Source organism: Leucopleurus acutus (assembly GCF_964270905.1).
Source record: "Leucopleurus acutus genome assembly, chromosome: 9".
Classification (NCBI taxonomy): domain Eukaryota; kingdom Metazoa; phylum Chordata; class Mammalia; order Artiodactyla; family Delphinidae; genus Leucopleurus; species Leucopleurus acutus.
In genome coordinates, this window is record NC_139144.1 from 103,167,634 (window position 1) to 103,744,349 (window position 576,716).

The following is a 576,716-nucleotide window of genomic DNA, read 5'->3' on the forward strand; positions in this document are numbered from 1 at the left end:
TAATGACTCTCATAGTGTTTACACAGTAAGGCACCAACGAAGACTTATTATATCATTTAATTTTCTCAACAATCTTAAGAGGTAGGTATTATTACCCCCATTTCATAGATGTGGAAAGTGAGGCAGAGTGAATAAGTAACTTGCCCAAGGTCGCACAACAAGTAAGCAGTGGAGTTGGGATTTGAATCCAGAATCCATGCCCTCAACCCCTACAGATGCACAATTCCAACATTCCTTCAGCGTTTGGCAGTTTTCCAAGGATGCCCAGCTTGTCTATTCCTGTCCTTGTTTTGGACTTTGCTCCTCCAGTTCTCCCTCCTTCACCTAAGTCTTCAACATTTCCTGATCTAATGCCTCAAAGGCCAAGAATATGCCCATCCTTTAAAAACTCCCCCTCAAATGCAAATTCAAAGCACAACGAGACATCACTATATCTCGTTAGAATGGCAGAAATTTAAAGAGACAACCAATTATAAGTCTTGGTGAGGATGCAGGGCAGGTGGACACTCCTGAGCTGCTGGAAGGGATGTAAAACCCTGCAGCCACTTGCAGAAACATATTTTTATAAAGTTAAGATACACCTACCGTGCGACCTGGTGTTTACCCACGAGCAATGAGAACATTCGCCAAAGACTAGCCCACATCGCTCACAGTGGCTCACTCCTGATAACACCAGCGTGGAAGCGCCAGGCCTCCTTCAACAGATAAAGAAATCACAGTTCACCCAGACAGGGGAACATCCCTCAGCAGGAAAAAGGGACAAACTACTGATAAACACAGAAAAGCAAAGAAAACAAAGTCTCAAAAACATTACACTGAGCTGAAGGAGGCAGACAGAAAAGACTGCACATTGGATGATTCTATTTGAAATCTGGACAAGGTAGAACAAATCTTCAGTGATGGGCAGCAGGTCGGACAGTGCATGGTCCAGAGGTATGTAAATTATTATTGTGTGTAAATTATACCTAAAAAATAACAACTGCATTAAAACAGTCCCCTTTCACCCCAACACTGCAACCCTCTCTTGTATTTTCATTCGTCACCTGCCACAAAAAGAATCCACTCCCTCTGGCTTCAGAAACCGCCCTCTTCCCCACCAAGGAAAACTGTCCTCTCAAAGGGGGACCCACCTCACCCCAGGGGCTGGACCGAAGGGTCCAGGGGGTAGCAGGGACACCAGTGATCGTCTGGAAATTCACCTGCACCTCCCTCCCACTTCAGGCCCACCCTCACACACCTCCTCCTTCTACAGCCTCTCCCCAGGGGGTAGCAGCCCCCATGACCCTCAAGTCATGATCTCCAGCCCAGACTACTCTGCCGAACTCCATGGCTGAGGACCCAACTGCCTCCCGGGCACCTCCGCCCACCCAGATGTCACGGTCCTTCAAGGTCAAGATGTTTAAAACCTGATCCATCTTCTTCCTCTGAAACCCACTCCATGCCCTGCCCAGCGACCCGAGTCCTGAACCTGGCTGCCACCTGCAACCTCTCCTCCCTCTGTGTCACCCTTACCCCAAGAGCCTCAGGGCCCTGCAGACCTGGCTTCCCCCTCCCCACTTCTCCATCCTCACCGTCTCTCTCTGCCCCTTAGTACCGGCCAGGGTGGCCCCCACAAGAGTGAGGGCGACGTGGGAAGATCCAACAGGAGTCACGCAGCCTGGCTGTCACAGACGGATCCCGGCCTGCGAGGAACTAGTTACGTGGCTACTGCGTGCTGTCCAAGGGGAGAAGCATTGGTCCCCTCTTGTTCATTAGCACAGATGGATGTCACCACAGGGGATGTCCTGGCCACTTGGGACGGGAGAGGGCTGGTGTCTACTCCGTCCCGGGCAGAGGGCAGCTTGTGTTGTCTCCCCCTGTGTCACTCGCCACTGTCCCCCCGGAGCAGGGCTCAGGTGTCCCGAGAGCCACAAGCCCCGGGCCTGCTGTGACGGCAGGAAGGAGATCCCACCGAGTCACAGCCACTGTGGTCTTGGCTTTTGGCCCAGAGTCCCCGTCGCCTAAGCTGGGAGAGGGACAGAGAAACTCCTCCTCTACAGCCCTGCTATGAGGCTTCAAGAGCAGGGGAAAGTGAGCAGTTAGGGCCCGGCTGCGATCTCCAATCTCCTCCTTTATCTTTCCATGTTTTTGAAAAGTAATTAACTTACTTTTTGGCTGCGTTGGGTCTTCGTTGCTGCCTGCGGGCTTTCTCTAGTTGTGGCGAGCGGGGGGCTACTTTTCGTTGCGGTGTGCGGGCCTCTCGTTGCCGTGGCTTCTCTTGTGCAGCACGGGCTCTAGGTGCGTGGTCTCCAGTAGTTGAGGCTCGCGGGCTCAGTAGTTGTGGCTCGCAGGCTCTAGAGTGCAGGCTCAGTAGCTGTGGTGCACGGGCTTAGGTGCTCCGCGGCATGTGGGATCTTCCTGGACCAGGGCGCGAACACGTGTCCCCTGCATTGGCAGGTGGATTCTTAACCACTGTGCGACCAGGGAAGCCCCGTTAGTGCTTTATATATGGTTAGATATTTTGACTACGGATTCAATTCCTTTAACACTTACAGTTCTGTTTGGGCGTTGTATTTTTTCTCGAGTCATTATTGGTCATTTATAGTCTTCCATTCCATTGACCATCCATCTAAGTTTTCAGATTTACTGGCATATAGATGTTCATAGTGTCCATTTAAAAATTTTAAATGTTTTTATCTGCTGTGGTACCCTTTTTCCACTGCTAATATTCGAATCCGAGTTTATGGAACATTTGCATGTGGCCCTCGGTCCCTTCCCTATGTTTTGAATCTGAGTTCCCCGCCCCTAACCTGCTTCCCGTCCTGCGCCCCCGCCCTCCCAGGGGTGCTCTCATCTGAGAGGGGGAAACGCTAAGAGGAGGCCAGCCTCCGGGCCCCCTTTCCTGGCTTCCCAAGACTGGAGTGTGTTCCCATTGTGGGAAGAGTTGGTGCTGTCCACTTTCCCTCAATAGACAGCATCGCCCAGGCAGGGCTGGGGGTGAGGTGGGAGTCGAGAAGTTTAAGCAGCAGATGCTCTCCTCCGTGGTTCCTTCTGTTTCCTCGGCCTCCCTCACCTCATCCCAGAAAAGGAAGCCGGGGCGCCCATCAGCAGATCAGTCTTCCCCAAACAGAGTTTTCACCGGGCTTCTCCCCGCTCAGGAAACTCATCACAGAGCCGCCAGTAGACAGAGGGATGGAACTGCATCTTCCCTGAGAGGCCAGAACCGGCTCCGGGCGCCTGGTGACTCTTAGCACCTCGAGCGGGTGGGGAGCCCACCGGCCAGGCAGCACTGGCGCCTCCGGAAAGGTAACACAGGAGCTGTTGGTGGCCAGTCACCCATCAGGGGCGGGTGGCAGGACGGGCAGGGAGCCTGCGAGGAAGATGCAGCCCGCCGCGCCCTCGGCGCCGGGATCTGGGGGAGAGAGGAAGGGCCGACCTCCTCGCGGGGGGCCGTGGCGCGTGCGCGTGGACTTGGGGGCCGGGGACAACCGCGTGGCATCTCTCACACCCCCTTCCTTGCGGAGCTCTGAGATGTTAACACGCGGAGCACCGGGCCTCCCCCTCCCCCCGCCGACCGCCCCCCGCTCCACCCCTACCCCGGCGTCGGGCTCCCCTCCCTCTCCTGCGGAGTCCCCCGCTTTCCGATAGCCCTTCACCCCGAAAACCCGAAAAGGAATCTCGGAAAGTGAGAGAAGAAACCATGGACAAGCTTGCAGGTCACTAGGGCAGGGCCTCGGGAACCTACACCCCAGTACAGGCTGCAGCGGGTCGGGAATGCGGAGAAAAAGGGCGCAGAGTCCGTGCCTTCCTCGGACTCCAGGCGGCGACAGAACAAACGCGGCCGGGGGCAGGGGCGGGGGCTCAGGCTCCGCCCCAGTTGCTCTCAACTTAGAGAGACCCACCTCGCCCCACCCTCACCGTCACCCTCACCCCCGGACGCACCGGCAGCCCTTAAAATAGATGTGTTATTTGGGGTTAAGTCACTTGGACAACTGGCTGCAGGTGTCACCTATTTAAGAAAAATCGTTGGGAAAAACAACCTCGAGATTGAAATAAAATTTTTGTCTAAAACAATTTTCATTTTGTAGTGGAACACCAGAATCCAGCTCGAGAAACAGGCGTAAGTGGAAACAACCGATTGGGTTCAACTGCTTCTTCATTTTGCAGATGGAAAAAGGTGAATCCAGAAATGTGGATTGTCCCCCCAGGTGGCAGAGCAAGGGCAAGAACCTGGGTCCCCTACCCTCCCCAGCAGTCAGCCCAAGGTCACTTCTTTATTCCAGGGGCTGCATCTTCCCGAGGGGGTTATATAACCCAGGCAGCTTCCAGCAGCATCGGCATCACGTTGCACTCGTCAGAAATGCAAAATCTAGGTCTCGCCCCGGAACCCACTCAGTGTGACTCTGCACGAAGCCCCCCACCCCCACCTGAGGCTGCAGTGCGGCTCACACGCTCACGTATGTGCTGTACGGTCAGGCCTCTCGTGATGGCAGCTCTCTTGCTCTCTGTACATCCCCTTCTGGACTAGGGCCTGCTTCACCTACACCCTATGCACAAGACTGAGCTTCCTACGTACGTGCCCCAGGCCCCAGCTGGTGACTGTTCTTATCAAAGGGGCGGTGAGGGGTGTGCCCTTCTGCTGGTTTCCCTGGTAACTAATGAGCCAACCTGACGTCAATTCCCCCCATAACTGGTCCTCTCCCCTTCCCCACCGGAAGCGAAGGCTGCCTCCACGTCCTGCCCACTGTCAGCCTCACATGGTGGGGTGTCGCTCCGGGACCTTGCTTCAGACGTGTAAGCTCCCCCATCCATCAGACCACTGATGTTTGTGCTGCTGACTCTGGGCTCTTTCTTCCGTCTTGTAGGCCTGCGGGGTGCGGCCCAACAGTGCACACGTGTGTCCGCACTCACGTGTACGTGAAGCATCTGGGGGCCGTGGTCCACTCTTAGAAGGCTCGTGTTCTAGGTTCTCACACGAATGCGAGGTGACCCTTGGCAGTCGTCACAGACTGAATGTTTGCGTCCCCCAAATTCATAGGTTGAAATCCTAAGCCCCAGTGTGGTGCTGTGAGGCGCTGGGGTCTTCAGGAGGTGCGCAGTCATAAGGGTGGAGCCTCACGAATGGGCCTGTACCTAATGAAGACCCCGAGAGCTCCCTCATCCCTCCCACCACGAGGACCATGCCTGTAAGCCAGGGGGCAGGCCTCTCCGAGACCCAGTCTGCCGGCGCCTTGATCTTGGACTTCCCAGCCTCCAACGATGAGAGAAAAACCTCCATTGTCGTGGGCCACCCCAGTCTGTGGTGTCCAGTGAGCATGGCCCGAGTGGACCAAGGACAGCAGGTCACAACTTCTCGGAGCGTCAGCTTCCTCCTCTGTAAACCTGACAGTTCCGGCCGTGTGAACTTCACTTGATCACGCTTACGGTGACCAGCTCGTTCTGGTTTGCCAGGGACTGTCCTGGTTTTCAAAGTGAAAGTCTGACCTTGTGGGACCCCCGAGGGCGGCCACAACAAGTACCACAAATGGGGTGGCTTAGAACAACAGAAATGTATTCTCTCCCAGATACGAGGCCAGAAGTCTGAAATCCAGATGTCTGGAGGCTCCGAGGGGAATCAGTTCCACGTTCCCCCGGCTTCTGGTGGTGGCTGGCAATCCCTGGCATCCCTTGGCACGTAGCTGCATCGCTCCTGTCTCTGCCTCTGTCCTCATATGGCGTTCTTCCTGCTGTGTATCCCTCTGAGTCCAGATTTCCGCTTTTTATAAGGGCACTAGTCATTGGCTCAGGACCCACGCTACTCTAGTATGACCTCATCCTAACTAACTACATCTGCAAAGACCCTATTTCCAGATGAGGTCACGTTCACAGGTGCTGGGGATCAGCTACAACATAGATTTTGAGAGGACAGAATTCAATGCCCCTCAAGTCCCAGGCAAACCGGTTGGTCACTCAGCATATGCTCTGACGTCCTGCAGTCATAGAACTGCTACCTGTGGTCCCTCCTCATTCTTAGGTATCATTGCCTAAGCGGTTCTCAAAATGTGGTCCCTGAACCACTAGTAATAGCAGCCCTGGAACTTGCCAGAAATCCAGATGTCTTCGCGGAATCAGAGACTCTGGGCATGAGCCCCCCACCCCACCCCTTGTGCCTTCCCGAGCCTTCCAGGTGGCTCTGGAACGTGTCAGAGTTTGAGAACCAGTGGCCAGCAGATGAGCCGCCCCCCGCAGGCATCACAGGGGAGTTGGTGGCCGACTTGGAGCTGTTTCCATCATTTTACAACGTCACGCAACGCTCCAGTTACAGGCACAGAAAAGGTTGTGCCTCTGAATGATTTCTGCTCTGGGATAATACAAATCCACACGTCAGGGCCGAGGAATGTAACCTTTCCAGCTGCACCAGCTGTCAACACCAGGCTGGCACTCTGCTTCAGCCTTTTAGGGTAAAGTTCAGGACATGCCAACCTCACAGCGATGCCCATAGAAAAGCCAGAGATTACCGTATGGTTTTACTTGGATTCTTCATTGATCTGGTAATGATGGGAGAAGGAGGAGGGGCTAAAATGATAAAACACTAGGAAGCCAGCGACTCTTGCAGAGAGCGGCTCTCCCTGTGGGAGCGGCAGCCGGAAAGGGGCTGCTTTGTTTTTGGAAGAAATAAATCAAAGCTCTGCCTGGGCCTTTCTTGGGCAGCAGTAAGAACTGGGTGAAAGGTCTTGACTGCTGAGGTCATAATATTTCCAGAATCCTGTGCTATTTCTTGAGAAAATTCATAACTTAAAAAGATGAGCTGGGAATTCCCTGGCGGTCCGGTGGTTAGGACTCCGTGCTTTCGCTGCCGAGGGCGTGGGTTCGATCCTTGGTTGGTGAACTAAGATCCTGCAAGCTGCATGGCTCAACCAAAAAAAAAAAAGAAGAAAAAAAAAATGAGCCAAGGCCATTTCCCAGGTTGTAACAGAACGTGGGAGCTGGAGGGGGCTTTGAGCGTGACGACGTCCTCAGAGGAAGGACCGAGGTCCCCACTCGGAATCTGAAGGAACAAGCTGTCTGTCCCCCGACCAGGGCTCATCCACTGCACGGCCACAGGGTTCGACGGGGCGTGTGCGCGACTGAGCCCTGCGGGTCCAGAGGGACCTTCAGTGCATGTGACCATGAACTGTGGCAGAGCCGCACGTCTTTTATTATCATGTGTTCTTGATACCTCGGGCCAGACTGGAAGGAAACTTTTTTTTTGGTGTGGTAAACTTGCTTGTGGAAGTAATCTGTGATTCTCCATCTTGCCTTCTTGGATGTGCAGCCCCGTGATGATACGGCAGCGCTGCCGGAACTCGGAGTCACCGACTATGGCGGGGGACGCACAGGTGGGAACCTCGGGAGCTTCAGAAAGCAGTGGAGGCCTTGCCGTCAGGCGGAAAACTCAGGCCGGGGGTCTGGGTCAGCTCGTCATCTGCAGGGCAATGGTCTGCACTTGTATTTGGGCTTTGGGAACAGCGAAGGTTTTCATACTCGGGTCCGTTACAACAATCCCTGACAAAGGGAGGTTTCCTAGGTGCAGGAATCAAGGCCAGAGACTATAAAGAAGTTACCCAAAGATACGCACTAGCTGCAGAGATGGGACCACACGGCTACGTTCTGAGTCTTAGTCCGAGGCTGCCTTTATTTGGGGTTCCCTGTGGGTATTGGGGTTGTGTTCACACATGCAGTAGTGCGAACAATGAACTAAGAGTTGGGGGGTCTCTCTGAAAACAGATGCTAAGTTAGCTCTCAGCATCTTTGCAGTCCTAACTCCAGAGCTGACTTCCCCAGGTCATTCTAGGAAGCTATCAAAGGTACGGAAAGGTAATAAGAATGGGTAACACAAAAATGTTACTCAATGTCAAGTTTTTTGGCTTAATGTAAAACTGTCCGCTCTTGGGGAGGTGAAGGAGTGGGGTGATTCTGGAATTTTCTGAGAGCGCTTCTGAAGGCGCCCTGGTTTCCTGCTGGCACAGCCTTCATGGCAGCCTCTGTTCACCTGCACAACAGTCTCGGTCAACTGGAGTCACCAGGGCAGCCAGAAGCCTTCTGCAAGCAAGCCTCTCACATGTGGCTGCAGCCTGCAGGAGCTGGAGATGTTTTTCTCTGGAGTCTACACTTCTCCAAGAATTGTTAAACCTTGTTTCCATTTAGCCAATCATCTAAAAGGCAGCGGGCATGGGGCTTCCCTGGTGGCACAGTGGTTAAGAATCAGCCTGCCAATGAAGGGGACACAGGTTCAAGCCCTGGCCCAGGAAGATCGCACATGCCGCGAGCCACAACCACTGAGCCTGCGCTCTAGAGCCCGCGAGCCACAACCACTGAGTACACGTGCCACAACTACTTAAGTCCACAAGCCTAGAGCCCGTGCTCCACAACAAGGAGCCACAGCGATGAGAAGCCCGCGCACCGTGACGAAGAGCAGCCCCCGCTCGCCACAACTAGAGAAAGCCCGCGCGCAGCAACGGAGACCCAACGCAGCCAAAAATAAATAAATCAATCAAAAAATAAAAGGCAGCGGCGTATTCTGCGTCCTCTGACTTACTGTTAACGAAGACTGCTACCATCTGAGTCCGAGGCGTCCGAGGCTGGCTGCACCAACAATGGTAGGGCCGCCCGGTAGGTGCACTCCTTCCTTGTTAGGAGCCGATAAGGGGTGGACCCAAGATTAAAGGTCATCCCGGTGCACTGTGTGAATGGTGAGGATTTCCCCTACCCTGCAGCAGACACAGGCCAAGTTCCATGGAAGCCGTCTAGGAAGCAGCCCATGGGAGGGCTCAGCTACTCATCCGTTCAACAGACAAACAGCTACTGCGGAGACCCTGGAGGGTTGCCATTGGGGAGAGCGCAGGAAGACCCTTCAAGAACTCGGTGAGAACACTGTCAAAAAAACTGTCCAAATATATCACTTTTTCATAGGTCTGGAGATTAAAGGCTTGCACCAGTCCAAGGGTGTTTAAGGAAACCGGCTGATCCTCAGCACAGCGAGATTTGTGGCACTGTCACTTGCCCTGTTGCCAGACCCCTCCTTAGCAGCTGCACGCAGGGGCAAGATGGGGCTGGTGCTTTCTCAGCTCCCGATCAGAAAACTGTCATCATCTGCAGTGTCTGGTAGTTCCCTGGAAAACCCCATCTGCAAGGCTTGTCTTTGACCTGACTGCCTTTTCCCTGGGGGTGTTCGTCAAAAACAATCAGTGGCAGTTTATTTGACATTGAGGCAAGGACAAACTAACAAAAAACCTCTTCTTTTTTTTAACAAGAAAGGCTGGAGAATGAGATGCCCTGGAGACCCTGAGCAGGCACAATTATTACTAAAGGATTTTAAGCAAAGGGGTAACACAGAACAATTTATGTTTTAAACAAGTTGACTTGGGGAATTCCCTGGTGGTCCAGGGGTTAAGACTTGGGCTTTCACTGCCGTGGACCCAGGTTTGACCCCTGGTCGGGGAACTAAGATCCCACAAGTGATGCGGTGTGGCCAAAAAAAAAAAAAAAAAAAAAAAAAAAAAGTTGACTTGGGCTGCAGTAAATGATTTGGAGGGTGTGGTGTTAGAGACTAGTATGCAGTGAAGATGGAGAAAAGTGGGCAAAATGTAAGATTTTTGAAGGCAGGGCCCTTAGGATTTGTTGATGGACTGGCTGGGAGGGGACACAAGGGAAGAGGTAGAGGATGGCTCCCCAACTCCTAGCTTTAGTATCTAGTGGATGATGGTGCCATTTCCTGAAGCAGGGTCCAGGGCAGACCACGTTTTTAGGGAAAATCAAGAATTTGGGCATGAAAACTTCAGATGCCCATGAGACATCTAAGAGAAGACAAGCCTGGAGCCCAGAGGTCAGGGTGCGAGAAAGGAACTTTGGTCTTCAGGAAACACGGCAGTGAGAGCTATGTGACAGGATGAAATCAAGGAAGGGGAGAAGGAAAAATGGCCCATCGAGAGGTTAATGGAGGAGGCACCAGCCGAGGAGGCCAAGGCAGCAACAGTGAGCTGGGAGGAAGACCAGAAGGCGGAAACAGAGACCTTCAGAGAGAAGTCACCAACTGCGTGCAATGCTGGAGGGTCAGGACAGAGGCCAGGAAATACCTACTGGACGTGGTGACAAGGAGGTGATGAGCAATTCAGGCGAGAGCACCGTCAGTGACACGGCGGGGAGACACGGCGCTCTAGAGGGCGGGGAGTGAACAATTTAGTTTTAGCAAAATTCCATCACATTAATCTGAATTTGTCCTGTGATCTTACACTTTGTATTATGAGCTGCAAGACAGCCTTGGATATGCGCCGAGTTTTGTATTCGCACCTACTGTGCTTCAATGAATCCAAGGCTGCGTTGTACGTCCCACTAAGAAAAATGCTAAAATGGCGGAGGCGACAAGACCTCTCCTGGCCCCAGTGACGATGGCAGCGTTTCATGAGGTGGAGATCAAGGACTTCCAATATGACGAGGTCTCGGAGATGTACTTCTACCCCTGCCCGTGTGGGGATAACTTCTGCGTCACCAAGGAACATACGGAGAATGGGGAAGATGTGGCAACGCGCCCCGGCTGCTCTCTCATTATAAAAGCGATCTATGACAAAGATCGGTTTACATGTGGCGGGACAGTCCCAGCCCCTCCCCCCAACGAAGAACTAGTTAAATGCCGAAGACTCAGGACTCCAGAGCCTCAACTTTGGGGAAGGAGCCAAGCTGGGAAAATCAAACGCCACGTCACCGGCTTCTTCACGGGGACAATCCTTGTGCAATTTGCTGTTTGTTAGTGCGGATTCTTTCCGTCGGCTGCCAGGTTCACCTCCAGCTGAAGAAGCAAGTCCACCACATGACATACGTGAATTTTGTGCTTACAACTTTGAATTGTTCTTTTTCATAGTTTTTTTTAAAGAAGGATATTTATTTATTTATTTTTGGCTGCGTTGGGTCTTCGTTGCTGCGCGCGGGCTTCTCATCGCAGTGGCTTCTCTTGTTGTGGAGCATGGGCTCTAGGCCCGCAGCCTTCAGTAGCTGTGGCACGTGTACTCAGTAGTTGTGGCGCACGGGCTTAGCTGCTCTGCAGCATGTGGGATCTTCCCGGACCAGGGATTGAACACGTCTCCCCTGCATTGGCTGGCGGATTCTTAACCACTGTGCCACCAGGGAAGTTCCGGAAGTGTTCTTAATTTTCCATCCGAACTTAAAAGAAAAATTCAAATCAGAAAAAAAAAAAAAAAGAAAATGCTAAAATGTACGGAAAGGTCTTAGGAGTGATGAAATACACTATTAAATAACGACATTTAAGTCAAACCTGGCAGTTCTAAGAATTTCTTCAGAAGGCTCAGATAACACATCATTAGATTCGCTGACACAGTGAATGTGGCTAATGACTGTCGCTGACACCTCTAAGGCAGTTTCCTCACTGTAAATAGGGCAGCACCTGCTTCACAGGGTGGACGTGAGGCAAACCAGAAGAGGTACTGCTGACCGCCTTCCACCACCACCTCCAGGTCACGTGCTCCCCACCACTGGAGAGCACCCCTCAGCAACATCACCCTCGGAACACATCACAAGCTCAGCCCATCAGATAATCCAATCAACCATCTTGTGGATGGGTCACCGCACTGGGAAGCAGGACTGCCTGCCCTGTGCTATTCAAGGGGCAAGGTCAGACGTAAATTCTACAGGGTGCAGAGTTCTGTTGTGTTCACGGCACTTAGAATGGTGTGTAGCACACAGCAGGTGCTCAGAAATCATGTAAAGAGATCCACGTCACCTCCAAACAGCGCAGCTAGGCCTAGAGGACATTTCGTGAGAGTCAAACTGTAGCTGCAAGAACAGGCTGCCCCAAGATTCCATTTACACAGAAATAACTTATCAGATGTAAAATGTTGCCTGGATGAACTGAATCCAGATTTAATGTGGCTCCATCCAGTGAGTGCTGACACATATTACGCCTAAGAATAAACCCTGTTAGTAAGTAATGATACTACATTGCTAAAACTTATTTGTATTTAAAAAGTATTTGGTGGAGGTCTTTTTCATCCTGGCTCAAATTGCATCCTTCAACGATAAGACACAAACTATAAAGATTCAAAATAATGACGCATTCTTCTTTAAAAAATTAATTAATTGTTGGCCATGTTGGGCCTTCGTTGCTGCACACAGGCTTTCTCTAGTTGCGGCAACCAGGGGCTACTCTTGGTTGCAGTGTGCTGGCTTCTCATTGCGGTGGCTTCTCTTGTTGCGGAGCACGGGCTCTAGGCGCACGGACTTCAGTAGTCGTGGGCACGCAGGCTCAGCAGTTGTGGCTTGCGGGCTCTAGAGCGCAGGCTCAGTATTGTGGCGCGTGGGCTTAGTTGCTCCGCGGCATGTGGGATCTTCCTGGACCAGAGCTCGAACCGGTGTCCCCTGCATTGGCAGGTGGATTCTCAAACCACCGTGCCACCAGGGAAGTCCATAATGGCATATTCTAAAAACATAATTTTTCATTAAAAAATCAGTTACAGGGCTTCCCTGGTGGCGCAGTGGTTGAGAATCTGCCTGCCGATGCAGGGGATGTGGGTTCGTGTCCCGGTCCGGGAAGATCCCACATGCCGCGGAGCGGCTGGGCCCCGTGAGCCATGGCCGCTGAGCCTGTGCGTCCGGAGCCTGTGCTCCGCAACGGGAGAGGCCACAACAGTGAGAGGCCCGCATACCGCAAAAAAAAAAAAAAAAAAAAAAAAAAATCAGTTACAAAGCAATATTTTGTTTTATCAATAGACTCAGTAACATTTCCCTAAAGGTTAGAAATGGCTGTGAAATTCTAACTGGGAAGGAACATCATTTAAAAAATTTTGCTCAACTTGAACTCTCAGAGTCGAGGTGATGGCCACCAGGCAATTGAAATCCTCGACTCTCCCTCAAAGCTGCTCTTGGCAGAACGGGAGGTAGGCAGTCTGGGTCTGAGGGAGGTTTATGAAGCCCTGACACAGAACACTTACCAGGCAATCTTCCCCATCCTTTAAACTCCTGGAGGTTTTGGGATAGTGACAGGCCAATCTATTTTCTAAGTCAGATCCTGTCTGCCGTGGACACCAAGCTAAGTAAAAGGAGAGACAGTAAGTGTATCTTTAGGTCCCCTTTTCTTCAAGTAGCTAAGAGACAAGCAAGAGGGTGGCTGGAAGGCTCTAAGTAAGCCTGCAGCCCTACCTGCATGAAACATTCCAACCAAGGTGAGGAGAACAGTTATTATTGGGGAGCAACTCCCCTCACAGACCCCCTCAAGGTCACTCGGCTTTAGTCAACAGGAATGCCCGCCCCCCGGTGCGGGCACTCTACCCCAAGTGCCCACAGCCGCCTGGTGGGCCACATCCTCCACTGGCTCCTGGAGTCCAAGCTGGCGCCTCCTCGGAGGCAGGGAAGGAAGCCCTCAGGGGGACAGGTTTTCTTTAAAAGCCACACTGAGGAGCACAACGATTAGGCTTTGCAGCTATTTTATTTACAAGTATACACTTAACACAACGAAATAAACACTGACATACTGAAGCCTAGTTAATAGTAGTGTAACAATATGTATCATTTGGATGATTACATTATTTTAAACAACAAACTACACTGAAAAATTAATGCAATAAAATTCTTGGTCATAATATTATTAAGAAATACAATATATAAATTGAAAATATGATTGCTCAAAATTTGAAAATGGAAGTGAACTCATTTGGACCGAGTCAGAGTTTAACATAATCTGAAAGGAGGGGTTGGGAGAGAAGCTCTGACCCAAATGAAATCTTTCAGGTTAACAGAAGAGAAATGAAGCAGAGTTTATCTTAAAGGAAAATGGGCAGGTTGCCTCCTCAGGCAGGCCAGGTTCCCAGTGCCCTCAGGTTCTGCAGTAGAATCACATCACCAAGCAGGAGGACTTTCCTTGTGAGGCGGCCCCGTCAATTTTCTCTGCCTCCAAAATTATCCTTCTAAAAACATCAACAGCAGTCTGAAACCAGAGAGAAAACCGATGACAACGTTAGCGTTAACAGCAGAGCCACGAGGAACACTGATGCTGCTGGCGGGACTGGAAAAGGCCCACGGTCTGCCCTGCACGTGGAGGTCCAGGTGTGGAGGCCTACGAGGCGGCCCCGGGCCGCAGGAGCCTGGGATTCCTCCCTCCCCTCCCCCCACGTGGTGACTGCAGACCACCAGAACTAACCTCAAATCACACTTCTGAGCCCTGCTTTCATCAGTCACAGGAAGCCCCGCCTACTCCGCCTCCTGTGGCGCCTCGGGACCTCCAGGATGGAGTATCCCCTGCTGGCTCACCCCCCGGGGCGGGCGCTCTGGGACTACAGCAGGGCAGGGGCTCTTTCGCCTGGCCTGGCACCCCACCCCCTGCCTGTCACACCCTTTCCCCTCCCACTTCCTAAAAACTCTCAGCTCTGGCTCTTAGGCCGTGAGATGACACCCGTGCCCTCCGAGCCTGCTTCCTCTAGGCCACCTAAAGCCCCGAGTCACCCCTGGCCTCACCCCCCTCCTCCGGGGCAGCGGCTCCACCTCCGCCACCACTCACGCCACACTGGCCTTGCACACCCCCAGGGGACCTCCTCTCTCTCCCGACTGCATCTCTCAGCCCCAGGGACCAGCCCTTCACAAGGAGGAGCCACTATCATTTAGGGCAGGAAATCCTCACTTAGGCCGAACGTCAGTCCCTGTCCTTTGAATGCGGTCATTGTGATCATCCAAAAATGCTCCTGTTTTCAAAAACCTCGCAGGGCAGCACCCAGGTCTTGTCATCACCAAGCAGCCGCCCCCCCTCCAGCCCCCATCTTCCTTCTCTCGCCTCCCGGCCAGCGCACACGTCCCCAGGGCAGTCACCGGCCTCCTACTCCCTTCCCTGCCACCTGTCTGCCTGCTCGCTGCCTGCGCCACACAGCGGACACAGCCCATGGACACACCTCCAGGACCCTGAAACCAAAGGGGACCCCTGCTGCCCCAGCAGCCCAACCACATTTCTCTGGTCCAGTCAGCCCCCAGGATGAAGGGGTCATGCCTCTTCCTTCCACTGGGATCGCTAAACCTCTTCCCCGCTCTCACCCTCGGCTGATGACTGGGTTCTACGTTTCACTGGGAAAACAGAAGCAGCATTCATAAGCGAGCTCTCCATACTCCGTCCACCAATGACCATGCCCTTGAATCTGGGCTCATCTACTCTGGTTCCCTCTTTCCTGCTGGCACAAAGGAGGCACCCCTAAGTGAGCCCAAGCCAGCCCCAGGCCCACCTCTCCTGTCTAATCAAGGCCACTGACTTCAGCAAGCACCCTCCTTTCTGCATTACCAATTCCCCTCCTTTCCCACGACTATGCAGGCAAGTTGTTATTTATTTCATCCTAAAAAAAAGCACAGGGCTTCCCTTGTGGCGCAGTGGTTTAGAATCCACCTGCCAATGCAGGGGACACGGGTTTGAGCCCTGGTCAGGGAGATCCCACATGCCACGGAGCAACTAAGCCCACGTGCCACAACTACTGAGCCTGCGCTCTAGAGCACGCGAGCCACAACTACTGAGCATGCATGCTGCAACTACTGAAGCCTGCATGCCTAGAGCCTGTGCTCTGCAACAAGAGAAGCCACCGCAATGAGAAGCCCGCACACTGCAACCAAGAGTAGTCCCCGCTCATCACAACTAGAGAAAGCCTGCGCGCAGCAATGAAGACCCAACGCAGCCAAAAAAAAAAGCACAGAAAAATGTGTGGAAAGATGCATGCCAAGCTCTTACAAAAAAAATAGAGCGTGCCTGGAATCTGGCTTTCTAGATAAATCTTAGCATTCTCCTTGATTACCTGTGTGATCTGACAAAATGCATTCTCTTGCATTAAATTGCTGAAATACAATTTGTGAAGGCCTCCACAGAAAATAAGCCAGAACTGCAAACACATCCCATAGTTCAGTAATAGTCAAAGTGCAGTATTCTCACTGACTTGATAATTTTTACCACTGTGCACTTTGTAATCAACAAATCTGACTGAACTCCACTGAGGACAGTTTATTTTAAAATACTGGATTTTTGCTAAGTAATACAAAGCTACATTTGAAAATTTATCAATAAAAAATTTGAGCGGTTCACAAAGATTGGTCTCTGATCACGTGACTATTGACGTGGATGTCTCTTTACTACACAAATTCTCTCTCTTCCTACTACATAGACCAAGAGTAGTAAGCACTCTAGTATATATGTGGATTAGAACCAATCACACCTCTTAACATAAGGGATTAGAATTACTTGGTTTCTCCCCACCCGATGGGGAGAAACTCCCTAGGCTTAGGATCCAACTGTCTTCAGCACACTCAACAACAAGGTGAGCAGTGTCACGAGAGCCACAACCGAGGGCTGAGGAGTGTCCAGACAACTGGTCAGGACTGCTGCTTTCCAAGGATATGCATATCATCACTGTATTTACCTAACTTGGGTACAAGAATCTTTCTGCCTTTAAGGATTATTTCACGTCGAGTAAGGTATTTGTTGATCTGATGGAGGTGCTAAAGTAACCGAGACAACAGTGAGTTGGGTCATCTGATCTTCTAGCTTGTCTGGGATGTTTGAGGTCACTGTACTGCACCCTTGCCTTCTTTTAGAGTTTTGGTTAATATCAGATAAATCTACTAAATTTATCAAAACTTTAAAAGAATTACAGCAGTTGGAATTTTTTCATTTTAACTTTAAGCCTTGAGAACAATTTCATCTTTTATATGGGTACTGAAAAGGCAGTATCCTACCTTCTAAAGGAAACTAAAAGGTTAAAAAGTAAATCTATCCAGAACCATATTAAAAATCTTAAGCTATGGTAAAGTATAACATAAACTAGATAGAGAAAAGGCCTGCATCCTCCGACCAAAAAGTAGTTTAATAACATACCCTAAGCATACCATTATAGGTCACTCTCAAAAGATAAATTAACCTGAGGCAACACGCCTTACTAAGCAATCCCTCTTAATTACATTCGAGGTAGGGTCCATAAGGTGTCTACACCTTTGAGGATGCTGGAAGGAATAACAAAGCAACGGCCAGAAACGCACAGAACAGTAACACAATGCACAGGGGCTACGTGAACCTACATGAATAGTGAGACTGGTGATGATGGCTACATAATTATAAAGTCAAACAGAATAATTGTTTTAGGACCCTCAGATTTTCACCAAAGAGAAACACAACGGAGCGAAGTTAGCAAAAGCAGAACCAAAGATAGCTTAGGGCCATTCAACGTCACTCCTCCACGTCAAAAAAAATTTCAAATTGAGATAGTTGTCACATAGCATGTATTAGTTCTAGGTGTACAACATAATGACGATGTATGCATATACTGTGAAATGATCACCACGATAAGGCTGGTCACACATAGTTACAAACTTTTCTTTCTTATGATGAGAACTTTTAAGATCTACTCTTAGCGGTTTTCAAGCACACAATATTGTTAACCATAGTCGCCATGCTATACATCACATCCTCAGGACTTCTTTATTATGTAACTGGAAGTTTGTACCTTCTGACCACCTTCCAATTTTTCTTATGCAAATTTTTAAGCATACAGAAAAATGGGGACAATTGTATAATAAGCACTGAGCCCTGCTATCTGAGTTCAACAAATGCTAACATCTTTGCCATATCTGCTTGCTCTCCTTCTGTCCATCCCCCGCATCTATCCCATCTGAAACTAAGCTGCAGACATTATGAAACTTGGCCCCTACATACTATGGTTTGCATTTTCCAAGAATAAGGATATTCTCTTTATAATCCCAACACCATCATTACACCTAAGACAATTAACACCATTTCCCTAATATATCTAAAACGTAATCAAATCTCCCCAATTGACCCAAAATGTCTTTTACACGAGGGATTTAGAACCAGATTCCATTTAAGGTTCACACACAGACTTTTTAATACAGAACGGTCTCTCTCTCTCCCTCAGGAACACTCTAATCTCTATTACACTTTGGTTATGCCCTCTCTTCCCATCCATCAGAAAAGCATGGTGGAGAGGAGAGAGGACTAAATTTGGGTTAAATTTAAAATTTAGTCCAAGTCCTTATACCATATGAAATATAGACCTTAGAAAAGTTATTTACCTCTCTGGATCTTAAAACGCCTCACTTCTAAAATGAGACAGTTCAACTGGATGATCTTAAGGACAGATCAGACACCCAATAAATGTCTGATTTAATTCAATTAAGCAGTACAGGTATCTCTTACTATCTCAGCTCTTCTTATCTGAATTCTCACTCTCTGCACTAAATGGATGCAGATAAATCTCTTGCTCTCTGGAACTCGGGAATCAATTGTACAGATTTAACTTCCCTCACCTGCGGACACAGGGACAAACAGATTTGCCTATCAAGGGATACCTGGGTTGACCGAGCACCTAGTAGATATAAAACCACTGTGCCTGACATTATGGAGAAAATGAAGGCCAGTGATACGGCCTTGAATCTCAGAATGAATTAAAGGGGATAAGACAGAAGAAGCTACTATTAATTTTAGCTGGACGTATCATGCAGGGGTCCAGGAGAAAGTGGAATTTAAGTAGAACCCTGAGGACTGGGGGCTTAGTGGCGAAAGGTGGCGGAGCTGGGGAGGAACAGCTGACTGTCCTCAACCACATCAAGCCACCCACCCTCACTGAACTACAGTTTCCTCACAGAAATGAAAGCCAATTAATCTTATTGGAAGATCAAACAAGAGCACATGTTGAAAATACTTTAAGTATGTAGTTAATTAGAGAAAGGATATTTCAAGTCAGAGAAGAATGAGAGTAAAGGGGAGGCATCTGGAAGTACCCCTTGTATTTAATTAAGTGGGAGGAATTTGGTGCGACTGAAAAGTACAGGGATACAGTGAAAGAAGGAACCGGAAAAGTTCGAATCACACCCTGCACTCAACATCATGCTTAGGGCCTTGGGGTTTGCTCTACAGATGATGGGCAACCCACTGGCAGTGTTAGTTGAGGGTGACATCATCTGATTTGTAGCTTCAGAAGGTGAATGGCAGCAAACAGGAATACACTGGTGAGAACTCATGGAAGCAGGAGACAAGCTTGGACGTTCTTGGTCTAAATTAATGCCACGGAGGAAAAGGGAAAAGGAGATACGGGAAGCCTTCTGAAATAGAAGTGACATCCTTCCTCGGATATGCCTTTTAAAGGAACATCTGCAGGGCTGAAATTGGGAAAAATGCTTGTAAAATGGTTCTTAACAGTTTCTGTGTTAAAACAACACATGCATCTAACTCAGTTCCACCCAACAGAAAAAGGGGGGAGGTAAGGGTACAAAATTATTGCCAAAGTGATGTGAGATCATTCTTGTTTCTTTTCTATGCCTGGATTTATTTCTGTACCAGTCTTTCATATGAAACAAAAATAAGACTATATGTTCTCAAAGGAAGTATTGCCTTTACTATTAATTTCTATTTATCCTACAAATATTCTAGGTCCCATTTTAAGTAGAATACTGACTGAATTAAAACATCAATAGTATCGTCCTAAAGCAACCCAAAGATGGGTATTAGAAATGGTGGAAGGATGAAGACTGAACAGGAGTGATGAAGATGGTGGTGAGATGCTGACTGAGAGGAACATACGCCCATGAATGATGGGATGCAGGGCAAAATGAAGTTTAAAAAACACGTACCTGATTTTCTTTAGCAGAAGATTCCAAAAAAGCTGCGTTCCAAGATTCTGCTAACGCTTTCCCTTCTTCGTAACTGATCACCCTAATGGAAAAAGAAAATTCTAATTAAAGTACTTTGCTCTTTATTATACAAAACATCTATAATTGATTTATGAGACAGGCTCCACTTTCATCAGTTTTTTTCCTTATGAAGCAGAAGCATGCTCAGCTCAACATTCTCATCCAGTACGTAATGCAGAGAAGCATTTCCGTTACCCGAGCTGGGGAACAGAGCAGACATTGCCTTATGGGGTGGCTACCCCTGCTCCAGAAAGTTCTTACAGTTCGGAAAACAGGACGCCAACACTCCAGCATCTGCAACAATTGATTATTTTGAAGCGAGCTTGGCTATAAGCACCCAAAGATGGTGCAATCCTGAAAGGGCCCTCCGTGCAGTCCTGCAGGCGTTAATTCAGCCAGTGAGCCTCTTCCTCTAGGTGTCAGGCTCCTCCCCTGTTCACTGTTCTAATCCTAATCCCGGTACTCAAAAAACTATTTGTTGAATAAATGACTGCTACCATTGTCTTTTTAGAGTCTGCTTTATGCAAAACCGTAAAAGAATCTAAAGATAATTTTCTACAGTGTTTGCGCTTTTTAAGAGGAAACATTTTCCAAGACAGGTTGAGATTTTTACTGCAGTTTTGCTTCTGTGATGCACAGTCACTACCACATTTCTGAACACAGAAACACAGACATGCTACAGCTAAAAATATTCTTGCTATAAGAATAATTAAAAATGAAACTTCAGTGACTAAATCGTCTTAGACTTGACTTTATAAATCAGTATTTAGAAGCTACATACCTTTCCATATGTAGGTCTTTCTTATTCCCAACCAACATAATAGGTATCCTATTAATACAAGGGGAAAAAAAGCCAAAGTACCCTAGTCAGTGCCCGATTTGATTGTTCAGAAGATACTATTATGAGTATCTAACAAAAGAGATAAACTATTACTACTTACTGTACTTTCCCCACCATATCCAACAGTTTGCCATGGATAACTTTGATCACTTCAAAGCTATAAAACAAAAAGCATAAAATCAGACATCCATTTTAGTGGTGATGTTTTAAAACGTTTGTTATGTAATATTTATAGTGGGAAAAATGGAAAATGTCATAGACTCACCATTTTAATATAAAGTAAACCGAACACAAGGAATTCCTTTATTTTTTCCTACCACTTTTTCACATGTGCGTGTATTCAACACTCAGCAGCCCTTACTGAGAATATTCAAAGTGGAATAGGTGAGATATTTAAATGGGAAAGTCTACAACTGGGCTGATTTAATCTCTGAATAAACATTTGCGGAATGTTGCTTAGCGAGAGGGCCCTAGCAATCAGCCCATGCTCCACACTAATACGGTGAAAACACACAAAAAGTAAATCAATTAATGCATTTCCCATTGCAATCAGCAGAAAAGCTCAGATCATGTTCAGTCACTATCTAGCTAGGCAGCCTGAGGTAAGAAATAACAGAGTTTTTTTACTCCATCAGTGTAAGAGAACACCTAATGGGATAATTTTTTTGCCCTTAACACCCTGTTTGCTCCACAAGACAACCACTAAAAACCATTAAAGTCTAGTTGTTACTACTGCCAATTCCAGCATAATCTCTTAGAAGGATTAATGCCATCTAAGCACAGCAAATAAACTCAAGCAAGCAGAAGTGGGCCTTACCTTTTGATTGATGTAACAGAATACACAAGAATATAACCATTAATATCTATGGAGTATGTCTGAGGAAAGATGGAATATTCATCCTGTGAAAGAAAAAATAATTACATTTGAGTAGCGTAACAAGCAATCTCACATATCACATACATGGTCAAAGAAATCAAAGTGAACAAAAAATGGATTAATCTGTTATTCTAGAGACATAGCCTACACACTCAAGATTTACTTAGGACTGGTTTGGGGGCAATAATATGCTTTAAGCCAATATTGAAAAATGACCCAGGCTATTCTAAGACCTTTTCTTCTCCCTCCCTCCCTCCCTCCCTTTCTCTCTTTCTTTTTGCCATGCAGAATGCAGGATCCTAATTCCCCAACCAGGGATCAAACCCATGTCCCCTGCATTGGGAGCGCAGAGTCCTAACCACTGGACCACCAGGGAAGCCCCTACTCTAAGACTTCTGAGGGACAGCTAACGTCTGCTGCAGTTCCTGGGAGAAGAAGATGGAAGGAATGAAAAGACTGGTTCCGTGACCTTGTATCAAGGGAAAAGCACCACCACCTCTCCTTTATGGGCCTCAAAGTCCAGAGTCTCTTAGGCCTCTCAGTAAATTCACAAGTGCTACTAGTTTATTCCATAAATGTGTATTTTCACCTATTTTCTGCACGTGAGTCACAATGGCCTGAGCCCAGTGTGCCAGTCATTAGTGGGTTGCTACCAGCACTTGAAAAAGAGGAAGAGAGAAGAGAAACAAAACACTAGACTCAGGCAGTATATTCAGACTTGTTAGGATCAGATGAGCTACATACTGAGCAACTTCAGGAATCAGAAAGGTAACACGTTATGAAACGGCCTGTTACTACCAGCTTTACAATGCTTTAAGAAAAACCCTGCTGCTTTAGACACAGAATTATCAAAGACTACAAGAGTGTTTAATGTCAATGCAGCACTCAAGAGTGCCACTGTATGGTACAAACATTTCCTTCTCAGTTGAAATATAATTGTTAATATACCACACATCCCAGGCACTATTATAGAAAAATCACGCAAGCCACCCTTGTATCAAGTAACTGTCTCTGTTAACTCTGCAATTCCATAGCGTGATTATGATGATGACCCTGAGTCACTGCCCTATGTTAAAGTGTCTTAAAAAAAAATAAAGAAAAGTTTTACTATCAACTCTCTGATATTATAGTCATTAATCACAATAGCATTTCAACATCACAGAGCTTACTACATATGCAAAATAAAACCTTCTTTGATTTCATTAATAGTACAACTTTCATTAAGTTGAATTCATTTTAGTGTTGATGTTGAAAAACAAGTTGTTAATGGAATGAGAGATCTTTTGACCCAGATTAAAAACAAAATTTCAAATGATTTTAGTCACCAGCTCAGGTACAGCAGACCCAAAGTACAAATTACCTTTTTCCTGAAGTGAAGATGTGGGAAAAAAGAAAAGGATAATCATATTCAAGAAGTACAGTGTAAAAAATATAAAGTGTAACAGAGGAAAAAGACCCTCAGCTTTAAAGCAACCAAAAAGGACAAAATTCCTAGTAATAAGCCTAAGAAAATAAAAGTATACGATCCATCTGAAGAAAATCTTAAAATACGCCCAAGAGATAAGAGTTAAATCAGCGGAAGAGTGTGCCATGGTCTTCAGCAAGAATATGTAGAATCAGAAGGGTATCCACTAATTAATCCTAAATTAATATACAAATGTAACATAATCCTGATAAAAAGTATACTTCCGGAGAAAGAAGAGCAACTGCAGAGGCAGGTGGGTGGAAACCATAAAGCTACGGTAATTAAAATAGTGCAATACTAGCTCATGAACGGAGCAGACAGGGAAATCTACAAAGACCCAAACAGTCATGGGAAGTAGGTATATGATAATACTGGCATTTCAAACCAGTAAGGATAAAAAGTAACCCTCAACAAAATGTACAGGGAACAAATGCAGAGCCATTTGGGGGGAAATGGCTAAGTTGGATCTCTACCTCAAACCTTAGCAAAAATGTATTCCAGAGGAATAAAAGATCTGAAGATGAAAACTGAAACTAGGTACATAGTGGATGGGAGAATTTTAAAAAACCAGTATTGGTTTAAAAGAGATTAATAAATTCAACCATATGAAAATGAAGACGTTCTTCATGGCTGAAAACCTCCCAAACAAAAAACATAAACAAAAGACGGACTGAAAATAAAACAGAACCCTGCAGCTAATTTTCTTTTTTTAAGGTATATCTATTTATTTTTTTAGCTGTGTCGGGTCTTAGTTGCGGCACATGGGATCTTTCGTCGTGGTGCGCAGGCTTCTCTCTAGTTGTGGCGTGTGGGTTTTCTCTCTCTAATTGTGGTGCACGGGCTCTGTAGTTTGCAGCATGTGGGTTCTCTAGTTGAGGCACGTGGGCTCAGTAGTTGCGGCGTGCAGGCTTAGCTGCCTCGCAGATGTGGGATCTTAGTTCCCCGACCAGGGATTGAACCCACGTCCCCTGCATTGGAAGGTGGATTCTTTACCACTGGAACGTCAGGGAAGTTCCGTAGCTAATTTTCTAGTGCTAATTTTCTTCACACATTAAGTGATCTTTCAACTCAACAAGCAAAGACCATCCTCCCAATAGACAAGGGCGAAGTACATGAATAGACAGGATAATGTGAAGAAAGGAAATATAATACAAATGCCCTCAAACACAGGAAAATATGATCAAATTCCTTCATAAGAAGAAAAACACGACACTGAGATACTATTTTTTCACCCAGCAGATTGGCAAATATCAAAAAATGTGGTAACCCGTCGTGTTGGCGAGGGTGTAGGGAAACAGGCACGCCTATTCACTGCTGCCAAGAATGTGACCCTATGGTCCAGCAATCCCACACCCAGGACATTTTCTTACATACATACCATCCTTCTAAAGTAACACAAGATACTGGCTGTGGCACTGCTGGTGGTGGCATGACTGGAAACAACCTAACTGCTGATCAATAGTTAAATTACGATGTATCCAAACAATGGGACATTATGCAGCCATGGGGGGAAGAAAAGAGCCCGTATACACTGATACGGAATAATTTCCAAGATGGAGATATAGAGACATGCTACTTTTTGTGTAGAAAAGAAAAAAACAGTTTAAAACTATATTTGCACGTTCACGTATAAAACAGCTTGGAAGCATTTACTAGAAACTGATAATGGGTTACTGTTGCGGAGTGAAGCTAAGATAGCTACAGTGGAAAGATTTAATTTTGACTATTTACCTTTTTGTGTTATTTTATTTCTATAACATGTACATGTATTATTATTAGTTTTTAAATGAATTTAAAACTTTTTTTAAAAGGGAGTTTGACATTAAAATTGACTGTCTCTGAGCCACTTGTCACTGAGTTTACTTAAATTAGGTCAAAACAAAATATTTCAAGCAAACTAAAAATAATCCACTCACTCTGTTCATTATCATCCCTAGCTGGGCAATTAAAGCAGCTGTATAAAATAAACTGCTAAATGAACAGTACTTGCTATCATAATCATTTTTCCTTGCTACCAGCAGTCTCAACCCCATGATATGAATCCGATTTAAAAACAGTTCTTAGAGCAGTAAATATAAGTGTTATCTCATCCAATTTCTACAGAACGAGGGCAGGACTGTGGCATAAGGAAATACCACCCCTGTTGCACCATCGTGAATTGTAAATACCAGCATAACCTTTTACGGTCTCCCAACTGTGAATATAGCCTTTTGGAACTATTAGCTGCAATGAGAACAAATTATTCAAAGTAGCTAAATCTGAACATATTTTGTGCAGAAATTCTCTAAATATTCTTAGCCAGCAGTAACAAAGCCCAAAAGAGCAAGACAGCAGAGCCAGGAATTAACCTATGCTCTTCACATACTCCCACTGTACACCCATTCCCTGAGAGCTCTGATCCTTTTGGGGTCGTTCTTTATATTACTCTATCATTAAAACAGTTAAAGGCGTGTGATGTCCAAGTGTATGTACATTTATGCTTTAGAGCAAAACAGAATCTCTGAGGAACACACATTCTATTTTCATAAGGAGAGTCAATATAAAGAATTTTGTCTCCAGAGAAATGTTTTCGAGGACATAGCTCTCCTCCAAGTATAAGAGATTCCTGCACGACTCCCACTCACACTGTGAACCTCAACTGAGTTTCCATACTAGGCCCCCGCTCTAGCCTCAGTGGCATCAAAGAACTACACGTAAGGATCATGTTCTCTTAAAGCTCATAAATCACCTCTAAAACATATAACAATCCTGTGAAGGCAGGCACCACAGTTATCACCATTATACAGATGAAACCTATGAGGCACAGAAAAGTTTGTTACTTTTCTCAAGGTCAATGAGTTAGTAAGAAAACCTAGGATTCAAATCCAGGCAGTGTGACTGCAGAGCCCATGCTCCGAACAACTACGAAATACTGATTCTCCTTCTGGCCTATTATAAAATGAATTGCTATAGTTACGTCACATGAAAGTGATTTATCAATCTGCATCCTTACCCTTACTTTCCACGAGCTTAATGAAAATTCAAAACTAAGATATAAAAGCAAACCGAAATCTTTTTTTTTTTGGCTGCGTTGGGTCTTCATTGCTGCATGCGGGTTTTCTCTAGTTGCGGCGAGTGGGGGCTATTCTTCATTGCAGTGCATGGGCTCTAGGCGCGCGGGCTCAGTAGTTGTGGCACACGGGCTTAGCTGCTCTGCGACATGTGGAATCTTCCTGGACCAGGGATCGAACCCGTGTCCCCTGCATTGGCAGGAGGGTTCTTTTTTTTTAATGGATTTTAAAAAATTGTTATATACATACATACATACATTTATGGCTGTGTTGGGTCTTCGTTACTGCGCGTGGGCTTTCTCTAGTTGCGGCAAGCAGGGCTACTCTTCATTGCGGTGCGCAGGCTTCTCATTGCGGTGGCTTCTCTTTGTTGAGGAGCACGGGCTCTAGGCGTGTGGGTTTCAGTAGTTGCGGCACGCAGGCTCAGTAGTTGTGGCGCACAGGCTCAGTAGTTGTGGCGCACGGGCTTAGTTGCTCTGCGGTGTGTGGGATCTTCCCGGAACAGGGCTCGAACCCGTGTCCCCTGCACTGGCAGGAGGATTCCTAACCGCTGCGCCACCAGGGAAGTCCCAAACCGAAATCTTGATAGTGTCAGACTCCCATATTTCTTCACCCAGGACACTCTCAGCTTATACCTGTTGTCCCAGCCTGTTACCAGTGTTCCCCCTTCACTCTTAGAAGTGTTTTGTTTTAGGTAATAAATTACACAATTGCCTGAACTATTATAAAAAATACCAACACTAAGAATCCAGCACAAGGTCCTACCCCAGACGCTCTTCGTACACTAACTTCTAAGATAAGCTGCGTCCTCTATGTCGTCAGTCGCTAATGGAGACTTCTGTTATTTCCCTTGTTCCAACAGGCTCCCATTCTATCAATAGGCAGGTACCCCGTAGAGTAAAAGCCTAGGATGGCTCTGCTCCAAGAAAACCACCATGAGGTCTGAAGACGAAAGCCCAGCACATCCACTGCGGATGTTGAGTGAATGACTTATGTTACAGCTCTCTGACATACACATTTCTGACTTATTTTATTTGAAGCTTCCAGAATGGAAACTCCAGGGTTCCTCCAGTGCTAAAACGACCCAATACAGCTATTTTCTTGCTTCACTAGGGGGGCTTACACTTTCCTTCTATGTTCACTTCAAAATATAAAGCAGAGGGAGTTCATTCCAAACCTGCAAGACAGGCCACATCTTTCTAGGTCTATGCCAGTTTCCCCAGGTTCCAGAAAAAAGCCTCCATTTAACACGGCAGACCAGTCTACCCTACACTCACCCTCCTGCTAGTCTGATCCTTTGTCGGTTATAAGATGCAAGGGGACATCCCAGCTTCTTTACATGCCCCACCCTCCAGTCAACAGTAATAAATTCAGCCGAACAAAATGGTTTCTAGGAAGAGCAGGACTGGGTGACATGGAAGGGGAAGGTGCACTGTCACAAGGGTTCTCTTGGCTCCCTTCAAGTTCTCTTAATTTCTTTCACCCTTTGCTTCCAGTCGATTCCTCTGGCGATACAGTCGCCACATCACTGCCACATTAACCTGTGCATACCTCTTTTGGGGGTTACTCACCTTTGCCAGTTACTGTCTAGCAAATCAGACCGACATTCTTTAATCTTGTAATCATATAATAGATCCAATACAACCAGCTCATTTCTGCCCTATGCCTTTCCCAGGCCCTTTCCCTAGAAAAGATCAACTTCTCTTCTTAACGTAGGAAGATACATACTACAAAGGGAGGAAAAGGGCTAATGTGATTCTCTGATACAGAATCAACCTTTAGAAAATAGAGAACTACTAACCTTTAATAAAAATAAACCTTCAGAATGTTATGATGAATATATTTAAAACAATTCTACAGTAGAAAAACAAGTTAATTATTTGAAAAACTTCTGTAAGTATCTTAGAAAAGACAAAGTAGACAGCCTGTTAATATCCAAACACACATAAATCACGAGGGGTTTTCTTGGCAGTGTCGTTGTGTTTAAGCATCAGTGGCAGGGCTAGGACTGTCGGGTGCACTATATGGGATTCTGGCACACTTACCTGCCCAGCTGTATCTACAAGTTGAAGATGATATTCTTGTCCATTTACTGTGATCAATTTTGTGAAAGCTACAGTGAAAAAGGAATTAAATATTAGCTAGAAAAACATGAACTTGGGATCACTGAAAGCTCAAACAATGACAACCAATTAAGCAGAGTCCTTAGTAATCTCATAAAAAGATCCCACAAAACAAAAAAGAATATCTGAGTTTATAGACTGTTCCCTACTTCCATTATTTTACTAAGCAACGCTGACTGCCTAAAACCAATGTTGGGTAAACCTTGAACCTTTTCCAAAGAAACAAAGTAGGCAACGCTTCGAATTTGGCCTTCGAATCTTGTAAAAGTGATCTGAATGCTCTAGCTGTGGACAGTCTTTTCCTCTTGTGAAAAAGTGAAATATATTACATAAAGTCTGAGTTCTAGAATGAACCAAAAGCACACAACTTGTCATTAATTTATAGCAAGTCTGGTGCCAGAGTACGAAGAGCTGATACTAACTGAAGTGCTAAGAACTTTCAGTACCTAGAAAATTAGCAATTTTATTGAGAGAGGACAGCAACAGAACATGTTCTGTGTGAAGCCATCATCTCCACTTAGCTGAAAGATGCAAGCAATTTGTCACAACAACCTTTCCCTATCTGGGGGGAAATCAAACTCAAATAACTTGGGGAAAATTCGCAATTCTAAGGAGACAGACTTCAAACAAATGGAGAGGAAAGAACTATTAATAGTAACAGGATATTAAAAAGTAACCATCTGGAACCCTGATAACGAAATGGAACAGATTTCTTCCGTACACCCCGTCCCAGCCATCTTGACTCACAATGAGTCTTCAAATCTCCTGACTGGAGCCGGGCAACAGAATTTATCCCTTGAACAGCTACAGCTGAGAGAGGACCCACTTTTGCCCACTTTGTCCCACAGACAAAAGAGAAAGCAAAAAGAGACAGATGAAAATCAGGAGAGAAAACCGTTAACAAGGAGGAGAGAGCAATCTTATCTGAATGATGAATTCCACTGGGAGAGAAAGGACGGCTGAAAGAGAAGCAATAATCGAAGATACTCATAGTAGCACCATACTTTTCTGATGTGGGCAGGGCTGCTAGAATCAGGGGAGTGAAAATTACAGACCAGACTACTCAAGCCAATTGCCACACTTTATATCATTCTTGTGCCCTTTCTGAAAATTATCACTTTAATGAAATAGTCAAACTAGATGAAAACTGAATCAGAATATAACAAGATAGGGAGTACCCAATATAAACTGTTTTCATCATTTCTAAGAAAAAAATTCTATTGGAATTTGTTTTCCCCCACGTTGTAACCTCTCTGAACTTGGGATGACCAACGGCACCTCAGTCAGGTAAGATCAGAGGTGCGTCTTAGACTCGATGAAAATTCTGTAAGGAACGCTGGTGAGCAACAAACCTGTAGCCTTCAACTAGCACTAAGTAGTTGTGGTTGTGAAGGATAATGGAATTATTGTGAAAGCATTACTGAAACAAAACATTCATTCGTTCAAGAACTATTTTTTGAGTGCCCATGATCACCACCAGCATCGCTCCAGGTGCTCGAGACACTGCAGAGTCTCTGGCCTCGGTGAGCTGACATCCCAGTAAAAGGAGGAGGAAGCAGACAGAGAGGCAAACGAGACACACACAGTCAGGTGTCTTCTCTGTGAGAAGCATCCAGGCAGAGCCTAAACTGCAAGTGAAGAAGTAAGAAAGGCAAGAAAAAGTGAGAAGGCAAAGCAGCTGAGCCTGTGAGAGAACGGCTGGAGACGAGGCAGGAGACGTTATTAGGACATGGTGAGGACCGCAGGTTTTTATTCAGAATGTGACGGGAAAACCAAGGGTTTTGAGCAGGGAGTAACCTGGTCTGATTTATATTTTAGAAAGACCACTCTGGCTATGCTGTGAATAAATGAAACGGACAAAAATGGATACGGAACATCAGCAGGAGCCCACAGTACAGTGGCTACACAGACTATCGTGAGCAAAGGATGACGGTGGCCTGGACTAGAGGGACGGAGACGGAGGTGTGAGAAACGGTGGATTCTGGATGTACTGCACAGGTAGAACCAAAAGGATTTTCTGATTGACTGGAAGTAGGTGTGAGAGAACGGAGATCAGGATGACTCCAAAGTTTTTGGCCTGAGCAAACGCACGATTTACCATCGATCAACAGAGGGAAAGCCTGGAGGTGCAGCACAGGGGGAGGGGAGAGGGAGGGAGCAGGGCCTGGGTTTAGGTAGGTTCAGTTGGAAAGCCCACGAAATACCAGTTCAGGGGAGAGGAGAGGCTGGGGGCCGTGGTGAGCCCAGCAAGTTCTTGGAGAGCGAGGATCACAAGAAAGCAAGTTCAGAGAGAGCCAGAGGGGCACCTGTGATGCCGGGTCAGAAAAACAACGAAAATTCAGCCAAGGAGGCTAGGGGAGTACTGGCTAGTGAGGGAAGAGACATACAAGAAATAAGATATTAATAAACGTTTTAGTATTTCGTTGCCTTTAAAATACTAGGATGTAAATCCTCCTACACACGGCAGTGAAATGAAATTGAAGACCTTCCATCTGCCACAGGAAAACTGCCTCTTCTTGTTACTATAGAAAAAAGCGAAGTGTAATGAGAGGTACGTCTGTCAGTTCCATAAACCAGGAACAGATTCTCCTACGCCCTCCTTGTGTAGAAAGGCAAAGCTGGCTCTCTCCTGGTATCACTTTCCTCTCTCCCTCCCTTTTTCAATCACTGGAGAAATTAATCCAATTTCCAACCTAAAACCCTGAGACTGCCCTAAGCAGACTAATAGCCACTTACTAGTTAAACCTACTAATAAGCAAGGTAATAAGAGATTTCTAAAACTGTATATTCACAAAGTAAGATTTGTATTACTAAAGTGTACTGAGAACTCCTAATTCATATCCTACTGAGAAGTCTACCCACCACGCAATGCTTGATAATGCTGCAAAACTCCTAATGAGAATTCCCCAACTTTCTGAGAGCAGCTCTATTAATTCATCAACAGGGCTACCTTGAGATGGCAGAAACTGTGACCTACTATTTTTTCCTTTAAATTATAAACCATCATTAGTTAAATTTCATCATATCAATTTAGTTTGCATGAGTTGTGAGATTATTACTACAGTATATAAAAAAGCTACATCTGCATAGCAGTATTTGGTCTAGAAATTTCCCCAAACTAGAAAATATTATTATGGTTTCATTGATATTATTCTCCTATACCGCTATGTTAAAAGAAGATGACACAGTCGCAGCATTTTTGCTTTTGCAGTGATACTCCACAGAGACGTGTTACTACTGAACATTTGATAGAAACCACCTGTTCTATATTATAAAGTTAAGTGTAAAAAGAATCCCCAGATTTACAGAGTACTGTGTTTTTTAAAACCATAAAACTACCCATTCATTTATGTTGCTAGCAATGAGTTTATGATAACTATTCCCTTTCTCATTCCTTGTTATCTCTGAACAATGTTTTTCTACTAAATCATGGGGGAAAGGGTGGAGGAAGGATTTCTGCCCTGTGTTAGACGGTCAGAAGCCTGGTAAATGGAATGTGATGTCTGTATATGTCTCATGAACTTTTAAGGGATTCACATACCCTTGACAGTCATTTCTGCTCTTGCCTAAAGATTTAATAAATACTGTTAATTCATTCTTTACTATTTAACAGTAAGTGTTAGACAGGTAAACATTAAAATCATGATTCAAGTTGATGCTTACAGCCTTCAAAGTAGGGTCATATCATTATGTTTTTGAGATACTATCAAGGTAAGAAAGTTGTACTTTCACTGGGCCAATTCCTTACATATAAAGAAAATGCATTTATATTCAACACCATGACTCTCCTTCCAACTCAATTTTAAATAGCACAAAGATACAACAATTGTAAGAACCACTTTTATGGGCAGAGCTTACCACAAAAACTATCTTCTACTGTTCTATGACTAAAATTCCCAAATGAACCTTATCTCTTTAAGGACACAAAATTAAAAATTGCTACATACAGCAAATATTAAGGGCAAGATCACGGCTTTCTTCTGCTCTTATCGCAGTGGCGGACAACCGAACCTGTTCAGGTAGCAGTGAAATGAGTCTGCCCCGCACCCCGGCAGACCACCACGTGCCAGCTAACGAATCAGCACCGCAGGAGGGCAGGACTCCTCCCCCGAGAGCGGCAGGGCTTGCTTCAAACTCTCTTCCCAGAGTTAGCTTAGCAACCAACAGCTTTCCTCCCCTGCCACCAGCACACCAGGACACGAAGGACAGCTGAATATTTTAAGCCAGAAGCTGGCAAACTCTTCCAGAAAAGGGCCAGACAGTAACTATTTTAAGGCTTTGTGGGCCATATGGTCTCTGCGGCAACTACTCAACAGCTCTGCTACGGTAGAGCAAAGACAGCCATAGACAGTATAGTGTAAGGGAACAAGCAGGGCCGTGTTCTGATAAAACTCTAGGGTGCCGAAATCTAAAATTCACTGAACACTCACATGTCACAAACATTATTCCTTTTCAAATATTAAAAATGTAAAAACCATTCTTTGCTCATGGGCTGTACAAAAAGGCAGTGGGGTCTTTGTGACCTGCAGGCCATAGTTTGTCCACCCCCCTGTTGTAAGCTTCTTCTTAAGTCTCTCTCTTGCAAGCTTTGGGCAGGTGAAGTCTGTGAATCTAGCTGTTAAAGTCCATGAACCTGGCTGTTAAGTCGGCTTCACGTCTAACATGCCAATCAGGGTTTGATGAATCCCACGTTTAAATCTATGTGCTCCTGGTGATAAATCCTAGGTAAGTCCTGGTGCCCAGAAACTAAGAAGCCTGGTCCCAGGGCCTACCTAGGGTTCTAAGACGGCACAAAACAAGACCAGCTTCCCTGGATGGAAGTGTTTCAGGTTCTCTTCCATGATCCCTAGAATCAAGACTTGTGTCATAGTCCTAGAATCCTTCAGGAAGATTCTGAAACCATGGACTGAAACTAGACAGGGTAAAGGCTGTGACTGGTTCTCGTCTTGGGTGCTTTCTTCTGCACATGGTCTGAAATGCCAATAGGATTTGGAGCCAACTTCTCAGAAAATGCTGCGAGGGCTCTCTCCAATCCCCGACAGCTCTTTTCTCCACAGCCTCCTCTCAAGTCTTTAGAACTAGAAGGGGTTGGGGGACTAGCACTTCTACAAGAGTAAGGTACAAAGGATCTGGAGTGTGTTCATCCTTTCTTTTTAAGCTTGGAATCCCTAAGAAGGGCTATTGTTGAGAAGGAAAAAAAAAAAAAATTCTGCTCTCTACTTGTTTTCTTAAAGCAGCATCTCTAATATGAGGTTCCAATGTAAAAATGGATTCCTATGGAGATGAATAACAATTTCTAGACGGTGGGACCCAGACACTGAATAAAATTCATTCAGTGTAAAGTGGGTAAAGCTTTTGGAAGCTTTTTTGGGCCCCCAGTTGGAGATCTATAGGTTTAACTGAATACCCCCTGCAATCAAAGCCTCCAGGAATACACAGTGGCTGTTTGTAGGCAAAAAGCAGGCTTCTCAGTTTATAAATCCTTGAAAACAATACTTACTGTTTTCTATGGTTGGATCGTAGGAATCAACAAATTGGCCTTCAACAAACTGAATCGTCAATGAGGATTTCCCTATAAAAGAGAGCAACAGCTGAGTACGCACTGGCATATTAAGGTAAAAAAACTTTAATTCTACTATTTTACCAAGAAATACTCTAAATGGAAATAAATTCCATATATACTACAGGAATTTAAGCAATTACACTATTATGAATTACACATGTCTGTGACATTAACAAACAGTACTGACCAGTACGCATATCATAGTTTGTCAAAAGTAAACAAACTCTTAAATAAGGTTTAAGCTAATTTCCTCTGGTGTCCCTGAAATATGGCTATTAATTTTGAATTCAAAATTAATAAAGCATGATCAGTTTCTTTCGGCTCTTCACTTATGGCTGTTATAAGTGTTACCAAGTAGTTTTTAAAGAGGATAATCTGAAAGTATGTGATGAAAGTCGGTTTTTAAAACTTCTTCAAGGTAGAAATTCTCTCTCAATCATTCAGTATTGAAGGCCTCACAATGTCTGGCACACAGAAGACAATAAAGAAATGTTCTGACTTCACAAAATCACCAGTAATAGTTGAGCCTGTATGTTAACAAATCAAGAATCAGAGCCCCAAGTTCTCACCCTCCTGTTGTCAGTAAATTTCTAGTGGAGGACTTTAGAAGAGGATACCCTGTGAAGAAACACTGCAAGAACACAGGCCACATTATGGCCATCCCTCCCCTCAGACACCAAAATCCGAGGATACTCAAGTCCCTTACATAAAACGGTGTAGTATTAATGAACTTATTTACAAAACAGAAACAGACTCACAGACACAGAAAACAAATTTATGGTTACCAAAGGGGGAAGGTGGGGGGAGGGATAAATTAGGAGCTTGGGATCAGCAGATATATACTGCTAAACAGATAAACAACAAGGTCCCACTGTATAGCGCAGAGAACTACAATCAATATCCTGTAATAAACCATAATGGGAAAGAATATGAAAAATAATATATATGCATAACTGAATCACTTTGCTGTACACTTGAAACTAACACAAGGTTGTAAATCAACTATACCACACACAAAAAAAAGGCGTAGTATTTGCATACAACCTAGCACATTTTCCCACATACTCCTGAATCTCTAGATCACTTATAATATCCAATAGTACAATGTAAATGCCATGTAAACAGCTGCCCGCGTGCAATAAATTCAAGTTCTGCATTTTGGAGCTTTCTGCCCCCCGCCCACCATATTTTCCATCCGAAGTTGGTTGACCCCCGGATGTGGGGCGAATACGAAGGGCAGACTATTTTATCAGCAGGAAATAGGAAGTGGTCCCTCCCTAATTTCACCCCAAACCCTTCCTTCTCTCACGCGTCCTCAGATCATTATTAAGCACACACTCTACATGCTCGCAGTATCTCACGGAACTTCCATCTCAAAGGAGGCGCAGGGAGAACCAAGGAGAGAGGTTTGGTAAAACCAGTTTTACGCTCCTGGGGTTTGGGTTGGGCCTGTCCTCCTCCAGACCACGGAGAGGTGCGGTCCACAGGGGGCACAGTGTTTTCACACCAAGGGCAGTCCCCATACACTCAAATTAACTAATACGCGAGCTTATAAGTAGGGGCTGTGGGGAGACAACGAGAAAAGCCCCAAGTTGGCAGGACTGCCCGCTCCTCGTGAGCAGCTAAGCACCATTCAGAGCGTCTCCAGAATGACGAACAACTGAAATCCTTCTCTACAAAGCAGCCTACAAGAGCTTTTGAAAATTAAATGTTACTTCCCTGCTTAAAATCCTCACCGCCATCAGAATAACCCCCAGCTCCTAACCCTGCCCACAATCCCGGGCTCTCCCCGCGGGTGCCCTGCTCTGCCCCCTTCCCTACCTCATCTGCTGCCCTCCCTCCTCCTCCCGGGCCCTCCCAGGCTCCAGTCACATCCTTCTATCCCTGCCAAGTTCCTGCCCGCCTTTGTGCCTTTGTCCCGGCCACCCCCCATCTCTGAATGTACAGACTCCCTTTTATCGTTATTCTGGCCTCCGCTCAAACGTCCCTTCTCCGAGACCGCCCAACCGAAGGTGGCGCCAGCTCCCTCACAGTCACTCTCTCACAGCCGCCTTGTTTTATTTCTTTTTAGTACTTAAAGTTATCTGAAATTCTCTTTTCACTAATTAGTCCACCAAGACCAGCGCAGTGCCCAACACACTGTAGACATGTGGGCTCAGACCTCTGAAGCGCACACTCAGATACTACAGAAGGTGTCAATTTATACACATGACTAGGAAACACAGTTCTAGTCTGTGCTGGTGTCCAAGCACGGGCCTGCCTGTGACATAGGGATACAGTGGTAGTCCAGGAACGCCACACACTTCAAACGGATTGTGCTCAGAAGGAACCATGTTATATAAGCTAGCCCATAAAGGAGCATTCAGCTCAAAATACAGCAGAGCTATTTTATGTAATGAAAGCAGCAGTTTTGTAAGTTAGCAAAACTGAAAAATTTTAGAAAGAAAATAAACTTCTTTAGAGCCTTTGAAGAATTAAAAACAAAAGGAATTTAAAATGATTTTTAAAACTTTTAAAAAGCAGAACTGGATTAAAAATACTGAAAAGAAAGAGGGTGTGATATACATACTAAGTTCCCCCAAAGAGGAGGGAAACCAGTAGGAAACACTGGATTAGACGGTAACAAACCATTATGTACTGGCACCAGCTAAGTCTCAACAGCCTTACTTGCAGGGGTGAGGGGAGGGGGAGAATAGCCTCAGGACTGATCAGGTGAAATTTCAGAAGCCACAACCAAAAGCAAGTTACACACAGTAAACAAGACAGCATGAGATAAAGTGCAAAGATGGAGTTATAGATAACGACTGGACCACACTTAAAAATACAATTATTGGCACATATCCCAAGAAGAGCTCCTCATTTGTACCTTTACAAAGGGCAAAAATTATTTGACAGGCTAAATGGACATTTAACTTGAAAACACAAGTAATTATTCTGGCAAAAGCAGACAATGTAGTTCAACCCAAATCACAATGCAGGTTGACAGCAAACTATCACCTTCACAAGTAACTGGGACACAAGATTTAAAACTGCAGTTCCTCAGGGGGTAAGCTGGACTTCCCAATCAGATTGGTCCTCGGAAAAAGGGATTATTCATCAGCAGAAGCAGGACTGAAGAAGAGCTAGGTCTCCCTTGGGTCTCCCATCCTTGGACTCCCCCCTAAGGGAGATCATTAATTACTTAAATTAAGAAGGGACAGGGAGGCTACATTTGCAGACTTGACACAGTGGTTCTCTACGGTTTCCATTAAAAAGTAGAATTATATAGAAGACGACTAGTGCTGAAATCTTTACAAGTCAGCACTAAATGGTAATTATTCTTAGTAAATAAAGCCCACTGCTCATAGTGTTCTCAGTCCTGGTTCTAGTAATTTCTGGCTTTCAGAGACGTCCTTACCATCCTCATCCTCCAAAGCAACAATTCGGCTCTTTGATCAAGTTTCGCAAGCAGTTTGCTTGCAGCAGCTACAAAAGACTTTGTTGATCTACAGCAAATTATGTTCTTTACTTGAGCACCTTTAAAATTTTCCCCTCATAATAAGTTCATACATTTATTTGGCTTTTGTCCTTATCAAATTCAGATTCTGAAACACTAGTTATTTCCTGAAGATGTTTCAACAATGATCATGCTCTCGAAAGGTGCATTAATTTGTACAGTCTGGAGAAATGTTATACGAAAGCAATATAGGAGTGATCTGAAATAAGTGGAAAAGCAGCACGTGCCCAGATGTGTGTTTATCAACACAGACATAAATCACTCGTTTTATGATATAACAGTACTATAAGAGGTTGGAAAATATATCTCAATATCCCACAATTAACTTCCAAGTATTTTCCCTCCAAACTAAGAACCGCCTTAGTTTTAAAAGTCATAAAAATTATTTTTAAAAAGTTTCTTCTGAACTTTTACCAGCTGAAAACAGCATCACCATATATATATTTTTTGCAATGGTAATTTAGCACAGTAAGTTTTTTCACCCAGTATTTCCACAACAGAAGATATACCTTCAAGGTCGTTAACTGAATCTCTCACACTTCACAATTGTTATAAAATAGGCACTATTTATATAAACGTTTAAATACTGTTCAGATTAATTTTGAACAACTTTTCATGCTTATTCTCCATAAAGAAAAAAAATTACTTATATATCACTCCCCACCCCTAAAGCACCATCCTCTGGAACAGCAGACAGTCACTTGTTCACGGGGATAAAATGGGGAGGAGTAGGTTTCAATCTGCTAGGCTATCAAATCGTTGGGCAGAAGGGTCCATCAGGACCAACGTCATGCACCTAGCATACAACCCATCCCAAGAACTGCTTTCATTTTTACCTTGAGTCCTTAAGCTTGCCTTATGGGACTTTGATGTCCATGCAGACGAACTGACTAACAGTTCAGCTTCCAAGCTTATGGGGTCTTGCCACCAATAATAACCACCTCCACACACTTCAGCAACCACCTCCTGAGCACGACATGAAACACCCAGACGACTCCACCTCCAACCCTGCACCTCCCACGAACCAATCAATAAGCAGGTGGTGTGTCTTCCCAGTTGCCCTCACCTTCTGAGTCCCATCACCTAATCCAGACCATCTCTGGAAGCAATGTTTTCAAACCAGGGGTTGTAAACCCACCAGATCATGAAATCAACATACTGAGCTAGGACCAGCACGTTTTTAAAGAAATAGGAACACCTGAGTGGACTGCAAATAATAAAGTCGTCCTGGAACTTTCAGCTGTATAAACATTTATGACTGGGTCACAACGTACAATGTATTTCTTACTACAGACCGAAGCCCAAAAAGTTAGATATACCCTGCTCTACGAGTCTCCTGAATCTCCAATCTCTACCACGGTTCACTTCCTTCCCTATCAGTTTAAGTCCCAAGATAAATCACTGTGCACCATGCACTACTCTTTTATCAGAACCTGTCAATTTCCTTTCTCTGGGCTGATAATTCTATGATCTTAATCTAATCTTTGGCCTTTTGTGAGCCTGTTGAGCTCAGCTGCAGAAAAGCTCCCAACCCTGTGGCTTGGCAACCATTCTCAAGCTGTGGCCTCCCCCCCCCCCCACCCCGCTCTGTCCTCTGTCTTTAGGAATCCTTTCTGAGTGTCCCTTTCCCAACAAAGCAGCCAAGTGTGGTTCCAGCAGCATCCCAGGGCAACTTACTGCAACTGCAAATTCCTAAGCCCCACCCAAACCTCCCAGGCAGGAGTATTAACAAACCCCCACTCATGTGCTGCACCCTAAAGTTTAATTACCACTCCCCCCTCAGGTGCCAAGTTCAAATGTGACCACTCTAAATCACCTACCTCCTCCTGTATGCAGGGTGTTCCCAAATCTTCCAGTTCCTCCCAGCAGCTCAGATCATAAGCATTTAAAGAACACACAACATGGGCCAGGAACTGGGACACAGCCATGACTACAAGCTGGGGCTGAACCTTAGAGGTAACTGCTGTGACACCGCTGTCTTCCACTCACCTTTGCCTTGGCTCTGTGCACGTCAGACAGTGTGAAGGGAGCCCCTGGGCTGCGCAACACAGCCCGCCTGCCTGGCCCTCTTCAAATTATTACCACGGCACAGAGGCAGTGGGCAGCACACCCTTCTTTCCACAGAAGCGATTCCAGGACCAGGGCTCTACATCCCATCCCAGCTCCTGGTCTCCTCCAAACCTTCCTCCTGAAACAGTTCTAAACACATTCTTCGTTTCTCTACTGGTTTAACTCCAATCCATATGGTTTGTTCACATGCCTCTGACATACTTATTAAATATATTTAAAAATCCAGGGGAGCACACCCTGACTTACGTTCCCCTTCTGCTCTCAGTGCTATAGAAAGACTTGGCTGGGTGCTGCAGCCGTTGGGTGCTATATCCCTGACCACAGAGCTAAGCGCATCCTCCAGAAAATGATCTCAGTCACTTAAAGCTCCACCCCACTAACCCAGATCAAACGCAGCCATGGGGATGCACGTGACCTGCATGTCCTGTAGTAATCTGGCTACAGTACCTGACAAAAAGTGTGTAGCCTCTGGTTTGAGGAGCCTTGAAGTAAAAAGTCAGGAAAACAGAGGCTAAAGCTACGGAGGCAATTAAGCAAGAGCAGCAGCTCTTTCACTTAACAAAAGAAATCAAAGAGCAGTGAAGCATGCAACGTATAACAATTCCAAGAAACTATTGGCCAGAGGCACGTTGTGACTTTGGGATGTCTGCCTCCATAGGGACCAGATGCTGACACAGCCACCAAGCTGCAGGTGGTCTATTCTCCCCTCCAGCTCCCCAGAGCTAAATGGTTACACTACTGGCACTGAAACCTGGACTTGTAGCTTCATCAGTTACAGACAGAAGAGCTGCACTATTCACTCTGTAAAATAAGGAGGTACGCTCCCCAAGCTGTCCAAACACCTTTTTTCCTCCGGGTTCTGCCTCACAATGGCTGTTTTTTTTGGTTTTGTTTTGTTTTTGCAGTATGCGGGCCTCACTGTTGTGGCCGCTCCCATTGCGGAGCATAGGCTCCAGACGCGCAGGCTCAGCGGCCATGGCTCACGGGCCCAGCCACTCCGCGGCATGTGGGATCTTCCCGGACCGGGGCACGAACCCGTGTCCCCTGCATCGGCAGGCGGACTCCCAACCACTGCGCCACCAGGGAAGCCCTGTATTATTTTTTTTTTTTTTTTTTTTTTTTTAGCCCTGTATTTTTAATAGTGTCAAGCTTGGTAACATTTCATTCCATTCTGAATTCCGAGTTTTCAAGTCCCTGAGTATGGATTAATTCATTAATTTCTCAAATAGCTATTAAGCAGCTATTATGTTCCAGGCACGGTTCTAGGCGCCGGGATATATCAGTGAACAAACAGACAGAAATTGCTTGGTACATAAATTCTAATAGTGAGAAGTATAGTAAAATAAAAAAGCACAAGAAATGCAATAAATTGGAGAAAATATGTATCTATTCCTTGTAAACAAAAGAACATAACAAATAATTACCATGGTTTTTTAAACTAGTGAATGAATGGATCTAAGCAATGGTGAGGAGCAGCTGTTAATGCCGCGAAAGGAGAAATAACCAGATATCATGGGTCTCCTGAGACAAACACAGACCACTACCCTGGAAGCAATTTTAAGGAGGCTGGGGAAGGGAAAAGAGAAAGAAACCACCTAAATCTGACCAAACTGCTAGATTTAACTACCAATTTACAGGAAATAACGGGGGACAAATGAACGTCTTGAATACTATAGGATGCAATAGCAAAACCCAGATTCTAGGTAACACTTCAGGTAACCCCTATATATCAGAATTTCTAGGGTGGGGCCCATGCTTCACTCAGTATTTTTCAAACTCCTCCAGTGATTCCAGCGTGTCTGGAAGTTTGAAAACCAGTGTTCTAAAGCAGGGCTTCCCTAATGTTAAAGAATAAGCAGTTCTCCTAGGGACTATGTTAAAGTGTAGATTGCTGATCTATTTGATCTGGGGTGGGGTGTGGGATTTTCCATTTCTACCAAGCTCCCTGGTAATACTCATCTCCAGACCGAGTTCTAAAGTTTAGAACGCTGGTTCGCAAACTTACCTGCACTCCAGAAACACAGAGGGAATTCCAAAAACTACTGGCTGGACCTCACCCTCAAGTAATTCTGATTTAATTACTACAAGGTGCAGCCAGGGCACAGGGATTGTTAAAAAGATCCCTGAGTGATTCCAATGTGCCACAAGTTTGAGAACCCCTGGACCAAGGTCAAGGGTGCCAGGAAAAAAGAGATGGAAGAAACTGTTCTTGAGTTAACCGACTAGTCAACCACTAGTCTTCCATTTATGTGAATGAATAAACCTTATTCTTTAAGCCAGCACGAGACAAATTATTTCGCAGTCAAGAGCATACTAATTGACTGCAATATTATTGCAACAGAACTGAAAATTTTAGCATCTTCTTATAAATATCACTCAAATCACTCCTCTTCTATTTGATAAATTTGTATTTTAGAGTGATAGGAGTCTTCTCTGCTTTAAGAAACATTACTTATCACTTGACTCTACACCCACTCTTAACTGACACAATCTGGAAGTAAAATTTCTCAAGGGGGACTTCCCTGGTGGTGCAGTGGTTAAGAGTCCCCCTGCCAATGCCGGGGACACGGGTTTGAGCCCTGGTCCGGGAAGATCCCACATGCCGCGGAGCAACTAAGCCCATGAGCCACAACTACTGAGACTGCGCTCTAGAGGCTGCGAGCCACAACTACTGAGCCCACATGCCACAACTACTGAAGCCTGCTCACCTAGAGCCCATGCTCTGCAACAAGAGATGCCACTGCAATGAGAAGCCCACGCACCACAATGAAGAGTAGACCCCCCGCCAGCTGCAACTAGAGAAAGCCCGCGCAGCAACGAAGACCCAACACAGCCATAAATAAATAAATAAATAAATAAAAATATATTAAACAATTATATATATAAAAAAAATTTCTCAAGGAACAAACATCAGTGATGCCTTCTAATAATTGACTTGAATGATCCTTGGAAGAGGCCAGAGCCAGAAACTGAAAGAAAGCTGCTGACCAAGCACTGAGGTCATATTTTTTTATGTGTCTGGGATGGGGGTGGCAAATGGGACAGGACGCAGTCCTACCAGGAACCAAGCAAGCTCCCCACAAGAGGATTGTGGACTGGGGCCAGATGATGGCCAATGAAAAAACCCAAGAGAAAAGAGTGAGTAAAGATGGGAAGAGGGCAGAGGAAGTAAGAGGAAAACAACTCAAACACCAATCTGTAATCCCAAATTCCCCGCCACACAAAAACTCTATTACTAAGAAAAAGCAGCCATCAGAATAACTGGAATAGGTGAAATTAATCTTATAAAGGTCTGTGAAGACTGTAACTGAACATGCCCAGAGTTTCCAGAGATTATCCAAGGAATTGCTTCTACTTTAAAAAACAGATTAAACATGATCAAGTGAATATGAAAAAACTTTTTTTTCCACAAATACTCTGTTTAAAAAAAATCTAGGTAACATCTTTTGAAATAAGTTCCTACTATTTCACATAAAATACATTTCAAGTAAATAATGGAATAACTGTGGTTATCGCCACAGGGCAAAAAGTATTCACCACGTACTAATCAACTTTTCCCATTTCCAGGATTCCATCTATTCTAAGAAACATCATCTGTTAACGGCAGCTTTGCGGGGCAGGGGTTGATGAGAGCACACTAGTAAATTAAAACCACAATACACCCTGGCATTGAGGAAATATAATTAATAGAAACAGGACTGTGGGTTAAGGTTCAGCATTTGAATTCAGGTTATGGTGTGAACCCCAGCTGTGTCTCTGGGGAAGTTAATGCCTTTGTGCCTTGGAACCCTCATGCATGTGATGACTAAACACACTACACCTTAAGTCCACACACATCGACTGATCCTATTCCATAATAGGATTCTATGATCACCTGAATTCTGAAAAAGATGTCAGTATGATACACCTGATTGCCACCTACAAGGATCCTGTAATCTTAACAGAAAGGAAGGCACCTATGTGAAAAGTCAAGTACACCCCTCCCCCCAACAGGATTAGAAAGTGGTGGTGATGTTTTTTAAAAAAGAACAGCCAGGGAGTTTCCCAGCGGTCCAGTGGTTAAGACTCCATGATTCCACTGCAGGGGGCATGGGTTTGACCCCCGGCTGGGGAACTAAGATCCTGCATACCACGCGGTGCGGCCAGAAACACACACACAAAAAAGGAAGAACCACCACTGGAGAATTTCTACTGAGGCGAGGGACATGAGAGGATGAAACACTAGGGAGATCAGGATGAAATTCTGAAAAATGGACTAGAAATGAAAAATGGGCATTTTAACCTGCTTCAAAATAGGTATTTAATACAAACCAGAAAAGGAAAAAAATGGAAAAATTGATCTGTAAGGAAAACAAGAACCTCAGAAAATTTTAAAAAGAAACAAGTATGTACTTGATTTCAAGACTTACTAGGAGACTACAGTTATCAAGACGTGTGGTATTGGCATAAAAACAGACATATAGATTAACGGAACAAAATACAGGTTCCAGAAATAAATCCACACATATAAATGATCAGCTGATTTTGGATAAAGGTGCAAAGGCAATTCAAGGGAGAAGGAACAGTCTTTTTCAACAAGTGGTGCTGACACAACTGGATATCAATATTAAAGAGAAAGAACCTGACCATATCCCATATACAAGTATAGGATAAAAAATGGATCACAGACCAACTGCAAAACCTAAACTATGAAACTTCTGGAAGAAAACACAGGAGAAAATCTCTGTGACCTTGAGTTAAGAAAGATTTCAAAAGCACAATCCATAAAGAAAAAAAAGGATATATTGGACTTCATTGAAATTAAAACTGGTCAGTAAAAGATTCTTGTTAAGGGGATGAAAAAACAAACCACAGACCTGGAGAAAACGTGCAAAGCACATTATCCGACAAAGGGCATGAATCAGGATATATAACAAACTCTCAAAATTTAACAATAAGAAAACCACCCAATTAAGCATACGAGCAAAAGATGTGAACACTTTAACAAAGAAAATATTCAAACGGCAAGTAAGGACTTCCCTGGTGGTGCACTGGTTAAGAATCTGCCTGCCAATGCAGGTGACACGGGTTCGAGCCCTGGTCCAGGAAGATCCCACATGCCGCGGAGCAACTAAGCCCCTGTGCCACAACTACTGAGCCCGTGCGCCACAACTACGGAGGCCTGTCCACCTAGAGCCAGAGCTCTGCAACAAGAGAAGCCACCATGAGAAGCCCGCGCACCGCAACGAAGAGTAGCCCCAGTTCCGCTGCAACTAGAGAAAGCCTGTGTGCAGCAACAAACACCCAACGCAGCCAAAAATAAATTTATTAAAAAAAAAAACTGCTGCTAATCAAATTATATATAAAAAAGGCAAGTAAGCCCATGAAATGATGCTTATCATTATTCATTAGGAAAATGCAAATATAATTACAGTGAGATATAACACATCTAATTAATAATGTCTACAATAAAAAAACACTGACAATACCAGTACTGGAGAGGATGTAGAGCAACTGTTCTCTTTGGTGGGGATGCAAAATGGTACAGTCACTTTGGAAAAAGTTTTTTAAAAATAAAACACACATTTATCAGATGACCCAGTAGTCCCATTCTTAGGTATTTTTCCAACAGAAATAAAAACTATGGTCACACAAAAACTTGTATGCATATATCTGTAACAGCTTTATTCATAATTGTCCCAAAGTGGAAACAAACCAAATGTCCCGCAACCTGTTACTGGATAAACAAATTATATTAAATCCATACAAAGGAACACTACTCAGCAATAAAAAGGAATGAACTACTGATAGACACAACAACACAGATAAATCTCAAATGTGATTCCATTTATATTACATTCTGGAAAAGACAAAACTATAGGGACAGAAAACAGAAGGGGGTAAGGGCTGACTACAGGGGCACAAGGGCATTGTGGGGGGTTGATGCAACTGTTCTGTGTCTTGTGGTTGTGGTTACATAACTATAGAGTGTTTGCTAAAACCGGGCCATACACAAAAAGGGATAAATTTTACTGTATGTAAATTGTACTTCAAGTTTAAAAAAGAATCTTAACCTTTACCTCAGACACAAAAATTACCTGGAAATGGATCACAGACCGAAACTTCAGAGCTAAAACAATTATACTTCTAGAAGTAAACATGAGAACATTTTTATGATCTTCAGATAGGCAAAGATTCCTTACATGATAAAAAATGAGTAAACCATAATCAAAAGAACTGATAAACTGGGCTTTAACAAAATTACAAATTTCTGTTCTTTGAAACATAAGAAAATGAAGCCATGAACTAGGAGAAAATATTATATATATATGAAAAAGAACTATTATTCAGAATACATAACTCAATAAAAAGAACCCAATAACAAAGGCAAAACACTTGGACACTTCACAAAAGAAGATATACGAATGGTCAAGAGGTATATGAAAAGACGCTCAATGTCATTAGTCATTGGGAAAAGTCAAATTTCCATGGCCTACCACATCAGTACTGCTAAAGAGTTAGAAAACTGACAATATCAGATGTCAGTGAGGATGGGTCTCATTTGTTGCTGGCGAGAGTGTAAAACAGTACAAATGCTTTGGCAAACTGGTAGTTGCTCAGAAAACTAAAAACTTAATACATGTGACCCAGCAACTCCATTCCAAGGTGCTTACCAAAGAGAAATGACAGTGTCAACAAACATACAACAGATGCTCATCAAAGCTTTATTCTTAGCATGAAACACTGGAAACAAGTGACTGGAGAAACAAATTACGGTATAAGCATACAACAGAATACTACTCAGCAATAAAAAGAAACTGCTTATATATGTGACAACATGGATGGATCTCAAAACATTATACTAAATGAAAGAAGTCACACAATAAGAGAATTTATTGTGTGATTCTATTTATGTGAAATTTTATAACAAGAAAAACTAATCGATAGTAATGGAAAGCAGGTCAGTGTTTGCTGGGGAGTGGGGTGGGGCATGAGGGAACTTCTGGGGATGATGAAAATGTTTTTTATTTTGATTGGAGTAATGGTTTTACATAGGTGAATAAATCTGTCAAAACCCATCTAACTTTACACTTAAAATGGGAACTTTATTAGACATAAATTATACCTCAATAAAACTTGATTTTTCTTTGTTTTATTGAAGTATAGTTGAGGTACAATATTACCTAAGTTATAGATGTATAATATAGTGATTCACAATTTTTAAAAGTTATACTCCATTTATAGTTACTATAAAATACTGGCTATATTCCCTGTGTTGTACAATATATCCTTGTAGCTTATTTTATACATAATAGTTTGTACATCTTAATCCCCTACCTCTAGGTTGCCCCTCCGCCCTCCTGCCTCCCCACTGGTAACCACTAGTTTGTTCTCTGTAACTGTGAATCTGCTTCTTTTTTGTTATATTCACTACTTTGTTGTATTTTTTAATTTTTAAAATTTTTATCATTTTTAAATTTTGGCTGCGTCAGATTTTCATTGCAGCACGCGGGACCTTTGATGCGACAGCCGGGATCTTTTCGCTGAGGCACGTGGGCTTCTCTCCAGCTGTGGTGCACAGGCACCAGGGGGCGTGGGCTCTGTAGTTTGTGGCACATGGGCTCTCTAGTTGAGGAGCACGGGCGTAGTTGCCCACAACATGTGGGATCTTAGTTCCCCAACCAGGGATCGAACCGTGTCCCCTACATTGGAGGGCTGATTTTTTACCACTGGACCACCCGGGAAGTCCCTGTTGCATTTTTTATTTTCCACATGTAAGTGATAGCACACAGTATTTGTCTTGGAGGGTATTATGCTAAGTGAAATAAGTCAGACAGAGAAAAACAAAACTTGATTTTAAAACAAGTATTAAAAAGGGAAGACATATATATTTTTTTTTACAAAGCATAATAGGATAGTGATTAGCTAGCTATGTGACAGTAGGCAGTTTTCCTGGTCTGTTTCCTCATTTGTAGAATAGATATAATAACAGCACATACTTTATAGGTAGTTGTGAAGATTAAATGAAAATATCGATACATGCAGAATATCTGCTATGTAATAATAATGACATTTATTGAAGACTTATTACATAACCACATTCTAGACACTTTCATTTAATCCTAGTCTCACATTCTAATAATTATATCTAATATATTAACTTGAAATCTAAGAAAATGATATACAGTAACAACTACTGAAGCTAAATCCTCAAACTCACGTGAAAAAATATCAAGAAATATAAGAATACACACACATACCCCTAATGCAGAAAATTACTGTTTCAGTAATCACTGCGTAACAAACACCTCAAAACTTAGTGGCTGAAATCAACAACTATTTCATTTCTTCCTGATACTACAATCAAGGCTGGGCTCGGCTGGCTCCTCTGCTGGTCTTTTTTTTTTTTTTTAACATCTTTATTGGAATATAATTGCCTTACAATGGTGTGTTAGTTTCTGCTTTATAACAAAGTGAATCAGTTATACACATACATATGTTCCCATACCTCTTCCCTCTTACGTCTCCCTCCCTCCCACCCTCCTTATCCCACCCCTCTAGGTGGTCACAAAGCACCAAGGTGATCTCGCTGTGCTATGCGGCTGCTTCCCACTAGCTATCTATTTTACGTTTGGTAGTGTATATATGTCCATGCCACTCTCTCGCTTTGTCACAGCTTACCTTTCCCCTTCCCCATATCCTCAAGTCCATTCTCTAGTAGGTGTCTTTATTCCTGTCTTACCCCTAGGTTCTTCATGACATTTTTTTCTTAAATTCCATATATATGTGTTAGCATATGGTATTCGTCTTTCTCTTTCTGACTTACTTCACTCTGTATGACAGACTCTAGGTCCATCCACCTCATTACAAATAGCTCAATTTCGTTTCCTTTTATGGCTGAGTAATATTCCATTGTATATATGTGCCACATCTTCTTTACCCATTCATCCGATGATGGACACTTAGGTTGTTTCCATCTCTGGGCTATTGTAAATAGAGCTGCAATGAACATTTTGGTACATGACTCTTTTTTTTTTTGCGGTACACGGGCCTCTCACTGTCGTGGCCTCCCCCGTTGCAGAGCACAGGCTCCGGACGCGCAGGCCCAGCGGCTATGGCTCACGGGCCCAGCCGCTCCGCGGCATGTGGGATCTTCCCAGACCGGGGCACGAACCCATGTCCCCTGCATCGGCAGGCGGACTCTCAACCACTGCGCCACCAGGGAAGCCCCACATGACTCTTTTTGAATTATGGTTTTCTCAGGGTATATGCCCAGTAGTGGGATTGCTGGGTCATATGGTAGTTCTATTTGTAGTTTTTTAAGGAACCTCCATACTGTTCTCCATAGTGGCTGTACCAATTCACATTCCCACCAGCAGTGCAAGAGTGTTCCCTTTTCTCCACACCCTCTCTAGCATTTATTGTTTCTAGATTTTTTGATGATGGCCATTCTGACTGGTGTGAGATGATATCTCATTGTAGTTTTGATTTGCATTTCTTTAATGATTAATGATGTTGAGCATTCTTTCATGTTTGTTGGCAGTCCGTATATCTTCTTTGGAGAAATGTCTATTTAGGTCTTCTGCCCATTTTTAGATTGGGTTGTTTGTGCTGGTCTTAAAGTCACCCCTTGGCTGCCTCCGCTGGTGGGAGGCTGGGGGCCAGACTCAGCTGGGACGGCTGGACCTTCTCCCTTCCCACATGTCTTCTAAGGTCTCTCCCCCATGTTCCTTGAAGCTCCAGAGAACACAGAAGCTGCCAACTTCTTAAGGCTTGAGCCTGGCACTGGCCCATCATCATCTCTGCAGTGTCTTGCTGGTCAGGAGTGCCATAGGGCCAGGACATGAATAAGTACCAGGAAGGTGCTTCTCTGGGAGCCACTGATGGAAGGACATCAATAAAAGGGACCAGGTGGGCTTCCCTGGTGGTGCAGTGGTTGAGAGTCCACCTGCCGATGCAGGGGACACGGGTTCGTGCCCCGGTCTGGGAAGATCCCACGTGCTGCGGAGCGGCTGAGCCCGTGAGCCATGGCCGCTGAGCCTGTGCGTCCGGAGCCTGTGCTCCGCAACAGGAGAGGCCACAGCAGTGAGAGGCCCGCGTAACGCAAAAAAAAAAAAAAAAAAAAAAAAGTACCAGGTTTGCAAACAGCAGAGAAAGACTACAGAATCACCTGGGGTCGTAAACGGATGGCAACCTGAATATCATCATTAAAAGGCCGAGAATAACAACGAACCATATGAAGGTTTCTTTAACAATGTGTTCCTTACACAATACACGATACCAATTACATGCTGACTAAAAAAATGTGTAGTCCTGTCCCCGGTGGCGCAGTGGTTAAGAATCTGCCTACCAATGCAGGGCACATGGGTTTGAGCCCTGGCCCGGGAAGATCCCACATGCCACGGAGCAACTAAGTCCGTGCGCCACAACTACTGAGCCCGCACGCCTAGAGCCCGTGCCCCGCAATGAGAAGCCACCACCACGAGAAGCCCGCGCACCGCAACGAAGAGTAGCCCCCGCTCGCCGCAACTAGAGAAAGCCCGTGTGCAGCAACGAAGACCCAATGCAGCCAAAAAAAAAAAAAGTGTAGCTCTGTCAATAGCAGCTTTTTTTTTTTGTTGCTTTTTTGAGGGGGCAGGGTGGGATGTATATATATCAGGGTCACCAAGGAATCTTTTGGAAAAAAAACACAAAACACCTCACCATTCTAATTTTAAAAAGGGTGCCTAAGGAGTTCCTGTGTGCTCTGCAGAAGTGCTCCCTGTGATTCTAATGTGCATCCCCATCCCCACATCTCCACCACATACAGAGTCGGATGAGGGCATGTGATACAGATAATCCAAATTTTAATTGTTCACCAGAACCTACAAGTGAGACACTGTTTTAAGAGTTTACAACCCAATTCCTGGAAATCTCCACCTCTTCCCCAAAATAGTTGGAATAATTCTCCCACTCATTAGCCTATGAAATTACCCAACCTATAAAAACTAACCACCCCATATTTCGGGGCCTCTCAACTTCTAAGACGGCCCACACTCTGTCTATGGAGTGTGTATCTCCCTAAGTAAACCTTCTTTCACTTAAAAAAGTTTACAAAACATTTTCACATGAATTATCTCGCTTGTTCCTATGAATTAAGCACGGTTGACATCATCTTTTTCTCTCTCACACTCCCTTACCAATTTTCAAAAAACAGACGCTAGGAGAGAAAAAGTTAAGGTGCAAGTATTATTTTGACAAAGAGAATAACCACATAAAGCTGGTTCATAGAATTACTACTCATTCAAATACTTTTTTTTAATATATAAATTTATTTATTTATTTTTGGCTGCGTTGGGTCTTCGTTGCTGCATGCAGGCTTTCTCTAGTTGCAGTGAGCGGGGCTACTCTTCACTGCGGTGTGCGGGCTTCTCATTGTGGTGGCTTCTCTTGTTGTGGAGCACAGGCTCCAGGCGCATGGGCCTAAGTAGTTGTGGCGCACGGGCTTAGCTGCTCCGCGGCATGTGGGATCTTCCCGGACCAGGGATCGAACCCGTGTCCCCTGCATTGGCAGGTGGATTCTTAACCACTACGCCACCAGGGAAGCCCTCAAATACTTATCAGGCGCTTACTATTGCCAAGCACTAGGCTGCCAGATACATTCCACTCAGGAAAATAAGAGAAATAAGTTTGTACCATAACATGAAGATCTGAGTTACATAAATGAAGAAGTTTGTTAACTGTCTGGGTTATTAAGCTAAAAGGAAAAAATGAAAGTGCTGACAAGAAAGGCCATGGACCTGCTTCCCTAAAGATTTTAAAAACAGGATATTCATCTCTCTGGGATGATTTATAGGTAAAGCCAAGTTGGAAGGTAAGGAAATAGAACTGATAAACTGCAGTCAATTATATGTTTGGCAACAATGAAGAGTGAATTTTGCTAGATTTGTGGCCGAAATTGGGGAGAGGGCTGGGGGTCGGGTGGGAAAGAGCTAGAGAAAAGCAAACAAGAGATAAATTCCTAAATTATAAAACAATCTTTAATGAGAACATGGAGTTTAAGACTGACCAAAACTAGTAATAAAAAAAAGTTAGGAAAATGAATTGAGACATAAAGCATATTTATCAATCAGCATGAATGGTTATTAATAAAGATTATTTCTTCAAAAGCTCTTTAAAACTGCACTGACCCCACATACTAACACCAATCCATCCCTCACCATACCTGTGCTACCTCATGGAGTTTAAAGATATCCCACACCAGTAAATGCTTTAAAAACACCAGCCAATCATTATTAATAGTAGTAACTGTATACTGTGGCTACCTCACTAGACTGAAGCTCCCTGGGGGCACAGATCAGGACTGCCCTGTCCTTGGTGGTAAGTACACAGTGCCTGGCACATAGTAGGGACTTAGGTTACTCAAACATGTAATGAACACCTATTTGAATAACATGGGATACACTTAACTCACACACTGCCCTCTTCAATCAGTCATTTCAGCAATTCAGTCCTTTGAGGGTCTGAAATCCTCTGGATAGCTGATAAAAGTCCTGGACTCTTTCCCTAGAAAATATGCACCCAGTCTCAGGCAAAGCTCATGAAGTCCAAGTTAAGAACCACTACTCGAAGTGGGCACCAGAACTGAAGACAGCGCTCTGCCTGGGGTTCAGAGTTCGGCCGAGCTAGTTTACGATGAGAACCCGTCAACTGAACTGCTCAGAAAATTAATCCAGGTCTCTCCACCTGCATCTCCTGCATACAGGAGATTCTTCTGAAATGTAAATGTAAGACTTCACATCTGTGGCCCTCCTTTCCTCCAGCAGCCGCCTCAGTGATGTTCTGTTCTGAACTTTTGCATGGCTCTCCTCTGTGGTCAGGCACTCCTGCCCCCTGGTGTACTCAAGACCATACTCACATCTAGTTTCTTCCCAGAGGGTGGGTTGGAAATCCCACTTCTACCCCCACGACGAAGCACCATATTTTAGTGTGGTGTGTCCAGTCCGCCAAGGTCATTTGGAACCCTCCTCCATCTTGATGTCAGCCACCATGGCTGAATTCTGCCAACTAGGGTTTTCATTCAGTCACTCATATAAATCATGAACAAGACTGAAGAGAAACTATATTTTTAAATACTCTCTTTAAAATAAATTCCGAAAGTGCTTTAGATTTGAAAACCAGCAAAATACTGGCCAGATGCATTTATATCCAAGACATACAAGTCTAAGAAAAGCATTTTCATGTCTTAAAACTATATTAACTGTAAAAGTCACAGTTAATTTCATCTCCATGTCCACAAATTATTTACCATGCCTTCATGTAGCTAACATTCAACTTTGAATCCTGCAAAAAGCAGGACCATAACATAGCACGTTAAAGTGCCTATTTCTGTTTCAAAAGTCCCTGAGGCGTCTTTCTGCAAGTAAGAAAGCACAACAAAAAGAGAAATGGGGGAGGGGGAGCAGGGGGGTAAGAGGGAACTCAATTATACCCCGGTTAGGATGCCAAACAACCAAGGACCTGTACGAGTTAGTTTTATTAGGATCCTTAAATCACCCTGCTTTCACTTGCCCACAGAGTGCAATACAAGGTTTCCGGCACTTCTGTTCTAAACTAATACCAATTTAGACTTCAAATTCCAATGCCTCATGTGGCGCTCTCTTTTATCAGATGCCCAATATATATTTAAGATTATTAAAACACTAAAATAGTATCCCCGGACCTTTGTGTTTGAGATATTAAATTAAATTTCTAAATCAATCAACCATTCATGTCAAAGGTACCCAAGAGTTTACATTCTCACGGTTATCAGTTTAAGACAGACTGTGAGTACTCTACTGTTAAGACTTAATTTGGTCCTTCAAAATAAATGAGAATAAAGGTTCTCTCAAGTGTGAGCACTAGAGATTTCATAATGCTTTTAACTTGCACAATCAAGTCCATGTTCAGTTATGATTTATTCAAATAAACAAGTACAATCCACTCATGGACAGTATTAAAGTTATTAAGTCTCTCTTCCAGACCCTAAGCTAAGGAAACTGGTGTACGTTTTTGACTCCATAATCACAGGTAGGATGGCTATTTCTCATTCTGTGATAAAGTTGCTGATAATTGTACTTGAAAACCGTGTTAATTAGCACACAGGTCCCGCTGTGCTGCCACCTTGAAATTTTTGTTACTCTTTGGGAGCTTCACTAGTACCAGGTCAAAAACCAAGACCTCACCCCAAACTACACAACAATGAGAGGCCAAGTCAACCGGCATTTAGACATTCTAACTCTCCCCAGGCTTCAGTGATTCACCGCTTATTATACAGGAGGAAAGTTTCCCTACAGTCCCTGTACAGCCAGCTCCTGACCACCTTTTCCAACCCCACTTCTTCTTCCCACCTGGCAACGCCTGGCTGCCCCAATCCCTTCCGCTGTCAACATGTCAAGTTCTTTCCCGCCTCACCATCCTGGCCTCGTCCGGTGCTGCAGGGCCTCTCCTGGAGTCTCCTCTAAGACCGCGGTCACCGCATCCCCTTGAACAGGAGTGACCAGCAGTCCAGCAAGATCCCGCACACCATGCTTCGATGGCTCTCCAAGTACAGTCTGCACAACTCTGGGGGTCCCTTGAGACTTTTTCAGGGGGCTCACAAGTCAAAACTATTTCCATAATACCATATATTATTTGCCTTTTCCACTATGTTCATATATGCACAAATGGTGCTAAACCAGTGGTGGGTAAAACTGCTAGACTGGTGCCCCTTAGCACAAATCAGACAGTGGTCACAAACTGTAGAGGACAGTCATTGTATTCTTCACCATCGTGCACCCACAGCAAAAAAGGAAAAAAAAAGCCACGCCATTTTTACTTAACAAAGTCCTTGAGGAAGTGGTAAAAATTATTTATTTTATTAAATCTTGACCTTTAAATACATGTCTTTTTAATGTTCTGCAGACAAAATGGGATGTATGAATAAAGCATGGCTGCTACACACTGAAGTGTGACGCTGTCTGGGAGAAAAGCACTTGTGCAACGGTTTGGGAAGTGGTCTGAAACAGACACTTTTATCATGGAACACCATTTTTACTTGCAAGAATGACCAACAAACTATCATTGTTTCAGATGTGGGTATCTGGCAGACATTTTCTTGGAAATGAAAGAAATGAGACTGTCATTTTAAGTAAAACTGGTAGCATTTTGCCAACAATCAAATTTGAACTCTCAAGAGGAATTAGAATTCTGCATCACTCAGAGTGAACTTAACAGCTTCCCAATATTTAGATTTTTCTGAGGTTGATGGTGATATTAAAAATGTCATTTAAAGAAATATCGGTATATTGAAATGCGTCAAAATGTGGAAGGATCTGCATAACAGTGAACCAATATTTTCCGAATTACCAACGTACGATGTTCCCAAATCAGGTATGGGTAGCAGACCCATTCAAAGTGCAAACAAACCAACAGAGTTCAGTGTAACAGAGTAAAACAAACTTCATCCACATGAGTTTAGATGCTACAACTAACTTCTAACAAACTACCACTTATGGAGTCTTGGTTCGATGGTGTCAAAGAATACCCACAATTACCTGAAAAAGTAGTATTAAAATGCTCCTTCCTTTCCCAGGTATGTATCTGTGCAGGCTCATATACTTTAATTATTAAAGTAACATATTGCAATAGAATGAATTCAGAAGCACATATGAGAATTCAGCTGTTTTTTAAACCAGGTATTGAAGATACTTGCAAAACTGTAGACCACCACCAAAATCCCAGTTGCTTTTTTTTTTTTTGGCAGAAATTTATAAGCCAGTCCTAAAATTCGTATGAAAATACAAGGGACTCAGAATAGTCAAACAATCTTAAAAAAGAATTAAGTTAGAGGGCTCACGCTTCCGTGTTTCGTCCTTCTCTGTTCAAAGGAACAGAGTCCAGGAATAAACCCGTACATTTATGGTCACGTGGTTTTTGACAAGGATGTCAAGACAATTCAGTGAGGAAAGAATAGTCTTTTAACAGAAGGTGCTGGGACAACTTGATATCTACATACAAAAGAATCAAGTTGTACTCCTATCTCCCAACACATACAAAATTTAACTCTGAATAGATCATAGACCCAAATATAAGAAATAAAAGTATAAAACATTTAGAAGAAAACATAGTGGTAAATCTACATAGCCTTGGATTGGGCAATGGTTTCTTAAATATGACACCAAAAGTACAAGTGACAAAAGAAAAAAAATAAATTGGACTTTGTCAAAATTTAAAATTTTTGCTTCAAAGGCCACCATCAAGGAAGTGAAAAGACAACCCAAAGAATGGAAGAAATTATTTGCAAATAGTATATGATACTTCATACCCATAAGGATGGCTGGTACAAGAAAGACAGATGAGCTAATTAATTATTAGAGAAATGCAAATCAAAACTACAATGAGGTACCACTTCACACAGGTCAGAATGGCCATTATTAAAAAGTCAACAAATAACAAATGTTGGAGAGAGTGGAGAAAAGGGAACCTTCCTACACTGTTGGTGGGAATGTAAGTTGGTGCAGCCACTATTGAGAACAGTATGGAGATTCCTTAAAAAACTAAAAATAGAACTACTGCATGACCCTGCATGCAGTATGTTCACAGCAGCACTATTTACAATAGCTGAGACATGGAAACAACCTAAACGTCCATCGACAGATGAATGGATAAAGAAGATGTGATACATATATACAATGGAATATTACTCAGCCATAAAAAAGAATGAAATAATGTCATTTGCAGCAACATGGATGGACCTAGAGATTATCAAACTAAGTGAATTTAAGCCAGACAGAAAGACAAATACTCTATATCACTTAAATGTGGAATCTAAAATATGACACAAATGAACTTATTTACAAAGCAGAAACAGACTCACGGACATACAAAACAAACTTATGGTCACCAAAGGGGAAAGGAGGTAGGGGGAGGGATAAATTAGGAGTTTGGGATTAGCAGATACAAACTATTATACATAAAATAAACAACAAGGTCCCACTGCATAGCACAGGGAACTATATTCAATACACTATAATAAACCATAATTGAAAAGAATATGAATATATATATTACAGAATCACTTTCCCGTACACCAGAAACTAACACAACGCTGTAAGTCAACTGTATTATATGTCAATAAAAAAATAAATAAATAAAAAATAATAAAAATTCAACAAAAAGACAGATAACAAGTGTTGGCGAGGATGTGGAGAAATTGAAACCAATTTCAACGGTTGGCTGGAATGTAAAATGGTTGGAAAACAGTTTGACAGTTCTTCAAAATATTAAACATAAAATTACCATACAACCCAGCAATTACACTCCTAGGAGTATACCTAAAAGAAGCGAAACACGTCTACACAAAAATCACACACACAAAATGTGAAATACGAATGCTCAGAACAGCAGTACTTCTAATAGCTCAAGTGTAGAAACAGCCTGCATGTCCATCAATTGACAAATGAGTGAACAGAATGTGGTATATTCAAATAATGCAATATTATTTGGCAACCAAAAGGAATGAATTACTGATACATGCTACAACATGGATGAACCTTGAAAATACTTATGTTAAACGACAAATGCCAGGCACAAAAGACCACGTATACATGATTCTATTTATATGAAATGTCCAGAATAAGTAAATTCATAGAAACAGAAAGTAGATCAGTGGATGATAGGGGCTGAGGTGAGGAGAGGATGGGAAGTGACTGACTGCTAATGAGTAGAGTTTCTTTTCGGGGAGATGAAGGTAAGTAGGGATCGATATAACCCACATGGACATCAAAGTAACATCTGATATAACAAAGAAGAAGCAAACTCACAGATACACAAAAGTAACGGTTAGCAGTGGGGAGAGGCAATACAGGGGTGGGGGATTAAGACGTACAAACTTTTATGTACAAAATAAGCTACAAGGATATATTGTACAACACGGGCAATACAGCCAGTGTTTTATAGTAACTATAAATGGAGTATAACCTTTAAAAATTGTGAATTACTTTGTTGTATACCTGTAACTTATATAAACATTGTACGTCAACTATACTTAAAAAAAAGTCTAAAAAATTACATTAAGCACGGGAAGTCATAATCGCAAATTCAAGCTCTGATTATTCTCTTGTACAAAACAATGTATGACATTGAAAAAAAGTTAATTTCAAGCTTCAACACAAGGTGGTCACTATAGGACTATCCCCTCCCACAGGTACACAACTTTTTACCTTAAAAATTTTCAGGGGCTTCCCTGGTGGCGCAGTGGTTGGGAGTCCGCCTGCTGATGCAGGGGACGCGGGTTCGTGCCCCTGTCCGGGAAGATCCCACATGCCGCGGAGCGGCTGGGCCCGTGAGCCATGGCCGCTGAGCCTGCGCGTCCGGAGCCTGTGCTCCGTAGCGGGAGAGGCCACGGCAGTGAGAGGCCCGCGTACCGCAAAAAAAAAAAATTCAATGCAATGTGTTAGAAAAGGATAGGATAATTAAAAAATATACAGTAAATCAGAATACAATTGGACTATATTCTACCGGAAACAAATTTAATGACATCTTTCCCTCTGAAGTATCCAAATCAAAGGATGCATGTTCTTTACTACCTAAAAGATTTTGACAAGGTAGGTAATAATTTGAGTTACTTTTACTGAATTGCCTTTTACCAAACCACAGAATTGTTTCATTTTCTCTCTTGAGATCTTTCACATTCCTGTGATTCCCTCCTGCTTGTTAACCCCTAAGGCTTACGTATGACAGTCTTTTGATGATGGTCTAATGGTAAACTCCATTATCAAAGCTCTCTGTAGAACATTCCAGTGAAAAAGGTGCCAGATTTTATTTGAAGATAATTAAATGACACTATAACTTTAATTCGATTAAGTTTAGTTACCTCCTATCACGGGACTACTCGTTTGTGTTAGAAACAATAGATGTAAGGGAGCTGGTACATTTGGCCACCACTAAAACAATTACTACAAAGCACTCCCTGAAAGCCAGCCTGCGTTACAGGTGACGTGTCCTAAAAGGCTTAACATTGTAAATAACAGGAAAAGTACTTCAGGGGGGAAAAAAAAGAGTTGTATAAATTACCTGAGAATTAATTATATTTTCCTCACTGGTAGGTTTATCAATGTTTTTAGAAAATACAAAATTTGAACGCCAAGTAGTAAAACAATCATTGCACTTGCTAGTTTTATCTGAAGGCAAACTTTTAAAATAAACTTACAAGTATTTTACTAGTCAAACTGGCATAAGATATTTAACCGAAAGAACATTCTAGGAAAGGTGTGGTTTCTAGCTTAGCCTTTTCCCACCCCCAGTAAATATGACACAACAGCTTAGTATCACAAAGTAACACAACCTAGAAAAGAAACACAGATACTCAAATTTCTCTAGCATAGCGCCATTCGCAAGCAAGCGTGTCAGTAAACTCAAGTCTGAATAGTGAATAATTCTCTGAAGAGTAGCTACTACATGGAATCAGGGAATCATCTCCTTTTTTGATGCTGGCAAAACAAAAGCGCCCACAACTACAAAATGTCCTGGTTCATAACAAAGGTAAACAATTGTAAAATCAAATGCAAAGACTGGGAATAATTTAACCTCTGCAAAATACATTTCACTTTAATCACCACATATGAAAATAAATACGGAGAAAATGACGTAGGATATAGCAATATGACATACTGAAGGCACAGAAAACAGGGACTGAACTTACTCTGTGTGCCACTGGAGGCTAATTTAGCACAGTATTTTATTAACAGCAGTTTAAAATAAATGTCAAGTGAAGGCAAAGGGGTGACGTGTCACATCTGGGTCTTTAGGAGCATGATGACTAGAAGGCAGATAAGACAGAATGGGTTTCGACTGGACATAAGGAACTTCTTTAGCAAAAGAGGGATAAAATGCTAGACTTGCTTACTGAAGACTGGAATCACCAGCTCCAGAATTTCAAGGGGTCAATAAGTCGGGATCTTTTGGGGCATTCTCCCAGTTTAGATCAGGTAGCCCAGGTACAGGTCACCTGTAACTTGATTATTCAGAGACTGCTACGTTTAATTAGTGGGCACTCTATCTGATTAGATAGAACTCACTCAAGAGCCTAGATATGTTATAGTCCCACACTTCAAAATGCAGAGAAGCAAAGGGCTCCGTGGTTCAGACTGCCAATAAAGGTGGGATGCCGGGTTCCATACAGGCATTCGGGACGGTCAGGGACTTCAAAAGCCTCCAGTTGAGGCACGGTTCCTTCATGGCTGCAGCTGTTAACGCTGTCACCTGTTCTTCCCCCACACGATTTGGCATTGCACCCTACAGGAGTCACCCCTATCTCTACACAAGCGTCTCTCAGCCTCTGATCTTGACTCCCCCCTGCACCCCCCAGCCCTTTGACGGAGAGAGATGATAAAAGGATGAGTAAGCATGCTGTAGCTAGTCTTGGGCAAAGAGCACAGACCTTGGCACTGGCCGTGGAAAATGGGGGTGAAGAAGCAGAACAGAAAGCGAGCGAGCTCGGGGAGTCCGTCCAATGAGCAGCCGGCAGTTACAAGCCTTCCTCCTTCTGCAATCACCAGAGACTCCAAACCTGCTTGCACGCCCCCGCCCCACTGTGGTCAAGCGCACATTCTCCTGAGGCTCATTTACTTCTTAAAAACAACATGAAAAGATAAAGGTAATTTCTCCAGGCTGCCCGTTGTCAAAGACCATAAAGCCTCACCCTGAAGCATGGCTAAGTCCAACGGTTCTCTTTTCTCACTCGTCTTCTAGCACCCATTCCATCTCCACTCCACCCCAGACCACCTCCGTTCGGCAAAAAAGCGACTGCCACCAACAGTTGCAAATATATGTCAACATTTTTCGGGGGTGGGGGGGGAAACTTTTGAATTACTTCAACAGCCTGGTTACAAGTACCTGACCTTATTTTTTTCCCAAAGAAAAATAGGACACCGAGAGATCAAAAATTCCTTTCTGTGCCCTCCTACTTCGGCCACTGGCAGCATCTAAGGGGCTTCCGAAGAGGACTCTTCCGAGTTTCTTCCGTAGGAAACTTGCCCTTACTAGCCAAACGTCCTTTAGGTCCCTGGTTTTCTTTAAAATGCTGAACTTCACAGACAGAAAAACCGCAAGGTGCTATTTCCTTTGTTAAAATCCCACGGACTTTAATTGGGGGTGGAAAGGCTAGCAACGATCACGACAGCTCGCCGCGGGGAGGTGCAAAGGGACAGGTGCGGCTCCTGCCTTTGCGGGCCCCGCGGCAGTCGGCCGAGCGGCAGACCCCGTACCGCCTCTCCGGCCCCGGACCAACCTGAGCTCCCCGTCCGCCCGCGGCCTCCCAGACACTTCCCGCCGCGCCCGGGCCGCCCGCCGCCGCCCCGCGGGCCCGGCCGCGCCGCCGCCTCCGCTCAAGATGGAGGTGGCGGCGGCGGCGGCGGCGGGCGGCTGGTTACGAAACGCGCGGCCGCCACATGGCCGCGCCGGCCCCAAACTTGGCCGGGCCCGCCGCGCCCCAGCGCCCAGGCGAGGCCGGGCTCGGGCGCGAAGAGGCCGCACGGCGTCCGCCACTCACCCACAGACCGGTAGCCCAGGATCGCGATCTTCCGGGACTTGGACTGCGGCATCTTAGCGGCCTCCTCAGCCCCGAGCCAACCACATCAACCGTGGCGGCGGCGGCTCCTGTGCTGCGATCGGTGGCGGCCGCGCCGGGGCACAGCGGCATCCAGGGGCGGGGCGGGCGGGCGCGGCTGCCTCGGCTCCTCGCTCGCGCGCCCAACCGCCCGGAACCGCCGCGCGCCCCGCCCCCAAACACGCCCACGTGACCGCGCGCCGCCGCAGGGCCCCCAGACAGAGGCTCACGTCAGCGCCGCACTCCCGCTGCGGCGGCCGCCCTCGCCCCCGAAACGCACGAGGTTGCGTCGGGCGGTGTTTTACTTTAAACGGAAAAAGAGAGGACGCCGAGATGCCCCCGGAAAAATCACGACTGAAACTCGCTGCGTCATGACCCTCCCACCGGCTTCCGCCGCTTTTTAATTACACCAGTTCTCTCCGAGCGCTGATTGGGCAGTTCTAACCCGCCCGCACGATGACGCGACGGAAACTCCTTCTCCCATTGGGGGCGGTGGAGAGGAGGAGCCAGAGGCGGGGCTGCTTGCCCGGGAGCTAAAAATAAATTCGGACTGGGACCGCGCGGTTGGGCACCAGTGAGGTTTGAAGGCTTCGAACTTCGTAAGGGTCGGTGGCGGACGGGAGGGGCGGAGAGAAGCTAGCTCCCCAGTGATTGGTTAGGTCGGGGTGAGGAGGCGGGGCAAGGTGTGAGAGATGCGGTGATTGGTGGAACGCTGAGAGGTTCGTGGACTCCCGCCCTCTGAGCCCTTAAAAGGCACGAGGCGCGTGGCGGTTGCTCGCTGGGCTGTTGGTTGGTTAGTACCTTACTCGTGTTTTTTTTTTTTTTTAAACTCTTTGCTATATTAGCGTTAGTAAGTCTGGGTTTGATGATGCAGGTGATGACTGAGTATCATCCATGGGTGAAGGACCGTGGGAAGAATGGAATATGCGTTAATTCAAAATGTTATGCATTTCATTGAAAAAGTGCGCACCCCCCAATTCTGGTCTCAACCCTGGGATTTGCGGATCCCGCACACCTCACGGGAAATAAATAGCGCAAGTTGACACATCTTTAACTGTCAACACCTGCGTGGCTAATTAAGTAGGCAAACGTAACACCAGCCGTTGTTTGTTGAGAACTCTCCAGAACCGTCCTTCCGAGGTGGGGCGCGGGGGGCTGGAGGGGATTTAAGACCGATGCGCCTGCGCTCTGGAGTGGGTTGACCTCTTCGGTAAAGGGACGCTGTTGTATTTACCACAAAAGGCGCACTAACAACCCCTTTTTCCAGTGGTGCTGATGAAGGGCCCTGGGTGTGGCACCAATTTTGGGGTACAAGAAGGGACGCCAGCCCGGGAAGCCTGGTTCCTGCAAAAAGAAGGTGAAAGCCGGGCCCAAGAAATGAGGATGCGATCAGAGCTTTCCGTCATGGTAGGTATTCTTGTCCATGGCGGTTGCCAAAGAAGCAGATACCCACTAATCCTACCGATGTCCCCTGTTGTGCTCGGGCTGAGTGGCAGCGTTGACCAGCGTGGCTGAGTGGGACCACCGCTCTCTGGTCATGGCCTCTCCCAGTGAGCACAGAGGAGGAGCCCCCAGTAAGCTGAGCGGCAGGGTAGGATTCCTGGTATGAAGATTTAGAGGTGACAGCCTCATACAGACGCCTTGTTGAGTTAGAACACTGGCGTTACGGCAGAATCCTTACACCATCCCGCTGAAGTACTCAACAGGAGAGGGGGTGTGCACATATTCATGTCCTGGGGCGTCTACAGATTGAAGCATCAGGCCACCAGCTGGAAGTGAGCAATGCCTTTAAAGTTGTATTTTATCTAAATGGATTTTTGCATTTCTACTCTAATTAGTTGAAATATTTTTTAAAATTCTGGTCAAATGTGTAATTTTTATCCTGTGAATTTGGATGCACCTACTGCAGTATTTTGAACTGATGGCACTAGACTCTCTAGTGTGTTGTGAAATCAGCTTAGTGGATTTTTTTTTTTATTAAATAGAAGAACAAATAAAAAAGTAGCTTGCATAGTAAGGGTGAGTATTGTTTCATGACACTTCTGTTGTATGTATATTTATAGTTATGCTATATATGTGTATCGTATACTGAGTTCCATTGTAAAATGTACTTCTTACTGTGCATTGCGTCAAAAAGTTTGAAAGCACTGTCCTAGCCTGGGAGTTGTAGGAGTCCAGACTGGGAAATGCACTTGTAAAGGACAAATTCATTCAAGAAATGTTTCAGTTGTGTTAAAGCCCTTTAAGGCCAGACCCAGGAGTTCTGAAAATTCCTTTATTCCAGAATGGGGAGAATTTCTTTGGTTTAAGAAATGACTCAGATTACCTAAAATATTTGGGATTGATGTATGAATTCACATAGAAATAACTGACTGCAGCCAGACCATATAGAAAATGGACTTGCTTCTGAATTCAAAGTACAGTTGACCTTGAACAACACCGGTTTGAACTGCAGGATCCACTTATACCCGGATGTTTTCAGTAGCAAATACTATAGTACAACACAGTCCAAGGTTGTTTGGATCTGTGGATGCCGGGTGGCAGATACAGAGGAACTACGCCTCTGCATACTGCCTTCTCTCTGTGTGTCCTTCTGTTGCCCTGGGAACCAAGAATCCTGTCTCTTCCATTTAAATTCCAGAGAGAAGACATGGTGAGGTCAGCTAATTAACATTATCTCTTGAGTGAGGAGCTCATGCTAAACCTATAGGTTGGCCAGGTTAGGCTCCCTTGGCCCAAACCTCCTATGTAGCTGGTCGTGGCAGTTCATGGCAGTTACTTGAAGCTTCAGCTGTTCGTTATTTGGGATTATATTGTGGGATGTCATTTCTAAGGCCAGTGACATCTGACTTGTAGTCGGAACTAATTCCCGGAGGTAATGTACAAAACGTCTTTTTTTCTACATTGGGTTAGACTAAGAAAGAGAGGAGTGAAAATCACTACTATGCTTATTTTTCCTAGAAAGACATCTGTGAAATTATTTTACCTTTTCGCACGTGAAAGGGTGACCCTAAATGAAAGTAGGCATGAAGGCGTTTTGCTGTTGTCTTGCGTTTTGAGTATTTGATGAAGGAAGACTAGAAAAAGAACTAGGCTTACCTTAACCTTGGTACAAGCCAAATCAGAGTGGTCTGTTACGCCTCACATAGGGTATTGTTAAAAATCAAACAGTCCAGATTTGGGCAGCATGCCAAGGTCATTTCATTGTGTGGTCTTGTGAATGAGAGAGCGGTTTCCTCGTCAGGGCCTTGGTAGGCCTGGCCTCAGTGTCCTAGCATGAGGGCATCATGCAGAAGCCATGCCCCCGACTTACCCGGGGCTGAAAGAAGATCCTCTGTTTTTTCCAAAGCCAGGGGATCAGCCTGGCCCAAACCCTGAGGTGTGGGGTTTCATGAGGTGCTCCCAGAAGCGGGAAGTGGAGTGAGCCGGGGTGGCCCTCAGTCTATGGCGTGGGCTGAGTGTGAGAAAGGAAGTCGGCTCAGCAGGAGCTCTGAGGACAGGTCAGGCCTCTGCAGTAGCTGTAGATTATTCGCCATGTGAGGGGATGAATTGTTAGTGACCAGGGTTCTTGGACTCTTTAATGAGTAGAAATTGATAGGAGGTCAGATGAGAAATTCAGACAAGACTTTACTGGGACTTGTGCTGTAGCACGAGGGAGCTAGAACAAGTAACAGGTGCCTTTGCTCGCTCCCTGAGGGCGGGTGAGTTGGTCCCTTAAATGGGGAGAGGATGGGGGCCGATTGGTGGGTCCGGCTGGAGGTGGCTTAGGTGGTCTGCCCTCCCCCTTGGTGATGCTGTGTGCAGGGATCATGCTTTTGCTCCTGGTACCTCAGATGTGGCAGTTGGGTTTTGGCTTTTTTGTATCTTATTGTTCATAATTGGCCCCAACAATACATGCATGCAGCTATTTTTAGTCCCTTTTAGTTTCTTTGTATTCTGTTGCTCCAGGACTGGGGAGAGGAGATGTTTCTCCAGGTGCAAGCACTGCAGTGAAGGGTCCCAGGTCCCAGCCTATGTCAGAATGTGTCCCCCACAAAGATATGTTGAAGTCCTAACGCTCTCAGAATGTAATCCTATTTGGAAATAGAGCTGTTGATGATATAATTAGTTAAGGTGAGGTCATACTGGAGTAGGGTGGGCCCTAGTCCAATATGACTGGTTTCCTCATAAGACAAGAGGAAATGCAGACACACACACAGACGGAGGTAGAGACTGGAGTGATGCTACCACAAGCCGAGCAGCACCTGGCGCTCCCAGGAGCCGGAAAAGGCAAGGAAGCGCCCTCCCCCAGAGACTTCAGAGGGAGCATGGCCCTGCTTCCCTCTGAAGGGAGGGTTTTAGACTTCCGGCCACCAGAACTATGAGAAAATAAATTTACTTTTTTTTTTCCCCATGGGTTGTGGGATCGTAGTTCCCCAACGAGGGATTGAACCCAGGCCCTTGGCAGTGAGAGCACAGAGTCCTAGCCACTGGACCGCCACGGAATTCCCTTTATGTTTTTTTAAGCCTCAGTTTGTAGTATTTTGTTAGCAGCAGCTCTAGAAAACGAACCCGTCAACTGTCCTCAAATTATCAGTAAAGTTTCATTTAAAGTTTGAATCTAGTTTCTGCTGGGCGGTGGGTGAAATTGGCCTTCTTCTCAGCATCCCAAGCCAGCTTGTGCCTAGGGGGAGTGTTCACTAGCAGAGTGCTAGCTGCCCGGCAGAGCAGGTCCTGAGGGTCCCTGTGTGGCCATCAGGCATGATGGCTGGAGGGGAGCAGCTGCTCCTAAGAGCCCGTGCAGCAGCAGCAGCATCTGGGGATGCTCGGGAGAAGCGGGGGGCCAGGTCCTTGCGATAACACCAGGCGATGGCTTGGCCACCGAGGCTTCGATTACACATGCTCTTCAAATGTGCCTTAGATGTGGAATTTAGTCACAGTGCTCATAAGCCACCGAAAGTTATAATTACCATAATTACCATCTGAGAGATATTCACCATTGGTTCCTCCTCCTATGTGAAGAGTCCTCAGTGTTGGGTTTTATCCAGCGTGTTGGGATCCAGGGTGTCTACCATTGGTGTGCAGGGGGAAAAAAAAAAGAACTTCTTGTGTTTTTTTAACATTTTTATTTTAAGAATAAAATAATTGAGCTTTGCTAATATGTAATACTGTGTATGGATTGACATGGCACCGTCATGGCAGACGGTGGCATGTGGTTGAGAGTCCGCCTGCCAATGCAGGGGACGCGGGTTCGTGCCCCTGTCCGGGAAGATCCCACATGCCGCGGAGCGGCTGGGCCCGTGAGCCACGGCCGCTGAGCCTGTGCGTCCAGAGCCTGTGCTCTGCAGTGGGAGAGGCCACAACAGTGAGAGGCCCGCGTACCTAAAAAAAAAAAAAAAAGAAACCATGAATTGATGAGAATAAAAATGCAATATAAGCACACACTAAGAAAAATAACAGGGCTACCACCTCTTCCTTGTATGAGCTTTTTGACAGCTACATTAAAGGTAAACATGATAATCTAATCATATCTTACAAGAAGATGACCAAAAAGTTTTACAAAAAGGTAAAAATTAAGAGCATTAAAAATATGGATTCACATCCACTATCATTAATGATGACTAAGTGTAATTACACCTTGAATTTAGCTGATAATGTAGTGAATATCCCTTAACAAATAATGAGACGTTTAAAAACTAAGCATCCAAAACACTAAGGCAGCTTTTACAAATTTTTCTGCGGCTTTTTTCTTTGGAAAATTTCAAGCATATATGAAAGTAGATTAGTACAGTGAACCCCAGACCCATCACTTGCTTCATTCAATATATACCGAGTCATGGACCATCCTGTTTCATGCTACCCATTACCCACCCACACATGGATTGTTTTGAAGTAAATCCTAGATGTCATACCATTTCATTCATAAGTGTATAAGTATTTTCTCTGAACGATGACTCTTTAAAAAAAAAAATGTAACATGCCATTTTTACTCTGAAAACAAAGAAAGCCAATTAAGGAATCGTTAATACCATCAAATAGCCAGACTATTCAAATGTCTCTTAATGTGTCATAATTTTCTTTGCAGTGTGTTCAAATCAGAATCTAATTAAAGTCCATATGGTGCAATTGGTTGCTATATCTCTCAAGTCTTTTTTTAAAACAAACTTTTATTTTTTAGAACAGTTTTAGATGTACAGAAAAATTGGGAAGATAGTGTAGAGAATTCCCACATGCCTTGCACCCAGTTCCCCCGTTATTAACATCTCACACTAGTGTGGTACTGTTAGAATTAATTAACCAATATTGATTCATTATTATTAGCTAAAGCTCATACAGTATTCAGATTTCCTCAGTTTTCCCCTAACACCCTTTTTCGGGTCCAGGGTCCCATCCAGGACACCCCGTTACATTTAGTTGTCATGGCTCCCTAGGCTCCCCTTGGATGTGACCATTTCTCAGACTCTTCTTGTTTTTGATGACCTTGAAAGTTTGAGGAATGCTGACCAGGTGTTTTGTAGGTTGTTCCTCAATTGGGATTTGTCTGATGTTTTTCTCAGGTTTTGGGAGGAAGACCACAGAGGTAAAGTGCCATTTTCATCACATCAAAGGTGCATCGTATCCCTGTGACCGACCACTGTGGTGGTTGTCCTTGATCACCTGTCTGAGGTGGTGACTGTCAGCTTCCCCACAGGTAAGTTACTCTTCTTTCTCCCTTTCCATGCTGTCCTCTTTGGAAGGAGGTCACTGTGTGCAGCCCTCACGGACGGGGCTTTATGCTTTACCCTGGTTTCCTCCTGCCTGAAGAATTTCCTTTAGCATCTCGTATAGTCTCTGGCAACAAATTCAACATTTATTTATCTGAAAATTGTCTTTATTTCATTTCTTTAACTTTTTATTTTGAAATAACTATTAACAGATAGTTTAAAAATAGTACAGAGAGGTCCTGTGTACCATTCTCCTGATGGTAACATCTTACATAAATGGGGCACAATCTCAAAACCAGGAAATTGGTACAATCCACAGAACTCATTCAGAATTCACCAATTTTACATGCACTCATTTGTGTGTGTGTGTTCTATTCAGTTTTATTACATGTGTGGATTTGTGTAACCAAAACCACAATCATAATACAGAGCTGTCCTATCACCACAAATATCTCCTTCATGTTATTTTATTCTTCTACATTTTTGAAAGACTTTTTATTTTGCTGGATATAGAATTTTAAGTAGACAGCGTGTGTGTGTGTGTGTGTGTGTGTGTGTTTAGTATTAAAGATGTTCCCTTTTCTTCTGGCCTCCATTTTTTTTCTGTTGAGAAGTCAGCTATCATCTTGTTAATTCCTTTATGTAATATGTTCCCCACTACCCTTCTGCTTTTCAGATTTTGTCTTTATTTTTGGTGTTTAGACTTTGACTGTGATGTGCCTGTGTGTAGTTTTCTTTGCTTTAATGCTGTTTGAGGTTTACTGAGCTTCTTAGATTTGTGAGTTACTGTTTTTGATCCATTTTGGAAAACTTCCCTGCCAACATTTCTTCAGGTGTTTTTTTCCTGCCCTCATACTCTCTCTTCTCTTATTCTGGGACTCCAATTTCACACATATTAGACAGTTTGATAGCTTTCTACCAGTCACTAAGCCTCTGTTTTTCTGATTTCTAGTTTAATAATTTAAAAAATTTTGAACAACATATTCTTCGGTTCTAGGATTTCCATTTGGTTCCCTTTTATAGTTTCCACCTCTCTCCTGAAGTTCTCCCATCTCTCCCCAGCATACCCCTGTTTTCTGTAAGTTCTTTTTTTTTTTTTTTTTTTTTTGCAGTACGCGGGCCTCTCACTGTCGTGGCCTCTCCTGTTGCAGAGCACAGGCTCCGGATGCGCAGGCTCAGCAGCCATGGTTCATGGGCCTAGCTGCTCCACGGCATGTGGGATCTTCCCGGACCGGGGCATGAACCCGTGTCCCCTGCATCGGCAGGCGGAATCTCAACCACTGCGCCACCAGGGAAGCCCTGTAAGTTCTTTAACATGCTTATCATAGTTATTTTAAAATCTTTGTCTGCTAATTGTAATGTCTGGATCATTCATAGGTCTACTTTTATTGAATGACTTTTTTCTTGATTATAGGTCATTTTTTGTTTCTTTTCACATCTAGTAATTTATATTTTATGGTGGCCATTTTAGATGAAATGTTATAAAAATTCTGGATTGTGTATCTTCTTTTGAAACCTGTTGAGTTTTGAGTTAATATTTGTATGTGGTGAAAAGTATGGCTCAAAGTTTCTTTTATTTTTTGCACATGAATATCCAGTTGTTCCAGCACCATTCATTGAAAAGACTCTTCTTTCTCCACTGAATTGCTTTTGCATCTTTGTCAAAATTCAGTTGTCCATATATGTGTGGGTCTATTTCTGGACGCTCTTCTGTTCTGTTGATATATTTGTCTGTCATTACATCAACATTATATTGTTTTGATTATCATAGCTTTATAATAAATCTTGACATAAGGTAGTTTTATTCCTCTAATCTTGTTCTTTTTCAGAGTTGTGACTAATCTAAGACCTTTGCATTTTCATATGCATTTTACAATCAGTTTGTCAGTTTCTACAAAAAAGGCTGCTGGAATTTTGATTGGCATTGTTTTGAATCTATAATCAATTTTGGGAGGACTTACATTTTAGTGATACTGAGTCTTCTGACCCATGAGCAAGGTATATCACTCCCCTTATTTAGGTCTTCATTAATTTCTCAGCAGTATTTACTACTTTTCAGTGTATAGGCTGTATATATCTTTTATCAGATTTACTCTAAGTATTTCATATTTTGATGCTGTTACAAATGGGATTTAAATTTTTTGATCTTTTGATTGCTTGTTGCTTGTATATAGAAATACAATTGATTTTTGACTATTGATTTCTTATTCTAAAACATTGCTAAACTCACTAGTTTTCGTAGATTTTTTGTAGAAGTCCATTCGCTTCTCTACGTAGATAATCATATAGTTTTTGTTGCTTCTCATTTTGGATGCTTTATATAATTTTCTTGTCTTACTGCACTATGATTCTGAATAGAAGTGGTGAGAGCAGATACCCTTGTCTTGTCCTCTCCTTGATCTTAGGAAGTAAGCAGTATAAATTTCATCATTAAGTGTGGTGTTGCTTGAGGACAAGATACAATTGGTTCAGACTCCCCTACCTTAGCAAGAGATGTTTATATCTTAAATCATTATGAAAAAAGAAGCATTGACTGGTATGCCAGTTTTATTCCAGAAATGGCCCATCAGCAAGGCAAGGACTTCAGTTTCGAGTACCCCTAGGTTTGAACTCCTGCTCTGTCTCCTAAAATCTGCACAGCCCTGGGCAAGCCACGTGACCTCCACGTGCCTCCTGGGCCCAGTGACGGGGCTGAGTGAGCCGACACTCAGGAAGGCTTAGCCTGTCATCTTGTCCCTTTACTTTGCTTTCCTTCTTTTCTCTTTTGAGATCAGATTAAATGCTTGATTCTGTCCTCAGTGTGACATACAGTATGTGATATGGCACTGAATATAAAGTTTCTTTTAGCCTTGTTTTCAAATTATTCTATGATACCTACTTTTCTCTGAATTCTTTCATAATATCAGTTCATTTCTTGTTACTTGGTCTTTAATGTGGTTTTTGTTAAAGATTTCATTTCCAAGGAAAGGCCAACTTTCCTTTGATTTTGATAGAAGAAAGATTAGCTACATAAGTCTTTTGAAATTAAAGCGAGTCAACCAAAACACAAACATGCAAGGAGTATCAAATGCTTCCCTGAACTAAAAAGGTTCCCATCCCAGAGCTTCTAAAGTTGGGAGGGCTCTTTTGCTCGATCTTTAAGGAGGTAGCCCAGAAGAAAAGAAAACCAGCTACAGTAGTTAAGAGGAGAGAGGAACAGCCAGCTGGAGACAAACCAATGAAAAGCCTTAGAGGCAGCACTTGGCTGAAGGAAGAAAGAGATCTGACCTCAGTGTGCTATACAGAGGTCTTCCCTGAACTGGGCAGTGCCAGGCTTGGTTCAGAAGTCTCCTTTGTTAGTCGGATGTCAGCATGACCAAGGTCAAGGTCGAAGAGGAAACTTACAAAATGGGTTGGATGTTAAAAAGCAAAAAAACAACAAAACAGGTGATGTGCCCAGATAAACTACAAGAAAGAAGCCAGCTTGAATTTATTGTGTGTAAGAAAATTTGGCTGTGAATTTTCCATAAGAATTGTAATTTTTAAGATTAACGCAAGCATAAAATTAGCCAGCCGTCAAGAGTTCAAGAAAATTTGTCATTTAGTGTGTGCCGTACACTAAATAGTAAAAATATTCAAACAGAATTTTGGGAATAAGCATTGTGCCCTGGTTGAACAGTAGATACCTTATAAAACCTCACTTAACAGTACATAAATTCTGAACTGAAATATCCCATCCTGATTTGGAGTATAGCTTTGTCTCTGTGTTTGCTGAAATGTAGAAACTCATTAGTAACTTGAGCTAATATTAGATCAAAGTCATTACGTTAGTACATTGAGTCTGTATGGATAGTTTTATTTTCAACTCTAGTGAGCAGAACAGGCAGGGTGCTCGCTGGTTAATTATACAGCTGCTTTCTGGGGAGATCTTGGAAGGCTTTTCATGCCCATAGGGTGCTATGGGGGGGTTTCTTCCTGCACAGGTGGGCGTGGTCTGTGTGACGTGACTCTGCAGTTCTGGCCCAGCGCTGGCTGCATCAGGATGGGCACCTGACCCAGGGCTGGCCTGCTCAAAGCCTGGCTCGGAAGGGTGATCTCATCTGTGCGATTGGCTCAGCTTTCCCAGCCCCTCGGAGCTTGAGTGTAAGGTGTGTCAAGTCAGAAGCAGGGTAGAAGCTGAAAGACACACAGGGAAACAGGAGCTATAAGCCGCCGAAGACACACGGCAGAGAGGGGTGCAACAAGTAGAAACAGGGGACAACTGCTGCTCTTGGGGGCAGCAGAACCCAAGTGGGAGAGCAGTACTGCCGTCCAGAGCCCACTGTGCCTCACCTTTACGTGTAACCTGTCACTAAGGCAGTCAACCTATAGCTTTTCTCAGGAGCCAGGACGCAAGGCAAGGCCTTTGCTTATTAACTGGCTGGTTCTCAGGAGCAGCTCTTGTGCCATTGCGTGAACTTGGTACAGAGTTGGCCATTGTCAGTATTTAGTCAGAATACTTACAGAGGGAGAGGTGGATGGGCCGGCCAGTGATGCAGTCAAGAAAAGTATCAGGGGGTAGAGCACTTAAATTCTATACAATTGGAGGGCGCGTATCTTAGGAATGATGGTAATTTGGTGCTTTTCAAATCTCAGATTGTGTGAGTAGATTTCTGTTAAACAAGAATTATTGATTATGACAGTTGTCAACATTTTGTAACTTTAGTTTTGCAGTTTTTATTCCACTCATGGCCCCCCTTCCCCATTGAAGTAATTGCTGCAAATTGGGTAACCCCGGAGGCAGCCAGGATTACTCACCGTCACTGGATAGATCCATACAACCAAAGGCTCATTAGCTCAGAGTCAGGCTTTTTCTTAAGTAACCCTGTCTTAGCCCGTTTGGGCTGCTGTAACAAAGTGTCACAGGCCGGGTGGCTTATAAACGACAGAGATTTATTTCTCCTGGAGGCTGGAAGTCTGAGAGCAGGGTGCCAGCAGGGTTGGGTGAGGGCCCTCTTCTGGGTAGCAGACTTCCTATTGTATACTCACATGGTGGAAGAAATAATAATTTAAAAAAATTCTCTTGAAATTCCATTATCCAGAGGTAACTGCTGTTGGTACTTTGGTATAACGTATTTCTAGCCTTTTTTTCTGATCACATATCTATACATTTGTAACCTACAAAAATGAAATGCTGTCCATGCCATTTTACACCATTTTTCTTTGGCAAATACGCATCCATCTACAGCATGATTCTGACCGTCTATGTCGTATTCCGTTGTATGACTCTATCATGATCTATGACAATAGCCGTTTATGGGGCTTTTACTTGGTTCCAACTGCTTTGTATGCATTATCTCGGTTAATTCTCACACCAACTCTATGAGGATGGGTTTGATGCAGTATCTCCACTTAAAACGCAGAAAACTGAGCTTTAGGGCTGCCGACCTGCTCCAGATGGCACATCCGTCAAGTGGAGCCTAGAATGCCAGCACCCACACGTATTTTTATTTCAGCACCTACGCTTCTAACAGCTGTGCTTTTGTGCTTCCTATTGTGCATTTTGGTGGCTTCCAGAAAGCCACATGCCAATCATTATTTTGGTAAAAATATAATTTTTTATTAAGCTGAATGAACATTTAAATTTCATAGAACAAGTTTTTAAAGTGAAAGCAATAAGATTTTATACCTTTCCCACTGATATTTAATAAACTCAAATTACAATTTATGCTAATTCTCTTGTAATTTTTAAGATTTTAATTAATTTATTTATGGCTGCATTGGGTCTTTGTTGCTACGCGCGGGTTTTCTCTAGTTGCAGTGAGCGGGGGCTACTCTTCGTTGTGGTGCGTGGGCTTCTCATTGCAGTGGCTTCTCTGGTGGCGGAGCACGGGCTCTAGGCACGCAGGCTTCAGTAGTTGTGGCACGTGGGCTCAGTAGTTGTGGCTCGCGGGCTCTAGAGCGCAGGCTCAGTAGTTGTGACGCACGGGCTTAGTTGCTTTGCAGCATGTGGGATCTTCCCAGACCAGGGCTTGAACCCATGTCCCCTGCATTGGCAGGTGGATTCTTAACCACTGCGCCACCAGGGAAGCCCAACTAATTCTATTGTTGATGAACTTGCTGTGTTAACTCCCTCCACACAGCTCCTGTTGGCAGACCTTCCCAGATTCAGGGCACCACGTGGTCCTGAGGCAGCTCTACTTCACTGAGGGCCCTTGTGGAGTTCCTCCCTGCTGGCAGTGTCTCCTCCTCCCCAGGCATAGCTGAGAGGGGAAGCGCTGCCTAGAAGACGAGAAGGACATGGGCTGCTCCTCTCTGGGGCCCTGTTCTAGGACCTCTGCCCCACCCCACCCCCTGCATCTTCCCCCCATGCCAAAAAGTCAGAGATTAAAGACCATCCCTACATACACTGTGCAAGACCCACTCTGTCCCCCCCTTTCCCCAGTAGGAAAGCAGTCATTTCCCACTTGCAGAAGAGCATGGTACCTTTCCACGCAAAGGTTATTTAGAGCAACTGCCATCTGAGTGTAACTTGAACCCAACGCAATACTTGTACAGAGTGAGTTTCATAAGCTGGTAAAGGGCTGACTTCCAGTACTGTTAAATTGTGATGCTAAATGAGGTTGGCATATACTTTCCAATTTGATTCAGATTATCTCTGAGAAATGGTCAATTTAATCCAGATTTCCTAGGATGATGCTCTGATGGCGCTCATTTAGGTTTCTGAATGTGTTCTGTCAGCTGGTAGAAACCTAGGGAATGTACTTAAAAGGGGGTGAAATTGATTCTAGTCTCCTGTGGTATCAGTATACACTTAAAAATTGGAGGTCTTCAAATAAGAGCATAGGTGACCCGAGGAGGATGCAGAAGCTTTCCAAGAGACACACAAGAACAGATAATTTAAAGAGAATCAACTTCTGGATTTTCAACTTAAATGTATACTATTTCCTAGATGGAGCTGTCTGGGAATATACCTGAGTTCATCGTAGCTTTTTCCCCACTTTACAAAAGAAGCTAGCCCCTTCACCAGCCCTAAATCTTACCAGGTTGCATTATTTCAGGTGTACAAAACACTGGGGTGCCAAGTAAAGGGAAAAACTCCTTGAGTGATTAATGGAAACATGGCAAACCCCTAGTGTTTCCTGTATTCTTCCTCCTTATGCACATTTATGTTAAGGTTGAAGCCTGGTGTTAGAACTGACGTTTTTTTTTTTTTTTGCCGTACGTGGGCCTCTCACTGTTGTGGCCTCTCCCGTTGCGGAGCACAGTCTCCGGACGCGCAGGCTCAGCGGCCATGGCTCACGGGCCCAGCCGCTCCGCGGCATGTGGGATCATCCCAGACCGGGGCACGAACCCACGTCCTCTGCATCGGCAGGCGGACTCTCAACCATTGCGCCACCAGGGAAGCCCAGAACTGAGGTGTTTTGACCTGAGTTGAGATATTCAAAAAGGGATAGAGAGAATGACAACTTTCCTTTATTTCCCTCTTCCATCCCTGGGCTGTTGTCAATATATATCCATCTTGGGGGAGAGTTTCATGAGAGCAAAGCAAAGAGAGCATAGATAAGAAACAATATGTGTAAAAACCAGCTTTTAAAATAACTTACCAGGACATAAGTTTTTTTTTATAAATTTATTTATTTGGCTGCATTGGGTCTTCGTTGCTGCTCACGGGCTTTCTCTAGTTGTGGCGAGGAGGGGCTACTGTTCGTTGTGGTGCATGGGCTTCTCATTGCAGTGGCTTCTCTTGTTGTGGAGCATGGGCTCTAGGGGCGAGGTCTTCAGTAGTTGTGGTTCGTGGGTGACAGAGCACAGGCTCAGTAGTTGTGGTGCACCGGCTTAGTTGTTCCGCGGCAGGTGGGATCTTCCTGGCCCAGGGCTTGAACCTGTTTCCCCTGCACTGGCAGGCAGATTCTTAACCACTGCCCCATGAGGGAAGCCCCAGAACGTAATTCTTTTCACCTGCTCTCGATACTCATCTCTTGGCTGTATCATTAACTAGAAAGAAAAGAACTTTAAATAGCCAAAGCAGTATGATAGTTAAGCTGATTCTGTTAATTACAGCTGAAAAAATTTCTTGAGCCACCAAAATTTTCAACATATATTGGATAAAATCCAAGGATAAAGCTTTGATATTTCTTTAGTTGGAGTGCATCGTTCAGAAATGGTACTTAAAACCCATTTTACCAAATCATCATGAAATATGTATGTGTATTTTAATCATTTTTAGTTCATCTTTTAAATGTTTAAATTTTCTTACCTCCAAAGAGCCAAAAATAGAAGTTTATGCTAGCTGCTGGACTGACTAGTGTTAATATTACGTGGTCATACTTTTCTCTTTCACTGAATACATAGGAAAATTTTTTTCATGATATATCACAAAATAAACATTTCTTTTAAAATATGCTTATTTAATTATTTTCAAATAAATGAAAGATGAAAATGGATGGTCTAAAATAAGACTAAAGATTCTGGAATGTTAAGTTTTTTTGTTTATGCCAGACTGGAGCAGCAGTGGAATATTTGAGGCTTTTTTTTTTTTTTTTGGCTGTGTTGGGTCTTCGTTGCTGCACGTGGGCTTTCTCTAGTTGTGGCGAGCGGGGGCTACTCTTTGTTGCGGTGTGGGGGCCTCTCATTGCAGTGGCTTCTCTTGTTGCGGAGCATGGGCTGTAGGTGCGTGGGCTTCAGTAGTTGTGGCGCATGGGCTTAGTTGCTCCGCGGCATGTGGGATCTTCCTGGACCAGGGCTCAAACCCGTGTCCCCTGCATTGGCAGGCAGATTCTTAACCACTGCGCCACCAGGGAAGCCCTTCTGAGGCTTTTTGACACTCCATTTCTTGTTTTTGAGTGTTTGCTTTCTGGTTTTTTTGCTGAATTGCATGTCAGGAAACACACAATGCCTGAGTGTCTTGTAATAGGAAGTACAAGTCCCGTCTATGAAATGTTTTTGCCAAAAAATGAAACCTGAGTCTGAAGAAGCCCCAGGTCTAACTACTGGGATAGAGGAACATGCTAAATGACACCCAGTGAAACATCAGCAATCCAGAATGTGCAGAGATCTATCGGATAAGCCTCTCAATTTCTTCAATAACTAAATGACCTGGAAAAAGGAAGGTGGGTAGAGAATTCTTAACAGCTTAAAAGAGCTGAGAGAGAAATCAACCAACTCCAACATGTGGCTCTTGTTTAGATCCTGATATGAACACACCAAATGTGTGTGGCATTGGGGATGTTTGAAACTGAAGAGTATTACATGATATTACGGGATTTTGTTAATTATGTTCAGTTGGGGTAACTGCATGATAGTTAAATGTCTTAAAAAGTTCCTATCTATTTGAGACAGTGTTGAAATATGAACAAATTCCAAATAGAAGGAAAAAATGGAATAAGAAATGGAGTGGAATGAGAAAAAAATAATCAAAAGAATAGGAGGGAAAAAGAAACATAAAATGAGGGCATGAAAATAGAAAACAAAAAGTCAACCCAAATACAAATATATCAGTAATTATAACAAATGGACCTAAAATGTTCTAAAGACAAAAATTGACAGAATGTATTTAAAAAGAAAATCTATCCAGGGCTTCCCTGGTGGCGCAGTGATTGAGGGTCTGCCGGCTGATGCAGGGGACACGGGTTCATGCCCCAGTCCGGGAAGATCCCACATGCCGTGGAGCGGCTGGGCCCGTGAGCCACGGCCGCTGAGCCTGCGCATCCAGAGCCTGTGCTCCGCAATGGGAGAGGCCACAATAGTGAGAGGCCCGTGTACCACAAACAAAGAAACAACAACAACAACAACAAAAAAAAAAACCCCAAAACTATCCATATGACGATTATAAGAGAAACATCTAAAATATACAAAAAATTGAAAGTAAATGTTGGAAAAGGATATACCGAATACTAACCAAAAGAAAGCTTGTGAAGCTACATTGATAAAAAAAAAAAAACTAAAATAGGTTTTAAAGCAAAACCATTATTATGGATAGAGAGTCTCTAAATAATTATAAAAGGTTTAAATCACTAGGAACATGTTACAATGCTAAACTTATATAAGCAATAACATTCTATTCAGGTAAAATATATTAAGCAAAACTTGACAAAACTACAAGGAGAAAAAGAAATCATATAGGATATTTTAATACCTTTCAGTAATTGATAGGTGAAATAGTTTTTAAAATTCAGTGAGGAGGGCTTCCCTGGTGGCGCAGTGGTTGAGAGTCTGCCTGCCAATGCAGGGGACACGGGTTCGAGCCCTGGTCTGGGTAGATCCCACGTGCCGCGGATCAACTGGGCCCGTGAGCCACAATTACTGAGCCTGCGCGTCTGGAGCCTGTGCTCCGCAACAAGAGAGGCCGCGATAGTGAGAGGCCTGCGCACCGCGATGAAGAGGGGCCCCCGCTCGCCACAACTAGAGAAAGCCCTCGCACAGAAATGAAGACGCAACACAGCCATAAATAAAATAAATAAAGCAAACTGTCAACAAGTAAAAATAAACACTATTATATTAAAAAAAAAATCAGTGAGGAGAGGAAAGATTTGAGGAGCAGAATTAACAAACTTGTGTAATAACCAGCTATCAGACATTGCTCTCAACAAACGAAAAGAAATATATTCAGGCCATTTATGAAACTGGCCATGTGGTGGGGTCATGAAGCAAGTCTCAACAAATTTCCAAGAATTTCTCACATCGGCCACATTCTCTGACCATAATGCAGTTAAGTCGGAAATCAATAACAAAAAACATAGAAAGAGAACCCCATACGTTTGGGAAATAGGAAATATACTTCTATATAATTCATGGGTCAAAAAAAAACCGTAAGGGAAATTAGAAAGTATTTAAACTGAATGATAAGAAAAATGCTACAAATAAACACCACAAGTCAAGGCTTATGGGATGCCATAAAAAGGAAATTTTAATCTTAAATGCTTACATTAGAACAACGGAAAAGGCTGAATATTAATGATTTTAGTGATCTATTTAAGAACTTGCGGTAAGAACACAATAAACTCAAGGAAAGCAGAAGGAGGGAAAATTAATGAGCTGAAATTAAAAACATACAAAACAGAAATTAAATATTACCAACAAAGGAAAATGTTGGTTTCGGGAAGAACTAATAAAATCGACAAGCATCTGGCTAGGCAGCAGGTCTAGAAAAGTCACTGGTCCAGGCTGGGCAGGAGGATGGCAAGGCCCAGGAGGGACGCATCTAAGAACCAGGGCACAGGTGGGTTAGCTCATGTTTTTGAACTCAGTGTGAGGGGACTAGCATTTCTTGCTGAGTGTTTGGAGCTGAATTAATGATAGGTGATGAAAAACTAAGCAAATGAAGAAGTGACAGCTGCGGTCAGCCAAGGCAGAGCATGAGGCCATCCAGGGCTGCGACTTTTCAGGAGGAGAGGGGCAGGGGGTTGGTGCTGTCTGGACTGGAATCTAGGCTGGACGCAGAGGGCAGGGAGGCAGGAGGGGCAGACAGTGGGGGCTGTGGACTCACAGGGCCCCAAGCACGGGGCTGGGGGAGGAGGAGGGCTGCTCCCCAAGTCAGTGACCCCCACCTGAAAATGATCGTGGACCAGCGGAAGGGTCCGAGGCTGCCGGTGAGCTGCTGTGGGGGAGGCCATTTCCCATCGTTTCACTTCCCTGCAAGGTGTGCTCCCCACTTGCTTACACCATCATTGCTGTTTCACAGCAGAGGTGGGGAGCATTCTTCATTCAAGACAATTTGCAGATGACAGAGGAAAGCACCCACTGTTCTTCAATAACTTCACATTCCTTAGAAACGCCTATTCCAAAAAAGAGCATTTGGATCAACTATAGCATAATAAATAGAACTTTTGGTGCACAAGTATTATGAACAAATCTAAATTATTCATCACTAAGTGTTGTGTTAAGTTGTCTGAAATCTATAACATGGCAACTTTTGAGTGCCAGCTTTGAAATGCTAGTAATCGTGGCCAGTTTCTAGTGAACGCATTTCAAGTGATTGCTGAGTGAATCTCTGTTACTTGAAAAATCTCAAGTATCTGCTTTTTAATTATTGGCTATATCCTATCACTTATGTAATGTTAATATGTCTAGGTTAAGATAAAATTACTTTAAAAGGAAAGCAAACTGTTTACTTCTGTAAAAAGTTTTTGCCAAGCTTTTTTTTAAAATTTATTTATTTACTTTTGGCTGCGTTGGGTCTTCATTGCTGCACATGGGCTTTCTCTAGTTGTGGTGAGCGGGGGCTACTCTTCGTTGCAGCGCGCAAGCTTCTCATTGTGGTGGCTTCTCTTGTTGCGGAGCACAGGCTCTAAGTGTGCGGGCTTCAGTAGTTGTGGCATGCGGGCTCAGTAGTTGTGGCTCATGGGTTCTAGAGCGCAAGCTCAGTAGTTGTGGCGCATGGGCTTAGTTGCTCCACGGCATGTGGGATCTTCCCGGACCAGGGCTTGAACCCACGTCCCCTGCATTGGCAGGCGGATTCTCAGCCACTGTGCCACCAGGGAAGTCCCTGTAAAGTCTTAAAAACAAATTAGTATGGAACATTTCAGACACATACTCAGCACCTAGCTGTGTCACGCGCATCAGTCTGCCGTCACATGGCTTGTCCTCTCGGTGTCTCTGTGTCTCTCTCTTCTCATAAGGTCACCAGTTATATTATAGGATTAGGGCCTGCCATATTCCACTATGACCTCATCTAACTTGACATCTGTAAAGACCCCAAATAAGGTCACATTCACAGGTCCTGGGGGTGAGGACTTCAGCAAATCCTTTTGGGGGACACAGTTCAACCCACAGCAGCCGTTTAGATCTGGGGTTAAGAGCATGGGCTTTGGAGTTGGGACTGTTAACAAGTCCCAATGTCCTCAAATTTGAAGCGGTATGAACTTGGCCCAGTGAACATTTCTGTGCTGATGAAGACCACCTTGCGATGGCATGTGAGGATTGAGAAGATGACGCATGCAGAGTGGCTCCAGGGGAAAGCACTTAGCGCCTTGCAGCAGCTCCTCCCCCTTCTGTTCTTTGCATTGTTATTTGTGTTGATTGTAATTATTAATACCATGTGGTCAGAACAGGCCTCATCAAGAGGGTGAGATTTCAGCAAGACTCTAAGGCAGTGAGGGAATTAGCTGAGCTGAAATCTGGGGTGGGGATTCCAGGGAGAGGAAGCAGCTGGAGCAAAACCCATGGGACGCCCAGTGTTGCTCTCCTTCCTTAATCCGCCCCCGACCCCCCAGGAGGGCAGGGATTTGTTGTGTTCACAGGTATGGCCCAGGCAGGTGCTCTGTGCACAGTAAGTTAATATTGAAGCCCCGTTGATCAGGACTAAACAACTCTCCTCTTTGACATGTTTCTGAAAAGTAGCAGGGATGATGTGGGCCACGAGCCACCCAATTCCCCTCATTCCAGACGGGCTTACTGGAAACCTGCAAACCAGGGACCGCCCAGCTCTGCCCCTGCTTCCACGCAACACTTCTGATGAGGACTCATCCTGGGGTTTTTCCTCAGCGTTACTTTGGTTTCTGGAAATTGTTTCAGCTGGCAAAAAAGACAAGGGGCAAAGAAAGATGGTGCACGGAATTCTCGAAACATCCCGGAGTGGCTCTTCCTGGATTTTTAGAGGGTCAGGAGCGAGCTCCTTGGATCCTCTGCTCCTTCTGTGAGCGTGTGAGGGGCTGGCCTTACACTCATGTCCTTCTGGTCTGTTCCACTCCCAGCTCCTGAAGCCAGGCTCATTTTCGTCTCTGCGCAGGCGCTGGTGTCCTTTTCTCTGTTCTCCTCACGGGGGAGGGAGCGCCCTTCACTTGGGGTCCACTGTGTTCCCTGCTCTTGACCTCTGTGCCCTCTGGCATCCCCTCCCGTGAGGGCGCCTGTCTGGGGGGCCTCCAGTAAGGGAGTGCCCTTGGTGTTAGAAAAGGCGGAACCCCCTTATCCTCAGGAAACTTCGTTCAGCATCTCCTTCCGGGATCCCTGTGTCAGTCCTCGAACGTAGGAGCTTAAGGCAGAGAAGAGGGCCGCCTCTGAGCTTGTAGATGACGCTCCGTCTTCTAGTGGCACCTTTCTAACTTTATCAAGTAAGCCGGCAAGTTCGAGGGAAGAGCTCTCGTGACCGGAGCACGTCACCAGATCCACGATCCTAGTAGATGTATCAGTACTGGCCCTTACCGACCGCTCATCAAACATTGGGTGAACGAACATGCAGGAAGCACCTCCCAGGTGCCAGGGCAAGTGAACGGAGACGAATAGGATCTTGTCACCTTCCTAGGGACTCAGGTGACCACCATGTCAACGATGGCAGCATCTGCTCCTCACACGTACACAGCCCTTGCGCATTCCCGGCGCGCCCTTCCGCGGAAGTGTGTGTGTCGATGTATGCATCCCGCTCAGTGACTCTGCAGAGGGGGACCGCAGGCTAGGAGAGGTGAGGGATTTTACAGCGGCTTCCTGGCAGCGCCCTTCCGCTGCTTGTGGATGCCAGGTGGTTTCAAGCCAAGAAGGCAGGACGGAGCAAGGACTCGTGGTTCGTAGGGCTCCGGGCGTCCTACCTCACGTGAGGCTCGGAGGCGGGAGGCGTCTGTTCGCGGGCGGGGAGCGTCACGGGCGCCTGCAGAGGGAAGCGGGGTTTGGATTGGAGCCTGGAGAGCGGGCGGGCGGGGTGGGAGGGGCTTCGTCCCCGCGGAGGAGGTCGGGATGCGGGCCGTTGGTGGCTTCTGAGCGGTGAGGTGAGGTGACTAGAGTTCTGGTTTAAAATTGCAGTGCGACGACTGTGACGAATGTTAGTTGTAAGGGGCCCCTTTTCGGGCTTACCGACCTGAACGCCTTCGAAAGCTCTGTCCGAAACGCTGCCGTTTTGTGATGTCTTTTCGAGGGAGGTTTCCAGTGTGTCTGCGCCGCGTGCGGGGACGGAGAGTCCCGCGTGGGGCGGGGGGCGCGGGGACCGGGCGGTGACGGGGCGGGGGGCGCCCCGCGCAGGGAGGCCCTGCCGCCCCGAGGCAGCCGAGCCCCGCGCTGGAGCGGCCGGGACGCCGGGGAGCTTGTTGAAAGGGCGGCGGAGCCCGAGGTCTCAGGTGTGCAGGGCCGGGAGGCGGGCCTCGGCTGCTAGGCCCTCGGGCCCCGGAGCCCAGGCGCAGGAGGCGGCGGGAGGGAACAGGCCTCAGCTGGAGGGGCGCGGCTCTGCCCCTGGGGGGTGGGAAGCGTTTCTTCCTCAAAGGCGCCCTGGGACCAGTGGGTCACTGGAATGAGCGAGGTGGCCCCGGCGTGTGGCGAACGAGCACCGGTGACACCGGGAGCGCTGGCCAGCCTTCTCTGCTGTCCTGTGGCTGGGAGGGCGGGGTCCGAGATGCTCGAGTCCTGACCGTGGCGAGCAGGAACGGCCGTGGCACCAAGCCTCTGTCTTCAGTGCGCCAGAACCAGGCGTTTGCTGTGGTCGCCGACGAAATCCCGTGCCTGGGGTGCAGGTTTCCAGGGAGGGAGACACAGGGTTGAAGTCAGGACCGGTGTTTCAGCGAGTTTTCAGCTTCTGATCTGTGAGGTGCAGAGCTCGGCAGTGCTTCGGGCGCAGAGATGTCTGGAGAGAACTGGGCACCTGAATTTCTTCCAGCTTCCCCGCAGGAAGGAACCTCAGTTTGCTTTGAGGGCTGAATAATTGTACTCTGCCCTTGCTGAGGTCGACATCTAAAGGTAAGTTTTAATGCAGTGTGTTTGGAACAAGAAGTAAGATGGGGTGATCCACAATGAGGTGGAATTTCAGTGGTTTCTTGTGAAGGTGTTTTAAGTGTGCTTCATACACGGACTTACAATTATGCCAGCTTTGTAGCTGATTTTACGTGAGAAACAATTTAGAGTTTGTTCTCGATTTCTTTTTGAAAATGAAATAACGGAGTGAAATTGACTTTCCACGTATTTCCCTGTGGGTAGCAGTTTTCTCCTTAGAGTGCTATTAAGCAAAGCAAAAGCCCCTTTTTTGGTGAAAATGCTTTGGAAGGAGATTGTGATGAGGGTCATATGGACCCATGGAATTGGCCTGTGGATTATTTCAATTGTCTCCTTTCCCAGAAAGGCTGCCCACTGAGTTTTTCTTCCAAAGACAGGTGGATTCAGTTAGGAAGTAACAAATACAATCACAATACCAAGAAGATTCTAATTGTTTAGGGCAGAGTTTCTAACTTCACCACTACAGACATCTTGGGCTGGATACTCTTTGTCATGGGGGCCCTCCTGTGCAGTGTAGTGAGTTTTGTGGCACCTGTGGTCTCTACCCACCACATGTCAGTAGCACACAGCCCCTCTCTCCACCCCCAGTGGTGACAACCAAAAATGTCTCCACTTTGCCAAATGTCCTCTAGGGTCAGAACCTCCCCAGATTGAGAACCAGTGGTTTAAGAGGACTGTCTCTTCATGCAAAGATGTTTCTCTAAAAAAATGTTATGAGAAATGTTATCGGCTCAATACGTCTATAAGTTTTTCTCGGAGATTAGAATACAGAACAGATTCCCTCCATTTCTGGAACAGACGTGGTGTTTCTGATATGCTCTTCCTTTCAGATTCGTCACTTTTGTTCACAGTCTTTGGAGGTGCTGTCAGTGTGAGGGCCAGAGTCACAGTGGGCGCTTAAGTGAACCCATGGCCCGCTGGGTCTTAGCGAGCCTCAGAGTGATGAGGGCGCTACAAACACTTGAGGCTTGTCCTGCAAGGGTTTCCAAAGTGAGTTCTCTCTCTCAAATTGTTTAGACGTTTCCCCTTAGAATCCTTCCTTCACTTGGCCTTCAAGTGCCACTTTTCCTTATTCCTAGAGGGGCATGGAGAAGCACGTTTTCTGTAACCCAGTCTTGATCATTTGCTGGGAACAAATAACTCTTAGGTGGAAACAGAAGGATGATGGATCTTCGTTAGTTGTAGCCTGACCACTAGACTTGGTTGCTTCACTTAGGCCACTGTGTGTAACACATCTGCTCCACACCCTGATGTGCTTGACCTGCCCACACAACTCAAACCCCTTAAACAAACAAACAAAAAGGTGCGCCTGGGGGATGGCCAGAGGCTTGCAGGACATGCGTGCGTCGTGGGAGGAGACAGTGCTGCCATGGTTCTTTGTTACGTGGCTCCCAGCTGTCTTCTGAAGCAGAAGACACACAGCATGCCTCCTTTGCGCCGTGCATAGTCTGTGCACGCTCCCGTATGCTACACAAGCAAGGGGCGGAGTGACAATAGATACTTTGAGTTTAAAAACTGTTATTTTAGCAGCTTTGAGAGTTTTTACTTTTCCCAAGTATTTTTTTCTTTTTTAATTGAGGTATAGTTGATTTACAATGTTGTGTTAGTTTCAGGTGTGCAGCAAAGTGATTCATATGTGTATATACATATATTCTTTTTCCGTTTATTTTCCACTATAGATGATTACAAGATATTGAATATAGTTCTCTGTGCTATACAGTAAGTCCTTGTTTTATCTATTATTATTTTTCGCTGTGTTGGGTCTTCGTTGCTGCACGCGGGCTTTCTCTAGTTGCGGCGAGCGGGGGCTACTCTTCGTTGTGGTGCGCGGGCTTCTCATTGTCGTGGGCTCTCTTGTTGCGGAGCACGGGCTCTAGGCGTGCGGGCTTCAGTAGTTGTGGCTCGCGGGCTCTAAAGCGCAGGCTCAGTAGTTGTGGCGCACGGGCTTAGTTGCTCTTGCCGGACCAGGGCTTGAATCTGTGTCGCCTGCGTTGGCAGGCGGATTCTTAACCACTGCGCCACCAGGGATGCCCTGTTTTATATATAGTAGTGTGTATCTGTTAACCCCAAACTCCTAACGTACCCTGCCCCCCACTTTACCCTTTGTTAACCATAAGTTTGTTTTCTATGTGAATCTATTTGTTTTGTAAATAAGTTCATTTGTATCACTTTTTTAGATTCCACATATGTGATATATAATTTGTCTGTCTCTGACTTCACTTAGTATGATAATCTCTAGGTCCATCCATGTTGCTGCAAACGGCATTATTTCATTCTTTCTTATTGCTGAGTAATATTCCATTGTATATATGTACCACATCTTCTTTGTATATTCATCTGTTGATGGACACTTACTTCCATATCTTGGCTATTATAAATAGTGCTGCTATGAACATTGGGGTGCATGTATCTTTTCGGATTAGTTTTTGTCTTTTTGGATATATGACCAGGAGTGGGATTGCACGATTATATGGCAACCCTGTTTTTATTTAAGGACCCTCCATACTGTTCTCCATAGTGGCTGCACCGATTTACATTCCCACCAATGGTGTAGGAGGGTTCCCTTTTCTCCACACCCTCTCCAGCATTTATTATTTGTAGATTTTTTGATGATGGCCATTCTGACTGGTGTGAAGTGATACCTCATTGTAGTTTTGATTTGCATTTCTCTAATCATTAGCGATGTTGAGCATCTTTTCATGCATCTGTTGGCCATCTGTATATCTTCTTTGGAGAAATGTCTATTTAGGTCTTCTGCCCATTTTTTGATTGGGTTGTTTTTTTGATATTGAGCTGTATGAGCTATTTATATATTTTGGAAATTAAGCTTTTGTTGATCACATTGTTTGTAAATATTTTCTCCCATTTCATAGGTTTTCATTTTTGTTTATGGTTTCCTTTGCTGTGCAAAAGCTTGTAAGTTTGATTAGGTCCCATTTATTTTTGCTTTTCTTTCTTTTGCCTTGGAAGACTGACCTAAGAAAACATTGTTACAATTAATGTCAGAGAATGTTTTGCCTATGTTCTCTTCTGGGAATTTTATGGTGTCATGTCTTATATTTAAGTCTTTAAGCCATTTTTGAGTTTATTTTTGAGTATGGTGTGAGGGAGTGTTCTAACTTCATTGATTTACATGCAGCTGTCCAGCTTTCCCAACACCACTTGCTGAAGAGTCTTTCTTTTCTACCTTATGTGTTTTTGCCTCCTTTGTTGAAGATTAATTGGCCGTAGGTGTGTGGGTTTAATTCTGGGCTCTCTGTTCTGTTCCATTGATCCATATGTCTGTTTTTGTGCCAATACGATGCTCTTTTGATTACTGTAGCTTTGTAGTATTGTCTGGAGTCTGGGAGGGTTATGCCTCCAGCTTTGTTCTTTTTCCTTAGTATTGCTTTGACAATTCTGGGTCTTTTGTGGTTCCATATAAATTTTAGGATTATTCTAGTTCTGTAAAACAATGTCATGGTAATTTGATAGAGATTGCATTAAATCTGTAGATTGCTTTGGGTAGTAAGGCCATTTTAATAATATTCTTCCAGTCTAAGAGCATGGGATGTATTTCCATTTCTTTGAATAATCTTCGATTTCCTTTATCAGTGTTTTATAGTTCTCAGCATATGTCTTTCACCTCCTTGGTCAGGTTCATTCCTAGGTATTTGTGGGTTTTTTTTTTGGACAGAGTTTTAAAAGGGGTTTTTAAAAACTTTCTCTTTCTGATATTTCATTGTTCTCCAAGTATTACCATTAGCCTAAGTCACAACCACTACTATTTCTATGGGGAAAACATAGACAAGAATCTCCTTCTCTCATATTTGGCCTACTAGGAGATGAAAAAATTGATACCTAGCACAAGAAAATCTGCATGGCCATTTTTAATTAAATATGTTCTATTTAATAATGGAGAAAGTTTATGAATCAAATCATTAAGGTTTTTTTCTGTTGATGTAAAAAAGAATATGAGAATTCATGTTCTCCTTTATTTGGGGAGAAATATCTAAGTGGGAAACTGCATGTAGAATTTTAATTAATATGTGCTGACAGGGAGATCAGCTCAGTGCTTTGTGACCACCTAGAGGGGTGGGATAGGGAGGGTGGGAGGGAGACGCAAGAGGGAGGAGAAATGGGGATATATTTATACGTATAGCTGATTCACTTCGTTATAAAGCAGAAACTAACACACCACTGTAAAGCAGTTATACTCAAAGATGTTAAAAAAAGAAATGTGCTGAAATACAAAGTATTTTAAAGAACTTCTGTAACAAGATGGCAGATAGTAAGATTTATTTTAATTTTTCAATCTGCAAAAAAACCCCCCAAAACAAAAAACCAAACTATACTCATATACACACACACACACACACACACACACACACACACACACACACACACACATATATGTATATATATATAGAGTCAACATTTTCAGAGCACTTACATTAGGAAACATTGTGTTTCTCCTCACCATATGACAATATTGTATATGCCACAGTAAAATTTACAAAACAATCGCATCAGCAATCACACAAACGTCATGATTTTCATGTCAAAACACAAGAAAAAATAGACATCTTCCCGGCACTTTGTTTGCAGCCCCACAGAGAGGTTCCCACAAATGCTGTTAGAAACTTCAGCTTTTAAAACCTAACAGCGGCTATTAGAGAAGTCATATCCTTTCCAGATCAAACTTAATGAGAATTTCGCCCTTTTAAAATAGCAACCAATGGTTTATTAATGGGTACGGTGAAGTTTACCCACCAAAGGATGTGTAAAAAATTGCATGAAAGTAAAAATAAATAAAGCTGTTGTAAATCAGCCTTGTTTACACTATAGTTCAGAACAGAACACTAACACATAAAACCATCATTAAAGTTTTATAAAGTAATTATTTATATTCAAATTACAGCTATTCAACAAATCTAATGAAAACAAACTGATTTGGTAAAGGTTCAGACGTTCACACTCCAGCAGTGTCAGTTCACAAGGACGCTCCAGCTGCGATGGGCAGTAGTGATGACATATCGCTGTTCTGACATAAGGCACTAGATCTCAATATGCCACACACTCGCCTTATGTCATATTACCTGTTAGATACCAGTGAATTCTTTAAAATGAAAAATAATAGAAATTCAGGACACAGTGCACTTTAATGACATACAGCATCTGAAATCTTTCAGACAACGGTCTGAAAAGAGTCTTTTAATGCAAGCTCGCATCTTCAAACACAAAATCTTTCTTTTTTATGCTTAGTTTCAACATCACTGGAAAAAACACCCATCACTAAACCCTGATACACATTCTCAGCCATTGGACTCTGTTCTATCGCAGTCAGTGTTCATGAGGCAAAGCGTGACCCAGCATCTTTGTTCAAGTTCTCCTGCAAGGGCTCCTCCACTCACGGTTGTCATTCGGTTTCTGTCTCCTTCTGCTTGGCACCTATTAGGAGATGGGAAAGGAAAGTTTCAAAGCCATATAAAAATACGTTGCAGCTGTGCATGTCCTATATGAGCGCAGTGGTGGTTCTCTGCCTGGTGGCACCTACCCGCACCTGCAGAGCCTTAGGAGACGTGGGGAATGAGCAGGTGAGCTCCAGGCTCCCCATCCCCACCTGCCATCACTGCAGCACGCTTTTAATCCATTTTGCAATATCGTAATTCTAGCACTCTTTTTTTTTTTTTTTCCTTCTGGCCATGCCACAAGGCTTGAGGGATCTTAGTTCCCGGACCAGAGATTGAACTTGGGCCACGGCAGTGAAAGCACGAAGTCCTAACCACTGGACCATCAGGGAATTCCCTGCATATCATAATTCTAAATATGCAAGGTTTAATTTGGAAAAGAAGAGGGTTCTGCTGCTTTAAGTTTTTAAAAGAAATATGTATTTAAGTTTTAGTGAAGGTGCAAAGTATTTCTGTTGTACATACTTATAAAAATGTAAAAGCATTAAACATGCTTACAGTAACTGCACATAAAACCTATTCTCAGCTTGCCAGGATATTTTGAAATGGGTTGGGAGGGGGAGCTGCCATTTTTTTCATTACAACAGATTCTGTATTTTCTCATCAGACACTAGAAGACACTCAACTTTGAAAGAGATCAACACTCTATAAAAATAAGGGGCTAAAATTGTAGCTACTGCCATCAGGCTGTGTACTCACTAGCTGCACATGTGGAGACTTAGGTTTGTTTGGATAGTCTGAATTAAGTTGGACAGTGAACTACTGCTAAAAACTTTTTAAAAAAGAGAAGATGTTATTATATCAAATCAGTATCCTTAATGGGGAATTGTGTCCATTATCTGGTGAAAAGAATAACCACCGGTACCTTTTATTCACATAATAGTGGATTCTTTTAAAAAGCATCTCTTACTGATTATTCCATAAACATCCACTCAGCAGGGCTTGTCCAGGTACGGGGTTTGTCCTGGATATGGGGCTTGTCCCGGGTATGGGGTCTGACGGCGCACAGCGTTCACACACGGCTGTGGTTTCAATCAGAGTATCTCTGGAGGGCCACTAGGCCTGTGTCAGGCTGCTCATCCTATAGCTGAAGGGAGGGACGGAGGCTGCACAGGTGAGCAGCAAGCTGGCCCACACTCACACAGCTCCGAGGGGACAGCGGGGTTGGGCTGCCCAGGCTGGACCTCTAGTCTGATGCTCGCACCACACGGTCACCAGAGTATGCTAGCGTCTGATCTGATGGAGGCGCTCCCTCTCTTCTAAGACAGTGCCGCTCCTGGTGTTCACCGGTAATCCAGTTATTAGGAATACGGGGGATTTTCCTAAATGAACAGCGTTATACACACCGTGCTACAAAGAATTCTAATTCGACTATCCCTGTCTTTACAATATTTATTTCTGTGGTAACAAACATTCCAAATCCAGCCGTGGAAAAGGTTTCCTCCTTGCATTTTCATTCTTGCTGACTTGCATTAATAATTTAGAATTTTTGAAATATCAAATTTGGATGGAAATTTAAACTCATCCAGGCGAACATTCTCATTCTTATGGTTTGTGACACCAAGACATAGAGAGGATAAAGAATTGCTTACTCTGAATTGGTAATGCACAAAGAATCTTGGCCAGGGGGACAGAAGCGAGTTGACATTTGGCCTGACTCAGCCCGGCAAGCTGTGTGCCTTGGCCCAGGGCCAGCTGACTAGAAAAGGGGCGTCTTTTTCTGAAGGTGCCAAGTTACAGGCCTGTGGGGATGAGCCTGCCTGGAGATGAGTCCTTTTCCTAACATGCACAGAGGAGCTGCACAGCTGACCCTTGAACAACACTGGGGCGCTACCCACAACTTATCCTTTGTATCCACGACTCCCCTCCATATCCGCAGTTCGGTGTCTGTGGATTCAACCAACCATGGACTGTGTAGCACTGCAGTATCTACTATTGAAAAAAATTCACGTATAAGTGGACCCATGTTGTTCAAGGGTCAGCGTATATAAATGCAATCACACTCTTTGCATTGGTCCTGCTTCCTTGCTCTGTTTCGTCTGTGGGGTTCATCCACTGTCCGATACAGCTATGTGTGTTCACCATCAATGCATTCCACTAATGGACAGAATGCAGTCTGTCCGTTCTTCTGCTCAAAGATATTTGGGTTATTTCCAGTTTGAGGTTATTACAAGTAATGCTGTGAACAGTCTCACATCTTTTAGTCCTTTTCTGATGACTACAGAGATTATCATGAGCCATAAAAAAAACAAAAATGAAATCCTGCCATTTTTGACAACATGGATGGATCTTTCACTTATTTCTAAGTGAAATAAATCAAGACAGAGAAAGATAAATACCATATGGTTTCATTCATATGTGGAATCTAAAAAGACCCAAGCCAAAACTGATGAACAAAGACAACAGAAGAACGTGGAGAACACAGCAGTGGTTACCAGAAGGGAAGGGGGTGGGGGTGGCTGCAGTGGGTGAGAGGCTCAGCTGTATGGTGGTGGATGATAGCTGGTCTTGGGGGGTGATCACTCTGTAGTGTGCACACATGTTGAACTCGAATGCTGTACTAAAACTTATGTAATGATTAAAAAGAGGTTACCATGAGTTTCAGGTTCTCACGTATCTGACATTTGAAAATGACTGCAACAAGCCCCGTGTCTAGAGTTTCTGACTCAGCAGACATGGGCTGGGCCCCACCTGTGCGTTTCTAACAACGTCCAGCTGCTGCTCCTCTACAGCCTGCTGGGAGTCACCCCCGCCCCCCCCCCAATCACGCCCCTGTCCTCACTTAATCAGTGCGATCTGTTTCTCGCTGGTGATGGGGATTCCTTTTCAGGTGGGTATCTCCAGGCTATAGGCCAACTGTAAAAACTAGTCTTAGCCAGTGTGATTGATTTCTGAACTAAAGAAAAATCAATACCCTAGTAAAGGCACATTTAAATGTTTAACTTCTAAGAGTTCAAAGGGCACATGGTTTAGTCTCCTGTCTTGGCCTTGATCTGTGAGGCCTGAGGCTGGGTTGTCTGTACTTCGTGTGGGTGGGGAGGGGAAGTGGAGGGCTGGTGGTTTTAGGACCCCTTCAGCCATTAAACGGATTAAACTGTGTGACACAGGAGAAACACCAAAGGCCCCTCCCTCCCCCTGCCTCACGGGCTCCCTGACTGTGACCTGAGGGTTTGCTTAGAGTTAATCTGGCAGAAAATGAGTTTAGTCACCAATGTTCGGCAGTTAACGTAATTTCCATACACTATTAATGGAAAAAAGTTTGCGTAGGTCACAAACTTTTATATACTACTAGTAAGCTTTTTTTTTTCTTTTTGAAGGGTAGATGGTTTCAATACTTAGGTCCCAAAGAATTTCCCCCCTGATTTCCAGTTAGTAGTCCTAAACATAAAGCAAAACTGAGGAGATCTTCACTTTTTAATGGGCAAGGTTATGATGATCATGGCAATGAATCCTCGATTACTTAAGCACTTCTGGGTGTCGACAGGATGCTCTTAAGTCAGAATACTTTCTATAAGCTTTTCAAAACCACAAAGAAAATGAAAATGGTTTACAAGGTACTGCACAGAAAGGTGAGGCTGGCAGGTGGGCGAGGGAGGGCTTGCTGCCCCGCATCCCCGCCCCTGCCCCGGCTCCCTGCGCACTTACAGTAAAGGTCAGACACTGGCATTTATACCTGCAGGGGTGAGTATCAGGGCTTGCAGAATATCCGACAGGGAAATAATACCCACGATACTGTCTGTTTCGTTTACTACCACCAGCCGATGGACCTGCAGACAAGAGGAAAGGAGGCCACGTGTGAAAGTTGAAATAAGTAAAGGTTTAAAATGGACGTTAGGAAAAAAGTCTTTCATGTGCTATACAATGAACAGATCCCACAAATGAGAGAAAGTAACAGTGCACAGAGCCATGCAATGGCCTTGGCTCTGTTAAAATGCAATGCTGATTTGCTTGACTACTTTTAAGAAAAATTAGCCAGATATGTCCTGCTGAGTTTTCTATTTTCAAAATATTAATATATGAAAGATAAATTCAAAACATGAAGTATCACAGTAGCTGCTTCATGTGGCTCTAATCTCTAAAACGGTTTTTAATTTTTAAAAGTTGTATCTCGGTTTCTATTAACTATCAGATAACTGTTTTTACCAGGGAGAGAAGTCCAAATAAGCAGTGAAACTAAATAAAAGGTCACTGCTCTTAGATTATATTTTCCCTTTTCTCTATGAAGTTCATATATTAAGAATAACAGAGGATGATCAACTATAATCAAGTGAAATAAATTACATTCACATCTTGTTTTCTACTTGAAAGTCTTTTATAAGTGAGTGGACAATGTTCTGAGGTATTACTATAGCAAAGTGTCCTTAAAACAGGAAAGGAGGGAGAGAGCATCACGCTTCTCTGATTTAAAAGCTTTAGAATTTAGGCTTGAGGCAACCACATGCCAGTCGGTTACCCTGGAGATCCTCTTCTCCACACTGAACAGTTAAAACCCACTGGTACAGAATGGGTGGCACAGGAGGGAGATGGGAGGAGTGGGGAAATCATTTTTATAGTTTGTCTCTAATGATACTGTGCCGGTGATGCTTTTGACATCATAGCTTGCTTTTAGGTTAAAAGAGAAATCACTTTGTCATCTTTCTCATGCTAATCAACATAAATTTCTTTCAAAAGCTTCTCTAGAAAAAGTTATGTTCTTCAATCAACCCTGTGATATAACACAATTAATTATCTATTAACTTTAATCATAAGTTGATTTACATCTAGGGCCAGAGAATGCTATATATTCTATACTAGACACATTTTGTTGTTAACATTTAATAATGATAAATAACTATCTTTTGAACTACTAAAGGTCAAGGGGAAACCATTTCACTTAGAATTAGTTCTGCCAGACAGAAATGACCACCAAAAATATTATCATCTGTTGCTGAGTCTAAACTTATGAATGTTTCTTTTCTAAAAGCTAGTGTGATATTTGTCATATAAATAAACCAAATCATCGCTGATACTGTATACCCTTCTCCTAACAAAATATGTTGAAGCTGGGAAGTCCCTGGTGGTCCACTGGTTAGGATTCTGTGCTTTCACTGCTGAGGGCCTGGGTTCAGTCCCTGGTTGGGGAACTAAGATCCCACAAGCTGCTCAGTGCAGCCACAAATATACTATATATATATATAAAAAATATGTGTATATATATATGTGTATGTATGTGTATATATATGTATGTATATATGTGTGTGTATATATATGTATGTATGTATATATATGTGTATGTATGCGTATATGTGTATGCATGTATGTGTGTGTATATATGTGTATATATATGTGTGTGTGTGTATATATATATGTGTATGCATATATATGTGTGTGTGTGTGTGTGTATATATATATATATATATATACATGTTGAAGCTAAAAACTGGTTTGTCCCCCAACAAGGAGTCATATGGTGAAAAAAATTAATGACGAAAAAAGTCAAGGTGGGTAACTTGAGAAAACTTTAATTACACCTGTATTTCCCTCAATAACCTATTTTCATATTAAAGTTTGTGCTGCTCACCAGATGGACTTCCAGGACAAGCCAATCACTTTCTTCTCCTACCTGACAGTAGCATGTGCTCAAACAGAGGTCTTGGGAACACGAAGGCATGCTGGCGTTCTCCACAGAAACAGCCGTGTTAATACTGAGGTGCGAGTCTTTCTAGTCTCTTTTCTATGCACGTGCACTTATGTTAACACGAAGCATCACACTATATATAGTAACTGGCCTTTCTCTTAGCAATATATTACTTTTCCATATCAACAGTATTCTCCTTAAACATGATTTTTAATTGTTATAAAGGATTCCATCAGATGGATGTGGTCCATTGTCCTTAAAATTAGGCAGGAATGTCTTACCTATTTCTGCTTATGATCTTCAAAAGGCATATACAAAAGAACAATAAAAACCTTAGATGTATTCCTAAGTCAATTAGAACCCTCTGGAAAACTAGTAATGGATGTTAAATTCAAGTAGAAAAGACTTCGTGTTGAGACTAGTGAAACAGGGTAAAAGCCATGGCAGCTGAAGCTTGGGGAGTCAGCTCTGCTAAGGACGGAGCAGGGTGTTAAACTTAAAAAAAAAAGATCAGAATACATTTTATTGACTTACTTGTTAAGACCACATAATTACACATTTTTAGCTTTAAATTCATCAATACTCTAATGAAACTTAAAGCTCTTGGGACTTCTGTTTTCTCAAGTATGTTTTAAAACCATGAAAGTATCTTTATTTGATTCAGCTATGATGTCAGGACTTATAAATGAAATTCAATTCAGTGAACATTCACAGATGACCTACTATGTGCCAAGACATGTGCTAGGTTCTGGAGCAGGGAGACTGTGTCATGGGACTGGACTGGAAGGCTGCCTCACGGGCTGGACCTGTGACTCAGAATTCCTGGGGCACTGTTTCCTAGTTAGGTGCTTATGGCAGACGGGGAGGTGGGGAGGGACCTGGATGCAGCCACTTTACCTCGGCTCTCACTATTCTGTCCACGATGGTCTCCAGTACTTCCAGCTTACTGCACTTCACTACACCTTCGAAATACTGTGACCGGTGCTGCAGGGCCTGGGTCACTGTGATGTCTAGGTTGTTGTATGTTTTTTCAGCAGCAAGGTTCTATAATGAAGTAACAGTGAGTTATATCCTTCATTTCAATTCACATTTAATGACCAAAGTTAGTTCAAAGCAGCCTGTTCCTTAAAAACATTAATGTTTATCATAACTTAGTACCACTGTACCAGCTTATGACATGCCATCAGTACTGTTATTTCATCATCTTATCAATAATCATTTAAAGCTTATAAGGTGTACCTTTATTATGAAGCAACCATTTAAAACGGTTAAATTCTGACTGTATGTCCTACAGAAGATTCCCCTATCCTTACCCTATAGGTTCTTTTTTTTTTTTTAATTGAAGTATAGTTGATTTACAATGTAGTGTTAGTTGCTGGTGTACAGCAAAGTGACTTATTTATATATATATATATATTTATTATAGGTTACTATAAGATATTGAATATAGTTCCCTGTGCTATACAGTAGGGCCTTGTTGTTTATTTTATATACAGTAGTTTGTATCTGTTAGTCCTAAACTCCTAATTTATCCCCCCACTTTTACCCTATGTTCCCTGAATGAACAGTGTTTTGAGAGGTGGAGTAACACCTGCAAAGGGTAAGAAGTCCCCAGGGCTAGGGAACAAGGTTTTTGCTAGAAAGGCTTTGCGGGGGTGATCACGGAGGAAGCCCTGTAGATCGGAATGGCTGCTCAAGGTTCTGATTAACCTTACAGGGTCCCACCCAACCAAATTCCAATAAGCCTATTTTTTTGGTGTCTGTTATATTTATTAAACAGAATAAGATGAAACAAAAGGGTCTGAGACAGCTACAAAAGAATACTTAATGCTATGGTCAATATTAAGGCAAAAAAACGGTATGCAGGTTTGGGGCTATCAAAGTTTCAGTTCCCTTTCTTAGAAATCATGTAAAACTCTAAGGAAATGAATTTAAATGAATGGGGGAAAAGTATCGAGTGGAAGGATGTAGGACCAAAATCAATCTAGTAAATTTAAACCAGGGAATAAAAAACAGAACTTTACATAATGCCATTTGCTGTCCTCTTCAGAACAGTTGTTCCCAATTAGCAAGTAGTGGGATGTGGGTGACCAGGAATCCACCTGCGCACTAAGCACATGCCTGTTGGCAGAGTGAATCAATGGCTCTGGTATAGAAACATGACTATTTAACACATACACATGCTGTAGTAACGGATAAGTGACTCATGTACTGAAAAGACAAAGAATTATAAAATGCTACTAATATGGAAAGGTACAGTCTCCCAGGACTGAACCAGGAAGAGTCAGAAAATATGAACAGACCAATCACAAGCATTGAAATTGAAACTGTACTTAAAAACCCACAAACAAAAGGCCAGGACCTGATGGCTTCACAGGTGAATTCTATCAGACATTTAGAAAACAGCCTAACACCTATCCTTTAGAAACTGTTCCAGAAAATTGCAGAGGAAGGAAAACTCCCAAACTCATTCTGTGAGGCCACCATCACCCTAATACCAAAACCAGACAAAGATACCACTAAAAAAGAAAATTACCGGCCAATATCACTGTTGAACATAGAAGCAAAATCCTCAACAAAATACTAGCAATTTGAATCCAACAATACATTAAAAGGATCATACACCATGATCAAGGATTTCTCAGAATCCACAAATCAATCAGTGTGATACACCGTATCAACAAATTGAAGAATAAAAACCTATGATCATCTCAATAGATGCAGAAAAAGCTTTTGACAAAATTTAACACCGATTTATGATAAAAACTCTCCAGAAAGTGGGCATAGAGGGAACCTACCTCAACATAGTAAAGGCCATATATGACAAACCTACAGCTAGCATCATACTCAAGGGTGAAAAGCTGAAAGCATTTCTTCTAAGATCAGGAACAAGACAAGGATGCCCACTCTCACCACTTTTATTCAACACAGTTTTGGAAGTCCTAGCTACGGCAGAGAAGAAGAAGAAATAAAAGGAATCCAAATCACTGTTTGCAGATGACATGAATACACAGAAAATTCTAAAGACGCTACCAGAAAACTATAGAGCTCATCAATAAATTTGGTAAAGTTGCAGGCTACAAAATTAATACACAGACACCTGCTGCATTTCTACACACTAACAATGAAAGATCAGAAAGAGAAATTCAAGAAACAATCCCATTTACCACTCCATCAAAAAGAATAAAATACCTAGGAATAAACCTACCTAAGGAGACAAAAGACCTGTACTCCAAAAACTAAGATGCCGATGAAAAAAGCTGGAGAAGACACAAACAGATGGAAAGATATACCATGTTCTTGGAATGGAATAAATATTGTCAAAATGACTATACTACCCAAGGCAGTCTACAGATTCAGTGCAATCCCTATCATATTACCAATGGAATTTTTCACAGAACTGGAACAAAAAAAATCTTAAAATTTGTATGGAGATACAAAAGACCCCAAATAGCCAAAGCAATCTTGAGAAAGAAAAATGGAGCTGGAGAAATCAGGCTCCCTGACTTCAGACTATACTACAAAGCTGCAGTCATCAAAACAGTACGGTAGTGGCACAAAAACAGAACTGTAGATCAATGGAACAGGATAGAAAGCCCAGAAATGAACCCACACACCTATGGTTAATTAACCTAAGACAAAGGAGGCAAGACTATACAGTGGTGGAAAGGCAGTCTCTTCAACAAATGGTACTGGGAAAACTGGATAGCTACATGTAAAAAAATGAAATTAGATCATTCTTTAACACCATACACAAAAATAAGCTCAAAATGGATTAAAAACCTAAATGTGAGACCAGACACTATAAAACTCTTAGAGGAAAACATAGGCAGAACACTCTCTGACATAAATTGCAGCAATATGTTTTCCCATCCGTCTCCCAGAATAATGGAAATAAAAACAAAAATAAACAAATGGGACCTAATTAAAGTCAAAAGCTTTTGCACGGCAAAGGAAACCATAAAACGAAAAGACAACCCACAGATTGGAAGAAAATGTTTTCAAATGATGAGACCAACAAGGGATTTAGTCTCCAAAATTTACAAACAGCTCATGTGGCTTAATATCAAAACAAACAACCCAATCAAAAAATGGGCATAAGGGGCTTCCCTGGTGACGCAGTGGTTGAGAGTCCACCTGCCGATGCAGGGGACACGGGTTCGTGCCCCGGTCCGGGAAGACCCCACATGCCACGGAGTGGCTGGGCCCATGAGCCATGGCTGCTGAGCCTGCGCGTCCGGAGCCTGTGCTCCGCAACCGGAGAGGCCACAACAGTGAGAGGCCGCGTACAGCAAAAAAAAAAAAAAAAAAAGCATAAGACCCAAATAGACATTTTTCCAAGGAAGACATACAGATGGGCAAAGAGGCACATGGAAAAGATGGTCACCATCACTAATGATTAGAGAAATACAAATCAAAACTAAAATGAGGTATCACCTCACACCAGTCAGAATGGCCATCATCAAAAAATCCACAAACAGTAAATGCTGGAGAGGGTGTGGAGAGAAGGGAACCCTCCTACACTGTTGGTGGGAATGTAAATTGGTGCAGCCACTATGGAGAACAGTATGGAGGGTCCTTAAAAAACTAAAAATAGAGCTACCATACAACCCTGCAATCCCACTCCTGGGCATATATCCGGAGAAAAACATGGTCCAAAAGGATACATGCACCCCAATGTTCATTGCAGCACTGTTTACAATAGCCAAGACATGGAAGCAACCTGAATGTCCATCGACAGAGGAATGGATAAAGAAGACGTGGTACATACATACAATGGAATATTTCTCAGGCATAAAAAAGAATGAAATAATGCCATTGCAGCAACATGGATGGACCTAGAGATTGTCATGCTGAGTGAAGTAAGTCAGAGAAAGAGAAATATCGGATGATACCGCTTATATGGGGAATCTAAAAAGAAATACAAATGAATGTATTTTCAAAACAGAAACGGACTCACAGACTTAGAGAATGAACTTACGGTTACGGGGCAGGGGCAAGGTGGAGGGAAGGGATAGTTAGGGATTTGGGGATTGACAAGTACACACTGTTATATTTGAAAAGGATAACCAACAAGGACCTACTGTATAGCAGAGGGAACTCTGCTCAATGTTATGTGGCAGCCTGGATGGGAGGAGAGTCTGGGGGAGAATGGATACATGTATATATATGGCCAAGTCACTTTGCTGTGCATCTGAAGCTGTCACAACATTGTTAATCGGCTATATTCCAATATAAAATAAAAAGTTAAAAAAATAAAATGCTACTAATATGTTATTCACTGCTAAACCAATGAATATTAAAAGTACAATTACTGTTGGGGAGTCTATGGAATTCTCTGATAAGGTCCTCATCCTCAAAGAAGCTAGGAATTGTTAAAATAGGAAAAGTCACAAAAAACAGACTAAGGAATATGCTTTAAATGCATTCTAGAAGACAGGTTTAACAAAATTAAAAATACTTACAATTACATCAAATTTGGAATAAATATCTACAACTTTTCCTAAAAATAAAAATGTATGTTAGAATAATATCTTAGAAACAAAAAACAGCATTTAATATCAATCTTAACTAGATATTTACTAAGAATTAAATATTGCTAAACAAAATAAACCTGACTATTTTAAAAGGGACATGAAATCATATCTTAATGGAAAATGTGAAAATAAGCCAGTATAAAATTCTTATTCTCCTGAGTACTCCTTGGTCTAAGTTTTCATTTCCCCACTTATCTGATATGCCAGGTCATTTAACAATAGTTTTACCCTAAGGAGATAAACCGTTGTTTCTGTTCAACTGGTATGGCTCAGCACACAGACCTGACTCGTCCACAACAGGCAAGGCTGACACTCGTCTTTCCACGAAGACATTCAAGGCTTTAATGATGGGAGTGTCTGGGTGTATGAAGGCGATGTTGTGGTAGGTCCCGATTCCGAGTGCACCCAGGTTCTGCTTCATGAAAGCAGGCTTTGGCATATCAGACATCTAGACAGGAAGACGGGCACAGATGCTCTAGAGCCAGAGCAGACCTTTTCAGTGTTCACATGTCCACATTCGATGAAAAACTATGTGCAACAAATAAGTCTTTTCTAACAATCCACCCGGATATCTGAATTAACATGAAAATGTTACATACAAGAACTGTGTCTTTTGTTCAAACCAGCTTATATGTTTATGCTTATTTAACTACTTAGTAAAAATACTGCAAAGCACTAACACTGTAACATTTTCTCCTTCTCTTCACCCACTGGAAAACCGGACAGGAGGGAACGACAGGTCTATTTGGAAATTAAGACCCATCAGCCACCGAGAATCTTCTTAAATTATTCATGTTAAATTCATTGTCCTGCTGTCATCATTAGGTAATGTTTATTAAGAACCCACACATTGCCAAACCCAAAGCGTCTGATGGTGGCTGTCTGAGCTGCTAAGCTAGTTCCCACACCATCCCACCTCTACACCCTGAATTCTCCATTGGAGGACTCCAATTTTTGTCTACTAGGAACAAGAACAAGCCAACTGAACAGAATTAAAAGAACATTTAAAAGTTAACTTTTCTTTTCACGGGCTGTTTTAAAGGAGGAGGGAGAAGTCAGAAGAGGAAGTCTAGGATCATGTTTGACTAAAACAAAATAAGGTCTATGGTTTCAAAAATCCACCTTTTATAAAGGGTACAGTTGATTCCATCCTCCTGGTGTACCTTATAATTATCAGGAAAAGATGAACAATTAGAAGAAACAAAATGTTCAAGTCAAAGAGTTCATCAATATTCAAATCATGAGAATCCTAGAAATTTAGAGAGAAAAAAAGAAAGACCTATTAGGTCATCTAGCCCATCTCGATGCAGGATAAACCCCTGTTCATCTGCACGCTTAGGCTGACTGTCAAACGTCTCTAAGGGCAACGCTACTTTTTCTCGGAACATGATCTCAAGGCAGTAAAAATCAGGTTCTGGAGTTTATTTAAAATTCTTCATTTTTATCTGAAAATCCCTAGCTGAATATTCTAACAGCATGATTCTAATTACCATATTGGCCCAAATATAAGGCAGTACTGGCAGAGGCCACCTCCTCTACTTGTTGTAGAGGAGAAGATGCCAAAGGCCTGTCTCAGGCTGTGCCTCCCCGTCGGCAGCGCGGCCACGGAAACGCTAAGGGCCTCCGGGCGCCGTCGGCCGTGTGAGCCAGGCGCCCTGAGCCCGAGGATCTAAGCCGCCTCTGGACACAGACAGACGGAGCTGTTAGAGGGAGGGCTGCTCCACCACCACCACCGGCAACCGTGGCAAGGCTACGCAACCTTGCTGAATGTTATCGCTTCCAAATCAGATGAATAAAAATACCTACCTGAGAGGGTGGTGGCTAGGATTAGCTTTATCATGTGAAGTGCCTGACACAGCGTAATGCTTAACACTGTTTAGCTCCTCTCATGATTAGTACTGTTTTAAAATGGCGACTCTAAGGGGTACGTGGGCTAAGAGCCTGGTACAGCCCCGCCCTGGGTCCTGAGCCCTGGGTCCTGTTAAAGCTCAGTGCCAAGGCGACTGCATGCGTTCAGCCCATGGCAGACAGGAAGTCTGACCAACAATGTCCCCGCCTCCTTAATTCTTCTTCCCTAGACTGCCTCTTTACCAAACTTCATGCTTTTTTGTAAATCACTCTTCTCCTTCCTACATTCTTTCTTAGTGTTTATTTAAACATGATGACTGCTACATTTACACAGACTATTAAAATATAGGGCTGGTTTGATGGACAAGGCATTTCTCCCCATCACTTAAACCCTCTGGGCTGCTGTCGGAGCAGCCTGGGCTCCTTCACGCCACACTGGCATGCTGCTTTATTTCCTAATTTGAAGCTGTGGAGAAGACAGGAAAGCTAACTTGACGTAGATTTTTAATGTCTACTAAATTCTTTAAAAAAAATGATTCTTAATATGATCTCTTCTGAACTATGAATGAGGCCCCTTACTGGTTCTAGCTGACCAATTACTTATAACCTCAACTTCAGTGCATGTAATTAAAAGGAAAAAATTGAAGCCCTCCTGTGAACACTCTGGCCCTTCTGAGCCTCTTTTTAATACTGCCGACCGAACAGGTTCTGAGTTTGGGATGATTATGAAGCCATCTCATTTCCGATGCAGTTGAGAAAACCTACAGACAATATAGCCCTGATTTGGACCAACATGGTATTCTGTTGTCAAAATTTTATTTGCTTTGGGCTTTTCTATCACTGCTGCAGTAAATAATAAGACCATCCTGGGGCCAGGACTTCTGAGCATGTCCCCAACCATGACACCAGTAAAGCATCATAAGGCAGTCTGGCTCAAGCTATCTCGGGTAAGTACTTCCTTAATCAGACTGACTCGCGAACTGCTTTGCTTCTCCTCATTTTAGGTGATAAAATATTCTCACTTAAATAGAGAATTCCAAGTGTTTTTACTTGCACTGAAAGGTGATTACTTTTTAACTGGAATCAACTTTGAGAATGTACAGTTCAAATAGTAGTGAGTTGAGAAACTGAAGTTTAGAAATGGAGACCTCAAAACTAACGATTTCTTCTATGAGGGTAACAGGAGCCAATTTACTTGAAGTAAATTAAAGTAGATGCAGCTATGTCTTTAGAAACACTAAAAACTACTTACAAAAAGCTGGAGGAACTTGAGGATTCTTTTGTGGGTAAGTATATAAAGTGCATTCCCACTGATAGGGTCAATAACTGGCAATCTGTGGATTTTATTTTTGATCAACGAGTGTACAGCATCGAAGAGGCTGCGGGAAAAGCCATTACAGTTGTTAGGAGGCTTTAAAGAAGAATTAGAAAACTTTGGACCACCCCTGCTTTAAACGTACTTTGTGTCTTTAAATTACAATATTAAAAGGTTGACTGACCTAAAACAGTGTTCTAGAAAAGTTTTAAACTGGAGATCTCAGCAAAATTTTCAATTTTCCGTAATCTGTCCATAAGCCTCAAATCCAAGTGTGGACTACAAAAATCTCTAGGAGAGCAGTTTTTTAGTAGCAGGTTTGATGCTTTTATTTGAGAAATGACAGAAGCTAACCCCTCGGGAAGCTAATGGACGACCCTGGCAACAGAGGGCACTGTGGCCAGGGGCCCCCTGCACTGGCCGCTTCTGTGCTCAGCCTGCCCACTGCTGGCTGCTCCAGCCTCTCCTGTGACTGCCGACGAGGAGGTGTGCTGGGTGGAGCTGTTTTTTAGGACTTGGAAATAAAATAATAAAAATCAATATTCCACTTTTGCTCACTAGTGCACTAGTTTTAAGAATGCTTTTATTTCTGAAAATGTATCCGAGCTGTCCCAGAAGGCTTGGGTCAACACTTGTGGGCAGCCCCATCCTCTGACCACCTCTGGACCAGTGCCTAAGGAGACTGATTTTTCAACTTCAGTGCACGTTGGGACCCCTGGGGGAGTTGTTTTAATGCACATTCCAGGGCACTAAAACCGTCCAAAGACTGACTGGGAGAAGAGCCCAGAAATCTGCAGCTTTAATGAGCTCCCTAGTGGGTTTCTGCTGCAGGTGATCTGGACTTTCAAACTGCTCAGTATGACCATCTTCCTGGTTCATTCTCAGTCCTTTGGACCAACAATGGCTGTGATTTCTACTGTCTCTGAGTTTACTGAATTTAATATTAAGGAGGCTGGCCCCTATCTAGATTAAAACAAAAAAAATCTATCACCCATGGTAACAAAACAGATGAATCTGAATGAATGGAATGTTTTCAAAGGAGAAAAACTTGACAAGTTTACCTTGCATCTGGAGATATATTCACTAAAGGCTTAAACGTTTCTTGTAAATAAAGCTCTGTATTTATAGAAAGAAAATATGTAATTAGTAACGTATTTGCTGTTTGTAATTATTACATAAATTAAAATACCCTTCAATTTACAGGTAATAATTAGAAGGATTAAAAACCCAAATCGAATTAATTTACTGAACACTATTGTGTTACTTATAGTCATGGCTATTATTAAACAACTTCCAAACTGTTTCAGGATGTTGCCTTTGTGGAAAAGTTAAGTATTTAAAAACAGTATTACAATAGATGTTGTAAAAATCAGAAGAAAAGTCAAGAAATCTGATAAAAGAGCAATACCAGCAGAGGTCACTAGAATGTTACCAAGTCACTATCACCCTCAACAAAGGAAGACTATGAAATCCTTTAAAACTAATTTTCACAAGTTAAAAGGTAAAAGTTATAACAAACTTTGTTCTTTAAATGTTACTAACTTATTTTCGACACCAAAGCTTGATCTACTGTATCTGGGGATCTTTCTAGTATGCAGACATTATCTTTGTAAAGATAAACTGTAATTTGCTTTACTGAGGTTTCTACACAGAAGGCATTCAAGAAAATCTCAACATTATTATTATTATTATTATTACTACCAAATACCATGTAATATCAAAATGTAAATACACTTAAACCTTGGTCTGACATTACTTATACAATAGAATTTATTACAAAGTATCTGTCTTGGTGTTAAAATATATATATTCACTGCATGATAGGCAGTGCTAAAATGTGGATCCCATGTTGACTTACTTTGTTTGGTCTGACTTGATAAAGCTATCATCAATCAAATACATCGTTCAGTGAAACCTCTAAATCATATGGGATTAAAGGAGGCCCAGCTCTCTTTAGAGCATCCTAACGGATGTTCAGATCTCGCAGCCAGTCACAGGGGTGCTTGTCACACCAAGCAGATAACGGGAACACAAAGCTAAACCTCAGGTTTAAATGAAAAAGTTTCCTTGAGTTGAGTTGGCCCCTCAGTGTCTAATGCAGGCTTCTCCCCGAACACCCTACAGAGGCTTCTTCCTCAGGGATCCCCATCACAGGCTCCCATCGAGGATATTCTTACTGGTTGGTCCTTTGCCCCCTCTGTACCAACCCAGCAGGCTGGGTCTCATTAAGACTGAACAATTTCACAATCATGAAATTACAATGTAAAAAGTGGCTCCATTTCAGAAAAGGGTATTGTGATTATAAAGGGTGAATTTCAATGCTGCAAACGAAAGCAAGCAATCTTGAAGTTATTTTCGTGTGATTTTATCCAAATCATCTAGTTTAAGTTTCACTTGTTCTACCTGTCTCCATAATTTGTAAAGAAATAATAATAATGTAAAGAAATAATTGAATTTAAATAGGAACAGATCCTTGCTTTTGTTAATTTCAGGCATTCCTTTGGTGTATTTTCTATACAAAGGCAAAGATTTGGAAGGTAATACTTAGAGGTGAATGGTGGCTCGACTGGGGGCCAGAGACTCGGGCACTAGTTACTATATCCCATCTATATCCCAGCCTTAGTCTAAAGACTTGTTATAGGTTCTCTATACATGTGTACTAAACAGAGTGGGTAATATTTATAGTAGTATGGCATACTATCAAAATTAATATAGAAAGAAATGTCTTAATGTAGTCAGTTATTAAGCAGAGAGAAGAGGACCTGTGAAATTAAAACATTTTTATACATATGTAGAACATGTTTTTCCTCATATTAAAAGGTTTTTAACATTCAACAGTGCTTACCCCTCCATGTTTCAATCTTATGTTCCTCTAATTCATAAATCTGTACCTAGAAATAAGAAAAACTCTTATTTACAAATGTTAACACACACAACATAAGGGGAAAAAAAAGAAATTACTATTTCATAGCTACTGCTGAGTCCCATAATTCAGCAGATGGAAACAATCAAGATAATTCAGAAATATTAGAATACAAATGAGAGACAAAAAGTGCTCTACCTTTCTTTGAAGACAAATGCTTTATAAATTTAAAACATAAACCAACAATATTTTCATTAATTTAATTTGAAAATTTCAGATACACTTAAATTTTAGAACACCCCCCCCCCCACACACACACGCACATATACACACATTCCTTCTTTCTGAGGATACATAAGATTTTTAGCATCTCTAATTTTAAAAGGGCAGTTGGTTAAATCATGTGCTAATTAAGTTGCTGGATCAGGTTATGCCTGGACCACATGGGTGTCTTCACAAAGGTAGAGAGGGCGTTGAGTCTGGAGAGCCTGGAGGCTGGGCAGTGGGTACAGCACTTAGTCACCTGGAGTTGTCAAGCACTCACATCACTGCATCTTGGCTGCCGCTTTTGGTCAAAGTACTTAAGGTCTCTGAATCTGTTTCCCTTCCTAAACAGCTGGAGAGAAGGCCCTCCACATTCAGCTTCTGTGAGGACCATGTGTTCTGTGAGCCTGAGGCGGAGGGCCTCCCCACCTGCTGCAGCCTCCACTGCGGCTCAGCTTAAGAAAGTCACTCTGCCTCCTGCAGTGTTGCACTGGGACTCCTGGGGGCCCTGCAGTAGGAAAACCTGGCCTCTTCCTGAAGCTTCTTGAAGCTTAAAATCCACTTGGCAACATTAAGACAGTCCGATACTGAAATGCCACCAACAACTGGCAAGAAACCACCAACAAGAAGGCGCACATATCAGAGCATACTCTAAAAGGCTTATTTAGTGCAGGGATGCAGGGAGAGTAGGGATGAGCAGAGGTCAGAGGTCAGGCAAGGAAAACTTCAGGAGGTAGATTTCAGCCAGGCTCTGCATGATGAATGGACTTTACATAAAAGAAGATAAACTCGTAAGGGCCTGGAGAGGAAAAGGACTTCCTCACGTTCCCGAAACACAGAAAGGAGATGGTGCTGGGGGACAGGAGCGAGGAGTCTGGGGACTGATGACCCGAGGTGGGCTCCGTGTCTGGGAGAGAAAGCCAGGCCAGCACTGATGGGTTTAAGCAGTGGGACGACGTGACAGCACCAGAGCCAGATGCAAAACCGAGTGTCAGGACAGTTAGGTCTCGAATGGTGACTGTGGGAGTGTAGGGGCAACTGAAAGGAAGAACCAAAAGGTTTAGAGAATAATAGAACAGGGGAACTAGACACGAATGACTAAGTGAGAACCCGCGTCCCCCCTCCCCCCTTTTGGTGCCAGGTGACTGAACAACATCCACGACAGAGAAAAAGCCTAACTGAGGAAGATGAGGCTCTGGTTTTCACAGCTGAAAGTAGAACAATCCTGGTCTACGTCTCACTGAGGCGGTTCTGAGGTGATGCCCGTGCTCTGCCTGCACACCCGCCTCGGAGCTTTAGCTACGGTCACCAGCACGGCCGTGACTCAGCTAACACGGGGGTCCCTTAGGTACTGGGGGTGTTCGGCGCTGGCAAGATGGGAAGGGGTGTGTGTGTGTAAGGTACAAACGTGAGTAAGATACAGTCTCCACCTCAAAGAACTACCTAACAAGAAGGAACCTCAGATACCCCATGACAGCCTTTCTCGACCTTGGCGCTACGGACACTTTAGGCTGGATGCTTCTGTTGTAGGGCCGTCCTGGGCACTGTAGGACATTTAGCAGCATCCCTGGCCTCTGCCCGCTAGACGCCAGTAGAACTGCCCCACCCTTCCGCCAGCAATGATAAAAAATGTCTCTAGATGTTGTCAAATGTCCCCTGGGAGGCAACGTCACTCCCAGCTGAGGAACACTGCCCTGCAACTAATCAGAATACAGTATGAAAAGTGCTGTGTGGGTAGTTAATGGGGGCGCTGAAATAGTGACTAATTCTGCTCCAGGGAGATGGCACAGGGCTCTCCATCACTGAGGCGGTTCTCCAGGAGGATTCTGAAAGACCTGAATTTCAACTGCAAGGACCAAGGACCTGAAGGAGAACGTGCACGTGGAGGAAGTGGACTCAGATTTCCAAAGAAGAGAAGCCGCAGGGAGACGAGCAGAGGGGTCAGGAGGAAGAAAAGAGAGAACTGAGTGGGCAGGACAGGAGAGGAGAAACAAGACGTGCCACCACGGCAGGCTCTGTAGGTGGCAGGGAAGAAGCAACCACCGCTCAAGCACAGAATTTAATAGTTAAAAAAAAGGTAGGGCTTCCCTGGTGGCGCAGTGGTTGAGAGTCTGCCTGCCGAAGCAGGGGACGCGGGTTCGTGCCCCGGTCCGGGAAGATCCCACATGCCACGGAGTGGCTGGGCCCGTGAGCCTGTGCTCCGCAACGGGAGAGGCCACAGCAGTGAGAGGCCCGCGTACCGCAGAAAAAAAAAAGAAGAAATTAGGTATGTCATGTGAAATAAATATGGAATACTTATGAAGTCTTTGGTAAAACCTCCTTCTAAGAGTATGTCTTAAGCAGAAGCTTATTTTTCCATTTTGTGTAGGAATTTAATTATTGGGCAAAACTGACCATTACATGTAAAAAACAGTATTAACTGGATTGCCTTTTACCTATTAGATACCCAAAACAGTACTAGATAAAGTATACAATTCTGTCCTTCCCCAACCTTGCCAAAAAAAACAAACAAAAAACAAAAAAAAACCCCACCAACTCAAAAAAACCAACAAAAACCAAAACCAAACACCAAACAAGCTGGTAGAATCACAGAAATCACAGTGTCAGATAAAGGCCATGTGTAGTTTTCAAACTATGCTCTTATAAAACAGTTGGACCAGGAACCAGGGATCTGCCACTAAAATTAGCCAGTAGCAGTCTTTTCTTAAGTGGCAGAAAAATGTCAAAACTGAATTTCTCCAACTTTAATTTTCACTTCTTTAGAAGCACAGAGTCCGTGTATTTCTTTTATAAAATTTCAGGGGTAACTGCATAAGGCCCGGGAGTCAGGCCTGTGTTGTTCTCATCTCCACTGTGGGCTTCACCGGGCACAGCCACCCCTGGTCTGGAAGGGTGCGAGGGGCCTCCTTCATTCACGGGTCCAGGCAGATCTCAACACTACGGCATGCCCATAATGCCGTTAAAGAGCAGAAATTTAATGGAATGTATAGACTATCCAGGCAATAAATAAGCACACAGAATCCCACTAACCTGAGGACTCCTGAAAGCTGAAGAAAGAGGCTATTGCCTTTTATACTTCCTGAGACTACCTTCTTAAGCTTCAAATATCAGACTGATTTACACTGAGGTTTCCTGCACATTATATATATTTGGAAAAATCAACCACCGGCACCACCAAGCCGGTACCAAAAAAGAAAAACACAAAATCTTAAAACACACACACACACACACACAGAGCTCTAAATACGTACAGAGAAATATATAGCTCCACTTACTTGACATAAGGATTTCTGGCACTTACCATGGGTGACTTATAGTATCTATGAAGTATATTAATGAAATCTGTAATTGTTAGCATTCCTGGAAGAAAGAATTATATATTAAATGTAAAACTATGAAAACATTAAAGAAAAATTTCAGCTGATAAGCAAACCTGGAGTATTTATTTACTAGACAGCCTTAAAGACTACCAGCACAGCTTAATATATTATTTAAAACTGTTAATCTGTTAATTATCTACACCACACTAAGATATACAAATTTAGCTGAAATTAAACCTGATAGTAATTAATGGAATTAATCACAGTAGTTGGCAATTCACCAAGACAAAACTTTCTGAATGTTATTAAACATCACAAAAGGCTTGTGGCTACATGTAAATAATTTAGGATACTTTAAAATAAGATAAAGTATCCCATAAGCTCTAGAAACATGACACTTTTGGTAGCACTTGGATTGTTTTCTGAGAATCCTCCTAAAAACAGCGCCTTTCACAGGCACAATTTACGAAGGGCCCACTGTGTGCCGGACACCAGGACTCCAGAGATGAAGGCGTGAACCTCTCCCCTGAGGCAGCTGCAGCCCGAGGGGCGGCGGACACCGAGTGCCATTGCAGAATGATGCGATGCCTCCTAAGAGGGACGACACCCATTGTCCACTGTGATTCATAAGATGAGAAAATTATGGAGCTTAGATACTGTGAGTTACGTGGTATTTTTAATAGCGTAACAACGCTTTTTACCAATCACGTTTCCATCGTTTCATCTGCTGTGTCAGAAAAGTGCTACCGGGGAGGGAGCGGGGATGGCCCGTGGCAGGACCGCAAGCGGAGGGAACGACAGGGAGGTGTCAGGCCTCAGCCTTGGACCGGCAAGGGCACCGAGGAGGCTTCAGAGCCAAAACGGCGCTGAATCCAAAGAAACTCCACACAGGTACATAAATGTTTTGAATTCACTCGCAGTCCCACCGCACAGGATGTAAAAGCAAGGCTGTCCTTCGATTGGTAACATGCCTACTAGGCTGCACTCCAAACCAGCACTTCTTGAGCTAACTCAGGCTTTCAGACCCCCGGCCCCTGCCGCTTACCTACAAAACTTTGTCTTTTACTCTCCCACAGAGGCGCTGCTCGGACACCGTTGGCTACTAGGGCAAAGAAGGCCTTTTTAACCTAAGACCAATGAGAGAGACAACACGCATTTTTAGTCTATATATATGCAGGGAGAAAATTACCTTCCTCTGAAACACTCAACCAAATCTTACCAGTTAAAAATAACTGAATTTATTAACATTAGCAATATACTTTTGTATTATATTGAAAGGTATATAGGGATTGGAGATTATTTTTTCAAACTGAAACAATGCAATCAGAGAGACTTTATGTAATTAAAACCACACAGAAGAATTAAACTTCAAAGGTTTGTTTTTTTCGGGCTACGCCACACAGCTTGCGGGCTCTTACTTCCCCAACCGGGGACTGAACCCGGGCCCTCGTCAGTGAAAGCGCCGACTCCTAACCACTGGACCTCCAGGGAATTCCCCAAACTTCCGAGTTTGCTCTTTCCTATATGTGGTTATTAGTCCATTCAGAAATACTGAAGTTCTATCAAAGTACTTGAAATGAAAATTTGTTTTCCATATGTTCAATAACAAAACAACAAGCATTCCCCCTTCATTTCCCTGAGGTTGAGAAAGAGAAGGAATGAAAGATGTAATATATTCCTACTTTTATATCTTCTTGAGACAGACATTCACTGTGTGCCTATTATGGGCTGGGCCCTGTTCAGAGTAGTTCACATACAGTGTCTCCCTGAGCCCTCGGGACAAACACCCTCCGGGACACCGTGACAGGCAGCAGAGGTGATGAGTTATTAAAAGCCAACAGCTCAATGCTGAAAATGACCTCTAAATACAGACAGCAAATAACATATGGAAAATGGTTCAATTTTACTGATACTGAAAGAAATGAAAATTAAAGCAAATTTAAAGTACCATTTATGGCTGCTAAATAAGCCAGTATGTTTTCGTTATAGCGCCCGACACAAGTGCAGTTGTAAAACCACTGGTGGCTCCATGTATTGTTAGAATAGTTTTTGAGCCACAGCTTGTATCAGGAATCACAAAAATATTCATACTGTTTGTGTACTAGCTTTTTCTCTGTTGAATTACTTACTCATAATACTTACTCAAAAATTTTAGGAGTGGGATTCCTGAATCAGAGACGTTCAATTATGTGGCATTATTTCTAACACTGAAAACTGGAGAAAGATCTGCCTCCAACAAAACTTGTTAAATGTTGGTATACCAGTGAGAAAAAAGCATCAAACAGTATAACTGTGAAGATTATGTTGAAGTAAAAAAAAAAAAAGGTTTACGGCAGTGAAAATGCAGACTATAAAACTATGCATTATAATGATATAAAACATGTATTTACACAGAAAAGATCAAAAAGAAACAAGCAAAAAAATTAAACTTCTATATTATGGAGCTGAGGCAGTGGAAGTGTATCTCTTAAAAATTTTTTATTCTGGGGTACAGTTTATCTTTTTTACTAAGAAAGAAAAAGGTTATTTTCTCACCCACTATACTCCGAAACCCCTTGTTAACTTAATAGTCAAAAGAGAGGATTTTAGGAAACTAGAGCTTCAAGTCAGAGTAGAAGTAATAACTCGGCACCTGTTTCTGCCTTTACTGTGACTCATTTTGCCTCTATCTAGAATGACTTATGCAGGTGCCTGGTTCACCTGCACAAGGGCAGAGGGACGGCTGGTGGGTGAGGGGGAGTCTCATTAGTCATTTTCCACACTTGTCTTAGCCGAGTCCAGCACTGTCCTGAGTACGGCAGGGACTCCATCAATCTGTTGAACAAACTGGCAGGAAACTAGGAAGAGGAGGTGAGCAGAGCCAACCCAAGGGCACGAGAGCCAGATAGCAACTAAATGGCATCCACAAACGGGTAAAATGGTTTCTGAACCACAGCTTGTATCAAGAATCACAAAAATATTCCCACGGTTTGTGTAACTAAATGGCATTCAGGGGCGGTGTGCCGGTGTGAATGGTCTATTTCTACCTTGATGGTGCTCTGGGAATCCTTGACTGTGGGCCTAGAAAATATTATAAAAGAATATGGGGGAAAGTCATGGATGAACGGATTCTGAAACACATTAAATATCTGCTTAGCTTGTTTTTCTAACTGGCTGGAGTAGGCAGGGAGTGGGGGCACTTTTAAAACCACAAACTGCTTACTGTTTCCTCCAAAATAACAGATTTAGCAGAGAAAACCAGTATTAAAATCATTCATCAGGATCATTCACGTAACCCTAAGTGACCACAGCTGTTGAAAAGCCACTCCGGAAAGTTCTGGTTTGGCCATGATGAAGTAGCTGAAAACAACCGCACGAGTTGGACAAAACATACAAATCCCCGTTAGAAAGCACTGGCGGGCAGCACACACGCAGGATTCAGGGAACTACAATTCTTGAGAGAAAAGAAAGATATGAACTGAGCTACAAAATTCTGGAATTTTTCCAAAGGCATTTTCCAAATCATGTTCAAATAGGCGACTTTCAATAGAAAATCTGAATCTATCAAAAGCATCAGATAGAACCCAGGCAGGAAAAATACAAAGAAAACCACACCCAGCACATCATAGGTAAGATGCTAAAAATCAAAAGCAAAGAGAAAACCAGCCAGAGGGAAGAAGAGACATTAACTTCCAAAGGAGCAGCAATCAGACTGATGGCAACACCAACAGAAGCAGGGCCTAACTTTAACACTCAATGTAATGACTGTTCTTTCAGGAACAGAGAAAATCCTGCTTCCCCACAATAACTTCTCTAACCTGATACCTACAAGCTCTTAAACAGCCCCTAAATGCTCCAAGTTAGTTACTAAAGGGGCTTCAAGGCCTCTGCACACAAAACACAAGGAAATGCCCGCACAGCACTGACTCTCTCAGGTACCGAAGACGGACAGGCCAGGGGCGCAGAGGGTGGGGTGGTGATGTGTGCTGACCTCAGGTCATCCTGAGGATACACTGCTGATGTCACGTGAGGGAAAAACCCAGGGAAGCAGCCGTCCAGCGGCAAAGGGGACATGAAGAGTTCAAGGTGAAAAGTGCCTTCACTTCTGCACAAGAAGGTATTAATAAAACCACCAGATGCTAAGGAAAATACTTGGAGTGAAGCAAAAAAGCCTCCTAGTGGCTTCAGTGGGCGAAGCTGCAGGACCAACTGGACAGACTGACTTTTCGTCAGCTCAGGTCCTTAACCCTCTCTGAGCCTCAACATTCTTAGCTACAAGATGGGGCTAACAGATAGCGCTTTCCTCACAAGGGCATGTTTTTTTTGTTTTTGTTCTTTTCATTTTTTGGCCACGCTGCACGGCTCGCAGGATCTCAGTTCCCTGACCAGGGGCTGAACCTGGGCGCTCGGCAGTGGAAGTGCTGAATCCTAACCACTAGGCCACCAGGGAACTCCCGCAAGTGCGTGGACTAACCAGACTTGCTATGAAGAGCTGAAAAGAATAAGAGCTTTAATTTTCCACTTTCTACTGACAGACCAGAAGCAGAGAATGAGTTAGTTTTAATTTCAGCCGCACAAACTGTTGACAGGTCCACACGTCATGGAGGGAGTCACAATTCCACCCTCCAGAGACCCGACAGAACTCCCTAAAGTGGACAAGACGTGCTCACAGCACCTTAGCGGGGGACGTCTCAGCGTCCCCAGACCAGCAGCCCTGCCTGCTGCTGTAGTTTGACTGCAGCCTCTGCAGGGACGAAACCTTCTAAACTTGGCTTTCTCAGCACCACGTGCACGGAGTGTTTGAGGGGCAATTTAAGACTCCGCTCAGGAAACTCCTCAATTACAGAAGGCACAGTGTGTCACCAACGAACCATCAACAGGCTGAAAGAGGACTGGCGCAGTCTACTTCTAAGGGAAAAACTCTAGGGGCCTTGAGTGCCTCTGAAAATTTCTTTCAACTGATAACGCAATTTGCTCAAACTGTTACCAATTAAAAATTTTATATTTTAAAAGGATTTTCTTTTTTATAAATTTATTATTTACTTTTGGCTGCACTGGGTCTTTGTTGCTGAGCACGGGCTTTCTCTAGTTGCGATGAGTGGGGGCTACTCTTCGTTGCGATGCGTGGGCTTTTCACTGCGGTGGCTTCTCTTGTTGCGGAGCATGGGCTCTAGGTGCACAGGCTTCAGTAGTTGTGGCTCATGGGCTCTAGAGAGCAGGCTCAGTAGTTGTGGCGCACGGGCTTAGTTGCTCCACGGCATGTGGGACCTTCCCAGACCAGGGCTCGAACCCATGCCCCCTGCATTGGCAGGCAGATTCCTAACCACTGCACCACCAGGGAAGCCCTTAATAGGATTTTCAAACAACCAAATGTGATAATCAGCTAAGTAAAGAGGAAAATAAAAGTCTAATATAAAAATGATTTTTTTTTTTTTTTTTTTTTTTTGCGGTACGCGGGCCTCTCACTGTTGTGGCCTCTCCCGTTGCGGAGCACAGGCTCCGGACGCGCAGGCTCAGCGGCCATGGCCCACGGGCCCAGCTGCTCCGCGGCACGTGGGATCTTCCCGGACCGGGGCACGAACCCGTGTCCCCTGCATCGGCAGGCGGACTCTCAACCACTGCGCCACCAGGGAAGCCCTATAACAATGATTTTTACAAAGGGTAAGCCGGCCCTAGTCGCGCTAAGAGATTCTGGCAATCTAAATGCCAAGTAGCACATCTGTGTTCCCCAAAAATGGGAATCTGATTCCTCTAATGCTTCCCTGCTTTCCATACACAGTTTTACCCTGATTCTCAATAATTAAATTAATTGTGGAGCTTTTAAAATTAATGCTGGTGCATAGCTAAAGCTCTTTAAAACTGTTCACTACGGTTTACTAAGTTTTTACATCAGAGCTCGTCAAATGGATTTCACAACACCTGACAGCGTCTCCCCTGAGCAAGGATTGGCCCAGCTTCTCAGGTTTGGTCTCCAAGACCCTCTGCGATGCAGCCCCAGCCTGACCCCTACGGTCCAGCAGACTCCTCAGTCCGTGAACTTATCTTCCGTTGTTTTGGCTGTGTCACAATGTTCCTTCTACTTCAAATGGACTTACCTTCTGCTCCACTTGTTAAAGCCCAGTTTGCCTGTAACTTCTAAGTCCTCAACACAACCTACCCACGTCACGCCCGGCCGAGTCGAATCCCTCCTCTACTCCCGCAGGACCTCATGTATCTCCTTCCTGGAGTTTCCCTCGTGGCTCCTTAGGTTTAAACGTGGCAGAGAAACATCTCTGGCATCTCTTCCTCTTGAAAAGTTATTCTCAAACTACAGGGAGTATAAACTAGAAGGAAAATGAGCGAGGAGATGCCAGGACGAGAAACGGGTGGAGCACGGTTCACGCTGACCAAGAGGAGGAACCTCGTGGGGAGGGGCGGGGAGAGGAGCCCACTGATCCCCCCGACCTGGAGGACCCACGACTGGAGGCTCCGGATGCTTGGGCGGGGGCAGGGCTGAAAACAAACAGGAAGATTGTTTCAAATCAGGTCATGACCAAAGCCACCCGCCATCACCATCAAAGGATTATTTTCCTGGAGAAACTGCTTCAGAAATAAACTACACAGAGATGAACATTTGGGGGCTTCCAATGAAAAAGACGGTGGCCCAACACTCTTCAGTGAGACCCCCCCAGGCAGAAGCTCCCCTGTGATCACCCCCCAGCTGTCGACGCTCACTCTTAATTACGAGCCACTCGACACAACCTTGAACGTTGCAGCTGCACAACTTCTAGTTTTGAATACGTCTCACTGGATGGGTTAAGAACAAAGAAGCTTCTAAGAAGTAGAACAGAAAAGTAATGAGAGAAGGAGACAGGATAAGAATATTAAAGGATCAATTCAGGGGGCCCAAGATCTCCCGACTGAAGTTCCAGAAGAAAGGAAACAGCAGGAGGAGAATCTCGGAACGAACAGCACAGTGAACACGGACCGAGTGACACGTGTGTCAGGTCCAAAGGCCCATCGGGTGCCTGGCTCACAAGTGGAAAAGACCACAACCAGGCGCCCGGCATGGAAGCACCAGAGATAGAGAGAAAACCCCAAAAGCTTCCGAGGGGAAAAACCGCACATAAAAAGATGGAGATTAAAGAAGAGAAAAACCACGACAGCTGTCTCTTCAGCGACACTGGCAGCTAAAAGCAATGGGACGCCTTCGAAATTCTCAACCGACCTCGTGGAATCTACACACAGCCTACAGATTGAGTGTAAGTAGCTAACTCTCATGCATCTCTTCCTGGGACGTGTACGGACAGCGTTTGCACCCCCCGACCCCCCTGACGTTTGCACCCCCTGATGGAGCTGGATAGCGTTCGACGAGGCCACAGGGTTGGGATTAGTGTCCGTATGAGAAAGACCAGAGCTCTCGTGCGCTCCAGGCAGCTGTCTGCAAGCCAGGAAGAGAGGCCTCGCCAGGAACTGACGCCACCGGCACTTGGTCTTGGACTCTCAGCCTCCAGGGCTGGGGGAGAAATTCCTGTGAAGCCTGCCAGCCTGCGGGGTTTTGTTATGCAGCCCGAGTGCACTAGGGCCGGAAGCTCCTGGAGAAAGTGCTCCGCCAAAACAGAATGAATCAGGAAAGCAGAAAAGCATGCGTTCAAAAATCAGGAGAGGGTGGAGGCAATTCCCGCCATGAACCCGTGAAAGTCTCAGGTGACGGTGACGGGCAAGAAGACGCAGAGCCGCAGGCGTGGCTCCAAGTAGGGCTGGAAATGTGTGGGCCAAGTCCGGCTGCACAGGAAATCCTACTGAGAAGTCAGCCGGTGGGAAAAGCCTTAGGTGTTCAAAGAAAATAAAAAACGGAAGAATTCCAAGCTCCAGGAACAACACTGAACTGTACAAATAGGAAATGTAACCACGTAAACCACTGGGCCCAGTGACACAGTCAAATGAATGAAAGCACCCCGGTACTGAGATAGTGACACCGGGTGTGAGGGGAGGAAGGAAGCCACACAAGGAACAAAGAACCCAGCTACCGAATTAGGGAGGAAAACGTGTCTAAAACTGATGAATCAAGGTAATGTGGCACTGAACGCCAGATTTAACAGCTGAACTGTCGGTTCTGGGGAGTATGACGACAAGGGCGTAAGGAACAGGGACTGCTGTTTTCAGGTAAGCTCTTCTCGTACCACTTTTAAACTGCGAGACGCTTAAAACCACGGCCTGTGCTTCTGGGTTAACAGTCTGCTGGCTGCCGGCATCAGCAGGTCCCGCCCCGCGTGAGCCTGATGGGGGCGGGGCCGCGTCAGGTCGCCCTCACGCCGCCACAGTTCTGAGCCCCCAGCCTTATGCTCTTCTGCGACGCGCTCTAATTCCCACTGCTCCGGGTGGCAGGTACTTTCATTAGGCCTAGGAATAATTCAGCTTACGGAGGACTCTTTCTGGATATGGGTTATTATTCGCTCTCTCTCCTGGTTTCAAGTCATCTGTCGATTAGAGGATGCGGTCAACAAAGTCGGTATTCAAGTCATTGTTCCAGAGGCTGCCGAGCTTAGAATGAAAGAATCTTAAGGCGCCCCAGCAGTGTCTTACCCAGAAAGCAGAGCCTGGCTCGCACGTGGTTTATTTGAGAACGTGGTCCCGGGGGCGGGAGCGACACAGGCTAGCAGGGGAGCCAGTGTCAGTGTGTGAAGGGTGGTGGAGCTGGCCGCAGGACAGGGGCCTGGCAGGGGCTCGACGGCACTGGGATCGTCCTCCCGGAGCGTGCGAGGCAGGGGCGTTTCCCCACCTGCTCATCCCCGCTGGTTACGGAAGCGGGGGGTGCTGCCCACCACGCCTGCAGGGCTGGCTGCAGTAGCAGGTGGCCCGGCCCGCGAGAGGCATCCAGTACAGCTAGAAACCTCGCTCCAGGCAGGCTGCGATTTCACTGACGTTCCCCTAAGGTCCGTAAGCCAGCAGTTCACTGAGCTGCCAAGATACACTTCTGCATCTTCTCCACCAGGACAGGGCACGAGGCTCTGTCAACCGTCAAGATGAAACCCAGATTCGCCTTTCACGGTATTACCACATCTACGAACAGTCCCAAAAGGAAATCGGGTTCATCTCCCCGACTTTCTGGGGTCAGTTCATGATAGGTTTCCAGAGATTACTACTTTTATCACTTTATGAATAATGCATTCAAACACCTTACCTGGGAATGACACCACATTTCCCACCGTTTTCTGAGGACTCTTTTTTTCCTCTCACCTGGAACCTCGGGCGTCAGGCCTCAGACCTGTTCTCCACCATTCTTCCACTCCCACTGAGAGCCTGCACCCTGGCAGTCTGCAACCTGATTAAACTAGGGATCAGAAAGCAAACAGGCACCTCCTACCGTCCACACCTATCCTGGGCTGTAACTTCTTCTAATCACCATTCACTGTACTTTCTCCGTTTTGAAGATCATTTTCCTTGATAATGAAAAAGCACAAAACGGGCTGAAGAGTTTCCCTTCCTCTTTATCAGCACCTGCAGCATGAATCTTGAGCAACAGAGCGAACCCTTATCTTTCTTGCTTCTAAAGCCGGCGAGCACCTGCTTCCCGCTTGTGGATCTCGATTCTAACCCCAATTAAGAGGACCCTGGGCAGCCCCCTCCTAGTCATGCCCTTCTTCAACTTACTTATATGCTCGTCTTTCTATATTTTCTACATGTTCTTCTAAAAACCCGTGTTTGGCAAACAGCCACTTATTTGGACACTTGCCTGTATTCTCTTTCATTGGCACTATTAAAATCGTACCAATTGGAATGATTTGAACAATAAAACAAAGTAATAGTGGATTATAACCCAATGGAATATATATATATCTCCATAAACGTATGCCGACACAAATGACTGAATAAATAAGTGAAAGGAAGGAACACATGTCCTTTGCAGAAGAATTCCAACTATCTTGCGTAGCCCTCAACTCCCCACTCCTTACGTGTGGGCGGTGCAGAGCGACCTTCTCCTAAAGAGGACAGTATGGGAAAGAGGAACTTTACGGTAAAGAAACCTGATAGACATACTGCAGCCAGGTGACTGCGGTTAAGATCGACAGCGGTAAGCAGTAAGCAGGTCTGATACGACGTGAGGAGCACTTTACCTCTGTGGTCTTCCTTCCAAAGCCCATAATCCAAGTCTGGTCATGAGAAAAAAAGAGCCAACAAATTCCATTTGGGGGCAGCCTACAGCACACCTGGCCAGCTCCTCAAAACTGTCAAGGTTCCCAAAAGCCAGGAAGTCTGAGAAACTGTCACAGCAAAGGGAAGCCTAAGGGGACGTGACGACTAAATGTTAACAGTAACCTGGATGGGATCCTCGAGCAGAAAAATGACATCAGGAAAGACACAGGGAAATCTAAACAAACTATGAACTTCAGGCAATAACTATGTATCAATACTGGTTCGTTAACTGTGACAAATGTGACCATACTAACGTAAGATGGCAAGAATGGAGCGAACTGGGTGTGGGGTATATGGGAACGATCTGTACTATCTTCACAACTCTTCTATCAATCTAAAAAAGTTTATTAAAAACGTTGTTAGTAGAATGTTGCTAGAAACGCACATTCCCTCACACTGCCATCGTGAGGGAAGACCCATGATTCCCAGTGCTCCCGTCGCCGCCCAGTCCTGGAAGTGATGATTCCACTGTGCATTTCTATTTACTCTGGAGCCTTCCATACCTCCTGAGAAGTTACCATTTAGAACCTGAAGGCACTAAACCATACCTATCAGTACTATCTGCGCTGCCAGACTTCTTCGGAAGGGACGGTATGTGTTCTCTACTCCGCCATTTACTAAATTACTGTCTCTCAGCCCCAAACCCTCCCTTCTGACTCTGCTTCGTGACACTGGGGCCCTGTGGACCACATCTCAAGTCTGCCATGGGCTCTACTGCAGCCTGACAGGAGGGAGGCCAGCGAGGACTGGAGGCCTGGGCTGAAGACGGGCTGCTTCACCCGATGACCACCTGTATCAGTGCGCGAGGGCGGACACAACAGAGCACCATGAACTAGGGGCGCAAACAACAGAGACTGATCGTCTCACAGTCCTGGAGGCTGGAAGTCTGAGATCAGGGTGTCAGCAGGCTTGGTTCCTTTTCTGTGCAGAAAGATCTGTTCTAGGCTTCTCACCTGGCCGCTGGTGGTGTGCAGGCACGCCCTGACACCCCTGGGCTTGCACACGCGTCACACTGATTTCTGCCTTCATTGTCACCGGTACTCTCCCCGTATGCAGGATTCTGTGTCCATATCTCCCCTTTGTATAATGACGCCAATCACGGTGGACGTCACGAAGGGACCGACGCCTTCGTGACTAATTACCTCTTAGTGGCCCTACGTCCAGGTAAGGTCATGTTCCGCAGCGCCTGGAGGTTAGGACACAGGAGTGTGGGGAGAGGGCCCGGCCCGGCGCACGTCCCTACCTGGGGGCTTCCCGCCTGCCGGCCGCTCCACCTGCTTCCCTCCTGCAGCAGCAGCGGCTGAGTCCCGCCTGAGCGGCCTCCCCACGCTCTCCCCCCACCGCCTGCCGCCGAGGCACAGCCCCAGCCAGAGGTGGCCCCTCGGAAGGCGCCACAGGCTCTTCCTTACCTCCACGATGCCCCAGAGCAGCGGTTTTCGAGCCGCAGAGCGCTAGAACCAGAACTGCTGGAAGGACTCGGTAAGACACGACCACTGGGCCTTTCGGTTTAGTGGGTCTGAGGTGGCCTGATGGTCTGTGTGTCCCGGAATTTCCTAGTGATGCTACAGCTGCAGGTCTGAGAACGCTGCCTCAGAGGTCAGTACTTACCCTGTCAGTGACCCAGTTGACTTACGTCCAATTACCACTGGTTTATGTTAGTTTTCTGTTCAACGGCTGCTATGGCTTCTGCGTCCTGACTGGACCCTGACTGATACAGAAGCGCACGCACCAGGCAGGGTTCTGGGGACAGAGGGTTTGGGACCGGGCTCATGTCTTTGGGCCTGAACACAGTGCTGAGCTCTGGGTCAGCGGGGACTCAGATCCCCAGTGACCCCGGGCAGGCAGCGGCATGGAGAGGGAACAAGCATCACCTGTGACCGTGGTGTCCCTGCCCAACTCTGCAGCCGCCAGAGGAGAGCAGGGGCCAGGGGCTGCTGCACTAGCTCTCACTGCAGCGAAAGGAACATGGGATCTGGTGTGGGCAGAGTCCTGCCAGAGGATGGGGCTCACACACCGGGGAAAGGACAAGCTCCGACTGGGGACTCTCGGTCACCGAGAACCTGGCAGCCTCTATGGCAGCCCTAAAAAGCCCTTCTCTTGTAGCTACCAGGCTGACCTTTCCCAAATCCAACACAAAATGTAATTCTGCGGGACTCGGAGAGTCACCACCCCGAACTCACAGTCTCCCTGGTCTCTGACGTGAAAGCCGGGGCACTGGTTTGGAAGGAGTGCAGGAGGAGCCCTGGAACCCAGCACAGCCACAGGGCTGGACTCGGACGAAGCAGAGATTCCTGAATGCCAGAGCGACTCCGAGCCTCCCTTGGCAGTGGAAACGGCCGGCTGCGTGGTGTCAGAATGGCCTTTCTTTGCCTGGAAGCCCAGCAGCAAGTGTTCCTGGGCAGACGCCTTGCACGGGGTCGCTCGTTCTCCATTCCCCAGACAACCACAGCTGCCTCTGCGGCCCCGAGACCTGTGACTGGGGACAGACTCCAGCCTGACCCCGAGAGGGGGCCTCACACATGGAAACAACGATAAAGCTCCGCTATTTCATATCTGCAGAAACCTGGGAAGTAAGTGTGGGAATAGCTTCTAATAATATTAGACCAAAGAGAGGGAACTGAACACTGGATACGGTAGGGTTTATTGACACAGGTGGATTTACCAGAAATGTGGATTTAACGTTTAGTGCATGCCGCTGGGAACGGCTCTGAAGCTTTCTGAGTTGACTGCCTTGAAATGCAGGGCATTGCTGAGTGCGTGTTTGAGAAGGCCGAGATGCCAGAACTTCGGAGGCCTAACGAGGAAGAGTGAACCCACAGGCTCAGGGAGATTTCAGCACGTGCGGCCTGCACAGCCAGCCCTCAGCTACCTGCCCCCAAAGGGCCCCGAGGTCACAGCCTCCCCAGGTTTCTGAGAAATGTCTGCGTGCGGGGACCCCTACCCCCTGAGAAGCTGCGTGCTGGCTGCGCTCTGCAGGAGGCAGCCCCATGATGGCCTCACTGATGCCAGTGTGGTGGCAGGTCCTGAGGGAGCAGGGCAGGCTCGTGGCCAGGGGTGAGAATGTTCTGATTCGCAGACGGTTTGGTCGTGGCTAACCAGTTACAGCATCCCTAGAAGTGAGACAGATGCATGGCCCTCTAAAGCGTTGCCTGATCTACGTAACAAGAGAAATTCTCAGTCCAGGGGCCAAAACCCCAACCTGAGTCACCAACGTGGAGTCTTGTCCTCTCACCGTTTCCAGACCTGAGCCGCTCTCTGACCCAGAGCCCCGTTCTGAGGGGCGCGGGGTCCCCCAAGGACAGTGCCCCGCCCAGGACATACCGTTCCTCCTGTCCCACTTCCTAGGATGACTGAGCACTGGGGAAAAGGAGACGCAGACTTTCCAGGGTGACCGGATGCTGGCTCTGAGTGGACGCTAATTCCTAGAACCCCAAATACCACCATGGTCACTGGTCAAAGGCGGGGCTTACAGTCAGTCAGGTGACAGACGGAGTCGCAGCCAAGGTCAAGCACAAGGAGCTCACGGGGCTGCAGGCCACACTGGTTACCCGCTCAGTCCTGAGTCATTGGGGTCCCTACACTGGCTCTCGGACCCACGGGGCGAGGGATGTCGTGCCGAGGAGGCCCAGGGAGGACGCCCCCGAAGCTACCAGATTGGCAAGCCAAGCACAGCAGAGCATCCCTGGGGAAGTGCGCAGATGGAGAGGCTGACCGTCACACCCCAGGGAAGCTGCCCATCTGGCTGGGACCGCATCTCCCAGAGTGACTGGATTCCTGTAACTCCAGACGCAGCATCGCAGGGCCCTGCAGCCGTCAGCCGCGCACGCTGTTTCTCTGTACCAACGTACAAGGACCCCGAGAAGCAGTCTGCCTTGACATTGCATGGCACACTCGCACACCCTCACCTCTGGCTCTCTGCCTGCACACAGTCTGCAGAGATGCTGACCACCCCACAGGCCTCACGTCACATGGTCCCGTGACATCGATGACACGGCGCTGACGGGTCTGATGGGCAGGAAGTGGCAATGCTTTAGACGTCTCGGTGTGACATCGGCCAGCCAGCCAGTGAGGGAGGCCACGGCCTGGAGCGTCGGAGAGACCCCCATGCCACTCAGGCTGCTGCCCGAACCCCTGCCACCCTTGGCAGGTCTCCACAAGCGGCACACACCGTGTCTGAGCGCTGCTCTGACACGGTCAGAGTGAGTCTTCACAGGGGCCCAGAGCAAGACACAGCTCTGCGGCAGGGCAGGCCCCTCGTCCACCCGGGCCTGGGGCCCCCGCAAGGCCGAGCTGGGGACGCCGAATGAGGCCCCCATCAGGCACCAGCAGGAGATTCACTGGGTTTTTGGAACAAACAAACAGAGAGCAAAAAGCCATGCCTTCGTCTGCAGGTAATTCTTTTCCTCTCGAGAAACAGTTCCTGGCTTACTACGGGGCCCTGGTCGGGAAGGAACAACTCGGCTGAGATGCCGAGTGACCGTGCAAGCCGAGCGGGTGGCGTCTGCCCCGTCCAGCCTGAGCCCCGGGCGCCCCGCGACACGCGGTGAGGCAGCCGGTGGGAGTCGGGCATCACCCCCTCCCTCAGTCACACCGCAGTCGGGGCTCTGGACAACCGCCGACGCCGAGGGAGAACCAGGTGGGCCAAGGGGGAGAGACGCGACTCTAGGACGTGCACTGGGCTCCGGGGCACCAGGACCAAGGCGCCGTCTCTCACACCAACGCGAGACTGAGCGACAGGACCCTGGGGCGCGTCACAGCCCTGCCTGCGGGAGGCCCGCGGGCCTCTGAGGCCCGAGCTGGAGGCTGAGGGCGCGGCCGCCTGGGGCGAGCGGCCCTTCTCTCCCTCTCTTCTCCATTGTCTGTGACCCCGTTTTCAGTTCACCTGTGAACAGCTGACTCTGGTTCCCAGACCAGATGTGTCTCTGATACTCTGGGCCCTCAGGGTAACTTGGTCAGAATATAAGTGTTGCTCTGCAACCTGCTTCTTTTTAACTTAAAAATAAATACATTAGGGGACGTCCCCGGTGGCGCAGTGGATAAGAATCCACCTGCCAATGCAGGGGACATGGGTTCGAGCCCTGGTCCAGGAAGACCTCACATGCCACAGAGCAACTAAGCCTGTGCGCCACAACTACTGAGCCCGCGCTCTAGAGCCTGCGAGCCACAACTACTGAGCCCACGTGTCGCAATTACTGAAGTCCACGCGCCTAGAGCCCGTGCTCTGCAGCAAGAGAAGGCACCGCAATGAGAAGCCCGCGCACCACAACGAAGAGTAGCCCCCACTCGCAGCAACTAGAGAAAGCCCGTGCGCAGCAACAAAGACCCAACACAGCCAAAAATAAATAAAAAATTAAATCTTAAAAAAAAAACAAACACATTCTCCACAAACGTCTTTTCCGCCCTCCTCGGTGGCTCCGTGCTGTCCTATCACACGCGCACACAGGGAGCCGTCTAGGCCACGACCCCACCCAGAGGACGGTCACCTGGTCTCGGGGACGGGCTGTGTCTCCCCTGCTCGCTTCCCTCGTTCTCGAGACACGTCCACGACCACCACTGCTGTCTGTGTCTAGACAACAGTCGACTCAGCCCTTTCAAACACATCTTTAACTTTGCTGTAACCAGTGCCAACCCCCCCATTTCCATGGTAACGAATTTTAGCTCCTTTAAAGCTTAGAGCCTCAAGGATTCGTGACTTCCAGGAGACAGGCACATGCAGCTTCCATTAATTAGGGAAGTGAGAGTCACTGGATTAGTGACCTCCGATGATCCATAAAGCATCACATTTTTCATGTCTTACTCACTCTGGCTAAATTCTAAATTCAGAAAAGAGTTAATTTTACAACACGGGAAAAGCTGAACAGGAGTGAAAGCAGGTGCAGGGCGTACGCGCTGTCATGTGCTTTTCTGTCGGTGGAAAGCGACGGTCAGGACTTTGGAGGGTGGAGCGAGGGTGAGACGGGCTGGTCTACTTCTTTATTTGGGGAATTCAGAATTTCTCGTTACTTTACTATTGAAGTCTGTAGTTACCGTGGTAGAGAATATTTCCTGTAACACTGCACCTGGATGCCTCTCTGTCCTCTTTGTGTCAAAGAATCAGAGTTGTAGAAGGGACCTTGAAGGTTACCTGGTCCGAAGTGAATTTAGCAAAGTCATAGGATTTTAGGCCAATTTATAAAAAAAAAAAAAAATTGGAAAATAAAATTAAGAACTAAGCCATGTCTACATTCTTGAGAATCCTGTGCAGCTGAGACCGAATGCAGGCAAAGGAGCTCCTAGAGCCCAGGTGTCCTCAAGGAAGAGCCACAGGGCGGGCCGCTGGGGGCGCCAGCAGAGCAGGCGGGGGAGGCCTGGGGAGAGGGCCCCGAGTGCTGGGACGAGCTGGCAGGGCCAGGGCACACCTCTCCCAGGGCAGCCCTGGACGAGGCTGAAAGAGGCCAGGGTGAACTCGCACAGGCACCTTACCCGCTGGGGTCCCCCTGAGGGATCAGCGGAGGCTGCCCTCCCTGGCCTCTGCCCCTTCCCCTTCTCCCCCAGTCCCCCAAGGGCTCCCCTGGCAGGACGCCCAGTTAAAGCGCCCACTGCCCATGAATTCCTGGCTCAGCCTCTACTTTTGGGGAACCCAGGTGAAAACAATCCTGCTTGGTAAAGATTGATGTGTAAATCTATACACCAAATGCACACACGTATACCTGTGTATGCACACGTATTTTATTACACTGGATGTAATCTGGTCATCGCACTGAATGTAGTATTTGGGACTTTTCACGTCTGACTGTAAGTCATATTGGTATAAAACGAGTTACAACAAGCATAATTTTAATACCAAAATAACCAGGTTCAAATTTTCTGCTGAAAGAGATCAGCAGAGTTTTCTCTTAGGAGATTACCCACCTGAGCGATGCTTTCTTTTGAACCAGTATTATTTCAACTTCACTGTTCTACTATATAGCCCAGGCCTTCAGGACGAGCCAAGGGAGGAGGTGCAGCTAGCGGTTGAGGGCTTGGGGCCGGCACGCATCACACAGACCCGAGCGCCAATTCCAGGCCCCGTCACTCACCAGCTCTGTGGGCTGAGTTCTTAAATGCTAGAATGTGAGCAAACTCTAGATAATGAGCTTCCTTATCCGTAAAACAGCACATTCCCCAGAAGGCTGCCATGACGACTGACAACTCAGACAGAACCTCAGCACAGGACCTGACGTGCAGAAAGGACTGGATACTGTCTGCGGGTCCTGCTGGATTTAACTTACCCGACAAAGCAGGCACCAAATAATCTACCCCAGATCCAGGGAAACTGGGCACACTCACTTGTAACGTGGTATCAAAGACCACAAGCTTGGAGCTGGTTGGAACGATGTCGTAACACTTGTGTGACCTCATGAATCGCATGTAAACACCACTTTCTGAGTCTTCTGCTAAAAAGGAAAGAAAAAAAAAGCAAACATCAGTAACAGTAAAGAACTTCCTCTATCAGATTAAGAGTATGCAGGGTTTCCCTGGTGGCGCAGTGGTTGGGAGTCTGCCTGCTGATTCAGGGGACGCGGGTTCGTGCCCCGGTCTGGGAGGATCCCACATGCCGTGGAGGCCGCTGAGCCTGCGCGTCCGGAGCCTGTGCTCCACGGCAGGAGGGGCCACAACAGTGAGAGGCCCGCATACTGCATAAAAAAATTACAAAAAAAGAGTATGCATGAAAAATCTACTGCTAACAGACAATGGAAAATAAGAAGTGTTTTCCCTGTAAGAGCGAGAAGCTCATGGTGATCAACACTGCTGTCCTCACTAGTACAAGAAGGCAAGAAAAAAAAAATGAAGGCTACGGATATAAAAGGAAAAAGCAAAACTGTCTTTATTGGCAGACTCTATGAGTTTCTACACAGAAAACACCAAAGAATCTACAAAAAAGTTCCCAGATCTAAAAAAAGAGTTTAGCAAGGTCAGAGAATGCAGTTAGTAAAAAACAACAACAAAAAAACATGCCACTGTATTTCTATATACTAGCAAGGAATAACTGGAAATTTAAAAAATCTGAAGGCATCATTTATATAAACATGAAATGGAAATAAGGATCTACACAAGGAGACAAGGAGCCCTGAAAACAGCCACGATGTGAACAAATGCACATAAAGTAGTCTTTATTATTTAAATTTCTGTAGAAGTTAATTGACAGTTGGCAAAACGAATGACAAGGTACTGTGACTCCAAAGCTGTGCCCGTAGCCGGACAATGGCCCACTGCCCACTGCCCGGGAGGACCTCCCTCCTATCTCCTGGTTCACTCAAGGGATACATCTCCAAGAGACCTCTTTGCCTCAATGCCGCTAAGCCCACACCCATCTGTTCATTTGGGGAAGATTCAGATTACCTGGGAAATATCCCAGAAGAAAAAAATGACTATATTGTACATACTAATTAGCAAGATAAGTGTTAAACGGCGTGACGCTAACCTTGACTGTGAAAAGGACCCCTGTTATTCTATTTCCTACTGTGGTAAACAGGCGGTATATGCTGACTGGTTTGCCAATTTCATGATAAACTACGTGAACCGCTCCCAAACCTCTATTTTCATTTCTGACCTCTCTTCAGGGTACTGTAACTCATAGTTCATAATCCCATCACTTCATGGGCAGTTCCCTTCTCAGATATCTCCCCTTCTGCTCGTGGAATAAAGTCAGACAACTCAGGCTGGCATTCACGAACCTCCGTGGTCTGGCTTCTCCGTGGCCTCATTTCCCTACTTCCTGTTCTCGGGTCCAGGCACACAGCTCCCTGCTAATAAGCTCCCTACCATCCTTAATCTCACTTTCTGGCATTTGTTCCTTCTGCTGTAATTTAAACTCCCTTCTCCACTTTTTTCTCGTCCAATTTCAACCCAACCTCAAATGCCATCTTCTCCATAAAAGCAGTGAACATCTGAGCGCTCATTTCTGTGCTGTAACTCCAGGTACTACAGGAAATGACCTCATTTAATTGATGTCACAACCTTGAAGGGTGTGCCTCGATTTCTTTACGTGTGAGCTGACTGAGCAACGGGCCTGAAATCAGCAAGTTAGGCAGTGACTGGAGTGGGATTTGAATCCGTGCCCACGACTCCAACCCTCTCCTCGTGGAAATTCTGCCGCTTAGTCTCCCCATGAACGCACGGGCCCAACAGACACCTGTGAAGCTACTGTCTGCGGGGCACTGTCCCAGTGTCGAGACACGAGAGGACACAGCAGACACACCTCTGTCCTCCCAGCTCACCGGATGGCAGAACGAGGGCACCGGGATGTGAGCCACGCGACAGGTGAGGTGCTGGATGGCTCAAGGTCACCAGGCAGGAGCCGACCCTGAGTCAGGAGGGTAAGGAGGGAAGTCTGCAGCGACTTCTTCCCCTGAATACGCATGTTCTATCTGTACTTCTCATCAGTCGTCGCTTTATGTCTCATTCATGGGATCTGCACAGCTCTGATAACCTTTTTCTTCCTGGATGATAATTTCTTTGAATGGCCAGGATCTTACTCATTTACTATGCTTATTAATTTTGTCGATAGATACCGACTTACTGCATACGGTCTCACTGTGGGTTCTCCCAAAGCTGACCCCGAGACCAGGGGAAGTGAGATGGAAGGAAAGAGTCAAAAAAGGGAGCTCCAGGAAGCAGGTCACAGCTCTGTGCAGAGTGGCAGCTGCTGGGGACCCCGGAGAGGCCGCGCACGGACCTCAGAACTGCCTCCTAGTCAGGAGCACCCCGCCCTCTTTGGTGAGGGGTTACCCTGGGGCATGACCTCTGACATTCCTGCCCCGCGCCCACAAGCCCAGCTGCAGAGAACACCCTCGGTCGGAGCTGTTCAAATAGGAGAACCTGGATGCAGGCGAGGCGCCCACAGCCATCTGCTCCCAACAGCTTCCACGGAGCTGGAGGCTGGGGGTCCCTGGGGACCCAACACACATGCCGCTGCCTTGCAGGTACCACAGACCAGTGCGGGAGAGGCATTAACCGTCACTACACCATCATGAGTGCTACCACAGGACAAGGCCGGGCCTATGAACCAGGTAAGCGGCTGTCGGTGAGCGGACGGATGGACGGATGGAATCTGAGTCAGCGTGCTTCCGTTTCTCTCAAAACGTTTATCTCCCGGAAAACAGGAGTCTTGCACAGGAAAGAACTGGAATGCAGGACGTTCACACGACAGCCACACGCAAAGTCCCGGTCCTTCTCTGCCATCACTGCTCCCACACGGCCAAGGAGGACGACTACCAGGCTGCTCAATGAGTCGTTTCCTCGAAGCCTATTCAGAGGGGATCTGTGCAGACACAAGGCTCAAAGGACCAGTGCAGGCAAGCCCACGCGTAACTAACATTTAACTCACAAAGTTTACAAAGTGCTGGTCAAATCCATTCTCCTAAAATGCAAATGAAGGACATCAAGGGGGAAACTATAATAAAATGTAACACTCCATCTCCCAGAACGGAACCCTTACAAGACAGTTTGTCTGTTAATTAAATCAAGAATTTTCATAAAAGGAGTGCACATTTTATAGATGTTAACATCACAATACGAGTATCTGAAATAAAATCTTAAAATACTATGGAAAGAAATATTCGAACTTTTAGAATTTTTAAAACACTGTAAGCTTTGTGTTAAACATATTTTGGGATAACATCTTAATTCGTCTGTTAATTTTTTTTAATATTTAAATAAACATTTTATTTTGAATAGCTTTAGATTTATAGAGAGAAGCTGTGAAGACACAGCAGTTCCTTATACACCCCATACCGGATTTCCCCTAAAGATAACATCTGACGTTCCTCCGGCACATCTGTCACAACCAACGAACCATCACTGACACATTACTAAAAAGTTCACACTTTAATAGGGTTGCCTTAGTTTTCCCCTAACATCCTTTTTCTGTCCCAGGACCCCATCCAGGACAGCACATTTAGTCATCATGCTCCGTAGCCTGCCCTAGGCAGTGATGGCTTCTCAGACATTCCTTGTGTTGATGACCTTGAGTACTTGACCTTGAGACCTTGACCAGGAGTACTGGTCAGGCATTCTGTAGAACGGCCCTCATTCCGGATTTGTACGATGTTTTTCTCATGATCTCAGTTTTGGGGTTTGTGTGTTTTAGCAGGAAGACCAGAAGGCGAGGTGCCTTCGCATCCCACTGTACCTAGGGCACCTGCTGTCAACACACCTCATCACCTGAGTCACCTGGCCCAGGCAGGATCTGTCGGGTCTTTCCCCTACAGGGACTCTTCCCCCTCTTCCCACACTGCAGTCTTGGCAGGGAAGTCACGGTCCACCTCCCTGAGGGCGAAGCATCTGCATGAATTACAGTAAATCCCCTACACGTGAACCTTCAAGTTGTGAACTTTCAAAGAGGTGAATGTGCCTTCGCATGTCCAATCACATAAGTCAGTTCACGTGTCTGGCGTACACTGTCATGGGCGCCCATCTTCGACAAGTGGTTGTGCTCTTGCGCACTCTACTGTACAGGACTGTATAGAGTACAGGACTACAGCATCTTTATTTCAAACCCAGGGTGTCCGGAAGCAAGCGTAAAAGCAGTGGTGATGTAGCCGGTGCCGCTAAGAAGGGCCAAGCGATAACGATGGAAACAAATGTGAAAATAATTGAGAGAGCGGAGCAAGGTGAAAAGATGGTAGACGCCGCTCATGCTTGTAGGATGAGTCGTTCAACCATCGGCACGATTCTAAAGAACAAGGGCAAGATCATGGAACATGTAAAGTGTGCTGTGCAGACAGTAATATCGAAGAAGCGTGGAAAATTGGTGGAGGAGATGGAGAAACGTCTCAGTGTGCGGATGCAGGACCAGCATCAGTGTTGAGTCCCGCTCAGCTTAATGCTGATTCAAGAGAAAGCTAAGAGCCTTTATGAAGGCTTGAAGAAGGAACACGGCGAAGAATCAGAGGGCGCATCCTTTAATGCCAGCCACGGCTGGCTTCATCGGTTCAAGACTGGAGCCAACCTTCACAACGTAAAAGTAAGCGGCGAGACAGCGAGCGCAGATACGGTAGCTGCCCAGGAATTTCCTGAAACGCTTCAAGAAATTATTGATGAAGGCGTGTATTTACCTGAGCAGGTGTTTAATGTGGACGAGACAGGACCGTACTGGAAAAGGATGCCAGACCAAAGTTACCTCAGCAAGGAGGGAAAGCTGATGCCAGGCTATAGCGCAGCAAAGGACAGGCTAACTCTGTTGCTTGGTGGCAATGCTTCCGGTGATATGAAGCGAAGCCTCTCTTAGTTTATCATTCAGAGAACCCAAGAGCCCTTAGAAACAGCCAAGGGCTCTCTTCCTGTTGTGTGGAAGAATAACCCCAAGGCCTGGGTTACACAGGCCGTTTTCCAGGACTGGTTTTTCCACCACTTTATCCCGGAGGTAGAGAAATATTGCTTGGAGAAGAACGTCCCATTCCACATTCTTTTGTCGCTCTACAATGCTCCGGGCAACCCCCCATTCATGGATGACTTGCAGCCCAACGTCAAAGTAGTGCACCTGCCACCGAATACTACGTCGCTCATCCAACCTATGGACCAGGGAGTTATAGCGACTTTCAAGAAATATGATTTATGTCACACTTTTCGTCAGGCAGTAAAGGCGACTGACGAATCAGGAACAGCCCTGCGACAATCTCTGAAGGACTATAACAACTACAGGCCATAAAAAAAAAATTGACTTTGCTTGGCATGAGGTTACGGCCGTCACCGTGAATGGGGTTTGGAAGAACCTTTCCCCACAGTTTGTTCATGATTTTCGTGGATTTGAGAAGGTGGATGAAGAGTCCAAAGAGGTCTTCAGCAACTTAGAGACCCTCAGTGAGAAGCTGGAGCTAGATCTGCAAGAGGACGACATCACTGAACTCCTTGCTGCGCAACGTGAGGAGCCTACGGATGAAGACCTGATGGAACTGCAGGCCCAGAGAAAGGACGAAGAGAGACAAGAGGAAGAAGTAACTGCAGAACCAAAGAGATTCACAACGCAGGCAATGGCAAGGGGGTTCTCTGCATTTGAGGAGGCGCTGCTAGTGCTGGAGGCACGGGACCCTAATGTACAACAAACGCTACACGAAGGCTGCAGCAGCCGTTCAGCAATCCAGTGCCACCGTGTCATCTATGATAAGAAAAAAAGAGCTGCTACCCAGACACGGCTGGATCATGTTTTCAGCTGGGTAGATAGAACTGAATCCAGCAGGGGACCGGACCCTGCGCTGTCAGCGTCGGGCATGAGCGACATGGCAGCTGGCCCTCCGCCTCCTGTTGCTGACGACCCTTCAGCTCTACCGTCTCCCACCTCCTCCCCTCCTCCAGTCAGTAACTCTTCTTGCCTGTCACTCGATGCCAGCCCCTGGATGCCAGCTGTTGTGCTGTACTACTGTACTTTTCACGGTACTGTAATGTAAGATTAAAGATGTTCTTTATTTTTGTGTTTGTTTTTAATGTATTAGTAGTGTGAAAAGTATTCCAAACCTATTATAGTACAGTACTATATAGCCGATTGTGTTAGTTGGGCACCTAGGCTAACTTTGTTGGACTTACAACAAATTTAGACTTACGAATGCACTCTTGGGACGGAACTCGTTTGTATGTAGGGAACTTACTGTACTTGGAACACTTCTGTAGAGGAGAGTTGTCTGTCGGTCTGTCTATCTCAGTATGGACTCACGGTATCTATCCCGTACTCTGAGTCACAATCCAACAACCACATCAGGATCAGTGCTCCAGCCGGCAGGGTCCACCCCGATGACGGGGCTATGTGGGGCACGGCCCACGTTCTCCTGAGTCCGCTGGGGCTGTGACTCCCCGCCAGGCCCCCCAGGACTTCCCTGCTCACACCTGCAGCCCCCAGGCCAGCAGGGCGTGGAGAGCTGGGCCCTCTGTGCCCTCTGGAGCATCACCGGTCCCCAGGTGGTGACATGTGTGCCCTCCACCACTAGCGGCTTACATCGGTGTGGTACATCTGTTACAATTACTCAATTGCCTTAGTTTCTCTCCCTCCAGGACAGCACCTCACATGCAGCCCTGTCTCCTTGGGCTCCTCTTGGCAGTGACAGCTCTTCACACCTTGGTTTGATGGTCTCGGTAGTTCTGAGGAGCACTGGGCAGATACTCCGGAGGATGCCCTTCGACTGGAATTTGATGTTCTTTCTCATGATTAGCCTGGGGTTCTCAGTTTTGAGGTGGATCTGTAACACTATCTTTTTTTAATGTAAAAAGCTTGACCAAGCAAAGCAAAATGACACTAAAATGTATTTTGGGTCATGGTAAGGCTAGATTATTACTGATGCAATAACATCAATAACAAAAGTGTCAGCATTTAAAGTCAGGAGAATAAAGTAAAATACCATAAAAATGTCATTGCTGGGCTTCCCTGGTGGCACAGTGGTTGAGAGTCCGCCTGCCGATGCAGGGGACGCGGGTTCGTGCCCCGGTCCGGGAAGATCCCACGTGCCGTGGAGCGGCTGGGCCCGTGAGCCATGGCCGCTGGGCCTGCACGTCCGGAGCCTGTGCTCCGCAACGGGAGAGGCCACAGCAGTGAGGGGCCCACACACCGCAAAAAAAAAAAAAAAAAAGTCATTGCTTCTCTACATTTGGTAAAACTTGTTGATGAGAGCACCATTTGTATTATTTAACTATGATGAAGTCCAAACTGTACCTGAAGGAAGAAACGCATTGAAACAGAAAATAAGAGTATCTGGAGTTAAACCAAAAAGGAAAAACACCCCCAAAAAACCAAAACCATTCAACAATAACAGGTTGTTTGGAATAAGTTATTAAAATTCCTGAGAAGGCAAGTTCAAGCTCTCGTTATTCAAAAGGTAACTGGGGCTCAGAAAGTATCGCCGTGTCCCACTGTTGGGTTATTTTATCCGTCCCCGGGGAGAAGTGTAACTGCAGAGTGTCACGCTGGCACCTGAGCCACTGGTCTATGAAAGCCACCCGCCGTGGAATGACGTTACGCCGTCCAGTCACACGCTAACCCAGCATCAGCCCAGGGAGCTACTGAAGAGTGCTACTGGGAAGGAGACACTATACGTTAAAGTGTTTACTCTGTGAAGGTCAACAGAACCACCTGGGAAACGCAACATCTCAGTTTACGTGCAGACAGCTGTGCGCTCTAACCAGGAAGGCATGGCCGAGCGTTTCTCTCCCTGCAAGCAGATCTGCTCACACACCACCCTTGACAAGTCCTCACCGCAGCACAGCACCTCACACGCCGCGGCCCCGAGGAGTTTCACACCCTGGGATCCTGTGGACACTTCCTTTTCAAAGGCAGCTTCTGAACTCTGGGCCCGTGTCCTCGTGCCTGCCTCTACTGGGCGCATGGCCCAGGTGGCCACTGGACTCCTACCTGCCTTTCTGTATGGGCTGAATGGTGGCCCCCACAAGATACGTCCACCTGGAACGTCAGAACGCGGCCTTATTTGGAACAAGGGTCTTTGGAGACGAGGTCACCCTGGATTATCAAGTTGGGCCCTAAATCCGATTACCAGTGTCCTTACCGATGAGAGCGGACACAGACACAGGAGAAGTCGATGGAGGCAGAGGTCAGAGTGATGCGTCCACGAGCCATGGGACGCCTGGGAGCACAAGCACCCACCAGAAGCCGGGACGGAGGCCTAGGACAGATTCTCCCTGGAGCCTCCAGACGGGACCAGCCCTGCGGAGCCCCTGAGCTCGGATGTCTGGCCTCCCGAGCGTGGGAGAATCAAGTTCCGCTGTTCCGAGCCACGGGGTTTGTGGCACTTTGTCATGGCGGCCTCAGGAGCCTCCTCCGCCTTCCAAGTTCAGTTCACGGGCCCCCTGCACCTTCCCTAAAGGCCCTCAAGGCACCAGCACCCCTCCACTGTGAACACCCCCGCGAGTGCTCTGTGAGCGACGCCCTTTCGGAGCCCTGATGTGCCTTGTGCCAAAGCTATAGACCTGCTTTAGACGGCGGCTTCTGAGGCAGCAGACGGGTCCCCAGCAAGCTCCTCACGGGTGTCAGGACAAGCTCATGCCTGCTATATTGTATGTCACTGAAGGACACAGCCATGAAAGGCAGGGGCCATGGTAACGATTCGATCCCCATCTTAGAGAGCTGAGCGTGCAAGGATGAGAGGCGTTCTAAAACAAAATTTACACATTGCCCAAATGTCATTAAAAACACCCCAACCAAAAAAAACTAACTCCTTATTTCCAATCCTGTAATTTCCAATCCTGTAATTTCCAATCCTGTAACTTAACGTAAGACACTTCATTGTAATTCCACAAAGAAAAAGGTTATCAATAGGTTATTTTAAAATTTGTCTTTTATGCTTTATTCTATACTTAGAAACATAAGTTTACTATATTCATATAGTGTCTTTTCTTTTTAGAAAACCATTTAAAATAGTTAAGCAAGAAATAAGCAAAAAGGGGAATATGGAAGTTAAAAGCATATGGAAAAGATTAAACTCTCATATACATCCGTTTTCTTAAAGTGCTTAGAAACATGAATATTAACAAAATCAAAGCTTAAATATAATTGTACAGGACTTACAAGGTAGCAGAATAAATGAAGTGCATTAGATATTTTTTCCTTTCCATGCTTTGTGCATTCGGTTCTGTGTGTGCTGGGGGCAAAAGTGTCCACTGAAGAGGGACATGCATATGCTCTGCTAGATAAGGGGGCAAAGAGTTACTAAGAAAGAAGGAAAAGCGTAGGTAAGTAAAGGCACAAAGCTTCCCCAATTAGATAATAGCTCAAAGTTAGCCGCAATAAATGTCTAAGGAATGTCACAGACCCGACAAGGCTGTGACCTTGAAATGACAGTGAGCCCCATCCATTTTACAATGGCGTTGGGTTTAGTTCTGTGAACCACAGCCAGTGTTGCCTCTTTTTCAGGAAACAGAACCCAATTACTGCACTAAGCCGGAGCAACAGAGAGGACCAAGGTTAACGCACAGGGATCCAGCCCCCAGCGCCAGCAGGCCAGCGGGGTAAGGAACACCTTGATGACAGGGATGCCAGGGACAACACGCGGCCACCCCAGCCCACTGCTTTCTGTAAAATGTTTTCTTTTTTTCCTGTGGTAAAAGTCACATAATGTAAAATGGAGTTAAACCAACTACCGTATCTATGGTTACTATGGTGACCCTATTTAACAGCACAGTTCAGCGGCACTAAGTACAGTCACATTGTCGTGCAACTCGCACCATCATCCACCTCCCGGATTTTCCACCTTCCTAAACGGAAACTCTGTCCCCGTGAAGCACTAACTCCCCATTCCCCCTCCCCACCTGCCCACCTCCCCGGCCCCTGGCATCTACCAGTGCACTTGCTGACTCTATGATTTGACTATTCTAGGTACCTCGTGTAAGTGGAATCAAACAGTACGTGTCTGCACCTAATGCTTATTGGAATGCATTTCTAAGGTTAACTTAATACATGTCCTATGAACAGGCTGTACCTTCTTTTCTCCCCCCCGTGCTATACAGCAGGCCCTCACCAGCCATCTACTTCATACACAGCAGTGTACAGATGTCAGTCCCCACTTCTGTCCAACACGCTTTCAGCAATTTAAAGCAGTTTCCTTCTCCCTCTAGCTTAATAAGGATTTTGTAAAAGCAACATATGTTGAATTTTATCAGTTGCTATTTCAGTATCTACTTAGATGACCAGAGGTTTCTCTCCTTTAATCTGCTGACATTAACTCCTCGGTGGATTTCTTAACAAACTGCAGCCCTGCATTTCTGGGACAAAACCTTGTTTGGTCACATGAGACTGCACGGCTCATCCTGCTGACGTTTTTGCAGGAGTCCTGCCCGTATGTTAAATGCCAGGTTAATCATTTGTTTTCTTCTTTGCGCGCTATCCTCTGGTTCTGACGTCAGGATCGAGCGAGCTTCACAGAAGGAGCTGGGAAGCCGCCATCTTTCCCTAAGCCCTAAAGTTAATTCACATGACCTAGGCCTTAACTGTTTCTTGAAGGTTTTACAGAATCTACCCATCAACAGGCTGAATACCAGGCCTCTAATTCAGGGGCAGAGGAAGGGCGAGGACCTTTCATTACTTAAAAAACCCCCAAAGCCTTTACTGAGGTAATTCACATCCACACAGTTCACCCATTTAAAGTGTACAGTTCAATTAATTACTTTTTTAATTTCTTCTATGGTGATTGATGAAAGGGATAGTTAACCAAGAAAATACGAACTTGTAAAATTTACTCAAAAGTGATTGAAAAGATTTTTAAATATATTGATATAGTTTGACATATTCAGATTTCTTTTCAAGTTATTTTCTAAATCTCTGCATTTATAATTAAGAAGCCCCTCTTATTTCTAATACTTTGCGTTTTCACTCATTTTTTTCTTGAACAGACTTGACACAGGTTTATCCACTTAACTGGTCTTTTCCAAGAATTAAGCTTGTGCTCTTGTGGAGCAAGGCTACTCTCTGATTTGCTGTCATTTCAGTAGCTTTTTCGGGGGATGAGAGAGAAATGAACGCATTCAGCAAACCATGCTGACTCACAACAGGGCAGCCCAGCTCGGTGCACCAGGCAGGTGCACTGAAGACTGGCTTGTCACCGTGTCCCCACCAGCGTGCTGCAGTTTTGACATTTGGACACCATGCAGTTCGGACGCATCCTGACTCATTGCAGTTACCAGCGCTTAAACAGATGTCCGTAAATGCACGCACATCTTTGGGGTTTAGCAATACAACGGATCTTTCTGCTGTGGGGCCCTGGCTGCCTCTAATACAGCACACTATCGTTCTTACAACATGGGTAAGTGCTGTTCAAATCAAAATACGAAAGATGATCTGCAGAGTAAGGCACTAACAATATACGATTCCCTGAGAAGCTCACAGGCCTGGGTCCTTTCCTCAGGTACATCAGGGAGCAGGCCAGTCTTCTCCAACGGGGACTCTAGGACTTTGAGGCTCCAGGGGGAGCGAGTGCAGGAGACAGAACAGGGCAGATCTAGACCAAACCTGTATGAGAACTGTCATCACCTTCCGTGTGACGCTGAGCTATAATTCCTGCATCCCCTTGGCCTGAATCTCTTCGTTCGTAAGATGGGGATAACACCATCTTTCTTGCAGAGTGATTCTGAGGAATGGGGATAAACTAACTCAAACATTCAATCACAAATGCTGTCCACTGGGTGGTAGGGACGACATTCACACGGGGAAGAGTCCGACGGTGCAGACACCGAAGCCATCACCAGCCAGGTGGCTGTCGCCGGATGATGCACTAACGGTGGCTTGATTTTGAAATTTACGCTCAGTTGCCTTTTTGGTCCTTTCTAGGGTCACCATCATAGTTACACCTGTAGAGACTGCACTACACAGCAGGGACTCAAGTGACTGTTACATTCAGGTTACTTAATGCACGTATAATCCTATTAGCTAGGAGCTATTATTGTTCCCTACTCACACTTGAAGAAACTGAAGCTTGAAATAACTTGCCTAAGGTCTCACAGCCATTAAGTAGAAGAAATGGGACTCCAATCTGGGTCTGACTCATGCTCTTAATTACACGACACTAATTATATATGCAGCTTAAGGGGGGGACATGCCACACGTGTAAGCCTCAAAGCTACGGGAGTCACTGTGAAAAGAGCCCAACAAAGGTAAAAATACACACGTGAGAACGTGGACACGGACATCCTCGAGGAGGTCTTCATGAAACAACTACGCGTTCCATAGTATGTGGTCTAAAATAACGATTTATTGGTAGCAACTTACTGTTAGAAACAAATGATCGAAGTACGACCTAAGATAAAATAAATCAGGTTATTAACGAAGTTCAGAAACCTCAGTGATGTGACATAAACTCAGATACATAGGAAATAGCTCAAAGTGGGACAGAAGCGACAAAGTAAAAGATTTAAAAGTGACTAAAATTTGACCGAAAGGTTCCCAAATTAGTTTCCTCCCCAAAATGACTCTCCTCTTAGTATCCGAGTTAAGCCGGACTTCATTCCGCCTAATATCAGTGCAAGTGCGATCACAGCCTCAAAAGAAAGATCTAAAAGACTTTCTCCTCAGGCACCAGGTTACGCAAGCAAGTCATCACGTCTCTATCCGCCGTTACTGCCTCTGAGTTGTTCAGCCGCGGGACACAGTCTATTTTGACCTCACGCTTAGGAGGAGAAGCCTCAGTGGATCTGGGAGGTGTATGTGGGTCATCTTACAGCTACCTTGTCACTGCTCTTTGATTAGCACGCATAAACTTGGCAAGTGGATTTCCTCTCGTTGCCTTATTTCTTTATAAGAAACAACATTAACCACTGAAGTACACTGAGCCCACGTGCCAGAGTGAAAGGTAAAGCTCCAAAAACTACACGTGTTCACGTATGCGACAAACACTTACTGAAACGAGGTCTCGGTCATCATCATATCTTTGAGACCTGGCAATAGTTAAGTTTTCAGTCCCCATGCTCACAAGAGCTTCCACAATGGCAGAGAAACATGAATAAATGCCTTTCACCTTAACAGCCCCATCAACCATGAGGGATCATGAGATAATATGTGAAGGCCTGTCTGGGGCTTCCAGAAAGGCAATTTTCCCGAGGAAGTGACACGTAGGCTGAGACCTGAAGAAAACTAGCAGCTGGCCAAGAGGACAGGGAAGAACAATCCAGGGAGAGGGAACAGCCTGTGCAAAGTCCAGCAGGCACGGAGGAACGAGGCCAGGAGGAGGGAGGTGCGCGGTGAGGTGGGCAGATGGAAGAAGGAGGTAAGTCTGGGCTCCAGCCTAAAGGCAAAGGAAAGTCAGAGCAGGCTTTTAAGCCCGGAAGTGACACGATCAGATACATGTTTTTAAAAATATCTCTAATTGCAGCAAGTAAAGTTGATTGGAGGGGGCGAGAGTAGATGCTGGAGAGACTAGGCTGTTTAATAGTCAATAGAAAGGTGACGACGGCGGAGACAGGTAGGTATTCAGGAGGTGAAGGCGAGAGGACCGACCGCTTGGGTGTGGGAGAGTGAGAGAGCCATAGCTCAACGTCATTCTTGTTAAAAAAACAAAACAAGAAAACAGGTGAACGTGGTAGCACTTACTGAATTAGGTTGGGGGGGAAAAAAGAGGCGCGAGGGAGAAGCAGGGGGACAGACCAGAGAGACAGTGCGATGACTCAGGCAGAGACATCCAATAGGCAACCAAATACTCAGAAGGGAGATCTGGCTGCAGATATCTCTTTGGGCATCATCAGTTATTAAAGCATCGTGGTAATTAAACACTGGGCAACAGGCAGGTGGTAACTGAAGCCATGGAAGTGAGGGAGATTGCCTGGGGGAGGGCCCAGGAGGAGAAGACAAGTGGCTTGGGGAAGAGCCAGGAGCGAGCCCCATAGCTAACGTTCAAACGCATGGCTTGTGAATTAGCCCTCACTCCACCTGCTACTACAAAGCAAAACAAAACGGAAAGGAAAAAGGGTAAGAGCTATCAAGGAAACAACGAGCGAGCGGGCAGGTTTGAGGAGCGCGCTAGGAGTGCTCCGCGGGAGGAGGGAGCAGAGGTCACCCCTGGTGACGCCTACGAAGAGTGCAAAACGGGAAGACAATTAAGTGTCCACTGGAGTTTGCAAAATGGAGCCGCGAGTGACCAACTCAGGGAATTTGGGTGGAGTGGTGGATATGCGCTGAAGAAGGAATGGGAAGCAAGGAAATGCAGAGGGTTTCCAGATAAGGGATTATTTCATGTCGGTTACGAAGACCGCTCAGAGCCTGGGCTGCAAGTCTAAAGCCTGTGTTTGAAACCTGGCGACCCCACCTTCCCAGATATGTCCTCCCCCGCCCCACGGTCACTTATTTAACCCCTCTTAATCTCCTACTCTATAAACAGAGAAGATAAAAATATTTCCCCCTTAAGAGTTGTTTTGAGGATTAGATGGGATAAACGTAAAGGATTTATAACAGTGCCTCAATATACTTAACATACGCCGGTTACTATAATCATAGAAAAAGGACAAAAATTCTTCCAGTTTCTTCAAATAAATTCCAAATGCTTTGCGGTGGCAAAATTTTCCCACTTTAAAATTCACAGGTAAAATGTAAAGTCACAGGGGTCCTGGCATAACAACTTTGCAAGGGCTCTGCCCACCCCACGCAGAGCTGTAGGGTGGAAACACCCCGGCCATGGAGCAGACAGTCTGACTCGCTGGCCTGGACTCCTGCCAGCCGCCTGCTGGGGCTGCTGAGGGCTCACCAATGAGCAGGCAGAACCAGTCCTGAGCGGGAAGGTCGTGGAGGTCCCTTCATCATCGTGGACATGACTCAGCGCGGCCCTGCTTCCTGATGACTTGAGAAGCCCGGTGGCAGGTCCCACTTACGGATCCTCAAACCCTGCCACGCACTCCCCTCTTGGTTAAAATAGTCAGGGGTCTTAACGGTTTCAGATAACAAAACCTCCCGCAGCCTATAAAACAACTACTCTATCTTATCAAATCTAAGATACCATCAAATGTGAAGCCTGACTTTAAAATGTGAACCTAAAGTCTGTGAAAATGGCAAGCTTTCAAACACGGGGTCAGCCGGAGCAGAAAACGTTTAATTGTAAACATTTCATAAAGCTGTAACTATGTTTATAAACAAGAAACAAGAAACCTCTTCTCTAAGGTAAGTATGCAGGCTCAGCAGGGAAGGAAAGAGTCTGGAAGATAGATTATCAGAGCCTTTAATACTACGAGACGATCGGCCAGCAACCAAGCTGCCATCACAAACCTTGTCACCACCAGAGGTCAGCACCCCTCACAGGACAGTCAATCAGCCAAGTGGACCCAGCTGAGCCTCACTTATCAAAGCTGAGTGATAAGGGGACACTTTAAAAGGTTCCACAAATTCACAGGAAGACATTCTCCCTTAAGTAAGTTAGGGCAGTGTTTCTCAAACTTGTTTTCATTATCCACCCCCCCCCCAGCCTTTCTATACATTCCCCCCTCAACTGTCCTACCCCCATGAAACTTTAATACCACAGATACATTGTATATCCATTCGGGGGCCCTTTGGAGAGCCAGAAACCACTGTAATAGCTAAGATTTTTTGTCCCCCAACAAGAACCAATCTTTGCTCACTTCAGGGCAATATCCCCCAGTTGAGAATGAACAAGTTACAGTGAATGCACGTTTTTGGTTTATTGTAGAGTGGTTGCTGGTCGCTTTAGGTCATAATTTTCAAGCTGGAAGGAAAAGTACAAGTTCACCAATGCTGGGCTTTGGTCTACCGAGAAAACCCACAATGACAACAGAACAAGCAAGCAACGCCCCAAGAGAGAAGGATTATTCAAGAATACAGCTACTTCATTACAGAACTGGGCCTACGATTCCAAGATCCTTGACTGAAAAATAATGCTTTCCCCTCGCTTGTACTTCTGCCCCCACTTCTTCCCTGTTTTTGATCGTGCAGACTAGCTTGACCAATCTTGCTAGGAAAATAAGTTTGGAGGCAAGTTCTGGAAAGCTTATCCTTTGGGAAATGCCTTGCAGGTGAGGAAGGAACAGCTCGGACAGAAAGGACCGCCTGGACTGAAGGAAGCGGGCAGGTGGTGAGGGGAGAGGGGACAGGTGACTGGGAAGAAGCGACTTGCTGAAAGCCCGAAGAAACCGGAGAGTCTGCGACAGCTGGAATGACAAGAAGGCGGCGATAACGCAGGTGGTTCCCAGGGGCCGTAAAGTTCTTGAGGTAGTGCCAGAATTACAGAGTTATTAATCATGAATAAGTTTCTGAATACTCATCGACTTGAGAAGGCACTCACGGGCTGCGTTTAGGTGCTTACGAAGGTGCTGGGCCCTGTGGTTAAATAAGTTCAAGACGGTTAATCTTGATAAAAACAAACAGGTGTGGCTGATATAATTAAACACTCGAAACGCAAACACATAAAGTGACTGCTATGGGCTGGCACTGCTCGCGTCACTTTGCAGATACCGAATCATTTCATCCTCCCATCGTTCCCATAAAGGAAACATAAACACTGAATGTAGTCACTGAGATACCAAAACACCGCTGAGCACCGACGAAGTGCCGCCGTATCGCCTGCTGGGAAGAGAAAGATGGATTATGGAGAAGCACAGAAGGGCTTTAGGGAGCGGCCTCGGAGAGGGTGAGACTTGGGCTGAGCCGTGATGTAGGAAGGTTGGCAGGTGGAAAAAGGGAGCAAGAGAAGGTCTTACCCTCCAAAGGATGTAAACCCTCAGGCACCGAGACCATGAAGGGTCACAGAACAGGGGTCTGGCTAACTCTGCTTGTGGGCCAAACCTGGCCTCTTTCTGTAAATAAAGTTTGACTGGAACGCAGCCCTGCCACTTGGACCGCGTTGCTGCTTTGCTGCTGCACGGGCAGGCTGAGCAGTCTTGACAGGGACGGAGACCGAGACCATCTGGCCCTCTACAGAAAAAGTTTGCCCGTGCCCGTTCTAGAGCCTCAATATTCAGCACAGGGTCTGTGAAGCAGCAGCAGCAGCAGCACTTGGGAGCTGCGCAGAAATGCAGACTCCCAGGTTCCACCCCAGACCCACAGAACTAGACTCTGCCTTTTAAAAAGCTCTCTGGCAGGGCTTATGCACAGAAAGCTCTCTGATCATTGGTGTGTACGGCCGGGATGAGGCGGTGAGGCTGCAGATGAAGAGAAGTCTGCATGTATTCTATACACAGACCCAGGAAAGTGGCAAAGATTTTCCCGTAAAGGAGTGGTGCTGTCAATTCACGCTCTGGAAAGGTCCCTCTGTCAGGGTGCGATGGTAGGAAGAAGTGGGTGGGCACTTGGTGTCAGAACCCAGGCAAAAGAGGACCTGGACAACACATGGGAGACAGAGGCACAATTTCTTCTTTCTTCCCAGAAGCAAATTAACGTTTTAAGAGATTATGCCAACTTCTTCACTAATGCCTTTCTAACGAACAGAGTATCTGTTAGAATTTATTAGGAAATGGGCAAAGACTTGGTAACAAAAATATTAGCAATCACGTGTTTCCATGTATACCAACTACATCCCCATCTAAGGAAAGCGTCCAGATCGCAATGCACAAATGATGACACCAAGTGAATAAGAAGGAAGCTGGAAGATTAAATGAGGACCTATTCAACAGCCAGGTATCAATATTATGTAGGCTGCTAACACATCAGCTCACAGGATACTATTTAAAGGTGTAACGTCCTACTGTTAGGACTCATTGTTCCCCCGAATAAATGTAAGATTCTGCTGGATAGTCAGTTTTTCCGTATTTTGGATGAATAAGCAATCTAAAGTTCAAAAGGAACAAAGCAGCACTTTAGACAACCACGCCAACACTACCCCTTCAGGCTTGGCTAACAGCTTCCAAGCAACTGCTTTTTAACATTGTGCCTCCTTAAGAATCTGGAAAAATCTGACAGGGTCATTTGTGGGATTCAGTACGCTTTAGAGCAAGGACAGCAACATCGATAAAACAGATGGGTGAAAACGGGAAATTCCTCGTCTTAGATACTTAGGTTTAGTATTTTATACTCATTCCCTTGGCAGAAACAATGCAAAAGAAATAAGGCATAGAGACATTTCTCAAATATCTGCTTTGAGAAATGCAACATAATTGAATTAATAAATCTCAAGTAAGGAAAAAAACTCCATCAAACCTGCACTGAGAAAAATCTCTATGGACAATTCATTGATAAAAAGCTTAAAAAGTCCATGAGTTCAGTACAATGGTAGATGGCACTTAAACAGTAACAGTAACTAACATGTACTAAGTGCTTACTGTGGATTTACATTGTACTAAATACCATTACATGGATTATCTCATTTAATCCTCAAAACACCCCCGATATTAGCTCCACCTTATGAATGGGAAAACTAAGGCCCAGGGAGGTTAAGTAACTTGTCCAAGGTCACACAGCTTAATAAGAAGGTAAGATACGGTCTGAAGCTGGGCCTATGCTCTAAACCATAACTATGGCACCTCTCCAATAGCATCTGCTCTCTACTTTCCTTTGCCCCCATGTGAATCTGCAAAATGATTAAATGCAATGGAGTCTCATTGTTACTGAAATCAGGGACAAAGAAAACTCTATGATTTAGATATTCAGAGTCTTAACGAAAGGGGGGGCACACCATACTGCCCCGTGGACAGTGCCCCAAGTTTGACCTGCAATATAATAAAATCACGGAATAATGAGGTGGATTCGATTGAACACGCTGGATTATTTTTCAGTAGGAGAGTGCAAATTAAGCCCTAGTAAAATTCTGCAATGTATCATGTAACTGCTTGTTAATAATAAATATGGCGGCAGACTTTTAATGATCATTACTATGAACACGTTATCTTATGGCTAACATGTCTGTGAAATGCGGGAACTCTAATTAAAACATAAAATAAACGTAGGCACCGGCCTGATACTGTCGGCTTAACGTTCTCATAGTGGTTGCGCTTATTTAAGGAACTGCCTGACTGTAAATAAACAGAAGCATTAAAGTAAAGTTGGCAGAGGGCACAGCATCCACATGGCACATGCTTTGTTCCAGGGGCTTTATTCCATCAATACTCTTGGAAAAAAAGAGAACTCGCTAAACGAATAACGGAAAAACACAAGATAGTGTGGAGGTCTTTTAAATTCCTCAAATTGTCAAGCGTCTTATACAAAGTTCTCTTTAGACTTTGAACTCACCATATCTCATTTTAAATACTAATTCTGCCAAAGAACAAGCTCATCCCCTTCAGATTTTAACAGTTTCAACATAAGATCCAGGTGAAAGCTCATCACAGTCCCACGTTAAATACTCATTTTGCCAAAGAACAAACTCATCCCCCCACATTTCAACAGCTTCAAAATAAGATCCAGGTAAGAAGAAGAAAACGGGGCAGGAAAAGGAAAAATACCGAGTGAGCGAAGAGAAGACAGGAACGATGGAATGACAGGATCACCTGAACTCAAAACCCATTCGCTAAGCCGCCACCGCTTTTCCTATTGAACTTTCCCTATCAAGACAAGAAGACACACCCTGCTGGTGGTATTTTCACAAGTACAGATAAGGGAACCACTGTGTGTTATTTAAAGGTACGGACCATAGGCATAATCTGGGGGTTACCCCTACATGTATGGTGGCATTACAAACAATTACTACTGCACGTCACCTTGCTCTCATTCCAGTTCGGCTTGTAAGGACAAAAGGACCGACCATCCGTGTGGATGGCCGGGTTGCGGGCTCCCCTTAGAACCCAGCAAGATTTCGCCACCGAAAGGCACCCGCGGCCACTGCAGACACGCTCTGCCGGCTCTGCGTCTCCACCGCCAGCCCCCGCAGGGCGCGCCGCCCGAAGCCGGACGGGCGGTGGGCGGCTGGGTCCCGCGGCCTCCGGGGCGTGAACCCCGTCTGTCCCCGCGCCCCGGCCCCTCCGGGCCCCCGGCATAGACACGGAAGCGCGTTCCAGCGGGGGGCACTCACCTTCTTCTTCCAACTCGAATTTCTCCAGCATGCCGGCTTCCGCGGGTCCCGGGGCCGCCGCCAGCGCCGCCTGAGGAGGAGCAGGACAGGGATCAGCATGCGCTCGGCCGCGCTCGTCCCCGGCCGCGCGGGCGGGGGCGCGGGGACGCGGGGGGGTGGCGCGCGGGGGCGGAGGGCGGGGGTGCCGGGGATACAGGGGCGCGGCGCAGGCCGCGGGGGGCCGGAGGGCCGCGGGGCGGCGGTGGTGCGAACGCGGGGGGCGGGACCGAGGGGCGAGCGGCCAGGGGGCGGGTGCAGGCCGGCGAGCGGTTGGGGGCGCGGGGGCGGGACGAGGGGGACTGGGGGGAGGCGCAGGGAGGCGGGCGGGGAGCGTGTGGGGGGGGGCGGGGGCACGGAGGCGGTCTCTGCGGCTCCGCGGAGCGCTCCGGCCTAGCTCCGCGCCGGGTCGCTGGGAGGAGGGGCCTCCCGGGCGGCTGGCGGGGCGGGGGGCGGCGCGGCGCGGCCCGGCCCGCCCGCACTGCACAGAACGGGCGGTGCGGCCGAGCCTCCGGCCCACCCCCGCCCCAAGCCGCAGGTGGCGCGGGCCGCGGCCTAACCTGCCGCCCTCCCCGAGTGGAACGGCCCGCTCCCGGCCTCCCCCTGGCGCCTCGCGCGTTGGTATGGACCGGCGAGATGGAACCGTGGGACTAGGACCCCGAGGAGCCAGGGGCTGGCTTGCTCGAGGGCGGCCGGGGCGCCCTTCTGGCCGCATCCCTCCTTCCCGCCAGGGCCGCCGATCGGCCATTAGCAGAGGCCCGTTTTCTCATCCTTGCCTCGTCCTCCCATCCCACCGCTCACATCCGCTCACCTTCCCCCGCCACCCACGGCAGCGCGTCCCTGCAGGTTTAACCTGCGCAGGTGTGGTCTCGGCCAGCCCGGGGGGTGGGGCACGAGGGGAGCGCTGCCAGGTGGGGGCGGGGTGGGCGGAGCGACGTGCCAGGGAGAGGGGAATGGAGGCTGCAGGACCCCAGGGGGAGATGACCCCAAAGGCGGGGTCCGGGGTGGAGGGGAGTGGGTGAGGGAGTGATTGCTTGCTTTTCTTTATAAAGTTTAGACTAAACTGCCCATCCCTTTCGCCTAATAAAAAATTTGTTCTGTGGAATATACGTACTGTAGATGCACTGTGTCGCTATCAGTTTTACCCAGCCATGGAACTCTTTAACGTGCTTCCTCTCTTCATAGCCCATTCTCTTCTTTGGGGAGCCACTGCCAGAAGCACATACAAATCTAAATCTGGCCCTGGCCACTCCTGTCACCCTGGATCTGGGTATCTGAGACTCTCCAATCGCCAACTCAGGTTGGCAGGCAGCGAGGCTGGCAGCCGAGAGCTTCCTGGAAGAGCAGGGTAACCAGAGAGGGGACAGGCACCCCATTCCGTGAGGCTCTCCTGTGTTACAGGCAATGACTGCCCCAGGTGCAGGGGGCCCTTAGCTCACTGCAGAGTGCAAGCGCCCTGATAAAGAGATTAGCTCCCCAGCGCTGATTAAGGCTGTGAAGTCCCGCCCCCACCAAAGGAACTTGGTTCTGTCACTCTTGCAAGCCTAGCCTGGAGGAGGAAGTACTTAAATTTCCTTTATGCTTTCTTTCTGCTCTGTCATCTCAGTTGGGCCAATACCCAAGTCTTTTTTTTTAGTCACGCCATGTGGCATGAGGGATCTTAGTTCCCCAACCAGGGGTCAAACCCATGCCCCCTACATTGGGAGCATGGAGTCTTAACCAAATGGGTCACCAGGGAAGTCCTGCCAATCCCTAAGTCTTAATCCTTGCCTTAAAAAATGTGGGGGGAGGAAAAGAAGACAGAACTAATTTTGTAAGACATGGTGGTAAAAATGCTCAGCTGTGTCATGCTTAACAGCAAAAGACTGAATGCTTTCTCTCTTAAGTTCAGGAACAAGGCAAGGATGTGTGCTTTCACACTGTTCTTAATCAACACAGTACTAGAAGTTCTAGCCACTGCAACAAGGGAAGAAAAAAAAATTAAAGGCATACAAATTGCAAAGGAAGAAATAAAACCATCCCTATTTGCAGATGACATGGTTGTCTTCATAGAAAGTCCCAAGGAATCTACTAGATAAACAAACAAATCCCAACACACCAAAACTAAGACTAATTAGTGCAGCCAAGGTTACAGGATACAAGATCAACACACAAAAATCAATCACATTTGTGCTAACAATGAACATGTGGAAACTGATATTAAAAACAATATTATTTATGATGACCACAAAGAAAATTAAATACTTAGGTATTCGCTTAAGAGAACATGTACAGGGCTTCCCTGGTGGCGCAGTGGTTAAGAATCCACTTGCCAATGCAGGGGACATGGGTTCGAGCCCTGGTCCGGGAAGATCCCACATGCTGCGGAGCAACTAAGCCCGTGTGCCACAACTACTGAACCTGTGCTCTAGAGCCCATGAGCCACAACTACTGAGCCCACGTACCTCAACTGCTGAGGCCCGTGGGGCTGGAGCCTGTGCTCCGCAACAGGAGAAGCCACTGCAATGAGAAGCCCGGGCACCGCAGCAAAGAGCAGCCCCTGCTCGCCGCAGCTAGAGAAAGCCTGCGTGCAGCAACAAAGACCCAGTGCAGCCAAAAATAAATAAATAAAATAAAAACTCAACAGGAGAAAAAGAAAACAATCCAATCAGAACATGGGCAAAAGATATGGAGGCATTTCACTGAAACAGATAGAAAGACGGCAAAATAAGCGCATGAAAACATGTCCAACATCATTAGCCATTAGGGAAACGCAAATCGAAACCACAATAAGCTATCACTACACCCCTATTAGAATGACCAAAATAAAAACAGTGACCAGGGCTTCCCTGGTGGCGCAATGGTTGAGAGTCCGCCTGCCGATGCAGGGGACACGGGTTCGTGCCCCAGTCTGGGAAGATCCCACATGCCGCGGAGCGGCTAGGCCTGTGAGCCATGGCCGCTGAGCCTGCGCGTCTGGAGCCTGTGCTCCGCAACGGAAGAGGCCACAACAGTGAAAGGCCCGCGTACCGCAAAAAAAAAAAAAAAAAAAAAAAAAAAAAAAAAACAGTGACCACACCAAGTGCCAGTGAGGATACAGAGAAACAGAATCACTTGTGCATTGCTGTGGGGATGCAAAATCATACCACTGCTCTGGGAAACAATTTTGCAGTTTCTTATGAATCTAAGCTCCCAACTGCCATATGACACAGCAGTGGCGCTCTTGGGCACTTATCCCAGGGAAAACGAAACATGTTCACACAAAAACCTATGTATGGGGTCGGTGGGGGGAGACCTTCAACATGGTGGAGGAATAAGACATGGAGGTCACCTTCCTCACCACAAATACATCAAAAATACATCTACATGTGGAACAACTCCTAAAGAACACCTACTGAATGCTGGCAGAAGACCTCAGACTTCTCAAAAGGCAAGAAACTCCCCACGTACCTGGCCGTGTGGCTGACATGGTCTTGGTGCTCCAGCTGGGTGTCAGGCCTGAGCCTCTGACGTGGGAGAGCCGAGTTTAGGACGCTGGTACACCAGAGAACTCCCGGCCCAACGTAATATCAATCGGTGAGTGTTCTCCCAGAGATCTCTGTCTCAATGCTAAGACCCAGGTCCACTCAACGACCAGCAAGCTCCAGTGCTGGACACCCCATGCCAAGCAACTAGCAAGACAGGAACACAACCCCACCCATTAGCAGAGAGAGGCTGCCTAAAATCATAATAAGGTCACAGACACCCCAAAACACCACAAGACGCAGTCCTGCCCATCAGAAAGACAAGATCCAGCCTCATCCACCAGACCCCTCCACCAGGAAGCCTACACAGACCTCTGAACCAACCCTACCCACTGGGGGAAGACACCAAAAACAATGGGAACTACGAACCTGCAGCCTGCGAAAAGGAGACCCCAAACACAGTAAGTTAAGCAAAATGAGAAGACAGAGAAATACACAGCAGGTGAAGGAGCAAGGTAAAAACCCACCAGACCAAACAAATGAAGAGGAAATAGGCAGTCTACCTGAAATGGAATTCAGAGTAATGATAGTAAAGATGATCCAAAATCTTGGAAACAGAATGATGAAAATACAAGAAACATTTAACAAGGACCTAGAAGAACTAAAGAGCAAACTAACAATGATGAACAACACAATAAATGAAATTAAAAATTCTCTAGAAGGAATCAATAGCAGAATAACTGAGGCAGAAGAACGGATAAGTGACCTGGAAGATAAAATAGTGGAAATAACTACCGCAGAGCAGAAAAAAGAAAAAAGAATGAAAAGAATTGAGGACAGCCTCAGAGACCTCTGGGACAACATTAAATGCACCAACATTCGAATTATAGGGGTCGCAGAAGAAGAAGAGAAAAAAAAAGGGACTGAGAAAATATTTGAAGAGATTATAGTTGAAAACTTCCCTAATATGGGAAAGGAAATAGTCAAGTAGTCCAGGAAGCACAGAGAGTCCCACACAGGATAAATCCAAGGAGAAACATGCCAAGACACATATTAATCAAACTATCAAAAATTAAATACAAAGAAAAAATATTAAAAGCAGCAAGGAAAAAACAACAAATAACATACAAGGGAATCCCCATAAGGTTAATAGCTGATCTTTCAGCAGAAACTCTGCAAGCCAGAAGGGTGTGGCAGTACATATTTAAAGTGATGAAAGGGAAAAACCTACAACCAAGATTACTCTACCCAGCAAGGATCTCATTCAGATTCTACAGAGAAATTAAAACCTTCACGGACAAGCAAAAGCTAAGAGAATTCAGCACCACCAAACCAGCTTTACAACAAATGCTAAAGGAACTTCTCTAGGCAGGAAACACAAGAGAAGGAAAAGACCTACAATAACAAACCCCAAACATTTAAGAAAATGGTAATAGAAACATACATATCGATAATTACCTTAAATATAAATGGATTAAATGCTCCAACCAAAAGACACAGACTGGATGAATGGATACAAAAACAAGACCTGTATATATGCTGTCTACAAGAGACCCACTTCAGACCTGGGGACACATACAGACTGAAAGTGAGGGGATGGAAAAAGATATTCCATGCAAATGGAAATCAAAAGAAAGCTGGGGTAGCAATACTCATATCAGACAAAATAGACTTTAAAATAAAGACTATTATAAGAGAAAAGAAAGACACTACAGAAGGATCAAGGGATCAATCCAAGAAGAAGATATAAAAATTGTAAATATTTATGCACCCAACATAGGAGCACCTCAATACATAAGGCAAATGCTAACAGCCATAAAAGGGGAAATTGACAGTAACACAATAATACTAGGGGACTTAAACACCCCACTTTCACCAATGGACAGATCATCCAAAATGAAAATAAATAAGGAAACACAAGCTTTAAATGATACACTAAACAAGCTGGACTTAATTGATATTTATAGGACATTCCATCCAAAAATAACAGAATACACTTTCTTCCCAAGTGCTCATAGAACATTATCCAGGATAGATCATATCTTGGGTCATGAGTCAAGCCTTGGTAAATTTAAGAAAATTGAAATTGTATCAAGTATCTTTTCTGACCACAACGCTATGAGACTAGATATGAATTACAGGAAAAAATCTGTAAAAAATACAAACACATGGAGGCTAAACAATACACTACTTAATAACCAAGAGATCACTGAAGAAATCAAAGAAGAAATTAAAAAATACCTAGAAACAAATGACAATGAAAACACGACGACCCAAAGCCTATGGGATGCAGCAAAAGCAGTTCTAAGAGGGAAATTTATAGCAATACAATCCTACCTTAAGAAACAAGAAACATCTCAAAGAAACAACCTAACCTTACACCTAAAGCAATTAGAGAAAAAAGAACAAAAAACCCCCAAAGTTAGCAGAAGGAAAGAAATCATAAAGATCAGATCAGAAATAAATGAAAAATAAATGAAGGAAATGATAGCAAAGATCAATAAAACTAAAAGCTGGTTCTCTGAGAAGATAAAATTGATAAACCATTAACCAGACTCATCAAGAAAAAAAGGGAGAAGACTCAAATCAATAGAATTAGAAATGAAAAAGGGGAAGTAACAACTGTCACTGCAGAAATACAAAGGATCATGAGAGATTGCTACAAGCAACTATATGCCAATAAAATGGACAACCTGGAAGAAATGGACAAATTCTTAGAAATGCACAACCTTCCAAGACAGAACCAGGAAGAAACAGAAACTATGAACAGACCAATCACAAGCACTGAAATTGAAACTCTGATTAAAAATCTTCCAACAAACAAAAGCCCAGGACCAGATGGCTTCACAGGCGAATTCTATCAAACATTTAGAGAAGAGCTAACACCTATGCTTCTCAAACTCTTCCAAAATATAGCAGAGGGAGGAACACTCCCAAACTCATTCTATGAGGCCACCATCACCCTGATACCAAAACCAGACAAAGATGTCACAAAAAAAGAAAACTACAGGCCAATATCACTGATGAACATAGATGCAAAAATCCTCAACAAAAGACTAGAAACAGAATCCAACAGCACATTAAAAGGATCATACACCATGATCAAGTGGGACTTATCCCAGGAATGCAAGGATTCTTCAATATACGCAAATCAACCAATGTGATACACCATATTAACAAACTGAAGGAGAAAAACCATATGATCATCTCAATAGATACAGAGAAAGCTTTTGATATAGTTCAACACCCATTTATGATAAAAACCCTCCAGAAAGTAGGCATAGAGGGAACTTACCTCAACATAATAAAGGCCATATATGACAAACCCAAAGCCAACATCGTCCTCAAAGGTGAAAAACTGAAACCACTTCCACTAAGATCAGGAACAAGACAAGGTTGACCACTCTCACCACTATTATTCAACATAGTTTTGGAAGTTTTAGCCACAGCCATCAGAGAAGAAAAAGAAAGAAAAGGAATCCAAATCAGAAAAGAAGAAGTAAAGCTGTCACTGTTTGCAGATGACATGATACTGACATGATACATGATACTACTAGAGCTAATCGATGAATTTGGTAAAGTATCAGGATACAAAATTAATGCACAGAAATCTCTTGCATTCCTATACACTAATGATGAAAAATCTGAAATAGAAATTAAGGAAACACTCCCATTTACCACTGCAACAAAAAGAATAAAATACCTAGGAATAAACCTACCTAAGGAGACAAAAGACCAGTATGCAGAAAACTATAAGACATTGATGAAAGAAATTAAAGATGATACCAACAGATGGAGAGATATACCACGTTCTTGGATTGGAAGAATCAATATTGTGAAAATGACTCTACTACCCAAAGCAATCTGCAGATTCAGTGCAATCCCTATCAAACTACCAATGGCATTTTTCACAGAACTTGAACAAAAAATTTCACAATTTGTATGGAAACACAAAAGACCCTGAATTGCCAAAGCAATCTTGAGAAACACAAATGGAGCTGGAGGAATCAGGCTCCCTGACTTCAGACTATACTACAAAGCTACAGTAATCAAGACAGTATGGCACTGGCACCAAAACAGAAATATAGATCAATGGAACAGGATAGAAAGCCCAGAGATAAACCCACACAGATATGGTCACCTTATCTTTGGTAAAGGAGGCAAGAATATACAGTGGAGAAAAGACAGCCTCTTCAGTAAGTGGTGCTGGGAAAACTGGACAGCTACATGTAAAAGAATGAAATTAGAACACTTCCTAACACCATACACAAAAATAAACTCAAAATGGATTAAAGACCTAAATGTAAGGCCAGACGCTATAAAACTCTTAGAGGAAAACATAGGCAGAACACTCTATGGCATAAATCACAGCAAGATCCTTTTTGACCCACCTCCTAGAGAAATGGAAATAAAAACAAAAATAAACAAATGGGCCCTAATGAAACTTAAAAGCTTTTGCACAGCAAAAGAAACCATAAAGAAGACAAAAAGACAACCCTCAGAATGGGAGAAAATATTTGCAAATGAAGCAACTGACAAAGGATTAATCTCCAAAATATACAAGCAGCTCATGCAGCTCAATATCAAAAAGCAAAGAGGACTTCCCTGGTGGAGCAGTGGTTGGGAATCCTCCTGTCAGTGTGGGGGACACGGGTTCAAGGTGTGGTCTGGGAAGATCCCACATGCTGCGGGGCGGCTGGGCCCATGCGCCACAACTACTGAGCCAGCACTCTGGAGCCCGCTAGCCACAACGACTGAGCCCACATGCCACAACTACTGAAGCCCGTGCGCCTAGACTAGAGCCTGTGCTCCGCAACAAGAGAAGCCACTGCAGTGAGAAGCCGGCACACCATAAAGAAAAGAAGCTCCCACTCGCCACAACTAGAGAAAGCCCACGTGCAGCAACAAAGACCCAATGCAGCCAAAGATAAATAAATGAATTTAAGACAGACAAAAAAACAACCCAATCCAAAAATGGGCAGAAGACCTAAATTGACCTTTCTACAAAGAAGATATACAGACTGCCAACAAACACATGAAAGGATGCTCAACATCACTAATCATTAGAGAAATGCAAATCAAAACTACAATGAGGTATCACCTCACACCAGTTAGAATGGGCATCATCAGAAAATCTACAAACAACAAATGCTGGAGAGGGTGTGGAGAAAAGGGAACCCTCTTGCACTGTTGGTGGGAATGTAAATTGATACAGCCACTATGGAGAACAGTATGGAGGTTACTTAAAAAGCTAAAAATAGAACTACCATACGACCCAGCAATCCCACTACTGGGCATATACCCTGAGAAAACCATAATTCAAAAAGAGTCATGTCCCACAATGTTCATTGCAGCTCTATTTACAATAGCTAGGACATGGAAGCAACCTAAGTGTCCATCGACAGATGAATGGATAAAGAAGATGTAGCACATATATACAATGGAATATTACTCAGCCATAAAAAGAAAAGAAATTGAGTTATTTGTAGTGAGGTGGATGGACCTAGAGTCTGTCATACAGAATGAAGTAAGTCAGAAAGAGAAAAACAAATACCGTATGCTAACACATATATATGGAATCTAAAAAAGAAAAAAATGGTTCTGAAGAACCTAGGGGCAGGACAGGAATAGAGATGCAGATGTAGAGAATGGACTTGAGGACACAGGGAGGAGGAAGGGTAAGCTGGGACGAAGTGAGAGAGTGGCATGGACGTATATACACTACCAAATGTAAAACAGATAGCTAGTGGGAAGCAGCTGCATAGCACAGGGAGATCAGCTCAGTGCTTGTGACCACCTAGAGGGGTGGGATAGAGAGGGTGGGAGGGAGACGCAAGATGTAGGGGATATGGGGATATATGTACACGTACAGCTGATTCACTTTGTTACAGCAGAAACTAACACACCATTGTAAAGCAATTATACTCCAATAAAGATGTCAAAAACAAAAACAAAACCAAAAACCTATGTATGAATGTTCACATCAGCTTCATTTGTAACAGCCCAAACTGGAAATAACAGATGTCATTCAACAAACAATGTTACATCTATACTGTGGAATACTATGCAGCAGTGAAAGCAACGAGCTACTGATACATACAACCACGTGCATGAATGTCCGGGGAAGTATGCTGAGTGAAAAAAGCCAATCCCTAAAGGTTATATACGGTATGATTCCATTTATAGAACATTCTTGAAATGAAAAAAATTATAGAAGTGGAGAACAGATTAGTGGATGCTAGGGGTCAGGGATGCGGGTGGGGGAACAGAAGTACCTGTGGCTATAAAAGGGCAACATGAGGGACACTTGTGGTGATGGATCTGTTCTGTATCTTGACTGTTTCAAAGTCAATACTCTGTTTGTGTTATCATACTATCTTTTCCCCCATGAGTCAAGCCAAGCTGATTTAATTCTGTGGAGGAAACGACAACTGGGGCTCATTTAGAAAAAAAATCTTTATTGAGATACAATTCACATAACATAAAATATGACTTTCAGTATACACACAGGGTTGTGTAACCATCTGTGTTTACAGCATTTTCATTATCCCAAAGACAAGCCCCATACCCATTACCAGTCACTGCCTATTACTCCCTTAACCCCCATGCTCCCTCGTAGGCAACCACTAATCTATTTTCTGTCTCTATAGATTTGCCTCTTCTGGACATTTCATATAAATGGAATCATACAGTATGTGGTCTTTCCTCTCTGGCTTCTTTCACTCAGCATAATGTATTCAAGGTTCATCCATGTTGTAACATTTATTCGCACTTAATTTCTTTTTATTGCTGAAAAACGTTCCATTGTATGGATATACCACATTTTATTTATCCATTTATCAGCTGGTACGTTTTCATTTCTGTTAGGTATAGATCCGGGAACGGAATTTCTGGGTCATATGGTAACTCTCTATTTTAAACATTTAGAGAAACCGTCAAACTGTTTTCCACAGTGACTGCACCTTTTTACATTTTCACCAGCAATGTACGAAGGTTCCAATTTCTCCTGTACTGTAGTTTTGCAAGATGTTACCATGGAGGGAACTAGGTGAAGGGCACGCAGGATTGCTGTATTATCTCTAGAAACTTCATGTGAACCCACAATGATCTCGAAATACAAAGTCTAATTAAAAAGAAGTTTGGTAGTACACAGTGGAAGTGTCGATCCTCCTAATGTTGGAAAAGTCTACCCTTGAATTTCCTGCAGTCAATTTGGCACACTTTAAAAAAGAAATCCCTCCTTGATATTTATGAGGAGCACCATCTATTTCACCGTAATGCTGATGAGTTGTTTCCTGGGAGGCAGAAACGGGCAGCCGGCGGGAGTACGTATTTCTGGAGTCTGTGAACTCTGCAAAAGTGGTCCTCAGACCAAAATGTCCTGTGCCTATCACCGTCCACGCTGGTAGAGAATAGAAATGGAAACAAATTAACGTGATTCTCTTAATTGTACCTCACTTGATGATGGGTGTACAGAAGTAGACTAAAATGAAAACGTCTCTAGTGAGACTGAATTTATTTCCACGGGTTGTTTTCACTTTGTAAAACATCTCATGCTTTCTTCCTTAGAAAGGAGCGTAGTCACAGGACACCAGAAAGAGGCAGATGACACTGTTCTATGACACGCGAAGTCAACTTCAGGGACCTAAAGCCCTGCGAAGCTTTTCAGACATGCACAGAAATGTCGACAGGCTGAAATGAGTGATGGATTGGTTTGTACAAATAATTTGAAGCTGGTGGCCATCGGCTGCCTTTTCACGGTGATGTTCTCTTCAAGTCTCAACAGACTTACACGCCAGAGTTAATTTTAGCTATTCCAGGCGGGCAGGGAAGCCAGGAGAGGAGGAAAGCAGAGAGGAAGGGCTCAGGCCATGTTCTGCATGCAAAAAGAAGGGGCTTGCACTGCGATGCTACCTCATCTCCCTCGAGAACTAAACTGGCAATATCATGGTAGAGAGCTGCCAGGTTGTCCTTGCTGGACCTTGTGCAGATTCGTGGTATTTCTACCTGTACCCCGTCAGCTTCTGCAACCAGTCTGGGATGACCGGACTCCAGGGTGATGGGAGGGAACAGAGTTGAACTTTACTGAAAGAATGCCTGCAATACATGGAGCCATTACAAGTGTGACCTTTTGGTTGGTGAAAAATACTAAATGATTAAGGACTGTCTTACATAATTGTGCCCAGTGTTTTGAATGACTATCAGAAGGGGAAAACATCAGGCTGCGAGCTTAAACATAAAACGACTGCCAGAAAAGCTTTCCTTTATGCAATGAGGTCGGATATGCGTTCACTTTGCCTTTTTTTTTTTGTTTGTTTTTTGCAATCTTAAATAGCTACTGCAAGAAATCAATCAACCTTAAATACTGGATAAGGAGCTCCTGAATAATTTAGAAGCGTCGATGTTTCCCCCTGCTGTCTTCTGTGAGCTCTGGTTCCATGCAAAGACGTCCTCTGTGCGGTAGCAAAGGTGGGACGGGAAACTGCACCCGTGCGGGCAGGAGATGTGCGTGCACCCCGTCCTACCTCTCGCTCTACTCTCTCTAGCCAGCCTTCACCCCCGTGCCTGTGCTGATGGCCTTGAAGCCTCAGCCCCAAGCTCAGAGCTCTCCTGCGCTCCAGACTGCTTCCTGCTCATCTCCGTTTGAATTTTCTATGGGCAATTCAAACTCATCCATCGCAAATGGTCCCTGGGTCCTCTTGGTTTATCTCAGTGTCCTTGGACACCGCCCAAGGTGTCTCTGTCTCCACCATACTCCTCAGCTAGGCTTGCTGTTGGAACAGCTCCAGTTTCTCCTGTCTTGCCCTTTTCTAGTCCGTTCCCTACCCTGGAGCCAGAGCTCCTTTTAAACACAGACTTGTTCTTGTTACTCGGTTTAGAACCATCCAGTGACTCTCAGGAACCTTTAGGAATGTCGTGCAAGCTCTTCAGCCCCGAGCAGGACCTGGTCATTTTATTTCTTCACCTTTGCTTGCTAACCCCCGCTGCATCCTCTACACGGGAGCCCTGATGCTTTGTTCCTGGAATATACCCTGCTCACGGCACTAAGAGTTTGAATATTCTGGCCTCCCTTCCTACTTCTGTCACTTGGCTAGGTCCTACTCACTCCTTTAAGATTGAGTCTTTAAGATGAGCAGAAGCAGTGTGGCCAAAAAAAAGAAAAAAAAAAAGAAAAATCAGCCCTCACACTCATCAGACGTTTTATCATTTGGTTCTGGTTTTCCCTGGGATCTTAATTTAAGAAAATTTCCATTAAGAATTTTTATTTGAAAAGATGCAATCTAAAATAAATTCAAGGTTTGCCTGTTAAAAAAAAAAAAAATGAGTCTTAAAAAGAAGGCTCACCAGGCAGCCTCTCCTGCTTCTTCACCTCTTCTCACAACTTACCTGGTTAATTGCTTCTCTGAACCCACATGCTTCTCTAAGGCAGTTAACATGGAATTGGGATTTACTCTCCTGTCTCCCCTAAATGCCATAAACTCTTTGAAGCGGCAGAATGACCCTGTTTGATCATCTTTGTATTGCCTGTGCCTGACACGTAGTAGGTATTGCAGAAATAGCTGAGTGAAATGCATTGTTTGTTATTAGGAAATCAGTTAAAAACATGGTGGGTAAGCAGATAATTTTAACAGCATAAGTGGGTTCAGAGATGATTTCATTCCATTTACTCCTGCTTTTCCTGGACCTCATTTCTATTTAGAAATAATTATACCCACATTCCCTTGCGCGTTGGAGCTGGTATTTTGAAGAAAAAAGGAAGTGACTGTGCTCTTTCAGACTCTCTCTGAGGACTGCAGGCTGTGGACCGCACTTTGCATCCTGGTTTGGACATTGGCAGAGAGCTTTCCCAGCTCTTGCTGTCACCCTACAATTTTACTTTCTGTTAAGTGAGAACAATGGATCTCTTAAAGTGGTGTCGAAATTTGATTAAAAACTCAAAAATATAAGATATTTAACACCACAACTATTAATTCCTCTGATCGATTTTAATCATTATATTTGGGGGAAAGGTTTTGTTCATTTTGATAGTTTTCTACATAACAATTTCAGATAGCATAAAATAAAGCTGGTTCCTTCCTAACATTTATTTATGATTTCCTTTAAAGAGCATTTATTCCACAGGATCTTTTCAGAGAGTATGGCAACCAATTCTACAGTTCAGTGAGTCAGCTGAACTGTTTCAAAGGAGGAGCTCCTGTTTCAAAGGAGGTATCATTAAATAAGAGATGAAGAAAATGGACTTAACCAAAACAAAATTCTTTTTGTCTGGCTTCTGTTAAATTGTCTTCTAAGTTCCAAAAAGTAGACAATGTTAAGATTTTGAAGATAGTCATTCAGCAAATATTTACTATCTGCTATATGCCAGGAACCACAGAAGGTGAGTCATTTAAATATCTGGTGTGATTAGAAATTCACATCAAAGATATGAAGTAGGAACCCTAAACACACATAGCATTTATTTGTTACTCTTCAAATCCTGGTTCTGTGGAGCTCATTAGTCAGGGTCTAGAATATGTATGTCTCTTGCCTTTCACAAATAAATCCAAATTAGTTTTTATTTTTTGTTAACTGAAATCTTTGATTATCAGGTTTGTGTTTAACACGACTTACTGGGGAGCTAAATACATTTCATTATGTTGACAACTCTTATTATCCCATAATACTGTGCAAATTTAAAAAATAAGTATTGCTCAGCCAGTTCAATTAACTGTTCATAATGACAGTTTAAAGCTGGTTCAATCATGATTTTACACGCTTATTAAGAGTGAAAATAGATGACTATTAAAAATAGCTGAAAAGATAACATGTGTCATAGTGCTTAATGTTTCTGTAACTGTTGCAAAGACCCTGCTACTTCTTCCCCTTGAACGTGAGCTGGACCTAGTGACTTGTTTCTAATAGACAAAACACAGCAAAGGTGATGGGCCATCACTTCCATGATTAGGCTACGTAAGACTGCGGCTTCTCTCATACTAGCAGACTCTCCCCCTTGCTGGCTTTGATGAAGCGAGCTACCATGTTGGAGAGGCCATTTGGCAAGGAACTGAGGCCCTCAGTCCAACAGTCTGCCATCAACCACATGATCTTGGAAATGGATCCCTCCCCAGTCAGGCCTTCAGATGACATCCCAGCCCTGGCTGATGTCTTGACTGCAGTTTCATAAAAGACCCTGAGGCAGGAGACCCAACTAAGCTGTGCCTGGACGTCTGACCCACAGAAAGTGTGAGATCTTAATACATGCTTTAAGCTGCTAAGTTTGTGGTAATTTGTTACACAGCAATAGATAATACAATGAGTTTTTTTAAATATAGTTAGGATACAAGTTCTTTGTCAGAGACATGTATTGTGAACATTTTATCCCATTCTGTGGCTTGTGTTTTCATATTCCTAACCATATTTTTCAAAGAGCAAAATTTAAAAATTTCAATGAGATCCAGTCCATCCTTTTACGATTCATGTTTTTTGTGTTCTATCTAAGAAACCCTTGCCTCCCCCAAGACTGTGAAGATTTTCTCCAGTGTTTCTTTCTAGAAACTTTATATTTTGACTTTGACATCAGATCTATGATCTGTTTTGGTTTAATTTTTTATAATGTGTGGTAAGCGTTTAGGTTCTTTTTTCCCATACTGATATCCAGTTGTTCCACAGTGCTTGTTAAAAAGACTTCATTTTCCCCATTGAACTACCTTAGCACCTTCATCTAAAGGCGACTGACCACATCACCATAGCCAAGACATGGAAACAACCTACATGGGCATCAGCAGATGAATGGATAAAGAAGATGTGGTACATGTATTATAAAATGGAATACTTCTCAGCCATAAAAAAGAATGAAATAATGTCATTTGCAGTAACATGGATGGACCTAGAGATGATCACACTAAGTGAAGTCAGAGAAAGACAAATACCATACGATATCACTTATATGTGGAGCCTAAAATATGACACAAATAAATTTATCTATGAAACAGAAACAGACTCACAGACATAGAGAACAGACCTGTGGTTGCCAAGGGGGCAGGGAGGGAAGGATTGGGAGTTTGGGATTAGAAGATGCAAACTATTATATATAGGATGGATAAACAAGGTCCTACTGTATAGCACAGGGAACTATATATTCAATATCCTGTGACAAACCACCATGGAAAAGAGTAAGAAAAAGAATATATAAATATAAATAAATAAATAAATATATATGTATAAACTGAATCGCTTTGCTGTACAGCAGAAATTAACACAACATTGTAAATCAACTATAGTTCAATAAAATAAATAAAAAATAAATCAATTGACCATATATGTGGGGTCTAGGTCTAGACTCTCTATTCTGGTCATTGATCTATTTCTATACTTTCATCATGGCCATCCTGGCTTTTTTTTTTTTTGGCGGTACGCGGGCCTCTCACTGTTGTGGCCTCTCCCGTTGTGGAGCACAGGCTCCGGGCGCGCAGGCTCAGCGGCCATGGCTCACGGGCCCAGCCGCTCCGCGGCATGTGGGATCCTCCCGGACCGGGGCACGAACCCGTGTCCCCTGCATCGGCAGGCGGACTCTCAACCACTGTGCCACCAGGGAAACCCTCCTGGCTTGATTCTTATAGCTCTGTAGCAAGTCCTGAAATCAGGTAGTGAACATTCTCTAACTTTGTTGTTCATTTAAAAAATTGTTTTGTCTCCTCTAAATCTTTTATTACAGCTTGGGATTTTTTTTTAAAAAAAAAGGCCACTGGAATTTTGGTTGGGATTGCATTTGATCTGTAGGTCAATTTGGGAAGAAGTCACATCTTAACAATATTGAGTCTTCTAGTTCATGATCATGTTATATCTTTCTGCTTATTTGTGTCTTTGATCTCTCTCAGCAATCATTTGTAATTTTCAGTGTAGAGGTCTTACATGTCTTTTGTTAAATTTATTCCTAGGTATGTTATGCTTTTTGATGCTCTTGTAAATGAAACTGTTTTTAAAATTTCATTTCCCAATTGTTTGCTGTTAACATAAAGACACAATTGATTTTTGTATATTAACCTTGTATCCTGTGACCTTGATAAATTTACTTGTAAGTTCTAGTGGATATTTTGCTGATGAGTTAGGATTTTCTACATAAGTAATCATGTGATCTAGTGCCTCTCACTTTTAGTTCTTTACTTTGCAGTTCCCTGAGAATGTATAATCTTACCCATATTTAAATGTTTAGTGTATTATACATACAGTCTGATTCTTATCTAAATATATCATTTTATTTGTTTATTCAGAGAAGATGATATTTCTGTTGCTCTGTGTGATATTATGTATGTACCATATATACCCGTATATGTGTAATATTATGTATATTAATATTACATATATATTACATATACATTATATTACATATAATATTAATATTACATATACATATATATGTATGAATATATATGGATACATATGTGTATATATTCCCCACCTTAGACTCAGTTGTCGGCAATGTGTAGCCCTCCGTGTGTGGCACACTGTACTTAACTGTAGTGGATACGATTGGTTGCCTACCTGGCCTCCATTCCTCTCCCACCACCTTCCTTTCCAGAATACCCCACTAATTTTGTTGCAGTATATACTGTTTCCTTACACAAGTCGCGATGGTGACAATCTTTCTCAAGCTAGTCCCTTTGGACTAAAGGGAAGGACTTACGGTTGAAGAGGGCCAGCGCCCATGTACACATGTTCACGTCCCCGTCCGTCCCCTATTCTTGCCACAGACAGCATGTAACCCTGACTGCTGTTGAGGACCAGCCCTCAGAGGAAGCCAGTGCTGAGAGAAAGAGCTTGGGTCCTTGGTGATATCACTGAGCAGGCCTCTATCTCACCTTGCCTGGGGCCTGTCCTACCTCTGGACCTGTAAGATGAGACAACAGATGTCTTTGTCCTTCAACTCGTTTTGAGTTGGGAGTTTTCTGTTACTTCTCAGCCAAAAACATTCTAAGTGATACTTAGTTATTATATTAGATACAGGCCCTGCCGCCAGGAGATGATATTCTAATTCGGTGAAGATTATAGTCTAATTGTGGAAACTGTATTTCTTCATATGTAACTGTAAAAAATTACAAAGTACTTTACATTAAAAAAACACACAAAACTATAGCAACTGAATAGTGGACACAAATGCTAACGTACTCGGAGAGAGAGGTCCTACAGAGAAGTACTGAGGCAGATTTTGAAGGAAGCAAGGAAAGGATATAGCATCTCAGAGAATAGCTATGGCAGAGGACAAGCCCTGAAGGTAAAGACGCTTGCAGGACACAGCAGGCAAATGGCATTTAGCTGAGAGTGGAGTGGTTTTTTTTTTTTTTAATTTTTGTTGATATAGTTGATTTACAATGTTGTGTTACTTTCAGGTGCACAGCAAAGTGACTCAGTTATATGTGTGTGTGTGTGTGTGTGTGTGTGTGTATTCTTTTTGGATTCTTTTCTATTATAGATTATTACAAGACATGGAGTATAGTTCCTTCTGCTATACAGTAGGTCCTTGTAGAGAGTGGAGTGTCCTTGCAGAGAAGTTAAAGAAAGATTAGCAGAGACCACTGAAAGGTAATGGAATGGAATTAGATTTCAAACGCAGGATATAAGGAGTGAATGTCAATTCCCTCAAACTGTTTCTGGCGATATGAAAAGATTTTAATATCTGTGTAGAGTGGAAAGGGTTGGATATGGGAGGGCCTGGAAGCAGCGAGACTATTTCAGATATCTTTACAACAAATGTAGAAATTAAGCAAGTCTGAGAAGTATCACAGAGGTAAAACTAGTTTGGACTTGGTATTTCAGTGGATTAGGAAATAAACAGAAAGGAGACTGGAATATCAGGGGAAATTGGCGGGATGAGCCCGTTTGAGGTAAGAAGGAGAAATGCTGTGATAAAGCTGTTAGGCCTCAGATGCTGACTGGCTCTCCAAGAAGCGCCTTTCAGGATGTAAGCAGGGTAGCTGTGCGTTTGTGGCTCTCTGCAGGAAAGGAGGAGTGGGTGGGGTGACAGAGGTTTTTAGATTCATCAGCTGTGCTTCCCAAACTTCAGTCAGGTGCCATTTTTATGATTTTTGTCATGTCCCCATACAAACTCTACAATTATTGAAATTGACTTAAAAAAAAAAACCTAGGGGCTTCCCTGGTGGCGCAGTGGTTGAGAGTCCGCCTGCCGATGCAGGGGACACGGGTTCGTGCCCTGGTCCGCGAAGATCCCACATGCCGCGGAGCGGCTGGGCCCGTGAGCCATGGCCGCTGAGCCTGCGCGTCCGGAGCCTGTGCTCCGCAACGGGAGAGGCCACAACAGTGAGACGCCCGCGTACCGGAAAAAAGAAGAAAAAGAAAAGAGGGCTTCCCTGGTGGCGCAGTGGTTAAGAATCTGCCTGCCAATGCAGGGGACACGGGTTCGAGCCCTGGTCCGGGAAGATCCCACATGCCGCGGAGCAACTAAGCCTGTGCGCCACAACTACTGAGCCTGCGCGTCTGGAGCCTGTGCTCCGCAACAGGAGAGGCCGTGACAGTGAGAGGCCCGCTCGCCGCAACTGGAGAAAGTCCTCGCACAGAAACGAAGACCTAACACAGCCAAAAATAAATAAATAAATTTTAAAAAAGAACAAAAACTAGTCTTTAGCCAAAATTCCATGAAATCATAGGTTTGGATATTCTTGATATTTTTTTCCTGATTCACAAATATATTGCTGTAAAAATGTTCCTCCTCATACCGCCCTGAAGTCATCTGGCATGCCCCAGTGGCTCACCCTGCACTTTGGGGAAACAGGTCCAGGAGGGCAAGAAGAGTCAGCACCAAGAGACAGAGACCCGGGGCTGGAGTTCACAGGGCAAAAGGGGGAGACTCTCAGTGGGAAGACAGGGTCCTCTTATCGAAGCCATAAGGGGAGTCAGCAGGATGAGAGAAACAGCCCCTGGTAACAGCCCCACAAGCACATCTGCTCTACCTGGAACAGGACAAAGCAGGTGGTAAGAATGCAAGTCTTTTTTCTTTTTTTCAATTTTACTGAATGTGAGATAAGAATGCAAGTCTAAACCAGCATTCTTAAAACGGTAAACTGTGACCCATTCACGGCTCATGAAAGCAGTTTAATGGGTCAGGACTAACTTAGTTTAAAATGAAATATCATAGAAAAATCACTTTGCATTGCAGGTTGTTGAGGGTAGTTATTGTTTCAAGAAATCCATCTTAATTACATATACGTGTATGTGAGTATGGGGCCAAGATTTTTTATTGTAGTTTATGGCCATAGACTAGATAATAAAGAAAGATGTCTGTACCTTCTGACACGTCTTGGTTGAAAGATTTAGTCATATGGATGGGACACTAGTTACAGGAAATGTTAAGTTTCTCATTTAACCATGCTCAAATTTCCTTTCACCCGAGAGAAAGTACGCAGTGTCCGGAACTAAGTTTGGCCTGAGGGAAGAATGCTTTCAGCTCATTTATTTTTAAGTTTCAGGTAATACCGTGAAAATGGTATTAGTCTATGCCAAACTGCCTTGACATGTTGGTGGTGATTTTTAAAGGTATATTCAGGTATGTAGATCTGCATATCTGGGAGGAAAATCACAAACGCGCACACGCACACGTGTGCGCGCACACGCACACACGCGGGAGTGGAAAAAAATAATGACGACTTGGTATTTCTACTTTTTTCCCCAAATATCAAAAATTTAAAAGAAAAGTGGTAATGGTTTATTATTTTCCTGCTGGGAAGTGGGTGGTTAAGAAAACTTTCCCTCTAGGGGATGGTTTGTGTGTTGAAATTGCGACCAGAAGAGGGGATGAGGTTATGGTCATAACCTTAGGATTCATAACCTTAGGTCATAACCTTAGCATTCCTAAGGATCTGTGGATTATAGCAGAGCCTTACAACAGTCTCAAAGTGTGGTCAGAGGACTCCCGAGGGTCCTGGCCACCTTTTCAGGGAGCCTACAAGATCAAACCATTTCATAGTAACACTAGGGCATCGTCTGATTTTCAGCCACTGCTGCCTGTACCCCGTACTGTCGGCACACGGGGAGACCCCAGCATCTGAGCCCACATCAAGGCAGTGGCAGACTCAACCAAACTTCTGCTCCTGGGACAAAAGCCAGCTTCACCTAAGAGTGTCTTTGATGGCGCAGCAAAATGTATTCATTTTATTAAATCTCAACCCTTGAGTACATGTCTTTTTAATATCCTGTGTGATTGAAACAAGAAGTACACATAAAATACTTCTGTTTGCATGCCAACTTATGACAGTATTCTTGAGCAAAGGCACTTGTGGGACTGAGCTGCCTTTTCAAATAGAACGTTGAAAAACTAAAAAACTGTGGTTGCTCAGACTTGGGTATCTGGCAGATGTTTTTTCCAAACTGAACGAAGTGGATCTGTCACTTCAAGGAAAACAACTGACCGGACTTGTTGCCAATGATAAAATTTGAGTTTTCGAGTTAAAATTAGCATTTTGGAGAAGCTGTATCTGCCACAATGAGTGTGACAGCTTCTCAATACTTAGAGACTTCTCCAGGGGAGATGGTAGTGTTATTAATAAATGCAATTTAGCTTTTTGGATATTGTGGAATGACGTGTGCCAACATTTGGACGATCTGCATAAATCATTGACCTGACATTTTCCAGATGACCAATGCAGGATGTTACAAAATCATGCATGGGTTAAAGACCCACTTCAAGTGCAAGACAGAACAGTGGGTTTTCATGTAATAGAATAAACTCTATTAAATAGACTATGAAAATTCATTAATATGGTTTCACATTCCACGTTGCAACTAACCTTTAAGAAAATACTGCTTGTCAAGAAGACTACCCACAATTTCCTGAAGGGGCTATTAAAACTCTCCTCCCTTTTCCAACTGTGCATCTGTGAGAGGCTGGATTTTCTTCATGCACTTCAACCAAAACGACATATGGTAATAGAACGAATGCAGAAGCAGCTGTGAGAATCCCACTGTCTTTTAACCCAGACATTAAAAAGATTTGCAATAATGTAAAGCAATGACACTCTTCTCACTATTTTTTGATTAAAAATATATTTATGATACTATGTAATGAGTTTACTATTGATCTTTTTAGATCAATTCAAAACTAAAATTTGCTCAGTCTTAATTTTTAATATGGTAAATATCCATAGATGAAAACCACAAAATACAAGCCCTTGGGGTCCTCAAGAGTCATGAGCATAAAAGGGTCCTGAGACCAACAGGGTTGAAAACTGCTGAACTGCACGGGAGCAAAGCCCAAAGCTCAGAGACAACTCACAGTCTAGTACGAGTTAAAGGAGCCCCTTCACCCGCTCCTCTGGCTTTAATGACCTTGGATCGTTTGGGTAGGCATTTCTTTCCATTTTTACTGAGAAACACACTTCAATTGTTACAAGAGAAAATCTAACAATCATCATAGAACCCACCACAGCTACAATCCAAAAATGAAAACACTAATTTGAAAAGATACATGCACCCCAATGTTTATAGCAGGACTATTTACAATAGCCCAGATATGGAAGCAACCTAAGCGTCCATCAACAGACAAATGGATAAAGATGTGGTGCGTATATATGTATGTGTGTATACACACACACACACACACACACACACACACACACACACACACACACATATATGCAATGGAATACTACTCAGCCATAAAAATAATGAAATTCTGCCATTTGCAGCAACATGGATGGACCTGGAGAGTATTATGCTTAGTGAAATAAGTCAGAGAAAGACAAATAGTGTACGATATCACATCTTTATGGAATCGAAAAATAATACAAATGAATGTATATAGCAAAACAGAAACAAACTCACAGATATGGCAAACAAACCAGTGGTTACCGGTGGGGAGAGGGAAGGGGAGAGGGGCGGGCTAGGTGCAGGGGATTAAGAGATACAAACTACTATGTATAAAATGGATAAGCAAGAAGAATATATTGTACAGCACAGGAAATTATACCTGTCATCTTGTAACAACTTTTAATGGAGTATAAACCCTAAAAGTACTGAATCACAATGCTGTAGAACTGAAACTAACATACTATAGTAAATCAACTGTACTTCAATTAAAAAACCCCCCAAACTCCACATTTATATTACCTTTTATAAACCAAGAAGTCCTGTACTATTTATCCCAGTCATGTCATTCACGCATCGATTGTTTCAGTGTTAGAAAACTGCCATGAAGTTTGCTTGTTAAAAAAAAAAAGAGGTTTTTGCCTAAATGCTTTTCGACGTATATATAGTTTAAAGAGCAAGGCATTTTTAGCTATTTCAGTGTTGACTAATATAGCTTGAAACACGTTCAGTCTGAAAACAGGATTAAAATGGTCCTTATAAAATGATAATTAGCAGAACATGCATAATTTAATTACTCCCACCTACCAATATGACAAAGCTGCGTAACTTCGGGCTACCAGTATGATCAGACACATCACCTGATCTGTGGGTTTTGTTCTTTTCTTTGAGACATCTTCCCAGGCTCTCCAGGTTCCAGTCAAAATCTGGACCCTCCACACGGTGGTCCCATGGCTACTTCCCTTCCCCATTAGCCTTGGCATCTTTCCTGACGCCTGGGTCTTAATTTACACCCATATCATGAAGGACCAGATGCTCCAGTATCTCTCTGAGGAAAAAGTACATGGGGAGGTAATTTTGGGGGAACTTGCATGTCTGATAATGGCTTTCAATTTGATGTCCTGCCAAATTACTAATTTTGCAATCATTTCCCCTCCGTTTTGAAAGCAGCACCTCATTGCCTGCTAGCTTCTGTTGTTCTGAAGTCTGAAGCCGTTCTGACTCACGATTCTTGGTTTTTAAAGTAAACTTTGCTTGCACCTCCTCTCTGGAAGCTTTTAAGATCCTGTCTTTATCCTTGTCGTTTTTTGAAATTTCATGATGCTGTGTCTTGGTGTAGGTCTTCTTTTCTTTTCCCTGTTTTTTCCTTTCTTTTTGTTTTGGTGAACTTTGTACTGGGCATTAGTCTGGAAACTCAGGCCCTTCACTCACGGGCGAGGACCCTTTTCTCTTCTGATTCTCATCCTGTCTCCCCGGTTCTTCGCCTCTGGGTTCCTAGCATTTAGAGGGTGAACCTCCTGGACGGATGCTCTCATTTTCTTTCTTTCTTTTTAAAATAAATTTTAATGCTTGTCTTTTGTCAACTTTCTGGGAGATGTGCTCAACTTTACCTTCCAGTGCAGGTATGGATGAATATCTATGCAAATCTATTTGCATATTTTTAGTTTCCTAGAATTCTTGGTCATGGAATACTCCCCCCCTCCCTTTTTTTTTTTATAGCACCCTGCTCTTGTTTCATGGCTGTAGTTTCTTTTACTCCCTTGAATTGCTTCCTCCAAATTTCTTTTTTTCTGTTTGCTTTTGTCTCTGTCTTTCACAACACAGGGTTTCCTCAAATGCGTGGTTTTCCTTGGATGCATGTTTAATTGGGATGCCCTCAAGAGCTAGGTCGAGGGGTCTGTATGCGTGGATGGGAACCATTGACCGATGGGCTTCACTGTAGTGAAATACAAGTGGCAAGCCAAAGTTGCCATTTCTGCAGGTCTTTCCTCTCAAGACAAGTCCATTTTCCTACTTGGGTGGGTGGTCATGGGGACAGCCCGGCGCCAACATTCTGGGAGCAAAGCAGGGCAACGGGGACTTGGGGTGGGGTGCTCATCAGTCTGTATATAGGCCTTTACTTAATCTCTGTTTTCAGAACCCGTACCCCCTGTGCAGGTATTCAGAAAGCAGACTTATCGTCTCATGAGGGCGAGAATCTGGGGTGTCTGTATGGTAAATCTCAAACAAACTCACACCCTTGCCTTCAGAGGTCCCTGTGTCTTCAAGCCAGAGTCCCCAAGCCCATGTTTCAGTTGAAGGTGAGTTTTTCAAGAAGAGCAATAATTAAAACTAGAAGGATTCATCAGAAGAAGCCTTTCAATACAGCAGTGAAGGCTTTACGGAAGCAAAAGAAAGCCAATAAAGGGAAGTGGACAGGATCACAAAAGCCACACAGTGTGGCTGTACATAGCATTCAAACGCTTCCGGAAGTTATGAGCTTAACTTATCGAAGACCTTTGCCAACACCTTTTTAGTGCCGCGGTGGCTTAGGGGGTTAGTCTTAGTATTCTCTTCTGTTTATAGCTCTCCTCAAAAGAATACAACTTGAAAATTAAGTTTTGTTTAGTACTGCTCTCCTCCAGTGGTCCTAAATAGTGTTCAAAGATTTTTATTTATATTTTTAAACAATGATTTATGATTTTTTTTTTTTAAAGCTTCATTATCCCCAGCAGCTCAGACCTTTTCTCCCCCTCCTTCCTTCCCTAACCTTTATCAGCAACTCGTCAAAGTATTATGGTGCCTGCTTTCTGGTTGCTGGTGAAGGCTCTTTGCAGACGAGGTGACACAGGCTTGGGAGCGGCCAGGAGGACAGGGCGGCTTAAACATGACTGACACCGAGGACATGCGGACGCATGCAGGATCTTAGGTTTACAAACAGAACAACGATCTAGAGCTGAACAAAGAGAAATTTGCTCCCGGCATCTATACTGTGAAGGGCGGCTCGCTGTGCCTTATGGCTTTTTCCCAAACTTTTCCCGTCCTCTGTCTGACGTCTGGGACAGTGGCAGAGACAGAGAATTGAGACAGGTGGGGTGTGGGGTGTCAGAGAAGCTCGGGCTGTGTCACTGCTGTTGAATTCACTCTTGAAAAGGAAATCTTCCCACATTTAACCTCAGGGGAGTTGCCCAAATTATAGGTATTACTCAGGAAATACGTGAACAGGTAATTATACTTTATTTTTCTCCTTATGTGTTGTTTCCTTTGCATTCTTCAGAAAAGAACAGCAATAGTTATATACTCGTAAAGGGCTCAAAATCCGAGGAGTTAGAGGGCCCCGTCTCTGGGCAGCCTTGCCCTGCCACTGGGAGGAATCAGACCCACGAGGACGCTGTCAGGCACCGTTCTTTCCATTTTCCTCTTTAAAATAACCCACGAGACACCAGCTGATTCCTCCTGGGAGGCGTCAGCGTCCGTAAGTCATCACTCCCCACAGCTGCGCCCTCACGCTCCACAGCGAACTGCGTGTGCGCAGACTGGCTCGGAGAAGAAACCTACATCTCCTGGACCAGAACCTACTCTGAGAGGCGGGCTAGCAAGGGCCAGGAGTGTACATCCTGGAGCAGGCCACCAGGGCCTAAGCTTGGCTCTCGCACTAGAACATGGTTTTAAACTCCAGCATTGGGACTTCCCTGGCGATCCAGTGGTTAACACTTCGTCTTCCAAAGCAGGGGGTGCAGGTTCATTCCCTGGTCAGGGAGCTAATTTCCCACATGCCTCCAGGCCAAAAAACCAAAACATAAAGCAGAAGCAATATTGTAACAAATTCAATGAAGACTTTAAAAATGGTCCACGTCAGGGCTTCCCTGGTGGCGCAGTGGTTGAGAGTCCGCCTGCCGATGCAGGGGATACGGGTTCGTGCCACGGTCCGGGAAGATCCCGCATGCCGCGGAGCGGCTGGGCCTGTGAGCCATGGCCGCTGGGCCTGCGCGTCCGGAGCCTGTGCTCCACGTTAGGAGAGGCCACAGTGGTGAGAGGCCCGCGTACCGCAAACAAAATAAATAAATAAATAAATAAATAAAATTTTAAAAAAGGTCCACATCAGAAAAAAAAAAAATCTTTAAAAAAAAACTCCAGCACTGGCTACACTGTTTGCCAGGCCCGGCCCCAAAGAAAAGCAAGGGGCCCCTGGCTCAATAATTAAGAATTTCGACTATGACAACAACAGGGCATTAAACCCAGAATGTGTGACTGCATGGGTCCCACAACCATGAAGCTGTCTGTGCCTCAGTGTGCTCATCTGTAAAATGGGGATCACAACTGTACCCGCCTTATAGGGTCGTAAGGAACACGTGAGTTAACTACACATAAAGCACCTATACCAGCATTTAGCAAGAGCTCAAAAAATTATCACATCCCCGAACAGCCTGTACTTCAAGTCAGACCATCTCAAACATACTACCCAAATGTGATGAAAATACAGCCTGCCGGTTCTCTGTGATACGCTCAGACACATAAACCCAACTTTATAAAAACGGTCTGACAGACAAACCGAACTTTATAAATCTGGTTAACGGCAATATGCCAAGGATAATGCGCCTTTTAAACCCTGGGATTTTTTTCAGTGAATAAACTATCATGACTGAAAACTCAGGCTAAACTTAAAATCTTAGTAGTGCTATATTGTGCTTCATTTTTGTGGTTAAGTTTAAAAAATTATAAGTACATCATTGTTTATCATGACCACAGAGAAATATAAATACGTTGTCTGATGAACCAAGAAAAATTAGAAATAACCAGAAGTTTAAAACAGAGGATACTACAAAATATGCTGCATGACAGTGAGAAAAAAAGCTCATTTCATATGCAAGTATCTTTAGTCCAACAATATATTTAGCTAAGCATAAATCTTTGAAGGATCAGATCCACTTATAAGGATCTGAGTGAACGAATGCCAGTATCTTGGACAGAGTCAATGAGGAACATGTGATAAGATGCTTTTTAACTAACCTACAGCTAGCATCGCTAAGCATCTAAAACAGTGTGTGTTATAATCATTCCATCAAAGTCCTTTCTGGTGTAGACAAATAAGGAGCTGGTTTATATTATTTCAACAGCTGCCCTTTTGTATCAAAGGACCAAGCTGGAAATAAGGCACTGACTCTCCTAATAACTGCTGCTAACCTTCTAAGTCAATTCAGAATTTAATTCAACAAGACTGGAGGGGAAGAGAGTGCAATAGAATGAACGGTTATAGAGTTTCTGGTTCCATAATGAGCTGCATAAAGGCCCCGCTTGACTCTTTAAGTGGTGAAGGGATTTGGTGACCCAGCAATCACCCAGGGTCCAAACCAACCTGTTATGGCGCTGTTTGAATGGAAATAAAATTTGACCTTATTCTATGCGCTCAACCAAGTATATTTGTTTGTTTGTTTGTTTGTTTGTGGTACACAGGCCTCTCACTGTTGTGGCCTCTCCCGTTGCGGAGCACAGGCTCCGGACGCGCAGGCTCAGCGGCCATGGCTCACGGGCCCAGCCGCTCCGCGGCATGTGGGATCTTCCCGGACCGGGGCACGAACCCATGTCCCCTGCATCTGCAGGCGGACTCTCAAGCACTGCGCCACCAGGGAAGCCCTCAACCAAGTATATTTGTAAATACAACTTGATCTTCTCGCGTTGGTCTTGGTGGGTTTTTTTTTTTAAAGCAGTCTCTTTATCTCTAATTTTGTTTTGAATAGACCTTCTTTTACTGTCTGTTTATTTTATCCAGGCAATATACTCCCAGCTCTAGTGCTGTCTCTGCCTTCTCTCTGATTCTCAGAAAAATAAATTAAAAATGGCTTTGCTTTGTTCAGGAGAGGGCGTGATGTGTACGCCCTTCCATTTAAGTCAGGCCAGCGAGCTAAATGCTGCTGACATGCTACATGCCTGGAGCCGCTGGCTCTAAAAGCCTTTATTATATTTGCTTTTACCACCTTATAAAAAGGCAATGGTCGAGTATCTATGCTGACTTTAAGGCTTTCCTCTCACGTCACACAGATACCTTAACATAGGGGTCCTTGCGTGGACACTGACTAGGTGTTTACAAACCGAATGAACACGGTGAATGCGGTCTACAGTTTACGCCGAGTGGGAAACAGACTTTTTCTTTAATCGCCTGTTTGTAAGATCGAGCAAGTGGACAGGCGGAGTGAAAACACAGCCCCATCTGTGGAACCGTGTCCTGACAGCAGGAAGGAGACGGGGTCTTGAACCACTAAGACCAGGCCTCTATGTTGAAGATCATTTCTTTGATTATTTCAGCATGAAGTGCTGCATACAGCCTCGTGGGGGGCATCCTAGGAAAAATCCTGAATGAATTAAGTAGATATTTTCCACTCGCTATGTTCCAACACATCAAACACAGCTAGTGGGAAATTATTTCTGCAATTCATTCTTACATCCTGGAAAAGAATAAACCGTATTGATATTATGACCCAATTCGAGTGTCATGAAGCATGGGTGTGCACATGAATTGGTATCTGGCGACCCCCCAAACCAGTCTTAATTGCCAGACAAAATGAAAGTGGAAGGTCAGATTCAAGTCCAGGAACGAGGACAGACCTTAAGGTAAGACGTGTTCCTTTCACCGCCCGGCTCACCTGACCCCTCAAACTGGCAGCTGAGTCGTGGGCAGGCAAAAGCCGAAAACCCTTCTGACCTCCAGGTACCAAAGCACGGCGTCTACTCAGTGTCTTAAAAGAATCTGATCGTTAGTGAGTATATCTATCGAAATTGCACTATTTCGTATCCAAATATCAACATGGTCTCTATCCAACGGCTTTGGTATGTTATACACATGCTCCAGGCTCTACGTGATATTTGCTGTTTACCGTATTAGACCTGGCAGTGTGCTTTATAGTTTGAATAGTATAAAGTTAGTTAATGCTGTGTAACCACCAAGTTTTATGAACAGGAGACTTAAAAATGACATTCTCCTGACAACCAAAATACATAAATTGAAGACAGGGGCCTGGTTATAATATTAAGTGAAAACCTAAGTTGCTAAACAGTTTATTCCATTGTCTACGTTTCTGATATGTCTATTTCTATATCTGTGTATAAAGGAACAACAAAGGCCAAGCAAAGAACGCGACCCCACAATTTAACCGTCTCAAAGTGGTAGAACTACAGGAAGTTTTTATTCTCCTCTTTACGCTTCTCTTTATATCATTAGAGGAATGATTTTTTTTAAATTATCCTAATTGTAGCAAATGACACCTCACATAAAATTTCCCTTCATAACCATTTTTGAGCGCACAGTTCGTAGTGTCAAGTACATTTACATTGTTGTGCAACCGACCTCCAGAACTTTTCATCTTAGAGGAATGCTATTTTTGAGAGAGCATGAAATACTTCTCCAGATGCATCTAATTTTTAAAATTAAAGGCAAAGAAAGTAAGTGGAATGGCTTAATCAGGCTAAACCAGGATCACTGAATAGCCTCACCAATTTGTGAGTGAACACATTATAAGCAAGGGACTTTTAATTTGCTTTTGAGACAGTGTGTAGAGAGGGAAACATTGGCAGAGCCGTAGAAATCATAGTAGAATCTCCTCCCTGTAGTTCCTTAGAGCAGTGGTCCCCAACATTTTTGGTACCAGGGACCGGTTTCATGGAAGACAATTTTTCCAGGGATGGGGTGGGGGAGGGGCGGTGGTTCAGGCGGTGATGCGAGCGAGCGATGGGAAGCTGCAGATGAAGCTTCATCCAGTCGCCAGCTGCTCACCTCCTGCAGTGCCGCCCCGTTCCTAACAGGCCTCGGAGCAGTACCGGGGGCTGGGGAGCCCTGCCTTAGAGGGCTTTTTACTGAACTACTTGCTTCAATTTCCCTTTTTCTGAATAAAATATACATCTGCTTTAATCACGCTCAGGATGAGCAGATGTCAGTCTTACTCAGGACTCAAAATAACCTTGGTTTAGGGTTCCACGCTAAGCCTCAAAACTAGTGGAGGGATTTCCCTGGTGATCCAGTGGTTAAGACTCCGCGCTTCCACTGCAGGGGGCGCGGGTTCCATCCCTGGTCGGGGAACTGAGATCCCACATGCAGTGCACCCAGGGAGGCCAAAAAAAAAAAAAAAAAAAAAAGAAACATAGTGGAAAAAATGTTACAACACACACCCCCTTGAAACAGGTTTACTCCAGCTCTGCTGCAGAATTGGGGCGTCATTCATTAACAGGGCAGGCACTCCATTCTCAGAGAGATGCCAAGGAAAGCATCTAAACTTTTCCACCACTCCAGCAGCTAATTTCTACTGAGTCATTAAGGGAACACTATTAGTACTGGTGTTATGGCTGTGTCACTGTTGTACCCACGATACTTCACCAGCTAAAGTTAATGCTTTTCTAAGGGCTGCGAGTTAGGGGACAATCCTGGTTCCGAGCTAAAGGAATTCCCATCTAAATGCAAATCAAGACAAGCCCATCTTGAATGCATGATCAGGTACAGTAATTTTTCCACTCTTGAATGTTCAGCCCCTAAAATGCATTTTCATACCACCCTGTTAGTAAAGTGTCCCTTATAAGATGAAACTATGTTTTCTTCCCGGCGCCAGCAGTTATACAGGTAAAGGTGTTCAGAGTCTTGATGTCTCTGATTTAATAAATGGTAAATGAAAGGCACAAAGAAGATCATTTTTCTAACCTCTGCTTCTCTACTCCGGACTATATATCCAGGCTCTTGATACCTCTATTTGATGTCCCAAAAGAATCAAAGTGTGCCCCAAATAGAACTTGTCTTTCATCCCCAGATCTACTTCCCCTTCCTAATTTGATGACAAGGTCATCCATCCTTTCATGCCAGAAACTGGAGAGTCACCCTAGACCCCTCCTTCCACATGCCACTTATCCGGGCATCACTGAGGCCAGCCTATTCTGCCTCAGATTCTTTTATAATTGATCCCTTCCTCCAAATCTCCACTCCTGTGGCCATAATTCAGTGCTCTGTCATCTCTCACTGGATTATTGTACGACTTCCTGGTTGGCTTGCTTATCTTCCCTCCGTGAAGTTCAACCTCCAGCTCATCGCTGGAGGCATCCTTCTATTAAAATGCAAGTCGACCAACGCACGCCTCTGAAAACCACTGCCACGGTAGCCAGTGAAGTTTACGACGCTCCTCTGTGCTGCCTGCATCAAATGTGCATCCATTCCTAACTCAAGGAGATTAAGGGGAAGAACGGGGCCCTTCCACCTAAACTCCTATTATTCCAAATGTCCCCAGTCCAGTCCAAAAGCAGACTGCATCCCGTTATAACACTCTGAGGGGGAGGAGAATGCAAATCCTTCAGTCCTAGCTCTATAGGCCTATTGGCCAGCTTGCCATCTTTTCGGCCGTTCTGATTCCTGGGCCTCTTGCGGGGGGGACTAGTGACTAACCCACTTGCCCTCCCCAGTGGGATGTGCCCCACGCACTTGGTGGGGGCAAAGCTCTACAGCCTGTTTCTTGCCTTTTTGAGGACTAGTCTCATTCTGCCACTTTGCACAGGATGTCTTAGCAACTAATTGGGAGGTAGTAAAGGGACAGATTAGTCAGAAGCTGGCATTATTATTTTTTTTTTTCTGAAAAAAGGTCAGGTAGTAAATATTTTAGGCTTTGAAGGCCACCCAGTCTCTGCTGCAACTACTCACGTCTGCTGTTGTAGCATGAAAGCAGCTAAAGAACACGTATAAATGAATAATTGCGGCCACATATTAATAAAACTTTAATGACAAAAACAATGGGCCAGGTTTGGCCCATGGGCCAGAGTGTGCAAAGCCCTGAATCAGGGATACGGGCTAAGATGCTGAGTCAGTGTGCGATGGATAGGCTGAGAGTCTGGGACGTCTCAAGAGGTAGCGAAAAACCAGAGCAAGAGCATGGGTTTTGGAACCCAACTGCCTTGGTTCAATTCAATTCAATTCAATTCAGTTCAAGCCTAGCTCAGGAGCCCTTGGGTAACTTTACACAGATTATTTCATTTGATCCTTATCACTATCCTGTGTAGTAAACACTATATCTTCCTTTCAAACAGAGGCACGGGGAGAGAGGCCTCAAAGGTTCAGGAACTTGTAACTCCTTTCGCCAGCATATGCACATGCGTAAGACACACACGTCTTCAAAAGAAATGCCCTTCTGGAATCCCCTCCAGCTACAGCCCCTGCTCACAGCTCGTCTTCAGGCCAAACTTCTTGATAAAGTTGTCCACGTTCTCTGTCCATCCTCTGTCATCTCACACCCACTCAGCCACCCTCTGCAAGGTGGCTTCTGCCCCTAGCTTAGAGAACTCGGTGATGACTGAGACACTTTTTTCAGCAGAGATACGTTTGGCCTGTTACTTATTTAGGTGGCGTCCTTCACACCAGCCCAAGCGAGAGAAACAGGTGATCGTGATGGATTCTGCCTCCTGGGAGAGATACTATTCGTATATCCTCGCTATTAGCTCCGGCGCACCTCCCAACTCTGCGCGACACCAACATTTTAACCATTGCTTCTGCCGGGCGAAGGCGGGGTTGCTCCTCCAGGGGGGGAATTTCAAGATGAACCCTAAGGTGGCCACTGTCGTGATGGCAGATTTAACGCCACCATCCAAGACAGCAAAATAATCCACCGCTGGAGATTCACATTTTTTTACCCCACACTTGTATCTCCGTGATCACAACCCTGCCAAGGGCACGGCCGTGGGATCTGTGAGTCTTTCGAAAGTGACCCCCCATCTGTTAGGTTGTGACCCATGAGGGAAGAGGTGGGAGGTGCTCCTCCAATGCTTTAGCTCAGGGTCCTGATTCTGCGGGACTTACTTCTTGCTGGGAGACTCTTGAGGGCAGGAATCATCTCAGCCACCTTTGAGTACTCAGTGCCAGGCAAACGATAGGGTCTTGGGAAATAACTGTTGAAGGAATGAGTTCCTTCTTGGGTCCCTGGGGAGGTGACAGAAGCAGGGCATTTATCAAGCGTTAAAAAAATGTTGAGGTAAAAAGACCCAACATCCTCTCCTTGGAGCTCAGCTACCCTGGGGAGCAGAGTAAAGGAGTATCCCACAGACCCAGACCACTGCCCAGAAAACGGGCCAAGCTCCCAGCCAAGTACATCTCTCTTACTTGGGCTCCGCCTTCTTTCCGCTCATGAAGTCAGGACACCAACACTGCAGGAACACAGGAGGAATGCTAGTGCTAATACCTCTTCTGGACAGCTAGCAGAATATACATTCTCCGCCAGCCTCTCCAACACACAGGCAGCACTTGTCTGAGTTCCAGCTCTCATGATAACCAGTCCCATCTTGAATCATTTCTCTCTGTAGTTCCTACTCCTTGATACAATGTGAATTTTTTTCAAACTATTTTTAAAGTATCTAATCTGTCGTGAGTAACAGATGATGAAACTGCTAGTCTGCCATTTCTGGGCAGATACTCTTAACGTCAAGACCTTATTAGGTTATATAACCTGATATTTTAAATGGTAGACAGAAATATAAAACAAAATAGTGCACAGAAAATTTTTAACTACTTCTTAATGTCAAGTGATTTGAAATATTTTTAGATGTTTAAAGGGCTTTTCTGGGATTTGCCTGGTGGCGCAGTGGATAAGACTCCACACTCCCAAGGCAGGGGCCCTGGGTTTGATCCCTGGTCAGGGAACTAGATCCCACATGCATGCTATAACTAAGAGTTTGCATGCCACAACTAAGGAGGCTGTGTGCCGCAACTAAGGAGCCCTGGAGCCACAACTAAGGAGCTCACATGCCGCAATGAAGGAGCCCGCGAGCCGCAACTAAGACCTAGCGCTACCAAATAAATAAATAAATATTTTTAAAAAGGGCTTTTCCATCTTAAAAAAGGGGCTAATTATTCCAAATAGCAATCTTGAAAATTGGTTACTGATTTCTTTCCAAATTTTCATACTAGGAAAACTAGGGATCTTAGAGATTGATTCAGGGACAAGATGGTCAGTTTTTTAAAAGAACCCAAAGTTCCTGAGTTTATTATCTATTCTTGACTCCACTGAATTGTTGCTTCCCCACCTACGGGATCAAACAAGTATCAGTTATCTTTTGATACACAGCAGATCACCCCAAAGCTCAGGGGCTTAAGACAACAATTAATACTTTATTATCTGTTATGGACTGAATTGTTTCCCTCCAGCCCCCCAAATTCATATGTTGAAGCCCTAACCCTCAATGGGATTGTATTTGGAGATAGGACCTTTAAAGAAGTAATTAAGGGGACTTCCCTGGTGGTGCAGTGGTTAAGAATCTGCCTGCCAATGCAGGGGACACAGGTTCGAGCCCTGGTCTGGGAAGATCCCACATGCCATGGAGCAACTAAGCCTGTGCGCCACAACTACTGAGCCTGCGCTCTAGAGCCCATGAACCACAACTACTGAGCCCACATGCCTAGAGCCTGTGCTCCACAATGAAGAGTAGCCCCCATCTGCCACAACTAGAGAAAGCCCTTGCACAGCAACGCAGACCCAACGTGGCCAAAAATGAAAAAAAAAAAGTGAAAGAAGTAATTAAGGTCAAATGAAGTCACAAGGGTGGGGTCCTAATCCAATAGAACTGGTGTCTTTGTAAGAGGAGGAAGAGACACCAGGGATGTGTGTGCTTGGAGGAAAGGGCAGGTGAGAACACAGAGAGATGATGGTCATCTGCACCCAAGGAGAGAGCCCTCAGGAGAAACCAAACCTGTCAACACCTTGATCTCGGACTTCTGGCCCCCAGAACTGTGAGAAATAAATTTCTGTTGTTTAAGTCACCCAGTCTGTGATATTTTGTTATGGCAGCCCCAGTGGACTAATACATTCTGTCTTAATGGTTTCTGTGGATCAGTGGTTCATGAGCAGCTTGGCGGGTGGTCCTGGTGCAGGATCTCTTGCCAGGTGTCTAGTCGGGTTTGGGCTGGGGCTGTGGTCTCATCTGAAGGCTTGACTGGGGCTGGATGATCCACTTCCGTGGTGGCTCACTCCTACCGCTGGGATGCTGGTGCTGGTTGTTGGCTTGGGGCTTTAGTTCCTCTCCCCCTGGGCCTAATGAAACCTTTTTCATTCAGTCCCAACCAACCATCCTGAACCTTTTTCTTCAGTTCAATTACATATTAACTATGTCATAAGGAGAAATATGATAGCCCTTATTTTCACCCACCAGAATCTTGGTATCATAAATTGGAAGAATAGAGAATAAGTCCATGTATCAGAGGCTGTGATGTACAGTTGACCCTTAACAATGTGAGGGTTAGGGGTGCTGACCTTTCACACAGTGGAAAACCCAGTGTAACTTAAGTCAGCTGTACATATACATGGTTCCTCTATATCTGTGGTCATGTATCCAAGGATTCAGCTGACCTCAGACTGTGCAGTACTGCAGTATTTACTGTTGACAAAACTCTGCCTAGAAGTGTACCCATGCAGTTCAAACCTGTGGTGTTCAAGGGTCACCTGTACTACTCTGATCCCCTTTCAACAATGAAGGATTTTCCTCCAGCTGTTGGGAATCTGCCAGTTGGTGACCCTCAACTATCAGCTAGGATGGCCCTTGGCTGAAGAGAGCTGCCTTGCCCAGGGTCAAGTCCCTTCTAGGACAGCTGTCATCTAATGACTGGTGATGATGGTATAAAGGTCTGGCTCCTTTGGCCCAACTTGGGGCCGCTCTGAGGAGCTCCCTGTGGTCTGCAGAGGACTTCGTTGAGACTGCACCACACCGCAACTTCTCCCTCTGTCCTTCTTCCCTCCTTCCCTCCTCCCACAGGTGTTGATCCTAAGAGCACTTCCTAATAAACATCCTGCACACTAATATCTACCTTAGATTCTCTACTGATTGGGGAACACAAACTGCAGCAGTCTGCTTAACAGGAAGTTACTCTCGGAGAGGTTAGCCGTCTAAATTAGACTCCTTAAATATAGATAAATGAGCCTCTAGACTCGAGCACATTGTGCGTTCAACTGCAGACCCAGCTGCTGGAATCAAGTGATAAGACAGGAGGTAGATTTCAAAACTGGCCCGCATCCTCCCCATCTCCCTGCGTCCATGCCCTCTGCAATGTGACTGTCGCTTCCATTTCGTTCTGTGGGCCAAAGCAAGTCATAAGCCCAACCCAGATCCAAGGGGAGAGGACACAGATTCTACCCAGGATGGAGGAGCTACAGAGGGGCAGTTCTGAGCCCAGCCTCAAGAAGCCTGGTATGGGGCACCCTGTCTCGTGGAGCCCCGTCACGGTCATGAGAACACGTCCAGGCTGGCCGGTTGCAGGAGGAGAGCACATGGAACAGAGACAAGCTGTTCTGGCTGAGGCCACTCTGGTCCAGCCAGTCCCCAAGTGACCTGCTAAGTGACCACAGATGTGTGAGTTAGCACAGCTGAGCCAAGAAGAATGCCCAACCCAAACTGCTGACCCACAGAAGGGAGAGTTAAATAAAAGGTTGTTGTCCTGAACTGGGGGGAGGTTTGTTATTCAGCAAGAGAAAAACGGATACAGTACCTACCCCTGTTGGTTACAGGAATCAAGCTGGCAAGAGAAGAGGAGAATGGAGACTCCACGCTGCAACAGGTGTCTTAGGTTCCCTGTGACTAGTTTTGGGGACACCAAGTTGCTACAGGGGCTGCTGCTAATGGCCCAAACATGCAACCTCCTTATAGGACAGTCCTTGGGTGACAGGCCCCATCCCAGCTGCAGGTACATCTCCCTCATCCTGGGCATCCCATAGCTAAGGGCGCCGCCATATGAAGACACAAAAGCCCAGTTTCGGGGGCTTCCCTGGTGGCGCAGAGGTTAAGAATCCGCCTGCTAATACGGGGAACACGGGTTCGAGCCCTGGTCCGGGAAGATCCCACATGCCGCGGAGCAACTAAGTCCGTGTGCCACAACTACTGAGCCTGTGCTCTAGAGCCCACGTGCCACAACTACTGAGCCTATATGCCACAACTACTGAGCCTGAGCTCTAGAGCCTGCGAGCCACAACTACTGAAGCCCACGCGCCTAGAGCCCGTGCTCTGCAGCAAGAGATGCCACCGCAATGAGAAGCCTGTGCACCGCAACGAAGAGTAGCCCCGCTCACCGCAACTAGAGAAAGTACGGGCTCAGCAACAAAGACCGAATGCAGCCAAAAATAAATTAAAAAAAAAAAAAAAAAGCCCAGTTTCCTTGCCTCGAGGCAGAGCGAATTCTGGTGCAGTTTACACTCCAGAGCTGCCCTGTTAACAGGCTGAGGCTAAACCTCATGTGACACCACACCTTTGCTTTGTTCCTCCCCTTCCCTTGGTCCTGAGAGCGTTCTTCTGAGAGCACTCCTAATAAATAAACTTGCATCTGAAACCCCGTCTCAGCCCCTGCTTCTAGGTACTCTGATTGAGGACACAGGTCAAGAGTGAAATTACTAGAAGAAAATGAGGGGGAGACGGGCGTGACTGCTGTAGAAAGGAAATGGGATCAGGACCGATCGTTTGAATACCTTTACATCAAGTTTTCGACCCCACGGAAGAGGATTCTTCCATTGGTTCCAGGCAAATACGCTCGCCGTGTGCTCCCGCCTCCTAAGGAAACCCACCCGTTTCCTTTACAAGCCCAGACGCAATGCTTGCCTTCCCCCTTCTATCTTTAACTGCTCCCTTCCTACTAACTCGTTCCCTGTCAGTGTTTAAATCCTTATGGGAACAAAGCATCACCTCCATTCTTCCAGCTACAGCCCCATCTCTTCCCCCTCAAGTCAGGATTCTGGAAAGAGTCATCTACACTAGAGACCTCCACATCTTCACCTCTTAATCATTCACCCCACATCACACGGCTTCTGCTCTTGACCGTGCCCTTGACAGTATTCCTGCCAAGGCTACCGATGACCTCAGTCCTTACGGTCCATGGCCAGGAACGTCACTGACCACGCCCTCCAAATGCGTGAAACACAACGAAATACAGTTCTTGTGCTTCTGTGATACCGTGTTTGCCTGGTTTTCTGCCTATTTTCCAGGCAGTTCAGAATCCCCATCCTTTGTTTGTCCTTCAAATGCCCACGTTCTTCTGGCTTTCTTCTCAACAATATTTCATCTACTATCATGGCATAAATTACCTTCTACATTCTGATGATTTAAAAATCTTAATTTCCAGGGGAGTTCCCTGGTGGCCTAGTGGTTAGGATTCCAGGCTTTCACTGCCGTGGCCCGGGTTCAATCCCTGGTTGGGGAACTGAGATGCTGCAAGCTGCGTGGTGCGGTCAAAAAAATAAATATAAACAAACAAACAAATTAATTAAAATCTTAATTTTTAGCTCCAGACTCACAAATCCAGTTGCCCTTTGGACACCTCCACTTAATTATCCCACGGGCACCTGCTGTACCGTCACCAGCCAACACACACGTGTGTCCACTTATACACACCCCCATGTGCTCACATACACACATGCGCACACACACAGCCTGCTTCTCCTTCTCCTCTGTTCCCTATCCCAGCAAGTGCAACTACCACCCACCCAGTTTCCCAAGGCAAAACCTTTGGAATCGTCCTTGATTCTTCTCCTTCCTGCCCTCAACCAATCAATGACTACATCCCCAGCTCCTTTCAAGCCGACGTCTTAAACAGCTCTCTACGTTTTAACACCAGCCCCCTTCTTTCCACTGTCAGCTGCCACCAGGCCCAGATCGTTTCACACTGCATCTCATCTGAGCCCCTGCTGTACCCAAATCCAATCTAATTTCCACACCCCACCAGAGGGACCGTCCTAAAATGCAGAGCTGATTATTGCTCTCTGCTGCTGCTGCAAAAAATGTCCACTTCCTTCCTCTGGGATTGTTTCTTTTTTAAATTAATTAATTAGTTAATTTTTGGCTGTGCTGGGTCTTCGTTGCTGCGTGCGGGCTTTCTCTAGATGCAGTGAGCAGGGGCTGCTCTTCATTGCGCTGCGTGGGCTTCTCATTGCAGTGGCTTCTCCTGTTGCGGAGCACAGGCTCCAGGTGTGCGGGCTTTAGTAGTCGTGGCATGCGGGCTCAGTAGTTGTGGCTCGTGGGCTCCAGAGCGCAGGCTCAGTAGTTGTGGCTCATGGGCCCTAGAGTGCAGGCTCAGTAGTTGTGGCGCATGGGCTCAGTAGCTGTGGCATGCAGGCTCAGTAGTCGTGGCTCGCAGGCTCTAGAGAGCAGGCTCGGTAGTTGTGGCGCACGGGCTTAGTTGCTCCGCGGCGTGTGGGATCTTCCCGGATCGGGGCTCGAACCCGTGTCCCCTGCGTTGGCAGGCAGATCCCTAACCTCTGCACCACCCGGGAAGCCCTGGGCCTGGCGTTTGTGCTCACACTGGACTGGAGATTTTCTCCCATGAGAACTACACAGGCTCTATCGAATATTCTATTACGACTATTTCCCTGTTTGTGGCCCCCCAATAGACAGGAGCTCCTTCCTTTGTTCAGTGAGTCCTCAGCTATTTACCGAACCCCTCCCCTGCATAATGTGCTGTTAATAAATGGCGAACAAAATGAACACTGTCCCTGCCTCATAAGAGCCGCTTACGTACTTGTCATCCCATCAGCCTTTCCGAGCACAGTGTCTGGCACCCAGCGGTTGCTTCATAAATATTTGCTGAGTAAATAAATGATAAAATGAGTGCTGTCTACTAAAGACTAATTCATCACCCTCATCCCCTTTCCAATTTTAGAATAAAATTCATGGGAACAAAGTTTATAAAAGTGATTATAAAAGTGATTTTATAAAAGTGATCCGCTTTTATAAAAGTCAATGTTTACAGAGAGCATCTTTTTATTCCAAAAGGCAGAGATGAATTATATCTAAATATTTTCAGGCTGATAGACGTCTTTAAGCAGCTCACATTCCTCTATAAAGATTATGCCAGTAATGGAATGCATGAAATCAGCTAAACTCCTAAGGAACTTAGCACATAAGGACCAGTCAACATAATCCAATTAGAAAGAAACACTTAAATGAACTTGAATCCATCACCAGCCCTGCTGCCAAGGGCTGCTGAAAGCAGAGACCTGGGCCAAACTACAGCTGCAGAGGCTGTGACCAACATGCCGAAGAAGCTCCTGGAGGCCTTGTGTGATAAAACTTACACTTGATGAAGGCCCCTGTCTAATGTCTGTAGCCAGTGGGAACACTGTCTTCCAATTTTGAAACAGATCATTTCAAAACATAAGTGTTTTGGTTTTGATTTTCTGATTTGATTTTTTTTTTTTTTTTTTTTTTTTTTGCGGTACGCAGGCCTCTCACTGCTGCGGCCTCTCCCATTGCGGAGCACAGGCTCCGGACGCGCAGGCTCAGCGGCCATGGCTCACGGGCCCAGCCGTTCCGCGGCATGTGGGATCCTCCCGGACCGGGGCACGAACGCGTGTCCCCTGCATCGGCAGGCGGACTCTCAACCACTGCGCCACCAGGGAAGCCCTCTGATTTGATTTTGATTCTGATTTGATTGTGATTTTCTGAAGCTCAAACTATATAAACATTGCAGTGTTGACTGGATCATTAACAAAAATGTGGTGAAAGGATACAACCGAAAGTGTCTCTAATTCATAATAATTAAAGGATTGCTCAATCAGCATTAATAGTATATTAGAATAATCAAATATGTATTATGTGAAGGTATAATGGGCATAATGATATATTTTGAGACTATAGAGATTTACTATCATTAACTGCTATATACAGATGTGTAGGGTTTCCTAAAATTGTATTTATAACCTATATATAGGTAAAACTAAGTGCATTAATTGTTTTGTACATATGTGCTGCTAAACGGGTCTTAAAATGAATTTTGAATATAGTTTCTAAAATAGACAGCTACCATCCCCTTGTCACTTATTTTACCAAATTGCCTAGAAGCACCTCTTAATAGACTGTACAAGGTGAACTTTGTAAAATGATCATGAACAATAAGGTATATGGAGTCCAACTAACTGTGGCCTCCTAAATCATGAAAAAAAACTGTGGTAAAATATACTTAACATAAAATTCATCATTTTAACCATTTTTAAGAGTACAGTTCAGTGGCATCAAGTACGGTTGTGCGACCATCGCCACCATCACCTTCAGAACTTTTTTCATCTTCCCAAACTGAAACTCTGTCCCCATTAAACACTGACTCCCCATTTCTCCCCATCCAGACCCTGGTGACCACCATTTTGCTTTCTGTCTCTATGAACCTGACGGCTCTAGGGACCTCCTATAAGTGGAATCATACGACATCGGTCCTTTTAAGACTGGTGTATTTCACTTAGCATAACGTCCTCAAGGTTCATCCACATTGTAGCGTCCGTCAGGATTTCCTTTCCTTTTCAAGGCTGAGTAATATTCCATTGTATGTTTCCATCATGTTTATCCATCCATGACATCTGCACGTTGTTGAAACTTCACGGTGCTATCAGTTCCCCCAGTCTGTTTGTGGAATCGCAGGCTCTGACCAGGGCACAGGGTCCGTGCCCACCGCTGACCCCTCCTCCCTGGCCCCAGAACCGCCTCAGAAAGCCTGGAAGGGCCCAGGCTCGCTGGCTTTCACCAAGAGCTTCGTAGTTGTGCAGTATGAACAGTTAAGAATATCACTTTCTAGTCACAATCGGGGTGGGGGCAGGGCACAGCAGGCAGACCTAGAGCCCCCTCTGGATTCTCTCTCACTTAAACTGGGAGAGGCTGTCCCGAGCACAGAACTTCTGCAATCACAGAAAAACCCTGTGTCTGCATCCGTACCATCACTTCAAATGATCTAACGTCGAAATGGCCGTCTCCTCGTTCATGCAGTGTCTCTTCTTACACGGGGCTAACCTGTCAGTTATCCCTGGTCCATGAGAAGAAGCCAACATTTTGAGACTTGATGCCTCTCGACCAGTCGCTTCCCTCTTGGCTCCCTCCTCCTGTCTCCTCCCTCCTCCCCCAGGGTTTCTGTCCCAGACCTCCTGGCCCACTGGCCTCTCAGCAGGTTTGGCACAAGGTGGAAGGCAGGAAGCAGTGGAGACGCCAGACTTTCTACCCCTCTGCCTCGCATGGCATCTCTGGCCAGTGGCTGCTTCTCCTCTGCGGTTCCAGCTCCTTCCAGGCAGACACACTGGTTCCACCTCCCATTGGATGGGCTCCCAACACGTCCCTCCAGCCCGAGGGGAGTAGTGGCTTCCTGCCTGTGATCATCTTTGGGTTGCCGCATCATTCCTTTCTTGGATATATTTGTTCTATTATCTCTATGACCAAGTCTCTTTGCTAAATGCCCGGGAGAACAGAAACCTCTAGATCTTTTCTCATTCATACCCAAGAACATGGATGACCTTCCTCCTGGACCCTTAGCTGTAAGCGGCCAAGGCCTGCACCTCTCCACGTCTCTAGTGAGCGGCCCTCTGGTTCCCAATCTCTGCCAGATGCCCACCTCCCAGAGACAGCCCCCCGCCCCCAGCTCCTACCCTATGCGACGCGTCACACTCCTTCCCACCCCAAGCCATGGCTAATTTTCTTTTCCAGGAGGCCCTCCCCTCCCCTCTCCCCTTATTTATACCCTACAATCTCCCAAGGCTTCCTGGCCCTTATCAGACCACAGTATTTTCCCTTTCCCATCCCCTGCAGTGTGGACTATTTGTTTCACTCCAGATGCCCACCCAACCTACTTTCCGCTTTTATTTAACTGTTTCATCTGAGTGCTATTCTGTTCCCAGTAAGACTGTAAGCCCTAGAGGGCAGAGACAACACCTTGCATTTTATTCCTCAGCACTTAAAACAATACTCTGCTAAGCTTACACCTAATAAAATAATCATCAGACGAACAAGGAGAAGAGTCACAGTAGGTTCTCTGCATGACAAACACATCTTCTTTCTCCCCAAAGGTAGCAACTGTTATGGTTGGATGGTGTCCCCCAAAAAGCTACGCTGAGGTCCTGACCACTGATACCTGTGAATGTGACCTTATTTGGACATCAGGTCTTTGCAGAGGTCATCAAGAAGCGGTCGTACTGAGTTAGGTTGGGCCCTCATCCAACACGACTGGTGTTCTCATAAGAGTTTAAAACTGGACACAAACAGAGACAGAGGGAAGACAGCCACGTGAAGATGGAGGTGGAGTGACGTTGCCCCAATCCAAGAAAATCCTGGGGCTACAGGAAGCTGGGAGAGGCCAGGAAATATCCTCCCCCCCGCAGAGATTGCAGAGGGAACGTGGTCCTGCCGAAACCTTGATTGCCCCCTTCCAGCCCCCAGAACCGTGAGAGAATAGCCTCCTGTTGTTTTAAGCCCCCCAGTCTGTGCCCCTTTGTTACGGCAGCCGCAGGAAGCTAACACCACAGCTGAATAAAATAGTTACATCCATCTGGATAGACTCTACCGATACGGTCCTCGTGTCCTTGCTGGGCACAGGAATGATGTTGAGGGTCTGTGGTAGCCAACACGAACTAGGGGGCGGTGATGATGGTCCCCACACGTAGGGCCCATGGTGTTGAAATGCAGAGTGTTTAAGCGCTGGTGCTAAGCCAGCTTCTTCCATCCATACCCACGAGTCCCAATCCTCCGAAGGATGCAAAGACACCTGTTTCACCATCCCACTCTGCTTTGAAAGGTTCACCTTTCCAAGGATGCTTCCCAAGTCAAATGATGTCAGACTAAATCTTTAAAATCTAGAATAAAATTTCTACAAGAAACCATTTTTTGGCTTTGCCTATGACTTTTTACTTTAGTAACCCAATCAAGATAAATTCAAAGAAAGCTTTTAATGACTGATTTTTAAAAAGAAGCTAAGAGGGCTTCCCTGGTGGCGCAGTGGTTGAGAGTCCGCCTGCCGACGCAGGGGACGCGGGTTCGTGCCCCGGTCCGGGAAGATCCCACATGCCGCGGAGTGGCTGGGCCCGTGAGCCATGGCCGCTGAGCCTGCACATCCGGAGCCTGTGCTCCGCAACGGGAGAGGCCACAGCAGTGAGAGGCCCGCGTACCGCAAAAAAAAAAAAAAAAAAAAAAAGAAGAAGCTAAGAGAGCAAAAAGCTTTTTCTGATCATGTTCCAGATGTTACCATTCATTTGGTTTCCGTTTGCCTACTGTGCCCTCGCCATTTTTTTCTCAGTTTGTGATTCATGATAAAATGTACCAAAAATGTCACAGGAGCGCACAGCTTTAGTTTCAGCTGTGTACAGACTCTGCCCTCCCTCCCGTAGCTGGCGGCCCGGCCCCCAGGAGAAGGCCCAGACTTACAGATTTGGAGGGAGAATGGTGTGTTGGCGATGCTGACGGAGGCCTGGCTGAACTCTGGAAGGAGGACGGGCAGAACCTCTGGCCTGTGTCCGGAGGGGAAGAGGAGGCATAGATGCGATTTTCCAGTCGCTCAGGCTCATGCTTATAGGATTCGAGAGGAAACGTGTGCTGCTTGACCACTTGGGTGGGTGTTGATGGAGAGGAAGAGAGGCCTGAAGTTGAGGAGGAAACCACACAGGGCCGTTAGAAATCTGGCTGACACAGGGAAAGGGGCTTCCATCTACAAGGGCCAAAAATCTCAAATGGCAGGAATATAAAAGATCAAATTCTGAATACTGGGGACAAGCTAGTAGACAATGACTTCTAATCCCTTAGAATCAGCTGTGCCCAGAAATCCCCTCGTCATCCGACTTGAGTCGCGGGCAGAGCCGCCTTGCTGTGAAGGGACCGCTCCGACAGTTCAGAAGCTGTCGGGGTGAAAGACTTCTTACACACACACTTCGGAGGCTATTTTCTGCCACTGAGTCCAAGACCATTGGATCTCCCCTCCTCCCCTACAGAGCATGGTGCCAAGAGCACGCGGAGGGGAACCCATATTACTCGAGAGGAGACATAAGGAAGTTCATGAAGTATTCAGCAGAGACAAAGGTCAGGGTTGCAGACGTCACCTGACAACATACACTGGGGACCAGAGGAGACACGCTGTTATTGTCAAAATGTGCCACGTGAAGATGGTCACCGTGAGTGTGCAGCAGTGAGAATCACCATGAAGATGCATGCCGGGGGCGGCTTGGGGAAGGAAGGAGGCTTGCAGAGTGAAGACTCAGATAGACAGGAACCAGGAGGAAGCGGGTGGGGATCGGTGACCAAGGAACTGCAAGGAGGCTGGGGACAGGACTCTGCCAGGGTGACAGGCCGTCCACTTCAACAGGGCTGGTACAATCCTGGGGGCCTTTCTCACTCACACCTAGCTGATTACACCATAAGATCATTGTTATGAGCTGAATGGCGTCTCCCCACTCCCAGAGAGATATGTTAAAGTCTTAACCTCCGGTACCTATGAATGTGACCTTATTTGGAAATAAGGTCTTTGCAGATGGAATCAAGCTGAGATTATACTGGAGTAGTTCGGGCTCTTAACTCTATGTGTAGTGTCCTTATAAGAGGAGAAGACACAGACACACACACACACTGACACACACACACACACACACACACACACACACACACACACACACACAGAGGAGAAGGCCATGTGATGACAGAGGCAGAAATCAGAGTGACGCCTCTATGCGTCAAGGAACACCAAGCGCTGCTGGCGACCATCAGAAGCTAGAAGAGTGGAGGAAGGTGATCAAAGGGTACAGATTACCAGTTATAAGATAAATAAGTACCAGGGAGGTCGTGTACAAAATGACGACTGTAGTCAACACTGCTGTATGATATACAGGACAGTTGTTAAGAAAGTAAATCCTGAGCGCTCGTCACAGGGAGAAAAGTTCTTTTCCTTTTTCTTTTCTTTTTAATTGTTTCTATAGAAATGAGGGATGTTAGCCGACCCACTGTGATCATGATTTCACAATACACGCAAATCAAAGTATCGTGCTGTATGCCTTAAACGTATACAGAGATGCGTATCAATTATTTCTCAACAAAACTGGAAGAAGGCAAAAAGAAGCTAGAAGAGGCAAGGAGGGATTTGATCCAGAGTCTCAGAGAGAGCGTGGCCCTGCTGACACCTTGGTTTCAGACTTCCAGCCTCTGGAACCGTGAGAGAAAAAAACTTCTGTCGTTTTATGCCACCCAGTTTGTGGTACTTTGTTATGGCAGCTCTAGGAAATGAATACAATAACGTTGCCTGATATTGATTTGTTTTCTAAGATCAGACTCTGGATTTGAGTCTGATCTCTCACATTTATAGGTAACTGAATAAAATTTTTATTTTAAATTGGTTATTTAAAAATACTTAATCACGCAAGCCAAAGCAAAGACATCAGTAGACATGGTCCAACGGCCATCCTCTCGTTCTTTCTGACCTTGAAAAAGACTGGTCAGCCTACGAGCCACCAGCCTGGGGCTCTTTCTCTGTGCTGCTCTGTGCCACGTCCTCTCATGCCATCGCTGTGCACACACCCCCCAGAGCGGCCGCCTAACTCATCCCATCTCCCTCCTGCTGACTCTGCGGCCCTAGGAGACTCCCAGCCCTGAACTCAGCACATTTCGTCTGTACCGAGCGCTACCAGAGTGAACAACGAGCTGCTTCACACCAAACCAAATGTAAAGTACGGAATTCTCTCCCCGCTCCCCACCCCTCCCCCCGGCCCCCAAACGCATCATCGGCCCAGAGCTGTCCTGGGCCAGGGGCAGGTGCTTGGTCAATGCCGGCCCCCAACAGGCAGAGAAAGAGAAGGGGGCAGGGCCAGGGCTCAAGCTCAGTTGGCACCTTCCCTCCCATATTTCCCAGGCAGACGCATTGGGAGAGCAACCAGGTAAAGGAGGAGTGTCATTTTCCGGGGACCCCTTATCCCACGGAACCACACCAAGTGGGGATCCCTGCCGCCCGGGCCCCAGGCTGACCTGGGAGGAGCTCCAGGTGAAAGCAGGAGGTAGAATGCTGTCACCACGGTTTTGAAGGTCTCCAGACTTAGGACGTGAAAGGCCCCTAAGAGCAAAGGCCCCTAAGTTTCCACCCCAAAGGTCTTGAGAAGCAAGGCCCGTTTGGAGATGGGGCTGGGGGAGTGAGGAGGGGAGGAGGGAGACTGGGGACCCCGAGCAGCTGGAGATCTGATGGTCCAGCAGCTCTGCAGGGGGAGATGCAGGTGCCCTGGCAGGCAGGCCAGGCTGTGGGTGATACCCACGGAGCAGGAGTGAGGCCACGGGCCAGGCTGGGGCGGGCCCGAGCCTCTCAGGGGGCTGTGCCGGATGGGAGAAGGAAGCCCTCGGGCTGCTTTGTTTGTGGACGGGCACCTCGCGGGCCTCAGGCCCCAGGGCTGGTGGCGTGGCCTTCACTGGCTCCTGTGACAGCCCGCGTAGGCGCCACGGTCCAGCGGGAAACGTCCTGGTCCCTGCTCCCAACTCTCGCCTGGGCCACTGGACACAGGGGCCCTTCCTGTGCTTTCTTTGGGGTGTTCCCTGCATTCGGGGTTTGTGCTGCAGACCGAACAGAGGGGGAAACAGAGCTGGACTGGGGGGGGGCGGCTCTTAGGCTCAAAAGCCTGTGCCACTGACCACATCCTGACCACCCGCAGGGACCCCTCAGGCGGAGCCCCTCGGGGGCCTGAGTTCTTCACATAAAGGACAAGCGGCCCCAGTGATCTCCGCGCCCTCAGCCAGCAGCAACAAGCACCAGGGTGGGGTGGACCCTACTCGGTCTCGCAGGGCTCAGTCTAGACCCGTCCCCATCTGGCAGCGACCCCGCTCCAGGACCGCGGGGGAATTTTCCGAGGCCAGAGGAAGTCAGTGCCTCTGAGCGGTCATTTCGGCAGCATCTCCCACGACTACAAACACAAGTTCTTCCCCAGCCATTCTGCTACTGGGCATTCGTGCGTCAGACGTATACGTGTCAGCACTAACCAGCCAGTGTCTGGGGTCATCCGCCTCCCTGGTGCTTCAGAGCAGAGCTTGAGACACAGGTGCTCATCAGCAGGAAGAGGCTACATAACGCACTGCACGTCCACAGCCTTCTTCCCTACGGAACACGGCAAGCCCCACCGTCCTTCTCATCTCCCAGACAGAGGGGTAAGTGAAGGACGCAAACCGCAGAGCCGTCTGCATAGAAGGATCCATTTAGAGTTTCACAGAAGGGGAAGAACCTGTACACCTGCATCCCACTGTCTGCACTCGCCCAGAGTGTCTGGGAGGATCTGGAAACACGGGCTGCATCTGGTGATGGGAACGACCGGCAGGGAAGAGGATCACGGTGGGCCCTTTGCTATTCTTCAACATGATGCATAATACCACATGAATGATGTATTTGTTATTCAGAAAATCGCTTTTTTCAGCCACTGTTCTGCCGTTGAGGCAAGAGGCCGGCTAACACTGTCTGGAAGCGCCCGCACCCTGATCCTGGCGCCCAGCCGGCTCCGACCAGACGGAGGACAGGGCCTGCTCCCCCCCAGGCCCGCTCTCCCCCTCAACTCTCCCCATTTCCCCTTCTCTCTGTAGGATGCTGTCCCCCTTAGGACAGTCTTCAGGATGAAGCCTAGTGGCCACTGTGGGGGGACTTTCAGAGCTGGTGGAACTCCTGGCTAGTTCTTGGGACAGAATGCTCGTTTCTCAAGTGCGAAGAATTAAAGAGACTGTGACGAAGTAGCTTGCTACCTAAGACGGCTCCTTAAAGCCCCGACGGCAGCTTCTGTGTCCCCCGGGACTCATCCCACACGAGCACCAGGGCGATCCTGACCCGGTCCCTACAGAGGGCAAAAGGGACGGCTGGATGCAGAGGACACGCCCTAGACACACTCAGCCTCGGGGAGCTGCCCAGGATAAGGAGAAGATGCCGGGCTTTCCAGCCGGTGATGGGAACAGTCTGTTTCTGGTGGAACCAAATGGAACTCCACGTCCCTCAGGGAAGCTCCTCTCATGGAAATCTTTCCAAGTTCAAGAGATGCATCCACCTTTCCACCTGGCCTCCTGCTTCCTCTCTCCTCCCTTCCCAGAGCAGGTGATTCCTGCTGGGAAACAGGACGATACCCTGGACTATGGGGGCGGGTGGGGGTGGAGGAGGGGACAGGCAAAATGCTGTGTGGATTCGGAATGTGTGTAGCTTCGGGTACCGGGAAAGAACTTTCCTAGAACCAAAAATTCGCCCCCTCTTTGCACTGAAACCTGAAACATCTCTAAGAGGGTGGAGTCTTCCGATACCATCTTACTGGTTACAAAGTGCTGCGACACACTCCTAGCAGCTCCCACCCCCCCACCCCGAGAGAGAGAAAGGGGGCAGGTTTATGACTCCACTTCACAGGTGAAGAAACTGGGGCTTAGAAAAATTACGGATCCATTCACTTGAGGGAGTGAATGGCAGAGGTCACAGCTGGATCCAAATTCTAGACTGTTTTTGCCGTGATTAAACTGGAATGTCGTCCAGGGAAGGAACACACAGACTTAGAATCACACTTTGGGTGCGCGACTCACCCTTCCAGAGAGCGTGGTTCCACAGGCCAAGAGGAGGGAAGCATGGGTGCCTGGAGGGACGCTGGTGTTGCTGAAGGACGGGAGGGGACGCTGGAGGGACAGGGGGGCTCCCCGCGGTGGCGGGGCAGCGTTGGCGGGGCGAGGATGGGTACCTTCCAAGATGTGTTCTCCTCCGTGCCAGCCAGAAAGAGTAGAGACATTTTCACCAGAGAGGGGACTTCTGCTCACACTTATGCCACTTTACCAGTGGGGGGAAAACTGTCTTATGAAAGGAAAGGGGGCCAGGTAAGCACGACATACCTAAATCTTTTCTCTTTTTTTGAATATTGGTGTCACAATAAAGGGAAAAATGGGGTAATGCTGACACAATCCTCCATCACTTTTAACCTACTTTTTTTTTTTTGGTCCTTTATTTATTTATTTATTTTTGGCTGCGTTGGGTCTTCGTTGCTGCACACGGGCTTTCTCTAGTTGGCCGCGAGTGGGGGCTACTCTTCGTTGCGGTGCACGGGCTTCTCATTGCGGTGGCTTCTCTTGTTGTGGAGCACGGGCTCTAGGTGCCCCGGCTTCAGTAGTTGTGGCATGCAGGCTCAGTAGTTGTGGTGCGCAGGCTTAGTTGCTCCGCGGCATGTGGGATCTTCCTGGACCAGGGCCTGAACCCGTGTCCCCTGCATTGGCAGGTGGATTCTTAACCACTGCGCCACCAGGGAAGTCCCCCCATTCCTTTTACAGAGTCCAATTTCTTTCTTTTTGTTTTTGTTTTATTGCTTTTTTTTTTTTGACTTAAAACAACAATAAATGTTTATTAATTCGCACAGTTTCAGTGTGTCAGGAACTTGGGAGCAGCTTAGTTGGATGGTTTGGGGTTGGAGTCTTCCGTGAGGCCGCAGTCAAGGCTCCAGTCCCAATTTATTTCCTAATTGTAGGATAAACTGCCAAACTCAGTCTCTCAGGAGAACCATGTGTCCGATCGGCCAGCTGCTATGGGCCAGGTCAAGACGCAGCAGACAAGTCCCACCTTTCAGTCTGGCTGGAGGAAACGGGACAAAAGGAAAACCAGCACCAACACCAACAGCAGCGCTCCATGAGCACCAAGAGTGAAAATGCCTGTAAGGCCAAAACCAGAGGCGCTCGGAGAAATGGCTGGAGGGGCGGGGACGTCCCACGGACACACCCGGAAGAGCTGGGCCTCAACTCCGGAGAATGAAAAGGGTCCACCTCTGATTAAGACAACTTTCCCATGGGCCCAGACAGCACGGAGCTGTGGCAACAAAACCAAGAAGGACACACAGGTTCCCCTGTCTTGTTCTTCCGAGAAGGCTCTCCCTCCTTCCCCAGCTCCTTGAGGCCTTTGTTAGCGCCTCTGCCAGCCTCTGAGAGTGAACAATGCCTTCGAGTCTCCCGAGGCTGCAGCCAGGGCCCGTGAATAGGCTCAGTGAGCGAACAGAAACGACTCTGGCAGCCACGCCAGACACCAGGCCAGTGGCTCCAGACACCAGGGAGCCACGAGCTGGTGACTTCACAGGGCCAGGCTGTGCTGGCGTGAGCTACGTCTGGAGAGAAGGGGAGAAGGGAGAACGGCGGTGCCACTGGAAGAAAGCGGACAGGGGCCTGCAGAGCGATGCAGGGGACAGGCCTGCATTTCAGAAGCCTGAAGATCCAGGCCTAGTCTCACCACTAACTAGCCAACCCCGTTTTGTAAAAATAAACCAGGTAGACAAGATGGCCGTGTGGTGTGCACCTGCATGTGCTCCCCCCTCCCACCCTCCCCGCTTCCTTAGGCACCAGCCCTTTTCATGCATGTTAGCACTTGGCTAACAAGGCTGGGTCTGAAATACCAAGGAAGAAAAACCAACATGAAAAAATTCATTTTCCAAGCACCTAAACCCAAGAACTGCTGTTTCTTGTAACAGCGGTTTCAACAGAGATGCTAACAGCGAGTGGATCTTGTCGCCTTTGGGGGGCTGCAGCCATGTCCCTCAAAGTGAATTTGGAGGTTCTACGCACTTGGTAGCCAGTACCTGCTGGGACCAGATGCTGTGGTCACTCGTTCCCCAAGTGCCCCCCTCCTGATACCTGCAGACCAAGGCATGGGCTCCCGGCACCGTGCCCGGGCCCACTCGATCCAGGTCGTGAAGGGGGAGGAGATGGCATCCAGCAAGTGCTGCCGACCAGAAGCCAAGCAGCCCCACGACTCCAAGGTCCAATTCCCGCTGCCCCGCCGGGCCCTCCGTCGCCGGCACAAGCCACGCTTCACCACCAAGAGGCCCAACGCCTTCTTTTAGATGCAGGGCCGCCCCGTCTCCAGGTCTGCCCAAATAAAACTCACTGGGAAAACCCGGTGCTCAGAAAAAAAAAAAAAAAGAAAAAGAAAAAATTCATTTTGTTCCTGATCTTAAACGTCCTTGCTGACCATTGTGCCAAGAGCACGGAGTGAGAAGAACAATGTTTCAATTTACACTGGATGCGGGTTTGCTTACATGCGGCCTTAAAAACAACTAACTACGCATCACAGAGATGGGGGGGGGGGTGTCGTTCCTAACTTTGGAGGGATGGTGACGAGGGTCATGGGAGGATGGTGATACAGACAGCGTGTGTCAAACAAAATGCCCCGGCCAGGGAGAGGCAGGGACCCCTGCTGCTAAGGGACCATGCCACAGAGAGGGACGTTAGGAGGGACGGAAGGCCCCGGGCAGTAGAAGAAAGACAAGCAGGGTGTGCACATGCTGGGGTCCGGTCTGCCCTGTGGAGAGCGGTCCTCATGTAAAGGTGCACCGCTGACGTCTCTCAGACACCAGTGTGTTCCCACCCAGGGCTGATGTCAATGAGACCAAAGGTGCAGAGGCAGCTCCCAGAGCTGGTCAGCAGATCCATTCTAGGGTCGCAACAAGCACCCTGAGGCCTCACCAGCCTCGGTCCAAGCATCCGTTACTCAGGCCCGGAGAGGACGGGGCGAGGACAGGCTGGCCTGAGCCAGGCCCTGTCCAGGAGGAAGGTCTGCAACACTCCAGACACGCCATCGCGGTACAGGTGGAGGCACCCGTGGATGGGCCCCTGTGCCTCTTTGTGAATTCCCAGACCACAGGCTCACCACTGTGTCCACCAAGCAGGCCGAATGACGCATGATGCCTGATGGGATGAAATTTAGCCTGGAGCTGCCAACTGACTCAGCAGGGCAGGACAGCCAAGGAGGTGGGGGGAATAACCCGAGGTGGGAACTCTGGAAGGAAAGGAAATCTCCGCCTCGCTCCTCCCTGCGGTGTCTCTCAGAGTAACCTACGGGAGCCTGGGAATTACAAAGGCAGTGTGAGTCCCGTGTCTAAACAGGAAGCTGCATTATCAGGAAATTCGGGCCCGAACCTGAGATCCTGGTGAATCCTGGGCACAGGCTTGACCTGAGGTCTGAGGCTCGCAGGTAGGTTTCTAGGTCCTTCTTGATTTGAAGGAACCACCCATGTCCGGTGGCAGCTGGACTTTCAGGGGCTTGAACTCTACTCGAGGGGAAACCAGACTTCTCCGGCCCCCGTGGGCTGGGGTCTCCCTGGGTGCCAACAGAAGCAGGCACTCTCCTTTGCTCAGGAGGGTGGTTGGACCGCCCACCCCGGGCACGGCTCGTGTGTGGCCTGGGTCTGTCCCAGCCCGGTGGTGGTCTGCTCTGAGGCTCTGAGCAGAGTACCCCTGAAGAGTCCCCATAACTTTTCCACTGAACTTTGGATAACTTTCTGCCTCTGTTTCCCATGGGAAGGCTTGGCTCAAGACCCTTGGTCTGGGCAGTCCCCCGTCTCCATCCCCGGAGTCTGACCCAACAGGCTGGGCCGGACGTCCGAGTCACCCGGTCAGCTGAGAGGCTCTCGGCCCACGGTTCTCAAACCCGGGCAGCTCGGAGAATACACAGTCTCAGGTCCTAAGGATTCTGTTGAGTGGGTCTGGGAACCTGCATTTCTGAAGTTGCCCAGGTGATACAGGTGGCCAGACAAGTTTGGAAGCATTCATTCCATCCAACCTCCTCATTTTACAGATAAGAGACTTCTGAAGTAACTCTAGTTCCCATTCTTCGGGCCGTGGAATGAGGCCTCAGCCCTCTCTCTCTCTCACAGCTCCCTTCTCTGTGAGCAAATTCTCTTCTTTCTGAGTTCCAAGCCCCCTGCCTGGCCTCTGATGGAAACTATTCTTCCTGCAGCCCAGGCCAGTCTCACGCAGAGACTCCCTTGAATTACGTCTCGTCCCAAGGGCCCCCGCTCCTTTCTAGCTGGCTGCTTTGAGACCTTGCTCCAGACGCTCCAGAATCACCCATTTCCTAGAAGATGCTCTCCTGGTGTCCTCTCTATCCCATCCACTCCACCAGGGCCCCTCTCTCAGGGGTAGAGTTTTTGGACTCTTCTCCAGAAATGGGCCTGGATAACTTTATACCCAATGGCTTTGACTCTGGCCATACCTGAGCTTACTCTCAGTTCATATATTAATTTGGAATAAGGTTCGGGGCTGCAAGTTTTGCTTATAGACTCTAAGGGTCTGTTTTACAATCTTCTATAATTGAAACTATCCGAAATCTGTTGGAGACGGAAGTCATTTTGGAGTCTGTCAAAGCACGATGGCAACGTGGTAGGTGAAAAATTCTTTCTTCTAAGAAAACAAACTCTTTTAGGACATTTTCTAAGGTTCTTATTCTCCTAGAAGGAATGCAGGAAACGCTGCAGTTTCACAGGGCTTTGTACACCCAACAGCATTCTGGACCTAGTTATTCAGTAGCTGGCCCCAGCGTGTCGATGTTCGCATGGGTAAACCGGCAAAAGAAAACGAAACAGAAACAGTGGTGGGGGGAATGTCATGGGCATTCACAGGGGTGACTGTGGATCAGTTCCAGCAGTCTGGTCCAGCCTCTGGTGTCTGCCTGCCCTTTAGAAGAGCTGTACCCTTTTCATGCTCCTCTGGAGGCCTGAGTTCTGCTTCGTGGCCCCCAAATGTAACCCTAGCTACTTCACTACAGCAAAAGATAAGAGCATATGTGCCTTTTGATGTGGAACCTCAGAGGCAATCCTTGGCAAATGGACGAGAAAAAAAAACCCAACAACAACCCTCAGTGGCTTTGTAAGAGGGAGAGATTCTAGAACAATCGGTTCCCATATAAAGCAGCTTCTAAAAAACAATTTGCTAAGGATTTGACAATGTAAGGGAAATAGCTACGCCAGTGCCCTCTGATGCTGGTCTCTGTGGAATCACAAAAGTAAGAGGCATCCTCTGGTGCCACACAGGTTAATTCAGCCAAATGTGACAGAGTCAGGGTGGCTCCCACCAAGTGAATCGGAGCGGTGGAAACGGTGGTGGGTCACCTTAGTGGACAAATGTTTCATGACCTCATTTTACAGTGGAGGAAACGCAGGCCCCGGGAGATGATGTGTCAGGCCCATGGGCGACAGCTAGGACGGAATCTAGACCATGCACGGCAATGATGAAACGCAGGCCCTGGGAGATGATGTGTCAGGCCCGTGGGCGACAGCTAGGACAGAAGCTGGACCATGCACGGCAATGATACGGGTCTTCAGACACCCAGGCGGGCACCTTCCCTGAGCTCTGAGAGGGTTCAGACTCCGATTCACCAGCATGAGTGTCAGGGCAGGAGACCATCTGTGTAGGTGAGAGGAAAGAGTGCACGTTCCCATGGGGGCATGGCAGGTGCATGGGCTCAGAGCTGGGAGGGTGGCACTCGGGGTATCCACACCACTGCATGCAGGCTCCTCTCCCTGTGCCCGCCAGCCACCCCAAATACGCCCACAGGCTGCACAGGGTGGAGGGGGTAGTGGCCAGCCCTGACTCAGACATGCTGGGTTTGGGAGAGGGGGAGGGCGGTCTGTCCTCAGTCAGTGTGGTGACTGTCATTTCCTGACAGCACATAAGGGAAGGACAGTAACTCAGCAGGAGGCCATGGAGTTTCATACTCGCTGGTTGGTGCCGAGGTGCCCGGGGGCAGGGGAAAGGCTTTCTGACACTGGCCACAGATGGGGCCCGAATATTTCTGGGCAGGAGCCTTCCTCGTGCCCTGCGCTGCTCAGATGCGCCCTTAGGTCAGGACTAGCTTCTATGCAAGTTCAGACAAGTCTCTCTGACCTTGATCTCTCTGAGATGCCTGTTTATAATACAGCATCGTCCAGGCAAACTGTCCTGGCAAAGCCAGCCTGCCGGTACTCGCTGTGATGTGAATCGGTGGATCTGGTTTGAGGGTACACTTGGAATTGGCCCTGCTGAGACGGGACTACAGTTCTGTACAGGGAGGGGGAAGACCGGGCCTCTCCAAGAGTCAGCAGAGCCTCTGCCTGAAAACGTGCCCGTGCTGACCAGGGGCTCTGAGGCGGGCCTCCCTTCTCTGTGCCTGGGACACCAACCCTCCGTGGCTGTCCCTGCTCTGTCTCCAGCCCCTCTTGGAATTCCTGGTTGTTCACTGCCCATCATCTGTTTATTATTCCAGCTGACAGGGAAACCTGCCACTCGGAAGCTCCCAGGGCGGACTTTTTAAAATCTGAAATTGTACCTTGAGTTATTCCTACACTCTCTGCGATTTGTATGTTGGAACCACTCAGAACCCTTGATGCTAGCTCCCCCGGCGCAGACTGCGGGCGCCCCCGGCTCGTGGAGCGCGGTCCCTCCTGCCGTGCTTGGTGGCCCCCCTCTGGGTGGCTTCTGGGCTGTTTAGCCTCCCCACTTCTCCATGCTGGACTCAGTAAGGGGGAGGATGGGCCATGGGGACCTAGGAAGGGCTCCGAGCCCCGTCCCCTCCCCGAGGTGTGCGCGGTCATTTCCAGATGTGCAGCCCCCAGGGCGTCTGGAACGCACCTCCCTCCCAGGACTGACGGCCTGTGGGCCCGGGAGCGGTTTGCAAACCACCACTTTGCAAAGCCTCGTTCTGCCCAGCAGGCAGAGGAGGCTGAGGCCTGGAGCCGGGGAGCCGGCTTGTGGGTGAGTGTGATGCCCGCTCTGGCCTCCCGCTTGGCGCCCAGCAGGCCAGGTGGCTGCCGGCCAGAGCAGGCATCCCTCCCCTCCCCTCCCCTCCCCTCCCCTCCGCGGGGTGCTGGCGGCGGCCGCTGCCACGGGACTCCAACGAGGGCTCTCCTATGGCTCTGTTGACTCAACACACCACCTGACACCACCCGCCAGGCCTTCTGGGTGTGAGAAGCCGGTGAGATGGGTGGCGGGTATGTGTGAGACCAGGGTGGCCTCCAGCAGGGCTGGCATCCAGGCCGAGCCTCTGCCACCGGTGCTGTTTCTATGGGGCTGCTCTGAGCTCCCAGCTCTTCCCATCTGCCTCACGGAGAGAGGGGCTGAGAGCACCCTGCAACCCCCAGGGATGAATGGGTAGACTCTCCTCGGAGGAGGAAGAAGGGGAGGAAAGAAAGCTGCTGACAGAAGGGAACCAAGCATCTCAGGATGGAAACACACGTCCTGGCTGCGTCCTTCTGAAGATAACCCAGAACCTCAAACCACAACCACACGAGAAGAGCTCTGGGAGCTCAGGACCTTCTAAAAGATCACAGCCTCGTTCCTGCACTTTCCCTGCTAACAACTCCACCAGAGGGAACTGGAAAAGGGACCGTCTTTCCGGGGAGCCTAGAATTCCTCACCTTCCCGAGGCCGACCTACGATAACCACCACCATCAGAGCTTGTTTCACGGATGGGGAGAAGGCAGCCCCTATGCGCAGGTCCCCTTCCAAGCACCTCACCTGCTCGATCCATCTCTTTGATGCCCCAGGCTCCCCTTTCTCCAGGTCATTTTTACCCGAAAGGCGCCACCCCTGTGAATCATGGCCAACCAGCTCAAGGCTGGCGGGAGAGCAGTTACTACACACGCCACGAGAAGGGGGCCACAGAGGGTGCAGGGAAGAGACGCAAGCGCAGGGCCGGGTCCCCGGCCTCAGTGGTACCCAGTTAGCACGCTCTGCCTCCACGTCATCTTCTCTCTGGCTTTCTAGAATCGGTGTGTGAGAACTGAGGTCCCCATGCTACGCTTGGGGAAGCGGGTTTTCCCCCACTGATCATCTGATTCAGTCCACAGCTGCAGCATCTCCTGCTGGCTAAGTTCCTCTTTTGTAAAGCCTTCACTGGTTTCCGGAGGTTTTTATTCTTCCTTTTTGGGTACCGTGCACCTTCTGACATTATAAAGTTACAGTATGCTGTAGTCCCATCTTTACAGACCTCATGTCCTCCACTGACCGTGAGCTTATCTATCACCGTGCCCCCCGCATGCACGGTGCCTGGCGCGCAGACCTGCCTCAGTAAATATTCGCGGGACTTCACGCGGCACCTCCTTTGTTCAACAAACTGCTCGACAAAAGCACAGTCCATAACAGAACAAATGAATACATCGGATTCAACAAAACTTAAAACTTAAGCTCTTTAAAAGATACCGTTAAAGAAAGGAAAAACGACAAGCGACAGGGAGAAAAATACTTGCAAAACCCATATGTGATAAAGGACTTGTATCCGGAATATATAAACAACTCTCAAAACTCCATAATAAGAGAACAAATAATTCAATTAAAAAGGAAAGTGGACAGAAGATTAAATAGATACTTCACCAAAGAGGATATACAGATGAAAGGCACACTAAAAGATACTCAACATCATTGATCACCAGGAATCTGCACATTCACACTGCAATGAGCTACCCCTACACACCTCTTAGACTAGCTGAAAATGTCCTTAAAAACTGACCGTACTTAGCGCTAGGGAGGATGTGGCGCAACAGGAACTCTCATACGTCGCTGGTGGGAATGCAAAACGGCGCAGCCAGTTTGGGAAGTAGTTTGAGTTTCCTATGAAGTTAAACATACATTTACCGTATAACCCGGCAATCCCACTCATAAGGGAAATGAAAACTTTTATTCACGCAAAAGCCTGATGCAAACGTTTATAGTGGCTTTATTCATAGTTTGAAAATGGAAACCACCCAAATGTCCTTCAACTGGTGAATTAATAAACAAACTGGTGCATCCGTACCATGGAACACTACTCGGTAATAACAGGGAGAGAACCACTGATACGTGCAACAACGTGGGCCATTCACAGACGCACTTTGCTAACTGAAAGAAGCCAGCCCCCAAAGCCGATATACTGGAGTTTTTCATTTATATGACATTCTGGGAAAAGCAAAATTATAGGGTAGGGAAAAATTATAGGCTGCCAGGGGTTGAGAATGGAGGAGGGGAGAAGTGGACTTGTAAAGGTGCCTGAGGGAACATTTGGGGGTGATGGAATTGTTCCCTGTCTTGATGGTGGTGGTGATTATATAATCATATATGTTTCTCAAAACTCACAGAGCCGTACACTAAAAAGGGTGAATTTTACTGTGTGTAAACTCTACCTCCATAAACCCGATCGTTCATGAAAGTTCGCTAACATGAGTTTGACGGGCTGTCTGTGTGGTCCAGGCTAATGGGGCGGGGGGCACCTGGTACCAACTCCTGTGGGCCTTGAAGGATGAAGGGTGGGCTCTGAGGGACAGTCCTGAGGTTTTCAACAGAAGCACCACCTTGGCCCAAGACCTGCTCGATTAAAAAGAGCAGCTGGAAACCCTTCCCTCTGGCCTGAAGGTCATCTCAGGAGACAGGCTGGAGCCACCCCTGCTGAGCAGGGGAAAGAGTGAGGTGTTGGCTCTGGTGCCCTCCAGGCTGCCGGGAAGGCAGGGCAGTGGGAGAGAACTGGAAGGTCAGAGCCGGCAGGAGAGGCAGGTGTCACATTCCACGCCTCGCCCAGGGCAGCACTGCGGCCCCAACAAGTGACGTCTTCTTCCCGGGGCTCCTGGTAGGACTGAGCTCCCAGAAAAGCCCAGGGCCAGTGCAGGAGGCCCCGGGGCTCTTCTCCTAGGGCCACACGGGGGTTCCAGAGCAAAGACGCAAGGGCGAGGCCCTCGCCAGGTGGCTGCTGGCCCAGAGCAGCTTCTGCAGGAGTGAAAACGCCCACCTCTCCTCCCAGGCTCCCGTCTCTCCCGCGAGCCCCCCTTTGCCTGCTCTGTCCACACAGCCCCTCCAGGCCTGCAGAGGGACCCGTGCCTCTGCACACCTTCAGGGCTTACCTTATTATTTCTTTCTGCTTCTAAAAATTGTGGTTTGGTTTGGTTTACACACCTGTATGCCAAGTACGTGAATACTTATGAACAGCTGACAAATACGTTAGTAGAACTTTCTGAAAAAGATAATTTGTGGATCAGAACTCTCTAACCTTTCTTAAAGTTATTTTTAATTGTGGTAAAATACACAGGACATAAAATCTACCATATGAACCCTTTTTAAAAGTGTTCAATTCAGTGGCATTAAATACATTCACATTGTTGTGTAACCATCACCACCACCATCCAGGCTCATAACCTTTTTTTTTTCTTTTTTTTTTTTTATTGGTTGCACCGAAAGGCATGCGGGACCTTAGTTCCCCGACCAGAGATCGAACCTGCGCCCCCTGCAGTGGGAGTGCGGACTCTTAACCACTTTTTCGTCTCCCAGAACTGAAACTCTGTCCCCATGAAACACTGTCTCCCTGCTCCACTCCCCGGGCCTGACACCCACCATCTACTTTCCGTTTCTGTGAACGTGACTCCTCTAGTCCCTCATGCAAGTGGGATCACCTAGCGCTTGTCCTTTCTTGCTGGTTTCTTTCACTGAGCGTAATGCTCTCAGGGTTCTTCCATGTCGTCGCAGCGGTCAGAATTTATTCCTTTTTAAGGCTGAATAAGATTCTGGTGCATGGCCAGACCCAGAGTGCTTTCTTTTCAGAGTCCCTCCCAGCTTTGCTATTGCTTTGTTATTGCTCTGTTTCTCCTCCTAGGTCTCCGACGGCCCTTTCCTGTGGTGGCAGCAGCCTCCTTGTAGCCCCATAGCCCGGCTTCCACGCACCCCTCACGCAGGACGCGAAGGGCCCGGAACAGGGGGTCAGGGTGTGTGATGCACGCACCATCCCTAAAGACCCTGTGGGGACGTCCCCACTGTCCCTGCTGTCAGAATCTGCCCATCTTAACCCACGCGAGGGCTGTCCCTTCTTCCAGGCCCTGGGTGCGTGTGAGGCCCTGCCATGGTCACAGGACCAGGAATGGGTCATCAGGCTGGCAGTGGGGGGGAGGCCAGGGAGGCGCCAGACAGTCCTGGCCTCCTGCAGCCAAGCTTCCGAGGTGCTAGCTGGGCAGCCCTGCCAAGGTCATGTGACGTTTACATGACACCCGGTGAGGCTGCTGCGGTGACATAACCGGGGGAGGGAGGGTGGGGGGTGTGTCCCCTGGGCACGGAGCCTGCGGCTGCGCCCAGTCCCATGGCTCCGTGCTGTGTAAATTAAAGCACTGGTCACCTGTTCTTCCATGTCACGGCTTACCCTGCGCCCTCTGACGTGACCACGGAGTCATGAGGACCGTCCCCTTCGGTGCTCGTCTGCCTTCCTTTCCCCGAGAAAGCCATCTGAGAAAACACCTGCCAGCTTCCTGGGGAGGATAAGGCGGATGCCCCAGTGTGAATTAGTCGAGCGACTCCCAGCGAGGACAAGCCCTTCCCGGCAGGCGTGGGGTACAGGCCCTTCTGTGGGTTCGCGCATGAACGTGTTCACGCGGGGCTCTGAGGGCCAGCATCGAGCTGGACGCTGTGCCGGGGCCTTTGCACTGATGGGAAACACAGCCCCAGCCCTCTTTCAACTCGTTCCGCAAAAGCTTCAGCGCAAACTCCAGCTCTGTTGCCCATAAGGCCGCTCCTGTGTAACCTGAGGCTCAGTTTAGCCATCAGTGGAATGGACGGATCAAACCTGAACTCTTTTTTTTTTTTTGCGGTATGCGGGCCTCCCACCGCTGTGGCCTCTCCCGTTGCGGAGCACAGGCTCCGGACGCGCAGGCTCAGCGGCCATGGCTCACGGGCCCAGCCGTTCCGCGGCACGTGGGATCTTCCCAGACCGGGCCACGAACCCGCGTCCCCCGCAACGGCAGGCGGACCCCCAACCACTGCACCACCAGGGAAGCCCCAAACTTGAACTCTTGAATGGGATACCTCCACTGGGAACAGGCTAGCTTAGCTCCCAAAGCGTGCTGGAAGCTGTTCTCTTCATGGTGGCCAGAGCGGAAGCTGCAAGCCTGGGCTCTGGCCTAGCCCTCAGCCCAGCATGCAGACCTTCAGAGCGGGCCCACATGGAGGCTTCGGTCCGCTGGACACAGATGGAAACCACAGGCATTGCAGCCGCCAGCCTCAACAGAGTCGGGGGTTCATCTGGAGGAGGAGGTGGACCCCACCCTGTGCACACTCGACGCCAGCCCTTCAGGGGCCGGAGGGCGTGGGCTTGATGTCGGCACCAGGGCCCAGCCTGGCCTGCTAGAGTCCCCAGCGTGCCCCTGAAAGCCCAGGAGTCTGGCCTCATATCAGGGTTTCCTCCCAGCCCCTGCCAGGGCTGCCAGGGGCTCTACAGGCCTTTGCTCTCTTTCAGTCCCCAAATTCCCCCTCCCCCACCCTCCCCTCCCCCCCACCCTCCCCTCCCCCTCCCCCCTCCTCCCCCTCCCCCTCCCCCCTCCTCCTCTTCCCCTTGCTCTTTACCATTCAGAGTGTGGCTCTGACAAGCCTCAGACACAGCTAATGGTGCTTTCAGAGAAAACTACATCCTGCCTGGGGCCTCCTCAGTGCCACGTGTGGTAACCTGCAGGGTCGGAGAGGCAGCAGGGTCCCCCCGCCGGGCTCTGGGACAGCATGATGCCGTGGGACCTTATGTGGACGTGGCCAAGTGGCTGCTCTGGTGACCTGGGCAGGTGGGGGCGCGGGGGGCTCTGGGGGGACGAGGCGAGGCCTTCTTCACTGCTGCGGTCACTGGTCTGCAGGCCGGGCCTCCTGCCGGGCGTCATACAGCTCTGAATGTCATCATTCCTCCTCTGACTCAGAACAAGCATGTCTTTTTCCTGCCTAAGTACTGAAAACCATCACCCCCCGTTACGAAAGGTTACAAAAGGCTCCCCCTCGACCGCCCACCCATCAGCATCAAACTTTAAAAAATGCAGGGTCTTAGGTTTTAAACCCCCAGTCGGAAAAGCAGGTTGCAGATCCCGGTGCGGGCAGGGCTGGAACAAACCTCCCTCTCCTTTCAAGTCAGCGAGAAGTGAACGCGGCTGGGAGGAAAGGCTGGGCAAAGGGGCAGCCAAAGGGGAAGGGAAGAGGCAGGAGCAGGCCGCTCCGGGCCAAGCTCGCTAGTCCTCCGGCCACAGAGGGCCCGAGAGCCGCCCAGCTCGGTGCCCCACCGTGGAGCGCGGTGAGCACCGATCCAGGGCAGCCTTCTTCTCCAGGCCTGCTGGAGCCCCGGCTGGCTGCCCCCTGCAGGCCCAGCCCCTCCCTCTGGGCTCCAGATTCTTGGTGAGAGAGAAGAAAAAGGCACCTGCCCTTGGGGAGCTGCCGGATGCAAGAGGGGCCGTGGGGCAGGCGGTCCATCACACCTGGGTCAGTGGGACCCAAACAAGTCCAGGCACTGCCCCCGCCCCCAACATTAGCAAAGCAAGGACCGGACCCAGGGGACAGGCGGGCCAAGGCAGGTGTCGGGTCCTGACGGGTCAGAACCTCAGAGCCACCGAAGTAGCACCAAACTGGACGCCCTCTCTGCCTGGCCTTTCCACCTCCAAGACACAAAGGCCCAGGGGCACCAGGATAGAGAAGGCGGGGTGCAAAGGGAGGCGAACCCAAGCGAATTCCTGTCTCTGAGGGAGAAGGCCTCTGATGTCTGGAGCCTGGCCTCTCCCCTACCTGCCCCGGGCACCCAGAGACGCAGTCTGTGTCCCTGGGAAAACCCACTTCTGTGGAAGGTCCTGTAGCCGGTCACACTCTAGTGCACTGACTACCAAGCTTAAATGGTAGAGTTTCAGTTAGAAGGAAACAACCTCCAAGTCAGCAGCCTTCCCAGCAACCCTGAGCAGTACCCCTAAACACGCTGATGATGTTTGAGGCCACCCCTCTTTCTCTGACCCTGATCCCCTACTCCCCCTCGGGCCGAACTGTCCCCCCTTGATAGCTGGGGTGTCAGCTGTGAAAAGCTCACCCTCGTTTTAGGAGGAGGCAGCTGAGGAGCCAAATGAACAGTTATCACGAGGGCACAGCTGCAGTGAAGACCTCTGGGCAGAGGTCCTGACTGGTGACTAGAGAAAATCCCCCACGAAGCTTGCTTTCCTCTCTTGGGCGAGGCTGCTGCTGGAGGAGTCCCAGCAGATCTTGGGGAGACTGGCCTGGGTGCTGACGGTCAAGGTTACGGCCTCAGCCCCCTCCTGAGAAAGAGGAGGTAGGGTTACCACGAGGAACCTGGGGGTGCCTCAGATTCACTGGGGTTGAGGCGGGGGAGAAACATTTCCCTTTCATTGTCCCGGCAGCCTTTAGCATGAAGGAGGCCGGTATAAAGAGCTTCCCCCCTTCCCGCTGCAGATGTTTATTTTTCAGTTAAGACACGGCAAAGGGGCCTTTCAGGGTATTCCTGCTTTGAAATAATCCATCAATGAGATGGTTAAGTACTCACTGGGCACCTACTGCACAGCGAAGTGTCTGGACGGGGATAAAAAGGCGCGAGCCAGAGAGCCTGTGCTTGGGATAATGGGTCGGGCTGAGGAGACAGAAAGAAATGTACGAGCCTATTAAAGCCCCAGGGCAAGAATATGATTAAGTATGCATAAATCCTTTTTGGAAAAAGAAAAGGTATTCATAAATAAATGAAAGTAAGGTAAGATAAGGAGGCTGGTACACAGCAAACACAGCAGTGCTGTAGGCGCGGCGAGGGCGTGGCTCTTGGACGAGGCTCTTGGACGAGGCTCTTAGACTAGGCTGGTCTTTGCCAACGATGACGATTAGATAAATTGGGGGAGGTGGGGGGAGGGAAGCAAGAGGGTGGTGAAGGGGGATAGTGGTCGCCTGCCATCATCTGTCACAAAGTACTGCCCGCAAACTGCAAAAACAGGAAGCCCCAAAAGGAGATTGCCGTGACTGTCGATAGTCTGCTGCATCTGAGATGCATAAAATAGTCCCACTGATACCTTACAATGCAGTTCGGAGCGACGTGGCCTCTGTCTTAATATTTAGTAGGAAAGAGGTCATTGAATAAGTCACTGCAAAATATTTTCTTTCTCCCAAAGGAGAATGGGAGGGGACTTTTAGCAGCCCTCTCTCTGGCACCCCAATCTTTTAAACTGAGTGAATTAAGCATCGTCAAGGGTAGGCTCAGTTCCGGGTGCTGGAGACAATGGGCACAAGAGGAGTGTCCCCGTCCTCATGAGCTTGGATTTTGAGACCCCGGCTCGGTATGTGGGTCTGAGGACAGCAGCTGGCATCGCCCCTCAGAGCGCCGGCTCGTGGCATCCTCCTCGGTCAGGGATTAGTCAGGCCCCTTCCCCTCTCCCCTCGGGGGCTGCTGCCCAGGGAAGAAGCCTCACTGGAGCCAGCAGGTGACACCCGCTGGAGCGGTCGCTGGGCCAAGGGTGGCTCTGAACCGAAAAGCAGAATTATCCAAATTCTCCCTCCAGAGTCTGCAGCTGGGCTGCCCAGGAGCCGGTCACTAGCCACGGGTGGATGTTTACATTTAAAATTAAATAAAGTCAAATGTTCAGTTCCTCATTGCTGCTACGGGTTGAACTGTGTCCCCCAAAAGGATACGTTGAAGTTCTAAGCCCCCAAAACCTGTGACTGTGACCTTATGGGGACCCTATGGTATTTATAGAGATAATCACGTTAAAATGAGGTCATTAGGCTGGGCCCTAATCCAATATGACTGGTGTCCTTATAGGAAGGGGGAAATCTGGATACAGATACGCAGGGGAGGATGCCACGTGAGGAGGGAGGCGGAGATGGGAATGAGGCAGTGCAAGCCAAGGAACACCAACAAGTGCCAGACGTTGGGACACAGGCCTGGAAGATTCTCCCTCAGAGCCTATAATAGGAGCCGACCTTCTGACACCTTGATTTTAGACTTCCAGCCTCCAGAACCATGAGAGACAAACTCCCGTTGCTTTAAGCCACCCGGTTTGTGGTGCTTTCTTACAGCAACCCCAGGAACAGGTGCACTGTCCATACTTGTGGCGGCCAGTGGCTACCATATTGGACAGCACAGACATAGAACACTTCATTTTGCACAAAGTTCTACTGGACAGTGTTGTTCTACAACATGCCTTTGTCATAAGAAAGACACAATGATTAACAGTTCAATTTTCAGAAAAAGTCAACTTTTGTTGGGTTAGCCCGAGCTCGTCTTCCACGTTCCCAATATCCCTGGTCCCTGTCCTTCAAAAGGGAGGGAGACCACTCCCCCTCCCGCACTGTCAAAGGGAAATCCAAAGGCACTCATTGGCTCTCCTCCCTGACGTGAGAAAGTAGACCTTGACATTTCAGCCAGAGTCTTCATCACTGCTGACAGGGGACAGGCTGGGGTGCAGGTCCACCCTGAACCCGAGAACCAGATCCACACAACGAGCCCATTCCTGAAGGCTCGCCAGTTGTGTTCCCATCTAACTTATCTCTTATGTAGGTTTGATTTCTCTCCTCATCCGCTAGTAAGCCCATCAAGGGCACGCCACATCCATTCTGTGCACAGACAAATGCAACTCTGAACTTTAACAATCACCTGCTAATAACTTAGTCCTCAGGATGGAGCATTCACAGTCCCTAGAACCCCAAGTTAAAATATCTAAATGATTGGATAAGACAGTAGCATGAATTAATTGTGGTCGTGTGAAGGATGAGCGATGTGATTGGGGGGGGGATGATGGTAAGCGGGGGAGACCGGAGACCAGAGGTATCCTGGGAGGGCCTCAAGTTCAGGACTGCAGATGAGCCCCCAAGGCCAGAAGCTGGAGGTTACAGCCGGAGAACTGGAACAAAGTAAAGCGGATGTCCAGCTGCCAATGGCACAGTTTTGCCTCCAAGCATCCTTACGCGTCCTGGGCACCGCTCATTTCTCCCTGGATCTGTTTTCTCCCTCCAGTGAAGCATGCACCAGTTTGCCCAAAGAGAAAGGGAACCCTGGGCAGAAAGACCCCCACCCACCCTGCCCTCCCTTCCAGTCTCTCACAATCGCTGAGAGCAGCTCAACCTTCTTTAATGCCATTTCAAGTTCTTTGACTCACTCATCAGTGGGTACCAGAGGCACAGAAGGGAAAGGGAAAAAGTGGCTCTTCTCTGCCATGATGAATAACCCTCTGCAGCTGCTCTAAGCAAGAAAATCTGTTTGCAGAACTCCCCCGCTGCTTCTCCGGTGTGTTTCCAACTTATTTTACCAATGGGCAAATAAATCAGTGTTCTCAACCCGCTAGCATCTGGACCAGCCTGGACAGCAGCAATTCTGCTCCCAAGCTCCAGCCCCAGGAGTTGACGGCTCCCCCACTCTCCTTTGTCTGTATTACTGATGAAATGAACTCGATAGCATTCCTCCTCTCATATCACCTTGCTACTCGTGGTTTTAAAAAACGTTTTCGGGACTTCCCTGGTGGCACAGTGGTTAAGAATCCGCCTGCCAATGCAGGGGACACGGGTTCAAGCCCTGGTCCGGGAAGATCCCACATGCTGCGGAGCAACTAAGCCCGTGCGCCACAACTACTGAGCCTGCGCTCTAGAGCCCGCGCGCCACAACTACTGAGCCTGCGTGCCACAACTACTGAAGCCCGTGCACCTAGAGGCTGTGCTCTGGAACAAGAGAAGCCACCGCAATAAGAAGCCCATGCACCGCAGCGAAGAGTGGCCCCCGCTCGCCACAACTAGAGAAAGCCCACATGCAGCAATGAAGACCCAACGCAGCCAAAACTAACTAACTAACTAACTAACTAACTACGACTGGATGAATTTGCACAAAGTGAGTGCATCCGTGGAAGCAGCTCTCAGTTAAGGAACAGAATGGCACCAGGTCCCAGAAGCCCCTCAGAGGCACCACCCACCGCTGAAGATAATCATGATTCTAACATCATATACGAGTCTTGCCTGTTTCGTGTTTCATATTCTTTTACGTCAGGCTCCTCTCGCTCGTATTATTTGTGAGGTTTACCATACTTGCTGCACGTGGCTGTAGACTGTTTCTTCACATTGCTACAGAACGTTCCATCGTGTGAGCTTACTGCAGTGTATTTATGATTTCGACTGCTGTGGGCATCTGGGGAGTTTCTCCATTGGGACTGATACAGACGATGCCATCTGAACGTCCATGCACGTGTTCACAAAAGGCATGCACGCTTTCTCTGGAGGGTGCTGCTTGCCTTTATCTGAGGTTTGTATTCAGCAGAAAAATCTCACAGGAGAGGAAAAGAGGGGAGGAGACTAGCAGTGGAGCATTTGTGGAACCCCTGCATTATTGTGCTGGGCTACACGTCTCGTCTAAGGGAGCCCAGCACCATGGTGAGGGAGGTATTTATCCCTCTGTGGATGCCAAGGCTTGGGGGCGCGGGGAGGGATGTTACTGGTCAGAAAAGCACTGTAGGAGTAAGGCTGCGGAGTGGTGGGGACCAGGTTTTGAACCCAAGTCTGACCAACCCCCGAACCTAGGACTCAGCGGACACAGCACGTCCAGTTAGTACTCAACAGTCCTATCCCTGGCAGCCTCAGCAACAGGAAACAAAGAACCCTGAGCTGAACGAGGGTTTTTTTTTGAGTATCAGATACTATCTACTGTAAGATGCACCACTGAGGTGACCAGCCAAATGCCAAACTCATTTCCCATGATGAGCAGGTTAATGAGAATTTCTCAAGGTTCTGATAAAACGTAAAGGCAACTGGGATGTACTTTCAGCTGCCCCGAGCAGAGGCCCCGGGCCATCTGAAATACATGACGAAATGTTCTCTTATCAAGCTGCTGGTAGCAGAGTCCAAGCAGGATGTCAGGTTTCCTTCTCATTCCTGCTGATAAGAGAAGGGCCCAAATGATGGCGTTTGTTCCCTTTTCTCAGTCTGGTCATAAAACACACACACACACACACACACACACACGCAGATGTACAAGAATCAAGTTAATCCTGCTGGTAAAGTTGTTGTCGAGCACTAAGCCCCAAACAGGATTAGCCCAGCAGACTGAACACAGAGCACGTCCCCTGCCAACACCGTCCATCGCGCAGCGCTGGCCCTGGGGACCGTCGGGTGCGTTCCCGCTGCAGCCGAGCTGTGCCCGACAGACACTCCTTAGGGAGACGGGCGGTGAGGGGGCTGGGTCGGTGCACACGGGTACCTAATGCGATGTTATGGATACACAAAAGGTTGTTTTGGCGGCTTTATCATGCTGCGCCGTGACCTCCCTGGCTGAGGCCGTGTCTCTCTGTCCGGCAGGGATGGAGGGGGACGTTGTCCCCGACTCCTAAGCTCGGCCGACCTGGGAGCCTGACTTAGGAGGCACGTGTCCCCGTCAGGCCAGCTCTTGACTTGCCTTCTTACGTAAGGGGACGTGGCACAAGGCTGTGCCCAGCAGCTAGCAGCTGCAGGCCCAGGAAGGGAAAGCGGGACTTTGCAGAGAAGCGGGTGTGAGAGTCAGGGCAGTCAGTGTTTACAAGCGCCCAGAAAGAAACCAATCCTGTGGTCCAGAAGAGCAGCTCCCTGAGGCCCTCCGGGGGCTTCTAGGGCTTTGGGTGAACGTCCACCTCTGTGTGAGTGCCCAGGCTCTGGGGCCCATCCCGGGTTAGAGCAAGGGCCGCAGGTCTGCCTGTTCTCCTGGGGCGTGCTCTAGTCAGCTTCAGGCCCGCAGGGGTCTCAGGGACAGGGCTGGCCTCCAACGCCACTTCTCCTATTGCCTCTTTACTGGACAGCTGCACACACCAGCTTGGGGCTGTGCCCCCTGACTGCCAGGATCAGGGCCACTGGAGGCAGGACTTCAGGCTTGGAGTCTGGGTCTCCTGAGCCCTGCTGGTCAGGGTAAAGATGAAACAAGGTCTGTGGAACTGCCCTGTCAGGCAGGTCAGAAACAGACGGCATCTTGCCTTGGAGTGAAAGGTGCAATACCAAACTATTTAGCCAGTGTCAGTGTGACCCGGGGCTGCAGCTCCCCATCAGAGGGAAAACCAGCCCGAATGGGTTTGGATCTGACAAGGGGAGCCCCTGCTCACAGGCAGCTTCAACCACCAAGCCGTGTCAAAGGCCCCATTTCTCCAAGCCAGTTAAGGCCTTCCCAGTGACGCCCAGGGACACAAATGACAGAGCAAACTACAAAGCACTGAAAATGACCTATGCCATCAGTAGGGGACCAGGGACAGGGCGTGACTTAGCCATCTCCCCGGCAGTCACACCCTGGGCCCCCTACCTTCCTGCAGCCCCAGCTGTGACGGCGGGTTGTGATGCCACAGGGTGCCTGGTGCAGCCGGAGTCCTTGGGCTTGTGTGGCGCACTTGCTCTTGCCACAAGGCTGCCACCTGGCCTGTCCTAGCCGGTGTCCTGGCTGCAGTGTACGAGAGGGGCCCCCGGGACGCTGGAGGGAAGCTGTCTGCGGGAGACCCAGGCCAGTGCAGGCTGAGCCTCGGCCACCCACAGTGGTGTTGCCAAGGCATGCAAAGGCGGCTCACGAGAGTGTGCGGGGGTGCTGCCTGGACGCTCAGGGATGGTATCCTAGAAAGATGCGATTAGAATGCTTTAGTGGAAGGGCAAGCATCAGTTCTTTTGAAAACTCACGGATAAGAAAGTGCATATTCCCCAGCCCTTGTGTTAAGTGGCTATTCTGTATCAGGCATTGTTTGGGGCGATCTACAAACAGTAGCTGATTGAATCCCACCACACCCCTTGAGGGAGGCTTTGTGGCCCCTGAGAGATGAGGAAGTACCGGGAGATCACATGACTTTCCCGAGGCACCAAGCTGGGGAGAGTCAGAGCTGCAGTGAACTCATGCCGTCTGGCCCGAGTCCGGGCTCCGAGCCCCTGGCCTCTCTGCCTCTTGGCCCCGGGGCACCAAAGGAGAAACCAAGGCTTCCTTGTGGGCGGGAATGAGTAGTTAGAGGTGAGGGAGCCGGAAAACCTGTTCACGGCCCTGGACCTGGAAGTCAGGCTCCCCCCTTGCACTGCCTTTATCCAGTGAGATCCTCCAAATGTCTCCTTCACTAGCACCCCCAGGCCATGAAACAGGTTCTGAAAGGGTCAGAGCATCGTCCCATGAGGGACACTGATAAACTGTAAAGGTGAGTCCAGGAGGACACCAAGGGGAAAATGAGGGCCAGAGCGTGTGCAACCGCCAGCGATCTGCTTCGCTCAGATGCACCCTGGAAGGCAAACTGGTTTTATAATGTCATTGGCTGAAGCCTTCCCCACTTGCTTCCAAGATATGCATTCACAAGAAAGATGCAAACCTGCTTGGCGGGAGCGTTAGCTGTGGCAGCGACAGCAGCTCAGGCCGATGTCCCTGCAGGCTGCCTCCAGAACATGCTCTGGCTTTGCTTATACTGCTCAAACCTGACCCTGAGGCCACTGTGGTTCCCCCGGCCTCTGGGCCAGGACCGCAAGGAGAAGGGCGCTTGAATACACACTCCAGAGGTGTCTACCTACAGGGAGGATGCGGCTGTCAGGCCCAGCCCTGCCTCTGCCTCAGGATACGGCGAACAAGGTCCCTGCCACCTGCAGCCGCCCCGGGAGCTCCAGCCCTGCAAGCACTCCGTTTCACCAGGTGAGACTCAGGGAGGGACCAAGAGTTGTTCACTCACCCAGAATGCCGAGCGTCGGTCAGAGGACAAGCTCACGCACCTGGGTAAAAACAGGGTCATGTCCCTGGAACCCAGTCCCCCTCTCTCAGACTCTGCCCAGGCTGGAGGGGCTATGTCCGGGGAGTAACAGCAGTGTCTGCTCGACCCTGACGGGACCATCCTTGGGGGTCGTCGGTAGGCATCGCGGGGCAGCGTAGCGGGGGTAGTGCCGCTGCCACGTTTCCAGGGTCCCTCATCCTGACCAGCGGCTGGAGAAGCCCCCGCTGCTTTGCGGGACCATTGAGTGACCTTCTGAGAAACTCACTCGTGCTTCCCCTGCTCACGCGCCAGCCTCCCAAGGATCCCCAAGGCTGGAGGAGGTGGAGGGCTGATGCGGCCATTGCCTCGGGGGGAGAGCACCGGAAACACAAAGGCCAAATGCTCTCTTCTCGGTGGGGATGCTGAGAGGTGAACAGCACAGGAGCACCCCACCCAACCCTGCCAGCCTGTGCCCTGGGAGCCCGAGGGCTGGGTCGGGCCCTGGAAGAGGTTCCCGAGCCCCCGCGGTGGGAAATGCAGGGCACACAGAGGACCGAGCACCTGACCAGGAGCCAGGTTAGACAAGGCCAGCCAGTGACCCAGGCCCAGGGCAACACAGGGCTCCAGGCGGGCTGGCCAGGGGGTAATGCAAAGCCCAGGCTCAGGGCAGCAGTGGCCCAAGGGCACAGGAGGCCCCGACAGTGAACCGGGTCATATTAAGCAAGAAAACTCTCACCACACCCTAAACGGGTGGGGAAAGGGCGTGGAGGGACAATGTACAGAGCGTGACCTTGGCAAGGCCCCACAGACACCCTGGGACGTGACTCCCGCCATCACCTGTCACAGAGCACGGAGCTGCCTCCACTGTAAAGTTGGGATACCACAGTAGGAAGAGATGGAGTTAGTCACTCAAGGTCACTGGGCTGAGCTGGACTTGAACCCAGGACTACCTGGCTCCAGAGCTCAAATTGCTTTTCTCCTCATGCTCTCCATGGAGCCAACTACTGTCCAACATTGTGAAGGGAAAGCAGGATGAATGTTCTTTTTTTTTTTTTTTAAAGACAGGCCTAATTAATGAGCTCAGAATTCTAGTAACTACTGGCATCTAGGCTTACCCTCAGCAAAACTGTTCATGAGGTGCTCCGTTACCTCTGTGTCTTCCTACCACAATCTGAGGCTGGCGGGTGGGAGGTGCCCGCTGGCCTGACTCAGGAGATGGTTCCCAGGGCTGCCGGCTGCAGGAGGGGAGCCCGGGGGGAAATCAGGCTCCTGTCACCAAAAATGGGACTTGGGTCAACCACACGCTCAGCTGGTGTCCAACTGCCAACAGAAGGTGTGACAATGTTCTCCTACCTCAATCTTTATCTTTTGTGGAGGTTTACATACAGCTTGATGATTCAGAGAAGAAAAATGCTGTATCCTGCAAATCCGTTCCACTTGCGTTTACATTTTCCATCACTCATCTGGGTACAGGGTATTTTCAGCAGATTCCCAAAAGCAAACTGTATTTATGGGCTGCCCTTGTGTTCAGGCCATGGGGGAGGGAGAGCAAGCTGCTTTGGGTGTTCCCTCTACAAACACTCTCCGCCCTGCTGGATAGACCTTCCTCTGGCGCTGAAGAGGTTTCCAATTTCTCCTTTCTGTGGCCGGATATTTAAATCAAGGCAGGATAACAAAATATGTTGAACCTGGAGAAGGAAGACTCAAGTGCAGAAATCCCAGAAGGATTGGGGGTGGGGTGTCAGTGAAGAAAGAGTTCTGAATCTGACATTTCAGAAACCAGATAGGCTAGTTTGCAAATCTACATGCCTTAAACTGTCTTCTGGGAGTGGAGAGAATAGCGGACTTTCTTGCCTTTTGCTCAGATCCCTCCCTTACCAAGGCAGCCTTGATCCTTTAATTCTGGTCTCTCAGGACACATCTCTGGCTTGCAAGCCAGACTGTGAATTAGCAGTTTTTTAAAGGACGCGTTGCCAGGTCTCTTGCATGTGCGCAGTTCAGTTTTTTTTTTACTTTTTGGTATGAAAATTTAAACCCATTGACAAGTAGAACAGAATCATGACATTCCACTTTCCCATCACCCACTGTCAACAACTACCAACTCATGAAGACGGTATGTAAGTGTCGTCACTCCAACACCTGCATTGGAATTACTTAGAAGTCTTGTCAAAAATGCAAACTTCTGGGACTTCCCTGGTGGTGTGGCGGTTAAGAATCCACCTGCAATGCAGGGGACACGGGTTCGAGCTCTGGTCCGGGAAGATCCCACACGCTGCAGAGCAACTAAGCCCGTGCGCCACAACTACTGAGCCTGAACTCTAGAGCCCGCGTGCCACAACTACGCCACAACTACTGAGGCCCGTGCGCCTAGAGCCCGTGCTCCACAAGAGAAGCCACCACAATGAGAAGCCCGTGCACTGCAAGTACGAGTAGCCCCCTCTCGCTGCAACTAGAGAAAGCCTGAGAGCAGCAACGAAGACACAATGCAGCCCAAAATAAATAAATAAATTCATTAAAAAAAAAAGCAAACTCCTGGACCCCACCCCAGACCAAGTATATCACAGTTTAGGGGGTCAAGTTCAAGAATCTGTACTTTTCCCCATCTGTCCCCTAGAGGATTCTCATTGACAGAGAAGGGTTTACCGGTGTGGGTAGAGAATCCTGGCCTTGGGTCCCTGCTCTGCCATTTACTAGCCGAGTAACTTGAATAAGTCTCTTTTTTCTCAGTTCATGTCTCCATCTGAATATAGATATTAGAGTGGCGTTGTGCGGAGTAAAGAAGACAGTGTAAGAAAAGTGCCTGACATACAGTAAATGCTCATTAAACACCCAATGCTGTTATTAACATTCTTCGCTTATGTTTGGCTTCCAAGCGCCAAGGAAAATGGACACCAAGATGGAGATTTTGCAAGGGCTTCCAAGGGAGAGCTTCAGCCAAATCCATGAGCCCAGCCATGCCTTGGGGCCAAGGTAGAGCCGTATGCATGTCTGTTTATGCATCTCTGACCAACAGAGAAACAAACACCACACAAGCCAGGTTGATATTAACCCCCAGGGGTCAGACGTGACACTAAACCCACGGTTCCCTTGTCCTTTAACTCAGAGATCACAGGAAGATTCGTGTGGAAGCGTTTACTGTTAGACATTGAGTACGTTTGCCAAGGGAATGGATAGAGACCTTCGTCTGGTAAGAATGCCATGTCATTCCAGCCCCCTTTGTGTGCCGGGGCGTTCATTAGAGAAGCAGGGGGCTGGGCAGAGCAAGCCCACCTTGTCCAGATGGGGACTGAACCCACCAGCCCTGGTCTCATCAGCTCAGGGCTCACACCACCAGAGCCCACCAAGCACAACCTGAATGCAGCCCAGTCCTGCACATAACAGGTGCATAATAATCACTTAACAAAGGCAGATGGGGGGGCGTGTTTCCCATTATGCTGATGTGGAAACTGAGGCTTAGGCATCACCAAGACTCTAATGTGGCTCCACAGAAATCCATTTTGCAAGGCACAGAGATTAATAAAATTTTATCAGCTAGTGGTATGAATTCCTCTAAGGAAAACAGTTTCTAAACACTTCAGAAAACATGTAGATCTGAGGCAAGCAACTGACTCAAAGATGTGCACTTCTATGGGGCAGGTGAGGGCACATACCGAGCCGGGTGGGGTTCGGGTGTGGGGAGGGACAGTGGTTACACCTTTAGCCTCTGTAACCTTTTCTAGAAATAGGTGTTGGCAGTAAGCAAGAGCAGCAGTGACTTGCCCCGTAAGAATCTGGGGAAACAAAAGAAGGAACAAGGTTGCCCTGTTGTCACCTGCAGGGAGACAGAAATAAGAGTTTACTCTAATTTAATAAGAAGAACCTTTTTGGAGAAACTCCAAGAGAAGAGAATAGTGGGAAAACGGTCATCCAAGGGCACAGAGCAGGAAGTTACAAACACCGTTCCACACACGGTCTACGGGAAGGGTGGCCGGGCTTCGGCCCCGCTCCAGATCGTCCTCGCAATCCCCCTGCAGCTGTTGGACTGGTTCTCTGTGTCGCCCAGCTGGTAGAGCGCTGGTGTACGTATGCTGGTCCACACACGTGCCCATTATCTGTGCCACGGAGGTGAGAAAACCTTAGCTCTGGGTAGTTTTTATGAACCAAGAAATAGATCTGTTCTTGGTGTGCTGAAAATAGTGGGGTGTTTTTTTTTAGCCTACAAAGCTCATCACCCATCCTGAGACTTGATGTCTTACCAAGGAGTATGACCACATGGGCGATGTCTCCTGGCAGCTGGTCCCAACCTTTCTGGAGACCTCCCTCAAGTGCACTGTCCTGATGTTGTGAGGGCTTTGTCAGTTCTTCTGCCCACCCAGCATCTGTCAAATCTTCGCTATGCTTGGGCTCTAGAATGGGAGAGGGGCTCAAAGACTCACTTTCCCAGCCCCCCAGGGGCTGCGACGGCAAGCCCCCATGGGACCTAGACTGATGGGTGGACGTCCTGGGCCAGACTCAGCACCTGCTGCACAGAAGTAGGTGCAGAGCAGGGTCCCCTGGTTTCCAGAGATGGGCGGCTGTCTTAGTCTGCTCGGGCTGCCACAACACAACACCATAGACTGCGTGGAGTAAACAACAGAAATTTATTCTCCCACTTCCCTGAGGCTGGGAAGTCCAAGATCAAGGTACCAACATGGTCAAGTTCTGCTGAGAGAAATCTCTCTCTCTTCCTCTTGTTATAAGGCCACCAATCCTATGGGATTAGGTTTCCCTGCTCTGACCTCATTTAACCTTAATTATCTCCTAAAAGCCTTATCTTCAAATACAGTTACATTAAAGGTTAGAGCTTCAACATATGAAGTTGGAGCGGGGTGGGGGGCACAATTCAGTCCATAGCAGTGCAAAAGTCCTGCTGGCACGTCCAGGGCCTGGCACGGGGTCGTGGTGTCCATGTCCAGCGCTGTGTGGGAGTCCAGTGTCCTTGCTCTGGACTTTGGGCACGTCTTGGGAATACCCAGCCCGGTTCTGTGCATCCTGGGGACTCTGTGAGCTCCTCAATACCCTTTAATACACCTTGGGGGGTCCACTTAAACAAGCTAGTACTCATTTCTAGGCCTGTGGCTAGGAGCTCCAACTGACACCAGACCCAATGGGACCCCCTTCCATGGAGTCCAAGGCTGACTTCCCAGTGGGATTTTCCAGTTCTCGTTCACCAGATCTGAGCACGGGCTGGCTCAGATCCCCCACCCCTTTCTGTTTAAGAACTTGCGTCCTCTCTCTTTTCCGCATCAGCCTCGTGAGTCTGAAAGGGCTGCCTGTTGCCCTCTGCCTTCGCGGCTCAGAGCTCCGAGCCTGCCAGGTGACCAGGGGTTTCTCAATCACAGCGGATTCCTGCTCTCTCCCTCAACAACTAGTCCCGGAGGCCCTGTTAAGCATAAGGCCCTGAAACTTGGGAAATGCAGGGTATGGAGGGAAGTGCCTGAAATGTCGCCCCTGCCCACCGTTGCCCAGAGACCACGTGTATCTTCTGAGGAGCTGAACGATGCAAGCAGAGTCAGTGCCAGACGGCAAAGCTCCCCAGGCCGGAGAGAACTCTGCAGCCCGTCCCCAGGCTCGGCCCGGCCCGGCCTAGCGCCTTGCACGAGCTGCCACGTTGGGCAGGAAGATGCACCGCTCAGGTCTCCTGCTGGAGAGCACACCCCTCGCTCCCCTCTGCCCCGAGGCCGTGCTCCCGGCCACGGCCACGGCCACGACTGGTGTGGAGCGAGGGCAGGCTGATCCTGCGGGAGGGGACGTGGCGCTTGAAGCAGCAATGCCCGTCTACCTGGCCGGAGCCTCCTCTGAAATGGGCAGCTGTCTGGGGCTCTCACTACCCATCCTCCCGTCCCCTCGGTCCCCAGTGTCGGAGCTGCGTCCAGCCCAGGGCTGTCCCTGCCCGCCCCTGCTTCCTCCCTTTATCCTTCCTGGGAGGCCACTCAACGCTGAATTCCACCCTGACATCTGCCCCTCACAGCACACCAAGGCTCCACTGCCCACCCGGGTTCTGTTATTGTTCAAGCCTGTCTGAGTTAGGCTTTCTGTCGCGTGTAGCCCACGAGTGCCCTAAGTAGGAGATTCTGTCTAATAGACCGACACCGTGGGCCTTCCGGAGTGAGTCGATGGTGCTGGCTGAGGAGTCTGGTCTGCAGGAGCTAAAGCTTTGTGTGTGTGTCCTTTCTGCTATTTGTGGAAATCAATTTTCTTAAAATAGATAACTCAGAACAGACCTTGACACCCTGAAGTCGCACATTCAGAGTGTCTGCTTTTAAAACAAAGTTCTGTCAAGCTCTAGGAGATGTGCACTGGTAAGATAGGTCCAGGAACCCGGTCCAGAGGGGGACAAAGGTGACAGAGACCGGCAGAGAAGGGCAGAGGGAGATAGAGGGGGCCCCGGCACTGTCTCTCCTGGTGAGGCAGGGCTTGTGGGCCCAGGGCTCACTCCCCAGCCACCTGTGATTCCAGGGCACCTGTGGCAGACAGTCCCCCGTATGGACAGGGCCCCCCTGAAGCCACCAGTGCCCATTCAGTCCACAGCTGAGCCCAGCCCTGAAGCACAGAGGTGTTAACACCCCCAGGGGTGATCTTCAGCCGGCCTGGACCCACCTGGTAACCCTGGTAATGCACTTACGCGGCCCCTCCCTCTTCCTCCTCCCTCCCTGCTTGCTGGGGTCACCTTCCGAATTAAAAGCCTGCCTCCAAGTCTCGGTCCCTGTTTTCCAGAGTAAGAGAAGTGGTATCTGGTTTTTATTGTTCTGGGCATGGGATCCAATCATTAAAGGAACACAACTGGAAACATACCACACCAGGCACGTGAACTGGGTGGAGAACGAACAGCCTACAGAGCGTCTGGAAGATGCCCAGGTCGTTAAAGTGTTCGGGCAGGGGTGGCAGCCTAGGCGGGCATGTGTCCCTGTGTGCCCACAGGATGGGGCCCTCACCACCCCCGGGTCCGCCCATTCCCAGTCCCCTTCCCGGGCTCCCTGCACCCCCCGCCCCGTCCCTGCTGGGAGCAGTATGGAGCCCTAGACGCTGCCCTGTCCCACCTCACACCCAAGCAGCACCCCCTCCTGCAGAGCTGCCATCTCTCGGATTGGCCCGCTCCCCTCTCCACGGCTCAGAAATGCCCCCTTCCTGCCCCCTCTGCCCTCTCATCTCTTTCAGGGTCTGCTTTCCATTTAGGACTGAGCTCCAACCGAAGAAAGGGCCGGCACCAGAGGCCAGCGGAGAGACGCTGTGTGGCCATGTGGCTGGGGTTGACCTTGGACCTGTTTCCCGAGAGCACTCCCTTCCGTCCGGGGACCCAGGGTGACCGCCAGCTCCCGCAGGAGCGGTGCTGCCACCATGCTGCACGCTCCACGTCCCGCCGGCTGCTGGCACCGTGACCATAGGGGGGCATCCAGAACCTTCTGCCCTGGAGGCCTGGGCACAGCAGGGTGGGCGTCTCTAAGCTCCAAGTACAAGCGGAGTTTGTGTGGGGTGGACAGACGTGGAGCATTCACCACCACGGGCCGGTGCCCCCTCACACATCTATAAGCGATGGTGTTTCCTTTCAATCGCTCTCGTAGATGTTGTCCGGCCCAACCTTTCCCCTGTGGCTCCTGTCCCCCTGGTCTCCACGGCAACCCTGTACAAACACCACACATACCTCGGCTCTGAATTCTTCCCCTCCTCTGCCAACCAGCCCTGTGCCCTTCAGGGCCCAGCTCACAGGCCACCTCCTCCTTGCAGCCTGCCCTGACTACTCCTTCCCAGCTGTTGTCCTCACAGAATTCCTCCAGCGCTGGCTGGAGCACTTGGTGGAGAGCTGGCTGCTGTGTCCTGCATGTTAATATTACCTACGTTGCAAAATCCTGGGGGCACATCTCCTACTGTTAGGCCTAGTGCCTGGAGCACAGCAAGCTTTTAATACCTATTTTTATTAGTTGGTTCTCTCTTGTATCCCCCAGATTCTGATATAACCAATGTGGACTCAGATCTGACCAAGACAGCAGAGCCAAGATGTCTCCCCCTCACTTCGCTGCCGTTTAATACTCTGGTTTCCCTGGCGCCCTTCCTCCTGTGGAGCTAAGTTCAGGGACATTAGCTGGTCATACCCCAACCTTGATCGGTCCCACCTTGTCAGCTCGCCTTGGGGAAAGAGTGAAAAGTTTGAAAACCATGATGCTGAGTGAAAGAAGGCAGTCACTGAGGCCACATAGAGAACGGTTCCCTGAAATGACAAGAACAGGCAAATCCATGGAGACAGAAAAGACATTTGTGGTCGCTCAGGGCTGCGGGAGTGGGTGATGGCTAAGGGGTACAGGGTTTCCTCGTGGGGTGATGAAAATGTTCTAAGATGGATTGCGGTGCTAGATGTGTGACTGTGAATATAGACGGTCCCCTGCCTTACGGTGGTTTGATTGACGATTTTTTGACTTTATGATGGTGTGAAAGCGATACGAATTCAGCAGAAACTGTACTTCAAAGTTTGAATTTTGCTCTTTTCCTGGGCAGTGATACGCGGTCCGATCCTCTGTGGTGGTGCAGGGCGGCAGCCGCAGCTCCCAGGCAGCCCCGGGATCACCAGGGGAAACCGTGACAGACAGACAGCCGCTCTGGACCCAGAAGGCCACGCTGCTTTTCACCTTCAGTACCGTGTCCAGTAAATTACACAAGCTGGTCAACACTTTTTCATAAGATAGGCTTTGTGTTAGAGGGCTTTGCCCACCTGTAGGCTCATGTGAGCGCTCTGAGGGCATTTAAGGTGGGCTGGGCTAAGCTGCGATGTGCGGTAAGTTAGGGGTATTAAATGCATTTCGACTTTTGATATTTTCAACTTAAGGTGTGTTTATGGAAGAGTCATACACTAAAAACCATTGAATCGTACACTTTAAATGAATGAGTTACGTGGTACATGAATTATATCTCAAATTATATATATGTGTGTGTGTGTGTGTGTGTGTGTGTATATATATATATATATATATATATACACACACACACATATACATTTTTTTTAGAGTGGAAACTTTGGGCATCAGGCCAAAGTTGGGACACATGAAGGGGAGGCCAGGTGGGGCTGAGTGGCCTGGGGTCTCAGGGGGACACTGAGATGAAGGATGTAACCAGAGGGGACATGGGATCTCGTTGGTGTACGGTCACATTCCATGGAACAGAGTAGAAATATTGAAATCTCCAGAGCTCCTCAAGTTCCTTGAACCCGAGTTGGAGGACGAAGGATGTGGAATCCAGAGCAGGGTGCATTTCCTAGAGCCCTTCGTTTATTTCTTCCACAAACGGTTTGCGGGAGGGTCTCAGGGCTGAAGACGTGGAGGCCTTGCAGGCGAGCGGGGGGGGGGGGGGCACAGAGGAGGGCGCTGGTGACGAGGACACCTTACAGTAAACCCTCTTACAGGAGCACCATAGGTGGCCTGGAGGCACGCAAAGGGTGGAGGAGGGGGCAGGAGGGGGGCAGGAGACGTCCCAAGGGGGGTGGAGTGACTCAGGCAGAATCACCTGGGTGCTGCCCACACCCCCGAGCATGCAGACGGGGGCAGAGCAGTGGGGGCGGCCAGCAGCATGGGTTAAAGTACAGTGGAGGACGCGGGTGAGGGCTGAGCCAGCCAACTCTGGGTTGTGGAGTTTTCCAGCAGCCCTCGGCTTCCATCGCCTTCGGGAAAATCACAGGGAGCCGTGATAGCAGCTACTGTTGCGAGGATGCCATCAGGCTGCAGTGTGCTTGCACGGTGGGCAGGTGGGCAGCCTCCCGCGCCTGCCCTTGACATTGGCGGCACTGCCTGGGAGCGCTTCAGCTCATGGTGTTTTGGAGACTGTGGTGTTTCCAGTAAAAATCAAGAGACAGAATCCCTGCTCCTGCCTCCTTTGTTGGGGGGCACCGCGCAGATCTGTGGGGCAACACGTGTGGAAATATTTTAGTAGCCCAAGGAGCTATCACGGGTCAGGGAGGGGCATCTCTGCTGTGATACCCGGAAACTCGTGGATCAAGGAGAGGGGTGGGCTCCGAATCAATGCGTGGTGTCCTCACGCCCACATGTCTGCCCCTATTCTAGCACCAAGGTTATCTATCCCATCGCTCAGTTCTGAAACCACCACACAACAAAGATCAAAAGGCTTTGATCACAGTGTGTGGTGAGATGGCGGGGAACATCCTCTTTTAGAGAGTATACACTGTACAACCTCCATGGAGGGCAATTCCGCAAAAGCTGTCACACTAGGAATACATGTGCTCTTTGACCTGACGATTTTACTCCTAGGAGCTTACATCACAGATACATTTACACACATGCACACACAACTATGTACAGCAGTATTTGTTGCAGCATTTTTTTTACAGCAAAGGATGGAGAGCAGCTCCACCGATGGAGGACTGGCTCGGTACACAGTGGAGCAACGTACAGCCACAGAAAGGAACAGGGCACCTCCCGATGTGCCACCAGGAAGTGACTGCCAGCATGCCAAGGGGTTCAAAACCAAGTTGTAGAACAGGAGGACGGTATGATACAAAAACATAAAAAGCTTGTCAGTGCATAGACTGTCTCTGAACTGTTGCCTCTGCGCAGAGAAACTGGGAGGCTGTGGTCCAGCGGGGAAGAATGCTTACTTTTTACCATTACCTTTTTTATACTTTTTGAATGTTTACACATGCACGCACGAGCATTACCTATTCAACTGCATATGTATTTAAACAAAACAATATTATTCTAGGGATTGACGTTGATCTGGGAACTCCCGGTACATTTAGCTACTTGGTGTTGTGCAAATCATCTGAGCCCCAGGTGCCTCATTTGCAAAACAGGTGCAATGATGCTGCACCCACTTGAGAGCAGGAGGCTGGGATGAGGGCCTTTCAGATTCCTTCTGCTCTGACATCTATAATCCCCTGTGGATGTAGCACAAAGACTGTGTGTCCTGGGCAGGGGCACCCCGCGACTGTCCTTCGCATGAGTCCTCTCGGAGCAAAGCTAAATGCTGCCCCTACATGTGGCTTGCGGGGCCTGGAAGACCTGCGCTGGGTGGGGCTGCAAAGGCGGTAGGACTGTTTGAAAATTCCTCCTTCTTCTGCTCCACCCTGACCAGTCTTTCCCTCCCCAGACACCAGGGCTCCTTTCCTGCCCTGGACATCACACCTGCCTAGGACAAGCATCTATTCCCAGTCACTTGTAGCCTCTCCCTGCCGGCGGCCCGGGGGAGGTAGAATTCGTCCGTTCTCCTGAAACCAGCAAGGTTCTGGTGGGCAGGGACAGACGCTCTCGGGGTTCTGTGCTGGCGAGGGTGGGGGACGGAGAGCGGGCACCTTGGGTCCCCCGTCAGCCAGCAGCTCAACACCAGTCCCGGCTCATGGGTTGTCACATCATCCAGCACTTTCTTATTCTGGACGTGCTGCTAACACACACCCAACCCGATTAGATAGACACGGGCTGCAGGTTCTGATTACAGGACATTCCTCACTTCCCCAAATGCCTTTGAACCCTCTAACCAGCTCCCACTTCTCAGCCTCTAACAGCCCTGGCCCCGTCTCCTCCCTTCTCCCCCCTCCCCCCCACTCAGGTCTCAGCCTCCAGAAATGGGGAAACTGAGGTCTGCAGATGGGAGACTTTCGCCCTCCACCCAGGGAGCTGGAGAAATTCTCTGCTGGAGTCACCAGCCCCGTCCCCTTCCCTAAGCTCCTGCCGGGGCGGGGGCACCGCAGCAACGCTCTGGGTCTCCGGAGGTTGGTGTCAGCTCAGAGTCAGTGTACACTCACCTCTGAAGAGTCTAATTATTACCTTTTTGCCAATGCATTCACCCCGGTAAAGGCCACAGGCAGCTTCAGGGAAGTCTGGGAGAAAGGTTAGTAGTGGACAGTTTTGGCAGTATCCTGGGGTCCGTTCTCAAGGCGACCCGCCCTCCCCTTCGTTCAAGGGGCTCTGGGTTTGTAAACTGGCTCAAACCTCGGGATTAACTGAGGGGCTGTGATGCTCTGATTCGAGTTAGGCTTTGGTTCACTTGAACTGGAACTCGTCATTGATTTTCAAGTAAGAATTGAGGCCTCCATCTACCTCATCTCCAGGACCGCCGTGATCAACCAGCCATCGGTCCGCCGGAGTCGGCCGTTTACACTGCTGCTTTGACACTGCTGTCCCTCGCGGTAACCACGCCCGTCTCGTCTCTGGGGATTAAGTGTTGCCACACAGCCCTGCCGCCCAGGATCCAGCGATCCCCGCTGCGTTTAGGATTCCCAGAGCAGTGGCTGCGGTTCCCACTGTCATCTCTGACCTCGGATGAGAGCGACCACAGAGCTGATCAAGGAGCCTCCCTCACAAACTGTTTGTCACCATCTTGGTGACAGGGGCGTGTCCTCTGGACCATCCCAGGTGTGTGTGTGTGTGTGAGAGAGAGAGAGAGAGAGAGCGCGAGCAGGACTTATATGGGAATCTAGGCCAACTTTCCAATCTCCCTAAGCCTTTGGAGACCTTCCTCTATAGGGTCCATGTTTCAGCCAACCCAACCAAATAAAACTGTTGGCCTTTCTGGCCCCAAAGCCCTTTTTTTTTTTTTTTTTTTTTTTGCAGTACGCGGGCCTCTCACTGTTGTGCCCTCTCCCGTTGTGGAGCACAGGCTCCGGACGCGCAGGCTCAGCGGCCATGGCTCACGGGCCCAGCCGCTCCGCGGCATGTGGGATCTTCCCGGACCGGGGCACGAACCCGCGTCCCCTGCATCGGCAGGCAGACTCTCAACCACTGCACCACCAGGAAAGCCCCCAGAGCCCTTCTTAATCATCTTGGCAAGCCCAGGAGGGTCTCCACAGCGAGTCAGCTCTGCCCTGCTCCTGTGGACACTGCACCCAAGAAAGAGGTGACCCCCCCGTGGGCTGTGCTGTTCGGAGTCCCTGGCCCAGGAAAACCCTCCAGACCCCTCAGGTGGCAGGGCTGGCCCTCATTCACTCGTGAAGAAGGCCAGGCATGTCTTCAAGGCCCGCTGCCTCCTCCTGGAAGCCCTCCCGGCTTCTCTACCATCTCTTCTAAGAACCTGGTGCCCTCAGGCCACCTCCCCAGCCCAGTATCCAGACACATTTCCTAACCCCAAGTAACTACTCCTCACTCATCACCACTGCTCTGTGTGACAAGCTAACTCCTGCTCAGGTGTTGGTGCTGATTTGCACAGGCTGAAGAGGCACAGAGGCCTCTGGGAGGGACGATGTAACAGAGGATGATGCCAGGACCTAAAGCTTGAGAAAATCAGACGAGGGCCCTTGGGGGTGCTTGCTGTCCCTCAATCACGCTGCAGGTGTCCTCCTCCACAGATCCCCTCGGGGGGCCGACACCCAGCAGCACCTCAAAGGAGGCCCCTAGACCCTCAGCACCTCTTCATCACGCAGCAGGGGAGGCATGAGGCCCTCTCTGTTGTGGGCGGACACACAGCCCCGGGAGGGTCCGGCAGCAGTGGGGCCGCTCATTTCACCCCACGTGAAGCGAGCGCGTGAGTCTGGTCCAGCATGAGAAGAACGCGGCCCATCACTGCCCATCTAGGCGGACAGAGACCAGGGCCACGACAGATGGATGCGTAAGCGAACGTGGCAGCTACGTAACAATGGAATATTATTCAGTCTTAAAAAGGAGGGACGTTCTGACACGTGCTACATCAGTCACGAGAGTACAAATACGGTACGATCCGCTTACATGAGCTTATAGAACAGTCAAATGCACAGAGACAGAGTGTAGAACGGTGGGAGCTGGGAGAGGGGGGATGGGGAGCTGTGGTTTAACTGGGGACAGAGTCTCAGCTTTACAAGATGAGAAAATTCTGGAGGTGGGTGGTGGCGACGGCTGCACAACAACGTGAATGTGCTTAATGTCACTGAACCAGACACTTAAAGATGGTTAAAACGGCACATTTTATGTTATGGATGTTTTATGACAATAAGAAAAATGAAAAAAACAAAAAAAGGAGTGGGTATATATCACTGACTGCCATCGTGTGTGGCTCCCGGGCAGTGAGAGTTCCACTGGAGCAGCGGGGAGGTCTCCCTAGGAACGGCCACATCCAAGGCTCCCTAATGCCCCTGCCTGCCCTTGGCCGGGGCACAGGAGGCCACTTCCTGCACTATTGGTCCCGACCACTCCACGTCTCAAGCTCATTTCTCATTCTCACCCACACCTGTGTTCTAATCCAGACAGAATTTCGCAGCCGGGACCTCCGAGAGAGTCTCAGTAAATCTCCCGTCCTGTGTTTAGAAACTCACCCTCAGCTGGAACACCCCTGGCGATAACAACCGACACTGCTGAGCGCTGTGTGGGGGGCAGGGTGCTCTGGGTGTCACCCTGAGTCTTCACAGCCGCCTATGAGGATGGCCGCCCCACCAGGTGACAGAGTGGAGCTGGCTTCGGCCCCGCCCTGTCCACACCAGGTACCTCTCCCAGAGCCGTCACCTCCAAAGCCTGTGCTTGGTACAGGTACACTAACTAATGCAAAGGTATTCGTGTGCTGTGCACGCTCGTCGTCATGGGGGCTCTCTCCAGCTTTCAAACATTTTGAAATGCTCTTTTGCTACTTTCATGATTTTAAAAACGCAAGAAAACGCTTTACAAAGAAATGCACGTATTTTCTTGGGGCGAAATATTGTTTTTCCCATGGAGTTGAGTCCCGTGTTCCTGTGGGATGAGAACAAGGAAGTCCGTCTTCACTAGGACAGTCCTTCAAATATCTGCAGACTGTTCCCACCCGTCCCAAGTTCACTCGTGCCCACGCCAACATTTCCAGTTCTTTCAACTCTTTCTCATAGGACAGGATTTCGAGTTCTCATGCCACCCTACTAATTAAGTCCTTGACCTTGAAAAATATTTACAATCCCAGAGAAGAATTAAGATTTAAGATTAAGGAACTGAATAAAGCCTAAGTGAAATGACTTTATAATTAAAGATTAAATTCTGCAGTTCAGCCTATAAAGGAGAAGACAGACGAGGTGAGAGCAGGGGAGATGCCAGCGTCCCAGGAGCCTGGAGGATGCCAGTGGGATGGACTTGACACCCACCCCAGCCCTTTCTGCTCTTAGGTGGGCGGTGGAAGAGGCCCCAAGAGCTACATCGCTGCACCTTGAAATCTGTCTGGGGACCCGCAGCTGAGCGGACAGGCCCTCCCCAACTTTGATTTTCTTTGATTTTTCTTCCCAGGGATGAAGAGGATCTATTTTTAGTGGTGTAAGTGAGGAGTTGCTATAGCGACAGCTGGTGGTTACAAACCAGGTCCTGCCACAGTTCCCAGTCATCAATAAACCCCAAACGCTGAGCCCCAGGAAGAAAGCAGCCTTAGAGAACAGAACTCCTCCCCAGTCCACTGGGCCCCCACCTGCCCTGTCTTCACCATGTGCAATTAACAGGCTGAGCCTGAGTCCTTGCTAGTGGGGAAGCAGGTCAGGACATGGGGCCCTGGGCACTACCCTTCAGAGAGGATCCTGGGGGGCCTCCTGGGGAGGCCACATCTCAATTACCAGGTGAGAAAAACACCTGCATTTGTGCAGAGCTGGATGTGGGCAGAGAAGGCCGGTTGTGCAGCTCGAGGCACTGGGTTAGGAGCATGGGGAAGGGAAACGAAGCCACGGCTCCTGCTTACAGACTAGCCCGGGAAGCGGGGCACACGCATTGGCTAACGCTGTCATATCCACCAAGGTTGCGCGCATGCCTGCCCTTCTACCGCAGACCTAGTGCGTGTCTAACAGAAACGCAGGAGGATTTACAAGAACGTTCACAGCAGCACCGGGAACTGTCAGAGCCCCAGGCTGGAGACCCGCCAGTGCCTGCCCGCAGGTGGGCGATGGAGGAGGCGTGGTCTATGCAGAGGACAGAGCAACAACCCAGCAGTGAAGTGAATGAACTTCAGCCACAGCACGGGCTGGGCTGCATCTCATAACGTTCAGGTGACAGAAGCCAGACAGAGACACATTTCGTACGGACCCATCATACAAAGTTCAAAACCAGACAACGCTCATCTTGCGGGGGGAGTGACTGAGGGGACCTGGGAGAGGCTTCTGGGGTGCTGGTGATGTTGTCTCTTAATCTGCACGTTTTACTCGAGTATGTTCAAATCGTGCAAATTTACCTCCTACGATTTGTACATGTTTCTGTAAGCTTCTGCCGTAGCAACATTTACATGAACAAGGTTTTACAGGTTAGTACTGCATTGTTAGCCAAGAATCAACAAGGTGGTGTCAAAGGTGCTTGGTGCTGAAGGAATTCGAGGTAGATCTGTGTGTGGTGAGCAGTGACCCTCTGGCAGGAGTGGACCCGCCCGTGTGGCTGCAGTGAGTCCAGAGGCAGAAGCGCCCGGATGCGGGCATCAGGACGGGTGGGTTCCAAGTGCTCTACCCCTGCCACCGGGGCCCCGCTGGGGGTGACCCTGGAGAAGGGAGGCTGGACCCTGCTGTAGCGGGAGACCCCTGAGAAGGGCTGCGGAGGGGAGGGTAATCCCCCCAGGCTCAGCGTACCCCAGGGTGACTCATCCCCGTGTGCCGGCCGGAAGGCACAGCGCTCTCTCTCTCTGTGGCGCCGTCTGGGCACCTCCTCAGGGTCATGGCCAGAGCTGCTCAGAGGCCGCCTCTAGGCTGGGCCACTTCCGTTGTCCCTTTCGATCAGCTCTCACTATTCTGTGACCAGCTGTGTCACCCAGGAATGAGAAGCATGGAGGACAGAGGGGACTTCTGACTCAGCCTCTCCGAGTCATGGCCAGCGGGGGCAGCAGCGGGTGGGGACAGAGAAGAATGGCAGAGAAGGGGATACTCTGATGTCACTGCAGGAGAGGAGGGGTGCGTAGCGGTCCACCCCACGCACCTTCAGCAGCAGGAGGGCCCGTGACACGAGGCCCGCACTGCTTGGAGGTGGCTGAGATGCTAGACGCCCACCTCTTCTTGGGCAGGTTGCCATGGTAACCACCACGTCTCCTGGCCTCTCTGGGTCTCAGCTGCTCACCACCACCTTTTACTCTACCTGCCCTAATAGGATTATTGAACATGAACTGTGAGGAAGCCACGCAAGGGACATCATCACGGATAGCTCACAGTGATGTCCCCAGCACCCAGGCCAGGGCCCGGGCACTCCCCGCTTGGCCCTGCTCTCCCCCCCAGACGCCTCTCAGGTCTGGTTCTCCAGGCCAGCGACCCGGGCCCACACACCTGCCCGCCACCGGGAGACACCTGTCCGCCACCGGGAGACACCTGCCCGCCAGACATCAGGCTCAGAGCCACAGGGCTGCCCACAGGCGAGTGGGGGGCTGCCTCGGGTCTCGACACGCCTGCAGCCCTGGGGAGGCTGGGGGAGGCTGCAGCTGAGGCCCTGGAGGGCTCTGCTCTCGAAGGACAAGCTCCCCTCTGTGAAGCCTCCAGCTCACCAGTTCCCTCCCCGAACCCCCTCCTAACAGGATGCTCCCCGCTCACACCCCCAGGAGCCCCAGGTCTTGGCTCACCCTCCAGCCTGGCATTCTAGGTCTTCTAAAATCTGGTCCCATCTTCTCTTTCTAGACTTTTCCTTGACTGCCCCACCCCTGCGTCTCCACCAATCCGGCCTCACCCCTGGGTCCAGAGCAGACGCCACCCCAACTCGCACGGGAGCCCCAGAGCATTCAGCCCCAGCGCCTGTCCTGGGGGCCCCTCTCCAGGTAGGTGTCCCTCACCACAGCCTACACGCAAGCCACTGAGGCGCCTCCTGTGTGTCTTCACATCATTCTCGGCACCAGCCTGGCGCACGTGAAATAAATACACGTATCAGACGGGTGAACCTGCGGGAGTCTGGCTTATCCAAAGATGTGCACCAGACACAACTTCATAAAAAGGAACGTCAAGGCCCAGGTGGCCCGGGGGGATCATTTAAAAATGTACAGAAAGAGCGAATCACTATTCTGTGTACCAGGAATTAACACAGTATTGTAGCCGATGATACTTCAAAACCAAACAAACAAACACGCTCACAGAAAAAGAGATCAGAGTTTTGGTTACCAGAAGTGGGGCTGGGGAGTGAGAGGGGGGAATTGGATGAAGGTGGTCGAAAGGTACACACTTCCAGTTATAAGATAAATAAGTGCTAGGGATGTGATGTACACCCTGATACGTATAATTACCACTGCTGGATGTTATACATGAAAGTTGTTAAGTGAGTGATCCTAAGAGTTTTTAATCACAAGGGAAAATTTTTTTCCTTTTTCTTTTATTTTATATCTATATCAGATGATGGGTGTTCATTAAACTTATTGTGGTAATTTCGTGACGTCTGGGAGTCAAATCATTATGCGGTCCACCTTGAACTTATAAAGTGCTGTATGTCAATTGTACCTCAATAAAACTGGAAGAAAAAAAGTCTACGATTAACTGTAATATATTTTTGTAAAAGCCCTGTTGGTACAGAGTCCAGATTTCACAGTCTACTCCCAAGCTCTCCACAGTGGCCCCAAAAGATGGGTGTGAAGTTCTCCTTTGCACCTTCAGCTGAAATAACACATCCACCTCTCTCTGCAGTGGGATCGTCTCAAACTAAGTCATATTTTAAAATCCACAGACAAGGACAGGGCAATCCGAAGAAATGACCTATTTGTATAAGGCATCCACAGACCTAATATTTTTTTAGTCTAAATTTAGAATATCAGAGTTTCCTTAAAGAGCGTCTGCTTGCAGTATAGTGAGCACACAGCTCTAGGGAATATGGAGCTGGACAAAGGCCAGTGGGATGACCTCAGAAACAGGACCCTCCTCTCGGTCTGGGCAGCCCTCGCCCGCCTGTGCCTCGGTATCTTTGGTCTGAAGGAGCCATGCCCACACACGGGAGAAGCTCACAGATCACCTGCTCAGTCCTCAAGTAACTACCGAGTGCCCGGTACGGATCCAGCTGCATGTTAGGCTATATCAGTTGGGGTTAAGTTTGTCCTTATTTAACAGGAAAATCCAAAATAACAGTGGCTTAAGCAAGAAAGAGGTTTATTCTTCTATCACACAAAGGATGTCTGAAAGACAGGCAGTCCAGAGCTACTCTGGCAGCTTCACAATGTTAACCCAGGCTGCTGTCTTTATTCTCCACTAACTTCATTCTGTGTCTTCCATCCTCAGTGGTCACCTTCTGATCCAAGATGGCTGCTAGGGCTCCAACCATCACATCTACGTTCAAGGCGGGGAAAGGTAAAAGGAATGAAGGGGGATTCACTTCTCCTCCTTTTCAGAGTCTTTCCCCTAAGTGTAAACAACATTCCCACATAGAGCTCACTGAAGAACTTTGTCACATGCCGTATTAAGCCATGTGCATGGCCACAAAATGAAACTGAGGTCCTGTTATTGAGGAACATGGGAAAAAGGAACAAGAGTAACAAGAGATCTGTCACGGACCTTCCCTGGTGGTCCAGTGGCTAAGACTCCGGGCTCCCAATGCAGAGGGCCTGGATTCAATCCCTGGTCAGGGAAGTAGATCTCGTGTGCCGCAACTAAGAGTTCGCATGCCGCAACTAAAGATCCCACGTGCCATAACGAAGATCCTGTGTGCTGCAACTAAGATCCGGCCAAATAAGTAAATAAATTAAAAGAGAGAGAGAGAGAGAGAGAGAGAGAGAGAGAGAGATCTGTCACAAGCAGAGAGAATGAGACAGTCTCCATGCCTGAGGAGTTTAATAAGACAGCCCAGCCAGATTAACTAGGCTCTGTGTTGAGTTACTGTTTTATTCAAACATAAGTGAGACTGAGGCAGGTCTTGGAGGGCCCAGGAAAGATTCTCTAGAGAACATCTCCAGGGCAGTGGACCTAGAGGAGAAGGTGGCAGGAAAAGTAGAGTTGGTGTGATTCGCTTTATCTTCTGAAGACAACCGTGGACCCAGAAGGGCCCTTCTCAGCCATGTGACCCAGAGAAGCCTGGAATGAGGGCAAACTCCTCAAGGACCACTGTTAGCTGGGCGCTTGGCGCTCCCAGGAAGCAAAGGTGGATTAGGGGCTGCCAGAGCTGCACGGCAGAAGGTCCAGAAGAGATCCACTGTGCGTTGTTTGGGAGAAAATCTGCTTTTCTAGGGTGGAACCGTTCCCTTCCCTGTGCTGCCGACAGACCGGCCACTCATCAGGCAGATCCTGCAAACGTGGACCTGCCTCCGGTGACGGCCACACTGATCTCAGCAGGGGCGGTCAGCTGGGGAGTGATGGCCATCACCTTCCCCGAATGTCTGTGAGGGATGCTGAGCTGTGTGGTACCCACTGAGGATGACCTTCCAGGTGCCAGAGACACCTCTGAATCCCCCCGGGCTCTGGGAACCCCTTTACGTCCCTCCATGTGCCAGGCCCAGCCTGCCCCGGACCTTTGCACACTGCTTCTCCCGTCTGGACTCCTTCTGCTCCCCTCTCCTCCCCTCGCCTCCCCGCTGGGTGCCGATCTCACCTTCTAGAGCCTGCTCGTCTGGACCAGCCTTCCTGCACAACGAAATCCATCCTTCTGACAGCATCTCGATTTACTCTTTAATATTTCATCATACATTAATTACTATTTATGCGTATTTGCTCAGCATCTATACAGCTCACCACTGTCCCCTGCAGCTAGACCCACACCCCAAGGTAGGAGCTTAATAGATGCGTTCAGTGAATACGTTAACAGAGAGAGCCATGGAGATGGAGCAGCAGGTGGGAACCACGAGAATCGTGATGTTCACGTCTGATGCCGAGGCAGGTGCAGAACCAGGGAGAAAAGACAGACAGGACAGGGCTGAGGGGCCAGACCCGGGGAAGTCAGGACGGTGAGCAGAGCTCTGCTCCAAGGAAACCCTGACGTGGAGCGACCCGTGCGCCTCCTGAGTGCCCACAGGTGATGCCGTATCCCCAACGGGCCCTTATGTTGGTCTGGCCACACCTTCCCATCACCTTATTTATCCAGAAATTAAGCCACAATTAGGCAACTCCCAGACTCCATGTAAAAGTGGCTTAAAGCATCCCCGGCCACGTGTGTTTTCAGAACCCACTCCTCACACGTCCACCGGCCACACTAAGAGCGGGCACGTGGTTGGTTCGTGGAATAGGGTTGATGACCAATGGGGTGAAGGCGGCCCCCACGGGCTGGCGTGCGGTCACTCACAGGCATTTTCTGAGGCCTGGAGATGGGATGGAGGACCTGAAGGAGACCCGTCGGGCACAGAGAGCCCTTCACCTTGCTCCTCAGGTGCCTGAGCTGCTGGGCACGTCAGGCCCAGGAGTCCAGGGCGTCTGGATTTGGGGACACCAGCCCCTCCTCCCTTCTGTGCTGGAGACTGGACTCTCAAGGCAGGCAGATCGCTACCCAGTGGAGTTGAAAACACTTAGAAGTTAAAGCCAACTGCCACGACATGGAAGTAACATAAATGTCCATCAACAGAGGACTGGATAAAGATGACGTGGCATACACACACACACACACACACACACACACACACACACACACACACTGGAATATTACTCAGACATTAAAAAGAATGAAATAATGCCATTTGCATCAACATGAGTGGACCCAGAGATGATCGAACTGAGTGAAGTAAGTCAGAGCAAGAAAGACAATATCGTTTAATGTGGAATCTAAAAAAGGGTACAAATGAATTTATCTATAAAACAAATAGAGGCACAGATGTAGAAAAACATGGTTACACGGGGGTGGGGGGGGAGGGATAAACTGGGAGATTGGGACTGACATACACACACTACCATATATACAATAGATAACTAATAAGGACTTACTGTACAGCACAGGGAACTCTACTCAATACTCTGTAATGACCTATATGGGAAAAGAATCTAAAAAGAGTGGATACATGTATATGTATAACTGATTCACTTTGCTGTACAGCGGAAACTAACACACACTGTAAATCAACTCTATTCCAATTTAAAAAAAAAAAAGTTACAGAAGTGAGAACCAAGGGAGCAGCACCTTGTATCGACTGCATGTTCTCTGTAGTGTTGGCGCTCTGGCACGCGGGGCCTCGCTGACTGGGGAGAGCCTGCCACTGCCAGGGTGAGCCCGTGCTTACAGGGAGTGGCCTTTCATCTGCAAACAAACCAGTCCACAGCCCATACTGGGGAGCACCCTGTCAGCTGGTTCTTACAGAGTCCAGGAGGTGCTATCCCCCTGCCTGACCATCCCAGGGGCAGGTACTAGACAACTAGGGACCCCAGCGCCTGCTGAAATTCAAACTAGCCCATCCTCCACCTGCTTACTCTGACTGACCTTGCCTTTCCCATGGAGACCACAGCAAAGGTTCCTGGGAGAGGATGAATCCGGAAGTGCTTAACTGAGACTTTCCCGGGAAGCCCCTTGCCTGCTCTCCCCTCGCTCCTTCTGTCCCTGATGGATCCTGGGGCTTCCCTGCGGGGCTGCCGTGCCCGCGTCCTCTTGGGAACTGGGAGTAACCAGCTGCCTGTTGTGTGGCATGTCTCCTGATCTGTCGGCCTCACCTCGCCTGAATAACAATAAAACCTACATTTAAAGATACACCTCCCACTAATATGTATAAAATGGATAACTACTAAGAACCTGCTGTATAAAAAAAATAAATAAAATTAAATAAAAAAAAAATACACCTCCCCAGCATCTATACCAGGCCTTTTCTTTTTCTTTCTTTGCTCTGTACTGGCAGACATGAAACGGCTTCCCAATATATATACACAGTGAATTATTTGTCAACAGAATTGCTGCAAGGAAAAGCACGCATTTGACGCTAACAGAGGATTTCTCAGAAACCCTCGCAGAAGCGCACACATATCTGAATGATCTCCCAAGGCCTCCCCTCTCCTGAGTACCGAGCACAGAGGGAGACAAGCGCCCCCAGGCCTGAGGATTCAGCAGTCAGGGTCTCGTCCTCTGCTTCTTTCGGCCTTGGGTCCCCAGCAAAGCTGAACGTTTCTAGGAGGAAAGGTCTTGGCTTTGGTATTCGGATTACAGACGTGAAAGCCACAGGAAGGCTGAATGCAGGCTAGTTGAGCCCCCGCAGTTTGATCACTTATTTGCTGTGCATTTGTGAAATCATGAGTATTAGCTGATTTTCGTTACCTCTCTCAGCAAAGCATTTTAGTTATATCTGAGTCACCAAAACTCTCCCTGAATCTGCCTTGAGCCACGTCCACCTCTTCATCTCAGCAGCACCCTTGGCCCTGGAGCCCCAGGTGCGCGCCGCGCCTCCACCCTGGGTTCGCTGCAGGCCCACCCACACTGCAGCACGTGGCTCCGGGGTGCCAGTCACCCTGGACTCCACAGGCCGTGCACAGGTCTGATTGGGGGCCTCCCTGGGAGGGGACACGCTCCCTCCTGGGGGTTACACCCTGGACCACCGCCACGATCAGGAGTCACCTGCAGAGGCCAGCAGTGCCAGGGCCACGGGCCGCAGCAGTACCCGAAGCATCTTGGCGCTCGGGTTCTCCAGAGGATTTGGACCGTGCACATATTCCTTCTCAATCATTACAGACAAATTGTGACCTGAGGACAGAATGCACCTTCTCCTTAAATGCCCCAGGTTCTCAATCTGGTCTGGACGCTGGAAGCCCCAGCTGATGCCTTCTTGGGTGCCGAGGTCCCTGGGCCCTTAGGCCCACCCTCGTCCAGGTCCCGCTGGGAGGGTCTGGGTGACGAGCGGCAGTGACGACCCCAGCCAGGCTTTCCGGCCCTGAGGCATCTCCATTACTTTCCAGGGTCACTATGCGAGGTCCACCGCCTCTCACCAACCTTCTTTCTCCCTTATTTCTCTATCATTCCACCAGGCTCTGCGATCGTGTCCTACCGTCTTCAGACACGTTCAGACATCCTCAGTCCCGGAATCACAGACACACCGTGTCCGGGGTCAAGGCTCTCTGTCCAGAACCGGGATCCCCCCAGGGAAAGCAGCTCCCCAAACCACGCTTCCTGCTGGCAGCCCACTCACTTCACTCACCGTTTCCACCACCATCGGGCCACCTTGTGGCGAGAACGGTCCTCGTCTGTCCTGCTGGGGGCAGGACGGGGAAGAAGGGACCCGAGAGCCACAGCCCGGCTGCCTGCCTGCCAGGTGGTGACCGGCTGACTCGCCGGTGATCCAGGGCGTCTTCCGGGAGAGGATGAATCTGGAAGTGCTTCACTGAGACTTTCCCGGGAAGCCCTTGCCTGGGCCCCTCCTTCCACCTGTCATCTACCGGGGGCTGGTCCAGGACCCGCCGCACAGCGTTTGGTGGCGGCCGCACAGAGGAAAACAGGGCAGAGGAATGATGAGCTCCTCGAGCTCGGCTGAGGACGGGATGGACGGGGGGCGGGGAGCCGGGCCTCACTGGATTTCTAGCCCGGATGACCGCTCCTCCTAGGAGCACCGGTGAACGCTCTGCTCTGACCCCAAGTGCTTCTGCCTCTGACGCTATGGACTCTGAAATCCCCACTCCTTGCAAACGAGGTGCTGCCTCTCCAGAGTTTTCTGTGTGGTCACAGAGAGAATGGGAGCCGGGGTTGGCGGCTCTGGGTAGGCACGGGGCCTGCGGAGGGGGTGGGGCACGGGCTCCAGTCCCAGCGCTACCCTCACGATGCTGTGGCCCTGGGCAAGTCTCCAGCCCCCAGAGCCCAGCAGTGCTCTTCTCGAGACCCCCCCAGGGGCTTCATCTCACGCCCTGTGCCCACGAGACGGTGAGTAAACCAGCCTCTGTGCCTGTCCTCCCGCTGAGTGTTTTGCTCTGCTTCCTAGCCAGACACACTGGCCCCTTGGCGCTCCTGGACCGCCCCAGGGGTCTCCCTCCGCAGGGCCTGAGCCTCCCATCTGTCTGGAAGGACCTACCACAGAGGTCTGCATGGCCCACCCCTCCTGTCACTCAAGCCCTCCGCCCAGCCGCTGGCCAACCTCTCGTCCTGCCTCTTCCTCACTGGGCTCACCACCGCCCGGCGTCGCAAACGAAAACCCGCTTGGCTGTCGAACAAGCCAGACACAGAGGAGGAATACCGGGTGATTCCACGCGTACGAGGAACCTGGAGCAGTTGGTCCACAGAGGCAGGAAGTTGGGGGGGGCGGGGCTGGGGGGCAGACAGAACGGACGGTTGTTGTTCAACGGGTGCGGAGGTTCGGCTGGGGATGCTGGACAATTCTGGAGATGCAGGTGGTGACGGCTGCTCTGCAGTGTGAATGTACTGCACGCCAGTGAACTGTGCACTTAAAAATAAGATGGTAAATCTTACGTTCTGTCTATTTCACCACAATTTAGAAAACCACCTCAGTGGTTTGCCCTGGGAGGGCGGACTGGTGTCTGTGCCCCCAGTGCTGGCACAGAGCAGCTCAGACACCGGTGGGACTGGCAGAGTGTTTCTCATTGCTGAGTCTGAAGATGGGTACCATTACTCCATTCTCCCTATTTCTCCGTATGCTTGAAATTTTCCATCATAAAAAGCTAAATACATATATTCAAACGAGTGACTGAATGAATACTGGGATATCTCAAGTCCACCCCGATCTGGACACCAGGAGCCAGGCAGGCAGGTGGGCATCTAGAAGCAGCACGGAGACCATGAGGGGCCGGGCAGGGAGCAGAGGACCCCGGGGTGGGGGACACAGTGCGGTAGGCAGGACGGACAACAGCCCTGCCCGCTGCTTAAGGCAAAGAACGAGCCACGCTTGCCCCAGTGGCACAGCCACCCGAGGGCTCCGCTGGCATCAACAGGGGACAACAGACTGGGACAGGCAGTGCTGGGGTGACGAGTGACGCTGGGTGGGAGGAACTCTGGAGTTTTGTTCCAGAAGTGGTTGTGCATTCATCCCCAGGACGAGGCTCCACGCAAAGCAAGGTTCGCCAGAGGCTCTGGTCTCCAGTGTCACCTGGACCCCGGCAGCCTGGGGAGAGAGCGCCACCGTCCTGACACACCCGCTGGCTTCCCGGCTCTAGCGCCGGCCCTCAGAAGGGATCTCTTAAGACTCCAGGTAGCTTTTGTTTAATTACTCGCCTCCAACTGCAAAGGGCAGAAAAGCTGCTACAGTCAATTCTGTTATCTGATTAGCAAAATCCTTTCCTAATCTTCCTTTTACATTTTTATTACTATTGCCACGTGCTCTCTGTTCACATAATCTGGATCTCTGTTGACCCAAGAGGCTGAAAGGAAAGGCGTCAGTTCAGATCGTCACTGGTCTACCCCACGGCGCACATTCACCTGCGGTGGGACGTGCTTTTCTTAGCTTTGGAGGGGGAGCTGGGCGGGCGCTAAGCTCTGGGGCTGAAAGGGACAAGCTCTTCGTGAATCAGAACTTTCCAGGGCATTTTATCACAAGGCTTGAAGTGTTCAAGGTTCCAGCCAGAGCCACTACTTCCAAACAAAAATGCCAGCCGCAAGCAAACATAAGTGGGCTCAGTAACTGCCGATCTGCCAGGCCTTGGGTCCCTCTCGTGGAGGTTCTGGCTGCTCAAGTGGCTACAGGGACAGCTGTGTGTGTGTGCGTGTGCGTGTGCGTGCACGTGCGTGAGGAATGGCTCCACCTTGAATTGGAGCAGAGGATACAGGGAGTGGTTCCCGGAGAAAACCGATGGGGCCACAGAAAAGGCCAAAGAGCACGTGGAATCATGCCGACGACCTACGTTCGCTTGTTTTGGGGAAGATGGAGAATGAGTAAAAGACAGACATTCTTACAACCCTCATGGAAGCTTTCTTAGGGGGAAGAAGAGGCCTTCTCTGAAATACTTCTGGCTACAGGAATAACTGCAGGAAGAAGAGAGAGATACTGGGAGGGAATTAGAAAAAAGAAAACAAAACTCAAACAATGCTGCTGGAGAACCAGGAATAACCTTGGAGTGACCCCGTTTCAATCCATTCCATAGCCAGCGATTCTGTAGTGAGAGCCTGTGATGCTTGGAGGCGTCGGGGTCAGAAGGACGGATGGAACGCTGCTTTGGGGACATGGTCCCTGTCCCGGTCCCGGAGGTCACCGAATAGGCAATGGGGATGGTTTTAGAGAGGGATGGTTATACGGGTCTTGCCGGTGGGGAAGGCAGGCTGGGACTGGGAGGATGCTCGGTCCACAGTCTCAGGCTTTCTTCACTCGGCGTATCCATGGCCAGCACTGACTGAGGAGCCGGCACCTGCCATCTGCCCCTGCTCTGGACTGCTCTCCCACTGGGATCCCCACAAAAGGAAAATCAGGATACTTGGGCTGCTTCCCAAATCCCAGAGGAAGGTTCTGGAAGCAGCTCTGATTTTTCTGACCCTGCGGTCAGAGCTGGGCATTTGCATGTGAGCACTTGTGAAACCTGGTCGACCTGCAAATATTATTTTTGATTTCAGAAGCAGAGGAGACAGGATGACGGTCAGATTTTAAACACAAGGGGAGAAACCACTGGCGAAGAACAGGCTTTTAACGATGGGCCCACCTGTGCCCATCAGCAAAAACAGACTTTCAGTTAAATAACAGGTTTGGATTTAATTCTATAGTAAATGAATGTTTATTACTTTATTATTTAAAAGAAGAGTCTCCTTTTAAAACCACATCTAATTAAGTCCAGGGAGTCTGTCATCCCCCACCCAGTCAGGCCAGGCATCGTGTTCCTCCAGAAATTCACCTTTGCATGCAATGCGATTAGATATTACTCTCTAGTTCCTTCACAAGGAAACTCCCTGAATTCCAGGGCTGCTGTCTCCTTTGCTTGTCTTCCCCGGGGTCATCACCATCACACTAGGTCCACTAGAGGCTTCCAGAAGTAATTCCAGAAGTAGTCGGCAAGTTTCATATTTACCTTTTTCTTTTCTTACTACAGGCATTACCTTGGAGATCGTGCACGTTCGGTTTCCAACCCACGGCAATCAAGCGAGTATCGCAAAAAAGGGAACCACGCGAATTTTTTCAGTTTCCCAGTGCATAGACGAGTAATGTTTCCACTATAATGTAGCCTACTCAGTGTGCAATAAAATAGCATTATGTCTAAAAAAAATGTACATCCCTTAATTAAAAATGCTTTATTGCTAAAAGAATGCTAATCATCATCTGACCACACAAGGTTGCCACAAACCTTCAATTTGTAAAAAAAAAAAACGCAATGAAATGAGGTATGCCTGTATTCTAGTTTTCACGTACTGCCCAGATGTTTTGTCAAAGCCATTTCCCTACTACACATAACGAGTATTTTTTTGCCAGGTACCATGTCGCATTCTACTCAAGGGACACAATCTACTGCACCCGACAACTTTCCCCATCTTTGCTCCCCCCGGGCTGTGTGAGCAGGGCCCTGTTATTCCGTCTTACAACTGAGTGTTTAGGAATATCCCATGTCATACAAGCAGTAGTGTCCAGGGCAGGTGAACTCCGATTCTTAAGGCTTACCACCTCACTTTGGGTGCGCAGGCCCCAGCCAGGCCCCCGGGGAGCTCCGAATGCTTTGGAATCTCCCTGCCTGACTCCAGCCAGGGAAAGGCCCCCCCACCCCCCGCAAACCCACAGGTCGCTGGAAATACTGAGTTGCCGGCGCTTCATCCCACATTCCAGCCACACTGGTCCCAACCCCCTGTACTGGGAGAAGCTGTAGAAGGTCCCAGAAGCCAGGGAGACCACAGAGCAGGCTTCTCTCCCAGGGGATGCAAATCAGGCAGGCGGTCTTCCCCCCCCCAGTTAACCCTTGACCTGCCTGATTACACAGCTATGGGGCAAAGGGGGGCAGAGGAACTCCTTCTCCCTGACCCCCAGCACTAGTTTTCTCTATACACGCACATTTCATTCTTAACAGCTGCAAATAACAGTTCCAATCCATTCTTACTTTTCCCCAGGCCTCTGGTTTTGCCTAAATGAATGACAGTCCCATTGATCACTAACCTCATTAGGGCAAGTTAGAGAAAACAGCCTCAGGAAAAGCACCGTTGGGCAGTTCATGAGCAGCAGGGCCGTCCATAAGGACACACTTATCAATCTGTCTCTCTGGCTACTGCCTAGCAATTACATCCTCACGCAGCTGTCACTTAGGAGGCTGTGTGCACGCGCGCGCGCGCGCGCGCACACACACACACACACACACACACACACACACACACACACACACGCCCGGGGGACCCGCAGAGAACTGGGCAAAGGGCAGTGTCCTACCAAAAAGGCCATGGGGCTCCGACTGCCGCCGCGCGGTGCTGCGGTTTGGGTCCTTGTGTTTCTTGTTCCCCCTGAGGCTGCCGAACCGCTTCATGAGGATCTGTGGCCACAGGAGCGGGGACAGGTGAGCATGCCAGGACGCGCTGGAGCAGCGTCAGCCTCAGGTGGCCAGGGGCCAGGAGAGGCACTGCATCAGCCGGCAGGTGTGGGCCCCGAGAGCTCAGAGATGCTGCGCGCGCTCAAGCCCCAGCCCGGGAGGCCAGGTGTCCCGGCCGGGGTCTCCAGCAAACACAGGAGGGGCCACCCTCGGGGCCAGCAGCCGTGGGACAGGCCAGGCGGTCCCACCGCAGGGCTTCCTCCCCGAGGGACACTCGGCTGTCTTCACCTCTGCACCTCCAGCCCCGCAGCCAGAGCGGCTGCTGCCCTTAAGTAGGCAAGAAGCTCCTGGAAGCACACGCAGGGCCTCGCCGTGGGTCTGTTTATGTCATTAAGGTCTGCCACGCACTCAGACGCTCAGGGCTTTTTCCTCCTTAAAATTAAAAAGGGGGGGAAGACGAACTAGGCGAAAGGAGGGCAGGCCTGCCGGTCATGTGCAGGTCTGCAGATGTCTCTTTAAAAAGACTGTAAAAGGAAACTAGCCCGTCCAGACAATTCTTGGCACCAATTGGCCAGAGCACATTCCCATCATGACATGACATCACACAACTATTTTGATTCATGTGTTCCAGGGCTCCCCGGGGTCAGCAGGCTCCGGCTGCTTCTTGCCGGAGAAGCCACAGGTCCCTGGGCTGGAAATCGCTGGATCGACTTCAGCTCGTGGCTCGAGTTGAAAGACGCAAGACCACCTTTAAGGAGGGGGGACATGGGGTCCCCTGGAATTCAACGGGAGGATCTTGAGCCCTGGACTTGCTAAGAATTGCAGAATGACAGAACCCAAAGAGATTTTAGAGGGGATCAAATCCAACCCCCTTTCCGTGACAGATGGGGAAACTGAGGCTCAGGAAGGGGGTGTGACTTGCCCAAAGTCTTGTAACTAGTGGCCGAACCAGGACTGGAATTCTAACCTCCTTGAATCCTAAGCCAAACCCCTGATCTAATAAAAGAAAAACCTTCTAGTATGTATGTGTTTTGCAACTAAAAACAAAATTAAAAAAAAAAAAGATACGGGAGAAAATTTTCAATTTCTTTTGCTGACATCTTCACTAGACTAAAGGGAAGTTACGGAAATCTGCCACTAATTAGCTTTGTGACCTTGAGAAAGTTACTCCTGGTCTCCGGCCCCAGTTTCCCCTCTAAACCAAGACGAGACCTGCTCATATTAGGATTTCGTCTCCTTCCAGAAGTCTGAACGCCTAATGGCCGTTTGCCATGACTTTTCTTTCTGCTGGGACTGATGGAGATCCAGTGATCAAATCTTTGTAGGCAGGATGCATGAACAAACAAAGGAAATGTGTCATGCCCTCAAGGAATTTGAAAACGACTTGGAAAGACAAAGATAAACTGCTCTACTAATACTAACTACATAAAATAGCGGTATGTGATCAATGGCCAGTGGCCAGCACGGACAAGTGTCATCAGCACAGGTGGACGGAGAGGCAATCGCATGGCCCTGCTTGGAAAGGAGAGCTTGAGTTGGCCTTGAGTGTTGGCAGGTCCAGAGAAAAGGAGAGAGGCCAGGCCACCACCCACTGAGCCTGTGGATGAACCCAGTTTTCCAAAACAAGTCACAAAACCCACCTCCACTTGGGTCCTCCAGTATACTAGTGGATTATATCTGTGTGACAAACGGTAGCCCAGGAACTTCCCTGGTGGCGCAGTGGATAAGACTCCGCGCTCCCAAGGCAGGGGGCCCGGGTTCGATCCCTGATCGGGGGAACTAGATCCCACATGCACGCCGCAACTAAGAGTTCACATGCCACGACTAAGGAGCCGGCATATCGCAACTAAGGCCTGTTGCAACCAAAAAAAAAAAAAAAAAAAAGGTAGCCCAAATTTACTGTGATTAAGCTCTGAAAAAGTCTAAGAAGGTAGGTGTTGGACTTTCATATTTAGAATTCCTCTTTTTAAAAAATCAGTTCAGCTCTTAACAGAAATGGAAATATTCTCCTGATTTAAAAATAAAATAAAACAAAGCAGAACTTCCTTAGGAAACATCGCGAAACAAGGATTCCAGTAAGAAAGGACCATGTTCGATTAAAAGGAAAATGAAAGGCTTTGTCTAAGCCGACGCAAGATTCTTGGGCTTTATGATAAAGTAGGAAGAAAGGATAACATTTCAAAGTCGAGCGACTAAAAGAGAATGAGTTTAAATTCGTGTGGGAAATAAACAGCAACTCGGGCATGTCTGACGGTGCTGTACACAGTTTCTACGGCTGTTCACTCATCAAGTACTTATTAAACCTCCACCAAATGTGCAGGACAGTTGTTGATGGAGGGGATTAGTGCTATGAATAATTCAAAGACATTCTTGTCCTCTAAGAACTATACTGTAATTAGGAAAATAAGAGATCCCATTTGTGTCGTGCCTACCATATGCCAGGTGAAGTGCTGGTCACCTCACAATTATGATTTTATTTCATCCTTTCCACAAACCTGGGGGGCAGGTATTATTAACACCATTTTATTTAAAGTTGAATAACTCTCTGCGGGGCTGGAGTTCACTGCCGCTGCCCAGCTGTGGGCTCCACACGCTAAGGATTCATTCAACAGGAACATTCAGTGCCTTCGTAGAGGGGAGTAAGGACGTGGCAGCTCAGGCAGGGTGAAGAAAAGAACTACCTAGGTCATTTGGGGTCACTGTTCTGTTACTGAGATGGTAACAGGATATTCTGGAAGGACACGGTGGAGGTGGCCTGATGGAGCAAAACGTCGTTTTGGGCGCAGAGCAGTTCTCTGTCCCACAGGGTGGATCCTGGGAAGATTTGGATGGAAGGAGGTGAGGTTAAGTGCAGCTCTAAGACAAGCTACGAGACGACACGATGACCTTAACGGTGGACACAAGGCTCCAAAGAGACACCGACGTGTGATTTGACCTCACTCAAAATGTTCTTCCCGGGGTCAGCTTCACCCAAGAGCAGAGAAGAAGGCTGTAGGTGACAGTGGACTTCAGGAGTGGAGACGCAGCTGCGTGCGGGAAATCCCGAACAGGTGCCCCGCTGGGGGGTGGGGCAGGGAGAGGTAGGACTGATTCGTAGGGTCTGCCACTTTCTGTGGTGCAAACACTCCAACCTTGGTCCATTTCAGGGCACCAGCGTGGCACAGATGGGCTTGCCAAATTCCCAGGCATTTTACAATCGGCCCTCTTACCACTGGGTCTCTGTTCGATTCACACATGCCTGAAATTCCTTAACTTGGGACAACACCTTTGCACCCCTGAGATGCGTGCAGGTGCATGGGGCAAGGCAACACTCACGTTGCAGGCTGAGTGACCGAGGACACTCCCTTCAGCGCGTCTGACCAACGGGCTGGGGGCAGTGGCCGCTCTCAGGAGGACTAACCACCCCTTCTTCGCGGCTTCTACCAGCTGATGGTCCCAAATGAACAAGAGGTGAAACTCCTTCACGCAGCTATGATTCAGCTGGCAGGAATATGTCCTCATGGAATGCTTTCCACACTTGGGGATTTTTTTTTTTTTTTTTTAAGGGAAGAGCTGAAAAAGAAGGAACTAGTGGCTTCCAAGATGGAGCGGTGTTTTAAAAGGTATTTCTGGAGCCTACTTTACAGATCACTCTCCTGGCGGCTGCTACGCCCGGAAGCCTGGAATAGGTAGTGGGGGCAGCAGAAGCCTTTATGTCTTAGCACTTTTCCCCAGGCTGAGGGAACAAGGCTTCCCAGATCACTGCCTCGACACTAGGTCTACAGGATCTGGGGAGCGGCGGAATTTTAGGGAACTCCAATTACATTTCGTTTTTGTTCTTCTTCTGGGTTTTCAACTATAAGACCACCCTGGAGAACTCGAAAAATGAAATGGTATTGAAGAATACTTCCTGGAGACACTGTATGCTGTGAGCTTGTTTCATTTTGTGTTTCTTTTCTCCCCAGCCAGACGGAAAGCTCCCTGACAGCGGGGATCTGACCTGATGGGAGAAACATAATCAGTACTTTCTGAACGACTCGTTAGAAGTGGCTCACAAACGGGCAGGTAGGCCAGACGTGGGCCGTGCTCTGCGCTCTCTGCTTACCTTGGGGGCAGCGTATCCTGTCCCTGACCGTCCAGGAGCCCAGGGAGGCTGTGCTAATGGCTCCCCTGCCCTCCATCAGCCAAAGCTTTGCACTGACCCTAAGGGGTATCTTCTGGGCTCAGGCCCACAGCATGACGATGGGGAATGGGTCCAGGTACCCGATCTTTCGGATTTTACCAGGTGTGTTGGCCTCTGCACATCTGGATACTACATCCTGGTCAAGAGCCAGGTGTGGAGGTGACTGTCTATGAGATGGGCCTGCCGGGGGTGCGCGAGGGGGGGGGAAGCAGGGGTGCTGAGGGGGCTGCAGACAGGTGTCCGCTCACCGCCGCTTCAGATGCAAGAACGGAACGGCCCACTGCCTCTGCGTGGCGTGCTGCATTTCTCCCGGAGGCCCTGGTGACCCCAGATGCGGGTAAACCAGTTCAACCGTTGGCAGCTGTCGGGTGGTGATCCGGAGGCCTGTTCTCACAGCACGGGGTGGGGGACAGGCACTGAGCCAGGAGGCTATCGCTGGCTTCCTGCTAGGCCCCCGGACTTGTCATCTGTCCGTGCGGACACCACAGTTGATGCCCAGCATCTGTTGGTCCCTCCACCCGCCCCGTCCCCAGCATGTGCAGCAGGAGGCCCTGATGGCCGAGGACCCAGTGGCCGTGGAGATAGGCCCACTGTCCTCCCATCAGAAGCCCAGGCTGGGCGGCCCACGAAACACCCCAAGGAGCAATCCTCCTTGAAGTCCACCCCGCCTCTGGATTTCCAGTTTTCATATAATAATAAAAGTAATAGTAATGAAAAAATGTAAAGGCCCAAACCTCCCTTGTCACGGAAGCCTCTCTGAGTGCTAGGTTATGCGCTGCTGCAAAGAATCTCACCAAGATGGTGACCAGAGGCCTGGATGAGAGAGAAGCGGCTGAGACCCAGTGCAGACCTTCCCCACTTCTCACCCCCGGCTCCAGACACACCCCTCAACTGCGCCCCGGCGTCCAGGGCTGCCGGCCTGAGGAGGCGGAACCAGGCGGCAGAGCAGGGCTGGCGGCAGGAGGGTGCATCCCGGTGGAGACCAGGGCCTTCCGTGTGTACTGAGTTTCCAGGCTCTTCCCAAAGCACTTTCCTTGGTTCATCTCAACCAGGCTGTGAGGTAGGGAGGCCAGCCCTCACTATTCAGTTTAAGAAGCAAAAGCAACGGAGGTTCAGAGAAGCAAAACGATTTGCCCAAGAGCCCCGGGAGCCAGTGGCGGGGCTGCGCTGGCAGCCCGGGTCGGCCGGTCCCCCATCCAGTGGCATTTAGGACCCCAGGCTGCCTCTTCTGGGTTGGGATGTTGGAAAAGGAAATGAAGACACATCCACCGCAGATGCACTCAGTCCCCTTTACAGATCACGTGGCGGTACCTGAACAGCAGCAGACCCCTGAAAGGCCGCGAACCAAACAAAACCCCCTTATGTAAGAGGCCTGGGGGGCGGTGCTCGGAGCAGAGCGGGGCTGCGCGCCCGCCAGCGCAGATTTGCTGGTGCTCTCCTGCTGGTTGCAAAATACCGTGTTGGATTTCATGGAAAGTTCTAAAGGTCACCGTGGCACTTGACTCTGAGCGAGATCATGTGTCACCTCCTTGGGGCTTCCTTTCCTCTTCCCCAGAGCTGTTTATGAGGCCGTGGCTCCGAGGGTGACAGTCCCCAACCGACGCAGGCACCCACGCCCCTCCTCCACACCAGCGGCCCCCTTCCAGGTCATGCACGCCTCCTGGCTCCCCCGCGAACTCCAGTGACAGGCGCTTTGAGTGACAAGAGGGTGATTTTTTTGGGCAAAGATGAACCACCTCGGCTTGAAGAGTTCAACTCATACCAGTGACATCTAAACCCAGTGACAAGAGGGGTATCTTAATTTTCAAAATACAGGAAAGTACAGAAAAAGCGAAAACCAATGGCACTAATTATTTCTAGCACGCCAGAGGGCAGCACCCCAAAAGTATGGAATCCCCCGCTATCCCTGAAATCTTCAGGGGCATCACGTGCCCCATGGAAGGACCCAGTGGTAACCTCATGTAATCTCTTCTCGTGGGCCCTGCAGTCCCTGGGGTCTCTCGCCAGGCCAAGGGCTCTGACGGTGCCAAAGACAGGAGCTGATGAGATCTGCTCCCGACTCCAGCTTTCAGGCGGCCCAGGGGGAAGCCCAGACTCAAGGCCACAGAGCAAGGGCTTCCAAACACTAGATTCCAAAGGGTCTAGAGGCTGAGCGTCTGGCTTTTCTGTTTACTTCTCCCTCTAAGTTATGTCTTAGAAAGGCCAGAGGGCCAGAGGAATGTGCAAAACCCTTGGCAAGGGTGAAGACCCGTGAACTCACAGACTTGGCGGGAAGCCCGAGTGTGGTCCATTTGGGTCCTCATCTCCCGGGCAACCAAGCACCGTCTCCATTTTCTGGAATCCAGGGCTCCCAGGAGAACCCCAACTACTTTGGCATTTTCATCATTTGGAAACCACCAGTTTAGAACCACCAGCCTGAGTTGAAATGTGCCTGTGATCTGTTCCTTTTGAATGGTGAGATATATTCTCCAACAAGATGACGCCCTGAAAGGTTTAAAAGACTTGAGTCGGACACAGCACCTCAGAGCGATACAGGTTCAGTTATCGGCGTGCGATTCTGAGCTATGTCGTTTATTCTTCCACATTTCTCCCATCGAAGAGATCATAATACAGCCTGAGCCCGTTTTACAGAGGTTTTTGGGAATCAAACAAGATAAATTAGGAAAAATACCCTGTCAGCTGCAGAGCATCTTACACACAGACGGCATCATCGGGACCTTAAAGCAGCCCGGAGAGGGCCCCGTGTGCCTCAGAGGGCATCATCTGGAGAGCCCAGTTCTGAAGCTGCCTCCCCTCCCCCGGCGGCTGGGGCAGGGCTTTCTGCCTGGGCCCTGCATCGGGCAGAGGGCGGGGGCACTTGGACTTGAACTGGGAGAACCACGTGTTGGCAGCTCCTCTTCCAGGTCTCGACTGAGTCGGAGGTACTGGGACAGAACCCTGCTCTTGAGCCCAAACACTCAAAGGCCAAGCACTGCACTTCTCGAATGAAGAGCCCAGGGACTTTCCTCCTAACCGTTTACTCTTTTCAACCACACACACAAAGAACCCCGGCATCTTAGCAGCAAACTTCGAGGGAGGAGAGCCTGGGTGCTATTCAAGGCAAAACACTGCTGCAGACCACGCAGCCAGTACACGGAAGGAGGCTCGCAGTAGGAGAGACCACTCCCAAGTCCTTCCGTCCGTAAGTCTACAAACAATCTTCACATCTCAGCGGTGGCTGGATGCCCATCATAGGGCAATCTGGTAAGGACCCTAGATCATCTATAAAGAGTGAAATTATACTTAGTATCTCTTGAATAAGAAAACTGCAAAATGTCTGACGCACCTAACACTTGAAAAGATGCATGTTTGGGTGCTTAAAAGCTTACGTTTCCGATATCTGGAAAGTTAACTTCTGTAGCCGGTTCATTTCCTGAGGCTGACGAAACATAAGAAAGATATTCTATAATTCAGATCGTTTGCTAATTCAGATTGGCTTTATCCCAAAGGAATCAGCTGTTACCATACTCACTGACATCACTCACCTCAAATTCTGCGTAAGGCACCATTTGCCATGGGGGCGATACTGTCCCTAAGAGGGTGAAAATGGGTTCCTGGGGGCGGGAGGGAACATCTTCTTTTTATATATATAAAGCACAGATACATACGGCACATAAATAGTATGTGGTATTTGTGTTTTATTAAAATTGTAAGGGGGTGATTAAAGAATGCCTAAAAAGACTCTCTAGGAGACGATCAAAAGAAAAGGTTGATTGATTTTTAAAAAAAGGAGAACGGAGGGAAATTGAGGAAGATGTGGGGAGTGAGTACTGTGATAAGACCACATGCAAGGTTTATCCCTGACAAGTTGTACAATAGTTGAAGAGCTACATAATGTAAAGAAGTCCCTTTTGGGTTTTGGAGGAGTGGGGCAGGGACCTTTCAGTACTGGATCGTTTTGTATTGCTTGATTTTTTTTTTTTAACCACGTGATTGAACTACTTCACTGAAAACCAAAATGTAAAAGGGAGAAAACAAAACACAAACAACAAAAACGCTAGTAAATGGTGATTAGTGTCTACAGTAGAAAAAAATCAGCAAAGCACATTCTCAATTGCTAAACTGCTTTAGCAAATGCTTAAAAAAAAAAAGTCGAGGAACACTGTTGGAACTAGCAGCCCCCCCCATGCCATCGGCTCTCATTTTATCCCAACCTTCCTTCAGGGACGATCTAAGAGAAGTGGCTGATTCACAATGTTCTAGAACCCAGCGTCCCGGCCTTTAGGTGACTTGGGGCTGGTCGAGGGTCCTCGGAGGGTCAGAGGGTGAGGAAGAGGGTGAAAGGTTCTCCTCATGGAGAGAGGCCCGTGAGCCAGAAAAGGAGGTCTTTCAGCCGTCTCCTCCAGAGAGAAATGCTGGGAAGACGCTAGACTCACTGCAGTCAAGCAGGAGGACTTCCTGAGGGTCAGAAGATGAAACGCAGAAATGGATGTTCCAGTATGGAGGTTCCTTAAAAAACTACAAATAGAGCTACCATATGACCCAGCAATCTCACTACTGGGCATATACCCTGATATAGTGTCCATCATTGGATGAATGGATAAAGAAGATGTGGCACATATATACAATGGAATATTACTCAGCCATAAAAAGAAACGAAACTGAGTTATTTGTAGTGAGGTGGATGGACCTAGAGACCGTCATACAGAGTGAAGTAAGTCAGAAAGATAAAGACAAATACCGTATGTTAACACATATATATGGAATTTAAGAAAAAAAAATGTCATGAAGAACCTAGGGGTAAGACAGGAATAAAGACACAGACCTACTAGAGAATGGACTTGAGGATATGGGGAGGGGAAAGGGTGAGCTGTGACAGGGCGAGAGAGAGGCATGGACATATACACACTACCAAAGGTAAAATAGATAGCTAGTGGGAAGCAGGTGCATAGCACTAGGAGATCAGCTAGGTGCTTTGTGACCGCCTGGAGAGGTGGGATAGGGAGGGTGGGAGGGAGGGAGACACAAGAGGGAAGAGATATGGGGATATATGTATATGTATAACTGATTCACTTTGTTATAAAGCAGAAACTGACACACCATTGTAAAGCAATTATACTCCAATAAAGATATTAAAAACTCATTCTTTCCCTAAAAAAAAAAAAAAAAAAAAGATGTTCCAGAGAATTTGCTGTCTTTTCTCTCCCCTCCCTAGGGGCTTTAAAGGAACTGTTAGACCCTGAGCCAGCCTTTCCTGACATGGTGGCAGTGAGACAGTCCCCTCGTCCATCGGCCTGTCCTGGCCTCTCATCCTCCCAGGAGAGGTTCATTCCTCGGAACCAGTGACCTGTCCCCATCCTTCATGTCAACAAGTCTGAGTGTCTCCATGGGCCAGGTACTAAGGAGCAGAACATTAAGTATTTTTGGTCATCAAAACCTTGCTGTCATCAAAATTAGACATTTTTGTACATCAAAGGACACTATTAAGGGAGTGAAAAGACAACCCCCAGAAAGGGAGAAAATGTCTGCAAATTATATATCTGATAAGTGCCTAGTGTCCAGAATATATAAAGAACTCCTACAACTCAACAACAGAAAAAACAATGCACCCGGGGCTTCCCTGGTGGCGCAGTGGTTGAGAGTCCGCCTTCAAATGCAGGGGACACAGGTTCGAGCCCTGGTCTGGGAGGATCCCACATGCCGCGGAGCAACTAGGCCCGTGAGCCACAACTACTGAGCCCGCGCGTCTGGAGCCTGTGCTCCGCAACAACAGAGGCCGCGATAGTGAGAGGCCCGCACACCGCGATGAAGAGTGGCCCCCGCTCGCCGCAACTGGAGAAAGCCCTCGCACAGAAACGAAGACCCAACACAGCCAAATAATAAATTAATTAATTAATAAACTCCTGCCCCCAACACCTTCTTAAAAAAAAAAAAAATGCACTTAGAAAACGAATAGACATTTTTCCCGAGAAGACATATGTACAAATGGCCAATATGTACATGAAAAGATGCTCAATGTCATTAGGGAACAACAAATCAAAACCACAATGAGATGCCACGTCACGTCCACTAGGATGGCAATAATAATAACAACAACAAATGGAAAGTAACAGGTGCTGGAGGGGGGGTGGAGAAATGAAAGCCCTCATACGTGGCTGGTGGGAGGGTAAAATGGCGCAGCACCGTGGAAACCAGTTTCCCCGTTCCTCACCGAGTCAAACAGAGGATTACCAGATGACCAGCAATTCCACTCCTAGGTATCTACCCAAAAGAACTGAAGACAGGTGTTCAAACAAAAAACGTGTACACGTGAATGTCCACAGCAGTACTACTTACAGTAGCCAAAAGGTGGAAACAACCCAGATGTCTACCAACAGATGCATGGATCAACAAAACCTGGTCTATCCATGCAATGGACTATTATTTAGCCACAAAAAGGAACGAGGTACTGACACATGCTACAACGTGGGTAAATCTTCAAGATGATATGCTGGGTGAGAGAAGTAAGACACAGAAGGCCACATTTTGTATGATTCCATTTATATGAAAAGTCCAGAACAGGCAAATCTATAGAGACAGAAAGCAGATTAGCCAGGAGCTGGGTGGAGAGTGACAGCTACTGGTATGAGGTTTCTGTTTGGGGTGATGAAAAAGTTCTGGAACACAAGAGTTAAATTAAGCCGTAACAGATACTAGAGGAAAATATAGGTGAATCCTACAATCTGGGTTTAGGGACAGGCTGTCTACTGATGCCTAAGTGCTCACTGTACTGTTGAAGGACCATTTCCATGTCTCTTGAGAATTGTCTATTCATGTCTTTTGCCATATATCACCTCAAAGATATCATTTTTTTACAGCTATCTAACACGCCACTGTGTGGATGCACGTTCTTTATCTAATCCAGCTACTCTCCTGTACGTAAGCGTATTTCTAGTACGTTTGCCAAGAAGGCTTAGAAGCCATGACATCTCAGTTGCAATGAGCACACTTTGGATCTTATTTCTAAATGCTTTTCACCACTGAAAGTAACAAGGGCTCTTTGGAGAAATGGCTGATTCAGGGACTGTGGCAGGGAAAGCACAAGATGAGGCGGGACGGTTTTGTCGCACCAGAAAATAAGTGCTTACAGCATGCTGGGGGCAGACATGGGACACAGGGGCCAGCCTGAAGGGGCTCCTGCTGGCCAACAGGACAACTGGAGCATCAAAACATGAAAATGACAGACTGAAACCTGCTGAATAAAATATAAACCCATGAGTATGTACCTACGTACATACATAAGGAGAAAAGGAAAATTTCTTCCTTAGTAGAAATTCCAACCAATCAACGTAGAATTAGTGATAATATCAGAAAATCACCTTGGCAACCACCGTTGTAATAATTCAGGAAGAATAAATGACTGATGCTAAAACTAGCAAGTGAAAGCTTGATGAGAAAGAAGGTATTTAAATGATTCTAAGAGTAGCTCCCCATGAAATATTTATCGCTTATAAAGGGAAAAGTAATAACTTTCTTAACTGGGACAGACACCTCCCTTAACCAAGCAATCAGTTAGTGTCATCCAGAATGGGTCAGCGTGACATCAAGTGCTCCCCGCTGTGATGCCAGGACAGGACGCCAGACGCACGGCCCTCCTGCCCAACCAGCTGACCTGAATCGAATCCCGAGGAAACGTCAGATGAGCCCAGAGTGAAGCACGGTCTACACAGTAACTGGCCTGTGCAGTCTTGAAAAATGTCACAAAGACAGGATTGAAGGCGGCTCCAGATCAAGAGGGACCGAGGAGAAAGGACCACCAAACACAGCACGTGATGGGGGTTTCCTGTTCCAAAAATGTCACTGAGACACTTTGTGAACCGAGAATAGAGTCTGCAGCTCAGTGAACATGGTTGTGTTAATGTTAATTTCCCGGTTTTGATAATTAAACCGTAGTGAGGAGAATGTCCCTGTTTTTATGAAATGTGCACTGAAGTACTTAGGGGTCAGGGGACATTATGACTGCAACTTCTTCCCGATGGTTCAGATTTCATATAAACACACACAAATGTATGTGTACTGAGAAGGGGGGGTGAACATAAGCAAATGTGGTGACAAAATGTTAACACTGGGGCATCTGGATGAAAGGTATGTGAGAATTCTTTGTACTATCTTTGCAACTTTTACGTAAGTTTGAAATTGTCAAAATAAAATCTTATTTTTAAAGAGGAATTAAGAAGTGGTCCAAGCAAGAATGCAGCGTTTGCTAGGACCTCCTCTTACTGCGTCCTGTGGTAGAATCATCGCCCAAGCAGCCCTTAGAGGACTAGAGAGCTCTACAATTTGCTGAGGGAAAGGAGATGTTTTTCCGTGGCTTCTCCCAAATAATAAGAATAATTGCTGACCCCTGCAGCCCGGCCCAGCCTGGGGCCCACATCGGCTACTTTGGGGGCGTCTGCGTGGCGGCCAGCAGAGGGCACTCTCCCCGGGGACCACACTGGGTGCCAGGCCACATAACTCTGCAATGTGCTGGCTGAACTTTTCAGGAAACTTGGAGGCCACACATACTTTTCCTTTCTTTGCGGGCAGGCAAGATGAGTCACGTTTTTCTGAAGGCTGCTCAGCCCCAGGATTCAGACCCGACCAGCTGCCCGGATGCAGAGGGCTCCGGCCTGGGCTGGGGAGCGCAGGGCCCAGCGCCCTCAGCCTCAGGACCAGGAGGCGGAGCACGGGCAAGCAGGGAGCGCCTCCCTCAACCAGGCACAGGGCAGAACGCACACGACTCTGGATCGCACGACATCTGGGGACAGACCCAGGGCCGCTGGTACAAGTGGCTTCGAGCAGCCCCAGCGGCCCGCGTCCTCTCCCACCTCACGGGCTGCCTCACCCCGAGCCCAGAACCCGCCCTCCAGCCCCGAGCACCCGTCCGTCGGTTCAACCACTCTGTCCTGCCTTCCCTCAAACGGCCACTGACCGCGGGACGTCGGGGCGGGAACTGAGGGCAGGGGCAACGCCTGCGCGGCCGCCTGCGACAGGAGTTGGTACAGCTTCCCCAGAGGCACGCAGAAGATGGAAACTGGTGGGATGCAATTCAGAGATGTTCTTGGGACCAACATCCACAACCAGGGAAGGGGAAGGAGTCAGCCAGGGGCAAAGGTGAGGGGCCACACAGACCCGGCGAGGGCCCTACAGAAAGCTCGGGAGCGGGGACAGCCCTGGGAGCCGTCGGGAGTGGGGTTAGGGGCCGGTCCTTTACAGCTGCTCACTGACAAGCTGCGGGGCGCAGGCCGGCTCAGGAAGGGCCATGGCACTACGACAGGTGGCTCTGTTAGTGGCACGGTCAGCAGCTCGGCGACCGAGCCCCTCACTCCTGAGGGGGCTCTGCAGGCAGCACGGCATCCGTCACTAAGGTGTTCGCAGCAGAGGGCCTGGAGGTGGGGCGAGTTTGGCGTCTTCCAGGACCAGGCGGGCAGGAGGCTGGTGGTCATGAGAGGCTGCGGTCAGAGCCAGCCAAGGGCCAGAGCGTGGAGGGGTGGCGAGACTTCAGATTTTAACTTGAGCATGTTGGGGAGGCACTGAAGGGTCGAAGAGGGGACAAGATGGCCAGATTTGTTCAAACAGAGGCCAATCCTGTGGGCCACCTGTTTGTTTTTTTTAAAAAATATATATTTATTTATTTTTGGCTGCGTTGCGTCTTCGTTGCTGCACGTGGGCTTTCTTGTTTTTAGTTGCAGCGAGCGGAGGCTCCTTTTCGTTGCGGTGCACAGGCCTCTCATTGCGGTGGCTTCTCTTGTTGCGGAGCACGGGCTCTAGGCGCGAGGTCTTCAGTAGTTGTGGCACGCAGGCTCAGTAGTTGTGGTGCACGGGCTTAGGTGCTCCGCGGCACGTGGGCTCTTCCCGGACCAGGGCTCGAACCTGTGTCCCCTGCACTGGCAGGTGGATTCTTAACCACTGCGCCACCAGGGAAGCCCTGGCCACCTGCTTTTATAAATAAAGATTTATTGGAACACAGTTTACATTTGTCTGTGGCTGAGTCGTGGCAGTAGAGACCAGGTGGACCAGAAACCCAAAAACATCTACCACCTGGCCTTCTATAGGAAGAGTTTGTCGACCCTGCTTTAAAAGATCCCCCTCCTTGCATCACCTCCCAGGCAGCAAGGTGGCTCCCACGGGGTCTGAGAGCCCTGAGACCTTCCGCAGCTCTCACCTCCACGTTCACAGCACTCAGCTTCTTGGCTGGGTCCGCATCTTTTGCACTAGTGATAAATGTCTGTGCATCACCTGTATGTGCCCAGAGGCTAGGCCAGGGGGCTTCCAGGCCCCCCAGGCAGGAGCCATAGGCCTCGGGATCCTGCCTGTGTCAGGACTGGCATCCCCAACTCCCCCAAACTGCCCCCCCGAACCTCGCACTGGGGTCCCGTGTGAGCCACGCCGTCTCTGCATGTCACTGTGTTCATCAGGGGAGGACAGCCACGCAGACCAAGAGTCCCAAAGACACGCTGATTTATAGAAGAAAATGTGTGGAAGGAAAGAAAGTCAGGCCCAGGCCAGAGGACCTGCAAAGGTGGAGAGTGAAAAAGGTGAGTGACATCTGCTGGGGAGAAGCAGGAGGCTGCCTGACCTAGCGCGGGACTGGGCGGGGGGAGAGATTTAGGGGGTTCCCGCGTGTTGTGGGGTGAAACTCCCTGCTGGCCACCCACGCGCAGCTTCTAGGAAGCGGTCAGGTCACCTTTTCTCCCCATGCATCTCCTCCCAGGGGCCTCTCCACCTCCCCGACCCCGGGGCCTTCTCTAGAGCACAAGCAGAACGGGCCGTGTGCGGGTATGAAAACGGCACTCAGTGAGCATCAAACACAGGGATCTGCACGTGACAGAATCTGTGGGCTGGGCCGGGCGTCAACGACGTCCTGCTAGAGCCGATTCCTGGGGGTGGAGCTGCCCTAAGAGCCTCTGCTTCTGGTGCCCTGAAAGAAGGTCTCCTGTCACCGTGGTGCTGCGGGGGAAGGGGTGCCTGGACGAGTCTGCTCTTGCATCCCAGGCACCAGGGCACATGCGTCACCCAGCGGCATTCACGGGGGCTGGCACCTTGCTGTCGGCCCCCATTCCCACGCCTCACCTGCCCCTGCCCTGCTTGGTGCACAGGGCGCTGACTCTGCAGCTGCGGTGCCTGGGCTCCCCTCTCGGCTGGCCTCTGGCTGGGGGGAGGGCCAGGCCTCGCACAGCATCTCTGGCCCCCAATATTGCCAGACAGACAGCTCCCACCGGGACACCCCTGCGTGCCCCCCTCCACCGCCTCCCCCCACCCCCTGCTGCCCTCCTCCTCCTTTCCCACGAGGGACACGGGGGGTCGGCACCAATCCCCGGCTGGCCTCCCACTCTCGTTTGGCTTTTCATATCCTCCCTCGCCTTTAGAACCGTATCATCACTCAGTTCCATCTGTTTTAAATAGAGTGGCTCCATCCTGCTGGTCACAGAAACGGCCTCCTCACACGAGAAGACTGGTGTCAGCGTGCAGGTTCTGCAGGGTTACCAGCCTCGAGGTCCAGACCCAAGTGCTGGGGACTAAATCACTGAGTCTGACCCTGCTCTAGACTCCGGGGGACGGGCCCTGTCGAGGCTCACAGGCTGTGCTGTGGCCCCGGTCCGGTTCCGGGGTGAGTAGAGGCAGGAGGTTCTCGTCCCGGGGTGCCCTTGGCATGTGAATTGAAGACTTGGAGGCTCCTAATTAAAATCTTAAAAGCCCAAGTCCATTCCTCCACACACAGTACAAAACCCTTGGCATTTTATGGGAAAGCAGACTTCTATTTGAAAAATAAACTTCAGTTGCTGGGAGAGAAAAGAAGAGCTGTCTGCGATCTAACACAGAGATAGTGTGAAAGGACAGAAGTTTTACAAGTGCAGTAAACCTCGCTGGGAAACTCATTCGCATTTCAAGCAGCTCTCATTACATCCTCTGCTCCAGACCCACAGCCCCGGGAGCGGGGGTTTAAAGAACCGAGACGTAAATGACCTAGCCCAGAATCATAGTCATTCGCGATGGAAGGTTAGTATTTTAATTTAACTACGAACAGAAAATTACATATACTTGGGGTGTTCAAAGTACACACGACCTCGGTCACGGTTGTGAGTTGGTCTTAGGAACAGTTCAAATGTCTACCGTTCCTCATTCCTCGCGAAGTCCCGACGCCTCTTTCCACCACCCCACTGACTCTCCGTGCCCTGAAGTTCCCAGCCAGACTCTCTCCGCAGGCGTTCCCAGGCCCATCGTGCTGTTTATGACCATCTAGGGTGGTATTTTCCAAAGAGCAGTCACACACCCCACGCCTGCCCCATCAGGCAACCAACTGTGTGGGTCAGATAAAGCGTGCTCTCACAACCAACGAGGGTCGGACTGAAAATAGCACACATAGGCCAGGGTAAATACCGTTTCATGAGAAACGGCTGGATTACGACATGCAATGTATTTCTGACCGTGGGCTGCAGTCAAAGACGTTTCGGGTCACCGCTGCAATGACGCTTCGTGGCCTCCTGTGAACGCCCCGTGCTGTACGTTGCCCTCGCTGGGCTGCTGCCACTCCCCAGATCCCAGGGTACGTGCAGCACCTTCTCCTCTTGGCCTGTCCTACAGACACCACACGGTCGTGACTGAGAGTAGCCCGTGGTGTCATCATAGTAGGTTGCTGTCCAAGTCAGCGATTTTCAACACTGTTTTTTCCAGTAGGACAAGATAACGTCCTAGTGCCCAGTGGGGCTGACTTCTGGCAGCTGCGATCACGCGGGGCGACAGCTGCCCAAGCAGGACAAGATGCCAGTTCTTGCTCAGAGGAGGGTCAGCTAGCAAAATACCACCGTCTCACCCCAGGAGCCAACACCACATGATCCAAAAGAAAGCATCTGTCACATCTTTTTTTTCCAGAACCGCTATTAACTTTTACTTTATTTTCCTTTATTTTGGCCGCACCAAGGCATGCGGGATCTTAGCTCCCAGATCAGGGATCGAACCCATGCCCCCTGCAGTGGAAGCTCGGAGTCCTAACCACTGGACCGCCAGGAATTCCCTTGCATCTGGTTTTGATGCTAGAAGCCCCTTCTCATTTATATGCTTGTATGTGTCAACTACCCCCAGAGGATGTAGCCCTGAACTTCTATAATGTACATCTCAGTTGGAATACCTTTGCCAGAACCTTCCCTGAGAGTTGGTTTGGGTCTGAGGGTGGCAGGAAAAGGGCACTGCAGCTCTTGGACCAGGAGCCCATGGAGGAAGAGGACAGAAAAAGAAGTTCCAGGGTCCTCGGAATAACCCACCCCTTTCCCACGTGACGCGGGCCAGCCCTTGTCTTGCAGGTGAGGATGGCGTCCATCCTTCATCCAGACCCACGGGCACATCCAGACTCGTTCTCAGCCCAGAGCCGGTGCTCTTCCCAGGCAGGGAGACCATTCAGGGGCCTCGTGCCGCTGAGCTTCTGCCTGGCACTGGGGAGGAAGAGCATGGAGGTCAGCGTGTGAAGAGCCGGACACACGCTTTTCTCAAAGACAGAAGGTGATGGGAGCACGTCACAAGGGGCCACCTACTGGGCAGAAACTTAAAATAAGTTACATCCGAGAGCTCTGGCAGGTGGCTCGAGGCAAGAACAATCAGGCAAGGCTTTCTGGAGAACGCAGGGCCAGAGGAGGTCTCAAAGGAGGTGGGAGACGGTCGTAACTGCTCTCCAGGTCTATTCCAGGGGCGCCGGCTGGTCCCCTACTTCTGTGTCCAGCATCTCTCTCTGTACAGTAGCCAGACTGATCGCTCCCAAGAGCAAGTGATTCCCTCACCAGCACCTTCCTACGGACCACTCAGTGAGACCCTGGGGTCCTGTGCGCCCACCCCTCCCTCCCCCTCCCTCCCCACTTGGCTCTAGCCGTGCTAGCTGCTCCCTGAAGGCCTGGAGGCTGCCCCTGCCTCGGGACATCTGCACTGCTCTCCCCTCTGCCGGGCGCGCCCTGCCCCACACCCCTGCCCGGCCACACCTGGCTCCATCCCATGCCTGCTCAGATGCCTCCGAAGCAGCTTTCCTGATGGTCCTACGTGAAAGCGCACCCCTCCAACCCGCATCCCTTCGCCTTCGTTTTTCTCGGGGCCGCACAGCCGTTCTGTCTCTCATCGCCTCCCCTCCCCCCCAGCAGAATGCAGTCCCACAAGGGCAGGGACTCAGCAGTTCGAGGCTGTGTTCCCAGTACCCAGGATCACAGCAGGCTCCCATTAAGCGCCCACTAGACGAATATTCCCCCCTTTAAAAGGCTGCGTCAGGCTGGTCTGGGGTGAGGCCCGACCGCCTGCTCCGCAGTCCAGGGCACTGAAGGTGAACATGGAGACCCAGGCAGGGACAGCGGGTCCTGCCTTGCCCCCGGCAGGCTCAGCACGTGGGGCTATATCGCCCTCTAGCGGCCACTCGGCAGCAAAGCCAGAGAAGCCCCCGGAGTTTCGAGGGGCCTGTTTCCAGGGCCCGGGGGACGCAGAGCTGCGCGCTCACCCGCACACCTTCCTGTGGGAAATCAGATTCAAAGAAACATTCAGAATAGAAGGGTGAAAGGGGGACACATATCACCTCATCTTGTCTTGAATGTGGGAGAGATTTAACGCGGACATCCTGCCTCTGCTCTGTGGTTCCCGGTGGACCAGCTGCCCCCCAGGACTTTGCACAGAGTGGGGACGGCCACCCCTTCAGAGCCTCAAGTCGTCGAAGGCTAGGTGGCAGCTTTTCGAAAGTAAGCAAACAAACAAAAAAGAAACCAAGTGGAAGGAGCCGTACAGAGAAAACACAGAAAAATTGAATTTACAGGAGGCAGGACTCAGACCTAAGACCTCGCCAAAAGGTGGCCTGATAACCTTGCTTATTTACTTGGTCGAGGGAGAACGGGACTGGCATACATAATGAGGCTTTTAGCTCATCTGCACTTTGCATTTCCTCCCCAGAGACTCCTCCTCTGGCTCAGTCGTGGTCACTTAACAGAGAAGACTCCCTGGCCGCTGCCCCGCCCCAGACCGCCCTGCCCCCATCTGTCCCTTTACCTGCCCTGTTTCCCCTGATAGCACGGGGGTGAGCGGATTAAAGTCTGTCTGCGCTCCAGTCCTCCCCCCACCCAGCCCTGGGTCTGGAATATTCCAGATTAGTCCTTCCAGTTTTGCCTTAATCGCGCCATCCGAAGGAACTTCACCTCCGTCACCAAGGAGACGTGTAAATTAGTTAGGATGTTTTAACGGCATTATAACAGAAACAGAAACATATAACTTAAAAGAGACTAAACTACCAGGACGTTTATTACCTAAAATAACGAGCTCCGTGATGCCAGCTCCATCAAGATTACCTTCCTACCTGTCTGCCCCGCCGCCTCTGCGTTGGCCCCGGTCACAAGATGGACCATGTGCCCCGGAAACCATGGCCTCACACCGCAGACAGAGGAAGGCGGGGGAACAGTCCTCCAGCAGCACCTCTTTCTGTTGAAGGGGAGGCACCTTTTCTCTGATACCTCACAGAGCTCCTCTTATGTTTTGCTGGCTCCCCCTGAGCCCGGTGAAGTGGAAGCCAGGCATGTCCCCAAATGGGGAAGGGGCGTTAGGTCATCTGTAACTCGTGCCCAGGGGCTGGGCCCTGGGTGAAGCCAGGTTCTGTCATGAAGAAAGAGGGCGAGTGGCTGCCGGGCAGCCGTCAGAGCCTCCTGGTGAGGGACAGACTGTGCACACAGATCCGTGTAATGAACTTGGGGAAGGAAAGCCAAGGGACGGGGTTTGGGGGCAGAAGAGAAAAACGGAGGTCGCTGCACACGGCAGCCGAGGGCGGCACGGCCACCCGGCCACCCGCCTGCCTCTCCTGAGCTGAAGACGACCTTTGTACCCGGCAGGAGACACTCCTAAGGATGGGCCCAGAGGATGCAGGGCTCAGACACCTGACAGCACTGACACAGCGGAGCGCCGCGCTCTAAAACACACACCTATGCGTAGGGACCAGCCAGGCGCAGAAAGATGGTGCTGGTGGCTCCCCAGGGCCCCGCACAGGAGCCACCACTGAGAGCTAACTCAGGGAGGTCAGAGGGCAGGTCAGCTCTTCTCAGGAGCAAACTCCAGGGCGTCCTCGGGAAAGGGGTGAGTCCAGCTTTGCTGAGCACCCACTGCGTTCGGGGCAGAGCAGCTCCCACGTGTCCATTCGCTACTGAGCTCTGGGACGTAGAGCAAGTCTCTCCCTGCCCGGGGACAAACAGCTGCCTTGCGGGGAGGCCGGAGGCCAACGCCGGCTCTGGGCTTGCAGAGCGGACCTGAGCCCCACCTTCGAGCCTCCGGGAACTTGTGGGAGCCGCAGGGAAGGCACGACACCTGGGCTTTACGGCACACAGGAGACTGAGATGCATACGAGTCCCCGAGCCCTCCAGAGAGGCCGGAGGGCTGACTCGGGGGATGGCTGTTCTGGGGGGTTCAGATGGCCTCGTTGGGGCCATGAGGACAGATGGGACGTGTCCCCCCGGAGCAAAACCCCAGCAGTAACGTGGAGAACAGAAGCCATCACAGAGGTGGACACCAGCTCATGCCCCTGCCCCGTCACACCTGCCCGCGCATCATCTCTGCTCCACCTATAAACGCGCCCAGGTCTCTCCTACCTTGAAGCAAACAAGGCAACGCCTTAGCTTCCATTTAGCTCTGTCCACCCGCCTCTGCCGGGATGGGCCCACTTCTGCCACAGTGAGGAATGAGCCTTGGGTCCTCCGTGGTGTGACCTCAACAGGGACTGTGCTCGTGGCACAGCGCCCACGCGGAAGGCAGCAGGCCCGGCCGCCTTCCCTACGAGGCCCCAGATCCGCCTGCACACCTCCTGCACCCGCACCACCTCGGCTTTCTCTGCCTCTTGCCTCCAGCCCTCAGCTGCCGACGAAAGACCTCTGATCTGCCCGGACCCGTCTTAGGCAGGAGCCCTGAACTCTCACTGCCTTTGGTGGGAACCGCATCACGTGGTCCCAGAGCAGCCTCAGGGAGGGGCAGGGAGAGGCAGGGAGCCCAGGCTGTGGATGAGCTCGGAGGTCCCGCCACACGCTTCTTGCTTCCTTCCCTGCTGCCCAAACGCTGTGAAAGAAGGCCAGTCTCTCTGACTCCCGGCCTCCCACTCAGGCCTCAGCCCCTAACACGGCTTCTTTCCCTTCCCGGCTACCCGACCTGCTCTCTCGAAAATCACCAGTGATTTCGAGGTCAGATGTCGAGGAACTGGCAGCAGCTGGACGGCCTCACAGCCGGCCTTCTCTCCCCATCTGGGAAGAGTGGGGGGCATCTGAGCCACACGGCACCCTCCCTCACTGACCGTACTCTTGCGATGGAGGACAGACCACAGGCCAAGCTTGCTCCACGGATCTCAGCCTCCCATCTGTTAAACGGCATCACTTTCCCATGGAAGGTCCCTGTACCGGTTTCCTGCTGCCTGTACCAGGGCACCACAAACCAGGTACATCAGAAATGGGTTCCCTCACGGTCTGAAATCGAGGTGTTAGCAGGGCCGTGCCCCTTCCTTGCCTCTTCCTGCTTCTGGTGGTTGCTGGCAACCCTTGGGTCGTGGACCCATCACTCCGGTCTCTACCTCTGTCGTCACGTGATGCTCTCCCTGCGTGTCTGTGTTCCCATCACCATCTTCTCATAAAGCACCAGTCATAATGGGTTAGGCGCCCACCCTACTCTAGGGTGACTTTATCTTAACTAATGACACCATCGATGAGTTCATTTTCAGATAAGGTCACAATCAGAGATGCTGGGGGGTAGGACTTCAACATATCTTTGTTGAGGGGACACAATTAAACCCATAACAGTTATTAGAAGGATTAAATGAAACTTGTGTGTCTTTAAAATCCACCTAACGTTGTCTGAAATCAGTTCTTTGTCTTGCTTAGTTCCCCCAACAAGCCCTGGCCTGATAACTTGCCTTGAATTCCTACATGACCCCTGCATTCCTGACCCGCTAACTTGAAGCTGACTACGACCTTGTGGGCTGGGATCAGGTGCCTTCCTAACATTGGAGGACGATTCTTTCCATAATGGTCTGAGTGTCTGATGCGTGCAGAGCCTACGGGCAGCCAATGCACCTGCAGGAACGGTACTGAACGGCAATTTCACACTCAACTTCATCTCCTTCTGTGACGCCACGTGAGTAGCAGTACGACGGCAAACCCAAACGGAGCACCCAGCCTACACCAACATCTTCTGGAAAGAAGAGAGATTCTGTCATCACCTCTCATACAAGCTCAGCGGAGGGTGGGGAAGCGGCGGGTTGAACCCCGGAAGGCTTTGTTCTCGAATATCACTCATGCAAACAACAGCATGTGTCAAAATCCATCTCCTTTTTCTGGGGGTGGGAAGGAGCCTGCAGGAAAGCTCTCGTCAACAGCAGACCTTCTGGAGGAAGTGATGGTGGGTGGGACACTGGGAGGGGGGAAGTGAGGCCCACACGAAACACACTTTCCAGAAAACCGTCTCCTCCTCCCAGTGTCAGGAATTTTCACCCTTTGGGTGGTTTGCATTTGATTCTCTTCTAAGCCAGGTCTCTGCGGGTTGTCTGAGGGCAGTGTCGGAGCAGCTGCAGCCCAGATGCTCTCTAACCCCCACCTGTAGCATCCCAGGACCAGGAGCGCAGCCGAGCCTCTGCTGGACACAGACTCTGAGATGAAACAGTCACAGGGGAAGGAGAGGGCCCAGGATTTCCCTGAGAACCTCAGGCTGACCAGAGAGCCGGTGGACTGGCTTAGAATAGCTAGCGTTTGGCCAGTGGTGCCCCAGGGCGGCCGGGCCTGTTAGAGAGATGGAAAAGCTCCTGCATTGGGTGGGTGAGAGCCATGGCCAGAGACCTCCTGCCCCTCCTGAGACGTCCAGCAAAACGGTTACCCTGAAAGGTAACCCACAGGACAAGGTGCCTCTAGTGCTGAAGCCGGGACCTCCCTCTGTCCCCAGGGGTCTGGTGATGGGCCTTATTTTGAGTATCATCAGGTTAGACAGCCACGGAGGAGAAGGGACAGACCTGCGTGGGCACTGACGCCTCAGTGTGTTCCGCAAGTCAGGGGTCAACCCTGCGGAGCCACACTGGGATGGGCAGGGTGTCCTGCAGTCCTCCGTGGCCTGACTCTAACCACTGGACCGCAGAGGGAGAAAAGGAGGAAGAGGATCTAAGTTGAAAACATATTCTCTGTTAAAGTGTTTCACCCTCCACACTACACTAGGAGTCGAAGCAGAAAAACCACTCACTGTCTCCAAACCTCACCGTGTGGTTGGCGAGGTCCCGTCGGAAGGACACGGCTTCGTACCGAGGGCAGAGGGAGGTGAGTGAGCTGCTGCGGCCCAAACGGTGAGCTGAGCTGAAGGTGGAGCCCCAATCGGCCTTGGGCACCGTGGTTAAGTCTGTGCCACATCTCCGCCCAGACTCACGGTTGTGCATTTCTACCAACGCGGCTTCATCCTCAACTTCTGACCCCAAACATGACTGGCCCAAAGAGATCTCTTTACAAAGAGAAAATCTGACTTCCAAAGACCAAACCTGCCCATCACCAAGAATATTAGAGACTAGATATAGCTGTGAAGGCAATTCTCAAAGAAGACTTTCAAAACTAGGAGACATTAGTGTTCCTCATCACGGAAGGAAGAATAAATGGTCCAGAGTTTGCAGAGATGAGCTTCCTCCCCGTCTTGCCATGCTCGAGGGGCCCAGATTAGGGGGGTCAGGCCTGGTCGTCTTTCGCATCAGCCGTACCCCAGCCCCACTGCACGAATCACCGCCTGACCGCCTTGTCACGCTTCCAGCGCTCCTCCCGGAAGGAAGCCGCACCCCATGTACCTGCAGTCACGCTTCCAGCGCTCTTCCCGGAAGGAAGCCGCACCCCATGCACCTGCAGTCGCGCTTCCAGCGCTCTTCCCGGAAGGAAGCCGCACCCCGTGCACCTGCAGGCTCGTGCGTCCTCGGAGCCCGAGTCACCAGGCTCTCTGATACTCCGCTGCACAGCTAGAAAAGCTTCTTCGGGACTAAGCCAAAACAAGGTCTTCGCTTCCGAGGGTAACGTAAACACTCCCGAGAGAAACATCTCCCTTTGAACAAGATGTGTACCTCTCTGTCCTCCCGAAAGTCTGAACAGCAGCCTGGAAGAGAAAACCTTGACCCCCCCCGCCCCACCCCGGAAGAAGACGGAAATTCTACAAATGTCCGGGAAGCTGAAATCTGGGATAAAATGACTAACCTTGAAGGGTTCGTCGGGTGAGAGAACTGACGTGTTCTCAGTTCCCTGTCGAGCAAGGCTGTACACAGACCCTGTGAACCTTGCCCAGTTCCAGAAGCAGATTCAGGGAAGTCCAAGTTATGTTCTTGAAATTCACAGGCTGCCTCATTCCACAGAGGAAGTAAGGTGCTTTACAAGGAGATACAGGACACACCTGGACGCTCTAGGGTAACAGCAGGCAGAACTGACACCCTGACAGGCCGCCCCTCCGCCATGGGGCACGCGACCTGGGGAGGAGGGTCTCACGTGTACAGACCCCCTGAAACCATCCACCTGGCTGGGCCCACACCCGTGGCCACCCCGTGGCTCCCGTGGCTGCGGCTGGAGGATGATCTGAGCGCTCCCAGGCATTCCTGTGCTGAGTGTATTCCAGGAGATGGCAGGCCCTGCGCCCGCGGAGGCCGGGAGGAAGGTCCCGGGGACCCTGAGCTCAGGGGAGGCCCTCCCGCCTGTGTCCGTGGCTGCTAGAAGGCACTGGGAAAGCACGGACTCCCTGGAAGCACGAAGCAGGACAAGTGCTTGTCTGTCCAGGTACAGGGCTTGCAGGGGCCTGGGCGGGAGGATGGAAGGGGGAATCAGACAGGCCTGTCGGGAGCCACATGGGGTCTGATGCTAACCTTCTCGGGGGGGAAAGGATGAGGCCTGGTGGTGGGCGGGTGTCCATGAAAACTAGGAGCAGCTGGAGGGCTGCACGCAGCAGGAATCGGGTGTGAGGTGCGGGCGCCCTCTCGTGTGAAGGTCGGGGGGGAAACCTCTGCTGGCGGAGCCCCCGACTTTGGCTGGGGAAGGAGCTTTCGTGCCTTTGGTTTTTCTCCTGAGCTTGGCTGCATTTATCCGGCCTGCAAGGATGGGCAATGCCTTGTATTCGGAGCTGGAGGAAGCCTTGCACAGTAGGGCACTGTAGGTAAAAGCGGACACCACGTGGGTTCAAATCCTGGTTCTGCCACTTAGCAGTGCGGCCTTTGCTCAGTGACTCAGCCCCTCTGGGCCTCAGTTTCTGCTTTGATGAAAATGGTCAAAATCTGACGTCATGGAGTTCTTATGCAGATTAAAATAACCATCGATGTTAACACATCAGGGAAACTCATGTTTTAAGTGCAGACTCCTGGAACTCCGGTACGGAGCTCGCCAGTTTAGGCGGCAGGAACAGCCACTGGAGGTAACAGGGGGCCTTTGCTTAGTGCTTCCAAGACTTATGCACACAACTGACTTCCACTCCACCCACTCGGCAGGTGGGTCGCACAGGAAACGGAATAAACTATTAAGCCGGGACATGAGGGGCCAGGGAAGGTTTGTGGTTACAGGAGGGAAACGAGGTGAAGGGCATCTCTTAAGGAAAAGTTAGGAAAGCGATAGTACGGTGGGAAAGGAAGGGCAAAATACGGGTGTTTTCAATCACCCCTGGAGCCTCTCTTCTGTTACCATTTCCCTACATCTGGCTCTGATAGAGAGCAGGCAAGTACAGGCTGTGCAGACAGAGACAGGGTATCACTGAGCTGGGAGGGATCTGCGCGCCCAGAGAACTGACACGGATCCTCCTTCCAAATCCTGGAGGGCCGGCAGGGGTGGGAGTGGGGAGGTGGTGGGATGGTGGTGTTTGCTGGTAGCTGCGCTTTTGCATGAATCCAAGGAGAGCCTCTGGGCCTGTAGTCTCAACAGAGCGGCTCATCCAGAGAGGCTGTGCTTCCCCGTGGGTGCGTCCCGGCACCCGGAGTAGAAGTCTCCCTGGAGAAAGCGTCCCCCTCACCCACGTGGACCTGCACGGTCACCTTTCTCCTGGAGTCGGTGGCTGCCGGGCTGCAGAACGGCCTCACGGTCATCGTGCTGAGCCGGAGTGGGACGCTGCCGGACGCCGTGCGCAGGCGACGTGATTGTGGCCCGCCTGGCCGTCTCCCGGTTCTGTCTGCAAGGGACGGCCCTCCAGCACAACCTCCTGGCTTCCTTTGGTTTTGCTTCCAAATTTTATTTCAGCATCTCCTGGAGCTTCATCAACACTCTCACTTTCTGGCCGACCAGCTGGCTTGCTGTCTTCTACCGTGTGAAGATAGCATCCTTCCCTCACCCCATCTTCTTCTGGCTGAAGTGCAGGATTTCTCGGTCAGTGCCCAGGCTGCTGCTGGGCTCCCTGATCCTGTCTGGTCTGACATCATCAGCAGCCACCGGGAAGTCAATTCTTGTGCAGATGGTTGCCACCCAGGGTTCCCATGGCAACGACACCCTGGCTGGTAGAATACAGACCGTCTCTTTGCGCTTTTTTTCTACCTCACGCAATTATCATGAGGTCAGTTCCATTCCTCCTGCTCCTGGTGTCCATCCTCTCGCTCGTGTTCTCGCTGCACCGGCACTTGGGGCAGATGAGGGACCACAGACCCGGCCCGGGTGATCCCAGCACCTGGGCTCACACCGTGGCCCGGAAGTCACTTGCCTTCTTTTTCATCCTATTTCCTGTGCCTGAGAATTGTCCTTGTGAACATCCCAACCCTCCGGAAGCACCGGCACTGGGCCTGGGAAGCGGTGACCTACGCCGGCATCTGTCTGCACGCCGGCATCTTGGTGCACAGCAGCCCCAAGCCGAGAAACGCCCCGAAGAAGAGGCTTCGGCGAGCCCTGGGCAAGGAGCAGTTTGTCTTGAGTTACCGGTATCAATGACCTCTATCACTGGACAAGCCCACGGGTGGCAAGAATGCACAAGGTTTGGGGCTCTGTCCTTCTCTCTCTTCATTTCCTGCTTTTTTGCCTACCCTTCGTACGCCCCCATTAATTCCTTTTCCATCCCTCTCTGTTTCTGCCAACCGTTCCAGTGGTCCTGGTCTCTGGTCTGCGTCCCAAGCCACCTTGGACTAGGATGGTGGCCGCATTTCCTCACAGGCCTTTCTCACTGTCTACACAAGCAGCCCTAATAATATTCTCCCAGCTTCATTTTGGTCCGTTCTCCCTTTACAGAGACCTGTAATGGTTGTCGGCCGTCTCTGTGGTCAACCTAAAGTTTTGTTTCTTTTTAAATGGTGACGTAGGTTGTCCTCATACCATCCCCCCACCATCAACTGGCCTCCTCGTCCCTGCTGCGCTCTCAGAGCCCAGTCTCTCTACTTCAGCCCAGGAAAGCTTCTTTCTGTCTCCCCGCATGCTCTTCCCTGCAGCCTGTGGTCTTTTGGCCCATCTGGAACTTCTGTCCTCTCTCTGCCGTTCTTTGCCGTTCCCTTCTTTTGCGCCCTGCTTAGGACCAATTCCACCCGTGGAGCCTTTTCAGTTTGGTCCCATGAGAGTCTGAGGGCGTATATGAGTTTTGTGCTGTTACAGGTCCTGTCCTCGATTCTGTGTGTTTGCTGTATGTTGCGTTAAAAGGAATTGTCTGACGTGGAAATGCTTTTAGGTATTGGCCAACAGAAGACGGAGAAAGCAAAAAAAGTAAACTTGCTACAGTTCTCAATTTTGAGAATCTTGCTTCTCCTGTCCGCTCGCCCAGGAAGTGGACCCTGCGTGCGGACACCTAGAGATTGGTCTCCAAAGTAACCTGGGATACAGATTAGTTAGCAACCCAGAGTGTGTGCAAAAGGGCCCACTGGATGTGGAAAGAAAAGTGTGGCAACTTTAATTTCTCTTTATTTTGATCTCTTCCTTTAAATTAATTTTTTGGGGTGTTTTATGATGTACATGATGTATTCATAGAGTATTACAAGCACGTAAGTAAAATAAAGGAACATGCATACGGCAGAGAAAAACAATGCTCGCATTCGATGCCCTTCGAACGTGCATAGCAGACACTGATTATTATCAATGATTAGGGAGCAAAGCTTACTAACGTGAACTTCAGTCCTTCTTGAGGTCCTGCCTTGCTGACTACGCAAGATTGTTTTTGCTTTTAAAAAGACTTTCATCTTATTATTTGCAGTTCAAGAACACACTGACGTGCACTTCCCTTTCCTCATCTACAAAGGCAAAGTCATCCTCAATCAAGTTGTAAAAAATCTTGTGGAGATAAGATTTGCTGTTTTCTGGAAGCTTCTACTGCCACATGGTCACGTAAGACTTCTTGGGAACTAGACAAGGCGTAAACATGTTCTGCTTTGTGGGTCACGTGGTCTCGGATAGCTCAACAGCTCAAGTCTGCTGCTACGTGTGAAAACAGCCGCAGGGGAAAGAAACAAGGGTGTGTCTCAGTGATTCATGGACACAAATTAATAAAGGATTCAGGCTGGATTTTGTCCCAGGCTGGAGTATGCCGACCACTGTGTTAGACGAGGAGGCTGTATAGAAGGTTATTGCTTTGATTGGGGTGGCCGACCCTGATCCCCGAAGGGAATTAGGTTTGCTACTAACAGCGGGCCTGGGAGGAGTGTGACGAACACCCCAGCGTCCCCAAGACGTGTCTTGAATCAACACGCCACTGGGCCCAGAGACCAGAGGAAGGCTACAGCCACTCCATACAAGCAGCCCCTCCAAGAGGTAGGAGGGTCCTTCTAGAACGAAGGGCTGGTTTTCCTCCCTGGGCAAAGAGCCCCAGCCAGCCGGGGTACTCGCTGGTCCTGGGACCAGACATAGCATCTGGAACTGTAGCCTCCATCCGTATTACCTCTCTTGTTCTTGAAGTGTCTGAAGACTGAATCATCTCCTCTTCCTTTATTTCCCTTTGAAAATGACTGTGCTCAGAATTTCTGTCTTCCCTCTTTCTCTCCCCTAATACTAGAAGGCAGTGTTTACCAAGCTTGAGTGTCACCCGAGGGGTTGGCTGCAGGCGGAACTGATGATAGGACTGACATAGATTCTGTGTCATCATGTAGGCTGAAAGTCACCGGACAGAAGGACACGGTGCAGACAGCACTGGAGGAGACATGGGAATTTCATTACTTGAAGATGGAGGACTCCATCCGTCACGCTGACATCCTTCGTGGTGACGCCTGGACATGATGCTGGGGAAGTAGCAAGGCCTCTAACCCCTGTGTGTAGGGTGACTGGACCGAGTTCAACGAGGGAATCTTCGTAAAAGTGGGAGGCTGTGTGTGCACACGCGCTGGGCGGTGGACGAGGAGGGTGTTACGGGCGCCTGCAGAGCTGCCAACTGCGCCTCTTCTCCAGGAACTTCTGCTCGCTTCCCGGGTGGGTTCTTGGTTACTTTGCTTTTGCCGCGTGATCCTGCCTCCCAGCCCCCCAGTAACCGACTGGTTCAGAGATCCCAACTGGGCTAATCAGAGATCCTACAATGAGGAGGCTGGAAAGGTAACTGGAGAGACACGAACACCAGGAATTCTCTGGATGTCCATGAATTCTTGCAGCCAAGCCCCCCAGAACCAGCCTGGCTCCTTCCCTTCCTGAGTCCTGAGCGTTCAGCTCTTCTTTGAATTCTGTAAATACACCCAAATCCTTCCAATAAATTGTCTTCCTTGTTTTAAAAAAAAAGGGGGGGGAAGTAAAAGGATGGGGACCAAAAATGGATTCAGGAACCAGGCTAGAAACGTATCCCTTAATGCCCCTCATACACATTTGGTTCTAAGATTTCCAGCAGGCAATGCAGACAGGGAAAATTGGGTCGTTACGTGATCGGTGTCTATCATAGACAAAAACAATCAAGTTGCTCAGAAGTATAGCTATTCTTGGTACCGAGACAGGAAATTTCTCCCAGGGGGCTCGTGTGACAAATGGCGTCTTCACGACGTCTTTCCAACGGACACAGCGGGTTTCACAGGCAGCTGCTTACCCAGACCCTCCGTACAGGCCGCTGACGTTACTCTCAAGCTCGATCTTGTGAAATCAGTTCTGGGGCAGTGGGAGCAATATGTAGTCTGGACACGTTGACCCGGGCGTAGATGCAGGCAGGAAAAGCAGATAGATTGTATGCCCTCCACGCAAGCCTCACAGCAAGCCCAGTGAAAAAATCAGGTGGCGGCTAGGACCTGAGGGGAGAACCCCGTGGAGTAGAGCACACACACCGCCTGGACACAGACTCAGACCTTCCTGCTTCATCAGCGGGCTGGGCAGGGTTGGTTTCCCATATCCTCGGGGAAGGTCAAGGACCTGGGCTCGGTGATTCAAGGGCAACAGCACGGGCTACTGTCCTGGGTCCAGGACACCCGCTCCCAGACAGCTTCTCTGAAGAAGCCGAGCCCCCGCCCTGACCTAATCAACGCATCTTTACAAGAAGCCCAGTCACTCCGCTGGTCTTCTTGAGCCCCGCCTACGGCTACCCAGCCAGACAGCAGAGAAGCCTTAACTAGCTACACTTGCTGCACAGCACCTAACAAGACACACCTCTGCAGCTGGGTGCTTTCTAGCACACTGAATGGCCTTTAAAAACACTGACCAGAAAGGGCAGCACGGACTCCTGCTTCCCGGGAAGCTGAACATCTGGCCCATCTTCAGGACCCAGCATCCCACCTGCTGGCTCCCCCAGACCTCCCAGACCCCATATCTTGGCTGCCCCTTTCTGCCTTCAGGAATGACCCTGGTCCTGGGACTTCCCTGCTGGCCCCGTGGTTAAGACTCTGTGCTTCCACTGCAGGGGACATGGGTTCCATCCCTGGTCAGGGAACTAAGATCCCACATGCCGTGCAGCACAGCCAAAAAACCACCAAGAGATGACCCTGGTCTTAACAGAATGACCACCCTACACCCACAAGTCCTGCGCCTCCCCAGCCAGGGGCATGAATTGCAGATCTTGGCTTTCAATGTAACCTGTGTCCCCCCTCAAAATTCATGTCCTTCCAGGAACCACAGAAAGCGAACTTATTTGGAAATAGGGTCATTGCAGATGTAATTAGTTAGGAGGAGGTCATCCTGAAGTAGCGTGGCCCTCAATCCAAAATGACCGTTGTCCTTAGAAGAGGAGACGCAGAAGCACAAAGACACAGACACAGACACAGACAGACACACGGCGGGAGAGGGCCATGTGACAGCGACGGTGACGCAGAGACTGGCCTGCTGCTTCCACAAGCCAAGGAGCACCCAGGACCGCCAGCAACGCCAGGAGCTGAGAGAAAGGCCTGGAACAGATTCTCCCCTAGACTCTTCGGGGGGACCATGGCCCTGCTGACGTCTTGATTTTGGTTTCTGGCCTCTGGAACTGAGAGAATAAATTTCTGTTGTTTAAGCCACCCAGTTTGGGGTACTTTGTAATGGCTGCCCCAGGAAATTCATACAACCTAGTTCTGTTGTAAGCAACCCAGGCACAATGCCACCTGTGGGGAAACAGGACACCTGGTGAAGGTCTGGTCTGACATCCCCTCCCCTCTGAGAGGTGGTGTGTGATGGCATATTTGAGAATTGCAGGGTCCCTGTCCAGGAAACTGGGGATGCTCTCTAGGGTGTTGGGATGTCAGTGCTAGGACACACCTCCCTATCTGGCCTCATATCTAAGTTCCTAACTGCACGTCACCCGTACTGTCTGCGTGAGGACCACCTTGTCCTGTGACATTTGTACACTTACACGTGAGTTCAGTCATCATGGGGATGCCTTTAGGGGTGCTAGGAACGATACCCCAAACCACCGAAAAAAATTAAAGAAGAAAGATCCCCACACTTTCCTTACAAGTCACGGAGACTGAAACTGCGCTTGGGCTGGCCTTGCAGATAGAGTAATAGCTCCAGCCTACAGGTCCTGCAAATACAACCCGGAGAGAAAGGAGGCGCGATGCCCAAGGGCAAGCTTGTTTTCCAAATCATTGTATTCTTGATAGGAACTTCCTATGTCCTCAGAAAGAGTCGTAAGGAGGAGGGAGATGCACTAAGACACGGGAAAGGTGAAAATAAACTCCATCTACTTTATGGTTTCCCTGGTATATTTCTAGATACGATCAACGGTGCTCAGTGGAGAATGTTTTATCCTTAGATCACAAACACTCATGAGCCTAAAGAGCTCTCTCTGAAACACACATCTGCTTCCCCGGTTTCTGTAGCAAATCAACCCCACCTACCCAGGGCCTGAGACAGAAAAAGTCAGCATGTGCTAGAAACAGGTTCACTCAAATCCCCCAAACACCAAGCCGTAAGCCCTGGGGGCCGCACACGGCAGATCAGAGAAAGCGCTGGGCCGTCTGGCCCCAGGCGTGGGCCGCTGCTGATTCCCAGAGAAGGCTGGAGGCTAGCGTTCCACGTGGCTGTCCTCACAGCCATACTGCGAGTATCGGGGTATTTACATTAACCCCACAAGCCACGCCATACTGGGTGGATTAGTGCAGGGATAAAGCGACAGGTGGAAACACGTTGCGCTGGAGATAAATCTGTTCCTGGGGGACAGACCAGACGCACACACTCAGTACCATCAGTAATAGCCACCCGGCCAGCTCTGGTGTCCCTGCAGGTGGCCCTGCGGCCAAGTGGCTGTGAGCAGCCCCCTGGCAGCCCTGCACCCACCTGAACAACAGTCATCAGTGCCTTACTTTTTCTGGAGCGGGAGAAGAACCGGATGCCCCCGGGCGAGGTAGACGGGTTGGAGTTGGGGGAAGATTCTTTGGACGAGGAACGGAAGATTCCGCTGAAGCTCATGCGGCGCGGGGAGCGCGGCGGGGACTCCTGGTAGGAGAACGGGAACACGGTTTTGGGGGAGCCGGGGCTGGTCTTGGGCCTCACGGGAGCAGACACAGGGCTGGAGGGCCGGTGCTGGGGGCCTCTGGAGAAGAAGCCTTTGGAGGGGCTGCCTGAGCCGAAGGGGCTGTCCACCTGCAGACAGACAAGACAGACAGACGGACGGGTGAGGTCACTCAGAGCCTGTCCCCCATCATCCAGCTGCTGCCACGACACCTGGCCCGAGAAACAGCCCCACGCTCTTCCCCAGACAGAGGCGGCCCAGGGGAAGGATCGGACCCCGGGACGACCCACCCACAGGCCGGGCCGCAGCATCCAGGAGCCCACTGGCCTCCACCCAGTTCTCTGGAAGGGTCTCCTGGAGGTGGGGGAGGACAGCCATGCAGCCGAGAAGGCTCGAAACATGGCACCTGCCCCCTGCGTCCTATTTGCGGCCCCGTCTCCTGGCCTTCACTCCTCCAGACCTCGTGCCTGTCCTGCTCGAAGTCTGACTACAGATCTGATCTCTCTGATCTGAAAGACAGTGGGCCCGGGGCTCCACCCTGAGGGCACCCTGGCGTGGGAAGTGATGAGGTTTTCACCTCCAAGCAGCTTCGGGGCTGGAGTAACGGGGGTTGCAGGCAGAGGCCGGGAAGAAAGCGAACAAGGCTGCAAAGCTCTGAGGCTCACTTCGGCGACGGCTTGAAATTGTAGTGACGGTTTCAAAACTCACTGGACTCCATATTTAAGCCAAGGCACACAGACTCAGGGACTTTTGAACGTGTCCTGCTGGCGGGTGTAGCAGTTGGCGCTCCCACCTGAGTGCCTGGGCCTGACCCGCTCACCTCTGGGCCACCCTGGAGGTTACGTAGACTCCCTAAGCCTCCGTCTCCTCCTGTGTGAAATGAGGGGCCATACCTGCCCCTCAGGGCCGTCTGAAGGGGCATCGGGCAGACCTGACGCACAGGAACTGTACTCTGTACACGACCTGCTGCCGTCCCGCGGGTAAGCCTGCAACACAGGAGCCAGAAGGGCCTCAGGGCCCACCCAGCTCTGCAGCAGAAAAGGAAAAAACGACGTGTCCCCGGGGCTCTGGGGCAAGCATGAGGCCTGGCAGGGGTCGTGCAGCACACTGAGACCCTGGGCTCCGCACGGCAGGTGACGACCGGTGCACTGCGCACAGGGCAGAGGCAGTCTCCGTGCCTCTATCCACTGGGGTGCCTGCCTGGACCCGGGACCCCTGTGAGCTCCTCCACCACTAGAGGGAGCCCCCGAGCTGGGCTTGAGGTCCCTTAAAGGAAGTGATGCCCTGTGGGGACCCTCAACCGCACGCCCCCTTCTCCCTGAGACCCTCCACCCTGCGTTAAAGGACCAGTGTGGCCATGGCGGGGAGGGGTGCAGAGGCTGGCCCCGTGCCAGTCCCCTCGCCGAGTGGGAATCTGAGGCAGAGGCCGAGCTTCCCCAGAGCCATATAACTCAGGCTCTCCTCCTTATGGAGAAGTTCAGGGTTTTCTTTTGCTAACCATTTGGTGTGAATAGCATTGAGATTCTCTGCCTCTAGAGTATTGGGTTCAGCCACTACCAACCGGCCTATGGGACTCAGGCTTCCTGGGGCTTTTCTACATCCTAAGAGTAATGAAAACAGAGCTTTTGGAGGGGTGGGAGGCGTGTGCCTGTGGACGTGGGGGTGGGGCGTAGGGCCAGCAGGCCCAGGGGTGGAGGAAGACCCCACGGCAGGGTGGTACGTGTCAGGGTTCGGGACAAAGATACAGGAGTCTGAATCCCAGCTCAGTTTCCAGCAGTGACAAGTGACCTACGTGTCAGTGTTCTCATGTATCCAATGGGGACACTAGGCCGACTCGCAGGGTCGTCAAGATGACAGGATATACACAAGGGAAGCACCTGCCACACAGGTACACAGCAGGTGTACACAGCAGGTACGTGTACATGATGGTACACAGCAGGTACGTCTGGGAGGTCAGCCCTCACTGTCACGAATTCGCTACAAAGAGACCCTTGGTAGACGTGGAGAGTCGGGGAGGCTGGGCTGATTTACGGAAAGACTCCACGTGGGGTGAGAACCTGACCCTCCTTTGAGGGGGAACCACAGAGCTCTTCAGCACGGGGGCGGGGGGAACACGGTCATTTAGGGCAGACGTTCTAGTGGCCTGTCACCATCACCCTCTGGGTGCCGCTGAGCCCGGAGCTCAGAGAGGGCGCTGGCTGGAGGCTGAGGGAAGGCCCCAAAGCTGGTAAGTGGTGGGCGGGACCTCAGGCCCACGGCCTTGACCCTCACACCATTCACCTCCCGAGAAAAGCAGAAACAGCCACGTGAAACGGAAGAGGAGTCAAGGTCAAGCTTGAAGGCAGAGGGAGGGAGTCACGGTAGGAGGCCAGCCCCGCTGCTGCCCCATCCCCTCCACACTGCACAGTGAGCTCTGCCTAGGGAGGAGGGATTGCTGAGCAAAGCTGACGCTCACTGCACGCAGGGAACAAGATGTGGGCAAGGATGGGGTCCCCGCAAGACTCTGGAGAACAGCAGGCAAGACAGGGCTGCCCTGAGAGTGGCCCAGACGGGGAGAGATTTTAGAGGGAGACACTGCCCATCACGGGGCCCTGAAGCAGGGAAGGCGCTGAAAGCCGATGGGCTGTGGACAGGCCGATGGGCAGACGTGTCCCAGGGTCGGGGGGAGAGAGGAGCTGGAGCCGGGAGGACAGACAGACAGCCACTCACTTGGGCCACCGCGGACGGGTCACCGGGACAGGTTGAGACAAATGGCAGTCTCGAAGGGCCTGGGTGCCGGTTTGAACCGTACCTGGCGGGCAAGGGGAGCCCTAGGATTCTCCGACTAGGACTGACTCCAATTCCGGGCTCAGAATTGCAGGCCAAAAGGGCCAGGCACTCAGCCATCGGGCTTCAGGAGGGGGCTCCAGAAGCAGGCCCTCTCCCCACACGGCCAGACAGCGGTGGCTGTGGCCCATCCCGGCCTTGTCCCCCGTGTCTCCCGCCCTGACCCTGGCGAGGGGGCGGTGGCGCTGAGCCCCCGGGTCTGCTTCCTGTAGGCTGGGAGGGGTGGCGTGGGTATCGGCATGATTGCAGCCATTGGGGACAGAGCCCGTGCCTCTTAGCAAGCTGCAGTAAATGGACACCTTGCTAAACGTAAGAGCATGCCTCCCGAGGCGTGAACGTGAACGAAGGGCCCAGAGCCTCCCGAGTGCCTGCCGGCTCTGCAGAGCTACACGGCGGGCTCTCAGGCCTCCGCGAGCAGAGCTTCCAGGCCCACCTCTGTCTGCCACTGCAGGGAGGGCCGCGGGGGCCAGGGCCAGGCCACCCGGTGCTTGGTCTCAGCCCCGAGGATTCAGGAAAGCGAAGAGGAGGGTTGCACGGTGAAGGTGAGCGAGGGGTCCGCGGGGCTGGCCTCGACGGTGACTGACAGCTGGGCACCGGGCACCCCTTGGGAGCCTGAGGGAAATGGGTGTGGGCGAAGGGGTTAAAGGTGAAGGGTGCCAGGAAAGGGGGGCCGAGTTGGACAAAACCCCAAGGTGAGGGTCTGTGGAGCCCGACTCAGGCTGGGGAGGTGTGGAGGCTGTGCCTGGGATGCAGGACACGGCCAGTGCCCTTGGGGCCAGTGCGCTAATGGTGCGCGGCTCCGCTCTGAGTCCCTGTGTGCTCCAGACGGAAAGGGGCTGGCGTTCTCGGCAGAGGGAATGGAGGAACAGTGCACACGGCCAGCAGTGGACAAGAGGCCCCGAGCCACGTCTAAGGCCTGGCCAGATGCCACGTTCCCGACGGCTCAGGTAAACGGGTCGTGGGTGCACCCCTTCACGGTGCTCCGAAGTGGGGGGTGTCCTGAGGCCACGCCTGCGTTCCCAGACTGTCCCTGAGCATGTGTCCCGGGCCAGTCACTGCTCTACGTCTGCTCCGTCGACGAGCTCACTGAATCCTCGTAAGGAAAGGTGAGCACCGCCACGAGCCCGGGTTTGCCGATGGGGAGACAGGTTCACAGAGAATATCTTGTCCCGGGTCACACAGAAGGGAAACTGCCAGGAAAAATGAACAAAGGAGCCGGGCTCCCCATCCCAGGATCAAGGGACACAGACAGGAAAACCTGTGGGCATCTGGGCATTCCACAGACTGCCCCAGACCAGGCCATGCTGGCTGACCCAGAGTGACCACAGTGGTGTTGAATGACCCCAGGGACGCTGATGGCACTGACCTAGCTCCCAATACTGGCCCGGGAGCTGCACACAGAGCTGTGCAGAGTCAAGATGACCATGAAGCTCTTGTACCGAGATGTGTTATGTAACAAAGAGCTGCCTCCTCTGGGAACAGGGGAGCCAGGAGAGGGGACAGGTGGGAAGACCAGGCAGCTCCCATACCAACCGATGCTTGGGAACACAGGGTTGGCATCGTTGTTGGTTTTTTTTCAGCTGTGCTGCGTGGCTTGTGGGATCTTAGTTCCCTGACCAGGGATCGAATCCGTGCCCTCAGCAGTGAAAGCGCGGAGTCCTAACCACTGGACTGCCAGGGAAGTCCCAGGGTTGGCATCCTTGAGTCCAGAACACCCATAAAGGGGAGCTCAGCTGTGACCCCTCCACTGAACTCTGAGTGTACCTAGATGGGAGAGGAGGCCGCCAGGTGTCCAGTCCACATTCAGCTTGACAGTCCCTGAGGATTTTCAGTCCCCTAAGGAGACGGGGGTCTCAGTCACAGGGTACAAAGATGCAGAGATGATCCAGAAAGGGCAGAAAGCCTCCTGTCCGGCCGAGGACACGTCCCTGCATGGCCTGCGCCACTGGCCCCAGTTCGGGGTGTCCAGACGCAGTGCAACGCACACTGGGCTGAGCGCCAAGAAACCCAGACTGAAGCCGGCTCAGTTATTAAGCAGCCCCGTGACTGTGGGAAAGTCTTTCCACCATCCTGAAGTCCAGTTCCTTCATTTAAAACCCAAGTGTAGGTGTATGGGACCCCAGGACCTTTGCACAATCTAGGAAGGAAGTCCCAATAACGATGGAGATTCCCATTTCCCATCAGCCCGGTGGGATGAGGGACGTGGAGCCTCCAGGGCCAAAGAATTCAGCCTGGCTCTTGTCTCTGCTCTCAGACACTGCCCACGGCAGCCCCTCCCGAAGCCTCGGCCCAGCAGCCGCCCCAGCCGTCTGCCGCACACTCACCCTGACCGCGGGCCACCTGGACCTCCCTTTGCTTGCCGTGGCCAACCCACCCACCCCGGGATGCGCACTCCTCGGCTGCCTGCCCTCCACGGCTCCAGCTTCCTCTGGAGGAAAAACTGACCAGCGGGAGAGGGGAGAATGTGGGTTAAAGAGAGGAAAGGGAAAGGGGGAAAGAGGACGAAAGGGAGAGGAACGGGCAGGGAGAAGGGGCTCCCGTCTGCGGGGGAGACAGTTGGTCTCCACATCCCGATTTCACTAATGCTTTCAACCTCCTCTCTTCGCTAATCAGCTCCTCGGGCGCTCAGGGTGCTAAGCTCACTGTCAATCTTTGGCATCACCTCTGCCCTCTTTGGGGAGTCCCGGGGCCGCGGGCGAGCCCAGAGGGAAGAGGAGAGAAGAGAAAGGAGTGAAGCCTGGCAGGTGTGAGGCAGGTGTGAGGCAGCAGCCAGGTGCACGGGTGGGATCGCAGGTCAGAGCACAGGTGGGAGCACAGGTGGACATGTAGGTGGGAGCACAGGTGGATGTACAGGTGAGAGCACGGGTGGATGTGCCTTGGGCTCGCGCTGAGGGAGTTCTGCCTCAGTGGCACCTCAGGTGAGCCGTGAGAAGCTGTGAGGAAGGTGGCTTACCTTACGAGAAGGATGCTTTTCTGAACTCTCCAGGTCTCCATCCAGGAGCGGCATGGCAAAGGAACTCAGGTCCTAGGATGGAAAGAGAGCACGTGGTCAATGACCTGGACCCTCAGGTGCCCATCTGGCCTCGTCCCGGGCCACTCCTGGCTCTCCGTGTGTATCACCACCCCCTCCCTGAGACTTCCTCGAATGTCAAGCCCCAGGGAGGACGCGGAGGGCCAACAAGGTGAAAGGAGGGGTGGAGACGTGCTGGCCCCCCTCGGAGATCCTGACCCACCTCCAGCTTCCCTTCCCGTCCCCCCCAGGGGAAGGAGCAGGAAGAAGAGGCTGGGACCGCAGGGCAGAAGGAAGAGAGCAAGGGAGGAAAAGCAGAAAAGGGGGAGGGCAAAGCCCACCGCAGCGCTCAGGACTTCATTTCATGACGCGAATGTGGCCCAAGGAAGTGTGTCCTCCTGGAAAGATGGCAGGGCCGCATGGGAGGGCTGGCCGCTGGGGCAAAGCGGTCAGAAAGGCCTGATGACATCGTGGCCCAGAGAGATGGCCTTGGGGGCAGCAGCTCGCCAAAGACTCATGGTGTCTAAAGTGAAGTCATCACGTCACCCTCACCCTGCTCCCCTTTCCTCCTGTGTCTTGCCCGGTGGACACCTGCATGCCTGGGCAGGAACCGCACCTGGGCAGTCCTCCACCGGGAGAAGCTGCCTGCATCCCTAACCTTTTGGTTTTTTTCTTTTTTCCTTTTTTATTGTGGTAAAATACATGTACACAAGATTTACCATCTTAACCATTTTAAGTGTACAGTTCAGTGCAGTTAAGCACGTTCACACTGTTGGGCAACTAACCTCCAGGGCCCTTCCCTTTGCAAACTGAAACTCCATATGCATTTGACAACCACCCCCCAGCCCCCTGCCCCAGCCCCTGGCACCCCCTGCCCCCATTCTACTTTCTGTCTCTATGAACGTGACAACTCTAGGGACCTCATGTAAGTGGAATCGTACAGTATTTGTCTTTCTGTGACGGGCTTATTTCACTTAGCATAAGGTCCTCAGGTTCATCCGTGTTGTAGCGTGTAACAGAATTTCCTTCCTTTTAAAGGCTGAATAATGTTCCATCGTATGGATAGACCACATTTTGTTTATCTGTTCCTCCATCAAGGGACACAGGGCGCTTCCACACCCTTTGGCTACTGGGAATAATGCTGCTATGAACACAGGTGTTATGGATTGAACTGCGTACCCCTCAGAACTCATAGGTTTGAAGTTCCCACCCCCGTTACCTCAGAATGTGACCGTATTTCACGGCTGAGGGCACGGGTTCAATCCCTGGTTGGGGAACTAAGATCCCACAAGCCACGCAGCACAGCCGGAAAAAAACCAACAGCGATGCCAACCCTGCGTTCCCAGATAGAGGGGGTCTTTGAAGAGGTAATTACGTTAAAATGAGGTCATACGGATGGGCTCTCTAATAAGACTTCAATCCAGCAGCACTAGTGTCCTTATAAGAAGAGGAGATCAGGAAACAGACACAGAAGGAAGACACATGAAGACACAGAGAGAAGATGGCCATCTATGAGCCAAAGAAGGAGTTTCTCAGAAGAAACTCACCCTGCCGACACCCTGACCTTGGACTTCTAGCCTCTACAATTGTGAGAAAATAAACTGCTGTTGTTTAAGCCACCCAGTCTGTGATACTTTGTTATGGCAGCCCTAGCAAACTAATACAGTGGGTGTACAAACATCTCTGCGACCCTGCTTTCATTTCTTTTGGGTATATACCCAGATGTGGAATTGCTGGATCACATAGTCATTTATTTTTAATACTTTTGAGGAACCCCCATACTTTTTCCGTAGCAGCTGCACCATTTTACATTCCCACCAGTGGTACACAAGGGTGCCAATTTCATCCTCACCAATACTTGTTATTATTTTGTTTCATTTTAGTTTTTGTTTTTTATGGTGACCATCCTAATAGGTATGAGATGGTATCTCACTGTGGTTTTGATTTGCATTTCCCCAATGATTAATTATGTTGAGCACCTTTTCTTGTGCTTGTTGGCCATCTGTATATCTTTTCTAGAAAAATGTCTCTTCAAGAAGCCCTTTGACTATTTTTTAACCAGCTTGTTTGCTGCTGAGTTGGTAGGAGTTCGTTATATAATCTGGATATTAACCTTTTATCAGATACATGAATTGCAAGTATTTTTTTCCCATCCTGTAGGTTGCCTTTTCACTCTGTGGATTGTGTCCTGTGGTGCACAGAAGTTTTTAATTTTGATGTGGTCCAATTTATCTGTTGATATTTTTATCAATACTTTGTTGCCTGTGCTTTGGTGTCATACCCAAGAAATCATTGCCAAATCCAATGTCATGGAGCTTTTCCCCTGTTTTCTTTAAGTTTTACAGTTTAAGCTCTTATATTTAAGTCTTTGATCCATTTTGAGTTACAGAAGTTCCCCCCGCCCATCAGCAGTTTTGCCTTCCAACGTTTCAGTTACTTGAGGTCAACCAGGGTCCAAAAGTATTTAATGGAAAATTCCAGGGAATTCCCTGGTGGTCCAGTGGTTAAGACTCCATGTTCCCAATGCAGGGGGCCCGGGTTCGATCCCTGGTCAGGGAATTAAATCCCACATGCATGCCGCAACTAAGAGTCCACATGCCGCAGCTAGAAGACCCCGCGTATCGCAGTGAAGATCCTGCATGCGGCAACTAAGATCTGACGCAGCCAAATAAATAAATAAATAAGGGGAAAAAAAAAAAGAAAATTCCAGGGACTTCCCTGGCAGTCCAGTGGTTAAGACTCCGTGCTTCCACTGCAGGGGGCACGGGTTCGTTCCCCGGTTGGGGAACTAAGATCCCACATGCCTCACAGCATGGCCAAAATAATAATAATAACATAAAAATTTTTTAAAAATTCCAGAAGTAAACAGTTCAAAATTCCAGAAATAAACAATTCATCACAATTTTGTGTTTTGAATTTCGTGCCATTCTGAGTAACCTGATGAAATCTTGCACTGTCCCGCCCTGTCCCGCCTGGGACGTGAATCATCATCCCTTTGTCCAGCGTATATCCACACAGTACATGTGCTACCCCCTCACCAGTCACTTAGTAGCCGTCTTGGTTATCTGTTTGACTGGTGCGGTACCACAGTGTTTATGCTCACATGATCCTTATTTTACTTAATAATGGCCCCAAAGTGCAAGAGGAGGGACACTGGCAATTTAGATATTCTCTTACTGAGCCTACTTCATAAATTAAACTTTATCCTAGGTATGTACGTATAGTATCCACGGTTCAGTTCCATGGTTTTAGGCATCCACTGGGGGTTTTGGAACATATCCCCTGTGGCTAAGGGGAACTACTGTAATTTTTGTATATTGTATAATAAGGTAAGGGTCCAACTTTATTCTTCCACATGTGGATATCCAATTTTCCCAGCACCAAGTATTGCAAAGACTATCTTTTCCCAGTGAATGGTCTTGGCACTTTTGCTGAAAATCATTTGGCCATATACGTATGGAGGAGTTTCTTTCTGGACTCTTTGTTCTATTTCATTGGGCTATATGTCTGCCTTTATGCCAGTACCACACTGTTTTGATGATTGTAACTCTGTAATAAGTTTTGAGCTCAGGGAGTGTGAGACCTCTAACTTTGTACTTTTTTTTTTTTCAAGATTGTTTTGGTTACTTGGGGTCCCTTGAGAGTTCATACAAATTTTAGGATGGATTTTTCTATATCTGCAAAAAAATGCCATTGGGATTTTGATAGGGAGTGCATTGAATCTGTAGATGACTTTGGGTAGTATTACCATCTCAATATTAAGTCTCCAATCCATGCACATGGGAGGTCTCTCCATTTATCTGTGTCTTCTTTAATTTCTTTCAGCAACGTTTTGTAGTTTTCTGTGTACCTAATCTTTCTTTTAACCTCTTCCACCCTCCCAACCCCTTTGCTGTGGGGTCCAGGTCTGCACCCTCCTTTGCCCAGCTCTCTTTCGGGTTTCCTAATGGTTCTCCAAATCTTTCAGCTTAGCCTGTTTCAAGCTATCTGCAAACCTCTGCTAGAACAGTGATTCCTAAAACCGTGGCCCCATTATGCTGGCCTCTGCCCTAAAGCCCCAGGGCCTCCACCATAGCCTAGGCAATGGCTCCCACACCTAGTCCACTGGGACTTGCTGGCAATCTCTTACGTAGGCAGATTCCAGACTCAGCCCCTCTGGTGCCGGTTTATCTCAGCATCCCAGGCAGGTTGCACCTCGCGAGTTGGATCCCACCACAGAGTCGACTGGTCTGCGGTGCCGTGCAGGCTTCACGGTGATTCAGCCGGCAGCCCAGGCGGGGAGCCACCAGCTTCCCACGGGTGATTCACAGTCAGGAGCTCTCAGCCGGGCCCTGCAGGCTCCAATACAGGCCCCGTGGATGTGCCGACCTCTGCAGCCTTATTTCTGATGTGCTCTGCACCCCGTCTCCTTCTTTCAGCAACAGCCCAGGCAGGATCTTGATAGCTTTTTAAACACAGCTGTGCGTCTGTGGACACGTTGCCTGGAATGCTGTCTCAGCTCCTCAGTTCAAGGTCACCCTTCGCCCACCGTACAACCCCTTCCTCAGAGAACAGACTTCGCTTCACCTGGGCCCCTGCGGGACGGAGCTGGCCATCTCTCTGAAGCTTGGAGCCCTTTCCTCCTGCCCACTTGCCTCCAGCTCCCAGCCCGGAGATCCTGGCTCACGGGGTGAACTCCTACTGTCATGCAAAGCCCAATTCAGATACGATCCCTCAGGCAGAATTCATTCTTCTCTTATCTGTGCTACCACGGTACCTTAGACTACCTTTATTACAGGACTTACCGTGCTATCTCAATACCATTTATCAGTCTATTTCTCTAACTGGACTGTGAACCGGTCAAGGGTGAGGGGAAATCATTCAACTCGCTATTCTGCGCCACAGGCAGCAGGTGTGCAGAAGTGACTGAATCAACTCCTGGACAAAGCAGCCCCTGTCCCGGCAGCACGTGTAGGGGGTGCGCGCCTGTGCTGATGGGCAGGAGGGGCGGCGAACGGGCAGACCCCGCGAGACTGCAGGTCACTAAGGAAGAGGAGGAACCAGGTGTGGACGCGTAGCTCCTATTTTAATGAGTACGTTCCTCTGCGGTTTCAAAGAATCATTACCCTCACTTTCGTTCAGCAGAGCAGTTTCTACACACCAAAGCCCTGTTGCACATACTCGATTATTCCTCATGGAACCATCAGGCTCTAGCGACTGAGGCCCTGGCGGTTAAGTGACTCAGGACAAGGCGGTCTTGAAAGAGCCGAGACCAGGACGCGGGTCTTGCTCCCATCCCAGGCTGCCTGGAGCCCTGGGCGGGCCTGCGGCTGGTCCCCTGATGCTCGTCTCGCCCAGAGCGAGACAAGGAGGGCGCCACACAGGCGACCACGGCAGCGCGCGGTGCGTTTTCCTCGCTCAAGCATCCCCAGAGAGAAGTCCCTTGGCACCAGTAGTGGACTTTGCTGGAAGGCTCCCCCATCCCACATTCCACGATTCTAATCTCAGCTCTCACCTCCCCGAGCTCACTGGGAAACAGTGCGCACCGTGGAGGCTGGTGTGGGAAAATCTCCAACTGCAGCGGTGACCACGAGACTATTAGCAGGTGGAGTGACTGGGACCTGGCCTCTCAGCTTGGCTGACCTTCCCGAAGGCCAGGCGCTGGGAGCTCACCCTGCTCACGGGGTTTAAACGCCCACCAGAGCTTTGTGCCTCCCTCACTGCTTTGTCCACATCTGGCCATCCTGAATTCTCCCTCCCCATCGGCAGGCATTCAGACCCTCCCTGGTGCTGGGTGGCCGGTTCACTGGGCCACACTGAGGCACCTAGAGACGCTCTGTCCTCTGGGATGGTCCTCAGCTGCACACACTGTATTTTAGACCCTGACCACGTGCTCCGGAGATAAATAGCAGGGTCTCTGGGGAAAGCGCATTTTCAGGATTTGGGCTGATAAAGTCGCCTGTCAGGAAAGCAACAGGACAAAAGAGAAAAGCCCCAGGTTTGAGAAAATTCCCAAGATGCGAGCCAACCTTAATACCCCACCCCTGCCCCTCTTCAGAATTTCAGGCAAAAGCCAAAAGTCTAACTCAAAAACGTCAGGTCTCAGCAGCAGAGCTGTCATTAATTTGCCATTAGAAATGTCCTTAAAACTTCCATTTGGTGCCTCGTTTGGTCCTCAGAGGAGCCCATACAAGTAGGAAAGGCAAGTGGTACCACCCCAGTCTATAGATGAAGATACGGAGGGTCAGAGAGGTTAAGCCACTTGCCCAAGGCCAGACAACCAGACAGTAGCAAGCAGGCCCTGTAACCCCGGTCCACCCACTCCCAGCTCAGAGCTCTTTCTATGGAACCCTCCCACCGCCTTGGGATGGCTCAGCTCCAGTGACAAAAAACAACCCAGGGGACTCTTCCCTGGTGGCACAGTGGTTAAGAATCCGCCTGCCAACGCAGGGGACACGGGTCCGAGCCCTGGTCCGGGAAGATCCCACATGCCGCGGAGCAACTAAGCCCGTACATCACAACTACTGAGCCTGCGCTCTAGAGCCTGCGAGCCACAACTACTGAGCCCGCGTGCCTACAGCCCGCACGCAGAGCAGCCACCGCAATGAGAAGCCTGCGCACCGCAACGAAGAGTAGCCCCCGCTCGCAGCAACTAGAGAAAGCCTGCGCGCAGCAACGAAGACCCAACGCAGCCAAAAAACTGAAAAAAAAAAAAGACTAAAAAAAGCAGCTTGGTATTGGAGGCTGTGAAGATACAGGGTTCTTCTATGCAAAGTGAGTCTCCGTGGCACAGTGAGATCACAGGGGAAGAGAACAGATGGAGGAGGGTCTGTACAGTTCCGTGATTCACTGCCAAGGCAGCCTGTGATACTGTCTCTTTAAGGTCTACTTCTTAATTAAAAGTAATTCACCTAATACAACATTGTAAATCAACTATACTTCAATAGAACAATTTAAGAAGTATTTCATGCTGATGTTGCAAAGGACAGACAAGTATCAATCATCCCACCACCAAATTCGATCACCCACATTTTGTGTAGTTTGGGATCTTACTGACGGCTCACCCACTCCCCGGCCACTTACCCCAACATTTCTCTATGCTGTTTACAACCAACTGATGTGTGAATTCTTGAGAAATGAGGGCTCTTTTACTCCCGTCTTAGCCTTGACAGTAGGTGTGTATCGGTCAGATATAGTTCTGCCTTTTCAGCATTTCTGATGCTTTGTCTTACAAAACTCCTTTGTTGATGCAGCTGGGCTACCCCAGGAAGAGCCCTGGTGAAAGTGCACACACAGGACAAACAGAAAGGCTGCCAATGTCAGGGGCCATGGCCTGCACCTAAGGGCCAACCAGGGGTTTTAAACGTCAGGGTGACCACAGAACATTCCTGTGCAATTACCAGCCGTTAAGACTCCTACCGAGGAGGGAACACTTTGAGGACAGTTTCATGTTCCTCCCCTGCTGAGCAGACCTGAGCCCAAAGAGTGTCCATCAGCGGCATCTGGCGCTACCTGGGTGCAGACAGCTGACCCAGGGCGCTGTCTGGGCGTCGACGAGCCCGCACCCCTCGGGCACATAAGAACACGACCTGTTCACAGAGATAGAGCCGGAAGGCCGGGTTCCAGCCCAGTTCTGTGGTTTCCTATCTGGGGATCTGGGAGATCTCGGGCACGTCTGAATCCAGTTTTCCATCTGTCAGATGACAGGGTTTAACTAGATAATTTCAGAAGATGCCTGTTAGCTCAGACATTCTCTGTTCTTATCTGTTGGGCTAAACAGCAGGTGGGGTCAGGAGCGGTTTAAGGGAGCACTGCTAGGCTGAGAATAAAATGCTTCTCATCTTCTAGGATTTGTCATCAAAATAATTTTCTTCCTCTCTCAAACTACCAAGTACTCTCCACTGTTCTCCCAGCTCAGGGCAGAGTCTGCAGACATGGTGTGGGCTCCACCACAGAGGGATGAGGGGGTGCCCCTTGCTTCCCTGGTGACGCTTCTTAGCTGAGCGGGTCAGGACCCAGACACGTATCTGGCTTTTCTACCTTAATGTGTGTCTCAATCTGCTTCTTAAGCACTAACCCTCTAGTTTCTCAGGTGATTTCTAAGGTCCCTCAATTTTAAGCACATGGATCGCTAGTACAAATGCCAGGTGCATCCCAGCTCAGCATGATTCTGGAAAGCCGTGAGTGGTGTCCTCAGACTAAGGGTACCTGGCCCCCTGCCCTGCCTGTCCCCCTGACCCCCGTACTCCCTGTCACCAACATGGGAGGTTGCTCCCACCATCTAACCTCCTCTGCACCCGAGCTGTTGGAATTGTGGCGAAGGCCTTGGTGAGGCCCTCACGTGGGATACTCAAGGGAGGCGTCTCCAGATGGACTGGCTTTGCTCAATCCCTCAAAACCACCAAACGGGCAATTCTTGGTACTAAGGTTGGGGGTAGTGACCAGAGCCATGGGCACTTGGAGCCTTTGAGAACACTCATGTTACATAACGACTCTCAGAAAAATAAGGAACGAACCCAGAATCACTGGAACTCGGCAACAGGGGAGGGACAGGGGACAAATTAGGGAAAAAGCCTAAACTTAACTCTTGGAGAAGTTCCAGAATTATTTATTTTCCACAGAAGACATCATGGTTTCTGACTGCACTCTGAGAGGCTTCCTGATATAAAAGAGAAAAAACCCCACTATTTTTCACTCCTGCGGCCACCCTCCCACCTCCCCTCACCTGGTGGTCCCAGGATTGATTCACATAGCTGTTTGGGGGCTCCCTCGCTGCCCTGGCCAACGACCCTGGGTCTTTGTGCCCATGTGATGCCTACTGACCAACCGCGGGAGGGAAAGTGCTTTGGCCCCGTGGTGGGCAGGACTTTCCCCCAAGAAAGAAGCCCTGGGCCGTGCAAAAGGCAGAAATCTGGCAGCCTGACCTTCCTTGGTGTTAAGGGAGTATCCTGCCCCACCGCTGTCCCCAATTCCTCACCCAGTGGCTCTCCAGCTCCACAGCAGCACCAGACAGTAAACTCTTTTCTCAACAACAAGTAGCTTCAGAAGCCCTAGACCAGAGTGGTCAAGAGACTGCATTCTCCCCTCAGCGCTCCCCTAACTCTGGCATGGAGCAAAGCATTTTAGTCTCCAAGGGCCTCAGTTTTTCAATCTGTAAAATGAGGCTATAGTGCCGTCTGTATCACAGGGCAATGTTGTGAAGACCAGATAGGATGATACAAAAGAAGGTCCTTCCCGAAACTACAATGAGGTATCACCTCACTCCGGTCAGAATGGCCATCAACAAAATGGCTAAAAATTATAAATGCTGGAGAGGGTGCGGAGAAAAGGGAACCCTCCTGCACTGTTGGTGGGAACGCAAGTTGGTGCAGCCACTATGGAGAACAGTATGGAGATTCCTTAAAAAACTAAAAATAGAACTACGGCATGACCCAGCAATACCACTCCTGGATATATATCTAGAAAAGATGAAAACTCTAATTTGAAAAGATACGTGCACCCTTATGTTCATAGCAGCACTATTTACAATAGCCAAGACATGGAAGCAACCTAAACGTCCATCAACAGAGGAATAACTAAAGAAGATGTGGTACATATATGCAGTGGAATATTACTCAGCCATAAAAAAGAATGAAATAATGCCATTTGCAGCTACATGGTTGGACCTACAGATTATCATACTAAGTGGAGTAAATCAAAGACAAATATCATATGATATCACTTATATGTGGAATCTAAAAAATGATACAAATGAACTTATTTACAAAACAGAAACAGACTCACAGACATAGAAAACAAACTTATGGTTACAAAAGGGGGAAGCAGGGGAGGGATAAATTAGGAGTTTAGAATTAATAGATACACACTACTATATGTAAACTAGATAAACAACAAGGGCCTACTGTATAGCACAGGGAACTATATTCAGTGTCTTGTAATAACCTATAATGGAAAAGAATCTGAAAAAGAATATATATATATATATATATATATCGGAATCACTTTGCTGCACACCTGAAACACTGTAAATCAACCATACTTCAATTTTTAAAAAAGGTTAAAAAAAAAGAGAGCCCTTCCCATAGTGTGAGCTCTCACACGGAACTGGGTTGCATCAGGACCACTGGCCGAGACGCACTCGGCCTCACCAATCAAGGCCACAGAGAGGCCAAGGGCGTCACCCGGGGCAACCACCGACCTGGGAAGCCAGGGCAGTCTCCCACGCTCCACTTGGGTCTGAAATCAGGTGAGGAGCTTCTGCAAAGACGCTAGCTGCCCCTCCTATAATTAGAGAGCCGTCTTTATCCCTTTCTCAAGCAGAAGACAGGCTGGTTAATAACCGGAGCCCGGCAATCCTGAAGCGGGGTTACACAGTGCAGGCCGCTCCCAGAGGCTCTCTTCCTGCTGAAACGCCGTGGGGCCAGGCCCTGCCCTGTGGGTAGCCTTTGCTTGACCAGAGGTAAATGGAACCTTGGAAGGACCTGTGGCCTCCTGGCTCTACAGCCAAGGATGCTGTGCAGAGGGGAACAGGGACTTGGGCTGTGGGACGCCTGGGGACCCCAATCCACATTCCCAGGGCCCTCCCTCCACACCTTCCCAGCTCAGGCCCCCAAAGTGACCTCTTAAAGGCAAATGTTCCCAGGCCAGGTTGAGTCCAGACTCTGCTAACCACTAAGGACTAGGCCCCAGCCTCTTGTGTTCTTCCAGCCCGAGCTCCTCCTGGATAGAGGCAGTGGGAGGGGCAGGCCAGGTGGAGGACGCAGCGGGTCTGGGTCAGCTCACGGTCAGCAGGGAAGGAGGCAGGTGCCTTGGGGGGCCCAGGAGACACAGGTGTGGAGCTGAGCTGCCTGGTCTGCTGCAGCCCCCCCGGAGCCCATCGCAGGCGTCTTTCGCGCTCTTGTCACCAAATGTGGCCGCGGTTGCAGGTGCTGCCTCAATCCAGAACAATCCCAGTCTCCACGGGTGGTGTTTTAGGCCGAGCCAGGTGATGGGAGGAGAGTCGTGTTACAGAGGAGAGAGCTTTGGGCTCTGATGACCCAGCGCCATCACAGAGCCTGTGATGGTTAATTTCACGTGTCAACTTGGCCAGACCACAGCGCCCAGTGGGTTAATCAGCACTAAGCTAGACGCTGCTGTGAAGGTATCTGTATGCGAGGTGAGCATCTATAATCAGCAGAGTTTAAGTAAAGGAGATCACCCTCCACGATGCGGCTGGCCTTCATCCAGTCAGCTGAAGGCCTTAGAGCAAAAACTGAGGTTTCTGAAAGAAGAAGAAATTCTGCCTCAAGGTCTTAGCATCAACTCCCACCTGAGTTTCCACCTGCTGGCCCGCCCTGTGGATTCAGGATTTGCCAGTTCCCGCCAACACGAGCCAATTCCTTAAAACAAATCCCTTGATATGTAATATTTATTATCTTAATACTATAATTATATTTATAATATAAATAACATATATCAGTTAATATCCTATTGTGATATATAATATATAATGATATAGCTTAACATAATATGTGTAATATATGTAATATATAAACTGTTACTATTAGTTAATATTTATATTAAGTATACATTGCATATACTTAATATATTAATATGTGATATATATATTAAGGATATATACATGTGTGTATATTAACGACATACATGTAGGATGTGTACATGCATATACAGGTATGTGTACCTCTTACTCCTCTTGATTCTGTCTCCGGAACCCTGACTGATGCAGAAACCTAGACCCCTCCCCCTACCACCCTCGAGCTGGTGGGTGCTGACCTTGAGCGAGTCTGGCCGCAGGAAGGTGGCAGTTTGGAGACAGTCAGCTACCCCTGGGGAGGGGAGTGGGGCCCACTCGGTCAGCAGGGGGTCTCTGTACACACAGAGCCCTGACTTTGTCAAGGACCTCGAAATAAATCCCCAAGGGAGATAGATGGATGAGAGGAAAAGACAGGTGTGAAAGGTCTTCGCTCCTGCAGGTTCAGTAAGAAAACAGGAGACAGCCCCAATAGTTCTATTTTTTACTGTCACGGAAGATTTACAATGTGTAAAGGAGAACAGCAGGTTGGAAAAGTCCCGAAATCACATTCTAGCGTCATCTGTGGAATGATGAGAATTGTTCTCGCGTCGCTTGCTGGGTAAGTGGTGTGTTTCCACCAGGCGTGTGATGATGCTGTGTGGTACCCACCCGCCGTCTCCCTCCACCCACCACAGTCAGCTGACAGCAGGGAGACGCTTATTCACCCAGGGACGCGCTCCTCCACACGGCCGGACGCACGGGCAGGACTCAAACGGGAGTCTTTCCCCACACAAAACCGACACTGGAAAAGGTGCCAAGAAGCTCATTCACACGGAGACATAAATGACTGATGACAGCCTAGGGTACAGGAAACACTAAGACCTCATGATCAGAGAAGGATGTTCTAATGGGATCTCTTGGACGTCACCCGGGGCAACCTCATGATCAGAGAAGGATGATCAGAGAAGGACGTTCTAATGGGATCTCTTGGGCCACTTGGCCCATCTGAAAGCAAGGACAAACAGAAGTGGCTGTCTGTCAGAGGACAGCCGGCCCTTAATTTCTAGGGCTGTTTTCAACTCTGACATTTCACGATGTTACTAAGACAAACCTTAAGAGAGGGTCTGCAAAGACCAGCGCTGGGTTTCTGGGGAGGGTTCTTTACCCGCAAGTAAAATGCCAAATCACCAACGGAGACCGAGGTAGCCTTGGTGTTGAACCCTCTGTGGGTACCATCCACTGCCTGGCCAGCTAGGTGACTCTGCTGGTCCTCGGGCCTCCCACATGCTAAGTCCTCTCCATGAAGGAAACAAGCGACCACGAGGGAAAGTGGAGACGCTGCTGGGTGTGCCCCGCAGACCCAAATGGCCCCCGACAGCTGCCTCTCCACCCGCCTGCCAGCGCCCCACGGGCAGCGGGGGCACAGGGGGAAAATCACATGGTTTGGGTCTGGGCTTCAAGACGAACCGCAGGACAGAAAACTCGAATGAGAATTAAATCGAGCACCCAGGGAACGTGTTTATAAGGTCACAGCACTGCTGGCAGCTCCGAGACACACCCTCCTCCACGCAGGGGGCTCTTATGCAAGACTCAGGGCTTAGAGACCTACTTTTTGCTCTCCACCACCTACCCAATGTGGCTCTGGGATTTGGCCCAGGAGCCAAAGTCCACACAGTTTTCAGCTCAGAATCTGGAGAATACCCCGTGTGCATATTTATAAAACTGTTTATCAAACGATTCTTCCTAAACATTTCTGCAGGTGCCCAAAGCTTCTTCCATTCCTACCTGTGTGTCACCACCTGCTGTGACCACATGTTACAGGCTGAAAAGTACAAAGAGTTCAGGGAAAGCAGCAAACACCAGGGACCTGAATAGAACGCAAGGGCTTCTGCACTAAGTAAGCATAACGAAGAAGGCGCTTTTATTTATTCGCTCTAACTTTCATCCCAGGCTGAACTGGCTGCTCCAGAAGCATTTAGCTTTTCTCACTAACAGTGCCAACCCATCAGTGGATCATGAAATCGATTCAGTGGATTATACAACCACCCAAATATAAATTAGAATAAGGATGCATCTCATTGTTTCCTAAAATTGTTGCAATTATTCACACATAGACATGAATGAAATATACACGTTACTGCGTTGTGGACAACGAAGTCTGGACAACTGTGCACCACAGGAGCTTTGAAGCAGTGCGGTAGAGTTCAGAGGGGAGCCGACACCCCCTGTCCTTCCAGATGTCACGACAGTGAACAGGGACGAACACCATCTTTTGTCCTCTGTCCTGGCCGAAGCCCTCTGACCTCCCTTTGTACTTTGTGCCCAGAAATACGCACACAGGATGGAGACAGAGAATCACATCTCGTCACTGTCATGGATGGGAGGTAGGCAACTCCTTACCTTCCCCCCGACCCTTTTTTTTTTTTGGCCGCGCTACATGGCTTGCAGGATCCTAGTTCCCCAACCAGGGATGGAATTTTTTTTTTTTTTGGCCATGCCCTTGGCAGTGAAAGTGCAGAGTCCTAATCAATGGACCGTCAGGGAATTCCCACCTCCCCTTTCCTCCAACCACATCCATCCCTCCCCTGGCCCTCTGAGCAGTGGGCACTGCTGCTCTGACCCACCGTGGGTCCTGCCAACTCCAGCAGTCCCAGGCCACCCCAGACCCAGAACAGCAGTTACAGCCCTGGGGGCAACTACCTACCGAGACCCCTCCAGAGTGGGATCTGTCAGCACCTGTGCCCCTCTGATCCAGGCCTACCGCAGACTCCCTGGTCTCCGGACACCTAAACCAGGGAAATAACGCAGTCACAGGGTGTCGCCATTGGAAAATGTCAGAGACCTTCCAAATTGATCCCTTTCCATTACAGGTGGGGGGTCACAGGTTTCCAGAGAGATTTGAGTGAGGTGCTCAACGCCACGTGGTAGAGTCATGACCGAGCCAGAACCAACTCCTGGTCTTGCAACTTCTAGCCAAGTTCTCTATCACACCGTGCTCTCTCTAGTTGACTCTGACCTTCTAGCGTACGTTTCCATTACGTAAGGTGATAACAGCTGTCCTGCAGAGTCATAGTACAGACGGAGCCCCTAGCACGGACCTGGCTGCCCTGCGCACCCAGGTGTCAGTTGTGATTATTATACAAGGTCGGCCATCCTCTAATTTCAGTTCTCTTGGTATCTTTGCGTCCAGCGACAGAGCTCTTGTTCCAAGTTGCCCTCTGTCATCCACTGGCTTTGCGTGAATGTGTTACTTCCTGGGACTGCACCACGCTTGTGGTCATGCCCATTAGGGTAAGCAGCTGCTCCGGGAACTTTCGGGAGGGAGCCACAAAAGCCTCAGCGCCCTCCATCTGATGGAAGGCTGGAGGGCACTCTGCAGAGAAGGGCTCCAGGTGCTGCGTGTCAAAGCCTAACGCAGCAGGTACGTGGAGATCAGCGGCTCCAGGAGATGCTATCTGCCCACTTCCCCTTCCTTCCAGGGCAGGGCCTGCCCGGAGCCCCTCGGGCACACACCAGGCACACGCAGGGCACATGTCGGGGGGCTCCTCGTGGGAACTCAGAGTTCTCGGGTAGAACAGGGGGCACTGGGGGCACACGGCATCCTCCCTCAGAGCCCAGTGGCCACTGAGGGTTCCAGGCACCCCACCTTGGGCCAGAGTCCCCCACAGGGCAGGTTAATGATGACACTCAAAACAGGCAAGTGGCTAGCTCTTTGCAAAAATTTATTTTTTGGTCCTTTTTACTAACTTAGCTCCTATTGTTAAAAAAGAAGCTGAATTGAACCTATGCCCTCTCTGAGGCCTGGATACAGATTTCTGTTCCAATGAGCTGTGCTGACTGGAAACTCACATCCCGTCTCTGGTCCTCGGTTTCCTCACCTGAGATAGGAGGTATCTGGGTCTGAATCCTGGAGCTCCTCCAAAGGCCTTCCAGCCCCCAAATTCTATTCTAGGCCATCCCTCCTCCTGGCACCGAGATGGCAGACTCCCTTCCACATGCCGGGTTGAGCCCCAAGGCCATGATGGGTCACACTGCCCCTGTGACCCACCCACCTGGTGGGTGCACCCTGGGGTCAGGCCCAGAGGCGGCAGGAGAAACACCCCGTAAGTAGCTTCCAGGGGATGGGGGAGGGATGAACAGGCAAAGCACTGGGAATGTTTAGGGCAGTGAAACTACTCTGATACTGTAATGGTGCATACACGTCACTATACATTTGTCAAAACCCGTAAAATGTACAAAACCAAGAATGACCCGATAAAAACTCTGACTTTCAGTTAATAATAGTGTATTACTAAAGGCTCATCAGTTGTAACAAATGTACCGCTAATAATAGGGGATACTGGAAGGGAGGGGAAGGAGGTACAAGGGAGCTCTCTGTACTCTCTGCTCAATTGTTCTGTAAATCTAAAACTTCTCAAAAAAAAGTCTATTAATTTAAAAAAAAGGAATAGCAGCAAATAGGCAGAGATGGCCTCAGTTCTGTCGGTCAACTGATCACCCACCTCCTGTCATTTCTACAGGAGACAGCAGGGAGCCTGCAGTCTAGCTGAGGGGCTGCCCTGGGCTGCCCCAAGAGGCCTGTGGTCATCAGTCCATGTGGGGACAGGAGCTGGAGTGGTCACTTGGTCCTGCATCCATGGCTCTGAGTCCTTCCGGAACGCAGGGGAGCAGGTGTATTGCACACGCCCAGACTCAGGGCCCTGAGGCCGCGGGGATCTCGGGGAAGAGAAGATAAACCTGGAGATGGAAGAGCTAGCTGGGGTCAGGCAGCAGCAGGGCCGGGAGGAAGGTCTGCAAACCCACGTCCCCTCTCGCAGGCCGAGCCGTCCAGTGTAGACCCCGGGGCGAGGGCTCTGGCCTTCACGCTCCAGATGGGAGCAGGTGGCAGCCGGGGTCACCGGGCAGCCTCAGGATGTCTGGAGGGCGGGGGACACAAATCCCAGGGCCCGACTGGAGACCCCATGGGCACAGAGTAACTAGCGGCTCCCAGTCGGGGACTCAAGGCCACAGACCACGGCGCTAACGAAACCAAACAAGGAGTTTGCTGGGGTTTTTGTTTTTGTTTTTGCGGCCAACAAACACATTCTGTTCAAGAGGCCGGCTCGTTATATAAGGAGGGGAGGGAAGAGAAATGCCGGGTGTGAGGCCAAAGTCACCATAAGCGCAGAAACTTCTAGATCAGCTGCCACCACAGCAGGGAGTCAGGTACACAGCACAGGGATTGTAGCTTTGCTTTTTCGAGGAAGGGGAAAAACAGCCTACTTCTCACATCCTAGGGTAAAAGCCATCATCTCTCAGGAAGACCTGGTCCCTGGAGTGTCCTCATGTGTACCTTGTGTCCCGAGGCCACCTGGGTCTCCCTTCGGGGTGGAACCGGGCTCGAAACACCTCCCTGTGTAACTCCCACCATTTTTCATCTAGTCCCTGCTGGATGGTTTGGGATCTTTATTTCTCACTGAAAAAAGCACGGAAGATTCTGGGTCAGGTCCTGTGGGGACGTTCCTAAGCCAGAGGACCCCTTGGGATTGTCTGTCCCCTGGTATCACCAGCCCTTTCGTTTTCACTCTTGGTCACTTGGTCCTGGAAGCCTCTGGGTCACATATCTCTGCCGCTGGCACCTACAAGGTCTTGGGGACACCCCTTCTTACTTGCAAAACACGGGGCTCCACGTCCCAGGTCCTGTGTCCAAAGCGAGTGGACTCTGACCTTCCAGGACCGCTGTGGGGAGCCGACATTTCCAAAAGATCTGTTCTAAACTGATCTAGGAGACCAACGCATCCCCAGGGAGGTCCATGAAGAAGAAAGGGAAACCCCACAGGCAGAAGGGAAACCAGAGCCGCCAGGCGGGATTCCAGGGGCTCCGCGTGGTCCCCTCTAGTTTGCACACGGCCCCGTTTTCATGGTTCAAAGGACACAGTTAGAAGATCATGTGGTCTGGTCCTCTGTTGCCTGTGTGCCTAGCCCGGGGAACAGGGCAGCACTGAGCAGAGACCCTGTTGGCTGAAACCTTCTGTGGTCCCTCCTGCCTGCCGGAGAAGGTACGGCTCTCCTCGCCTGGTGTCCAGGGCACCCAGGCCACAGCCTGGCCTAACATCTGCTTCCTCCTGGTTATTCTGCTGCCTGCACGCAGCCTGGGACACCTGTATCCCTCCTCACCTCCAGACCGGGGCTCACGACCCCCCACAAGTTCAAGGTTATTATACACAAACCAACTTAAAGGTAGCAGTCAGGAAGCCAGCCCTCCTTTATTGCAACAATTTGCAATTTAAAATACTCTGATGGACTTCCCTGGTGGTGCAGTGGTTAAGAATCCGCCTGCCAATTCAGGAGACACGGGTTCGAGCCCTGGTCCAGGAAGATCCCACATGCCACGGAGCAACAAAGCCCGTGTGCCACAACTACTGAGCCTGCGCTCTAGAGCCCGCGAGCCACAACTACTGAGCCCAAGAGCCACAACTACTGAAGCCTGCGCACCTAGAGCCCGTGCTCCGCAACAAGAGAAGCCCCCGCAGTGAGAAGCCCGTGCACCTCAACGAAGAGTAGCCCCCGCTCGCCGCAACTAGAGAGAGCCCACGCGCAGCAACGAAGACCCAACGCAGCCAAATAAATAAATTAAATAAATAAGTAAATTTATAAAAAAATGACATACGTCGCTGGAATGTAACTGTAAGCCAGTGGCTCTCACAATGGAGCTTTCAAGGGTCCAGTGTCAAGGCCAGCAGGTCGGCTTGCCTCCTCCATCCTGGGGTTTGAGAGGCGCCGGCCGGCGCCACGCTGTCCGGCTGGGACTGACCCGTCCTCTTCACCCACTCCTGTCCTCCTCATCCTTCAGAACTAATGCGGGTCTCATGGATTCATGACGCCTTTGCTGTCAAGTCCGCTGGAAACGATGTCTCACCCCACTACATTTAAAATCAACCCACTCCAGCACTGTCCATTTGCCGTTTATGCACAAACTTTCTGTCGAGGTTGTGAGCGCTCTGCGAGCAACAGCTATGTCATCCGACTAATTTTTTGTGTGCGGACGGAAAAATAAACTCATAGGATTTGAAAGTCAAAACAAAGGGATGCGCAAGTGAAAAGCCGGGCCCTTCCACACTTGTCCCCATCCATGCCACGCCCCCCCCCAAAGGGACCACTTCTAGCTGCACATCCAGTTGGGACTTCTTTATGTGAGCGCATACGTCAAGTATTTCTCCCCTTTCTAATACAAAGGGCTCCCTGGTATATATTCTGCTCCATTCTTACAAGGAGAAAGGGCAGTTCAGCCAGGCAAAGTGAAGGGACTCTGAGCTCTTGGTGATAAATTAGGGACACAGAAAGTCCCTGTAAACTGAGAAAGCCTTTGGGGGTGTTCTCCAGGTGTGCCCCTAAATTGCTCAAGTGCTGACTTCATTTACTACCAAAAAAAAAAAATCCCAAAACCAAAGAAGGTGAGGGCGATGTAGGTCAGTGATTTCTGGTCTAGGATGGGAGACAACAAAAAATGGCAACGGATGCTCCTGCAGCGTTTCTAGTCTTTTGAAAAGTGGAAAGGGAACTGCACACTTGCCCGAGACAGCACATGCAATAAAGACAGTGAGTCTCTGCTTTCAGCTGGCTCTTCATCAACGCTGGTGACACTGATTATCTAAGGCTGATCAGAAGGCTGAGATCAGGAATGACTGAATGCAGAAATTATTTATTAACGCATGCTTGTTAGACAATCTTTCAGAACCGAGGGTGAATGGGAGGAACCAGAAGACGTCTCATGGGGATTTCAAAAATATGTTAGAACCACTGATGTATTTATCCTTTTAAACATCTGTTAAGTAGCCCCTGTGTGTCTGGGGTGGTGCTGGAAGACATTCATAGGGAAGACACAGAGCCACCCTCAGTCTCAAGAGGGGGATGGGTAGGGGACAGGCTGCAGAGGGACCAGAAGAGCCTTTTGTGGGTGATGGAAACGTTCCGTTATCACCATTGGGCTAGGGGTCACGTGACTGCAAACTGATCACAACCCGCCTAACTGTATACTTAAAACTGGCGGATTTCATTGTATGTAGACTACGGGTCAGTAAAGCTGACCCAAAAGTGACTGGTCAGCCACCACCCATCCCTGTACCATAGGGGAGAAAAAAACAAAACAAGCAATCCACAGAATCCAGGGAAGATGTCCATGTTACTAATTCTGGAATACTGAATATGCTTTTTCAAGCAGTGGGAGTAGAATTTCCAGGAAGCAGCTGTGCTGTGTGTTACAGACCAGTTACATACTTTATTTTCTAGCTAAAATCCTCCAGTTTCAATTGCCCTCCTGGTGCCAAAGCACCTTGTTACACACATCAGATAGGGCGCAGCTGTCCCTTCTTCCCTTACCGGGGATATGAAAGGCCAGTGTTTCACTTTCCAGAACCCAGTTTAGACGCACAGTAGCTACAGATCCAGGAGGACAGATCTGCTGGACATGAAGAGCCCAATTTCTCCCAAAGGTAAATCCCCAAATATGAGATGTCCCAAAGCTACAAAGGTGCTCACATTTCCTACCCAAAGACCCCTTATTCGGATCAAGGCAGTATTTAAATAACCAGGAGAGATAACTCCTTAAACTAACCCTTTCTCTGAGTTGGCAGGTTATTGGATTAGCTAATCTCAGAAGAGGACTCTGAAGGCCTAAGAGAGAGAAGAGAGAAAACTGGATGGTGTGGCGACAGAAAAAGTGCTTGGGTGAAGCCAGCTTGGGGAGCCCTGCAGGGGTCCCTAGGAGTGGAGAAGGGGATGCCCAAGGACACTCCGGGGCTGAGGCCACGATTCCCCATCCCCTCTCTATAAACTACACTTTTCCCTCCTGCCAAGTAGGAGGTGTAGGGATCACCGAGCGCCAAGAACATGTGGATATTGAAATGTGATGAGGAACAGTGGCCACAGCCAGCTTATCTCAACCGGACATCTTTAGTTACTGGATTCCAGATTTTGTCAGAGTGGCGGTTGCTGAGGTCCTGAAGTACCTCCAGTGTCAGAGCCCGGGTGACGTCACATTGGCTTCACTGTTAAGTGCATGTTACTGGGCTCCAGTTTTTTGACAGTTAGGATTCCAGATGAGGCATGGCTGGCATCTCTCAGTCAGGACCCTGGATTAACCAGAGTCCCTAGGCATTTGAGATTATTGAAAATATTCTTTGGATTTTTGGGGGGCAATTGCACAATGAGTTCCTTATCTTTCTCCATGAGTGAAATTAGAAAAAACTGATTTGGGGGGAGAAACTGCTAGACTCGGTGCCAGGTTGGACCTTGGGCAAGGTCTAGAATCTTCTTTTTAGATAAATGAGCAGGAGGGGAAAAGGCTGATTCCAACTCATGCACAGAGATTCCTCTCCTGCAAAGCTGGTCTTCAGGGCACAGAAGATGCTGCCGGGAACCTCCATTCAGTGGGTGGGGTGGGACCGAGGGCCCCAGGAGACCCTGGTGCAGGTCGGGGCCAGGCTTAGAGAAACACTTGCGACTCTGGCTGAAGTCTTTTCTCCTCCCTTAGGAGACAGTGGGGGAATGGTTCCCATCTAGCCATAGGGGCTGAAATGAGGAGGAGAAACAGACCAAGGCAGCAGCTGGGGCCCCCTCCTCTCCCAGGTCCCCCCTCCGAGCCTCTCCCGGGGGCGGAGCTGGCCAGCCCCCAAGCCAGGCCCAGCGCCCCCTGTGCAGGCAGCCAGCCTGGAAGAGGAGTGAGTCCTCCGGGGAGAGCCGCCAGGTGGCCGCTAGTGAGACCTCGAGGGGCGGGCGAGGCTGGGAGGGGCATCCTGACCCTACCCCAGGGGATGGAAGCAAGGGGTTCTCGGCCCCAGGCAAGGCACTCCGAGCCCCCCGACTCTACCCCAGGCCAGACTTGGGCGTGTCCCACCCCCGCCCGGGACCCTCCTTCTTCCCGAGTGCCCCCCCACCCCCGATCTGTGGTGGAAGGCCAACTGGAAAGTGCATTTCAAGGCTCTGTGATTTGAGCAGATTGCGTGTGGGATGACTCAGAGTGAATGGGTGGCGACAGATGCCTGCAGCAGAGCTCGGAGCCAGGCCTGGCCCTTCTGGGTAAATGCCTGGCTTGGGACTTGGCTTAGCACGAAGGGCAAATCCCACCAGGGGCTGGGGGCTCCGGGAATCTGAGCAGAAAATCGGTTCAAAACGGATGCATCTTCAGCCCTGTCCAGCCCCTTCCCACCCGCACCCACCCCCAAATCCGTGCAGTATCAGGAAGCCCCCGGCACGCCGGGCCAGAGTCAGCCTGGCCTCGCTCAGAAGGAGTGGCTGCTGCCCTGCCCCTCTGTTGGAGGTCTCTCCCCGGCACCTGGGAACCGGAAGTTTCCCTTCCACCTCTGCCTTCCTGGCCTTAAAAGCGTATCAGTCCTGCTCTCTGATGAAATGCAGACACTCCCCCGAGAGCACGTCCAGACGCCCCACCAGCTCGGTCTTGACTCTGAGACAGGAAGGCTCACCTGACCAGTCAAGTGCTCTATCTGGGGAGGAGTTTCCATCATCCAGAAACTCGCCTTTAAGAACTGCCTGTTTCCTGCCAAAGCTGGGTAGGGAAGGGCTAACGGTAATGGCAGTTAAAAAGTTATAGCTGATTTTTGGATAAGTAGAAGTCACCCTTCTGATCCTTACTGGTGAAAATATTTCTAGAAATGTCTTCCCACATCTCCCAGCTTTGATAAGAAGAGCGGGGCGGGCAGGATTTAGCCAGCGGGTGTCCACGGTTTGCATAATGCAAAGGAGCGTCCACCTCAACCCACGCCAGAACGGTAGCGCCAGGTCCTAGGGCCAGATTCACTCCCGTGCGGAAGGAGCCTTTTTGCCCTGATGCATCATACCTCACGTTTTGTCATCTTTTTTCCTTCCCGAGACAGTCCCACACCCGCTATGGTTCATGGAAGAGTCTGCTTGCTGGTCCTGGTTATTTGGAGGGTTGTGCCCCATCCCTACCCTAGGTGAGGAGAACATTCTGTCTGTTTCCTTATGACCTTTCCCCTGAACACAGGCCATCCCGGTTCCCCCTTCCACCACGGACGTCTCAGACCACCCCAAATGCCCACAAGTGTCGGCCCCAATTTTACTTTCAGCCGTGAAAACTTTGCACGTGACTTAGTCAGCGCAGCTCCCCGTCAAGGAGAACGTCTGTTGTTTGGGTTATGAGTCTGCTGAGGTGCCTCCTCTTGTCTCTCCTCTGCCCTCGATTCCATGTCTGATTCTCAATCCAAGAAGCCGTGAGACCCAATCCTGGGAGCCCTGGACCCAGAAGAGAAGTAGGAGTGGGCTGGGAGACAACGCTGAACACTGACTTGCAAGCCCTGGGTGGCCCGGACCCCCCAACCCTCCAGGGGTAGATGCGGTGCTGCCTGTAGCCGGCGGGCCTGCTGTGTCCCGGCCACCTCGCCGGGTTCTCTTCTCTTCTTTACTGGGACCTGCACAGCAAGGCTCTAACTGAGGAGCTGGGCCAGGATCACAGGCATGTGGAAGCCACCCTTAAAAGCAGACATGAGACAGTAAAATGTCAGCACGTCCCTTGCCCGCAGAGTAAAGTCAAAACGAAACCCAGGTCTAGGTTTGCTTTTCTCCTACTCTCTCCCCACCTCCCACCACGCTGTATCTTAGGATGAACATGAGACGCAGATGACCCACCCGAGGGCACAACCTGTCCACACAGGACAGGCAGGCCGGGGGGAGGGACCGGATGTGTCCGTCACCAAGGACAGATGGAGAAGTGGCCAGACTGGAGCCGCAGGGGAACTACGTGAACCCAACAGAACCCAGAGCCCTCCAGCCTCGATTTCCTGATGAATAACCCAAGTGAACAGACCCAGGGAACTCAGAAAAGCAGGTCACTTCAAGGTCCTGGTTGGAGAGGTTCTGCTGGGCTCAGCGGGGGAACCCCACAACTGACCGCCACCTAAAGGGAGGGCCTGCTGTTCACTGAGCCTCTATTACGTGCCCGGAACTGGCCCTTGGTCAGCTGGTTTCATCCAACCCAGTGGTTACTGAGTTACTGTTATCTCCATTTTTAGAAGAAAACTCAGGTGCAGAAAGATGAAATAATTTGCCTGGGTCCCCAGCTGGTAAAGAGCAGGACACGGATTCAGACTCAAGTCCAACTCCCAAGCCCAGGGCCCAAGGGCTCTGGGGTTGAAGAGGAAATTGATCACACCCCTCTCATAACTGAAATTTTAGTCATCGAGGCGAGAGCTCTGCAGTCTCTCGTTAAACCGCTTTAGGGCTCTAGGACCTTAAGTCACGCTCTGGGAAAGAAGTCTGGTCCAGGCAGACACAAGGGCTGCAGGAGGGGGGGAAGCTAGAGCCTCCAGCAAGCCACCTGCCTGTGGGTCCTGCCCTGCTTTCCTGAAGTCACCACCCATGATGAGAGCTGAGATGCGTGCTTTCATGACCGGACATGGGCCACAGGGTCCATACAGTGCCAGGGGTGGGGGGCAACGGACCACAGGGAGTTATCAATTGAATCAATCTACAAGAACTAAATGAACACAACTTAATACAAAATAATGCAAAACCCAAAAAGAATAGGCATTAAATTATATTAGCCCATGGGCAGCATATGAGGAAGTGCTAAAGGGGTTTGGTAGGAGGGGATGGGCGTCTTGGGATAGGAGAGACTGGAATACATTTTTTTTTTTTTTCCCCGCCACGTGGCATGTGGGATCTTAGTTCCCCAACCAGGGATCGGACACGTGCCCTCTGCATTGGGACCTATTGGACTGCCAGGGAAGTTCCTGGAATACTTTCAAAGGAAGAATAAGGTTTCTGTCATTTGAAGGAGAGCAGTGAGGGGCTGGAAAAATCCGGAAGGATTCCATTAGTTAACAGCTGGGTTGATATAGTTAATAACACAGTACTGCACATTTGAAAGTTGCTAAGAGAGGAGAGCTTGAAAGTTCTCATCACAAGAAAAAAATCTTTTTGTAACTATGATGGTGATGGATGTTAACTATTGTGATGACCATTTCACATTATATACAAATATTGAATCATTATGCTGTACACCTAAAACTAATATAATGTATGTCAATTATATCTCAATTTTAAAAAACTGTGTTTGGGACTTCCCTGGTGGCACAGTGGTTAATCCGCCTGCCAATGCAGGGGACGCAGGTTCGAGCCCTGGTCCGGGAAGATCCCACATGCCGCGGAGCAACTAAGCCCGTTGCGCCACAACTACTGAGCCTGCGCGCCACAACTACTGAGCCCGCGCGCCGCAACTACTGAAGCCTGCGCGCCTAGAGCCCGTGCTCCGCAACAAGAGAAGCCACCGCAATGAGAAGCCCACACACCGCAGCGAAGAGCAGCCCCTGCTTGCCGCAACTAGAGAAAGCCCGCGCGCAGCAACGGAGACCCAACGCAGCCAAAAATAAATAAATAAAATAAAAACTGTGTCTGCTCCCAAAAACCAAAAATCAGAAACAGCTGAGCCGAAATGAGAACCCAAATTTCACACCTCTGGGATCCCTGGCCGTTCAGCACCATTAATTGATGACGTCAAGACCACGTGTCTTTCTCATCCTGGAATGGCCAGCGCCTGGCGCGTAGGACTCAAGAGATTGTTTCACTGAAGACCTGATTTCAATACCAGCCTGGGGACCAGCCCTGAAGAGGAGCCCACGGCCTGGGATGAGGTTCCCTCCACCCATCCTCAGTCTCCCAGCCCCCTTCCCCCACTCAACTCCTCAATAAAGAGGGAGTCAGGCCTCAGGATACCTGGCTTCTCTTCCCAATTCAACGCTTGCGACTTTAGGTGAGGCAAGAAGATTAAGAACCTTAAATATCCTAGATTTTCAGTTATTTTCCCTGAATGAATTTAACCTTTTAACCTTCCGTTTCCTCTTCTGTAAAAAGGAGTTTACATCTGTCTCATAGGCTTAATAGTGGGTAAAAACAAAAGCAAAAACAGAACACCCCACCCTAGACTGATTGAGCCCTTGGAAGTTTCCATGCAAACTGGGGAAGCAGCTAGAGAGGTAAGGAGCCCGGTCCTGAGAGGCCGGGTGACGAGGCCTCCCTGGGCTGTTTTCAGGGCGACGGGTCACCTGGCTGATAGGTCAGCGGAGCCCACGGAGGCTGGCTCAAGCTCACTGCCTGTGTCTCTCCCACTCCCAGGAAGCTTCATGTGCTGACTCTCCACCCCCTGCCCTCGGCTCCGGCAGGCCTCTTACCTCGTCACACCTGAGAGTCCCCCCACCGTTTATGCTTTGGGGTCTCCCCTGCTCTCGCACGTAAGCCTCCAGGCAGAACCCTCTGCTGCACCCCATTGCGCCCCAGGCCCAGGGGGCGCCTGCCGAGTCCCAGCTCCTCTGCGCAGCCCTCTCCCACCTGCCCCCGACCAACCCCAAGGACCTGTCTTTCATCACCTAGAGTCTGTCACGATCCAGGGCTTGATTCCCCACAGCCCGCGAGTCTTGAATCGTCTCATAGTCTCTTTTCTCCCCACTAGACTGTAAATTCAGAAGCAAAGGCTCAAGCTTCCTTCTATTATAACCCCACTCCATCCCCACCCATCTCTCCCAATCACCAGGACTCAAATACCAGCAATCGGGGACTCTTAAGCTCAAGTTCTCGCCACTCATAACTAGTGCAGCCCCTGGCGTATGGGAGGGGACTGTAGGGGGAAGAAACCCCCAGAGGAAAACCGATGTGGCTTGCTCAAAGCAGCGTGCACCTGTGCCGGTGGAGGTCGAGCCTGGGCCACGTCTCCGGGTCCAACCCGTCCAGCCCGCAGCTCCACTTGTGGCTCTGCAGACCCGTGCGCCAGTTCAGGCTTCCGGTTCTCAGCCTCCACCCTCCTCCTTCCCGCAGACAACAGACCAGCCTTAGCTCAGTCGTGGGTCAGGACATCTCCCATCCTCTCTTCCTCCCCTTCCTGTCTTTCCCCACCCTCCTCCTGTTTTCTGTTTCTTCAATGTATTTCCCAGAAGTTAAAAGCAACAAGTACGCTTTCGACAGCTCACCCTCCAAGGGCAGGAGACCAGCCAACGCGAATATGTGGTCCAGGGCCCTCCCAGGGACCACGGGGCCATGCCCAGGGGTCCCTGCAGCATCCCGATCCTTTCCGTTTGGGACAGATTCAATCAGTGATGACTCAGGTAAGGCAGAGGAAAAGCAGGGACCGTCAGACTTGAAGATTTCAGCTAGGGAACTTTCAGGCAGGTGGGGGGACTGTGTGGGGAGACCTCGTACTCAGGTGGGTGGGAGGGGGAGGGGGGACTGAACTCGTACGGGGAACACAGATGAATGCGCCCACGCACGTACATGCCACCTTCACGAGTGATTCTCCGAACCACCAAGAAAAAGTTACGTAAGGAGAGAACACACAGCACCTAGGTAGGGAAGGAACATTTGGTTCGGCCTGGAGGTGTTTAATTTAACAAGAGGCTCCTGAGGAACAAAGCGAGGATTCAGCATCCGTCTTGCATACGGCGGAGACAAAGCGTCATGAGAGAACAGAGCTCCCCCCTCCACCCCCCGCCCCCCACCCCGAACGTACAATCACCATGCATGCGGAAATCCAGCTCCGGGAGGTCTGCTTACTCAGCCCCAGGTGGTCCCGGAGGTCTCCTCTTCCCGGGTGCTCATCAGAAGTGCAGGGCTGGGAAACGCTGGCTCACAAGTGATGGGGGAGACACAGCGCCCCCGGCTCTGAAAAATCCTGCTGCCTCGCTCGCTCCAAAGGTCCCCGAGAGAGGGAGGGTTTCCCAGCCCCCTCAGCACAGGCGATTTCTAGGGTTCAGCTGCTCTCCGAGCCGCCGCCGCCGCACGTCTGCAACAGATGGGGGCCCGGCTGGGTGTGTTCCAGTCCCCAAAGCAGTGCAACAAGCGATGGCAGCAGCATGGGCTGGCCCGAGACGGCGCAGGCGGCAGCCTTGCTGGCCGGAGCTCACGATGCAGGCAGTGCACGGGCAGATCCCCTCACTGACGGGACTGCAGCAAACTGTCATTACCACCGTGTCGGGGGCTGCCGCGGAGGCAACTCCTTACTACACAGGCAAGGGGGCAGGAGGGAGGGCCCAACAAGGTCTTTTAAAAAGGCAGCAGGACAAATGCAGGCGGGGGAGGCTGATGATGCCACAGTCGATGGCATCTGAGCTCCAAGTCCTCTGCCAGCGCAGCCCCCTGCACGGTCCCCGTCTCCCTTCAGAGGGAAGCAGCACGATGGCTTCAGAGACCTGGACTCCCTGGGGTTCCCCGCTCTTGGAATACAGAGAATGCCGCTTTCTCTCTGGCAAGAAGGATGGCTGAGGCCCTTCCCAAACGCTCTGCTAATCAAACTCCCATCTGAAACCCCAGACCCTCAACGCTGACCAGACTACCTGCAAACAAACATCTAGAAGGCAACACCGTCCCTGCCTGTATCAACCCTGTCCTATTTCCTGTAATTCTGATGCTCTGACGTCTGAGGCCTCACTGACCCTGGAGGGATGGCCCTCCCAGGGTTCGCCAATCCCTAGAGAGAGTAAACTGCTCCCCTGGGAGCACACCTTTCTCATGAAAACCAGCAGATGCAGAGCCCACACCCCCTCACCTCTTCCATCCGGCTCTCACCCCTCCATGGACCAGACAACCAGGGGTGGCCCCTGCGCCCACAGCCCCCAGAGCTGAAGTTATTCAAACTCGCCAGTCCTATGCCTGCTCAGCTGCCTCGCCTGCTCCTTCCCACAGAAACCACATCTTCCCCCGCTCTTTATGCCTCCTCACCCACCCTGTGCTTCCCCTGCGTGGCGTGGGGGCCTCATAATCAACTTCTTCCTGGTGGCAGTCACCCTGGTGTCACCTGAAAGACCTCTGGGTCCTCTCAGACCTAAACACGAATATTCTGTGACAGCAGCCCAGGTCCATTTCCCTGAACCTCAGTCCTTCCTCTGAAGAAATAGCCGGAATGAGACACACTTGCTCTGCACATCTCCCGGGGCTGCTGTTGGGAAAACGTGTGAGCAAAGCATTTGGACAAAAATAAGCATCGGCTTGGGATGTGAGGGATTATTCTGGAACCAGAGGGCAGTGCTAGCGTAAACTCACGGTTTGGCAAAAAGCTGGCGTCACTTCCGGCGCTCTGGAGTCAGCCCTGCAGCTACCCCCCAGGCGCAGGAACGAGGGGTCCACCGGGGACCCAGCCAATCACAATAGTTTCTCCAGCTGGTTCTGGAACTCGCCTTGCTGGGTTAGCGGGGCTTGTTTTATTTTCTGAGTGCTTTATTCCAAAGCAATACAAACACGCTTGAGGCAAAAAGCCTAATTAGTTTTGCCTGGAATAGCTGGTCGTGCCAGGGAAACGGGCTGCCCCGTCCAAAGTGGTCAAAGGTCTGCTACCCTTAGAGACAAGCGCCTATGAATGACTTACGGGGCGGAAGTGACTTTCTGCGGTTCTGACCACCAGCAAGCCCCGGTCTCAGGTACCTGGTACTATTCATTAGAGACGGAGAAGCACAAACCACTGTGCTCCGGCCGCCAAGCTACCACCACGAACACGGCCAACGTCTTCTCCTGCATACGTGTTCTCGCTTCCAAAGTCTCCACTGACCCTTGAAGGCTCACAGCTCCTCTTCAGGCTCGGAGCTTTTTCACCTGCTCTCCTGAGAGGGTGGAGGGTCAGCACTCTTGGAGGTAGGACCAGTGGCCCTACCACTGGTCTCGGGGACATTCCTGCCTGTGGCCCATCCCCCCGATTCGCCCGCCCCCAATGGATCCTCCTAAACACTGCTTTCCAAACATGACTCTCAGCACCTTCACCAGATCCAAAATGACAAAGCAAAACCAAACTAAACCAGAAACGAAAACACGACTTCCATATCACCTACAGAACAAGCCCCAATTCTTCAGGGTGCTGCACCAGGCCCACAAGAGCCAGGCCCACAGCCGTCCAACCTTCCCACCTCGTGGGCTTGTGCTAAACTGTCACCCAGGGTTCTCGTGGGTCCCCCTCCCCTCAACAGGCTTCGCAGGCATCTGTAGGTTACGACCCGGCCTTTCTCGTGGAATTGGTTTCTTGAGTGTATTTTTCGTGCTGGCGTTTACATACGCCATCTCAACCTGCACAGTAGGTAACTGGGTAAGATACTATCTACTGTATGAATAAGGAAATTGTAGTTCAGAGAGGCTAAGTCGCCAGGGTTACAGACAAACCAGTTGCAACGCGGGGACTCAATCACAGGTGCATTTCCCTCCAGTTCTGACAGGGTCACACCCCACCCCGTTTTATCTATTTACTTTTGCTTATTTGTATCTCCTGGGTTTTCTGTGGCACAGGCTTATTACTTGTGTAATTAAAAATAAGAGGAATGTGCTCACACTCTCAAAGGTGGCAATTCCCCTTTTAGGGGCTTGGCCCTGAAGAAAATCTGAACTGCAAACAAAGCTTTCTGCACAAAGAGAGTCTGCAGCAATGAGGAGGCCCAGATGCCACCCGAGGGCGCAAGGAGGGGGGAGGTCTTGTCGAGGATGCTCGGACAGAGCCACACGCTGTGCTGCCAGGAAATCACAGCGGCGACGTCAAAGAATTCCAGTGACGTGGGAGGTGTGGCAGGAAAATCGCAAACCATGCACAGTATCACCTCGCTCTGTAAGTGACACAGAAGACTAGAAACACAGGTCACACGTGAGTAAGGGTGCCCCACCCGGCCCCTGTGCGACAGACCAGGGTTAGAGTCTCAGCGGCCCAGGAATCTAGCACAAGCCCTTCGCCAAGTCCCGCACCATCTTCAGCCGCGAGCCCCAAACTCAAACACTGCGTGCCAAGCTCATTCCTGTGACAAGGCGCCACTGCGGGAGGGTAACCACACCCCTCACGGAGCGTCCAGATCAGCCATGGCACCGGGCCTGCGTGTCACACCCACGAGGCACGTGCAGACTGACAGCAGCTGCTAAGGAAAGCCTTCGTCCTCCTTCCTTTTGGAGGCGGTCGATCCTGTCCACGTTCTCAGTCAGCAATCCTGGGGCCACCGGTTCTGTGCATGGGAAAACCAAAGAAGAGGCTCCCCCTGGGCCCAGGGTCTGGGTCCGGCTGCACTAGCTGCACTTGTATTTCACTCGGAAGCTGGGCAGTCCGGGAGAGGGGGCGTGGCCCGGCGGCCTGGCGTTGGCTTGACCATCCACTGGCAATAGCATCTAAGATGTTCCAGGTCAAGCAGGGATGTGGGTGGCTGTGGCACTTGACTTTGGAATCCCGTTTCTACAAACAGCTTGAGGCCAGCGCGCCTGTATCCACTCACTACACAATATGTTAGGGCAGCAGCAGTTTGGTGGCCTCTATAGTATCCCAGTTGGCCAATCAAAAACGGGCAGAAGACCTAAACAGACATTTCTCCAGAGAAGACATGCAGATGGCCAACAGGCACATGAGAAGATGCTCAACATTGCAAATCATTAAAGCAATGCAAATCAGCACTACAATGAGGTACCACCTCACACTGGTCAGAATGGCCATCATCAAAAAGTCTACAAATAATAAGTTCTGGAGAAGGTGTGGAGAAAAGGGAACCCTCCTACACTGTTGGTGGGAATGTAAATTGGTACAGCCACTATGGAGAACAGTATGGAGGTTGCTTAAAAAACTAAAAATAGAGTTACCATAGGATCCAGCAATCACACTCCTGGGCATATATCTGGAGAAAACTCTAATTCGAAAAGATACATGCACCCCTTATGTTCATAGCAGCACTATTTACAATAGCCAAGACATGGAAGCAACCAAAATGTCCATCAACCAATGAATGGATAAAGATGTGGTACAGATATACAACGGAATATTACTCAGCCATAAAAAAGAATGAAATAATGCCATTTGCAGCTACATGGATGGACCTAGAGATTATCATACTAAGTGGAGTAAGTAAGACAAAGACAAATACCATATGATATCACTTGTATGTGGAATCTAAAAAATGATACAAATGAACTCTTTTACAAAACAGAGACAGACTCACAGACATAGAAAACAAACTTATGGTTACCAAAGGGGAAAGTGGAGGAGGGAATAAATTGAGAATTTGGGATTAACAGATACACACTCATATATAAAATAGATAAACAACAATAACCTACTGTATAGCACAGGGAAACGATATTCAGTGTCTTGTAAAAGCCTATAATGGAAAGAACCTGAAGAAGAATATACGTATATAAAATGAATCACTTTATTGTATACCTGAAACATTATAAATCAACTATACTTCAGAAAAATAAATAAATAAAATAAAATAAAATATCCCAGTTGGGAATCAACATGCGGAAGAGGACGACTTGGCACGTGGAACATCCTTATTGAAATCTGTGGCAGAGAACATCTTGATCAGCTCAAGAAACGTTAAAGCTTTTCATTGGCAAAATGAGTTGTGTCGAGGAAGGGCTGGCTCAGGAGGACGGCACAGGCTGCAGCAGCCTGGAAAGAAGTGGTTAGAGAATCCAGCCAGCCTGGCAGCACCCCCTGCGGCCCTGGAGGCCGGGATGCCTTCTGTCCTGCACCCCCCACCTCAGGGGACCTGATGCTGAACTCTGCTGTTAGGTCGGCCCGTCCCGCCCCAAGGACACCTCTGGCTTCTGCTCAGAGAGAACCTGCCAAAGGGCAGCAAGCCTTCCTCTGAGCTACAGCAGGTTGCACCTGCCGCCTAAAATCATCCGTAGGGGCTTAGCCGACTCTGGTCTGAGATTTCCTTTCAGTGTAACGTATCACCTGGTACTGCGGTTGTCAGGGTAGGGGAGGTGAGGGGATACACGGCCTCACCCACCTCCAGTACCGGAGGCCTCCGATATTTACCAAAGCACCCAGGTGTTTGCTAACGCGCCCAATGGGCTTAGATTCCTTTGCCACCCGGCCACTCACTGGATACCTCCATCCAGGCAGAACTAGTGGTTCTAGAACTCCTGGACTGCAAAGACTTTTGGAATCAGTGGGACCTCATGCCCTGATTTCAATGGAGAGGAATCAGAAACAAACCACCTCCCACCCCAAAGGGTAACAGTCTCTCCATCTTTCCTAGCCACGTCCCGGACCCTCAAAGGTCTTAAGAGACTTACTCCCTGGGGCCCCACGTGTGGAGACTGTTCCCAGGCCACAAGCACCCCCGAGCCGTGAATGTCGAGCAGGGTTCTTGAGCTCCTCCAAGGAAGCGCGCTGACCATACACACATGCGTTAGAGCGTTTGCGTTTGGAGCACGTCACCTGCCCAGTTACGGAATTACCACTGCCAAATAACTGACACATATATGAGCTCTAAATCACAGGCGACCAACTGGGCAGTGACTTGCCCGAGGCCACCTGGCCGGGTGCCGAGAGGACCAGGACCCAGGTGATCTTGATTTTGACACCCCCCCCCCACCCCGCACCTGACAAGGAGGAACCTAGCCCTGCCTGCTGGAAAGCTGGGTTTGTTCACATGGTCTGCAGTGGCCTTTCCCCAACTTCAGTCCAAACAAGCCCAGCTGTGGAAGGTGCAGAGAACTGGGTAGAAGGGGAAGGATTTGCCATTCCTGCCGGCAGCCGAAAAGATGAGGCACACAGAGGAGCACAGATGGATTGGGGGTAAGTAAGCTACACATGCTCAGGTATTTGCTTCTCAAAGCCGACACGGGTCTCTCCTCTTCATAGGGTCTTCTCTGAACCCACCCCAGCCTCAGCCGGCACAAAGACTCCCTCCTCTTATGTACCATGTACCTGCGGTACAATTATCAAACTAATATAATATTGCATATCAACTATACTTCAATAAAAACAAGGAAAAAGAAAAAAAAAAACCAACAAAGCCTCCCTCCCCCACCGGCATGGGTTCCTCTGGCTTCCATCCCGTTAACTTTTAGGCCCCAGCCCGAGGCTCCGGGGACCCCCACGATTCTGAACACTGCAAGTCTCTACCTGAATGTCTCATCCAGGGTCAATGCCGACCAAGGAGCAGGGTCCTCAGACCTGGGACGCGGGGGCCCCGTCATCCGGGAGGTCAGGGCGCTCATCTTCATGGGAGCAGGGTGGAACTTGGGAAGCCTCCGTCTTCCTCTTTGACTTTGCAGTTAAACACACAGGTGGCCTTGCCCCTTCACAAGGCCCCCTCGGTCTGTGCAGGGTCTCCACCATCCACCACAGACCTTGCTCTATCTCTTGGAGGTCCCTCTCGTAACAACAAATATCCAGGGGTCCTGCAAACATGTACCAGCCTCATGCTGCATTCCTGGGACCCAAGAGATGTAGAAGACAAGACCCCCAACCTCGTGGACTTCAGTCCTGGCCGGGAGGAAGGTTGTGGAGACAAGGAACAAGCAGGCGGAGGGTCAGTGCAGTACCTCATGCAGTGTAGACGGCAGCCACCATAGCGGTTGTCGGAAGGACATGGCTGCTTTGGAAGAAAGTTGTAAAAAAAAAAAAAAGAGCTTCGTGAAAGGATTAAGGTTGAGACTGAGAGTTTGAGACAGAAGAAGGAACAAGTGAATAAAGAGGCACTGGAGGGTCCTTGCATTTGGTAAGGCTCCCCTCTTGGTCCCTGGACATGCTGCCAAGGCTCTGGAAGGCTCTGGAAGGTTCCTGGCTACCAGATCTTCCATTGAAGCTGGAAGCCAGGCTTGGTTCAACGACAGCCGAGTGCTGATGGGCTGAGCTGCTTGGCTAGACTCAGGCAGGTGCTCCGGTTCTGAAAGCCTGTGACCTAAAATCACCTCAAAGGCACCGTGGAACAGAAGGCTCTGGGCTGCCCAGGTGGTGGATGGAAGGCCAGGATGGTGCTTAACAAGCCCTAGTCTTCCTGATTTAACTGAAACCAACACAAATCACACTGGGGCACAAAACAATTTTTTTCTCCAGGCTGCCCTCTATAACAGCGGTCCCCAAGCATGTCCTCTCTTAGACAAGCTGGACTCGTCTTCCGGTGCCTTCTAAGAAGGATGCCTTCCCTCGTCCTTTTAAACTGGATGCTGCTTTCCTACAGGCCCCCCTGCCCTCGCCCGGGCCCCTGCCTGCAGACGTCTCTGTGAAAGATGCAAGAACAGGCAGGTTGTGTATCCAGATTTGTTGGCTACACAGATTCCCTATCAGTCAATCTTTTACTGAAAATTGAATCAACACTAAAACTTAAGCTGAAACCTATAAAATGTTTAACAACTTTAAAAGAAGTCTCTCAGATAATTGTGTATATTCTTCTTTGCTAGTGCATCAAAATTCGACAAGTAGTAGTTTTATTTTTAAATAATTAATTAATTTATTTATTTTTGGCTGCGTTGGGTCTTCATTGCTGCACATGGGTTTTTCTCTAGTTGTGGCGAGTGGGGGCTACTCTTCATTGCGGTGCATGAGCTTCTCATTGCGGTGGCTTCTCTTTGTTGCAGACCACGGGCTCTAGGTGCACGGGCTTCAGTAGTTGTGGCTCCCGGGCTCTAGAGCGCAGGCTCAGTAGTTGTGGCACACGGACTTTGTTGCTCTGCGGCATGTGGGATCTTCCCGGACCAGGGCTTGAACCTGTGTCCCCTGCATTGGCAGGTGGATTCTTACCCACTGCACCACCAGGGAAGGGAAGCCCTCCGACCAGTAGTAGTTTCTTTTTTTTTTTTTTTAACGTATTTCTGATGAGAAATATTTCTTAGTCTATTCAGTGTATTAATGACCATTCTACTGAGTCATTTTTTTTTTAACATCTTTATTGGAGTATAATTGCTTTACAATGGTATGTTAGTTTCAGCTTAGTTTCTTAAAGGTTAGTTGCAAAGTGGAGTCTGAAAATACGTCAGTGACCCTTTTGTACTGTTTTGCATTGAACTGCCTTGGTCTACTTTGCATTTTGAATTCATCTTTTTTCCATGTATGATTCTGTGATGCAGTGCATCGGTTGTTTGGAAAATACCGTTTCACTGAGCTATGCAGAATTTTCAAATGTTGATACATTTTATTATACAATAATTAAAACAAATCATTAATATTATCACTGATCTAATCACTGAATAGAAATATCCTTTTTTAAAGATAAATTTATTTATTTTTTTTGGTTGCATTGGGTCTTTGTTGCTGCACACGGGCTTTCTCTAGTTGTGGCGCCTAGGCTTCTAATTGCGGTGGCTTCTCTTGTTGCGGAGCACAGGCTCTAGGCACGTGGGCTTCAGTAGTTGTGGCACGCCGGCTCAGTAGTTGTGCCTCACGGGCTCTAGAGCTCAGGTTCAGTAGTTGTGGCACAGGGGCTTAGCTGCTCCACAGCATGTGGGATCTTCCCAGACCAGGGCTCGAACCCGTGTCCCCTGCATTGGCAGGCAGACTCTTAACCACTGCACCACCAGGGAAGCCCTAGAAATATCTTTAACGATTGGGAAAATGTCAAATTCACAGTGGTGGATATGTGTTTACCAAAATTCTAATTTTCACTTGAAAGATTAAACTTATCATTGGCACCAACAAAAAAATAAATAAAAATGAAAAAAGAAGAATGTAATATATAGGTACTCTATAGGTATGTATTATATAAGAACTCCTCCTTGCTGTTATGGCTTGAATTGTGTCCCCACGCCCCCAAAAATGTGTGGGAGCCCTAACCCCCAGGACTGCTGAACACGACCCTATTTGGAAATAGGGCCTTTACAGAAGTAATCAAGTTAAGGTGGGGGCATTAGGGTGAGCCCTAGTTTAATATGATGGTGTCCTTATAAAAAGGGGGAATTTGAACACAGATGCAGACACGTAGAGAGAGAGATGACCAGCCACGAACCGAGGAGCGAGGCCTGGAACAGACCCTCCCCAGCACGGCCCTGCCCACACCTTGGTTTTAGACCTTTGACCCCAGATCCGGGGGACAGTAAATGTCTTCTGTTCCAAGGCCCCCAGTTTGTGGTGCTTTGTTATGGCAGCCCCAGGAAACGCACCCACTTGCTTTTTCTTTCTTTTTTTAACAGCTCTATCAAGACAGAATTCACATACCATAAAATTAACCCATTTAAAGTGCATTAATGAACTGTTTTAGTATTTCACAGACCTACCGTGTAAGCATCAACACAATTTTAGAGCGTTTTCATCACTCCCAAAAGAAACCCCATGTCTACTAGTGGTCACTTCCCACGCCCCTCTCTTCCCCCACTGATCGACTTTCTATATCTGCGGATTTACCCCTTCTGAACACTTCTTATAAACGGAATCATTCACCATGTGGTATTTTGTGACTGGCTTCCTTATCTTCTCAACCAGAATATAACCTAGTTATTTAAACATGAGTCAGCACTGTACCAGGCAGCTGCAAGGGGTGGGGGGATGGAGGGGAAGGGGGGAGGGGGGAGGGAGGAAGGGGAGGGGGATGGAGGGGAGGGCTGGGGACCCACTGGCTTTAGGATCAGAGTTTGAATCTGTCCCTCACTCTCTGGTTCTGTGACCTAAAGTGAGTTACTTAACCTGGCCCAGAGCCACTCCCTCTGTAAAAGGACTACTGCAGCCTCAGGGCCCTGCGATGACTCAGTGACCACTCATGCGCAGGCCCGGCATGGCTGGCTTTACGGTTAGTCCTGTCCTCATGCCTGGAAGACGAGCTGCCACTTACTAAAGCTGTCATTTAATACAAAGGTGGTGTTGAGGATAGCAGGGCAAGCAGGTCCTGGGGGGCCCTTCCACTGAATTCCCCAAACTGCTGAGCTCTCCTGAGTCCTGATTCCCTCTCTTATCCCTGGGACAAGGACTCAGATAGGACCTGCTCCCTCAGCCTGGGTTTCCAGAACAAACAGGGCGTCACAGCTGCCCGTGATGGACACACAGAGGAGAGAGAAACACACTTCTGCCACTACTCATGGCTGGGATTGGGGTCATCTCTTACCCCAGGGTAACCTGGCCAACAAACAACTTTTTCGGCGTCTACTCTCTGTCTCTATAAAATCTCAGTACAACTTACTGTGATTTATTTATTTATTTATTATTTGTGGCTGTGTTGGGTCTTCGTTTCTGTGCGAGGGCTTTCTCTAGGTGTGGCAAGCGGGGGCCACTCTTCATCGCGGTGCACGGGTCTCTCACTGTCGCGGCCTCTCTTGTCGTGGAGCACAGGCTCCAGACGCGCAGGCTCAGTAGTTGTGGCTCACGGGTCTAGTTGCTCCGTGGCATGTGGGATCCTCCCAGACCAGGGCTCGAACCCGTATCCCCTGCATTAGCAGGTGGATTCTCAACCACTGCGCCACCAGGGAAGCCCTCAACTTATTGTGATTTAAAAAGTTGTTTACTTGGCTTCCTCGCCCTGCTCTGCTATCTGAATCGATTTGGGTTGACCCGTCCTCTGAGAGTAAGCCCTGAACCCAAACATAACATGGTGCTTTGGTTTTCTTCAACAAATTCATTCCATATTATTCTCTAAGTGTTAACACCTTGTATGTGTTGCATCCTCAATGATATTTTAAGTAAGGTTATGTCGATCTTTCTGTAAATACCCATAACCCTTAATGTCTATGGCAGACACCCCAACGTGGGCCTCCACTTGGCTGGACTTAACAAAGACGTACTGGACACTTACGTACCAGGCACACAGGCAATAAGGACACGAAGAGGGAGGGCAAAGTCCGCCCTCCAAGCCAGTCCTAGTCTAGGGGGAAGAACAAGTTCGAGACGGGATTTTTGCCCGAAAGGCCCAAGCCTGCTGCCTCGGAGAAGGATATTCCTGCCCTGCCCTCTCTGTGGGCCTCCTCGGGACCTCAGTGCTTTCACTTTCCACCCTCTCCACTGGGGATTTGTGTGGTGTATCCCTTCCTTAGAACAGATGGGTTAAGTAAAGGTATACTCAGAACTACAGACACTGGAGCTTCAAATCCTTGTCACCGGTAGCCAGGCCACACTTCCTGTCCCACCTGGGACTCCTGCCCTGCACTTTCCTGCCTCCAATTGCCTCCAAACAAAAATGAATAACGAAGCAACTAGGAGGTCCTCAGCCAATAGTTAGGGTGACCAACTAGTCTTGGTTTGCCCAGAACTGTCCTGGTTTTAAAACAGAAAGTACCATGTCTCTAGAAACCCCTCAGTCCCAGGCGATCCGGGACAGCCAGTCACCCTAAAAGGTCGGTGACCTCTCCTGCTGCCCCTGCCCCGGGAGATCGTGTGCACATCTGGGCCTCCACCACCCCGGGCTTAGCCTCCCACGCCCTCTTTCTCTGTCTCTCCCCTCCTTCCAGCTCTGTTAATTTCACCCATTTCCTCTTTCCATTTTCCAGCTCTTGGGTAGCTAAGGAAATCCCCTCCGCACTTTCCCTTCCTCTCTCTTTGTTTCATTTCTAAGGTAAAAATTTACCCTAATCAAAGAAAGCCAAGGATTTGTGTTTATCACGAAAAAGTAATTACTGTAAGTGAAAACAAAACTTTTAAAGTGAAATTAAACCTAAATACCAGAGTTACCACATTCCCAAACATACTGAGGAGGTCAACAAGGCCCCTTTAGAATTTCTATAACATTCTCCACGTATCTCTTCTTCTTCCTCTAATCGAACCTGCTTTTCATAAAACACCACTTTGGAGATAAAAAAAACCCCACTGCAACGCCAGTTAGCCGCCTGCTTTTTCATTACTGTATTCACTCATCCATTCATTCAGCAGAATGTTTTCCTAACATCACAAATGTACATCATGGCAGAGACTGTAGCCAGGCAAGGCTATGGTTAGGCCAAAGGCTACCTTCACTGCCCATCAGCCAACAGAAATCAGGATCCGAAACAACTGAAGATGGAAAACTGAAACCAGAGAAAGCAGGTGTGTTGGAGAAAACTACAGTCAAGTTGGGCATTTGGTTCCAAACTTACTGTAGCCCACTGGCTCTCAACTGCAAATGCACATCACCTGGGGAATTAAAAAACAACAGAGGCTTCCCTGGTGGCGCAGTGGTTGAGAGTTCGCCTGCCGATGCAGGGGACACGGGTTCGTGCCCCGGTCCGGGAGGATCCCACATGCCTCGGAGCGGCTGGGCCTGTGAGCCATGGCCGCTGAGCCTGCGCGTCCGGAGCCTGTGCTCCGCAACAGGAGAGGCCACAACAGTGAGAGGCCCGCGTACCGCAAAAAAAGAAAAAAAGCCCCAATGCCTGGTCTCAGAGTTTCTCATGTAATTGATTTAGGGTGCAGCTGGGTCCTGGGAGTCTTAAATGACCCTCAGGTGAGTCTAAGGTGCAGTTGAGAACCACTGCTGTAGACCAAGAAGAATAAACCACAATGGGTTACAGACTGCTCGTTTTACAGAAAGAGAAAATAAACCAGTTCCTGGGTAGAAGCACAGCTTTTCCGAACACACATTTCAACAGAAATATCTTGAGAGGGTCTTAGGTAGAACCTGGGCTGCTGTAGCCTCTTCTGGCACAGCTGCAAACGCCAGCCCCTGCTCGTCCCTGTGGGCAGCCCCAGGGGACCCCAAGGCAGCCAGGCCGGTGCTACGTTTCCTCAGACGCACCTCGGGCTGTGCTGGGTTCCAGGTGTGCAGCAGATGTGATGGACCTGCCTCACCCTACTTCCCTCTCTTTGCATCCTGCCCAGAAAATGCCAGAGTAACGATCCGGTTCAACGTGAGCCTGGGATTTGAGCTCACCTTGGAACAAAGGAGGAATCCCAAGTGGCTTCCGGGGCTCTGGGCACCGCCAATTCCTTCAGCAAGTAGCCATGAGCACCTCCTACCCAGGAGGAGCCCCGGCCCCGGAATGACTGCGACTCCTGTCCACAGGCCTCCATGCTTTTGTCAGGAAGACCTGCATCTCCTTCCCATGGAGCCGTGAGATGGTCCCGAGGGTCCGAGTGGCAGTGTAGGGGTCTTGAGAGGGTGCTGGGATGGACATCCATCCCAGCCAACAAGTGGGGTGGGGCTCTCCTTGAAAGCGGGGCTGACGTTGGATTCATCTGATCTAGTACAGACCCTGAGTAGATGCTCAGAAAAGACCTGCTGAAAGACAGAACGACTCGTCTAATGCATGAAAAAAGAAAATGACCCCCAAAGCCCATCTCACTGAGACGACAATGCTAGAAAATCTGGGAAAGCAAATACCCCCCTTTAAGGGCTTCTGGCTTCATTAAAATATTAATAAGAAACTACCAACATATGAGTCCACTTGGGGTGTTCTGAGGAGTCTTAGATATGACACCAAAAGCACAGGCAACAAAGGAAAACAACAGAACTGGACTTCATCAAAATTAAAAACTTGCCTGTTTCAAAAGACACCACCAAAAAAGTGAAAAGACAACCTACAGAATGGAAGAAAAGTATTTGCAAATCATATAATATCTAATAAGGGACTTGTATCCAGAATATATAAAGAATTCTTAATAATAAAAAGACAACCCGACTTAAAAACAGGCAAAGATACGAATAGATATTTCTCCAAGGAAGCTTTACAAATGTCTAAAAAGCACATGAAAAGATACTTGACAACGTTAGTCATTAGGGAAGTGCAAATCAAAACCACAGTGAGGGCTTCCCTGGTGGTCCAGTGGTTAAGAATCCGCCTGCCAATGCAGGGGACACAGGTTTGAGCCCTGGTCCGGGAAGATCCCACATGCCGCAGAGCAACTAAGCTCGTGTGCCACAACTACTGAGCCTGTGCTCTAGAGCCCGTGGGCCACAACTACGGAAGCATGCGTGCCACAACTACTGAAGCCCGTGCGCCTAGAGCCCGTGCTCAGCAACAAGAGAAGCCACCGCAATGAGAAGCCTGCACACCTCAATGAAGAGAAGCCCCCGCTTGCCGCAACTAGAGAAAGCCTGTGCATGGCAACTAAGACCCAACGCAGCCAAAAAAAAAAAAAAAATCCCACAATGAGATGCCACGTCTCACCCACTAGGATGGTTAGAATGAACAGACAGACAGTAATAAGTGTTGGTGAGGATGTGGAGAAGCTGGAACCCTCTTACACTGACGGTGGGAACGTAAGATGGTTATAGCCCAGAGTTACTACATGAGCACCAATTCCATTCCTGGGTATAAACCCAAGAAATGAAAACATACGTCCACACAGAAACTTATACATGAATGTTTATAGCATTACTCCTAATAGCCAAAAGGCAGAAACAACTCAAATGTCCTTTTTTTTTTTTTTTTTTTTTGCGGTACGCAGGCCTCTCACTGTTGTGGCCTCTCCCGTTGCGGAGCACAGGCTCTGGACGCGCAGGCTCAGCGGCCATGGCTCACGGGCCCAGCCGCTCCGTGGCATGTGGGATCTTCCCGGACTGGGGCACGAACCCGCGTCCCCTGCATCGGCAGGTGGACTCTCAACCACTGGGCCACCAGGGAAGCCCTCAAATGTCCTTTAACTGATGAATGGATAAACAAAATGATGTGTATTCATTCATACACTGTAATAGTGTTTAGCCATAAAAGGAAAGAAATATAGATACATACAGTTGGCCCTCGATATCCCCAGCTGCACATTCACAAATTCAACCAGCGGCGGATTAAAAGTATTCGGGAAAAAAAATTCAAGTTCCAGAAAGCAAAACTTGAATTTGCGCATTCATTTACATAGCATTTACGTTGTATCAGGTATTATAAGGATCATCTCTGGTATATGGGAGGACATGCATACGTTACATGCAAATACTACACCATTCTATATCAGGGACTTGAACATCCAAAGATTTTGGTATCCGATGGGGGTCCTGGAACCAGTCCCCCTGTGGAAACTGAGGGACGACTGTACTAGAACATGGATGAACCTTGAAAACATTATCACAAGTGAAAGAAGCCAGTCATAAGAGACCACGTGTTGTTATGTGATTCCATTTATGTGAAAGTTCAGAAGAGGAAAATCTATAGAGACAGAGTTGTTTTGTGGTTCCTTAACAGCCTTAGGGCTGGGATAGGGGGAGGGGGGGAACAGAGAGGAGACAGTTAAAGGGTAAAGAGTTTCTCTCGGGGGAGATGAAAATATTCTAGAACTGACTGTGATGGCGGTGGCGCAAGTCTGTGAATACACTAAAAACCACGGAACTGTACACTTTAAATGGGTAAATTGTTACGTGAATTACGTGTCAATAAAGATTTTTAAAAAGAAAGAGATATAGAGACAGATGTAAAGAACAAACGTATGGATACCAAGGCGGAAAGGGGGCAGTGGGATGAACTGGGAGATTGGGATTAACAGATATATGCTACGGATACTCTGTATAACACAGCTAACCAATGAGAACCTACTGTGTAGCACAGGGAACGCGATGCTCCGCGGTGACCTAAATGAGAAGGAAACCCAAAAAAGAGGGGATATATGTATACATCTAGCTGATTCACCTTGCTGTACAGTAAAACTAACACAACATTGTAAAGTAACTATACTCCAATAAAAATAAAAAGAGAGAGAGAAGGTGTACTAACGGCAACCAAACTACACCACCAGCAACAATGCTGAGACCATCTCTCACCTACCAGAGAGGCAGAAATGAAGAGGCACGCCCGTACCTCTGTCAGCAGGCGCTCCCGCCCACTGCTGCGGGCCGTGGAAGTGGGTACCACCCTCTTGGAGGGAAACTTGGTGACACCTAACAAAAGCACATTTGTGTGCACCTGAGCACGCTAGAGCCACTGCAGACGGCGCACGTGTCTGCATCGGGGCCTGTGTTACGTGCTCAGGCGCCCCCCTCACCCTGGAAACCGTGCTGTCTGCTCGTGCTAGCCGATAACCACCCCAGCGGCTGGTTCAGTGAAGCCCGAGAAAAGGGCGGCCCGCATATCACCAACTCAGCTGAGGTCCTTGGAACCAATCAAGGAGGCACTGAATGAACACACCAACCACAGCCCTCTTCAGGCAGAGGGCAAACGAAAAACAGGAGACCAAAAACACGCTTGAAGGACGAAGGGGTTGGGTTGGGAGATGGGCTGGGACTGTGGGAGAGGCACTGAGAGGGTTTTCCTTCCCTTATGGTCAGCGAGCGGATCTCTTCCTTACTTCATCACATGGATTCTTGCAGGAATGAGTTTTCCAGCAGGGAGAACTGCAAGTGCAAAGGCCCTGAGGCAGCAGCCGTGGCAGAGCACAGTGGCCTTTGTGGCTGAAGTAGTGGATGAGTTGAAAAGGTAGTGAAACCACACTCTTCTGGACCTGGAAGGGCTAGGACTTCAACCCTGAAAATGACGGGGAGCCACCGGAAGGTTCTAGCAGGGGATGACATGATCCTATATATCTTAACACGATCACTCTGGCCACCCTGTTGAGAGCAGACTGTTGGGGTGAAAGGGTGGAAGCTGGGAGACCAGCAAGGAGGCTACTGCTACAGTCCAAGCAAGAGACGGTGGCGGCTGGGGCCAGGTCAAGGCAGTGGAGCTGGTAAGACATGTCTGCACCGCTCCAGTCCAGTACCTTCCCCTCAGGACAGGAGCCCAAGACGAGAGGGTGAGGACCTTGCTCGGCGTAGCTGGTGTCATCAGCGCCCACCTCAGTTCTCAGCTCCCTCCCGGTTCAATGACCACAAAACCCCGTGCACGGAACTCAGGAGTTTTCTGGTGCCCCCTCTGTTCCCTACCCAAGTTTTGATCCCCCATGACCTTCTGGGGACCTTCCTTGATGATGGTGGGACAGTCCTTGGGGACTCTTGTAGTCTCCAACTGTGGTGAGCTGAGTAGAAAACCTCTCTCTTTTACCAGCATGATTCTACCTAACCCCGACATCATGGATACTTTGCAGAGCAGGTGGACAACTTCCAGGGGGCGAGTGCAGGTTTCTGGGGCGCCCCGCCCATCCCACCAGCCAGTACCCCCAGCTAGGTCACTGTCAGAGCCCCACGAGGCTGCCGTCAGTCAGGCCTCCCACACATGCCTTCCGGTCCGGGACCTGGAGCAGATTGAACTTCCGCCTTCCCTTTCCTAGGAGTGGATGCAATGAAGCCTGGAGAGCTTGTCTGCGTCGTGCGGTGTCCACAGACAGGAGGACTTCAGGGACCTTTGTGGCTGAAGTAGTTGATGCGTTGAAAAGGTAGCGAAACCTCACTCCTCTGGACTCTTCTGCACCTGGAAGGGCCAGGGCTTCCTAAGCAGCATGAATGGGGAGTAGCAGTGGAACAGGCATCACCTCTGCTTCTGGGAACTCAGACATGAGGGTCGGCAGGGACCCTGGAAAACTCTCGGGAGGCCCAGAGGCGGCGGAGGGGGCGACCGAGGGTCAGCACCGAACGCAGCAGTCCTGGGATTCCAGTGCAGCGCCTTCCCCTTGGCCACGTGTTAGCCTCCTGGGACTGCCGTGGCAAAGCACAGCACCCGGTGGCTTCAAGCAGCGGAAACGCAGTGAGTCACAGCTCTAAAGGCCAGAAATCCAGGATCAAGGTGTCGGCAGGGTTGCCTCCTTCTGGGGCTCCGAGGGAGAATCTCGTCCAGGCCGCTTCCTAGCCTCTGGTGTTGGCCTGTGGATGCATCGCCCCCCATCCCTGCTCCCATCTACACACGGCGTCCCCCTGTCTCCAAATTTCCTCTTTTTATAAGGACACAGTCATATGGGGTTAAGGGCCTACCCTGCTCCACTGTGGCCTCATCTTGACTAATTCCATCTGCAAAGACCCTATTTCCAAATAAGACCAAATTCTGAGGTACCGGGGTCAGCACTTCAACACATCTGATTGTTCAGTTCAACCCCTAACAGGAAGCCCTCAGAAAGTTTGTTTACTTTGCCTTCTCTGTCCCCTTCAGAGGCACTTAATAGTATAACACTCAGGTCTAAGTCTGCAAGCCCAGTAAGAGTGCCAAAATCTTGTCTGTAAGATGTTAGAAATGGCATTTCGCGCACGTCCTGAGATCAAGCTGCCCTGACCACAGCAGCAGAAGCTAAAATAGATTTAATTCCAGATCCTTCCGTCGGCAGTGGCAGCAGCCACAAAACCTGATGATTGATTAGGTAGTACTTTCGGTCCAGGAGCTGGAGCCCTTTTAAAAATAAATATGAAATGTCCTCAGACCCCACATCTGAGGGGTGGGTGAGGGGATGCCCCCCATACCTCACAGCCACGCGTATTTCTGCTTCGCGACTGCCCGCTAGATAAGGGACATTTCTATGCAGACAGACACCCAAAGAGAAAGGCAGTGCGTTTGAATGAGTCAGCAGAGAAGACAGATGCTTCTCCCCCCCTGGGGCTGAGGTCACCGGAACAGAGTGTGGGAAGCCTGCGGGGTCCACAGGGATGGAAATAAAAGGAGGGCCTGTCACTTGGGATGGCTGGCTTGCCTGTCCCTGCAGCCCCGGCGGGGGGCCCAGCGGGAGTGTGAATCTCCCAGGCCCCTGCCCAGCCCCTTGGGCTCCGAGCTGGGAGGGCGCTGTGCCCTTGCGGTGGACACATCTCTGGGCAGCTGGGCTGGTTTCAGCTGTCAGGTCCTGGGTCAAGTTCCCTTGGGACTATGGGGAGACTCATGCGTTCAGGTGCTGGCAGCTGGATCGTCCCTCAGTGGAAACCCCGCAGGAAGTGAGAGGAGCAGCTTCTTTGATATGAAAGGGCCCAGCTCAGTCCGTCAGCTAAGAGGCCCCCAGGCAAGGTCACCTTGAAATAAGGGCCACTCCACCCGGCAGCCAGCACTTAGATCTGAGGCGGCTACTTGTTTGAATTAGACTCAAACGTCCCTCCTTTGAGCCCAGTCCTGCCCTGGGCACCCCTCCAGGGCCAGCTCTCATCTCCCCGCAGGAGCACAGGTTAGACAGACAGACGGTGTGACCTAAGGGTGACATCCACGGCTCCCAGCCAGGGCCGTGTGGGAGGACTTCGTGTCAGCCCCCTCCACCCCTGCCGAGTTACAGGAGAGCGTACACCCCTTAGAACTGGGGCTGAGATACCAACTGTCTTTGAATTAAGGAGAAAGTTGTATTTTTTCAAATACTATCACACATGTTTTCAAGGGGCCTTCAGCTCCCTGATGGAGCCAATTCAGGGGTGATGAGAGGGAAAGGAACAAAGTGGGCAGGAAGATATAATTATGGAATAAGAAGGCGAGGAAAACAAGGCAGCTCCCAGGGAGCGCGTGGCCGACGGTCCCCGGGATGGTACCCAGACGAGGCTCCTGACTGCGTCTGGCATCTGCACCCCAGCTTCTCAGAGCATCCACAGCGCTTCACAACTGAAGCAGGGAGATGGTTAAGAATCATACAGAAGTAGTCCACGTAGAATTAACATATGCAGAAAGCATTAAATATTTTTTTTAATGATGAGAGCCATTTGGAGAAGGGGAGCAACTGTAAGGATGGGAGGAGGGAAGAGAGAAGAAGAGAGTAAACGCGGCTCTTTCTCCCACTCTGTCCGCCGTGAGCTTTTAAGCACTGACACCTTTATCATTTCCCTTGAAGATGCTGCTGACCTATTAAGCGCTATTTCTAGCTAACTTCTCTTTATCCTCCCGCCTTCAGAAGGCCCCCACTGAGCGGGCCTGAGCAGAGAGGGATCTTTCTTTCTCTGTGGTTTTCTCTGGGCTAGCCGAGAGCGGGCGCGGGGAGGGGGGGGGGTGCTAAAGCTGCAAAGCTGACCCGCATGAGACTTTCCCAGGACCAGAGCCCTTGGTTCCCCCCACCCCGCCCTCCAGCTCCTGCAACGGCGCTTAAGGGGCGCTAATGGTACGTCTCCTGGGAAGAGGGAGACCAGAGAAGAGATGTCCATGAGGGCAGGGCTAGAACGGGAAGTACAGAGGGGCCCTGTGAAGGCTTGGGCTGAACCTCACCTGCCGGTTCTCTCTCCCTCCAGGTGGCTCCCCTACTTCCAGAAGCGACAGGCATGACACACTGAACGCAGACCCAGAGGAGAAGGCTGGAGGCCAACTCCACCTGCATGGTGTCCCGGGCTGGGGTCAGCGGCGCCGAGGCACCTCCCATCTGCACGGGCACGGCTTCCTGGGCCACAGAGGGCCTGGTGTCCCCTGGACTTGGCCCCGGCGGCTCTGCCAGGCCCAGCCCCGTGGGCTCTCACCTGTCCCCACAGTGCCCTGGGTCTGAGCAGCCTTAGCTGTCCCCCTGGTCCCGGGCAAGCACAGTCCCTGGGCATGTCCCACTGGACTTCATTGGAGGCAAGGTCACCAAGAGAAAGCGTGGGTTCTCCCAGTGCCAAGCCTGTAGACGTGCAGCTGCCAGACACATTAATCATGTCATTTCCTAATCTTCTAGGAGGGGAACACGTTGTGCTCAAGCTCCCACCCAGTGCTCTCTGGACCAAAATCTACCTTAAAACTCTACCAAAAAAACCCTTTTTTTAAAGAATCAAACATGTAAGGACTTTTTTCAGTCATGCACCAATTACAGACACTGACCAGAGAAAAGAAAGAAAATATAAAGAAGAAATCAAAGGATATTCGTAAAGGCAGGAGGCGTGGCAGCGCCATGGGCGGGGACTTCTCAGTCTGCAGCCAAGGAGGCCCTGTCTGCAGCCCTGGGCACAACTCGTGCCCCAGCTCTTTGGGCCTCAGTCTCCCCACCTAGAAAACGACGCTTGTCCACAAACCTGTTCCTTCTCACGTCTCATTCAAGTCTGGCCACATACGTGCAGGCTCACGAGCCAATACACCGGCGTTTAAAACCCAGACATACACGGGTGCAAAGGATTTCACGTTCGTGCACGCACACAGGTGTCTATACCTGCATGAACGTAAGTGTGCAACACCCTGGGTACTTACCAGTTGTGATGGGAGCCCGTGCACACGCGCACGCGTGCACACACACACACACACACACACAGTCCACAGACAGCACGATGGGCCACCTGTCCAGAACCTAAGACAAACCATCAGGTTGGCACAGAAGAGCCAATGGAACCCAGCAGCAGGGCCGTATTTCATTTGGTCAGTTCTGACACTTAGACACACCAGACACCTCACTCTAGTTCTGGGGTTCCTGAAAGGAACCCAGGGGGTGTCGGCGGGGGGCTGCCGACCCTAAGGACCGTGCCGTGGAAGGGGTGTCAAAGTCAGGCTGAGCGATCCTGAGGCTGAGCTGTTGCTATGTTTTTCAACTGTGTTGCCCTGTTGTCATGTTCCCCAGAGTTCAATAAACTATGTCATCAAAAGAAAAAAATCATTTCTGGAGCAGCGCTGAAGTGATATCTGGCTGGTGCGCTTCCAAAGAGGGTGAACAGATTTTTCCTTCTTCCAGATCTGGGATCACAGAGACTGTCTCTAGCCACAGTGGGGTGGGGCCTCCCGAGAAAGCTGACACTGAACTTGAAACCACTTATAACCAAACAAACTAAAAAAGTAAATTCACTAGGAGTCAGCAGGCTGAAGGTCAGGAGGATCTGGACCCAGTTCAAACACCTGGACTGCAGCCTGCGGGGTTAAGAGCAGATGGAAATTCACCCCTTCACACCTCCATCTGTTGTTGTTGCTGTTGAGTCATGATCAAAGGCGAGGGTGCTCTCAGAGCCGGGCTGGGGAGCCTGAGGAGGGGACCAGGGAGGCTCACAGCGGCCATGCAGAGGCAGTGGAGGGGCGGCCGTCACCCACACGGGCACTCCAACCTGCAGCCTTGGCCGCACGTCCGGCACCATGGACACAATCATTGGGAAACTTCTCAACAACTCAGACCGCAAGGTCTGGTTCTGGACCTCCTGACTCTTGCTGGGGGGTGCGGGCAGAGGGAGGTCAGGGAAGACGGAGCCCAGAAATCAACCCTTCCACTTCCCCAGGTCTTTCCTAAGAATGTGGGGGGGTGCTGGTCTTACGCTCTGGAGGATGGACAAGCCCAGGGGTGGAGTGGGGCCCTGCTAAAAGGGCAGGTCTGGGAGTTAAGGCAGCACCTCAGAGACCAGCTACTTTGCCTCCCGGTGACCTCTGGGCCTCAGTTTACTTTTCTGTAAAATGGTGAGATTGCACAAGGTCACCCCCCCCCCCCCAACACCTCTCCAGCTCTCAGCGCCTGTCATTCTGTGAAGTCAGTGGGCTGGAAGTCAGAGAGGACCTGGGACCTGAAGGAGGGACAGGATGCGGCCAGACAGAGGGGCAAGGAGAATGAGACTAAGAAGGCCCCCCACCTAGGTGAGGCCACCCAACGGCTCAGCGGCTTTCTGACGCCAGCCCTCTCCATCAGCAGATCATAAAGTTATTTCAAGTGGGCCACCACCACCCCTGCAGTTTTTTAAAAATGAAATAGGACAAAAGAGAAAATGCCCCAGCACCTGGCACAAAGCAAGCACTAAACACGTGTAAGTTATTATTATTATTGTTGTTACCGCTATTGTAGGTCACAGTCTAAAGTCTGAAATACATTTACCTTTGCTATTGACTGTTTTTCTGCACTAGAATGTGAGCTCCTGAGTTAGGGATTTCTGACAGTTTTGTTCACTGACGATCGGAGCATCTAAAACAGTGCCTGGCTCCAGCTAAACGCTCAATAAATACCTGTTGTGGAACTCCCTGGCGGTCCCGCGGTTAGGACTACGGTGCTTTCACTGCGGAGCGCTCGGGCTCAACCCCTGGTCAGGGAACTAAGATTCCCGCAAGACGCGCAATGTGGCCAAAAATTAATTAATTAATTAATTTAAAAAAATAAATAAATTAAAAAAATATATCTGTGGGACAAACAAACCGGTCTCGCTCCATGAAACTTTTGTTTCAAATATATGTACTTCCCTCTTGGGTTATATGGCCTAAGTTGGCGGTCTGGCAGGTGAACCCTGAAGCGTCATCTGAGCTCCCCCATAACACGGGGACAGGCACAGTCCCCCAGGGTGCGGTGAAGGACAGCGGCTGGCACAGGAATTGCTGTGTGGTGACAGCAAGCTGACGTCTCTCCGTGCGGGGCTGTGAGAGGCGTTTGCGCCCTCCCTCCTGTCCCCTGGCTGTAACTGTGTCCTTGCCCCACAATTCTCCTTCCTGGCAGCATCACTGCTCCTAACCCCTCACCTGCTGGGATGAAAATGGACCTCTCCTCCTCTGTGAGCGTCTGCTCTTCATCTGTGCCTGCCTTGGCCAGGCCTCAAATCATTTCCTTCTCAGATGACTAAATCGTTAATGGAGACAATGTGTTCTGGACGAATAAGCCGACCAGAACCAAGAGCTGCAAAAGAACTCCAGCGCCTCTTCAACCCCCAACCCAGTGGTTCTCCAACTGTGGTCCCTGGACCAGCAGTAACGGCAGCAGCCTGGGAGCCTGCTGGGAGAGCAAATGCTCGGACCCACTCAGACCTACCGGACCAGCACTCGGGGGTGAGCCCCAGCCTCCAGGTGATGCTGCTGTTTGGGAAGCACCGCCCTCACCTGCCGAGGAAGGACAAAGGTGCGACGGGCCCACCTGGAAACCTGCACCTTGGAAGAGAGAGTCAGGGTCAACTCACGCTTGGGAGACTGGAATATTCAGTTACCGGGGTTTAGCAGAGGTGAGAAGGAAATAAAAAAGGAAAGATGGTGAGGGACATTTCAGACTTCTGCCTGCTTCCCTGGCCTTCCTCACAGATGGAGGAGGGGGCCAGTCACCAATCACCAAGGCGGGGGGGCAGGGGCAGTGGGGAGGCATTTGCCAAAACACTGCGGTGGGAAAAAGGACTCACCTAAGAGGTCAGGCTCCTTCCAAAACCCCAAGGGATCCTGCCCTCAGGATGCCCAAGCTCATCTGCTCCTTGGAACCACAAGCACCCCGGAGTCTCTGCTCAGGGCCCCGTCCCTTCACTGTGGGGGCGGATTCTCCCGAGAGCCACATGTGTGGCCACCAGAGCAAAGAAGAGAGCTGTCCTCCGGCCGGAGGACACCAGGGTCTCTGGAGAGAGGCCCCCAGCTCAGGCACAAAATAGTGAAGCCCATGAGATGGTTTCAGGTGACACCCTGATGGATACCAGTTACTCAGCGCTTACATATCTGTTTTTACCACGGTGGTTTTCCATTTTTGCTAGTCTTAGGGTCTTTCTTTTGAGAATAGGTTTAGGGACTTCCCTGGTGGCACAGTGGTGAACACTCCGAATTCCCAAAGCAGGGGGCCCAGGTTCGATCCCTGGTCAGGGCACTAGATCCCCCGTGCGTGCCGCAACTAAGAGTTCGCGTGCCACAACTAAGGAGCCTGCCTGCCGCAACTAAGACCCAGCGCAACCAAATAAATAAATAAATTTTTTTAAAAAATAAAATAGATTTAGGTTTAAAAATAGTACTAAGATGGGATGAAAATTGCGCAGGCGTGAACGGCTGCAGTTTTGGACAAGCCCATCCTGCGATGCTGCCTCTCTTTCCCTGAAGGGCAAGTGACTCAGCACACTAGAGGGAGACGTCATTTCAGCCCGTGTATGGATGCACGCGTGTGTGTATATGTACGTGTATGTACGTGTGTATGTACGTAGGTGTATACGCGTGTATGCGTAACTGAGCATTCTTCCAGTTATCTTTGTAAAATAAATCCTACCCTTATAATCACCACAGGTATCAATAAACAGCATGTTCTGATACATTTTACATATTTATACTTTTCCCTAGGTGTTTCCATGACTCATCCATGAGCCGTGGTCATAGAAGGAGGAGGGCCCACTGGAGCCCACGGTTGGGAACGGGAGTCAGTTGTTTTGCAAGGGGCTTCGTGTTTTAATGACACAAATGTGAGTCCCCACCTGCTTATTTAATTGTTCTCAGCACGTGACTCTATTTCTGTTTTGTAAATTAGGTTTTTTGTACCTTTTTTTTTTAGATTCCACACATAAGCGATTTCATATGGTATTTGTCTTTCTCTGTCTGACTTACTTCACTCAGTATGACCCAGCAATCCCACTCCTGGGCACATACCTGGAGAAAATTCTAATTCGAAATGATACATGCACCCCAATGTTCACTGCAGCACTATTTACAATAGCCAGGGCATGGAAACAACCAAAATGTCCATCGACAGAGGAATGGATAAAGAAGATGTGGTACATGTATACAGTGGAATATCACTCATCCATAAAAAGGAACAAAATAATGCCATTTGCAGCAACGTGGATGGACCTAGACATTTGCAAAGCAGAAACAGAGTCACAGATATAGAAAACAAACTTACGGTAACCAGGGAGGGAGCAGGGGGGTGGATAAATTGGAAGACTGGGATTGACATATACACACTACTATATATAAAATCAATAACTAACAAGGACCTCCTGCATAGCACAGGGAACTCTACTGAATACTCTGTAATGACCTATATGGGAAAAGAATCTAAAACAGAGTAGGTACCTGTATATGTATAACTGATTCACTTTGCTGTACACCTGAAACTAACACGGCGTTGTAAATCAACTCTACTCCAATAAAAATTAAAAAAAAAATTGTTCTCAGCAAAATCACCAGGGCGCCTAATAATAAAAGTGGGCATGGGGGTAAAAGGTTGGGGAGGGGATTGCTGTGTGCAGAGCAAGGATGCCTGCAAGGAAGAAGGCGGGTTGAAATCGTTATGGAAAATGAAACCCCTGGGACCTTGCAGGAAGACCGTGGCCCTAAGCTGGCACCCCTGGATGTCTAGTGTCATGCGGGGCACACAACAGCATCGTACACGCCACGCGCCAGATGCACTGGGCGGCAGAGCTGGGGCTGGCAGGGATATTCCTCCTTGGCAAAGCACCCCTGGGAGGCCCGGAGCTGCCAGTTGGCCCCCTCTGGCCGAGGTGAGGTAGGGTTAACTGGCTGGGGCGAGGAGGCCTGCCGGTGAAGACATGAGCTAGGCGAGTCCATCCTTGGTGACTTTCCCTCCCGTTATCAGCTCTGTTCCTTTTCTCAAGCCACACTCTCACCGGATGGTGTCCTCTGCGGAAGAAGGAACCCGATCCCTTAAGGTCCCCCCCCCCCCCCCCCCCGTGGAGGGCTGTGCTCAGGCTCTGCCTCCGCTGGACCCTTCCCATCTCCATCCCCTGTCCCCAGCCTGGCTCATCCTCTGAAGACTCAGATCGCTTTTTTTCTCCCAAGGTGAGGAGAAGCTGATCTGGTAAATGCAAGGGGCAAAGTGCCGAGTGCTCTCCCGCCCGCAGCACCAGGAGGCTGTTTAAATGGCTCTTCACCCTACCCCCCCCCCACCCCCCTGCCCTGCCACGCAATGCTTCCCTCCAATGGATTCCAGGTCAAGAGAAAAGCAGGTGCAGATCGGCATCGCGGTGAGATCAAGATGGGTTGCAAGGGAAGCACCTACAGCCCAGGTCAGGGCTGCTCTCCTACAGCCAGTTGCCTGCAGCCCCGCGGCCCTCTGCGGGGCCCCAGCTGTCAGAGCCCAGGCCCAGGGACGCAGCTGTGTGCGCCGACCGCCCAGAAGAAAGCCTGGACAAACACCTTACATGCTTTGATCTAGAAATGAGAAAACAAAACGGAGGAAAATAAATAACTTTAAAGAGTCAGTTCGAATTCAGCCTGCACCCCTCGTCCCGTTTGATCTTCACATCCTGTCACAGGTGAGGGAGGGAGGGGGCCACGGCTGTGCAGAGCTGGTCCGGGCAGGCCCAGGGCCCAGGTTTCCTGCTCCCCGCAGGCCCTCTTCCCAGGGGCTTCTTCGGGGAGTTCTGAACAAAAATTAAGAACTGTGTAGGAAGCTCTTTGTGATCTGTGATGGAGACGGGTGTTGTTACTGCGCTGGGTGGGGGCGGGGCACACTCCCCACTTGCTGGCTCTCAGGCCTGGAGACAAGCTGCTTAGGGACAGGGTTTCCTGACGCGGCGTCTTCGGGGAAAGTTTCTGACTGCACAGACTGCTCTCCCACACTGGGCGCCGTGTTGGCAACTGGCAAGGTACCGTTTTCCTTCAACTCGGGCCCTCCCGTCCGCGAGAATCCAAGTGATCTCAAGACTTGAGAAGCCTGGTGGGGGGAGCTCGTGGTCCAGGCGTTCCAAGCCTCAGTTTCTCCAGGTCTCTGTCTCGGTCTAGACGACCAGAGAGCAAAAGACGGAGGTGAAAACGGACATGAAACCTCGTTGTATTCGTGGTCCGGGGCTGCCCTAAGAAAGCACCACAAACAGCGTGGCCTCGAGCAACAGAAACGTGTTCTCTCCCAGCTCTGGAGGCTGCAAGTCCACGATCAAGGTGTCGGCAGGGCTCCCCGCAAACCTGGGGGTAGAATCCCCCCTCTCCTCTTCCAGCTTCCAGTACTGCTGGCCATCCTTGGCTTGTGGCCACACCACTCCAATCTCTGCCTCATCCTCACGTGGCTTCCCCTCCGTGTGGGTCTCTCTCCTCTCCTCATAAGGACAACAGTCACCCTGGATCAGGGGCTCCCTCACTTTAACTAATTCCATCTGCAACAACCCTCTTTCCAAATGAGGCCACATTCACAGGGGCAAGGACGGGGACATATTTTGGGGGCAGGCAGGATTCAGCCCCTCCCACCTACTATTGCTGAGTGTGTTCTGGTCCGGGGAACCCACTCCAGGCCCATCCCCCAGCACCCTGCTGCTTCCCACAGGATAGTGTAGCTGTTGTAGAGAGGGGCACCGCTGGGCCGCAGGGCGGTGGGCAGGTCCTGGGTGGGCTGTGCCCGTGAGGCTGAGAACCTACGTCACCACCGGAAGGTCTGTCCTGGAAGAAGGGACCAAATTCGCCTGTTTATTTAACTTGCAAAGAAATGATCAGTGAACACATTACTTCATCTTGGAAAGGGAAGAATGGACAGTAGGCCAAAGGTCACTTGTCCTGTGCTCAGAGTCACCTAAAGTGGGGTTTCCCTCCACCTGGAGGCAAGAAGCTGAGGCTTGGAAGCGATCGGCCTGGTCGGGTGCACCAGCCCAAGTGCGCGCTCAGTAAAGGCATCCTAAGCCTGGACTTGAACTCGGGTGGTCGGATTCCAAGACCGTTAAGATGTCCTGCACTCCTTCACACCCCCCCCACCATCCTGTGCACCCCCAAAAGCCCCTTTCACACACACCCCATCTATCCACCTCGCCTGGTTATCTGCCAGAGGGATGATCAATTTGAGTCAGTGTCTCCTTTGGTGCCAAGAACAGGGAAGATGCGTGAGGTCTGACCCCTCCCCTCGCAGCTGCTGACAACCTTACAGAATCCTCGGGGAGCTGTCACCATTCAACCTCAGGCCAGGTTCTCAGCCTCCCAAGGGCATGACTTCCACCTGCTTCCACCCCGAGAAGTGAGGGGGGACCAGATCGACTCCAAGTCCCTCCAGGAACGATAGCCAGGAATTTTGTTAAATACTTTATCTTCTCTGAGCTTTCACGTCTGTATCTGAGACCCTTCCCCCTAAGACAACCGTCATCCGACGGGTTTCTAACGGCCTCGTAGGGAAATATCGAAAAACAAACACACACAAAGCAAAGGAAAAGAAACTTAGCAAATGCCAGAGTTCAGCCTGTTTATGACAATAAATGGTGCCTCTTCCTGTGAAAGGCCAACCCACAGCTTTCCGGAGCCAGAGTGAGTTTTCCTGCTGTCATAACGCACTTGGGCATTTTGCTAAGAACAAGTTTTCCCCGTTTGAGGCCAATGAGTTGGGGCCTCTGGCAAACGAGTCGCTTCTGCTTTTGCCAAGGAGCTTCCCCTTTTCTGGAAAACACTCGTCCCCCTTGCAGTTTTTGCCTTTGCAACGGCAGTTGCTCCTCTGCCTCTGTCTCGGCCCAGCCGGCCCTGAGACGTGCACCACCACAGCTCAGTCGTGGGCGAGTTGTTTTTTTCTGATGTTGATGTTATGTTTCTCTCCAGAGTCCGCTGCAAATGGAAATTTCCGTATTCCCCTGTTCAGCAAAAATTACAGGCTTTTGGTTTCATCATCACTGTCAAACCATTAACCATTAACCCTTGGCACCCCGTGGAGCCCTAAAGGAGACAGGCCTGGAGCACGTTCCTGGGGCTGCCGACGCTGGGAGGTCTCCTATGCCAGCAGTAGCTGGCGTGGATGCTTCTGGAAAAAGGGATGGGAAGCCCTCCTATCCACTGGTCCTCCTCCACACCTCACACCCACAGGTCTTACTCTGCACGGTTCTCTTTTGTGAACTGAGGGCATCTTCAGTCTGGTCACCTCTAACGCACTCCTTCCTCAGACCCCTCTGACCCCAGGGCCGTGGGTATGAGGGGAGCTGGGGCCATGCCTGCCTCCGCATCCGCCCAGGTCAGGGGCTGGCCTCCCCTCTCCTCAGCTGGAGGAGGGGCAGCAGGCACCGCCGCAAGGCAGCTCAGAGGAGCCTTGCACTGGGCCCTCCGTGGGGCAAGACCGAAAAGGGAGGCCGGGCCTCGCCAGTCTCCTGCACCTCTCCTCCCCTGTGTCTCGAAGAACGCCTCCCTCAAAGCGACTGTCCACCGTTGGGAGTGGATGGATGGCCCAGACCCCGAGCACCCACACGAAGCCTGCAGACTGCAAGGGGGCCAGATCGGACTGAACTGAGGCTCCTGGACTGGAGCCCCAGCCCCAGGGGTGGGAGTGGCTGGAGGCCCCCTCCTCCACTGCGGCTCCCGGGGCCCAGCCCAGTCCCAGGGTACTTGAGACACACTGCATCATGGGTTACGGGATGCACTAGGGTCGCTGAGGCTTGGGGTCCCAAGAAGCCAGCTCATGGGATAAAGACTCTGTCCTAGGAGTGGAGATGCTGACCCTGGAGATCTGAGGCTCTTGCAGTCAGGCCATCGCCTTAGAAGTGCTACCCCCCCCCCATAGGAGTGTGGGACCAGGAGGGTAGGCGTTGCTCAGATCTCAACCCCCCTTCCCAGGAAGCCAGGGCCCCGGGCTCTCCCTCGGTCCCATCTCAGGGCCCCAGGGGGCCCCAACTCAGCATCAGTGGCCACCAGGAGGTGAGATGTGACGTGAGAAGGGAGGCCTGGCCGTGGCTCAGCGGGTGCCCCGGGAAGGCAGGGGCTCTGAACCATGTGTGCCAGCTCTGAAGTACATTTAATTTCACCCTCAGAGGGTGGGCGCTGCCTCAAAGGGCTTCCCGAGCTCGGAGCATCTCCAGAATCGCCCTCGGTCACTCCTTCGTGTCTCCATCGTAGAGCTCGCACCGGGGGGGTGATGACATGACTACTTTTTCTCTTCAACTTTTAAAAAATAGGTGATGACTGCAATGAGGCTGACGAGGGCTCCGGCCTGCCGTGCCCTGTGCCCCGGGCCCCACGTCTGGATGAAGGGGACGCAGAGGGCTGCAGCCGGGTTCCAGAAAGAGTCCAGAAAAAGAGAGAGAAATGCTCTGCTTCAGCAACAGGGGAAAAATCAAAATGACAGGGTTGCCAATAAAATAATTCTCGGTTGGAAACTTAACTGTTTAAAAATCGTTCTTATATACATTTTTCTTTTTTCTTTTTTTTTTTTTTTTTTTGCGGTACGCGGGCCTCTCACTGTTGTGGCCTCTCCCGTTGCGGAGCACAGGCTCCGGACGCGCAGGTTCAGCGGCCATGGCTCACGGGCCCAGCCGCTCCGCGGCACGTGGGATCTTTCCGGACTGGGGCACGAACCCGCGTCCCCTGCATCGGCAGGCGGACTCTCAACCACTGCGCCACCAGGGAAGCCCCTTATATACATTTTTTTTAAATTTATTTTTGGCTGCGTTGGGTCTTCGTTGCTGCGCACCGGCTTTCTCTAGTTGTGGCGAGCGGGGGCTACTCTTCATTGCGGTGCCCGGGCTTCTCACCGCGGTGGCTCCTCTTGTTGCAGAGCACAGGCTCTAGGCGTGTGGGCTCAGTAGTTGTGGCTCACGGGCTTAGTTGCTCCGTGGCATGTGGGATCCTCCTGGACCAGGGCTCGAAAAAAATGGTGAAATACTGGCTATTTCCTATGGTTTAACCTAATATTATCAACTGCTTTTACCACAGAGGAAACAGGACACAAAAATGAGAAGGGATGAATGTGACTCAAACCAAGATAGTCCCACTCCGAACCCAGGCTCTTCTGCTAAACCACGACACTTCCGGCCCCCAAACCACAGCAGAATCTGGGCCCAGGCCCCGCGACCTGCCTGAGGACACCGGGGTGATTAGCTGCAAACCCAAAGGCTAATCCACTTATTTTTACCCCAGTTCACGTATCATCCTACGATGCCACGCCCACCTGGGATCATAAAGGAGGGTCCTGTCCCCAGGGTCACTGTCACTTATTCCTCTAAAGATCCTATTACAAATGAACCAACAAGGAGCTTGATTCAAGGTGCAGATTCCAGAAAATTAAACTCGGTTCATTCTCCATGTCCTAGTCTGTACCTGCATGTCTGTGTCTACGTGTCTCTCTCTCTCTCTCCACATGCGTGCACGCGCACGCACACACACACACACACACACACACACACACACACACACACACACACCCCCTCCGGTGCTCAAGAAGCATGTGCGCCTGGGTGGCTGCAGCCCCCTCCAGGTGGCTGAGGGGGGCACGGTCCTCGACCTCCATCAGCGCCTGGAGAGCCCCTGCTCAAAACACAGGCCCCTGTGAGTGCCTGTGTGCGTCCCACCCCTCACGTCACGGACTTATGGAGGCAGAGCCGTGTGACAACCCTGCAGCCCCCTCCCTGCAAGGGTCAGGCCAGGGGAATCCGGCCTCTGTCAGGGGAGGAAGGACAACCACCCAATGCCTGAGCCCCAGGGCTTCATGGGGCCTTAGAGACCTTCTAGAATGAGATCCACGGCGGTTAGGTGAACCCATCTCAGCTTCGAGCTGGGACTAGACTCACCTCTCTTGGCTCCCAGGGCCCAGAGCACATTCTCCTGCCCTCGGTGCACAAGGACCGTCTGTCCTCCTGTCCCACCTCCTGTGATTGCCAAACCACTGCCTCGAGGGAGAGCCGAGAGCACAGAATCCCACGGAGCCAGGGGGCGTGCAGGGCACACTGCAGGAAAGGACACGGTCCCAGCAGGACACGGTCTCTCCGCCCGGCTCGTGATGGCCGTGGGACTCTGCTCCTCCCAGACTGAGGCTGTGCACTGGGGTTCCAGACACCCACCGTCCACACGCTACCGCTCACACACCCTACTCTCTACGCTCACAATCCACATCCTACGGTCCACACGCACACTGTCCAGACCCCACTGTCCACACCCCACCACACACAGCGCCACTGTCTACACCCCACCGTCCGCACCCTACCGCACACATACCCACGGTCCACAAACCCCACTTTGGGCAGTGGGACGTTCTCGCCAAGGAAACAGCCGGAGGATCAGGTGCGTGTGGGACGCGCCATCAGGGAAGGGGGGTGGGAGCAGAAGGGGGGAAGAAGAAGCGGAAGAAATAAAAAGGACTGTGAACAGGCCCAGCTCCCACGCCCCCCCCCCCAAATATGGACCAAGGAGATTTGCTTGTTTGCGTAAACAGAATTTATCGGGTCCCAGTGATACTTATTTACACCTGTCTTCATTACCCAAAGGATGCTGCAATGCAGTAAGATGAAAGATATTATTATAAGAAGGAAAACCAGTAGCTACAGAAAACCCAAGCAGGGTGGGCCTGGCGTGAGCTCTACCCAAAGCTCAGCCCTCCCACCCTGCAGGCCCCGCTACACGGTTTGCTCTCTCGGGGCTTCTCCAACATTACAGCCAACAAGTGAAGAGGAGACATTTTATAATTCATTCAAGTTTGCTACATGCCAGGTGCTCTGATGTCAGTTAATTCTCTCACCAGCCTCAGGTGGATATTCTCATTGCTATTCTACAAATGAAGCAACTTAGGTTCGGGGATGCCAAGGACACGGTGGGAAACCCAGGTCCCAAAGCCCAGCTCGTCAGAACAATCTTTACAAGGCCGGGTCCTCGGAGCACGCACGGGGCACAGGAACGTCCGTCTGCCAGCGAGCGGCGGGCCTCCTAGAGCCGCCAGCTGCTTACCAGGCATTTCTGCCTTCCAGCCCCCGACCCCATTAGGACTCGGAGGGGGCGTGAGAAGAAATCTTGCAGGGGAAAGAGCATAGATTTGGGAGACAACCACGCTTGCTTCAAACGCTGGCCTTGCTCTCGCCAACTGCATCCTTTGGGCAAATTGCTCAGTCTATCTGAGCCTCGGGTTCCCCAACTGTAAAAATGGGGGCAATAACATGAACCAGGCGGAGTTGATGAAGAGTTAAATGACAGAACACGTGACGGAGGCTGTCGTGGTGCTGGGCATACCTAACGTACTGTCTGGTGAGCGTACATGTCACGATTCCATTCAAAGGTGACCTCACAGTCTGAGAAGAAGCAGACGAACCTCGAAGCACCAGGGGCAGTGTCCCCACAGGGACTCGGCTGGTGCCTCTTGGCCGGGGCAGTGACCACAGGCAAGGGAACTGGGTCAGAGAGCAGGTTTTTCAAGCCTGGTGAAATCTAGTTCTGAAGAAACAAAACAAAGGATGAGAAGAAATAGAGGGCAGGGAAACAGGAGGAAACAAGAAGCAAAAAAAGAGATGCAAAGGAGGAGACCAAAAAAAAAAAAAGGAAAACGGATGACGAGAAGCTGTTTGTTTGCAGCCAAGCGTCTTGGGCATCAGTCTACTTCCTTCAGTTTTCCATGAAAGGTGGTCTCTTAGGGATCCAAAGACACTAACCAGAAGAATTTTTGGAAAGCAACATGAGGAAAAAACCCTAAGACCCACCAAGTTTCCATTAGCCAAGGTCTGATCATTGCTGTGAAAGAACGTCTGCTGCAGATGAAGGGTGGTTGAAAGCGGAGGCTGTGCAGGTGGCTAAGTGGGGGCCTGGCCAGAGCCAGGAGGACCAGGGAAGCACGGTGTCACATGCAAATCAACGTGAGGACTCAGAGGAGGGAGAAGCCACTTCCTTTGGCTGGTGACGTTCAGGACCCGTCTTCGCTTGCCGCTGGCTCCCTGCAGACCAGCGAGGTTCACAGAGCTGCGGGTCCGCCCGTCATGGGGCCGCTGTGCCCAAGGTGGAGCTGCAGGTGCAAGACCGCAAACTTATAGTCTGCGATCAGCCTGGAACAACAGCTGGAGGGAAACATCCCGCGCCTTCCGTGCGTGTCCTCAGGGGCCACTTTGCCTGCCCGCACCATCTGGCTGCAGGGCACGGTGGTTCTGCACGGGCACTCAGGTGCCAGGTGGCTCGGGCTTGGGAGCCTGGCCTCTGCTGCAAAGGTTTTCCCACCTGGAGAATGGGCAACACCTCACAGGTGGGGCTCAGGTAGGCCACCGCACACACGTGCTTGGGCGTGCCGGCTCGGTGAATATCAGCTCTTTTTATTAGTCACCGTTCCTCTTTCTTCCCCTTCAAGGCTAACCTTGAGAATCGCAAAGACCAGGTGCCACCTCGGTGGAGCAGTGGAGGGGGACACGACTACCTCTTCCAGCACAACTCGGACCTATGTTTCTCATCGCTGGGCAGGAAGGGATGGAGGAGACAAGGGGCAGCAGGTGGCCCCGTTCCATGGAGGGTCCTCTTCAGGGATGAGGGCTTTCTCCCGGCTGCCGGCGGTGCTACAGGAAGACGGCGCCCGCTGCCCCCCTTTCAAGGTTTGCCTCGGCCAAAGGCTGCCACCTCGCCCAAGGCCGGGCCGCCCTCGTGGGATGCGTGGCTGACCAACCCAGCACAACCTGGGAGTGTGGACCGAGGCCCTGGCTGGGAGGGCACCGCCACTCAGCCCCTCCCCACCCCCCGCTTCCTCCCCTCCTCCCAGGAGTCGACCCCAAAGCTCCCTTGCGTGTGACCACCACCTCCAGTACACGTCACCATCCTCACCCAAGTCTGCTCTTCCAGCAGCCCAGCACAGGACACCTGGTGAGAAGGCGGCTGAAGCTCACACTTCTTGTAGCTTCAAGAAATAAGGAGATTATCTGACATTTGCGTGTATGTGTGTCTGGGAGCCTCCGGCTGTTTCAGAGTCCAAGTATTTTAATGATACCTTCTCGGGATTGGACTAGGTGGTCCTTGGTGGACATTTAAATACCCACGTCCCTCCCAACTTGGAGATTCTAAAGGACCCCTTCCCCTCCCCTTCTCCCCTCTCCTTCCCTGGGAGTGTGGAAGGGAGGGGAGATTTAGGGGCACAGAAGTCCTGCCTCCTCGGTGGTCCTGGACCATGACAACGCCCGACGCCATTGCTGCTGCAAGACAAGGTGATGTCGTAACTCACTTTGGCCATTCCTGTGACTCGAGAGTTTTCTAAAGATGAGAAGCTTTGGTCTGACCTTCAAAACCGAAGTCACCTCGGTAGAAGCCACCTCGGTAGAAGTCACCTCGGTAGTGTTTAGGGAGTGCCTGCTGAGTGGGACACGCTGGCTGCTTTAAGGAAAGGTAACGGAACAGAAATTCCACCTGAGGAGTCCAGGGAGTAGAGGAGGAGCCCCACTTCCTGCAAGACCAGGGCACAAACGACAGGTCCAGCCCGTCCCGGCCCCCGCCAGCCCAGGGGAGTTTTCAGCAGCTCTCAGACCACAGAAAGCTCGGAGAACCAGCATCCTCTGAGGAGGGGCTGGACGCCGGCCAGTGTCTCTCACGTCAGTCACAGGACAAGATTCAGGAGAAGCAGGCCCCTGAGGCTTCCAGCAGGGCGAGGACACCGGGTGAGGGGCAGTGTTGCTGCACCACCGGGGATGTTGATCCCACTGGTACCAGTGAACACTCACTTGGGACCCAGCAACAAAGCTGGTCCTGAGCTGCACTGGTGGGGGGATGGAGGACGCAGGACGCTGCTCCCAGCGAGACCAAGATGGACACCATCCCGGGCTCCCAGCCTCTCAGCGGGAAGAGCTGTGTGCGGAGGAGGTGTGAGCCTGCTCGCTCCCCTTGGAAACCTATAGTTCCCTAAACAAAAGAAAACAAGGCAGCAGTAGTCAATCTTGATCTTGACCTTGAAGGCGGAGCCAGGCCCTTCTCCAGGATTTTCACCCACGCACCAAGGGAAGCTGCTGGCAGGGCTGGCAGGGCGAGGTCTGCGGGACGGGGGAGCAGGCTGCCCCGGGCACCCAAGCTTCGTGCCCAGAAGGGCCGCCAGCCCAGGGCTGTCCTGGCTCCGTCAGAAGCTGAGGGCTTGTGACACTCTGTGCGTCTCTCCCGCGCCTGCTCAGCTGCTAACCCGCTGAGTGGACTCACCTCCCCAAACCTGCGTCCCCACTTGTTCGGCGACCACGCTAGGCAGGCTTGCTGCGTGGACCTGTGAGACCTGCCAGTCTCCTGCTGAAGGCAGATTCCTTCTCCGGATCGTGGGAGAAAGATGCCATCTGGGGAAGGAATCCTCCTGTTTCCTTGGGGTCTGTATGAAATCCTCTAGGCCTTTCAAACCAACGCCATCTGACCCTCTTCTGTTCCAGGTAAGGGCGGTGGCCTAACGTAGTGCACCAGGGGATGCGGCCCCCTCCCTCACCAGTCCAGGGCTCAGCGTGTTGAACGATGCGCCCACTTAGACAGCAGTCATCTCGTGGTAGCAGACGGGGCTCCGAGCTTTGCCCGAGTCAATGAAGCTGGGGGACGTGGGACTGGGATTACATCCCTCTGCCATGCAGTCCAAGACTCTTTCTATGGTGGCCCCCAGCCCTGCCTGCCGGGACCGATGGCTGGGAGGGGCAGGCGGTGGGTGGGCACCTGCAGTGTCGGCAGGCATCACAAAATCATGGGATGCTAGACCCGGGAGGGCCCTTCCAACCCCTAATGAGGCTCCATCTCCCCCATCAAAGGCTCTCATCCCTCCCTAAATAAGAACTATTAATTAGCAGCCTGAGAGGCGCCCCCAGGCCAGAGAGGCAGGCAGGGGGTACAAGCCAGCACTGTCAGCAGCTTTGGGCGGGTCGGGGGGTGCGTGCGGAGCTGGGAGGGCAAAAACACAGGCCGGAAAGTGTTTCCCCTTCGTTCTTTGGGACAGAGATCACTGGCCCTTGCAGAAACGCACTTTATTCCTCCACTTCCACTCCCCGCCTGCGCACCCTCCTCCGTCCCATCCCCCTTCCCTGGCTCTGTCGCTGGCTCTCCCCGCTTCCGCCCTAGCTGCAGCGTGTTCCAGTCCATCCCTGCGCTGTAGGGGGTGAGAAACAGAAGCACAGACTCTACCCAAGAGTGGCCCACGGCGCCCAAGGCCTTGACTGTGGAAGGTGGCGTAGGTCCCACCTCATACTGGAACGAGCTGAGGACACAGAGGCACAAAGGGAGTCCAGACCAGACCCCAGCCCCACAAAAGCCCCAACACTCACTCTCTGGAGCTGAGGTGCAAAATCCCCAGGAGAGCCTAAGTGGCAGCTGCCCAAGGGGGTGAGGACAGACACGCATTAACCCCAGAAGCCTAGCTGCCCAGCACCATCTCCTGCGCTGTCACATTCCAACGCAGGGCAGAACACGACCCCCCACAGAGCCAGCGACTCCCCTGGGGCCCTGCAGGCCCGAGGCACATGGCGGGGGAGGTGGGAGAGATTGCGGGAGTCCCCAGGGGTGTTCCGCTCCCAGGTGGAGCTTGCCGGTTTCCACGTGCACACCCACCACTCAACTCTCAGCAGCGCCCCCTCCCAAGACTTGGCCTTCAAGTTCCTGGCAAAGGCCACTTCCAACCACAGTCCGTTAAGGGCTCTACCTCTCAACCCCTGGGGCTCACACTGGCTTTCACTCTGGGGTCAAGGCTTTAGCCCTCTGGACTATTTCACCGTGAGTAAGGACATCTGCGGAACAAATCTGTAAACGTATTTAGCCAAAGCGCCACAAGGGATAAAGAGGAATTGACACTGAATTTACAATTAAAGAATCACTTGCACTGAAAGGAATAAAGTTCTGTTACTGTGGGACCATCCCGGAAACCCTGGAGTGGTACGGGAGCCACAGCCATATTCTCAGGGCGGGCGTCCCCACGGGCCCCTTCGTAGTGGAGAGGAAACCAGCACTCCTAGGGTGCCACCCTCTTGCTTTTACCCAGGGGTCCCATCTCATTCTCCCCCAAGCCCAGTGGGCAAAGTGGGGACTCTGGTCCACATCTTGCAGGTGAGGAAACTGAGGCTCGGGAAGCACCAGTAAACTGCCCAAGTGGACACAGAAGCAAGGACGGCATGAGAATCGCAAACTTGAAGTCTGACACCCAAACTCACCGCCCTCCACCACCACCCCCTTTTACAGAGCAGGTGAAAACCCTCATGTTTTCCCTGCTCCCACAAACGATTCTGTTCTCGAGAACCTAGCACAAGTGACAGCTAGGTCCAGACTGTCGCCGCAGTGGGTGGATGCTCCCACCTCCTGTGGTTCGAAGGTCGTGAGGCCGAGGGGCTGGTGCCTGGCCTTGGACCCACCCGCCACCCGCTCCCTCCCTGCCTGCTTGGCGTCTTTCAGTCCAGGCGCTAGTCCCGTTTCTAGTCAAAGGATTCCTGTGTCATCTAGAATACCTCCTGCCAGATTTATGATGTTCTAACTAGTCAGTTAGCCTGAGCAAAAAGCCCAAATAACTTTCCCAGGTAGGAGATGGAGGGGAAAAAACAACCAACACAGTCGCGTTCCTGAAAATGACCCTTTCATCGAACCAACAAAACATGGTTTATCTGAAACTTTTCTCTTTCCGTCTTTGACTCCTGTAAGATTTGTAAACAGCTGATTCACCCAGCTTTTTTGGAATTAGTTCGTAGAGTTAACTAAGCACCTGGATTCTCAAAGACTCATATTTTTTTCCTTCCCCGCGGTGTTGTTTGTCTTCTGCACTTTCTCTCCATCATTACTGGCATCAACGTGAGAGCTGCTCACATGGGAGATGGTTTCCCTGGGGTTGGGACAGGAAGATATAGAGGCACACCATCCTCAAAGGAGCACATGTTCTAACTAAGGAGACAAGGGTCCGGCCCCCACTCGCCCCATCTGGCACAACTCTGAAGGGCCACCCCAGTTCCAGGGGGTCAGCTGAGGCCAGTTGTGACCACTCCACCATCCAGCTTCTCCCTCTGCCCCACTGGCTTTCTTTCCTTCCCCCACCACTGAAGGACCAAAGCTAGAGGCACAGAATCATTGGCTAAGAATAATTTTTAGGTGAAGGTAACAAAGATCGTTTCAGAGGCAGATCATCATTAAATGAGGAATATAACCAAATATGTCCATTCGACTTTAAGTCATATTTTATTATGGTCATAAACGCAGTGCCCGCACGCCAAGCCTATGGAGCTGTGCTCTGAACCTTCTCTGAAAACTGTCGTCACCACGTCTAGAGAAGGAGGGTGTGGATGGAGTGCGGAAGCCAGTGCAAGCCTGGAGCCTGGGTCCGCGCTGAAGGGACTCCACGATGGCTCACCGCTGCCCACAGCTTTGATTTTGAGCCAGTGCAAAACGGAGCTGCTTTGAAATCGTTTTCTGATCTAAGCCGAGGTGCAGAGAGCTCTGCAGAGCGCCACGTGGGCCAGGCAGACTGGGCTCCCCGGAAGCCCTCCTCACCTGCGCCATGAATGCCCACCTACCAGAAAGGGTCTCCTGTCTTCCCAACGTTCCCCCCGAGGAGAAAACCCGAGTTTTCCTGCCTGCTTTGCCACTGGCCAGTCACGTGACTCTGGAGGCGGCCTCATCTCTGCTCCCGGAGACTACCACGCAGGCTCCAGGCCACTTCTGCACCTGGCGGGAAGACTCCCGGCCGGGTTCCTCCCTAAACCCAGTTTGGTACTGTGGCCCAGCATTTCCCTGTGTCTTGGAGCCGAGAATATTCTATTACCTGTGTCCTCAGGTCATTTCAGAAATCTCAGAATACACTTAACGAGCAAAGAAGAGTGGTGAAAAGTTACCTCTCCGTTCCCCTGGCACTGGCCTCTCCCCAAGGGCACAGCGGCTCCCCTGATGCGCATCCACCCTCAGTGATGAAAGGGTGGGGGGCCTACCACATGCCAGCCTCGGGAGGACTTGGGCTCCCCTCCTCGCTCACAGCCCCTCGACGCCCACCCGACCTTGGGACGAAGCAGTGTCCGTACAATCATGGTGCCTGAGCTGAGTGGAGACCTTAGACTGCAATCCTCTCGCTTACAGATATGACATAGAAAATTACTATCTAGTAACTACACGATTAATGATAATATGTTATTAAACATAATATTAATTATACGTCGACCTGTTTAAGGTCTTAATATAGTAAGTATCTACTAGAAAGTAATATTTAACGATTATAATTAATGTTATAATTGTAATACATAATGTAATATATAACATGTAATATATTACATATAATTACATATAATATATCTGTGTGTATTATATGTTATATATAATTATATATTATATATAATTATATATAACAATATCACATAATTATAATATAATTATATAGTAACAAGATTAATACACTGATTATTATATTAATATTATTAATTATTATACAGTATATGTATTTGAGAAAGATAAATGGGTTTTTTTTAAGATTTTTTTTTTTGACGTGGACCATTTTTAGAGTCTTTGTTGAATTTGTTACAATATTGCTTCTGTTTCATGCTTTGGTTTTTTGGCCGCGAGGCATGTGAGATCTTAGCACCCTGACCACGGATCGAACCTGCACCCCCTGCATTGGAAGGCGAAGTCTTAACCACTGGACCGCCAGGGAAGTCCCAAATGTTTGCTGTTTTAAGTCACTGTTTTGGGGGTGTTTGGTAGCAAAAATGAACCGATGTGGTGACTTGTGCCACGGCTCCCCTGGAGACTCTGAGCCTTGTGAAGGTGGGGGCCGTGCCCCTCCCGGTGGCAGTTTTACTCTCAGCCTTGCCTGGCGCTTGGCACACAAAGAAAGGGCTTTTGGAGAATGTCTGGTAACTCAGTAAGAAGAAGCTCCGCAGTCGTGGGACAGAGGACTCAGCGCAAGATTTCTTGATTCCTGGTTTGGTGTTCACTCTAATGCTCAGTTATTTAAAAAACAAAAACTGAGAAAGAGCTAGAGAATAAGACCTATGAGTATAAAAGGCAGATTATTTATCTTTGAGATGAGGGCAAATAACAGCCTGCAATGTCCTTCATGCAAAAGGAAGCAAATAAAGACCTGGTTAAGCCCAAGGGCAAACCCCTGGAAGGCAGCTTGCCAGCCCAGGTATTTCGTTCTCCTGTGTGCCCATCACGGGGGTGGTGCCTGTCCTGCCCAGCAGTCTTGCCTCCCACCCCAAGCTGCCTGGACCATTCACGGGCATCCAAACCCTGGGGCTGGGGCAGGGCAGAGCAGGGACATCGAAAACCCAACTAAACACCAGAACTTTCTTTGCACGTTGGAATAGAATAGTTGTGAGCTGTGGACGGCCTGAAGTTCTTTCTCTGTGATAAGGATAATAACACCGATAGTGACAATAATAGTATCTCACAGGGTCGTTTTGGAGATAAACGGAGACAGCTTACCTAAGCACACGCCTGGCACCTGGAGCAAGTGCTCCATCAGTATTAGCTAAATCTGATGACAACGTGCCGTCCCAGAGAGTATCTGATCATCAGTAGTACGGATCGGTCATAGCCACCATGAACAAAACTACCCGTCGAGCAGCGTCTGAACTGCTAGGGTGCTCATTACACAATATCCTGTGGACAAGAATGCGGCCGGGGAACCGCATCGGAATAATCACAGTCCGCAGCTGTGCTGTGCAGGCAGGGAGCCTGTCGTATGAGGTCCCTGGGGCCCCTGTAACACAGTACCACAAACAAGCCGTGTGTACTTAAAACTGCAGAAATTCTCTCACAGTTCTGGAGGCCAGAGCCTGAAATCAAGGTGCTGGCAGGGCCACACTCCCTTGGAAACCTCCAGGGGAGGGTCCTCCCTTGCTTCTTCCAGTCTCTAGTAGACCCAGGGTTCCCTGGCTTACGACAACATCACTCCAGTCTCTCCTCTGTCTTCACGTGATCTTCCTTCTGTGTCTCTGTATCCAAATTTCCCACTTTTTATAAGGACGCCAGTCATACTGGTTTAGGGACCCAGCCTAACCTCATGGTAACCTGATGACATCTGCAAAGACCCTGTTTCCAAATAAGGTCACGTTCACAGGTACCAAAGGTTAGGACTTCACCATAGCTTTGGGGGACACAGTTCAGCCCATGACCCTATTCACCTTTGTATCCTCAACACCTAGCACAGGACCTGGGAAACAGACATAAATGAGCTGACAGGTTTCCCAGTCCCAGCTCTAAAGGTGGCCAACTGTAAACACGGTCCCAGCAACCTAGCTCTCCACTTCTTTACAAACTGAGTAGTTGGGGCCCCACTTCCTAAAATTCCGGCCCTGTCGTGTCCTTACTCCTGCAACCCCAGCACCAGCGGAGGTCACCCCAGTGCCACCTGCGCCTGGCTCTGCACCGAGTCCCCGCCGGGCCCCCGCAGGAGGCTGGCAGGGCTGCACGGCTCCCACAGCTAGGACCCGGCCTCAGCCGCATGGAAAAAAGGCTGGACTCCTGGGGTGACCAAGAGCAAATTGGTCTTTGTTGTACATTCATCAGCAACTTTGCTGCCAGGTCAGAGTATATCAAAACACAGAGGCCCTGGCATGAGCCCCAGAGCCTGGATGATATCTGATTGGTCTGTGACAAGCCATGAGTTGGCAGAGAAGGGCTTCCTGTCAACAGGAAGGAAAGGATGGGGATCAAATTATTTTCAACGTAGGTAGAAGAACAAAGAGATGAGATTTGGGTTAACCATTCCGAGGCAGGGCTAAACCAGTCACACGTGAGAAACCTTCCTCCGCTGGAGGGGAAGCCCGGCTGATTAACCCTCAACCATTTCCTCTGGTTCAGCTGCACACACCCTGCAGTGGGGTCTCTCTAAGAATTCCCTGTGGTTAACCCTTGGGGGTATAGCTTCACTCCCATGTGGCTCTGCCCATCTGACAGCAAGGTCACGGTCAATTGACCAAGCAAATTAAGGACTGTTTCAACTGGGCTGCGCAGCACTTCATCGGCCTTTGTCTGTCCCAAATTTTAAAGACATTGACCACATTCTGACATTCGGTTCGCTGTCCTGGGATATCAAGACAGGCTGGTTACTGTCTGGAAAGAACTGGGAGTCACAGGCATTCACATGTACTCATAATCACTGTTCTGGGCCAGAGGGGGGTGGGTGGAGGAGACTGGGGGAAAAGAGGGCTGGATTCTAACCCAGCTCTTCCAAGGGTCTGTGGCCTGTTCGGTGACCTGAGCAGCCCCATAAAAGTGAAATAGTGCCCAGAAATAGACAGCGCTGGCAGTGAGCTGAATATACGAAGACAGGAAAAGTAGAAGAAATTAGACAAGAAACAGCATCATGTAAGAGCACATTTATTTGTCTGGATGGTTTCAGAGGACACAACTGATGTCGAAGTTAAGTGAAGGAAGTGTGAGCAGGTGAAAAGCCCTTGGCAAGTAAGAAGTGCTTCCAAGTCCTTTCCTGAGTCATACTTTGGTCTAAAGGGAAACCCCTGAGTGCAGATCAGCAACAGAATAGTTTTGCTGGGTTTTATTTCGGAAGGGCAGTTCAAAGAAAACAGGCAGGGAAAGATACTTGTGAAGCACTGAGAACCAGAGTTTATGATGCGTGGAAAGATATAATATTGAACACACACTGTACTGGGCTGCTGCTTCTGCTTCTGGAACCTCAGTACTAGCGACGTCCTTTTGGTGCAATAATGATCCTGAATGTAAATGGTCGCATTTATCATTAGGCCACTGTGCAGTGTTCAGAGCCTGGTTTACACAGGATCTTGGACCCTCCACAGACAGGTCCTGGGGGAGAGTGGGCACAGGGCAGCAGAGGCTAGACTTGAATAAAGTGTCACCCAACCATGAAACGGGGAACGTACTTGTTCTCAGCTGGGCCATCTGTAAAGTGGGGACAAGAGGATGAGACGGAATCCAGCCTGCATGTACGCCCAAAGTCACTGGACGTGATTCTGCAAATCCACGTGTTTTGAATGTGCTCTGCTTAGATCACTACGTGAGCTGGTCCACGTTGGTCTGTGCATGGTCTGCAGGTAGAGTCTTCAAGGAAGGGGACCCCTAAATCTGTTCTCTGCCTGCCCAGCACTGGACTGTGTTTAACTGGCATTCAGCCAGTGTGCAATGCCCACGCTGCAGGAAGCCCACGCACTGTCAGCCATGCTCTGCGAGCTGCAGAGAGGCATCCAGGCCTCATTTATGAACCCCGGAGCCACAGGAGAGTTCCAGGGGCTCTATCACTGAGTACCTTGACTCCTGAAGGTCCCAGTATCATACTCTGAGCCCTTTTGCAGATTTCTCCTGTAGATATTCAAATGCCACATCAACTTAGACACCTTTTACTAAGTTATAGGTTCCTATTTTAGATTTAACATTTATTGAGGGTTAATATTATTAGAAAGAGCTACAGGAAAAACACTTCTGCACCTTCGCAAAACTCTTGAAGATACGTACATATATAAAATCTTTGTTTTTTCGTAGAAGGATTCACACAATCACTTCTTTTAAGAATTTAGCACAAGAGGGCTTTCCTGGTGGCGCAGTGGTTGGGAATCTGCCTGCCAGTGCAGGGGAGATGGGTTCGAGCCCTGGTCTGGGAAGATGCTATACGCTGCGCAGCAACTAAGAACCTGTGCTCAGGGCACCCAAGATGCACCAAACCACTGAAGGGCTAAGTCCAGAAACACTGCAGTGAGGCCTAACAGGCTGCTTCATATTGGGTTACTCAGGCTGGGGGCCTATCTGGACATTCATCTTTATTTGGGAGCCAGAAATATTCCACCTTTGTTTAACAGCAGCCAAGGATCTCTCTTCTCAATGACAGCTGAAAAAGTGCAGATGATAGACAGATGGATAGATGGACAGACACACGGATACTTAGATGGGTGGATGGACAGATTGATGGAATAACTCACCGGGGCAGAAGAACGGATCAGTGTTACGCTGAGGAAGTTGGAAATCAATTGTTTTTTAAACCCCTGTAGGCATAGGAGTCACCTGGAGAACTTACCAGAAACAAAGAACCACAGATCCCACTCCCCAGAGACTCTGATTCAGCAGCTCTGGGCTGAGACCTAGGATTTTACATTTTAAACAAACACCGGGTGGTTCTGCTTAAGCTGGTCCACGAACTGCACTTTAAAAAACACTGCCCTGTGCCATGCGGCTGCTTCCCACTAGCTATCTACCGCCTGGAGGGGTGGGATAGGGAGGGTGGGAGGGAGGGAGACGCAAGAGGGAAGAGATATGGGAACATATGTATATGTACAACTGATTCACTGTTATAAAGCAGAAACTAACACACCATTGTAAAGCAATTATACTCCAATAAAGATGTAAAAAAAAAAAAAAAGCCAGACACAAAAGAAAAAAAAAAACCACTACCCTAAACCCTAACCCAACAAATCTTGCTCAAGGTGGTACAAACTGACCAAGGTCAAGGCCAAGGTCAAAACTGACACCCCCACTGTGCCGCCCGGCATCCCCTTTCTCTTCACCGAGGCTTCAGTCCAGGGTGTTTCGATGGTGTATTGGGCAGTGAGCACTGCTGTCACTGGGTCCTCCAGTCCCTGGGGGCAGAAAGGCAGCTCTCATCCCCACCCACATCCGGGCGATGGCCCCTCCCCCCATGCACTGCCCTAGCAGAGCGGATCTGATTGGATGGAGGCTACTGGTCACCGGCCCATCGCCAAGGTGAAGGGCGCTGGGCCTCCAGCAGCGTGAGGCCTCCCTCCGGAGACACCACAAGCAAAGGCATCCCTAGTGGCAGGCCCAAGCCAAGCTGTGTCTCCACAACCTTCTGGGACCGGCCAGCTGCCCCTAGCTCTATTTTTAGGTTGTCTCCAGGGACGGTGAAGGATTTCTGGAGCACCTCTCCCAAGAGGCCTGGGGACTTGTGCGTTCTGCCAGCAGTAAATATCGGGCCACGACCTCAGATCGAGTCTGACCCCCTCCAGCTGCCTCTGTCCCCACGGGCTCCTGTGCGGGTCCTTCTCTCCAAAGCCCTCCCTGCCCCCTTGGTCTCCTGCTCTTGTCACTGGCTTGTGAAAAGTTCCAGAGACCAACAATACAGTCAACGACCCAGCCAACAGTCATCAACTAAAATATGTCTAAGACACATGAATTTCAGCATTAATAGGGAAAACAAGTTTTCTCGGACGAAAAGGAGGCAAGAACATGCTTACTCCCAGCAACGGCTTCTCTGGCAAAGTGCTAGCAGATCACCACACACAGCTAGACTTCTAATGAGGTATTTTCTAAAAGCATTCCCACCACCTTGATTATTATTCCCACTTTACCGTACAGATGAAGGCTGAGGAAAGAGAACCCAGGCGAGGTGCCAACTCACCAGGACTCTGAACACTACGCCCATCTCACTACTTTTAAAGGCCCAGTGCAACCCCAAAGGAACCTGCACTCAGCCTTTCCTCTTCCTTTTCCTCCCCTCCCCTCCCCTCCCCCCTCCCCTCCCCTCCCTCCTCTCCCCTCCCCTCCCCTCCCTCCTCTCCCCTCCCCTCCCCTCCCTCCTCTCCCCTCCCCTCCCTCCTCTCCCCTCCCCTCCCCTCCCCTCCTCTCTCTCCTTCTCTTTCCCCTGACAAGATCCGAGATGGTTTCCCATAAAGGTGATCCAAGCTGAGATTAAAATCAAGCAAGGTTACACCCTCCATTAGGCCCAAGGGCCATTTTCCCTACGACAGAATTCAACGAATAAATTACCTTAGTTAGTAACTCTGGGTCTCCACTACCCGCGGTCACCCAAGTCCCTAGTGTATCCCCTAAAATTGATTCCTCTTTTCTGGTGTCTCATGGCACAGCAGGCGCTATTGGTAGGAAGGCAGAGTGAAGACGGTTAAAGATAATCAGAGCCTAGGATGAAGGTTTGCAACGACTTCCCCCAACATCCTTGGTCATGGTTCTGTTTATGCACCAGATATGGGGGTGGAGACAGAGTCCAATCGTGTCCAAAAAGGACACAATCCAATTCAGTAAAAAGACAAGCTGCTTGGACACTGGAGGTCCCAGGAGGCATCACCACTGTGAGTGGCACCGGACGCCACCGAATGAGCCCACCCACAGGACCACCAGGCCACAGTGTCTTCCAGGAGTCACTCTCTAGAATCCCGAATGTCCTGGCGCATGCTGCCACCAGGCTAGCGAGTTCTCACAAAGCATTGTTTTCATCATCTTTAATTGCTTCTTAGTTTAAATCACCTGCCCGCCCCCCCTCCCCCGGGCCCAAACCAGTGAGACAACAACTTAGATTCAGTCATTTATCCCAGGGAGCAGGGCAAGTGAGGCAGGGAAGTCAGAACAACCAGAAAGGGTGCATTATTGATGATCGGACCACCACTGTGGGCAACGGGGGCTGGGCCCTGCTGCGACCCTCTGAGACATCCTACAGAGCCCATGTCAGAACCATCAACCCCAGGGACAGGGAGGCTGGGGAACAGTCCCACCTGCATCCCTCCCTGCCTAGGGTTGCCCCTTAGGGCATAATCCCAATCCCAGCATTTCCATCCCAGCCTGTACTCAGGCTGAACAAACTGCCCCTATTCAGGAGGGTTCCTTCAGGAGCAAGAAAGACACCGTGAGGAACTGTGGTGTGGAGCGGAGCTGTCCAGCAAGGCTGTGGAGAACGCTGGGTGGGCTACGGGCACACGGGGCAGGGCACCAACAGCGTCTACTGCAGCTTCTCAGTGGCTTCAGGGGACATCCTCATCCCCGGGCCTACCTTCCAGGGAGGGCAGCCAGAGAAGATACAGGACGCCAGTTAAACTGGGATTTCAGATAACGATGGGTATTTTTTAGTATAAGTTTATCCCAAATGGTGCCTGGCACATTCATATACTAAGAAGTTGTTCATTGTTTAAAATTCTAATTTAACTGGGCATTTAGTTTTGTTTTGTTTTGTTTTCGGTACGCGGGCCTCTCACTGTTGTGGCCTCTCCCGTTGCGGAGCACAGGCTCCGGACGCGCAGGCTCAGCGGCCGTGGCTCACGGGCCCAGCCGCTCCACGGCATGTAGGATCTTCCCGGACCGGGGCACGAACCCACATCCCCTGCATCGGCAGGCGGACTCTCAACCACTGCGCCACCAGGGAAGCCCGCATTTAGTATTTTTATTTGCTAAATCATGCAATCCAACCTCAAGGCTCTCCTTGATCTAGCCTTGATGTATTTCTGATTACTCTGACTCTCGAATGCTTTCTTCCATGAAAAGGGGCTCTTCCCTGGAGTTGGAAGCAGTCCTCCAACTCCCCGACTCCATGGGGGTGCTCATGCTGGTTCCCTGGCAGGGGTAACCCCTGCCATGTCTCTGTCCTGCCTACCACCTCTGGGTCTAATGTCTCTCTGAACATGTCTATGTACTGCCACCTCTCCCTTCTCTCCCCTCTGAAAGCAGGTACTGCCTGCACTGGTCACCTTGTGCCCTTGGGTCATCTGCTAACATCTGTCTGAATGCTGTATTTTCCCAGCTAGAGTGTAACTCTCACCCAGCCCAGCACAAGGATCAACAGGTAATTACTAGTTGGTTAGTGAGAAGACCCCCTTGGTCCGCCCCCGCAGCAAACGCAAGCCCTGTGAGAGTGGAGACAGAGCCCCTCTCGTTCCCCCCTGGATCTCACCATCAAGCAGCACAGCACACGTGTCGTGGAATAACTGAGTGAACAGAACCTTCCGTAAGGGCTGCATCACGCCAAGAACGTTGTCTAAATCAGCCAAAGACATCACCAGCAGCAGGAAGGCTGGTCGGAGTACTCTGACTATATCGTGGCTTTTCCGCTTTCACAGCCTGGGCACTGGGCAATGCCATTTTCTTTTCTCTCTCTTTTAAATTAGGTGCTCTGATGTAGATGTAATAGCCATACATTCATATAACACTTCGTATTAGTAAGAGCTTTCTCAGGGGTTATTTTATTTCAACATCCCTGAAAGGTAGGCAAAGCAGAATTAGTATCTGTTTGACAAATGGGAGAAGCTGAGTGGTTAAATGGCTCAGCCAAGCGACGACTGCCGAGGGAGGTCAGGAGTACCTGTGTCTAACTTTTTTTTTTTTTTTTTTGCGGTACGCGGGCCTCTCACTTTTGTGGCCTCCCCCGTTGCGGAGCACAGGCTCCGGACGCGCAGGCTCAGCGGCCATGGCTCACGGGCCCAGCCGCTCCGCGGCACGTGGGAGCTTCCCGGACCGGGGCACGAACCCGCGTCCCCTGCATCGGCAGGCGGACTCTCAACCACTGCGCCACCAGGGAAGCCCGTGTCTAACTTATTATTTACAAACATGGCTTAAAATGTCTCACATTAGCAATGTAAACAGGAATATCTCATTTTCATATAGAATGTTTACTCAAAGGAATGCTTATTCCTGCATATTTGGGTCATCCCCCTGGTGGTCACACAGCAGGCAGGGGTCCAGTCACCTGCTCCCTCAGCTTTCCCCTGCCAGGGAGGGCTGGCCACCCTTCGCCACTTGGGGCTGCTCCCTAAAGTACCCATCAGATGTCTGGGGCTCCCGGGGCTCCCTACCCTTCCTGGCCAACGTGTGCACGCAGGCCTGGGAAGGAGGAACTGCGGTCAACGAACACAGGAGTGAAGTGCCTAAGGAGGTTCGCAGCAGAAAGTGCGTGACCAGACGCCCTCCCCCAGGCCCCATGCTGCTGTCAGGAAGGATTAGCTTTAAGGAGGTGTCTTTAACAAGTGTCATCGGAGACAGCCCTGGAGGGTGGGACTCACCGCGCACCCCCAACCTGTGCCCAAGACCCTCATCCGTGACCAAAATTGCATTTTCCATGGAGCCCTCGTGTGTGTGTGTGTGTGTGTGTGTGTGTGTGTGTGTGTGTGTGTGTACATTTACTTGGTTGGTGAAGGTTGGGGGGTGTGACCCAGTTAGGGGTTTCCTTCCGGTGCAGGTAAGGGCTGCGCCGCACGTCCCCCCACGGGGAGGCTAGGGAAGGCTTTGGGGGCCACGGGCTACCTGGGCAGGCAAAGCGCAGGGTGGGCGCACGACCCTGCCCGCCGCTCCCTCCAGCTGGACAAAGTCAAGCAGCAGACCAATCGATGTCGCCAAAGTCCGGGCCGGCTGCCGGCGTGGCCAGGGCTGAAGTTCGCGAGGGCCCTGCACGCCTTAGGCAGTCCCGAGCCCCCAAGGGCCTGAAAGGTGCTCCCAGGGTCAGGCAAAGGGGCCGGCTGCAGAGGAGTCTCCAGCCCCCGGCCCAGAGTCACCCGAGGGAAACTGGGGAGCAGGGAGTGTCCATTTGAGGGCGCAGCTACACAGCCAACGCCCCCCTCCCCCGCTGTCCCCACCCACTGCCCCTCCCCTCAGTCTCGGGCTGCGGCGCGCGGCTCCACCTCTCCGGAGCGCAGTCCACACTGTCCTTTTTCAACAAAACAACGCTACGCACCGCCCCTCCGCCCCCGCCCCAGCGCCCGCACCCGGCGGGATCCCGTGCTGCGCACAGCCCGCCCCGCAGCTCCCGCCCCCGCCGCAGACGGTCGCCGCGCCCCGTTCGCACGCGGGTGGGAAGAGAGATGGAGCCCGGGCACAGCGGCCCAGCTCGGCCCTGCGCCTCCACCCTTCCCCAAGCCGCCCGAAGTGACAGGAGGGGCACGCACGGCGCGCGCGGGGCGTCCCGCGTTAACCGCTTCCGCGCCGGGTCGGAGCGACGCGAGGGTGGGGGGCCGGGGACGGCGGGGTGGGACTCACCGGAATGTGCACTCGCAGCGAACGCCGCTTCTGGCTGCTGTTCTTCTTGCCGCTGCTCCCGCCGGGGCTGGAAACATCCTTCTTCTTCTTGGTGTCCATGGCCGCGCTTCCCATAACTTTAACCAGAAGTTAATTCCGGGTGACTCGTTCCTGGAATTCGGTCCTCTCCTTCCCAGTCCGGCCCCAGCCGTCGGCCGCGAGCCGCACGCGCTGTTTACTGTCCTTGCACCCTGAAGACACCGCGTGGGGACTTCCGCGGGGAGGGAAGGTGGAGCTGGGGTGGCGGTCGGCGGGAGCGCCGAGTTCACGTGTCCTCTTCCTCCTACGGGCTCTTCGGATGCGAAATCAAAGCCAAAGGCTGTCCTGGTTCTGGTCTCTCGCCGGGCTACGCGTGGCAGAGGTCTCCCGCTGGGTGACAAAGTTTTCTTCCTTTTGCAAAGCGAAGCAACATTTTCCACCCTCTCGGCTCCTCCCACAGATTCCCAGAGGTAATCAGAAAGGCAGGTGCAATTAAACACGGCAATTTGGGAAGCAGCCCTCCTATGCCTATGCCTAAGTGGAAAATCTGGCGAGAGCCAGACAGTTTGTATGTTTATATGACCCTCCACCGGAGAATAAACCAGCCCGCAGCCTGGAACTAGGTCCGTCCTCCTTTCTGGGCGAGAGGGAGGGAGGGAGGAGGGGAAGAGGAGGTGCAAGCGCTAACACTCTTCGCAACTGGGCTGAAGCTCGACTGCGAGCACGAGTTCTGGCGGCCGCCCTGCCGGCCGGAGGGCGTGCGGGAGCCCCGCGGGGAGCGGAGGGCAGCCGCCCGTTCCGTGCCGCCGCCTCGCCGCGGCCCGGGGGCCCGAGGGGTCAACGAAGGGCCGGGCCTGGCACCGACGCAGGCTCGCGGGGCGGTGGACGGCGGCGTGCCTCGAACAGGAAGTGCGCGGCGTGCGGCGCGCCCTCCCGCTCCGCCCGCCGACCCCCGCCGTCCCCTGCGGCCGCGGCGGCGCGGGACTCGCTCCGAGATGATTCCTGACTCATGCCGTCCCCCAGTGTCTGTTTATGCCTCACGTCCTGAAACACGCACACGCGCCCTGTGCCCCGCAGACCCGGCCGCGGCGGAAGCGCGGGTTTCTGTGGGATGCGCGCTGACCCGCACGTGCTTCTCGGAAAACCGCGGCGCGGGGCCCTCCCCCCCGGCGTGCGGACCTGAATGCGCAATGAGAGCGGGCGGAGTGCGGGTTTTCACCCCCACCCCGCCGTACCCCACCCCACCCGGCTTTGCTTAGGTTCACCAGGGGATCGGCGGTTAGTGTCGGGCGCGGAGTCAGCAACCCGGCGCCGCCGTGAGCGCGGGGTTCCTAAGACTGCGGAAGAAAAGGTGGAGGAGAGGGCGGTAAACCCCGCGCGAGTCCCCCACGTGCTGCCACGGTCTCAGCCACTGCGTTGCCCGTCTGGCACCGCCCGTAGCCAAGGGCCGGTGGGGCGTTCTCCCGGGTGGCGGTGAGCCCCCCACCCGCCGAGGTGGGCCCCAGGATGGCGCGACCCTCACCCCCCAGCCCCCTGCCTGCCTGGCTGGGAGTAAGGTGAGTGCTCGGTCGGGAGTCGCCTCCGCTCCTGCTCTAGGTTCTGAGGATAGAGTGGCCCCCAAAGTCACTCGAACAACCTGAATGCTGACGTCAGCGCTGCTGCTCCCTGGAATCGGTGGGGCGGGGAGGCCACCCGAGAAAGAACGGGACACAGGTCGTTTTGGGAACGCCCTGGGGTCTGTGAGGAGGTGGCCTTCACTCCTGTCCAGGTGCACAGTTCTCTCCTGGGGAGAAGGGTGAGCCCGCTTTCAGGGCCGCGCCTTAGGCGGTGCCCCCCACCCAGCCAGGAGGAACCCTGGTTCAGCCATCTTCCCTGTTTCCCTCTCCCGTCCGAGTTCCTGCGGTCTGGGTGGTGCCGCGGTTTAGAGGGGTGGGTTTCTGGTGGGTTTGCCTTCCTTCTCCTCCCGGCTCTCCAGTCCAGAATGGAGCCAGACTGAAGACCCTCCTGGTCCCGGAATAGTGCTTTCTGGACAGAAGGTCGCAGTGCTCTGGAGGGGACCGCACCTGGCTTCAAAAACCCAGTGGCCATCCCTGCCCCACAGGTGTGGAATTTCCTGCTTTGACCTTTTTCTAACTGGCTGCCTGCAGGAGGATTTCAGGAGACTCAGGGAGACTGACTGCATTATTTCACTAAATGCTAGAAACACTGGTTAGAAGGAGAAAAGGGTGGACCTTCAGCCTATGTGACGTGGTATAAAGCCCACCCTTACTCATTCAAAATGACTCCCCAACCGTCATTTAAATTTCATCTCTTCAGTTTGATGTTTTAATCCCTATCACAATGATTACTTGCCAAGGCATCCAAATCACTCCATTTGCTGAGAACGGGTTTGAAAAGGAGAGATGGAGAACCAGGAGGGCAAGTCCGGGAGCCACTGGGAGGCCCCTCCTGGGACGGATTCAGAATGAGGAAGCCGCTGTTGTTTCGCACACTGAACGCTTTGCCTGAGGCCTGTCATGGTTGAAGGGCCTCGTCTAGCGATTGTTAGAATACGTACTTTTGTCAGTTGATTTGAGTAAATATGCCTGATCATTCATTAATAAGATTCATTTGTTTTCTGAGTTTGTTTTGTTGGAGTGCAGACTTTACTGCCTGGGAATCTTAAATCAAAACATTTTACCATATTGCCTGCATTTCAAGAGCCCTCTCCTTTTTTGGGGTTCCATATCTTAATTTTTTTTTTTTAATTTGTGTGTTTCTTATAGATGGGGTCAGAAGTTTACCAGCCATTTTTTTTCCTTCTGAAAAAATATTAATACATTGATCATATATCTTCCAAGCAGTGAAGTCTTAGAATGGAGGGGGCACATTGCGTTGGGATGCCCTCCGAAACCCCTTCTCTCCTTCACCTGGCTGCAGAGTTATTTTTTTTTTAATATTTACTTATCTATTTATTTGGCTGCGCTGGATCTTAGTTGCAGCACGCGGGATCTTTTAGTTGCAGCATGCAAGCTCTTAGTTGCGGCCTGCAGGATCTTGTTCCCTGACCTGGGATCGAACCCGGGCCCCCTGCATTGGAAGCGTGGAGTCTTAACCGCTGGACCACCAGGGAAGTCCCTGCACAGTTAGCGAGTAGTTAAATGTGGCATGCCCAAGCCACAGCATCTCTGTAATGACCCCTGACGTCTACTGTTTCTGAATGCCCTGACCTATGACTCCCTTTGCAAAACTAATGCAATCAAATATATGCTGAACAAAATAGAAAATTTTTGAATAAAGACAGCGTTACTGAATTTGCCTTTTGCCTCAGGCTCCAATATTGCTCAGCTTAGCACTGTTACCAATCCCGTCTTTATGTAAAATTATGATTTTTGGGGGGGTATAAAATGAAGTTTATAGATAGTTTTTTCCCCCCAAATCAAGCAGAGGCTCTTAGTGGTCACCAAATATCTATATGATTGTTTACATTTTCCAGTGCCCTGGCAGTTAGGATAGGAATATGTAATTACTTCTGGCCAATGAAATGCGAGTAGCATTAGTAGTAGTATTTCTGGGTCAAGCAGTGAAGAGTTAGTATGTCTGCCCCATTTCCCTTTTCCCCTCCCGCCATGATCTTGGAGACCACATGATCTTGGAGGTCACGTGTTTCAGGTGGCACCCAGTAAGATGGAGGAGGGCAACTCAACTTGAATTGGACTTGATTGAATTGGGTTAAAGCCACTGAGATTTTGATATTTACTTGTTACCACAGCATAGCCTTGCCTATACAAAATATTGCATTGAAATATTATTTATCTTCATGACTGATTTGGGGGCAACTCCTTAACTTTCACACCCAGGGCAAGGGCCTCATTTTGCCTCACCCTAGTGTGGCCCTGTCCTTCTGATTGATGGAAGGATGAGAAGTAGGGTTTAGCCAGGACCGTGGGCTGTCAGGGGACCAGCTTCCATGTTCCAAGAGAATGAGTTCAGTCCTCTCCCAGCACTGCCGCTGATCTGCGGTGTGGCTGTGAGCAATTTTGCCATCTGTAAGAGGAGTGGGATGGCATTTAGAAGATTTCTAAGGCCTCTTTAATGGGGACGTGTGTTTTGTCCCGATTGTATTTTGTGCCTCTTTGTGTAATTTTACTGCTATAGGAATCCCTTTTTTAATTGAACCTTTCAAAAGTATCATTTCGTGATGAACTGAGCATTTAAAACAAACAAGCAAACAAAAGACCCCTGGTCCTTCCCCACAGATGGTTTAAGACAGAGGTTCTCAGGGGAAAGGGGTGTTTTGAAGATGTGTCCATTTGGGGCATCATTTGTCTAGGCTCCTCATAGAGTTACCGATATAGGGCACCTACTAGGTGCCATTGCTGGGGTGTTTCAATACATCTGTGGGAGAGGATGTTATTAACCCTGTTTTATACCACACATGTGTTGGTGTAATTGCTATACCACCACTGACACCCCAGACTAACATCCCCTGGACATTTGATGTACCCCGCAGGGCTCCTGGTCATCACACTGGTGCACTGTGATGGTGCCAGCTCTTCCCCAGCCAGGGCAGCACTTCATTCAGAGAAGACCATTTAAAATGCTGCACTGAGGACCTACAATCTAGTAGAGAAGTGAAATACACAGAGTACAACAGTCAACATAAATGAAACCCTGGATTAAGAATTTACAGGATGAATTTCACTTAGCCTAGTTTTCTAGATTAACTGGTCCCTACCCACCCACCCCCCTTTTTTTTTTTCCCATTTTGTCTATTAATATCCCATATAAATGAAAATGACTCTGGAAACCATGAGTCATCTTAGTAGAGCATTGACAACTCAGAAAGTATTAGAATTTGTGCTGCGCTCATAGATTTAAAGTCTGCCCTGTACACTTGGAATGTTACAGTTAGAAGGAATCTTGGCGAACAAGGGTCTGTAGAGAGACATCTGTGTTTGGTGAATTCCTGTATTCAGTGGTGATATGTTCCACTGTCAGGAAGAAGAAAGGAATTAACTTTTTGATTACCTATTACATACCAGACCTTATATTAGGTAGTTCATATTAATTATCTTACCTAATTTCTATTAAAATCCCCTAAGAAAACTCTCCTAGGCATTTTACAGATGAGGGAAACTGAGACTAGCTGTCAGAGTGCTTTGTAATCCATTTAACTTCTGTCCATTGATCTTAATTTGTTGTGTCCTCTGGAATGACATTTAAAAAATGTGGCCCCTCCTTTTGAAAAGCTTTGCACAAGGCTGACAGCATTATTGAGGAACCTCTGTCAGGGTGACCTTGGACAAATGATTGAACATCTTAGCTGCCTTGGTCTCTGTGCCTGTGACATAGAGTTGAGGGGAAAACAGTGGTCTATGTAGTCAGGACACCAGCGACTCAATTCTGTGCAAAAAAGCAACTCTTGGGACAAGGAAACCATGAGGCTTGGACTCGACTCTGTAAAACGCTCTGATAGCTCGTGGGCTATCAAGCGAAGAGGGTGTTATCTAATCATGAAAACCAGACTGAGGGTCACATTCCGGTTTTTATCTCCCTTTAAACTTGGCCACTGATTGTGTAACCTTGTGATAGCTTGTGCTCCCTGGTGCAAATGGAACCATGAATACCCATCCATGGGGGGAAGTGGAGGCAGGTGCTCTGGACCAGCACCTCTCCTGACAGCCCTTTCCTGGGTCCCTTTTGATTTTCTGGGTAGGGGGGGGGACCCACGCAAGCCACTTCTCTCTCTGTGTTCCAGATTGCTCTTCACCCATAACACCAGTTGACCATGAGGCAGTCCCGATCATGGAATATAAGAAGTACTTTGGATTAAGGTAAAGGTAAACTCTTGTGGCAGTACTCTCCGAAGGGCAGACTTGTCATTCCCATCTTTTCTCTGGAGAGTAGCCTGCTGTCTTGATCAGCTCTGTGTCTGCACACACACCCAGCAGTTCTAAAGAATGACAGGTTCAGCAAGCAGGGTCTGTGTGGCCACCCAGCACTGGGCAGGGGGAGGGGTCGGTTTGCTAAATAAAAGGATAGGTAATCCCAGCCATTGTGCTCCCTTCCTTGACTGAGGGTAATCAACACATAAACAGCATTAGTTGGGAGTAAGGTCCTTGGTTCCACCAATGGCTGCTCTACATAACCTCCTATCCGGGTAATGGGTTTGGGCTCCCTGGGCTGCAGGATTTGACTAGAGGTCTGTGTCTGTTGGTTCTCAACTTAGTTCTGAGCTTTGAACGTGCCAGAAGCAGACAGAGGAACTCTGGGAAGTTTGGAACACGTACCACTGTTATCTGACGATGGCTCATGACTGACTTCCTGACCTCTCACCCGTCTATTTCAGACGTGATTAAATATTGCACATTAATTGTAGTAATTTCCCAACGAATAAAATTACTTTGGTTGTTAGACTGGGCCCAAAGTTCATATATTGCAGTTCAAACTGAACGTGAACTTGTACGGGAGGGCGCTTACCAGCACCGTCGTTACCATCCCTCTGTGTGACTTGCAGCTGATGTCCAGACCTGGCCTTGAGAATGCCAGTTACAGAGACTTCCCTGACGGTCCAGTGATTAAGACTCCATGCTTCCACTGCAGGGGGCATGGGTTCGATCCCTGGTCAGGGAACTAAGATCCCGCATGCTGTGTGGTGTGGCCAAAGGAAAAAAAAAGTGCTGAAAGGTATACTTAAAAAAAAAAGAATGCCAGTTACAGCTTTTCAACAAGATTCCAGAAAAAATATATTTACAGTTCCTAGGGATTGGCCACGCTTGGGGAGCAGAGCACCAGGTCCTGTCCTGGATTTGTAGGTGTGTACAGACTTGGGTCTGCTGACCTCTGAGCCCCATTGAACATGCACAGTTGTCATCCCGGCTCTCAGAGTGTCCCTCCCACGAGGGCCCAGCCACACCCAGAGTTAAACCCATGCTCGACCTTGCTAACCTCTATTCCCGTCCTTGTACCTTAGCACTTTATACTGTAATTGATAAGTGCCCATTTGGTGTACAGACAGAGCCCACAAGAGGCTCCGTTCAAGGGCTCTGGACGGACAGGCAGTAGGCTCTCAAGGACATAGTGGTTTTTGACAACCCTCCCTGTGCCATGTGGGTCAGAACAGCACTTTGTAAAATGGTCCTAAATATAACTCCTAAGAATTGCATGAGCTCTTGGGAGAGGATGGGGAGAGAGAGATTTTCTGACTAAAACGCTGTGCGTCAGCTCATTTTAGTTCATTGCAACACACACTCCCAAGAGCATCACAGTGCCGGAGGCCCGGCTTGTTTTTCCTCTCCCCGCTCATTGTGGCTCTTTACCCTCTAGGTCAAAAAATAAGGTGTAATTACAGTGTTCATTGTTCTTTGACCAGCCTGAGAGAACATTTTCCTGCCATTGTAGCGTATTCACCCATGGTCCAGGACTTCCCAGCATCTGGTGGAGGTGGGTGCACCAGCTTCTCCCAAAGCCCTGGCATGCAGTGCAGGCTTGGGGCAGTGCGGGCTCACAGCCAAGACTCCAGGGCACACACGCTGAGGCCGACGCATTGTCTGTGACTCTCGTGGTTAGAAGGCCAGGAGAGCAGCTCTTTGTAGCCGAGCTTCAAGGGGACCCTACATCTCCATAGGACAGGATTGCTGGTTCCAAATCTTTTGTTTATCGTTGCAAGTCTAAGAAGGGATACAGCTAGAGCATTGTGTTGTTTAATCACTCCTTCACCAGGGACTGATTTTGCAGCCTGTCTGGAGACTTGCTCTTTCTAGTGGGGGTGCTCTTTGGGGGGGTCATTGCCTCTGCTCTCAGAGGTTTGTTGTCCTGCCTGCTCTGTGTTGCCAGGAACTGCAGTCCCAGGATCTTTGGCCAACTGGTGTCTGGCCAGGTTTGGCCAGTGGGAGACAGTCGGGGAGACTGGGGTCTGGAGGAGTGGAAGAGGAAGGACCCCAGGGATTTCGTCTTCCCTTGTTTTTCCTGGGGCAGCATCTTGCAGTGTTTCTTTCCCCTGTGGCTCCCACTCCACCAGACAGACCCTCCCTCCGCGGGCCCAGCTTCTGCCAGGCCGCCCCGACTAGGGCTCTGACCCTGAACATTTGAGCAGAAATCTGGCGGCTCTAAGGGGCTGAACGAGGTGCAGAGCTGGGGAGGAGGCTGCTAGGAAGGGTCTGGAGGGCAGTGTGGCCAGAGGTGGCAAGAGGACAGGTGGACTAGTGTTTGGGGACTTTTATCTGAGTGAGATGGGATAATGTCAACTAGAAGAAGGACAAGCTTGAGTTTGAGTTTTTAAGGGTCAGCCCGGCCGTCATGTGTACAGGTTGTAGAGTGAAAGTAGGGAGCCGGGCAGCATAGTGCGGAGCTATCGCTGCCATTCAAGCCAGAGACGACTGTGGCTCCGACCACGGGGGGAGCGGCAGGGTGGTGAGTAGTTGCTTCTAAATATATTTTGAAGACAGAATCCCCAGAATTGCGGATAGATTGGATGTGGGGTCTGAGAGAAAAGAGTGCCCTGTGTGGCTCTGAAGTTTTGGGCCTTAGCAAGTGGAACGATCCCGTCTCCCGGGAGGGGCTGGGAGGTAGAGAGTCTGCTTTTGGCTGTAGTGAATCTGAGATGCCTGTAGGATACCCAGACACCTGAGGGAAAATCCCAGAGCGACAGGGGAGACATCTGACTGGAGATATGCATTTGGAAGTCATCGACCAAAGGCTGGCATTTCAAGCCATGAAACGCGAAGAGAGCCAGGTACGAGTGTAGACAGCAAAGAGAAGGTGTCAGGACTGCACCAGTGCCCCCACCCCGGGTAGAGGTTGGGGAGGTAAGGAGGAGTGAGCAAAGGGTCCACGAAGGAGCAGCTGTGAATTAGGAAGACAGCCAGGAGAGGTGGATCCAGAGACCACCAGACGAGTGTCTGGGGAGGGAAGGAGTAGTAGGTGCTCTGTGAGTGACAAGAGTATTCAGGATGACCGCGGGTGCACACGGCTATATTTAAAGTGGATAACCAACAAGGACCTACTGTCTAGCGCCGGGGACCCTGCCCAATATTCTGTAATAACCTAAATGGGAGAAGAATTTGAAAAAGAATGGATACATGGTATATGTATAGCTGAATCACTTTGCTGTACACCGGAAACTAACATGACATTGTAAATCAACTATGCTTCAATTTTTTTAAAAAGTTAAAAAAAAAAAAAAAAGATGACCGTGGGGTTTGGTGACATGGAGCCCCCGGCAGCCTTGACATGGGCGAGGAGTGGCCGGGGCAGCAGCCCTGTGGAGCGGGTTCACAAGGGACAGGGCAGTGGACGTGGCACAAAGCGGACGGCTGTTCCCGGGAGCTTCGCTTACAGGGGAGCGGAGAAACGGGGCAGTGCAAGAGAGGAATGTGGGTCGGGAGAGGGCTGTCTCATTTTTAAGGAGGGGGATGTTACAGCATGTTCATCTGCCAGTGTCATGACCCTGTCACCATCAGGGGAAGGAATCGAGGATGCAGAAAAGAGAAGGAGAAACTTCAGTAGCGAAATCCTGGGGCAGGCCGGAGGGGTGAGGCGTGCCAGTAGAGGACAGCCCATCGTGGGACAGGAGGGGCAGAGGGAGGACGTGGGCCTGCGGGCAGGGAGTGGGGTCTTCCTGACCACTTCAGGTTTCCTCAGGAATAGGAAACGATGCCACCAGCGGATGGAGGGAGAGGTGTGGGGGGTTTGAGGAGAGAGGAAAGGTGTGCAGCCTCCCGCAGGAGAGCGGGAGGGTGGCTCGTGCAGACGTTTCCCCCCACAAGTGGGAGAGCACCGTGTGTGGCTTCTAATTCGAGGACGCGTCTGGAGGATTGTGTGTATCTGCTGACAGGGAGCTGCGTCGTCCTTGGGAACGGCCGCATACCCTCCCGTTGTACAAATGTTACACGATCTGTCGTGATTATGATTTACATAAGTGTATTTGAGCTGTCCCCTCCTGATGGAAATTTAGGCCGCTTCCGGGGCTGGAATGCTTGCACGTACGTCATTTCACACGTTTGGCGGGGGTCTGAGGGCACGTGCTCAGATGGGAGCTGCTGGGGCAGAGCGTGTGTACCTGGTTCATTTCCATAGGCCGGAAATTGGTCCTTCTCAGAGGTTGAGTGGTCTTCGCTCCCACCACCAGTGTATGCCCACGCCTGTCTGCCCAGGCCCTCTCCAATACAGTATATTTTCTAACTCTGTGATACTTTCCAATCTGTTAGGTGAAAATAGTGTCTCATTGGAGTTTTACTGTGCCTTTTTCGTGTTATGAATGAGGATGAACACGGCTTTGTACATTCATATTTCCTTCAGGGTTCCCTTTCTGTGATTGTCTGTGCTCTTTGTCCATTCTCCTGCCTTGTCTTTTTGTAGGAACCCTTCATATATATTGCAAAAATTTGCCCCTTGTCAGTACTGTGGGTTGCAAACATTTCTTCCCAGTCTATTTATTGACCCTTTGGCTTCATTTATCTTGCCCTTTTTTCATGCAAGATTGGCTCCTTTTTGTATAGTTCTATCGATTTGTTTTTTTATGGCTACTAGGGTTTTAGGTCATATTTAGGGAAGGGAGGTGGGAGGAGCACGGCCTCTGGAGTCAGACCTGCCTCTGCCACTCCCTGGTGGAGTATCTGCAGGCAACTTTGTAACCACCTCGAAATGCAGGCATTAGAATGCCTGGGGGAGTGTAAGCCCCATGCATGGGAGATGCAAGAGGGGAAGGGAAAGAGCATCCTATTTCTTTTATGATAGATAGCATCCTATTTCTTTTATGAAGTACATGTCTGTATTTCCTCATAATCAAAATACTGTTCAGTTTGTTTTTTATAGACAAGAAAAAATATTTTACATAAATTGACTCCACTTGAAAAAGGGATGCTTTAGATTGAACCATTATAGTTTCAGATTCAGTCTTTTCCTAATTAAAAACGTTAAAGCCTCAAAAAAAAAAAAAAAAATTCCATTCTTTTCTCCATGTCAGTCCCCAAAGCAGGCACATGGCAGTGGCACGGTCAGTGCTGTTTGCTTTCCTGAATTCCTTTGGAAAATTGCAAAAAGTCCATAATTTCCTGGGCACACGCCCTGTAACCCTCTCAAGTCCATCTGGCCTGCCCTCAGAGGTGACGTCCACCCCAGAGGAGAGCTCATTTCCCAGAAGCACTGTTCCAAAGTTGCCATAGGTCCAGGGGCAGCTGAGGGGGTAGAGGCAGCCCCTCTGACTCAGTGTTCTGGTCCCTGCCCACCTGCTCAGCCAATCATAAGCACCCTCTTGGGGGAGTGCTCCTGGGCAGCCAATCAGAGCCCTTCCCTGGGATTCTAACTGGAGCTGACCCCGATTGAAGGACAGTAGCCTGAGAGATTGAACACAGCACTGAGAGAGAAGTAGGATGGGGAGAACATGGAAGCCTTGGTCCCCATTGTCCCTAAGACCAGTTCCTCCTCCCTCTCCCTGTGTCTTTTCTTAAGATACAGCTGGATTTCTGTCTCTTTCGAGGCAAGAGTCCTCACTGACAGACTTCTCACTTTTAATTAACTTAATCTTGTTGTATTGTTTTGGTCCCCCTGTAGGTTATTCTTTGTAGAACAAGGTGAGGAGAGGAAAAGAGAGGCAGGAAGGGAGGAGGGGAGCAAAGGAAGGCTGTGTAAGCAGCATTTGTAACTAATACCAGTACCTGTTACTTAGCTGTAACAGCACAACCTCTCTGCCCCTCGGCCACCCCTGACACGTTCCTCGTTGTGGTCAGGTAGCCCTGGCCCTCATGACCTGGGATCTCTCAGAGGGCCTGCAGCCCCAGGGTATATATCCCCAAGCCCATTCTGAGTATCTGCAGGAAGGCAAGTCTCGGCAGTTGTAACACTCCAAACAGTGCTTGTGGGTTGCCAGGGCCATTTTCAGAGGCTCAACTCAAGCAGAGGCATTGGGTATTCTTACTGTGGGGGTTCAGATGAGGATCTATGATGGGTGTTTATGGAATTGGAGTGTGTAAATCTTCTGTAGGAGGAGAAGTTTTCCCTTTGTAATTGGAGAAAGCCTGATTAAAGTATACTGATGACTGGGATTATTGATGTCCCTTAGTAATTTTTCAAGTTACCTGAGCAAGAAAAAAGTAGTGATTACAGAAGCTAAGACCCAGCACCATCAAGTGTATGCTGGTCATTTGCTTTGACAGGCATAATTCAGTTCTCTTTATTTTTGGTTAAACTTCCGTGGTACTGTAACCAGATACCTCCAGGCTAGGGGATGGACTGAGTAATGAGAAGAAAACAAGGTTGTTGAGCTGATAGAAGTGGTCAGATTGCTAGTTCAGAGAATTTCTAAGATCTGATGCAAAAGAACCTACTTTCCTCTGGTTTACTCACATCCTCATACATTTTTTTTAATCCTAATATCTCTTTCTGTTTGTAAATTCAGATTCACAAAATGGCTGGTCCTAGGGCTACATGAGATCACAAAATACCCTGCCTTGTATTCCATCACTATTCCACTCTCCTTGAGAGCGAGGTAACAGACACAAATAATGGTATTATAATAGTCCATTGGGAAGCTCTATATTTAGTCTAATGATTTTCCCATGGCTCAAATATTTGGGAACTATTTTTAAAATTAATTTAGGGCCAGTTTGTGAGGTGCAAAGAGCAAAAAGTCTCAATGTGAGTAAACATGATGGCATATTTGTGAAAGTACCAAGCAAAATCCTTAGTATATAGAAGAGGCACAGAAAGAATCCGGTGGGAATTTCTGCTGCAGGTCAAAGTGAAATTCCTTTATCACAGTCTCTGTCCACATCTCAATAGCCTGTGAATTTTGCTCTCCCTGACCCTTATTAATGAAAAACGGGATCTGTCTCAGGTGGCATTACTAGCATCCCAGGGAGTACTCAGTTCATCTCTCTCTCTCCCTTTCGTACAAAGAAACGGACAACTTCAGAGGGTCCTGTTTCTGTTAGAATCCTTGGGGAGGTAGATGCCAAGACGGGATTAGACACGCAAGAGGTGTAAGGGGGGAAATGCCTGCGAAGGATACAGGGCAACGAGCAGGGGTGGGCGGGGAGAGCCTCAGACCAGGTGTAGGTCTGACACCTGTGGACGGAGGGTGGGAAGGCAGGTTTGGGTGGGAAAAGCCTCAGGCCACACGGTTCTGAGAAAGTCTGACCAGACCAGTTGGGGAGTCTCCAGGCAAAAGTCAGCAGTCGGAGGAAAACTGACCAGCAGGGACGGGCAGCTCTAGAACCCCACATGTTCTGTCACTCCGTGGGGACAGCCTGGGGAAAGCGTGTCCTCGGGATAAACGCAGTGGAGACCCCGAGGTGGCGGGGTCTGGAGCTGTCCATCAGGGGTGGCTCTGGCCCAGGTCCTTTGGAAGGAGAGTTGGGTGTCACCTCCATGGCCACCGCATCCCGCCTTGTACCGCACAAGCTCACCTATCTGTGCTTGTTTGGGGAGCAGCTCCCCCGTGGTTCCTTGGGCCTCTTGTCTTAGGGGGATGAAGAAGAGGGAGGGTGGGATGACTGTAAGTGCCCCTTGCTACAGCTGGTCTTGGGCCACAGTGGGTTCTTCTTATGGGCTCTGTGACCATAAGCAGGCTGTGTGGGTTGAATTGTGTCCCCAGAGAGACATGTTGGAGCCCTATCGCTCAGCCCAGGCCCTCACTTATGGGCTGTGCCACGCCCCTTAGCACTTAATGATAAACCACCTTGTTGGACGCACTTGTATATCTTACCTTGCTCCATAAAAATAGTTTAGGCGGGGCTTCCCTGGTGGCGCAGTGGTTGGGAGTCCGCCTGCCGATGCAGGGGACACGGGTTCGTGCCCCGGTCCGGGAAGATCCCACATGCTGCGGAACGGCTGGACTCGTGAACCATGGCCGCTGAGCCTGCGCGTCCGGAGCCTGTGCTCCGCGACGGGAGAGGCCACAACAGTGAGAGGCCCGCGTACCGCAAAAAAAAAAAAAAAAAAAGATTTTAGGCAACTGCTGCTTCCTATTGTTTGCCGAAAGATTTATCTGTTGTATTTTTTCAAGACTGACTTAAATTTTTTGGAGTCAACCTCCAACTTCAGAGTCGAGCACACAGCAGGCCTCAACATGTGGTCTTTAGGGCCTGCCTGGAACGGCAGCCAGACCTCCGGGGTGCAGGCCTCGTATAAAACCGGCTGTCTGGGACCCAACTGCATCCATCTCCCAACTCTAGACGGACAGCAGCTTTGCCGCGTTCTGTCGTGAATGTCGGGAGTCTCTCTGTCTCAAAGGCCTTGACCGTCTGTGATTTGACCAGCCGGACTAAAGCAAAAACTACAAGAAGACAGTCAGTTGGGGATTTGAGCAGAATTTACACCCACCCAAGCCTCAAGCTCCCCAAGTCCTTTAGCAGCTCTCAGCGGAAAAAGAAAATTAGATTCCAGACCTTGCCACGTGAAAATTAATGCAGGGAAAAGAGACAGGGGGACCCGTTCCACATGTAAATTTACATCAGACGTTGCCACAGCTGCATTTATACCCATAAGCTTCCACTTTAATGAGGGCTCAATGTGAATCATCTCCAGTTGAGGCCACAGAACTAGCGGCCCTCGTGCCACACCGTGAAACCTGGCAGGTCGCGGGGAGAGCTGTGCCCTCGTGGTGCCTGATGGCTGCACGGTGCCTCCCTGAGAACTCATCCTGACCTGTGACGTGTGAGCTGAGTGTGTAAGAATAATCCTTGTCACAGGATCCCGGGGCGTCAGAACCCGGGGGACTCGGAGGCCCTCTGCTCTAATCACCCCTTTCCAGTGAGGAAGATGCTGAGCCCGCGAGCCCCGGCCCCCTCTGCTGCCGGCCGGCCGTTGACACACTGCCTCGACCCTCCCCACAGCAAGCTGGGTCCTGGATTCGAGGCCGCCTGTCCACCCCCACCCTGCCGGCACCGTGGGCCGCCCCTGCCTCAGCTTCCTCGCCCGGACAGTGGGCGTGTGCCCCACCTGGCCCGTTATTCTGAGACCTGAAGGAGGAAGTACATGTAACAGCAGTTTGTAGGGCATGAAGCCCTCTACTAATATGAGCATCTTATCATCACTGTTAGGTCCCACGCACAGAGAAGCCCGTGGGAGGAAGGACCCACATTCTTGCACGACGATGTCACGCTTTGCTTCTTTGTGCTGCTGGAATGGACATGTCAGGGGCCCATGGGCAGCAGCAAAGGCCCACGAGCTGACAGCGTGGGAGCAGGTGGGGGGCTCAGCCCGGGGTCCCTGACCCTCTGATCACAGAATCTGCGGCGGACATCGCATCCCGTTGAATGGTGCCAGGCTGGCCTCTCCCCGTACGTCTTTGCGGCTCCTCACCAGGGACAGCCCTGCGCTTCAGGCAGACCTGGAAGCTGGCTGGCAGGGCCCCTGATACCTGCCTGACCTTCACCTCCTTCCTACCCTTCGGCAATAGGGTGGTCAGCACCCCTTTCCCATGAGGCCACTGCTTATTAGCCCAGGAATGGGGGGCCCCCAGCCGTCTCTGTTTCACCATTAGTGGGCTTTGGGGGCAGAGAGTGAAAGCACCCGGGCTCTTGTGCTGTCACCAGCGACCATCTCCCAGCCCAGAGGAAGCTGTGTCTTAAAGGGCTCTGAAAACGTGCCATTTTCTGAAACACAGAGAGAGAAAAAAAGTCATTTCAGCCAGATGAAGATACCGCCTGCAGAATCGGGAGTGCTGTCTTCAAACAGGCGCACTTGGTCAACCTCAGGAAGCCGAGAGTGAAGATGCGTGGCTCCCCGTGGGGTCTCTGGTCTGTCCCCCGTCAGGTTGTCCAGTCACGTTTCTCATCCTTCTTTTAATGGCCGCGTTATATGTGTGCTTTTGTTGTACGTGATCTGATGTTTTTCTTGTAAGTAGAGGACGTGTGGACCATGCATTTTATTTATAACTTTGCAGAGATGATCAGAATCCCAGTAGTTAAATGGGGAGGGTTGTAGAGGAGAGAATACAGGCATACCTCGCTTTCATGCGCTCTGGAACCCACCCTGCAGTATCTCCGAGGTCTGCCTGGGCTGGGGAAACAGACTGTGTCTGCACCTTGCTTTTGCCGTCTTCTTACTTTCAGTGATCTCGGAGCTTATACCGTGACGAATACTCACGAAGTAGTTCATTTTTCTGCCAAGGGCTTTTATTGACCGAGTGATTTCCATGTGGCCGGCACATAACACGTTCTCTGAAGGACACGGAGAAGAAAGCACAGGCCCCACCGTCCAAAGAGGAGATCAGCCAGGCTCTTTGGAGAGGCTACGGCCCGTCCGGAAGTAATTGGCCATTACAGCAGGAGCTGACATTGATGACGACGATGAGCCGAAGGGGGACCAGGTGCTTGCAGTGACCTCTCGCCTCTAACACATTCCTCGGCGAAAGGTCCTGTCACTATTTCACAGCAAAGGAATGAAGACTGCGGGACATTAAATACGACGGCCACACAGCACCACGTGGCAGAGCCAGGACTTCAGTCGGGTCTGCTGGCCCCAGAGCAGGTGCCCAGACCGTGGCGCTGCAGGGAGAGGGTCACCAGGCTGAGTGGTCGCACTTTCAGTTACTGACCACAAGCTTAAGAGGCCCTTAAAGGTGCTGCCTGGGACCACGGGACACTTCCCTGGTGCCTTCTCTCTCCTTTCACCCTCCTCGAGCCTCCAACTGTCCCCTCCGCTCTCACTCCCCCTGATAACCTCTCACCTCTTTCTCCGAAAAAGGGACACTCAGAAGGGAACTCCCACCACGCTCCCCCCGGCGATGACACCCACAGAGGCACACCAGGCCCACCCCCCACCCCGTGAAAGACACTCTCTTCTTTTCACCAGACGCCCCGTCCTCTACTCAAGCAATGACTCCCTCCCTTTCCCACTCCGTCAACCTTTCTAGTGCGTTGTTTCTTAACCTTGGCTACAGGTTGCAATCACCTGACAAGCTTTTGAAAAAAGAACAAGGAGCCCCCAAGATTCTGACCTCATCGGCCTGGAGTCCTACCCAGGCATCGGGAGACCTGAAGCTCCTGGGAATCTGCAGCCCCGCCAGGAACGTGCTTTCCCGGCCACTCTCAACACCGCTACCTTCCCACCAGGTCCCTCTCCAGCTGCCCGCTTGTCTAACGCCCTTTCCAACCAAGACCCCCCAAAAAGCTGGCTAGCCTTATTATCCCCCCTTTTCCCCTGATTTTCCTCTTCAGACCCTCCTGCAATTGGCTTTGGAGCCAACACTGCCCTGAAGCTCTGGGCTGCCGTGTTTCTGAATCACCTCGGTCCCCAGCCTCATCTTCTTCAGCTCCCGGCAGCACTGACTGTCTCCCTCTTCCTCAAAGCACTTCCTTCCCCTGCTGACATCACGCTGTGGCTTTCCTTCTACCTCCGTGGCTATTTTTCCTGGTCTCCGTGACTGTCCCTCCTGATCTACTCATGCTGGTGGCCCAAGGCTCCATCCTGGGACCTCCTCTCCCTTGTGTGCTCATCCTGTCTTGTGGCTTTAGAAATCATCGGTTCCCATGAGTCCCATGACGATGCCTCTGGTCTGGACCTCTTTCCGTGAACTCCAGACGCACAGATCCAAACGCCTGCCTGACGTCTCCTCTGTGGGTCTCATAGACGCAGGTCTCAAACTGAACATCCCCGAGCGTAAGTCCCCCTCCTCCCGCTCCCTAAGCTGTTCTTCCTCACCGTCTTCCCTTCTCACCACAGCCTTGCCAGCCTTCCTGTTACTCAAGCCAGAAACCGAGCTGTCTCTGCCTGTTTTCTCCATACACACTTCCGAACCCATCAGCGAATCCAGGTGGTCCTACCGTCAGAGCACAGCCAGAACACCCCCTTCTCACCACCTCCTTAGTGTCAGTCTGCTCCAAACTGGGTCATCTGTCACCTGGTAACTGGTTTCTACTTCCACCCCCAGCCCCTGTGATCTAGTCTCAAAACATCAGTTAGGGTGACCCTCTGCCCAAAACCCCCAGAGTCTCCAATCTCACACACACAAAAGCCCATGGACCCACAGTGACCTACGAGACCTCCATTCCTGTCTGGCCTCATCTCCCACCACTTACTCCCTCCTGACCTTGGTCCAGCCGGCTGTGCGCCCAGCTGTGCTCAACAGGCCAGACGCCCTTGTGCCTCAGGGCCTTTGCACTGGATACTGTCTGCCTGCAATGTCATTTTTCTTGAAATCCCAGTGATCTAGTTTCCCCTTTCTTCTGGCTCTCCGCTCAAATGCACTCAGTGAGTGCCTCCTAGGCCACCTTTTTTACATTGAAATCCACTTTCTGGGCATTCCACATCTCCCTTCTTTGCTCATTTTCTCCTTGGCATATGTTCCCTTCCTAATACACTGCATAGTTTACTTATGTATTGTGTTTATTGTATGCAAACAGACGTTTATTCTGTTCAGTGTCCAGAACCTAGTACAGTGCCTGGCACTTTGTAGATGGTCAGTAAGTGTTTGTTGAGTGAGTAAATGTGATACAGACCAAGAGCTCTGGGGGAAAAGGAAGGGAGGAAGAAGACCTGGGTTAGGTTCCACAAGTATTATTACTAACTTTTAGTGCTGGGAGTGCTTCCTGAAAATCGGAGCTGAGCCTTGAAGGAAGGGTAATAATAGTAATAATAATGATAGTCTTATCATTAATGATAATAATAGTATGGTTGGGATAAACGATAAGACTTGTGAAATTGTGGGAACTGTTTTTTCAGAGCTCTACTCTCAGGTAGAGTGAGGACAGACCCTGGAGAAGCCAGGCCTGAGGTAGCATCAGGAAGTTGGGAGGTGAAGTGGGAATATCAGTGACTGGGATTTGAAATTGAGCCAAGGGGCAGGGGCACGGGCTCCTGGGATGTAAATTGTTAGGCCCCTGTCATAAGCCACCTTTGGTAGCAAACTCTCCCCATTTCTTCCCTTGGCCCCAGCAGAGAAGATAGATTTATGCTGGGGGTTCTGACTCTCGTCATCCTGAAGTGGTTTCTCATGTGTGGACCTGTCTTGAAGGGAAATGTTTTGTAGGGGAAGAAACAAAAGATGTGCAGATCGATGGTCAGTGACTGGGCGGTTATTCCCACTCTCAGTAGCACTGTGATAATGATGTGTCGCCATGACAACGGCTCTGTGCCAGGCTAAGCCCGGTTTAAGTCAGTGAGACGCAGGCCTGCTGTATGCACTTTTCTGCCTCAGCCTGAAATGTTGAAACCGCAGGTTTTGGTGTCCTGATCCCAAGTAGAAAGCCACAGCGCCCCCTTCAGGAACGGGAGGGCACGGGGGTGTATTCCCACCCCGTCTCAAATACCTAAATACAGCTTGGATTGCCTCCCGTCATCCCTTGCTTCCACCCTCCTGTCTACTCTCCGAACTCGGCAACGTCCACACCACTTGCTTTTGCCAAACTGGCTTACTCATAATTCTCAAAATGCAACAGGGAGAACAGTGTGTAGGCAAAAAAACAGGAAGGAAGCAGCATGGAATGTTCTGGAAACTGCAACAAGTTTGGTTTGGCCTGGAGCACGTGGAGACCTCAGGGTGCAGGTTGTGGACGAAGGACTTTGGGTCCTGCAGACACTGCTGACGTAACTCTCCCTCCCACCGGCTGAGGTTTGGGGCACGTTTCTTAACCATCTAAGCTTGCTTTCCTCATCTGTACGTAGAGGCAATAAATAAATAAATAATAAATAAATAAATCGGTTCTGGGAACCAAGGAAGGTCGAGTGTGTGCACCTGTCTTGCCCAGAAGCAGACAGCGGGTGCTCCAGACACAGCGGAGACGGGGAGGGGGGCTCCCTGGGCTGCACACCGAGGCATTGGGTTTTGTCTGGAGGTGAGGAGTCAGGGAGATCTGAAGCTGGGGAAGAGTTGGTGCTGCTATTAATCCCATTTTGCAGGTGACAAAACTAAGGCACAGAGAGGTTAAGTAATTTGCCCAAGGCTACACAGTTAGTGGGTGGCAGACCTGGATTTAAACCCAAGCTCTTACCCACTATAGTGGTTATTCTTCCTCTAGCTGAACAGAGAGGAAGAGGAACGGCCTGCAAAGGCGATGTCAGGGACCGTGGAGAAGAATTGATTGACATCCAGAGAAAAACTGGACTTGGCTTTGCTTCCACTGTCGTGGTTAAGCTGCTGGCAAGAAGAACTTAAGGGATCAGCACATCATCAGGACGACTTTTGTAACGAGGAGAGCCCATCGCCTTTTCCAAAGCCGGGGCCGCTCCCTGTGCCAAGTGCTTTGTGAAAAGGCCCATCTAAAGCCTGGCCGGGCCCCCGGCAAGCTGCGGAGCTTGGAGGAGGGAGGATGGGTTCACAGCTGTTGTTCCGAGCCCTCTAGTGTAGAGAAGCGGGTAGATCTGGAAAGGAGCCGTCCTGGTGTTGAGACTCAAGACTGCCGGCCCGCTCACACCTGGGTAACAGAGAAGTGTGCACAGAAGCCAACCGCAGAGGTCAGGGACCCAGGCTGGAGGCCGAGAGCTCTCAGGAGCCACACAGACTGGGGTGACCAGCTTAGTCAGGGCCCACTACCCGGGTTGCAGCCAGAGGGAATTTTTTTGTTTTAGGAAGAGCCACTTTATTTTTCATTTTATTTATTTATTTTTGGCCGTGCTGCACGGCATGTGAGATCTCAGTTCCCCAACCAGGGGTCGAACCTGCGCCCCCTGCATTGGAAGCACGGAGTCCTAACCACTGGACCTCCAGGGAAGTCCCTTAGCCAGAGAGAATTTAATATAGAGCATCAAAACCAGCACCCTGACTCCCTGACTGCTGCCGCCCTTAGGGCTAGCCTCCAATGGAAGGAGAGGTGGTTTGAGGTGATTCTACCAAAATCCCCCAAACCAGGGCCATCTGACTGTCGCTTGGCCATCAAAGGAGGGCTGTTCAGTGAGAGTGGAGCCAATAAGGCCATGCAGCTTCTTCCAGGGTCACCCCAGGAGGCAGAGAATGAAGGGGAGAAACACTCTGGCCTCCCTTTGCCTCTGGCCTCTCCTCCTCCTCCAGGGCCTCCGTTGGCCAGGCCAGTGCGGAGTTAGGGCTCAAGGGAACCTGGGAAATGTGGTCGCCACAACTAGGCTTGCACAGAGAGGGCAGGGACGGGCGTGAGCAGTGGTTGAGGGGCATGCCATTCATCCCACCTGGAATAGTCCAGGGTCACCTGGAATAATCTAGTTTACATACGCTCTCCTATTGATGCCACAAACAGTTGCAATTTCCTGGAAGTTTAAATGTCAGTCCTTCTTATGCACTGATAGGTTTGTCTTTCTGACGCACAGCATTTTGTGTTCCACGTGCTCAATGGGACCTGACACCAAAGTCTGGCTACAGAGTCTTCATCTGAACAAAATCCAGAATAATTCTCGGAATAAAGAAAATCCATAGTAAAACAATACTCAAACGTCGCTTTAGTTTTATTATGTTCTTTTCCTTAACATAATAAAAAAATCCCTAACAAAATCACTGAAACAAGAGAAGTATTCTCATTCAATTCTGAATGAACCAAGCATTATAAATCTTGAAAAGGAGACAGGAATTTGTTTGATAATATAATCACCAACCGAGAAAACAAATTAAAATCGACTGAAAATGCTTAGAACTAGTAACGGGATCCCACGAAGTGAGTGACTGGAAAATACTCAAAACTTAGTGCTTTTCTTAACATAATAGGAAACCAGCTGGAAAACTAAAGGGAAGGAAGACGTGATTTACAAAAATCAATGTGCAGCTCCTGCAGAAAGGAAATGACAGAACCTCAGTGAGACTTGAAGACATCTCCAGAGCATGGCGGTCACATTGGTGGAAAGGGAGATGCACTGTCATAAAGCCACCGTCACCTCCCGAAGTCCTATATAAAGTGAATAGAATCTAATCGTCACCCCTCACAGGATTTTCAGAAATTGGCATGAGTCCTTTTAAAGTTCCTCCAGAAGAATAAATACAGGAGAAAAGCCATTAATGGTTTGGGGGGATAGAATGTGTAATGAGGGGAGACTTTCTTTAGCAGACAGTAGATAATTACACAGTGTAATAGTAAAAAAGAATGTACTAATGGGTCAATAGGAAGCAGGCAGGTCAATGGAACCCCAAATAATCATGTAGGAGATGATGATTGTGACATAGTCAGTCATGGATGATTATATAATTTATACAACAATGTGGTTGGGAAGGTGCTCTTGTTAAATGACTTCCACAGGCTGGCTCTGCTTCTCCAGTTCCTTCCAAAGTGAGTTACGGGATTGGGAAGGGAGGAGAGAACAGGAAACCTCCGGATCCCAGGAAGACGAAATAGACATCCTGGCGGGAACCCATGCACTTCTCTTTCATTAAAATTAATCTGTGGAAGGACTGCTGGAAAGTCATTATCAGCTCTGCGGGAATAGCGTTCCTGCCTCCTAGAGGGGTCTGCATTTTAATGAACCTGAACCTGCAATGTGGAGAGTCAGTGTTAAAGGATACAGCACACTTTGCAGGGAGGGTCTCTGCCCCTGTGCTCCAGGCTATCCTCTTTGCTTTGCCGTAGTATTTCGAAGACTGTCTCCCAGGGGTATTCTCAGGCCAGATACTACAAATACTACCACAAGTGATATTATAAATCTGAAAAAAAAAGCAACATTTTCAGAAAGAATTTTAAATACGCATTTCCCGTAAATTGCCTTGAATATTTCAGGTCTGCTCCGGGGAAACCTGCTGTGAAAGCTTTGAGTAATGAAGGGCCGTCATTTAGATGATTGTTGAGTGCTTTGCTACTATGAGCTCACTGGCTTCCACGTTTAGCACTTTAAAAACTGTGGCACCAGGTCCTTCTCTCTTTCAACAGTCATTGAATATCCAACCTTGGGAATTGGATCAGTTATAAAAGTGGGGCATCTTAACTTTGAAAAGCCTACAGAGATACGTGATATGCAGGCAAATACCTAAGAATCAGGTAAAAAACAATTTTAAGTAGTTGCTGTCTCGAGGAAGTTGGGAGCATTTTTTTTTTAATGTCTTTGTCCAATGACTTTGTAACCGATTTGACCCTTGAAGTTATATTTGCATATAACTATGGTAAAAATAAAAGCTAAGTAAACAGTCCACAGTGCCTCATTTTTCCACTCTGGCCTCCCACCTCCCAGTTTTCGGCTGCCTTATGGGCACTGTCACCAGAGCAGTCCCTGGCTCTTCGCTCTTCTGTCCTGAATTGCCTCCTGACAACAGTGTCCCAGGGACTGAAGGCTGAAGAAAGAGCTCCAGGCTGTTCAGTCAAGGATGGAAGACTGCTCCCTGTTCGGCTACTCCCTGTTCCGCCAGTGGGCTCAGTGAAAAAACTATATTGCATCACTAACATGACGAGTAAAAACGGGAACAGGAAGCAGACCTTTAAAGAATTCTAATGCTGGAGTTTGGCATTAGCCATGTGGGTAGGTGAGGAGGTTTTTTAAAGCTGAGCCTTCTCCAAGCTCCTGCAGGTTCATCGCATGGGCAGTGATGGTCCCATTTCCCGACCTGGAGACTGTAAGGATTGGGCTCCTGGAAATCTCCATCCCGTTTAGCTTCCTGTCTCATATTTAGCCAGTAAGAGCCACCTGGTTGTGAGTCCCGACGACAGCAAATCTACGTCAATACCTAACCTCTGGGACTTCCCTGGCGGTGCAGTGGTTAAGAATCCGCCTGCCAATGCAGGGGACATGGGTTCGAGCCCTGGCCCGGGAAGATCCCACATGCCGCGGAGCAACTAAGCCCGTGCGCCACAACTACAGAGCCTGTGCTCTAGAGCCCGCGAGCTACAACTACTGAGCCCGCGTGCCAAAACGACTGAAGCCCGCGCGCCTAGAGCCCGTGCTCCGCAACAAGAGAAGCCGTCTCAATGAGAAGCCCGCGCACCGCAAGAAGATGGTAATGAAACGCACAGGCTTTGAAGCCAAACTCCCAGAGCCTGGGCTTGGATCTTAGCTCAACCATTTAACTACTCATATGACCGTGAGCAAGTTTCCTGGTATCTTATTCATAAAGCAGAGATAGTAATAGTGCCTACCTCATAGGGCTGTGGTGAGGAATGAATGAGTTCCTTGATGTAAAGCATTTGCAACAGTATCTGGTAAGCGCCCAAAAATGTTAGTTATGATTATTAGTACTAGTCTGTAGCAGGATGAAAGGAAGAGGTGTGGGGGAGCGGGAAGGAGGCGGGGAAGGAGGAGGAGGCAGGCTGTACCAGGCATGGCTTCTGTTGCCTAGCAACCCCACCCAGCATCAGTGTGTTCCTGTTCCTGTTTCCACATTTTGGAAAGTCTGGTTGTTGCTTCACCTCCTCTGGGAAGGGCAAGATGATGAATAGAGAAAATCTAAGACCTACCTTTTACCTGGGCACCTACAGGATGGAGAAGGGAACAGGCTTATTTTGTGGTGTTCCAGGGGTTGAAACAGGCCAGTGGGGGAAATATTTGTTCTCAGCAGGATTACGAACTGTCGTAAGGTTTAAGTTGTTCTTGAGGAATGGCGGATGGTCCCATTCAGTGCTCCCCCACAGCTGCCCCTACCTGCTGGGAAATCAAGTCCTGGCCTGCTCTCGACATTTTCTCCCACTCCTGAGAAACAGAATCCGGGAAGCAGGGCAGAGAGAAGCCCATGCTACATATAGCCAACAGACTGTTTTTTGTAAATAACATTTTATAATGTGCATTGACAGTGAATTTGTTCCATGTAGTAGGAGGCACTGTGTGTTATCTGTTGGTCACGTCAGCCAGGTGATGCAGGTGCTGTCTGTTAGGGAGGCTCATCTCCTTCTCAAATATGTTACTCTCGTTGTAGAAAGCATCACTGCTGAAAAACCATATAACTCAGTATTCTTGATAAGTCACTTTGTCTTTTTTGTCTAGATACTCCAGGTATATTCCTTCTTTTTCCTGGAAGTCTGTAATTTTACTAGAATATGCTTTGGTGTTGATCTTTATGGGTCAGTATTCCCAGGTACATTGTGTTCTCCTTGAATACATAATTTTAAATCTTTCTTTAGAAGCATTTTCTTGAATTATAGTTTTTAGTATTTGTTCTGATCCCTTGCTCTGTTTTTCTTCTTCAGGGACTCCTGTTAGTCATGTACTGGATCTTCGTTGTCTATCTTCAATACTGTCACAATCTTGAATCTTTATCCTTTTTCGATTTTTAAATCTTCCCTCCTTTACCTTCTGTCTTTATTTTTTTTCATGGTCTGTTGCCTTTATTTATTCTTGTGTTTCTTCAAGTTTAGTCTTCATTTCTAAGATTTTTTTTCTTCTATTTCTAGTTCTTTTGTATTTCTGTCAACTCATTTCTGAGATTTTCCAGTTTTGATTTATGTTGTTTTTCATCTTGTATCATTTTCTTAGCGTCTTTTAGCTTTTTTAGAATTACCTTTAAAGCTAGCCCCCAAGAGCCCAGCCACATGGTGTGCATGTCATGTATAATCCCCTTCCCTTGAGTGTGGCAGGACCTGGGACTAGGAAGTGATATAAATCCCCGTGATTAGGTCGCATTCCATGGCAAAGATGAGAGTGTTTTTCAGATATAATTAAGATTCCTCATCAGGTGGCTTTAAGTTAATCAAGAGAGAGTATACTAGGTGGGCCTGACCTAAATCAGGAGACTATTTAAATGAGAATCTAGAGGTCAGAGAAATTCAAAGTGGCAGAGACACTCTCCTATTGGGCTTGAGAAAGCAAACCTCCATGTTTTGGAGAGAGCCGTGTAGCTGGGAACAGCAGGCGGGACTCTAGAAGCCAAAGATCTTAGCTTTACAACCACAAGGAATTGAATCCTCCCGACAACCAGTGAGCTTGGAGAAGGACCCTGAGCCTCAGATTTCAGACCACAGCCCCAGCCAGCACCTTGATTCCAGCCTCAGGAGATGCTGAGCGGAGGACCGGCTGTCCTGTGCTTGGGCTCCTGGCCCATGGAAAATGCAAAGTAACCAATATGTTCTAAGCGGCTCATTGTGTGGTGAGTGGCTCTGCACCAATAGGAAACGAGCACCGTGCATTGCGGCGTTGCCCCGTTCCATGAGCATGTTTTTTCCTGTGCACTGTTTGTATGGATGTTACTCTACTCCTCTCCTTTTTCTAAATAGTATCTTTCTATGAGAAGATTTGACCTTGATATTTTTCTGCTGTTAATTTTTATATGAAGTTAGTTTTCCTGAACTTCTATGAGAAGGCTTAGTGCTAATAGCTTCTTCTTCTTTTATTTTTTTTTTAAACATAACAGAGATCCTTCTGTTGTTTTCATGGGGCAGCCTGCTGAGGACATGTGCTGGCTTGGCTCTCAGTTATCTGGACGTTCTCTCTTCTTCACTTCTGTTATCACCGTGCTGCTCTATCTTTATTTTACTCCAAGCTGTTTCTCCTCATCGTGGGACCCTATCTGGGAAAGGAGCCCTGGTGGGCCGGTTTCAAGAGCTCACGAAGTTGGACGGATCCAGCCCTTTGAGGTTTTACTGCACGACCCTCACATTCTCTATTAAAATGGGCTGAACCTCTCCCGGTTTCAGCCACTGTCTGCAGATCGGTCTGCCGGCTTCTACCTGTTGTTGTTACTTCTCTGCATCCTCCCACGCAGATGCTAATACCGTGCAGGCCTTGTGGCGCTAGTGGTTTGTTTCAGCTGCTTGTATTTTGGAGTTTGTGGAGACACCCTGGCGCCTAATCAGCTGGTAAACGTCATGCAAAGGGTTTTGTTTTTATATCCTGTTGCTCTGCCTGTTGTTACTTGGGGATTTGGGAAGATCCAAAACTGTATTGAAAAACATGTCTCTCCCGGGAATTTTCCTGCTATCTCCTTCCTATAGCCCGAGAAAACCTAACTCCCAGAGCGGTTAACCAATTTCCTTAAAGTCCCACAGCTGGTGAGTGGGGAGGCCAGCATGTGAACCTGGTGCTAACTTCAGAGCACTTCTTTCTTTCCACTACATTTTGTTTAAAAACTGCTTTTACTATAGCAGTTCCCAGCTTTAAAACCTAACTTGGTTTCCCAGCACCTAAAGCAACCCGTCTAGAGACCTCCAGCATTTGAGGCTCTGCCCTGCCCGTCCAGCCTCATCACCTCTGCTCCCTGAAGCTCAGCCCCACCTCTGGCCCCCAAAGCCCTCTCCATCCCCTCCCTGACGTGTTACTCTTCTTTTATTCACCTTTTACCTCTTCAAAGTCCAGATCAAGTGCCCCTCTAATCAGCTGCTCGTGACTCCAGTAGTTTCTGGTCTTTGTTCATGATTTGGGGGGCAGGGGCAGTATTTGGAGGCATTCACCTCTAAACCTCTCTGAATTGGTGTTCTGAGGCTGCCACAAACTGGGTGGCTTATAACAACAGACATTTATTGTCCCATAGCTGTGAAGCCTAGAAGTCCAAAATCAACACGTCAGCAGGGCTGTGCTCCCTCTGCAGCCTGTCAGGGAATCCTTCCTGGCCTCTTCCCGGCTTCTGGGGCTTTGCCAGCACCCTCTGGCATCCCTCGGCTTGTAGGTGCATCACCCCAATCCTCCACCTTCACGTGGCTTTCTCACTGTGCGTCTGCATCTTTACGCGGCCATCTTCTTCTAAGGACACCAGTCACATTGGATCAGGAGCCGGCCCTGTTCCAGGGTGACCAGGGTGACCTCATCTTAGCTAATTACATCTGCAATGACCCTATATCCAAATAAGGCCACATTCTTTTTTTTTTTTTTTTTTTTTTTTGCGATACACGGGCCTCTCACTGCTGTGGCCTCTCCTGTTGCAGAGCACAGGCTCCGGACACGCAGGCTCAGCGGCCATGGCCCACGGGCCCAGCCGCTCCGCGGCATGTGGGATCTTCCCGGACCGGGACACGAACCCGTGTCCCCTGCATCGGCAGGCGGACTCTCGACAACTGCGCCACCAGGGAAGCCCCAAATAAGGCCACATTCTGAGCTAGGGGATTGGGACTTGGACACGTCTTTGCAGGGGGACACCATTAACCCAAAACATTCTCCTTCCCCCTTTCCTTTCTCCCACTTAGGGAGGTAATCTGTCTTTTTACTTTTTGCTTCAGGGGTTGGAATGGGACAGAGTGGGAAGAGAAAGCTAAAGACCGTTGGGCTGTGAACATGATGTCGTGGCCAAAAGTAGAGGCACACAGGGCTTCCCTCCAGGTTGGAAAGGGTGTTTCCCTGAGCAGCAGGGCCGGGGAGGCAGCAAGGTCCCAGAAAGGGAGGGGCCGTGTGGTGCGTGCCTGTGGTCAGGGTGACTCTGGACCCAAACGTAGCCAGGAAGCCACAGAGAGCCCAGGGTCTGAAGACCATGCCCAGCAGCCGGAGAGCACATCTCAGTCCTTTTTTGTGCCTCTGTGTCCCCAGAACAATGTATGGAGCCTAGTATGTTCATGGGAAAAAGCAAGGAATCTGAAGGAGTCTGGATGCCAGGGTACAGGGCCTGTTTCCATCATGCAAGCCCGGCTTATGGACCTTAGCATCCTCCTCTAAACCGTGGAGATAAGAAGCATCAAAATCGCTTGCTGTGAAAACGAAGTGAGGTTCCCAATGTGCCCAGAACTGGGAGGGGTTCGTAAACCGTATTCCTTTCTCCTCTGCTCCGTCTCTGAGCCTCAGTTTCTGAATCTGTAAAATGGAGATAACAAAATCTTACCGTAAAGTGTTCTTTTAAAATTCAAAAGAAAACAGTGGACGTGAAAATATCTGTAAATTATAAAGTACTATGAATAATAGCTGTTACTGTTCAAAGAATTGCTCAAGTAACTTTTACCACTGGCAGCACCTACTAAAGACCTCATTAAGTAGGACGGGTGCACTCCGTCAGGTAGCTCAGGGATACCTGGTGGGGCACGGAGCATCCTCCCTCCGCACAGATGATGGTCCAACACACATCCCCCAGCAGAGGACGTTTCCTCCTTAGGCCTGTTTCTCTCCTAAACCTTCCGTCACCGAGTCCCCTTTTATGACAATAGCAATCCATTTAACGGCCTCTTGTGTATTAGACTGGGGCTTTGTTAACCAACCCTGAAGCGTGGAGCCACGTGCTGCATCTTGCTAACACGCTCCTCTGGCCTCCCTGAACCGATGTGAATCTGGATGACTTTGGCCTGTCTCCCAGGGGGACTCCTCGGGCAGCATCGCAGCTGCGTCCAATCTGTTGTCCTGCCTGGTTGACACGACCCACTGGGGTGTCCCCGTCCTTCTGTGACTCCCTCCATGGCAGGTGCCTGGTCTGAGTACGTGCGCGGCTGAGCCACAGCCCCCAATCCCTGCTCCCTTTGGCTGTCATTTGTGTTTCTGGTTTGAAGCACTGGCGCTTTGTAGAGGCCGGTGTGGCTCTCATGTATCCAGAACCTGTGCCTGCGCTGGTCACCTGAAGGTACATCCGCTCATCAAGCAAACCAGTAAGACTTGTAAAAATCACCTTCTGTGGGCAAGACCCATGCTAGGAGCTGCAGGGAATCAAAAGAGGCACTGAACCCAAGACACAGTGGGTTGCCTGGCAGACCACTGTTTTATTTACCGTCGAGAAAGAAATGCCCCTGGCAGTTAAACTAGGACACGTATCGACTGTCACATGTATCCTGATTTCACAGTTGTTAAAATGCCAAAAGAGATGTGCCTGAGAATTGATGAAATACTGTATAATGCGCCATGTCTCCTTTTAAAGAGCTATATCTTTCTGGGCGGGAAACACACACACACTCATAACAGGAGGTGCTGCCTGCTTCACTCTCAGAGGAGTGGCAGGTGCTTGAGAGGCGAGAAGTGGTTGTCATTGGCTGGATCTTGAAGTACAAGTTGGACCAATACCATCTGGGTGGAGTTAAGGAGGGCCATTGAGAAGAGAGGAGAGAGATAAACATAGGCAGAGCAGGTGCGTAAAGGCAGAAGGCTGTCCAAGATGGAGAAATAGGATAAAGTAGGAAAGGCAATCTCATTTCCAGATTATGGTCATTTGTAAAGAGGCTGGAGTTTATTCTTTAAGTGATGGGGAGCCATAGAAAGTTTTAGAGCAGGGAAGGAACACACCAAGCAGTATTTTGGGAATATTCATTTGGTGGTAACAGGCAGGATATATAGAAGCAATAGGTTGCAGGCAGGGGACCTATTACTTCCGTATATCCTGTTTCAGACACCTCAGACGTCCAGGAATGCAGCAAAGAGAACAGCCATATGTGGAATGAAAAGGGAGCGACAAAAGGAGACTCGTACAGAAAAATAAACAAGCAGGGCTTGTTCAGGAAGAGGGATGCATCATGACTATATCCCCAAATTTGGGTGTGGACAGCTGAAGATGCATTGCCAGAGTAAGGGACTCCTGAGGTCCTATTTACTGCCACCAGCCTTCTTGATCAGTACAAAGCCCTGCACTACCTACCTGCTGACGGGGTGCCCACGGCCACTCCAGCCTGAGGTCATATTATGGTTGCCACACTTTCCTCTCCTATAAAGTGGTTTTGGTGATACTGACATCTTTGGTGATACTCTAGGGGAGACTAAAAGTACATCCTGTGGTTGTAAATATCTAAGACATTTCAGAAACAGCCTCCTTAGGTTTTGCAACCTCCCTGTAAAGCAAGGGCAAGCTTTACTCTAGGTGCATTGAGAAATCAAGTGACCTTTATAAAAAAAATCACAAAAGTCAGAAGCCAACCTGGGAATAAATCCAAGGTTTCTTGATTCGGCGTTTGTATCTAAGTGTGTATGTTTGCTGTAGACCTCGCAGCTGTCGGTAAAATAGAAGAGAGTACTATGTACACATTGAGAACCCTGTAAATTCCAGGTAGTGACCCAGGAGAGAGAGTTTAATTCATGGAGGAGGAGCCCCCTTGTTGAGAGATTCTACACCCGTCCCTGGCGCTGTGGGCGAGGTGTGGGCTGCACGCGCTGGCCACCAGACGTGGCAGTCATGCCCTTGACTGTGTACAGCCCTGGGTTTTATCTTGTTGGTTTTGGAGGCTCTCAGAGGAAGCACTTCTTCTTGAGGTCAAAGTCCAGGGAAAGCACTGTACAAGCAGAGATTTTTTCCTTCTATTCTTCAGATGGAACTATATATTCAGAGATAAGTCTGGTTCCATACTGTCTGTTCATAATGGACTTTATCCATCAGTGAACAAATAAATGTGGAGAACCTTCTATCCAACAGACCCCAGGCCCTGGTCTAGTGGGTGGAGATGCCACATAAACAAAGCTGAGTCTCTGTCCTTAAGAAGCATCATTCCAGCAGAGGGAGAATGGCTGAAGTAAGTAAGCAAGTAAAGAAGATCATTTCAGACGTGCCCAGGTCTATGAAGACGCCATAGCAACGTGGCATCAAGGGGCAGCTTCAGCTGCTGGGGTCAGGCAGTGTGAAGACACCTGAGCAGTGAGGAGGAAGAAGCCAGCAATGCCCTGGGGGAGCAGAACAGGGACAGATCCCCGGGCCCCGAGGGTGGAATGAGCTTAGGCTAGTCAGCAGACAGAGAAAAGACCAGGGGGAGGGCAGGAGGTGGCAGCACGGGGCCTGTGGTCCTTCATAAAGGGTTTGCCTTTTACTGCAAGGGTATTGAGAGTGGCCAGATCTGACTTTCTCTGCAGAACGATCACCCCCACAGCTGTATGGGGATGCCCTGTACATGCAGGGTAAGAGCAGAAGCTGGGACACAGGAAGTGGTCCAGGGGAGGAATGATGGTCCAGGGGAGGGATGACGGTCCACTTGAGTGAAAATGGTTCACCTGAGGGATAATGGTGGCCTGGATTAAGGTTTTTGCATTAAAGATGGTAGAGCTAAAGATACAAGAAAACAGTGAGATAGGGCTGAGAAACTGCATGGGTTTCATTTACGAAATAGGGGGACTCTTGGGGAGCAGATTTAGGGGTATGCAGTAATTCTCTTTTAACCATGTTAAGTTTGAGGTGCCTTGACATCCAGGAGGCGACTCAAGCAGATGGTCAGGTAATAGTCCTGTATGGGACTCTGATACCAGGTTTGGACTGGAGTTAGATGTTTCAGAATCAGCTGGGCGGAGATGGTGGATGGAGTCACGGGACTGGCTAGGACTACTGAATTGGTTTCCTGTGGCTGCCGTAACCAAGTACCACAAGCTGCACGGCTCAAAACAACAGAAATGTATTCACGTACAGTTCTGGAAGCCAGAAATCTGAAATCAAGGTGTCAGCACAGCCGTGCTCCCTCTGAAAGCTACAAGGGAGGGTCCTTCCTGGCTCTTCGAGCTCCTGGTCAGTTGTTTGCATCATGGGTGTTCCTTGGCTGGCAGCTGCATCACTCCCAACTCCTGCCCTCTCATCACTGGGCATCCTCCCTTGTGTCTGTGTCCAAATCTCCCTCTCCTTATAGGGACACTAGTCATTGGGTTAGGGCCACCCTCCTCCAGCGTGACCTCATCTGAACTTGAGGACATCTCCAAAGACCCTATTTCCAAATAAGGCCACGTTCACAGGTTCCGGGATGATGGGAATTTTTGCGGGGACGCTTTTCAACCCAGGACAGTTACCCAGGGAAAGGGTGCAGACAGAGGAGAAACCTGATGGGTACAGAACTTTGGGTCCTGACGCCGCGAGGACGGAGAGGAGAAGGGGCTGCCTGGTGAGGAGGGCGGAGTAGAGCACGGCCAGGGCTGTCCCACGAGTCAGGGGAGGCTCTGCTCCAGGAAAGGAGTGGAGTGATCAGCCCTGCCACGCGCTGCTCACAGATGGTGGACCGTTTGGCTTTGGAAACATGGAAATAATGGGCAACTTTAAAAGACTCTTTTCAGTGAAATGGTAGGGCAGAAGCACAATTCGATTGGGTTGAAGGCGGCGTGGGGACGGAGCAAGAAGATGGGAATTCCCTGGCAGTCCAGTGGTTAGGACTCAGCGCTTTCACTGCCGTGGGCCCGGGTTCAGTCCCCGGTTGGGGAACTAAGATCCCCATCCCGAAAGCTGCACAGCATGGCCAAACAAAACAAAACAAACAAAACAAAAAACAGCAAGTAGAGACATCTTTTTTCTGAGACTTGGAAGTGGGGTGCAGAGATGGCGTCAGGGGAAGCTGAAAGGATGTGTGAGGTTGCGTGCAGATGTTTGCGTGAAGATGTTTGTGTGAAGATGGGGGGCAGCCGGGTTCACCTGAGGGGGGAGTTGGCAATGCAGGAGGGAAGGGGTGCCGTCAGGAGTGGGGTCCGTGAGCTCATGAGGGCCCAGCATCCCGTACACTTGGGGAGGGGGGCTTCAGAGGAGCAGGACGGGCCGATCATTGTGACAGGAGGGACCTTTGGGATGTTTTTGGTGCAGGTGCAGAGGGACCTCATGGGACTGGTGTTGGGAAGATGACAAGTTCCCATCTGATGGCCTGTATTTCATCTATCGATTTTGGTGAGAGTGGGGAAGTGGGGGGAGGATAGGGCAGATTTTAGGAGGCACAGCTGTGAAGTGTGACTTAAGAGAGAGGGAAGTGGACACACCAGCAGCGTCCAGCATGAGGGTCAGGCTGGTCCAGGGCCCACTGGCAATCGACGTGGAAGGAGTGTGCTCAGCAGTCCCTCCGGTGATGACAGGCAGCGGATGTAGGGGAGGGGTGGCTGGGTTTGATCCTAGTTGGGCTTCAGCAGAAGGAGAAATCAGCAAGGGGGTTGGGGGTTCCCAAAGGAGCAGTTATGGTGAAATCTAGGCCCCTCGAAGCAGGGAAGTAGGAGGATGGGGGTGCCAGGAAGGGGAGAGAGGAGGGCTGCGGACTAGAGGACTCATCTGGGGGGACAGTTGTTGACACAGGAGTACAGGCGAGTGGGCTGTGATAGAAGGTGGTGGCCAGGGGACTTCCCTGGCGTTCCAGTGGTTAGGACTCCGTGCATTCACTGCCGAGGGCCCGGGTTCAATCCCTGGTGGGGGAACTAAAATCCCAGATCACGCAAGCCAAGAAAAAAAGGTGATGCTCGGTGTGTGTCTGAGATTGACGTTTCAGAAGCGGTAGTGTTCGGCCGTGTGATGGGGTGGCCGACCTGGGGAGGAGCTGAGGGCCGAAGGAACCCGGAGGCCAGGGCAGCCGGCGGGAATCCAGTGGAATCGCGTGAGTGCAAGAAAAATAGGGCTTCCTTGATCTTATTTCCCCCTAAATGGTAGGAAATAAAAGGCAAAGGAAAGGAAGCCCATTGCCAGGCCCCGAGGGGCCAAGAACCCAGAGAAAGGGGGTCTGTAGGGAAGTGAGCCTGACATTCAATTCCGCCTTCCTGGCTTCAGGGCGTTTGTAAATCCTGACTGCCCGGCTAGAGGCCCAGAAACCAAGCAGAGAACAGCTGCAGAGGGCCGAGCAGACTTGCAAGCAGCTTCACAGAACTGGGAGAGAAAGCTAGTGTCCTGTGACTGCCCTGCAGGACGGCCAGGAAGCCCCCAGGCTCACTTGGAGGACGGGCCAGCGGAAATAGAACATCTCTCTGAAAGTGTGAAATGCAATTTGAGATGAGAATGAGATTAGCCTTGAAGGAGTCAGACTTTAACAGAAGGGAATGGTTAACAGAAACAAGGGTCCCATAATCCATTAACTGTCCTAATATAACCAGTGAGAATTTGCTCCCAGCTTAAAATTTCGGATGCCCCGCCAGCTCTTAATTTGAAGCTGGGAGCAAATTTTCCCTTGCTTTATCTGATCATGAAGCTTGCAATATGAAAACATGTCACAGGATAAGATCTCCTCAGGTGGACCCAGTTAACGCTGGTAGAGCCTAGCTCTGTGGGAGATCCAGGATACCTCATTAATCCTCACATCGTTTCATTCAGCCTTCAGAATACCCTGTGGGCTTGTTTTTCTCATCTCTTCTTAGGAACCAGGCCACAGTCTCAGAGGGTGGGTGTGGTTTGGTCCCCTTAGAGCAGCTGGTCGGGGTAGAGCTTGGCAAACCCCAGGTCTTCTGACTCAAAGTCTGATGTGTCATGCAGCCTCCGTCAGGCTGGCGTGTGTTCTGCCCTTCATGGTTTGAAGACCGTGGTCCCTGAAAGGATAGAAGCCAGATAAGACTTCAGCGGCTCTGTGTTTTCATCTGTTACATTTCACCATCTGTCCCAGGCAGGGGGCCTCCCACTCCTTCCTGTTTCTCTGAGCACAACTAAAATCTGTTTTAAAAGTGGACCCAGCATCGGCTGTGAGCCTTAGTGCAGGATGGCCTGAGCTCTCTGGACACTGGTTTAGCCTCCGCCCCTCTCTTCTTAGGTCCTGGGTTACGACCAGCCTGGCAGTCATTGAGAACGTGGGTTTGAAGTTAGGCTGACCTGAGTTTGGAACTTGAATCTTGGCAAGGATACCAGCTGTCACCAGCTGTGAGCACCAGGGACTCCCCTTCTCCGCGCTCCAGTCTCCGCCCACCCCCCGTTTTCCACACCCCGTGTCGCCCTGCCCGTGCCACACCTGGGCTGCTCCTGGGACTTAGTAGCAGTGATGTTGTGTGTTCCAGCGCTGGGCCGTAGCAGACCTGGGCCTCCTCTCTTGTGCTCCCAGGACCTCTGGGCCATCATGGGAGAAGTCTGCTGCCCACAAGCAAACCCATGTGAAGAAGCCACGTGGAGAGGCCTAGAGAAGAGCCGCCCAGAATCCTGGCTCCGCCCGCCCTCCCGAAGGCCCACCGGCCGCTGCCTTGACGGAGGCCGCGTGGAAGTGGACGCCCGGCCGAGTCTAGTCAACCTGCAGAATCACACGAGCTAATAGAACGGCTGTTGTTTCAGGCCTCTGAGAGCTGGATGGTTTGCACACAGCAAAGATCCTTGAACTACTGTCGACTGGGGCAGTGGGAGGGGACTTACATAAGTCTAGTGTTCCGGGAGCTTCTTGTTGGCTCTGAGCCGCCGGGAAGGCGACCCTCTCTTGTTGGACGGGCAGTCCTTCTGCACGGGACCCTGGGAAGGCACACGTGGCCTTACCTGTGCTGGGGGGCTGCGGAGGAGGCTCTGCACTGTTCGGCCTGTCCCTGTGCCTCACAGACATGTCTCCCTGCATCGGGACGTTAATTCTCCCACGTCCTGCAGATCTGGGCAAGGGAGGTGGTGACGGGGACGCCCGGTCCAGCTCAGCCAGGGCCACTCGAGGAGCAGGGACAGGAGAAGACTGCCCTCGGCTGCTCTGGGCAGATACACTCTGGGGTGCTTGTAAATGCCAGATGTCTATTTCTTGCAGCTCTGGAGGCTGTGGTGCCCCAAATCGAGGTGCCGGCAGATTTGGTGTCTGGTGAGAGCCCACTTCCTGGCTCACAGACGGCTGTCTTCTCCCGTTGTCCTCACGTGGCAGAGAGGGAGGGGGAGCTCTCTGGGGTCTCTTTACAAGGGCACCGATCCCATGCCTGAGGCTCCACCCTCATGACCTAGTCACCTCCCAAAGCCCCCCCCCCACAATATCATCACAGTGGGGATAAAGTTAGTACCAGGCAGTGTTGGAATCTCCGTCCAAAAAGTGTCTAATTTACTACTGCAAGACTCGGTTTCAGCTTATGAATTTGGGGGGGACACAGATGAAGCAGAGCAGGACCCTATGGTCCTCCCCTGCTCATGCTGTCCACCTGCTTTTTGTCTGTGGAAAAAACTTTAGCCGAGGAACAGGTTTAATCAGAGAAGTGAGAAGATACAGAAGCAAAGGAAAACACATAGGACAAAACAATAATGGTTTAGTCAGTAAGCAGAGTCAAGGACCTTCAGTTCCTCCTCAAGGGCTACAGATAATATTCTGAGCCCTGTCCTGTGAGCTGTCTTGTAGATACTGAAACCCCCACCAGGTGGAAGAAATTAACGTGATGACCAGCCTGTAGCCATGACATAAGCTGCCACAGTTCCGAGAAAACTGGCCTCAAGGAAATGGGAACAAACCGACCCTGGAACTGAAGATTAACTGTACTTAAAACAACCAAGATGACGCTGATCAGACCACCACAGGGCCAATTGCAAGATGCCTGTCAGAGCCGCCTGTGCTATTTCTGCACGTAGCCCCCTCCTTCTGCCTATAAAAGCTCTCGCCCCCTGGTTGTCAGTGGGGGCGCGTCGGCCTTTGGACAGGCGTCTGTCCTCCCTGTCCCTGGGTGCCAGTATCCAAAATTCACTTCCCTTACCACCAACCTTGTCTCTTCATTGGCTTTTGAGCGGCAAGCAGCCGGACCCCACTGTCGGTAACACAGTCTAAGGCACACCCCAAGGAGGGCATTGGGGTGCTGTTCTCCACGGGGGGACATTGGATAAGATTTGATTAGAAGCCTGTGTCCTGCCCCTGAAATTGTCCCCCAACACACAGGACTTGGGGTAAATCATATTGTCGGCATCTTAAATTATTTTATAATTGGTAATGCTAAAACTCTTGCCGTGATACTTTGCAGTCGAAAGCCGTTTTCATACGAAAAGGGTCACTTTCTTGACTGATGAATCCACTGAAACTTTGATGCCCGTGGTGGAGGGAAGGGCTCCTGAGAAGAGGGCGGCAGGGGTCTTAACGGGTAGATAAAGCTTTGCAGCAAGTGAAGCCCAGTGAGGAGCTGCGTCTCTGAGCAAAACGAGGTTTCCTCTCAGTTTGGATGCTTTAACCTGAAGACAAAGTGAACGCAACAGTAAGAAACTTCGAGTTCTGGTCAGACCGTTCTTGAACTTACACGAATACTTCACTTCCAGCCTTCACCGCTTTCCTTCAACAACCTGTGCCCACAATACAACTGTCTTTTTTCTTTCTGTGGGCATTAATAGCCAGTTTTAGTGATTAGTTCCTGTTCCTGATTCCTATAATATTAAATGAGATACCGCTTGAAGGTACCATTCAATATAGCCTCGTGCTAACTCTGTTGTTATATGAGCAACAGTTTTATGGTTTGTAATTACATCCCATTTAAATTCTGCCCGGCAGAATTTGGTTAAATACGAGGTCTGACAATCCTGAACCAGCTCTCAAAGGCTTTCAGTTAATAACGACATTTTGTGCAATATACTGATACAAGAAGAGCATCCTCCACATTAGTATTAGAGCCAGAAATACTAAAGCAGGTTCAACATTAAACCATACCTAAGGCTGCTTTTTTTTTTTTTTTTGCTATTAAATGTTAGAGGTTTGGTTTAGCCAAAGAGCATCGTCCCTCACATCAAATTAACGTGGCTTTCTATTGTTTTGAGCTTTAGTTTGTAAAGTTGTTCCTCTAATGGAGAAAGTACAGGAGTTCAAACTTCTGTAAACTCAGAGCCCTTTATGTCTGTTTATTCAAAGTGCTGTTATAATGAAGATCATTTGATTCTGTGCTAGAGGTTCTTGGGTGCCTTTGCCCCTTGAATGGAGGCTGTGCACTTCTGAGCTACAGCACCACGAGGGTGTCGGTGTAGGGAAATGCAGACGGTGATGCCCCAGCCACATGAGCCTGCACCTCTGAACAGCTCTCTCCTCAAGGGCTGAAGGGAGAATGTTTGTGCCACCCGGGCCCATCAGATGCAAGGAGGCGTTTGGACACCGAGATGCCTGGGATTCTTCTGGACGAGGCTTGGATCCAAAGGTCTGGTTGCTGTGCTTGTTGTAATCACCCTCACATCCTGCAGCGTCCTTCCTCAGACTGGCCTGGGAGCTGGGGAAGCGTGTGTCACACGAGAGGACTCGAAGGAGCAAATCCCGCTGAAATTCAAGGCCCAAAGCACTGCTTTTGCCTAAAGAACAAATACGGGGATAGACAGGAAGAACTGGACCACCTCTCCTATTTCCAGTTCTCCTGGCTACCAGGTGTATCATGCAAATGTGATGCTCATAACACAATGATCTTTTCTCGGGTTCCTGATCAAAGAATCTAACTCCTTCGGTTCTCATTCGTTCGTTGGTTCATTCGGCAAGATTCACTGAGCAGCCAGGCTCTCAGCTCCATGGTCCCTGAGGTGAAGGAACACCAGAGCTTTCCCGGGAAGCCGTGGTCCATCGCGGGGTGGGGGGGGCGGGGGGGACTGACAGGAAAAGGCACACAGAAGCCCGGGAAGGTAGCTGCTGGTGCAGCAACTACAAAAAACACGCCAGCAGCAACAGAGGCCAGAAAGCAAACTCTGGAAGTTGGGGAGGCATTACCAAGAAGTATCATTTGACCTAAATCTCCAAGGAGGCGTCAAGACTGGGGGGTGGTCATGGCAGTGGCTGTTCCTGGTTTCTGGTTGCTTATGTCTCGGGTGGAGACCCTGGACCCCCCCCCAGTATGAAGCCCATACTTCCAAAGGCAGCCAGACAGGTCCCCCTCTCTTTCTGGGCATGTTTTAGAAAACCTCAGTTTGTCTCCTCTGTCCCACCACACTCACAGTGCTTCCGACCCCAGACACGTAGGGGTTTTTCCGCCAAGCAATTCTCTGCCACACCAGCTGGGTGTCCTACAGTTTAGCTCCGTTCTGATACTAGCCACCCGGAGATAGCGTCAGATCCCACAGCTTCAGGGCCCGGTCCCACAGGATCGTCCCTACCTCAGACAACAGTCTAGGTTCTCACCTGTGTTTCTGGCCCATCAGTGATTCCTATGACCCCTCCACTTTGGGTGCAATTAACTTGCTAGAGCAGCTCACAGAACTCAAAGAAACATTCTGCTTACTAGGTTACCGATTTATGGTGAAAGGACACAGCTCAGGAACAGCCATATGGAAGAGACGCAAAGGGCAAGGTTTATGGGAAGGGATGCAGAGCTGCTGAGCCCTCCGCCACGTGTTCACCAACCTGGAGGCTCTTCAGATGCCACACTCTGGAGATTTTTATGGAGGCTTCATCCTAGAGGCATGATGGATCATGAATTCCATTTCCAGCCTGTCTGCCCTCTCAGGAGGGTGCTCTCAGGGGAGCAGGGGCTGAATATTCCCAACTTCTAATCACTGCTATCACCCAGGGAATTCCAAGGGTTTTAGGAGCTTTGTGTCGGGAACCCAGGGCAGAGACCAATATATACGCGTATTTCCTCTTACCTCACAGGGCAACAGCCTGACGCGTGGGATAAAAGCCAGCTCTCGGGTCATAGTTATTCCATGATTGTGTAATAAAAACCCTTTACCAGTGGATTGGGGAGGTGGCCGCCTTTTTCTGAGAATTCTGGAGGACTGTGACCTCTCCCTGTGATAAACTTCCCTTTGAGGACGCTTTGTTCTGCGTCCTAGAAGCTAGGACCTGGCTCAGGGGCGACATCCAAGTCATGGAAGCACGGGTTGCAGAATCCAGCTTCTGTCTCTGAAGATGAAGATGTGCTAGGTTTTCACTCTTCCTGCAGATGTTCCTTGTTTCTTTTTCTTGTCTCCTCCCTTTTACCCATTCTTCCTCAGGTGTGACCAGTGATTCTGTGCCGCTGGGAACCTTGCCGGGGAAGGTTTGGGCGGCGGGAAGAAAGTTACAATACGCGCTTCGGCACAAAGGCCTTTCTGTCCTTCCCTCTCTACCCTTCGGGCTGCTTGGCGGTTTCTGTGACCCCGCTCACCTGTGACACTTCAACTCGCGAGGTGGTTTCTTGCATCTCTCCCTTGGTTTCTGCTGGTCTCCTCTCCTCTTGGTGTTCAGCTGAACGATGACCCCTGGGGGCTGTGTTTGGGGGAAGCAGGACCCGTGTGCTTCACCCTGAGCCAGACTCAGGTTCCTGAGTTTGGGGGGAGGGGTGGGGGGGAGAGCTCCAGACCGTCCCCTCCTCCCTCCGGAAGGACCCCCTGAGGAGGCGATACGCCCCAAATCACACTGCTTTGCGGATCCCACCATGGGCCCACGATGACCCACTGATCTAGTTTAGAACCACCCAGAGCCTTTCCACCCTAAACAGAGGGAATTTCACCCTCTCCAATGTCCCTTCTATTGCATTAATTTTCTTTCCTTATTTTTTTTAAGTAGTGGTAAGATATACATAGCATGAAATTGACCATTTTAACCATATTTAAGTGTGCAGTTCAGTAGCTTTCGGTATATTCACAAGGTTGTGCGACCGTCACCACCATCATCTGCAGAACTTTTTCATCTCCCTAAACTGAAATTCTGTCCCCATTAAACACTGACTCCCCATTCCTCCTCCGCTTCCCACCCAGGCCTTGACACCCTCCATTCTACTTCCTGTCTCTATGAATTTGATGACTCTAGTATCTCATAGAAGTGGAATTACACAGTATTTGTCTTTTTGTGCCTTGCTTATTTCATGCCCTCAGTTTCATCCATGTTGTAGCAGGTACCAGGAATACCCTCCTTTCGGAGGCTGAAAAATATTCCATTTATGCATAGACCGCATTTTGCTTATCCATCATCTATCGACGGACACTTGGCTATAGATTAATTTAACAAACATGTTTTGAGTGCCAATGATGTAGCAGGCAGAACGTTTGCTGCTGGAGATAAGATTGCTATTGAGGGAACTAGGGAGTCCCTGCCCTCCCAGAGGTGAAGAGGCACTAACTAGTAACGGCTAGAAGTAATGGTTTACCAAGATCCCAGTGAAGAGACTATTAATGTATGTATCCTCCACAATGTTTACTAAAACCCTTGGGCACCTAATTGCAAATGAATGAAGTAAGTAGCAGAAATATTAATGGAAAAAACTGCAAGTCATCATACATAGTTTAAATCTTAAAGGGGGTCCTCATAATGGTAAATTTAAATTACAGCTATAGGACAGCCATGCTTATCACTAGCTGTATGGTTTCTAGCTGCTGTGGTAGAAACAGGTAGATGAGCAGTTCTCCCATGTTCCCTGGGTAAGCGGCAGGAGTTTCTGGTTTTCTGTGCTGTTCCAGGGGAGCAGACCCCGAGCACCTGGCCACAGGCTCCAGAGGACACTGTGGGCCCCCACGTTTGCCTGCACTGTTAATCCAGTTTCCTCTTGCTGTCGCGTGCTCTTCGCTCTGCAAACATCTCGTTAAATTGTGTTTTTTAAAAACGCCGTTCGCTTTAGGACCGCATCCTGCAATGTGTCTTCTTTACCATGAGTGGTTGCTCTGCAGATTTCTTTGTTTTTTTTGTTTTTTTTGTTTTTTTTGTTTTTTGCGGTACGCGGGCCTCTCACTGTTGCGGCCTCTCCCGTTAAGGAGAACAGGCTCCGGACGCGCAGGCTCAGCGGCCATGGCTCACGACCCCAGGCGCTCCGCGGCATGTGGGATCTTCCCGGACCGGGGCACGAACCTGCGCCCCCTGCATCGGCAGGCGGACTCTCAACCACTGCGCCACCAGGGAAGCCCTCTGCAGGTTTCTGAATGTGTCTGTCCTGCCTTAGACAGAGGCCAGACAGAGCCTCGACAGACCCTGGTTTCCGCGGGGTTCCGGCCACGCTCCCCAAGATGCCAGTTGTCTTTATATACATTTCTACATCTGGTCCCTGAATCGTTCTAGGTCTCCCTCTTGTGGGCCATCAATGAAATAAAACACAGCAATTGTTTTTAATAGATATGACGAAGAATCTTACGGATTATAAGGAATCGATTTCTGTGAATCCTATGAGTTGAATAGGACCTCTCACTGGTTTTATTACAAAATATTACAAACTTATAAAAAGTGTATAGAGAATAATATAAAAATACCCATGCACCCACACACTAGCTTTATCAAATCTTACCATTTTGCCCCATATTTACTTTAGATCTTTTAAGAAATAAGGTAGATACAGTTGAGGGCCCCTCTGTACATCCCTCTCTACATACACACAGAATAAGGTAACCATTATTCTGAATTTGTATTTATTACTCCTGTACATACTTTTATACTTCTCTGCATTATATGTGTATCAATACAATACAAACAACCAACAAGGACCTACTGTATAGCACGGGGGACTATACTCAATATTTTGTAATAACCTACAAGGGAAAAGAGTCTGAAAAAGAATAGATATATATGTATGTATAACTGAATCACTTTGCCGTATACCTGAAACTAACACAACATTGTAAATCCACAATTACCTCAATAAAAAAATGAAATTAACTTAAAAAATACAATACAAATTATTATTTTACTTTTTTTTAGCTTTATGAGGACGTTATGATGCTGGTGGTTTTCTTTTGCAATCTGCTTTTCTCCTATTATGCTGTTGAAGTTTATCTTTGTGGCTCCAAGTCATTCATTCTCTTCTGTATTCTGTTGCTTGTATGAATACCACCATATATTTACCAATTCTCTTATTCTGAAGTATTCAGATTGTTTGGCGTTTTCCTCACAGCAAACAGTACTGTACCAAAGATTCTTATACTTGCCTCCTGTATACGTGTGAACCTCTCTTGGGCGCACTGCTGGATCACTGTGTTTGGTTTACTTCAGCTTTTCTGCATGTTGCCAAATCGTTCACAAAAGGATTGTACTACTTTTTCTTTTTACCTTTAAAAAAATTTTTTATTGAAATATAAATATATATATATATTCCTTTCAGATTCTTTTCCATTATGGGCTATTACAAGATATTGAATATAGTTCCCTGTGCTATACGGTAGGTCCTTGTTGGTTATCTATTTTATATATAGCAATGTGTGTATTTTAATCCCAAACTTCTAATTTATCCCTCCCCCTCCTCTTCCCCTTTGGTAACCGTTAAGTTGGTTTTCTATGTCTATGAGTCCGTTTCTGTTTTGTAAATAAGTTCATTTGTATCATTTTTTTAGATTCCACCTGTAAGCGATATCATATGATGTTTGTCTTTCTCTGTCTGACTTACTTCACTTAGTATGATGATCTGTAGGTCCAACCATGTTACTGCAAATGGCATTTTTTCATTCTTTTTTATTGTTGAGTAATATTCCAGTATATATATATATATATATATATATATGTGTGTGTGTGTGTGTGTGTGTGTATATATATATACACAACATCTTCTTTATCCACTCATCTGTCGATGGACACATTTAGGTTGCTTCCATGTCTTAGCTATTGTAAATAGTGCTGCAGTGAACATTGGGGTGCATGTATCTTTTCGAATTAGAGTTTTTGTGTTTTCTGGATATATGCCCAGGAATGGGACTGCTGGATCATATGGTAGCTCTGTTTTTAGTTTTTTAAGGAACCTCTATACTATTCTCCATAATGGTTGTACCAGTTTACATTCCCACCAACAATGTAGGAGGGTTCCTTTTTCCTGTGCTACAGATTTCAATAATGATGTTCAAGATGCCAGGTAGCCCTCTTCCGCGTTTTGATTCCCAACTGGGATTTTTTTTTAAATTGAAGTATGGTTGATTCATAATGTTTCAGGTGTACAGCAAAGTGATTCAGTTATATATATATACTGACTATATATATTCTGTTATATATATATTCAGTTATATATATATAATATATATATTATATATATATTCAGTTATATATATATATACACATATATGTATGTGAAAGTCATCATACATACAAAAGAGTCTATTTACATTAAGGGATAAACAGGGAAAAACAATAAAATGAACAGGTAGTAAGAAGGGAGTGAGAAAAACAAAAATGAAAGGCATCTAGATCCCTAAGACTTCACTGTTAGAAGATGGTATTGGAAAACTTTGTTTTTAAAATCACGTATTAGTTTTCCTTTCAATTACTAGGAACCAGTGATCATTTTAGGTCATTGCAGAAAGCCATCTCTGTCTCACCCTCCTCCTGGAGCAGCTGACCTGCATGTCAGTGCGAGAAGGTGGTGCCTGTATCTGACTGGAACCAACAGAAATAAGAGTCGGGTGGAAGAAAAGAGGAAGGAGGAAACGTATTCTACAGCTCTTCTCTGTTCAGCCCCCAAAGGAGCGATGAATTGCTCCTGTGCTCCTCTGGAGCTGTGTGCACCCTACAGGTTTGACCTCGTCCTTTGGGGCACATGGCTCTGTGTATTTTCTAATAAAACTTCGCCCTTTTATTCTTAAGTGAGAGAGGGAGTAAAGTAATCCAGAGATCACCAGAGCCTGACATATCTCATACTGGACATCTACTTGAATTAAAGGAAAACAAGTGCTAGGGTGTTTTCTTGCTTTTGTTTTTACTAAGTCAAAAATACAGGAGCTATGAATTAGAGCTGTTAATGTTTACTTGAAAAGAAAATGACATCCAAAATAGAGCAGTGAAAGGAAACCCGAAGTGAGAGTTAGCAAGTGTTACAGGACGTCCACAGGAAGCAGAAAGTGCGGTGCGGAAATGAAACCGCTTTTAAAAGCACACGAGGAGCGCAGTGGAGGAGGGTGATGGTTTCTTAGCAGGAGTCAAAGCATATCAATCACCTTAAGGTACTTTTTCTCCTCAATTTTATTTGTGGTAAAATGCACATAAAAATTTTCCTCTTAGCCGCTTTTAAGTATACAGTTCAGGGGTATAAGGTACCATTATCGTGTGGTACCGCCATCAGCACGTCCGTCTCCGTAACTCTTGTCATCTTGTAAAACTCAACAATTCATTTCCCATTCCCCTCCTCCTTCCCCAGCCCCTGGCAAGCATTCTGCTTTCTCTCTCTATGATTTTGACTACTCTAAATATTATAAGTGGAAACATACAGCATTTGTCTTTGTGACTGCTTATTTCACTTAGCCTAATGTCCTCAAGATTCACCCGTGTTGTATCATCTGTCAGAATGTCCTTCCTTTTCAAGGCTGAATAATATTCCATTGGATGGACATGTCACATTTTGCTTATCCCCTTATCCATCGATGGGCACTTGGGTTACTTCCATGTTTTAGCTATTGTGAATAATGCTGTTTAAAAGTTTATTATTTGGCACGTGAACCAAGCTACCAACATCAAAAGGCTTCAAATAGACTGTTTCTAATTAAATAATCAATATTTTGAATAATTGACCTAAGGCCCTAGAGTTTATGTAATTCTCATTTTTAGAGCATCTTTGTCAGGCAGAGGTTTTGGGCATCCCAGAACCAAAGTTTTATGTTTTTTGAGTAATTGAAGACAAAACTGATCATTTCACCAAGAGGCCAACGATTAACGTCTACCAAAAGCAATTTTGGTATTACTTATCCAAGGGAACTAGCTTCATTTGGCCAAATCCACTCACGGGATTTGAACCAGTGTCCTGAACAATGTGTTTTTCCCTGTTGAAGACCTGAGCCACTCTAGGATAAGAACTATGGATTCTTTTTCTGTGTCCCTGGTGTAGCCTCGCCCAGGTCTCAGTACACAGAGCCTTTAGCTGCTTCAACCAAGAGGTACCTGAAGATGAAAAACAACATCTTCTCCACCGAACATTCGTGTGTTGCCATGGCTTACAGATTCCTTTGTCTTGTACTAAGTTTTATAACCTGAGTCCAACAAAACACTGGTTTAGAATAAAAGCAATGAGCTCATGGTCTATCAAATAGGGTGGGGCCCCCCAGACATCAGCCAAGGGGAGGCCTCTGCCTGACATTTGCTACCAGACTCAGCCTTCTCCTCAACCTCACACCCCAACCCTAGGCCCACAGTAACCCCCACCCCGACCCCAGCCAATTTTGGTTACTTTCTAATGGGAGTCTCAAATTACAGCCCTGCTTGTGAGTTTCCTAATGCTGCTGGTACCCAAAACGGTGGTGGCAATGAATTATTTGAATGACTGGGAACAAGAGTGGATGGGGACTGGATTCTTATGAAGGATTTTTAAGACAAGGAAGAGCATAGGCTGGTAAATTTGACCAATAGCATGTGGAGGAACTTACAGGTAAGAGTCATGTGTTGGGAAGGTCCGTAGGCCTTTCTCATTGGAGAATCAGACGGGATGGATATTTTGGATAAATGACCCCACCTGGACTGGTTGGAGGGAGCCAGGCAGGACTGAGACTAAGGTCACTTCGTGAACTTTCAATTCCTTTATTCCCTCTTCCCTCCTTTTGTTTCCTTCCCCTCCCCACCCAAAGATATTCACATTACATCGCTGCTTACCAATTCCTTTGTCTTATCGTAAGCATTATCATTATTTGAGAATTTATTTAGTGACTGTGTCTCCTAGCACCATCACACATCACGGAACACAGAGATGGACGAGATGGGGGTGCTGCCCTCCGAGAGCTTACAACCCTCAAAAACCCTTGGGATGGTTTGTGATGATAAAATTGGCAAATTTTATACCCAAGTGTTTTTGCCTGTTTTCTTTCAACTTGACCTCCCTGTTTCTGCTTCTCTGTCCTTTGTTTTAAGCGTTGCTTTTTTCCCTCAGGAGACACAGAAGCAGAAGGATGACAGTTGTCCTGGCTCTCGATTTGAAGTTCTACCCATCTTAACAGGGTGATGCCTTTCCCATCATGTGTTTTCCTTTTCCTTCTCAACCTGAGAATAGACCTCAGGGCTGCTTTGTTTCTCCCTAGAACTGTTTAATTAGAATCGAGTAGGGTGAAACGTGCCTACGAATTTGAGAGAAAACCTCTACGGTTTCAGCCACCTTATTTCCTTTAACCCACAGGGAAAGTTCCAGGCTTTCCGGTCACTCCCGCAGAATTGGCCTCCACTCTTGAACAAGCACCTCACTCTCTCCCTGACATTCCCTGCCGTCCATAAGTTCTGTCTTCCTCCTCCTCCCTTCAGCTCCTGCCGGCTGCCCGCCTGGTGTCACAGCTTTGTTCAGTGCCTTGCGTTTTGTTTTGTCACATTACCCTTTCCCCTTACGAATTGGTCTGGCAGCTGTGCCCCCGGACACAGCGGTTCTTTCCCTGACGCCCGGCTGTGGCTACTCCAGTCTGTGCCACACAATTCAGCAATTTTTTTCTTGTATCTTCCCCTGTTTTCTCTCATGATTCGTCTGTCTCCCTGGCAACCCTTAAGCGACTCCTGGGCAGCACCCATGTCTTCTATGTCCTTTATACCCACAGAAAAGACCGGACACCGGCATGCTCTCAGTTTATACTTGTTTATTTTAACATGTGTCTTATATTTTGGGTAGGCTGAGCCCCTGTTCAAGAAGATCCAAAATAGAATAGAACAACACATAAGAGTCTATTTCTCGCTCACTTAACTACCCCGGGTGAATATTTCAAGTTGCTTCACATGGTCCTGCAGGAACCAGGCTGAGGGAGGCTCCACCATCTTTTTTTTTTTTTTTTTTTTTTTTTGATGTTGGGGGTAGGAGTTTATTAATTAATTTGTTTGTTTTTGCTGTGTTGCGTCTTCATTTCTGTGCGTGGGCCTTCTCTAGTTGTGGCAAGCGGGGGCCACTCTTCATCGCGGTGCGCGGGCCTCTCACTATCGCGGCCTCTCTTGTTGCGGAGCACAGGCTCCAGACGCGCAGGCTCAGTAGTTGTGGCTCACGGGCCTAGTTGCTCCGCGGCATATGGAATCCTCCCAGACCAGGGCTCGAACCCGTGTCCCCTGCATTAGCAGGCAGATTCTCAACCACTGTGCCACCAGGGAAGCCCGGCTCCACCATCTTGGACGTGTGGCTTCCATCATCCCAGGCAGAGCATGGGGGGATGCTCCTTGCAGGGTTCTGGGCCAGGCCTGGAGTGGTGCACCTGCATTCCATGGAAGAGATCATAGTCATGGCCACAGCCAACTGCGACAGGCTGTGAGCCATAGGCCCAGCTGGCAGGAAAGAAGAGGAGACATCTTTTATCTTAGGAGGGACAGCAAGCATTCCCTTCCACACTCCCTGTACTTCCCATTCCATCACTTTATTCCTTGCTTTCTACAAAAGCATCCTTCTTGAGCTCCGTTCCATTGAGCAGAAGCTTCTGAGAAGATATATTTCTGCAGTCAAGATGTGTATACATTTTCTTGGGCTACCGTAACAAAGTGGTACAGACCAGGTGGCTTGAAACACAGAAATTATTGTCTCATGGTTCTAGAGGCTGCAAGTCTAAGATCAAGGTGTTGTCAGGACTGGTTTTCTCTGAGACCTCTCTCCTTGGCTTGTGGATGGCTGTCTCCTCTCTGGGTCTTAACTTGGTCATCCCTCGGTATGTGTCTGTGTCCTAATCTCGTCTTCTTTTTTTTAGTGTTGGTTTTATTTATTAATTTATTTATTTATTTTGGCGGCGCTGGGTCTCAGTTACGGCACACGGGAGCCTCACTGTGGCATGCGGGACCTTTAGTTGCGTGTGCGGGCTACTTAGTTGGGGCATTAGAACTCTTAGTCGTGGCATGCATGCACGATCTAGTTCCCCGACCAGGGCTCGAACCCAGGCCCCCTCCACTGGGAGCGCAGAGTCTTACCCACTGGACCGCCAGGGAAGTCCCTAATCTCTTCTTCTTATAAGGAAATCAGTCCTATTGGATTAGGGCCGCAAGACCTCATTTTACCCCCAAGACCTCATTTTACCTTTCTCACCTCTTCCAAGGCCCTATCTCCAAACACAGCCACATTCTGAAGAACTAGGGGTTAGGACTCCAATATATGAACTGGGTGGCGGTGGGGGGACAAAATTCAGCCCGTAGTAAGATGATATCTAGAAGAAGGAAGTACAACTAGTGTCAGCAGGAAAAACGCTATTGGCTTCTCCACTCCCTCTATTCCCTACAGCATTTTTCCACCTTGCTGGCATTCTCAAAAGTTTCCTCTATGGTGACTGTCCATAGACCCACTTAAATCAGCTTTGAAGGGAGGGCTGAGAAGAGCATACAGTCCAGTTTACCCTGGCTATTCCTCAGAAGGGGTGCGACGGCTCCCAGCCCAGGGAGGAAAGGGGCCACCCTGCACCTTGGATTCTTCTTTTTTAAATTTTTTTTAATTGAAGTAGAGTTGATTTACAGGGTTGTGTTCATTTCTGCTGTACAGCAGTGTTTTAAATTTATTTTTTCTATTGAAGTAGAGTTGATTTACAGGGTTATGTTAATTCCTGGTGTACAGCAATTTTTAAATTTATTTTTTCCATTGAAGTAGGGTTGATTTACAGGGTTGTGTTAATTTCTGCTCTACAGCGGTTTTTTAATTTATTTTTTCTATTGAAGTAGAGTTGATTCACGGTGTTTTACACCTTGGATTCTTTTTTTATTTTTATAAATTTATTTATATTTATTTTTGGCCACGTCGGGTCTTTGTTGCCGCACGCAGGCTTTCTCTAGTTGCGGCGAGCGGGGGCTACTCTTCGTTGCGGTGCACGGGCTGCTCATTGTGGTCGCTTCTCTTCTTGCAGAGCACGGACTCTAGGCACACGGCCTTCAGTATTTGTGGCACTTGGGCTCAGTATTTGTGGCACTTGGGCTCAGTAGTTGTGGCTCACGAACTCTAGAGCGCAGGCTCAGTAGTTGTGGCGCCCAGGCTTAGTTGCTCCGTGACATGCGGGATCTTCCCGGACCAGGGCTCGAACCCACGTCCCCTGCATCGGCAGGTGGATTCTTAACCACCGCGCCACCAGGGAAGTCCTACACCTTGGCTTCTTTAGCATCCTTTCCCTGCAGGTGTAGAAGTGGGCGCCCTCCACTTCACATCACACTGCTGTTTCCCAGATTCAGGGCAGGATTCCCAGCTGTGTGCTGGAGTCCAAGATTAATAAGAAATGACCTCTCCACTCCTGGAGCTCACAGGCTGGTAGGAAAGCACCATTGGCAGCTACTACTGGTTTTGGAATAAATGGACAGCAAGCATCCCCGTGATAATAGCTCAACCAAACTTTATGTCAGACCTTTACCCAGTTTCCCTGGAAAGACCATCCTTCAGTGTTATTACACGGCCCTTCCCTGATTGTTCGCCGGTTCCCCTCTTGTGGATTTTCTTCTAATTACAATGTGCCTAAAAACTCCTCTAGATACTTCACCTACACAGCCACCCTAGGCGGTCAACACTACTCTCCCCGCTTAGAGATCAGACAGCTGGGGCTCAGAGAGGTTATATTGGCATTTTTCAAACTGAACGGAATCATGTAATTGTTTTTTTTGTTTGTTTGTTTGTTTGTTTTGCGGTATGCAGGCCTCTCACTGCTGTAGCCTCTCCCGTTGCAGAGCAACAGGCTCCGGACACGCAGGCTCAGCGGCCATGGCTCACGGGCCCAGCCGCTCCGCGGCACGTGGGATCTTCCCGGACCGGGGCACGAACCCGTGTCCCCTACATCGGCAGGCGGACTCTCAACCACTGCGCCACCAGGGAAGCCCCGGAATCAGGTACTTGTTCACTGGCTCTGCAGATGGCTTCTTAGATGAGGAATTTTTTTTTCCCTCAAGTGAAGCCTTAAGTGGAAGCTAATCGGATAAAGGCAGAGATGTTCTGGTTGAAGGAGGAATACTTTCCAGCCTATGACTCACACCCACTCCGAGGATCCAGAAGCACCCAGGAGAAGCCCCGAGGGACCTAGAGGAGGTCAGAATGTAACCGCTAGCTGGGTGGCCATGGGCTAAGCAAAGACTATTATAGCTTAGAAGTTTCATTTTAATTGGATTTGTTAAGTTTGAGATGCTTAGACAGTTGGATAAATATTAGGACTCGGTGGAGAGGTAGGACATGGGGGTATGAATTTGGGTGTCAGTGCACACAAATGGTATTTTCCTCTCTAAGGATCACTGAGGTCGTCTGGGAGAAAGTGCAAATAAATGGTAATAGAGGATCCAGGACTGAACCCCACAGCGCTCCGATTTTAGAGGCTGAGAAAAAGAAGAAACTCCAGCGAAGAAGAACCAAAGGAGAGTATGCTCAGGCAAGCCAAGTTTAGAGACTGTTTCAAAAAGGAGGAAGTGACCAACCCTGCGGTATCTGCTGAGAGGCCAGTAGATGAGGACATAACAGTGACTACTGGATTTGGCCAGTGTTCGTTGCTGACTTGGATGAGAGTGTTCTAACGAAGTGGTAGGGATAGGAGACTGAGCAGGTCGATTTGGAGAGTGTATAGTTAAGAGTATTATTAGATTAGGCAGGGATAACAGAGCACCGTTGAAGTCTCAGGGGCTTAACCCAAATGTTCATATGTTGCTTAAATTAGGCCTCCTGTGCATCCGGTATCTTGTAACTATACCTTGTGGTATCTACACCCTCCATCTTGTAGCTATGCCATCTAGCAGACTTCAAAGGTCGCTCTTCAGGAAAAGAGCTGGTGGGGGGGACCTCTTACTGACTCTTAAATCCCCTGGACCACAGCCGTCTGGCCAGAACAAGGAGCATGGCCCCTCTTAACTGCTAAGGGCTATAAGTCTTCCTGCTTGCCCAGGAATGAGAGGAGAGCCAGCCTGGAGACCTCATGTAACTTTTACTGCAGGGAGTAATGGATGTGAGGGATGGAGAGAGTGACCATGGAGACCTCTTCCAAGATTTTCCAAGAGAACAGTGGCTGGAAGGGGACAAAGGGTCAAGGAAGGGTATTTGTAAGTTAAAAAAATAAAATTTATACACTTTTAAAGGTAATTCTTCATTTACAGTTATTACAAAATATTGGCTCTAATACCCATGTTGTACAATACATCCTTGAACCTATCTTATTACACCCAGTAGTTTGTACCTCCCACTCCCCCACCCCTATATTGCCCCTCCCACCCCCCACTGGTTACCACTAGTTTGTTCTCTATATCCATGAGTCTGCTTCTTTTTGGTTATATTCACTAGTTTGCTGTATTTTTTAGATTCCACATATAAGTGATTTCATATAGTATTTGTCTTTCCCCGTATGACTTGTTTCACTTAGCGTAATGCCCTCCAAGTCCATCCATGTTGCTACAAATGGCAATATTGCATTCTTTTTTATGGCTGAGTAGTATTCCATTGTGTGTGTGTGTGTGTGTGTGTGTGTGTGTGTACACACACACACCCATATACCACATCTTCTTTATCCGTTCATCTGTCAATGGACACTTAGGTTGCTTCCATGTCTTGGCAGTTGTAAATGATGCTGCCGTGAACATTGGGGTGCATGTGTCTTTTTGCATTTCCCACCAACAGCACATAAAGGTCCCCTTTTCTCCACATCCTCGCCAACATTTGTTATTTGTGTTCTTTTTGGTGACAGTCTAAAAGATTCAGTGGAGAGGGAGAAACTGGTGATGCAGGAAGATGAGACAAACGTAAGTCTGAGGTCAGCCCTTGAGAAGGCAAGAGGATGGGATTCTGAGCATAACAGTGGGTTTGCCTCCAGGGAGAGCTGGGACATTTTTCCTTTTCTAACAGAGAAAAGGCAGAGAGTATATATACAAATATTGGTGGTTGGTGGAATAGGTGGTAGGGAAAGAAAATGAGGTGTTGAGTTAGCCAAAAAATTCTTTTGGTTTTTCTGTAACATCTTACGGAAAAACCATGAACTTTTTGGCCAACCCAACAGTTCTCATCTGAGTGCTTCTCTGTTCTCTGCCATCACCAGCTGAGAATGAGGGTAGGATGGAGGGGAGGCTGGAGGTTTGAGAAGAAAAGTGAAGGTTGGCTTGCTCATTTCTGCCTACTCCCGGTTTATGTGACACAATTCCTAACAGCCTCCTGTATGGGGCGCCTCTTCTGCCTCATTCCTTATACTCTTGCCCTCACCACTGTGGAGGTGACTGGTTCTGTGATGATGCCCGACTGATTCGTGCTGGTGCACGTGGAAGAGCTCATCTTTGGTCCCTTTTGTCCCCCTTGTCCGCTTAGTGCTGTGAATACCCGACTCAGAATCATGGCGGAGTGAACAAACCTTCACCCACTAGAAACAGGAGGTGGTGGAGGAATACGTGCCCTTTTTCTACTCCTATGGACAATCCTGATGCATGGCGTATAGGTGTTTATTTAATATTTTCTCTCATTCTGTGGGTTGCATTTTCACTCTTAATTGTGTCCTTTGGTACATAAGTTTTTAATTTTGAGGTGGTTCGATTTATCTTTCTTTCATTGCCTGTACTTTGGTGTCATTCATATCCAAGAAATTATCACCAAATCCAATGTCATGAAGCTTTTACCCTGTTCTAAGAGTTTCTATAGTTTTATCTCTCTCTTTTTTTTTTTTTTTTTTTTGGCCATACCATGTGCCATGTGGGATCTTAATTCCCCGACAGGGATCGAACCCGTGGCCCCCTGCAGTGGAAGCGTGACATCTTAACCACTGGACCGCCAGGGAAGTCCTATAGTTTTATCTCTTAACACTTAGATCTTTGATCCATTCTGAGTGGAAACAACCCAGATGTTTATCAACTGATGACTGGATAAACAAAATGTGGTATTTTCATACAATGGATTATTATTTGAGCATAAAAAGGAATGGAGTACTGACATGTGCTGCAGTATGGGCAGGCCTTGAGAATATGGTGCTCCGTGAAAGAAGCCAGACGCTAGAGCCACGTGTTGTGTGATTCTATTCATATGAAAGGTCCAGGATAAGTACATTCTCAGAGACAGAAAGTAGATAGGTGGTTGATGGAGGATGGAGAGAAGGGGAAATGGGCGTGACTGCCAGGTGTTACGGGGTTTCTTTGAGCTGAGGAAAATGTTCTGAAATTAAATAGTGGTGATGGTCCCACAACTTTGTGAACATACTAAAAAACCTCTGAACTGTTACATTTTAAAAGGGTGAATTTTGTGTTACGTGAATCATATCTTAATAAAAAATAAAATAAAATAAAATTGTAACTATTGTATGTGCACCTTTCTCAGAAGGAAAGATTTGACTTTATTACAACAAACCAACCATGCAATGCTTGCAAAACTCCTGTGATAAATTTGTCCAAAACTGGGGCCAACTCACTTTTTTTCCCTTCAGGCTGTGAGGCTATAACATGCACACAGTGGAGGGCACAATGTTCAGTGAACAGCCCAGTGACTGTATATGTAGGCTCTGTGAGGCTTTCACTCAGATCAAGAAGATACGGCGTGTCCGGCCCTATAAGAGGCTCACTCTGGGCCTCTCTCAGAAGCAGGCATTCCCACCCCCTCCCAGAGGTAATCACCACTCTGACCACCATCACTCTGGATTAGTTTTGCCTCTTCTAGAGCTTCATAGAATTAGGATTATAGGCTGTGCCTGGCTTCTATCAGTGTCACGTCTGGGCATTCATCCTGTCGTGTGGCTCTGCGGCTCAGTCATTTCAGTGCTGCTTTGCGTTCTGTCACATGTAGTAGCACAATTTATCCATTCTCCTGTTGATGGCATTAGGGTTGTTTCCAGTTGGGGGCTACTATGAATAAAAGCTTACCTTTTAATATTATTAGAAAAGTACAAAAAAGCACCTTCCCTTAGAGCCTGTCTGAAGGAGATTGGAAGTCATGCTTGGAGATTTATAACTGGCTGTCGTATCTGCCCCAGGAGAGGTATCAAAACAGCAGCCCACCCCCTTCCTCTCACATACCAGCAGATGGCTGGTCCCAGGCAAAACACGGAGTCAGCCTCCTTCATGGGGGGAGGGTCGGATCTGCTCAGACACGTTAAGAAAGAAGAAATTTTGCGAGCCTTTGGCTGAATTCAGGTACTAATATCTAAGGCTGAGTAATACAGAGTAAGAAATAAAAAGGCAGCCAGTAACTCTTTGGCTTATCTTTGTCTCTTGAGGTATTCTGAAAACTTCTTTGTTTTCTTAAGTTTATTTCAGAAGAGGCAAAAACAAGGCTTGCCCTAGAGAAGGCTAGGATTTTGACTTGCCCAATGCTAGGTTTTTCCTATTTCCTCAGCTGAGGAGAGAGAATTCTAAGACTTTCTGAAAAGACCCTTTGAACTTTGGAATTCCTGGATCCTGCCCGCTGATTGGAGCTCCCGGGCAGGGGCCTCTGGGTCTGGTGAGGAGCTGTGTGATGTCACAGGGCTTTGTGAGTTAGCCTGGGGCCGCCTGTGTTTTGAGCCCTGCCATGCGGGGCAGGGTACCCAGCACAGTCAAGTTATTTGCTCAGAACGCATTCAGGAAGAAATTCCATCTTCCAGATCATTCAGTGTAGACTCCTGCCTAATTCCGCCTATGACTCAGCTTGGAGAATACAACTAGAGAGCAGCCAGTGGTTTTCTCAGTGGTACGTGGCTGGACTCAGTCTGCTGAAAAGTGGGAACAGAGATGGGGGTGCTGTCCTCCCACCTAGAATCAGTGGGAGCAGCGCATCAAATCACGGAATCTTGAATGGGATGCTGGCTCTGGGGATTAGGATTAAGAAGATCAGATTTTTCGGGCTGGGTTATGCCACCTTAGAGGCTTACTGGGCATCGTAATAACTTTAGTTCTTGAAAATCAGGGCCGATTCTCACTGTATACCACAAAGGTACACCCTTTGTGCTTCTTCGGATTTATACAAAGACAATGTATTACTTATTCAAAAAGCGAAATAGAAAAAAAAACTCTTGGTAGTATCAGAAAGTCAGAGATCTTGTACGGAGATCGGTATTAAGATTGCTCTTGGAAAACAAGGGATTACAAATACTGATTATTTGCAGAAAAATTAGTTGTGACATTATCTAAAGCATGGTCATGTTTTCCTGGCTCTAAAAACGAACATTTTAAAACTCAGTGACTGTAAATCCAGATTTATTTTAGGGCTTTGGTTTCTCGGCGTGTGCGTGTGCGTGTGCACATGTGTTAGTGACTACTGGCAGCGTTCTTTTCTGCTTTACTGGATTCTTTTCATTAACTCTCAGGTTTTGTTTTGTTTTTTTGAATGCATTTAAAATTTTGTTTGCTATACATACAAATCATCACTGAAATATTTTTTACAACTTAATTCTGTATTTTTCTAGCATATGAGTTTTAGTGAAGGAAATAATTGAACATGGTTTCCTTCTGAGAATACAGAGTCGAAGAGCCAATCACAGAGCTGCGGGATCTGTCTCTGGGTAGGAGAAGTTTTCTGTGTTTTGTGGGAGTGTGGGGAGGGTGTTGGGGGCGGGAGGGGGAGAGATGAGGTGCATATTCCAGAGAACTAATGGGAGCTCTGCTTTAAGAAAATGCAAAATAAGACAACTGATATTAGTAAAATAAGAAATTTGGGGGGAGGGATATTTTTATAAGTGTTCATATCTAAAGAAAATTTTCCCCCAATCTTCTTTTTTTTAAATTTGTAAGAAAATTTTTATTTTATAATGGAGTAGAGTTGATTTACAGTGTTGTATTAGTTTCAGGTGTGCAGCAAAGTGATTCAGTTAGACATATGCATGTATCTATTCTTTCCCAAATTTTCTTAGTATGGTAGAATCTTTCTAGAGTATGGATTTATTTTATTTTTCAGTAATAATTCTATCATATGAATTCATGTGTATGTTTTGTATATTAAACTTGGTGGCCTCCCCTCACCTATTTTCTTCTTTCACTGGTTTCTCATTGCTTTTGGGTTTTGGAGAAAATCAAAACAGATGTCTCTCAAAATTTAGACACTAATAGGAAGATGTGGTGGTAACATAAGTTAAAACAGCTTCATTCTCTTTTCAGTTCTTTTACTCCATCCATTTCCCCTAGTTAGAACTTATCTTCTTCTCTTACACATTCAATACATTTTCTTTGCATAATTAAATATTTCGTTTTTAGAGTGTTATTCATTCAGTCAATGAGCCTTTATTGTGCAACCAGGATCTTTGTCAGGACGTTAGATCCTGTGTCCTAGGGGAATGCTCCCATACTGATAAACTCTCCCGAATCCAGCTCTATGTCCCCTCCCTTTACCCAGCATCCTCAGGACTCAGCCCAGGCACAGGCCCCTGACTCCAGTGGGTGGTGTTGCCTGGGCCCTGCAGTTCTGGGGGAACAGAGGAGGCCTCACACATTCCCGGCCAAGCTATGTTATGACTTCGTCCTCGTTACTGACCTGGTGGCCAGGAGCGGACTTGAGAGGTGACCCTGAGGGAGGGCAGGTGTTGCCTTTTGAAACGGAGGCCTCTGTGTTATTTTCAAGGAGAGGAGGAGAGCTAGCCTTTCGTGGAGAGGAGGGGCCATTGCTGTGGGTCCGGAGTGTCCGGTGGGTCTGGGGTTTCCGGCGTGTCTCCACCCATACACTCCCATCCCAAGGCTCAGTCTCCCTCCTTTCCTGGGTTGAACACTGGCCAAGGTGAGAATCAACCTTCCCTTCCCTGCAGCTCAGCTGCCCTCATCAACCCCTGCTTTCTTGCCCTTTGGTTGTAGGGATGAGTCTTTTTATACCCTGCTAAGGAGGCCCTCGGACTCAGATATTTTGCCTTAAATTGGGGACGAATAACCCTCAGCTTTCCATTACTTTTCTCAGTTGCGTCCACAGCCTCAACTACAACCATTCTGATTCCGTGGTACTTGTGGTGACCACTCCCTGCCCTCATCTCTCAAATGTGCCAACCAGAACACTCCTTTCCGCCAGGATTCCACCCCAGGTCACCACAGCAAAGTTTTAGTGAGGAAACTGCTTCATTAAGGGGCTATCAGAATGCTGCCTTTCCACCAGCAGTGGGTCCTCAGGGAAGTCAGCTAAGGGTGACCCAGCCCCTAAACCCCATTTTAGACCGTTTCCCAGGACCACTCCTACTACCAACTCTTGTAGTTCGAGTTCCCCAGAAAACGGACTCTGAGATTTGCATGGAAGCACTTTATTGACGTGGGTTTGGCTTTCCAAAGTGAGGGAAATGGGTCAAGCAGAGGAAGAGGTTGGAGTGTGATGTGGTTGAGGGGCCCCTGCCAGTCCCGTGGGCAACTCTGGGCCGGAGGGGCCTTCAGAGTCATCCCAAAGTGACACAAGAGGCTTCCACCCATCGACCAGTCTTTAAGCGTGAGTTCCCTCAGGGAGGGGGAACCTTGGGCAAAGCAGCTTGCCTCAGCCAGAGGTCATTCTGGGGCATGGACTTGGCTGTGAGCCTTTGGCAGTAGGGGGAACAGGTGCCCACCACTGCCTAAGGCATTGTATCCAGGTGTGTTCAGGTCTCTTTCTGGTGGTTTGAGGCCGTGGAGCTGTTATGGCCACTGGGTTCTGTTGAGCAGTATGGGTTTCCTACGTGAACAAGAGCAGTAAGAACCACAGTGGATATGCAAGCTTGTTCCTAGGGAAGGGCCAAGGTCAAAACTGTAGAAGCCAAATTCTTCCCTCGAGTCCGAGAAAGGGTAAAAGTGGGAGATGATGCTAAATGTTCGAGTGCCAGGAAGTCACTTGGGAAGAATTGGAGCATGAGAAGGAAAACCCATGCCAGAGGCACCTGGACCCAGGAGGGACCTGGAGAGCGTGAGGCTCGTTTCATTGATTACTTTTCCCAGGAGTCAGGACATCAGGGGACTTAAAGGGCCAGGGATGGGAGCATCTATGTTCACGTGTTTGCCAGTATTGATGCTGTTTGATTTATTTTCACATTTTGTTTTCATTTTCAATCTTTTTTTAAAATCTTTGCTTCAAAAACGTTTATCAAAGTAATACATACGTATAAAAAATAAAATAAAAACAAAATCTTAAAAGAAAGTCAGCAGGCCCTTCCCAATTCCCACACTGACCCCCACCCTAGTTCAACTCCCTAAAAGCAAGAGGCTCTTTAATCTGTTTCTTATGACGGTTACCTTCACATTTTAAATAATATTCTCAGACTTCTCTTTCTTGGTTTATCTATATTATACACCAACTTCATTTTTCTTACATGGCTTCTATGTTTTTTAGCTTATTTTCCAATAAATCTATGTGACTTTTTTTTTTTTTGGTTAATACATTTATCAGTGTTTACATCTTCATCACTCTATCAATATCGTTCCTTAGTTTTTACCAGATCATCTACCTGCACTTCCCCACCCCCAAATAATTCATCAAATCTGATATTCTTTGGACCCATCTCCTTTGTGGGGTACGGGTGCAGCGCCCGGAGCTCAACACCAGCTTCTGTTCCAATCTCTGCTGGTTGCACCCTAAGCCCACTTCACACCTGCCCTCCGAGACTGCTCTGCGTCTCTCCTGGGTTGAATCCACTACCCTGGGTCCTTGTGCTCTTTGTGTATTCTTTGTCTTGTGGGCACTTACAATCCACACATAGTTTCCCAAAAAGGAAGGCAAGGAGTGTAATTTGTTTTTGAAAACATCTTTATTCTACTCTCAAGCTTTATTAAATTTTGACTAGATATAGAAATCTAGCTGGAATATCAGTTAACAGAATTTTGAAGCCATTTCTCTGCAGTTTTTCAGAACCCAACAGTGCTGTTGAGAAATTTGATCTCATTCTGCTTCTCCTTCTCGTATATGTCACCTGTTTCTCCTGCCTCTGGAAGCTTTTGGGATCTTTTTGCATCGACCGCATTGGCCATCCTGTGGGCCCTTTTAGTTCTGGGGGAAATGTTTGTATTATTTATTTGGTGCTTTTCTCCCCTTTTCTCTGATCACCTTTTGGAACCCTTGGCACTAGTTGGATGTTATATCGATACTTCGTAGAATGAAATATCACATCTCTCATTTTTTTCCCCTCTCTCTCATTTATTTGTGCTTCCAGAGTATTCCTTTCATGCTATTTAACAACCTTCTGATGATTTTTAATTTTAGCGATCATGCTTTAAGTTTCAGCAGCCTCTTTTTGTTCTCTAAGTGTTCCTTTTTCAAGCCTGCTTCTCTGGTTTCATAAATGTAATGTCTTCTTAGCTCTCTCTGAACAACCAAAATCAGTGTTTTGATGTTTCGAAAGCTCTCATTTGCTGTTCCCCTTTTCTGCTTCAATTTGTATTTTCTTTCTTTCTGAAGGCTTCCCTCAAGCACCTCAGCCAGTCCTTGGCGTCTGTACTAGTTTACTAAGGCAACCGCAACGAAGTCCCTTAGACTGGGTGGCTTGAACGATAGACGTTTATTTTCTCACAATTCTGGAACCCAGAAGTACGAGGTCAAGGTGTCAGCAGGGTTGGTGTCTTTGGAAGCCTCTCTCCTTGGCTTGCAGACGGCCAGCTTCTCACTGTGTCCTCAAATGGCCTTTCCTCTGTGCCTGCACCCTTGGTGTTTCTTCCCCTTCTTATAAGGACACCAGTCCTATTGGATCAGGGCCCACCCTAATGACCTCATTTAAACTTCATTACTAAAGACCCCGTCTCCAAATACCGTCACGTTGGGAGTTAGGACTTCAACACGTGAGTTTAGGGAGACACAATTCAGTCCATAACAGCATTCCATTCCAGCGGAAAAGTGAGACCGTAACACGCTGTCGGGAACCTCTGGGTGTTGGGCTCACCCCCTCCCACAGGTGTCCTGTCTTCACAGTGACACGTGGGGGGTCGGCTGCTTTCTTGGGCACCCCATACGCTTCACTGTGGGGGGGGGCTTTTCTCTGGGGCCTGTCTTCTCATCACAGAATAATTCTCCCCTCTCCTACCTCAGGTTGAGCAGCCTGGCTGCTGGGATCCTGTGCGTGAAGCGGGAAAGAGAGCCAGGTGACTCCCCTGACCTCAGCCTCAAGCTTCCTTCTGTGGAGGCTGAGCCTCTACAGTCCCATTTCTCCAGAGAAGAAATTGCCAGGCTCTTGTCTGACTTTTCTGTGCAGGGAGGGGTGTCCAGAGCCGACTGTTCTGCATGGAAGCATGTGACCTTTTCCAAAGCCTCCCCTCGTGCCCCCGGACAAGCCTGGGCCTCCAAACCCTGAGCTGCCCTGGGGTCTGCTAGACGCGTATCTGTCTCAGAGTCCTCGCTCCGCCCACCTGGAGTTGTGACTCCCTCTGTCCTTCCAAGTCATGGTCACACGGCCAATAGTGTGTCTTCCAAACCTGTACTGAAATCGCCATGCTTTATTTTTGTTCACAGTTGAGTCAGGAGGGAGAGGACACAGACACACGTATTCAATCTATCAACTTTAAAGGAAGCCTCTCAAGACTTTCTTTTTGGATAAGTTATGAAATATTTCAAACACAGGAGAAATACAGAGAGGAAGGTCAGGAACACTCTGTGTGCACGTCATCAAGCTTTATCAAACCTCCTCATTTTGCCATATTTGCTTCAGAACTTTAAAAAAGTAAGCATTAAGGGGAATTCCCTGGCGGTCCAGTGGTTACTACTCCTCACTTTCACTGCCGAGGGCCCAGGTTCAATCCCTGGTCGGGGAACTAAGATCCCACAACCCACGACCAAAATAAAAAGCATTAAGGACACAGTCCGAGCTCTTTATCCTCCTCCTGACGCCCTCCCACACAGAGGTTATCACTATCCCGTATTTTTCCTATATTTGTGTAGACCGTGCACACGCATGGTATTTTCCCCTAACATTTGCTACCCTCAAGCGTACGCGTAAACAATCGCACTGCTTTTCGTGTTTTCCAAATTTATATAGGTAACATCATACCCTACTTGTTTTTTGTGCAACATTGTGTTTCTTAGATTTTACGACATTAATCCGTGTTGCTCCAGTAGGTTCAGTTCCAACGCTGAATGAACAGCCTCAGTTTATCAGTTCTTCTGTTGAGGGAAACTAGAGTTGTATCTACTTTCTACCACAAACATGACTCCAGTAAATGTTCTTGTACGTGTCTCCTGGCGAGAGTCTCTTTGGGGTGTATTTCTAGGGATGGAAATTTCCACATTCCCTATGTATAGATTCAACCTGCAGAGATTGCAGAGTGGCTGTACCATTTCACAGTCCCATCAGGGGGGTCCGCACTTCTCACTGCCCACTTTCTTTCCACCATGGGATAGTGCATGTTTTTACATTTCTAACAGTCTGATTAGTGTCAAATCAGCTTTTTAAAACAGAGACCTGTGCCATCACTCCTAGATGCGTCGAGAAGGTGGAAGGGATGAGAAACCCTTCTTTCACATTGTTTGCTTCAGTTTGATCTCAGGAGTCTGGGTCAATGACTTTAAATGATAGTGTATGTTTTATAAGCACGTTATACATTTTCATGTTAAGAAATCTGATGAATATCAGTTTTAAGAGTTTTTTTAAAGGATACACTTTCTCGTATCAAAGTATATGATAAGCGCTGATATCAAAATAATCCTGTTTTTAAAGCACTGTAAATTGAATTTAAGCCAAGTCGATGATCTCTAAACCATCAAAATAGCTAATACAGCTTCTCTTAAATCCTTCTGGTTTAGGAAATGTTAAAATGGACCTTCAAAAATGCTAGGTTTACAATGAGGAATGTTATAATTCAATGTTTACTCTATGGATCCTTGATACTTGGGATCTGGACAGCCATCTTTAGTATTTATTTTCACCATAATCCTGTGAAGAACGAGGAGAAGAAGATCCAGGAGAAAGAAAATCCATTAATTTGGTCCCTTGGGAAGAAATTGCAAACTACACATGGCTCAGTGCAAATACCAAGACCTTATGTAAGAGTCAAAAGGCCTAATGAAGATGAAACTACAGAACAGAAGTCATTTTTAAAATTAGGTAAGTATTTTGATTTCCTCTGTTATCCATTTTAAGGGGAAAATATACCATAAATTTAATAACTGGGAAGAGTGAGAGAATGTCCTTTTTTAGAGCAATTCAATTTTAAATTATGAAATATTTCTCATATATATTCATATATATCCATACACACACACACACACACACACACACACACACACACACACAGAAAATAATAAAACAGGCTGGTATGTATTTACCACCTAAATTTAACAATTTTTATGTAGTTTGCTGTATCTGTTTCAGATAGCTTTCTGTGTTTCAAAGAAATAAATTTTAATAGGTACAGTAAAAACTTCACCCCAATTCTTCCTCCTCCTTAGATATCTTCCTCATTTCTTTTATGTATTTTCTTTAAGAAAAATACAGTATGTCTTTTTAAACATAAGTTTATTTATTTATTTATTTACGCTGCGTTGGGTCTTTGTTGCTTGTTGCTGCACGCGGGCTTTCTCTAGTTGTGGCGAGTGGGGACTACTCTTCATTGTGGTGCGCAGGCTTCTCATTGCGGTGGCTTCTCTTGTTGCAGAGCACGGGCTCTAGACACGCGGGCTTCAGTAGTTGTGCCATGTGGGCTCAGTAGTTGTGGCACGTGGGCTGCAGTAGTTGTGGCTCACGGGCTCTAGAGTGCAGGCTCAGTAGTTGTGGCACACGGGCTTAGTTGCTCTGTGGCATGTGGGAATCTTCCCAGACCAGGGCTTGAACCCGTGTCCCCTGCATTGGCAGGTGGATTCTTCACCACTGCGCCACCAGGGAAGACCCATAGTATGTATTTTTAATATATTTGTAGCTATTCTGGAATGAATTGCAATGCCACTATGGGTATTAACATGTAAGTCTTTGTATAAGCATATTTTGTTTCTCTCAGGTAAATACCTAGGTATGGGATGGCTGGGTCATATGGTAGCTGTATGCTTAACTGTAAAGAAAATGACAAACCGGTTTCCAAAGGGAGGGTGCCATTTTATATTTCCTTCAGCAGTGGATGAGAATTCCATTTCTCCAGGTTTGGCCAACACTTGACATGGTCAGATTTTTAGATTTTAACCATTCTAATGGGTGAGTAATGGTATCATTGTGGCCTTAATTTGCATTTCCCTACAACTAAGGATTTTGAACACCTTTTCATGTGCTTAATGGCCCCACGTACATCTCCTTTTGTTAAGTGTCTCTCCAAGTCTTCTGTCCCTTTTTAAATTGGGATGTCTGTCTTCTGATTTCTAAGACTTTTAAAATATATTCTGGTATCAAATCCTTTGATTTGTGAGTTGCAAATATTTTGCACAAGTCTGTGCCTTGTCTTTTCATTCTCTCTTTTCTTTAATTGAGATATAATTGGTATATATCATTGTATTCATTTTAGGTGTACAACACAATGATTTTTATATATGTATATATTGCAAAATGGTTACCACAATAAATTTAATTAACATACATTATCACACATAGTTACCATTTTTTTTCTTGTGATGATAACTTTTTTCTTTTTTTTCTTTTTTTACTGTTAATATACAATTTATTCTTATATTCCAAGAGGAGAATGTTTTCTAATTTCTACAGTTGAAAACAAGATTATTTATAATCACATAATTCACCATTATTATTCATTACACTTTCTTTGGAAAGGATAAAAGTTATCTCAGTACTTCAAGAGATAACTTAAGGTATACTCTCTTAGCAACTTGCAAGTATATAAAACAGTGTGCTGACTAGAGTCACCATGCCGGGCATCTTCATTCTCCTCTGAGTGGTTTCATTCAAGAAGCAAGATTTTAAATTTCTGTGGTCAATTTATCACATTTTCTTGTGTGGTTTATGTTTTTTATGTTTTATCTAAGAAATCTTTGCCTACCTCAAGTTCACAAATATTTCCTTCTATCGTTTTCTTTAATAGAAATTTTAAAATTTTAGGTTTTACATTAACTCAGTTTTGAATTAATTTCTGTGATGCTGTGAGGTAAGGATCATAGTTCATTTTTCCATATGGATCCAACACCATTTGTTGAAAAACTTTCCTTTTGCCATCTTGGTCCCTTTATCAAAAATCAATTGGCCAGGGCTTCCCCGGTGGCACACCGGTTAAGAATCCGCCTGCCAATGCAGGGGACATACATTCGAACCCTGGTCCGGGAAGATCCCACATGCTGCGGAGCAATTAAGCCGTGTGCCACAGCTACTGCGCCTGCACTCTAGAGCCCGTGAGCCACAACTACTGCGCCTGCGTGCCACAACTACTGAAGCCCGTGTGCCTAGAGCCCATGCTCCGCAAAAAGAGAAGCCACCGCAATGAGAAGTCCGCGCACCGCAACCAAGAGTAGCCCCCGCTCGCTACAACTAGAGAGAGCCCACGCACAGCAAAGAAGACCCAATGCAGCCTAAAATAAATAAATTTATTTTAAAAAAATCAATTGGCCATTTTTGTTGGATCTGTTTCTGAACTCTATTCTCATTCTTTTTAGAAATTGTTTTGGTTACTCTAGGTCTTTTGCTTGTCCGTATATATTTTAGAAACAGCTTGTCAATTTCTCCAAAAAGCCTGCTGGTATTTTGAATGGAATTGAATTGAGTCTATAGATCAGTCTGGGGAGAATTAATATCTTAATAATATTGCTTTACCTGCATCCCACATATTTTAATATGTTGAATTTTCATTTTCATTCCATTCTATGTATTTTTATAGTCCCTTTGAGACTTTCTTCTTGGATTATTTGGAAATAGATTGTTTAATTTCCAAATGTTTTGAATAATGTTCTGTCTTTCTATAATTGACATCCAGTTTGATTCCGCCGTAGTCACAAAATATACGCTATGATTTCGATTCTTTTAGGGGTTTTTTGAGGTTTGTTTTATGATCCAGGATGTGGCCTATCTTGGTGAATGCTCCATGGATACTTTGAAAAGAAATGTGTATTCCAGTATTGTTAGGGGAAGTGTTTTATGTATATGTAATCTCAGTCATATCCGGTTGGTTGATTGTATTGTTCAATTCTTATGTGTCTTTGCTGAGTTTTTGGCTAGTAGTTCTGACAACTGCTAAGAGTGGGTGTTGAAGAGCTCAATTATAATCATGGGTCTGTCTGTTTCTCCTTTCAACCCTATGCGTTTTTGTTTCATGTATTTTGAGACTGTTTTTTGGTATGTTTCTATTTAGGATCATCATATATTACTGGTAGGCTGATCTTTTATCAGTATATACTGTCTCTCTTTGTCTCTAGTAATTTTCTTTGTTCTAAAGTCTATTTTATCTGATATTAATGTAGTTAGTCCTGCTTTTAAAATTATTTGCAAGATATATCTTTTTCTATCCTTTTACTTTCAATCCACCTACATCACATCGAGGGGAGTTTCTTGTAGACAGCATATTGTTAGAACTTTTTTTTTTTTTTTTGCGGTACACGGGCCTCTCACTGTTGTGGCCTCTCCGGTTGCGGAGCACAGGCTCCGGACACGCAGGCTCAGCGGCCATGGCTCACGGGCGCAGCCCCTCGGCGGCATGTGGGATCTTCCCAGACCACGGCACGAACCCGTGTCGCCTGCATCGGCAGGCGGACTCTCAACCACTGCACCACCAGGGAAGCCCAGAACATATTTTTTAATGCACTCTGACAGTCGATGTCTTTAACTGATATATTTAGATCATTTGCATTTAATATAATTTTTCATACGTTAAGGTTTAAGTCAGCCATTTTATTATTTTTTTGTTTGCTTCTTCCATTTCTCATTCTACTGTTCTCTTTTCTTACCTTATTGTGAGTTACCTGAACATGTTTCAGAATCCCATCTTGATTTACTTCCAGTATTCTTTTAATGTATTGCTTTGTGTAGCTCTGTTCGTGGTTGCTCTAGGTATTATAATGATACCTCACTGAGGTCTCCTTGAATCAGTGTTTTGACGCTTCCAGTAAAGCGTAAAAAGCAAAGTCCATTAGCATCCTCCATTTTAAAATACGATTGTCTTCAGCATTTCCTCCGTGTACATGGAGCACCACATCAGATGGTGTTGTAGTGTCTGCTCCAATCACTGAATGAGACTTAAGAAACTCACGAGCACAGGCTAGTATATTTTTTACCCCTTTGGATGTTCTTTTTTCTTTTCTGAGGTTGCAACCCTTCATCTGCTATGATTTTCCTTTTTTGGTTTACAGAACTTTCTTTTTCGATTCTTTGAGGGTGGGTTTGCTAGTCACAAATTCTTAGTGTTTCTTCATCTGAACGTATCTTTATTTTTCTCATGATTCCCGAAGGATATTTTTGCTGACCTAGGCTTTGCTGATGATAGTTCTTTCTGTTCAGCACTCGAAAATGTTTTCTCACTTCCTTCTGTCTTCCATGATTCAGACGAGAAATCCACAGACATTCAGATCTCTCCTCTGTGAGTACTGCCTCCTTTCCGTCTGCAGCTTTTGAGGGTTTTCTTTTGTCTGGAGTTTCCAGAAGCTTAATTATGATGTGGCATGGATTTCTTTGGTGTCTCCTACTTGGGAGTTTCCTCAGCCTCTTGAAGCTGTAGATGTCCATCTTTCACCAAATTCGTGAACTTTTCTACTATTATTTTTTAAGAGTACTTTTTCATTCCTCACTCTCCTATCCTTCTGAGACTCCAATAATATGAATATTAGCTCTTTTGTTGTTAGTTCACAGGTCCCTGAGACTCTCTTCATTTTTTTTTTTAGTCTATTTTCTCCATTGCTCAGAGTAGGTGGATTCTGTTATCACTATTCTACTTAATATTAAGCCCATCTAGCGAGTTTTTATTAGATTACTTTTAGTTCTGTAATTTCCATTTGGTTCTTTTTTATAACTTCTATTTCTTTGCCGAGATTTCCCCTTTTTCTGTTTCTGAGCATTTTTATGATGGCTGCTTTAGGATCTGAGATCATTCTGACCTCTGATTCATCTTGGTATTGACATCTGTCAATTGCCTTTTCCTATTCAATTTGAGATCTCCCTGGTTCTTTGTACGACAGATTTTTGATTGTATCCTGGGCATTTTGGAGATTATGAAACTCTGGGTCCTGTTTAAGCTTCTTTGTTAGGCCGACCTCTGTTAAGATGCAGCACAAGGGCCAGGTGGGTGGGTGTGTTTGCTTCCTGCTGGGCCTGCCGACTCCACCCTGGCAACCGTGGAGCGTGGGCACTGCCACGCTGTGGATGGTGGAGGGGACGTTCAGCAGCCCGCATGACATTGTTGTCTCTGAGTTCAGCTCCCCAGTGGGCCTCCCTGATGCCAGGGTCAGAAGATGGGGTAAGCAGAGTATCAACTATCCTGCTTTGCACAACCTGCTGCCCTTGAGGGTGGAGGTTCAGCTCTCCCCGGACCCCCATGGATATGAGGGGCAGTGGGTACACGGCGTAGTGACTAGCCTCACCTTGCACCACGTCGTTAAGCCTTGCTGCTGCCAGGTGGGACTGGAGGCTCAGCACGCCACTGACAAGACACTACCTTAGGGAGAATCAGAGCACCACCTGCTTCTACCAGGCAGGCTTCTGGAAGCCCAGCTCCCTGCTCAGCCCACCCACACCAGCCAGACAGGTAATCAGAACACTGCCTTCTTCTGCCGGGAAGGGGGATGGAAGGCTAGGTTATGCTCAGGGGAGAGGAGCACGGCCCCTGGTTCCCTTGGAGTAGAGGTGGATGCGCTCCTTGCTCTCCCCACTGGAGCCAACAGGGGGCGGTGTGGTTCTCCCGTTGGTGCTTGATTGGACTAGAGTGGGTGCTGCCAGAGGGTTTCTGTGGTTAGTTGTCCTTCTTCCTGGCCCTGTGGCTGGAGGAACAGGCTTATCCTGGCGCTTGTTTTGTCTGTGCCCATTAGTGGTTCCACCTGCAGCCTCCGACAGCCCCCTGTCTGGGATTTACGGGAGGCAACAAAGAAATCAGGAGCCCACCGTGTCCTTGCCCCTGTCCTGGGGCTCCCAGGCAACCTGCCTCCTTACACTCGCCTTTCAGAGCCAAGGAGTTTTTAGGTGTAAGAAAGAGGACCAAGGGGAAATGGGGTCACATTTTGATGGGAGTCCTCTTTATATCCAGTATAGGATTTATACCAGTTTTGGAAAACACCCTTTGGACATTGGAAAAGAAAGATTATTCTCTCAAAAACAAAGCACAACATAAAATCTACTAAGGAAACTTAACTAATTACGTTATTCAAGTTTCTAACTTTTTGTCTGATTCAGAGTTGTTCTGAAAAACTTCCATTACCGTTCGTTTGTGGCAACATATATTGATATCTCGAACAATTTTTCTTTAAGTATTTTGTTTCAGCGTTATTTGATGTCTACAAGCTCATTACTATTAAACCTTTACTGTGACTTATTGTGAGTATAAAATGACCTTCTGGATTGTCCTTCCCGTGAATTCTATGCTTTAAAAATGATTTTGACTCCTGTAGTCTTTGACCGTTCTCTCGCTTTTAACCATGTTAGTTCATCTTATTTATCGTTTATGGTTACATTTCATTTTTTATTACCATCTAAGAGTTTTTATCTTTTAACGGGAAATCTATACCAACTTCATTTATTGCTATGACTGATAGGTTTGGGTTGTCCTCTGTCATCTTGTATTATTCTCTCAAACAGAGTTTTGGGAGAGGGGCTTCAGCTCCCATTCTCCCACCTTCCCTAGATCCCTCAGTTAATATAATTTCACACGACAGTTGCAAATCATGATGGGACCAAGGAGGCTGAGCACTTCCTTCTCTGGAGAAACTGAATGACTCTAGAGTAGCTTGTTGTTCATACTTTGCCAAGGAATCTGCTTTGATTTCTGTGAATACTTTGATTTTAACCTTGTCATCTGGGAGTAGTTTCGGTTCCAGGGAAACTACTCTGACATGTTATAAAAGGAGTGAATTCAGGATATAGTTGTTATTGTCCTTTATCAACGTGATGGTAGTAAACCTATACTTATGTGACTAATACCTTTTCTTGCAGGTAAGGATTTTAAGTATTTGGACCCAGAACTTATTCATGGATATTCAAAATATGGATTTAATTCCATTATCAGTAAAAACTTGGGCAACTACAGAGATGTGCCAGACACCAGGAATAAAATGTATGTTCCTCCTGATATATTTTTTTACATATTACATAGTTTCAGATATACAACACAATGATTTGATATTTGTATATGTTGCAAAATGATCATCACAGTAAGTCTAGTTAACATTGGTCCCTATACATAGATATAAAAAAGATTTTTTTCTTGTGATGAGAACTTTTAAGATCTTTCTTAGTAACTTTCAAATATGCAATACAGTATTATTAACTACAGTCACCATGCTATACATTACATCCCTGTGACATTTATTTTATAACTGGAAGTTTGTACCTTTTGACCTCCTTCACCCGTTAAACCCACTCCCTGCCTCTGGTGACCACCAATCTGTTCTCTGTATCTTGAACTTGTTTTTTTTTTTGTTTTTTTTTTTTGCGGGGGGGCGGATTGTGTTTTGTTTGTTTGAGATTCTACGTGTAAGTGAGAGCATATGGTATTTGTCTTTCTCTGACTTGTTTCACTAGCATAATGCCCTCAAGATCCATCCATGTTATTGCAAATGGCAAAATTTCCTCCTTTTTTATGGCTGAATTATATATATAGATATAGATGTAGGCATATAACATATAGTATAGCTATATAGATATATATTACCTTTTCTTTATTCATCCACCCATGGACACTTAGGTTGCTCCCATGTCTTGGCTTGTAAATAATGCTGTAATGAACATGGGGGTGCATGTATCTTTTTGAGTTAGTGCTTTTGTTTTCTTCAGGTAAATACCCAGAATTGGAATTGCTGGGTCATATGGCAGTTCTATTTTTAATTTTTTGAGGAACTTCCATACTGGTTTTCCATAGTGGCTGCACCAATTTACATTCCTACCAAAGGCACACAAGGGTTCCCTTTTCTCCACATCCTCACCAACTCGTTACTTCTTGTCTTTTTGATAAGAGCCATTCAAACTGGTGTGAATTGATATCTTATTGTGGTTTTGATTTGCATTTCCCTGATGATTAGTGATGCTGAGCATCTTTTCATGTGCCTGTTGCCCATCTGTATGTCTTCTTTGGAAAAAATGTCTATTCAGATCCTCTGCCCATTTTTTAATCAGATTGGTTTGTTTTTTTCAATATTGAGTTGTATGAGTTCTTTACATATGTTAGGTATTAACCCCTTATCAGATATATGATATGCAAATATTTTCTCCCATTCAGTAGGTTGCCTTTTCATTTTGTTGAAGGTTTCCTTTGCTGTGCAGAAGCTTTATAGTTTGATGTAGTCCCACTTATTTATTTTTGCTTTTGTTGCCTTTGCTTTTGGTGTCAGATCCAAATAAATCAAGACTGATGTTAAGGAGCTTACTGCCTATCTTTTCTTCCAGGAGTTTTATGGTTTTAGGTCTTATATTTGTTTAATTCATTTCTAGTTAAGTTGAGGGTATGGTGTAAGATAGAGGTCCAGTTTCATTTTTTTGCATGCAGCTGTTCAGTTTTTCCAACACCATTTATTAAAGAGACTGTTATTTCCCCATCCTATATTCTTGGCTCCTGTGTCGTAAATTAATTGACCATATATGTGTGGGTTTATTTCTGGGCTTTCTACTCTGCTCCATTGATCTATGTGTCTTTTTATGCCAGTACCATACTGTTTTTATTACAATAGCTTTGTAATATAGTTTGAAATCAGGGAGTGTGAGTCCTCCAGCTTTGTTCTTCTTTCTCAAGGTTGCTTTGGCTATTTGGGGTCTTTTGTAATTCCACACAAATTCTAGGATTGTTTGTTCTATTTCTGTGAAAAATGCCATTGTAATTTTGATAGGGATTGCATTGAACCTATAGATTACTTTAGGAAATATGGACTTTTTTTTTTTGCGGTACACGGGCCTCTCACTGTTGTGGCCTCTCCCGTTGTGGAGCACAGGCTCTGGACGTGCAGGCTCAGAGGCCATGGCTCACGGGCCCAGCTGCTCCGTGGCATGTGGGATCCTCCCAGACCGGGGCACGAACCTGTGCCCCCTGCATCAGCAGGCGGACTCTCAACCACTGCGTCACCAGGGAAGCCCTCCATTTCAGCTTTGCCTTACTTTAAAATTCATATTATTATTTTCACTGAACTAGAGAAATACTTGATACAAATCTTTGAAGAATAGATTTTTTGTTGATTGGTTTTCCAATTACATTTATTTCTCAACTTTTAAATTTTGAAATAATTTCAGACTTACAAAATTGTTGCAAAAATATTTCATAGAATACCTGCCTAGCATTTTCTTAGATTCCCCAAATGTTAACATCGTCCATACCCTCAGAACCAGAACAATAAACAAAACCAGCAAATTAACAATACAATACCATTAGCGAATGTACAGACGGTATTCAAGTTTTTACACTTAACCCACTAGCGTCCTCTTTCTGGAAGGATCTAACCCAGGACTACAGACTGTGTGCAGGGTTCCTGTCCCCTGAGTTTCCTTTCATCTGAAACTGTTCCTAAGTCTTTATCTTCCACGACTGTGACAGTTGTAGAGATCTAACCATTTATTTTGTAGAATGCTCCTCAATTTGAGTTTGATGTTTCCTTGTGATCAAATCCAGATCATGCATTTTTGATAGGAATACCATGGAAGGAATGTCATATCCTTCTCAGCACATTGTATTAAAAGGCACACGATGTCTCTTTGTCCCATTACTGGTGAAGTGACTTGTGGTGAAGTTAATTTGATCACTTGATTAAAACGACTGTCAGATTTTCTGCACAGTAAAATTACCATTTATCCTCTTGTAATTAATAAAGGTGCAGATTTCTTTTAAATGTTAATTGTGAAAAACCTGGAAAATATAAAAAAGCATAAAAAGGGAAACTAAAAACACACACGATCCTAGGGATTTTTCTTCTGTCTTAATGCATAAGGTGTCACCTAACTATTTTCCCCCCACTTGACACAGAGAGATCATCACTGTCAGGATGTTAGTGTATATCCTTCCAGAATTTATAGACACATACACAGATTTATAAGTAGACAGTAAGCATACAATATAATCATATCGTTTTAATGAAAATGGGCTTTACTTTTTATATTTTATAATGTGTTTTTTTTTAACTTAACAACATACCGTGGAGAACATTTTCAAAGCATTACACATAAAATTTGCCTCATTCATTTTAACACTTGAGAGCAGTTATCCATTGTATAAATATACAGTTTCCCCATTAATAGAAATCCTGGTTGTTTTTAATTTTTCAACTTCTCAAAAATGATGTAATAAACACTCCTGTACACATATCTTTATGCCCTCGTGTTAGTATATATGGAGTAAAGATTTCTGGAATGAGGTTGCTCAGCCATAGGCTCATTGTTCTTCTCTAGAATTTTATATAAATAAAATTTACGCAGCATAATTATTTTGAAATTTAGCCATGTTGTCGCAAGGAGCTCCTTTTTATCGCTGAGTAGCGCTCTACTGTACGGATGTGCTACAATTTGTTTATCCATTCATCTGTTGATAGGACAGATTGTTTCCGATTTTTGTCTATTACAAATAAAATTGGTATGAATATTCTTAAGACAAGTTTTGCATAACAGATGTTCTTTTTTCTCTTATGTAAATATTTTGCAAGTGGAATGGCTAGATCTTAGGGTGTATGTTTAATTTTTAAAGAAACTGCCATTTTCCTAAAGTAGTTGTACTATCTTACATTCCCATCAGCAGTGAATGAGATTTCCAATTCCTCCACATCTTTGTCAACACTTGGTATGGCCAGTATTTTGAATTTTAGCCATTCTAATAGATGTGTAGTCGGATCTCATTGTGGTTTAATTGGCATTTTCGTGATGTCTAATGATGTTGAGATTTATTTATGTGTTTATTTGCTATCTGTGTATCTTCTTTATTGAAGTTAAATTTTGCCCATTTTAAAATTGGCTTGTTTTCTTATTATTGAGTTTTGAGAATTTTTTAGTATATTTTGGTATAAAATCTTTATCATATTGATGATTACATGTATTTTTTCCTAGTCTATGGCTTGTTTTTTCATTCTCTTAACAGTGCCTTTGGAAAAGCAGAAGTTTTTAATTTTGATGGAGTTCAATTGTTTAATTTTATTCTTTTTTTTTTTTTTGCGGTACGCGGGCCTCTCACTGCTGTGGCCTCTCCCGTTGCGGAGCACAGGCTCCGGACGCGCAGGCTCAGCGGCCATGGCTCACGGGCCCAGCCGCTCTGCGGTATGTGGGATCTTCCCGGACCGGGGCACGAACCCGTGTCCCCTGCATCGGCAGGCGGACTCTCAACCACTGCGCCACCAGGGAAGCCCTATTCTATTTTTTAATTTAATTTTGCCTAGCCCAAGATCACAAAGATTTCTCTATTGGATTTTCTATGTAGATGGTCATGACCTATGCACTTTTACTTCTTCCTTTCTAGTCTGCGTGCTTTTCTTTTTCTTATTGCACTGGCTAAAACCTCTAATATAACGTTGAACAGAAGAGGTGAAATTGGGCAGCCTTGCTGTGCTCTTGCTCTTAACACTCAGCTTTTCATCAGTGAGTATGATGTTATCTTTAGGCTTTTCATAGATGTTCTTTTTCAGGTTTAGGAAGTTCCCTTCTATTCCTAGTTTGCTGAGAATTGTTTCACCAGGCGGCTGTTGAATTGTGTCACATCCTTTTCTGTGTATTGAGATGTGTGTATCTTTAGTTTGTGAAGATGGTAAATTATGTTGATTTTCTAATGTTAAACAGAGGTTATATTTATGGGCTATTCCCCACTTGGTCATGATGCATTATCCTTTTTATATATTATTGAATTTGATTTGCTGAAATTTTGTTTGGAATTTTATATCAGTGTTCGTGAGGGCTATGAATTTGTATTTGTCCTGACTGTCCTTGTCTGGTTTTGTTATAGAGTAATGTTGGCCTTGTAGAATGAATTGTGAATTATTCTTTTAGGATTTAATTTTTTTTATTTTTGGCTTCATTGGGTCTTCGTTGCTGCACGTGGGCTTTCTCTAGTTGCGGTGAGCAGGGGCTACTCTTCGTTGCGGTGCGCAGGCTTCTCATTGCTGTGGCTTCTTTTGTTGTGGAGCACGGACTCTAGGTGCGCGGGCTTCAGTAGTTGTGGCCCACAGGCTCAGTAGTTGTGGCTCACGGTCTCTAGAGCACAGGCTCAGTAGTTGTGGCATGCGGGCTTAGTTGCTCTGCGGCATGTGGGATCTTCCCGGACCAGGGCTTGAGCCCATGTCCCCTGCATTGGCAGGCAGATTCTCAACCACTGTGCCACCAGGGAAGCCCCTATCAATTAATTTTAGAGAAACCCATACACATGAGGCTTCTCTTAGGGGTGTAACCACGTGTGACGTGGTGTCAGCCTCCTTCAATATCATTGTCCCATTCCTCCGAAGAGACTCAGTTTATAGTTTTCTGAAAATGACATACCCAGGACTGAATGTAATCCTAGAGACTGATCTGAGTAGCCTGAGTTCACCCTGGACCACCGTCTCTCTCTGTTTGGGGGCATCCTCTCTGTCTCTGTGTCTCATCTACTTGCTCTTTGGTCACACAGTGATCCTACTGGAATGCAAGCCTTATAATCCTATCTGTTTCTGTGAGGCGACATTTTCCCACCTGACGTTTTAGGTCACGTGCAGCCCACAGCACTTGCCCCCTTTTCCCATCCTCTCCGGTCTTTTCTTGGTTCTGTCATCTCATATTCTCATTCCTTGAAGCACGAGTCCATTTCCACCCGGTAAGCATGCCTTCTATATCTTCATCTACTCCTGGATAAAAATGTTAACCAGCACAAGGTCTTCTTCTTCCAAGGTGACATCAATCCATAAATATCCTGAAAGTCTGTCCAGGGTCCCTGCGGGGCTGCCTGCCCAGCACGTCCTTCCCTGGGGTTTCCTACCCACTGCCCCCTTTTCACACGGCGGCAGTGCGTGGAGTGACTTTCTATTTTGACCCCACTATCTGGCCATGATGGGCACCTAAGCCAAACTGAGCCAGTGAATCCTGTCCTGTGAATTTTGGGGAAGGGGGAAGTCTTAGCAGTTTCTCCTTGGATGCTGGACTATAGGACACGCTGATGTCAGCCGCATTTCCCACTCTGTGGAGTAAAGGAGGGAAAACAAGCCAGGTTGCAGAGAGAGAATAAGAGTCATGTAATGAGCCTTGTAGAATACTGACTGCAAGGCACTGACCTGAGCATTTTACATATATTAATTCATTGAAACTTCACAACCTATGAGGTAGGTTGATGTGGTTATTGTTATCATTATAATTATTCCCAGATGTAAAGACAAGAACAGAAATGGAGCATGTCCAGGTGGCTTTCAAGCCTCCGGTTAGAATTGCTCTTGGAGGCTCCAGGTTCCTGCCTGTTGGCTAGGTCCTGTGGGACATTTGGGTCCTTTTACAGTGAATCTCTTTCTTACGCTTAAGCTAGTTCCAGTGGGTTTGTCATTTACAACCAAAATATTTCAAAACACAACCAAATAATATAGCAATCCAAACAATACTTAACAGCTAAAAACTAATATTACTAGAATTCAGGGTCTATTCTTTTTTGTCAAAGCCTTGGAAGAAATCTAATTATACCATATCCGTTACATTTCTTTGTTGCAATAGACTACACAAATGTAAGAACAGCACATAGGTTTTCTTTGAAGATAGAACAGTAAAGTTAATTTGAACCTTTCAGTGCGTATAAGCTTATTAATTCGTTTTTATGATAGAAACCAAAATATAGGAATAATTTGTGTTTATACTATGTTCAAAACAGAACTAATATTATCAAGGCAGAGTCTCAGGAAAAAGCAATTATTACTGGCATTAAGAAGGGAGGAATGATTTAGAAAATATTAGAACAACATAAAAAGTTTAAAGAAATTTTTGTATCTTAATTTTTGTATTTTAAATGTACTGTCACCTTACTATCATAATCATTGATTAAAGGAATAAAGAGGAAAAAATATGAATAAAGAAAGGTGTTTGAATGAGTCCTCAAAACATCTAAGGCTTTTAGATGAATCGTTTTCTTCCTCTTGCTTATGCCTGCAGGTGTCATAAAAAACGGTACCCATCCAACCTACCTACTGCCAGCGTTGTCATTTGTTTCCACAATGAAGAATTTAATGCCTTGTTTCGGACAGTGTCCAGTGTCATGACTCTCACTCCACAGCATATCCTTGAAGAAATTATTTTGGTAGATGACATGAGTGAATTTGGTAAGACAGGACGCTAATCATCTATCAACCTACTTTGAAGGCAGCGCTATCTCTGTGGCACTTGAGTTATTTTATACAAAGAACATTTTCCGGTGGGTTCTGAGGCAGGCATTTTGGTGCACTCATGGCGATGTGAGAGCCGGTCCCGGTCCTTATGGAGTTGGGCTAATGGAATGGTTAGTGCTTCCATGAGACAAATGTAGGGGCAAGCTGGTCTTTAAAGGTCACGCATGACGTTCAAGAAGTGATATCTAGCAAACTATTACATATAGGATAGCTAAACAACAAGGTCCTACTGTATAGCACAGAAAACTATGTTCAATATCCTGTGATAAATCCTAATGGAAAAGAATATGTATACGTATAACTGAATCACTTTGCTGTACAGTAGAAGTTAACACAACATTGTAAATCAACTGTACTTCAATAAAGTAATTTTTTTTAAAAAAGTGCTCTCTGAACTGAGGTCTGAAGGCTGAGTTGGGCTTATATCGATGGAGAGGAAGGAAAAAGTATTTTAGGCAGAGGAAATGGCATTATAAAGGCCCAGAGGCAAGAGAAAACATAGTGAGTTTGGAATAGTTGTGTATTTGTTGTAGATTATGTATGAGTATAGTGTTAGGAGGGAGGGGGTAGGCCTGAAACCAGAAACGTAAAAAGGCAGCCCCTCTTGAAGGCATTGTTTGAATTTTATTTGGAGAAAATGGGGAACGATTCCAAGGCTTAATGCAGGGAAATGACACAATCCAGGTACTTTACATGAAAGAATTCTAATCACGCCAACTACACTTAATGGCTTATTCCTCCATGTTCACTGGTTTTAAGGAACTGTGACACTAGAAGAAAATCTGATTAACTCCATTTAGCATCTGAGATTAGCTGTCTATTTTACAACTTAGTTACAAACCTCAGGCAAGCCAAGAGGGCCCGGATTAAGGATAAGCTCTTTGAAGTCTGTAGGTTCCCTGTGAGGTGCATTTCTCATGGAAGCAATGTATCTGTATTGGATAAGTTTTCTACCTAACAGTTTACCTAATCCACCGTGAATCTTACCCACTATGGGCCGGGACAGAAAAAGAGGAGGAGAAACAGGAGGAAGAGGAACAGGCAGAGGAAGGAAAGAAGGTGTCCCGGGAGGTTCACCTCGGAGAAATAACTGTAGATGCGTCAACTCAAAAGTGAAAGGGAACTCAAGCTAATGTCAGCTACATTTAGGAGTTCCACTCATTGGCCAGGCACTGTCACGTATGACATTATTTGTGTGAGAGCCACGCAGATCAGGGGGGTCCAGTACTGTTTATTTCTGGTCTTGTGCCTAGGAGGGGATGTGGAGGGACGGCCAGCTTCCTTATCTGACCGGTACCCTGAGCAACACATCTGGCCACGTGTGGGGCAGGAAGGCCCCAGTAAAGCCATGAGCAGGGAGCCGGGTGGGATCTTTGCTGGACTGTGGAGTTCTAACTTCTCACCCAGAAGGACAAGGATCCTGCCATGGAGATGCAATTCCAGGATGACCAGGGAACCTCCCACAGCCTTTCAGATCTATGCCAGGAGTTCAGAGACATACCTGGTTCCTCAGATGTTCTTTAGGCATCAGAGGACTCACTGCTGATGGCTGAGGGATGGTTGGACTGCTGGACCGGACACTCTGCTTCTCCTCCTGGATCCACGGTCACCTGGTTGGTGGTCATTTCACCCACCCCACCAAGGAGCTTAGTCTTGGACCCACACAGAACCTCAAACAGGAAATGGGTGTTCTGTGTCCTGATGAAGCTCAGGATTGATGTACCCCTGCTTTAATCCACAACGATTACATGTGGGCCTTAGGAGAACTTTCTTCAACTGTAGCTAGTCTTTTCTAGCTCATAGCAGTTGGTACTGCTGATGGAGTTCCTCAGCTTGGGATAGCAGGGGTCAGGGGTCCAGACACCTGCCCCCATTGAGTTACACGAGAGGCATGTCCAGAGCTGACCTGCTGCTGTCCACCTTTCTCATAGTCCTGGTACCTCTCGACTACAAGCCAACATGACCATCTTCTGAAGGACCCAAACCCTCCACTTCATGTCAGCAATGACCACTGCCAGAACGGCCTTATTTACTCCTAGGTCTGCCGCACAGAGTTCCTCTGGGTCCCGGGTGTTGGGAGGGGTTTGCAGACATCTGAGCTGAAACACTGCCCCTACCCTGCAAGCAAAGCTGTGCGGCCTGCAGTCTGCCTCTGAGCAGGGCCCTGGCACTCTTCTTAAAGACAAGGAAAGAGATCCCTCCTTCTGACGAGACTACAGTGAACCTGCTTCTGTTGCGCCCCAGCCTCCTGATCCAGATTCCTAGGACTTAGGAGTTTAAACCTCTGAGGCATCTGTATCCGTCTCACCAGAGACTTCATATTAACCTCCAAGTATTGAGTGACCGTTAGGTACCAGGCTGTGTGCTCAGTCGTGGATTTCTTCCTCTCACTGCAGACCTGCAAGGAATATGGTACGTCTGCCTTCTCACAGATGAGGAAACTGAGACTCGAGTGGTGTGATAACCTGCCTGGGAATTATTACAGAGTTAAGAGCACGATTGTTAATAATAAAGTCAAATTGCCCCAAAGAGTCATAACTCATGCTTTTTCTATTAAAATTTTAATAGTGATTTATTAAAATAGAGGTATTTCACTAGAAACACAGAAGGATGTCTGCAGTTGATTTCAATGCTGAATCCCTTTTTGTTCACGTTTTGTTCACATTTTATGCATGTTCGTCTGATAAAATTTTCTTTTAAGGTTAGAACATCTGTGGAATAGCATAGTTTTTAGGAATCAATCAAAATTGTGGGAAATTGGTTTAATTTCTGTACTTATAGTTTACAAGTGTTGACTTTTTTTCCAGATGATTTGAAAGAGAAACTAGACTATCACCTGGAAATTTTTCGGGAAAAGATTAAATTAATAAGAAACAAAAAGAGAGAGGGACTGATTCGAGCAAGGCTGATTGGAGCATCACGTGCTTCAGGTATGAACATGTCGTTGGGAACATGACCCTGTGTCTGCATCACAGAGATCTTCCTGTCTGTATGGAAATCATCCTCGTGGAGACCCTCCATGTCTCCATATATTTCAGCCATATGAGTCTTTAATCTTCTTTTGACTCTGAAAAGATTCTGCTTCAAAACGTTAATTCGTTATTTCAAATAGAGGATATTCTTTTGCAGGGGACATAATGTCAGCCTCCTGTCACAGGATGAGTTCCCCCAGGTACAAACTCTGGGATGGAGTTTTAAATACATGCAGGGAACCCACTGGGGCGCTCTTGGGAACCACGTAAGGGGAGCAGAAAGCAAGACTTTATGGGGAGAGTGGGGCTGTGATGCAGCTGCCGACCATGGGGAACTCTGAAGCTAGGAGGGTGTCAGTTCAGGGCCTCTGGCAAGCAGAGGCCAAGACGAAATGGGAGGCGCGTTTACGGAGAAACGTCTTTGAAGGATAAAGGGGAGAGGGAAAAGCGTGGACCAGAAGCTTCTGGCCTGACACCTGTGGAAAGAGGCAGGGAAAGAAAGGAAGGTTGCAAGCCCTTCAGTCTGCTGCGTGGCTCCCAGAAAGGCTCCCAGGGGCTGGTGGGGAGCCCCAGGGCAAAGACCGCCCATTGGAGGAGTCCTGCATGGGTGCCCCAGTGGCCCAGCTCTTGTTCATCCCCCGCCTGCCCCCCCGCAGTGTGCTTAGTGATTGGCTGGGAGCGCTGGGAGGGCAGGCCTTGGTGTGTATACTGCAGAAGATCCCAAAGCCTTGGAAGCTGTCAACCCCACTCCCCGTGGCAGGTTCTCTTGAAGGGAGGTCTGAGCAGCACACTCAGGAGCGGTGCAGAGAGGTCCCATCTGGCCCAGGTAAGGGGACCAGACAGGGAGGAGGACACCCTCTGCCCCTCAGGGAGGGGGCATCACTTTGGACCAGGCAGCCACATCCTTGCCAAGGGCAGTTCCTGGGGAGTGGACTGAGTCCCGAGGGGAATCTGAGCATTCTGACTTTCAAGCTTCCTGGAAACCCGAGTGATCAGAGGGTTGTTTGCAGAATATTACACTAGGACAAAAGGCGATGGGTAATGTTTAAGGGTCTTTCCTCAGGCCATGTGGCAGTCTGAGGAAATGTCTCTGTTCTTTAGCAAGGCTATTTCCTTATTGAGTAGAAGGCCAAATAAAAGCAAGATCTGATTCTTTTTTTCTATGTTGGCCTGATTGAGACCTTCTCTCATTTAACTACACAGATAATACGTATTAATTGTCCAAAACGCAACATAAACCACTAAAACTGCATGGCATGTATCTTTTCAGAACTTTGGTTTTATGCATTAATATACATATGTGTGTATGAATGTACACACATGTGCACACATACACACATGCACACATAGATGTGAGGATTTTTAAATATATGGAATCGTCCTATCTCTCTTGTTCTGAGACCTACTCTTTTAATTTCAATTTAATGTTTTGGAACTTTTCCCATGACGATACTTGAGACTTACCTCAATTTTTTTTTTACTGCATTGTATGGTATTCCATATGGATTCCATAACGGATCGCCATAATTTGTTTAGCCATTTGTCATTTGGTGATCTTTACTTTTTACTATTGCTCAAAAGAAAAGTTGTACGGGCAATTCTTGTACATATACCTTTGTGGGAATGAATGCTTACGCCTCTGGGATAAATTGCTAAAAGTGGAACTGCTGGGCAAAAGGGAATTCTTACTTTATTTTTTTTATTTTATTTTTTTATTTTTTTGCGATACGCGGGCCTCTCACCGCTGCGGCCTCTCCCGTTGCGGAGCACAGGCTCCGGACGCGCAGGCTCAGCGGCCATGGCTCACGGGCCCAGCCGCTCCGCGGCACGTGGGATCTTCCCGTACCGGGGCACGAATCCGTGTCCCCTGCATCGGCAGGCGGACTCGCAACCACTGCGCCACCAGGGAAGCCCGGAATTCTTACCTTAAATTCTGATGGATGCTGCCAAATTGTCCTTCAAAAGACGGTACCAGTTCACAGTTCCATCCCAGGGTGTAAGAGGGCCCTCTCCCTGAGCCTAGCCGACACTGGATTATTTGTTACCAATCATTCTAGTGTTTGCCAAATTTGGTCAAAAAACAGTATCCTTTATTTTCTTGGCATTTCCTCGATTACTAGCAGCGTGGAGTGTTTTTTCATATTTTTGTAGATTTTTTTATAGATTTTTCTGTGAATTTGGTCTGTTCCTATCCTTTGTCAATTGTTTGATTGGGTTGTCCGTTTGTTACTGATTCGTCAGAGGTGCCTTTATGATAACGAATCCTGTATTATATACACCGAGAATATCACTCCCCAGTCTGTGGCTGACCTTCCCATCTTTGTGGATAGTGTCTTAGGTTGAACGGAAATTCACCAAAAAACCCACTTCCTCTCGGAGGACACAGAGCTACCCTGGGCTTTCCTGACTTCCTTTCAGTAGGAATGGCCTTGTGACTATATTTCAACCACATTTCCTGACCAAGGCTTGTAGGAAGTTGGTTTATCTGCCTCCACACTTTATTCCCCCTTCTGGCTGACGAGGGTGGAGCTGACTGCAGTGACTTTGAAGGGCATGGGTTGAAGATGGAAGAGATCCCATCAGCTTGTGTTCCTGAGTGACCCCATGGAGGAGAGCTTCCCCTCAATCAGGAACCTGCCTTGGACTACTAAATGAGTAGAAATAAACTTTGACTGCATTTGAGCCATTACAAATTTTGGAGTTTTATTATACTAGCAACTAGCTTTAACTTAATAAAACTATCAGGACTTCCCTGGTGGCACAGTGGTTAAGAATCCGCCTGCCAATGCAGCGAACACAGGTACGAGCCCTGGTCCAGGAAGATCCCACATTCCACGGAGCAACTAAGCCCATGCGCCACAACTACTGAAGCCCACGTGCCTAGAGCCCGTGCTCCACAACAAGAGAAGGCACTGCAATGAGAAGCCCGGACACCTCAACGAAGAGTAGCCCCCGCTCGCCGCAATTAGAGAAAGCCCTCGTGCAGCAACGAAGACACAATGCAGGCAAAAAAAAAATCAGATTTATCAATATTTTTCTTTATGAGTTTTGTGTCTTGTTTAAGAGATTCTTCCTTATTCCATGATCATGACGATATTCTACATTTTTTTAAATTTTGCTTTTTTACATTATATTATTAATCTACCTAGAATTGATTGTTCTGGGAATGGTGTAAGGTAAGAATCTAATGTCATTTATCCTTTATGGCTAACCAGTTATCTCCATGTCATTCATTAAATAGTGCAGTCTTTCTTCATAGATTACAGTGCTACTTCTATCACTTACATCTGTATATTCCTGCATTTAATTCTGGCTTCTCTCTTCTCTCTTATTATTGTATTTGTGTATTTCTAAGGCTAATCACACCCTCTCTTGATTAGGATAGCTTGATAAGACGTTTTTATAACTTGTAGGTCAAATATTTCCATGTCATTCTGCAAAATCGTCTTAACTTAGGATCATCCCATTAAGTTCCACAAAAAATCTATTGAGATTTTCACTGGAATTGCGTGGAATTTATAGATTAAAATGGGAGAGAATTTATATCTTTTTAATGATGTCTTCCCATTCATGGACATTTATTCAGATCTACTTTTAACATTCTTTCAATAATGTTTTGTCATTTTCTCCATAGATACCATGTGCAAAGATTTATTCCTGTTTATCTTGGTTTCTTGTGTTTTTTAAATTGTGATTTGGGATCTTCCTGTTGCATTTTCTAATTACTGGTATATAGGAATGAGATGCTTAAAAAAATTTTTTTTTTAATATTTGGCTGCAATGGGTCTTCGTTGCTGCACGCAGGCTTTCTCTAGCTGCAGCGAGCGGGGGCTATTCTTCATTGCGGTGCACAGGTTTCTCATCGCGGTGGCTTCTCTTGTTCCAGAGCACGGCCTCTAGGTGTGCGGGCTTCAGTAGTTGTGGCATGCAGGCTCAGTAGTTGTGGCACACGGGCTTAGTTGCTCCTCGGCATGTGGGATCTTCCTGGACCAGGGCTCAAACCCGTGTCCCCTGCATTGGCAGGTGGATTCTTAACCACTGCACCACCAGGGAAGTCCCTCTCTTGTATTTTCTGTCAACTGAAAATAGACAATTTTCCCTCTTCCTTTCTAACATTGAATTGAAGTGGAGATAGTAGGTCATCCTTTCCTTATTCCTAACTTTAATGGGAACAATTCTAAATTTTCACTTAAATATTGTATTTACCGATATTAGTTTCCTGGGGCTGCCATAACAAAGTACCACAAACCAGCTGGTTTAAAATAAGAGAAATTTACTGCCTCGCAATTCTTGAGGCCAGAAGTCCAAAATCAAGGTGTCAGCAGGGCCGCGGTCTCTCTGAAAGCTGTAGGGGAGGGTCCTTCCTTGTTTCTCCCAGCTTTCGGTGGTGGCCGTCAATTGCTGGCTTGCAGCAGCATCCCTCCAGTCCCTGTCCCCTTGGCCACATGGCCTTCTCCCTGTGTGACTAAGGACACCAGTCATAATGGATTAAGCACCCACCCTACTCTAGTAGTACCTCATCTTAACTAATTACATCTGCAACACCCTATTTCTAAATAAAATCACATTCTGAGACACTAGGGATTCAGACTTGAATATGTCTTTTGGGGAGGACATAATTCAACCCGTAACACTGCCATAGAGTTGTGTTTTTTTAAGGAGAAGAAGTCTTATTAATTTTTTAGTTTAGAAATTTTCAAACTCACAGAGCACTTCTATACCCTCATCTAGATTCATTAGATGTTAATATCTTACAACACCCACTCCTTTTATACATAATCTCACTTCCTCTCCATCCCTTCCCCACACACACACAGCATCTATGTTCAAAATTAAGAGAGGCTTAGAATTTTCTTTTTTTTTTTTGGTACTGTTTTCTTACATTGATACTTTGCTTTATTAGACTCATAGAATGAACTGTATGGTTTTTCCTCTTTTTCCTTTTTCTGAATATCTACATAAGACAGATTATGTAGATATTTGGAAAATTACATAAAATTGGCCTATAAACTATCCAGGCACTGGTATCATTTTTGGTTTCCTCTGTAATCCAGGTATTTTTTTAAGTGTATTTTAAAGTTTCCAAACATAATGGATTTTATTTATTTGTTTATTTGGCTGCATCGGGTCTTAGTTGCAGCACGCAGGATCTTCGTTGTGCATGTGGGGTTTTTAGTTGCGGCATGTGGGATCTCTTTTAGTTGCAGCATGTGGGATCTAGTTCCCTGACCAGGGGTCAAACCCGGGCCCCCTGCATTGGGAGCGCAGAGTCTTAGCCACTGGACTACCAGGAAGTCCCCAAACATAAGGGATTTTTCTAAATTGTCTTTTAATTGCTGATTACTAGCTTAAGTGTATCATGGTTAGAATTTCTGTTCTGTTGTTTTGTTGCGATCTCCTTTGTGTCTTAAAGCTGGGTCAGAGTTTCAAAACATCTATGTGTATTTGAAAAGAATAAATTTTCTCTTTTTGGCTGTAGGTTTTATATAGATCTAATTTTGTTGGTCAAATACACTGTATTCTTATTCATCTAATTTGACTTGACATAAATAGTAATTTTGTCAGTGCTTGCTATATCTATCAGTCTGTATTTGCTGCCCCCCACCCCCTGCCCTGTGATGTAGGCTGCCTAGGCTAGGCTTTGCACCCGGATTAGAAACTGTGCGATCCTGGGATGTGGGCAGGTCAGGCAAGAGCTGGTGACCCATCATTAATTATTCATGTATGCACTCCTCCAATCAAGGATTTATCTAGCACCTCCTATGTGCTGTCCATGAACATTTATTCCTTTTTAAAAATTTTTATCAACTCTATTGAGATACAATTTACATAAAATAAAGTGTACCCATTGAACACGGGTAATCGGTTTTCATACGATGCTAACGTGTACTTGCAGGTTTAGAGTTGTGTTAGCTTCCCGAGGAGCTGATATTCGCATTCTCATGACGTCACTCTATCTCTTGTAGAGGCTTCAGATTCGTTCCCCGCTATTGCTCTGACCTCATCACTTATTCACCTCCCCTTCGCTCTACCCCAGCGGCATTGACCTTCTTGCTGCTCCTCAAACATACCGACTATACTTCTATCTCAGAGGCTTTGCATGTGATTCTCCCCCGCTGGAATGTTGTTCTTCCTGACACCTGCTTGACCTGTTACTTCACTTCGTTCAGTTCTCTGTAAACACATGTCGGCTTATCAGAGAGGCCTTGAGAAATCACCCTGTACAAAACAGCAAGCCCCGGGCTTCCCTGGTGGCACAGTGGTTGAGGGTCCGCCTGCCGACGCAGGGGACGTGGGTTCGTGCCCCGGTCCGGGAAGATCCCACATGCCACGGAGCGGCTGGGCCCGTGAGCCACGGCTGCTGAGCCTGCGTGTCCAGAGCCTGTGCTCCGCAACGGGAGAGGCCACAACAGTGAGAGGCCCGCGTACCGCAAAAAAAAAAAAAAAAAAAAAAAAAAAACAGCAAGCCCCTATTCCTCTCTGTCATCCTTCCTCTGATGGATTTTTTTTTTTTTGTAATATTCATGGCTACGTGTCTACTCAGCTGTGTGGGTGCTGCTGCCCACGTGATGACTGAGGTTGCCCTTAAATTGCAGCAGCTGAGACTTCCCTGGCGGTCCAGTGGTTAAGACTCCACGCTTCCACTGCAAGGGGCACGGGTTTGATCCCTGGTCGGGGAACTAAGATCCCACAAGCCATGGAGCAGCATAAACAAATAAGTAAATAAATAAATTGCAGTAGCTGAGACAGCTGTGATGAGCCGTGTGCTGTGCCCTCGGGCAGGAAGGAAAATGACAGCAACTGGGGGCATAATTCCATCAGGGAGAATTAGAAGGTGAGGGTTTTGCAAAGTGGAGACAAGGTGAGAAAGAGAATCTATAATCAGATGGCCTGAATCTAAAGGAAAGGGGACTTTGTTTTTTTGCGTGGGAGCAGAAATGTTATGGTTCAGAGGCAGCCATAAGTAGCTGGGAAATGCCGATGTTGCCCTGGACCCAAGGATTCATGCAGTCAGGGAGGAAAAGGAGGAACTTTCTATCAGGAATGTTGCTGGGGAAATAGCATCTTCTAGGGAGAGTCCGGGCTTACATAAGGCAGGAAGGTCTGTAGGAGAATTTTGTGGAAAAAAAAATTCGTGTAGGGAAATTCACTTTAAATAAGAGAACTGTGGAAAGGGTAAAAGGGTAGTCCACAGTGGAAGAAGAAGTTTGGGGGAATAAATACAGGGCAATCTGGGGGTAAGAATGGAGTATCTTCTACTGAATTGGCCTGGATGGTTAGCCAAGATGGCAGAGATGGGGTGTAGATTTCAACTGCAGTCCTGAAAGCAAAAGGTTAACAAAATCTAACACACTGTTGAGAGCTTGCATTGTTGCTTGACATTCACACAGAATGAGATGATTTTGTTGCCTAAATACGGTAGACGGAATAATGCCCTTCCCCAAAGAAAGCGTCCTAATCCCCCAAACCTGTTAATATGTTACCTTATGTGATTAAAGTTAAGGGCCTTGGGATGGGGAATGAGCCTGGATTATCCAGGTGGGCTCACTCTAATCACATGAGCCCTTAAGACTGGAAGACCCTCCAGGCTGTGGGCAGAGGGTCAGAGAGATGTGCGTGATGACTCCATCCACTGTAGTTGGCTTTGAAGATGGATGAAAGGGAACAAGGAATGTGCGTAGTTTCTAGAAGCTGGAAAAGGCTTCTCCCCTAGAGCCTCCGGAAAGGAGGCCAACCCCTTGATTTTTTAGCCCAGGGAGACCTATGTTGGATACCTGACCTACAGAACTGTAAGAGAATATATTTTTGTTGTTTTATGCCCCTAAGTTTATGTAAAGAACACTAATATATCTAGAAAGAGACCCCTCTGCAGGTGCTTGACCTTGAGTTGGAGGGTGGTAGTTATCTGACTTCCTGACAGTTCAGCTGCTTCTGGACTTGCAGCTGCTCAGGCTGACCGGGAAGCTTTGCAGGTGGGAGCAGAGGGGCCACATGGTTTTGGGTAGAGGGGCCCTTGAGCAGCTTCTCCAAAGGCAGCCGTGCAGAGGGCAGTGTCTGACTCTCCGCCACAAACATCCAAGGGAGGTGACACAGGGCAATACAAAGAGCACTGGTTTTCGAACCAGAGCCATGGTTTCAAGTTTGGTAGGTGCCAGTTACCAGCTACGGGATCTTGGGCAAGCCACTTCTCCGAGCCTCAGCTTCCCAATCCATGATATGGGACCAAAGATACCTAACTAATGTAATTGTTGGAATGATTGAATGAGGTAATTATTAACACTTTTTTTTTAAGCATTAAACAAATGCTTATTAGAAAGTGATCAGTATAAATAATTAAAACATAAATATTTAATTTACATGCTTCAAAATGGTAAAATACATAAAATAAAACTAGGAGAAATACAGAGCAAAAGTAATGAAAATATAGATCATTCCCAGTGGAAGGTCTCTTGGAGATTTTAGAACTCACCAGCCTTATTTCGCAGTTAGAGAAGCTAATCTCCCTAACAGATCAGACTTGTCCCAGGTTACGTAATTCAGGACTCAAACCCACAAATTCTGGTTTCCATTGCAGTAAACAGTATCATCACACTACTGGGTCATGGAAACATAGCAAGCAAGCAAAAAAAAAAAAAGAGAAATTCCAATAGCCTAGTCACTTAATTGCTTTTTACAAAATCCAAATGGCTATGTTTAACAGATTTATAGTGTGAATGAAATGGAAATGTTTGGATATTGTACAAAAACTGATCAAACACTTAAGCACAAAGAGATTCTCTGTAAATTCCCCCGAACTAGATTTTGCACACCACATTCTTAAACATCAATACAAAAAAAAAAAAAAAAAAGAGAGAGCAGTAACATAATATGTAGGTTAATAAAAATGCAAATATGTAAGACCTTAAAAATGATTGCTTTAGAGACCAAACTGAGAATATTTAAAACAAATATAATGAGTTATGTTTAAATGTAGAAACTAAAGAAAAGCAGAAAATAAAATGAAATAAGAGGAGAAAAAGACCGAAAATATTGAGCGAGATTGATACAGCATTTGTTGTTTTTTAAAAATAGGGTAACAAACCTTGCAAAACCACAATCCCTAGAGAAATTGTGCAAATAGATTACTACAGGAAAGCAGAAAGGAAGCTTCCACTCAGGGAAAGATGAAGAATATATCTCCCAACTTTTAACTTCAGTGAGTAATTCAGTTTTGAACATTCCACAAATATTTTTTTGGAAGGAAGTATGGGAAAGTTCCTCTATCAGGCAGATTGAACCTCATGCCCTTCAGTTATTTCAGATCCTAAGGAGAGAAGTTGGTTTAATCTGGGAAGACAGGGTTTTAGATAAGATACAGATGATTGTATGTAGGTTCTCTCTATAAACAATAAATAGAGCAATCCTTTCTATAACTCCCGAGGCCAACAGAAGTCAAACAACTGCTCCACTTCCTGGCAATAAACTTAAATAAATATTTTGACATTCCGGCAAAATATTCTTGTGAGTGTGGGAAGCAGCCAGGAGGGACCCCAGTACCCCTTTGCTCTCATTAAAGCGTGTAAGTTTCCCCCAGAAAATGCCTTAGGATGAGTGAAAAATAATCAAGTTTCATTGAAATGTAGGGGCTAGGTAGCTTGTTCCCACATGCTTTGTAATTTAATTAGTACTCAGAAAAACTCAATACTACTTTACATGTAGTATAATTTTTAATTATTTTGCAATTTATAATACTATATTTGTGGTCTTCCTGGGTCATTCAAATTGTCAAAGTTGAAAATATTTAAATCTTTAAATGCCAAGTGTATGTACGCTATATATGCTAAAGAGGACACCGCAAGTTAGTATGGGAGAAAGGCATTTTTTTTTGGTTTTGTTGTGGTTCTTTTTTAATGGCCCTCAAACAGTTACTTATTTGAGAAAAATTTTCATCTTCATTTTATACGAGACACCAAATGAATTCTAGCTGGATTAATAATATTATTTTTAAAAGTCAAACCATTAAGTTGTTATAAGAGAAATTTTTAAACAGAAAAAGAAAACAGATTAATACTTACCCGTTCTACAAAGAAGAAATTTCAAAGCTTAAAACGAATGGACTTGGGGCTTCCCTGGTGGCACAGTGGTTAAGAGTCCATCTGCCAATGCAGGGGATGCGGGTTCGTGCCCCGATCCGGTAAGATCCCACATGCCGCGCAGCAGCTAGGCCCATGAGCCATGGCTGCTGAGCCTGCGCGTCCAGAGCCTGTGCTCCGCAACGGGAGAGGCCACAACAGTGAGAGGCCCGCGTAAAGCAAACAAACAAACAAACAAAACCCAATGGACTTACAAGTTCTCATCACAAGAAAAAAAAATTTTTTGTAACTATATATAGTGACAGATTTTAACTAGACTTACTGTGGTGATCATTTTGAAATATATATACAAGTATCAAATCATTACATTGTACAACTGAAATTAATATGTCAATTATACCTTTAAAAAAAAGGTAAAAACAGCTTACTACACAAAATGAAAAACTGTAAAAAATGATAAAATTAAATAACAATAGGCTGGGGAAATAGTATAACTAAAACAGATAAAAAGTTAATATTCTTACAATGTAAAATGTACATACCAAACCATTAAAAAAAAAACAAACCATGACTCCCATACCTAAATGGTCAAAAGATATAAACATTTCATTTGCAAATGGCTAATCACCTGAAAAAAAGTTCAACCTCACCAGTAAATTTTTAAAAATTAACCAGATATTATTTGTTTATTGAGGTGAGATATATACTTAACATAAGATTGAAATGAACGATTCAGGGATGTTTAGCATAGTCACAATGTTGTCCAACCAGCACCCCATGCAGTTCTGTAATATTTTCATCACCCCAGAAGAAAACCCCACACCCATTAAGCAGTTTCTTCCCATTTCCCCATATCCCAGCCCCTGGCAACCAACAATCTGTATCCTGCCTCTGGGTTTACTTTTCTGGATATTTCATATTAATGGAATCGTACCTTTTATGTCTGGCTCTTTCACTAGCATAATGTTTTTGAGATTCATCTACATGCGTCAGCACTTCATTTTTTTATGTCTGGATAATATGCCATTGTATGCATATATACAGTTTGTTTCTCCATTCATCTGTTGATAGACATTTGGGCTGTTTCCTTCTTTGGGCTATTGTAAGGAGTACTGCTGTGGACATGCGTATACATGTATACATTTGAATTCTTTCTATTTTTTTATTTTATTTATTTAGTTTTTGGCTGCGTTGGGTCTTTGTTGCTGCGCATGGGCTTTCTCTAGTTGCGGCGAGTGGGGACTACTTTTTTTATTAACGTTTTTATTGGAGTATGATTGCTTTACAATTGTGTGTTAGTTTCTGCTTTATAAGAAAGTGAATCAGTTATACATATACATATGTCCCAATATCTCTTCCCTCTTGCGACTACCTCCCTCCCACCCTCCCTATCCCACCCTTCTAGCTGGTCACAAAGCACAGAGCTGATTTCCCTGTGCTATGTGACTGCTTCCCACTAGCTATCTATTTTACATTTGGTAGTGTTTATATGTCTATATATACACTACCACTCTCTCACTTTGTCCCAGCTTACCCTTCCCCCTCCCCGTGTCCTCAGGTCTATTCTCTAGTAGGTCTGCATTGTTATTCCCGTCTTGCCCCAGGTTCTTCATGACCTTTTTTTTTTTTTTTTTTTAGATTCCATATATATGTGTTAGCATATGGTATTTGTTTTTCTCTTTCTGACTTACTTCACTCTGTATGACAGACTCTAGGTCCATCCACCTCACTACAAATAACCCAATTTCGTTTCTTTTTATGGCTGAGTAATATTCCATTGTATATATGTGCCACACCTTCTTTATCCATTCATCTGTCAATGGACACTTGGGTTGCTTCCGTCTCCTGGCTATTGTAAATAGAGCTGCAGTGAACATTGTGGTACATGACTCTTTTTTTTTTTTTTTTTTTTTGCGGTACGCGGGCCTCTCACTGCTGTGGCCTCTCCCGTCACGGAGCAACAGGCTCCGGACGCACAGGCTCAGCGGCCATGGCCCACGGGCGCAGCCGCTCCACAGCATGTGGGATCTTCCCGGACCGGGGCACGAACCCATGCCCCCTGCATCGGAAGGTGGACTCCCAACCACTGCGCCACCAGGGAAGCCCTGCACCACCAGGGAAGCCCTCTTTTTGAATTATGGTTTTCTCAGGGTATATGCCCAGTAGTGGGATTGCTGGGTCATATGGTAGTTCTATTTTTAGTTTTTTAAGGAACTTCCATACTGTTCTCCATAGTGGCTGTATCAATTTACATTCCCACCAACAGTGCAAGAGGGTTCCCTTTTCTCCACACCCTCTACAGCATTTATTGTTTGTAGATTTTTTTTTTTTTTTTTTGCAGTATGCGGGCCTCTCACTGTTGTGGCCTCTCCCGTTGCGGAGCACAGGCTCCAGACGCGCAGGCTCAGCGGCCATGGCTCACGGGCCCAGCCTCTCCGCGGCATGTGGGATCTTCCCGGACTGGGGAAGGAACCCGTGTCCCCTGCATCGGCAGGCGGACTCTCAACCACTGCGCCACCAGGGAAACCCATGTTTGTAGTTTTTTTGATGGGCCATTCTGACTGGTGTGAGATGATACCGCATTGTCGTTTTGATTTGCATTTCTCTAATGATTAATGATGTTGAGCATTCTTTCATGTGTTTGTTGGCAATCTGTATATCTTCTTTGGAGAAATGTCTATTTAGGTCTTCTGCCCATTTTTGGGTTGGGTTGTTTGTTTTTTTGATATTGAGCTCCATGAGCTGCTAGTAAATTTTGGAGATTCATCCTTTGTCAGTTGCTTCATTTGCAAATATTTTCTCCCACTCTGAGGGTTGTCTTTTCGTCTTGTTTATGGTTTCCTTTTCTGTGCAAAAGCTTTGAAGTTTCATTAGGTCCCATTTGTTTATTTTTGTTTTTATTTCCATTTCTCTAGGAGGTGGGTCAAAAAGGATCTTGCTGTGATTTATGTCATAGAGTGTTCTGCCTATGTTTTGATAGTGTCTGGCCTTACATTTAGGTCTTTAATCCATTTTGAGTTTATTTTTGTGTATGGTGTGAGGAAGTGTTCTAATTTCATTCTTTTACATGTAACTATCCAGTTTTCCCAGCACCACTTATTGAAGAGGCTGTCTTTTCTCCATTGTATATTCTTGCTTCCTTTATCAAAGATAAGGTGACCATAGGTGTTTGGGGTTATCTCTGGACTTTCTATCCTGTTCCATTGATCTATATTTCTGTTTTTGTGCCAGTACCATACTGTCTTGATTACTGTAGCTTTGTAGTATAGTCTGAAGTCTGAGAGCCTGATTCCTCCAGCTCCGCTTTTCTTTCTCAAGATTGCTTTGGCTATTCAGGGTCTTTTGTGTTTCCATACAAATTGTGAAATTTTTCGTTCTAGTTCTGTGAAAAATGCCATTGGTAGTTTGATAGGGATTGTATTGAATCTGTAGACTGCTTTGGGTAGTAGAGTCATTTTCACAATGTTGATTCTTCCAATCCAAGAACATGGTGTATCTCTCCATTGATTTGTATCATCTTTAAGTTCTTTCATCAGTGTCCTATAGTTTTCTGCATACAGGCCTTTTGTCTCCCTAGGTAGGTTTATTCCTATGTATTTTATTTTTTTTGTTGCAATGGTAAATGGGAGTGTTTTCTTAATTTCAATTTCAGATTTTTCATCATTAGTGTATAGGAATGCAAGAGATTTCTGTGCATTAATTTTGTATCCTGCTACTTTATCAAATTCATTGATTAGCTCTAGTAGTTTTCTGGTAGCATCTTTAGGTTTCTCTATGTATAGTATCATGTCATCTGCACACAGTGACAGTTTTACTTCTTTTTCGATTTGGATTCCTTTTATTTCTTTTTCTTCTCTGATGGTTGTGGCTAAAACTTCCAAAACTATGTTGAATAATAGTGGTGAGAGTGGGCAACCTTGTCTTGTTCCTGATCTTAGTGGAAATGGTTTCAGTTTTTCACCATTGAGAATAATGTTGGCTATGGTTTTGTCATATATGGCCTTTATTATGTTGAGGTAAGTTCCCTCTATGCCTACTTTCTGGAGGGTTTTTATCATAAATAGGTGTTGAACTTTGTCGAAAGCTTTCTCTGCATCTATTGAGATGATCATATGGTTTTTCTCCTTCAGTTTGTTAATATGGTGTATCACATTGATTGATTTGCGTATATTGAAGAATCCTTGCATTCCTGGGATAAACCCCACTTAATCATGGTGTGTGATCCTTTTAATGTGCTGTTGGATTCTGTTTGCTAGTATTTTGTTGAGGATTTTTGCATCTATGTTCATCAGTGATATTGGTCTGTAGTTTTCTTTTTTTCTGACATCTTTGTCTAGTTTTGGTATCAGGGTGATGGTGGCCTCATAGAATGAGTTTGGGAGTGTTCCTCCCTCTGCTATATTTTGGAAGAGTTTGAGAAGGATAGGTGTTAGCTCTTCTCTAAATGTTTGATAGAATTCACCTGTGAAGCCATCTGGTCCTGGGCTTTTGTTTGTTGGAAGATTTTTAATCAGAGTTTCAATTTCAGTGCTTGTGATTGGTCTGTTCATATTTTCTATTTCTTCCTGGTTCTGGCTTGGCAGGTTGTGCATTTCTAAGAATTTGTCCATTTCTTCCAGGTTGTCCATTTTATTGGCATAGAGTTGCTTGTAGTAATCTCTCATGATCCTTTGTATTTCTGCAGTGTCAGTTGTTACTTCCCCTTTTTCATTTCTAATTTTATTGATTTGAGTCTTCTCCCTTTTTTTCTTGATGAGTCTGGCTAATGGTTTATCTATTTTGTTTATCCTTTCAAAGAACCAGCTTTTAGTTTTATTGATCTTTGCTATCATTTCCTTCATTTCTTTTTCATTTATTTCTCATCTGATCTTTATGATTTCTTTCCTTCTGCTAACTTTGGGGGTTTTTTGTTCTTCTTTCTCTAATTGCTTTCGATGTAGGGTTAGGTTGTTTCTTTGAGATGTTTCTTGTTTCTTAAGGTAGGACTGTATTGCTATAAACTTCCCTCTTAGAATGCTTTTGCTGCATCCCATAGGTTTTGGGTTGTCGTGTTATCACTGTCATTTGTTTCTAGGTATTTTTTGATTTCCTCTTTGATTTCTTCAGTGATCTCTTGGTTATTAAGTAGTGTATTGTTTAGCTTCCATGTGTTTGTATTTTTTACAGATCTTTTCCTGTAATTGATATCTAGTCTCACAGCGTTGTGGTCAGAAAAGATACTTGATACGATTTCAATTTTCTTAAATTTACCAAGGCTTGACTTGTGACCCAAGATATGATCTATCCTGGAGAATGTTCCATGAGCACTTGAGAAGAAAGTGTATTCTGTTGTTTTTGGATGGGATGTCCTATAAATATCAATTAAGTCCATCTTTGTTTAATGTATCATTTAAAGCTTGCGTTTCCTTATTTATTTTCATTTTGGATGATCTGTCCGTTGGTTAAAGTGGGGTGTTAAAGTCCCCCACTATGATTGTGTTACTGTTAATTTCCCCTTTTATGGCTGTTAGCATTTGCCTTATGTATTGAGATGCTCCTATGTTGGGTTTGTAAATATTTACAATTGTTATGTCTTCTTCTTGGATTGTTCCCTTGATCATTCTGTAGTGTCCTTCTTTGTCTCTTCTCATAGTCTTTATTTTAAAGTCTATTTTATCTGATATGAGAATTGCTACTCCAGCTTTCTTTTGAGTTCTATTTGCATGGAATATCTTTTTCCATCTCTTCACTTTCAGTCTGTATGTGTCCCTAGGTCTGAAGTGGGTCTCTTGGAGACAGCATATATAGGGGTCTTGTTTTTGTATCCATTCAGCCAGTCTGTGTCTTTTCGTTGGGGCATTTAATCCATTTACATTTAAGGTAATTATCAATATGTATTTTCCTATTACCATTTTCTTAATTGTTTTCGGTTTGTTATTGTAGGTCTTTTCCTTCTCTTGTGTTTCCTGCCTAGAGAAGTTCCTTTAGCATTTGTTGTAAAGCTGGTTTGGTGGTGCTGAATTCTCTTAGCTTTTGATTGTCTGTAAAGCTTTTAATTTCTCTGTCAAATCTGAATGAGATCCTTGCTGGGTAGAGTAATCTTGGTTGTAGGTTTTTCTCTTTCATCACTTTAAATATGTCCTGCCACTCCCTTCTGGCTTGCAGAGTTTCTGCTGAAAGATCAACTGTTAACCTTATGGGGATTCCCTTGTATATTACTTGTTATTTTTCCCTTGCTGCTTTTAATATTTTTTCTGTGTATTTAATTTTTGATAGTTTGATTAATATGTGTCTTGGCGTATTTCTCCTTGGTTTTATCCTGTATGGGACTCTCTGTGCTTCCGGGACTTGATTAACTATTTCATTACTCATATTAGGGAAGTTTTCAACTATAATCTCTTCAAATATTTTCTCAGTCCCTCTGTTTTTCTCCTCTTCTTCTGGGACCCCTATAATTTGAATGTTGGTTCAGCATTTAATATTGTCCCAGAGGTCTCTAAGACTGTCCTCAATTCTTTTCATTCTTTTTTCTTTATTCTGCTCTGCAGTAGTCATTTCCACTATTTTATCTTCCAGGTCACTTATCCATTCTTCCGCCTCAGTTATTCTGCTATTGATTCCTTCTAGAGAATTTTAAATTTCATTTATTGTGTTGTTCATCATTGTTTGTTTGCTCTTTAGTTCTTCTAGGTCCTTGTTAAACGTTTCTTGTATTTTATCCATTCTATTTCCAAGATTTTGGATCATCTTTACTATCATTATTCTGAATTGTTTTTCCGGTAGACTGCCTATTTCCTCTTCATTTGTTAGGTCTGGTGGGTTTTTACCTTGTTCCTTCATCTGCTGTGTGTTTCTTTGTCTTCTCATTTTGCTTAACTTACTGTGTTTGGGGTCTCCTTTTTGCAGGCTGCAGGTTCGTAGTTCCCGTTGTTTTTGGTGTCTGCCCCCAGTGGCTAAGGTTGGTTCAGTGGCTTGTGTAGGCTTCCTGGTGGAGGGGAGTAGTGCCTGTGTTCTGGTGGATGAGGCTGGAAATTGTCTTTCTGGTGGGCAGGTTCACGTCTGGTGGTGTGTTTTGGGGTGTCTGTGGACTTATTATGATTTTATGCAGCCTCTCTCTGCTAATGGGTGGGGTTGTGTTCCTGTCTTGCTAGTTGTTAGGCATAGGGTGTCCAGCACTATAGCTTGCTGGTCGTTGAGTGGAGCTGGGTCTTGGCATTGAGATGGAGGTCTCTGGGAGATTTTTGCCGTTTGATATTGCATGGAGCTGGGAGATCTCTGGTGGACCAATGTCCTGAACTTGGCTCTCCCACCTCAGAGGCACAGCTCTGACACCTGGCTGGAGCACCAAGAGCCTTTCATCCACACGGCTCAGAATAAAAGGGAGAACAAAAGAAAGAACGAAAAAGATTTTTTTTTAAAAGTTATTAAAATAAAAAACAAAAAATAATTAGTAAAAAATTTTTTTCAAGTAATTAAAAAGAAAGAAAGAAAGAACAACCAAACCAAAAAGCAAATCCACCAATGATAACAAGCGCTGAAAACTATACTAAAAAAAGAAAACGGACAGACAGAACCCTAGGACAAATGGTAAAAGCAAAGCTATACAGACAAAATCTCACATAGAAGCATACACATACACACTCACAAAAAGAGGAAAAGGGGAAAAAATAATATATCTTGCTCCCAAAGTCCACCCCCTCAATTTGGGATGGTTCGTTGTCTATTCATGTATTCCACAGATGCAGGTACATCAGGTTGATTGTGGAGCTTTAATCCGCTGCCCCTGAGGCTGCTGGGAGAGATTTCCCTTTCTCTTCTTTGTTCGCACAGCTCCCGGGGCTCAGCTTTGGATTCGGCCCCGCCTCTGCATGGAGGTCGCCTGAGGGCGTCTGTTCTTTGCTCAGACAGGACGGGGTTAAGGGAGCCGCTGATTGGGGGGCTCTGGCTCACTCAGGCGGGGCGGGGGGGGGAGGGGCACGGAGTGCGGGGCGGGCCTGCGGCAGAGGCCGGCGTGACGTTGCGCCGGCGCGACGTTGCACTAGCCTGAGGCCCGCCGTGCGTTCTCCCGGGGAAGTTGTCCCTGGATCCCGGGACCCTAGCAGTGGCGGGCTGCACAGGCTCCGCGGAAGGGGGGTGTGGAGAGTGACCTGTGCTCGCACACAGGCTTCTTGGTGGCGGCAGCAGCAGCCTTAGCGTCTCATGCCCGTCTCTGGGGTCCGCGCTTTTAGCCGCGGCTCGTGCCCATCTCTGGAGCTCCTTTAAGCAGCAATCTGAATCCCCTCTCCTCGCGCACCAGGAAACAAAGAGGCAAGAAAAAGTCTCTTGCCTCTTCGGCAGGTCTGGACCTTTTCCCGGACTCCCTCCCGGCCAGCCGTGGCGCACTAACCCCTTCAGGCTGTGTTCACGCCGCCAACCCCAGCCCACTCCCTGGGATCCGACAGAAGCCGGCACCTGAGCAGACAAGCCTCTCGGGCTGGTGAGTGCTGGTCGGCACCGATCCTCTGTGCAGGAATCTCTCCGCTTTGCCCTCTGCACCCCTGTCGCTACACTCTCCTCCGTGGCTCCGAACCTTCCGCGGGGGATACTCTTCACTGTGGTGCGTGGGCTTCTCATTGTGGTGGCTTCTTTTGTTGTGGCGCGCAGGCTCTAGGCATGCGGGCTACGGGCTCAGTAGTTGTGGCGCATGGGCTTAGTTGCTCTGTGGCATGTGTGATCTTCCTGGACCAGGGCTCAAACCCGTGTCCCCTGCATTGGCAGGCGGATTCTTAACCACTGTGCCACCAGGGAAGTCCCTGAATTCTTTTTAATATGTGCCTATTAGTGGAATTTCTGTGTCACATGGTAATTCTTCTTAACTTTTTGAGGAGCTGCCAAACTGTTTTCCGCAGCAGCTGAACCATTTACATTCCCATCAGCAACGTATGAGAGTTCCAATTTTTCCACATCCTCACCAACACTTGTTATTTTCTGTCTTTTTTGTCTTGTTTTAATTCCAGCCATCCTGGTAGATATGAAGTGGTACCTCACTGTGTTTTTAATTTGCATTTCCTTAATGACCAATGATGTTGAGCATCTTTTCTTGTGCTTGTTGGCCATTTATATATCTTCTTTGGAGAAACAGATGGTATTTTTCACCTATCAAATTAGCCGACATGATTTTAAAATGTTTGTGTTATGTAATATTATAGAAGCTATTTTAAGTGAAAAATGCAAAGTGTTAATTGAACAGTGTGTGTGCTGCCAACAGTAAAAAAAAAAAAACTATATATGTTTAAAAATGGGGCTCTTTTTAGCTCAGTTTTGATTGAGGCATGAAGACAACAGATGTTATATTCCAAAGTGAGTTGTCGGACGCAGTACCATAAAGAAATTTCAAAATAGATATCTGAGAAGCAAACTCAGCTACACTGAATCAGATCGTTAGAATTAGAGATGATTTTTAGAGAAAGCTGCTTGCTAAATCCTGGTTAGAGGAACTTGATATGAATTTCCTGTGTTGGGGGCTCAGCACATCCTCAGACATCAGTACAACAAAACCAGAAACCTTTTGGGGGTGAAGAGAAATGAACGGATGTTGGCTTCTCACCTCAGAATCAAAAGGGCAGAAGAAGCTCTGTGGCTAGCTACGGAACCAAGGACATTTGCGTCAGTGTTAGTATCTGTTCTGATGGCAGAGTTTGCTCAGGCAATGGATGTTTGGGTAAGAGAGCAATAAAGATCATCTTAGATCATGTCCAATGGGACTATCTAGAAGGATGGACAGATCTCAGCAGAGGAGAAGCTAGAGGTAGAACACAGGACCCTAAGTTGCTGAGGTGGGAGTCTAGACCACCTGGATAGAATTCATTTGCCCAGTTTATGGGAACTGCAGATAAGAGACTACCAAGGATGGGAAGGGGGGTGGTCCTCAAAATCACCGTGCAGCCACACTGTAATAGAAGGAATCAGCTCAGAGCACCCTGCTGTCTCACCAAGAAAGAACTTCCCTGCCCCATTCACTTGTCTCTTACCCTCCTTTGGCTTTAGTGAGGTCTGAAACCACAGAGGGTAAGCTGGGGAAGGAGACCAGTAAGGAAGAGCTAAGAAGATTTAATGCAAAGGCAAGTGACCCTCCCACAGGGCCACCTGGTTGGGGGGTGGGTTCTGCATGCAGGCAGGGAAGCTTCGATTGTAACAGGGGCCTGAAAGTTCTAATTGCTGAATTGAGACTGTTTTCAACTTCCGCTGTCTAATAAGACTTCCAATTAACCTAAGAGAGCAGAGAAGTCTTGGGGCCTGCTCTGTTTTGTAACCAATGGCAGGGAATGGACCAGTCCTCCCTATAGATTTATTTATTTACTTACTTATTTACTTATTTATTTATGGCTGAGTTGGGTCTTCGTCGCTGTGCGTGGGCTTTTTTCTAGTTGTGGCGAGTGGGGGCTACTCTTCGTTGCGGTGCGCAGGCTTCTCATTGCAGTGGCTTCTCTTGTTGCGGAGCGCAGGCTCTAGGCATGCGGGCTTCAGTAGTTGTGGCTCGTGGGCTCTAGAGCTCAGGCTCAGTAGTTGTGGCGCACTGGCTTAGGTGCTCCACGGCATGTGGGATCTTCCCGGACCGGGGCACAAACCCGTGTCCCCTACATCGGCAGGCGGACTCTCAACCACTGCGCCACCAGGGAAGCCCTTCATGGTATCTATTTAACCACAAAAGTTTTTAGTTTTGATGAAGTCCAGTTTACCTGTTTGTTTGTTTTTTCTTCTGTTGCTTGTATTTTTGGTGTCATACCTAAGAAACCATTACCTAACTCAAGGGTCGTAAAATGTATGCCTGTTTTCTTCTAAGAGTTTTATAGTTTTAGCTCTTACCTTTTGCGGTCTGTTATCCATTTGACTTAATATTTGTGTTTGGTATGAGTTAGGGGGTCCAACTTCATTATTTTCATGCAGAAATCCAGTTGTCTCAGGATATTTATTGAAAAAAATGATTCTTTCCCAATTGAGTTGTCTTGGTACCCTTTTCAGAAATCAACTGACAATAGATGCTTCGTTTATTTCGGCACCATTAATTCTATACCTTTGGTCTATAAGTATCTTATGCCAATATTATATTGTTTTGATTATTGTAGCCTTTTAGTAAGTTTAGACAGCAGGAAATCCTTCAACTTTGTTCTTCTTTATCAAGATTGTTTTAGCTAATTTGGATCCCTTGCCTTTCCATATGAATTTTAGGATCAATTTCTGTAAAAAGAGCCAGTGGGATTTTGATAAGGATTGAATTGCATCTGTAGATTGATTTGGGAGATTATAAAACATTTTAATAATACTAAGTCTTCTGATCTAAACATAGGATGTTTTCATACGTTCCTATGATTTTATGTTGGCTACAAGAAAAAGTCTAACCTCTGCACCTGAGTTTTGAGGTCCCTTCCAATTTGAGACCACCTAATATATTTTAACACACATATTCTTTATTTTGGCCATGCCAGGCTTTCCCATGTTCTCAAAGCAGAATAGACCCTCACTAAAGCTTGAATTCAAGAGGAAAAGCAATTATGCATCTTTGCATCCCAAGCATCAAACTAAATACCAAGGATGGTTTCCTTGCAGTAAACATTTGCGACATTGGGTTGATCAATCTAGGCTGAGATAAAATGACATTTTAAAATTGAAGGTCAGCTCAGTTCCATCTGCTTCTTTAGAATCTTCCCCAGACTCCTCTCTAACCCACAGTTCACCAGCTTCTTCTGAGTATCTGTGGCACATGATGTCCTGCATTTTTGATACAATATAAAATATGTGTTTCTTGTCTCCTGCCAGTGAAGCTGAAAGCACCTAAATAGCCAAACACATAGTAAATGCTGGACAAATGCTTGTCGCCTTGATTTGGGTGTTTCCTACACATGCACTAACACTCGCCTGTTCTTGCCTCCCCAGGGGATGTTCTGGTGTTCCTGGATAGCCACTGCGAAGTGAATAAAGTATGGCTGGAGCCCTTGCTGAATGCCATTGCCAAGGACCCCCGAATGGTGGTGTGTCCACTGATAGATGTCATTGATTATGTGACCCTGGAATACCAGGCCTCTCCTGTTGTCAGGGGAGCTTTCAACTGGTATCTGCAATTTAAATGGGATCATGTTTTCTCTTATGAGATGGATGGACCAGAAGGGCCTACTAGACCTATCCGGTGAGATTTCTTCTGGTAATGGAAAAGTAGCACATAGGTGTTGGGAGCAGGGGGAAGCTTTCAGAGATTATGACTTTGATTTCATAAGCTTAATGAAGAGAAATATTTTATTATTTATCTTGTTTCTAAAAGTCTGTAATAATAGAATGTGGTAGGTTTTGTTTCTTTAAGTTTCGCTCACTGGGAATGAGCATCTCACCCCAGTTCGGAATACCACCATGGTTAGTATCCCTTTGATTTCAGAGGTCCAGCTTTAAAATGTGGACTTGGTTCTCAGGAACGAGTTGCATATTTATCAATGATCAAAATACTAGCACTGGGCTTCCCTGGTGGCGCAGTGGTTGAGAGTCCGCCTGCCGATGCAGGGGACACGGGTTCGTGCCCCGGTCGGGGAGGATCCCACATGCCGCGGAGCGGCTGGGCCCGTGAGCCATGGCCGCTGAGCCTGCGCGTCCGGAGCCTGTGCTCCGCAACGGGAGAGGCCACAACAGTGAGAGGCCCGCGTACCGCAAAAAAAAAAAACAAAAAAAAAGCTAGCACTGTGGATAGCCCAGAAAAAGTCGATGTCTTTGCCAAATTCATGTATAAAATATTTATCCAAGTGCTTCCATCTGTAATTTTACAGGTTGAGATGAATGTGATTTTCCTGGAATATCAGTCTTGGAAAATATATTTCTAAATGTGAGAATAATTTGAATGTTATGACTTCTAACTGCACTTATGAGGTTATTTCTCAAGAGACTTCCTCCAGATCACTCCCCACATTTACTGATAACTTTGACACCAGGCTCACTTCTCCTTTAATGTTAACCTCTTTGTTTTACAAACCACATGAGTCAATTTTCTAACACCATAGCCTAGCAAGTCCTTGATCTTTGCCTCTATTTTAATTTAGCTAGAGCTGTGTGATCTTGAATGAGTTGCTTAACCTCTCTGCCCTTATTTCTTTATCTGTAAGTCTGGAGAATAACAGTACTTCACAGGGCTCTTATGAGAATTAAATGACATATATCAAAGCTTAGAACAGTATCCGTCCATGATAAGTACTGTATAAATGTTAGATATTTAATATTATTCCTACAGCCATACCCTGGATCTTCACCTTCTAAATTACCACTTATCTGTCTCCTTGGCCACAACCCAGGACCCTCCTGGCTGTTTCCTGCTCTGCTCCCCCCACGCCCACCCTTGGACATCATCAAGATGTCCAGTTCTTTGATTTCTCTTTTTACCCCTCACAGTTTTCTTTCTGCTTCTGTGGTCTAGACTTTCTGATCTATAAATTCTCTTCTCTTCTGCCACATCCCACTGCACTTCTGCCACGATAGCCCTGCAAAGCTCCAACCCTGGTTCAATTCCACCATCTATTTCCTTTGTTCCTTTAAGAGATGTGAATTGATTCTTCTGCACATTGATGGTCTCCAGCCTCATGCTGCCTCGCAATCCTTTTATCCACTCATTCCCAGAAGTGGGTATTCCCGTTCCACTTTAGTACTTCCCTTAATCCCAAGAGCTGCCCCTGCCCTGAACCCCTACTCTTAGTAAGCAAACTGACCTCTTAAATCAAGGATGAAATAAAGACTATCTAAGAATTGGGAGGAATGATTGGGAAATCATATAGTATCAATACTTTATGCCAGAACTGTAATGGATTATGCAGCCATTAAGCATGACCACATATGAACACTGTATAGCCATCTTCCAGATCTCCCATTGCCTTCTCTAATCCTGTGATTAACCAGCTCCAGGAGACCCATCCTTTGTGATGATTCTCATATCACATCTGTCCATCTCTCTGACAGTCCTCATGGCCCAAGCCATCACTGCTCCAGGCTTAGACTCTACACCCTAAGGGACAGTCTGGCCTACAGCTCCTCCTCTTCATTCCAGTCTCTCTGTTGCTACGTTAATTTTCTTAAAACCCCACTTTGCACATGTCACCCATCTTGCTTATTGTCTTTCCACTGCCTTTAGGATAACATGCAGATTCCTTCGTATAAGTTCGAATGACTCTTCGTATGACTCATAACTTTGTATGACTCTGATATTTCCTCTGCCCCAGCCATCACTTGTTAGCTGTTTAGGGCTGCCATGTACAGCTGCACAGGCTGTGCACTGCACATTTCCAGAAGGCACTGTTCACAAAGACTATAGGTAATTAGCATCCCTGGAGTTGTGCATTAAGGCAGCCGTTAGGGGACTTCCCTGGTGGTCCAGTGGTTAAGATGCTGCGCTTCCATGGCAGGGGGCACAGGTTTGATTCCTGGTTGAGGAACTAAGATCCCAGATGCCACAAGGTGCGACCAAAAAAAAAAAAAAAAGGGCAGCCCTTAGCTGGGCCAGTTACCTCTCTCAGCTTCAGTATCTTCATCTGTAAAATGATGATGATAATAATAATACCTACCTCTCTGGATTACTGAGGGCCTTAAATGAGCCAATACTTGTAAAGCACATAACTAAAGGCCTGACACAGAGGAAGGGATCAGTATAAATGGTAGCTATTGTTAATGTTACAGACTTCAGGATGAAAAAGAACAAAGTTATACTTCATTTAAATAAAACTTAATATGTAAAAATAATGATTTACTAAAAAATTTAAAAATAAAGCATCAATCTTTTGAGTTCATCTCAAAGTAATCTAAAATGAAGTTACTTTTAGTAAGAAGTAGCTGAAATATTCCACTTACCAAAAAATTGACTTATAATTTTTGTAATATTTCTGTATCTCACATTTTGAGTATTTTTTACGCTGTAAAAATTCAATATGGAAATTGGATTTCTAATAGTCAATTAGAAAAGTAACATTTTGGAACTCTAATACACTGTTAGTATATATACATTTGTAAATGCTTTTTGAAAATTTGGCAATATAAATTAAAAATTTTCTAAATATTCTTATTCTTTAATGCAATAATTCTACTTCTTACAATTTATCTTCAAGGAGTTGAGAGATAGGTCCAGAAATATATATTGTATCAATATTTATTTTAGTAAGAAAATCAAAACAACATAAATGTTCAATATTGAAATGGTTAAAAAAGTATATTCATATTTTGTAGAATATTATAGAGTTAAAATTTTTGAAGGCTAGTTAACTAAAAAGGAAAATTCTCACAATATGTTAAATTTTTAAAAATCAGGCCATAAAAAACTTACATCAGTATAATGTGGAATCTAAAATATGATACAAATGAACTTGTTTACAAAACAGAAACAGACTCACAGACATAGAAAACAAACTTATGGTTACCAAAGGGGAAAAGTGGGAGAGGAATAAATTAGGAGTTTGGGATTAACATATATACACTACCTTATATAAAACAAATAATCAACAAGGACCTACTGTATAGCACAGGGAACTATATTCAGTATCTTGTAATAACCTATAATGGAAAAGAATTTGAAAAATAATATATATATGTCTATTTGAATCACTTTGCTATACACCAGAAACTAACACAAAATTGTAAATCAACTATACTTCAATTAAAAAAAATCAGTATAATACCAATTGTGTGATTATATATGTATATATTACATATGGAATATATATTATACATATGATATGTTGTAATACAATTATAATGTATAATAATATATGTAAGAAAAAAATAGGTTGTTTTAAAGAGTTAAAGGAAAAAAATTAATTTTAGGTATTAGCCATGAATTAGCGTTCATATCTGAAGATATATTTTTTCCCCTACTTACAATAGTTCTAATGACAAAAATAAAAGGTGGGTGAAACTTAGAACAAGCAAGGAAAATCGTGGCCTTAAGCTTCCACCAACGGCACTCGTGGCCCCCAGGGAGGGGGACATGCAGGGACCAGCTTCGTCCAGTTACCAGATAGGATGACTCCTAGCAGACTACAGGCGTGCTGTTCTCTCTCACAATTAAAAAAATAAAATGATTTTATTTTATCAGCCATTTCCCCTTTCCTTTTCTCTCCTTTGTATTAAACCACCTAGAAAGAGTCGTCGGTATCACTCTCTCCAGTTCTGTTAAACAGTTCACTCGACTTTAAGCTCAATGCAGTCAGGCTTTGCCCTTCCCGCTAGCTTCACACTGTCTTGTCCAGTCCTCAGTCCTAGCCTCACGTGGCCTGTCAGCCGTGTCCATGCTGCTGGCCTCTCCCTCCTCTTTGACGGGCACTCTTCCCATGGCCTCCAGACCACCAGATCCCCCAGCTCTCGCTCCTACTTCACCGCTGGTTTATTCCATGCCCTTTGCTGATTCCTCCTCTTCTCCCCGACCTCTCACTGCTGAAGTGCCCAGGGCTCTGTCCTCTTCACCTCCCCTCGCTCACCCATTGCTTCTCATCCACCTTGTACTGGTGACTCTCAGGCTCCGACCTCTCTCAGAACACCAGACTCCCCTATCCAGCTGCCTACTGGCATCTCCACTTTCATGCTGAACAGACACCTCAGATATGTCCAAAACTGAATCTTCCCACCAAAAACTTCGTTCCACCGTAGCATTCCCCGTCTCAGTGCATGGTAACTCTAGGGGCTTCCCTGGCGGTCCAGCGGTTAGGACTCCGTGCTTCCACTGTAGGGGGCCCGGGTTCCATCCCTGGTCGGGGAACTAAGATCCCACATGCTGCAGCGTGGTCAAAACAGACAAACAAACAAATCAGTGCATGGTAACGCTATCTTCCACGTTATCCAGGCCAAATTTCCTCCAACCCTGCACATCCCACCCATAGCAAGTCTGCTGGCTCCATCTTCAAAACCTATACAGAATTCAGCCACATCTCATCTCCTTCATTGCTATACCCTTATCCAAGATGCCATCATCTTCCCCTGGGACCATCACAATCACCTCTAACTAGTCTCCCTACTTCCACCTTTGCTTGTTGATTAACTAATTTATCCCTAACACATCACAGTGGCTTTACATAGACTTTTTGGAACAATGAATGAATGGATCTGTAATTATTTTCAAACTACATAGTTTGGTGTTATTGGGCTCTGCTGTTGGCCCACCAAAAAAGATGCTATGTAACATTATGGTTTTCCCAGAAGTAAATATGACAATTCACTTAATGCCTTTAGAAAGGGAGATCTCTAAATTCCCACTACCCAATTCAATCATCACCCCTGTGGGAAGCTCACGTACTAAAGAAAATTTTCCCTGTCACCAAGACAACGTTTCAGAATAGATTGCTTACAAAATTTGACGAGAGCTAAGTTAAAGCTATTGTTGCCTGTTTTGTGGTAGTTGTGACTTTACCTTAGTAATTTTAAATACTTCAATGTATATTAAGATAATTTGGGTGTTAGTTAGTATGGGTGTTTTCTAGCTTTTAACTGTTATCACTAATATTTAATATGGTTTTGGCCAAAATCCATAATGACTGAATTTATGGAATAAATTTAATATTTGTGTGTCCTTTTTAGGTCACCTGCAATGGCTGGAGGAATTTTTGCTATAAATAGGCATTATTTTAATGAAATCGGACAGTACGACAAGGGCATGAATCTCTGGGGAGGAGAAAATTTGGAACTTTCACTAAGGGTAATTAAGACTTTTTGTTTTAAATAGTTACCTTTGTACATAGAAAGTAAAATCTAACTTCAAGTCCTGTAATATGCTGTGGCCACGACACCCTGTTTCCCTGCACAAGCATCTGGCACCATTCAGGTGTCACGTGAAGTAAATGATTTATGGGATTCCTCACAGAAATGGAAAACCTTTAACAAGATACCAGATTTTCTTACCTATGCTTTTTCTAATATATGGTATGTCAGATTAATGTGATATTTTTATCTGTTTGTGGAATCTCTTTTTTATTATTCTGATTGTCTTGGTATTAGTAGTGTGTTGAAAAAACATAGGATTAGGAGGTAGGGGACTTGAATTTAAATTCAAGTAAATTCACAGTTAAATTCAAATTCACTTGTGAATTCAAATTACTTGTGAATTCAAGTAAATTCACAGTTAAATTCAAATTCACTGAATTTATGGGGTATGTTAAGTCTCAGTTTCTCCATCTGTAAAGTGAGAGGATTTGGTAGAAGATGTCTAATAAGTTTTCTCCTAACTCTTAAATCCTGAGATACCTGCTACAACAGGGATGAAACTTGAAAACACGGTAAGTAAAAGAAGCCTGACATAAAAGGCCATATATTTATGAGTCCATTTGTGTGAAATGTCCAGACGAAGTAAATCCATAGAAATAGAAAATAAATTAGTGGTTGCCAGGGGCTGGGGGAGGAGAGTGACTACACTGAAAATCACCGAGTTGTAGCCTTTGAAACGTGGATTTCTGGTGGTGTATAAATTATGTCTCAATAAAAATAATAGATTTAATTTTTTAAAAAATCCTATGATATTGAAACCCTAGACCTTAGGGTGAGTCTCAGCCCTACCACTCACTTGCTATATGATCCTTGGCAGGTCATTCATTTTTCTAGTTCTCGGTTTCCTCATCTGTTAAACAGGAATAAGTAAAAATGCCATTCTCAGAATTTTATAAAGATTTAATGTGGGAATTCCCTGGTGATCCAGTGGTTAGGACTCCCTGCTTTCACAGCTGAGGGCCCGGGTTCAGTCCCTGCTAGGGGAACTAAGATCCCGCAAGCCGCATGGTGTGGCCAAAAAAAAAAAAGAAATTTAATGAAGTAATGGGGGTGGAGAATAAGGTACAAAGTAGATATTCCTGGAGAGTCTGAAGAAAATACTAAGCTATTCAAACGTTTATCGTATGTTAATCATAGGTAATTTTTTGTATTTGACTGAATTCTAATAGATTTTTATAATGATCATTTTGAACTGTGCATAAAAGTCTGGGCTGTGAGCTCGCCATCATTGCCCTTCACATCTTTTTCTCCCTTTTCTCTGCTTTGTCTCTTTTCCCAACAGAGACAACTGGGTGTAGAGAAAACAGCTTCATTTATGGCTAAATTCCTATTCTCTCTGAGCTTTGGTTTCCTTACAAGTAAAATGAAGAAAAAAATTCTCTCTATTACAGGGTTGTTGTAAAGATAGGAGTTTATCGGAGCTGCTAAGTGGCAGCCATTATTGTTCCACTTTAATTTTGCTAACTGCTCTTTATACTCTCTGAAATCATCTGCAGCGATTATACTTTGAACTGCGTTTCTCTTAGCATGTATTAAGATGTTCACCAGATTTGCTTTTTGTGTTTTTCCAATTTTTTTCTGCTTTGGATTTTATCTCCCTCTTCCTTCTTTTGGCTGGCTACTTTCTACATTTTTTTAAAGTTAGTTTAAGCACAGTCTTCTCTCATAATGCTTCAGATACCTTACTTTGAATATAGGAATATCTAGAGCAATATATTTTTCCTTCAAGTCCCTATTTGGCAGTATCCTGTAAGTTTGTTATTTTCATTGCTTTTTTTTCCCTACTCATTTGTTCCCTTCTGATCCAGGCATTATTTTTATTTATTTATTTTAAAACATTTTTATTATAAAAGTAATACAAATAGAGAAAAACTAAAATATTGAAGAAAGACAAAGTCATGCATTTCCTGCCCTGCCATCCTACTATAACCAGTTAGTAATTTATTTTGTCATCTTTTTATTATATACTTGGTGTGTTATTTATAGCCATACTCATATGCATTCATACACTTTTGTATCTTGCTTTTTGTTACTAAATATTTTCTCATGTTTTTCAGTATATTCATTATTAATTTTTAATGGATACATAACATACCATTCATTAGCTATATATGTTTATTGACTATTTCCCCAGACCAGGGATTGGCAAACTATGGCCCTGCATTTGCAAATAAGTTTTATTGGAATACAGCCATGTCCTTTCATTTAAATACTGTCTATGGTTATTTTTGTCCTACAAACAGCAGAGCTGAGAAGTTGTGAGAAAGCCTATATGACCTGAAAAGCCTAAAATATTTCCTTTATGGCCCTTTCCAGAAAAATTTTGCTCAGCCTTGCCTTAAACTTTTAAGTCATTTATAATTTGGGCTATTATATGCCCCAAAATGTCACTTGAAACATCTTTTCCATATAATTGTTTATACTTTAGGCAACTTAATTGGGAGGTATTAACAAAGGTGGAAAACCTGGGTCTACTTAAGAAAGATGTTTTTAAGGTTAACACTGTCCCCTACTATCTCCCTTGTAATATTCTAGCTATGATACAGTAGAGGTGGCGGTAATAAGAATGGAAAAAAAGACCCAGTACTCGTGTAGGTAGCAATTCTCTGGTCCCTATTAATCTAGACATTTAATTTTACACTCTGGAGAAGGATATTTTTAGTTTTGATTTAAAGTCAGCCAAAGAGGGAAGTAACAGTAATTGCAACATGAAAAAAAGCAGTTGAAAGAATACTTTTTTGGGGGATGAAAAAGCAGACAAAGGAAACTCTCCGGGTGTCAAAGTGTGCGTGAAATGCCACTCCAGGCTAGCTGTAGTGACCCAAAGGCACTGAGAGGGTTGAGTAATGGAAAGAGGTAGCAGCCTCAGCAATGTTCTATCCTTCTGAGCACACCCTAGGCATAAACTTGTATACAACTATAATTAAACTGTCTCCAGATGAGAAAGTTCTAGAGCAACTAGCCTATATTTTTCAATAAAATTAATTCCTCTATCTGGGAAAGTTTTATTCTTGAAAAGAAAACTTATGGAATGGGCCCAGCTAAGTCAACCCTGCCTAGGTCTGAGATAAAAGATGAATCAGGCTGAGGGGTCTCAATCCAATCGTGTGTGAATAGAGCAAGCATCGGGAAGTATAGGTGTCATCTTCTAAGGGAAATATTCTGAGGATCTGGCAGCATAAATCCATCAGTAGGTTTGTAATAGACTATTGTGGAGTCAGACTCCACTATGGTGGAAGTAAAAGACATCGGCAAATCTGGATCACCTTGCAATTTTCGAGATGCCTTCAAGATCTCCCTTATCCTGTTATGGCTGGGGAAGCGCTGACGGGTGTAGGCACCACTGTCTGTAACCCTTGTCCTTCTCAGTACCAAGAAGGCAGATGAGCTGGAGATCTGATAATCCCACACAGTTTACTTCATGTGCCAACTTTTACTCTCCATGAGGTCCAGGTAAACCAATATGCTATATAAACTTGGGTGGCATCTCCTATATCTAATTCCATCATTTTTAAATACTTAGAGTGTGTGCCCATCCAAGCGTCCTTGGGGGCCCATGAGGGGGCGCCGCAGCTGTGATCGTCGCCCGGGCGCACATCGCTGCAGCCCGCGGTCAGCTGGGACTCACCGCACTCCTCCATGCCCTGCCGTCCCAGGCATTATTTTTGTAACAGCCATGCCTCTGGTGCTTTTTATTGATCGGTTGATTGCTTCTCATTTTATTGCATTGCTCTCTGAGAATGAAGCATATGAAATAGTCCCCCTTTCAGGACCTCGTAATTTAATAAGCACATTCTTGTGTCTGAGAATAGAATCAATTTTGTGAATGATACATATTTAAAAAGTGAGTGTAGAAACGTACACAAGCCTCTTAGATAGCCTCATCCACCAGAGGGCAGACAGCAGAAGCAAGAAGAACTACAATCCTGCAGCCTGTGGAACAAAAACCACATTCACAGAAAGACAGACAAGATGAAAAGGCAGAGGGCTGTGTACCAGATGAAGGAACAAGATAAAACCCCAGAAAAACAACTAAATGAAGTGGAGATAGGCAACCTTCCAGAAAAAGAATTCAGAATAATGATAGTGAAGATGATCCGGGACCTTGGAAAAACAATGGAGGCAAAGATCAAGAAGATGCAAGAAATGTTTAACAAAGACCTAGAAGAATTAAAGAACAAACAAACGGAGATGAACAATACAATAACTGAAATGAAAACTACACTAGAAGAAATCAATAGCAGAATAATTGAGGCAGAAGAACGGATAAGTGACCTGAACGACAGAATGGTGGAATTCACTGCTGCAGAACAGAATAAAGAAAAAAGAATGAAAAGAAATGAAGACAGCCTATGAGACCTCTGGGACAACATTAAATGCAATAACATTCACATTATAGGGGTCCCAGAAGGAGAAGAGAGAGAGAAAGGACCAGAGAAAATATTTGAACAGATTATAGTCGAAAAATTCCCTAACATGGGAGAGCAAATATCCACCCAAGTCCAGGAGGCGCAGCGAGTCCCATACAGGATAAACCCAAGGAGAAACACACCGAGACACATAGTAATCAAATTGGTAAAAATTAAAGACAAAGAAAAATTATTGAAAGCAGCAAGGGAAAAACAACAAATAACATACAAGGGAACTCCCATAAGGTTAACAGCTGATTTCTCAGCAGAAACTCTACAAGCCAGAAGGGAGGGGTGTGATATACTTAAAGTGATGAAAGGGAAGAACCTACAACCAAGATTACTCTACCTGGCAAGGGTCTCATTCAGATTTGATGGAGAAATCAAAAGCTTTACAGACAAGCAAAAGCTAAGAGAATTCAGCACCACCAAACCAGCTCTACAACAAATGCTAAAGGAACTTCTCTAAGTGGGAAACACAAGAGAAAGAAAGGACCTACAAAAACAAACCCAAAACAATTAAGAAAATGGTCAAAGGAGCATACATATCAATAATTACCTTAAACGTGAATGGATTAAGTGCTCCAACCAAAAGACACAGGCTTGCTGAATGGATACAAAAACAAGACCCATACATATGCTGTCTACAAGAGACCCACTTCAGATCTAGGGACACATACAGACTGAAAGTGAGGGGATGGAAAAAGATATTCCATGCAAATGGGAATCAAAAGAAAGCTGGAGAGCAATACTCATATCAGATAAAATAGACTTTAATATAAAGAATGTTACAGGAGACAAGGAAGGACACCACATAATGATCAAGGGATCAATCCAAGAAGAAGATATAACAAGTATAAATATATATGCACCCAACATAGGAGCACCTCAATACATAAGGCAACTGCTAACAGCTATAAAAGAGGAAATCGACAGTAACACAATAATAGTGGGGGACTTTAACACCTCACTTACACCAATGGACAGATCATCCAAAATGAAAATAAATAAGGAGACAGAAGCTTTAAATGACACAATAGAAAAGATAGATTTAATTGATATTTATAGGACATTCCATCCAAAAACAGCAGATTACACTCTCTTTTCAAGTGTGCATGGAACAGTCTCCAGGATAGATCACATCTTGGGTCACAAATCAAGCCTCAGTAAATTTAAGAAAATTGAAATCATATCAAGCATCTTTTCTGACCACAACGCTATGAGAGTAGAAATCAATTACAGGGAAAAAAACGTAAAAAACACAAACACATGGAGGCTAAACAATACGTTACTAAATAACCAAGAGATCACTGAAGAAATCAAAGAGGATATCAAAAAATACCTAGAGACAAATGACAAAGAAAACACGACGATCCAAAACCTATGGGATGCAGCAAAAGCAGTTCTAAGAGGAAAGTTTATAGCTATACAAGCCTACCTCAAGAAACAAGAAAAATCTCAAATAAACAATCTAACCTTACACCTAAAGGAACTAGAGAAAGAAGAACAAACAAAACCCAAAGTTAGCAGAAGGAAAGAAATCATAAAGATCAGAGCAGAAATAAATGAAATAGAAACAAAGAAAACGATAGCAAAGATCAATAAAACTAAAAGCTGGTTCTTTGAGAAGATAAACAAAATTGATAAACCATTAGCCAGACTCATCAAGAAAAAGAGGGAGAGGATTCAAATCAATAAAATTAGAAATGCAAAAGGAGAAGTTACAACAGACACTGCAGAAATACAAAGCATCCTAAGAGACTACTACAAGGAACTCTATGCCAATAAAATGGACAACCTGGAAGAAATGGACAAATTCTTAGAAAGGTATAACCTTTCAAGACTGAACCAGGAAGAAACAGAAAATATGAACAGACCAATCACAAGTAATGAAATTGAAACCGTGATTAAAAATCTTCCAACAAACAAAAGTCCAGGACTGGATGGCTTCCCAGGTGAATTCCATCAAACATTTACAGAAGAGCTAACACCCATCCTTCTCAAACTCTTCCAAAAAATTGCAGAGGAAGGAACACTCCCAAACTCATTCTATGGAGGCCACCATCACCCTGATACCAAAACCAGACAAAGATACTACAAAAAAAGAAAATTACAGACCAATATCACTGATGAATATAGATTCAAAAATCCTCAACAAGGGCTTCCCTGGTGGCGCAGTGGTTGAGAGTCCACCTGCTGTTGCAGGGGACACGGGTTCGTGCCCCAGTCTGGGAAGATCCCACATGCCACGGAGCGGCTGGGCCTGTGAGCCATGGCCGCTGAGCCTGCGCGTCCGGAGCCTGTGCCCACAACGGGAGAGGCCACAAAAGTGAGAGGCCCACATACTGCAAAAAAAAAAAATCCTTAACAAAATACTAGCAAACACAATCCAACAATACATTAAAAGGATCATACACCATGATCAAGTGGGATTTATTCCAGGAATGCAAGGATTCTTCAATATACACAAATCAATCAATGTGATACACCATATTAACAAATTGAAGAATAAAAACCATATGATCATCTCAATAGATGTAGAAAAAGCTTTTGACAAAATTCAACACCCATTTATGATAAAAACTCTCCAGAAAGTGGGCATAGAGGGAACCTACCTCAACATAATAAAGGCCATATATGACAAACCCACAGCAAACATCATTCTCAATGGTGAAAAACTGAAAGCATTCCCTCTAAGATCAGGAACAAGACAAGGATGTCCACGCTTACCACTGTTATTCAACATAGTTTTGAAAGTCCCAGCGACGGCAATCAGAGAAGAAAAAGAAATAAAAGGAATACAAGTTGGAAAAGAAGAAGTAAAACTGTCACTGTTTGCAGATGACATGATACTATACATAGAGAATCCTAAAAATGCCACCAGAAAACTACAAGAGCTAATCAATGAATTTGCTAAAGTTGCAGGATACAAAATTAATGCACAGAAATCTCTTGCATTCCTATACACTAATGATGAAAAATCTGAAAGAGAAATTAAGGAAATACTCCCATTCACCATTGCAACAAAAATAAATACCTAGGAATAAACCTATCTAGGGAGACCAAAGACCTGTATGCAGAAAACTATAAGACACTGATGAAAGAAATTAAAGATGATACAAAAAGATGGGGAGATATACCATGCTCTTGGATTGGAAGAATCAATATTGTGAAAATGACTCTACTACCCAAAGCAATCTACAGATTCAATGCAATCCCTATCAAATTACCAATGGCATTTTTTACGGAACTAGAACAAAAAATCTTAAAATTTGTATGGAGACACAAAAGACCCCAAATAGCCAAAGCAGTCTTGAGGGAAAAAAACGGAGCTGTAGGAATCAGACTCCCTAACTTCAGAGTATACTACAAGGCTACAGTAATCAAGACAATATGGTACTGGCACAAAAACAGAAACATAGATCAATGGAACAAGATAGAAAGCCCAGAGATAAACCCATGCACCTATGGTGAACTAATCTATGACAAAGGAGGCAAGGATATACAATGGAGGAAAGACAGCCTCTTCAATAAGTGGTGCTGGGAAAACTAGACAGCTACATGTAAAAGAATGAAATTAGAACACTCCCTAACACCATACACAAAAATAAACTCCAAATGGATTCGAGACCTAAATGTAAGACCAGACACTATAAAACTCTTAGAGGAAAACATAGGAAGAACACTCTTTGACATAAATCACAGCAAGATCTTTTTTGATCCACCTCCTAGAGTAATGGAAATAAAAACAAAAATAAACAAATGAGACCTAATGAAACTTAAAAGCTTTTGCAAAGTAAAGGAAACTACAGACAAGACCAAAAGACAACCCTCACAATGGGAGAAAATATTTGCAAATAAATCAATGGACAAAGGATTAATCTCCAGAATATATAAACAGCTCGTGCAGGTCAATATTAAAGAAACAAACAACTCAATCCAAAAATATGCAGAAGACCTAAATAGACATTTCTCCAAAGAAGACATAAAGATGGTCAAGAGGCACATGAAAAGCTGCTCAACATCACTAATTATTAGAGAAATGCAAATCAAAACTACAATGAGGTATCACCTCACACCAGTTAGAATGGGCATCATCAGAAAATCCACAAACAACAAATGCTGGAGAGGGTGTGGAGAAAAGGGAACCCTCATGCACTGTTGGTGGGAGTATAAATTGATACCGCCACTATGGAGAACAGTATGGAGGTTCCTTAAAAAACAAAAATTACCATATGATCCAGCAATCTTACTACTGGGCATATACCCAGAGAAAACCACAATTCAAAAAGACACATGCACCCCAATGTTCATTGCAGCACTATTTACAATAGCCAGGTCATGGAAGCAACCTAAATGCCCATCAACAGACGAGTGGATAAAGAAGATGTGGTACATATATACAATGGAATATTACTCAGCCATAAAAAGGAACGAAATTGGGTCATTTGTTGAGACGTGGTTGGATCTAGAGACTGTCATAGAGAGTGAAATAAGTCAGAAAGAGAAAAACAAATATCGTATATTAACGCATATATGTGGAACCTAGAAAAATGGTACAGATGAACCGGTTTGCAGGGCAGAAGTTGAGACACAGGTGTAGAGAACAAACATATGGACACCAAGGGGGGAAAGCCGCGGGGGGTGGGGGTGGGGGTGGGATGAATTGGGGGATTGGGATTGACATGTATACACTGATGTGTATGAAATGGATGACTAATAGGAACCTGCTGTATAAAAAAATAAATAAAATTAAATTTAAAAATTAAAAAATTAAAATTAAAAAAAGAGAAAATACTAGGTGAATAAACAAAACCAGAAATGCTGAAGTGACAATATTAACATAAAATTGGCATTTAAGATTAAAAGCAATAAACAGAAAATAGATATTATATAATGGTAAAAAGCTAAATACTGGGCTTCCCTGGTGGCGCAGTGGTTGGGAATCTGCCTGCCAATGCAGGGGACATGGGTTCAAGCCCTGGTCTCGGAAGATCCCACATGCCGCGGAGCAACTAGGCTCGTGAGCCACAACTACTGAGCCTGCGCGTCTGGAGCCTGTGCTCCGCAACGGGAGAGGCCGCGACCGTGAGAGGCCTGTGCACGGCGATGAAGAGTGGCCCCTGCTCGCCGTAACTGGAGAAAGCCCTCGCACAGAAACGAAGACCCAACACAGCCAAAAATAAATAAATAAATTAAAAAAAAAAAAAGAAGCCAGTCCATTAAAAAAAAAAAAAAGCTAAATACTAAAAGCTTTTAAACGAGTAAAATATTTGCTTTAAGTTTGCTTTTTAACTTTTATAATTCTCAAATCCAATAATTTTTCATATAATTTTTTTCTAATAGTTTTATGACATCATTGTATTTAATTCTCTACTACATTTAGACTTTGGTGCATGATAGGAGTTAAAGTTCTGCATTGTTTTCAAGTTGTTAATCAAGTGACAATTATGAAGAGAAAGAAACGGGCATGACACATTTAACAAATTAAATTATCATATATACTTAGGTCTTTCTGTGTTCAACTGATCCATTTGCCAGTTATTGAGCCAATCACGTGCATTGATATTTTCTGTAGCTTTACGATAAAGTCTAGTAATTGGTAGAGTGAGTCCCTTGTTCCTCTTCATTTTCAGAATTTTCTAAGTGTAATTTGTTCTTCTCAATCACTTCAGCAATTTCAAAATCAATCCCTAAGGTTTTGAATGGTGTTGCATTATATACATAAATGAATTTTAAGACTTTTAAAGGAAATACTAATGAACAATAAATATTTCAGAAAAATACTGACTTCTAATCAAAGAAACAAAATCTTGGGGATTCAAAATTCCACCATTAAAAAAAATTTTTTTTTTAATTGAAGTATAGTTGATTGACAATATTGTATTAGTTTGGGGTGTAGAGCATAGTGATTCAGTTTTTCTTTTTCAGATTATATTCCATTATCGGTTACTACAAGATATTTGATATAATTCCTTGTGCTATACAGTAAATCCTTGTTGCTTATCTATTTTATATATAGTATAATAGTTCGCATATGTTAGTCGCACACTCCTAATCTGTCCCTCCCCCACTCCTTCTCTCCTTTGGTAACCATAAGTTTGTTTTCTGTCTGTGAATCTGTTTCTGTTTTGCATATACATTCATTTGTATTATTGTTTAGATTCCACATTACAAGTGATATCATACAGTAAAAAAAAAAAAGTGAGTGTATTCCTTATCTTGGCTTTACCTTCCCTCCAGACAGCAAATAACAGCAAACTTATTACTCAAGTGCACTCATTATCTTTGCTTCAATATTTTCAGTTACTTGATTCCAAATGGCCCCTTCATACGTTTTAAGTATGCTTGGCTCTCTCTTTTCATAAACAAACATGTAAATTAATAAATAGCTAGGCACTCTCTTGACACCAGCAGCCCTCTCTACCCAAGTAACCTGGTTTTTCCTAAGGGAAGATCAGCTACACCTGCATCTACTTCATTTCTCACTCTTCGTTCCAGTAAATCAGATCCTGGAGGCCCTCAGCATCCTTCCTCTGACATCATTTACGGCACTGTCATCAGTTTCATATTCGTGTCCCTAATGGATGGCTTTTGGTCTTCCGTGTGCTTGAGGCTACTGTAGCATTTGACATGGTACACCAGTCTTTTCCAGAAGTTTTCTTGGGTTTTAGGGCAAAATCCAAGAAAAGCCCCTTGTATCGCTCAGCTGTTCTCAATCTCCTTTACAGGAATTTCTCCTGTGTGTCTCTTAAACATGGGTGCTCCCAAGACTGCTTCCCTTGTCAACCCTCTCTTCTTACCCCACGTGCTCTTCAGGGCTCAGGGCTGACATGTAGCTGCTCTGCACCTGTGAAGCCATGCTTGTTGTTAACTTAATGCACTCTTTCCTTATCTGATGGGAAAGAACCTCTACTCTGAGCCAGCCGAACACCTCCCACCTGCCGCCCATCACGCCTCCCTTCTCCGCATCTCAGCCTTCCCATGGCCCAGAAACAAAAGTGGTAGCACCCGGCAGGGCAGGGCCACCAGGACCTGTGGCGGCTCCTCTATTCTCTTCGGCCAGCGTCTGTTCTGTCCCCTTGTTAATACTTTTCATAATATACCTACATCAACTCCCATGGCTGTGACTAACACCTGTATGGTAGTCAGACCCAAATCTCGTTTCAGTTTAGGGGTCTCTTGAGTGTTCTAGTTAAGTTCAGTGTTCAACACAGCCATCGTTTAAGGAGCACCTCCTGCATCAGGCTGTGCCACATGCTGGACATTCAGAAGACACAATCCTCATTCATTCATTCATTCACTCCTTCAGCAGTATTTATTGAGAACCTGTCACATGCCAAGCACCGTGATGGGTGCTAAAATACAGTAGCACTCAAAGCAAAAGTGGTTTCGAATGACATAAAGCTTCCATTCTATCAATATCTGGGGTAGAGTGAGATGAGTAGTTATTTAGTTTTATTTCTGATAAATGCAATGAAGGGGAGATACAGAATACTGTGAGATCATATAAAAGGTGAACCTAGCCTTGTCTTAGGGGAGGTGTGTGTCTGCCTCGGCAGAAATGGCATTTAAGTTGAGATGTAAAGGATAAAAATGTATTTCATTTTCAAGTTCTTATTATGTGTGACATGCACTGCTCTGAAATATTACAGATGTTAGCTCATTTAATCCTCATAATAAACCTGTGAGGTAGGTACCAGCATCATCTCCTGTTTATAACGGGGAAACCGAGGCACAGAGAGGTAGTGTGACTTGCCCAAACTCACAGCAATCATAAGTAGTGTGCTCCAAACCTATCGCTTCCTGCCTTGTATGATCTACTCAACTTCAGATCTTAAGCCCCGCCCCCCGCCCCCCAGCTCGGGTTTACCCTGTTTCTCAGTCACTTCTTTCCAAGGCTGGCCATATATTGGAAGCCTCCAATGCCCTGAATTTGTTTTAGTTGACCTGAGCTCAGTGTTACCATTGCTCGTGGAAAATGATGACTCGTTGGGTGCCCACGGAGCTGCAGCTTCACTCCCAACCTCGGAATAGGCCTCATAACCCGGCTCCAGATTAGCATTTCTGTTTCCCTGAGAGAGCAGACAACCTGCTCTGTGTCTGGCCACACTGCCCCAGGGTTCCATCCTGGTGTCCCCCAAGGGGCAAGATACACTCCTGCAGGAACCGGGGCCCTGCCCTACCTCACCCTCCAGACTGAGCCTCTTAGACACGGGTGCCAGCTCGGATTCGGCCCAAGGTTGCTGCCTCCCTTGGATGCTGGGATTTGAGAGCAAACCACACGCCTGCAGTAGAGAAAGGCTGAAGGCAGTTGTCCTGTGTTGACACAGTAGAGGATTAGGCAAGTTGCTCAGCACCCAGCCCCCTGCTCGGACCGTGGCTCCCCACTGCCTCACTGGGTTACTTTTCTTGGCCCATCTGCACGGAATTTCCACCCCTAAGGGGTTTCCCCAAGCCCCTCTTTCTCTGTTCTCTCCACCTTCTCCATAACCTCACCCACATCACATTCCCATGATTAACGGATGCTGATGACACCAATTCTCGCTCCTTCCCAGTTCCTTCTCCTGAGTCATAAGCTCGTGTGGTCTATCGCCTACAAGTTACCATGGCAGGGGTGTCCCACAGGTATGCTAAACCCAAATTCCTCCTCCCGTGTTCCCTCTATGAGTGGATGACATGCTACCTCTCCCCCACCCCACCAGTTATCTGCACACACGTCCCCCATGGAGAGCCTCCCTGGACTCCACACTCCCTCTCCTGCCCCACGTTGACCTCACCTTATCTGGGCAGTTCTACCTCTAAATCATCACCTGCCTCTGTTCACTTTCCTCTTTCCCCACCGCCGTAATCCACAGCTACAGCTTTGATGTAATTTCTTCGGGAAGACTTTCTTGACCTTATCTTCCTTACCTGCTCCCCGCACATAGACACACACACCCAAGTCTGGGATCCGTTCCCCTCCTATGCATGCTTCCCCCATGACAGCACTTATTGTGCTGTGTCACAGTTGTCTCCTGTCTGTGTGTGCAGGGCAGGCTGTGTAGACAGGCAGCCCGGGTGGTGGCACATGGTACCATGTTTAGAAGAACCCCACACTTGGCTTAAGGCTCTGCTGTTGCCATCTTGAAACTTCTAATAATTTTTGAACCTGAGACCCCATTTTTATTCTGTGCTGGGCCCTGCCAGTTGTGTGTTCCCACCAGCTGTAAGCTCCACGAGGGCAGGGAAAGATCTGACTTGTTCAACATGCGTTCTCAGCACCTGGTACTTTGACTATGTAAAAAGTGGTTGAGAAATATTTGCTGAGTAGTTGAACCACTCAAGAGTCTGAAAGGCCCCACGTGTAAACGATCAGAATAGTAGACACCTTGCAGTGGTACTGTGTGCATTCACCGCAGCGATGGGCATAAGGCATCTAACACAGCTTCTGCCACCTAAAGCGCTCCCAGCCAATGTTCGTTCCTTTCTTTTTATGCTACAGCTCTCCCAGAGTTCTAATTTAAAATGGTATCTGGGCAGCAGCCTCTCCTAACTTTCTACTAAGATATGTATTGAGACTGGAAAAGATGAGATCCCACTAGAAATTAAAATGAATAGTCAGCCTGAATCTGGGAGGCACCCCCATAACTGTGAGGCCAGCAAGACTGACTGAGAAACTCGTACCCTGGCTTTGTCGCATGATGCACCCCTGCTTCCCCTCACAAATGCAGATTAAAGACAAAGAGTAAGAAGAGACTCAGTAATGCCCCAGTTTCTGCCCACTGACTTGGAAAGCGGACAGCCTTCCAACCCATATGTGTCAGTGGAGAAGGCCAGTGAGGCTGGACCAGAATGAGTGAGGAGAGAACAGCAAGATGAAGCTGGAGAGGGAGGCAGGGGCAGGACTCTGCAGGACCCTGTAAGGCTTTAGATGTGTCTTACGTGCAATGAAATGCCACTGGTATGTTTTAAGCAGGGCAGGGACAGTGGCTGTGGAGGCTGACATAGTGGAGGATAAGCAGGCAGACCAGGAGGTTCTTACAATAACCTGGACAAAGGGTGACAATGGATGGAACCAGAGCAGTAGCAACGGCAACAGAAAGAACTGGACAGATTCCAGGCATATTTACAAGTAGAATGGACAGAACCCAGAGACTGACCAGCTACGTGGTTATCGAGAGAAAGGGGTGTCATGGACAACCCAATGATCAGTCAGCTAATGCCACGATGATGCTTGTTACAAACGAGCTCAAAACTGGTTGGCTTAGAGCAAGAAGCATCTGCTTTTTTCTTTCCTGTGTCTCTGTGTTGGCCAGCATGGCTCTGCCTCGGAATTTACACTGGCAGGGCTGGGCTCTGGGCTCTGAGTTTGGTCAGCTCTGCTCATCAGTCTAGTAGCAACTCTGGGCATATTCTTCTCATGTTGATAAGCAAGAATGCAAAAGTCAAGCCAAACCACACAGCATATTTAAAGCCTCCACAGGCATCGTGTCTGCTCACATTCCATGGGTCAAAGCGTGTCAAATGGACAAGCCCAAAGCCAGTGTATCAGAGAAATATACTCTACCCCTTAGTGAGGGGTGGAGAGTGAGATAATATTGCTGAACAGTATTTCCATCTATCACACCAAGTTTCTGGAATGAGCAACTCAGTGGATGGAGGTCCTATTTACTTAATGAGTAAAACTGGTTAAGAGAAATATGTTCCCTCATGTATCAGTCAGCTTTTGCTGTATAACAAACTGTCCCAAAATACAGTGGCTTAAAACAACAATCAATTGTAAGTCCTCAAAATGCATTGTATTGCTAAAGTGGTTATTTTGGTCATAGCCAGGATGGCTGGTTTCTACTGGTATTGCTTACACATCTCTGCTCATCGGGAGGCTCAGCTGGTGCTGGCTCATATAGGATGGCCTCATTTACATATGGGGACATTGGCCCAATAATAGGTGGAACAGTGGCCATGACCAGGTCGTTTGTCTCTCATTGTCAGGCAGGCTAGGAGGCTCATTCACAGTGAAGTGGTCACAAGGTTCCCAAGAGCAGCAAGAGAAGGCAAGTCCCAAAGCGCTACAAACACTTTTCAGGCATTTGTTTGCATCACGTTTGTTCATGTCCTGTTGACCAATGCAAATCATGAGGCCAAGACCAGATTCAAGAGATGGAGAAATAAACCTCACGTCTTGATGGAATGAAGTACAGTTACATTGCAATTAAGTACGCATGTAAGAGTGAAAAGCATTTGCGACCACACTTGCAGTCTACCACACTTCACTACAACAGAGATACACTCTCATTTACAAAACACGAACTCTAAGCACTCTACAAGTATCAGATTTTCTAATGCTCATAACAATCCCATGACACAGGTACTGTTATTATTCTCATTTTACAGGTGAGGAAACTGAGACACAAATAGGTTGAGTAACTTCAGTAACTTGCCCCAGATCACACAGCTCATAGGGGATTTGAACCACACTGAGTGGCCCTAGAGTTTGTGCTGTGCACCACTACACTATACTAACTCTTAATGGGATACCCTGCCTTCTTGTCATCCTCTTCCTCCTCCAATAATAATATTAATAATAGAAACTGGGAGCTGGACAGACTACTTCCAGCAGTATATCTGAGAAAGAAAGCTGACCATCACCTAAAGAACAGAGCAAAAGGCACGTCCAGATGGATCATGTTTCCCTTTGAGAATGAATCAAGAAGAAAAGAACAACTTTGTGGGTCCTATGAACACTGGGCTACATTGCAATAGCTTCCCTCACTTTGATTTTTGAGAAAGTTTTTAAATACATTTTTTACTTATATTCCTCCTTTATCACTTTGGTTACTTGACTTTTGTTTTCTATTCTATACTCATAGCCAGATTTCTTTTTTTAACACAGAAACATTTCAAACATGTAAGAATGTACCAATAATAATAGATACTTCTGTATCCATTCTAGTTATTAAACAGATTTTAATGATTTTCCAAATTTCTTTAAGTTCTCACTTTAAAAAAAGAGAATAAGACATTATAGGTGGCTAGTATCAGTTAGTTTTTGCTGCATAACAAAGTACCCCCAAGTGGTAGCTTAAATGAGCAACTATTTAGTTCTCAATTCCAGATGAAAATGAGAGTCAGAGAGGATACGTCTGATCATAAGCATGTGGCAGAGATGATAAAAGAACCTAATTCTTTGGACTTTTGGTCTCAGGGTTTTTCTACTGAGCCATCCATTTTAGAGAAGGAATTCAACGGATATTTTTCTAGACGTTCTGTGGGGATGTTTCTGGGTATTTCTAAAGAACTCTAGAGGTTGGCTGCACCAGTCAGTAGGTCTCATGTTATGTCAGAAGTTCTGCTTTTCCATTTTCTTTAACATAATCCTTTCTGACTATCTGAGTGATATATTTCACCATAGTACTTCTGAGTATTGTTTTCAGTGAGTCTTATTCTCCTACTACTGTTCCCTAAATGATTAGGTGAATCCACCTAAGAAAATATCTATAAAACTGGGATATATTACCTTGATCAATTAGAACAGTGGTTCTCAAACTTTAGTGTGCATCAGAATCACCTAAAGACCTGGTTAAAATACAGATTACTGTGCCCCCAGACCCAGACTTCCTAGTTCTGTAGGTCTGGGTGGGCCCAAGGATTTGCATTTCTAAGTTCCTTAGTGATGCTGATGCTGCTGGTCTGGAGACCATGCAAGAATCACTGAATTAAAGTAAAGAGAAGAGTCATGCAAGTGTACTATACATGAGATTTATGTTACAAGCACATTTTTTGTGGTATTATCTATAATAATAAAAATCAAAGACTACCAAAATGTCCAACAATACAAGACTTTTAAAGTAACTTCACATAATATCAAATGAAGAAAAGCAAGTTATCTTAATGTTGTGTATCTCTGTATGTACACGTACATACTTGGATTAATATTGACTGACAAAGTGTTAAAACAAAAAGTTATTTTTACCTTTTTCTGTGTGCTTTTCTACATTTCTTAGTTTTTCAATGGTCATATTTTGCTTTTGTGGAATAAAAAGTTATTAAAAATAAGCGTTTTAAAGTGTTTTAAGTACAAAAGAGATGAATAACTGAATTCAGCCATGATTGCTATTTCTCTTATTACTTGCTTATATCCAGCAATACTTAATCACCTCAGAAAATGTTACTCTCAGAATATTGTTTGAGAATATCCTAAGATAAAATATCTTGTCAGTCTTCATACATAATCAGTATCATAACTGGTCATGTATAAGCGAGGCAGGATCACTTGTTATTCAGCGCACTGACTCTAGGGCCAGATTTCCTGAGTTTGAACCTTGTGCTCTGCCACTATATCACTGGGCAAGCTTCTTAACCAATGTATGTGTTAGTTTCTTCATCTGTAAAATAGGGATGATCACAGTACCTACACGATAGGGTTGTTGTGAGGATCAAATGAAATAAGAAACTTAATAAATGTTAGCTATTGTTATTTTTGTTTTAGTTCAGCAGTTGCCTATTACTAGCAAACACTCATTAATCATTAATATGTTTTCTATTTTTCTTATGTCTAGATCTGGATGTGTGGAGGCCAACTCTTCATACTCCCCTGCTCTCGAGTAGGACATATTGATAAGCAACACGTTGCAAACCACACTGGAATTGCAAAAGCCTTGGCGTATAATAATCTCAGACTGGTGCACGTTTGGCTAGATGAATACAAGGTGAAGGATGTGTCCCTGGTTTGGAAAGATGAATGAGAGTACAGAGAGGGACTGGCTCTAAAGAAGCCTTCTGCTGCTTTCTAGATACCAATTTTTGTACTTCTCCTTAAATTAGGGCAACCCTTCAGCTGTTCACCCACCCATTTTCAGATGCTATTCTTAATTTGTTCATTTTAAGCTGCTACACTTGCACCTTACTCTTTTTTTTTTTTTTTTAAATCTCTAAGGAAACTCAAGTTTCTCAGAAGTAAATCAACCGACACGAGAAGGCTTTTTTTCCCCCTAGATCTATTTTCCTCCCCCAAAGATTGCCCATCTGCGGCAAATACCTCTCTCTGCCCCCATTCCCATGGGCAAATTTTGGATTCTCTTCCTCCACTACCAAGCTCCCAAGTGATGCGGCTGCAGCTGGTCTGGGGACCACACAAGAACCTCTGCTCCTTTTTTCTCTAACAGTCAAAGATTTTTTTTTTTTGCAGTACGCGGGCCTCTCAATGCTGTGGCCTCTCCCGTTGCAGAGCACAGGCTCCGGCCTCCCGGACCGGGGCACGAACCCGTGTGCCCTGCATCGGCAGGCGGACTCTCAACCACTGTGCCACCTGGGAAGCCCAACAGTCAAAGATTTTTACATCAAAGCCAGGCCCCTTCATTTGTGCATCTCCCCATGGTTTAAGCCCCTTGCCGGGACCTTTAGAATGCACATACAGAGAACATATAGATGCAGCTTCATTTTAATTTGAAAGTTCAAACAAATTTGGACAGTAACAACAAGACCTCCTTTCAGATACATGGGTAGAAATATGTAAGAATCTGTCTGTGATATTATATGTCCTGGTCTTGATCTAATATTTCTTTATTATTTTAAATTATAAAAGTAATAATACTCAATTTCTTGAGTAATCAGGGCAATATGAATTAAAACCTCAATGAGATATTTCTACATACATGGCAAAACATTTTTAAAGTCTGATAGGACCATGTGTTGGCAAGCACAGGAAGTCTCAGACACTGGGTGGGAGTGTTAATTGTTACAAACTCACTTTGGAAAACAGTTTGGCAATATCCAGTAATAAAAGACATGAATATCCCATGATCCAGCAATTCCATCCTGTATATACACTACAGAAAGCATGCTTTTGTGCACCAGAACACATGAACAAGAATGTTTATAAACAGCATTGTTTGTGTTAGCCAAAACTGAATACAACCCAAATATTCATCAGGGATGGAATGAATAAATATGATATGTTTAATGATATAATTCTATATAGCAATGAAAATCAACTTTAAATATACATACAACAGTATAGGTAAATCTTAAAGATATAATGGTGGACAAAAGCAGCCAAACACAATAGAATATATACTGTATTTTTCCATTTCTATAAAGTTAAAAACAGGTAAAAATCAAACCGTGTAATCTATGTGTGGATAATTAGATATCGATACAAAAAGAAAAGCAAAGAAATGAATACATAATCAGGATAGCACTTCAAACTAAGAGGAAGGGGCTTCCCTGGTGGCGCTAAGTGGTTGAGAGTCCGCCTGCCGATGCAGGGGACACAGGTTCGTGCCCTGGTCTGGGAAGATCCCACATGCCGCGGAGCGGCTGGGCCCGTGAGCCATGGCCGCTGAGCCTGCGCATCCGGAGCCTGTGCTCCGCAACGGGAGAGGCCACAACAGTGAGAGGCCTGCGTACCGCAAAAAACAAAAACAAAAAACAAAAACTAAGAGAAAGGATTATGATCAGGAAAGGAAAGGCAAGGGCCTCTGAGATGCTGATTATGTTCTATTTCTTGACTTAGGGTTTCTGGGGTTGATTTTTCAACAGTTCCCTAAGGTGCACATTTATATTTTATGTGCTTTTTTCGGTATGTTTATTATATTTCCTGATTTAAAAAAAATATTTTTAGAAAGGTAACGCATACACATTTTTGTCTTACAGTATTGAAAAGCATGAAGTGAAAAGTAAGCTTTCTAAGCCCGTAGTTTCGCCCCTCAGAAGCCACCACTAAATTACTGTCTATCGTTTCCTGTTAACATGCACATACACACGAGTATATATCCTTTTCTTTTACCTAACTCGATTTGAGCAGCAATATTTTGTTGTAATTTTTCCATTTATTAGTATAATTTAAAAACATACTTTCAAAGTCTTTTAAAATCAGAGCAGATAAACATGTCATCCTTTTAACTATTTCCTTTGAATGGATCTCTTAAAATTGATTCCATTCATAAATAGCCCCCAGAGATAAACATTCTGATCCTCTTGGCTTTTTGTTACTCCTTAACAGTGCCAAAATGAACATCCTTTACATGTATCTCTTTGCACATTTGTGCAGCTATATCTTGAATAAATCTGAAGACATGAACTTGTGGACCATGAGTTAGTGCATCTTAAATCTTGATGAATAATGTCCAAATGGTCCTCAACCATTCCAACCCTAGTTTTAATTAAACTTTGTATTTCTTCTAATCTGTTAGGTTAAAAATGATATCTCATTGTTTAAAATTGCATTTCTTTAGTTATGAGAGATTTTAAGCTTTTTTTTTTTCTGTGACCAGAGGTCACATTTAAATGGTTGACTTGAACACAGTTAGGACTGAGTAGTTTACTGAATTTCATGGGGGATATAGTTACCAAAAGTTCCATCTAATATAAAAAGCATGTAATGTTTGGCATAAAATCAATGGATTGTATGACACAGCATGTTGGGAAGTTGAGTGAATGTCATTGGGCAAAACAGGCTTTGGACAGGGAGATGTTGGCTAAGGTCTTCTCTGCCTTCACTCCAAAACGAGGACACCCTCCCTCAGGCCCATTCTCTGCACCAGTCCCCCCTGGGGAACTAGGAGTGGCAAGACATGATGGCAAAGACCTAAAGATCCCTGGGGAGAATCCAACATGGCATGCCCATACTATGCTAATTTGGGTAAGCAAGCTCCTCTCATTCAACAATATTACTATGCTATATACCGGGCACTGGGAATACACAGATGAAAATACAAAGGTTCTGCTTTCAAGGAGGCTTTGGTCTACTTAGAATACCTCTTTTAACATGGCAGAGCTTGAGTCCATTAGACACTCATACTTGGTGCTTCCTTAAATCAAGAACGCAGAAAAGACTAACCAGGTGTGGTGATAATAATGGCCGACACTGACATGACACCTACTATGTGCCAGCCTTAGTCTCCTAAGAGCTTTGCACGTATGAAAGTGTTCAGTCCTCACCACAGTCTCATGAGGGTAGCAGCCAAGGTCACATAGCTAATAAATAGCAGAGCCAGAAATTGAAGCCAGGTTGTCTTCCTCCAGAGTCAATTTGCCCTTAGCCGTCACCAACCCCCATTTCTGAAACCATGGAAGTGTTGATAGGGATTGGGGAGTGAGGGCTTTTGTCCTTGAGTATCATTGAGAGAGTAGGAGAAAGGGGAAACACTACAATAGGCGGCTATGATTCTAGAACTCTTGAGAAGCAGGACTTAGACTTGCTGAGTCCCTCTACGCTACTTTCATCGTGGTCTGTCACAGCACATCCGGTGAATATGTGTGGGGTGAGTGAGTCCCAGCTCCTATGTGTGTCTCTGCCCTCCCCATACAGAGGGAAGGTTTTCTCTTGTTGTTTTGTTTTGTTTTAGTTCAGATGAAAATACATACTGCTATGTTAGATATCATGATTTGATTACCAAAGATTTGTCTGGTTTAATGACTCTCTCTTTCCATTTAGGAGCAGGTATTTTTACGAAGACCTAATCTGAAATATCTTGCCTATGGAGATATTAGTGAGCGTGTTGAATTAAGGAAACGATTGGGTTGCAAGTCATTTCAGTGGTATTTGGATACTGTCTTCCCGGAACTGGAGACCTCTTAAGAGAGTCTCATGAAAGGAAAACCAATCATTTTCATGAATAAAGCGTTAAAAATTCCCCTAGTCCTTCAACATGGAGAAGAGAACATGTTTGGAACATCATGAAATTATGTGAACTACAGTAAGAAGTACAACCAGAATGGTCTACAACAGAAGTGCCTTTTCTGCCACTAAATTTCTGGGGTGGCAAGACCTTAAATTAAGCATTAGAAATGCATGTTGTCACACCCTTAAGGCTGTCATAAAATCGATTGAGATAAAGTGTGTTATCTCCAGTTATTTGCCAAGCTCACTTCGTCCTGGTAGACCGTAAGGACTGCTCAACTCTTGGTCAACTCAATTCCTACTCCAGATAGGTGACCTGGGCTGGTGACCTCCCCAGAAAGACATTCTCAGAGAGCCTTGGTTGGTCCATTCAACTGTATTGAGCTCCTTTCTTGCTGCCAGTGTAGATTCTGTCCTTGACACATTGCTTGGTTGGGTTCCTGAGTTTCTGATGTCCAGTCACTTGCCTGGGTGTCCTGGTCCAGCTCTCCAGGCCAGCCTCCCTGTTTGTTTCTGTTGGCCCTTCAGTTAACTGGAGACATTCCCTCTTCCCTACTTCTGGTTTTGCCTTTTTCACGTGTGTTCCCTCCTATGGCTCTGGCCTTCAGCTCTCCTGACACTTCTTGGCTTGTGTGCCTTGTTGATAATCTGTGTTCGACATGACTCAAGAAAACTGTTTAGCTGGGATTGGGGAAGAGGTAACTAGGTTCAATATCCATCCTGTGTGGACACACTCCCAGGTGTCTAAAGTACTTCTATCAGGTTAGAGGGATGGCTGTTGCATTCACCCTGGTGAAGGCAGCTAGAAAAGTGAAAAATGTATTTAATTCACAAAACGAAGAGAATGAGAAAATGAGGGAAGGAATACATTGAAAGGAGTAAAAAGGAGGAGGCTTAGGATAGAATCACTAAATCATAGCTTCTGCTGGAGAAAATATAAACTAGTTTTTTACAGCAGAAAACAACTTGACTCATCTATTATGCTCATTTAATCAACAACTGAATGGTCATCTCAGGCCAGGTGTCCTTCTAGGTGCTGGGATGCAGCTGACAATGGGGCAGGTAAACATCCCTCCCTTCATGGAGCTTGTGTTCTTTGAAATAATATATACAATGTAAAGAAAAAAGAACCAGTTTATAATGTCATTACACCCATGTATTTGGCAAAGTACTCTATAAAATCTGTTGCTGGAAAGAGATGGGAAAAACCTGTGCCCAAATATTACAGATGGCCAGGGTAACTTGATTGAGCTTTTAAAAGGTCAATCTGGCAGCACAAAGTAATTGCCACGTGATTAGTATATTCTGGGCCCATGTTTATACCTTAGCTGCTCTAGAAAGTAATAAAAAATTGATTGTAATAAACCTATGAATCCATTAAAATTAGAGTAAAATACAAAATAAAATTTCTGCAGCCGAAGGAGAAAAGAGAATTGTAGTATAAATTCAGAGAATCTTCTTGTTTGGTAAGCATAAAGAAGGATGTAAATATCAGCTTTGCCAAAAGAAAAATGTTCTTTTTCTTAGAGCCATGGGCCTAATATTCAGTCTTAGTTTTTTAATGTAATTTAGTTCAGGTCCTAAATAGCATGAATAAGTCTTAGAAGCGATGTAGAATGTTGCTTAAACAATCTCCTCTAGAATATTGTTTCAGCTGACTCTGGAATAGAAAACAAATCAGAATCAACATCCAAGTACTTGGTGTGATTGAAAGGAAACCCATACTTGCCCTTAGGTGGCAATTATGGTTTTGTATTTTAAAATCTGATTTGTATTCTGGAGCTATTTGAGGAAGTATCTGCTCACCTGCTCAAGGCTTTTCACACAACAGTTTTGGGTATGACCAAACACTTGGACAAGCCTTACATTAGCCAGAGAATTCTGTAAGGAAAGCATACTTTCAGGAATTTATCCTAAGACACACCGAGATGAAATAAAAATAAGAGCTAACAATTACTGAGTTCTCACTATGTTTCATACCCCCTGGTAGGTACTCTGCATAGATTATCTCATCTCATCCACACAACTTTACAAGATAGTTCCTATTGTTATTACCATATCATAAAACAGAAAACTAAGTTTAAAACTTGTCCAGGGTTAGCGTTGCCAGATTTAGCAAATAAAAGTACAGCATGCCCTGGTAAACTTGAATTTTGGATAAACAATAATATCTTAGTAAAGTATATTCCACATATTCTGTGGGACATGCTAGTGAATTTTTTTTTATCTGAAATTCAAATTTTAAGCCTCCTATATTTCCTCTGGCAACTGTATCTAGGGATAGATGAACACAGCCCATAGACTAGCCTATGCCCAGCCTCAAAGACCCCGGGTTTAGATGCTACACTGCAAAAAGCATATTCATGTCATTCTTTCTAATGGTAAAAAATTGGAGCTAACCCAAAGCTTCAATTTCTGGAATGGTACGACTGTACATTAATTTGGTGGGACAGTATGAACCCATTTAAAATAACAGCTAGAAACAGATCTCCACACCCATCAGAATGGCAAATAAAATGTCTGACACAGACAAGGGTCGGGTGAAGGTGGAGCAATGGCCGGTCTCCTGCACTGACTGCACCTTAGGACACTGATTTCAGACTTTGATGTGTACATAAATCACCTGGCCACGGCGGTAAAACGCATATTTTGATTACTTAAGTACGTCTGGCATGGGGCCTGCCGACTGAAAAAAAATGCATAACCTAAACGTTGAGAATTCTGTTTTATTTGGCAGACAAAACCGAGGACTCAAGCCTGGGACACAGCCTCTCAGGCAGCTCTGCGGGACTGCTCTGAAGAGGTAAGGTGGGGGAGACAGGATAGATAGGAGTTTTCGCAACGAAGATCGGATAGTCTGAACATCAAAGGTTACTGTTAAAGAAAATCAATCAAACGCAAGTTAAGGAATTTAGTGCTTTCCTATACATGGGAATTGCAAGAGCCAGGGCGTACTGAGATCATTTCTTTGCTATGCACCCTAACCAACCAGAGCCAGGATCCTGTTCTTCCCCATCCTGAGTGCACCATTTGGGGGTGGCCACAGTGGCTGGGGGCTTGGCAGCGGACAGCCCGTTTCCACCCTGAGTTACCTCCGGGCGGGCGGGCGGGGGCTGTAATGGTCATGGCCTGATGGCTGCAACATCCTTTGCTTACTGATAGGTGGCTGAAGAGTCAGGATTTCTAGCAAGCCCCCCGTGACCCCATGTGCCTTCCTGCGGCTGCTCTGCGGGCGCGCTGTACTTTCCCACCCTTACCACCAACCCGTGAGGTTTTATCACAGTTTCTGCCAAGCCTTGACATTTTAACCTACAGTTCTTTTATCATAAACGGGGTCGCACATCTTTCAATATGTTTAAGGCGTTTGTCTTCAATGAGCCCATTTATGTAAGAATTAAAAACGCGAAGGACGCCCGCGATCGACCCCCGAGCCCACCCGCAGGCGCTGGGCCTCGGGAACGTGTGGAGCCCGGGGGCCGCGACGCGCCCGCAGCGGGCGGTGACGTCACGCGCGGGGCCGGGGCCGCTCGTCACGTGGCCCCGGCGGGCGCGCGCTCGGGCCGAGGCCGCGGCGCGGGCACTGGGCAAGCGCTGGGGGCGCTGGTGTGCCCGCTGCTGCGTTTGCTTGCCGGCAGCTCCGCCCGCTGCGGCGAATGCGGCTCGGACCCGGGCCGTGGCGGGAGCGAAGATGCCACAGCCCGAGTCCCGAAAGGCCGGGGTCCTGCGCTGCCGGCGTCGGGGTGAGTAGCGGATGGCCCGGCGGCGGCGTGTGAGCCTGCGCGGCCTCCGTCCGTCCCCTCAGCGCCTCAGGCGAGCGGCCGCGGCCCGAGCGCCCGGAGAGTCGGAGGCTTCGCCCCGGGCCGCCGCCCTCAGCGGGGTCTCTGGCCGCTGGCCCGGCGTCCGGGAGTGTGTGGGGCGTTGGCAGAGCCGACGCGGCCCTGGAGGCCGGGGGTGGGCCGTGGAGGCGCCTGGCTCGCGGGGGGCGGCCGCGGGCGGCGTGAGAAAGACCCGCTCCCCCGCCCCACGGCGCTTTTTGCTAAAATGCCCCAGAAAATGGTTGCAGAAATTTTCAAAACGTATAGAAACTAGAGCGAATTGAGTAACCCTTCGCTGGTACCCTGCCCTCAGTTTCCACGGTATTCGGGCAGTGTTCACATTTCCTTAAAGGAATTTTTTTGAATTGTTCTTTTAGTGGTTGGTTTGTGCCGCTCAGGATTTGAGCGGGTCCTTGCGTGGCGTTCGGTGGATGAGCATCTTCAGTTTCCCTTTTCTTTGCAAGGTATTTGTTGAAGAAATTGGGTTATTTGTCTTGCACAATTTCCCAGCCTCTTAAAGTACGTGCCGTTTGGATAAATATAAAAATATGAAGTCTCCACCCTCCAATTCTGGTAGATTTCACCGTTTGAGTGGTATTAATATGCCCATGATGGAAGAGCTGTGTGTGTTTTTATCATCGAAGAAGATTTGGTCCAGCATTCCTTTTTACTTCGTGCTAGGAAAGCTGTTGGTTGGTTGGTTGGTTGGTTTTCCAAATGTAAGATGAAATTATAACTTTGAAATGCTTCTCATACTGCTCTGCGCCAATAAAATATTGTGATGCTACTCTCGTCCCCCAAATAAGAGTTTTAGGCCAGACTTTTTTTTTTTTTAACGACACTCAATTCTTAGCTGTTACCTAGATATCCTAGATATATACCGTATGTTAAGGTCTACTCTGCCTTGAGAAAAATCTAAACCAGAAAACCTCTCTCTACCCTTAATGTTATCAGTAGAGCTTTTCAAATTAAACGTCATGAAACAGTAGTCCACACCGCTCCTGCCTCCTCTTGACAATTTCTGTGCTGTTCTTTGCAATTTGAGTCCTATCTTCACTTTTCTTTTTTTTTTTTACTCTTTTATTATGGTGGTAAAATACACATACCGTGAAGTTGATTGTTCTAAGCATTTTTAAGTGTACAGCTCAGAGGTACTAAGTACATTCACAGTATTGTGTCACCATCACCGCTATTTCCAAAAGTTTCTCCCTCACCCTAAACACAAACTCTGAAACCATTAAGCGTTAACTCCCCATTTCCCCTCCTCCCAGCCCTTTCTGTCTCTGAATTTGCTTATTCTAGAGGCCTCACAGAATTGGAATCGTACAGTATTTGCCCTTTTGTGTTTGGCTTATTTCATCTAATGTGTTCAAGGTTCATCCATGCCGTAGTGTCTCTCAGACTTCATTCTTGGGTATGGCTGGCTACTACTCTGCCGAGTGGCTGTAGCACAGTTTGTTTATCCATTCATCCGTTGATGGACACTAGGTTGTTGCTGTTTTTTGGCTGCTGTGAATAACACTGCTGTGAACATGTGTTTACATGTGTCTGGGTGAGTCTAACTGGCCTCCCTGGCTCTAGATTTTTTTTTTTTTTCCCTCTGTCCCAAACCATTTTACACACTGTTCCTAGAATTTTCTTCCTAAGGTGTATTTGCTTAAAGACATGAGTTAGCTTCCTTTTGCATGCAGAACAAGTTAATTCTCATCCTCAGGGTCATAGCCCCAGCCTGTCCTCATAGAATTAATCACCTTCCACTAGCCTTAACCAGCTGTGTGTATTCATTATAGCCAACCTTCCTACTTGGTATTCTGTTTGGAAAACTAAAAACAAATGTTGCAGTTTCTCAAGACTTCAGCTTTCCGCTTGAGATATTTCAGTTTTTGGCCATTGAAGTCTTAAAGTCAAACTTAAATCTTAACTTCTATAAGGCATTTCCTTCAAGTTTTTCATATAAAATTAATTTGGCCTTTGTACTTATTTGTATATACTGTGGTTTATTTATATCTTTATTATGGAATTTTTTAGAGTTTGCTTTAGGATATACCCAGTTTTTCACTTATTATTTCTTTAGGATTTTTATTCTTAGAGAAAGTGGGATTACTGACCAAAGTGTACAAAGGTTTTTAAGGCTCCTATGCCATTGTTAAACTGCTTTTTAAAAAGGCCCTGCAATTTATAACTTTCATCACGGATAACCGTATCATTTAACTACATGTACTTCAATAAGTACTGAAAATGTTGCTAATTTGAGTTAGAAAATAGTATCTTATTTTTATTTGCATGTCTTTACTAATTATTGAGACTGAAGACTTTTTCCTGTGTATTTCCAAGTTCATCCAGGTTGTTTCATTTATCCATACAGCTGACCTCGAACAACACAGATTTGAACTGCACAGGTCCATTTATACGCAGATTTTTTGGTCAACAGTAAATACTATGGTACAACAAGATCTGTGATTGGTCAGATCCTCTGATATGAAAGGCCTACTGTATAAGCAGATTTTCAACTGCGTGGAGGGTTGTTCTTCCTCCCTGCCGTATTGTTCAAGGGTCAGCTGTAGTTGGAAAAATGCTATATGTAGAGTCCCAGCCCCAGCATTACAGAACAGAACAGAGTTTCTCAAACTTGGCATTGTTGACATTTTGAGCCAGATAATTCTTCATTGCTGGGGACTGTCCTCTGCATTGTAGGATGTTTAGCAGCATCCCTGGCCTCTACCCACCACATGTTAGTAGGATCCCCCAATATGTGACAACCAAAAATATTTCTGGACATTACCAAAAGACCCCGGTGGTGTCCCGGTTTTCCCAGACATTGCCAAATATCTCAGGCTCTGGCTGAGAGCCACTGGAGTATAGAGAGTGGACTTAGAGCTAGGAGACTAACTTCACTGGTACAATTCACCCTTCTGATACTCTGCATCTATACACAGCCTACAACGTGCATTTCCATGTGAACATTCTGTTATCTACAGACTAAATTTTTAAGTTGATCTCATATGAATCTTCTGTTAAATAATAAGGAGGAAGCAGAAGTGAGGAGAAAATAATATATACAAATACACACAAAACTCTTAAGGACAGACTACTAGAATCTGTGTCCGTGGACCAAAATTAGTGGAGAACTTAGTCGTGTAAGCACATTATAACCCCTAGAAATCAACATACATACAGAACCCAAAACGGTAGTGTAAAGGTCAAAGGAGTGTTTGTTTGTTTGTTTACATCTACACACACACACACACACACACACACATATACATATATACACACACACCCATTTATATATAAACACATTTATATATATACACTTATTTATATATATTTAAAAGGTTTGCTATGGAAAATTTCAGACATGAAGAAAATTAATAGATTTTAAATAACCTGTTAATGCTCAATCTTTTTCCATCTGTAATCCCTATCACTATGAACTCATGGATATTTATCTTATACTTTGGGTTATGATGCAATACCACTTTATTTTTTGCTCAAATTGTTTTAGCTATGGCCATTGTAAGCTCCTTCAGTTGGTTCCACCTGTTCCTTTGACACACCCCCATCATTGTGGGTTTCTTCTTTTTTTTTTTGTGGTACTTCCTTACTTTCTGGCACTACAAGGTACTTCAGGCTCATCTGGTATATTTCCTTTCCCCGTCCTAGAGTCAGTCATTTCTTCAAGGAGCTTTGGTTCTTTTTATTGGAGAATGCTGTTAGAAACCAAGATTTGGGGGACATCACTGGTGGTGCAGTGATTAAGAATCCGCCTGCCAATTCAGGGGACATGGGTTCAAGCCCTGGTCCGGGAAGATCCCGCATGCCGTGGAGCAACTAAGCCCATGTGCCACAACTACTGAGCCTATGCTCTAGGGCCGGCGAGCCACAACTGCTGAGCCCACATGCCACAACTACCAAAGCCTGTGCACCTAGAGCCCATGCTCTGCAACAAGAGAAGCCACTGTGATGAGAAGCCCGTGCACCACAAAGAAGAGTAAACCCTGCTTGCTGCAACTAGAGAAAGCCCACACCCAGCAACGAAGACCCAACACAGCCAAAAATAAATAAATAAATAAAACTTATTAAAAAATACCCCAAGATTTGGGCACTAGGTATGCTTGTTGTCACTTGGGGTGTCATTCTTCTAGGCCCTCTCATCTGACAAGCAAGGAAATATATATGTACATATATGGAAATAAATGTGTAACCATCTGTATCTAGAGCTAACATGTTAAGCTAAACATGGGTTCATACTCATGTCTTGAACTCGAATCCATTTTAATGCTATAAATTTCCTTCTAATCACTACTTTTGCTGCATCCCACAAATTTTAATAAGCTGTATTTTCATTTTCATTTAGTTCAAAATATTTTAAAATTTCTCTTGAGACTTTAATTTCCAGATACCTGGGTTTGTTTTTTTTTTTTAGCCTTTCTGTTACTGATTTCTAGTTTAATTCCACTGTGTCTAAGAACATACTTTGTATGGTTTCTGTTCCTTTAAATCTGTTAAAGTGTGTTTTATGGCCCAGAATATGGTCTACGTTGGTGAATGTGGGCTAGAGAAGAATATGTTTTCAGCTGTTGTTGGATGGAGTTTTCTTTAAATGTCAGATCAAGTTGATTGATGTGCTGCTCAGGTCATCTATTTCCTTATTGATTTTCTGTCTGCTCGATCTGTCAATTACTGACAGTGTTGTTGAAGTCTTTAACTATAATAGTGGATTTATCTCCTCTTTTCATTTTTCTCAGGTTTTGCTTCATGTGTTTTGATACCCTCTCATTCGTTAGGTGTAAACAAGTACAAGATTGTTATGTCTTCTTGGAGAATTGACCTCTTTATTATCACATAATGACCCTCTTTATCCCTAATTACCCGACAAAGTCTGCTTTGTCTGAAGTTAATATAGTTACTTCAGCTTTCTTTTGGTTAGTGTTAGCATGGTATAGCTTTCCATCCTTTACTTTTAACATATATAAATTTTTATATTTAAAGTTTGTTGCTTGTAGACAACTTATAGTTGGATCTTGTTTTGTCCACTGTGACTCTGTCTCTTTTGATATTGTATTTTTTAGACCATTCACATTTGAAGTGATTATTGATATAGTTGAGTAAATATCTTCCATGTTTGTAACTATTTTGTATTCATTGCTTTTTTCTGTTTCCTTTTAATTGGGCATTCTATATGATTCAACTCTATCTCCTCTCTTAGAATGTATTAGTTTTCTGTTGCTGCTGTAACAAAAGGACACAAACTCAGTGGTGTAAAACAACACAATTTCTTTTACAGTTCTGTAGGTCAGAGGTTTGAAATGGGTCTCAGTGGGCTAAGCTCAAGGTGTGGGCAAGGCTATGTTACTTTCTGGAGGCTCTAAGGGAGAATCAATTTCCTTGCCCTTTTAAATTTCTAGAAGCCACCCACAGTCCTTGACTCGAGGCCTTCTTCCTCTATCTTTGAAGCCAGCAGTAGTGGGCCCAGTAGATTGCATCATTCTTATCTCCTCTTTTGTCTCCCTCTTCCATACTTAAGGACTCTGTGATTACATCCGGCCCACCCGCATAATCCCGAATAATCTGTATTTTAAGGTCAAGTGATTAGCAACCTTATTCTGTCTGCTGCCTTAATCTGAGGATTAGAATGTGGATATTCCTGGGGGGCTACTATTCTGCCTACCACATAGCATATCAATTATACGCATTTAAAAATTTTTTTGGTGATTGCCCTGGAGTTTACAGTATGCATTTTAAATTAACCTGAATCTGCCTTAAAGTAACACCATATTGCTTGATGTGTCATATAGATACCTTGTTAATAGCATAATCCCAATTTGTGCTTCCCACCGCTGTGACCTTGCTGTCACTCATTCACTTAACAGTGTGCTATGATCATCTAATACATTGTTACTATTATTACTTTAAACAGATGGTTGTTTTTTAGGTCAGTTAAGAATAAAAAAATAAAGGATTTTATCTTCATTTTATTTATTCCTTCTCTGATGCTCTTCTTTATGTAGATCCAGGTTTCTGACCTGTATCATTTTCCTTCTGCTTGAAGAATTTTTTTTTTTTAACATTTCTTGCAGGACAGGTCTACTGGCGATGAATTCCTCAGTTTTTTTGGTCTGAAAAAGCCTTCATTTCTCCTTCACTTTTGAATTATAATATCGAGGGATATGGAATTCTAAAGTGGTGGTGGGGTTTCTTCCTTACTTTAAATATTTCACTCTGCTCTCTTCTTGCTTGATTTCTGATGAGAAGTCCACTGTAATTCTTACTCTTTCCTCTGTAGTTAGGGTGTTTTTCACTCTCTGTAACTTCTTTGAAGATTTTTTGTCTTTTGATTTTCTGAATATGGTATACCTACATGAGGGTTTTTGAGGGTATTTAATCTGTTTGGTGTTCTCTCAGCTTCCTGGGGTCTGTCATTAATTTTGGAAAGTTCTTGGCCATTATTATTTAAAATATTTCTTCTATTTCCTTTTCTTTTTCTTCTCCTTCTGATATTCTAATAATGGGTATATGTTATACTTTCTGAAATTGTCCCACAGTTTTTGGATGTCCTGTTTTTTCCATTCTTTTTCCTCTTTGCATTTCAGTTTGCAGAGTGTCTGTTGACCTATATTCAAGCTCACTGCTTCTTTCTTTGGCTGTATGGAGTTTCTGATGAGCGCGTGGAAAGGGCTTTTACAATGCTCTTGGTTTTTAGCATTTCCTTTTGATTGTTTCTTACAGCTTCCATCTGTTTACATTATCCTTCTGAAAGCGTGCACCTCAGATTGGGACTGGAACCCACATGCTGGGACTCGAATCCAGACTGGGACTTGAACCCACGTGGCCGGGACTCGAACCCAGCCAAAACCCACAGTCTTCCAACTGAGATCACACACCTGGTTTCAGGACTTAATGAAGCTCAGGTTATTGATGTCTCATCGCAGAAAGAATTCAGTGAGAGACAAAGTGATAAGTAAGAAGTGGATTTACTTAGAGAGAAACACACTCCACAGAGTGTGGGCCATCTCAGAAGGTGAGAAAGGCACCAGGGTATGGGAGTGGGTAATTTCATAGGCTAATGAGGGGGAGGAGCATTCCAGCTATTTTAGGAAGAGGTGGGGATTTCCAGGAACTGGGCCACTGCCCACTTTTTGATCCTTATGGTCAGTCTTGGAACTGTCATGGTGCCTGTGGGTGTGTCATTTAGCTTGCTGATGTGAGCATATACTGAGGCTCAAGGTCTAGTGGAAAAAGTCGACTTGTTTGCCATCTTGGACCCATTTGGTTCTAATCAGTTTATGTCATGTCCTTAGGTTATGTCATTCTTTCAGAGGTTGTGCCCTGCCTCCTTCCTGCCTGTTTCACTTCTGTTTGCATTGTCTTTTTCCATTAGAGCCCTTAACATATTAATTACAGATATTTCAAAATCTGTCTGATAATCCCCAAATCTGTGTCATCTGAGTCTGGTTCTAATGATTGCTTTGTCTTGTCAGACTGTTTTCTCCTTTATTATGCCTTGCATTTTTTAATTGTTTTTGCTTTTGAAAGACTGACATGTATCAGGTAATAGGAACTAATAGGGGTTTGGCAGTGTTTAATGTTTGCTGTAGCTACAGGTGCCAGAGGCTTCAAATTCTTGTAGTGCCCTTGTTTATATCTGCCCTCTTGACTTTGGGGTTTTCTAAGCACTGTTCCCCAGAGAGAGTCTGTGTCTTGCATCTCTTTCAGCTGTAACCCACCGGTATTTGGAGCCCTGCTGGTGTGATGGTAAAAAGTGTCAGGGAGGGTAAGAGTTCTGCAATCTTCCAATTAAATCTCAGCCTATGTCTGTGACCTTCACAAGTGTTCTCCATTGCTGTAGCTTTTTTCCTCCCTGTAATGTACTCCCTTCCCTAGCTGCAGAGTTCCCAGTCTATTTTCTGGAAGCCTTCACCTTTGTTGACTGCGTTTCCCCCCTTAGGTTTGGCTGGAAGGCTTGGAGGGGCTGGAGTGGGAGGAATGCTCTTTCCTTCTTTCTTTTTTTTTTTTTTTTTATAACCAGGTTGTTTATTTTGAATTTCAAAGGTTTAATATTCCATTTATACCCCATTTCTCTTTAATTTCCTTAACTTGCCACATGCCCTTTCCCGTTTTGACATTCTAAATAATTCAAGCTATTTTGTAGAATATGAATAGCACATCTCAAATGCCTTTGATTGGAAGATGTTCAGTTCAGCCAACACTTATTCATCACCTGGGTGCCAAGCCCTGTGTGAGGCACCTGGTCTGCATAGTTCTTCCCTTTATTTTCAGTTGTCAAAGGAGTCACTTCATCTGTGGTGCTTCGATAGGCTAAAGTCAGCATTTGAGGGAAACAGGCAAAGATCCGAGTTTCAAGTCCTTTGAATGAAGTTGTGAGCAGCTGCCATGTAGCAAGTGCTGGCTAGATGCAGAATCTTCCCTCCAGGAACTTCATTCAACTGCCACTTAAAGCACCTTTAACTTTTCAAAGTAAAATGCTGAGGAATGCCTTTTCTTAATCTGGAGAAAGCTCTGGCAGTCTTTTCCCCTGGAGCATATGATTTTGTTAGGAAGGAAACTCTGGGCTTGTTTCATGTTTTGCAGTGATTACTCTTCCCCTCCCTGCTGTGGTCACGAGGTCTTCACCTTCACAGTGCAGATCTGGTGGGATTCCTGGAGGTAAAGCCCACAAAAGTGTGGAACCCCCCCCACCAAAAAAAAAAAAAAAAAACAATCTGCATCCCTGCAGTTTCTCACTTTCACGGCAGTTCGCACCTAGTCTCCAGCACCAGTTTATAGCTCCTGCAGCTTCTACTCCAGGTAAGCAGATCTCAGCTGTGTCTCCAGATTTTGGTTGGTAGTTTGTCCCGTAACCTTAGTTCTCTGACGGGTTCAAAAGTGTCATTGATTTTCAGTTTGTTCTTGTAAGGATGGAAGTGATGCCTTCTAAGCCCTTTTCATGTTGGAGCTGAAAGCATGCTTTTTAACTTAGACTTTATGACTTGTTATCATCTTGAGTGAACTACATACATACATAGGTTCAGGACAGCTGGTGTTGTATCTAGAGTTGATTATATAGGCTAAATCTGATACTTCTTATTTATCAGCTGATTAACAGTGATTTCAAGCTACATTTCCTGATAGCTTTTGATTTCCTTAGAAAAGCTTATCACTTTGAAATGTTCTTTTTTTGCAAGTATAAAAATGTCTTGCAACTCTTCAGAAAAGCTTTCTGTATGCATTATTTTGTACTTTATAGTCAACAAAAGCTATAGAAGCTCAGTCTTTATTAAATTTTCTATTTAGAAATAAAAAATTAGTACATGTAAGAATTTGGCAAATTGTCCCTTATCTGCAGAAACCTGATTCTGTTAGTTTGAGTTCCTCCTGAAGCAAATCCTGAGATATAAATTCAAATCCAAATTGTTTGTGAGTGATCCCAGGACACACCAGTATGGGAATGAGGAAGCAAGAGGGAGGAAAGTCAGCCAGTAAAGGGCATGTTTTTAAACCAGTTTCTGCTGTGGGCAGTTAAAGCTTAATCATGCTGGGGGAACACTGGGAGCTCATGTAGAATTGCAGGTGGAGAGTTATCTGATGGGGAGAGTGGGAAGGAGCTGGCCTGTTTTACCAGTCTGCTGTTGAGGGCTGCCCTTTGGGAGGGACACATTGCCCCATGTTTGTCGGCCCACCCTGCAGGCGGGCAGATGGGCTCCAGAGGCTGGAGCTGCAGGTGCTGGTAGTTGGAAGTCAGACCTACCTGTGCAGGTTGGTAAGGCTCGAGAGGATGGGCAAATGACTTTGTCTGCTGTACTGATTTCCTACAGCGTGATTCAACAGGATGAGCTAGGGTGGAAATTGGTTGTTTGCCAGTTAGAGTTGTTAGCCTTCTAAACCTCTTGAGGTGGTAGATTGCATTGAGAAATGAGTTTTCTGAAAAAGGCCGAAGATTCTGTCACATTATGATTTGCTGAGGGTCTCTTTTTGGTAGTACCTAGCCTGTTCACTTTGAAATACAAAAGCAGAGAATTCCCTGGGAGGTCCATTGGTTAGGACTCCATGCTTTCACTGCTGAGGGCCCGGGTTCAGTTGCTGGTTGGGGAACTAAGATCCCATAAGCTGCGTGGTGTGGCCAAAAGAAAATAATTGAAAAAAAATTGAAAAAAAACCCCAAAAGCAACAGTTTAGAACATAACCCTTGTGCTTGTGCTTCTGGTAATGGCAGACTGGGTAACTTCATTCAAGCTAGTTGATGCTCCTGGAAAGTCTGAGAATTTACAAAATAGTAAAGAATTACTGGGCTAAGATTTTAGGAGATGATAGAAATCCAGAGAGGTGAACTTCTTGCTTGGGAGGAGAATTACTGATATCTTGACTCTTGTGGGAAACATAAATTTATGTTAAAAAAATCACTGGATGATATATTTTTTAAAGAGTGGCAAATAGGAAATCACTGCTCTGTTCCTTGCCAGGTGGTATTACAAAGTGATTAAGGACACAGGGCAGACATCAGATCACCGGGATTCAAATCCAGTTTCTCCCCTTTCTCTCCTCTGTATGCTTAAAGCACGTTACTTAATTTTTCTAAAATCAAGAGGGAAAAAGGTAAGCATTGTTCTTTCCCTATCTATTATATTTTACACCGTGGACTAGTATTTTGCTCTATTTTTGTTAGTCTTAATTTGCATATTTGACTAATGTACATAAACCACTTTGTTGGCACTGTATACCCCAAGAGGCTCGTGACGTGCTAGCAGAATGAAACACTCAGTAGCCATGGTTTAAGGATAGTCAACTCCGCTAGTATGTCTTTGGACCCTAGGACAAAGCTGGCTGCAGAAGGCCATGTTGACCATGGATGTATGTTTGCTGTCTGTATTGTGTGTGTTTGGATATTTCAGAACACTTATTTCTAGCAACATTTTTTTTTCCTGTTCATTTATTTCATCTTTATCTGATGTACTTTTGGTTTAATCCCCCTTTTTATGGGCAGAAAGGGAACAAGAAATAACAGTTTTATAGTTTGGGGGGTTGTGTTTATGTACTCTTCATTTTATGCGCCTCTGTCAGAAGTTGCAGTCTGGAGGCTGGTCAACAGCTTTTGCAGTTTTTGAGTTTGAATTGCTTCAGGTGGGGGACATGCCCCGCCACTTGCCACCACGCTTATGTTTTTTCTCTCTTGCTTCTTTTATCTACTTGGCTTCTGACTACAGATGTACATGTTTTTGCGCAGGCCCTTATGAGGCTGTGGTCACTTTCTCCTTATTTTCTTCCACAGGTCTTAACCAGGGAGAGCTGCTACTTTCTACTTATAGTCAGCCTCTACCAGCCCATAATCACTGACCAAACAGGTGTCCTGAGTTTGGATATTTTAAGTACTTTGTCATATTGTCTATCCTTTTAGTTTTCTTTTCTTTAGTGTTTAATTAAATGTGCTTCTACCTCCAGTCAACATTACCATGTGGTTTTCATCTGCATTTGAGGTATAATATATAGACAGTTACATGTATTTATGCTTCTTGATTTTCTTATAGAGAGGAGATTCATAAATATCAGGTCAAAGGATTGTTCTCAGGGAGCATATGATGTCTGGAATTTGCTCTGAACCTTTCCTAATTCAGTAATCGCCTTATTTATAATTATGAACTATATTTCCTTCTAGTCTTCAGAGTAGATAAGGAATGAGAAAGAATCATGTGTACTTTTGTGTTGTCATCACCTGGTAATTTCACAGGGTATGTAGGAAGGGCAGTGTTGTAAATCAGTATTTGTCCTTACATGACTACAGCTGAGTTAAAATATGAACGTGTCTCTCTCTGAAGGAAAAAGCTAACAAATGTTTGCTGTTTGACCCTTTGGAATATAGAGTATACTGATCAGAAAGTAGCTAGAAACTACTGAAAGGTAAATACTTCACATTTAAAGAGAGACATTTTAAACTTCATTAAATGTTATGAAAATTATTTTGTACGGAAGGAAAATGGGGGCTGTCCCGTTCAGTTAAACTGAATTGTCTCATTAGCCTTGTAGTAAAAAAAAAAAAAAAGATGGATATTCAAAGAGGCATGCTAATTTCAGACTAGATAATGTTTTATAGAGAAAAACCAGTTTTTCAAATCATGCTTTTAGAATATTTGTTTAGTGTCCAAATTTTATTCTCAAATTTTTGACAAATTAATGGAATTAAAATATTTCTTTAAGTATGCTAAAATCCCTTTGCTTCTGAGGTTAAAAGAAAAGGCCATAGGTTTCGTTTGAAGCCTTCTACTATTTAATCCTCTCCAAATTTGTTCTTATATTTTTAAGTTAGGAAAGGCAATTTTTTCCTAAGAAAATTTTTACCCTGATTATTAAAAAAATACATATTCTTTGTATTTCTTTTTAAATGAAGAAAAATAGAACATTATCCATAATGCTGCTAATCATAATCTATTAAATTTATTTTTCAGTAACTGCAAATAGCAGTATAACATTTTATGGCTAGTGTAGAAAGATTAAAAACAGCTGGTAGAATTTACAGCAAAACAATAGTGGTGAGATTTCAGGGGTTTTTTAATTTTTAACTTTTGGCTCATCTGCACTGTGATGAGAAAAACAACTTTTGAGGAAAACAACTTGTTTTTCTGAGTTGCTGCGTAGGCATTTTACACTCTACTCACACCCGGAGTTTAGACATTCAGATCAGGGCTTGAGTTTAGGGTGCCTGTCCTAAGTTCCCACTTTGCCTTTCCCCAGGGCATCTTTTTATTTTTATTTTTGGCTGCGTTGGGTCTTCGTTGCTGTGCGCTGGCCTCTCCTTATGCTGGCTTCTCTTGTTGTGGAGCACGGGCTCTAGGCGTGCGGGCTTCAGTAGTTGTGGCACACGGGCTTAGTTGCTCCGCGGCATGTGGGATCTTCCCGGACCAGGGCTCGAACCCCTGCATTGGCAGGCGGATCGTTAACCACTGCGCCACCAGGGAGGTCCCCTCACTCAGCATTTTTAATTCAATACACCAGCTCCGGCTTCTCAACACATGTATTTTCTGATTTTTTAGCATAATAGCAGAACTTAAAGTGTCAATCCCTGGCACCTTACATGGTGTCTGGCATGTAAAGCTCCTACTGTGTTCCCAGTGTTAACCTTTTCTTTAGGATTATTTAATGATTTTCAGAAGAAAAATGTTGGATCATTTAGTACATTTAATAGGCTATGATTGGAAAATTAATGGAATGATTTTAAGTATCTGTAGAGTGACACTGTAAAATAGGCATTATCTTAGTGAACTGTACATAATCTAACTACTTTGTGGAGCGTAACTGAGTAGTAGTGGGTATGTACTGTGTTCTTTGTTACTAGAAGATGACTGTGAAAAGCATCTCAAAATGGGTCTTCTTAGCTTCAACTATTGTGCTATTGAGAAATACCCTTCACTCTGATCTGATAATGATGCAGGAATTTAACTTCAGTGAGATCTCATGAGATTTTTAGACCTTTGTGACCTAGTAGTTTGCCACAGAGCGTTTTTGGTGTAACAGTAGATGCTGATGGTAGCAAAAGAAGCCTTGGTTTTTGAACAGCCACTATGGAAAACAGTGTGGAGGTTCCTCAAAAAATTAAAAATAGAGCCACCATACGATCCAGCAAATCCACTCCTGGGTATTTTTCTGAAGAAAACATAAAACACTAATTTGAAAAGATGTATGCACCCCTGTGTTCATTGCAACATTATTTATAATAGCCAAGAAATGGAAGCAACCTATGTATCCACTGATAGATAAATCGATAAAGAAGATGTGAGGGCTTCCCTGGTGGCGCAGTGGTTGAGAGTACGCCTGCTGACGCAGGGGACACGGGTTCGTGCCCCTGTCCGGGAAGATCCCACGTGCCGCGGAGCGGCTGGGCCCGTGAGCCATGGCCTCTAAGCCTGCGCGTCCGGAGCCTGTGCTCCGCAACGGGAGAGGCCACAACAGTGAGAGGCCCGCGTACTGCAAAAAAAAAAAAAAAAAAGAAGATGTGATACACACACACACACAAATGGAATATTATTCAGCTATTAAAAAACAATGGAACCCTGCTGTTTGTGACAACGTGGATGGACCTAGAGGGTATTATGCTAAGTGAAATAAGTCAAAGAAAGATTTCACTTATATGTGGAATCTAAAAAAGAAAACAGGGCTTCCCTGGTGGTGCAGTGGTTGAGAGTGTGCCTGCCGATGCAGGGGACGCGGGTTCGGGCCCCGGTCCGGGAAGATCCCACATGCCGCGGAGCGGCTGGGCCCGTGAGCCATGGCCGCTGAGCCTGCACGTCTGGAGCCTGTGCTCCGCGACGGGAGAGGCCACAACAGAAACAGACTCATAGATAGAGAAAAACTGGTAATTGCCAGAGAGGATGGGGGGTGGGGGAATGCATGAAATAGGTAAGGAAGAGGTACAGACTTCCAGTTATAAAATAAATAAGTCACAGGGATGCAATGTACAGCATAAGAAATATAGTCAATAGTGTTATAATAACTTTGTGGTGACAGATGATAACTTGTGGTGATCATTTTGTAAGGTATAAAAATGCCGAATCACTCTGTTGTATACCTGAAACTAATATAATATTATAAGTCAGTTATAGTTCAATAAAAAAAATGACAATGAAACTGTCTGTAAACTGCTTAGCTGTCTTCCTCCTCTCCTCCTCTTCCTTCAGAGTAAACATTGATTTCCCAGGATGTGCTCTGCTTACATATTATACTCTTGTTTAAGATTTCTTGTTGCACAGAATCTAAACAGTGTCCTGTAACTTCTTTTGGAACAGAAATACACCTTAAAAATTATATAGTTATTTGTTAATTGTTAACACTAGATACTGTGCTAAACATAATGGATTTGGAAAGATGGGAATGATCCTGTCCTTAAGGGGGTTTGCTTACAGTAAGTATAACAGTGCTTGTACTATAGGCAAATTGTTCATTGGTATATCTCCAGTCCGCGTATCTGGAAAGGATTCTTCTGTCGTTAACTGTACCTCTCCAGAATCTGAGTGTTGGCGTCTCATTTTCCAACCACAACATTCAGTCTTTCCAGGTCACTCTCTTTGGTAACATAACTCCAGCAATCATTCAGCCACACCGGAATCTGTGATCATTGGCCCATCCACATTTTTTCATCCTGCTTCATTCTTCCTTATCCTCTCATTTCTCCTTGTCTGGCTTAAATCTGTGGTTTGTCATTCTAATCAGCACATTGCATATACCTTTCCGCATTCTTCTTCTCCTGTACCTCCCTGGCAAAACCCTGACTCTTAGCTTACAAGGCACCTGTTCCTGAGCAGCTCCCAGACCATGGCTAGAGAAAACATGAAACCATACCATCTTGTCTCACTGCAAATTCATGTAAACAGATGGTTAGTCTTTTATTCATTTAAGTTTTAAAAAATATATTACATTGATATCTAACTGCTGAAGTTTTCGCTTTATTAACTATTTAAGTTTATGATTGAAAGTGTTTGGTTACTAGTTGTTTTGTATTAACTAACCTTAAATATTTGCTTTGACCCTCCTTTTAAAGGCTTTCATGTCTTGGATGTTGAAGCCATGGGTATATAGAAAGAATGGCAAACAGTACGAAGCAAAAAGACTTTACTGTGTAGATGCTGGATTCATTATTTGTTAGCATAGATTAGATTAAATTTTCAGCCTTTTGATTTTTGTTTGGATGTTTTAATTTCTTAAGCAGTTAGGGACCTGTTACTTTATTATATAACAGGCATCTGATTGGTTTCCACTTTTTTATATTTGGTTGTTAACTTCTTGACCTGTGTCTAAAGGACTTCTGAAGTCTTTTGCTTCTGAAGTTTTATGATTAATTATATTTAAAAAATGACCTGATTTTGTAAATTCCTCGCATTTTTATAGGTTCCTTAATTTAGTATAATGATTCACTACATAAAACAATTTCTCTAAAAAAATTACCATAATATGGCTTGAAAAAAATAATAATTTTTACCTGATAGGATTGTTGAAAGTTAATACATTTTACAGTTCAGGACAAGGACTCTTAATGTTGAGCTGTTGTGGAGAGGATGAGCTGGGGGTGTTCCGTGAAGAATCTGGACGGAGTTGGCCAAATCTTATGGGTGAGGTCTTCAGGATAAAACTTTTTCATTTTGCCCATAAGTGCTGGCAGCCAAGAGGTAGCCTAACATCATGCAGTGAATGAAATGGAAAGTAGCCTCCTGTTTCATCACAAAGAGCTTTATTTAATTTGTGAAATTGGCCAGTGAGAGCCTGTTGTTTTTTGTACCTTTTCTAATAATAATTATGGCTATTGTCCTGCCCAGTTGTCATACTGTTGTTGACATAAAGTAGTCATGATCTCCACGTGTAGCATTAAGGTATTGCTTGGCTCAAACAGGATAGTAAACATTTGTTTTGAAATCCCGTATTTTACAAGCATATTGATAACCATATTACAGTAATCTTTTCTTTAATTTCAATAAATATTTATTAAATGTTTACTATGTGCCAGATTTTGTTATAAGTTCAGGGGATACTGTAGGAAATAAAACAGACAAAAAACTTGCTCTGATGAAGCCTACATTCTAGCAGGGGGGGAGATAGATAATAAATAATAAATGTAATGAACAAGGAGTTAATGTGGTATGTAAGAAGGTGGTAAGCTGCATGGAGTAGGGAAGATGGGAAGTGCTGGTGTTTGGCAGTTGAGTTGCAGTTTTAAGTATGGTAGGCTAGATGGAACTTTGTTGAGAAGGTAATATTTGAGCAAAGATTCAATAGAGGTGAACTTAGCTGGGGTGAAAAGTATTCTAGGCAGAGGGAAGAACCAACGCATAATCCCTAATACATTTAACGACGTATAAGGAGACCAGTTTCTAGGATGAAATAAATGAGGAGGGAAGTAGTCGGAGATATAGTCAGACTATTAGGGACTTGTAGGTCATTGTAAGGAACAGATGGTCACAAATACGTTTAATATTATATTTTAAATTTAGACCTAATGAGGAGGAAAAAGTTAACATGTGTTGAATTTGTCCTATATTCTTTCATTCTGTAGATATTTTCCAGCATCTTCTATGTGCCATTTATTGTGGCACTATGCTAAGTGAAGGGAGTACAGTGAGCAAAGAAACAGCCACAAAAGGTAGCCACAGTTTTTATGGAGATTATCTTGGTCCCGTGCAAATCAGTGTTTGTGTGCTAACCATTGTGCCTGATGCTTTACAAATATTATCTTACATAACTCTAAGTATTTCATTTAATTCTAAGTATCTAGTAAGATAGACAGTATTGTTAACTTGGAATACAGTTGATGAAAATGAGGCTAAGAAAATTTGGTAATTTTTCCAAAGTTGCATAGCCAGTATGTGACAGAATGGGATTAGAACTTAATCTTGTCTTTTCATTATCTGTTGTTTGGTTCCCAATCTGTCTCTGCGTCACAGGTAACCTATTAACTGTGGAAGCTTGTTAAAGCTGTAGACCGCTTAGTGCTATCTCCGCAAATTCTTGTTTAGTGCATCTGGCACAGAGCCCCGGGAATCTGCATTTGTAATAAACACTCTAGGGACTCCTGTATTTTGGAACTGTTGCCTTCAATATTATATTTATGGTGGGCATCCTAATCTTGTCCCTGTTTTTAAAGAAAATGACTTCATCATTTCATCGTTGAGTATCATTTTTGCTGTAAGATATTTAGAGATGCTCTTGGTCAGATTAAGGATTTCCCTATTCCTAGTTGCTAAGAATTGAGTGTTGAATTTTAATAAGCTCTTTATAACCTCCACTGACCAAATCATATGCATTTTTTCCTTTAATTTTTTTTAAGGTAACCTAATAATAGGTTTTCACATATTGAACCAGCCTGGTATTCCTGAAGTAAATATAACTTGTTCATATGTATTCATTTTTTAAAACATTATTTGTTTCAGTTTTAGTGTTCTCTTTAAGATTTTCATAATCTGTCAGAGATTGTCTTTAATATTCCTTCCTCATACTGTCCCTGTTTTGTTACCAGGATGATAATAGCTTCAGAAAGTGAGACAAGAGCACATTTCCTCTTTTTCTGTTCTTTGGAGGCAGTCGTATGAGACTATTCATCTGTTCCTCAAATGTCTGATAGAACTCACTTGTAAAACTGTCTAGAAATTTTTTATCTAGAAATGGTTTAATATTCAAAAGCACTAGTACAGCCATCCCAGTTTCCTGATTTTCCAGTCTTAGTTGTGCATTTACATTTTTCTAGGAATTTATCCGTTCCACTTAAATTTATGAACAATGCTTTTATTTTTAATCCACATCTATATTTATGCTCTCTTTTTCATTTTTGGTATTAATTTATTCCTGCTTTCTCTCTTTTTCTCTTTTTTTCTTGATTAGTCTTGCCAGTGCTTTGTTAATTTTATCGATCTTTTAAAGAACCAATTTTTGGCTTTGTTATTACCTTGTCTCATTTTCATTTCCTGTTAATTCCTGATGTAACTGTTTTTGTTTCCTTCTTTTACTTTTGTTGGGCTTATTCTGTTTTTCTGAATTCATTGTTTGTGGTCTGTATTTTCTAACATTAGCATCCCAGGCTATAAATTTAGCTTTTGCTGTATCTCACAAGTTTCAAAAAGTAGCATTTTCAACTATTTAGTTCTAAATAGCTTCTAATTTCCATTTAGACATTTTTTGAGTTTTCTGGTTATCTTTTTGTCATTGATTGGTTTTCAGCTTAGTTGTCTTGTGATCACAGCATGTGGTCTATAGGATGCAAACTGACCCCAGTTCTTGAGGGCATTTGCTTTTGCTCTACAGCTCTTCCCCAGATATTTGCAGTACTCACTACTTTATTTCCTTTAGGCCTTGTCTAAATATCACCTTCTCGGTAAGGCCTTCCCTAACCATCTACCTAAAATTTCACATACCCTTTTCTACTTCATATCACTCTTCCCTGCTTTATTTTTTCTCCTTAGCACTTACCACTTTCTAATATCCAACATCGTGTTCAAAACTGGGTAGGGAAGGAAGTAAAGTCCTTAAGGGATATGTGGCTGGGGACAGAAACAAAGTATAAGCTTTGAGAGAAGGGAAAGGTTGAGTGCCTGCAGTGAGATTGAAGAGTAACTAATAATAGTAGTGCAGGTGACCCTTGAACAACAGGGGTTTAAAGTGCTTGGGTCCACTTATACGTGGAGTTTTTTCAATAAATAATACAGTTTGCCCTCCGTATTTCACAGGTTTTGAATCGGCGGATTCAACCAACCGCGGACAGAAATTGCCATCTGTGGTTGGTTGAATCCCTGGGTGTGAAACCCGTGGATAAAGAGGGCCAGTAAGGGACTTGAGCGTCTGTGGGTTTTGGTATACACGGGGGCTCTGGAAGCCAACCAGGCGGATACCAGGGGACAGATGCTAGTGTGGGTAAGAACAACACAGCTGGGGAGTCAGGACTGTGCTCAGAGAGTGAGGTTTTCATTTAATATTTAAGAGGTTCGTTGATCAGTTGTGGATGATGATAAAATCAAGAGTAGGGGCAGGGTCCCTTAAGTAGAATGTGGGTGAAGGTTGTAGGAGGGACATGAATCAAGACATTTGGAAACTAGGGTTTTGAAGGATTCTGGACATCACCCAACATGGTGGTGGGATTTGGGATAAAGAAGAAGGATGTGAACGAAATGTCAGTGTCCACCTGTCTTCCAGAGCTGCTTGATGGAATAGCCCTTGAATAGCATCGTCTGGCTTCTTGTGATTGGAGAAGGGATTGGCTGACTTTCTCTCTTGGTCCATTCTGCGTTCAGGGTCAAGGAGGCCAGGTTGAACTGGGAAGGCCTGGAGTGGTTTGAGGAAAACAATCTAAATATAAATCTTCTTAGATAGTTGAAGAAGCGATTGGCTCCTCAGATGCACTGTTCTTTATGGCATCAGTGCAGCCTGTGCAGTTAGTCTTGAACTAAAGAATTTCATGGCCTTTTGAGGAATTAGTGCTTTTGTTTTCGATGTTGTTTGTTTGCTTATTTTTTCCTACCCCCAAGCAAATATTTTAGGAAGTTATAATGCCTGTTTTAGTTGAAATCTAATGTTTCACCTAAATGTTTCTAGTCTGTATTTCTGCAACATTTCTATTGCAAAGTTGCAACTTTTGATTTTTCATTTGTTTTGAATCCTCCATTCAACATTTTCTTCTACTTCCAAATAAAGTTCTTTTTCTGTGCCTGTCTTTAATTTTAAAAGTGCTAACAGCTGACATGACAGTACTTTCATTGTTACCTGACTTTCCTTTTGTACTGTAGTCATTTCCCTTTGGTATTACTGTAGTGGGAGTTTTTGTTTGTTTGGATGGTGGTGGTGGTGTTTTCTTTCTTTTTTGAGCTTTTGAATTGACAGGTAGTGAAATATCTAATAGTTCTTGGTTGGCAGATCGTTAAGAAATTGAGCTATTTACTGTCTTCTGGGCTTACAGCATAACTGTACAAACAAAACAGCTTAATTTTTTTTTAACTTTTATTTTGTTGTTATTAATTTTGTTTATTTATTTTGGCTGCGTTGGGTCTTTGTTGCTGCGCGCAGGCTTTCTCTAGTTGCGGTGAGCGGGGGCTACTCTTCATTGTGGTACCTGGGCTTCTCATTGCGGTGGCTTATCTTTGTTGCAGAATACGGGTTCTAGGCACACGGGCTTCAGTAGTTGTGGCTTGCGGGCTCTAGAGCACAGGCTCAGTAGTTGTGGCGCACGGGCTTAGTTGCTCCGCAGCATGTGGGATCTTCCCGGACCAGGGCTCAAACCCATGTCCCCTGCATTGGCAGGCAGATTCTTAACCACTGCGCCACCAGGGAAGCCCAAAACAGCTTAATTTTTGAATTGGAGCTTACTGATGTTGATTTGCTTTGTCCTGATTTGGGAGGCATGATAATATTATATTTTAAATTATTTCATACTATAGAAATAAGAAGTAATGGATAAGTAGTATTGCTTTGTAGATTTCTTCTGTATATACATTACTTAAATAGGGTTTCTCTGCTCTCGTGTTCAGTGAAACTATTTTATATGTGCATTGGGCTTTTTACAAAGAATTCCTCAGGAGGTTGTGTGAGGCCTCCATGAAGACCAGATATTATCAGAAAGCTTAGGAAAAAACTGCTGTTCGATGCCATATTGTTTATAAGACATCATAAGGAGAGGGAAAATATAATTATTTGAACTCTTTCAGTTATAAATTTGAAATGTAACTGTTGAATCTAGAGTGGACGTTAGGGCAGGTTTAGTCTTTGATTGGAAAGTGAATCTATTTTTTCAAGTTGCTTATTTTTAATAACAGATTTTAATATCCTTGGATTAAAAGATTTAGTCTTATAATTTTACAATTAGGAGGGACCTTAGATGTACTATCATGATGAATGTAGTACTTGTATTTTCCTTATGAAAAGTTAGAACCTGAAAAAAAATTAGCATACTGAAAGCAATCCAGAACAAAGGTGAAGAAGTATCCATTAACATGGGCAAATGAGTAAGTCAGCTATCTTGCTGCCGTTAGTTTTCTGAGTACTAACACATTGGCTTGTGGTTTTAATTGTTGAATCCCTTTATTTTTTTATTCAGTGCTATCCATATATATATCTTCTTATATTTGGCTGTTGGTTAATGGTATGCATAAGGATCCTAAGTAAATTGTTTAGAAGTGCTATTTGGTAGGTTGGAAAACTGAACATAAACTTGGTAGTTGATTTAGAAGTGTCTTGTTGTGTCTAACATATTTATCTTTCTCTTTTAGGTAACTGAAAATGGCCCTTCAGCTATGCTAGGTCTATAATGGGAAGTGTCACAGTTCGATATTTCTGTTATGGATGCCTTTTTACATCTGCAGCCTGGACGGTTTTGCTTTTTGTTTATTTCAACTTCAGTGAAGTGACTCAGCCGCTTAAGAATGTGCCCATCAAGGGGTCTGGGCCCCATGGACCATTCCCCAAAAAATTTTATCCCCGTTTCACTCGAGGTCCAAGTCAAGTGTTAGAATCACAGTTCAAAGCAAACAAAATTGATGATCTGATAGAGAATCATATTGAAGATCCAGAAAGAGGCAACATGAAATTCTCTTCTGAACTGGGTAAGTGTATTTGATTTTTGCTAGCAGCATGTCAAAGTATTTTATCATTGGAAGTTTAACTGTTCTTTAAATCATGTATTGTTCAGAGAATTAGAAATGTGACATTTTTTCTGCACTGATTTATTTCATTCATGAACTAGCTGAGGTCGTATGATTTTTGCAGACTCAGTAGGGAGTTATATTCTGTTTTGTCCAGTTCTGACGTCAATATTTTATGAGGACTTGGGAGAAACTAATGAGGTCCAGAATAGGAAAAAAAGAAAAGAAAAGAAAAGAAAGAATGAAAAATTAAGTGGCTAGAGAGAAAATGGAACCTATGGGGAAGGATTATAATTGCTAGCATTATTTAATAAGGGAAAGTAATGGTTCAAAAGTGACTGTATTTAACATATTTTGAAAGGCAGAGTTAATTAAAACAGAACATAAACCTTTGAGTTTGGAAATAAGTTGAGATTACTTATATCTAATAAGATTTCTACTTATAAGAATTATTCAGGTGCCGGAATATATTTATTAAATACAGGAGTTTATAAAATAGAAACTTTTTTATTCTTCGGAAATTATATTCTGTTCAATTTGGAAGCAAGACTGAATACTGTAATTTTAGAGTCCTGGTTTCAGCAAATTTTATTTTAAGGGGTAAATGAGCCCTTTAAAACTTTGTTTTTAAAACTTAAAAAAGAACTTTGATCTTCATTGACACATCAAATAATAAGTAATAAGAGTAAAAGCATAAAGTAAGAGATTCTGAGAGATTGAAAGATCCACAGAATATAAAGGAAATGTTAAAACAGATTTTTTTTCACTTCATCATAGTTTCAAAGAATAAAATCAGTTCCTAGGATTTAATCACTTCCTAATACAGGAGGTTGAACATATTTAAAATTATATGAGGAAATGGAGGCTAATACTTACTTTAGTTTTCATAAAATATACCTTCTAATCTTTTTCAAACAGCCATTTGGACATTTTAAAAGCATTAATGGGAAAATTTCTAGTTTTTTTGTTTATAGTAATTTTTGTAAAACTTTTATAAAGAAGTAACATTGGGTTTACCATTTTGAATGGACTTTGTTTGCCTGTGAAAGAAGTAGTGAGAGAATTGTAGATATTTGAAGTGACAAACCCAAATTACCTACCTGAAAAACTAAATTCTTTATTAAAGATCACAAAAAATATTATAGCGAATAAATGAATTCAGCAAAGTTACAGGGTACAAGATCAACACACCAAAACCAGTTGTATTTCTGGACACTAGCAATAAACAGTCCAAAAGTAAAATTAAGGGAACAATCCCATTTACAATGGAATCAGAAAGAATAAAGTACTTAAGAATAATATAGCCAAGGAGGTCTAAGATTTGTACACTGAAAACTACACAGCACTATTGAAAGAAATAAAAATAGACCTAAATAAATGGAAAGAGGTTCATGGGTGGAATGCTAAATACTGTTAAGATGTCAGTACCACCCAAAGCAACCCACAGATTGAATGTAAACCTTATCAAAATCCCAATGGCCTTTGTTGAAAAGATGGAAAATCTGATTCTACAATTGATAAGGAATTGCAAGGGGCTCTGAATAGCCGGAACAGTCTTGAACAAGAACAAAGCTGGAGAACACACACTTCTCTGTTTCAAAACGTCCTGACAGTGTGATACTGCATAAGAATAGATATGCATTAGTAGATCAAAGGATAGACTGAGAGTCTGAAAATACACTCTGTGACATCTGTGGTCAAGTAGCATCTATGGTCAGTAAAACCTGAGGACAAGTAACATCTGTGGTCAGTTGATTTTCAGAAAGGGTGCCAAGAGCAGTTAATGTGGGAAGAATGGTCTTTTCAACCAGTGGTGCGGGGACAGATAGATACCCCCATGCAAAGGAATGAAGTTGAACCCTTACCTCATGTCATATTAAATTAACTCAGAATGGATCAAAGACTATAAAACCCTAAGAAGAAATCATAGGGATAAATAAGATAATTGGGGAAGCACTGCATTCTGTATTTCATCCCCTCACATCTGGGAATCCATAAAACAATATTCTTTAAAAAAAAAAAAAAAAAAAGAAACCTGCTCAACTCGAACCTGGGCCCCGGCAGTGAAAGTGCTGAGCCCTAACCACTGGACCACCGGGAATTCCCTTACTTGACTTTTAAAATCCAATCTTTTCCTGAATTATTTGACCGTGAAATCTTTTTTTTCTTTTTAACGTCTATTAATGTCCAGTGGAATTAGTTTTCCATGACCAGATTTTGAGAAATGCTGTTACAAGGGAGTCATTCTGTGAGGAGAGGCTAAAGGTTTTATGTGGGAAAGAGAAAGCAAGAGGAGGCTTTATTGTTCTTGGTAAAGGTGAGATTTCTGGCAATATTAGAGCAAAGATGTTAAATTATAATGATCTTGATTAGATCTGTGGAGGACTTTCCTGACCAGAGACTTTATAGAAAGGTTTATCAGTAGTATAATTTTTTTAGGGGAGGAGTTCATATAAAAACTTGCTGTTAAAAAAAAAAAAATTTTTTTTTTTTTTAGACAAAAATTAACAAAACCAAAAACAACCTTGCATTAATTGGGGCCTGTTGAGGTCCATATGGGGTTCTATAATCTATTGCTTTTATGGAAAAATCATCATTAAGTCTCTTTTTTTCTTGGTCATAGGTAAGTTTTTCTCTTGAAAATATTCTTAAGATTATGGCTAGTGAGCAGGTGTCATTTATGGTTAAGGTACACTTGCTTTTTGAGCTAAACTGATAAAAATTTGACTTAAACCTCAATTTACTTTTTTGAAAATGGAGACAAACTAGATTTGAGAAACATGGCTATTACCTGGTTATAAGAAGTTAAGATCATAATATAACAGTAACTGTAGCATTCCTTTCCAGATTTAATGTACTGACTGTGACGTCACTCTTTTGCAGGTATGATTTTTAATGAACGTGATCAGGAGTTGAGAGACTTGGGGTATCAGAAACATGCCTTCAATATGCTTATTAGTAACCGCTTGGGCTACCATAGAGATGTGCCAGATACAAGGAATGCAGCGTATGTTCCTTATTGGTTTCTGCTAATCACTCTAATAACACAGTGTTTTTAGTGCTAGCATAATAAGCCATGGGGATGGTGTTAATATTTTGCAATTAGGCTTATTATTCAGGATACTAGAAAACCTAAGACAGATTTCCACTCATACTATGCTTGAAGCCACATGGTCTGAGATTGTACTGACAAAGTTCTAGAGCTTGCTGTGTTTCCTTTGAAATTTAAAATCATGTGGGAAAAAGGAGGGAGGTGCTACCTGCATATAATTAAATAACCTTCCAAGCATAAGTTTATTTTAAATGTTTGTTTATTGGATTCATGGCGAAAAGGAATTAATATCAGTGAAGAATTCTACTCATCATCTCACTTTTCTGTTTTCATTATTTTTGTTTCTTCAAAGGCTTTTCATTCATATGGTCAATCAGTCATTCATTCCATAGATCTGTTTCAGCACCTTTTGTGTTTGCTGGACTCTCTATTAGGCCCTGGAAATAAACAAAATAAGACATAGTCTCTTGGTTCACAGGGCTTAGAGTCTAGCAGGGGAGGTAGATAAAGAAGTGAGTAATTGCAGTTACACAAGAATGAGGGCTGTGATAGGAGTTGGTAAAATGGGGTCCTCCAAACCAGAATGACCAGGGAAGGCTTCATAGAGGGTGATGACTGAGCAGTGTTGTAAGGGAAGGTTTTCCCCTATATAGGGAACAGATCGAGGCATAAAATTATACTATTTGTCAAAGGGACTGAAACAGTTCACTTTGCCTGTAGTGGAGGAATGGCAAGAAACTGGAGTTGGGCAGGGCCCAGACATTGGAAGGCTTTGTATGCCATGCAAAAGAGCATGGAATACCAGATCTTATTGTTTAAGTTAGTGCGGTTTTTTCTTGTGGCTGCTTAAAGCCACTTAATCCTTTTTATCAAATAGTTGCTTACATGGAAGCTCTTCCATTATCCTGATATATATCATAGTTTACTCAAAATCTTTTTCTATTATTGGGCAAAAAATAAAATATTCAAATACAGAATTTCACATTTCCATTATTTCCTTTTGAAACCTCTTTGAGGAGAAGAAACTGAACATCAGCTTATGAGTACTGCATTAAAAACTTGCAGTGATTTTAGTAAAAACATTTTTATGTACCAAAAAAGAAAAAAAAATTCAAGTTTTTAAAACGTTGACCTAAAAATAAGCGGAGTTGCAGGTACTGGAGGGAGAAATCATTAACAAATATAAAACTCTTGAATAAGAAAACACATTGTGATGGGGAGGGGGAAGGGTAAGCTGTGACAAAGCGAGAGAGTGGCAGGGACATATATACACTACCAAACATAAAATAGATAGCTAGTGGGAAGCAGCCGCATAGCACAGGGAGATCAGCTCGGTGCTTTGTGACCGAGTGGGATAGGGAGGGTGGGAGGGAGGGAGACGCAAGAGGGAGGAGATATGGGAACATATGTATATGTATAACTGATTCACTTTGTTATAAAGCAGAAACTAGCACACCATTGTAAAGCAATTATACTCCAATAAAGATGTAAAAAAAAAAAAAAGAAAACACATTGTTATCTTAAATGCTTTTTAAAAACTTGTTAATAATGTAAGGAAGAGGCCGAACAAGGGGACAGTTAATGTTTAGTGAATAATAACCTAAAACATTTGAGCTTTTAAAATGTCAGAATTTTCCCATATTCGTCTTCACAGATGTAAAGACAGGTCTTACCCGACGGATCTGCCAGTCGCTAGTGTTGTTATTTGTTTCTACAACGAAGCCTTTTCTGCCTTGCTCCGGACCGTGCACAGCGTCCTAGACCGCACGCCAGCCCAGCTTCTTCATGAAATTATCCTCGTGGATGATGACAGTGACTTCGGTAAGGACTATTGTAATTGGCAATGTGGGATCTATGCAGTTGTTCACTGTCGTGCTGACCACATCAGCAGAGCTGACCGTTCAGTACTTAGTGGATAGGAGGACCCTCATGCACGCAATTGCAACAGAGCCAACCACAATTAAATGCCTGATTATAGGGTAATTTCAAAGAAACTGCACTGTCTTTGTAATCTGTTTTCAAACTGTGCTACCGAAATTTGGCCCTTGAAATTTTTCCCTTGGCTTACCTTTTTAAAAGAGTATTTTTATTTTGAAATAACTATAGATAGACAGTAAGTTACGAAGAGGTCCTGTGTACCCCTTCACCCAGTTTCCTCCATTGGTTACATCTTACATCATTATAGTACAATATCAAAACCCAGAATTTAACATTGGTACAATATGTGTGTACAGTTATTTGTCATTTTATCCCATGAGTAGATTTCTGTAACCACCACTGCAGTCAAGGTGCAGACTGCACTGCTCCATCACCCCTTCAAGGTTGTTTATATAAACAGAATCATACAGTATGTGACGTTTTGAGATTGGCTTTTTTAACTAGACATAATGCTTTGGCTTACGTTTATCTCGTCAGTCTGTTATATCAGCTGTCTCTAGATAAGGTGGATTGCATTCTGATAGCTCTTAGATGATCTCTGAAGGCCAGTATTTTATGATTCAGTACATACTTCAGACCCTCATTTAATTCAGCATAGACTCTTCCTAAAAGTGATTTCATGTACACACAGCAGGATGGAGGGCTGTCCTCAACCTTGTGAGAGAGGTTGTATCCCCATTTTACAGAGGAGGAAATATTAAGTAATTTGCTCAAGATCCTGTAGCTGTTAAGTGGTAGAGTTGAAATTAGACCCCTGGTCTACATAACTCCAAGCCTTCTGCTATTTTCATTACAGTAATCTGCAGAGATACACTGATAAATTGTATGTCAATTACATATTTTTTCACAACTCAAGGGTTTATTAAGCATCTCTTATATATCAACAACAGAATTGGTATGCAAGTATACTTAAGTATACAAAATGAGGAAATGTACACTGAGACCAGTGGGTGCAAAATTCTCAAACCTTGGTTACTATTGAAATCTCATAGGAGAAATAGAAAAAAATTGAATTTCAAAAATGAATGATTAAAAAAACCAAGAATTTGAGTCTGGACCAAGTAGAAGATTGGCTAAGTAGTATAATTCTAGAATTTATGGTGTTGAATTTTTTTTTTAAGTAAACCTGTATTTTTCATTTTGTTGGTATTTTTTCTAAAAGGGAAAATTCATGATCATTTACAATGGTTTATATACTAACTATAGAAAGAATTATTTATTTAATTATATGATCTTTGAAGTTATGAAATTTAAAGGTAAATGAGCTAGAATTTAAAAAATATTTAGTGCCCATGGAAGGTGCTAAATTAATAAAAGAATGTATTTACTGCTGCTGTTACATAATTCTTGGTAGGGAAATAGAAGTTGTTTCTCAACTATTCTGAAATGGAGTAGGACTTAATAAATCACTTTGAAACAAAAGATATTTACATATCATTTTGTTTTAAATATGATTTATATGCAGTCAGCCAAACATTCATTCACTCAAGATACTCATTTCAAACATTCTTTATGCAAAGCGTTGTGTTGGTTGCTATGGAAATACAGATAAGTCTATAACTTAAGTAACTATTCCTTTAAGCTAGTGTTCCAACTCTTAACCCTCATGTTCTTCCTTCCAAGATAAGCTATGATCTTCTTTTAAAATAAAGCAGAAGAAGATTCTATATTTGCCTAAAAATTTGTTGTCGCAAGTGCCAGCCACGACTCTAGAGAACCTGCAAAATGTCTGTGCATATGTCTCATGTGGTTTGAACAGTTGTGCGACTCTTCATTTTCAGACGATGTGAAAGGAGAACTAGATGAATACATCCAAAAATACCTCCCTGGAAAGATTAAAGTAATAAGAAATACAAAACGTGAGGGATTGATTCGAGGAAGAATGATTGGAGCAGCCCATGCAACAGGTAGAACTTCCCGCTGGCCTTTCTTGGTGGGTGTTGAGTGATGAGGGCTCTGAGTCTCCTGCCCTCCTGATCCCGCGTCAGTCTCTGAAAAATGGTGTCTTAGTGGGCACTGCCAGCAGGAAAGGTGAGGCTTGTTCAGTTTGGGAAAGGCCTTTCCATAACTCCAACCCGGTTGTCCCAAAGCACAGGCTCCAAGGAGGTGAACTCTGGAGTCCTCAGTGGTCTGCCTTTCTGGTTTTTCTTCAGTTACATTATATCGATTCAAATGTATTTCTTTTTACGGTTACCTCTATGGAAGGTTGGTGATCCTAATTTTCATTTATGATCTTGATAAAAATTTTTCCTTTTAAAATACATTTATTTCAGTTAAAACAAATGAATTTGTTTAAAAATATTAGGTATCTAATACTGCAGGTGATGCCTGGATATGGCAAAAATAATCAAGATAATTTTAAAATTCCAGAACTTTGGGGGGGCGTTCCCCAGTAGTGAAAAAAATCTCCTACCTTCCCATATACTGCTCTCCTTAAGATAACCAGTCACTGGGGTTTAAGTGGCTGGCACTGCTTCCTGCCACCACCCCTCCTTGTACACCCACTGTCCCATTCGCTGGGTTTAGCTGTGACTTCATTTTTAGAATCTTTCTTCTTCCCTCCTTTCTCTTAAACCTGCAGTGAACAGGAGCAATTAACAAAAAATGAGAAGTAGCTCCCCTCCATCCAGTCTGCAGTCATATGCGGATTGAGTTCAAGGCGAGTTTTCTTCCTTAGAGTCTATTTTGACATATTGAAGGCACGAGATAGAAAATTGTGGGGTATTTGTAGGGAATGGCAAGATTATGTCACAGAACATCGTACTGTTATAGTATATTGTTACTGAGAGTTTATTGTTTTTCAGGTAACAGTAGTCATTTAGTTTTTGTTTTTGTTTTTTTTTTGCGGTACGCGGGCCTCCCACTGCCGCGGCCCCTCCCGTTGTGCAGCACAGGCTCCGGACGCGCAGGCCCAGCGGCCATGGCCCACGGGCCTAGCCGCTCCGCGGCATGCGGGATCTTCCCGGACCGGGGCACGAACCCGGGTCCCCCGCATCGGCAGGCGGACTCCCAACCACTGCGCCACCAGGGAAGCCCAGTCATGTAGTTTTTTTCTTTATGATCTGTTGGTCCTTGTTCAAATATAGTTTAGGATCTGTCAAAAAATAAGCCAGTTTTTGGGAAATCCATCTCAGGTTCGATGTGACTGTTATTATCTTACTTCATTTAGTTAAGTTGTCTTTAATTGAAAAAGTAACATTTTTCGAATTAAAAAAAGCTATTATACATTTTCTCCTCAGAGGAAACTTGATTGAATTGACCTCACTTCACTTGAATAGTGTACAGGTTGAACATTCTGCCTTTCTGTATTAAATGACATCTGGTGAGCTGTATGCTCTTTACATCCTCATGAAGTCCTTCACAGGAGGCCTTGAAGGACATGACTAAGTCACTGTCATCCTGGAGGACTTTCTTGCTGGAGGTATTTCTGCTACTGTTAATTGGAATAGGATGCATCCGGTGCTTTATGAAATTCACGTAAAATCTGTATCAATACATTTCATGGATAAACGTTTGGAAAAATAATAATGCTGTCTGATGATGAGATTCTAAGTTTCTCAGCTGTTCAGAATAACCATTAAGTTATCGAAGAAGTTTGGGATTATCAAAGAAGCCCTCACTCCTCACATTTATCAAGAGGAGTTAAAAATGCGTGATAAAGTCTTTACGATTTTAATTTTATTAACTAGAAGAAAAGAGCATCCCGTGGCTGATGAGACTGGGGGGATTAGAAAGGAAGGGTGGGAAATGGAAGAAAAAGAAATGAGTGCGTGGCAGTCAAGTGGTGAATCCAAGGAGAAGGGAGCTGTGTTGCTGACGTGATGAGAGGGCTGCACGCTTCTCTCACTCCTGAGAATCGCTGTGTTGTAGCCATAATCGATAACTGGGGTCATGTGTCCGAGTCACCAGCGAGAATGAGTTACGTTCTCTAATCTCTGTTTACTAAGGCAGGGAAATACAGACTAAACATAAATATTTCCATTACAATAATTGTACTAAAAGTACGCACAGCTGACCACTGTCATTGCACCACACTCCATACCTGGCTGTCCAGAGAACTGAATTGTTCCTGTGAGATTTTGAATCTTTTTACTGAGGAGAATATGTAAATTTTTTCACAGGTTGTGCATATTGTTTGCATATGTTCTTCAATCATAGCAGTACACTTCAGACAGAATTCCTGGCTAACAGACTTCTGAGTACCGGTTTAATAGTTTGGGCTGGAAGGGTGGCAGTTACCTTTCACGCCTGTAAATGCATCAGCACTTGAACTGGTGGCCATACCTAACTTGAGTGTGGTGCAGCTCTCAGGGCCCCTATTGTTTGCCTCCCCAGGAGAAGTCCTGGTGTTCCTGGACAGCCACTGTGAGGTGAATGTGATGTGGCTGCAGCCCCTGCTGGCTGCCATCCGGGAGGACCGGCAAATGGTGGTGTGCCCGGTGATCGACATCATCAGCGCTGACACGCTGGCCTACAGCTCGTCCCCTGTCGTGCGGGGAGGATTCAACTGGGGGCTGCACTTCAAATGGGACCTCGTTCCCCTTTCTGAGCTCGGAGGAACAGACGGAGCTACTGCACCAATAAAGTAAGATTTCTCCTGTATGTGTGAAAAATTCCCAAAAGAGGAAACATACTCAAAGATAATTCCTTTTTCTTTGCAGGAAGCAAAAGTGTTGGCTTGTTTGTCCGTTAAAAATTTTTGAGTGCTTACCGAATTTTACGTGCTCTGCCAAGTCCCAAGGAAAGATTTATGAATAAGAAATTGTCCAGGCCCTCAAAGATTTATATCTTAGTGAGAAAAGCAGAAGTCAGCAATATCCTGGGATAATTGTTGCATAGGATAGCCTGGGAGGACCCCCTGTGCTGTGTTGTTTATATCACATACCATGGTTATTGCATTGGTCGTTAACACATCTTCAGTTCTTTGCTAGTGTGAGTGGTACTGTGAAGAACATTTAATACATAAGCCTTTTCTATAATTAGGATTTTAGGATGGATTCCCACTCGTACAATTACTGAGTCATTGTATGTGAATTATTTTCAATTTTCATCCATATTCTCTTATATTATAAATCTCTTATATGTTATTTCTCCTTATTTTTTCTTTTAAATTTCTCATAGATTTCAGAGACATTTGTCTGTATTTGTACTTTTTAAAGTTCTTGGACCTACTCTTTCTTTTAAACTTTTTTTTTAATACAGCTTTTAAAAATATTTATTTATTTATTTGGCTGCATTGGGTCTTAGTTGCGGCACGCGGGGTCTTTTCGTTGTGGCGTGCAGGCTCCAGAGCATGTGGGCTCAGTAGTTGCAGCACGCAGGCTCTCTAGTTGTGGCACACAGGCTCCAGAGCGCATGGGCTCAGTAGTTGAGGCATGCAGGCTCTCTAGTTGTGGCGCACCGGCTCTAGAGCATGCAGGCTCAGTAGTTGTGGTGTGCGGGCTTAGTTGTCCCATGGCATGTAGGATCTTAGTTCCCCAACCAGGGATCAAACCCACATCCCCTGCACTGGAAGGTGGATTCTTAACCACTGGACTACCAGGGAAGTCCCTTTTTAAAACTTTTTTATTGTAAAAAATAGAATATGTAAAAAGTATATATGTATATATGCATACGATTTAATAAATGATTATAGTGTGAACACTGTGAAAGTACCACCAAGTCAAGAAATAGCACCCATATGCCCCCTGTATACCCCTCCCTGGTCACAGCCCCTGCCCTTGTCCTTAGAGGTGTCATTACCCTGACCCACTCATCATTTCCCTGCTCTCCTGGAGAGCTGTACCCCCCATGTATGATTTCTAAATGATGTAATGTAGTCCAGTTCCCTGTTCTTGGACTTCATGTAAATGAAGCCATGGGACTCATCACTGTCTTCTTTTAGTCAGTATTGCTTTAAAAGCCTCTGTGCTGCATTATATAGTTGATTCATTTTCATTGCTGTATAATATTGTTATACTCATGTATCATAACATTTATCCGGTTTACTGTGGGCAGGGCATTTGGGTTGTTTTCAGTCGTTTTTCCACCTTACAAGTAGTGCTGTTGTCAGCATTCTTACTCATGGCTTCTAGCTTACAGGAGTGAAACTGCCCAGTCATAGGCATGCCTGTCTTCACCTTTAGTTGATAACGTTTTCCCCACACCTCAGGCGACTAGAACGCCATTGGCTCCTCAGCTAGCCTTTGGGTACTTGCCAGCTTCCTTTCATCCGAACCAGACTTGGAGGGGAGGCTGATAGAGAGCTGGGCCAGCTCAGGTGGCTGAGGTGCTCTCCTGGCAGGGTGGGGTTGTCTTCTGTTCTCAGGCTTTGTGAGAGAACCTGTTGCAGTTCTTTGTGAAGTCCGTGAAAAAAGCACACCCAGCTCTCAGTTGTCTTCTAGTCTTCGCATGCTCGTAACCCTTCTTCCTACCAGGGCTTTCAGTGCGGGTCTCTACCCTCTGCTCCCCAGCCTTGCAGGTGGGAGTTAGATGCTGTAGCACATCTCTCAGGAGAGCAGGGCTGCACCTGGGGACTGTCGCTCTATGTTTCTGGGCTCCACGACGTCACGTACTGTGATTGGAGGCAGACAGGAGCACTGACCCCATTTTCAGCTTCCCTTTGCCAGTGCAAGAGAAAGTTCCTTGGACTGTTGTTACATGTGTTCTCATTCGTAGTTACAGGGCAGTAGCCAGTTTTTGCCTATTTCATCATCTTCATGGGTATTTGTTTTTCACTGTTTAATTTTTAATATTTTTAATCAAAAACATATATTCATAGTAATAAGTCAAACAGTATAGAACAACTTAGGATGAGAAGTGGCTGGCTCTAACCCTCCCTCCCCATTCTCAGTCCTTCTCCCCAGAGGCAAATTCTTTTAACCACTTTTAGTTTTGGTCTTCCATTTCTTACTTCCTGAACTCTAAATTATATGCATAGTCCTCTTTTCAACATAAAACCAACTATAGGCCTCTCTGTTGGAAAAATGAAGATTTAGCTCATTTACATCACTCCCATGTTCCCTTTATTGTTGTAGGATGAGTTTTTAGTTACTGTATTGGTTACTTTTGATACTTAAAAAAAAAATCTGTTTCTTGTTCTGACTTTTTTTTTTTTGGCTGCGTTGGGTCTTTGTTGCTGCACGTGGGCTCTCTCTAGCTGCAACGAGCGGGGGCCACTCCTCACTGCGGTGCACGGGCTTCTCATTGCGGTGGCTTCTCTTGTTGCAGAGCACGGGCTCTAGGTGCACAGGCTTCAGTAGTTGTGGCATGCAGCCTCAGTAGTTGTGGCACACAGGCTCAGCAGTTGTGGCTTGCAGGCTCCAGAGTAGCAGGCTCAGTAGTTGTGGTGCACGGGCTTAGTTGCTCCGCGTCATGTGGGATCTTCCCGGACCAGGGCTCAAACCCATGTCCCCTGCATTGGCAGGCGGATTCCCAACCACTGCGCCACCAGGGAAGCCCCGTTCTGTTGACTTTCGACAGCATCATTTGACATTCTTCCTTGAACAGTGAGGCCATGAGCACCGCTTTCTCCTTTTTTCCACTTTTTCTCCCCTTTCGGCTGTAAGCTGTTTCACTTTTATTATATCAAGGTTGCTAACTTCTTGAGTTGGATATTTAGATTTTTTAACTTTTCCAGCCTTTTTTCTTTTCTAATACATGTATTTAAGATGATAAATTTTCTTCTGATCATGGCTTTAGCTGCATCCCACAAACTGTGATATATCATTTTTTATTGTCATTTTTTTTAACATCTTTATTGGGGTATAATTGCTTTACAGTGGTGTGTTAGCTTCTGCTTGATAACAAAGTGAATCAGTTATACATACACACATGTTCCCATATCTCTTCCCTCCTGCGTCTCCCTCCCTCCCACCCTCCCTATCCCACCCCTCCAGGCGGTCACAAAGCACTGAGCTGATATCCCTGTGCTATGCAGCTGCTTCCCACTAGCCATCTACCTTACGTTTGGTAGTGTATATATGTCCCTGCCTCTCTCTCGCTTTGTCACAGCTCGCCCTTCCCCCTCCCCATATCCTCAAGTACGTTCTCCGGTAGGTCTGTGTCTTTATTCCTGTCTTACCCCTAGGTTCTTCATGACATTTTTTTTTTCTTAAATTCCATATATATCTGTTAGCATACGGTATTTGTCTTTCTCTTTCTGACTTACTTCACTCTGTATGACAGACTCTAGATCTATCCACCTCATTACAGATAGCTCAATTTCGTTTCTTTTTATGGCTGAGTAATATTCCATTGTATATATGTGCCACATCTTCTTTATCCATTCATCCGATGATGGGCACTTAGGTTGTTTCTATCTCCGGGCTATTGTAAATAGAGCTGCAATAAACATTTTGGAACATGACTCTTTTTGAATTATGGTTTTCTCAGGGTATATGCCCAGTAGTGGCATTGCTGGGTCACATGGTAGTTCTATTTGTAGTTTTTTAAGGAACCTTCATACTGTTCTCCATAGTGGCTGTACCAATTCACAGTCCCACCAGCAGTGCAAGAGTGTTCCCTTTTTCCACACCCTCTCCAGCATTTATTGTTTCTAAATTCTTTGATGATGGCCATTCTGACTGGTGTGAGATGATATCTCATTGTAGTTTTGATTTGCATTTCCCTAATGATTAATGATGTTGAGCATTCTTTCATGTGTTTGTTGGCAGTCTGTATATCTTCTTTGGAGAAATGTCTATTTAGGTCTTCTGCCCATTTATGGATTGGGTTGTTTGTATTTTTGTTATTGAGCTGCATGAGCTGCTTATAAATTTTGGAGATTAATCCTTTGTCAGTTGCTTCATTTGCAAATATTTTCTCCCATTCTGAGGGTTGTCTTTTGGTCTTGTTTATGGTTTCCTTTGCTGTGCAAAAGCTCTGAAGTTTCATTAGGTCCCATTTGTTTATTTTTGTTTTTATTTCCATTTCTCTAGGAGGTGGGTCAAAAAGGATCTTGCTGTGATTTATGTCATAGAGTGTTCTGCCTATGTTTTCCTCTAAGAGTTTGATAGTTTCTGGCCTTACATTTAGGTCTTTAATCCATTTTGAGCTTTTTTTTGTGTATGGTGTTAGGGAGTGATCTAATCCCATACTTTTACATGTACCTGTCCAGTTTTCCCAGCACCACTTATTGAAGAGGCTGTCCTTTCTCCACTGTACGTTCCTCCCTCCTTTATCAAAGCTAAGGTGACCATATGTGCATGGGTTTATCTCTGGGCTTTCTATCCTGTTCCATTGATCTATCTTTCTGTTTTTGTGCCAGTACCATACTGTCTTGGTTACTGTAGCTTTGTAGTATAGTCTGAAGTCAGGGAGCCTGATTTCCTCCAGCTCTGTTTTTTGTTCTCAAGATTGCTTTGGCTATTCGGGGTCTTTTGTGTTTCCATACAAATTGTGAAATTTTTTGTTCTAGTTCTGTGAAAAATGCCAGTGGTAGTTTGATAGGGATTGCATTGAATCTGTAGATTGCTTTGGGTAGTAGAGTCATTTTCACAATATTGATTCTTCCAATCCAAGAACATGGTATCTCTCTCCACCTTTAATTTCTTTCATCAGTGTCTTATAATTTTCTGCATACAGGTCTTTTGTCTCCTTCGGTAGGTTTATTCCTAGATATTTATTCTTTTTGTTGCAATGGTAAATGGCAGTGTTTTCTTGATTTCACTTTCAGATTTTTCATCATTAGTGTATAGGAATGCAAGAGATTTCTGTGCATTAATTTTGTATCCTGCCACTTTACCAAATTCATTGATTAGCTCTAGTAGTTTTCTAGAAGCATCTTTAGGATTCTGTATGTATAGGATCATGTCATCTGCAAACAGTGACAGCTTTACTTCTTCTTTTCCAATTTGGATTCCTTTTATTTCCTTTTCTTCTCTGATTGCTGTGGCTAAAACTTCCAAAACTATGTTGAATAAGAGTGGTGAGAATGGGCATCCTTGTCTTGTTCCTGATCTTAGTGGAAATGCTTTCAGTTTTTCACCATTGAGGACGATGTTGGCTGTGGGTTTGTCATATATGGCCTTTATTATGTGGAGGAAAGTTCCCTCTATGCCTACTTTCTGCAGGGTTTTTATCATAAATGGGTGTTGAATTTTGTCAAAAGCTTTCTCTGCATCTATTGAGATGATCATATGGTTTTTCTCCTTCAATTTGTTAATATGGTTTATCACATTGCTAGATTTGCATATATTGAAGAATCCTTGCATTCCTGGAATAAACCCCACTTGATCATGGTGTATGATCCTTTTAATGTGCTGTTGGATTCTGTTTGCTAGTCTTTTGTTGAGGATTTTTGCATCTATGTTCATCAGTGATATTGGCCTGTAGTTTTCTTTCTTTGTGACATCCTTGTCTGGTTTTGGTATCAAGGTGATGGTGGCCTCGTAGAATGAATTTGGGAGTGTTCCTCCCTCTGCTATATTTTGGAAGAGTTTGAGAAGGATAGGTGTTAGCTCTTCTCTAAATGTTTGATAGAATTCGCCTGTGAAGCCATCTGGTCCTGGGCTTTTGTTTATTGGAAGATTTTTAATCAGAATTTCAATTTCAGTGCTTGTGATTGGTCTGTTCATAGTTTCTATTTCTTCCTGATTCAGTCTTGGCAGGTTGTGCATTTCTAAGAATTTGTCCATTTCTTCCAGGTTGTCCATTTTATTGGCATAGAGTTGCTTGTAGTAATCTCTCATGATCTTTTGTATTTCTGCAGTGTCAGTTGTTACTTCTCCTTTTTCATTTCTAATTCTGTTGATTTGAGTCTTCTCCCTTTTTTTCTTGATGAGTCTGGCTAATGGTTTATCTATTTTGTTTATCTTCTTAAAGAACCAGCTTTTAGTTTTATTGATCTTTGCTATTGTTTCCTTCATTTCTTTTTCATTTTTTTCTGATCTGATTTTTATGATTTCTTTCCTTCTGCTAACTTTGGGGTTTTTTTGTTCTTCTTTCTCTAATTGCTTTAGGTGCAAGGTTAGGTTGTTTATTCGAGATGTTTCCTGTTTCTTAAGGTGGGCTTGTATTGCTATAAACTTCCCTCTTAGAGCTGCTTTTGCTGCATCCCATAGGTTTTGGGTCGTCGTGTCTCCATTGTCATTTGTTTCTAGGTATTTTTTAATTTCCTCTTTGATTTCTTCAGTGATCACTTCGTTATTAAGTAGTGTATTGTTTAGCCTCCATGTGTATTTTTTACAGATCTTTTCCTGTAATTAATATCTAGTCTCATGGCGTTGTGGTCGGAAAAGATACTTGATACAATTTCAGTTTTCTTAAATTTGCCAAGGCTTGATTTGTGACCGAAGATATGATCTATCCTGGAGAATGTTCCATGAGCACTTTAGAAAAATGTGTATTCTGTTGTTTTTGGATGGAATGTCCTATAAATATCAATTAAGTCCATCTTGTTTAATGTATCATTTAAAGCTTGTGTTTCCTTATTTATTTTCATTTTGGATGATCTGTCCATTGGTGAAAGTGGGGTGTTAAAGTCCCCTACTATGAATGTGTTACTGTCGATTTCCCCTTTTATCACTGTTAGTATTTGCCTTATGTATTGAGGTGCTCCTATGTTGGGTGCATAAATATTTACAGTTGTTATATCTTCTTCTTGGATTGATCCCTTGATCATTATGTAGTGTCCTTCTTTGTCTCTTCTCATAGTCTTTATTTTAAAGTCTGTTTTGTCTGATATGAGAATTGCTACTCCAGCTTTCTTTTGGCTTCCATTTGCATGGAATATCTTTTTCCATCCCCTTACTTTCAATCTGTATGTGTCTCTAGGTCTGAAGTGGGTCTCTTGTAGACAGCATATATATGGGTCTTGTTTTTGTATCCATTCAGCCAATCTGTGTCTTTTGGTGGGAGCATTTAGTCCATTTACATTTAAGGTAATTATCGATATGTATGTTCCTATTCCCATTTTCTAAATTGTTTTGTGTTCATTATTGTAGGTCTTTTCCTTCTCTTGTGTTTCTTGCCTAGAGAAGATCCTTGAGCATTTGTTGTAAAGCTGGTTTGGTGGTGCTAAACTCTCTCAGCTTTTGCTTGTCTGTAAAGGTTTTAATTTCTCCATCAAATCTGAATGAGATCCTTGCTGGGTAATCTTGGTTGCATGTTTTTCTCCTTCATCACTTTCAGTATGTCCTGCCACTCCCTTCTGGCTTGCAGAGTTTCTGCTGAGAGATCAGCTGTTAACGTTATGGGGATTCCCTTGTGTGTTATTTGTTGTTTTTCCCTTGCTGCTTTTAATATGCTTTCTTTGTATTTAATTTTTGACAGTTTGATTAATATGTGTTTTGGCGTATTTCTCCTTGGATTTATCCTGTATGGGACTCTCTGTGCTTCCTGGACTTGATTAACTATTTCCTTTCCCATATTAGGGAAGTTTTCAACTATAATCTCTTTAAATATTTTCTCAGTCCCTTTCTTTTTCTCTTCTTCCTCTGGAACCCCTATAATTCGAATGTTGGTGCGTTTAATGTTGTCCCAGAGGTCCCTGAGACTGTCCTCAGTTCTTTTCATTCTTTTTTCTTTTTTCTGCTCTGCAGTAGTTATTTCCACTATTTTATCTTCCAGGTCACTTATCCGTTCTTCTGCCTCAGTTATTCTGCTATTGATCCCATCTAGAGTATTTTTCATTTCATTTATTGTGTTGTTCATCATTGTTTGTTTCATCTTTAGTTCTTCTAGGTCCTTGTTAAATGTTTCTTGCATTTTGTCTATTGTATTTCCAAGATTTTGGATCATCTTTACTATCATTATTCTGAATTCTTTTTCAGGTAGACTGCCTATTTCCTCTTCATTTGTTAGGTCTGGTGCATTTTTATCTTGCTCCTTCATCTGCTGTGTGTTTTTCTGTCTTCTCATTTTGCTTATCTTACTGTGTTTGGGGTCTCCTTTTTGCAGGCTGCTGGTTCGTAGTTCCCATTGTTTTTGATGTCTGTCCCCAGTGGCTAAGGTTGGTTCAGTGGGTTGTGTAGGCTTCCTGGTGGAGGGGACTAGTGCCTGTGTTGTGGTGGATGAGGCTGGATCTTGTCTCTCTGGTGGGCAGGTCCACGTCTGGTGGTGTGTTTTGGGGTGTGTGGACTTATTATGATTTTATGCAGCCTCTCTGCTAATGGGTGGGGTTGTGTTCCTGTTTTGCTAGTTGTTTGGCATAAGGTGTCCAGCACTGTAGCTTGCTGGTCGTTGAGTGAAGCTGGGTGCTGGTGTTGAGATGGAGATCTCTGGGAGATTTTCACCATTTGATATTATGTGGAGCTGGGGAGGTCTCTTGTTGACCAGTGTCCTGAAGTTGGCTCTCCCACCTCAGAGGCACAGCACTGACTCCTGGCTGCAGCACCAAGAGCCTTTCATCCACATGGCTCAGAATAAAAGGGAGAACAAGTAGAGAGAAAGAATTAGTAGAAGTAAGAAGAAAGGAAGGGAGGGAGGGAGGGAGGGAAGGAGGGAAGGAAGAAAGAAAGAAAGAAGAAAAGGAAAGAAGGAAAGAAAGGAGGGAGGAAGGGAAGGTGGGAGGAAGGAAGGAAGGGAAGGAAGGAAAAAAGAAAGAAAGATAAAGTAAAATAAAACAAAGTAAAATAAAATAAAGTTATGAAATTAAAATATAATTATTAAAAAAAACGGACGGATAGAACCTTAGGACAAATGGTGGAAGCAAAGCTATACGGACAAATTCTCACACAGAAGCATACACATACACACTCACAAAAAGAGGAAAAGGGGAAAAAAATCACAAATCTTGCTCTCAAAGTCCACCTCCTCAATTTGGGATGGTTCGTTGTCTATTCATGTATTCCACAGATGCAGGTACATCAAGTTGATTGTGGAGATTTAATCCGCTGCCCCTGAGGCTGCTGGGAGAGATTTCCCTTTCTCTTCTTTGTTCCCACAGCTCCCGGGGTTCAGCTTTGGATGTGGCCCCGCCTCTGCGTGTAGGTCGCTGGAGGGCGTCTGTTCTTCGCTCAGACAGGACGGGGTTAAAGGAGCCGCTGATTCGGGGGCTCTGTCTCACTCAGGCCGGTGGGAGGGAGGGGTGCGGAGTGCAGGGCGAGCCTGCGGCGGCAGAGGCCGGCGTGACGTTTGTTGCACCAGCCTGAGGCCCGCCGTGCGTTCTCTCGGGGAAGTTGTCCCTGGATCCCGGGAACCTGGCAGTGGCGGGCTGCACAGGCTCCGCGAAAGAGGGGTGTGGAGAGTGACCTGTGCTCGCACACAGGCCCCTTGGTGGCGGCAGCAGCAGCCTTAGCGTCTCCCACCCCTCTCTGGGGTCCGCGCTTTTAGCCACGGCTCGTGCCCGTCTCTGGAGTTCCTTTAAGTAGCACTCTTAATCCCCTCTCCTCGCGCACCAGGAAACAAAGAGGGAAGAAAAAGTCTCCTGCCTCTTCGGCAGCTCCAGACCTTCTCCTGGACTCCCTCCCGGCCAGCCGTGGCGCACTAACCCCCTGCAGGCTGTGTTCACGCGCCAACCCCAGTCCTCTACCTGTGCTCCGACTGAAGCCCGAGCCTCGGCTTCCAGCCCTGCCCGGCCCGGCAGGTGAGCAGACAAGCCTCTCGGGCTGGTGAGTGCTGGTCCACACCGATCCTCTGTGCGGGAATCTCCCCACTTTGCCCCCCGCACCCCTGTTGCTGTGCACTCCTCCGCGGCCCTGAAGCTCCCTCCTCCACCACCCGCAGTCTCCGCCCGTGAAGGGGCTTCCTAGTGTGTGGGAACCTTTCCTCCTTCACAGCTCCCTTCCACTGGTGCAGGTCCCGTCCCTATTCTTTTGTCTGTTTTTTCTTTTTTTTTTCTTTCTTTTGCCCTACCCAGGTACGTGGGGAGTTTCTTGCCTTTTGGGAGGTCTGAGGTCCTCTGCCAGCGTTCAGTAGGTGTTCTGTAGGAGTTGCTCCACGTGTAGATGTATTTCTGGTGTATTGTATAGCACAGAGGACTCTGCTCAGTACTCTGTAATAACCTCCAAACTCGGAACTCCACACTGCAGAGGCCCTCCTTTCAACGTGCTGCCTCTCCCCTTCTCCACAGGTCACAAACAGAGGCCTACTGTCATTTATTTCAAAATATTTTCATTGTTATGTCTTCTCTGACCTGTAGGTTATTTAGCAGTGCATTTATTATTTTACAGGCATACGGAAACTTTATAGTCGTTATTTAATCCTAGCTTATGCTGTGGTCAGAATTTGTATTTTCTGCAGTTGTTAAGGATGAGATGCTGTATTTGTTGGGTCGTTTATTGTGTTGTTCAAATATTCTATATTTTTATTAATTTTTAATTCACGTGTTGTCAGTTATTGAAAATGGTATATTAATTTCCCACTACAATTGTGTGTCTGTCTCTCCTTGTAGTTCTTTATATATTTTCTTCATATATTTTGAGGCTCTGTTAATAGATGCATGACAGTTTAGAATTATTAAAACTTCTGGTGATGAAACCATTTATCATTATGAATTGTATTTCATTCTGTACTTCTAGAATAGTGTCCCTTTTGCTGTCAGTCTTCCTGTGGTCACATATTTATACGTGTCCCTGTAAGCAGCATGTAGTTGCTTTTGTTTTGTTTTGAAGCCTATGTGGAAAACTGTCTTTTAATTAGGGCTTAGTTGATTACTTACATGTTTGTGTCTATGGTTACAGTGGTACTGTTTGCTTTCTGTCTGTTCTATGTTCTGTTTTCTCTGCTCTTACATGCTTTTGGCCTGAATTCCAATTATTCTGTTCCCAGCTGCCACCCATTATTAGACATTATAGTTTCTTACCTACTGTTCTGTTAGTGGTTACCTTAGAAAGTACAGCCTTCATACTTGACATATCAAAGTGTAATATAGATTGGTATTTTCTCCAAACAATGCAAGGATATCAGAATGTTCATACTCCAGTTATCCCCCTTCAAGTTATATTGCTGAAATGTACACGTGTGTTTGGGGGTGGTGGTGTGGTGTGTGTTTTTGTACTTTGGGGCCATGCCGCACAGCTTGCAGGATCTTAGTTCCCTACCCAGGGATCCATCCTGGGCCCCCTGCAGTGGAAGATTGGAGTCCTAACCATTGGACTGCCAGGGAAGTCCCACGTGTGTATTTTTTTTAACCCTACAAGACTTTTTTATGTAACCATTATTCATTTACGTTTACCCACATATTTCTCCTTTTATGTTACTTTTTATCCTTTCTGCATCTGCAAGCTTCCATCTAGGATTTATTTTCATTTTGACTAAAGAACACATTTTAGTATTTCTTTTGGTTGGACCTTCAGGTGATTATTCCTCTTTCTGAAAATGTCTTTGTTTCACACTTTGTGTGTGTGTGTGTGTGTGTGCGTGCGTGTGTGCAGAAGGATTCACATTTATTGGTTCAACTACAGTACATAACATTTGCTAAACATGTATTTCACACTAATTGGTCAATTTCCACAGGTGGTCAGTTCACAGAAAAGGGCCCATCCCTTGCCAGATGGCAGGGTAGGAGGTACAGAGGGCCTGGGTAGCAGAGCCCGCCAGCTATCACTTGGTCATGCAGGATTGATGGAGCCAGGTTGGCGGGCAGCCCTTGGCCGGCCCTTTGGGGACAGGGGCTCAGAGATATCCTGTTTACTCAACTCCTGTACAGGACTGTGGGTAGAGGTGGGCCCCAGGTAGGTAGCCCAGGGGTAGGCTCATGGATGCATGCGCCACCACAGCTCCTGAAGGTGGGGTCATGGGAGGTGGTGTTCTCTGTGCCTTGGATCATAGGAAGGAAATGGAGGCCTCTTCAAGGGGTTGTAGCCCCCGGCTGGACAGGTGGGAAGGACTCCCCAGACATGATACAGACATTACAGCGCAGACGCAAGCCCCTGCCGCAGGCTGGGATGGCAACACAGACAAAAACACCAACACCCCAGAGCAGGTGGGGTTTCTTTCCCAACAGAAACGTGGAGACAGAGCAGAAGCAACCGTATTCTTTTCCCACAAGATTTCTCAGAGAGGAACAGACCAGGACGTCACTCAAGAGGTAGTTTTTTTTTTTTTCCTTTTCATGGAAATTTGAGTCAGCAACATTATCACCTATTGTAAGATATTTCAGAGAAAGAAAACTGGCCACCAAAGGGCAAAAATGACCCCTGACTGGCAGGGCTGGCTCCAGGATTTGGAAGGCCAGCCTCCACCAGTAAGACAGCTTTTTTCTTGGGCTTGAAGCAAGCTCTGGCCTGATTCACAGGCTGCCACTGATTCCTGAGCAGGCTGTGGCTCAGGGGGGACTGGATTAGGCAGAGGGACCAGGCACCTTGTGAGCTGGTAGAGCCGGGGTCACTGTGGCTCATGTTGCAGGACAGCCAGAAGTCTTCACGCCTCAAGGGAGCCCAGCTGTGGCCAAAGAGGAAGCCCCAGCGTGTTCTCTGGGGCCCCTGCCTCTGAGGTAACAGTCCAGGTCTGGCTCCCAAGACCAGAAAAGAAGCCGTTGCTTGTGGTAGCCAGGAGAGGGGTTTCTGGGGACCCTGTAATTAAATACACATCCCTGAGTTGTGGCCCTAGAAACCCTTGCCTCAAGGCTAACCAGTTTCCAGCACCTGGTGGAATGATTGCCGTTTGCTATCCTGAGACACAGATAAAACATCATTTCACAGACACTGGACATAGATGCTTCAAGCTGAGGGAAAAGGGAGGAACGATCAACTGCAAAGGCAGAGAGGGGAGGGCAGGGGGACTCTCATGGATCAAGTTGGGGAAAGAGTGGTGGGTTTGTTTACTTTTTTGTTTGTTTCACCATTATTTTGAAGACTAATTTTACTTGATGTTCAGTTCTAGACTGGCAGGTATATTCTTTCAGGACTTTGAAGGTATCATTCAAGAACCTTCTGGCTTCCACTGTTTCTGGTGAGAAGCCAACAACTAATTTTTCTTTGGAAGGTAATCTCTCATTGGCTGCTGACTCTTTTTTCTGTCTCTGTCAGAAATGTCTTTCAGATGCATAAATTTGGTTTATTTATTGATAGCATCTAATTATCTGCCAAATTCTCAGTCTTGTCTTTTATGCTTGAACATATTGAACAGTTAAAGTCTCTGCCTGATAACTCTGTTATTTGAAACCCCTGCACATCTGTTTCTGTTGTAGATTGTTTCTCTTATTTTTTTCTTTCATGTGATTTATCTTCCTGATTGCCTGGTTATTTGTTAGTTTGCTTGTTTATTTTTGTTTAATGCTGGACATTGTATATGAAAAATTATGGAGGTACATTCATTCTGGGGCGGTGTTTTCTCCTGCAGAGACTGGCTTCTCTTCTGCGAGGCCGCTCAGAACACTAGACGCCACGCCCCCGGTGCGGTTTGGCCAGTGAGGTCATTGGAAGCCGCCTCAGGCTCTGGGGAGCCCGTCCACGTCAGTTCTCAGGAACACGGGGGTTCTCGATTGTGGCAGGACTGACCTTTAGGGCCAGAGAGCTCTCCGTTGCGGGTGCTGCCCTGTGCGTTGCAGGGTGTTCAGCATATCTGGCCTCTACCCTTCAGATGCCAGTGGCACCCCTCCCCCATGGCTGTGACAGCTAAAAATGTCTTGGGGAACCACTGGTCTAACACATGTTTGAGTCCAATTCAAAGTGAGACGTTTGTCTGCTCTCTCCTTGGCAGGCCCTGGAGCCCAGTTTTTAATCCCCGTGGCTCTATGAGACTGTCGAAGGAATTAAATAATTCAGGTGGATTTCTGTCAACAGTAGTTATAATCAATTTTTAAAAGTACTTGTGATACTTAGAAAAGTAGCCTTCATTTGCTAGGGACTGCGATCTAGAAAATTAAGTTATGGGGCCCAGCTCATTCCCTCATAAATCAGACAAAATGTTTCATAATAGTTAATCTAGTTTCTATTAGTAATGTTCTAAAGCTGCACTGAGTTTTTTAAAACAAGAACGGTAGGTAATTAACTATAGAATTGATACAATAATTGTTTTCCTTTTCTAGGTCACCTACAATGGCTGGAGGACTGTTTGCCATGAACAGAAACTATTTCAGTGAACTTGGACAGTATGACAGTGGCATGGATATCTGGGGAGGAGAAAATTTAGAAATATCATTTCGGGTAAATTTTTTTTTGCATGCTTATTAACTGTGTGCAAGGAATATAATTTTCATTCATGATCCCATATTTTCTGTAAATTCTCTTTGACTGTCTTTATTAACAAATTGTCCTTAATGAATACTACCTTACCACAGTCTATAATGTGGATAATACCCATTCAAAATATCAAAAGCCTATAAGAAGCCTTGCATTTATTTCGTAAGAATTTAAAAGTGATAGTTGTAATGAATAGTTGGGTATGTATTAAGAAGTCTTCATGTGCATTTAATCTAGAGTTTTGTTCTTTCTTTGTCCATTTGTTAATCTTATTTGATAACCCTAGATATATATAGTTGGGGTCATCAGATTTTCCTGACTGCGCGAGACCATCCTGGTTCATACCTGATCTCCTGGAGAGATTATTAATAGCTCCTCATTTCACTTTCAGGAGTAGCCCAGCTGATAAGATAAATGATATCAACACCTGCGTATAGGTTACTGAACCCTTTATATATACCGTTCCCTCCAGCTGCTAAGGTTGGGCAGATGACAGCTGTGGGTGGGGTCTGTGGCTCAGCTGTGGTGGTAAGACGGTCTTTGGAAAAGGCAGAAAGAGGGCAAGGGGAGAATTCAGATTTCTCTCTCTCAGCAGAGGGCCCCACTCCCTGCCTCCCATCTCCCGGTCTGCCTAACAGATTCCCCCCCGTTCAGATACCCTAATACCTTGTGCATATGCCATTTCGTATTTTTGCAAATGTATTTTCCTACTTAATCTTTAGAATTTGAAAGTTGCAAGGTATAAAAATATTATTAGTTCAATCTTTGTAGATAAGGTAATTGAGTCTCATAAAAATTGAAATAACGATATAAAGTAGCTCAGTCAAGGGCAAAATTTAGACCAGAACTAAGATCTGAATCTTAATCTAGAGTTATTCTGTATATTTTATAAAAAAAATTTTTTTTCTAAAAAATGGTGCGTGTATGTTTGTATGTGTTTCATGAGAAAGTACCTGTAGAACTGAGATTAGAGGATTGATGAGTAAGCATTTGTCCCTAAGTCCTGAAGGTCAACTTCCTTGATGTGTTAAAACGACACGTATGGTAAGTACAATTTTAGACACAGGGTAGTAAAAGAATATGGCATTGTTTTAGAGTTTTGTTTCTTTTTAATCGTAAAGACAGATAATTTTTTAAAATACACGCTTTGACTTTATTCTATTTGAATAGTTATATCTAATAAGATAAAACCTCTTGCAAGGTTTCACAAACACCTGTTTCATGAAAATTCGTGCATCGATTTCACAGCACTGTGAGGAACCATTAACACATATTCTGCTTCTGACCAGATTTGGATGTGTGGAGGTAAGCTCTTCATCATCCCTTGCTCTAGAGTTGGACACGTTTTCCGGAAAAGGAGACCATATGGCTCTCCAGAGGGCCAGGACACCATGACACACAACTCCCTGCGGCTGGCACATGTCTGGTTGGATGAGTATAAGGTGAGATTAAATCTCTCACCGAGAAGGATGGATGATAAGGCTAGTAACTCCATTGGCTTTGGTTGCTTTTCTCTCTTCTCTTCACCCAGTCTTTCACTCATTTTTGTTGTGACTGCTTTTTAAATTTCCCAAGCATCTAGTCTGTGAGAGGTAACATAGCCGCCAGCACCAGAAGAAACTGTGCTTCTCTTCAGTTTCTTTGTCCTCCTGTCCCCTCCTGTGACTCCCACAGAGCCTGGCTCCTCTGCTCACTGGGCTTGGCTCTGACCCAGTCCCCCTGCTTCCCCTGTCAAGACCCTGCGCACATTGTATTCCTTCCCACCTGCTCTTCTGCTATATGCAGCTCTCAGTATTTTCTTTGTAATGGCTTTTTTGAGGTGTGATTCATTTAAACAAAAAAATCTATTATTTTTCATTTTTCTTTTTAAAATTCAGGAGCAGTATTTTTCCTTAAGACCTGATCTGAGAACCAGAAGCTATGGAAATATCAGTGAGCGTGTTGAATTGAGGAAGAAGTTGAATTGTAAATCATTTAAATGGTATTTGGATAATATTTACCCAGAGATGCAGATATCTGGGTCCAATGCCAAACCCCAGCAACCCATTTTTATCAATAGAGGGCCAAAACGCCCCAAAGTCCTCCAACGTGGAAGGGTAAGAAAGTGATCCTAGCAAAATGTTTCATTAAATGTTGTGTGATATAATAAATGACATTGTAGACTTAAAATATTTAAGGATAGCCCCTGGCTTGCCTTCCATTATATTCTTTTTAGGAGAATTTCCTCTACTCAGGTGTAAGACCTTAGAAATTTTGCTATCTTTGCTGTTTATATTAAGATCCTTTACCTGCCAGTGTTAAAGAGAACATGGCTTCTCTAAGTTACGTGCTGGCTTCCAGGAGGATAGCTATAAATGTGAATGTACAAATAAAGGCAATGTGAGTGAGTGTAAAATTCACTTGTTAGAGACCAGTCCAAAAAGGAAAACAAAGGAGAAATGGGGCAGCTGTATACTGCTGGCCTCAGCTCTGGAACTGAGTGCAGACAGGAAGTGAAAAAGGGTGGTCAGGGTCTAAGTGGTGGTACCAAGTCAGGTTTTACATCCGACGTCCTGAGCAGTCATCCGAGCTTAGCAGAAACCCATTGATCAACCGCAATTCTTTAGATATTCCCTTTTTGGTTCTTATAAAATTTCTTCAGTTTTATAATATCACTTCAATTTTAGATGTCTAGCCATAAAATCATACCTTTTTCTTGAATCATTTCTTAGAATTTGCTTCCTGAAAGTGTAGATATTGTAATTGTTGCCCGAATTTCCCTTTTGTTATAAAGAAGGCATCCCTCTCCTGGTTCTTTCACAATGCCAGCAATTCTTAAGTGGCTAGAATTAAGCCTAGAGCCTTCTCCTATCTTGTTGTTCTATCTTATAAAAGTCATCAAGGTGTTTCTTATTATTAGGTGTTTTCTCTTTAAGTAAAAATAGGTACCAGTGTATGTCCATATAGTTGAAATCCCTTACCATTATTATTTTTGCCTTTCATATCTAATCACATTTAATATTTAAACTAATCGTTTTACTTAGACTAGATACTCTTTGCTTCTTTTATGTATCTCACCTTTGGCATTCCTATGGCATTTTTAATCTGTCTCCAGTTAGGTATGTATATTTAATTACGTACTGTCTGTTTGTGCCTTTTGTTCTTATTTCCTGAGTTTCATTTTAAGGTATTTTAGTGGAGCGATGGTATTTAATTTCCTTCCTCCCCTATAGTAGATTAGTAAACTTGTATCTTTAGGTAGAATTTCTACTTGACACTGCCTGCATATATTGTTAAAATTGCCTATAACCTTGAAGTCTCTATTGTGATACTCCTATGTGCTAAAGCTAGAATTCAGTAATAAAAAATGCTTATCTTTTTATGACCTTTAGAATCCATACCTCTGGAATAATATTTTCATATTTCCTCTAAAACCTCCTTTTCTAGCATTCTAAGGCATCTTCTGACATTGGTCTTTCTATACCTACCAGCTTGTCAAGAGCAATCTCTTCTTTTACAGCTCTATCACCTCCAGACCCACAAGTGTCTGGCAGCCCAGGGCCGCCCAAGTCAGAAAGGAGGCCTAGTAGTGCTTAAGGCATGTGACTACAGTGACCCAAATCAGGTGAGTCAGGCCTCTGGGCTCTCAGCCAGTCCATGGACAGTGTCCTTCAGTGAAGGAAAGGGAAGCTGCTGGCAGTCAGCCTTGAGGAGGGAGGGGCAGACATCAAGATTTTAATCTGACTTTTTAAAAATTATATTGTTTTGGGGTTTTTTGTTTGCTTTTTAAAATTTATTTTAATGAGGCATAGTTGATTTACAATGTTGTGTTAATTTCTGCTGTACAGCAAAGTGATTCAGTTATACATATATATTCTTTTCCATTATGGTTTATCACAGGGTATTGAATATAGTTCCCTGTGCTATACAGTAGGACCTTGTTGTTTATCCATTCTCTATATAATAGTTTGCATCTGCTAATCCCAAACTCCCAATCTATCCCTCTCCCAACTCCCCACCCCCTTGGCAGCCGCAAGTCTGTTCTCTGTGTCTGTTTTGTAGGTAAGTTCATTTGTATCATTTTTTTTTAGATACCACAAATAAGTGATACCATATGATATTTGTCTTTCTCTTTCTGACTTCACTTAGTATGATAATTTCTAGGTCCATCCATGTTGCTACAAACGGCATTATTTCATTCTTTTTTATGACTGAGTAGTATCCCATTATGTATATGTGCCACATCTTCTTTATCCATTCATTTGTTGATGGACATTTAGGTTGTTTCCATGTCTTGGCTACTGTGAATAGTGCTGCTGTGAACATTGGGGTGCATGTATCTTTTCAAATTATGGTTTTCTCCGGATATATGCCCAGGAGTAGGATTGCTGGGTCATATGGCAGCTCTATTTTAGTTTTTTGAGGAACCTCCGTACTGTTTTCCATAGTGGTTGCACCAGTCATTCCTACGAGCAATGTAGGAGGGTTCCCCTTTTCTCCACACCCTCTCCAGCATTTGTTATTTGTAGACTTTTTAATGATGGCAGTTCTGACCAGTGTGAGGTGGTACCTCATTGTAGTTTTGATGTGCATTTCTCTTATAAGTAGCAACGTTGAGCATCTTTTCATGTGCCTGTTGGCCATCTGTATGTCTTCTTTGGAGAAATGTCTGTTTAGGCCTTGTGCCCATTTTTCGATTGGGTTGTTTCTTTTTGTTGTTGTTGAGTTGTATAAGCTGTTTGTATATTTTGGAAATTAAGCCCTTGTCAGTCACATCATTTGCAAATATTTTCTCCCTGTCTGTAGGCTGTCTTTTCGTTGCTTACAGTTTCCTTTGCTATACAGAAAGCTTGTAAGTTTGATTAGGTCCCATTTGTTTATTTTTGCTTTTTTTTTTTTACCTTGGGAGACTGACCTAAGAAAACATTGGTACAATTAATGTCAGAGAATGTTTTGCCTTTGCCTGTGTTCTCTTTTAGGAGTTTTATGGTATCGTGTCTTGTATTTAAGTCTTGTGTATGGTGTGAAGGTGTGTTCTAACTTCACTGATTTACATGCGGCTGTCCAGCTTTCCCAGCACCACTTGCTGAAGTTAAGTTGTTTACGCTGGGAATGATTTTAGAGATTTTAGAGATCATCTATCTAATACTGTTGTGGTCTCCTTTGTACATTTTCCCTACCTCTGGTCATTGTTTGTCATAGTAATATTTTGTTTGTTTAGAGAATTATTTGTACTTTGCAGTTACACAGAATGAATTTGAGTTATATAGAATTAATTGAAAGCTATATGAATTTGTTAGAAATGGCAAAGGACATGCATCTTCTTTCTGGCCCAGAACATTAAATCTGCATTGGATGAATCAGAATATCTTTTGTAGAGTTTTCTGTGAAATTGAGTTTTCCTAACTGATTTTTAGTAGTTCATCAGAGGAAACAGCACAATTTCAATTCATGTCATTCAAATAATTTATTCTCAACTTATGTGTCCTTTCAGCGATATTAAGTGAACCTAAAAATAAGCAGAAAACTTATTGCAAACTGCTTTGTATCTGATAAAATAGCATAACCTAACATTGGTCTAATCTCCTAGTTGTAGTGCCTCAAGACTCTAATGCTCAGAACATGTCGTAAGTAAGCAAGCTTCATTTACTTACGTTTCCATCTGAGTGGTGGACGGGGTCATTCAAGAATGAAAAGAACACTTGGGCCCTTTTTGGATAGAGTGTGTCCTTTGAAATTTCATAGATCACATCTTATTTCTAGGAGAGTTCATGCATGCTATCTAAGGTGTTAACATTACTGGAAAACATGGTTTAAAGAGGGTTTTGTGCCACGTCTGGGTGCGAGAGGTGTCAGTGTTGTAGACGTGGAAGTGTTAAATTGTAGTGAGGTTTTGGTGGTTTAGGTTGTGGTAGGATGAGATTGGTGAAATTTGTTCCAGAAACTGCAAGAGGTTTGAGGAGATGGAGTTACACTCTCCTGTCTGTACTATGTTGTGGCTGCACAGAATTGCACTTACACCCTAGCACATGTGGCTGTTGAATTGGTAATTTTATTTCATTTTAGTTAGATTTCATTTCCTCAGTCACATGTGACACACTCCCAGCGCTCCGGAGCCACGTGTGGAGATTATAAAGCATCAGCGTCTGTGTTTACTGGGGCTGTCATGGCGCCGATGGGGAGCCTTCTCTTCGTACCAAGAGGCAGCACACATACGTTTTGGGCCTGTAGGTAGAAGCAGTAATGAATAAAATAATTCAGAGGATAGGAGAAAATGTTTTCCTTTTCAATTTAGTGATGGTGCATGTTGGAGAATAAATTTATTCATTGCACTTGGCCATTTCAGCCAGTTTCAGGCCTTTGTTCTTGAAAATAATCTGAGACACCATAAAGACAACTATCCTCAAAGATCATTTGCACGTCTAAGGAGAATCCTGCCTTGGGGCCATCAGTGAAATTGTAATCTCAGTGCAAATGTTATTATGAGCCGGGAATAGAGTATACTGTTCCACAGGATGGTGGGATATGACAGCTTATGCACAGTCATCACTGCCCAACAGATGAGGGAAATGTGAAAATCACAGCCTCATGTGTTTTCTTTGTACAGAAGGCAAACCAGCCGCCTCACTGGGCTCCTTCAGTTCTACACAGTGTGAGAATTAAAAGCATTGTGTAATTGCGAAATCCTGGAATTGGGGAAGATCTACAATCTTGTGCTCAAATACAGTCAATTAAGTTAATTCAACCACTGCTCACATGTCTTCCTGGAATTGCACCTCACTTTCTCTTGTGTTAATTCACTCCATTTTCAGATAACTAAGCTGGTCTGTTCCTGCTGCAAGAGACCATACAAAATAAATCCCTTCTTCCACAAATGTGTGAAGTGTCGTGCCGTCTGCTTTTCAGAATCTGAAGCAAAACTTGAGGTTTTGATCTTTCATTTTCTTCCTTAGATTTGGATTTATAATGAAGAGCACGAATTGGTTTTAAACAATCTCCTTTGCCTGGATATGTCAGAGACTCGCTCATCAGACCCCCCACGACTCATGAAATGCCACGGGTCAGGAGGATCCCAGCAGTGGACCTTTGGGGTGAGGAGACAGACAAGGCTGAGGGAGGGAGCACGGCAGAGGGGCTCATGTCCTGCTTACCTTGTAGAAGGTTCTGAGTTTGTAGCATCCCGTAAATAAGTAAGTAATGTGAAATGTTCCACGTCTCTTCTAGATTACTGTCTCTTCTTTACCATATTCTGGCAATAAGTTTTTTAACTTAAAGCAAGTAACTGGTGGTATTTTTTTCTTGCCACCACTTTATTTTCAGAGGAATAATCGGCTGTACCAGGTGTCAGTTGGACAGTGCCTGAGAGCGGTCGATCCACTGAGTCGCAGAGGCTTTGTCGCCATGGCCATCTGTGATGGCTCCTCGTCACAGCAGTGGCATTTGGAAGGTTAGGGTGGACGCTGTGGCTGGAACGGTGATTTGTCACGCTTGTCCTCAACATGGAGACGCCTGGGACCCTAGCAGAGGTGAGACAGCAGCCACAGTAGAGGTCACAGCCCCGAGGGACCATCGGGAGGTGAAGAAGTATGGTTCACCAAGAGGTTCAGGTCATTTCTCAACTGCTGTTAAGGAATTTCTTACTTACGGTAGGAAACCAGAATGCAGTATTAACTCTCTAAAGAGTCAGGTGTGTATAGAAGGATAAAGCCCAGGAAATTGACATGTCTATTCAAATTTATTTATGCTTCCTTTTAATCCCCTTAAATAATGGAGTGGCGTTTATCTGATCAGGAACTTGTCATGATTTCCTTTCTTAGAAGATTTTGTAGATGACAGTTAATTTTTTTTTAAATTTCTAATACCATGTTCTAAATAGTTTTAAATAAACTGATTGAATCCACATTACGTTTAACTTCAGAAGGCATCATTTATAAGATTATATTTAAGAGAGTTAACTATTATAAATTATTTTGATGAATTATGGTACTATATACATTTACAATAAAGGATCCTTTTAATTATCTAGGATTTCTTGTCTTCTCTTTCATTTTGTATTGGGGTCTCTGGTCTGAGTTATCCTGTGTACGTGCTACATGGTAAGAAATGCACAGGGATTCGGCTGATGAACCAATAATAGGTAGGTGGCAGCCCTAACCTTAGGGATGTTTCAGTTTCTTACCTTGAACTGTGTGAGTCTGAAGCTGAACGTATGTGAATTTGAATACTTTAAAGTTACCTGTGAAACACCCAGGTAGAGTTGTTAAATAGGTGTTAAAGTTATTTGGATATAGAGGTCAGGATTTCAGAAGATATATTTCAGTTAGAGATATAAATTTAGGAATCATCTGTATATACTGTAAATGTCCTAATATAAAGTGAGTTTTTCCCCACCAAAATTACATCTCAGAGGAGACATAGTCTCATAGGGTATTTTTTCAGTTATTTTATCTGGACACACAAAGCAGTTTAAGTACCAATTTGAAACATGCTGGAGAATAATATATTGTTCGTATTTATACTAAACATTTTGTCTGTCATTTAACTTTAAAGACCAGATGGTGGTACATATAGGATACAAAAAGCAAGATGATCAAATACAACAAAATCACATTAAATGTAATTTGATTAAATGTAAATGGGTCCAGTTGACCCTGGCTTGTGTCCACACGGCCTCACCAAGTGGTGTCAGACGACCTGCGTGAGGGCCCTCAACTCTTGGAAACGAAGTCCAGCCCCCGTGGCACCTTGGAAGCTCCTAAGTTAGGGGGAGACTGGCCAGGATGGCGAAGTAGAAAGACCCTGAACTCACCTGCTCTAATGGGCACACCAAAATTACAACTATTTGCAGAACAACCATTGATGATAAAGACCAGAACCGACCAACCAGAAAAGAGCTACTACAACCAAACAACGAGACAGGTAGGAGGGATGGAGTCGCCATTGCAGTCAAGTCCCATACCCTGGGTGCGTGACCCACAAATGGGAGAAAAACTAACTACAATTGTAAAGGTCCTAGGAAAGGAGTGTGAAGGGTCCAAACCCCACGCTGAGCTCCCCAGCCCGGGGGTCTCACACTGGGAAGACGGAAGACAAGCTCCAAGAGAGTAGTTGGCTTAAAGGCCAGGGGGCTTGCTTTCAGGAGTCACAGAGGGCTGAGGGAGTTACAGCCTTCACCCTTAAAGGATGCACGCAAAATCTCACATGCTCCGGGAATCCAGGGCAGAAGCAGTAATTTGGAAGGAGCCTGGGTCAGACCTACCTGCTGATCTTGCAGAGTCTCTGGGAGAGGCAGGAGGCAACTGGAGCTCCCCCTGGGGACACAGATGCTGGTGGCAGCCATTTCTGGCAGCTAGTTCTATGGGGACACTGGTGCTGGTAAGCACCATTTTGGAATCCTCCCTCTAGCCTGTTAGCCTCAGGACCCAGCCGTGCTCTGGCCCAACAGCCTGCAGGCACTAGTGCTGGCACACTTCAGGCCAAGCAGCTAAGTTTGGGCACAGGCACAGCCCCACTCACCAACAGACAGGCTGCCTTAAGACCCCCTGAGCTGGCTGCCCCTGGACATGGCCCTGCCCACCAGAGGGCCCAGGACTTGGCCCCAACACCAGTGTGCAGGCACAAGACCCAGGAACCTCCAGTCAAAGACCCTGGGCCCCCGTGCCTCCCGTCAACAGGCCTGCTCTAGCCTCAGAACCAGCCTCATCCACCAGCCAAAAGAAAACCAAAGCCCTGCAGCCTGCGGCCCCAGTCCACCTACTAGCAGGTTAGATCCTGACCTGGGACTAGCTGGGCCCTGGCCCTGCCCACTAGCAGGCCAACGTAAGTTTCAGGACATCCTGGACCCTGCAGCCAACTGTCAGGAACTGGCCCTACCCAGCAATCTGGTATCAGCAATCTGATACCAGCTGTGGGACTCCTGGACCCTGGAACCAGACTGCAGGACCTTGCTCTGTCCACCAGTAGGCTGGCACTAACTCCAGGGCCTGGCTTCACCCACCTGTGGGCAGGGGGTCTGCAGCCAGACACCTCGCGACTCAGCCCTGTCAACCAGCAGCCTCTGCACAAGGCAGGGCCGAGCCTACTAGACTGCCCACAGTAGTCAGCCCGCCACAACAGAAGGACCCACACAGCCCTCATAGGGGAAACCCCAAGGCACACAGCTCTGGTGAGGAGAGGGGAGTATGCTGCTCGCGTAGGTATCTCCTACAAAAGCCTCCTTCACCAAGATTGGGAGATGTAACCAACCTACAAGATACATACAAATAGGACATTAGGCAAAAGGAGGTGACAGAGGAACATGTTCCCAACAGAGGACCAAGAAGAACTAAGTGGACGTGGAGACAGGCGACCTACCCAAAAAGAGCTGAGGGTAGTGGTTGTAAAGATGATGAAGGAGCTTGGAGAAGCATGGGTGCACAGGGCAAGAAGCTAGAAGCTTTTAACAAAGAGGGAATACAAAGAACCTCCTAACATGAGGAATTCAGTAACTGAAGTGCAAAGTACACTAGAAGGAATTAATAGTAGACTAAATGGGGCTTCCCTGGTGGCGCAGTGGTTGAGAGTCCGCCTGCCGATGCAGGGGACGCGGGTTCGTGCCCCGGTCCGGGAAGATCCCACATGCCGCGGAGCGGCTGGGGCCGTGAGCCATGGCCGCTGAGCCTGCGCGTCCAGAGCCTGTGCTCCGCAACGGGAGAGGCCACGACGGCGAGAGGCCCGCGTACCACAAAAGAAAAAACAAAAACAACAAAAAAAACAGTAGACTAACTGATACAGAGGAACAATGAGCTGGAAGACAGTGGTGGAAATCAATCACTGGTGCTGAACAGAAAAAAAGAATGAAAAGAAATGAGGACAGTTTGAGAGACCTCTTGGGCATCAACAAATGCACTAATATTCACATTATAGGGGTTCCAGAAGGAGAAAAGAGAGAGAGGCACTGAGAACATATTTGAAGACACAATAGCCAAAAACTTCCCTAACTTGGGAAAGGAAACAGATATCTCGGTCCAGGAAGCACAGAGAACCCCATACAGGGTTAACCCAAGGAGGAATACACCAAGACACATTGTAATTGAGATGGCAGAAATTAAAGAGAAAATATTTAAAGCAGCAAGGGAAAAGCAACAAGTTACTTACAAGGGAGCTCCCATAATACCAGCTGAATTTTCAGCAGAAACACTGCAGGCCAGAAGGGAGAGGCATGGTATATTTAAAGTGATAAAAGGGGAAAACCTACAACCAAGAATACTCTACCCAACAAGGCTCTCATTCAGATTTGATGGAGAAATCAGAAAGTTTTACAGAGAAGCAGAAGCTGAAAGAGTTCAGCACCACCAAACCAGCTTTACAAGAAATGTTAATGGAACTTTTCTAAGCGGAAAAGGAAAAGCCACAGCTAGAAACATGAAAATTATGAAACGAAACAGCTCATCAGTGAAGGCAAAAATAAAGGTAGGAAATCACCCATGTACAAAGTTAGGGTTAAAAGACAAAGTTGTAAAATCATTTATATCCACAATAAGCAGTTAAGGAATACACAAAATAATTAGGTGCAGAATATGACATCAGAAACAGTAATCATGAGGGGAGGGGAGTACAAATGCAGGACTGTTAAAATGCATTTGAAATCGAGAGATCAGTAACTGAAAACATACATATATACATACATACTCATATATACACACATCTCATGGTAGCAACAAACCAAAAGTCTATAACAGATACACAAAAAGGGAAAAGGAATCCAAGCATAACGCTAAAGATAGCCATCAAATCACAAGAGAGAAAAACAAAAGAAGGAACAAAAAAGACCTACAAAAACAGTATGACAATAAGAACGTACATATTACTGATTACTTTAAATGTAAATGGACTAAATGTTTCAATCAAAAGACACAGAGTGGTTGAATGGATACAAAAACAAGACCTGTACATATGCTGCCTATAAGAGACTAAGTTCAGATCCAAGGACACTCACAGACTGAAAGTGAGGGAATGGAAAAACGTATTCCATGCAAACGGAAGTCAAAGACAGAGTAGCACTACTTACATCATACAAAATAGACTTTAAAACAAAGACTGTTACAAGAGACAAAGAAGGACATTACATAATGATCAAGGGCTCAGTTCAAGAAGATGATTTAACAATTGTAAACATATATGCACCCAACATAGGAGCACCTAAATACATAATAGCAAATATTAACAGATGTAAAGGGGAAAATCAACAGTAACACAACAATAGTAGGGGACTTTTAACACCCCACTTATATCAATATACAGATAATCCAAACAAAATCAATAAGGAAACATTGGCCTTAAATGACAGATCAGATGGACTTAACAGATTTGTATAGAACATTCCATCCAGAAGCAGCAGAATACACATTCTTTCAAGTGCATGGGGGAACTTTCTCCGGGATACATCACATGCTAGGCCACAAACCAAGCCTTGGCAAATTTAAGAATGAAATCATGTCAGGCATCTTTTCCAACCACAACAGTATGAGACTAGAAATCAACTACAAGAAAAGAACCCTGCAAAAACCACAAACACGTGGAGGCTAAATAATAAACTACTAAATAACCACTGGATCTATGAAAAAAACAAAGAGGAAATAAAAAAAATACCCAGAGGCAAATGAAAACCCAATGATCCAAAATCTATGGGATGCAGCAAAAGCAGTTCTAAGAAGGAAGTTTACAGCAATAGGAGCTTACCTCAGGAAACAAGAAAAATCTCAAACAACCTAACCTTACACTTAAAGGAACTAGAAAAAGAGTAACAAAACTCAACATTAGTAGAAGGAAAGAAAGATCAGAGCAGAAATAAATGAAGTAGAGACTAGAAAAAAAACATAGGAAAGATCAATGAAACTAAGGTTGGTTCTTTGAAAAGATAACAAAACTGATAAACCTTTAGCCAGACTCATCAAGAAAAACACATGGACTTCCCTGGTGGCGCAGTGGTTAAGAATCCGCCTGCCAATCCAGGGTACATGGGTTCAAGCCCTGGTCCGGGAAGATCCCACATGCCACGGAGCAACTAAGCCCGTGCGCCACAACTACTGAGCCTGCGCTCTAGAGCCCACGAGCCACAACTACTGAAGCCCTTGCGCCTAGAGCCCGTGCTCTGCAACAAGAGAAGCCACCGCAATGAGAAGCTCATGCACCGCAACGAAGAGTAGCCCCCGCTCGCCGCAACTAGAGAAAGCCCGCGTGCAGCAATGAAGACCCAATGTAGCCATAAATTAATTAATTAATTAATTAATTTAAAAAATAACAGTATACTAAGAGGATCAAACACCATGATGAAGTGGGGTATATCTCAAGGATGCAAGGATTTTTCGGTATTTACAAATCAAAGCAAAAGCTTCATCTGCCACTCCCCATCGCCTGCATTACCACCTGGACCATCCCCCCACCTGCCATCCATGGAAAAATTATCTTCCATGAAACCAGTCCCTGGTGCCAAAAAGGTTGGGGACCACTGCTGTTGGTGAGGACACAAATTGGTGCAGCCACTGTGGTAAACAGTATGGATCTTTCCCAAAAAACTAAAAATAGAGTTGCCGTATGATCCAGCAATCCCACTCCTGGGCATGTATCTGAAGAAGAAAAGACACTAATTCGAAAAAATACATGCACCCCAGTGTTCATAGCAGCATTATATACCATAGTCAAGATATGCACACAACCTAAGTGTCCACCAGCAGGTGAATGGATAAAGATGTGTGTACACACACACACAGTCACACACCCACAATGGAATACTATTCAGCCACAAAAAAGAATGAAATTTTGCCATTGGTAACAATATGGATGTACTTGGAGGGTATTATGCTAAATGAAATAAGTCGGAGAAAGACAAATACTCTGATATCACTTATATGTGGAATCTAAAAAATAAAACAGACTAGTGAATATAACAAAAAAGAAACCAACTCACAGATACAGAGAACAAACTAGTGGTTACCAGTGGGGAGAGGGAAGGGGGTGGGGGGGGAAGACAGGGTTAGGGGGTTAAGAGGTACAAACTACTATGTATAAAATAAGCTACAAGGATATATTGTACAGCACATGGAATATAGCCAATATTTTATAACTGTAAATGGAGTATAACCTTTAAAAACTGAATCACTATGTTGTACACCTGAACCTTATATAACACTGTACATCAACTATACCTCAATAAAAAATAATTTTTTTTTTTGTAACTGGGTCTAAGTGCCCCCAGTTAGATTGGATAAAAATGCAAGATCCAACTATATGCTGCCTATCAGAACCTCCCTCTGAAGATGACGACACAAGTGAATTAAAAAGGAAAGGACGGGAAAATATGTACATGCCTGTTGAACACCAATTGGAAGACACCTAGAGTGGCTGTATTAATATTAGACAAAGGAAGTCAGAGCAAAGAATATTCCTAGGGATAAAGAGCGTTGTTTCATAATGATAAAGGTGTCAATTCATTAAGAGGAAATAATGTCTAGCATTTACATACATAATAACACAACTTCAAAATATCAACATACATCATCAAACAACTGGATGAAACGGTAGGATATGGAAAACCTGAACAGTACTATTAACCAGCTTGACAGAGAATACTCATTCTTTTCGAGTACACGTGAAATATTTACCAACAGAGATCATATTCCAGGATACTAAAGAAATGTCCATAAACTTTTTATACAGACTTATACAAATTCAACTCATGCAAATTATATTAGCAATCAATAACAAGAATAACAGTAATAGAAATCAATAATAAAAAGATACCTGGGGGAATTCTCTGGTGGTCCAGTGGTTAGGACTCTGCTTTCACTGCTGAGGGCCTGGGTTCAATCCCTGGTTGGGGAACTGAGATCCCGCAAGCCGCACGGTGCGGCAATCAATCAATCAGCCAATAAAAAATACCTGGAAAATCTTCAACTATTTGAAAATCAGCCGAGAACATACTTCCCAATACTCTGTAGGTCAAAGGAGAAATCAAAGGGCTATTTTCAGCGGCCTGAAGATGAAAACACAACATACCAAAGACTGTAGGATGTAGCTAACTCAGTACTTGGAAACTTTACAAACTAGGCTGTATTAGAAAAGAATAAAAGTTTAAAATCAATGACAAGCTTCCGCTTTAAAGTAGGAAAAGAAGAGCAAGTTAGAAGAGCAGAGAAGCAGAGGAAATATTAAATATTAGGATGGAAATGAATGAAAGAGAAAATAAAAAATTAATGAAACCAAAAGCTGGATCAAGAATATTAATCAAACTGTTACAACCCTAGTCCAAAAAAAAAGAGAAATTACCAGCATCAGTCGTGAGAGTGGCAACTTCACTAGAGATTCTACAGATGTTAAAAAAGATAAGCAACAGGCGCTCTCATTCACCGCTTGTGGGAACACAAAAGGCTGCAGCCTCTTTGGAAGATAGTTCGGCAGTCCTGCAAAACCAGACATACTCTTATCATATGATCAAAACCCTGCACACAGATGTCTACAGCAGCTTTATCTGTCATTGCCAAAACTTGGAAGCAACTCAGATGTCCTTCAGTAGGTGAACGGATAAATAAACTGTGGTACACCTAGACAATGGAATATTTAGTGCTGAAAAGAAATGAGCTATCCAGCCACAGAAAAAAACATGGACGAATCTTAAATGTGTTATTACACAGAAAGAAGCCGCCTGAAAAACCTACGTACTGTATTTTTCCAACCCTGTGACATTCTGGAAAAAGGAAAACCATGGAGACAGTAAAGCATCACTTGCTGCCAGCGGTCGGGCGGGGGGAGGAAGATGAATAGGCAGAACACAGAGGATTCCTCAGGCAGTGAATCTCCTGCATATGCTACCGTAATGGTAGTTAAAACCCACAGAAGGCACCAAACCAAGAGTGAACTGTAACGTCAGCTATGGGCTTCGGGTGACAGTGATGTGTCAGGGCAGGTTAACGAGCTCTAACGAAGACCCCGCTCTGGCACAGGGGTGTTGGTGGGGAAGCTGTGTGCTCTACAGTTCCTTCTCGATTCTGCTGTGAACCTAAAATTGCTGTAAAAAACTAAAGTGTATTTTATAAATGAGTAAGGGCTTATTAGGAACCACATTTCTGCCAATAAATTTGATATCTTAAATGAAATGAATTCCTTGAAAGAAACAATTTCTTTGAAGAAGAAATAGATACCCTGACTGTCCCTACACCTGTTAAATAAATTGAATTTGTAGTTTAAAAACCTTTCCTCAAAGAAAACTGCAGGCACAGATGGTTTCACTGATGAATTTTATCAAACACTGGAGGAAAAAACTGTGTCAGTAATACACAACCTTTTCTGGAAAACTTCCATGAAATTTTGACGTTATGAGCAAGGCTTAACTATTCATCTTAAAAGCAGTACACCAGGAAATCATAGGCCAGTGTCCTCCATGAATATGGAATTAAAATTCCCTTACAAAATATTGGCAAATCACATCCAGTATATGTAAGAAGGATGGTACATTATGAACAAGTGGGTTTTATCCCAGGAATGCAAAGCTGCTTTAAGATTAGAGAATTAGTGTTAATTATGATTTAATAATATAAGAGAAAGGCTTAGGATCTTGCAGGAAAATCAGAATTCAATACCCATTAACAGTAAAAAACTCAGCAAACTAGAACGGAAGGAAAACTCCTCAACCTGATAAAGAGCATCTATGGAGAACTATAGGTAGAGTATCATTAAAAACAAATTAAAAACTGGTTTAGTAAGAAGGTAAGGATGCCCGTACTTACTACTTACATGCAACATTTGTAGTGAAAGCCTTAGCCACTGCTGTAGGCAAGAAAAAGCAATAAAAGGCATGTACATTGGAAAGGAAGACATAAAACTGTCGATCTGCAGACTATGACCAAGTGTGTAGAAAATCACAGGGGGTTTTCAAAAATACTACTAGATAGAGTAAAGGACTTTATCAGGATCACAAGATAAAAGGTCAACATAAAAATGAATTGTGGGAATGCCCTGCTGGTCCAGTGGTTGGGACTCTCTCACTGCCAAGGGCCCGGGTTCGATTCCTGATCGGGGAACTAAGATTCTCACAAGCCATGCGGCCAAAAAAATAAAAATAAAAAGACCCCACAAACTTATTAAAAAAATAATAAAAACGAACTATACCTCTATATAGTACCAACGAACAGTTCAAAATAAAAAATAGTGGGATTGTAACTGCAATCTACAGTAGCATCAAAAATATGAAAACTTAATTTTAAGATTTGTGCGATAAGAAATACAAAACATTGCTGAGAGAAATTAAAGAAAACCTAAAGAGATGGAGAACTATGCTATATTCATGCATTAGAAAACTCAATATTGTTAGGATGTTAATTCTCTACAATTTGACCTACAGATTTAATACTATACTCCATCAAAATCCCAGTAGACTTTCTGTAGAAGGTGACAATCTAACTTTCAAATTTAGATTTATACGCAAACGCACAGGACTAAGAGTGGCCAAAGCAATTTTGTAAAGAACAAAGTTGGAGCACGTGCACCAATTCAAGACGCACCGTGATAATGACTTACAGATAAAGAATTGATTGGTGGAACAAAAACAGACCCACACATATATGGGCAATTGATTTTCAGCAAAGGAACCAAAACCCAGTGGGGAAAAATAATCTTTACAACAAATGGTGCTGGAAGAATTTTATATCCCTATGGACAGAAATGAACCTTGACCCCTACCTTATACCACACACAAAAATTACTTCAAGGTGGTCACAGATCTAAATGGAGAAAAGAAAACTATACAGCTTTTAGAGGAAAACGAAGAATACCTTCATAACTTTAGGGGAGGCAAAGATTACTCACTGGAAGAAGTAGTCGTCAAAGATGAATGAATTGGACTTCATCAAAATTAAAAGCTTCTGCTCAAGACACCACTGAGAAAACAAAAAGGTAAACCACAGACTAGTACCCAGAGTGTATAAAGTGCTTAAAATTCAATTAATTTAAACCAATTTAAAAAATGGACAAAATACTTGAATAGATGCTTCACCAAAGATGTAGAAAATGGCTCAGCCTATGAAAAGGTGTTAAATGTCACAGTTATCAGGGAAATGCAAAGTAAAGCCACAGTCAGATACCACTTCACACCCATTAAAATGCTAAAAGACTGATGTGCATTCTGAGGAGATGGCAGAGAAGCCGTTGCAGCACAGCTTTCAGATGTTCCCCCAGTCGACACCCACGTACAGTCAGAGCAGCTACACGGCCAAACTAAAGACCCGAGGATAACGTTTTCAAACTAACGAGGTGACAAGGTAGCCTCACCGTCTCTAAAATAAAGTGGGTAGGGAAACAAACTAACAGCTGTAAGCCCTATGTGTTATTGCCACGCACATGACAGACAGAAAGCAAAAGGAAGCAGCAACAGAGCACCTGGTGGATCCCAGCACGAAAGAGACCGAAATCGGGAACAGGTATCAGCTGGAAACACGGTGGTGAGTCTGAGCGCAGCAGCTAAGCCGGGAGCAGTGCAGGCGGCCCACGCGCCCCAGTGCCTCTGAACTCTGGAAACTTCCCGCCACGGCTTCTTTCCAGGTCAGGGCCCCAGACTGGGGAGAAACCGCTGAGAGTAGAATAAAAATTGTGCGGGAGCGGTCCAACGGAGAAAAAGGACAGCTCAAGCGTGGCTGCGGAGGCGGCGGCCAGGCACTCCCGGCAGCCGCTACCACGCTGTTCACGCACGCAACGGAAGACACCTTTGTCGTTCTCATCATCCACGTTATTCCAAGGCTTTCAGGAGATGTCTGCCAGAAATGGGGACAGAGACCAAAAACGCATCGATTACAAATCGCAGTAGCGCAGTTTACCCCCCGGTCTTCGAGCGTGGATCCCCAGTAGCAAAACCACCATAGAAGCCGACAGGCATGGCACGTTACTGGACCACTCAGTCCTTAGCAACCATCCAGTCCGTCATCATATCGTATGAGAATCTCCCAGGGTGAGGCCACTCGGGTTTGCAGGCTTCTGTTCAGTCCAGTCAGGTTCCAAAAGCAGGAGTGGTCCCAGCCATATATGGCTTCCCCCTTTGAGGCATCTGGTACCATCTCTCAAGGTGCTAATGAAATATTAGATTCCCATCACATAACCCTTTATTCACTCCTTTACCCTCGGCTACTGTTTTCCCTTGTTTTCATTTATACCCAAACTTTTCCCACCTTTAGAAGGGACGGACATTCAGTTCGGTCACTGTGCTGGTCTACACTGCAGGAAGCAATACTAGTCTGGGAAGTCCTTGCCCCTCAGTCCACTCCCATTCAGAGAGGGTCCGGTTACCCAGTGTGCAGAACGAGCAGGCTGGCTCCAGCACCAGGCAATAAAGCTGCATTCACTGTTAGCCCCCGTCTTGCCACATGGGGGTGAGGGCACATCCTGTCCCTTCAGGCCCTTAGGAATTCTGACATAAAGGATACAACAGAAACAAAGACAAAAAGCATAGTTAGAAAACATCCCTGTCGACAGTCTTTGTACTTGCAGCCCCGGTCCTACGACCACTGCATCAAGTAGGGGAAAAAGCTGAGGTGACGTGGGGAAGAAAGAATGAAAGCACACCAGGAAGACAGGCTCCCAGAATCCATCAAAACTGTAACACTCGTTCAAAACGAACTAGAAGACGTAAGTCGTGTGAAATGACAACATAAAGAAGAATTTGAAAACTCACAGATGACAGAACTCAAGCAAAATTCTGAAATTAAAAGAAATTTCAGAAATGAATAAAAGGAACACAGCAGGGGTAAAGAAATATGGTAAATAATGCCTTTAAAGAAAACAGAATTTGATGAGAAGGAAAAAATTTGATCAGAAAGAAATGAGAAAATTACTACATCTGTGGGGTCTGGGCTTGTCCTCCTGGGGTAAACCACTAGAAAAGTAGGAAAAGATACAGAATACGACTCTTTTCAAACACGGGATCACAGGACTGCAGGACAGTGTCCAGGGAACAAGGTGAGCCTCGCCTCACCCCAGCTTTCTGCCCTGAACTGAGACGGAAAACAGCTCGGGGAGGCCAACGGGGCCAGAATTTGCAGCACAGAATGTAGGGCCGGAGGGAGCACACAGAGAAAGGGTCTCTGCTTGAGTCCGGCCACATCACTGTTCACAGGTCATCATGACCCCACGAGGCTGAGCTGAGAACACGTTCCAAGGAGAGAACGAGTCCTGGGAAGCTATGAACTGAACCACTTCCAGAGATCACCGCAGCCAAGACACGGCGCTGAGTAACAGGGGCATCCGTACGTTCCCCCAAAGGGCCAGGCCTCAGCAGTGAGGCCTAGTTAAGGCTCATCCTAAGGACGCTTGGAGAGCAGCTTCAAAAGGAGGGACCAACGCTGAAGCAGCTTAGCTGCTGCCAGAACGAGAACACACACCATGCAGCCTTCAGCGTGGAAGCGCAGACTCTGGAATCCAGTAAAAATCACTAGACGTGGAAAAGGCAAGAAAATGCGACCTGTGTCAGGTCAGCAGGAGAAAAAAGAACCATCAGGTAACTAAAGAGACCCAGAAATGAAAGAGATGACAGAATTAGCATTCAACGGTTATTAAAAATAGCTCTTATAAAAATGTGCTGAAAGTTTTAAAGGAAAACTTGAACATACTGAGGAATGAAACAGTCAAATCAGAACTGTCAAGGTCATGAAAAGCAAAGCCAACCTGAGACACTGTCACCAGAGGGGACCAAAGAGACACGGTGACCGAATGCAGTGTGGTGGCCTGGATGGGGTCCTGGAACAGAAAAAGGACGTGACTGAAAACACTGGTGAAATCTGAACAACGTATGTAGTTTACTTAATAGGAACGCACCAAGGTTAATCTCTTCATTTCGACCAAAAGAATGTTCTATAAAATATTAACATTAGGGGAGACGGGACAAGGGAACCCTCCGTATTATCTTTGCAACTTTTCTGTAAATCTAAAATTATCCCCAAATAAAACATTTATTTAAAAGTCCAGTAAATTGCTATAATGCAGTTTACTTGAGGTACATACCTGTAGATGTCCATCACAGCATTATTCATGAGGAAAAATTGTCAACGACCTAAACATCTTCTAGTTTTGTTGTTTTGGTTGTTGTACCCCTCCCTCCTTTTGTTTTTAAGGATAAACATGGACATTTTATACATGTGTGTGTGTCTGTGGGTGAATGTGCTTGAATACACATAAAATATTTCTGGACGGATCTGCAGGAAAACAGTAGCAGTGGTTTCCAGTGGGTGGGGAAACTGGCTGAGAGACACGGCATAGAGGAGACCTAGCTTTTACTATGTGCTTTCTGGTACATTTTGAATTTTCACCACGTGCAAATACTACTTAGAATAAAGGTCTAAATAATTTTGTAAACGTTCTGTTGCTTAAAAATATTGAAAACCACTGAGCTACACGATCTCTAGGTCTGACATCTAGTGATTCCGTTATCCCAACACAAACATTTTTTAATAAAAATAAGGGTATTTTAATTACAAAACGTCAAATATTAATCTACACCGTCAAGAGTAATGTATCACTTTGTTTCAGAAATTGACCATCTCTGTTCCTCTGTCAGCTGGGTTCCAGGAGCTGGAAGCCCCTCTCTGGGATGGAGGGGCTGCTGGGGGCAGGGGGTCAGCGAGCACGCTGCGCCTGTGCCGGGGGGAGGAGGGATTCAGCTGGGCTCCAGTGGAAGCCAGGGGTGGGGAGGGAGAGGTGAGGAACCCACACACCTGCTCTTCTTTCTTCTCCTTCAGGCTGAAAGTGCCAGTCCCTGCCCTCAAAGACGGATCTCAGCTGGTGAGACTGTCAAGTAAAAACTAAAGCTCTGCGCGTATGCGGCGCTCACGGGGGCGGGGAGGGCTTTCTGGGGGAGCAGTCTAGGCGGACCGCACAGGGGCCTGAACACACGTGTCCGGGGCAGGAGGTAGCAGGTCGCTTTGTCCTGCAGGTGAGGCCCCAGAGGACAGCTAGATGGTTGGTGCATGTCGGTGCCGCCACCTCCAGGGTTAGGAAATCTTGGCGGACCAGCTCTGGGGAAGAAGAAGCTAAACACCGAGTCTTGGAAGTGTAACTTTTCTGGTCACAGGAAAAGCTGCTGTAATAGCGACAGGGCTGCCGACCGTCCCTGGCTTTGAAGCGAAGGAGGCAGATGCTTGGGAAGTTGTCACCGCGTGGAGGAGGGGGAGGTTTGGATGGGGCTGCAGAGGGCAAGCCGGCTGACCACAGAGGCCTGGGAGCGCCGCGTGGCCAGCGGTGGTGGGGGAACAGAGGGCCAGCGGGTGCCGCGCCTGCTGGGACTTTCATGGAGCAAAGCAGGTGACGGTCGTAGCCAAAGAAACACAGGGGAGACACTTCCCACCTCAGTGGCTGCGATAAGAACCGGGTTAGAAGAACTTCTGGGGCCATAAGGAAGTCTTCAAATACGCGAACCCTGACCTGCAGTGAGAGAACGTGAGAAGCCCAGTCGGGAGCCTGCCCGGGGCGGCGGGGGGGTGGTGGTGGGGTGGGGGGGTGGTCTGGGCCGCAGCGAAGAGCCATGAACCTGACCCCGGAGGCCTCGGCTGCATCGGCGCGGCAAGCGCCACACCCTCCTGGGAGAGAGAGACGCAGCCCAGCGAGACCCCCGCCGCCTCCGGCAGCTCGGGTGCACACGCCAGGGGGACAGGGATCCCAGAGAACCGGGAGTGGGGGACACGACGACAGCGAGAAGGGGCTCTTCCCCCTTCCTACCAAGGAGACCGTGGGCTCAGTCCAGAAGATCACGAAAGTTTCGAGAACCCTGAGGAACCACGGGTGAGGCGTGTGCCGGTCCAGCCACCGTGACAGGAACAGGACGCGTCCCGCCAGCCCTGAGTCCTCGCTGCTCAGGGAGGCCTCTCCTGGCCCCCACCCACCTCCCTCCTCCATCGCCAGCTCAAGAACCACTTGTCTTGGGCTTCCCTGGTGGCGCAGTGGTTGAGAGTCCGCCTGCCGATGCAGGGGACACGGGTTCGTGCCCCGGTCTGGGAAGATCCCACATGCCGCGGAGCGGCTGGGCCCGCGAGCCATGGCTGCTGAGCCTGCGCGTCCGGAGCCTGTGCTCCGCAAAGGGAGAGGCCACAACAGTGACAGGCCCACGTAACGCAAAAAAAAAAAAAAAAAAGAACCACCTGTCTTTGTCTGTGTCCCCATCGGGTTACAAGCTCAGTGACGCAGGGACCCGTGTCACGTTCTGGTCCTTCCAGGCGCTGAGTAGGTGAGTTGAGTGTGTGGTCAAAGAACAAGGGAACGGCGGCAGCTGACAGCTGGGGCCACGGGGCCCCTCCTGCCCCAGTGTCACCGCAGGGCCCACTGCAAGGGGCGCCTGGGGTCTGAGGCACCGGCTGGCCCTACGGAGACAGCCACCTGTCACCGGGCTTTGGTGCGATGCCGCTTCCTCCTGCAGACTCGCGAGCTCCGCTTCTCCTCGGCCCCAGGCCCGCGCCCCTCTCCCTGGGAGGCCGGATCCATCCAGGTCGGCAGAGCTGACGGCCGGAAGCACCCGCTTGCCCGTTTGAGCCTTGGCGCGGCGACGCCTTGAAGCTTCCTTCCTCGTGTGTCGGACGGTGAGAAATCGAGCGTGAGGTCCAAGGAAAGGCCGCCCCGAGCAAGAGCTTTACGGCCCGGCACAGGCGTGACCGTGTCCAGCCGCGTCCAGATGGACAACTTCACAGACGGGAGGCGTTTCAGACGGGCATTTAAAAGCAGTGGTCAGATGATGGGGGCTTGGAGACCTTCTGTAAAGTCACGCAGTGCAGAAGCTGTTTTAGGCTCTTCATGAAGCACAAGCTGTTGTAGGAAACTGTATGGGATTCTGAGCAGTTTCAATTCTTAGCAGCCCCCTTAGAACTTACATCTAAACTCTTCATCTGAAAAGGGAGAGAACCAAGTTGATCACGTCCACACACCAGTCACTGAAAGGTTGGGCCAGGCTGTCGGTGAAGTTCAAGTGCTCGTCAGCTTCCAAGCTGTGATCAGAGTGCCAACAGAGAGACTCAGGCAGCATTTTGTAGATGTAAAATATTTTATTTGTAAATGGTGATCTTCTAAATCTGTGTCCACAAATTCCAAAACCCATAACACTCTGTATACTTCAAAAAATTCAATTTTTGCCAACATTAGATACTATTATACAGAACAGAAAACAAAACGAAAACCCGGTAGGACAAATACTGGTAGGATGTCAGAATATTGTACAAGAGAAGAAAAATATTCAAGAAACAAATTTCATACAGCTATTTATCAAGAGAAAAATATATACAATTGATTTATTCTGTAAGATAAAAATACACCATGCCATATACATTACAAGTTCAGAACTGCGTCACTGAATATACCAACAGCTTACAGTCCACTGGAGTTGTGCACACAAAAACTTCATTTTATACTTAGCCTGTGAAGTGTCAGTACCAGAATTTTAAGTACAAAATAAAAAGCTAATCTGGTTCAAAATGCTGATTAAGTTTCTACAAGCAAACACAAAACAGTGTGTTTTTTTATTAAAGAAATGTAAACAAACTGTTCATACAAACACAGTTGAAAATTACATCTTCCAAAACCCTACTGCCGGGGTCCTGCAGCTGCAAGCATAGTCACATCTCTCCTTTTTTTTTTTTTCCTTTTTCAAATTTTTGTGTTAAATAGAAGACTAGAGAGTTAGATTAGCGTTCCTGCTACATGATCCTAGTATGTTTACATGATTCTTTGTGGCTTGAAACAAAGTTCTAATCAAAACTACTTCTGCTGAGGAAAAATTCAGCCTCCACTGGGGGTATTTTTAAGCAGTTATTCACAGTTATCACAAATTGTAAGCACAAAAAAACCTGACTGAAGAAGTAGGGATGCAACAATATAATATGAAAAAATCAGTTTAAATTACCAAAACGGCTATAAAAGTTGTAGTCATAGCATACACTCTGTTCTATGAGAAGTAAGGTGTATAAAACAATTAAGTACTAACAGACCGTAGTTTCCAAAAAACCCCAAACACTCTAGGTTGAAATTTTGGTTATTACATAATTATAATGGCATATTTAATAACAAAATTATATTGTAACATCCCTATGAACATTTTATAAGCACCCGAGCTGCTGCAGAGCCTGGTAGCATTTGGTCAATAACTATTTTTATACTGTATTTTTTCTCAAAATATTTACACATTTGTACAAAGTAACAGGGTTTGTTAGTTTTGCAGGTAACAGCAGCAGCTTGGCTTTCTTCTAACTTTTATTTAAAAATAGCTTCATTCACTTATTCAATAATAAATACAAAAAGTTTCTCTTATTTTACAGAAATCAAAAACTACAATAAACTGACTCATGGAATCAAGTATTTAAATGTATTTTAGTGCAAGTTATTATCCCTTAGCTCTATCCCTAAGGAAGTCATTCAGTACATTCCTTGTTCAGTGGTGTCTACTTTATTTAAAAACTTTTAAATTAGAGGGCCTGCCCCTTTTTCAGATAAGGCGGTGGCCAGCACTTTGGACGTCTCCCTTTCGCTGGTGATTTCAGTCTTACATTCACAGGAAGGCCCTCTGCCCTGGGGCGGGGCAGGGCGGCCATCGGCTCTTGCCCCAGTAAAAGTTTCTCCTTAGTGAGACTAAAGAAGCATAACGAGAAACAAAACCCACCCTCAAAAAGAAAAAAGAAAGAAAAGAGAAAGAAAAAAAAAGTGCTGGACCATTCTGTAATTCTTTAACCTCAGCAACTTCGGGAAAGTTGCTTCGGCCGGCTTTCTCCGGTGCTCCTCTAACCTACAGCACGGAGGAAATCAGGACTCCCAGAAGCTAGTTTCCGCAAAGCCACGAAACAGAAAACAAAAACCTCTTTCCGTCTGCGAAATTCAAATGCTGTGTTGAATCGCTCCTTCCTAGGGACGAGCCGCCCTCTGAGACAGCGGGGAACGCATCAGTTCATCCACTTCCGGCAGTTCACGGCGCCACAGTGACAGGGGATCTTGTGCTGGTCGTCCTCAAAGTCAAACTTATAGTCATAGCAAAGCTGCCCACAGCAAAGACACAGTGTGAGAAAGGCCTCCCTCTGCCTGCTGCGCACAGCCAGCCCACAGACGGACGGAATTAAAGGAAGCCCTGACGCGTCGAGGGGCCGTGGGACTCAGGTGGGGAGGTGGGGGAACCTCAAGAGGAAGTCGCGGAGCTCGCTGGCTGTGCTCTTCCGGGGGATCCCGCGGGGCCCGAGGCAAGCGGGAGGCACTATTCTGGGGCCAAGCCGGAGGCGGCGAGGGCAGCCGGTGTGTCTCCACACTGCGCGCCGCGGTGCCGGGCCCGCTGCCCTGGGTGGGACAAGCCCCCCATCCCCCGCCCCTTTCTTGCCGGACGGGGCAACGAGATGGGCAGAGATGAATCGCTCTTGCCTGAGAACATCCTTCTCCTCCATCTTTCCTCACGTACAAGAATATTTAAAAGACGTTGCTCTATTTAGGCGCAACCACATTATCGTTAATATCTCAGATCAACCCTGCTGTCAGGGTGGACGGGGGTCTGCGTGATTCCCACGGGGTAAGCCTCACCCCGGGACCCCGACCCCTGAGAAACCTGACACGGCCAAGGTCCCTCTGATTCAAACACCCTGGGACACTATTTGCAAAGACTTCCCTTCTACACCGGAAGGGAACACACCGGTATTTACTGAGCTCTTATAGGAACTCCATGAGGAATTGTTTCTCCTTGTGCGTAAGGCGAAGTACAGGCTGGAGGGCTTACGCGGCCCACTCGGAGGGGCGCGAGCAGGGCGTGGGACTGCCGAGCCTCCATCTGTCCCCACGCCGTGACACCACCCTGGGGTCCTCACATCCTTTCTCTAATTCACTCAAGTTGGTGACATGTGCAAAATAGGCCTCGGGTCAATTCTTGATTTAAAAAAAGCACATTCCAAAAAGAGGACCAAAAAATACAAGTATAATCTCACAGCTCTGTTCACGTAGGGCTGGGGGCTCAAACCCAGAAAAGAGCCTCAGGCGCCTCCCTCCCTGAACAGGGGAGGTTCCCCACGGAACCCACACCGCGTGGCAGCCGCTTCCCAGGACACCCCGATTCCAGGCACGGAGCGTACGGCGAAACGCGTGCTCGTCACAATTGTGACAAAGTCAGGAAACGTAAACAAGGCGATCAAGACTAATAACAATCCTAACAGGCGACGTGCTGGGCCAAAGTGATCCGTGGGGCAAGGGAAAGAACACCTAACGAGACCACCAAACTGTCTAAGAAGCAGCTGTTGGTAGGAAAGCCTGTAAGCCTGTACGGGCCCTGAGTGTGAGAGCAGCCGCGGGGACCCCCAGATTTGCCGCCTACAGCCTCAGGGTGACCTCACGTGAGCCACGATGACCCCGGGGACCACGAGGCACCAATCCCGTGATATTCTCGGCCATGAGCTCGACGACGGGCATCACTTTAAAGAGAGGGTCACCGAGCCGAACGGACAGCACGGGGGTCGAGAGGAGCCCGTTCACACGAGCGACGTGGGGACGCGGAATCTGCAGGGCAAAGACTGTCGGACCGCGATGTGCGGGGCGGCCGAGGTTGACCTTCCAGGAGGAGGGCCTTGCTAGCAGCGAAGGACTGCAAACCGCTGAGCAGATTACGTGCACAGAGGAGTCGAGCGCCGCCCGCGGGGAGGGGCCGCACGGTGCGGCCCTGCGCTTACCTCTTCTCCCTTCTGGATCCTCCGGCTGGAGCTGATGATGATCTTGTGTCCTCGCTCGAAAGTCACCACCTCGGCCACACAGTTCGGCGCGCACGAGTGGTTGATGTACCTGCAAGCCGCCGTTCCAGAAACGACTTACTATAAGGCTTTGGAAGAAGCTTTTAAAAAAAAACCTTTCAGCTCACAGGGAAAACTTTTTCTAATTACATTTCTATCTGTCCATTAATAGAATATACACATTTTTTTGTTGTTGTTGGCTGCACGGCTTGTGGGATCTTAGTTCCCCGACCAGGGTCTGAACCTGGGGCCCTGGCAGTGACAGCGGAGAGTCTTAACCACTGGACCGCCGGGGAAGTCCCACACATACAATTTTTAAATAAAACTACTCTCCATGACTGAAAGGCCCCAGTGAGCGCACTGACCCATCGCACCTCCCGCTCAGACCCCCCTCACCTTGCAGGCCCTCCCGTGAGCGTGGCATCGATCACGTGGTCGTTGTCCATGCGGAACATGTACACGCCTCGGTTCTGAAAGAGAAAGAGGTCAGAACCCCCTCTGCGTTCCCGTCCATGTGAGGGGGCGAAGCCGGACTTTTGCCGACACACACCCCAGTCACACTTGCGGGGACAACACGCCAGCCCCGTCAGGTGACGTCTACAAGCTGTGAACGGAACCAACACGTTGGCAGGTGGCCTGTGAAGCCAGGCGCATCAATCCAGCCACATCCTCGCTGACAGTAAGACCGACGGAAAAAACAGGAAGAAAATACAAAAATCCAGACGTAGCTCTGTTCGACACTGCACTCCCACCAGCGTGACGGTCCTATCCAGGCCTGCACCGCAGCTGTCGGACGGCACAGGAGGGGTGCGCGCTCACCTGGGACTCGTAAAGCTTCTCCTTTCTGTTGGCGACTTCGTTCCGGATGATGGTCCCGATGTACTCGATGACCATGGTGTGCTTCTCGATGTCCCGAGCGGCGTACAGGCCCAGCCCCTGAGGAAACGCACGTGTACACACCTCAGAACCACTTGGCTTCCAGGGGCAACTGGCCTGCAGCCTCTCTTGCACAAAGGTACCACCCAAGCCACACTGAAGACCCCACCTGAACTTCTCACTGACCACACTCTCACCTGAACCCTGAATGCTGGACAATCTTCTCACCTACTTGTTTTTGTATCTTTTTGACACTAAACTCTTAGGGCATTTTTACAGAGTGGTACTGCTGACTGGCTGGGCACTGCTCCTAACTGGCTCTCCTATCTTGTGTGCAGTATCACTCCCAGATCCCACCAACAGGCTAATGGCTTCTGCTGTTTTTTTATCCCACCATTTCTAAAAGGACCTGACATAACAACAAGCTTACAGAACAGAAACAGGGCTAACTATAAGGGATTATTATAATTTGAGTTTCTGCATTCTCAGCTAAAACTGACCAGATCCCCACCAGACTCGGTCCTCACCAAGCACCACCTGGGAGCACACAGTACAGGGTGTGCTGTTGTTAGAAATTTTGGTATGTGAATTGAATTAACTTCTGAAAAAAACCACTTATGCAATTTATCTGTTCAATTCCAGATGAGACTCAGAGCTGAACAAACTAGAACACACAGAAAGAATCTGTATGGAGATGAATACAGTTTGGTATAAGAGACAAGAAGATCAGTGGAAATGAACAGAGAATCCAAATAGACCCAGGCACACGTGAACACTTAACGTACAGTAGTTTGGTGGCACTAAAACTCAGTTTAAGATGGACGGGTTACATACATTATTAGGTTGGCCAACAAGTGCATTTAGGTTTTTCCACAACTCTTACAGAAAAACCCAACGGACTTTTTGGCCAACCCAATACTAAATGGTGCTTCCACAACTGGTTATTCAATGGAAAGAAAATAAATTTGTCTTAAACATGAAGAATAAAATTCCTGAAAGAAAAAAAATCTAAGAAAGTACATATGCAACCTACAGTCTTAACCAAGAACAGAAGCTACAGAAAATTATACGTTTGACTATATAAAAATTAAAACTTTTATAGGAAAAAACACACCATACTTTCTGGTAGGTATCTTCCCCTACAAAACATCCTTTGCCTAATAGTACAAGTTCTTATCAACTGCACAACGGACAAAGGTAGTTCACAGAAGAGCAGACCCAAGTGGCAAACACGAAAAGTTGCAACCGAGGTGACACTGCCGGTCTACGCTGAACAGGCTGCAAAAATACAGAAGGGTGGTAACACTACCAACGGGAAAACAAGAAAAACAGGCTCATACACTGCAGGAAGAAGTGGGCAATTATAGCCTTTTTAGAAAACAGGCAATGTCTGCTAAAATGAAAGTACATGTACTTCTAACACAGAAACCTCACTTTGGGGCCTACACACCACTGAAGTGAAGTTACCAATACATGGGGATATTTGTACAAGATATTGATGGCAACACTGTTGTGGGAAAGAACTGTAAACAAAATACAGGCTCATCAGCAGGGGGATGGTTTCATTAATTACAGTCCATCAACATCACGGAGCATCACAGAGACACTCAAGAGAATGAATCGCGGCTGCCTCAGTTGTTCCAGAGGGGTGTAAATATTAGTGAGAAAAGGAAGAGGCAGAAAAGCATAGATAAGACAATCCCACTTTTCCATACGCACACAGATGTGTGGGTAGTGTTAAGAGAAGAGCAGGGAAAAGACACAGGACACTTACTGGGTCGTTAACATGATTACCCGGGAGGTGGATGGAAGGGAGGTGGGCAGGATGGAGGAAGAAAAAAGGTGACCAAACATCAAAAACTCTCAAAAACGCTTCGGGTTAAAGATGACAGACTGAACGCAGGTAGTTAAGAAACCCTTAACGTGACGTAAGGGAGCAAAACCAAGACTGAAGACCAGGGATGGTCAGGGTGAACAAGCTGTTTGGGAACATTTTAAACGGGGAAGGAACTGAGCGGAGGAGGAAGACACCACTGCCTCGAGTGGAATCTTTTGAGGCTCCATTTCTGAGGCAACAACAAAAAGACCAGAAGACCCTGCATTCGTAATATGAAAGCAAAGGTATCAGATAAAAAGATCAAGAGCAGACAGCAGATAAAGCAGAAGCAGCTCAGGACGAGGACAAGGAACCAGAAACAAGGCCACAGCAGGAGGGCAGACCCGAGACAGAGGCCTTCCCCGGTGGCGCCAGAACCGCTGCGGGCCCCATCTCAGGGGCCAGGTTCAGTAAGGCTGGGGACCCCAAACCCGCAAACCCCCAGCTGATGCCGGTGCTGACGGTCTGGGGTCCACCCTGTGAGATCCCGGGTCTCAGGGATCTAATATTTGTGTACAGAGAGAAACAGAGGTAGGAATCTGCAAAAGAATTAACATAAAAACATTTCTCAGACTGATGGCCACACTGCTTCAGGCTGAAAGGGCTCACCAGTGGGGAAAGCAATAAATAAAAATGACCCTAACCCAGGCCCATTTTGGTAAAAATTCGAAATATCAAGAATCAAGAGTAGATCCTAGAAGTTTCTACAGAAAGAAGAACGTCAATGAATACAGACAACGTGTAAGTCAGGTTTCTATGTGAAGGGACCGCCCTGGCTTCTGAGGGGACTGCACGGGAGGGGACAGGCAGGCCTGCAGCAGTGCCTGCAGGTGAGACGGGCGGTTAGAACAGGCAGCAGAGCGGGGAGTGGATTTGGGGAAACTCTTCCGGGAGGAAAAAAGGCAGCAGAAACTGATGATGCTTTGGGGTCTGGGGTAGTGAGGCCAGCGCACTCAGTTAGGAGATGGTGACACTGCTCAGCGATATGAAGAGCCTGGAGGGTGACCAGCCTTTGAGACGGAGGACGCTGGCAGCATGAGAGCTCGTAACTCCATCCTGGGCCTCCAAGGGGAGATGCCACATAGACATTTGTTTCTTCAGGAAGTGTGCTTAGCCTAGAGATGGCTTTACCTGTAAGGTGTTCCACCATCTATCCATCAGAAACTACACGATGATTTCATGAAGAGAAGCTTCTGAAACTGGGCACCTTTTGAAACTATTTTCGTTTGTATTTTGCACAAGTGCCTTGAAAGAGCCCTGGTGAGCGCACTGCGGGTCCCACGTGTGGAAGATGCAGCGCTCCCCGCGCCCCGTGAGCCCTCATCAAGCGGTACAGAGAGGACGTCCAGAAGCCGCCCTTCCATGCGGGGGAGTAAAGCATCCGCCCTCCAAGACCATGGACGGAGCGGCCGGCGCCCCGGGCTGGCGGGGTTTCTCTCCCTGCGGCCCGCGGACTCCTGTCTCATGTGCCGGATGCCAGCACCCTCCGAGCCCACCTCCCCTCCTCCCAGAAGCCAAGCCCCACTCACCTGAATCCGAGACCGGGCCAGGTACACGTTGGACTTCCACTCGGTTTTCATCTTGCGGTACTGCGACGACTTGGAGTGGACGAACTGCTTGCTGTAAGGTGCGCTCAGCTCCCCGGTGACTGTGCTCTGGAACGACTTGGAGGCACTGGTGCTGTTCAGGGTGTGAGGCCTGTGGGGCGACGGCGTGCCGACGGGGACACAAAGGGAGAGCGGAGACACCTCTGAGGGGCCCGGCTGGTTCACGTTCTCACTGACAGCACACACAGGGAAAGCCGCCTAGCTGGCGCGGCCGCACAGACACAGCCAGAGGCAGCGGGTTTGTAAGCAGCAGACAGACCAGGCACAGAAAACCCCTGAGAGGCCTGGAACCCCCGGGCTGTACTATGTGAAGTCAAAACAAAATACCTTAACACAAACCTCTTGACGTGGGCACTCATTTTAGGTTCAGAACGGGCACAACCTGTGGGGTTGACGGCCAGGGGCAGCTCCATGAGAGGGTTCCGGCCGTATCGGAAGGTGTAGTTTTCACACGCCTCAACCCCAGGGAGCTGGAAAGAAGCAAAATAAACGAAAAATTAACTCACCTGATCAAGAGCACAGGCAATCCTGAGCCGGCCAAAGGATGGCCCAACTTGAATTCCATGAAAATAACTTGTCAACATTTTCAAAATGTTGGTAACAAGGGGCTCTTTCAAGCCACGTTGACAGCAGCAGCCTGTGCTCAGATCCTGACTGTGTGCGATGCGCTTACCACCCTCGGGGGCCTGGGAGCACAGCTGTAACTTCAGGTTAACTCCTAAAACCATTCGTGCTGAAGGTCTTTTCTAGAATACGTTTCTTGTGGACACTGTCCTCTGGAGACATGACAGATGCATGTCGTTTAGGCAGGGCTCCACCAAAGAAAGCAACTGGGTACAGTACTCAGTGGCTTTCGGGGTGTCCACTGCTTCTCTGAAGAAAACCCACCAGTGACTTTTTTCTTGAGAACAATACCTTATAATCATGCAGTTTTCCAAAAGCGCTGTGTGTAGACTCACTGGCACACGTGCTTGTAACAAGCAGGCATCAGACAGTAAGGGCTCGTGAAATCCAACTGCGCTCTGGTGACCAGCCCTGGGCCCCGGGCAGGAAAGTGGCCATTAACACTGGGTGGTAAGCTGCCTCACCAAGTGAGCACGGAGACGCCTACGACTCACCGATGCCTCGTTTTCTTTCAGAGCGACAGGAGTTCACCCCCGACAAAACCACTACCTTGAAGTGTTGTGAGAGTGACAGCCCCGTGTTAAGTAAGGTGCGGCGTGTGACAGGGGGTGGCTCTCCGGCCTCGGCCCCGGCACTCACTGATTCCGCGATCCGCGCCACCGCAGAGACGGTCAAGCCGAAGAGATCCTCCCCTTTTAAGTAGGCTGGGAAGAGCTGCAGCATTTCCGACTCTTT

The 576,716-nt window shown here is 47.0% G+C and overlaps 7 protein-coding genes and 1 pseudogene across 19 annotated transcripts in view; 4 read left to right on the top strand and 4 right to left on the bottom strand.

The window, feature by feature from the left end:
* Positions 1-10,362: 10,362 nt before the first annotated feature.
* LOC309966671 (diphthamide biosynthesis protein 3-like) lies at positions 10,363-10,745 on the top strand (the record flags this gene model as incomplete). The annotated part of the gene is made up of 1 exon (XM_082846874.1): positions 10,363-10,745. Exon 1 carries the CDS (start codon positions 10,386-10,388, stop codon positions 10,743-10,745), a length of 360 nt encoding a protein of 119 aa, XP_082703000.1. The 5' UTR covers positions 10,363-10,385.
* Positions 10,746-13,415: 2,670 nt separating this feature from the next.
* On the bottom strand, positions 13,416-61,073 carry RHEB (Ras homolog, mTORC1 binding). Its single transcript, XM_082845979.1, has 8 exons — positions 60,683-61,073; positions 33,525-33,596; positions 27,947-28,014; positions 21,327-21,409; positions 20,610-20,666; positions 20,450-20,497; positions 19,609-19,690; positions 13,416-13,930 (listed from the first exon to the last, which is right to left on the bottom strand). Exons 1-8 carry the CDS (start codon positions 60,732-60,734, stop codon positions 13,838-13,840), a joined length of 555 nt encoding a protein of 184 aa, XP_082702105.1. The 5' UTR covers positions 60,735-61,073; the 3' UTR covers positions 13,416-13,837.
* Positions 61,074-87,305: 26,232 nt separating this feature from the next.
* Positions 87,306-363,951, bottom strand: PRKAG2 (protein kinase AMP-activated non-catalytic subunit gamma 2). 3 transcript variants are annotated; one of them, XM_082846715.1, is made up of 16 exons: positions 363,374-363,951; positions 285,571-285,642; positions 279,643-279,922; positions 191,006-191,217; positions 146,823-146,892; positions 126,748-126,851; positions 110,330-110,411; positions 109,266-109,324; positions 105,683-105,728; positions 103,899-103,953; positions 102,775-102,901; positions 99,957-100,122; positions 99,603-99,640; positions 95,035-95,181; positions 92,194-92,287; positions 87,306-88,500 (listed from the first exon to the last, which is right to left on the bottom strand). In XM_082846715.1, the coding sequence occupies exons 1-16, from the start codon at positions 363,485-363,487 to the stop codon at positions 88,469-88,471; spliced, it is 1,698 nt and encodes a 565-aa protein (XP_082702841.1). In that variant the 5' UTR covers positions 363,488-363,951; the 3' UTR covers positions 87,306-88,468. The 3 variants fall into 3 exon arrangements, with proteins under 3 accessions (XP_082702841.1, XP_082702840.1, XP_082702842.1); XM_082846714.1 differs by having other exon boundaries at positions 126,748-126,854; XM_082846716.1 differs by lacking the exons at positions 191,006-191,217; positions 279,643-279,922; positions 285,571-285,642; positions 363,374-363,951 and having other exon boundaries at positions 146,823-146,906.
* LOC309966284 (taste receptor type 2 member 134-like) lies at positions 272,118-275,994 on the top strand (the record flags this gene model as incomplete). The annotated part of the gene is given in 4 exon segments (XM_082846242.1): positions 272,118-272,160; positions 273,100-273,512; positions 273,514-273,707; positions 273,709-275,994. Coding segments are annotated over 4 exon segments (861 nt in total). The 3' UTR covers positions 273,920-275,994.
* Positions 363,952-425,950: 61,999 nt separating the features above from the next.
* GALNTL5 (polypeptide N-acetylgalactosaminyltransferase like 5) lies at positions 425,951-493,292 on the top strand (the record flags this gene model as incomplete). The annotated part of the gene is made up of 8 exons (XM_082846223.1): positions 425,951-426,248; positions 433,200-433,320; positions 440,319-440,485; positions 443,359-443,481; positions 465,489-465,738; positions 471,138-471,255; positions 489,271-489,420; positions 493,149-493,292. 8 exons carry the CDS (start codon positions 425,951-425,953, stop codon positions 493,290-493,292), a joined length of 1,371 nt encoding a protein of 456 aa, XP_082702349.1.
* Positions 474,462-474,961, bottom strand: LOC309966285 (tRNA-splicing endonuclease subunit Sen15-like; annotated as a pseudogene). Its single transcript has one exon. The product of its transcript is annotated as a tRNA-splicing endonuclease subunit Sen15-like (transcript).
* Positions 493,293-496,923: 3,631 nt separating the features above from the next.
* On the top strand, positions 496,924-551,862 carry GALNT11 (polypeptide N-acetylgalactosaminyltransferase 11). The gene is made up of 12 exons (XM_082846712.1): positions 496,924-497,074; positions 518,872-519,204; positions 522,127-522,250; positions 523,950-524,116; positions 526,015-526,140; positions 528,569-528,818; positions 543,126-543,243; positions 544,569-544,721; positions 545,157-545,375; positions 546,779-546,883; positions 550,212-550,349; positions 550,579-551,862. Exons 2-12 carry the CDS (start codon positions 518,910-518,912, stop codon positions 550,708-550,710), a joined length of 1,827 nt encoding a protein of 608 aa, XP_082702838.1. The 5' UTR covers positions 496,924-497,074; positions 518,872-518,909; the 3' UTR covers positions 550,711-551,862.
* Positions 551,863-567,121: 15,259 nt separating this feature from the next.
* The window catches only part of KMT2C (lysine methyltransferase 2C), a 293,955-nt gene continuing 284,360 nt past the window's right edge, over positions 567,122-576,716 (bottom strand). For 9 of the 10 annotated variants that reach the window (XM_082846696.1, XM_082846698.1, XM_082846705.1 and 6 more), the window contains 7 exons: positions 576,621-576,716; positions 575,685-575,827; positions 575,280-575,448; positions 571,818-571,934; positions 571,395-571,468; positions 570,942-571,050; positions 567,122-569,279 (listed from right to left, as the gene is read on the bottom strand). The exon at positions 576,621-576,716 is cut by the window's right edge and continues 41 nt beyond it. In XM_082846696.1, the coding sequence (XP_082702822.1) occupies positions 569,187-569,279; positions 570,942-571,050; positions 571,395-571,468; positions 571,818-571,934; positions 575,280-575,448; positions 575,685-575,827; positions 576,621-576,716 (801 nt within the window). In that variant the 3' untranslated portion in view covers positions 567,122-569,186. The remainder of the gene's footprint in view (positions 569,280-570,941; positions 571,051-571,394; positions 571,469-571,817; positions 571,935-575,279; positions 575,449-575,684; positions 575,828-576,620) is intronic. The other variant, XM_082846702.1, reaches the window with a different exon arrangement.

What these genes read in the sequence shown, in the direction of transcription:
- RHEB (XM_082845979.1), bottom strand. Translation starts at nt 60,734, where the DNA reads ATGCCGCAGTCCAAGTCCCGGAAGATCGCGATCCTGGGCTACCGGTCT. An exon ending in CCTGGGCTACCGGTCTGTGG is followed by an intron (nt 33,597 to 60,682) that starts GTGAGTGGCGGA and finishes TCTCTTTTATAG; the next exon opens with GGAAATCCTCATTGACGATT. An exon ending in TTGTAGATACAGCTGGGCAG is followed by an intron (nt 21,410 to 27,946) that starts GTAAGTGTGCCA and finishes TTTCTTTCACAG; the next exon opens with GATGAATATTCCATCTTTCC.
- GALNT11 (XM_082846712.1), top strand. Translation starts at nt 518,910, where the DNA reads ATGGGAAGTGTCACAGTTCGATATTTCTGTTATGGATGCCTTTTTACA. An exon ending in GGATGATGACAGTGACTTCG is followed by an intron (nt 524,117 to 526,014) that starts GTAAGGACTATT and finishes CTTCATTTTCAG; the next exon opens with ACGATGTGAAAGGAGAACTA. An exon ending in AAGTCCTCCAACGTGGAAGG is followed by an intron (nt 545,376 to 546,778) that starts GTAAGAAAGTGA and finishes CTTCTTTTACAG; the next exon opens with CTCTATCACCTCCAGACCCA.
- PRKAG2 (XM_082846714.1), bottom strand. Translation starts at nt 363,487, where the DNA reads ATGGGAAGCGCGGCCATGGACACCAAGAAGAAGAAGGATGTTTCCAGC. An exon ending in ACCATTCTCCCTCCAAATCT is followed by an intron (nt 146,893 to 191,005) that starts GTAAGTCTGGGC and finishes GCTCCTCCTCAG; the next exon opens with GCGGCGCTGGCGGCGGCCCC. An exon ending in TAAGATTGAAACATGGAGGG is followed by an intron (nt 103,954 to 105,682) that starts GTAAGCACTGTT and finishes CTATAAATACAG; the next exon opens with AGCTTTATTTACAAGAAACG.